Raw genomic sequence first — 508,021 nt, forward strand, 5'->3', positions numbered from 1 at the left:
AACACAGGTATCAGTCTTGAGGGAAGTTCTATATGGAAAAAATTAGATTTTAATGGATTGAATCAGAACTCTGAGGCCCCATTTTTCCCTATAGGGGACTATGAGCTAGAGAATAGGATGCCAACAAACTAGTTGACTTTTGCCCCAGTAAACGTGGATTTGTTTAGGAGAAAATACCATGTACATGATTACCTAATGAATTGTTTTCACTAGGTGGGTTTAATCTTAGAAACTGCATACTATAATCTGGTATTAGCCACAAGGCTGCATATAGGGTGAGCCCAGCCTCTACTGGGCTATTGGAGTCTTTAAGGCTCAAGAAAGAAGGCCACTGCTTCCTCCTTCTAGATGAGATATAAAGAGTTCAATTCCATGAGTTTTAAAGAAAAATTAAAACTTGAGATTATTTCCCTTAGGGAACCTACTGAGCCTCATGGGACAGCTGGTTGGAAACAAGGAGGAAGGGATTCAAGAAGAAATAAACACAACAGTGCCATTCACTTCATTCACACACTTAGCATATGCAGCTTTAATCAACCAAAGAAAAAAGTCCCAAATGTACAAGTGAAAAAAATCCAAACTGTTGACACAGGCTCAACTAATATCAGCTACTTTTATGTACAGCTGTATAAGTTCCAAAAAGCTATCCTATATGTATATACAAAAGTTGTTTATACACAGGTCTGTACATAAGGGTCTATACATTTATTTCCTCAGAACCCTTAGGTGCCACCTCTTGGTGAAGACACCAACACTTCATTCACATATCTTACAAACAAAGAAAGACTGTTTCCAGGATTGACCACACTGTGCATCCTGTATTTAGACCACGTAGGCTCCACTCGATTGGTTAAGATCCTTCCGTCATAATACGGACCACACCAGGTGCCTGGGCCCCCGCTCAAAAGCTTCGCAGAGTGCTCCAAAGTAGAAGCCCGTAAACCAACCCGAGATGAGGAAGCAGAATCCTGTCCAGGGTGCCGCCATAGGTCTAGGCTTAGGTGAGCCTGCCTGCCCTGCTCACTGTCGGTATTCCAATTCATCTACACTGATGACTTTGGCCGGCATGGAGGGCAGGGGCTGCTGTAGCACATCTGAGCCAAACCATTTGGCGAGGCCCACTGGGGAGCTGCTCCTCTGGTTGGGGCGGTGCTCCAACTGGGAGTGCATGTGGGGCAGGCCTGACCGGCTGGGCACATTCTGAGGGGTCGTCTGAACGCTGACAGCTGCTGCCTGGGAACCAGAGCCTGGAGGATGAAGAACTGTGGGGATAAGAAGGAAGGATTGTCATTCAGAGCACGAGAGGGAAAGTAATTCTATATCAGGCCCTGATTTACTCCAACTCTATCCATAAAACTGCATGAACAGAATTCTTTACCAGATGATTCAGACAGGGCTTCTTTAGGAAATTCCTTTGCAAAATGCCACAAGACAGTAACCTTGGAAAGTTGAGCTATTCAGAAGCCATCCATATTGAGAACCCATCCTAGATGACATGACCACTACTTGCCACATCACAGAAGCACTAATATTAGCTGGTCAGAGGGCATCTACTCAGGGCAGTCCCTATGCTGAACCTCTGTCAGAAGGATTCTCAGCCTCCTCTTCTAAGAGGCAAAGGACAAAAAATGCCAGAGCAAACTTGGCTCTCCCCCTGTCTTTACAGAAACAGGAATTCCAAATCCCATAGAGGTTGGTTTAATTCATCCTATTCTCTGGTTACACCCTTATCCCAATCTTGCTAGGATAAGTTAAAGAATGAATCGTTAGGGCCGGCCCCGTGGCTTAGCAGTTAAGTGCGCACGCTCCGCTGCTGGCGGCCCGGGTTCAGATCCCAGGCGCACACCGACGCACCGCTTCTCTGGCCATGCTGAGGCCGTGTCCCACATACAGCAACTAGAAGGATGTGCAGCTATGACATACAACTATCTACTGGGGCTTTGGGGGGAAAAAATAAATAAATAAATAAAATTAAAAAAAAAAAAAAAGAATGACTCGTTAGTGTCAATTCATCCCCTCCACGGGAAACTGGTCCAAAAGCTTTAAGCCTATTCAGCCCATCCTCAGCTCACCTGGCCCATTCCTGAACCTACCTGAGCGCTGCAGCTGCTGTTGCATCATTGCCAGATGCAGAGGTGTCCCAGGACGAGGGTTTAGGAGAGGGTGACTAGCGGCAGGTAAAGGGTAAAAGGGTTGACCCAGGATTGGGCCAGATATTCCCTGTAAATGAGTCAGGTCCATGCCCGGAGGAAGCACACCTGTTGGGCAGAAAAAAGAAACTGGTGAGAAGTAATCAATCTACCTGGAAATTTTCAAGCTTGACTGTACAGTTTTGCTGATCTGAAAGTTTATTAAGAATGAAGAATGCTCAAGCTAGGTTCCTAATCTTTTAATGGACTAAGGGGGGATGGATTGGATTGGATCCACTGCTCATCAGTACATTTCTAGTAACATCTTTCTAGGGATGAAAACCTCTCACAGTTTTAGCACTTCATCAGTTTTAGCAACTGTTGTCACACCAAGTCAGAAACTCACCAGCTTGGAGCAAACTCGGAAGATGCTGTGGATGTACTCCCTGGGCCAGCATCCTTTGGACCAACCCTGGGTGAAGCTGGTGAGCAGGCCGAACAACTGGGACGTGGGGGACAAGAGGAACTTGGTGGACAGGGCGGAGAAAAGGTGTTCCTGGAACAGGGGTTGCCAAGGTGGGTGTTTTTCTCCCAGTTGCTTTAGGTCGATAATCTTGTTCTTTGGTGTAACGGTTAGTCTGCGACAGTGGGGTCGAACATGAAGACCGCTGCAACGTTGCCAGTTGGGGGTTTGTAGTGGGAGAAGAGTCTCGATCAACACTGGGCACAGAGTTGGATGACAGGAGGTTCTCTATAAGGATCCAGACAGAGAATATTTTGGTATTGGCAAGCTTCTCCCAAACACTTTGTCCTCCCAACGATACAGCAAATCTCATTTCTTAAAAGCTCACAATCGTTATTTGAGCCCCTCAACAAATTAAAGAATTGCATCCTAGGGACCATCTTTTTGCTTTATGAACAGACTCAGTCAAGGTCACAGGGATAGTTAGGGACAGAGCTGGGACCAGACCCCAAGTCTTTCAGTTTTCCGACAACTTGCTGGAACAGAGTCTATTTTTGCTACACTCCAAAAAACCACAGGCTCTGAAGTTATAAATGACATAACTCTTAAAAAGCCCATGTCCCTATTCTTATAATCCTCCTAACCCAGGAATAGCTAGAGGCAAGTGAGCCTGACATGTCAGGTCTGGTGGTCTAACTCAGTTGGGCACCTTGCTCTGCCCATATAGCTGTGGTCTGGATCTGTGTGGGAGCTAGTCCCATCCCAGTCAGCTGCTTGGGACTTTTAACCTAAGGGGAAAAATCAAGTGAGTAAAAACACCCAGAAAGTTGAAACAGCAACTACAGTCTGGTGAAGAAATTAGAATTGGGGGCCGGCCCCGTGGTGTAGTGGTTAAGTGCACGCACTCTGCTGCTGGCAGCCCGGGTTCGGATCCCGGTGTGCGCAACAATGCACCGCTTGTCAAGCCATGCTGTGGCAGCGTCCCATATAAAGTGGAGGAAGATGGGCACGGATGTTAGCCCAGGGCCAGTCTTCCTCAGCAAAAAGAGGAGGACTGGCATGGATGTTAGCTCAGGGCTGATCTTCCTCACCAAAAAAAAAAAAAAAAAAAAAAAATCAGAATTGCCTTTTAGTAGGACCAATATGATTTCCTTCTTTTTTCCCCAGAAGCTTTCTCTCAGGCAGAAAGCTCTCAGACCAATACTCTACACCTGTGTAAACCTAACTTATTAGAATCTGTTTCACCATGTCCTTAACAATCCCAACGCTCAACAATCCTAAAGCCTTTCTCACATTTTCTGCATACATTTAAAAGGCTCGCCACAACTCCTATATACTTCACCCATTGCACAGATTTTGTTGGACACTTAGTCTCCACAGCCTGATCAGAACCTTTCAGAAGAAAACTAGTTGAACTATATTAATTTGCGAAATAAATGTACTAATAATTCAACTTTGCAGCCTATAAAAGCTTATTCTTCCTAATACTAGCACTCACACCACTATTAGATTGGTCAGTTTCAAGTGGCTAAGCGACTGTGAGCTGGTCCTTCTGTCAGACATACAACTGTGGCCCAGAGCAGCCAGAGGTCTTGCCCAGGGCTTTGCGGACAATCAAGTCAGGTTGGTCAGCACTCAGGCCCATGCTCTGTCACATACTTGCTTGGGCAGTACGCTCTCAACAGCTCTGCAGTACCTTCACTGGCCTTCTGAGTGTCCTCTTTATTGTCACCAGGAGCTGCTTTTCCAGATGCTGGCTCCTCCTTGCTCTTCTCTTTGCTCTCGTACATCTTACGAATCACCGAGGTAGGGGTGAAGGAAGGAGAAAGCTGCAGAGAAAAAGAATTAGTATTAGCACATTCTCTAAATGCCTTTCCCTAATCAAGGCAGGCTTAACTGGACAAACTACTCAACAAGCTGAAGAGTCCCCTTATTGGCTACAAGTGGCAGAGGCCAACTCCAATGTTCTGGTCTCTAGCTGCTGGGGGAAAAGAAACAGGATGGGCCAGACAGGTGGTGTCCCAAGTGCATCATCCCTTGCTCACAACTCACTTTCATCAAAACCTAGATTTAGCTCTAGCACAAAGGTAGTTAAAGCACAGAGCTTCAGCCTACCTGTGTCTGTGGTGATAGGGATCTGCCTATGCAGCCTCTACTTCAGCCATTTCCCCAGCCAGGGCAGGAAAGAGGGGAAGAACATTCTCAGAAGTACAACCTGGAGCAACAGCCCTTCCAGCTGGGAAAGGACATTTCAGAGACAACCTCAGAACCTAAATTTCTCTATAGTCCTAATGTTTCCCATCTTAACCTGGCTACCAGAAAATCCCAGTTATCTTGATAGTCTTGTCAGCCACTAGGACTCACCATTTGGGGTCATTTGTTCCCATCTCTTTACTGCCTATTTCTAATTTGATGATTTTTTTTTTTTTTTGTGAGGAAGATCAACCCTGAGCTAACATCCATGCTAATCCTCCTCTTTTTGCTGAGGAAGACCGGCTCTGAGCTAACATCTATTGCCAATCCTCCTCCTTTTTTTCCCCCAAAGCCCCAGTAGATAGTTGTATGTCATAGTTGCACAGCCTTCTAGTTGCTGTATGTAGGATGCGGCCTCAGCACGGCCGGAGAAGCGGTGCGACGGTGCGCGCCCGAGATCCGAACCTGGGCCGCCAGTAGTGGAGCGCATGCACTTAACTGCTAAGCCACGGGGCCGGCCCTCTAATTTGATGATTTCATTATGCATGCGACTTTTCTCATTGAACAACCCCAAATTCTTGGTGGCAGGTAACGAGGCATGACTTATGAACAAAAAAGCTCCTTCTAGACCCTGCCTTCAAGGTGCTTGGTGCAAAGACTCACTTGGAGTCCTGAAGCACAGAGTAATAGTTTTTTCCCCTTATCTATCAGGTCTGACTAGGTGATAAAAGTCTGTGGGGAAATGAAACTTAAAAAAAAATAAAAATAACGCTGGTAAACCAGTCAGTTATAAACCTAGACTTGTCACCACAAATAAGCAAACCCCTCTGCCCAGCCTTAATTCATATCACTGAGACCCGAATCTGAATTCGTGAATTCCCCACCACGTTTCACTGGACTCCCCAGGATCCGACTCCAGTTATCCCATCCACCTCATCTGTCTCTCACCCACCTCCCCAGCTCTTCACTCCAGTTGTTCATTTGTTTGAACACACATCAGCTGTGTACTCTGGCCTATACTTGTGCATCTGCTGGAACACACTTTCCCCAACGTAGGGGCTTCACTAGAATCCTAAAAGTTAGATTATCCTGAAAGGGGAAGACCTAATCAACAGGCAGGTATGAAAGACACTTAAATCAGTTATCACTGTGGAAGGCACTCAAGGACATTTTGGGGGTACACAGCGATACAATATAGGCACAACCACATGGGGAGAAGCCTAGAAGTCATCCACAAAGGCAAAGGTCACTGACCATGCTTGTGATAGAGGCAGCGGGGGCAGGGGATGAGGAATTCCCTCGGTGCACGGGTGCTGGTGACTTGGTCACTCGCTGTTGCCTGCGAACAAACCAAGTATCAGTGTGAGCCCCAAGCTGCTCAAACTCCCAGTCCTAAAACCACATAATACTCAAGACCAGCTTAGGACTTTAATATCCTGTTTCCTTTATCCAATTCAATTTCCCAAGCATTTAATAAGTGCCTAACATATGCAAAACAACATGTTAAGTTCTGAGGGAAGACAAAAGCTTAATGAAACACGGTCCTGGGCCTCGTATAATCTCTCATCTAGTGGAGGAGGCACTTACTAACGCAACCCAAAGCATGTAGTTATTAAGGACCAACAAGGTATAATGGGAAAATGAGGGGTAGAAGGAATGAAAGGATACTCTTACTGAAGGGACTCTGGGAAAGCTGCTCTGGAAAGGAGCTGCATTAAATTGAGTGTGACCAATGAGAAGCTACAAGAAGGAGAACAATGATTCAGGTAGAAGGAACAAGTACAGGGACTTGGGAAGGCCTTGGAAATGTAGCATTATCCAGGGCAGGTGTATAGTTTATTTGTAGACTATACCAGGAAGGGAGCCTGGGGAGGGCTTTCATTCTGTGCACCAGAGGCTAAGCAACACTCATGAGCAAAGTGCCTGGCATAGAACTGAAGTTCTGTGAGACACTGGTTCAAATCAAATACAGCGCAGAGTTTCAGCTATTTTAAGACCCAGTTACATGCAGCACTCCCCATCACTCTTGGTTTACACACAAGGTCGATGACAGGCTCCCAAATAAAGTTTAAAAGAATAGACCTCCCTTCTCTTCCCAGACGTTTTACTCATTCTCCCATAATTTGGAAGAAAACAGGAAACAGTTGATGAAGATGTAAACAGGCTGAGAGAAGAATTATGTGAGCTCACTGGCTAATGAAAGCTTCCCTGCATTTCAGCCATGTCAGACCTTGTACCACAAAAGCCAAAGCCCAAGGACAGTCAATAATTCTGGAAGTTCTCTGAATCATAAAGCAGATGGGAATTCTAAACCTATGGCTTCTTTCTAGTGTGTACCAGGTAAGCCCCACTGCTACCACACTGAGACTCTTGAGTATGACAATGAGGGGAGACACAGATCAGTAGTATTCTGAGTGATTAAGAGGTAAACTCCAAATCTGGTGGTTTCACACAACCTATCATTTTATTCCTTCTGATAAACATATTTAAGCACCTACTATGTGCTAGACACTGTTCAGGGTCCTGGGGATAAAGCAGTAAACAAAACAGAAAAAAAAAAATCTCTGGCCTCGTTACATTCTTGTGGTTGCAGGGTAGAGAGGGGTTACTATGGGCACAGAGACAGACAAAAAATAAATAGTGTGCTAGAAGGTGATAAGAACAACAAAAAAAATAAAGCAAGGCAAGGAAAAAGTCATGTCTGTTGGGGGACACAACTATACAGGGTGTTTGAGGAGGATCTGAGAGGCTGACATTTGATCCAAAATATGAAGGCTCCACTGACACTGACTTGGGTCTACTTACTTGCTAGTTTTGAGTAAGCCACATTTTAAAGACTTAAGTTTCTATATCTGCAAAATGCAGTTATTTACCCGTTCTACCTCACAAGGGTTGTTGCCAAGAGCAAATAAGATTCTGGATATCAAAAGTGCTTTGAAAGTCAACAAATCATGTCCATGAACATTAGGTAACTACACTATGTTGTAGAGAGAAATCCAGTGACGGGCTCAGCAGACCAGTCGTGAGCTCTGTTTAGGCTGAGGGCTACTATAGATAGGATGAATTCATGCAAAGGTACAGGGTACTTACTGGTCTCAATGTTTTCTGAAAGTGCCAACATATAAAACCAACTGGAGCAAGACATTGGGACACTGATATGGCAATTTTAAGAATCACATCAAAACAAATACTTCTTAATTACCAAGTACTATATGGGCAGGACTAAACTGTAGTATTCAGGGATGCACATTTTGGTGATAAAACAGAAAATGAAGGTGGTGATTACTTTTAAAGTCTGGACAGTGGTCACTTCTAGGGGAGAAAAGGGGCATTATTGGGACAGGGCACATGAATAGCCAACAAGGGAGTTTGCCTTATAATAAGCTATATATTTGTCTAATGCAGTTTTCTGTATCTGTTTTATTTGACAGTTAAAAAGAACAATATTGCTACCTCTTTCCCCCCTAACTTATGGTTCATTTCATTTCATTACTTGTTGCAACTAGCGAACAGGAGGAGAGTGAACTCAGTAATCATTTGTTAACAGCTCTGATCAACAAACCCATCAAACCCATCAATTCTGACCAACAAGTCCTTGATCAACAAACCTCCATCAAGGGACACTTTGATAACTCAACAAGGAGTCTGTTGGGGAGGGAGCTAAGTGGAGTTTTACTTTTCATCATCTCATAAGCACAACTGCAAAGAAGGAGTTATCCTAACTACATTTGTAAAAACAAATCCTTTAAATCAAAATATAAATAAAATTATATCGGATAAGAAGCCTATGCCCCTGCAGTAGAATTCAATATTATTTTCCCTACTGCACGTTTGGAGTGAGATGGAATTTTCACCATATACTGTATAACATATCAATGTGTACAACAGAATTATACTGTGGATAACTAATCTGAGGAAAACTAATTCGCAAATCCCCACAAGGGTAGGATTAGTAACTTACCTGTTTCTGAATCCATCCCTGGTCCTGTCTACCGGTGGTTTGCCAAAACCAGGCTGGTAGAAGTTTGCTGCCTGCACTGCAAGGTCATGTGGTAGGGCCAGCCCCTCCAAAGCTGCCTGTTGAAATTCTAGCTGGTTCATCTGCTAAACAGAAGTGGCAGAGGAGGATCAGCAGAAGAATGGGGACAGTTAATGTATTTTTGTACAAAAGTCTCTCTTCACTCTCTTAGAAAGGTATGTTTAAGCAGCAGCTGAGAGAAATTAGATACTGCAAACCTAACTAAATTGTGCTGCCATCCACTGAACAGGATTTTAACTATTTAAGTATGACTTGAATTGTTCACCAATTTTCTAACCTTCACTGAGTTGAATTCTATTTCAAAACCACTTTCAAACAGTGCAATTTAATTCTCTATCCCAGAAGCAACAATAAGGGTGAAAAAGCAAGCAACAGATTGAGTTTGAGAAAGAGCTCAGCCGGACCTGGGCCGTGACAGGGCTCATGGGCTTGCGCATGCCTTGGAATGGATCTCCGAGTAGCTGCTGTGGTCCTGGTGTGAAACCTGTTGGGAAGTTACAGTAAAAGTGAACGTAAAGAAGCACATGTCCATCAGAGAGGAATTATCACAAATGCATGCTGCTCCTTGTTGAACACCATCACTTTCCAGAAGTATGGACTTCCTGGGCTGATGATGTCCCTCCCCTCTTCTTCTGTGCCCCCACAGTGGGTTATGTGGACCTTAATCAGAGCACTTAATGACTCAAATTGCTGGTGTATCCATCTTCCCCATTAAGCTGTCAGCTTTGTCCCTTTCAGAGCTGACCTCTATCTGGGAGAGAAGAGCTTTCTAGCCATTGATTTGGTCCATTATCAGCAAACTAGCTGACACCAAAGCAGAGACAGTGCTCTGAGGTTCACACTCTTTCTATTCTATCTCACTAGGTGTGGAAGGATGATTACAAAAACTTCCTCTCAAGGTATGACTGGCAGGGGCCAGAGTGGCCAGCAGCCTAAACTAGTCTAGGGTGGGCAGGAACACTATGAGATTCTGCACAACACTTTGGCTAAAGCTTTCTGGAAGTGGTTCTTCCATTCACATTCTGAATTAACCACAACATCTCACAGTTGATTCTGTACCAACTTCATGTGGTTGGTACAGCCACTACTCTGACTTCCACTCTATCAAGGAAAAACCTAGGAAGCCAAATTAACTTTTTTGGGTTGAGTTCCCAAAATAAGGAAGAAGACTAAAGAGCTGGATCCAATTTAGATCAGTCTCAAGAGGAAAAAAAAAACTACAACATGAACATATTTATCTAGAAGGGCAGCTGGATAATAAACTATCTTCCACATTTGTGTCCCCACCACCCCCTGAAAAAAGTATAATAAATTCAACATTTCTTTTTAAACCCTTCAAGGATGTCCATGAAGAAGACTTTGCCAGTTCTAGGGGACAAGTATAACTTTTGCAGGGCAGGGAAGGGAGATGGACGGACATCTACGCACATGAGTCTTTACCAATTGGTGATGGTATTCTAGGACGAAGGTAATCTGCTGAGGCTGCTCGCGTTTGAAACACCTGTGACAAGGGAGGAGAGGGTGCTCTTTGGCCCAGTAAAGATGTTGTAGGCTCCAAGCTCCCCATAAGGCCACTCAGAAGATTGGAAGAAGCAGGTCTCTGAACTGGTGGACCCAGCAGTTCCTAAAGGCAGAAAAGTCAAATCCTTGTGAGTAAACCTAGTTCTTTGTCAGAGGCTATAGATTATGGATTAACTTTTGGAAGCCAACGATGAATCTCCCTTATGCTCCATTTGAAGGGCTTGGCACATGAACGTGCAACACATTTCTCTGAATGTTCAGCTAGCAATATTTGCTTTAACTTAGTGCTAAAAATACAGGTTAGATACTTTAAATTTTCATAAAAATTGCAAACCTGCAACCTGGATATCAAGGCCTTACTTTGTCATCATTCTTTAGCCACTTCCCCACCGCCACACTGAGATTAACAGCGACACAGAACTATGCCAGGCAGCGATATAATATCCTTGATCACCAGGCAACATGGATCATTCTCTAAGGCCCAGAGCTGGACCATTACACAAAACCAGTTCAGAAGACTACTGTTCAGGACTCTGAGGCCTTGGTAGATGATTGTGAAGTACCTGCAAGATGTTCTTAGGGACAGGCTGGCCTGGAATCTCAGCAGGGGACATCAAATGGCTTTCAAGGTTTCGCTAAAAAAGTCAAAGGAAAACTGGTTTTAACCTTCTTACACGCTTAACTTACAGATTAATTGGGGACCACAAGAAAGCATTAAAAATTTCCCAAGGAGCTGGCTCTTAACAGCAGAATGATGTCCAAGTCACAGAAAACTAACTTAGATCAACTTGTACCACCTTTCTCATCACACAGGTCCCAGAGATCTGGAAAAGAAAAGAATCTTCACATGTACATGCAGAGTTCACTCAGAGACCCTCAGACAAGGTCTTTTCCTCCCTGTGGTAACCCTAATCCATTTCACTGTTTCTAACACTGTGACCAAAATGGAAAAAGAAAATGGTGAAATAGAGGAGCACTTATTTAGTAAGAAGCCACAAGTAGGAAATTTTGATAATTTATAGATTTTAATTTTTGAGGCAACCTTTACTACTATTATCTTTAACAAGATTTACAGACCACAGATAGTACTAAAAACCTAGTAAACAACATGCCAGTTTGGACAGAATTGTTATATTTCAGAGTTTCATATTTCAGAAAATTTAAACTTTATTATTTTTAAACAAGCTGTTTCAAAATGGGTCTCATATACAGAGTGAAATTCAAATCCTCCAATTTTTGCTCTTTTAATGCAGCAGCAGCAGTTATGTTTTGCTTCCAACTTGCATTACCTCCTGTACTTCAGGACGTGATTCTTGTGCCCATTTAGCTCTGCCTGAAGTGCTTTCTCTGGGTACAGTTTCCCTTCCACTAGGTGGCGCTGCTAAGGTCCATAGCAATGTCCTGGGGCATGACAAACAGCCCAAAGATATCCAAGTGTTACTGTTGGTTTTGGAATTGGGACTGACTGCAGATGATTTTAATAAGAGATCTCAAGAGTCATTTAATTCCATCTAACAAAAACAAATAGGCAACTTTATACTACATGGCTTACTATATTTGGAGGATAGAGTCTATCTGAAACGGAGTTTAGATTCAAGCAACACGTCCTATTTTGGGTATGAAACAATATGACTGAACCTAAACGGATGGAGGCAGATCAGAAACAGTATACATAAGACACACAGCCGCAGTAATTAAAGACTTGATTTAAGAAGTAGACCATGACTTCACAACACGTAAATCAAGCAATATTTTGGGATAATACCTGGTATGCTCATTACATTACTTCCCTTGTTGCTTTCTTTTCTAGGTTAGATTGAATGTGTTACTCTTTGCCTAGCAACTTGAATTATATCATCCATCCCTTTCTGCAGGTGTTTGAGGCTCATTCTCTTGGCTGAAACCAGATATATTTCAGAGCACTGAAACCCCAACATCAAACCAGTTATTCTCAACTCAGGGTCAATTGTGTTAATATCAAATCCTAGAATCATATCTGAAACAAAATGTTCAAAAGCATCAGGTAAACTGTTGAATCCCCCTGCTCCCATTTCTTACTCAGTCACACTAAAAGAAAGAAGCTACTTATGAGATTTGACCCTCACCACTTCAGTCAGCACTCAGTCACCAAGACACAAACGTCACAAGAAAGGAGAACAGGATTTTTTGCAATGTTTCAATCTGGTCCTCATTTGAAAGCTTTTCTTTCCAATAATTCTTTATATGGAAATAACTCTAAAGCAGTTTATAAGAAACATTCCCCTATAACTGGCATGGTGTGGTCCTGTGTGAGTCAGTCCTAACAGCAAGGCCAGGAACAATGGCACCTCTGTTGTAATCTCTATTGCTAACTGCTGGTCAGATAAGAAACACCAAAAATCAGCTGCCTTCCCTTGGTACAAGGCACAATGAATCAAACAGCTATTGCTACCATAGTTAATTTGTAGTCCCCAGACAAGGTGTCAGAAGAAAACAAGAGGCAAAACTCAATTTGGTAAATTTGCTATTACTTAGCAACTAGAATAAGTTTATGTTTATATTTTTATTATTCAGATTTACCCTGCTTCCTCTATCACTTTGTATCATCAAGGGACAGCAATATTGACACACAGGCCACGGTTGAGAACCACCCTCTAATGTGTTATGACAGAGACCAGTATGTGCTACACACCCGCATTTACTGACATGCAGTCACTCTGTAACCCAACTTTACGCCTAAAGGTGTTTTACAAGTTTGGAGTCACAGCTTTTGCTATTAGTAAATTAACAGAATGCAATTGTCTTGAAAAATATATCTCAGATACTTTGCAAATGATTCGTATAACTGCCAACTGTCTAATAAAGAAGGCAGGTAATCCCAGGTATCTGGGAGTAATTAGAAGGTGTGAAAAAAAGATTTTAGTATAAAAATGTGGTAAGTTATTTTAACTTAAGTAGCTGAATAAACAGAAAACTTTCTCTGGAGCTCATCCAAAAAGACATTTTTTTACACCTTTTTGTAGCATTGACTTAAGAAAGTTAATAAAGTTATGTCTGAATCTTTTAATCTTTATACTGTCACCCACAATACATATAGATTAACCACAAGCCTGCTTTTTCTAGTAACAAATAGCATAGTGACAATTAAAGAACACACAAAAGCATCACAGACCAAATGACTACTAAAGAATTTCCAACTTACTCAGAATACCTTTTTTAAAATCCATTTATTATGGTGGGAAGTGGAATAGAAAGAGGGGAAAGGAGAAAAGGCTGGGGTTTGTGCCAAATACTTACACTAACTTTGGGCTGAGAAGGCAAAGTCCCACTTGCCTTCATGGTGCTCACTAGCTTGTTGAACGCAGTCATATCTCCATCTTTTTTGAGCTGCCGATTGCTGGTCACAGCACTCAGGGTCTCCTCTAAGTGTTCTGCCATGAAGGGAGTTGAGCTCTTCACTTGCTGCTCCACCTTCAAGCCCTTGAGCCCTGCTTCTACCTCTTCCACGGAAAGCACAACCCCTGAATGCGCTGGAAGGTTGAAAAAGTACAAGTTAAGCCAAGTAAAGGAATATGTGGTAGGAATTCTCTTTGGCTACCATGATAGTTAAGCTGAAAATAATTTATTTCACAGTTGAAGTGAGGTTGTCAGAAAAGACTGACACCAAAAATAGACAAACCGAAGACACTTAAAATCATAGTTGCTCAGTGGGAATAAGGCCATAATTGTGTATTTACTAATGAGATGGCATAAACTAAACCTAAAATGTTTAGATGCTAGAAACTTGGCGACCACAACCGTGGGGGCTATGCTTTATAAGACTTGACAGGACCCTGCTGTGCATCCTGCAGGAGCACATTTTATAATGAATCTTCTGGAGACTTGTTACCAGGGAGAGGAATCCCAAATAGCCTAACATCAGCAAGATTATTACCTGTACTATGGTTATTATATCACTAAGAGTTTATGTTGAGGGATTATAACCTAAGCAAAAACAAGGCAGATTGGCGCAGCGGTGTGAGGAGCTGCCAAGTTATGCTTGGGAGGACTACAACATTCACTGGAGTGCTATAATCAGGCTCCAGGTAAGGAGGAGGACTTGGAAGAAAAGTCCTTATGGGGCCCATGACCCACTAACTACCAGATTCTCAAAGAGGTGGTATTGTTTAGCAAAAAGATTTTTTTGAAGAACATTAAACAAGACCCATCATCTGTTTGACTTCAGATGAAATGGTAGTATGTTAGAACCAACTGCCCTAAGACTTAGCATCCAAACTTTTTCAAATACCTAAAGTAGACTCTAATAAACACTTACAGCTTTCTTTAAGTTTTTCTTTATTTGCAGAAAGGCTGGAAAGAAGAGGTTTTAAATCCACTTTGGCTTTTTGTAGCATTTCTAAAATATCCACTTTATTTTCGGCATGGTCTTCCAATGGTATAGGAGCAAAATAATTCCCCGAGTTCTGTCCAGGAGAGAGGATGGCTTGCTCTAGACCTAATATTGCAAGTAAATATATTCATAATTAATTTGTCCCAATACAGCACAGAAACATATCCTCAACAGTATTAAAAGGACACAAATTGAGGTTTTTTTCAATATTCAGAGACCCTTTAACCCTAATGGATTAACTAATGAATACGGAATGAACCATATCAGAGAAAGCTCAACTCTATGTCCAATGCAAGAATCTGAAGACATTTTACCTGCAAGTCTCTCCAGTTCTTCATGAGGTGTTGACCCAAGACTGCTGGATCGGCTTCCTGATCGGCTGGGGTTAGAGAACCACCTACTGAACCGACTAGCAGACACTGACCCTTCTCCCAAAACATCTTCTATCATCTAAAGGGAAAGACAAAAGGAGCTAAGATAACAGCTTCTGGGTGAAAAGGACAAGAAGGTTCAAATTTTAAGAAAGGATCACTTACTTTGAAACTTCCTTTGATGCTGTTGACTTGAAGGTAAACACCTTCAGAACTTAGGATTTTGAACATCTTTAATTTTTCTTCCCCTCCTGGGTCATTTCTGAGTAACCCAAACTTGGGCATAAGCAACCCTGTACTTTCTAAGCATATAAAGCAAAACCTCTGTGTCACAGATGTTTTGATTTTCTATCTTTTACCTCATTAGAAAATACATAAACTACTAAATGTTCTCAGAGGACATGATTTCAAAATCAAAATCAGGACGCGAGTAAAGCATTCCATTGCCAAGCCAATGAACGGCCTTCAACTAAACATCAAGTATGGAGAGCTGATGAAAGAAAACCCTCATATCAAATGTCAACATTCTCAAGGTCATAATGAACATCATAAAATTCAATGCTGACAATTTCAGAAGCCAAAAGCTAAAAAGTAGAACTCATAAAGATCATAATTCCCAAAGTATAGAAAATGTCAGAATGTGAAAGATGAACTTAATTGATCTCTAATATCTGTTTGAACTTAATGGGAAATTTTCAGGTGTTTGTTTTCTTTTAAATGCTACCTCCACAGTTTTCAGTAAAGATAAGGGCAATTAAACGACGCATTGCAATCAGAAATAATTTCAACACTATTTCATAATAGTCATTTCTATTACCAATCCTTAAAAACTACATTTAAGGTTTTTTAAAAAATGAATTTTTCAATTCTACACTATCATAAATCCAGTTAAATATCCAAATTGATCTTTACGCAGTGTTCTCATCAATATTCAGAGAAGACAAAAATGAGGCACATCCTTGAAAGGTGTAAACTTTCACTTCTATACCAAAGATAAAGAGAAAACGGGTTTTCCCCAAAACTGGTACATGGATGACAGAGTTAGTGACTTTGTTTTATCTGAAGTCTGGAACCCACAGTTTCCAGTCAAAGTTCAGCCTTGGAAGGTTTGATTTATTCTTTTATTCTTATCAGGAAGAATTTTCTCATAACACATACCCAAACTAAGCCACAGAATATTTCTCCTGAACATAAAAATAAGGGATTTTAAGTTGACACTAATTTGATTATTACTTGTGGTACTTCTATTTTCTGAGGTATTATTCCGACAGTTTCAATCACATTCCACGTGTAGACTCTCAGACCTTAAATAATGCTGACTTTCAAGTGCACTAACTTTGCAATAATTAAGGTATAAGAGAAGCATTATGAGTGATGTTTCACTGTGAAAAATTGGGAATTGTACCCAAAATACAACCACCTTAGTGATAAATAGGACTTTTAACAGTACTAAGAGCTACAGCTGTTAAAAGTATTGTAATGTTGAAGAGTTTGAAATTTCACAAATAGCAAAAATGGATTTGCATTTTAATCCTTTTATTTCTTCTGATGATACTGTATAGGAAAAAAGTCAGAAGATACACAGGAGGAACATGAAAAAGTAGAGGACAGGAATATAAAGTATCCGAACATTTTCTCAAGATATGACAGTAAGTGTTGAGAAAGTAATTTTCACATTTTGATCAGTGACCAACTTTCAGTTAGAGAAGCTAGGTTTTATTATAGCCAAAACATAAAAGTAGAAACAAAGTTAATTTTATACCCATTTACTAGAAATGCCAATTTCAAGAAACTAAAACATTTTAAACCTGAAAAGAATCCTAAAAGTTTATCTAGTCAGTCATTTTCACAACACAGAGCAAGCTGGGATGCTCTAAAAGTAGTGCCTCCCTCCAGTACCGTGGTACAGAAAATGGAGACCTGGACCCATAGCTTTGACTTCCTGGTCAAGACATCCTCGCTACATCCTCGTCAGCCATCAGCTGGTTGAGAAGAGGAGCCTGTAAACTATATTCTGGTATAGTTCAGCTGCTCTTTCTACACTAGATTTTTAATAGCATTTTTAAGGTAACCTACATGACTCTTAGTCTAGCCCTTCAAAGGTCATTTAGACAAGTCATATCCTAAGATTCATATTATTCTTCTCATTAACAGATATTGTGAAATATTTTTGCTCCTTGACAATTACCAGGTTTTATTGATCAAAGCTTTTATTACTTTCTGCTTTCATGGAAATTTCCATATTTCTGTATTTGTTTCACTCTAGTTTGATTTTTTTTTTTGGATTTCTAATGAAGGCATTTAAGGCTATATATTTTCTTCTGAGCATACTTTTGATTACACCACCAAGGTTTTTCTTACACCACCAAGGTTTTTCTATGTCATGTTCCTATTCATCACTCTAAATAGTTCAGAATTTCCATTTTGATTTGCTTTTTCTTCATTCAACATACTTATGCACTTGTTATGTGTCAGGCACTGTAGTAAGAGTTGCATATCTAAAATAAACTTATTTTTAATTATTTAAAATTATTTGCACATGATCCAAATTTTCAGTTTGTATAGATTTTTGTGGCTGTCAACTTCTAATATACTGCAATGCCAATAAATGCAGTGTAAAAATATAGGTATAATTCTGTTTATACCTATCAATACCTAACACCTGTGGTGCTTACTAAGTCCCAGGTACTATTTCAAGCACTTTGTATAACATTTGTCAATTGATATTCGAATCCTATACAGTCCTTTTTTAAAAAAATTATTTATTTTTTTGCCGAGGAAGATTTGCCCTGAGCTAACATCTGTTGCCAATCTTCCCCTATTTTGTATGTGCGTCGCCACCACACCATGGCTGACGAGTGGTGTAGGTCCACCCCCGGGAACTGAACCTGGGCCACCAAAGCAGGGAGTGCCAAACTTAACCACTAGGCCATGGGGCTGGCCCTGTGCAGTCCTTCTTATTCTTCCCGACTAGTCATTTTCTTTGAGCATTGTATTAGAGTCCACATATATATCATGTAGCACAATCACAGCATGTGTTTTTACTGATCCCATTTTTGCTTTTAAGTGAATCTATTATAGAATATACACCTTAATGAGCAGTACCTCTGTGAAAAACATGGAGAGACTTCCTAGCCTAGTACCTACTGCTCAGCATTAGCCAAGTTTTGGCCGAGAGTGAGGGCAAATGGGTAAAGATGGTGCTGAGTTCCTATTCTCCTCCGTTTTATGCTTTAGAGGCAGGACAGATGTGGCAAATTAAGAGCAAAGACTCTCAACTGAAACTGCATAAATCAGAATTCAGCTTCCACCACTTACTAGCTGTGTGACTTTGGGCAAGTTATTTAAACCTCTCTGTGCCTGTTCCCTCACCCGTAAAATGGAAACAGTAGTAATCTAACTTGTAAGGGTTTTATGAGGATTAAATGACTTACTGTATGTAAAGCCTAAAACAATCAGCACTGTATGCACATTACCTGTTATTAAAAGTTTAGTTTTGAATTCTTCCTCTGCCTAGGTACTCACATTTGGAGCCAAATACAGGCCTCTAAATTTTGACCTTTTACTGCGAAAACTTTTTACAATAAGATTTTCATCTGTCTTCTAAGAGAATGAAAGAAAAAGTGACCAAACACAGATGGTGTAAAAAAATAAAAAATTACTGTCCCTCAAAAGCTAACAATTTGAGAAGACTACTTAGTTTTACGTTAAGTAAATTAAGCTTACCTCTGGATGCAGCCTTTCTGCTTGTAATGAGGCAAAGGACTATTGGCTAGCTGACTGTTAAGTGAGGTATCCCGCTAGATTTACAGTTAAAATTGCTGCTAGAACTTATAGAACAAAACCACGCAGCTGCCAGTTGATTTGGAGCCACACACCACGTGCTCCTGAACAGTGCTATGGACAAGTGTGGTCTTGGACCATGCTGGTCCACATCAAGATAAGTTCAGAGAGTGAGAGTAAATGCTTAGAAACTTTTATAGCAATTTGGCATTGTTGTGACATTTGTACTTTCATACTAAAGTATTGGTCCTCAATGGACTGGAAATAAAGCCTGGCCCCTCACCAAAGAGAATTTAAGAAGTACTGCTCTAGAACTCACCTATGGCCCTATAACTCACCTATGGCCCTATATCTATCAGTGCTATGTAGTGTCTGCTCACCTGTTCTGGGTGGCCATCTTTTGGGGGTTGGGGAGGCAGGCAAATGACAAAGGAGACAGGCCAATGTTACCTGCTCTGTCGTGCCCAGTTTTGTCTGCTCATGCAATAATCAAACAAGGAGTTATAGTCAAGGAGTAGAGCCATTTAAGTTAAATTCCATGAACCACCAATTCTAAAGGACTGGTCAAACTTACTTGCTGTATTTGGTGCTGTAAATGGGACATATGGAATGTACAGATGCTTTTGGTCAAATGGTTTTTAAAATTCCATTTCACCATAGTTCTATGCACTCTTTCAGCAACCACAGAAAACCTCATTTCTGTATGCATATGCCACAGTTATTATCTTTTCTCCAAAAATGTGATGAAGCTATACTAATCCCTCAATGGCTGATGGAGATAGGAGCAAGGGCAGGTAGCAAGTGAAGATTTGGGATGTCTTACTGTTCCTACTTTAAAAGTCGAGAAAGACTAGACTTCAACAGTTTAACAGCAACACTGATCGTATCCCAAGTTCCTTTTCACTAAAGGTTTTTGGAACCATCAGATCACAAAGCTACCACCTAACAACCAGTCAGCCTTCCCAAAAAATGCAGATCAGAGTGATACCAATCACCAGTCATAAAAATCCACTGCCACCATAAGTCTTTACAACAAACACTTAACTACTTAAAAATAAAAGCAGACAATGTTCTTAAACATCTGAAGAATTCTTAGTTCAATGCTACCAGCCTGGAAAAAGAGCTAACTGGTATAGAATTCTAACTTCGTCATTTCCCCTAAGCCTCTCAAAACAAAGACAATAAAAATTAAATCTTAAATATATATATATATATATTTTAAAGATTTTATTTATTTATTTTTTCCCCCAAAGCCCCAGCAGATAGTTGTATGTCATAGCTGCACATCCTTCTAGTTGCTGTATGTGGGACGCGCGGCCTCAGCATGGCCGGAGAAGCGGTGCGTCGGTGCACGCCCGGGATCCGAACCCGGGCCGCTAGCAGCGGAGCGCGTGCACTTAACCGCTAAGCCACCGGGCCGGCCCTAAATCTTAAATATTTTTAAGAATAAAAGCCCAAAACCCCCAAGCATCTTAAAAAGAGATATCTTAAATACTTAGGTCAAATTTAACCATACAGTTGCTTCATCCATGTTTATAAGTGTGCTGCTACACTCACCGAAGCCAAGCATGGCACCTTATCAAGGTTAAAGAACTCATTAAAGTCAAATTCTCCTGGGGACTGCTCAGGCAAGACGGCATCCCTTGGCACTTCCTGATCAGCAGCAGGCTCCTGTGCAAGGATGACCTCCACCTCATCCTCTTCGGCCACTCCTCCATTGCACTCGACTATGCCTGACAATAAAACCAAGACAAAAACACTCCGATTAAGCGAACCGCTCCAGACTTATTCTGTGGCCTCAGCCATCATCACACACACAGGTGACTTTAAAAGCAACTTCTTGTGCCAGTGCAGCACTTACAACAGTAAAACAATTCCCTTCCTATGGGAGCTAGAGGAGGGAAAAAGCCTTAATAACAAGCCAGAACACTAAGACATGTGGGAAGAATTATGGTCCCCCCTCCACCCATTCTTCAACTTTTCCATAATATAGTGAATTCTTTTTCTCATGGGAATTTTTTTTAAAGATAGTCTTATTGCTTAAAAATGGGACCAAATTAATTTGGCTCTGCCTTCACCCATGCATCTGCACCACCGCTTTAAGTCAGGGTTCAACAACCTAAGGTATTATGTGAAACCTAGCATGAGGGCAATTTTTGCTTGCCTACAGATTGGTTTTAGCTCATCCTTCAAGGCAAAGCTCAAATGTTATCTCCTCTGGGAAGCCTGCCCTGCCTACCCATTTTTACCCTACCTGTCAAAGTCAATCACTGCCTTCTCTATAATCCTTGTGTTATCTCTCAGAGTACTTATCATGGTGTATTATGGTAACTGGTGAGACTGAGCTCTCTGAGGGCAGGTAACCTGCTCTAATCAGCTTGCCTTACTCTATAGTGCCTGGCACATTTAAAACTCAGTAATGTTTGGTTGTTGTTAGGATGGGAAGGTAAGGTCTAAGTGAAGCTACCAAGTGCTAACACTAAATCTAACATCTTAGTTTTAGCCAGAGTATAGAAAAAAAGCAAAATCCTTTAGGATAAAAGAAGAATCTTTTTTTCTTTTAAATAAGTGCACTGAGAGATACTAGGCATTCCACTTTCTAATTTGAAGAACAGAACTCCCAAAGCCCCATCCTGAAAAAGCACCTATTTAAGAGTGCTTCTTGTTTCAATATCACAGCAGACATGAAGTCCTCCTAGAAAATAAAAGTGCCAAAGCCTGGACCCATCCCTTCTCAAAAGTGCTCAACAGTTACTGCAGTCTCATTATTAATCACCCAGGATATTGTAGACCGAGAAAGGCTAAATGCTATCATCTGCTTTCATTCCAATAACACTTCAAAAAGCTAGACAGCAAAGCAGCGGACTACAACAACTGAAAGGTTAAGTGGCTTAAGGTTAAGGTCTCAATACTAGCAAGTGGCAGAAGCTTCAACCCTAGGAAGGCCGCCAATGCTCTCCCGCACCATGCTGTGCATACAAGGCAGCACTGCTCCTCCACAGGGGTGCCTGCCATCTAAGAACACTGAGCCTTCTGAGGGCCTAAGGCAACAAGTGAGACAGATGTTTGTAAGCCATGGACAAGGCAATGGGCAGTCTCTCCAGTGGGTCAGCACATGCTTACTGCCAACTACCAGAGGCAAATGCTATTTCTTAGAGACTGACATTTAAACTAAAATGACTGCTTTGGTAGAGGTATTATCCTCACTTTACAGACAAAGAAACTGAGCCCTAGAAAAGTAAACAACTTAATAGTCTAATCAATGCCAAGTTTGTGTCCTTTTCCACTACAGCAGTGCTTCTCCCCGACCCATTTTACCCACCAGAACCTGCCTGTCCACTTCAGGACTGACAAGCAACATACATTTTGCTGATACGGTTTTGTGTCTCAACTTAAGGATGAGAGCCAGAACAGAGAGCCTGTACTTGGCTCATACATTTACAAAAGAAAAGAATATTTCTCCTATTCACTTTTATTTTATGTTAGATGGGGACATCTCTTAACAGATGAATGGCTTCTGCAAGCAGCAGAAGTGCCCCACATGCAATTCTATGCCAGCTTCAAGCTCTCTGGAAAGCAGAGTGGGCCTGACAACTGAGAGTGGGTCCAAGTTGGTAGGAATATACACTAGTAGACAAATACAACCGGCCATTTATTGTGATAGACTCAAAAGCCAGGGACCCAGGAAAGATAACTAAGGGCAAGTTTTATCACATTTCAGAATGAGCATGTATTTTCACTAGAGAGAATGCAAATTAAAACTTTATTTTCTATCAATGGAGGGTTTTAACCATTTCCTCCTCCTACATAATTTTTTTTCTGGTTATAACACATATTCAAATTATTTCATTCATCACCATATATACATCACCTAGCACTGGGCCCTGTATAGTGTGGGAGCTCAATACAGATACGCTTTAAAATCATGCAGATCAGGAACATGTTTGTCTTGCTGACTGCTTTACTCCCGGCACTAGCATATACTGCAGAGAACTGCCACACAGTAAGTTCAGCAGAAAGCTGGACTACAGACACGAAAATGGACTGGAAGGCACTCACCATCCCTCCCCCTCCTTTCATTTTTGCAGCCAAGATGAAACTACAGGGGACCTGTTTATCTCAAATAGAGTAGCTAGGACAGCCTCGGGACCTTCTGCAATTAACTAATGGGGTGAGTGAGCCAAGACCCCTGGATGCTACTTGAGGCTCTGCCATGAAACCCATGTGACAGGGTCTTGGGTCCCCTTTCTCCAGGCCTGTCTCTCTTTGCATTTGTAAAGTGAAGCGGTCACACTATTGATCTATCTCGCTCCTTTTGGCTTCTCCACTTGTTGATATAAGAATGGCTGAAATTCAGATCTCATCTCAGTTAAGAAAAACATGTGCTTTTCTCACCAGAAGCCCGATCTTTATCATTAAGTGAAAAGACCACACTTGCTGGTGCTGCGTTAGTCTAACAGAGAAGGAGACAAACTCATATCTCAAAGACAATTTAAGAGCAAAGTGTCCCAAGTTACCCATCAATTTCCTGCATCATGCTAGGGAAGAATGTGTAACAGCACAAAGACAATGGTAATGTCTACTGTATTTTAAAGACTACAAAAAAAGGGCAAGTAATATGATTTCTCCCTTCTCTTCTTTTTCCTAAATTCCATTTGCTTATTTCTGCTTAAATATGTCTTAGCCTTTTAATTTTAAGGTGGCACTGGTTAAACACTCATGTATTAAAATAAAACAGCTTTCCCTTTCTGTTGCCTAGTACCTGCCAAAAGGTTTTTTCCAACTAAACCTGAAGCCTAGAAGGAACTAGAATTTACTGAATAAGTGCCCACAAGAGGCTGAGTTCTGATGTGTATGTACGATCTTCAATGCTAAAAGTAACCCTTATGATCTTCAACACTAAAAGTCACCCTTAAAGTTATGAAATAGGCATTATCTTCATCTTAGAAAGAAAAAGGCCCACCTGTTAAGAGTTTTACAAAGATTAAGGTTTTTCCAAGCTGCAGCCCCAATACTCAAACCTAGGCTAGCCTACCTAGCTCTTCTCCATGGTCCTGCACTGCTTCTTCCCAAGACCATCAGCCCAGGGTTGGCCACCTCAGAGCCAGGTCACTGCCCTGAAAATGACTAACGGGCTCCCACTCTGCACCAGGCACCTCTCACACATTAGCTTTGGCTTCTTCAGTTTAGCGAGGGAGACACCTGACCTTATCTCATAGCTGAGAAAACTGAGTTTGAGAGAAGCCAAGTCACAAACAACTGACCTAGGAAGGTCTAACACTACGGTGAAGAAGATGGGCTCTGAAGCAAGCACCTTGTTAGACTCCCAACTTCACTAATTACTTCCTCAGCGTCCACAGACAAGTCATTTAAGCCCCCTGTGCCTCCATTTGCTCATCTACAAGATGGGCATAAAAGTGCTTACCTCACAGGGTTGTTAAAAGTTAGAATTACATAGACAAAATGCTTACCACTATGTCTACTACGTAAGTGCTCAATAAATGAGACTCCTCATTATTCCTACCACATATTTCTTATCTCTGGGGAACCCTTTCAAGTACACAGTGCTCTTACAGGGTCATGTGAGACTTTTCTCTTTAGCACTGTAAGCCAAACAAGTTGAGGAGATAGTACAATCTACACCTAGTGAATTCACACTTAGGAAGCAGTTTCAAAATCAAGCTGCAACATTAAAAACTTGCCACTTCCTAACTGGTGCCCATTCCCAAATGTACAATTAAGTCAACTATAAGCACCTCTCATTTCAGAACAGTGAATTTCCCTCCCAAAGTTTTTGCTGACCTTCCTTCACAGAGGCTGTGCGTCGCCTTGCTCTTTTTTTCCCCTTGTGATCTTCTTCCAGTATCTTATCATCAAAGCCAGTCAGCTCAATGGTTTCAGACTGACTTGTGGGTCCAGCTGAGAACCACTCTGGTTCTTCTTCTGTGTAGGAATCATTTCTTCTACGTTCACCAAAGACACGCTTACTATCCCCAAACTCCCTCTGGAAAAGTACATGATGCAAGATAAAAAAATACTCTCGTTAAGGCATTTCTACCTCAATCAAGGTCTTGACGAATTAAGTAAGGCTCAACAGTGCAATGAAGATACTATGCTGCAGACCTGAAGCCCCTCCCCACCCACAGCTCTCTCTATTCCTCCTTAATCTGGCTTAAGAACAGGCTGTGTTCATCCAGGATCTCAAAGTAACCTGGTACAAATGAAGTGAATGTTGAGTGTCTAAGCACATGAGTTGCCAAAGGATCTAGAAGACAAACCCTGAAACGCTTGTCCTTGTAGTCCCTCTCTCGGTCTCTGTCTCTCAGGTCTCGAAGGTCCTTATCGCTAAGACGGTGATCTTTTTCAAAGGTCCGAGCGGAGATTATCCTTCCACTGCCAATCCTTCGTCCACCAAGCAGGCGAAGCCCATCACTGTCTTTCTCCAATGGGCTTCCTGAACGCCGCGAGCTAACTGCAGCCGTCACATGGCAGCCCCCTCCAAAGCTTCGTCTCTGTGGGCTGAGAACAACATCTAAGTCATCTTCTTTCACACGCTCTCGTGGATCTGGAAAGATGCCGGAAAGAGAAAGTTAAGCAAACCAACAAGGACATTTTTCCTTTTTAGGAGGAATGTCCATGACTGGTGCGGGGAGAGGGGGTGGTATTGGAAAAGAGTCACCACTAAACAGATACCAGGTAACATGTATATTACATATTTAAATAAGACTGAGCCTTTTGCCTTTTCTCTTTGGAGCAATAAATGTAGTTCAAAATAACTGATTTTCCATGATTAGTCTCCACAATCTCTTTATTTTGACTAAGTCTTTACCTATGTAATTATTAGCAAATATTTTATCAACTAATAAACTATAGTAGGCTTCAGTATTTGAAAAAAATAACTAAATAAAAAGTTAAGGTGTCTCTTCAACAAATGGTATTGAACAGTTGGATATCCATACGCAAAAAAACGAACTTGAAGTCATACCTGGTACCATATACAAAAATTAATTCAAAATTATCATAGATCTGAATGTAAAACCTTAAACTAGAAAACTGCTAGAAGAAAACATACGAGGAAATCTTTCGGACATTGGGTTAAGCAAAGTTTTCTTAGGCATGACACCAAGAATATAATCCATTTAAAAAAACGATAAACTTGGCTTGATCAAAATTTAGAACTTCTGCTCTTTGAAAGATACTGTTCAGAGAATGCAAAAACAAGCCACAGTCTGGGAGAAAATATTTCAAAGCATGTATCTGATAAAGGACCTGTATCCAGTACATATGAAACTTTTAAAAACTCAAAAAACAATCCAATTAAAAAATGGACAAATGGTTTAACAGACACTTCACCAAAGAGGATATACAGATGGCAAAGAAGCATATGAAAAGATACTCAACATCATTTGTCATTAGGGAAATGTAAATTAAACCATAATGTGATACCACTACACACCTAAGAGAGTGGCTAAAATCAAAATGACTGACCATTCCAAGTGCTGACGAGGATATAGAGCAAGTGAAACTCTCACACACTGCTGGTGGAAATGTAAAATGGTATAACCACTTTGGAAAACAGCTTGGCAGTTGCTTAAAATGTTAAACATACATCTACTACAGGACCCAGCCATTCTACTCGTACGTATTTACACAAGAGAAAAGAAAGCATATGTCCATATAGAGACATGTATGTGAATGTAATAGTAGTTTTGGTTAATAGGCAAAAACTGGAAACAACCCAAATGTCCATCAGTAGATAAATGGATAAATTATGGCAAATTCATACAATGGAATACCACGAAGCAATAAAAAGGAAAGAACTATTTATACACCCAATAATATGAATGAATCTTAAAACAACTAAATCTGAGTGGAAGAAGCTCCCCAAAGAATGCATACTGTATAATTCCATTTATTAAATTCTAGGAAACGTAAACTAATCTAGTGACAGAAAACTGATCAGTGCTTCCCTAGGGGGAAGTGTGAGGAGGGATTAAACAGAGAGACTCATAGGAGTTCTAGGGAACTTCTGGGACTGATGGAAATGCTTATTACTTTGATTGTGGTAATGGTTTCACAGCTGTATACACGTCAAAACATCAAACAGGGGGCCAGCCGGGTGGCGTAGTGGTTAAGTTTGCGTGCCCCGCTTCAGCGGCCCAGGGTTCACAGGTTCAGATGTCGGGCCCGGACCTACACGCTGCTCAGCAAGCCATGCTGTGGCAGGTGTCCCATGTATAGAGGAAGATGGGCACAGATGTTAGTCCAGGGACAATCTTCCTCAGCAAAAAGAGGAGGATTGGCAATGAATGTTAGCTCAGGGCTAATCTTCCTCACCAAAAAAACAAAAAAACACATCAAATGGTACAGTTTATGTGCAGTCTATTATATGTCAATTATACCTCAATAAAGGTGTAAGAAAAATAAACATGTCCACAAAAAAAAAACTTCCTAGAAAAACCAGAAAACTGAGTGAGAAAACTAAGTGAGAAAAACCTCTTTTAGTACTCTGATCAGAAACAGTTCCTAAAAACCTTTTGGTATGTACTTTTCCAGAATTTCCATGCAGTGTCTCAGTTTATTCCAAAAACAAAATACAATGTGAACAGTTTTGTGTAAGTTGGTAAATACATCTCCCACATGTTTTTACAGCTGAATAGCGTAATAAAACCACATATGGCTATACCATTGGAACAGCCAAAGTTTATCCAGCCCATTTCTACTGTTGGACATTTAGGTTGCTTCTAAGTTTTCATCATTTTATTAAAATCTCTGTACACATCTTTAATGATTATGTTGGAATAAACTCTTTGCCTGGGGGACATTACTGCACTAAGTATACTGATAGACTCTGTGTAGAGGTGTCTTATAGCTCACATTAGAGTCACTTTTATCCTTTTTGCTTAGTTCCAAATGTGTTTTATGAGTCTTCCTCTCATCTCAAAAGGAGTTTCTTTTGCAACAGGTTCCTTGACTAGCTTTTATATTGCCAGGTCTCCATTTCATTCTTATCTTTTCTAGTTTAAAGGGGTAAAGGTATAGGGAATCAAACTTTACTCCAGTCTCAAACCATATCCAAATCCTGTATTCAGATCATAATCCATTATGAATTAAGAACTGCCAGAACTGATTTATACCTGAGAACTAGTCTCATATATGAAACTAAGCAGAATACAGCTTTATGCTCCCTACCACATCTAAGGCAGTTATTCATGTCAATGAAACACATCAGTACTTTTAACTCAAAAGCACATAGCCTAATATAGTCTATTTGCCTCTTATACAGGAAAGCTACGATTTTACTCTGCTAATCAGGAAAAATGCAACTGGTAAATCAGCTTCCTGATGATGACACTTTCCACCAATGCATAAAAACTCTCACAGCTAAGAATGAAGCCAGCAGCAAAGAGCACTGTCTCCAAAATTGCTGCCCCCACTCCTGAGTGACTGTGTGCTCACCTACTATCCTGCGCACCAGGGAAGGCCGGTCTGTATCCAACTCTTTCTTCAGACTTTCCACTGGTGAGCTCCGCCCTGAAGCTGGGTAGAGAGAGGCATGCCACTTCTCAGGGTCCCAGACGCCATCACTACAGGTCAAAGGGTACCGACAGTTAGCACCCACGAACTACACGTACAGTCTAATCTCTAAACTTTAGGTAATAAGTTATGGAAACCCCTTTCCAATATAAAACTTTGTGGTTGCCATCAGAATGGTTATGTCTTTTAAGGTGAAAACAAAAAACAACTATTAATTCAGTAATACTTTGTTGTTGTTCACATAACACCAACAGTCACTTGAAAACCAGTGGTCTGTGCATAAATGAAACAGACTACAAACCTTGGGGTACACACGGATTACAATAACTATGCCTGTCCTACACAAAGAAGATGCTCCATAAATACTGATTACTCAGTTTACTGAAGATTAGTACAAGAGAGGAAAAAACTCCTTAGTCCTCTCACTGGAAGTAGCTCCTGGAATGGTTGGTGTGTATTTTTCCAGAATTTCTATGCACAGTCTCAGTTTTCCCGACAAGCAGGACAGAAAATTCTTAAGAGCCTAAAATGCGTGGTTTGAGTTTTATTTTGTGACTCTCTAATGATGGAGTGGCAGGTGGTACAGTGTGCAGAGCAGAAGCTTTGGAGCCCAATGATCTGGGACCAAATTCTAGCTCTGCCACGACCACCAGACATCTTGGACCCCTTAGTCTTCTGCTGAAAGGACTTCCCCAACCCCTAAATCAGACCAGGCCATGCTACACACTAGTACTGTACTTTACACTTGTAATTCACAGCCTGTAATGGTGGTAATGATAAACTCTTATGAGTATTTCACTGTATCCTTCCAAAGACCAATGTTCCACGAAGGCAGGATTTAATCACACCTGACACAGTATTTGCCACATAGCAGGTACCAAGTGAATCCTTGGTTCAGCTGAATTTCTTAAATAAGTGGGTAAACCTCTCAAACTCCTCACAATAAAGGTGACGTTACTGATCTTCTAGTGCGTTTGTGAGGAATACCTGGAGTTTAAGAACCCAACAAATTTTAATTCTGTGAGAGAAGAGAAACAGAAGAATGAGAAACTCTTTCCTCTCTCTCTGTCATTTTCATTACTACTACTAGGCACAATGTCTCCCTTTAGAATAAAAAGCAAATATGTGTGCCCATGATAACTTTATTTTATGCCAAGAAGAACTAACAAGAAAATTCAACTTAAGGCATAAAAATGCTTTACAGCTTTAATGAAAAAACCAGCTTATCTGAGACTTATCAAAAAACCCTAACCAATTGGAATAGTCATTATTCAAGTATCACTTTCATCAGGGGAAAGTGGTGAGGAGTCCAGATTTAACAATCTTCTGAATAGTCCACATACAAAATAAGAGTATGTCCTATTCAACCAAGAAATTAAACACAATAGATACTTCATATGTTAAAAATGTGGGCCAGTATGAACCATCTGTCTTGATACTTAAGAAATGACCTTAAAGTCTTAAGGTGACCATTAGGAGTGCAACGTAGGGTCATTGTAAGGGATTTTCAGACCATTTTTAGCTATAGTCTTCTCAAAACAAAGCCTTCTGCTTCTTATGAAGGAGCTCAAGATGCAAAAGGGCTAATATAAATGGCTGAATGCTTGTTTTGTTTAAGGAGGGGGAACACAGTTCAGAGTCACAGTGTAAAAGCCACTGGTGGAGAGAAAAGACCCTGGTGAGGACTCTTGCATTCAAGTCTTAATTCTGCTTTCTGACTGTGTGCCTCTGATCAAGTCATTTTCTAGTTTTAATTCCATCACCAATTAGTTGAAAGAGAAGTGATTTAGCTGCCCTTAGAGCCCCTTGCAGCTCAAATCTTTGAATTAATGGTTTAAAGCTAATTAATAATGAAAGTGATGAAGATAATTCAGTGACATGCTTTTCAGTCATGTTCCTAACTTATCCACAATGTATCTGTGCAGAAGCCCAATGTCATTACCCTTGAAATCTCCCCACTCATAATTCTACCAAAAAAACTCCAAAGCAATACACTTCTTAATTTACCAAGTTTGGTGCAACAACAAATTGACTAGAAGCACACTCCCCGCTCCCAATACCTGTCGTATTTTTCGGAGAGGCACGAAGGCCTCTGTTTGGAATAAGGGCGTTCTTTTATATCCAAGAGCTCCTCCTAGAAAGAGAAATCAAATGGTGATTTTGAATAATTTCTCAGGCCACATACTTGCAACTTATTTTTGTTCTCAGTAATTCTGAGTGTCTAGCTTAAACATTTCACACAGTTCTTATTTATACCTTGACATATTACAGAAAGGACTGGAGTCAGCTCAAAGCTCTTGCAAGAATCTCAAGCAGAACTGGCAAATAACTTAATAGTGATCAGTTTCCTGCTAAAATACACTCTCTTATAAATTGCTGTCCAATAATATAGTTATATTACACAACACTGAATGCTCATCAGGCCATAGAAGGTTCAGGCTTACAAAAAAACCTCCAGCTAATCTTCCCACTCTTAAATGCATGAGATGCCAATTTACAAGGGGTTAGATTTTTTTGTGAGGAAGCTTGGCCATGAGCTAACATCCGTTGCCCATCTTCCTCTTTTTGCTGAGGAAGATTGGCCCTGAGCTAACTCTGTGCCCATCTTCCTCTATTTTGTATATGGGACACCACCACAGCATGGCTTGATGAGTGGTGCACTGGTCCGTGCCTGGGATCTGAACCTGGGAACCCCAGGCCACCAAAGCAGACCATGCAAACTTAACCACTATGCCACCGGGCCGGCCTCCTAGATTTCTTTTGAATGTAAAGTTGCAAGAAAAAAAAAAGCACCCAAAACACCTACATACTATTTACCTGACTTGCCTGTCGTTAACATTTTCCCCTCATTTCCTTTAGCATTTGGGCTCTCTACATGTAACTTTTTTTTTTTGAACCATTTAAGGGTAAACCACCTAAGTTATAGTCCTTTACCCCTATGTACTTTAGTGCCTATTTCCTAAGAATGAGGGTATTCTTTCACAGCCTCTTATCCGGTTCCACGAGAGAATTAAGCCCTACAGAAAATGATCTGAGTGACTCTTCTTCCATTCTCCTAAGGATTATACTTGGCCAATATCATTTTAGATGCATAAGAGAGACGCGAATCCATTACATACAATAGATGCCTTAGAGCATAAGGCTTTCCGTCTGCAGAACCTGGCTGAGAAGGGCTGTCAGTTTTATATAACCAGTTATCAATAATATTTTATCTAATCAACCACTCCAGATTCCAATTTTGTCCACTGACCCAGTAATGTCCTCTATATTACTTTTTTTAGCCTCCAACACAAGATCCAGTCTAGAATCAGATATCAGTTGTCATGTCTCTTTGGTCTCTAATCTGGAACATTTCTACAACTTCTTTTGTCTTTTATGACTTTGATATTTCTAAAGATTATGGCCTACTTTTTTTTTTTTTTTTTTAAGAAAACTTTATTCATTTTCGGTTTATCTAATGTTTCCTCATGATTAGACTGAGGCTAAGCAACCCTGGGGCAGAATACTAACTTAAGAAATGTTGTGTCCATCTCAGAGCGTCACCTCTGGACGCCCACGTCCATCTGCCCCTTATTAGTGATGTTAATTTTGAACAGATGGTCAAGATGTTCTCCAGTTTCTCTACTTTCAGTTACTACTTTCCCCTTGCAATTAGTCTGCAGTCTATGGGGAATGCTCTAAAATCATCCAAATATCCTGGTCTTCATCAAAATTTCCCCCTAAATTTAGCATCTATTGATGATTCTTGCCCAAACCAATCTTGATTTTCCAAGTCTAGGCCTCTCTGGCCTCTCTCCACAGTTACCAGTCAGCACTTGTAAACATAAACCTTCCCTTCTCCCCTGCTTATTTGCCTATTTATTATTGGCATGGGCTCAGATTCCTAGTTTCCAATGGTGTACAAGTCATTAATATCCTTAATTATTTTGGTGCTCAAATTGGGAGTTTCTTCAAGCTGGGTCCTGTGTCCTTTTGACATACCCCACCATTCTTTAAAAAGTGCTTCCTTACTTTCTGGCTTACCTTGTATCCATCTTGCACTAGCCCTAGCCTAGAACTAGCCCTCGAGTCAGCCATTTCTTTGAGAAATCTTAGTTCCTTTAAGTGAGTGAATGGTGTAAGAAACCAACATCTGGGAACTGGGTATCCTCATTTGCTTCTAGGCCCTTTCAGCAGAACTAGGAAATATGCGCAATGATATATACATGTATGTATTTAATATAAACACATATGCTCATAAACGTGCATACACACAAAAAATGCCTCCTTTTTTATATACATTTAAACATTTTCATAATAAAGTAAAAAAAGCAATTTCAAACTTTCAGTATCAGTAAAATGCTACAACTGCCTTGTAAAAAAGCATATATCGCTGTGCCATGACTTCTGCACTACCCCCATCACAGGCTTCACAACAGAATGCTTGCTGCTTCTCTGATCACTGCTTTCCATATCTTGGGGTAAATATGGAGGGACAGATTTACTCTCTCAGCCTATAGGAATCACTGCACGTAAGCATGCCATGAATTCAGTCAAGTGCCTTCAGACACCTGAAGCATTTAAATGTTTTCTCCATGATAGCAAAATGTCCTAGGACCAGATGACATTTTAATTTTAAAACCAGAATATCAACCAGGCACTTGCATTTATTTAGGTATTATATCATATTAATTGGGTAGAAATACCCATAAAATTTAGAAGTCTGAGATAAACAGAATTTCAAATATAAGAAAATGTCTAGAGGCTGCTTGAAATTCTGAAAAAAAAAAAAAAACTGTCAAAGCACTGACACACCACCTACAAATCGCCAGTAAAGACTAAAGTCCAGTGAAATATGCAGGGCAAACACGGTGCCAGAGACGCAATGGTGACACAAATTTGGCGGGTGGGGTGGGGGGCGATGAACCAATAGTAGTTATGATGATAGCAGATATTATGATACTGAAATCCTCAAGACAGGAGGGCTTAGAATTTTCCAGTAGAAACAGGAAGGATCTTGCAATATAGGAAATACTTATACATATACTACACGAAAAAACATTGTAAAGCAATTTTCTGCTATTGGAAGCAAACCAAAGATGATTACATACTAATACCCACCACCTTCAAATCCAAATATTAAACTAAGAACCCTAGTATACTGTTAAACCAAGAGCAATGTATGTCATACTTAAATATGTATATTCTCAATATACAAAAGTTTCTAACAATGAGGCTTTGTTTGAAACTTTTAACCCCAGAAGATACTAGAGAGCCCAAGTGACAGGTATTCTCTATTACTACTACAGCTACTTGCTGAAACTCTTTTATCTATTTATTTAGGAGTTAATTGGGAAAGATTAACATTTTAACACAGATACAAAACATGTATGAGGACCAAATGTTCTATATGTGGGGATCAAAAAATATTTTAACAAAGGTAACAAACAGCCTTAAAAAAAAAAGGGAAATGAGGGAGCTAGCCCGGTGGCGCTGGCGGTTAAGTGCGCGTGCTCCGCTGCTGGCGGCCAGGGTTCGGATCCCAGGCGCTCACCAATGCACCGCTTGTCAGGCCATGCTGTGGTGGCATCCCACATAAAGTGGAGGAAGATCGGCACGGATGTTAGCTCAGGGCCAGTCTTCCTCAGCGAAAAGGGGAGGATTGGCATGGATGTTAGCTCAGGGCTGATCTTCCTCACACACACAAAAAAGGAAATGAGGAAACTAAGGAGAGAGGACAACTACATGTAATATGGTATTCTGGATGGAAAACTAGGACAGAAAAAGGGCATTAGTTTAAAACTAAGGAAATGTCAAAATATATGTAAATCAAACCGTCATGCTGTACACTTTAAATTTATACGATGATGTATATCAATTATTTCTCCATAAAGCTAGAAAAAAAAACCTAAGGAAATGTGACTAAAGTATGGACTTCAGTTAATAACAATGTATCAACATTGTTAATTGTAACAAATGCACCATACAAATCTAAGATATTAATAGGGAGAACTAGGTGAAGGGTATATATGAACTTTCTATGTTCCCAGTTTTTCTATAACTCTAAAACCATTCTGAAAAAGTTTACCTCTACCTCATACGACATACAAAAACTCAAAATGTAAAAAATTTTAAGTAAATTAAACTAAAAGGTTCAGTTACTGGAGGTTAATGTTTTGCTTATTTTTAAATTTAATTAATTTATTTTTATTTACAGTTATAAGAGCTATAACTATAAAACTCTTAGAAGAAAACGTGGGTGTAAATCTTCATGATCTTGAGTTAAGCAATGTTTCTTAGCTATGATACTGAAAGCACAAGCAACCAAAGAAAAAACAGATAAACTGGACTTCCAATTTAGAAACTTTTGTGCCTCAAATGATACTATCAAGAAAGTGAAAAGACAACCCACGGAATAGGAAAAAATATTTACAAATCATGTATCTGGTAAGGGTCTAGTATCCAGAATATAGAGAGAACTCTTAGAACTCAACAACAAAAAGACAACAATCCAATTGAAAAACAGGTAAAAGATTTCAATCAATTTTTCTCCAAAGAAGATACACAAATGGCCAACAAGCACATGAAAGATATTCAACATCATTAGTCATTAGGGAAATGCAAGTCAAAACCACAATGAGACACCACTTCACGTCTACTAGGATGGCTATTAAAAAAAAAGGGAAAAAAAACTGGCAAGGATGTGGAGAAACTGGAACCCTCTAACATTGCTGATGGGAATGTAAAAATGGTGCAGCTGCTGTGTAAAAGAGTGGCAGTTCCTCAAAAAGTTAAACAGCTTCCATATGACCCAGCAGTTCCACTCCTAGGTATACACCAAAGAGAACTGAAACATTACGTTCACACAAAAACTTGTACATGAATGCTCATAGCAGCATTATTCACAACAGCCAAAAAGTAGAAACAATCCACGTGTCCATCAACTGATGAACAGATAAACAAAATGTGGTACATTCATACAATGGAATATTTGGCAATAAAAAGGAATAAAGTACCAATACATGCTACAACATGAACCTTAAAAACATCATGTTAAGTGAAAGAAGCCAGACACAGAAGGCCATATAGTATATGATTCTATTTATACGCAAATGTTCAGACAGGTAAATCTATAGAGACAGAATGTAGATTAATGGTTGCCAGGGGCTGGGGGAAAGGGATAATGGGGAGTGATTGCTAAAGGACAGAGTTTCTGTTTAGGGTGATGAAAATACTCTGCAATTTGATAGCAGTGATGGTTATACAACTTTGTGAATTGACTAAAAACCACTGAATGGTACACTTTAAAAGGGGTGAATTTTATGTATGCGAATTGTATCTCAATAAAAAATTTTTCTTTAAGTAAGTTAAACTAAGAGGTTCAGTTACCAGAGATTAATGTTTTGTTTAATTTCTCTTCTTACAGACTATTACTCTAATCACAGACTGATAAATGCCAACTACTCTTAGACACAGCCTGGTGGTCTAGTGGTTAAGATTTAGCACTCTCACAGCCGAGGCCTGGTTTCCTTTCCCGGCCATCTGTCTCTCTGCTATACACAGGGTCAGCAGGAGGTGAAATTGAATTGACAGCACTAACAACATAACTCTCAGATACAAGAGTCACTCAGGCTGGTAAAAACGTTTTAACTTTCCCTCTATTATTCCAGTTTTCTCTGTGCCTTCATATGCTTGGCATATACTAGGTGTGAATAAATGTTCAAGTGACCACCTATACAAACCTGAGAGGCCTGTAAGAGCACAAGGGAGAGCAGCGAGCCAGTTGCACACTGGCATTAACCATGCCAGCAGCACCATTTGTGCCAGGGTACACCCTGACCAAGAGCAATGGCTAAAACACAGCCCACCTGTCTACAGAGGATGAAGAGCCATCTTCTTCATTAACAGGCTGAGAACTGGGAAAACAAAACAATTCTTGGATTGTAAAAGCTGCTGGGAATAGCTTTAAACATCTCAGTAAAACCAAACGTGCTGTTCTTGAGAGCAGGGCTTCTTAAATCAGTTTTACGGCTCAAGGAGTAGAAGACCCCCTGAAACCATATACCAAATTACGCATTTCTGCAGTGAGTATTCATACCTTCAAAAGATCTCCAATGGACCTGAAGAGGTTAAGAAATAGTGCTGCTTTAAACCAATCATGTTTCTCAAATTATGGCCCAAGGTCCACCCGGACATTTAGGGAAAAATGAGATCCTCCTCATGGGGTTTAGAGGGCTAAATCCGCTACCTTCCAGCAACGTTTTAAGTTGCATAAGATGGAATCCCAGCCTGAGAGGATCCCCCGTTTAAGTGGGGAGGGGAGAAGCCATGAGCTAAGTCAATACAAAGTTTCCTCTTTTCATAACTGTCCACAGAACATTTCCTGTGTGCCAGGCTTAGCGTCTAGCACAGGCAGATGACTCTTGTCTCTGGCCCCATGGCTCTCCAGTCTCTCAGGAGAAGTGTTCTTAAACTTCCCATCTCATCAAGAGCCCTTAACAGCAATTATTTCTGGAAAGCAACCCCTTTCAGATATTTTCAAAGAAAACCTTCAACTTTGGCTAAAAGCAAAATACTTGGAAAGTGTCCACCCTGAACTGGGAGTGCTCCCTCTCTATGAGTATTTCAGGAGGGAATGTGAGATGACCTTTTGTAGAGTCCTGAGAACCCAAAGGAACTTACTGATCATGGACAAATTTACTAAAATTATCATCTGGACAAGAGGAGAGTTAATATCTGAGACCTTACTTTTTGTACAGGTTACTAAAACTTGACCAGGCAAGAACAAGCTGCTAATTGCCCAAGAGCCACACACCCAAGGAAGTATAAACACAATTTTCTTAGTTTTAGCAGTCTTCCTTAAAGAAAATTTACCAAGCTTCCCAAAGCAATCTATTTGGGCATTACTAATATGGACACTAACTTTTAGTGATCAGTATTCAAGTAGAAAGCAAATGAATCTGAGTATAAGCCCCAAACAATAGTGGTTAAAATCCTCATCCAGTTTCTTTCTGCAGAAATCCCACGCAGAAGTAGCTACACATTCTGATAACATTCTGACATTACAGAAGAGTTTCACATAAGTCACTTACAGGAAGAGATGAAAGGAGAAATATTCTTTACCTTTGTAAGCTGAATTCAATTCACAAGAATAAGAAGCTCAAATTTTATAAAAAATCCAAAGTTTTATTTCTTTGTTAATCGTCAAAGCACTCTAGGAGGGGCCCAGTACCTCACCTGTGTGTGTGCCTGGCTCTTCCTAAAGGTGAATGTCCAGGGAGCAGTGTTCAGGTTGGGTCTGCCTTTGACCTTCCTCTCCCAGTCCCCACCCTCTACCCACCCACTAGCATTGGCCCATCAGGCTTTCAGATGGTTGCTGACTGACCTGATATTTCATTCTACTGAGTCACATGACTTTTCTGAAAGGATTAGAAAGCTTTTAAAAATAGATCACGATGGGGTAATGGCATCCATAGTAGTTAGCCAGGGCAATGGTGAACTAACAACACAAGGGCACATAGCATACACCCCCCCCAACCCCCATTCATGAGGTTTGTTGCTAAAGGGGCAGCATTTAGAACAGTTCTTAGGGCAGGGTCAGGATTCAAACCAGATCCTGCAGAGTTGATAAGCAGGACTTAGCACCCGGATTCACCCAAGCATCTCTAATGGTGGCTGATTTGATGTAAAGATTTTCTTCTATTGAAAGAACTTATTTGAAACTAAGAACATGAGAATGGGGGAAAAAAACAGGAAAGCTTGTTTTCTATTGATCTGGCCAATGGAATAAAAATAAAACTTGGCTTTTAAATGTGTTTACACAACTGATAAAAGCAATGCAAAACGTTAAGTAAGCAGGTAGATAAATACTAGAAGGAAACTTAGAATCATTTCTAGGGTGGTGGCATTACATCTTCAGTAGGGCTTTCTGGTTTCTTATTGAAATGAAGATGGTTACCATGACATTTAGAAAATACACATCTTGATCTAAAGTTGGTATCTAAAGGAGGTATCTTTTAGTAGCTACCCCCACCCTCATTACGTACATCAATCATAAGCAGTTTTTAGCGCTTATTGTGTGCCTGCTACTTTTCTAAGCACTTGACATGAATTTTCTGATTTATTCCCCACAGAAATCCTACCAGGCAGATATTATTCCACCTGCATTTTACAGAGGAAAAGGTTGAGATTCAGAGAAGCTAAGTATATGCTGAAGGTCACACACGTTAAGTGGTAGAGTGGGGGATCCTAAACCAGGCAGTGGGGCTCAACAGCACCTTATCCTCTCCACTGCTTCTCTTGAGAGGACAAGGGAAGGTACACAACCCCTCCCAGCAGCTCTGTCACTCAGTGTTGAGTCTGTCTCTATCCTGTGGGATCACTGGGAACCCTGAGCCAAACTGCTACCTCTGTGGGCAGGCTCCCCCTAAGCCAGCCTCCTCTCATTGCACCTCTTCCTGAATCAAAGGCCCTGCCCACAAATTTCTGTTAAAGGTTCCAATTGTGAAATGACTGGCTCCTTATCTAGCTTAAGTTCCCACCATGAGCAAGGGCCCTGAATCACAATTTTTCAAGATGACTTAAAATTGGAACAGGTAGGAAAGAGCAGTCAGAAGACTATCTATGGTATTGCCAGCCAGCCCCCTCTAAGAACCTCCAGTTAGCTAGGTGTTTTGGTCAGCTGAAACATTAAGATTGTATAATAATTTTTTTTTTTTCGTGGAGAAGATTGGCTCTGAGCTAACATCTGTTGCCAATTTTTCTCTTTTTGCTTGAGGGAGATCGTCCCTGAGCTAACATCTGTGCCAATCTTCCTCTATTTTGTATGTGGCACGCCTGCCACAGCATGGCTTGATGAGCAGTGTGTAGGTCTGCGCCCAGGATCCGAACCCACAAATCCTGGGCCACTGAAGTGGAGCACGCGATCTTAACCACGATGCCACCAGTCTGGCCCCTGATTTTTCATACCATAATCCTGCCTTCCCCAATATAAATAGGCATTCCTATTTTTATACTAGCTCAAGAAGTTTGTAGCTAAATGTGTCACTGAAATACCACCTGTTAGAGATTACTACTCAACTCAGTTTATGAAAGCTGTCTATTAAGTTATCAAATGAGATCTTCGTATAGACAAAACTGACCATCTGACTCCTGACTTCAACCTAGGATTTAAATCACAGTACTCTTTCCTCAGAGGCTTGACTTCAGGTCTCACAACTGATTCCCTCCCAGAAGGCTAGGAGGATTACTCAAATCAGTCCACTTCAGTCGCTTGTATATTTTCTTAATGGTTTTAAAGCAAGGACATAAATATGGCTGTACCACTGTGACCAACTGCCCATCGACCACAAATTAGGGAGGCCTCCTTTAAAAATCCCTCTAGACACTGATGACTAAAAAGATGCCAATTCATAACTGGTCGAGGCAATGAAGAACACATATGGAATCAATCTCAGATAATCCAAAACCTACTTTTTAGCTGGGAGATTTAATAAGCACGATTAACACTGGTATCAAGCTGAATGTTCTGAGTATTCTCTGCTTTCATTCCCTGTCCACCTGCAGGTAACAGCATTCAATAAAGAGTCAGTGGCAAAATACAGGGGCAAAGGAGGAACAGCACAAAGTACGTACACTCTGTGATCTCAAGATCAGTATGTTCATCTGAAGGAAAAAACATGGATCTGAATAGTGGGATAGTCCAAAGCATTTCTATTTTGTATTTCAAGCGGAAGATGTTATTCTATTAGTGATACTACACCTCAAGAACTGGTGAACAAGGACCTCTGATGAAGGTAAGAAAAAGTTGAATAAGTCCCAAAGTTTTTCCATTAATAAGCATCACTGCTTTCTATTTCCTAAAATGGTCCTCAAACTTGAATCCGAGTCAGAATTCCCTGAAAGACTTTTTAAATGCAAATAGCTGGGTGCTACCCCTAGAGTTTGATTCAATACCTCTGAGATGGGGCCTGAGATTTTGTATTTCTAACAAGTTAACAAGTGATGCTAAATGCTAGTTTAGGGACCACGCTTTGAGAACTACTGTCTAAACCACTTTTAATCCATGACTTTGAGGTGAAACTCCACTCTACAACCTCCAAAAGTCCTTCAACATAACCCAATCACTTTATAAATGCACATGTAAATACCACCAAAACATAGCTGTTGGTCTTAGGAATCTGGCCTGGCAAAATAGACCTGAGTGGGTTTATAAATTAAGGGCGCAAGACCATCAGGATAACAGGTGCATATGATAAACTCACTTATAACCATCCCAACGAATTATCACTGAGGCTTAAGGATAGGCCTGAAAGTACCCAATGTGACTAATGAGTTCCTGAGACATTCACGGAAGCACAACAGACACCACCTGAACCCTGAGGGGTAACTATGCATCTGAGTTGCTTGACAACATCAACACCATCTATCAAGTTCTCCAAGGAAGACTAAAGCCTGCTACTTAAGGTATGATCAGTGGACCAGTAGTATGGGCACCACCTGGGAGTTGGTTAAACAGCCAAATTTTCAAGCCCAGCCCTGACATACAATCAGAATTCACACTTTACCAAGATTCATAGGTGATACCCAGACACATTAACGTTTGAGAAGCAAGGTGGACTAAAGGATGTCCTAACACACAGGGAAACTCTGGTATGTTACCCTGAAAAGCAGTCAGCCAAACATCTGGATTCCTCCACCTTCATGGAAAAAACTCGAATTCTGAACTATTAACACTATCCCATCTAAAACTGAATGCTAAACTAAGAAGGGTCAAAGGTTAAGAAGCCCTCTCATCTGGCCAATTTTTTTTTTTACTTTGTAGTCAACATCTCACATTTACAAAAGTTCTCACAAAATACATCACTTATAAAAATCACTGATGATAATTTTCTTCTACTGCTTCTCAACTTTCTAGCCTGTGAACTTGAAGTGGCAGAACCATTACTAAATGCTGTATTTATCCCAATAGTTTGATCTCAGTATGTAGATAGGGAGAAGGATGGCGGCTCAAATATTACTCCAGTTGTGGAACCAACAGACCACTTATAATAGTGCTCAGAATAGAGAGTTGTTTCAAGCTTTCTTCAAAAGGAGAAAGGCTTAGTTTGCTTCAAGTCCCATACACTGTAAATTACTAGAGTGTTGAAAAACACACATATGAAAGCACCACCCTAACACTGCCTAAATATTATCCTAAAGCTGTCATTAATTAAATCCTCTTGAATGGAATAGAAAGTAAACCTATTTCCAACTAAATTTGGTAGAGAAGACCATTAAATCTAAGCTCCACTGTCATTAACCTAAAAAATGTTTTTCTTAACCATTTCTTTAAGACGCAATTATCTAAGTATGGCAGAATTCTGGGGCTGGACTGCCAAAAATGGGCAATATTGAGCTTCTTAATCTTTACTGTAGACATAGATAAGTACTACCCTAAGACAGACCAATAATATTTTCCTAAAAATGACTTACGCATAAAGATAGATATGCATAAAGGTGAAACATACATACCATTCTCTAATCAGCATGTGAAAGTGATTGAAAAGTCTCTCTGCCTGGACTCCACAAAGTAGAGTACCAGTCAGAACTTTTATTCAAAAAGTACTGGAAGATTTGAAATCACATAAGCTTATAGAAGCAGTTCAAATCAGTTTCCCTTCATTTAATAAGCTTTTCTCCATTCAGAATTCACCTGTCAACACTTTAAATAATGAATTTAAGTTGTGAAACACTACTCCAGCACTCTCAGGTGAGAGAAACTACACTTGGGAAGAACAAATCTGAATGAAGAAGTACAATACTTTCTATCAACTCACATTCTATTATGCCAAAACAGATTGTGTTAAGAAAGCAATTAACCAAGAACCCTTTTACACCTGAAAATACTTTTCCTGTAGAGAGCTTTTTTTTTTTTTTTAAAGATTTTATTTATTTATTTTTCCCCCAAAGCCCCAGCAGATAGTTGTATGTCATAGCTGCACATCCCTCTAGTTGCCGTATGTGGGACGCGGCCTCAGCATGGCCGGAGAAGCGGTGCGTCGGTGCACGCCCGGGATCCGAACCCGGGCCGCCAGCAGCGGAGCGCGTGCACTTAACCGCTAAGCCACGGGGCCGGCCCGAGAGCTTTTTTTAAATGCTAAAAATGGATATTACTTTGATATCCATTTGGATAATACTTTGGCATTGGATGAATAATACTTTGATAGCATTTGATACTTTACCACGTAGGTAAGAGCAGTGGCACAAGTACATAAACAAGGCCTGACTTGAAAATATTAACCATTCAGTACCCCGGGAAGCCAGGGACAATAACCACATTAGAGTCCCTGACTGAGTCCATATTCAGGAAATACAGATATGGCCTAACTAGAACATAACCCTTCCCATCAACATTCCTATTTTATCTACTCCAGCCCAGTACATTTCAGGGAACCAGAAATGAATTCACAGCTCACCAAGTCCTGTCAACCTCTTCAGAAACATTCAGTAGCCAACAACATACCGAAGCAATAGCTTCAATAAATATATGACCTTGAGGTGATTTGCACCCCCGCTGGAAAGAGCAGGTATCTAGATGAGCAGTTTAAAATCACCACAAGTTTTCAGCTAGGGAAAATATGATTGAAGTTTTACTTTTGTGAGTCCACATCCAATTTGCAACGGGAAATAAAAAACAATTAAAAAATCTGGTTACCCTAGCTAAGCACACCAAAGAGCATTCCTTTGGGGAGTTTACCTTTCAAGGAAACATCAATACAGGAGACATTGATTCTGTAAGGCATCTCAAAGCTGGAATCCTTACCGCACAGCACGTGAGTCAATAAGACACCAGTTACATAGCTGTTACAGAATCTGTGTGCTAACATATATTGATCCCCAAATTCATATGGAATCTGAGCCAATATTCTCTTCACCTGAAGGCTACTTAGAAGCAAATTCTAGTTTAAACTCTGGGTATTCACTTTCAGAAAAAGGTTCAAAGCAATGCTTTACTAAATCCTAGTTAATATTTAGTCCATACAGTGAGCCAAAAGTAAGACTACCACTTGAGATGAAACTAATGAAATACCTACACAATGTTGTTACTAACCTCCCCATCTGTAAAGAAACACTATTTCATTAGTAACAAAGCCTACTTTTGTATATCGATGGGGGGATTTGGAGGCCGGTTGTTTCTTCAGGTCAAGGAAAGCATCTCCATTTTCTGTTTCAACCACACTTCTTCTATCCATGGCTCCTTGGTCTACAATTCTTTGCACCTGGAAGATAAATCGGCACAAAACTGTCACGGAAAACAATAAATTTTCAGAAGTCTTGACTGCTTAAGAAAGTGAAACCCTTACCTCTTAAAATGACTACCTTTAAAAAACAAACCCTCGCTCAACAATAATGCTATAAACCAGAACCCACTTGGAAATAGAACCACTGGTACTTAGTTATCTCTTACAGTAAAATGCTCTAAGCATCAACAGGGTAAGGAAGGCAGAAGTGGAAGGTGCCCAAATCAGGGTACAGCCTTTAAACAGCTTTAATACGAAAAGAAACCAAGATTAGTCGCTGCCACGCATAGGGGCCGTTCAGGCAGTAGTGGGGAAGTTTCCCGGGGTGGGGGCAGGTAGAAGACCCGCTGGGGATCCGGGAAGTCGAGCTGTGGTAAAGTGCCTGTCACTTGCCAATGGACGGCGCCAGCTGCCCCTTGTTATCCGGGGGCCAGGGACTGGGGACCGAGCCCGAGCGCCCCTCGCCCAGGCAGCCGCACCTGTGGCCATGTCAGGAGCGCCCGTAGCAAAGAAGGGGCGAGTGCTGGCTTCAGTTCCGAAACTCAGCTTCCCCGGGCCGCGACCCCAACCCCCGGCCTCTCGCACAGGCCCCGGCCCAGCGGCCTTCTTCGGAGGAAGGGCGGGGACGGTACTCACGGAGAGGAGGCAGGTCGGAGGGAGCGCGGAGGCCGAATCCCCCGGCCCGGGCGCTCCCAGCTGGAGCCGGCGCAGGCCCGCCGCCGTCCGCCCCAGCCCGGCGGCTAGGGCCCCGCCAGCCCGCCCGCTGCCTGCCGGCCTCGCGCCCCTGCCCAGCCCCGCGCGCGCCCAGGCGCTCGCGCTCACGCACGCGACCCCGGGAGCAGCGCGCCCCTGTCCCTCCTCTCCCTGCGGGCCCTGGAGCGCGGTGTCCCGGCCCCCGCCGCCAGGCCCTTACTCGGTGCCTCTGCCGCCGCTCCCCTCCCCGCCACCCGCGCCGGTCCGAGGGCTGCTCCGCGCGGCCTCCGTTCTCGCCCCCCCGACCCGCTCGAGCTGTCTCTCATCAGCCGCCGTAACCGCAGCCCAGCCCTCTGCCCCTCCTTCCCGGCCCCCTCCCCCTTAATGACTCCCCTCCACGCACCCCGGCCCCAGCGCCGCCTGCGCCGCCGCGCGCCCGGATGTGAGGTGGCCGCCGCGGTGCCGGACGGAAAAGAGAAACATCGCGGCGCGCTCCCCGGGCGCCAGCCCCTGCGTGCGCCCAGCGGCGGGGAGGCGGAGGCGGGGAAGAGGTGGCGGCGGCGGGGAGGAGGCCAGGGCGGGGCCAGCGGAAGCCCTCCCCGGTGCGCGCAGGCGGTCGCCGTGGGCAGCCCCGGGGAGCACGCCGCGCTCCCACGCGCGCTTCGGGGCGGGGCGCAACGGGGCGGGCGGTGCTTGCACCCCGCAACCCCCGCTCGGCAGCGCTTCTGGTAAGGTGGCGGTAGCCGCCAAGTGGGCCGGGGTCCGCGGCCTCCTGCGACCGGGGAGCGCGTCGACCGCTGCGTTTCCACGGTTCGCGTCGGCGGAGAACCTTGGGGCCCTGGCAGTGGGAATCTGAGTTAGGCGAACCTAGCGGCTTTTGAGCCTTCCGGGTGTGGGCTCGAACCTAGTAGTGGTGTGTAATCTTGGCCAGAGCTCTGACTTCTCTGAGGTTCGGTCTTCTTTTTTCTCAAATGGCCTCTCTATAAATTTACGAGGAATAGACGAGATTACGCGTTGCTGCATTAATAAGCAAATTTGCCGCGATTGTTTTTGATTGAGCTGAGGGCGACTGACAAATTCATTGAAAAGTTCTTTCCCGCCCATAATCTGAATCTTGAGCCTGCACGAGAAGGGGCAGTTCTAGTGTGTTTGGGTGAAAATGAGCTGGCGAATGGCAAGCGCTTAGTACATAGTGCCGAGACTGGCTGACGGGGGCACAGAAATGCAAATATAATTTCCCTACTCTAAGCGATGAAAGTAACTGCTGCTCCGGGGAGGAGCGGTCAGGAAGGGTTTGGCGGGGATCACAGGTGAGCCCGGTCTCCAGGAATATCACGTACCCCAGTTTCTGCCCCGTAGGACCGCCCAGGGTTGGTGTGAAATGACACATGGGCGTGGAGGGAAACGTAATTTTCCTCGCTAAAGAATAGCGAAGACTACATTTCTTTGAAGGGGCCTACTTTCTTTGAGCTTCACTTTCCTCACTTGTGAAATGAGGGGATTGGGCAGTAAGTGATCACTAACTTCCCTTCCTATGAGTGTTGGCACTAGAGAAAACAATAATGAAAACGTTTTTCTCTTTGTGATATTGAATACGATGTGTCTCTTACAAACTATCTTTTCTCTGCAGGCAAGAGACAGAGGGAAGTGTTTGCAAGTGGGGCTGAGTTTGCATTGCCGCTCTACCACACCCTACAGGATGTGGAGAATTAGGCCATTTATCCTTAGCCTTGGTTTTCTCATCTGTAAAATTTAGAAGATAACCCACTCAGGGCTGTTGACAAGGTTAAAATAGGATAAGGTAGGCAAAAAGTTTTATACAACCTCCATAAAGCTGTTTTTTTGTTTTTTTTAAGCCTATACAGAGACACATTGTAGGTGGTCAAACAATGGTCATTTTTATTATTTTTAAAACCAAGCTGCTATTAGAATCCAGGTTCTTCCTGATACTAGGGAAATGGTTTAATCTTCTTGTCATTATGGAATAGTGGAGAAGGCCCATTCTTTGAAGCTCTTAAATCCTGGCTCTGCTGCTTACTATGAAACCTGAGCCAGTCATTTCACCTTTCTGGACCTGTTTACTCATCTGCCAAAAGGGATAGCAGTACCTCCTTTTCAGACTTGTGGGAGGAGTTACAGATAACATTAAAAACAGTGTTTTGGCTATCTATTGCTGTGTAACAAACCACTCCCAAACTCAGTGGCTTAACTCAACATTTATTTTGCCTCTGAATGTGCAATTTGGGCCTGTTCTAGTTGAGACACTGGTCTCTGCTCCATTTAGCATCAGCTGGGGCGCTGGAAGGCTGCGGGCTAGGATCATCTAATCACTCACTTTACTCACCTGTTTGGTGGTTAATGGTGGCTGTCAACTGGGACCACTGGAGCTGTTGGCTGGAACACACATGGCCTCTCTGTGGCCTGAGCTTCCTTACAACCTGGTGGCTAGAGAGAATGAGAGGGCCAGACAGTTGCTGAATTGTTTTTTTTCTAACTATGCTTCCAAGTCACTCAGTGTCTATTCTGCCACATTCTGTTCCTTAGATAGGAGTTACTAAGGCTGGCCTATATTCAAGGGGAGGGGACTTAGATTCCACCTTTATATGAGAGGAGTGTCAAAGAATTTGTGGGCATATTTTTAAATTACCACAAGCCACACACGAAATCTGCTCAAGGTACTGTAGCTAGCATGATAGAGGCCTCACCTGGAGCTAATGTCCTCTATCCTTGTTAGGAGAACGATCCTAGTTAGGACATACTTTTCCACCAGGCTCTTCTCTTGTAGAACCTTGGTCTCAACTCACTTCTTACCTCTCAGAGTCTCAATTTATCCTTGTGAAAGAATAAAACAATTATTACCTAGGAATAAAGGTAATAATTTACTAAGGGAGGGCGTCTAAAAATTTCTTTCACCTCTGCCAAGCAAAAGCTAGATGCTTGCAAATCCTTGTTTCATTGTAGCTTTTGAATGTTACTCTCCTTGGCAGGAATGATAATTTGTAATTCTAAATGCCCCTTTTTGCAACTAGTAATGAAATTTCAAATATCAGAATGGGAAACCCCTTTGACAGAGTGAGAGAGAAATGACTTATTCTAGTTCTTTACTAAATATAAGATCTTGGTTTACGTTCAAAATGTTTGTTCCAAGTTTGGCATAAGGAGACTCAAAGGTTTAGTCATTTGGGGGAAATTAGTAGTTCAAGAACAGTAGAGAAGCAAATGAAAGTATTAGAAACCTAGAAATTTTGAGAGCAGCCTCATCTCAGAAATTGAATTGCCCTGTGCCTCTCTAAATGAGCTTTTTCCTACTCAGTTTTTCTTGCTCCAAGGGTAATCCCTAGTTCCAAGAAAATAGGATTTGAACAGTTTCACATTGTGTCATCATGTACTCAGGTTAAGGACTATAAAGGAGTTATTAAGGGATTTCCGGAAGACCACACAGCAAATTATTTGCAGAGCGTAGACCCCTTCTGACACTTGTACATCTTTGATTTTATATATGGGAAGTACTTAAAATAGAGCCTGACACCACATAAGTGCTGCTGCACTAGCTGTTGTTATTCTATACTGTTATCTTCCAATGTTTCTTGACAGGACTAATTATTTTCATTATAACTCAAATGGAAATGCCTTTTATCTTTTTCTAAATTAGTCAAAGCTGACGGTGGTAAATGCACGTGACAGGAAGAAAGCATCAGCAAATTATCTAGAAAGCATGCTTATTGATTTATCATTGTGGATCTGTCATAATTTATATAAATGTACATAATTTATATAAAAGTACTTAAAGACTAATTTTACAATAAGCAAGTATGACAGTGTTAATTAGGGCTTTGAAACTCACTAAATTTTTTTTTTTTTTTTTTGTGAGGAGATCAGCCCTGTGCTAACATCTGCCAATCCTCCTCTTTTTTTGCTGAGGAAGACTGGCCCTGGGCTAACATCCGTGCCCATCTTCCTCCACTTTATATGGGACGCCGCCACCGCATAGCTTGCCAAGCAGTGCGTCGGTGCATGCCCGGGTCTGAACTGGCAAACCTCAGGCCGCTGCAGCAGAACGCGAGCACTTAACCACTTGTGCCACCAGGCCAGCCCCACTAAATTGTTTTAAAACTACTTGGCCACATAACTTCAGAAAAGAGTTGTCCGTAAAAGACTGGCTCCCGTGTCCCACTAAAGTGGAACTTCTTTTACACATTTTTTAAATTATAAAATTAACATATGTAGAAAATGAGCAGAAATGCAAATTACCTATGATTCTAATTCTGAGACACCCAAGTTATTTTTCCTCATGTTTTTAAAAATCTTTCAAGCATTTACATACATAATACTAGCCTTTGTTCTCTCCACCAGAAATCTCACATGCTTTCAAATGTTTTACAAAGCACCGGAGAAAAGCATATAAAAATGCCCCACCGATCCTCCCCCATCCTTATTTTTAAAATGATCAGTAAAAAGAGGAGGATTGGCATGGATGTTAGCTTAGGGCTGATCTTCCTCACAAAAATAAAACATAAATTAAAAAAAATTAAAATGATCAGAATGGACCTAAATTTAAAATTTTAACAACTATTTACTGACAGTTAGTGCTTGTTAATTACATGTTAACAGAAGAATTAAGAAAGACATCAGCCTGGGATAATTTTAATTTGGGGGTTGCAGAACGAGGCGTCCCCACCCCTACCCCCCAACTCCGTTCAGATTGACAACGTCTCTGGGCCACGCATGCGCGCGCCCTACTCCTTGGGGGCCGGCTCCAAGAGCCACAGAAGCTCACGCGGGAGCCTGGAGGTGGAGAAAGGAGGGTCTTAGCGCCGGCCTCCAGACGGAACCTCATTCCTAGAGTGTGACTCGGGGATCCGCTTTGAAACAGCTTCCACTCCTCTAAGAGTAGCAGTAGGAAGCTGAGCTCTGAGAGAAGCAAGTGGGCCAAGGAGGCAAAGAACCCTAGCTGGGGCTGCACAGTGCGTGCATCCACACACCTCAGGACCAACTTGCAATGCGCGCGCTTCTAGGCGGCCAGAGGTAGGCGTGTCACCTGCCGGACTGAGACTGCGCGAACTGCAGGGTCGCTGGCGAGGCGTCTCTCACGGACGCCGTGTCGCCGTGGAGACGGGGGCGGGGCTGGCGCGAGACCTGCGTCAGGAGGCGCGGGAAGGCGCTGAGGCGCGCATCGGCGGTGCGGGCTTCAGGGGGTCTGTGCCGCTCCGCCTGCTCCCGCCGAGAGTTCTCTGAGGCGCCGGGACGAAGGGCTCGGCTTCTCCAGCTATGAGCCCGGGTCCGATCGTCTTCAGCCTCTAGCGCCTCGGCCTCTGCGACGGGAGTCCAGCGGCAAGCGCACGTTTCTCCGAGCTGGGCCGAGTGACTCCGCTGTCGGAGCCTCAGATTACTCCTGCTCTAGCAGTGCGGGTGATGTGCCTACCCACGGGGCTGTGGTCCACGAGTGGAGGAGCTGTGAAAAGAGCGCGCCGGACGGCATCCGGACCCCGTCTTCCTCGCCCGCCGCGGCGCTTGCGTCGTCTTTGCTGGGTCCTGCTTCTGGTCGGAGTCTTGGCACCCGGCGCGCCGCATCCTCCCGCGAGTCTAGTGCGCTGCAGGCGGGTGCCGGTGCCCGCGTCCAAGCAAGGCTCATTAGTGTGCGCGGATCCGAGTCAGGGGTTCCTGGATCGTTGCTGCGTGGCCAGGCGAGGGACTACTGTATCCAGATCTCAGGGGCCCCATCTGAGGGGTCAACAGGGCAAACACTGTGAAGCCTCCCGCGCAGTGGGAGATTAGTGCTTTGTTTTTATTTGATGGCAGGCCGTTCAGATTTCTTGTTAACCTCTGTGTAGACGTAGAGTAAATATTTGTTGAATGACCGGTGTTAGGGACCCGAGTACCAGTCCTGGCTCTACCACTTAGCTGGTGATCTTGGGCACTTCGTCTTTAAAATGAAATGGCTACCACCTGTTGGGGTGATTGTATTAAAAAGCAGGTAGTTAATGAGAAGGGCTTAGTACTATACGTGGCACAGAGTACCCGCTCCATAAATGTTATTTTGAATCTGTACGTTTTAGATTGCGTGCTACTCGCCCAAGTGCTATGAAGGATGAGGCTTGGAGGTGTCAGGGACGGCTTCCTGGAAGAAGTAGTTGAAACTTATTCTGGGGCTTAAGATAGAATTTTAGGTATTTCCTTGCTTTTCTTTAGTAGGATCATTCATTGTTAGAAGCTGCAAAATACTGTAGAAACTTCTTTAAGATACTTTTAGGTTTCTGTTTTTCAAAATAGGGTACATAATTTTAAAAGCTTGCAGTGGAAAATAGCCCCTGGGCCCCAGTTATAATTTCCATTCTTCTAGCTGTTTCTCCAGATGTTATTAAAAATTGGAAGTAAATATTGGAAGTAAATACCCTATAAGGGTGATATTTCTTTTTTTTTCATTTCTCTCCTTTATTTAAAAAATTTTTTGTTGTTGAAGTACAGTTAAAATACAATATTTTAGTTTCAGGTGTACAACATAGTAATTCAATATTTATATACATTATGAAATGATCACCATGGCAAGCCTTGGAGCTATGTGTTACCATACAGTTATTACGATATTATTGACTATATATGTTCCCTTAGGTGACATTCCTTGACTTGTTAGTTTTATACATTGTTTACTGTTATTCATGGGAGATAAGTACTTAGCTCACACTTTTCCTTTCCTCGTCTCACCAACGTGGTTATGTGGTAATTTGTTGTTAAATTAATAGTGTTTACATTATATAACAAATATTCACTGCTGAACCAAATAGAGTACTGCAACTCTTCCTTTCTTGTACATTCCATCATTTTTACTTAGAATTAATAATTATCTTATTTTCTTATATGCCTAGTATTCCATGCATAAATCACTAATTTTTTTTTCTTCAACGTTTCTCATATGCCTATCAGTAATTTTTTGCATACTCTCAAAACCATCAGTTTTATCTTTTTCCTGGATACCTTCCTCTTCTGCTCTAATCTGATCTGGTGTCTCTGTGCCTGCTGTACCCACTTCTAATCCAGAGACTTTTTTTTACATCTACCCCAGAATTTGCTTCTTTTTGCTGTTCTCTTGTGTTGAATTCGCTGTTGCCCCATCCCCTTTAATTTTTTTCTTGATTTGCATCCTTGGTTTTTGGAGCACATTTTCCTGTAATAACTACTTCTTTTTCCTCCTCCTCTTCCTCCTCTTTTTCTTCTTCTTTTAACAGCTTTATTGTAATATAATTCACATATGATACAATTCACCCATTTAGTGTTCAAATCAATGGTTTTTAGTATATTCACAGTTATACAACCATCACCATAATCAATTTTAGAACATTTTCTTCACCCAAAAAAGAAACCCTTACCGGTTGGTAGTCACTCCCCATTTTCCTTCAATCCTCCCAACTCTAGACAACCACCAATTTGCCTTCTGACTCTATAGATTTGCCTGTTCTGGACAGGGAAACGGAATCATGATATGTAGTCCTTTGTGATTGGCTTCTTTCACTTAGCATAATGTTTTCAAGTTTCATCCATGTTTTAGCACGTAACTGTACTGCATTTCTTTTTATGGCTGAGTATTTCACTGTATGGATATACCATATTTTGTTTATCCATCCATGAGTTGGTGGACATTTGGGTCTCCACTTTTGGGCTATTACCAATAATACTGCTATGAACATTCATGTGCAAGTTTTTGTATAGACGTTTGTTTTCAGTTCTCTTGGATATTTACCTAGGAGTGAAATTGCTGGATTAAATGGTAACTCTGTACTTATCTTTTTGAGGAACTGCCAGACTGTTTTCCAAAGTGGCTGCACCGTTGGACATTAACACTAGCAGTGTATGAGGGGTTCAGTTTCTCTACATCCTCACCAACACCTGTCATTATCTTTCTTTCTTTTTGATTATGGCCATCCTAATCGGTATCTCATTGTGGTTTGATTGCATTTCCCTGGTGGTTAATGATGTTTAGCATCTTATAATGTGCTTACTGGCCATTTATATATCTTCTTTGGAGAAATGCCTATTCACATCCTTGGTCCATTTTCCAGTTGGGTTGTCTTTTTATTATTGAGCTGTTGGAATTTTTAAAATATAATCTAGATGTAAATCCCTTAGCAGATTTGCAAATATTTTCTCCCATTCAGTGAGTTGTCTTTTCACGTTCTTGGCGGCGTCCTTTGAAGCACAAATTTTTTTTTTGTGTGAGGAAGATCCGCCCTGAGCAAACATCTGCCAATCCTCCTCTTTTTTGCTGAGGAAGACTGGTCCTGGGCTAACATCCCTGCCCATCTTCCTCCACTTTATATGGGACACCGCCACAGCATGGCTTGACAAGCCGTGTGTCGGTATGCGCCGGGGATCCAAACTGGCGAACCCTGGGCTATCGCAGCGGAGCGCGCGCACTTAACCACTTGCGCCACCGGGCCAGCCCTGCACAAATGTTTTTAATTTTGACAATGTCCAGTTTTCCTGTAACTTCTCAAGAAAGGGACACCTTAAGCTTTTTTTCCTTGCATGTTGGAAAGAGTGATCTACCCTGACATTTGGCCTTGGTGCAGGACCTCTCATCTGAGGATTTGCATCCTTCAGTTTTGAGAAACTTTCTTCTTATTTCTTTGCTAATTTATTCCTCTTTCATTCTCTTATCTCTCTTTCTGGAATTCCTGCTAGTTGTATATCTGATCTCCTGGATTGAGCCTCTGATTTTTTAACTTTTTATTTCTTTTTGTCATTTTTCCCCCCTTGCTATTTCTGGGACATTTCTTCAACTTTATCAGCTACTTTCTAATGTTTTGGCTCTCCTATCTGTTTTTTGTTCTTCTTTTATTTTCTTTTAAATAATATCCTCAGTTTATTCTATGAGTATACTATATGTTCTCTTATCTCTCTGAGGATAACTGTCCTCACATATCTAACAACTATGTTGTTGGTTTTGTTTTTCTTCTGTTCCCCGTATTCTCCTTGTTTCCTCCAGAATTTTAAAAAACATTTTGTTATGAAAAACTTCAAGCACATGTAATGTGTACCCATTACCCAGTTTCAAAAATTATCAACTCATAAACTATCTTGTTTCATCCGTACCTCTGCCCACTCTGTCCCAACTGGATTATTTTTGTTTTAATTTTTACTTTGAAATGATAATCAACTCTTACAGAGAAGTTGCAAGAATGATACAGAGAACTCCCATATACCTTTATCTACATTTACCACTTTTTAGCCCCCCACCCCTTTTTTAATCATTTTCTCCATGATGGTTCAAGATGGGGGTTTTCCAACTCTACGGCTTCCTCCACATTTCTCAGTGGGCGTTCTGTGTAAGGATGAGCCCTCCCTTCTCACACATTTATCTGTCTTTCAGTTTATTTCTTTATTATCAGCCTGAACTCATAGATTCCCATTTTATTTAATGTGTTATAATTTATTACTATCCTTAATTACTTTGGTGCTCAAATTTATCATATTTTACCTGTAAATTTTTCTGTATAGTCTGTAAACGATAAGGTGTCCTTTTAAAGGAACAAGCAACACCACTGTCACAACAAAAAATTAGTGATAATAACTCATTAAAACATTTTTAAGTTTAAAAAAATTTAAAGTTTAAATTTCCCTGCTTGTTTCATGTTTTTTGTTTGATAGTTGATTTGTAGTGAGTTTGTTAAAATCAAGATCCAGAATCAAAGTCCATACGTTGTATTTGATATACATCTTAAGTCTCTGTTGATGTATAAGCTTTCTCTTCTTTCCTTTGCAGTTTGTTGAAGGAACTGGGTTGTTTGTCCTGTAAAGTTTCCTACATCGTTGATTTTGCTGATTGCAAAGTCATTTTTATTGTCCCCTGTATTTTTGTAGGTTGGTACTTAGTTCTAGATGAGGCTTGATAACACTTAGATTTAAGTTTTTGGCAGGAATACATCACAGGTGGTGGCACTTCCTCAGATTCCTTTCTTTGTTTGTTTTGGTCTCTTTCTTTCTTATTGGAGGTCATTTCCAAATGTCTTGTGATTCTTGACTGTCCGTTCATACTTAAGTGTCAGCAACTGAGAAATTAATTGGAAGCTCCCAGGGTCAGAGCAGGACTTGTAGGCATGTGAGCTTCTCTCTGGGAGCAAGCCTGCTTTTTCATTGATGGAAGTGGGCACGGGTGTCAGAATCTGGAGGTCTGTTACTTCTTAGCTTCTTCTGAGAAGACTCTTCCAGTCTCCTGACTGGGAGGTACCAGTGTAGCTGCCAGAATTCTAGAAGCATCTTTCGGGGGAGGGAGCTAGATACCCTGCCTGGCAGAGTTGGGGAGGAGACCGGGGGTTCCAAATGCTCACCATATGGCCTTCCATTCAATCCCCTCATTTGTGGCCTGTGGCTTCAATTCTAGGAGGCATTCCTTGTTCCTTCTAGTTCTGAGCTCTTCTGGGATTCTGTTGGCATGCTTCTCTTTGGTATCCCACTCCATAGGTTTTCACTTCCTCAAATCTGTTAGGTCAGTTATTTTCCTCCTTCTACTTTCTTGTTGCAAAAATTTGTGGAAATCTTTCATTTCCTGTGATTTCTTCTCCCATCTCTTGGACCTTATGGTTTGTACCCTTTTATCCTTTATTGTCATCTTAGGAGGTCAATCCATAGGTATAGCTGGGAGCCCACACCTAATAATCTCTGTTTTTCTTGGGCTTTTATATTTGGTTATCATTATGTGTATTCCAACTCAGAAGCAAGCTCATATTCACACACATCCTTACTGAGATGAAACCTATGTCCTAGTCTTTCCAGTATTTATATATATCACCTGTTAGGTTCCAGACATTGTTTTAGATGCTGGAGATATAGTGATGAGAAGGTCAGATATGGCTCCTGTTTTCGTGGAATTTATATTCTAGTGGGGAAGGCAGATATGTGCAAGTAGTTAGAATGTTGGCACAGAGCATATAACAAAAGGGAGTCTTTGGGCCGGCCCAGTGGCTTAGCGGTTAAGTGCGTACGCTCCGCTATTGGCGGCCTGTGGTTCGGATGCCAGGCGCGCACCAACGCACTGCCTCATGCTGAGGCCGCGTCCCACATACAGCAACTAGAAGGATGTGCAACTATGACATACAACTATCTACTGGGGCTTTGGGGAAGAAAAAAAAGGAGGAGGATTGGCAATAGATGTGAGCTCAGAGCCGGTCTTCCTCAGCAAAAAGAGGAGGATTAGCACGGATGTTAGCTCAGGGCGGATCTCCCTCACAAAAAAAAAAAAAGGAGTCTTTGCCCACAGATCACATTCCATAGAATCATTGTAACAAGACATAAACCCAAGGCAGTGACCCATTTATTATAGCAGTATTTCACCAAAAATCCCTGTCTGAATCATTCTTCAATTTATTTACAGAAATAGTCACTAATGGTGACCTTTGTTGTTTGGAGTGTGGTACTGGAAAGACTAGGATGTAGGTTTCATCTCAAAAAGGACTATTTGTTTTATATAGATAAACTCTCTTTTCTGGCTAATTCCTTGTCTGATTTCATTGAAATATCTGACCTTGATTATAAGGGAGACCTTGATTATAAAGGGTGATTTCATTCTTTTAGAATGAATGTCTCATTTCTGAATGCATCACAGTTACTCAAGATAGGACATGTCCACTCTGTTAGCTTTCCTCCACCATGTACTTAAATCTTACTCCTTTGTCTTACTACTTGTATTAGTTTCCAAAGGCTGCTGTGACAAAATGCCACAAACTGGGTGGCTTAAAACAACAGAAATTTATTGTCTGATAGTTCTAGAGGCTAGAAGTCTGAAATCAAGATGTCGACAGGGCCATCGTTTTTTCTGAAGCCTCTGGGGGAGGATCTGTTCCATGCCTTTCTCTTAGCTTCTGATGTTGCCAGCAGTCCTTGGTATTCCTTGACTTGTAGACACATCGCTCCCATTTCTGCTTTCATCATCACATGCTGTTCTCCCTGTGTGTCTGTGTCCACATAGCATTCTCCTCTCTCTGTGTATCTGTCCCTGTGTCTCTTCTCCTCTTTTTGTAGAGACACCAGTCATGTTGGGTTGAGGGCCCACTCTATTCCAGTATGACTTCATCTTAACTTACATCTTAATTATATCTGCAAAGAGTCTATTTCCACATAAGGTCACATTTATAGGTACCAGGGGTTAGGACTTCAGCATATCTTTTTGGGGGACACAATTCAACCCACAACATTGCTATTCTTTGCACTAGGAAATAAATAAAAACTATGTTATTTATTCAGTTCATAATGAATATTATTGGTAGAGATTATCACCAAATGAAAATGAAAACTGTACATAGTAATCTACTACTGATCAAAAACTGCCTGAAGATTCTTATAGGTAACATTGACAACCATAAAAATTAATCTAGGGAAAAAATAAGAAATCTTGCCTGCTACCAGTGTTCCTGTGAAGGGAAGTTTAAGGCCTTAGAGCATCACCTGGACAGGAAGAATGTGCCAGTCATAACATTTTGAGTGTGGCTCATTCTCCTCTCAGTTTGTTTTCTTAGAAAATAACTTTTTGGGGCTCGCCCTGTGTCCAAGTGGTTAAGTTCGGCGTGCTCCACTTCAGCGGCCCAGGTTCGGTTCCCAGGCATGGACCTACACCACTTGTCGGCGGCCATGCCGTGGTGGTGACCCACATACAAAATAGAGGAAGATTGGCACAGATGCTAGCTTAGGGCAAATCTTCCTCAGGCAAAAAGAGGAAGATTGGAAACAGATGTTAGCTCAGGGCGAGTCTTCAGCAAAAAAAAAAGTAACTTAAAAAAAATACAATTAAAGAATTTTTTTTTTTTTTTGGTGAGGAAGGTCAGCCCTGAGCTAACATCCAATGCCAATCCTCCTTTTTTTTTTTTTGCTGAGGAAGACTAGCCCTGGACTAACATCCATGCCCATCTTCCTCAACTTTATATGGCACACCACCACAGCATGGCTTGACAGGCAGTGCGTCGGTGTGCGCCCAGGATCCGAACTGGCAAACCCTGGGCTGCCAAGGCAGAGTGCACACATTTAACTGCTGAGCCACTGGGCTGGCCCCTAAAGAATATTTTATTTTATTTATTATTTTTTTCTTTGTGAGAAGGACCAGCCCTGAGCTAACATCCAATGCCAGTCCTCCTCTTTTTTGCTGAGGAAGACTGGCTCTGGGCTAACATCCGTGCCCATCTTCCTCTACTTTATATGGGACGCTGCCAGAGCATGGCTTAACAAGCTGTGCATCGGTGTGTGCCCGGGATCCGAACTGGTGAACCCCAGGCCGCTGCAGCGGAGCGTGAGCACTTAACCACTTGCGCCACCGCGCCGGCCCCTCCCTAAAGGATATTTTAAATCAGAGACTCCCCACATTCATCTAGTGTTGAATTAAGAAGGAGGGGCTGGAGACTAGGAGCTGGCATGTAGCTGTTTATAAATGTGGCTTCATATAATTTACTCTCTATCTTATTCTCCTTTTTCTTATAGTTAGAAGGGAAGATAAAAAACTTTTTGATTCATGAAGAGTCTGCTCACTAAGAAGAGTATATCATGCCACTGGTTGAATTTCCATCAAAAAGGGATTAAGCAGAGAATGGAGAGAAAGGTTGACTCCAGGTGAGTGATGGGACTTGACAAAAAAATAACTGAAATTATAGTCCATATAAAAGCCTGTGAACACTTTGTGTGTAAAAATAATAAATAATAAAAAAGTAATTTTTTCCTAAATCATGAATGGTGAGATAGGAAGTTTGGGTAAGGATTTTTGTTGATGTTTTGGGTTTCTCATCTAGAGTATAGAGTATAATGCACATTTCATACCTTATGTTACAGTCAAAAACCATTTTGAGGGCCGGCCCTGTGGCTTGGCGGTTAAGTGCGCGTGCTCTGCTGCTGGTGGCCCGGGGTTCGGATCCCGAGCGCGCACAGACGCACCGCTTCTCTGGCCGTGCTGAGGCCGCGTCCCACATACAGCAACTAGAAGGATGTGCAGCTATGACATACAACTATCTACTGGGGCTTTGGGGGATAAAATAAATAAACAAAAATTATAAAAAAAAAAAAAAAAACCATTTTGAGGGGGCCGGCCCAGTGGTGTAGTGGTTAAGCTCATGGGCTCTGCTTTGGTGACCTGGGGTTGGCAGATTCAGATCCCAGGTGAGGACCTACACACCACTCATCAAGCCATGCTGTGGCAGGCGTCCCACATATAAAGTAGAGGAAGACAGGCGCAGATGTTAGCCCAGAGCCAGTCTTCCTCAGCAGAAAGAGGAGGAGTAGCAAGAGATGTTAGCTCAGGGCTAATCTTCTTCACAAAAAACAGAAAAAAAAGACCATTTTGAGTATGTGGAAATATCTGTCACTAAAATTTTGATTTTGAGCAGGAATGAGGATGATTATCCTGAGGTTAGAAGTTATAATATCAAGGCTAGCTGGCTATTGTGTCTTTCCCCTACTTTTGATCATGGTTGCTTTCAGCCTGCATAAAGGTTCTTTTGATTCCAAATAGCAGAATCCAAATCTGGCTAGCCTAGGCAAAAGGAAGGAATTTACAAGAAAGAGACTGCGGTTTACTAACAAACTTCAGATTCACAGGGGTGGGCATATGACTTGGAGCTGGCCAGTCGTGTTTGGTTCAGGGGTGGGTGTGTGACCTCATAGGGCTAATCAGAGGTTTGTCTCTAAACTGAAACAACCATTGAGAGAGAGAGGCCCACCTAATGCTGAGGTTGCTGTGACAGCAGTTGCAATCTCCACCATGCAGAGGCAATAGGGAGCCTGTGCTAGAGGAGAAAGGCAGGTCAGCACATTGAGAGAAGCAGGAAGACCTAACAATCTTGAGACACCATTGCTAGTCCTCAAGGCTCTGGTTCAGAATTCTTCCAAAGTACATGAGCTAGGGAATTACCTCTTTGTGCTGGATATCTTCAATTGAACCCTCCAGATCTGATCTCCATTCATTGGCATCCAGGGCTTCCTGTTGGGTTTGGCCAAGGAGGAGCCCTGGCAGGAGAAAGGAGGGAGGGAGGAGAGTGAGGCTAGACATATTCCCTTGGCTCCCTCCTTGCAAGATGTCTTGGGTTGTCTGTGTCCCTTCACTGAAGCTCATAGCACCTCATATGGCAGCAGACTCTATTTGACTCTCCTTCTGGATCCTGGTAGTTATTCCCTCCCCTTAGGCCTTTGGGCCTAGAGGTGGTACCAGCTTAACTTCTACTAGGTCAGGCTCCTGCATTGTCCCTTGTGGTTCCTCTACACCCACACCTTTGTACATACGCCATCCTCAAATTATCCTATTTTATTTTATTGATGTCTTAATAGTTTATAACATTGTGAAATTTTCATTGTACATTTTTGTGAATCACCATATACATGTCTCCCTTCACCCCTTGTGCCCACCCCCCACCCCCATTGCCCCTGGTAACCACAATACAGTTCTATCTGTCCATGTATTGGTTTATATTCCACATATGAGTGAGATCATACAGTGTTTGTCTTTCTCTTTCTGGCTTATTTCACTTAACATAATACCCTCCAGGTCCATCCGTGTTGCAAATGGGACGATTTTGTCTTTTTTTTATAGCTGAGTAGTATTCCATTGTTTGTATATACCACATCTTTATCCAATCATCAGTCGAGGGACACTTGGGTTGCTTCCACTTCTTGGCTATAGTGAATAATGCTGCAGTGAACATAGTGGTGCATAAGCCTCTTTGGATTGTTGATTTCAGGTTTGTTGGATAGATTCCCAGTAGTGGCATAGCTGGATCATAGGGTATTTCTATTTTTAATTTTTTGAGGAATCTCCATACCGTTTTCCATAGAGGCTGCACCAGTTTGCATTCTCACCAGCTGTGTAATGAGAGTTCTTGTTTCTCCACATCCTCTCCAACATTTGTTGTTTTTTATCTTGGTGATTATAGCCATTCTAACGGGTGTGAGGTGATATCTCAGTGTTGCTTTGATTTGCATTTCCATGATGATTAATGATGTTGAACATCTTTTCATATGCCTATTGGCCATCTGTATATCTTCCTTGGAGAAGTGTCTGTTCATTTCCTCTGCCCATTTTTTGATTGGGTTGTTTGTTTTTTTGTTGTTCAGTTGTGTGAGTTCTTTATATATTTTGGAGATTAACCCCTTGTCAGATATATGTTTTGCAAGTATTTTCTCCCAGCTGGTGGGTTGCCTATTCATTTTGATCCTGGTTTCATTTGTCTTGTAGAAGCTCTTTAATCTGATGAAGTCCCACTTGCTTATTTTTCTTTAGTTTCCCTAGTCCAAGCAGGCATGGCATCTGAAAAGATTCCTTTATGACCAATGTCAGTATGTTGCCTATATTTTCTTCTATGAGTTTTATAGTTTCAGGTCTCACCTTCAGGTCTTTGATCCATTTTGAGTTACGTTTTTGTGAATGGCGATAGCATATGTACCATTTTCATTCTTTTGCATGTGGCTGTCCCGTTTTCCCAACACCATTTATTGAAGAGACTTTCCTTTCTCCATTGTATGTTCTTAGCTCCTTTGTCGAAAATTAGCTGTCCGTATACCTGTGGTTTTATTTCTGGTCTTTCAATTCTGTTCATTGATCTGTGTGTCTGTTTTTGTACTAGTACCATCTGTTTTGATTACTATTGCTTTGTAGTATGTTTTGAAGTCAGAGATTGTGATGCCTCCAGCTTTGTTCTTTTTTCTTAGGATTGCTTTAGCTATTCAGGGTCTTTTGTTGCCCCATATGAATTTTAGTATTCTTTTTTCTATTTCCATGAAGAACGTCATTGGAATTCTGATTGGGATTGCATTGAATCTGTAGATTGCTTTAGGTAATATAGACATTTTAACTATGTTTATTCTTCCAATCCATGTGCATGGGGTATCTTTCCATTTCTTTATGTCATCATAGATTTCTTTCAAAAATGTCTTGTAGTTTTCATTGTATAGGTCTTTAACCTCCTTGGAAAGATTTATTCCTAGATATTTTATTCTTTTTGATGCCATTATAAATGGTATTATCTTTTTAAGCTCTCTGTTAGTTCATTATTAGCATACAGAAATGCAACTGATTTTTGTAGGTTGATTTTGTACCTGCAACTTTGCTGTAGTTGTTGATTATTTCTAATAGTTTTCCAATGGATTCTTCAGGGTTTTCTATATATAAAATCATGTTGTCTGCAGATAGTGAGAGTTTCACTTCTTTGTTGGCTATTTGGATTCCTTTTATTCTTTTTTCTTGCCTAATTGTTGTGCCCAAAACCTCCAGTACTATATTGAATAACAGTGGTGAGAGTAGGCAGCCTTGTCTTGTTCCTGTTCTCAGAGGAATGGCTTTCAGACTGTCCCTGCTGAGTATGATGTTGGCTGTGGGTTTGTCATAGATAGCCTTTATTATGTTGAGGTACTTTCCTTCTATACCCATTTTGTTGCGAGTTTTTATCATAAATGGATGTTGTATCTTGTCAGATGCCTTCTCTGCATCTATTGAGATGACCATGTGGTTTTTATTCTTTGTTTTGTTGATGTGGTCTGTCACGTTGATTGATTTGTGGATGTTGAACCATCCCTGTGTCCCTGGTATAAATCCCACTTGATTATGGTGTATGATCTTTTTAATGTATTGCTGTATTTGGTTTGCCAATATTTTGTTGAGGATTTTTGCATCTATGTTCATCGGCGATATTGGCCTGTAATTTTCCTTCTTTGTATTGTCTTTGTCTGGCTTTGGTATCAGGGTGATGTTGGCCTCATAGAATGAGTTAGGAAGTGTTCCATCTTCCTCTATTTTTTGGAATAGTTTGAGAAGGATGGGTATTAAATCTTTGAATGTTTGGTAAAATTCACTGGAGAAGCCATCTGGTCCTGGACTTTTATTTTTTGGGAGGTTTTTGATTACTATTTCAATCTCTTTACTTGTGATTGGTCTATTCAGATTCTCTGTTTCTTCTTGGTTCAGTTTTGGGAGGTTATATGAGTCTAAGAATTTATCCATTTCTTCTAGATTGCCCAATTTGTTGGCATATGGTTTCTCACAGTGTTCTCTTATAATCCTTTGTATTTCCGTGGTATCTGTTGTAATTTCTCCTCTTTCATTTCTAATTTTATTTATTTGAGCTTTTTCTCTTTTTTTCTTAGTAAGTCTGGCTAAGGGTTTGTCAATTTTGTTTATCCTTCTCAAAGAACCAACTCTTTGTTTCATTTATCCTTGCTACTGTTTTTTTGGTCTCAATTTCATTTATTTCTGCTCTAATTTTTATTATTTCTCTCCTTCTGCTGACTTTGGGCTTTGTTTGTTCTTCTTTTTCTAGTTCTGTTAGGTGTAGTTTAAGGTTACTTATTTGGGCTTTTTCTTGATTCTTAAGGTGGGCCTGTATTGCTATGAATTTCCCTCTCAGGACCGCTTTTGCTGCATCCCATATGAGTTGATACGGCATATTTTCATTTTTGTTTCTTTCCAGATATTTTTTGATTTCTCCTTTAATTTCATCAGTGATCCATTGGTTGTTCAGTAGCATGTTGTTTAATCTCCACATCTTTGTCACTTTCTCAGTTTTTTTCTTGTAGTTGATTTCCAGTTTCATAGCATTATGGTTTGCAAAGATGCTTATTATGATTTCAGTCTTCTTAAATTTATTGAAACTTGCCTTGTTTCCCAACATATGGTCTATCCCAATATATCCATATGTGTGCTTGAGAAGAATGTGTAGTCAGCTGTTTTTGGATGGAGTGCTTTGTATATGTCTACTAGGTCTATCTCGTCCAGTTTTTCATTTAAGTCCACTGTTTCTCTGTTGACTTTTTGTCTGGATGATCTATCCATTGATGTAAGTGGGGTATTAAGATCCCCTACTATTATTGTGTTGTTCTTAATATTTCCTTTTAGGTTTGTTAATAGTTGCTTTATGTACTTTGGTGCTCCTATGTTGGGTGCATATATATTTATAATTGATATGTCTTCTTGGTGGAGTGTCTGTTTTATCATTATATATTGCCCCTCTTTGTCTCTATTAACGTTTTATCTTGAAGTCTACTTTGTCTGAGCATGGCAACACCTGCTTTCTTTTGTTTGCCATTAGCTTGGAGTATTGTCTTCCATCCTTTCACTCTGAGCCTGTGCTTGTCTTTAGAACCGAGATGTGTTTCCTGGAGGCAGCATATTGTTGAGTCTTGCTTTTTAATCCATCCTGCCACTTGGTGTCTTTTGATTGGAGAGTTCTATCCATTTACATTTAGAGTAATTATTGATATATGAGGGCTTAATGTTGCTGTTTTATCACTTATTTTCCGGTTCTTTTGCATTTCCTTTGTTTCTTGTCCCATGTGTTTTGGACTGCCAATTGTTTGGTCCTTCTGTCTTATGACTCTTTTAGTTTTCTCTTTATTTATCATATGTGTTTTTGTTCTGATTATTTGTTTAGTGGTTACCTTGAGGTTTGTATAAAAAATCTTGTGTATGAGATAGTCCATTATCTGGTGGCCTCTTATTTCCTTATACTAAGTCAATTCTATTGCTTTCCTCTTCCTCTTCTAAGTTATTCTTGTCACAACTTATTCTATCTTGTGTTGTGGGTGTGTGTTTAAAGTGATGAGGTTATATTTATTTTTGGTGATTTCCTTCCTTTGATCTTTGATTTTGGTATTTAAGTGGTTGCTAACCTATTCCGGTAAAGATCTGCTGTTTTTCTGATTTTGTCTATCTATTTTTCTCCTTGCTCCAAGCTTTGTATTCCCTTTCACTTCTTTTTTTCAGGCTTGAGGGCCTTCTTGAGCATTTCTTGTAGTGGGGGTCTCGTGGCCATGAACTCCCGTAGCTTTTGTTTATCTGGGAAAGTTATTATTTCTCCATCATATTTGAAGCATATTTTTTGCTGGATAGAGTATTCTTGGCTGAAAGTTTTTGTCTTTCAGTATTTTGAATATATCATTCCAGTCTCTCCTATCCTGTAAAGTTTCTGAGAGCCTGATGGGAGTTCCTTTGTACATTATTTTTTGTTTTTGTCTAGCAGCCCTTAATATTGTTTCTTTGTCGTTGACTTTAGCCAGCTTTACTACTATATGCCTTGGAGTGGGCCTTTGCCTGTTGACGTATTTAGGCGACCTACTGGCTTCACTTACTGGTATTTCCTGCTCCTTCCCCAGATTTGGGAAGTTCTCAGCTATTATTTCCTTGAATAGGCTGTCTGTTCCTCTTTCCCTCTCTTCTCCCTTAAGAATACATATAATTCTTATGTTACATTTCCTAATTGAGTCAGATATTTCTTGGAGACATTTTTCATTTCTTTTTAGTCTTAGTTCTCTCTCCTCCTCCATCTGCAGCATACCTGTATTCCTATCCTCTGTAATGCTAATTCTTTCCTCCATATTGTCAGCTCTGTTCTTTAAAGATTCCACCTTCTCCTTTATCTCCTCCACTGTGTTCTTAATCTCCATCAATACTGATTGGTTTTTCTTTATGATTTCAATCTCTTTTGTGAAGAAATTTCTTATCTCGTTGAATTGTTTATCTTTATTTTGTTGAGCTTTTTTATGATAGCTATTTTGAATTCTCTGTCGTTTAGGTTATGGATTTCTATGCCTTCAGGGTTGATTTCTGGGTGCTTGTCATTTTCCTTCTGGTCTGACGATTTAATGTACTTTTGCATTGTGGTTGCTGTATTGGCTTTGTTTTTCCTCATCCTGGAAATATCTGGTTGCAGTTTCCACCTGCCTTACCGTGTGGGGGTCAAGGGCTGTGTAATCTGAGCATCCTGCGCTGCCACGGGCCACCTGTGCTCTGCCCGTGCTCTGCCTGGGCTGCTCCGCTGCTGCGGGCTGCCCACGCTCTGCCCGGGCTGCTCTGACTGATCGGCTGAGCTGCAGTGTCGGGCATGCGGGAGGGAAGTGCTCTCTCTTTTGCCCGCTGGGTCCCTGGTGGGGAGGCGCTTCTCGCTCGCCCCTTGTTATCCACTCTCCTGGGGTGCTCAAATGTTTATGGTACCCCTGCAGCAGTGCTGAATCCTCTGTGTGGGAGTTTCCCGCTGGCTGAGAGAGCCTGAAGAGCTACGGTTTCCCCGCAGAGTGCCACCCTTCCTCCCTCTCTTGGAGCCGCGCAGACCCAAATCACTGATCTGATGGGGAGGGAGACGATTTCTCCTTACCTCTCCCCGCTTCCTCCAGGGACCCCAGCACGTCCACTCTCAGATGTGTGGCAGTGTGGGTTTTTCCGATGTCCCTTTGTGCTGTGTGCGAGTCCCTTGTTTGTCTGTGAATGTCTCTTTTGTTGTATCTTATCAGGGGAAGAGTTTACGGGAAAGCTCACTCTGCCATGATGCTGATGTCACTTCTCAAATTATCCTATTTTTAATATGTCATCTGTTTTCTTTGGGACCCTTGGGAGTTTTTATAATGACTGTGTTGGATTTTGTCAAACGGTTTTTCTGTGTCTATTGAAATGATCGTATGGTTTTTATCCTTTCTTCTATTAATAGGGTATATTACATTAATTGATTTTCAGATGTTAAGCTATCCTAACATTCCTAGGATAAATCCCACTTGGTCATGGTATTTGTTATATGGTTTTTATATGTTGGATTTGGTTTGCTAATATCTTTTGAGGATTTTTGTGTTTATAGTCATAAGGGATGTTGATCTGTATTTGGTGTGTGTGTGTGTGATATGTTTGTCTGCCTTTGGTATCAGAGTGTGATACTGGCCTCAAAGAATGAACTTGGAAGTGTCCTTTCCTCCTTTATTTTCTGAAGGAGTTTATATTATAGAGTATTGATATCATTTATTTTTTAAATGTTTGATAGAATTCAGTATTAAAGCCATCTAGACCTGGGCTTTTCTTTGTAGGAAAGATTTTAATCACTAATTCAATTTCTTTACTTGTTATAGGTCTATTCAGAGTTTCTATTTCTTCTTGAGTCAATTTTGGTAATTTGTGTTTTTCTCGGAATGTATTTATTTCATCTAAGTTGTCTAATTTGTTGGCATCAAGTTCATAGTATTCCCTTATAATTTTTTTAGTTTATGAAGGGTCAGTGGTATTGTCTTCTCTTTCATTCCTACTTTTGGTGCTCTATGTCTTCTCTCTTTTTTTTTCTTGGTTAATCTAGCTAAAGGCTTATTAATTTTGTTGAAGGACGCTTACTGTTAACACTTTTTTTTTTTTTCTTAAGCTAATTTGAATTAAGTTCCTGTTGCTTGCAACCTGGGATGCTAGCTAACATACAGAAGTTTTTATAGAATCTATTAGGCCTTGGGCAAGGTGGAAGCCCACGTAGTTGGAGGGACCTATTCAGCAGGTATATGGACCCTTCCCCCTGAGCAGTGCCATCTTTGTGCTTCAGCCCCCAACCCTGTTCAGTCTGTGTCTCAGCTCAAAATTCAGTCCTAGGAGAATGAATCTAGTTGGTTCAGTGTAAGTCAAGTCCCCCTGCTCTAATCAACTGAGACTTGGAGGAGGGTAACAGAGTTCCATCATAGGTGCTGAGGTCTTGCCTCTGCTGATCCTACAGAAAAGGGATCTTTGAAACCTCAATCAGTACCCTGACAAGGTTTACCACAGATCTACAGAGTATTCTTCAGGCCTGCCTTATTTCCTCTTCTGAAGCAAATTAATCATGGCCTTAAAATGAAGCTTTGTGGCCTCCAACTCTGGCCTAGTTTCCCCAAATACCCTACAGCTTTAGGTGGGGGAGCCGGAGAAGGGAATGTATTTGCTTTAAAAAAAATTAAACATAACACAGATATAGAAAGGTGCATAAAGTGTACTGTTTAATACATCATTTTGAAACAAACACGTAACCATCACTGAGGTAAAGAAATAGCATATTATCACCACTTCAGAAGTCCCTTTTATGTATCCTGTCCCAATCACACCCACTCCGTCTTCCCTAGAGTTAACCACTATCCCACCTTTAATAATAACTTTCTCAAATTTCTTTATATTTTTATCCGTTAAGTATGCATTCCTAAACTATACAGTTTAGTTTTGCCTGTTTACCTTTATATAAATAGAATCATATTGTATGTGTTCTTTTGTGTCTTGATTCTTTCTCTCAAGGTTTTAAGATTCCTCCATGTCATTGTCTATAGTTGTTTGCTCATTTTTCTTGCTCTATAATACTACATTATCAGAATATTCCACAGTGTATCCATTCTGCTGATGAGCATCTGGGCTGTTTCCATTTTTTGAATGTGATGAACATTTTCATATGCATTGTGTGGCACACAGTGGTTCTCAGATTTGAGCGTGCATCAGAATGCCCTCAAGGGCTTGATAAACACAGATTGCTGGGCTATACCCTCAGAGTTTCTGATTCAGTACCTCTAGGGTGATGCCCAAGAATTTGTATTTCTGCTAAGTTCGCAGATGCTGCTGATGCTATTGGTTCAGGGATCACACTTTGATAACCACTGTTTGGGGCATATACTTGGGAATATATTGCTGGGTCAAAAGGTATGAGAATCTTCAATTTTGCTAGGTAATGGTTTTCTAAGTTGGTTGTACCAGTTGATACTATCACTGGCAGTATATGGGTGTGCTTGTCACCTCACATCTCACTAACACTGTGCCACTCTGGTAGGTGTGTAATGGTAGTTCATTGTGCTTTTTGTTTGCATTTCCTGATTCCTGTTGCAGTCAAGTAGCTTTTTAATGTTTTTTGGGCATCTGGGTTTCTTCTTTTTGAAGTACACATTCAAGTCTTATTCCCATTTTTCTACCGAGTTGTATATTGAGTCTTTTCCCCAATTGAGATTTATGAGTTTTTATATTTCTGAATATGAATTCTTTGTATTTTTGTGTGTGTGTGTATGTGTGAGGAAGATCAGCCCTGAGCTAACATCCATGCCAATCCTCCTCTTTTTGCTGAGGAAGACTGGCCCTGGGCTAACACCTGTGCACATTTTCCTCCACTTTATATGGGACGCTGCCACAGCATGGCCTGACAAGCGGTGCATCGGTGCACGACCCGGGCCGCCAGCAGCGGAGCACGTGCACTTAACCGCTACGCCACGGGGCCGGCCCCTCTTTGTATGTTTTACATGTTGCAAATATCTTCTCCCTCTTTGTGGCTCACTTTTTTCATTCTGGTATCTTTTGATGAATTAAGGTGTTTTAAAGTTTAATTTAGTAAAAATTATCAGTCTTTTCCTTTTAATTAATGCTTTTTCTGTCATGTTTTAAGGAACCTTGTTGTTCCCTAAGATCATGAAGATACTCTGTATTATCTTCATTGCTTTGTTATTTTGCTGTTCACATTTTATTCTCTAGACCACCTGAAATTGATTTTTGCATTGTGTGAGTTTCTTTTTTTCCATGTGGATGTCCAATAGTGCTAGCACAGTTTATTGAAAAGATTGCTCTCAAGTGCCACCTTTATCATTAATCAAGGGTCTGTTTAAGCCCAAGCTGTTTCCGGGCATTCTACGTTATTCTTATGGTCAATTTGTCCCTGCTACAAAATCATGATGTCTTGATTATATAGCTTTACGATAAGTCTGAGATCTGAGTAAGGCCTCTCACCTAGTACTTTTTTTTGTGTGTGTGAGGAAGACCAGCCCTGAGCTAACATCCAATGCCAATCCTCCTCTTTTTTGCTGAGGAAGACTGGCCCTGGGCTAACATCCCTGCCCATTTTCCTCTACTTTATATGGGACACCACCACAGCATGGCTTAACAAGCGGTGCATCAGTGCACGCCCGGGATCCCAACCAGCGAACCCCGGGCCGCCGCAGCAGAGTGCGCGCATTTTTTTTTTTTTTTTAATTTTTTTTTTTTATAATTTTATTTATTTATTTATTTTTCCCCCAAAGCCCCAGTAGACAGTTGTATGTCATAGTTGCACATCCTTCTAGTTGCTGTACATGGGACGTGGCCTCAGCATGGCCGGAAAAGCGGTGTGTCGGTACGCACCTGGGATCCGAACCCGGGCCGCCAGCAGCGGAGCGCGCGCACTTAACCGCTAAGCCATGGGGCCGGCCCAGAGTGCGCGCATTTAACTGCTTGTGCCACTGGGCTAGCCCTCACTTAGTACTTTTTTTAGGAATGTCTGTAAGCTAGTCTTGGTCTTTTGCAATTCTATATAAGCTTCAGAATCAACTTGTCAGGTCTTCTCCCTACCCCTTAAAATAATCACTGTTGGGGTTTTAACTGGGATTACTTTGAATCTATAGAGCAGATTTGGAAAAATACCAAAAATACTATTTTGGTAAGTCCTGCAATTATCCTTGTAGAAGTGTTTACATCTTTTGTTAGATTTACTTAAAATGGCCCCCAAGCTTAGTGCTGAAGTGCTGTCTAGTGTTCCTAAGTGAACGAAGGCTGTAATATACCTTATGGAGAAAGTAATTATGTTAGATAAGCTCTGTTCAGGCATGAGTTTGCTGTTGGCTGTGAGTTCAGTGTTAGTGCATCACTGCATATATTAAATAAGGTGTCTTAAAACAGAAGGACACATAAAACAAGGTTATGTATTGATTGGTTGATGAAAATGTTTTCGAAGGCTTGCAGGACCCTAACCATGTATTTCCCTTAGGGACAGTGGTTCAGTATATTCACTAATTCAGTGTTTATGGTGACTTGATAGAACATAACTACCGCAAATAATGAGAATCAACTATATCTAGATCTGTATTTTTTTCCACTGAACAATTTGAGAGTAAGCTGAGGTCAGTTGTCCCAAAAATGTTATTTATAGCAAAAAGAAAACAATATAAGAAAAACTTCCCTTTTTATTCCTTTCCTTTCTGGTCTGGGATTACACATTGTCTTTTTAGTCTCCTTTAATTTGGAATTCTTTCTCAGTCTTTCCTTACCTTTCATGACCTACACATTTTTGAAGAGTTCAGACCACTTACCTTTATGAATATTTCTCAATTTGAGTTTGTTCAATGTTTCTTCATAATTAGATACAGGTTGTGTATTTTCAGCAGGAATATCATAGAAGTGATGCTCTGTTCTTCTCAGTGCATCAATATTAAGAGACACATCATGTTGATTTGGTCCTATTATCATTGATGTTAACTTTTATCACTTGGTTAAGATGGTGTCTGCCAGTTTTCTCTGTTATAAAGTAATGAATAAGAATTTTGTGGGGAGATACTTTTTGAAACTGCATTAATATCCTGTTCCTCACAAACTTAAATCCACTTGTTTTTGCATCCATTGCATCCATTGATGATTCTTGTCTGAATCAGTTATTACTATGATGGTTCCTAAATGATGATTTTCTAATTCTCTCATTCCTTCTAAGTTTATTAGTTAGCATTCTACTACAGAATAGAGCTTTACATTCTCCCCTATGTATTTATTTATTCATTTATTTATTTTTATCAGTATGGATTTATGGATTCCTATTTTATTCAGTCAGTTTTAATCTATTACTGCTCAAATTTTCCCAGATTTGGCCAGTGGGAGCCCTTTCAAGCTGGCTCCTGTGTCCTTTTGACACACTCCCCTCATTCTTTGAACACTTTTTTATTTTCTGACCCAATAAGATATTCCAGACTCATTTGTATTTTCCTTGTCCCAGACCTGAAAGTCAGTCATATCTCCAAGGAACACTGGTTCCTTTTAGTAGGGAGTGGTATTTTAGAAACAATATTTGAGCTCTAGGTATGCTCATTGCTATGGGATGTCATTGCTTCTAGATATTTCCTGCAGGCAGAGCTCTGACATACTTCTTTTTGTTGTTGTTGTTGAGGAAGATTAGCCCTGAGCTAGCATCTGTTGCCAGTCCTCCTCTTTTTGCTGAGGAAGATTGGCCCTGAGCTAACATCTGTGCCCATCTTCCTCCTATACATTTTTTTTTAATCATGAGTTCATACCAATAAGATAATCTCTCAATGTTTCTGAAATGGGATTAAAAGTCAGAAATTTAGTGTTTAGTAAAAGTGTGTGGTTTCGTATTGATATAAAAGTCACATTATCTGAAAATCATTCCTAATTGTTTTTTATATAAAGGAACCTGTTTCCAATTTGTAAATGATTCCCCTTAAAATGACATACTAAAAAAGAGTGTGTTAGGACTAGTGACTCCAGGGTTCCCTCCAGCTCTGTAGTTCCTGCCTAGAGCCAACCCAGCAGTACCCACTTCCAGTGGCTGACAGGTGTTTCTGTCAGAGATTGGGCTGCTTATTGTCCCTGAAGCACGGTTATCATCAGTCTCAATGAGCTTCTCTGTTTAATTTCACTTGTATGTTAAAAGGTATTTACATCACATGCAGAGGTAATTTGATTCTCTCCTTTCCCCCTTACTCCTCAAATTTAAGGTCTTTTAGGGATGGTGCAGTTAAAAAACCTTATTCTCCAAAGATATTGTCCGGCAAGAAGTCCTCTGTCTTCTCTGCGCTCCAGAGCGAGACACCCAGCGCCAGTCGTCCAGTGCAGCATCGTGCCTCACATGCTTGCGCCCGAAGGGGCCGGTTAAGAGAACTGCGCATCAGGTGAGCTTGCAAGTAGTCATCTGTCTGCAGTGACTTTTCCATTGTTCTCCCTTCTTGGTTAAAATGAGGGCGTGATTTTTATTGTCCTATCTCAAGTAGTTGGAGATCTTGATACCTGCTCTTCATGGCAGAATATTCGGAAGAAAGGGATACAGTCATGCGTCACGTAGCGACGGGGATACATTCTGAGAAATGCGTCATTAGGCAATTTCGTCATTGTGAGAACATCATAGAGTGTACTTACACACAGCTAGATGGTGTAGCCTACTACACACCTAGGCTATATGGTACTAATCTTATGGGACCACCATCGCGTATATGGTTGTTGTTGACTGAAATGTTGTTATGCGGTACATGATTGTATTTAGGAATCTGCAGATATAAAATATGTCATTGAGTGTTTTCATTCATGTTCTCCAGTTGTGCCCCACAATGTGTAAGCTGTAAAGAGTCTTCCAGAAAAAGTCTAAACATGGTCCAAGAAAAATTACTGTTTTCTACTACTCTTGATTAGGTCTATCAAAGGCATCCATTTATTCATTCAACAAAAATTTATCAGGTGCCTACTCGGCCAGGTGTTGTGCTAGATGCTCAGCATACAGGGTGAATAAGATATTCCTGATCCATGACCTCATGAAAGCTTAAAATCAGGTAGGCTTGACAGACTTTTAAATAAGCCACAACAACAAAGTGTGATAAGTGCTAGGAGAAGAGAAAGATGTGGTACTATAGGCCCATATGGCAAGAACAGCCCCGCTAGTGTAGCCAGCAGTGACTTCCTGGAGGAAGTGGAGTTTAAGCCGAGTCCTGAAGGATAATGTAAGAATAAGCCAGATAAAGGGCAGGAGGAAGAAGAGCGTTCCAAGCTGAACCTGGAGATTAACTGGCCGAGACAAGCCATCTTTTTATGTGTGTACCAGGCACTGTGCTAGGTACTGGAGATACTGTAGGACGTGCTTCCTGCTGTCGGGCTCACAGTGCAGGGGAGCAGTAGGCACCCCTCAAGCCGATTACTATGATTTGGTGTCGTAACATTACACTAGGGGTTGGCACAGAGTGCTAAGAGTACAAAGCAGCTCACTCTGTTTGGGTTGGGGAAGGTCCAGGAAGGCTTCACATAGGAGCAAGCACTGAAGATGAGCCTTGATGGGTAAGTGGACATTTGCCAGATGTTTTAAGCAGGAAGAATAATATGAACAAAAGCATTATCATGTACTTCCTTCTCCTTAACTCTGAAGTCTTCATTGACAAAATACTTTATATTGAAATTATTTAAAAAAATAGTCTGCTTGATTTTAGCTTTATACATATGCCCCATCCTATGCTCTGTTTGATGCAAGATTAACTGTGATTCACTTTTTGACTCATATTGGCATCTCTCCCCCAGGGAACCTTAAAGTTTCCCTTTACTTTCTAGAAAATTGATGACATAAGCCAAATGGAGTTTTAAAATGTGTATATCCTTTCTTTCCTTCTTTCAGATGCGTGGCCAGAAAGTTCTTGTATTTGTGGATTCGAGTGACTTTTGGAAGAGTATTTCCCTCTAAAGCCAGGTAGTGTTAGCTCAGAACACCAAATCTGCTGAGTTCATTCTAGGTTTTTGTGTTGTGTTAAGCCCATATGTAACCTTCATAATGGCAAGTGTTACCTTCCTTCCCTGCTCCTCCCTTAGCCTCCAGCAGGCATATAATATAATGGTAACTTAACGTGTATTAGTTTGACTGAATGAGTGTATGAAGGAATCATAGGTAAATGAGGACCGCTAAGACCCTCTGGAGAAGTAAATGAGCTCCTTCAGGGCACTGGTGAGCCTCACAAATTAGCTGGTTCTGGGGCAGAACCTGGGGAAAATCTTGGCGTTGGCAAGGGGAGAGAAATTTTAGTCAAGAGAGTCCCTGTGCCATAGCTTCGCTTGCGTAGGCCTCCACCCACTGCTGTGGTTTTGGTTAAGATCTCTTTAGCTGCAGTGCCCAGAGTGGACTGCAGGGGGAGCCACCAGGGTCAGGGACTCCATGCAGGAGGCTGTGTAGTGGAGAGAAGGGGCCAGGGTAGGGTATGTTTCAGAGGGGGAGTTGGCAGCCATTGAGAATGTAAACATTTTTTAAAAACTGAAGTGTTACAGGTTCTCCCTCCCTCCCCTACAACCTTTCCTCTTTCATTTTTCTGATGGTTTGGCTTTCCTAATCTGGAGCATCACCCAAGGTCTCTTGATTCATGGTCTCTCAAGCGAACTTGGCCTGCCTGTGTTCTCTGAAATCTTTCTTTGTACTCCTTGTGCAGGGCCCTGCTGTTCCCATCTCGTTTGTGTGTCTTGACCAGTGAAGCTCACAATGTGGCGACAGCCCATTCCAGCTGCAGGCACTAGGCATATTCTCCTCTGCTTTTCCTTCTTCTCCTGGACTTGGCCCTGTCCTTCTTCACTGCCTTAGCAGCTGTTCAGTGCCTTCAAATACATTGTTCTTTTGTCCTGCCTTTCCTGTGCTCAGTGGGAGAATTGATTTGAATTACCTAGTTTGCCATTATTGGAAGTCTCCTGTTTTTGTTTTTTTATTCAGTTGAGTAATTTATTTTCCCCCCATTGGCTTAGAAGTTATATCTTTTATTCTTCTTTTATTGACTACTCTAAAGAATATAACATGTGTCTTTAACTTCTCAGAGTCTAATGTTAATTGGTCCTTTTGCCCTCTTCCCAAACAAGGCAAGGTCCTTAGAATACTTTAACTCTGCCTGCCTATCTCCCACTTATATGCCCTTATTGTAATGTATTTTAATTTGGTTTATATTTTGAAATCTACAAAACATTATTATTCTTATTTCATACAGCTAATATTAATTTAGATTTATTCATATATTTGCCCTTTCTGTTGCTCTTATTTTCTTCCTGCATCTCCAGGTTTCTATCTGTGATTATTTTCCTTTTATCATAGAACATCCCTGAGCATTTCCTTTAGGGTAGGTCTGCTTGTGATGAATTCACTAAGATTTTGTCTGTCTAAAAATGTTTTTATTTCACCTTCATTTTTGAAGGCTGTTTCACTGGGTATAGAAATCTTGGCTGCCAGTTTTTTTCTCAGCACTTTGAAGATATTCCATTGTCTAATGGCTTCCATTTGTAAGCTGTTGGGCTAATTGTTGCTCTTTTGAAGATTCAGCTAAGATTCTTGTCTTAGTTTTCAGAAGTTTTGATATGATATGCCCAGGTGTGGATTTATTTTCCTTTAGCTCATTTAGTTAGTAGGTTACAGGGGATTTTTTGTTTGTTCCTGTTTTGTGGGCACATCTTTCTGGTGTACTTTCTTTGTAGGAATGTTAGTTTGCTTCTTTTCTTTTCTCATACAATAACTTTGTATAGGATTTGACCTCAAATACTTTTCCGTTGCTCATTTTGATGTGAAATTAATTTTTCTGAACTTTTAGAGTAAGGCTGTCAGTTAAGCTTTCCTCGTTTCACAGAGCTCCCTCTTCTGTCTTTTTTGTAGTGTTCAAAAACATGACGGCTTGCTCAGTGGGATATCCTGGTTCTATCTCCCTACCATACTTGGTCTGATCGTCTGTTTCCTTGTCTCTGTTGTCCCTCTCCTGCTCAATTTCTATTCTACTCCCAGCAGTTTCTCCTCAGTATAAAGCCCTGTCCTAGCAGGGAGCCTGGCATGTTGCTTTTTAGACAGTAGGGGCTGGGCTGCTGCAGCTGCTTCAGTTCTTCTGCTTTTGTTTTTTTTTTTTTTGAGGAAGATTGGCCCTGAGCTAACATCTGTTGCCAGTCTTCCTCCTTTTTTCTCCCCAAAGCCCCAGTAGGTAGTTGTATGCCATAGTTGTACATCCTTCTAGTTGCTCTATGTGGGATGCCGCCTCAGCATGATTTCATGAGCAGTGAGTAGGTCTGCGCCCAGGATCCGAACCAGTGAACCCCGGACCACCAAAGCAGATCGTGCAAACTTAACTGCTATGCCACTGGGCCAGCCCCTGTTTCAGTTCTTCTTATGTGAGCTCTGGTAATGGAAAGGACAGAACTCTCCATTTCAGCTGCTGGTCTCAAATTGGGCCTCTGCTTTTTCCAGTACAATTTATTGGCTGTTTTGGGGTTCTCCTGTTCTTAGCTTCCTCAGATGCCACCCTCATTGCTCCTTCTTCCTCCTGTACAAATGTTAATACCGTGCGGGTCTTTTGACTATGGGTCGTTTGTCTTCACCTGCTTGTATTTTGGATTCATGGGGATACCATGTCAGCTAGTTTCGTTGTAACTGATACATGAGTTTTTGGTTTTGCTTCATGGTTGCTCTCTGTGTTTTATGGGGCTTCAGAGATTGAAAAACTATGTTGCTGCTCCCACTATCTTCCCCAAATCCTTTTCCTACTTAATTTTATTTAACTTATATTTGACCCATATTTAACTAGAAACCTCTTTTTGAATAATACCTATTTATATTCCAAGTACTTGGGAAATGCTGAATGTATTAGTTGGAACCACATTGACTCTAAGAAAGAGAAAGTCTGACAAGGGCTTAAACAAATTGAGGTTTGCTTTTTCTCACAAGCAGTCTGGAGGTTGGTATTGATTCAGCTGTTCATTGATGCCATCAAAAACTCAGGCTTTCAGTACCTTTCTAGTTCATCATCCTTATCATATTGGCCCTTTGTCCTCAGAGATGACACACTGCATAGTTGCAAGATGACTGTCCTAACATTACACAGGAAGCAAGGGGAAGGGTGGTGTCAGCTCGATCTGTCTCTTTATCAGGAAAGCGGAACTATTCTAGAAACCCCCAGCTGCATTCTACTTCTGCATCACTGGCCAGAGCTGTGTCACTGGTCACCTTTAGCTACAGAGGAGATTGGGAAAGAAACATTCCCAGCCTCCATAGTAGATGCCGGTGAGGAAGCAGAGGCGTGGCAGTGGGTGTTGGGTTAACCAGTGACCGACGTCTCCACACTGCTTTAAAACAGTCACATTATACTCTTTTACTTTCTTTGCTCTTGAGTGGTAGCAGGGTATAGAGGAAAAAATACTGAAATGAAACTTAGGAGACCTGAGTTTTGGTTCTAACCCGGACCCTTGCTAATTACTTGATCTGGGGATAAGTTATGGCTCTGGGCCTCAGTTTCTCAAATTGTAAAATGAAGGAGTGAGAATGTGTGTTCTCTGAGCATCTATCAGAATTAGAATTCTCACACTATGTTTCCATTGACTTAGAAACTAATGATGGGGTGGTTGTTTTCAAATCGCAATCTCTTTTTAAATCAAATGGATTATGTTTTTGTTACTTTGGGGAAGGTTGGGCATATGATCTTTGCTTTTTTTGGCCTTTTCCATACTGAATTATTTATTTCTTACTTTTAGGAATGTTAGAGAGGAATGATATCATACCAGAAACTGCAGAATAATGCTTTTATGTTCTTGGAGAATGTTTTAACTATTATAAACTGGAGTTGTTTTATCATTAATAAATTGAACCAAAATGACCATTGAATTAGTAGGGCAAAAATAATACAGTATGTGTCCGTATATAAAGGACTCTGAGGGCCGGCCCCGTGGCTTAGCGGTTAAGTGCGCGTGCTCCGCTGCTGGTGGCCCGGGGTTCGGATCCCGGGTGCGCACCGATGCACCGCTTCTCCAGCCATGCTGAGGCCGCATCCCACATACAGCAACTAGGGGGATGTGCAACTGTGACATACAACTATCTACTGGGACTTTGGGGGAAAAAATAAATTAATTAATTTAAAAAAAAAAGCACTCTGAAATGCGAGGTATTCGCCTATTTTTTTGAGGAGAAGATCTGAACAAAATTTTTTGGCTAATTTGGGAAGTAAGTAAAACAGTCATGTCCATTTATAGTATTTAATTCATCAATACTTCTTCCTAATTTTTAGCTAATGGCCTTGACAATTAGAGACAACAAAAGAGACCTTCAGGGCCGGCCCCGTGGCTTCGCGGTTAAGTGCGCACACTCCGCCACTGGCGGCCCAGGTTCGGATCCCGGGCGCGCACCGACGCACCGCTTTTCGGGCCATGCTGGGGCCGCGTCCCACGTACAGCAACTAGAAGGCTGTGCAGCTATGACATACAACTATCTACTGGGGCTTTGGGGAAAAAAAAAAGGAGGAGGATTGGCAATGGATGTTAGCTCAGAGCCGGTCTTCCTCAGCAGAAAGAGGAGGATTGGCATGGATGTTAGCTCAGGGCTGATCTTCCTCACAAAAAAAAAAAAGAGAGAGACCTTCACAAGCTCCCTCCACTACATCTACCCAACGGCATCTGTCACCGTGTAACCTGTCATCTGTTAGGCAGATGAACTGTCTGCTCTCATCTGTGGCAAAATCCTAGACTTTTGCACTATATTCCCGTCATGCCTACTCAAGACCATCACTCTCTCAGTTTGTTTCTCTTTTCTGCATCATCAATTTTTCCCTCTTTACTACGTCTTTTGTACCAGCACATAATGCTGTTATTTTTCCCATCCTGAAAAAAAAATTCTCCCTGACCCTACTTCCTCTGGCAGCTGGCGCTCCAACTCTTTGTTCCCCTTTACATCAAATCTCCTGGCCATTCTCAATGTCTCCAGGACCTCTTCTTGCAGTCTCTCTTAAATCCATCCCAGGAGGCTTTTGATTCCACTGTTGCACGAAAACTTTTTGTTAAGGTCACTAAATTTGCTAAAATTCATAGTAAATTCTTAAACTTCCTCTTTCTTGACCTGCCAAGCATTAGACAGTCCATCATTGCCTTCTTCAAGAAGCCGTTTCTTCTCACAGCTTGCAGGTTACCATTCTCTCGTAGTTTTCCTTCTAGCTCTTTGACGGCTCCTTCTAATTCTCTTTTGTTGGTTCCTCCGCGTCTAAATACCCCACACTCAGTCCTTGCACTGGCTCTCTGTCTACCTCACAACCATGGCAATCTCATCATGATTCCCAAAGGTACACACCCACCCCAGACCTCTCCCTCGAACTCGGACTGCTCCATATGTGACAGCTCTACTGTGTGTCTGATAGACGTCACAACTCAATATGTCCAAAACCAAAATCTGGATCTTCCCCACAAACCTCCCTGCTGAGTCTTCCCCGTCTCAGTTAATGGAAACTCCCATCCTTCTAGGTACTCACATCAGAAACCTGGGAGTCATCCTTGACTCCTCTTGTTCTCTCACACCCCAATTTAAAACGCTAGATGCCAATTATGTTGATTCAACCTTCAAAATATATTCAGACTCCAACCTCTTTTCAGCACCTCCACTTGCTACCACTCTGATGCAAGCTGTCATCATCTCTCCCCTGAGTGACTCCACTAACCTGCTTGCTGGTCTCCTGCTTCCAGTCTTGCTCCTGGTCGGTCTCTTCCCAGCAGTTGATCTGAGTAAATCAAGTCACGTCACTCTTTTGCTCGGACCTTGCGTGGCTTCCTGTCCTGCAGAGAGTAGGAGCCAGAGTCCTTACTGTGGCCTCCAAGGTCAATCAACTTTTGTTTTACCTGTCTGTGAATCTTTTTTTTTTTTTTTCATTTCCGCTGTCACATTTTTAATTTCCAAGAGCTCTTTTTTGTTCTGTGAGTGTTCCTTTTTTAAAAAATAACATCCTGGAGACTTATAATTTTTTGAAGATAATGTAGTGATTTGTTTGTTTTTAAGATTTTTGTCTGCTCGTATTGTCTGTTTCTTCTGAGCTTCTCATTTCTGTGTGCTTTTGGTCACTGTCTCCTGTTGGAACCTTCCCTCAAATGTCAAGACATCCTTTTATTGTCTGTTCATCTTTGAGTTAGGCATTAAAACGCTGATTTTGGAAGCTTCTATATGTATACATAGGGACTTATACATCAAGGGCTTCACTTTAGACTTTTAAAGCAGAGACCAGACACTTTCACTGAAGGACCTCCAACTGTCAGTATCTGAAGGCCTTTTTCCTTAGGTTGATCAGTTTTCCCCAGAGCAGAAGAATCCTCCAGACTCCTAGGGTGGGGTGGTTATAAGTGTGGTTGCAAGCAGGGGAGAGGGAATGTGGGTCTCACTGTTCAGTATGTAGACTGTCGGTTTAGGACCCTCTCCAGAGCTCTGCCTGGAATTCTAGAGTCTAGTGCCCCTCTAGTTCAACCTCTCCAGAGATAAACCTGAGTCTCTGGGTGAATAACAGGATCCAGAGGCCTAACTGCTTCTTACCACAGTCTTGCAAACTATCCTGTGTTTTCATCTTCACCCAGGGCTCCCCACTTCCTGATGTCTCTCATTCCCAGGCCTTTCTGGGGCCTGTGCCACCAACTGGTTGCTTCCTAACTCCCCCACCTCTTAGTCCTCTGCTCTCTCTGATATGTTGCTTCAGTTGCCACTTGCCTGCCTGCTTTCCATCATCTAAAATTTGTTCACATCTCTTGTCTATCATTGTTACTCTTATTCTCTTTCTCTTTGTGGGCTTACACCTTTTGAATTGTATTTGCTGTAAATAGTAGATGGTAAAAGGAAGTACATGTGCAAATGGAAGTGGTTCTTTTCCATTATAATTTTTAACAATTATGAACAAAACTGTTGTTAAAAAAACTTTCAAACTACAGAAATGTGTAGTGTAGGGAACCCCAGTATCCTATAATCCCACCTGAGAGAGAAGCACTGGTAATACTTTGGTATTCTGGAGATCTTTCCAGACTTTCAATATATGTAATATAATCATTTATATATATAAACATACATACATATGTATATATGCAAATACATATGTGTGCACACATTTTATGTAGAGATATTTGGTGTATATTATATTAATTCCAACATATGGATACTGGAAATACAAAAAATAGTAATTTTTTTCCAGTTTTATTATGAAATAATTGACATACAGTACATCACTATATAAGTTTAAGGTGTACAGCGTGATGTTTGACTTACATATATTGTCAAATTAGATTACCACAATAGATACAGCTAACATCCATCTTTTATAGATATAATAAAAAGAAAAGAAGAAAAAAGGAAAAAAATTTTCTCCTTGTGATAAGAACTCTTAGGATTTGCTCTCTTAGCAAAAAAAATATTAATTTTTTAAAAATGGTATCATACATACTGTGAAGTAACTTCATTTTTTCAGCTACCAACTTTTTTGGGCATCTGTCCATTTCAGTGTCCTTAGCACTACTTCATTCATAGAAAATGACTATGTGACACTGATTGAATGTAACCTGTCCTATTTTGATGAGCATTTGTGGTGCTTTTTTCTTTCTTTTTTTATTATTAAGAATAATAGTGAGGTAAATTTCCCCATGTACATCTTTGCAGGCCAGTTTTTTAAAACTGTAAGTGGGGGCCGGCCTGGTGGCGCAAGAGGTTAAGTGTGTGCGTTCCGCGGCAGCGGCCTGGGGTTCGCCAATTCGGATCCCGGGCGCGCATTGACGCACCGCTTGTCAAGCCATGCTGTAGTGGTGTCCCATATAAAGTGGAGGAAGATGGGCATGGATGTTAGCCCAGGGCCAGTCTTCCTTGGCAAAAAGGGGAGGATTGGCAGATGTTAGCACTGGGCTGATCTTCCTCACAAAAAAAAAAAAAAAAAACTATAAGTGGGTGAGGATGAAGACATATTAGTAACCTGCAGAACCATGAAAAGAAATTGAAAGTGGTTGATAGGACCAGAGATCTTGAGTCATCAATCATCTAGACAGTGTGCCTTGTTAGCATCAACACAGTCTGTCACTGCTCTTCTTTTTACCATCTTTATTTTCTCTTACTTATCATCTGCTGTTATAACTCCCCCGGCCAGATTTCAGTTAAACTAATATGCTCTGTTCCTGTTAGGTATTAGGAATACCTTTAGGCATTTGCTTATTTTATAACTTTTAATCTCCTAGGTATGTAAATGAAAAGTGTAGCTACTACTTTTTACGAACCAAAAATATTTTTTAGTCTGGCGAATGAAAAAATTAAAAATGATAATTCTCAACTCATGGTATGTGAAAAGTCAGATTTTTATTTGACTTTAACATCTTTAATTGGTAAGATTTGTAGTATAAAATTTTTTAGCCTCATTTCTAATTTAAGTGGCTCTAAAGTTTGGTCTGAAAAAGTTAAACCTATCTATTTTTAATATATTTTGGTGTTACCAAATAATGAGCCACACTTTTCTCTGAGAAAGCAATAACAACATGAGACTGTGAATTGGGAGTAAATATCAGCTCCAGCTCTCTCTCTGATTTTTTTCTTTGCCATAGGTTTTACTATGAGCAAAAAATACTACGGAAGGTCTTTGAAGAATGGAAAGAAGAGTGGTGGGTCTCCCATCGAGAGTGGAAACTCTGTGTTCGAGCTGACTGTCACTACAGGTCGGATTTCATATTATATTACTTCAGTTTTACTGATACACATTATCAAATAATTGCTTGTTGGCATGTTTCTGGTCAAAAGGAGAAAAATTTTTAATCATTTTTTTCTTCAAGTTCTTTTTGGAGTAAGCAAGATCAAAGTCCTAAGTTAAACTCAAGCACACACGCTCATGAGCGCACATGTGCACATGAGTGCACACACACAGGGACACCCTTCTAATTCAAGAAGCCATGATATGTTGGTCATGCTAATGATTTGGATAGGGTTTTCTCACTGACTTTCACTTCTCTATCATTTCTAATTCTGAGAGTATTCTGTTTTTTAAAATAATAAGTTGTTTAAATTTATATGGATTATGGGAGAAAATATATGCCCAATATAGGACATTAAGATAATAGAAACAGAAGGAAAAAACTCTTAATCCTTGACATTCGTATTCCCCAGAGATGGGTGGAGGAGAAAGTAAAAATTGAGAACTATATCAAGTACACATTGTTAGACCTTTCAAAAAATAAATGTCATATTTAATATAATAATAATAAATATTTTATCATTTAATAAATATATCTCATACATTATGTCTTTAAAATGGTATTCACTCATTATAATCACTCTATGTTTAGGTATTTGGTGCTAGGGTTTCTGATTTATGCCTAGTTCAGATAAAATATAGACACGTTCAGTAGTTCTAATAAGCTGATAGAGTATGAAATCAAGTGTTAGGAAAGTGAAAATATGGAGGGATTGACAGTCTTAATGTGTGTAGTGTATGTATCAAGAAGGAAAAGACAAAGGAAAAAGTGTCACTGACCGTGTTTTAGTGCAAAGGAGAAGTAATGTTTTACATAATGTGGATGATTAAGATGGTTAAGATATGACTATCGTTCCAAACATCACAGCTTTGTGGATGCTGAAAGTGAAGTTATTCTCGGAGAAGTCAAACCTTTTTTCCCTCAGTGATACTATAAGTTGTGGAGAACGATTCTTCTTGAAGGAAAATAGGTTTCACCATGATTGTAGGAAATGCAATTTTAGCTTAATATGTATACGGGTTTTTTGTGTCAGAAGTGTCCATGTTGATTTCTCCCGAGTACAGAATAGACTAGGTATATCAGATAAGGAATTGTTTTGTTTCAAAAAAATGCCATTTGCTTTTTTGGCTCCTCAGATATTACTTGTACAACCTGATGTTCCAGACCTGGAACACCTATGTGCATCAGCAGCAGGAGATGAGGAACAAGTACATAAAAGCTGAGGATCATGGTGAGAAAAGGAAATACATGTCTAAAGAAAATGCCCACATTTACTTTTTCTTTCCTTTATTAAGACTATTTTTTTAGAGAGTTTTAAGTTCACAGCAAAATTGAGGGGAAGGTACAGCGATTGCCCATATGCCTCCAGCCCCAACACATGCACAACCTCCCCCATTGTCAGCATTCCCCACCAGAGTGGTACATTTGCTACAATTGATGAACCTACATTGACACATGATGATTATCTCAAGGCCATAGTTTACATTAGGATTCACTCTTGGTAGTGTACATTCTGTGGGTTTGGACTAATGTATAATGACATGTATCCATCATTATGGTATCATAGAAAGTATTTTCATTGCCCTAAAAATCCTCTCTGCCCCACTTATTCATCCTTCTCTCCACCCCCAACCCCTGGCAACCACTGATCTTTTTAAAGTCTGCAGAGATTTGCCTCTTCTAGAATGTCATAGATTTGCAATTATACATAACTTTTTCACATTGGCTTCTTTTACTTAGTAATATGCATTTATCCCTCATGTCTTTTCATGGCTTGATACCTCATTTCTTTTTAGTGCTGAATAATATTCCATTGTCTAGATGTACCACAGTTTATTCATTCACCTACTGAAGGATATCTTGGTTGCTTCCAAGTTTTGGCAATTATGAATGAAGCTGCTGTAAACATCTGTGTGCAGGATTTTGTGTAGACATAAGTTTTCAGCTCATTTGGGTTGATACCAAGGAGTGCAATTGCTGGATTGTATAGTTAAGAGTATGTTGAGTTTTGTAAGAAACCACCAAACTGTCTTCCAAAGTGGCTGCACCATTCTGCATTTCCACCAGCAATGAATGAGAATTCCCGTTGCTGCACATCCTCGTGAGTATTCATTGTTGTCAGTGTTCTGGATATTGGCCATTCTAATAGGTGTGAAATGGTATCTTGTTTTAATTTTCATTTCACTGATGATATGATGATATATTATCTTTTTATCTACTCATTTGCCATCTATATAGCTTCTTTGGTGAGGTGTTTGTTAAGGTCTTTTGCCGTTTTTTAATTGGGTTGTTTATTTTTTTGTTGAGAATTTTAAGAGTTCTTTCTATATTTTGGATGGTAGTCCTTTATCAGATGTGTCTTTTGCGAATATTTTCTCCCAGACTATACTTGTCTTCTCATTCCTTTGACATCGTGTTTTGCAAAGCAGAAGTTTTTAATTTTAATGAAATCCAGATTACCAATTTTTTCTTTCATGGATTAAGTGTTCCTATCCAGGAGCATGGAATAGCTCTCCATTTGTTTAGTTCTTTGATTTTGTTCATCAGAGTTTTGCAATTTTTCTTATATAGATCTTGTACATATTTTGATAGATTTATACCTAAGTATTTCCTTTTTTTGGCTGCTAATGTAAATGGTATTATGTTTTTAATTCCAAATTCCACTTTTTCTTTGCTGGGATATAGGAAAGCGATTGACTTTTATATATTAATCTTGTATCCTACAACCTTGTTATAACTGCTTATTAGTTCCAGGAATTTTTTTTGTTGATTCTTTTGGATTCTCTACATAAACAATCATGTCATCTGTGAACAAAGACAGTTTTATGTCTTCCTTTCCAATCTGTATACCTTCTATAGCCTTTTTTTTTGTCTTATTGCATTACTAGAATTTCTAGTAGGATGTTGTAGTGAGAGGGGACATCCTTGCCTTGTACCTGATCTTAGTAGGAAAGCTTCGAGTTTCTCACCATTAAGTATAATGTAGGTTTTTTGTAGATATTCTTTATCAAGTTGAGGAAGATCCCTCTTTTCCTAGTTTACTGAGAACCCACATTTACTTTTGCAGAAGCTCTTGGGAAGAGCAAACACATTATCTCTGAGAGAGAATAACTCTGGGTCAAAGGGAAGATTTTTTTCAGTTCCGTTTCATGTTTTCCAGAATGTGTGACATCTGAGTAGAGACTCGTGTATGATCAGAACTCCATTGTTTTCTCCATGTGGCATGGCTACAACTCATTTAAGCACAATTTGTGTGAACTGACTGTTCCTGCCCTGCTGATGCAGGATGTTGGCTGTGTTTTCTCATGGCGCCTGGGAGTGTTGTCTCTCTTACTCACTTCTGATCTGCTTTGCCCAGGTTGCCCGTTAGTGATCTTGTGGCCAGTTTAACTCTGGTCAGTGTCTGGTTTCTCTGTGAGTTGATCCGGGAAACCCACTTGGGGAGTCTAAGGGAGAAAGGCACTGAGTTCCAAAATGCTAATGCAGCCTGCATTAGCAGCTGCCTCTTCGCCATTCCACATGAATGCCCTGCAGGCATCTCAAACTCGCAAGTCACAAATACAACTTGTCAACTCCCCCTCATTTAGACCTGCTTGTCCTCCTACTTTTCCTAGCAAAGTGAGAAGCTTTACATAAGAATGACTTGTCCGTTCCTCATGCCTCATGTCATTCAGTTATCTACTTTTATAAGATGTTCCTCTGAGGTATCACCTGCACTCACCTTCTTTTCTTTGCCACTGCCTGAGATTAATCCTATCTTTTCCCCAGAGTGTTATTAAGTATTTCTTCTTTGATCTCCCTGCATTTATTTTCTCCCCTGTCTCGTGGTGCACATAGCTACAGGAGTGCTAGGACATAGATAAGACCATGTCATTCCTGTGCATAAAAGTTCATTTGGCTCCTCTTTGCTTACAGAACAAAGTCAGCACTCCTTGATGTAGCAGACAAGGTCTTCACCTGTTCCCTTGCCGTGCCCTCCCGTACACCCACGTCCTTGACGCACTGAGTGGGCTCTTCCGTATCTTTCCATCTTTATCCCTGCAGTTCCTCCATCGGGCTCATTTTAAATGTCACCTTCCCTATGCAGCTTTCCCTCATATTCTCCAGCACAGTGGGTTCTTTCTTCCCCTGTGTTCCCAAAGTATAAGAAGCTCTTACCCAGGCCTCTTAGTTATAGAACCAGATGCATTGTTTCAGTAGATAGCTGGTAAGTAACTTATGTTGACTTGTTGTTTATTTTTTAATTTACACACAGATTCACTTTTTGGTGTACAGGTTTGTGAGTTCTGACGAATACGTAGTTGTATAACCACCAGTACAATCAAGAGACAGAACAGTTCCATCGCTCCTGACAGAATTCCCTTGTGCTAACCCTCCATAGCACCCTCCCTCTTACTTGACTCCTGGAAACCACTGATCTTCTCTATCACTATAGATTTTCCTTTTCTAGAATGTCATATAAAGGGAATCATATAGTCTGTAGCCGTTGGACTCTGCCTTCTTTCACTCAGCATAATGCATTTGAGATTCATCCAAGTTGTTGTCTACGTCAGTAGTTCTTTTTATTGCTGAGTTGTATTCCATTGTATAAATGTACCAGGGTTTGTTTATCCAGTCATCAGTTGAAGGACATGAGTTGTTTCCAATTTTACACAATTATGAATAAAGTTGCCATAAACATTCATGTATAGGTTTCTGTGTGAACTTCTCTTGGGTAGGTTATGCCAGCATAGGATTACTAGATCATATAGTAGGTGTATGTTTAGCTTTATAAGAAACTGCCAAACTGTATTCCAAAGCAGCTGTACCATTTTTCATTCCCACCAGTGATTTATAGGAGCTCTGCTTGCTCTGCATCCTCACCAGCACTTGGTATTGCCATTTAAAATAAAATTTTAACTATACTAATAGGTGTGTAGAGGTATCTCACTGAGGTTTTAATTTGCTTTCCCTAGTGATTAATGATGTTAAGTATCTTTTCCTGTGCTTATTTGCTGTTTGTATATCTTCTTCAGTGAAGTGCCTGTTCAAGATCTTTTATCCTTGTAAATGGAGTTGTGTGTGTTCTTGTCGAGTTTTGAGAGTTGTTTTTTTTTAATATATTCTGGTTACAAGTCTTTTGTCAAAAGCATGATTTGCAAATATTTTCTCCCAGTTGGTGGCTTATCTTTTCGTTCTCTTAACAGTGTCTTTTGCAGAGCAAAAGTTTTTAATTTGGGTGAAGTCCAATTTATCAATTTTTTTTTATGGATTGTGTTTTTGTCGTGTCTAAGAACTCTATCCAACCCAAAGTCATGAAGATTTTCTCTTACGTTTTCTTCTAAAAGTTCTGTGGTTTTACATATGGATCTTGTATATCCTGCAACCTTACTAAATTCATTAATTAGTTCTAGGAGCTTTTTTATAGATTCCATGGGATTTTCTACGCAGACAGTAATCTTCAAACAGAGACGGTTTTATTCCTTGCTTTCCAGATTCTTTTTATTGCACTGGTTAGGGCTTGATATTGAATAGGAGTGGTGAGAGTGGACATTCTTTCCTTGTTCCTGATTAAAGGGGAAAAGCATTCAGTCTTTAACCATTAAGTATGATGTTAACTGTAGGTTTTTTTTAAGTGTCCTTTATCAGGTTAAGGAAGTTCTCTTTTATTCCTAATTTTCTGAGCATTTTTATCATTAATAGATGTTGAATTTTGTCAAATAATTTTTCTGTATTTATTGAGATGATTATATGGCTTTTCTTTTTTAGTTCCTTAGTATGGTGAATTACATAGAATGATTTTTAATTTTGAACCAGCCATATATTCCTCAAATTAATGCCACTGTTTATATATTGCTGGGTTCAATTTGCTAATATTTTGTTGAGAATTTTTATGTCTTTGTTTATGAGGGATGTTGATTTATAGTATTCTTTTGTTGTAATGTCTTTGGTTCTGGTTTAGGATAATATTGGCCTCATAGAATGAGTTGGGAAGTGTTTTACCCTCTTCTATTTTCAGATTTGTAGAACTGGTATTATTTCTTCCTTAAATGTATAGTAAAATTCTCCAGTTGAAACCATCTGGGCCTGGACTTTTCTTTGTTGGAGTGTTTTAAACTTTGAATTCAAGTTTTTTAATAGATATAAGACTACTCAGGTTCTTGAATGACTTTTGGTAGGTTGTGTTTTTCAAGGAATTGGTCCATTTCAAATGTGTTCTCGAATTTATGGGCATAGAGTCATTTGAAGTATTTCATTATTGTAATTTAGTGTTTTCAGAGTCTGTAGTGATAGCCCCTCTTTCATTCCTGATATTGGTAATTGGTGTCTTTGGCCTTTTATTCTTGGTCACTCTGGCTAGAGCTTTATCAATTTTATTGATCTTTTAAAATAACCAGCTTTTGCATTCATTGATATTCTCTGGTGTTTTTGTGTTTTCAAGTTCCTTGATTTCTGTTCCTATCTCTATTATCTCACTTTTGCAACATTTGGTTTTTAATTTGCTCTTCTTATTCTAGTTTCCTTTTTTTTCTTTTGGCAACCATGGTGGGATTCAATCTAGTTTCTTAAGGTACAAGCTGAGATTATTGATTTGAGACCATTCCTTTTTTCTAACATAAGCATTTATTGCTATAAAGTTTCCTTTAAGCAGTGCTTTCACTGCATCCACAGATTTTAATATTTGCAGTTCTGTTTTCATTCAGTAAAAAATTTTTTATAATTTCCTTTAAGATTTCCTTTTTTGACCTGTGGATTATTTAGAAGGGTGTTTAGTCCTATATTGGGGATTTTCCAATATCTTTCTATTATTGGTTTTCTAGTTTATTCATTAGGATGAACAAACTCAGTATGACTTCAGTTCTTTTAAATTTATTCAGGTTTTTTTTGTGGCCCAGAATATGTTCTATCTTGTAAATGTTCCATATTTACTTGAGGAATGTGCATTCTGCTGTCTTATATTGTTATTTAAAGTTACAACAAATACAGCTATACTACAGAGTAGAAGGAAAAGTCCCTTGAATTTTTAAGATAAAAAGAGTTATTTCTGGGCCAGTCCCGTGGCGTAGCAGTTAAGTGCGCGCGCTCCACTGCTGGTGGCCCCAGTCCGGGTCCCAGGTGCGCACCGACACACCGCTTGTCAGGCCATGCTTTGGTGGCGTCCCACGTAAAGTGGAGGAAGATGGGCATGGATGTTAGCTCAGGGCCAGTCTTCCTCAGCAAAAAGAGGATTGGCATGAATGTTAGCCCAGGGCTGATCTTCCTCACAAAAAAAAAAAAGATAAAGAGTTATTTCTGACATATGACAGCTGTTTCAGGCCATGCCCACAGACCCCAGGGAGTGTCCATTCACTCTTGCACTGCTAAATGAAAAGTCTGCAAGTACTTTCAGACCTTAGGGAAGAATAGTTCTCATGTTGTCATCAAAAGCATGGCAGAAATGGTTAATGCAGATTCCCGGGTTCCACACTCAAAAAGTTACAGCTTGTTTTTATTTGAGATACTTTTCATAGATAATCTCATTTACTCTTTGCAAACATACCTCAAAGGGAGGCACCACTTTATAGATAAGGAACTTGTGCAAGGTTACTTAGCTAATAAGTGACAAGGTCGATATTGAAACCCAACTTGTCCGCCTCAGGAGCCCAGACTCTAAACCATAGCACTTATACTCGTCCTGGTTGCCAGAGATGTGCTGATTCCTGAGGTCTGAGGCACCTGAGGAAGCTACATGTTAAATTCTCCCTACTTTGACTTGATTTGTTGACAACTATTAAATGTAAAGTTAAAGCTGTAGCCCTGCTGACCATATTTTGGAGCATGTCTGAAAATGATTTAAGTAATTTTATTTCCTCCTGTGTGTTCTAAAAAGAAAAGAAATTTACTTCATTAGTGATGACTTTCATAATGAAAATGGAATTTACCACAAAGGGAGACTTACTGACCTTTGCACTCCCCATATCTGGTAAATTGTCTTTCTTCCAGGATCATTTCTGTTCCTTTTTATTCTGTTTCTCAAACAGATACAAACAGATACAGATAGCATCCTTTCCTTTTGTCTTGCGTATTCTACTTTACAATTATTGTTTCAAATAGGAAGTTTTATGACATTATTTCTTCTTTAACTTTATATTATGGAAAGTTTAAAATATCTACAGAATTGAAAGACAGAATAATGAACCTCCATGTACCCATCACCCAGCTTCAACAATTATCAACTTACACCAGTCTTCTTACATCCATATCCCCACTCATTTCTTTGTTTCATATGTTATTTACATCATTTCATCCGTAAATATTGCAGAATATATCTCTAAAAAATGAGGGCTTTTAAAATAAAAGATTTCTGAACAGTGCAGTACATTGATTTTCCTTTAAATGTTTTGTAAAAGTCATTACTTTTCTGCACATGTAGTTGCATCCTTATTAATTTTGTAGAGCTTCATACAACTTTTCCAGCAGGGGGCACTTGAAGGCTGGAGGAATTTAGATGTTCAAAGGAGGGACGCATACAGAGAGCCTTTGAGCTTTTATTATAACCCAGAGTAATCCATCTCCTCCTACACCTTTTTGAAAAATCTCTTTGGTGCATCTAGATGCAAAGCGCAAGATGCGACAGGCCTGGAAGTCCTGGTTGATCTACGTGGTTTTTCGTAGGACCAAACTTCAGATGCAGACGACCGCCCTGGAGTTTAGGCAGCGGAGTATTTTGTGGTGAGTGCGCTCAATTGCCCTACAGATCAACAGGAGTCATTTTACCTCAGCCTTGCTTTATAATGCTGGAAAGCAGCATAAAAACTCACTTAAGAATAATGTTTCGAACATAATTGATGGCTAATAAATATTTATTGATAACTTGTTCAACTATAAGATCAGGTTTTCGCTTAATCATAAGTAACACCAATTGAGTACTTACTATGTTCTAAACCCTGTTTTAAATTTGTGTGTGTTAATTTCTTAATGTAAAGTGTCTCATTTAATCCTCACCATAAACTATAAAATAAGTACTGTTATTGTCCAGATTAGGATATACAGTAAGTCTCAGAAAGGTTGAGTAACTTGCCTGAGCTCATGTCAGTTGTAATTGGCAAGACTAGGGCTCACCCACCCATCTCTCTGAAGACAAAGCCTGTGCTCTTAACTGCTGCCCTGCCCTGCATCTCATCAGCCTTGTCCACACAGTGGAGGGACCTGAGTTAGTCCGCTTTGAAAGCTAGACGTGTGTAACAATGAGCTGCTTTATAATGGGACTGATTCCGCTGTACGTTGTCTCTAGTGGTCCTCTGGTGCCCTGAATGGCAGCATATTAAAAGCTCAGTTCCTGCCCAAAAGAGCTGGGCCCTGTGTATAGTATGGATAAGAGCAGAGGCTTTGCAGCTGGACTGACTTGGATTCAAATCCCTGCTCCAACATATATTATTGGGTCATTTCACCTCTCCAAGTCTCACCTTCCTCATCTGTGAAATAGGCACGCCATTAAGTATCTTTCAGAGTTGTCATGGGAAATAAATAAGGTAATATCTGTGAAGTATTTAGCATAGTATCCAGATCATCCATGGACATAAAGAAGTTATTTAAAATTTACCCAGGGGGCCGGCCCAGTGGCGTAGTGGTTAAGTTCGTGCACTCGGCTTTGGCAGCCCAGGGTTCACAAGTTCGGGTCCTGAGCGTGGACCTACATACTGCTCATCAAACCATGCTGTGGCGGCATCCCACATACAAAATGGAGGAAGATTGGCACAGGTGTTAGCTCATGGACAATCTTCCTCAAGCAAAAAGAGGAAGATTGGCAACAGATGTTAGCTCAGGGCCGATCTTCCTCACCAAAAGATAAATAAATAAAATAAAATAAATAAAATCTATTCAGCAAATATATTTAAATGCTTAATAAGTATGCAATTCTACTGGAGTCTATGGGGGATATTTTTACATAATTTTATTTATACAGTGTATGTTTATTGAGGGTTTAAAATGTTCCTGGTACTCTATTGGGTGCTGGGGCTGCATTCAGGGAACTTATAATTCCCTAAGTGCTTAAAAAGATAAGTAATAATGCAAGATAGCTTGAGATTTTTGGGGTGAGTGATACAGCTAAGCATGGCCTAGGAGGAACGAGATTTTGGTGGGTTAGAGTGATCAGGCAAGGTGAGTGTTTCTGGAAAGCAGAGGTCGCAAACTCTCATTTCCTCATTACTGTTTTCCTACAGCAAATTAGAAAATAAGCAGAAAGGAAACCGAGACTGGAATGAAACCTGGCCAGATGGTAGGAAGGGAAGGGGTCCATCAAGACTGAAAATCTAAAAGCCACTTTTTTCCTGCTGATTATGCTGTGAAATCTTCTAATTTTTTAAATGTTGGCAAAAACTCATTTAACAAAAAAACACAAAAACCTGTGTAGGCCAAACAGAGCAGGTCTCTAGTCTCTAAGGCTGGATCTGACTTTAGGAACTGTTGGTTTCTAACCCTTAATTGGCAACTCTAAGATTGTTTCTCAGCTGTTTTCTTCAGCAGTGGCTCTAACAGATGACAATCTAGAGATGGCACCATGAGGCAGAGGGACTTGAGCTGAGGGTCTGAGGTCCAGCCTTCACTGCCCTTCTCTTTTCTGGGTGGTTTTCTGACTGGTTCCATCTTCGATTTGCTCTTTGACAGGGTGTGGTGGAGTGAGTGGAGGCAGCGACTGGGACAGGTCCGTGTGGGTCATGCTCTCCATGCCTCAGCTGTGAAGCACAGAGCCCTGAGCCTCCAGCTGCAGGTGAGTCCAGCAGACTTGGGTTTCGGTGTCCTCTGTCCTGTTGTCAAACCCCACACCTACAGAGGGTGGGGTCAGACTCCCAAGCAGAAAGCCGTCCGTCATGCTGCTACCTCTCTGCTGGGCCCTCGCTGTGGCTCATGGGGCTGAGGAGGAGGTGGGGAGCAACATGGAAGCCTGGGTTCTTCAACAGAGGCTGCTAATCGGAATATGCTAGATGTTATTATGAGTGGTTTTTAGAAAGCATCTGTTAATGGTGGAGCTGGAAAGGAATTTATGAATTAGTTATAAATATGTTTAAAGAAACAGCAGTATATTCTTTATTTCTTCATTATTATTTTCCTACAGCAAATTGGAAAATAATGAGGGCAGAAAAGAAACTAAGACTGAAAAGAAAACGGCTACTTTTCTTGTATAATTTTGCTTATCTTAGAAGTTTCTTGTGGAGAAGCCACTAGCTTTTGGTCAGTTATAAAGGCCTAACATCTGTACCGGCTATGCCATGGTGAAGCTTTCTTATGGCCTTTGATAGACTCTGAATTTCTGTCACTTTTTTTGTGTCTGCTGGGTACTTACAGGGCTGCCAAGTCAGTTATAGAGACTAAGACAGGGAAGAGGAAAAAAAGAAGTGCCTCTTACTAAATGTAGGAGTAATATCTTTTTAATCTGACAACATATTGCATCACCCATGCACGTATATGCAGTATTGGAGATCACATGCAAATAGCACATGTAATCATCTAGATCAGGAGTCAGCAAACTGGCCCACAGGTCAGATTTGGCCTGCTGTGTATTGTAAATAAAGTTTTATTGGGAAGCAGTTATACCTATTCATTTCTGTATTGTCTAAGGCTGCTTTCAGGCTACAGCGGCAGAGTTAAGTAGTTACAACAGAGGCTGTATGGCCTGCAAAGCCTAAAATATTATCTGACACTTTAAGAAAAAGTTTGCTGACCCCTGAACTTAGGAGGTCTTCTGAGGCAATAGCAAGGGGTCTGAGGTCTTGCCAGTAATAATAACAGTAACAACAGCAGCAGCAATAGCATTTATTGTGGTCTTACTTGTGCTGGGTGTTGGACTAAGTGCTTTACATGCATTATCTCATTTAATTTTCATAATCTTTCTTTTTTTAAATCTTATATTATTATTGAGAAAATTAGGAAGGCTAAATAGCTTGAACAAGGGTCATACACCTAGTAAATGTCAGAGCCAGGATTTAAACCATCCTGCTGCATTGCCTTAATAGTCTTGTAATCGCAGGAGGGAGATGAAACTAACAAATGTGAAAATGCTGTAAACATAGGAACATAATGAGACTGATTTTCTGTCACTGATGGACCACAACTATCTGAGTGTTCTCCCCTTTCAGATAGCCACTTGGAAAGCCTATAGGGCCGGCCCCGTGGCTTAGCGGTTAAGTGCGCGCGCTCCGCTGCTGGCGGCCGGGGTTCGCATCCCAGGTGCACACCTACGCACCGCTTCTCCGGCCATGCTGAGGCTGCGTCCCACATACAGCAACTAGAAGGATGTGCAACTACGACATACAACTATCTACTGGGGCTTTGAGGGATAAATAAATAAATAAAATTATAAAAAAAAAAAATAAGCCTATAAACTCATTCTACTGATGCTACTGTTGCTCAGAACACTTTTTAGAATTCCCTTTTGACAGTTGTCTTGAAAGCTTGCAAAGCAGATTTCACTGAATATTTTTAATAATAGCAGGTTTTCATGGTTTGAGGTTGGATTTAACTTATAAAACAGCCAAAAGTCATTCAGAATCAAATCTAATGAAAAATGTGAGTAATCAAGATGATATGGACCAAAAACTATATGAGACTCTTAGACCCAGATTTTATTGTACAGATTTTAAGTAATAATGCCTTGTGTCCGATAAGTACCATATGGTTTACCAAGAACTTACACTTAAGTCGTTTCTCTTACTCCTCATAGTGTCTCTGAATTAGACAGGGCAGACATCATGAGATACGTGAAATTTTTAAAAATTAAATTAATGTACTTCAAACATAGAAACATTAAATATAAAACATTTATTAAAATATTAATAGATATCCAAGTACCCACCACCTAGATTTAAAAGGTGTTAGCATTTTCCAAACTGGCCCCAGAATTTAATGTAACGGACGCTGCTGGAGCCCTACTCTTCCTCCCTTCTGCTGCCTTTCCTCCTCAGAGATAGCCCCTACCCTGATACTGGCATCATCGTGTCTTATATTCTTTTTTACGTGTAAAAATGTGTGCATTCATATCCATAAAGAATAGATGTTCTGGCTTTGTTATTAAATTTATGAATGGTGTCATACTGTACATTTACTTTGCAGCTTCCTTTTTTCTTTTATTTATTTATTTATTTTTTGTGAGGAAGATCAGCCCTGAGCTAACATCCATGCTAATCCTCCTCTTTTTTTTTGCTGAGGAAGACTGGCTCTGAGCTAACATCTATTGCCAATCCTCCTCCTTTTTCTCCCCAAAGCCCCAGTAGATAGTTGTATGTCATAGTTGCACATCCTTCTAGCTGCTGTATGTGGGACGCGACCTCAGCATGGCCGGACAAGCGGTACGTCGGTGCGCGCCCGGGATCTGAACCCAGGCCGCCAGTAGCGGAGCACACGCACTTAACCACTAAGCCACGGGGCCAGCCCATGCAGCTTGCTTTTTTCATGCAACAGTATATTTTTGAGGTTTATCCGTGTTGATATGTAGAGATCTATTAAGTGTGTATATATGCCATTGTATGAATAAGGCACAGTTTATCTGTTCACTGCTGATGGACCAGTAATTACTTCTGCTTTTTGCAATTACAGCAGTGCTGCAGAGAGCATTCTTAGACATATATCTTTGTGCAAGAGTCTGAGAGTTTCTCTAGTCTGGTTCCTAGAAGTGAAATTGTTGAGTCATTGGCTGTTCATCTCTTCATCCTTATTAAGTATCGCCCTATTGCTCTCCAGTGCTGTGCTGATTCATGTGCTAACGTTTCAGTTCCTATTTCTTCAGCCTTGCCAGCACTTTGCATTACCAGACTTAGTCATTTTCACCAATTTGGTGGGTATGAAGTGATAATTCATTGTTGCTTTAGTTTTTATGTCACTGATTCCTGGTGAGGCCCAGCATCTTTGCAGATGCTTATTTGCCATTTCTGCTTTTGAGCTTGTTTACATCCCTCACTGCTTTTTTTTCATTAGGTTATTTGGCTTTTTCTTACTGATTTGTGGACATTGTTGATTCTGCTTACTAGTTTTTTGACTGTTATGTGCGTTGCAGGTACTTTCTTCCAGTCTATAGCTTGTTTTTTTTGCTTTGTTTATGGTGCCTTTTTTTCATACAGGATATTAATTTCAAAGTAGCCTAATTTATTCTTTTATCTTGTAGTTTGGTCTTGAATACATCTTGGGTTTAATTTTATAAATTGTGTGAAACGAGGTCTTAGTTTGTCATTTTCCGTGTGGATAGTTAATTGCTGCAGCTCTGTTCACTGATTAGTTAGTTTGTCCTTTATCTTTTTTATAATGATTATTAATCTACCTGTATTATAGAGCAAGGTCCCATTTATTCGTTTCTTCCGGGCTGTCCATTCCATTGGTCTCTTTGTCTTTCTCTGAGCCAATACTACACTGTTTGGTTTTTTTGGGGGGAAGGTTAGCCCTGAGCTAACATCTGTTGCCAGTCCTCCTCTTTTTTGCTGAGGAAGATTGGCCCTGGGCTAATATTTGTGCCCGTCTTTCTCTACTTCATATGGGACACCACCACAGCCTGGCTTGTTAAGCGGTGTGTAGGTCTGCTCCTGGGATCTGAACCTGTGAACCCCGGGTCTCTGAAGAGGATTGTGCGAACTTAACCGCTACACTCCTGTGCCAGCCCCCACACTGTCTTAATTATGATTTAATGAAGCAGGTCAGAAAGAGCACAAGTTCTCTAGTCAGACTGCCCAGGTGGAAATTATGCTTCCATCACCTATGAGCTTTGAACTTTTGAATGAGTTACTTAACTTCTCTGTTCCTTGGATTTCTTATCTGTAAGTAGATAATAATAGTACCTACCTCATAGGATTGTTGAGGATAAAGTGTGATGATACGTGTAATAGGCTTAGAGCCATGCCTGGAATATGGAAATGCTCAGTAAATGCTAACTGTTTATTATTATTCCTGCTCTTACTTATATAGCTCTTAAGTTTTTGTATATGGAAAGGGGTCTTTTTTATTCTTTTTATTTTTTTTATTTATTTTTCTTTTTGTGAGGAAGATCAGCCCTGAGCTAACATCCATGCTAATCCTCCTCTTTTTTTTTTTTTGCTGAGGAAGACCAGCTCTGAGCTAACATCTATTGCCAATCCTCCTTTTTTTTTTTTCCCCAAAGCCCCAGTAGATAGTTGTATGTCATAGTTGCACAGCCTTCTAGTTGCTGTATGTGGGATGCAGCCTCAGCATGGCCGGACAAGCGGTGTGTCGGTGCGCGCCCGGGATCCGAACCTGGGCCGCCAGTAGCGGAGCGTGCGCACGTAACCGCTAAGCCACGGGGCCGGCCCTATTCTTCTTTTTAAAAATTGTCTTGGCTCTTCTCCTTTACTCTTTCTTATTAGTTTTAGGATCAACTTGTCAAATTCCACAACAAAGCCTACTAGGATTTTTATTCTAATACACTGACTTTTTCCATTAGATTGGGGAATATTGTCATGTTCACGATATTGAGTCATCCCGTCCATGAACTTGATATATCTTGTGATATATTGATGAGCGTGAGAGGGAGAGTGGGAAGGATTAAGTCATGAGGTAACAAGAAGGCAGACCGTAGGGCCTTGCAGGCTGTGCCCATAAAGGCTTTGGCTCTTATTCCAGGGGAGGTGGGAAGCTGCTGGCTTTGAGTGGAGGAGTGATCTGATCGGCACCTCCCTCTCACCAGGATCCCTCTGGTTCATTGTGTGCTATCTTTTGGGTAAGAGAGGGAGGGAGAGATATGAGTGTGTGCGCGTTTGTATTTTCAAAAAGAACTAATGGAAAAATAAACCAAAGCTAACAAAAAGTGATTACCTATAGGGGGAGGGTGGGAACAAAGTACTTCTGTGAATTTACTTTGTTACGTAGTTTTAACTTTGAAACCATGTAAATATTTTACATAATTGAAAACAAAAGTAAACCCCTAGGATTTTAAAACACACCGAAACAAAACTTATATCAAGTTCATGGCAATGCCTACACAAAGAAAATAATTACTTCAAGTAACTTTAAAATACAATGTTTTGACTGTTCATCCCTAGTGGGATGTATTCTAAGGACACAAAGAACTGCTAAGAAATCTAAAAACGCATTCAGTAGTCTTATTGTTAGTAGCAGGTTTAGAATTGTTATATTGAAACTATTATAGCAGATAAAGCAAGTAACTATGGCAGCATCATTAGGAATCATGTTTTTCAGTGTAAAAGAAAAGATTACAAGTATAAAATCAAAGAAATTAAAAAGCCCTGTAATCTGAAATTGGAAATGTAGATATCAGTGTGAACTCATACTGAGTTAAAAAAAAAAATGTATTTCTAACTCTATTTACTGAAGGAACTTAGAAGCAGTGGCAATAATATAGCACTTAACATCCCCAGTGCCCAAGTTGTGGTTTCTACTATTTCCCACTAAAAGGAACTGAGGCTTTTTGGAGAAGTGGCTAATTCTAGGTCTAGAGCAGGAAATAGACATCATAAGCCCAGGATGTAGTATGCTGGAAACTAAGGAAATTACCAGAGGTTAATGGGGTTGTGTCAGAAGGACTCAGGAGCCAATTTGAAAGGACTCCTGTAGGCTTAATATGGAACAATTGGAGCATCAAAAAGAATAATGACTGCAGTGGATTGAAAACGTGTCAAATATATAAAACTTCGTGCATTCATAATGAGAAAAAAAGGAACTCATGGTCACAATTTTGGGTTGTTAGAACATTAACTCAATTCTCTGAAAATTAGTGAAGGCAAAAATCAAGCGTTTATCCTGCCTTTTCTGTACAAACTAATCTGTGAGAAACCAGAGGGTTAATGAGAGAGTAGGCTTTTTTATAGAATTACGGTTAATAAATGCAAGAGTATTAGAATTAGAAAATTGCTGTTTTGCCACCCCTAATGAGAAAATGGATCTAGGCAGCAATCACCGGGTGAAAAGACGATGGGGAAATACAATGGAGGGATCAGACTGATGTCATCTGAAGCCACTGAACACACTTGGCTTTGCTAAAATGAAGGCAGCCAGCCGTGATGTGCCTCATGATGCAATATAATGGGAAGTACCCAGCGCCACTCGAGAAGTGCTCTTGCCTAAAAATTTGAACCTGACTCCAACCAAACCTAACATGAATCTGTCAGTTCATGGGAAATACAGGGATCAGAGGAATTAGTTAAAGATGCCTTAAGGAGACAATCAGCCAAATATAAAATGTGGGAGATTTTATAGGATAAATGACCTGGTTTCTCTAACAAATTGGTGGCATAAAAGAGAAATAAGGCAGGGAGGGAAATTGTTATATAAAATGGAGAGATTTAAGTGACATAACAACCAAAACAAATGAAAAAGGACCACTCTGGCTGTTGTGTTAAGACTAGACCATAGAAGATCAAGGATAAACTCAGGGAGAACAGTTAAGAAGGTATTACAAAATTCCAGGTGAGATTTTGGACAAGGACGATAGCAAGATGGTACTGGATTCAGGATATGTTTTGAAGGTATTGCCAACTGGATTTGCTAATGGATGGATAAGATGTGAGGTTTCAGAGAAAGAGTCCAAGATGACTCCCAAGTTTTGGGCCTAAGTAAGTGAAACATGCGTTGCCATTTGCTGAAATGAGGAAGATGGAGGGAGAAGCAGATTTGTGGGGAAAGATCAGGAGGAGTTCCATTCTGAGCTCCGTATCTTAGCCTGATAGGCCTTTTGAATATCCACGAGATGTCAAGGAGGCAGTTGGATATGTGTGTGGAGTATTGAGGACAGGTCTAGACCTGAGATGTAAATTTGGGAGTCCTCAGCATGCAGATGGTTTTTAAGCCACGACACTGGATGAAAGCGCAAAGGGAGTGAGTGTAGCTAGAGGAGAGGTGCCAGCACTGAGCCTGTGAGGTGAAGACGTGGGAATCAGCAACAGGGACAAAGAGGCACCTGAGGTGTCCTGGAAGTCAGGTGAAGGAAGGTGTGATCAGCTGTGTCAGATGCTTCTGGCAGGTCAGGAAAGGGGAGGACTAAGATTTGACCTTTGGATTGAGCAACGTGGAGATCTTTGAGGCACTTGATAAGAGCAGTTTCAGTAAGCCTGTTGGGGAGAGGGTTCAAGAAAGCCTGCCTGGGAGAAGAGGAATTAGACAATAGTTCTTTTGAGGAGTTTGGAAAGGAAAAGAAAGAACTTGAGTGTTAACTCATTGGCAAAATGTGGTCTAGAGAGGGGTGTTGGTTGGTTGGTTTGGAATCCCTGATATATTCTTTTCAGGAAGTATTTTTGTGACAGAATCTTTTTCCCTAACTTTTTGTTTTTGACAAATAGCAAATCACAGAAAAGATGGCTACTCTGTACTCTTCACTAGTTTAACCCATTGTTAACATCTTGCCACATTTGCTCTCTCTATAAATATCAATATATTTCTTATATTTTCTGAGCCACTTAAAAGTTGTAGACATAAAGTTTATCCTAAATACTTCAGTTTATATCTCCTAAAAATGAGGATGTTAACCACAATATTATTATCATATCCAAGAAATTTAATATTGATATGATAATATCTAAAATACAGTTCATATTCAAACTGTATATTGTTGCTATCTTAGTGTCAGGTCCAGGGTCCAGTCAAAGGTCACTCATTGCTTTTGGTTGTCACATCCTTGAAGGGATTTTTTTTTTTTTAGGATGGGAGAAATAATAGCACATTCATATATTGATTTAAAAAATCTAGTAGAGGGCCGGCCCTGTGGCTTAGCGGTTGAGTGCACGCGCTCCGCTGCTGGCGGCTCGGGTTCGGATCCCGGGCGCGCACCGACACACTGCTTCTCCGGCCATGCTGAGGCTGCATCCCACATACAGCCACTAGAAGGATGTGCAACTGTGACATACAATGTCTACTGGGGCTTTGGGGGAAAAATAAATAAATAAAATTATAAAAAATAATAATAAAAAAATAATAAAAAATCTAGTAGAGAATAAAAACTGATGATGCAACAGTGGGGGAAATTGCCAGAGTGATAAACTTGAGAAGGTGAGAGAAGATGGGATGTATCCATAGTGGGGGAATGTTACCTTTGATGACAGCATGAGCTGTTTATCCGGAGTAATAGGAGAGAAGGCAGAGCCTGGGGTAGGTGGGTTGGGTAGATGTGAGGGGAGCTTGAGAAAATTCCCTTTTGATTGCATTTATTTTCTTGGTGAAATAGGAAGAATGATATTCAGCTGAGAAGAAGGAAAGGCGAAGAGATATTATAGGTTTAAGAAAAGAAGGTATGAAGTCGTTGTCTACAACAGCCATCTTCAAACTGGGGCATGCATATCACTGAGCATACATGAGGACTTTCCTAAGGCTGTGTGTCTATGGATAGTCTTTTTTTTTTGGTGAGGAAGATCAGCCCTGACCTAACATCCATGCCAATCCTCCTCTTTTTGCTGAGGAAGACCAGCTCTGAGCTAACATCTATTGCCAATCCTCCTCCTTTTTTTTTTTCTCCCCAAAGCCCCAGTAGATAGTTGTATGTCATAGTTGCACATCCTTCTAGTTGCTGTATGTGGGACGCGGCCTCAGCAGGGCCGGAGAAGCGGTGCATCGGTGCGCGCCCAGGATCCGAACCCAGGCCACCAGTAGCGGAGCGCGTGCACTTAACTGCTAAGCCACAGGGCTGGCCTGATATGGATAGTCTTAAGGAGATCCGTTTGTAGACCCTCAGTTTCTGTAGGTACCCTTCTGGGAACTAATGTGCCTGAAAAAGAGCTTCTTGACAATAGGCTTCCTCGCACTTCGGAAGAAAAGGCAGACCCTCGACTATCCCAAATCTGAATTAATTATATCACCACTTGGATTGTCCCTGCTTCTTGTCTAATCATTGATTTTATTACTCCTCTTTTTTTTTGTTGTTCTTAATCCAGAAAAAAAATTACTTTGTGGAAGCCAAATGCCCTTCTTAAAGATCCTTTCACCCCAAATCCCCATAGCTTTATGATCCTGCTTAGGGATTGCCACTTCCTTGTTTCTCATTTTAGCCTTTCCAGTGTATCTCTATTTCCTTTTCCGCTTGTCTGTGCTTCACCTCTGTTTTCCTGCCTCTCCTTTGATCGCTGTACTTTTTCTGTTTTCAGGCTTGGTCACGGTGGCAGGAACAACTCCTGCATGTCTGGAGGGAGAGAAGGAAGGTGGTCTCCGCAGTGAAACACCATCAGCACTGGCAAAAGTGGAGATCCCTAAAGGCCTGGCTTGAATACCTGCATGTCCGCAAAGTGAAGAGACAGCGGAATGGTGAGCAGGAGTCCCCAGCTCTAGAGACAGAGGGTCGGGTCACAATTTCCACTCTCCTGCTGCCAGTGGAACTAATTGATTAACGAGAGATATAGCCATATTACACCACAAATTTTGGAAAATACATCATCCTTGATTGTTATTTCCTTCTGGCTTTTTCTTCTACGCATGTATTTTATTCAGTAGGGTTTTAATTATGCTGTAAATATTGTGATTATTATGATCAAGATGATACATACAATTTTGTAGCTTGCTTTTTTCACCCAACTAATCAACACTTTTCTGTGTCTTTATTCTTCGTAAATGTTATTTTTTTAATGATTGTTTATATTTTATGGGATGGCCTACCAGATTTTAATCTACTTAGCCATTCTTCTATTGATGGATATTTGGATTATTTCTGTTTGTCCCCAATTATGCAAATACATGTGATTCATGATGTCAAGTTTTTTGAACACTATTCTCATTGTTCAGTTTCCCAGTGAGAGTTCAGAAGTAACAATACATTGGCCATGATCATCAGTACTTTTTGTATCTCGGTCTCTTGAGCCTACGCAGAAATGAGTGAAGCAGTGTGCTGCACACTGGCTTAGGCTCCCCGGCTTTCAGGTAGGCCTCCCTGCAGAAATCTCCTAGGCTGCCAACACTGTCTCTTGGGAGAGTTTGAATGTGTCCGTTTGAGAATAGCGACAGGACCAACTGTTTAGTTGCCCAAGTCTGGAAGGTGAGGGCATTAAGCTATTCAGCATGATAAGCTGCAGACTAACGTGCCTCCAATTACAGCATTTGCATTCCAGGAGTGATTCCCTTCCACTTCCTGGACGTAAGCTCATCAGGCTATTAGCTAATTAGTATTAAAAGGAGATGAAGCTGGCAGCCTGGATCAGCCTGGCTGAAAGCTCAAAAAAGCCTTTGCCAGCATGTTGACCGAGTTATGTGTCATTGACTCAGTCCCTAAAGTCCTATCCAGGAGACATCAGTAAAGAGACAAAAGTAAAACGAAGTCATCTTTGAAAGCAGCAGTAGCCATTCCTGCTCATCAGTAGCTAACTAGGAGCCTCAACTCTTTGACATAATCCTTTTCTCTTTTCTTGGAGAGAAAAGATATAGCTAAGGGACTCCTAATAACCCTCTCATGTTTAAAAAACTTTTGTTCTAGGATTCTTCGTAAGAGCAGCCTTGAATCCCTGCTCTCTGCCAGTAGTGGGGTTCAGCTTGCCTTAAAGATGCTCCCAGCTCATCTCCCAGCCGGGGGTGAGGGGACAGCATGTAAGTTATTTTCTCTGTTGCAGAGATGGCTGAGCGATTCCACTGTGTCACTGTGCTCCAGACACACTTCTGTGATTGGCAGTGGGCATGGGAGCAAAGGAAGAGCTTGTACGCCCACCACGCATGTGTGGTGGGGCTGGCCAGGAGGATGGTGCTGCGGCGGGCCTTTACTCACTGGAAACACTGTATCCTTTTCAGCCACCCAGCCCTGTCCACAACCTCGGCCAGGACAGCCTGAGCTCAGCAGCCTGTAACATGAGAGTCAGGAGATACATGGAAAACAGTTTAAGGCAGTCCTTCAACTCTGTTGACTTCTTTTTAAAAATTTTTGTTTAATTGAGAATATTCACACAAAAGAGTACATACATGCATTTACAGTTTAAAGAATAATAAAATGAATACCTATGTACCCACCACTCAAAAAATAGAAGATTGCTAACACCCCTGTCTGCTCCTCTTTGGTTGCGTTCCCTTTCTTCCTGCTCAGAGGTAATCCCACTGTCCTGAATTTTGTGTTATCATTTCATTGCTTTTCTATACCATTAGGCAATGGAAATAGCCACAGCCATTTCTGTTTCAGAAAGCCACCTGTTCTTGGTGGCTCTGTCATTATGATCATGGCTTCCATTTATTGAGCTTTTACTATGTGCAGACATTATATATCATCTCCTTACTCCTCACAGCAACCCTGGGGAGTAAGTGTCACCATCTCCATTCTGCCGACGAGGAAACAGATTCAGGGGGGCTAAGTGATTGTCAAAGTCACAGCAAGTCATTGGCAGAGCCAGGAGCTTTTACACTAGGCCTTTGACTCTGGTGCACATGTTCTTTTTTTTTAAGATTTTATTTATTTATTTATTTTCCCCCAAAGCCCCAGTAGATAGTTGTATGTCATAGCTGGTGCACATGTTCTTAGTCGCTGCCCCTACTACAGTATGTGCCCAGGTGTGACGACTTGCACTGACCTAGATGTTCATCCACCCATTCATTTGTTCATCTAATTCTTGCTGTGTCTCAAACTCCTGCCTAAGTTCTGGAATATGGGGAAACTCAAAGACTAGTAGTAGCTCATTGACCCGTGGGGAAAATAGACATGAAAATGGGTCTTCACAATATGGCGTGATAAGTGCCATCATCAAGTTTTTTATCAAGTCTTGCGAGAGGTACTGCGGAGATTCAGCCAAGGAGGTGATGTTTGAGCTGAATTTAAGTCAGGAGATTTTTAGGTTCGCCTGGCAGAGAAGTCAAGAAGGGTGTTTCAGGTGGAAGGAATGGCATTTACTCAGGTGTAGATAAGGAGAAACATCCAAAGATGGTGATGGGGTCTGCAGTGATTTATGGGGTGTGGATGGCAGTTGGGTAGTGCAGGTAGAGGCAGGCTAGGGACCAGCTTGTAGAGCCCTCGTGTACAGTGGTCAGGAATTTGGGCCTTATCCTTATGGCACTGGGGATCCTCTGGAGGTTTTTAAGAAGAGAAGTAATGCAGCAGATTTGTACTTTAGAACGGATAAATCTAGATCACAGGAGCGAAGCTAGCATGAGGAGACTCTTACCAGTCTATGTGAGGGATAAGTCAAGTGACTGCAGGGTATTGGGGGCGGAGGCAGAGGAACAGGAGAGATTTGGGAGGAAAGCAGATGGACTTGGCAACCAAGTAGATGGAGGGAGTGGGAGGAGAAAAAGTTTGAAAATAACTCCAAGGTTTTTAGCTCAAATATCTGACTGGATTGTGATGCCAAAACAGAATGCAGGAGAAGGAGCAGGTTTCTGCTTTAGTTATGGCGATTTTCAAATGTTTACTGCAATTGGTGGCAATTCATCTCAACTATTTTTTGGCTCTCCTGGAATGGGCATCAGAGGGGAGAAAGGCAAGGCCAGCTGTTTGGTAAGCACCTCAGGTGGTTTCCCTTTGCTCACTCTTCCCCTGGTCATCAGAGGAGACAGAGGTGGACATTAGCCCACCTGGCACGCCCATTACCACCTGCAGCCAGGCCCTTAGATGGGTAACTAGGATTGCACTGTGCAGGGGTGGGAACCTTGTTGAGACGAGAGGCCTTAACTCCCTGGCAGACGTCCTGCTGTGTGCCGGAGAAGCTGCCCAGTGGAAGGCGGCAGAAGAGCACCATAGCTGCAGCTTGCTGGTAAGAGCCACAGCCTCGAAAGCCTCCTCTGGTCAGCTTTGCCCAGGCGCCCACTCCTGGGGGACTCAGACCCGCACCCTGCTCTTTCAGTGGTCTGGTTACGTGGTTAGCTTCAGTCGTGAAGCCCTCCTTCATCGCGGGTGTCCCTGTTTTCCTTTCGGGTCAGAGATGGTAATGGTGTGAGGTCAGAGGGGTTTGGAGCTATAAGGGAACCTTAGAGGTGATCTAGTCTTGGGGTTTTTTTACATGGCAGGCCCCCTTTTTAATGGTGGAAACCTAGTCTGTCAAATTGGTCAAAGTAGAGATGCTGTGGATGAAGCAAGGTCCAGGAAGTAGTCTCTGTTCTGCTGGCTGCTCTGCCTCACCCTCACCACGTGAGGTAGTCTTCAGACACTTTCAGGAGCGTCTGGGGTTTCACAGAGCACAGTATGAAAACCCCTAATCGCTTCACTTCTGTCTCAAAACTGAAGCCCAGGGTGTGGGGAGTGGGCTTTGCTTAGGTCACATGTGAGGCATTATTGACAGAGCTAGAGCCAGGCCGCAGGTCCTGCCTCTACCCTGACCCCCCACTCACCAAGGATTCCTTCTCTTCTTTCTAGTCTACTCACGTAAAACTGCATTTATAATTGTGTAAGTATACGCATTGACGCCCACGTGGTAAAAAAATAAATAAATAAACACTATAGGCTAAAAGTCTGTTTTCTGAGAGGCAAAGCTCATGTTTTTAACTTTTATCTGTAGAGTCCCCATCTGAGTCACAGGGATCTCTCCTGATCAGAGGTGAAGGTGTGTTTGTTCCTGTGCAGGGTCTGTGGACAGCAGGGAGTGGTTTGACAGCTATTAAGTGCTGACTGTGTGCGCTGGCTTGTGTCAGGCTCCCAGCTGAATCTCAAAGCAGAGAAACACTCTCAGGGCCACTGGAGCAGCTGTGAACAGCCATGACTGAGCTTCTCGCCGCCTGATTTGGGTACTGCTCTTATTTTTACAGACACTACTGATTTGTAACTGGTTGTGTCCTTTATTTCACAGCACTTTTGCTTTAGAGCCCTAAAAGACAATGTGACCCGTGCCCACCTCCAACAAATAAGAAGGAATCTTGCTCACCAGCAGCGTGACGTCACGGTGAGGGTCATTTTCTGTTTCAAGGGACCTCTTCGGATGGCGATTCTCTTTTTTTTTAACTTTTGTGCTTAGAGATTTGTCCAGACCTTTAGACTCTGAAACCTTAGTGTCCATTTTCTTTAGTAATCCATACCAGCCAAGAGAGAAACTTGTTTTTTCTTGTTCAATCATTTTTTATCTGTTTGCTAAGAAAATTGATAGTTGAATCAGAGGTCGGGGACTGTCGATTCCAACCCTGACCTAGGGAATACGTGTTTGTTAAGTCTTGCATTCCAGGAGGCTTTGGTGTGGTGTTTGCACTCTAAGTCTATTGTCTTCAGTGGTTGATTTATCTGAGGGCAACAGACGTTCGATCTCGACTTGTAGATTGTGTTTCTGGGTGTAGGAGGATGGGGGTTTTTTGCTTTGTTTTTAAATTATGAAAATGTTCAAATGTACAGAAAAATATAAAGAATAGTCTAATAAACATCTATGTACGTATCATCTGTATTCAACAATTGTTAATATTTGCTTCTTTTTTTGTTGTTGAATCATTTTAAAGTAAATTACAGACCTCATGACACTTTACACTTAAACATTTCAGCATGTCACCTAAAAATAAGAACATTTTCTTACATAACCACACTATCATTATCATCCCCAACAAAAGGAACAGTAATTCCCTAATATTATCCAATACCCAGCCCGAAGTTAAATTTCCACGGTTGCCCCCAAAATGTCTTTATAGCTGCTTTTTTCAAATCAGGATTCAGTTAAGGATTGACTGCTCACTACCTTTGGTTATGTCTCTTAAGGCTCTTAATAGCAATCTCCCTGCTCCCCACTTCTTTTGTTTAACATGTTTACTTTTTAATTGTGATAAAATACACATAAAATTTATCAACTTGAGCATTTTTAAGGGTACAGTTCGGTGACATTAAGTACATTCACATTGTTCTGCAACCATCACATCTCTAGAACTTTTTTCATCTTGCAAAACTGAAACTCTACCCATTAAACAGTAACTCCTCATTCTCCTTCCCCCTAGCCCCCGACAACCACCATTCTCCTTTGTGTGTGTATGAATTTGACTACTCTAGGTACCTCATATTTACAGTATTTGCCCTGGCTTATTTCACTCGGCATAATGTACACTTTTTTTTAATGACATTGACTTTTTGAAGAGGAAGGCCAGTTACTTTGTACAATGTTCCATATTTGTGATTTATCTGTTTTGTTTCCTTTCAATGTCATTTGATCTCCATTTTTTTTCTTTTTTTTTTTTTGTAAGGAAGATTAGCCCTGAGCTAACATCCGATGCCAGTCCTCCTCTTTTTGCTGAGGAAGATTGGCCCTGGGCTAACATCCATGCCCATCTTCCTCTACTTTATATGGTATGCCGCCACAGCATGACTTGACAAGCGGTTGCGTCGGTGCGTGCCCGGGATCCGAACCTGCGAACTCCAGGCCACCGAAGTGGAGGGCGCTCACTTAACCACTACACCACTGGGCCAGCCCCTCCACTTTTTTCTATGTATTTCCCATAAACTGGAAGTTAGATCTGAGGGCTTGATTAGATTGAAGTTAAACATTTTTTGGCAAGACTACTTCATAGGCAATAATATGTGATAAGATCGGTTTTAATTTCTAAAATGGCGTTGTCTTCCATGAGGCCCAGATTAGAAATAGCTTCATTCTGATTTCCATAGACTGGAAGATCTATCGTTTTGCCATTTATGTTGGCCCAGAATAGCTTCGTATAGCTTTGTTGTTAGTGCCGTCAAGTCAGTTCCAACTCCTAGTGACCCCGTGTATAGCAGAGTGGAATGCTGCCCCGTCTGTTTGTGCCATCCTCTCAGTGCTGTATCAGATGATGCTCTGCCACTATTCATAGGGTTTTCATTGCTGGTTTTTTCATCCATTGGGTGGCCAGGTCCTTCTTCCTAGTCTGTTTAATCTGGAAGCTCCATTGAAATCTGTCTACCATGGTTGACTCTGCTGGCATTTGAAATACTAGTGGCGTAGCTTTTAGCATCACAGCAACAGGCAGGGCCTATATTATGACAACCGACAGATGGGTGGTATGGTTCCCTGACCAAGAAATGAACCCAGGCTGTGGCAGTGAGAGCGCCGGATCTTAACCACTAGACCACCAGGTCTGGCTTCCATATTGCTTAACCATAGTTGTTTTGCAAGCCTGTTATATGTTGGGTGGTCCAAATTGAGGTAATTCCTGCTTTGGGGGAGCTTACAGTCTTTTGGAGTAGGGATTTGCTAACAGGTTAAGAAAGATCATTTTACTTTCTGCCTTCATAAACTTGCGTGTTCTTGTTTTGCCTCAGCTGCTGCACAGGTTCTGGAGCCTCTGGCGGTCTCGGACTGCGCAGAGGGAAGAAAGAGAGCAGCTCCCCTTGCTGCGTGCTGCCTGGGACCACTACAGGTAGGGACCCTGGCCTTCTCCTGGGCTCTCCAGGGACGGGTGCTCCACTCACTGTTCTCCAGGAGTGGTCGTGTACCCTTCCGTGCATTACAGGGCAGCTTCAGACAGGCCCTGCTGTAAACCAGTGACTCCCGAGCTTGCATGTTCTTTTTGGCTGATCAGATGAGAGGGAGAATGAGGAGGTTTGTACTGGTTCTTGGCCACCCTAGTTTGAAATATGTGCCTGCTAGCTCACTGCCTCAGTCCTTCAGGCTTGAGTGATGTTCCCGTCTTAAATTTATGTATCCATAGTGTTACAGAGAAGGCTCGGGCCAGGTGAATATTTGTGGTGTGGTCTTGAACGGTGCACAGTGTGTCCTTAATTTTTTAGAGTTAATCATTCAGTTAAAATAAATAAATAAAAGCACCACATATCCATGAGGAAAACTCAGAATGTATAGGAAGGAAGTTATAAAGTGAAAAATAAAAGCTGCCTGGATCCCTTCCTCTGACCCCTTAGTCTTACTCTTCAGAGGTAACCACTGTTCACTTTCTTGCGGACAGAAATGTTCATTATACGCCCCCCAATAGTATAATTAACTTTGCGTAGTTATAAGTCCAGTTTTGGAGCATTTTTTAATGCGTCAGTGAGAATCCCAATATTTAACTGACTCAATTTGGAGTTATCAGGGTATGTCATTATTCTAAATCCTGGTTTACAAAGCTGAATGTGGTTCTCACTTTCCAAATCACTGTGTGAAAGGAGCATGTCACAGATCCAGGTGGTCATAAACAAGCCCCAAAGTTTGGCCATAAAATCAGAAGGATTTTTGGAGGATTTCATGCATATTTCCTAAGTTCCAGAGACACTGTGCTTGGTGGTCTCATTAGGTTTACAAGAAAGTTGTCAGAATTTTTGAGCAAACCATAGTCCAAAATCAGGAGTTGACAGATTTCCTGTTGGATATCAGATTCTTATTTCCTTCTCTCCCAGAATGAAACTAGTGAACCCATGAGGTGCCTTTAACACTCAGGATGTAACTACACCTGGATTTATCTGCCTTAAAAACAAAACAAAATTAAAAAACTGAAACCTGAAGGTGCAGATGGACAGTACCTTAGCGTTCTGTGCTTTATTTCAGAATGACGTTGCTACGCGAGTGTATCAAATGGTGGTTACAGTATACTCAGAGGAGGCGATACAAGCAGGTATGGAGTACTTCAAAGCAGATAGCTCTGCTGGCTTACATTCTTGGATCCATTTGCTTTGGAATGGTTCTGATTTGGAAGAGAGGGTGCTGTAAAAAGCTCAAAGGTATTTCCCCCAGTCACCTCGAGTCCTTCATCTGCTGTGAAGACATAGACCAAACTCTTCCCAGTTATTTTTGTGGTGCCCTCTCCACTCCCACCTCCATCTGCTGCTAGAGGCTAACACGTGAATCTAAAGATTTTGGATGGTCCTTCATAGTTTTGGTTAGAATCCAAATTTTTTAACAAGACATACAGACTCCTTCGGGAGCTGGTCCCTGTCTATTTCCCTACCCTTTCCTGTTACCACTCTCTCTGTTCCTTCACAACTGCACTCTGGCCGATTAAGCTGTGAGTCCTTCCCTGAATGTACTCTGTGCTCTCCTGCTTCTCACTGTACCTACAGTTCTCTCTTTCTTGCTACCCTTCCAGCCCAGGTGTTACCTCTTCCCCCAGCCCTGCCCCAGGTATATCTTTATCAGAGGATTCATCGCATGGTTGTTTACTGGCCTTTCGCCCAGCCAGGCTGTGAGCTCCTTATGGGTACAGCCTGTTTCTTTCTTCTCCTTAGCCCAGCACAGTGTTGGCCAAGAGTGCTGACTAATATTCAGACAAATGAATGAACAAATGAGTGAACAAACCATGAAATGCACTGCCGTTGGTTGCTTCAGAGTTTTTCCCAAGGATCTTCTCAGTTCTTGGAGTTTGGGTGGTACTAACTCAGGGCATGGCTTGTTTTTGTGTCACCCTGGCCTTCCACACCTAGAAAATGCTTAGAATTGCTGCCTTCTTTGACATCCCTTTGAATTATGTAGCTGTTTCTGAAAGGACATGGCCAGTGGGTCTCTTAGCTCCTTTAATGAAAGCTCAACAGAGTGTAGAGAGACCTTTTAGAAGAATGTGAGTGCCAAGGTCGAAAGGTTGTGTTTATTCAAGGTAGAAAAGAAGCAGAGGGTCTCTTTTAGTTCCTTCCTGGAAAAAGAGAGTTCCTGACACTGGGACCCAGTATTGGTAGAAGGTCAGGGGTCAGTGTTCTTATCTCTCACACCATTCCAGCATGGCCTGCATGGTAGAAGGTCTGACAAATAGTAAAAGCTCTGCTTAGTTGTTGTTGGTTTTTTTTAAATCTTTAGCTAACAATCTGAATGTCATCTCTTGGTTTAGATATCCAAGGAGCACATCAGTTCTTTCTATTTTAGGAATGGATAAAAATATTATTTATTGTGGGTTTCTTTCTTTTTAAAAAGTAATATATAAAGAATGGCAAAATGTTTGCTAATTGTTGAAGCTGGATGATAAGTTCATGGGGATTCATTATACTATTGCTTCCATTTTTGTTTACATTTGAAAATGCCCATAAGCAATAGATAGACATTATAGAAAATTTGGGAAGTGTACCCATAATCTTGCCTCTTAAGATGACATTTGGTGAGGAAACGTGGTATCTTTTTTCCTCCTTATGGGTAGGAGTGTGGGTACCCATATATTCACATACACGCACACATATGCATAGTGTTCAGTTATCTTTTGCTATGTAAAAAAATCACCCCAAACTCAGTGGCTCAAAATAACAACCATTTTATTATGCGTAAGAATTCTATGGGTCCCTCGACTGATGATTGCATAAAGAATATGTGGTATATATAGACAATGGAATACTACTCAGCCGTAAAAAAAAAAAAAGACAAAATCGTCCCATTTGCAACAATATGGATGGACCTGAAGGTTATTATGTTAAGCGAAAGAGAAAGACAGAAAGAGAAAGACAAACACTGCATGATTTCACTCATTTGTGGAAGATAAACCAACGCACAGACAGATAGAACTGTTTGGTGGTTACCAGGGGCAAGGAGGGTGGGGGTGGACACAAGGGATGAAGGGATGCATTTATATGGTGACTGACAAACAATAATGTACAATAAAAATTTCACAATATGGTAGTTCTATCCTTGATTTTTTGAGGAATCTCCATACTCTTATAAACCAATCTTACTGCAATAAATAAAAAATTAAAAAAAAAATTCACAATAAAAAAAAAAGCTATGGGTCAAAAATTGAGACAGGACATAGCAAAGATGGCTGGTCTCTGCACCATGATTACTGGAGCCTCAGCTGGAAAGGTTCTAAAGGCAGGTGGTTGGAATCATCTAAAAGTTTCTTCACTCACTTGTCCAGTTCCTGGGCTGGAATGGCTCGAAGATTGGGCTAAATTGAGACTGTTAACCAGAACTCCTACATATGGCCTCTCTGGGAGGCTTGGACTTCGTCACAGCGTGGCGGCCGCGGGGTAGTCAGGCTTCCTGTGTGGCAGCTCAGGCTCCAAAAGTGAGTGTTCCAGTGAACAAGACAGAAGCTGTGTGCCCTTTATGACCCAGCCTCGGAAGTCAGATAGTGTCCCTTTCACCATACTCTATTGCTCAAAGCAGTCACTGTCTCACCCAGATTCAAGGGCATAGGCTACTTCTCAGTGAAGGAAGATCAAAGAATTTGCTGTCCTGTTTTAAAAACCACCACACCTACATATATGCTTTTCCCTACAAAGCTTTGGGTCATGGAGGCATGTATAGTCTTATGTCAGTTGTCCGTCTTTCTAGTGATATATCAGTGAAATATTAGTAGCCTTTTATAATTACATAAAAATTTAAAGAATCTGTATTATAAGTAAACATAAACAAAACCAAAAGATCTGTTACAGAGTGGGAACAATATTTATAACACACATGACAAAGTACTAACAAATTTCTTAAGGTTCAAAAAGCCCATATATATCACTGAGTTAAATGCTGACAGATAGTAAAACGGGCAATGGGTCTGAACACTTAGGCCATAGGAAAAACAATTTAGATAAATATATGTACACATACACAGACATATACATGTAAATATACACACAGGCACATTTCATTTTATTGCGCTTTGCAGATAATTCCATTTTTTTTACAAATTGAAAGTTTGGCACCTCTGCATTGAGCAAGCATATCATTGTAATTTTCCCAGTAGCACTTGCTCACCTCATGTCTCTGTGTCACTTTTTGGTAATTCTCGCAATATTTCAAATTCTTTCATTATTATTTGTTATGGTGATCTGTGATTAGTGGTCTTTGACAGTGGTCTTTAACTATGATCAGTTACTATCATAACTGTTTTGGGTCATCACGAACTGTGCTCATATAAGACAGTGAACTTATCAATAAGTGTGTATGTTCTGACTGCTCCATCAACCGATTACTCCCCTGTCTCTCTCTCTCTCCTGGGGCCTCCCTATTCCTGGAGACACAACAGTATTGAAATTAGGCCAGTTAATAACCCGACAATGGCCTCTAAGTGTTCAAGTGAAAGGAAGAGTCACATGTCTCTCACTTTTAATCAAAAGCTAGAAATGATTAAGCTTAGTGAGGAAGGCATGTGGAAAGCTGAGATAGGCTGAAAGCTAGGCCTCTTGAACCAAACAGTTAGCCAAAGAACGCAAAGGAAAAGTTTTGAAGGAAATTAAAAGTGCTGCTCCAGGGAGCAGATGAATGATCAGAAGGTGGAACAGCTCTATTGCTGATATGGAGAAAGTTTTAGTGGTCTGGATGAAAGATCAAACCAGCCACAACATTCCCTTAAACCAAAGCCTAATCCAGAGCAAGGCCCTGACTCTCTTCAATTCTGTGAAGGCTGAGAGAGGCGAGGAAGCTGCAGAAGAACAGTTTGAAGCCAGCAGAGCTTGGTGCATGATGTTTAAGGAAAGAAGCCGTCTCCATAACATAAAAGTGCAAGGTGAAGCAGCAAGTGCTGGTACAGAAGCTGCAGCAAGTTATCTAGAAGATCTAACTAAGATAATTAATGAAGGTGGCTACACTAAACAACAGATTTTCAATGTAGATGACACAGCCTTATATTGGAAGATGCCATCTAGGACTCTCATAGCTGGAGAGAAGTCAATGCCTGGCTTCAAGGATTCAAAGGACAGGCTGACTCTCTTGTTAGGAGCTAATGCAGCTGGTTACTTGAAGTTGCAGGCAGTGCTTATTTACCATTCCGAAAATCCTAGGGCCCTTAAGAATTATTCTAAATCTACTCTGCCTGGGCTCTATAAATGGAAAGAACCTGGATGACAGCACATCTGTTTACAACATGGTTTTCTGAATATTTAAAGCCCACTGTTGAGACCTACTGCTCAGAAAAAAAGATTCCTTTCGGAATATTACTGCTCATTGACAATGCACCTGGTCACCTAAGAACTCTGATGGAGATGTACAATGAGATTAATGTTGTTTTCATGCCTGCTAACACAACATCCATTCTGCAGCCCATAGATCAAGGAGTAATTTCGACTTGCAAGTCTTATTATTTAAGAAAAAATTTTGTAAGACTATAGCTGCCATTGATAGTGATTCCTCTGATGGATCTGGGCAAAGTAAATTGAAAACTTTCTGGAAAGGATTCACTATTCTAGGGGGCCGGCCCCGTGGCTTAGCGGTTAAGTGCACTCACTCCGCTACTGACGGCCCGGGTTCGGATCCCAGGCACGCACCGGGGCACCGCTTCTTTGGCCATGCTGAGGCCGCGTCCCACATAACAGCAACTAGAAGGATGTGCAACTATGACATACAACTATCTACTGGGGCTTTGGGGGAAAAAAAAAAAGGAGGAGGATTAGCAATAGATGTTAGCTCAGAGCCAGTCTTCCTCAGCAAAAGGAGGAGGATTAGCATGGATGTTAGCTCGGGGCTGATCTGCCTCACAAAAAAATAAATAAATAAAAGACTTCAGTGAAAGAAGTAACTGCAAACGTGATGGAAATAGCAAGAGAACTAAAATTAGAATTGGAGCCTGAAGAGGTGACTGAATTGCTATAATCTCGTGATAAAACTTTAACAGATGAGGAGTTGCTTCTTATGGATGAGCAAAGAAAGTGGTTTCTTGAGATGAAATCTACTCCTGGTGAGGATGCTGTGGAGATTGTTGAAATGACAACAAAGGATGTAGAATATCACATAAACTTAGTTGATAAAGCAGCAGCAGGGTTTGAGAGGATTTTTTTTGTTTTTTGTGAGGAAGATCAGCCCTGAGCTAACATCCATGCTAATCCTCCCCTTTTTGCTGAGGAAGACCGGCTCTGAGCTAACATCTATTGCCAATCCTCCTCCTTTTTTTTTCCCCCAAAGCCCCAGTAGATAGTTGTATGTCATAGCTGCACATCCTTCTAGTTGCTGTATGTGGGATGCAGCCTCAGCATGGCTGGAGAAGCAGTGCGTCGGTGCGCGCCCAGGATCCGGAATCCGAACCTGGGCCGCCAGTAGCGGAGCGCGCGCACTTAACTGCTAAGCCACGGGGCCGGCCCTGGTTTGAGAGGATTGACTCTAATTTTGAAAGAAGTTCTACTGTGGATAAGAGGCTGTCATGCAGCATCTTATTCTACAGAGAAATTGTTTGTGAAAGGAAGAGTCAATCATGTGGCAAACTGCATTGTTGTCTTATTTTAAGAAGTTGCCACAGCCGCCCCAGCCTTCAGCAACCACGCTGATCAGTCAGCAGCCATCAACAGTGAGGTAAGACCCTCCACCAGCAAAAAGATTGACTTGCTGAAGGCTCAGATGATGGTTAGGATTTTTTAGCAATAAAATATTTTTTAATTAAGGTATGTACATTGTTTGTTTAGACATGCTATTGCACACTTAATAGACTACAGTGTAGTGTAAACATAATTTTTTTTTTTTAGGTGAGGAAGATTAGCCCTGAGCTAACATCTGTTGCCAATCCTCCTCTTTTTGCTGAGGAAGATTGGCCCTGAGCTAATATCCATGCCCATCTTCCTCTACTTTATATGTGGGATGCCTGCCACAGCATGGCTTGATACGCAGTGCGTAGGTCCACACCTGGGATCTGAACCTACGAACTCTGGGCTGCTGAAGCGGAGCACGTGAACTTAACCACTATGCCACTGGGCTGGCCCCCTTACACATAGCTTTTATATGCACTGGGAAACCAAAAAATTCATGTGACTCAGTTTGTTGCAGTGGTCTGGAACCAAACCTGCAGTATCTCTGAAGTATGCCTGTATATGAAGATGTTTAACCCACTTTTAATTAAAGTGAAAAGTTTTTGCCTATCACGTTGGCAAACGTTAAAAATAACGATTTTAATCTTTTTCTCAATTTTGTGTAGGAAGCAACCCTCCCTCAAAAGTGTGACCCTGAAAGGTCTTTCTTTTTTTTTTAAAGTAAAGTACAAATAAAGGTCATTCATTGTTTTGCTTTAGCTGTTGCAGGCCAGAGCTAACAGTCACTTCCAGCAGAGAACCCTGCCTGCAGCCTTCCAGGCGTGGAGAAGACTCTGGCAATGGCACCAGCAGGAAGGTGTCCTCAATGCAAGAGCAGCACGCTTTCACAGGTATGCTGTGCAGCTCCTGTCTGCAGTGGGGCAGGAGTCTTGGGTCTAACTCTGTTGCCTACACAGCCGTTTGCTTTATCTTTCAGCCTCCCATCCCCCTAGGCCCTGATTCTTCCTGGTTTTTCAATAATGTAGGCTTATTGATTTCATCTAGCAGGAAAAGACAGCCAGTATTTCCCCTGGGAATACTTTTGTCCGTCTTTATTGCAAGTGCTTTTGAAACAGCCTGGGTTTTATGCCCTTCCCTCATTACAAGCCACTGTAAGCTTCATTAAAGCTGCCCATTAGCTTTCTGGATCAGAGCGTGGTTGGACCTTGCCTCGCCGTGGCAGGCCTTCTTGAGTATGATTTCTCTGAAATGTTTGGCTCCTGTGCTGCTAGACCTGGCTTTCTGAAGTCTTGAAATTGTAGTTGTCAACAAAATTAGGGCAGGCAGGGAGCACAGCTACATCTTTTTAGCTCCCAGAGGGCAAACCTGCCCACAGCAGGTCCTTGCCACATGTTGGTGGAGTGTGAGGAAATTACTAATCGCTAACTGTGTGTCTGCCACTGTGGTGGGCATGGTGTGATGGAAGAAAGGAAACAGATCGATAAGCTCATTCGCCTGTGACATCATCATCTTCATTAGTAATTTTCTTCTCACAACAGTCCTGAGAGAACAGGTTCAAAATGATAAATGACTCCCCGTGTAACACAGCCAGAAGTGGTAGAGCCAGGGTTTAAATTCAGATCTCCCTGATTCCAAAGTCCAAGGACTTTCTACTAGATCAAGAGGAAGATCTTTTTGATGACTTTGTAGGAACTTTTAAATCTATGTGAGGAGATAAGACTGATAGACAAAAAACAACTGAAGAACAATGCAGGAGAATAGACCCATGTGTCCTCAATTATGTCAGCCACAAGTTCTTCTAGAGCTCAGAGCTACTGTTGAGGGAAGTAGCTGGGGGAGGCTTGCTGTGAGCCAAAGCGGGTGAGATGGATGGTGGGAGTGGGCAGGATGATGAGGGCCAGACTGAGGGACTTGCCCGATCCTTCAGATGGATAATGGACAGATGTTTGTGCAGACACACGCCAGTAGTACAGTGACTGTTTTGGAGATTGCCCTGACTGCGGTGAGATGAGAGGGAGGGACGTGCATGGGAGAAGATGCTGTGCTCTTGACTTAGGAGGACTCTGAATGCTAGTCTGAGGGGATTACCCAAAACTCCGGGGCTCCTTAGCACAAAGCCCAAGGAGATGTTTTTAGGGGACGGTCACGGGGAATAGAGGCTGACAAGGGGACAGCACCCACCTCTGCCCCTTCGTTCAAAAAATGGCTTCACTATTTAAAACACACTCACACACCCCCTTTGTTTCCTTTACACGTAAAGTCACGATTGATTCTATTGCTTTTTTGTATTTTGGCGTGCCACAGGGACCAAAAATTGAGAGTACCTTCAAAATAGTCACGAGGAGCTCCTGAAAGGATTTTTGTTGGGCAGCAGGTGTGATTTTACAACTACCACTCTCAAGACAAAAGGATGGAGGGTGAATTGGAGACAGGGAGTAGCCAGGAGGCTTGAAGGATGGTGAAGGCCTGATCTGCATCTTGTTTTGGTTATATCTTTTTAGAAAACTTAGTTTTTCAAGATCCTGCCTTCCTGTTTCACAAGGGAGCAGAGTGATTGAGAGCCTGGATCAGAAGCTCGACAGGCCCAAGTTCGGACCCTTGCTTTGTCACTTGCCAGCTCTGAGACCCTGGGCAAGTCTCTCTGAGCCTCAGTTTCCTCAAGTGTAAAACGGAGATGATTTGATAATAGTCCTTACCTCACAAGGTTGTCATGAAAACTAAGTGGGATAATCTATGTAAAATACAGCCAGAGTGCCCAGCACAAAATATTAACTATCCCCTTTACACCTATAATTGATTTGTGACTCTTATGGTAAATTAATATTTAAAGGTTTGGTTTGGAGTTTGGCAAATCAAAGTTCTAAATAAATATGTATGTTCTATATTGCCATAATTCTTAGGGGGTTTTTTTGTTTGTTTTTCTGGTAAGGAAGATTGGCCCTGAGCTAACATCTGTTGCCTGTCTTCCTCTTTTCACTGGAGGAGGATTGTCTCTGAGCTAACATCTGTGCCAGTCTTCCTCTGTTTTTGTATGTGGGACACCTGCCACAGCATGGCTTTATGAGTGGTATGTAGGTCCATGCCTGGGATCCGAACCCGCGAGCCCCCCGGCTGCTGAAGTGGAGTGCGCAAACTTAACCACCATGCCACTGGGCAGGCCCCGTAGGGTTGTTTTTTTTTTTAATGTCTTAGTAATACAGACAGAATTTATGGTGGATCTCCTGAATTATGACTAAAAATGGTAGTTTATTAACTCGCCAGTGAAATTTATACTGAGAATGCGACAAGACTGGTTTTTCTTTTTTTTTTAATTGAGCTAAAATTTATATACAGTGAAAGGCACAGATGTTAAGTAAACAGTTGGATGAGATTTCACAAATTATCTACCTGGATGATCAACATCCCAGTCAAGATGTAGAACATGTCACCTCAGACAGTTCCCCTAACCCCTCCAGTCACTTCCCACCCCCACAGCTAACCACTAGTCTCAGTTCTGTCATCCTGGGTTAGTTTTGCATGTTTTGAACTTTATATAATGGATGATACAGTATGTGCTCTATGTTTCTGGCTTCAGCATAATGTTTTTGAGATTGAGCCATGTTGTCACATGTATCAGTAGTTCAGTCTTTTATTTGCTGGGTAGTATTCTAATGTATGAATATAAGACAGTATTTTTTTTTGTGTGTGTGAGGAGATCAGCCCTGTGCTAACATCAGCCAATCCTCCTGTTTTTTTCTTTTCCTTTTTTTTTTTTTGCTGAGGAAGACTGGCCCTGGGCTAACATCCGTGCCCATCTTCCTCCACTTTATATGGGACACAGCATGGCTTGCAAAGCAGTGCATCGGTGCACGCCCAGGATCCGAACCAGCAAACCCTGGGCCGCCGCGGCGGAGCGCGCACACTTAACTGCTTGCACCACCAGGCCGGCCCCAAGACAGTATTTTGATCTATTTTAACAAATAAGTTGTTTCCAGTTTGAGGCCATTATGGATAAAGCTGCTGTGAACATTTGTTTTGGTGGAATCTGTTCTCATTTCTCTTGAGTAGATACCTAAGTATACTTCTGGATCATAGGGTGGATATATGCTTAATCTTATAGATGGTCACAACATTTTATACTTCCATCAGCAAATATGAGAATTGTGCTTGCTCCATATCCTCACCTACATTTGGTTTTGACAGTTTTTCTTTTTTTTTTGGTGAGGAACATTAGCCCTGAGCTAACATCTGTTGCCAAACCTCCTCCTTTTTGCTGAGGAAGATTGGCCCTGGGCTAACATCTGTGCCCATCTTCCTCTACTTTACATGTGGGATGCCTGCCACAGCGTGGCTTGGCAAGCAGTGCGTAGGTCCGCTTCCAGGATCCGAACCTGCAAACCCCTGGGCCGCCAAAGCGGAGCACTCAAACTTAACCGCTATGCCACTGGGCTGGCCCCAATTGACAGTCTTTCTAATTTAGCCATCCTGGTGGGTGTGGAGTGCTGTCTCATTTCCCTGATGACTAATGATGTTGAGCATCTTGTTAAAGCCTAATCAGCCCGGAACAAAAGCCTGTATTTTTACCAAGTCAGATTGATTGCTCTGAAGGAGGGAATTCCAGAGAAACTCTGAAATGCTGCTCTACCTGAAGGAAAGGAATTTGTAAGGTTTGGGTTCCCACTGAAGGATTCTGAGGAGGGTCAAAGAGAAACAGGGATCAGTTTTGCATTGGTTGCTATTGCTGAGGCCAGATTAGGAGGGATGAGGAGAAGCGGGGATTCACCAGGGCGCATTGTCATGGGTAGCCTCACAAATACAGGAAAACAGCAAAGCTTGTCTGGGGTGTCATTGGTAAGGAAGCAGTAGCCACTCAGAAGAGGGGGTCCTCGTGGCATTTCACACCTGCTGCGTGAACTTGGGAGAAACAGCGTTTCCTTGCAGCTGGCATTTATCTGTGTGTGTCCTTCCGATCTGATTAATGGTAGGGCTGCTTTTACTCTTTTCAGTCTGAGCTGATTTTCATTCTTTGAATACCAGACAGTTTTTGACACTTTCAACCTTTATCATGTCCTCATTGACCATTGTTTATCTTCTTTTGTGAAGTATCATTCAAGTCTTTTCCCTAGTTTTTTAAAAAATTGTGTTCTGTGTCTTTTATTGTTACTTCTTTGTAGACATTCTTTGTATATTCTGCATACAAGACCTTTGTTGGATATATATATTGAAAATATTTTCTTTCAGTGTGTGGCTTGCCTTTTCATTTTCTAACAGTATTTTTTTTTAATTGACAGCAAAGTAAATGGTTCTATATACCCTAAAATGAATTAACAGTATTTTTTGATGAGCAGAAGTGCTTAATTTTGATACAGTCCAAATCATCAATTTTTTTCTTTTATGATTAGTGCGTCTTGGGTTCTCTTTAAGAAATATTTGCCTACTCCAAGATCTCAAAAGACATCTTCCTACATTTTCTCTGGAAGCTTTATAGTTTTAGCATTTACGTTTAGGTCTGATCACCTTGAATTTTTTCTGTGTATGGTGTGAGATAGGAGTCAAGGTTTATTTTTTATTTTCCTGTTTATCAGGTTTTTCCAGCACCATTTGTTAAAAAGACTTATTATTCCTCCATTGAATTGCCTTGGCACCTTTGTTGAAAATCAATTGGCCATACATGTTTGTATCTATTTCTGGACTTTCTCTTCTGTTCCATTTCTCGATTTGTCTATCCTTATGTCATTACTATACTACCTTGATTACTGTATGTTTATAGTAAGTTTTGAAATCAGTAGTGAGTCCTTTGACTTTATTCCTCTTGAGATTTTGTTTGGGATCACACTAAATCTGTATAGATCAATTCAGCGGAGATAAGACATTTTAACCATATTGAGATTTCCAATAAGTGAACATGGTACATCTCTCCATTTATATAAGTTTTCTTTAATTTTCTCGGCAGTATTTTATAACTTTGTGTAGAAGTTTAGTATGTATTTTGTTAAATTTATTTCTAAATATCTTTTTTGATGTTTTTGTAAATGGAATTATTTTTAAAATTCATTTTCCAGTTGTTTACCTGGTAGATAGAAATACAGTTGATACCTTGTGTTCTGTGACCTTTCTAAATTCACTTACTAGTCTTAGTAAGTCCCTCCCTCCCTTCCTTTCTTTCTTTTTTCTAATTGCATAGGATTTTCTGCATAAATAATCATATTATATGCAAATAAAGACAACTTTATCCTTTCAGTCTATGCTTTTTTTAATCCTTATTGCAATTGGCTAAGATCTCCAATAAAGTGTTGAGTAGAGGCTGGCCCCGTGGCTTAGCGGTTCAGTGTGCGTGCTCCCTTATTGGCGGCCCGGGTTCGGATCCCGGGCACGCACCAACGCACCACTTGTCTGGCCATGCTGAGGCGGCGTCCCACATACAGCAACTAGAAGGATGTGCAACTATGACATACAACTATCTACTGGGGCTTTGGGGAGACAAAGGGAAAAAAAGGAGGAGGATTGGCAATAGATGTTAGCTCAGGGCCGGTCTTCCTCGGCAAAAAGAGGAGGATTGGCATGGATGTTAGCTCAGGGCTGATCTTCCTCACCAAAAAAAAAAAAGTGTTGAGTAGAAGTGATGAGCTGGTAATACTTTTTCCCAGTCTTAGGGGGAAAACAAAAGCACTCAGTAATTCATCATTGAATATGTTAGTTTTTCATAGATACCCTTTGTTAGATTGAGAACGTTCCCTTCTATTCTTAGTTTATCGAGAGTTTTTATTATGAATGGTGGTTAAATGTTGCCAAATACTTTTTCTGCATTTATTGAAATGACCATGTGGTTTTCCTGATTTTCAAATATTAAATCAACTTTGTAATCCTGAGATAAATTCCACTTGGTCGTGATATATTATCCTTTTTACGTATTATTGATTTTGGTATGTTAATGTTTTGTTAAACTTTTTTTACATATACTTTCATGAGGGATATTGGTCTGTAGTTTTCTTGTAATGTTTTGTCTTTATTTTCTGAAAAACTTTGTAAGATTGGTATTATTTCGCTAAATTTTTGATAGAATTTTATAGTGAAATTGTTTGGGCCTAGAGTTTTCTTTATGGAAAGGTTTTTGATTACAGATTTAATTTTGTAAATAGATATATAGCTGGTGAGAGTTTCTTTTCATGTCAGTTTTGGTAGACTCTGTTTTTCAAGGAATTTTTCATTCTACCCAAGGTGTCAAATATATTGACATAAAGCTGTTTATAAAAGTGCCTTATTATTCTTTTAATGTCTGTAAAATCTGTAATGATACCACCTCTTTCATTCCTGATTTTCGTAATTTGTGTTTTTTCTTCATCAGTCTTCTAGGAATTTATCAGTTTTTTAAAAATGCCAAGTTTTGCTTTGCTAATTTTCTTATCGTTTATTTTTCTTTGATTGATTTTAGCTCTTTATTTTGTTCTTCTTTCTATTTACTTCGGATTTAATTTGCCTTCCCTTTTTTACCTTCTTAAGGTGGAAGCACAGATCATCTTTTTTTGGTTAGATTATTGATTTTAAATCTTTTTTTTCCCTCATATAAGCATTTTAGCTATAAGGTTTCCCTCTGCTTTAGCTTTACCCCACAAATTCTGTTATGTTGTATTTTTACTTTCATTCAATTAAAAGTATATTCTAATTTCCCTTGTGACTTCTTCCTTGACCTGTGGTTTATTTAGAAACGTATTGTTTAATATCCAAATATTTAGGAATTTTCTTGATACATTATTGTTGTTAATTTCTAATCTAATTCCATTGTGGCTAGAGAACATACTTTGTATAACTTCAATTTTTGATGTGCACTCCCATATTTTATGGCCCAGCATTTGTGGTCTATTTTGGTGAACATTCCATGTGCACTTTAAAAGAATGTTTATACTACAGTTGTTGGGTGTAGTGTTCTATAAATATCTATTAGGTCAAGTTGGTTGATAGTCGTCTTCAAATTTTCTGTATCCTTAACAGATTTTTTGTTTGTCTATTTGTTCTATCACTTAGTAGAGAGGAGTCTTAAAAATTTCAAACTATGATTGTGGATTTATCTGTTTCTCCTGGTAATACCATCAGTTTTGCTTCATGTGTTTGGAAGCTCTGTTATTTGTTCCATGTACAATTAGGATTGTTATGTCTTCCTCATGAATTTCCCCCTTTATCATTTTGAAATGAACCGTTTTATTTTTGGTAATATTTATTTTCTCAGTCTACTTTGATTTGTATTAATATATCCTCACTAGCTTTTTTATATTTACTGTTTGTGTGGTTTACCTTTCGCATTCTTTTACTTTAAATTTATCTATGTCTTCAAATTTAATAAATCATTTAATAAATACAGTAACTTTTGTATTTTGTTTTAATTGTAGTTCTAGGAATTACAGTATTCATCATTAACCTTATTCCAGTTCTATTTAGAATTACTGCTGTATACTTTGTGTTAAATGTAAGAACATAAAAACAGTAAAATTCCTTTCCTCTCCATCCTTGATGGTGTTTGTTGTCATATATTTTATGTCTACAATATATATATTTTACCCAATACAATGTTATTATTTTTGCTTTAAACAATTAGAATTCTTTTTAAAAAACTAAGAGAAGAAAAAAATGATCTTTTATATTTACCCACATATTTTCCATATCCATTGTTCTTTGTTTCTTCCTGTAGATTTGAGTTTTCAGCCGTAACATTTCCTGTAGTGTTTTTAGAGTACAGGTCAGCTGGAGATGAATTATCTCAGCTTTTCTTTATGGTTATTTCACTATCACTCTCATTTTTAAAGGACCTTTTCCCGGATACAGAACAATGAGTTGGTTTTTCCACCCCTCTACACCCAGGTGTTTTTAAGATATTATTCCATTATCTTCTGGTCTCCATTATTTCTTTTTTCTTTTTCTATGAGGAAGATTAGCCCTGAGCTAACACCTGATGCCAGTCCTCCCCACCCCAACTTTTTTTTTTCGCCAAGGAAGATTGGCCCTGGGCTAACATCCGTGCCCATCTTCCTCTACTTTATACGGGACGCCACCACAGCATGGCTTGACAAGCGGTGCGTCGGTGCGCGCCCAGGATCTGAACCTGTGAGCCCCCGGCTGCCGCAGCAGAGCACATGCACTTAACCACTATGCCGCCAGCCCAGGCCTCCATTGTTTCTGGTGTAAAGTCACCCATCATTTCTATTGTTCTTCCCCTAAATGTGATCTGTTCCTCTTCCTTTGCTTTTAAGGTGCTTTTATAGATCTTTGGTTTTCAGCTGTTAGAGTGTTGTGTATTTAGGTGTAGTTGTCTTGTGATTATCCTGCTTGGGATTAGCCGACCTTCTTGAATCTGAGGTGGCTTCCCCTACCCCAGCCAAATTTGGGAAATCTTTTATTATTATTTATTCAAATAATTTGTCTGCCTCATATCCTCCCTTCTCTCCTTCTGAGACTCAAATTACACTATGTTAGATCACTTAATGTTGTTCCATCGGTCACTGAGGCTCTGTTCAGTTTTTTTCTATGCTTTTTCTCTCTGTTTTCAGATTGGATACTTTCTATTGATCTGTCCTCAAGTTCAGTGATCTTTCTTCTACAGTTTCTAATTTGTAGCGCATCCCAGTGACTTTTCTACTTCACATATTGTACTTTTCAGTTCTAGGATTTTCATTTGGTTCTTTTTTTTTTTAATTGTGGTAAAACTTACCATTTTAGCCGTTTTGTGTGTGTGTGTGTGTGTGTGTGTGTGTGTGTGTGTGTGTGAGGAAGGTCAGCCCTGAGCTAACATCCATGCCAATCCTCCTCTTTTTTTGCTGAGGAAGACCGGCCCTGAGCTAACATCTATTGCCAATCCTCCGCCTTTTTTTTTTCCCTTTGTCTCCCCAAAACCCCAGTAGATAGTTGTATGTCATAGTTGCGCATCCTTCTAGTTGCTGTATGTGGGACACGGCCTCAGCATGGCCGGACAAGTGGTGCATGGGTGCACGCCCGGGATCCAAACCTGGGCGGCCAGTAGCAGAGCACATGCACTTAACCGCTAAGCCATGGGGCCAGCCCTTTAGCTGTTTTTAAATACACAATTCAGTGGCATTAAGTACATTCACAATATTATTCAATCATCACCACTTATCCATTTCCAGAACTTTTTCATCATCCCGAACAGAAACTCTGTACCCATTAAACAATAACTTCCCATTCCCATTTACCCCAGCCCCTGGTAACCTCTAATCTACTTTCTGTCTCTGAATTTGCTTATACTAGGTACCTCACATAAATAGAATCATATACCTTTTGTCCTTTTGTGTCTGGCTTATTTCACTTAGCATAATGTTTTCAAGGTTTTTCTGTGTTGTAGTATATATAACAATTTCATTCCTTTTTATGGCTTAATAACATTATATTTGTATAAATATACCATAATTTGTTTATCCATCCCTATGTTGATGGACATTTGGGTTGTTTCCACCTTTTGGCTGTTGTGAACAGTGTTGCTGTGAACATTGGTGTACATGCATCTGTTTGAATCCCTGCTTTTACTTCTTTTGGTTACATACCTAGGAATGGATTTACTGGATCATATGGTAATTCTATGTTTAACGTTTTGAGGAACTACCAACCCACTTCATGCTTTTTTTGTAGTTTTTATTTCTCTGTCAGAATTCCCTGTCTGGTGATTAATTTTGTTCATCTTTTCATTTAAGTACTCAAACTTATTTATAATAGCTATTTTTAAGTACTTGCTGATTCCAACATTTGGGTCATTGTTTCTGTTGACAGCTTTTTTCCTTTAAAGGTGTTGCATTTTGTTCTGGCCAGCAGTGGTTCCTGTTTGTTCTGGTGGTTCCTGTTGATACGGTCAAGTGTGGTTTTATTTTTTCTTTGTGTGAGTCTTTTGATTTTGTCTTCAGTGTTAGGGCATGGCTCTTACTCCTAAGACTTAGCCTTCCTGAGTTCTGAGGTGCTTAGCAAGGTCTCTGCTCTAACTGGGCTGGCTGACTCTCCTTCTCCCAGCCCTGTCCAACCTCTAGTGTCTGTTCAGCTCTTAGCCCTGCAGCGGCTACTCGCTGCTAAGCCTCATGGAATCTGCCTGTGAGGCAGGCAGACTCATCAGAGGACCTGGAGCAGCCTCACATAGACTTCTGGGTATCGCCTTGTGGAGTGTGCTGGGTGTCTGTGAGCATGCTGGTAGGGTGGGGTGAGGTCTCCACCTGCCTAGGCTTAGGAAGGCCACACGTGTCCACACAGTCCTTCCCACAGTCTTGAACTCCACTCTGCCTCAGCTCAGTGAGACTGTCGTGCTCTGCTTGGACTCCCTTCCCTGGCCCCAGTGTCCAGAAAGTGCTCCCAGGCAGAAAGCCTGGGTGGCCGAGGGGCTTACCTGGCGTGTTTCCCATCTCTCAAGGATCACAGTCTGCACTGCCTGTTGTCCAGGGCCTGGAAACAGTTGCGTCACGTATTTTACCCCATGGCTTTGCGGACACGCAGCCCCTAATGGCTGTTGACCAGTTGTCCCAGCACTGCTTTGGCAGCCTTTGATGTCATCATGGTGAGCAGGTAGCCCTAGGCAGAGGTAACAGAGCAGTGGTACCCAAACCTCTGTCCATGTCGACCTCGCCTGGAACGCTTGTTTTAAGTACTGTTTCCTGGGACCCAGCTCAGATGTAGTCAGCACTGGGGGCCTGGCATCTGTTTTTAACTGCTTCCGCCAAGGATCTGTATAGCAGCAGCCCAGCTGGTCAGCACGGACCGATAAGGCTTTCACGAATGATCGTTGAGCACTGTTGGTAATTCCACGTGGAACTGATGAAGAACCAGGGTCTCAAAGTCTGAGTCTTGTATACTCTGTGAGTGCGGGGCTGACACCAGAAATTACGTGGAAACTGTTGGGTCATTTGTGGTTTTTTGAGCTATGGTTGTCTGCTTTCCTTTGCCTTCTCCCCATCTAAGCTTATTTGCCTCTTAATGGCACAGTATGAGTGGAAGAATCCAATTATTTAGAACTTCTCGTTCTTTTGTAGTTGTTTTGTTTTATTTTAAGTACTTTAGTATTCTTCATTTGGGTTTTTCTTAGGGAGACGTTAGAGAAGCAAGTGTTTGCTATTTGGTGGCAGAAGATGTTTCAGCATCGAGAACACCGCTTAGCAGAGAGAATGGTAAGTGGCTGTCCCTAAGGAGATACCCAGGATGGGCAGGACCTGTTTCAAGCCTTTGCACTCACTGCCTCCCCTCCTCAGGACATTGCTCGGAACCCAGACCCACACTGAAGGGCGTCCTGCCTGTGACCAGGACTCATGAGGCAGGGGCAGGGTCTGGGGCATCTGTTTCCTTTGCCAGTGGAGTTACAGATGGCTTCTGGGCCAGGGCAGCTCCTGAACATCCATTTCTCTTGTTGTGACCTGTAGATTATTCCCTGGCTTGTGTACCCTCTCCTACATTCCATTCTCTCCCTCCTGTCCTGCCGCAGGCCATCCTTCATGCAGAGCGGCAGCTTCTGCGAAGGTCCTGGTCCACGTGGCACCAGCAGGTGGCATCACGTTGCCAGGAACGGCAGTGGCGAGCTGTGGCCTGTGTCCACCACCGCCGTGGGCAGCTCAGGAAGGCTTTCTGTGTCTGGAGGGAGAGTGCCTGGGGGCTCAGAACAGAGTGAGTGGCTGCTTCTGCCTCAGAAGCTCTTTCCATTTCAGGCCATCTTTGACCATAGTAGCAGTGCTGTCAGCTCTGAGTACTTGTCCGGAGGGTCATGTTAGACTAGACTCTGGTTTTAAGTTCCAGAAATTCAACCTGAAACAGTCTAAGCAAAACCAGGGCTGTAGTGACAGGATCCTGGGGTACGCAGTATCAGGAACTTGACCGGGGACAGACATGCTCTGTGGATCTGAGGTCCTGTCCATTGGCTACATCCTGCTTGCTGACTGGGGGCTATTCAGAGTGTCCATGGCCGGCGAAGAGACTGACGGGCCTGTTTCAGGATAGCTGACCCCCCAGGACCAGCAGCTGTGGCCAGGGGGCAGGTCGTGGCAGTTTCTACCACACCATGTGGTTGGGCAGGGCAGACAGCCGACATGTCCACTGTGGACATTGTCCTGCTTTGGTACCTTTCCATATCCACTTTGTGCTCTGAGGATCTCCCCACCTCTCAAACACTAGCCATGTTTAACCTCCTTCTCAGTTTCCTGCACAGGAATACGCTTCAGTGGTACTTGAAGCCCCGTGAGGTTGTCTGCAAAACTTTGGTTATATTTTGCACTTTTCTGGGGGGGAGAAGTGCACATATAAGCTTTGGCAGCTCTTCAGAGAGGATCTTATTCCCCCCAAATTTAAGAACCACTCAGCAGGGGCCAGGGACTGCGAAGGGGCGTCCATCGAGAGGACCCTGGCTGGGTCTGGGCTGTAGCACTGAGCTCTGACTGTCTCCCCACAGGAGGATGGGCAGGGTGCTGGCTGCAGAATTCCGCTCGGCACGGCTCCTGTGCTGGGCCTGGAGCAGGTGGAGGGAGGTAAGGCTCTGGCGCAGGCCCCACCGCGTGCAGCTTGTGGACAGGTGGACCTATGTGTCAGTGTGATTCAGAGGGACATATGGGCTCCTCCACGGTCCCTCGGAAACCACCTGCCTCAGCGTAGGGAAGAAGCCGGGCGCAGATGAAGTGTTACCCTGGTTTCGTGAGATGAGTGGTTCAGAATTCCCTATTCTTTAGGTGCTAGGCTGTTCTTATCTGAACTCACTGAATCTACAGTTCCTGGTCTCTGCATTTACAGGCATCCTGCTCAGGGCAAAGGATGTTTAAACTAACCCTGCTTGAGCATTTACCCCGTCAGGCACTTGCCCCATTTGATCCTCACAAAACCCCTAAGACATGCATATAGATGAGGAGCTGGAGCTCCTGGTTTAAGTACCTCACCCGAGCTCACCCAAACCCAGTGTAAAATGGAGCAAAGCTGAGTCCGCCCCCCCACCGGTCCCTCAGCCCTCAGTGCCCCTCTCTTCTCTGTCTGCAGTGCCTGGCCCTGCGGGGTGCTGAGCGGCAGAAGCTGACGCGAGCCGACCTGCATCACCAGCACGCCTTACTGCACAGGGCGCTGCAGAGCTGGGGGGTAGGAGCTGCTGCTTTCTTCCAAATCTCTCCTTGCGTTGCGGTGGGGGCAAATTCTGGAGACTTTGCTTCCCTTTGTTGTTCTTCCTGCCCCTCTCAAAACAGAGTAATTGCACAAGCCTCACATAGAGCAAGTGCCCTGGACAGAGGTCTTACAGCCTCGGGGCTTAGTTCTCCCATCCTTGCTCTGCAGGGTAAAAACAAGTGCTGGCTGGGGTGCCAGCCTTACCGTCACAGTGGCCCCTGGTCCAGGAGCCCAGTGGTTTGACTTACTAGGTGAGGGCCTGCCAAGACAGTCCTCTCCCTGTTGTCTGGGTGGTCTCCTGGCCCGGGGATTCAGGGCTCCTGGCTTCTCCCCACGCACTGTGGTGAGTCCCCTGGGCATTGCAGCCCCTGTTGGGAAGGCACCTCTGAGGCCTGCCTGGGAACAGGGAGAGGTGTGGGCCCAGGGCTGGCTGCCAGTCCTCATGGTCTCCTGCAGACGTATCAGAGCCGGGTGCGGAGCGTCCTACAAGAGGTGGCAGCCAGGGAGAGCCAGCACAAGAGGCAGCTGCTGAGGTGAGTCTCCTGGCATCCCCCGGGCCCTGCCTGAGGATCGGGGGACTAACTCAGACCCAGGCAGGTTGGGGGATCCTGACCAGGGCCTGGCAGAGGACGGGCCTGGCTGCCCCATGCTGCTCATAGCAGGGCCTTGCCTTTTCCACAGCAAGCACTCTATTCACTGGTTCACCTTGTATGTCTTGAAGCCCTACTTGTGCGGAGTGGGGCCTCTGGGAAACAGCTCTCACCTGGATGTCTGCGAGATTCCCTCTTGTCTTGCTCCTCTGAGCACTTTTCCCTCCCCGCTTCAGACCTGCAAGATTCAGCTCCTCGAGGCACCATTTCATTTCTTCTCCTGCTCCAGAAGCAGTGACTCCCTCTGCCTCTCAGTTCCCAGTCAGTCGCCTCCCCACTTGGCTCTCCAGGCCTTTCACTGACTCTCCAGAGTCATCTGTCAGCCTCTAGGACCATCTGCATCTCTCTCGCCCTTGGAGGTCACTTCTGCTGCCTTGGCTCCAGCTCCCTCATGAGCCCGTCCTCCTGCTCCTGCTAAGCCAAGCTGTAAACTCACTCCTTCACAGCAGGCCTCCCTCATTCTGCTCTTTCTTTTCCTTCTTCTGTATTTGTTCAGCATGCACTATTCCAGGCTGCCTGTGGGCGGTGGGCCTTGTGGACTTTAAACACCTTTGTCCCTTCTTCAGGGTCCCATAAGTGCCCGTCCAGCTCCTGAGACAGAGAGGAATAAGAAACAGGGACTCCCTTAACTAACTGGGCAGCAGCACAGGTGCTGAGGTTCCGATGCCTTCCTCCAGCTTCCCTCTCTCTCTGCACCTCTCTTTTCATGGCATGAACCACCTGGTGTCGTCACTGCCTGGTTACAGCTCTTGTTCCCCATAGCACATAAATGCGTGAGGATGTGGTGTTGGTCTTGTTCACCGCGGTGTCCCTAGCGCTACCCCCATGGCTGGCACAGAGCAGGTACTCAGCAGCCGTGTGTTGAGTGTCTGCGTCAACATAAACATGGCTGTCAGTGAAACAAATAGTCTTGGGCATAGGGAGTCCTTGATTCAGGGGTGGGCTGAAGAACCAGGAATGATTCACAGAAACCTCACACTGTCTCTCCACATTGCTGTCACTCCCTCTTCCCGGCCTGTGCCCCTGCAGGGGTGTGTTACATCGCTGGAGAGAGAACACCGTGGCCCGTGTGGATGAAGCAAAGAAAACCTCTCGAGCAAGTGCTCACTACAGAAGGACTGTGTGTTCCAAGGTGAGGCATGGGGAGGCCAGCTGGTCAGCCAGGGGGGTTTTGGACTGTGTTCCTCTGAGGAGGTGGCGTGGGGGCTGGCAACAGAGAATTGAACTGAACGAGGAACCTAGAAGATGGGATAACTCTCCTCCAGCTCACACACGTTCAGCCGTGTGAGCAGTTGGGTTTTATTTATTTATTTATTTTTACTGAATTATGAACCAGTTCTATTAACACAAAAACACAGCATGTGGTTGAGTGAACTAGTTCTTATCAGAAACAGTATTTTCTACACATGTGGAAGTTTTCACTGGGACAAACCATGTAAGTCACTGCACCTCCATCTCCTCATCTCATTCCTGCTCATTGGCCTTGTAGTTTTCGTGGCCACAGAGGCTTTCTAGAAAACAGAGTGTCCTGGGAATGTGAGGGGTTGGTCATCGTCAGTAGGAAGTAGCCCCAAAATGCTACACGGTGGGGCCTGGTCCCACATGATGAGGGAAGGAGGAAGTGGCAGGATGTGGCTGTGGGAAGAAGACATGTTACAAGAAAGAGGGAGTTCACATGGAAATTAAATGACAGAGGTGGTCCCTGGACTCGGGACGTTTTAGAAGGCAATTTTTTGGGAGCCCTGAGCAACAACAGTTCACCTGCTAGAAGGCTGGGCGGGGGACCTGGTCCTGACAACCTTGAAGCCTCCCGTGGATGAGGGATGATTACGTATGGTCAAGGCCCGGTTTGTTCTCAGAAAAGCTCCGAGGCCTGCGTTTATGTCCCCTGCCCTGAAAGGGGGGTCAGGACTCTGCTTGGCTTCAGGGCTCAGAAGGGAGGAGGCCTTTTTGGAGGGAACGGAGCTCGTGACTGTTTGGGGAGCAGGCACCAGGCGTCCCCTGACTGCTCAACTTCTTTTTAAAGTGTTCTGTTAGTGTGATGTCATGTGCGCCTCACATATGAAAGAGTGTATAATAATGTATAGGTTCCATTTAACAAATAATAACAGAGTGAAAGTCTGTATAACAACCTTACTTTTTTATGGCATGGTATGACGTTTAACTCCTTCTGGTAGAAGAGTCCCGTCACCTGAGATACTGGGCTTCCTGTGAGGGGACTGGGGTCTCCTGTTGCCTGTGGTCTGCATGGATGGTGGGCTCTTCTTGGATTCTGTGTGAGTGTCATACGACCCCCACGTGGCCTCATTCCACGAGAAGCTGCCAGCAGAGCTGGGGTGTCCCCTGGAAGCTGGGACGTGCAGTGATCACCTCTCTGTTCCTCATCTGCCCCTTAGGTCCTGGTCCAGTGGCGGGAGGCCGTGTCAGTGCAAATATACTACCGACAGCGGGAGGACTGTGCTGTCAGGAAGGCCCAAAAGGTGCTCGATAGGGGTAAGCGGAGGAGAGGACTGCGGAGGACACAGAACTGTCTTGGTGTTCCGTTTGCTTCCCTTAATCCTTGTTTCCTTCTCATGTGTATTAGTTACCTGTCTCTGAGGTTACAAAGCACCACAGACTGGAAAGTTTCAAACCACAGAAAATTGTTCTCTCAGAGTTCTGGAGGCCAAGTCCAAAATCTAGGTGTCAGCAGAGCGCTGCTCCCTCCAAAGCCTCCAAGGGGAGAATCCCTCCTGGCCTCTTCCAGCTTCTGGTGGCTCCCAGCAGTCCTGGGTGTTCCTTGGCTTGTAGACACATCACTCCAGCCTCTGCCTCCGTCGTCGTGTGGCTGTCCTCCCTGTGTGTCCATGTCTCTTTTTATAGGGACACCAGTCATACTGGATTAAGGGCCCACCCTACTCCAGTATGATGTCAGTTAATTACGCCGCACTGACCCTCTTACCGAATCACATCAATTCTGAGGTTCCAGGATGGACATGATTTTGGGAGAGGGTAACTCTTCCATCCAGTACATCGTAGCATTCTGTTCCCGACTGATTGCCAACCCCTTTATGTTAAAATGAAAGGCCAAGGCTTGAGCTCTACAGAGAGGTAAAGAAATGAAGTTGGAACCGAGGTGTTCACAGTGGTTGGGGTGGGGTGTTTTTTTTTTTGTGAGAAAGATCAGCCCTGAGCTAACATCCATGCTAATTCTCCTCTTTTTGCTGAGGAAGACTGGCTCTGAGCTAACATCTACTGCCAATCCTCCTCCTTTACCCCGCCTCCAAAGCCCCAGTAGATAGTTGTACGTCATAGTTGCACATCCCTGTAGTTGCTGTATGTGGGACGCGGCCTTAGCATGGCCTGAGAAGCAGTGCGTCGGTGCGCGCCCGGGATTAAACCCCGGCCGCCAGTAGCGGAGCGCGCGCACTTAACCGCTAAGCCACGGGGCCGGCCCGGGGTGGGGTGGGAAAAGTCCTTCCAGTGGCTGTTGCTCGGCAGGTCAGCCCCATCCTGTTAGGGTCCTGCTTCCTTGCATAGTTGGCCCTTGTAAGTTTAGGGAGCAGGGCCTCACTCCCCTGGCCTCAGGTAGTCTCACGAGCTCCTGTACAAACAGCCTGTGAAGATGGTCCAGACGGGAGCCTCTGCTCAAGAGACTCAAGGAAACAGACACCCAGGGTCCTGCAGTGGGGGAACCCGACACGCTGAGGGGACAGCTTGTAGTTAGAATAAATGAAAATACAAATGGAGATGAAAATAAATGGAAATGGTTTAAATCGGACAGTAGAGAAGACAGATCAAGTTGATAAGTTGGCTTGATAAGTTTGTGCCAGGATGGAAATTAATCAGCTTTGGTTTGGTTCTGGCTGCAGTTGTTTGTGTTGATGGACACAGATCCTCTGGACAGAACGCTGGGGTCAACATCCTGCAGCTGCTCCACCCTTAACGTGCTTCTCTGTGTCCTCAAGCTGCCCCCCACCCCAGAAACCAGAGCTGTGTCTGTAGGTCACTCCCAAGAAAGAGGTCGAGGGCTTCAGCCCATCCCTTGGTCCCTGTTTGGACAGAGCTTTGGCACTGGTGCTGCAGAGGCCTTGCCCCTTGGGGTCAGGTGCCCTCTCCTGGCCCAGGTGGCCCCGGTAGGGAGTTAGAGGTGACAGGCACAAGGTACAGCCTGAAGCTGCTGCTCTCAGCAGGACTGTGAGGCAGGCAGCTTTCCTTAGAAGGGGGTGGTGGCACGTGGCAGGCCCTGGGATTGCCGTGTCCATTACGGATGGTACAAAGGACCTAGGAGACCGTGTGACAAGACAGTGTGTTCTCAGCACATGGTAGATGCGCAGTCAATACCTGGAACCATTTCGTGACTTAATTAAGGCTCTGGGTCTCAGGTGCACCGTGGCAGTCTAAGGGTGGGGCCCGGGTGCTGGAGGAGGATGAATGAAGGGCAGGTGGCATAAGACACGTTAAACAGAGTACTTAAGGAGTGCAGGCGGGGGTCATATGCTGGCTGTGTGACCTTGGGCAAGTCCTTTTCTCTGAGCCTCAGTTTCTCTATCTGTAAAGTGGGGATAATAGTACCTGCCTCTTGGGATTGTCATGAGGATCCAGTGAGACTCAAATATACACACTTAAAGCAGTACCCAAGGAGTCTTAGCACTAGTCCTAACGCTTGGCTTCCAGGCTTGTGAATGCTACCTTCCCTGCCCACTCCAGCTGGTTCTGGAGAACTCCCCATCTTGGCAACAGTGCCCTGTATCAACCTTCTTCTATTGTTGCTAAAAGAAAATTCTCTCAGGGCCTAAGAAAAGGAGAAAATCCAAAAGGAAAAATCAGCAGAACAAAGCACTTGCTCCCTCAGGAGAGAATCTGGTGATAGAAACAAAATGCAGGATGTGGCCGGGCAGATACCGTGCCTCCTCCCCAGGCCTGGCTCAGGCTGCTTAGACTTTTCTGAGCCTCAGTTTCCTCCCTGGCAAAACAGGGCTGCCACCTCCACTCCCTCAGACCACGGGTCTTCTCGTTCGTGTGCCTGGCAGCATCTTGCAGGGGGCTCTGTGGGGACCCTGGCACACTTGCTGTCGTTGTGGACAGACTTGTGGCTCTGAGGGGCTCTTGGGGGGCACAATAGTAAACAGCAGACCTGGTTCTGGTCTCCAAGGGGCCCGCAGTTGCTGAAGGTGGCCAGAGCTGTCCTCACAGAGCGGCCGCCGTCCCCATGTGGTGGTTTCACTGAGTGTGGGCCAACACCCCAACTCTATCCCCACACAACCTTCCCCACTCTCTAAACTTTTACTGGTGCATAGTCATTCGTATGAATCCTACAAAAGAGCAAACTCTGACTCTGCTCTGCCTTAGGCTACCTTAGGATCTGGTTTCGGCGCTGGTGGGACCGCGGCCAGAGGGCAGCCCAGCGGAGAGTCCAGCTGGAGAGGGCGGTGCAGCATGACTGCCAGCGGCTGCTGCTGCAGGGCATGGCCGGGTGGAAGGCGCATCATCTGTGCTGCATCAGGAAGAGGGTGAGGCAGGCGGCAGCTCCCCAGGTTGAGTGGTGGGGCTGTCCAGGCCAGGAGGTGTCCTGGGGAGGAAGAGGTCCTTCCTGCAGAACTCACAGCAGCCAGCTTGAGTGCTGGGTGGTTTGGGTCCTGTGGGCACAAGGCTGCAGGAGCCTTCTGGGAAGGCGGGAAGCGGGGAAGCCAGCTTCAGGATCAGGTCTCCCCCAGGTGGAAGATGGTTCAGCAGGGAAACTGGTTCACTCTGAACCATGGCTTGTCAGGGGCGGGGGACCTACAGAGTCATCTAGACACCCCTGCCTGGTGCAGGAGGCCCTTGGCTTCATCCCAAACTCCTCCTGACAATAGGAGGACAGTTCACTTGGGCCTGGAGCCTCTCACCCTGTGGCTGCCCCCAGGTGGTCTGGGTGTGGGGCACCTGACTACAGTCGGTACGCAGCTCCCTGTGTGCGCACTCTCTCCCCAGCTCCTGCACAGGCAGGGCGCCCGACTCCGGGCCCAGACACTCAGCCGGTCCTGCTTCTGCCAGTGGAGACAGCAGGTGGGAGCCATAGAGAAGCCCCTTCTCCCTTCCCCCTCCTTCCACTGCCTCCTGAGCCCACGCCTCTAGTTCAACATTGTTTTTTTTTTTAAAGATTTTATTTATTTATTTATTTTCTCCCCAAAGCCCCAGTGGATAGTTGTATGTCATAGTTGCACAGCCTTCTAGTTGCTGTATGTGGGACGCGGCCTCAGCATGGCCGGAGAAGCGGTGCATCGGTGCGCGCCCAGGATCCGAACCCGGGCCGCCAGCAGCGGAGTGCGAGCACTTAACCGCTAAGCCACGGGGCCGGCCCTAGTTCAACATTTTTAATGTCACTCTTGTCCCAGGGCTCCTCTCAGTCATTTTCCCGGCACTGGCAGCTTCCTTCCACCTGTGCCTGTATGAGGCCAAGTCACTTCAGCCCCTGTTCCTACAGTGTCACATTAAAAAATACATCAGGGTAATATCCAAAAGTTAATATGAAATGCATTTTAAGTCTTTGCCGAGGCCTTGATAAAACACTAGGCGAGATTGCATCATGCTCAGCAGTGTGTCTCTGTCACACACACGTGTCCCTCTCACTCTCTGGATTGTAATGCCAGCTGTCCCCAGCCTTTCTCCCACTTGTTCCCTCCCCCCAGAGCTCTTTGCCTTTGTTCTTTCCAAAAGATTATTCCTTGATCCACCACCTCAGGGCCTGGCAGGGCCTGAGGAGTGGAGATGGGCAGCGCCCAACTAGAGGGGTCTGAGAGTGACCAGGGCCATGTGGTCAGGGTGGCCTCCCTGAAGGTGGTTTCCGTAATCTTGTTTTTCTGGCCTGTAGCTGGTGAACAGGAGGCGGGAGCAGCAGGGCACAGCACGGGCCCTGTGGTTCTGGTCCTTCTCACTACAGGCAAAGGTAATGGGGGCTCCGCATCCCACTGCTCCTGCCTCTCCCAGGAGCAGACTGTGCCTCGGTGGAGGGCAGGGTGAGTGGTGGGCACAGCCCCGGGGGGAGCCTAAGCAGGGAGAACTAGGCCTCACCTCCTCTCCCCGGAGGTGTGGGCTGCATGGCTGGGCTTAGTGCTGGAAAAGAGGAGAAAGAAGGCACGTCTGGAGCGGGCGGTGCAGGCCTACCACCAGCAGCTGCTCCAGGAGGGCGTCACGCACCTCCTGCGGTTCGCAGCTGGCATGAAGGCCTTCCGGCAGCAGCTGCATGCCCAGCAGCAGGTGCAGGTAGGCCCAGGGTCCCCCACCCCTTCTTGTGGGGAGTGGGCAAGCACGGCATGATCTGACCAGAGGCCGGTTGCAGGCAGCCCACAGTCTCCACCGTGCAGTCCATCGCTGTGCCATGCTCTGGAAACAGAAGGTGCTGGGGTGGGGCAGGGAGGCTCAGCCCCCCACATCCACCGTGCCCAGCAGGAGAGTGACATTTGAGGGTCCTCTTCCCAACCGCATCGCTGCTGGGGCTGGGGATGCTGCCCTGGAGACCAAGAGGCCAAGAACTCCTCATGGGCCTCGGGGAGCTCTAGGCAGCCTGACCCTGGCTGCTGGGGACCCCCAACTCCTGGAGCTGTGAGTAGCCCATCTCTTGCTGCTTCTCCTCGCTTCCACCTGGGGCAAAGCTTGGACTGCACAGGAGGGAGGACACTGGGCCCTGAGGGTCACAACTGAGCCGCTCCGACCCCTCTCTCCAGCAGGATCCCGTCCCTCCCATTCTGCTGGGCCCTAACTGGGCCCGCAGCCTCTGTCCCTCCTGGGCGCGGGGGAGAGAACATGTAGTTAGCAAAAGGAATGGGCTGTAGGGCAGCCCCGCCCTCCTGTCTCCAGACCTGCCAGTCTCCCCACTTCTCCCCTTATGGCCGGGAAATACGCTCCCTCTAGGAAACCCCACTTCCCCCCCAACCCTTTTTCTCCCCAAAGCCCCAGTAGATAGTTGTATGTCATAGTTGCACATCCTGCTAGTTGCTGTATGTGGGACGCAGCCTCAGCATGGCCGGACAAGTGGTCTGTCGGTGCGCGCCCAGGATCCAAACCCAGGCTGCCAGTAGTGCAGCGCACGCACTTAACCACTAAGCCACGGGGCCGGCCCCTTGGAAACCCCACTTTTTGTGACCTGGCTCTTGCCCCATCCTCACACACCAGGCTGATGTAGCTGTCAGCTGTCAGAGTGACCAGCACTGCCTGAGCCTGGTGGACAGGTCGCCGGCGGGGAGGGACACCGGCCTAGGTCTCTGTCCTGCTCTGCCTCCCTCACCACCTGACCCTAACAAGGGCCTGACCCTGACAAGCCTGCTGCCCCTGTGACGTGGGACGAGCACCTGCATCGCCTGGGTTGCTTTAGAGGTCAGATGAGATGATGTGGGTGAGGCATCCCCGCGGCCTCAGGCCTGCTTCATTGGAATTTCTAGAAGTTTCATGTGGCTCAGGCCCACCCCAGCTCACCTGCTGACCTTGGGCAAGAGCCTTTCCTTCTCTGGCCTTCAGTCTCCCTATAAGATTGGAGGGGTCAGACTGGATGACCTGTTCCCCAGAGGTCTCAGGCCCCCTGCAGCCCCTGAGCAGCCTGGAGGAACGGGCCCATGTTTCTTCCCAGCAGTGCTGCCCGCTCGGCAAGGAGGCAGCCTCGACGCCCAGACTTCTTGCTGCAGCCTGTGCAGAGCCAGAGGCCCCTGGGTTGTGGCACCCTCACGGGGCAGGGGTAGGTCATGTGGTCCTGGGCCCCTGAGAGAAGGTGGTACCTCCATCTGGGGCCTGTGATTTGGGGCCTTAAGGGGGGTGGCCCCCTCTCCTTCCTCCACCTCAGAAGGGTACCATGGCCTGACCAGCTCCTGTCTTCCCTCTGCTCAGGCTGAAGGTGCTGCGGGAGCGTAGCCTAGGTGTGGCCCAGCCAGCAGGCCCTTCCGTGATGAGGCCCTTCCTGGCAAAGGCCCAGACAGCACTGGTCCCAGGCAGCCCCCTGCCCCAGCCCGGGGCCCTGCCGGGCCTCCCTGACCTGAAGCTGCCCCCTACAGCAAATACAGGCCCGGAGCTGCTGCCCCCTTCCTCCTTCATGCCACGTGGGGCACAAGCACCCTCCAGGGTAAGTCCTCCCTGGGCACCTGGGGTCCTGTTCTTTGGTCTGGCCTTTGGTGCTCTTCCTCACGCACTTGGGACTATAACCACAGCTGTGCTCATTGTTTCTGGAACACTCCTGGCTCAGGAAGATGCAGGGAGGGCACTCATTCATTCACCAATATAGGTGCCGCTGTCCTAGGGACACAGCAGTGAACAGGCTGCTGCTCGTGAGGCTTCTCTCTTAGTGACAGAGACTAAAGAAAACCCCCGAATGCAGACAAATGAAGAGACTGCAGATCATGGAGGGTCGTGCAGGCCCTGGTGAAATATTTGGATCTTAAGAAGAGTAGGAAGTTGTGGAGGGTGTTTGGCTGCTGTGATGCAATGGTCCAGCAGAAGGTGCTGGTGGCCGGGACTCAGGGGGTGGCTGTAAACCTTCAGTGGGAGGCAAAGTAGGCAGGACTTGCTCTGATGGGTTTGATAAGAGAGTGAAGGAAGGAATCCAGGATGGCTCCTGGGTTTCTGGCTTGAATAATTTAGGAAATAATGAGTTCTTTTACTGAAAGAGGGGAAACTGGGGGTGGGGACCCATTTGGGGTGAAGCCTGAAGAGTCTGTCGTAAACTTGTCAGATCAGAGAAAGCAACAAGATTTTGAGTTTGGCCTTCAGGGAAGAGGTCAGGGCTGGAGATCAAAATTGAGAATCTGCAGCACAGGTTGAAGGTAAACCCCTGGGAACCGACGAGGTCCCTCAGGAGGAGAGGGCCCTCGGCTCCTGGGGCATATGACATCAAATTGGAGGAGTCTGGGCAGGGAGCTGTGAGAAAGCACGAGTGCTCAGAATGGAGAAGACAGCAGCAGGGTTGGGCCATCCCAAGGAGCTGGTGTCTGAAGAGAGTGCGACTTAAGCCAGAGTGGTGAGGGAGTAGCGGGTGACAGGAGAGAGTCCATTGTCACCAGAGAACATTGTAACCAGGAAGGAATGGAGGAGGGTTGTAGGTGTGTGGTTGGACAAGGAAAACAATTGTCTCTGACCACTTTTCTCACTGAAGTGCAAGGTCACAGCTGAGTAGGCGGGGGTGAAAGGTCAGTAAGGCTTGAAACAGCTGCTTGGGCAGTGCTGAGCCAGGCCCTGGGGAAGGCGTGGGAACCGACTACAAAGGTGTAAGGTGCTCCCTGGGTTGCTGGTGGGACGTTCTCCAGTGGTGTCAGGTCTTGAAGGAAGAGGCAGGGCCATACTGGGTGAGCCGGCTGCGGCAGATGTGGGGAAGCCCAGCTCCTGAGGCCTTGCCTAACCCAACCCCCACCGACAGTGGGCAGCCTCAGTGCCCCCTCCCCAGCCTTCCTCTTGCCTTCCTTGCTCAGTTTCCATCCTTCCTTTATAGGTGTCAGCACTGCCAACCACCCCTGGGCTTATGCCCCAGGCCTCACCATCCCTGGCCAGTGTCCCCGACCCCCACCTGCTCCTTCCTGGGGACTTCACAGGCACCAGGCGTAGGCCTGGCTCTGAAACTGCAGGTGTGCACCTGAGGCCCGTCAGAGCAGCGAGCACTCGTACCACTCCCAGCACCTGGGGTCCCTCTATTCAGCCTGGGCCGGGCTGGGAGGGTGGTCCAGATCAAGCTTATTCTCCTTTTATCACGGGCCACACCGACCTGGAGGCTGAGCTTGAGGGTATCCAGCAGCAACTGCAGGACTACCAGACCATGAAGCAGAACCTCTGGTAAGACTCAGGCTGCCACTCGTCCCCAGGGACAGTGGGGGGCTCTGTCTCCCCAGAGCTGGCTGCCAGGGTCCTGGGGGTGATGCATCTACGCTATGCCAGCGCCCCGCACACAGGTGGCACTTGTACCTCTCAGTCGTGCTCAGGAAGGCTCTGGTCAGCCTTATCTGTGGGCCAGGGGACGACAAAGCTGAGCAAAACTTTAAACTTGACTGGGTCATGTGGAAGCCAGGCCAGTGGTCTACCCAGTGATTGTGAGTATTGTGACACAGGAAGACAAAGGTGCAGAGAAGACGGGCCTGGGCCCCAGCTGCATAGTCAGCTGTCCAGTCTTGCCTGTGGTCTGGGTCCAGAGCCCACATCTCCCATGCTCAGGCCAGGGACCATCAAGACAAGTAGCAGCCTTGGAGACTGGAGGGAAGTGGGCGGATCCCCCACTGCCAGCTCTGCACAGGGAGCGGAACAGGGAGGGGGTTTCTGCCTGGGCCCCCCTGAGTTGCTGTCTGCGCGCCGGTGGAGGCTGCGAGAGGAACAGGAACAACCCTTCTCCCTCCACCCACATCAGCAGTAGCTGATGTCTGCTTCTCCCCAAGCTGGAGGCTCTGCCAAGGGCCCAGGCAGCAGGCATCTCACTCCCTCAGGTCCTACCAGCGGCAAGCAAGCAGCCTACGCCGGTGGCTGGAGCTGAGCTGGGAGGAGCCCAGGCCTGAGGACCAGGAAGCAGAGCAGCAGGTGCAGGAAGAACTGCAGGAGGTGAGGCCTCAGGCAGCCCCCGGGGACCAGCTCCCAGGCTGTGCTTCCTCTCAGCTCAGCCTGTCCCTCCCTCACCCCCAGGTGGAACTGCAGATCCAGCAGCTGGCCGCTGAGCTCCAGGCCCAGCGCCAGCCCATCAGCACCTGCATCGCCCGCCTCCAGGCCCTGCGGCGGGCTCTGTGCTAGAGTCATCGCCCCAGGGAGACAGGTGCGGGGCTTACGGGAGGCCTCAGCCCACCTCCAGGAACAGAACGCAAAGCTGCGATGAGTTTTATTTTTTTATTTCAAATTGTTGCAATTAAATGAATTACTGTTCAGAAGTCTCCCACTTTTCATACAAAAATACTGTGCTACTGATACAGTTGAAAAAGTTCAAATGGCTTCTCCTGCAGGAGAAATTCACAGCATCCCCAGGAAAGATGAAACCTGTCCCCACCATCAGTGGCTCCCGAAAGACTGCGTACCTGTTACCTGGGGACAGGTTTTCTAGGCACTGACCCCTTCCCCCAAACACTCCAAGGCTCTTCTTCTGCCTCCAACACAAGCCCCTGAATCAATCAATAGCAGCAACTTCCCCGTATTTTATGTCGGTCTGGATACGGGGCGGGGACGCAAGCTCTCCCCTGGCCCCATTCACTTTGGACACCATTCAGGCAGGTGCAGCAATTGTTCTTGCCTCCTACAGAGTGGACTTGCCAGCTCCAGAAGGTCACTCACTGGGGCCTGCAAAGCGCCACACCATTCGTCACCATCCGCAGAAGATGCTGGCGGAGCCAGGGGTGATGTGTTTAGCCACAAGCACAAAGAAGAAAGACCATTTTTCCCAACGAGCAGGGTGGGGCAAATAAATTTGGGACAGAAAGCCGTCGCATTAAAGGCCATATGGCCCTGCTCTGGGGGGCAGTGCTGGCCCACAGTGCCAGAGGCACCTCACCCCATGCAGGGGAGGCAGAGGGAGAAGGCCAAAAAACAGTGATGGAAGGAGCAGCAAGAAGGTATATTTATCACTTAACATCTTAAAATGGAAATCAAGACCAACGGAACGCTCAGCCAGGAGATGTAGGGTCTCCAGTTTATACAGTAGGTTAAAAAGTCTCCCAAAGGGAATCTGAGATCATCCCGGCCTGCACTTTCTTTCTCTTTAGGGTGGGAAGGGACAATGTAGGTCTAGGGCATGATGGGCTCTGACTTCGTCATCTGCACTTCTGGGACAGCAGGGACAGAAGTCACCCACTGTCAGACCCCAGTCCACTCCCCAGGACAGCTGCAGAGATTCCCCTCAGAAAGACCCTCCCATTTCTGTTTGGAAAAGATCCCTCGGCATCCACAGCCAGGAAAGAGGCTCTAGAGGGAGCCCAGAGCCTCCCCGAATCGGATTTTCTGTCCTGCTTTCAGCTTGAAGTTGAAGTCCTTGGGGGCCTCAAAGATGAGCACGATGGTGGAGCCCAGGTTGAACTCGCCCAGGTGCTCGCCTTTGCGCATGGGGATGCCCTCCTTGTTGGCGTGCGTCACGAAGCTGAAGTCGTTGTAGGAGCCCTTGCTGTACCTTGGGCTGTTTGTGTGCAGGTCCTGGGGGAGGCCAGGGGGCAGAGCATGTGGAGTCCTACTCCCTGGAGCTTGAACACACGTTTGCTGCCTGTCCCCAACCCAGCTCAGAAAGGGAGGTGGGGACAGGGACTGAGCCTGTGGTCTGTGTACTAGGCCCCAGAGGAACATGGAGGCATCAGAACTGACTACGTTCTCCAGCACAAATGGTGCTGCAAGACCAGCACCGAGGAGGGCAAGGAACAGTCACAAACTGACACCAAGAAAGGCAGCCCTGTGGGCAGGGTGGGCACTGGCCGCGCCCTCACATGCCTGACCTCCAATCAGCATGCCCCACCCCAAGCTCAATATTCCTCTTTCGTTCCCAGCAGAAGCAAAGGGCCAGGCCGGGGAGGTTAATTCCCTCCCTCTCCAGGTACCTCCCAACAGGGGCAAGTGGCAGCAAATCTGGGTGGGGGGGGGCATGCAGAACAGAAGCTCAGAGCCAAGCCTGGCAGGGGGACATGCCCTCCTAGAATTTATAATCCCAACAGATCTGGCTGCATAGGAGATGCGGTGCGGGGACCCTGAGTGGCCCAGCTCTTGGGCTTCCACAGGGCCTGGGCTCTGCTTACCCGGTCGAAGTAGATGCGGATGGAGCCCACGTTGGTGGCCCCCACGGCTGTGAGTGAGAAGAAGCCATGTTTCCAGTCCCCAGTCAGGACTACTCGCTCATTGTGGCAGAAGAGCTCTTTGATCCAGCGGGCCATGCCAGGGTTCACGGACATCAGGGAGCCTGTTGGGGGCAGGGACACTGCCATACCCCACCCAGCAGGACGACTAGCCTCCCACAGCCGGTGTGTCCACTCTGGGACAGCCCAAGACCCAGTGTTGCCCATCATTCCAAGTGCAGAGCAGGCTGGACCCCGCCCTGCCCCCACTGCCCAGGCCCAGCCAGACCAAAACAGTCAATTCCGGGCCTTGGCCACCCAAATCTAGAGCCTGGATCTGCTGACACCAAGCTGAGGACCAGGGGCCTGCCCCGTGGCGTAGTGGTTAAGTGCGCGCGCTCCACTACTGGCGGCCCGGGGCACGCACCGATGCACCGCTTGTCAGGCCATGCTGTGGTGGCGTCCCATATGAAGTAGAGGAAGATGGGCATGGATGTTAGCTCAGGGCTGATCTTCCTCACACACACAAAAAAGCTGAGGACCTCTGTCTGAGGCCCACGGAGGCAGCTCCCACCCACGTGTGACCCTGGCCTACCTGGGAAGTGGCGCCGGTGGGAAACGGTCCAGTCAGTGGGAGAGTGGAAGCAGTGGTAATCCCCGGGGGCCAAGTAGATGACGCAGTGGTAGAGCTCGTTCCCTTCCCGGGTGACCAGCTGGCTCCTGAAGGAGCTGCAGGAGGTGGCTGAGGGGGCAGACACCAGGGCCAGGCTCTCAGACAAGCATCTGATACCACCCAGCATGGAGCCTGCAGTCTGGACATGGGCTCCAGGCAGGCCCAGAAGCTCCAGGTAGAGTGGTTCCTGGCCCATGTGCAGGCCCTCAGTTCTGACAGCCTTCCCAGCATCCCCGACCCACTCCTGTCCATCCTCTGATGTCCAGCCCAGCCAGGCTGCAGCAGGGCTGCCCGGCTGTGACTGGGCAAGGACCCACCTGGTGGGAAAGGCAAGTCCTCTGTGGAGGCGCGCGGGCCCAGGAACGACTCCAGTGAGTAGGTGACCCCTTTCACCTGCTCCACCTCGCAGTTTTTCACCTGCCCAAAGTTGAGGATCTTCCCATCCGACGGGCTGATCTGGAAGGGCCAGGAGAGGCTTGCTGCCAGGGAGGGGAGGGGAGGAGAGGGGACGCAGGGCAGGGCCTCCTTCTCCCTGGGGGCCCAGCCTGGGAGGGGCACCCACTGGGCCACCTGTGGAGGCTGCTGGGACTGGTTCCCAAAGGCAGAAGCAAGAATCATGTTTCTAGAGGGAGGAGTGGAAGGCGGGGGGGTGGGGGGGGCCTCACCACGCTGTGCAGGCCACACACGGGCCGGGCCTGCGGCTTCAGCTTGCGCCGGAAGAACTCGCTGAGGTTGCGGTAGTGGTGCAGGTCCTCCACGGCGGCCTCCTTCATGTTCACCCCGAAGGTCCAGATGTATAGGCTGTAGACGGGCCTGCGCAGCCAATGCGGCAGCTCTACTTGGTTGAGGCGGCCCCAGGCCCGTGACAGCAAGCGCGTTGGTACCGACTTGTACAGGGCCACCTGCAGGCCACAGGCAGGCAGATGAGATGGCCACACTGCGTGCCCGCTCCCTGCCCCTCCCAGTCTGCCAACCCCCATGATGGCTTTGTGATGTGATTGTTTCTCACTAGGAACTGGACTGAGCTTCCCAAATACTCTCACAAACTGAGTACTGGCAGAGGCCGAGACCATGACACAGTGACTTACTACTCAGGTGTTCCAGTCATTTAATGCAGAGGTCGAATAGCAACCGGCCTAGTCCCCAGGGAGACACTGGCCAGCACAGTCTTTCTTCTTGAAGGGGGGGCATTAATGGATCTGACAGCGTCCCAGAGAGGCTCTGGCAGGAGGCAGTGCTGCCTGTGTCCCGGACCAGCACACGTAGGAGCAGGAGGCCCCGGGTGCACGGAAAGTCTACAGCCAAAGCGAACATGCTCATCCTAACAGGAAGCAAGGAGAACACTCTCAAGCCCCCCAGGGTCAGGACTTTTGTGTGCAGATGCGCTGTATCATTATCGTCTGGGCCAGCACTCAGAGGGCCTGGACTTGCCATGCCGGTTGCTCAGAGGCATTCTCCTGTGACTGGGCCAGTCCACAAAGCTGTCTGCACCTGGGGCTCCTCCCAGGAGGCAGAGGGGAATTGGCCCCTCCATCCAAAAATCTCAGGGCCAGGAGACCTGGAAGAAGCAGCCTCTGAAACATCAGGTGCTGCTGCCACAGTGGGACCTGCCTCTAATCGGTAGCGGCTGCTTGGCTGAACACAACCAAGACACCAAGTCCCGAAGGTGTAAAAGTAATTTCATTCCAACTTTAAACACCTCTACAAGGTACTGAATTAGTGGCACCCAGAACTCCTCCTAGCTGACGCCCATCCACTGGAGCAGCCCAGGGCTGCCGTGTGACCTCAGGTCTAATGCCCAGTGCCCCTTAGATGCCCTTGAGCTTTCAAGCCCTCAAGACATCCAGTGGGGCTGTCCAAGGGCCCAGGAGCAGGGTTTCCTTCATGGGGTCAGCCTGTCCAGAGAGCCCAGGGCTGCCAAGTCCTCAAAGGCATCCTCACCCCAAGGGGCCCAACAGCCTCCAGCCTTCCTGAACCACCCTCTGGCAGCCAGGAATTAATTTGGATTCTTCTCAAAATCATCTCTAAGCTCTCTTCTGCCTGAACACAGGAAATCAGATAGAAACCATTTTCTGAATGCCCAGTGTGGGTTCTTTCCAGAAGCAGAGCCCCCAATGGCACGAGTGCAGGCAGTGGGCAGCAAGCCCTTGGTCACCTGTCTGCAGCCCACACGGCCACCAACCAGCCCAGCCTTCTCAACTGACATGCCCTTCAACACAACCCTCTGGGAGGGCTCAGCCTCCACAGCCATCACCTCTAATCTGACAACTGTCTCCTCGGGCTCCTGGGCCCCAACCTCAGGCCTGCCCAGGGGGAGCGCCGGGCCAGCAGCCTGCACACACTTACCCTGCTCACGGGCCTCCATCCCACCCGGCTGAGCGGTCTGAGGGCACCGAAGGGCAGGAGGTAGTAGAGGACGGTCAGGGGCCAGGAGCGCAGTTTCAGGGCGGGTCTGGACATGCAGCTCAACTGTCCCAGCCTCCGCCTCAGGGCCAGCTGGGGGAAGTGCAACCTGCAGGGCATATGTCCACGCGCGGCCAGGGTCAGCGGCCAGGGTCTGGGAGGGACTGGGAGGCCCCACCCCACCCCAGGCAGTGCCATTCCTGTCCCCCCCACCCTCAGCAAGCTCGCCCCTCAATGGAGTCCGGGAGCACTGGCTGTGCCCCTTCATCCCAATACCATTCTGAGTCGGAGGCTTGGCTGCCTCTAGTCGGCAGACTCACTTCCCGGTCTCTCCCACCTGCCTGCCAGCTGAGGCGAACGGGGAATCAGAGGTAGCCGAGGCACAGAGGGTTAGGCCCAGCACCTCGCACACGGAGCAGCTTCTGAACATGGGAGGGGCCCCAGCAAGGGCCTTCAGGGCTAAGCATCGCCTGGGCCCAGCATGGGGAAGACAGGGTGCAGAGCCTGCCTCTCAGCCCCCCACCCTCCTGGGCCAGCTCCACCTGCACAGACGCTGGGAGATCTAGTCTCATCTCCCTGAGCCCCCAGCAGCACAGCACAGCGCACAGCAGCGGGGAAGCCATTGCTACCATCCCATTGCAGGATCTGGGAAAACCCCTTCATGGCTCCAAGCCTCAGTTCCTCATCTGATAAAATTAAGGGATCGGGCCTGATAAGATCCCAAAGGAAAGCACACAGGAACATGCTCGTGCACACACACACGCACGCACTCCCCCACTCCAGCAACAGCTACCGCTTCATCCATCTGTATGGTCTTCCTACATCAGGTCAGGTTCTCTAAAACCAATCCAGAGGTTGGTGGAGGAACCTCCCCAATCCTCAGGCCACCTCCCAGGTCTGCTGGGGCTGCACGCCTGGCCCAGGCCCCTCCTTTCAGCAAAGGTGGGTGGGCCTTTCCCCAGACCCCACCAGCCCAAATTCAGTGCATTCAGCACAGGCCAAGCCTTGCAGGAGTCGCAGAGGCTGGGATGGGCCTTTCCACCAGAACCCTGGCCTCCTGAGGCACAACTGGCAGACCTGAGTCCCCATGCCTAGGCCCTAGAAAATGCTCCTGAGGCCCCAGTATAGCCATGAGGAGACCACACTGCCACCTACTCTGAGAATGTCCCTAGGCCTCGGTTTCCTCATCTGCAAAACAACTGCATTCAACTGGACAATGTAAGGCCCCATCCGTGCCAAAACGCTCTCACACAAGCCATGTCCTCTGCCCCCAGTTGCTGAACAAACCAAGGAACAAAGAGGCACCTCAGCTGATACTAAAGCAGCAAACATGGAGAACTGAGCTGACGGCCGGGCCCTGCAGTTCCAGGATGGCAATGGAAGCTGCTGCATCTCCACAGCTCCCCACACTCCCTGCGTTCATCCTCTCCCCCATCCCACCCCAGCCTGTTTTAGAAAGGTCCAGGAAGGCAGTAGGGACCAAGCGAAGCAAGACAAATCACTGCTCTCCCCCAGGGCTTCCCCACCAGCCCTGCTCACTGCAGAAGCACGGTGACCAATCCTGACGAGCTGCACTCTCCTCGAGCGGAGTGGGGGCACATGGGGGAGGGGGCCTGGAGCAGCAGTTAAGGTGCAGCACAGACACAGGGCCACCAGCTCGCTCTGTCTCCCCAGGTACCTGAAGTGGGTTCTCCGACTCAGGCCCCCAGGGCCGGGCCCCTCCAACCGTGGGGGCTGATCCCCTGGCCCCCTGCTGCCACCTCCACCGTGGGGCCGCTGGACATGAACTCTAACCTTCCGGAGGTCGTGGTGGGGCACACTGGGGTTAGGACGCTGCCTGCAGCATCTCACCATTTCGCTGCGCGGAGCTCCGGTCCTCGCCACGCCTCTGACTGACACATGGTGGGCGGCGCAGGGAGGGCGGCGCCAGGCACGCTCGCCTTTGTTTCTCCTCCTTCCTCCCTTCCCCCCAGCCAGAGGCACTCCTGCGCTGCCACTGCTCCACGGGCACTGCCTCCGCCAGGCCGCCTGGTGGGCCGCTTCCCTGGCTTGGTTCGGTCGGTGGCTCACAGGGCGCAGGTTAGAGGTCGCGGCTAATGGCAAAGACAGGCAGTGGTCACACACCTGCTTGGGAAGCTGCTCGGGGCATGGGGCACAAGCCCCTACAACTCGGCCCCCTGTGTCCCCAGGCTCAGCTCAGTGAGCTGATGGCAGGGAGGGGGCCAGGCACCTCTGGGCCCAAGGTGCACCAGCAGGAATCCGAGCCTTGTGCTCCAGGCCGGGGCCCAGCGTCGGCCTGTCTGCGGCTTGGGTGGCCCCTCCCTCGCCAGGACCTGACCCATTTTCCATTCAGGTGACAAAACAGCATCTGAGGAATGAGGGAGCAGGAAGGAGAGCATGGTGGGCAAGACCCTGGGCATCTGACCTGCTCTGGCTCTCCTCACCGCACCGCGCCCTTCCAGCCTCAGAGCCCCCATTCCTGGCACCGACCCCCCAAGGCCTCCTCAGAAGATGAGCACCTGGCTGACCTCAGGGAAAACGGCGTGGAGGTGGGGCCGGACTGAAGCCCACACAGCTCCACCCGTCCTGCTCATCTCTGCTTCGAAACAGCACTCTGGCCAGCACTTGGCCGGCGGGCCCTGCCTGGCCATCAGGGAGGACACGCCCAGCCTCCACAAAGCCCTTGCAGTCTGCCCTCACAGATAAAACACCCTCACAGATAACAGGGAAGGAAGACGGCAAACATTGCACAGTTGTTGCTGTCTCAGCCCAGGGTACTCAAGGCCCCGGGGATGTTGCCCCACTGGCCTGGCCTCCAATCCCAAACGCAGGCTGGAAGGGGGCAGGCGCCTGCCGCCATCTTTATATGAAGAAATGTGGGCCCCAAGAGCTGCTCCTAAGGTAGGGAGCTGACCAGCTGAGGACCCTGTCCCAGGACAACTCCAACCCCCCCACAGCCAAGGCACTGTGACAGAGTAAGAGGCCCCAACTCCGACATGGCCCTACCCACACAAGGGTAGACGTCTGACGCCCGGCAAACGCACCTCAGCCACAGAGGTGAAAATGCCGGCCCTGGCACCTGCCTGGAGAGTCCACGAGTCCCTGGGTGTGCTGTGGCCTGTGGGAGCCGGGGCAAGGCCGACTAAGCACAGATTTCCGCCTCCGGCAGAGGAAGTGGCGAGGCCTGGCCCACTCCAGACCCCTCCAGCCGAGCTCATCTCCCTAGGCCGCTCGCCTTGAGGGCGCCCTCCCCCCAGGCTTCACCCAGGAGCAGACTTGTAGTGTAAGCCTCCTCCCGCCCCAAAAGCCAGGCCCTCCTGCCCTGAAATGCTCCTGCCCCAGGCCCGTGCTGAGCCTCCCACTAACTTTCGCATCCACAATGGTCAGGGCTCCTCGACCACACGCACACGGCCCACATACTGAGCACACCTCCCCTCCCCAGCCCACCAGGCCCTGGGGCCCCACCCTGGCCTCCAGTCAGTTCCCCAGGGAAACAGGCCCAGACGGGTGATAGGCAGTCGGGGCTGAGCCTGGTGCTTGGCTGCCAGTATGAGGCTCTTTCCTTGAGTCTAGAAACTCTAGAAAGCTCAGACTGAGCGGACACCCAGGATTCACTATGGGGAGCAGCAAGGCCTTGTGGGAGGGGACGGGAGCCCCGGTCTCCTCCTGCCAATTTTCCTCGCTGTCCTACCATGTGGGGCAGTGATGACCGCAGCACACTGTCAGAAAGGCACGTTCAGGAGCCCAGACAAACCCAGCTTGGCCCAAACCCTCATGACCTCAAAGCAGATTCCCGCATGCGCCTCTGCATTTCATTCTCCCCCAGGGCCTCCAGTCCAGGGGCTTGGCCGGGCCAGGCAGCCCACCAGTGCAGGGTGGGCCCTCATTCCTCCCCCTGCAGTGGAAAGAGCTCAAGGGGAACCAGCCCAAGGAGTGGCTGTCCTGGAGGGACTGCCCTGAGGGGGCAGGCAGGGGGTCCTCCCGCCCTCATTCCTCCCTCTGTCACTACCATACCTCCTCTTTTAAAATGAGACACTAAGACCAGGGTGTCAAGCTTCTTCCAAATCACTATCTGTGGGTCCAAAAGGCCCCCAGGGAGCAGATATGAATTCAGCTGTTCCCCAGGAAACAGGCCCGGCACCCTCTGTCCAGCTCAGAGCTGCAGGATGGAGGAAAGGGGGTCCCTAGAGGTCACTCCTTCTCACTTCCCAAGGGCAGAGCCACTTCCTTGGCCAAGAGTGTTCATGGCCTCCCCATCTCAGAGCCCTACTTGCCCTCCGCACCTGCCACAGCCCCTGAAGCCCAAGCCAGAGCTTTCTCCCTTCTCTGGCTCCCTGAGGGTGACTGGGGGGACTCAGGCCCGGATGACAAACCTGCAAGGAGGGCACCCTGAAGCAGGGAAGTGCAGACACCTTCCCTCTCTCAAGGACATTCTGTGGAGTTTGGGTCTGTGACCAGTAGGACTTTAAAGTCATTACATGGCCTAAGGGCCAGCCACTTGGAACATGAGAACTCAGAGTGGCTTTGGTGGAGGACAGGGACAATCTGGTTACTGCAATCCTGGCTGCCCTCCTCCCACCCCCGCCCTGAGAGCTGGGAAAGGCCTTGCAAGTCACAGGTGCCCTGTGAGTCTGTCTCCTCATCTGGAAAATGGGAAAAGTCATTCCTTCTGCTCACCCCCCTTGAGGCTCAGGTCATAACTGTGACCATGGCCCAGAACAACTCTGCTCAGAAACCCTGCCCCTCACTTCCACCCAAGGGTTTGGTGCAGCTTCATCCCCCAGACCTGGCTCCCAGATCCAGAGGAGACCTCACCTCCCTTTCCAAGCCCACACCCTGGGAGGACAGAGGTTTGCTATCACTGGCAAGCTGGAAGGAACAGGGCGGAGGCGGCAGTTCTTAAAGAGGCGCCCAAACAGCAGGGGCAGTGACTGCCCCTCTGAGTAGGAAACAATGGCCCAACAGGACCACATGTGGGGAGCGGATCACCTTTGTCAGGATGTGCTGTTCTAGGGGTGCACACCCAAGCAGTGCTGCAACGTCCCCATCTGCCCCTCACTGCCCGGGACGAGGGCAACAATACCCCCTCAGTGGAATGGAATGTTCCAACTGAAGTCCAATAGACAGACCCAGGCCAGTTTATCACTTAGTATGGGTTTGGGGAGTGGGGGGTGCGTGCTCCTGCCTGGTTTCCTTGAACCTTGGTGTATTCAGGCTTGAGTCTCAGCAAGGCTGGGAAGGCAGTGAGGGAGTCAGGACTGTCTGCCCCGCAACAAGCTCTCCCTGAGCACACAGGGCCTTGCAGCCCTGCATGTGTCAAGCTGAAGACAACCCAAGAATTTGCTCTTGCTCCAAGTGGAAATCTCACTGGGTGCCAGAGTGCCCTCCTGAAGCTTCAGCAGAAACCCCGAGGGCCCCCAAATCATGTGTCTATGGGCCTGACTTTCTGCACACACTCCCACCTGGAGGGCAGGGCCGTTTTCTCCCCCAGCTCCCCGAAAGGATGGCTGCCAGGCAGCTGTGTCCCAGCTTGTGTAATGGGCACCAACCCTTTCTCCCCCTTGTTCCAGAGCTACAAGCAGCCAAAACTTCAAAATAGGGAACAGGGAAGTGGATTCTCCCAGGGTGAAACAGGTGAGCCATCTTGGGGAAGGCTTGGGCAAGAGAGGAGGAAAGAAAGAGAAGGGCCCAGAGGTGCCTCTTTTAAGCCTGTGGCCTGGACGCCCATGGGCCTAGGGCAGGGCGAGTGGAGGTAGGGACAGGACTCCCCATAGGTCTTCCCTAAATCTCCCAAAGGAAAGGAATCTTCTTTCGGGCAATTGTTAGCGCCAGTGGGGAATGGAGCTCTGCGAAGGGCAGTGTGCCACCCCTCCCCGCCCCTCAGGCAGGGACATGGTGACAAGTCCAGACACCTCTGGGTCCCAGTGAGGAACAGTGCAGCTTCCCTCTCCCTCCGGTGCTTCCCTCCCGCTCTGGCGCTGTCCCAGGCCCTCTGGGCAGCACTGAGGAAATGAGCCCAGAACTCTCAGGGCAGGAGGGAACAGAGCCCCTGGCACGCCCAGCATTTCCCTTTTTCCCGGCTGCCCGGCCTTACAGGCCAGGAGATGCTACAGGAGGTGGAGGAAGTGAGCTCATCCAGCTGGCCCCGTGACCTGCCATGTGGGACCAGGGGAAGCCCACAGCTCAATCGAGACTGTGGGGTGGGCCCCTCAGGCCCTTGCGGCCCCATGCTGGAAGAAAGTGACCCGCACCCCAGAGACTGGACGGCCCTCCAGCTGCCAGGGCGGGCAGCTCCGAGAACGCGCCCCTCAGGCCCAGCGAGGCTCACTCACCGGCAGGTGGTCAGCTCCACTCCGCTTCCGCCTGGCCGGCAGCCGACTCCAGGGAGGCCCGGCTCGCCGGCACAGAAGCCTCAGGGGCGGCTGGGCGGGGCTCAGGCTCCAGCCATTCAGACCGCCCAGGGGGCGGGGGCAGGAGGACGACACCAGACCCTGGAAGCCTCGCTCCGCCTTCCAGCCAGGCCCAGCCGCGGCACCCAGGGCCCCTTTAAGAGGAGGGGCTGGACCCAGAGGAGCCAGGGGAGGGCGGCGGGAAGAGGGTACCAGAACTCCAGAACTCGGGTCACAGAACTTCCCGGTGATGCCTCCTGGGGCTGGGGGCCTCTGTCCGGAGTGGTGGCCAGGCTCCCTGGGCTGCTGCCTCCCTCATCACCACCCCCTCCACGCCCTCGCTCCCACCCCATCTGCGCCTCTGGGCAGGCTCGGGGCCTCCACGTGCTGCTGACCTCACGGAGGGCCGGCTTCTCTGGACCGAGCAGAAAGCCACCTCCAGCCACCTCTTCTAGCCCTGGAAACATCAGAAGATGTCTAAGTTGTTGCTCCTTCTTACATCCCAGCCTGAAGACACAGGCTAGCCCCATCCCACCCATGTTGTCTTCTCCACGCAGATACAGGCCTGACATACAAAATCCCCTGGTAGCAAACAGGACCCAGTGGACAAGGTCCACTCCAGGGGGCGGAGCATGCAGGCTTCCCCTGCTAGGATGAAGAGCCTTTGGGGTGATTCGTGCTGTGTCTTTCTACCCCACTAGATGGCAGGGACCCAGCCTGCGGGGTCAGCACCCTACCCCCATGCCCACCACTTGGTCAACATGGGATGGATTGAATCAGCTTAACGTTTTTTAGACGAGGGGGAGGGTCTGACGGGGAACACTATTCAACCAAAGAAAAGGTGTGGAATTTAGGAGCCTGACCAGCATCTGCACAGGTCACACCCCAACGCAGCACCCCATCCAGTGGTCAGTTTGCCTCAGGAGGCTCAGTCATCTCTCTCTGGGCTACTGAACAGGGATATAACCCCAGCTACTTCTGACCACTGAGAATTTAGTGGTTCTAAAGCAACATGTAGAACAGGAAGAGAGCCTACAGGTCTTAGGAAGAGACAGGCAGCTGGGCCAAGGAAGCCTGGAACGGGACACAGTGGGGTGCAGACACGGCCCCACACACCTGTCATCCTCATCTGGATCCAGCCCAAGCAAGTGCTCCGTGACAAGATACAGCCCTGGGATGCCGCAGCAGGGAGAAGACAGGTGGGGTCCTGCCTCTTGGATGTCCATGAGATTCGACACCTACAATGCACCAGTAGGGACAGGGAGGCAGGGGTGAGCTAAGCAGAGTTCCAGCCCTTGGGGGCTCAGGTTCCAGCACAGGGCTGGCGAATACCTTACACGCAGTCTGTGCCTCACCGTCTCCTACCCTGGGCCCACAGCATTCTCCGAGCCCCAGTGAGACTTCAGTCCCTTTCTCACCTCCAAGCAATCACCAAGTGAGATGGGATAAAAAGGAGTTCAAGACGCTGACACAGAATCCTAGAAACACTAAATCCCAGAACCGAAAAGATCCTGGAAGACCATTCTGACTTCCCCAAAGCCTCTAGTACTTTCAGACCAGGCCACACGGGTTCCCTGAGTAGGGAATAAAACCTATCCCAAGTCAGACTGGGGGTTGGGGGTGTCTATGGATCCAAAGCTCAGGTTCCCTTTTGCTGAGCGGCCTCTGGAACGCCGAAGCTCTCCCTGTAAAATGACCAACTGGGCTGCTCCACATCTACCAGAGTTCCCTTCTAACTATTCTAATCCTCTCAGGCAGATTGGTATTTAGAAGATTCATAAACCAGTCCACGGGTCTGCCCTGAAATGAGCCCTCTCTGCCTTCTAACCTGATCTCTACCACATATGTTTCAGTAGGGAAATGCCTTCTGGATTCCAGACAATAGTTAACCAACGATTTCTGGGAAAACCAAAAAACCCTTTGGTAAGTTTACCTTCTCACCCTGAATGTAGTCCCTTCCGGCCACACTGGGTCCTTAATTTCTAGTCCTCCTACCTTGTTTGGATTCCCCTGGGTGGGAGTGCCACCTAGTGCCACTTGGAGGCTCTGCAGGCCCCAGGCCACTTGGCCACAGCACCTGCAGACAGGCGTCCCCCCTCAGTCAACCCACTGTAGCTCCCTGCCAAGTGAATTTCATGCACTACTGTGCCAAGAGACGGAAGGTAGTGGCAGGTGCTGTCTACTAATTTTCATTCCCTGGGGGCCGCTAGCGGCCCCTTAAGGAAGACCGGTGATGGCTGGTGTCTCACGGCTGGCATGAGGAGCTACAGGCAGGTTATCAGCCTCACAGAAACTTGGGCAGGGAGCCCAGACAAGCACAAAGTGCCCAGGAGATTTCTTCAACCACAAGCTTCTCCTAGCCCTGCTCAATTCTCCCCTTGCATTCGCAAATGTTTTTTAGCAGTCCCACCAGCCCACACAATTTCTCTGATGCCCCCTGGCCCGTGCAGAGTCCTCCAGCAGCTCCTCAAGGGCCCTGCCCAGGCACCAAGGAGGGTGGACTGCAGCACAATAAAGGAAACAAAGAGCTCTGAGGTGGAGCAAGCCCAGCAGAAATCCTCCCGAAGGGCCCTGTGGGCATCTGAGTCAGCCACCCTGGACCCCTTCCAGCCCTGGAGCTCAGCCCTCCTTGTTCCACCTCTTCTTCAGGCAGAGTCCTCCACTCTTCCATACACCGGCCACTCCAAGCCACGGGAGGCAGCTGCTGAGCAGCACAGGCACAGAGCTGGCCCTGGGCTGGGGGAGGCAGGGGAGAGGCAGAGGCTGGCGTAGGGGGCCTGGGGCTTCCTGCAGGAGTGGCTGCCAGAGTTCCTCGAGGGTACTAGGAAGAAGGGGCCCTGAGGCCCCTAGAAAGAACCCAAGATTCTCTGAGAACAGAGCTGGGCTGTAAGTAAACTGTCCCTGAGCAGGCGGGAGATCTACCTCCCTGCCAACTTGACTATCTGCCCGTTTTAACATCCACAATTGTTTTCTCAACACCTAGGAGGTAAGAATTAAAACAGTACGTCTTGAATCTCTACTCGCTGCCAGCAGGGACCAGGTATTCACACATACATCATTCTCATTTAACAACTTGATGCGGGAGTTAATAGCAGCCTGTTTACAGATGAGATGAAGAAAGCTGTAGTAGTTACACAAAGTTTAAAAATGTGCAGAACATGTTCAATACTGTCCAGGGTCATGGACACCATAGCACGGAGGAGTATGCTGAGGGCAGGCTGATGGGGCTCCAGGTGGGCGATGGGCAGGAATGGACACAGGGCAACGTGGAGAAGGGAAAGGCTGATCTATCTTTATTCCTTTTCATGAACTAGAATGTTGCACCACACATTTTTTAAAATTCTAAACGGAGGCTAGAAATAAGGAGGCAGTGCTGTCGCAGGGAGTGAGCATGGAGCAAGCCAGCTGCTCCTGACCAAGGCCTGTCTACAGGGCTGCTCCCCAAACACCTCAGACCGTGCCACAAGCCCCCACGGCCGGGCCAAAATGAATAACAAATCCGGTTTGCTATTATGCACAGATGTGGACTGAAGCATTCAGGGATTAAGTTTCATAATGTCTGCAATGTACTTCCAAATGGCTCAGAGAGAAAGAAAACACATAGACACAGAGATAAAGCAGATACGATAAAACATTAACAACTGTTCAATCAAGGGGTGTGTACGTGGGTAACTCTATTCTCTCAACTTTTTACTCTGTTCAAAAGTGTTCACAAAAAAAGAACTGGAAGACTTTGCTTTAAAGCACAGAGAAACCTCTAAATTCTATTACTGGGGGGAAAAAACCAAGACCACATTCCCCACACAGAGCTTCTCCTGCTCTGAGGTGAGGCAGAACAAACCAGGCCTGCTCTCAGGGTGCCCCAAGCACCCACTGCTGCTACTTCACACGGAGGAACTCAGGACAGAACCACTTGTCTCCTATCCATCCACTCAGCCCGGGTGTGGACAGGAAACACATTCAGCACCCTGCATGTCCAGCTCTGGGCTGGGTGCTGGTGTTCGAGAGAGAGCCCTTCGTGCCTGATGAGAAAGGCCAGCTGCCAACCATGGCTCACTCTGCAGCCACAGGCCCTCTTATTTCCGTGGAGTCACCTCTGAGGCTTGCAGAAAGAGGAGGGCCACGTGGACCGCTTCTACCCCAAAGGGCCCAACATTTCCATCAGGCCAGCTTTCCCACCACATGCGCCTCTGTCCTCAGGTCCAGCAGCCAAGGAAGAAAGGACACCGTGGGAATGCTAGAGACTAAGGGGAGTCTGTCACCAGATGTCATCTTGCATGGAACTCAAATCACCTAGATGTTCACAAGAAACCCCAGTGTCACCAAGCTGCAAGGCTGTGCACTCGCCCAGCATACCTGAGAACTGACATCACCTGGTAACCAGGTTTACAGATGCTACACTTTCCACCCCTCTTGTTAAGAAGTCCTCATGAAGGTTCTGTTACTCCTTTCTGACTTATGGGGACAAAAGGACAGCACACCTGAAAACCCAACTAGCATACGACTGCAGAACACGCGACAGCACCGGGCACACCTGGCTGCCCTCTACCCTCTGTCTGTGCTGTTCACCAAAAGCCAGCTTTCCACAGAGGCCCCTGTGTCAACAAGCCTCCTCCCTAAGGCCCAACACCAGGCCTGGACAGCCCAAATGAATAGGCACTTTGACCACGAACCCAGAGCTTTTCCAGGACATCAAGGGTTCCTGAAAAGAAATCTGTAGAAGCATCTCCTCTCCTCCCAGCGCTCTAACTGCCTGCAGCTCCTGCTCTAAGGACAGGGCATCCTCGGGGTCTGACCAGGGCTGAGAGCCTTGTTTCTGGAGGACCACAGATTCCTTGTTCCCCGCCATTCAGCCTAAATGTTCAATTTACAAATACTCTGAGCCAATATAAACAGAGAATAAACATGTGAAAAACGTTGAAGCAGACTTGCATTTAAAGACAAGCAAATTACAAACCGTGTTAAGGTACCAGAGTCGTGATGTCCACTCCCCGCTCAAAGCATACCCAGAATCGAGTCCCTTCCCCCCACCTCCACCGCTCCAACCCTGATTCAAGCCACCACCTTCTCTTGCTGGGATATTGTCAGAGCCTCCCAACCAGCTCCCCTGACTCCACTACAGTCTATCTCCACAGTAGCCAGATCAGAACCCAGGTCACTCAACCCCCACTCAGAGGATAGGTCTGGCATGATGGGGTCCTCCAGCCGTTCTACCTCTCTGCCCTCTGTGCCTCCAGCCACATGGGTTCTTTGCTCTTCCTCAACAGTGAAAAGCACACTCTGTCCATCTCAAGCCTCAGCCTGGACTGCTCTCCCCTCAGATGCCCCTCAGCTCACCCTCTGCTCCTGCAGTCCCCACTCAAGTGGCACTGAGCAAGGTCTTCTTTCCCTGACCGCCCCAGTCCCAGCCTAGCTCTACCCAGCCCGGGACACCTATGCCCTTTACCTGTTTCAGTTTTCTCCATGGCATTTCAACCACTTGACATGTCCATGTGTCCATCTGCTTCTTATCTGTCTCACCCACTAATAAAGGAAGCACTCTGAGGTCAAGAACTCTGGTTCTATTCACTAGTGGATCTCTAGCATTTCAACAGGGCCTAGAATATAGGAGGAGCTCAAAGATTTGTTGAGTGAATGAGTGAATTCAAGAAGAGAGGAATCATGTTCACTAGGACAATTTTTGTTTTGCTGATATCCAGTGTGGTTCACGTACTCAACAATGCCAACTACAAATGGACACAACAGTTTTAAAAGCCAAACATATACCACAAACCAGACAGGAGTCTAGACCTTTGCAGACAGCAATTCCACATACAGGCATTCACCTTGAGGAAAAGGCCTGTATGCAAAGATGTGCTCTCTAAACGTATGCACAATGGCAAAAACCACTGGTGCACCAAAATCGACTGTGGTAGAAGAACCACTTAAAGTGCTTTCATGCAGTCTTGCACTATCATTATATACAGCAATATGTATAAGGTAAAAAAGGCAAGATACAAAACAGGTATATCCATTTAAAAACAGACAAAAAGACAGGAAATGAATGCATGAAAAATAAAGCCCATGATTACTCAATCACAATCATATGGCAAGAAGGGGTGGGAATCACGACTGTCCTGTTTTCCAACATTCTGTCGTAGTGTTACATCATGTCTGTCATTTAGAAGAGAATGAGATTGATTTCCACAAGGGTGCCAAGACCATTCAATGGGAAAAGGACAGTCTTTTCAACAAATGGTGCTGGGAAAACTGGATATCCACATGCAAAAGAATGAAGTCAGCCCCTTATCTTCTACCATATAAAAAACAACTCAAAATGGATCAAAGACCTAAACATAAGACCCAAAATTATAAAGCTCTTAGAAGAAAAAAGAAGAAAATCTTCACAAATAATTCAGCAATGATTTCTTGGAGATGACACCAAAAACACAAGCAGTAAAAGAAAAAAGAGATAAACTGGACTTCATCAAAATTAAAAACTTTTTTGCACCAAAAGACATTATCAAGAGCATGAAAAGACAATCTATAGAATGGGAGAAAATATTCACAAATACCTATATCTGATAAGGGTCTAGTATCCAGAATATATAAAGAAATCCTACAACTCAGCAATAAAAAACAAACCATCCAATTTAAAATTGGGCAAAGGACCTGACTAGTCATTTCCCCAAAGAAGATATATAAATAGCCAATAAGCATGTGAAAGGATGCTCAACATCATTAGTCATTAGGGAATGCAAATCAAAACCACAATGACATACCACTTCATACCTACCAGGATGACTATTATCAAAAATAAATAAGTGTTGGTAAGGATGTGGAGAAATTGGAACCCTCATGCATTGCTAGTAGGAATGTAAAATGGTACAGCCACTGTGGAAAAGGCTTGGTAGTTCCTCAAAAAGGGAAACATAACATGACCACATGATCCAGCGATTCTAGTCCTAGTTATACACCCAAAAGAACTGAAAGCAACGACTCAAAACAGATACGCGTACATCAATGTTCACAGCAGCACTATTCACAATAGCCAAAGTGGAAACAACCCAGTATCTATCAACAGATGAATGGATAAACAAAATGTGGTATATCCATACAATGGACTACTATTCAGCCTTAAAAAGGAGTGAAACTCTGATGCATACAACAACATGGATGAATCTTGAAGACATAAGCTAAATGAAATAACCCAGACACAAAAGGACAAATGTTATATGATTCCACTTACATGAAGTACCTAGAATAGGCAAATTCATAGAGACAGAAGTAGAACAGCAGTCACTAGGAACTAGGGGGACAGGAGAAGAGGGAGTATTATTTAATGGGTACCAAGTTTCTGTTTGGGATGATGAAAAGGTTCTAGAAATGAATAGTGGTAACGGCAATGAAACACTGTAAACGTACTTAATGCCACTGAATTGTACACTTAAAAGTAGTTAAAATGGTAAATTTTACAGTACGTATATGCTATGGACTGAATTGTGTTCCCCACCCAAACTCATATATTGAAGCCCTAACCCTCAATGCGATGGTATCTGCAGATGAGGCCTTTGGGAAATAATTAGGTTTACATGAGGTCACGAAGGTAGAGCCCCCATGATGGGATTAGTGCCCTTATAAGAAAAGACCCCAGCGAGCTTGCTCTCTTTCTCTGCCATGTCAGGACACAGTCTACAAGCCAGGAAGAGGGCTCACATCAGAACCTGACCATGCTGGCACCCCAATCTCAGACTTCCCAACCTCTAGAATTGTAAAATAAATTTCTGTTGTTTAAACCACCCCAGTCTATGGTATTTTGTTATGGCAGGCTGAGCTAAGACAGTATATTTTACCATGAGTAAAAAATAGACCGAACAAAGAGAGAGAAGTAAGACTCACCAAAATATTTTTGGAGTGGTTTCTGTGAGGAGAGGAAGAGAAGGTGCCATTAGTCAGGACAGACAGTAAAGTGGCCCACGAGCTATGTTCTCTAAGGTAGAGAAGCTCCTTTGTTCAGGACCTTGCCCTATGCATCCCTTCATCTGGCTGTGGATTCGTATCCCTTAACATCCTCTGTGATAAATTAGTAATCTAGTGACTAAAAATCTTTCTCTGAGTCCTGTGAGCTGCTCTAGCAAATTAACTGAACCCAAGAAGGGGGTCAGGGGAACTTCTGCTTTATAGCCATTTGGTCAGAAGCACCAGAAGTCTTGTGGGACTGAGCCCTTAACCTGTAACCCAAGGAGGTGGTCATTGGAAGCTCCAATCTATAGCCGGTCTGTCAGAAGCACAGGTGAGAACCTGGACTTTCGACCAGCATCTGATGTGGAGGGTAGTCTTATGGGACCAAGCCCTTAAGCTGTGGAATCTGAATCCGTCTCCAGGCAGATAGTGTCAGAATTGAGTTGAATTATAGGACACCCAGCTGGTGTCAGAGAATTGCTTGTTCGTGTGGGGAAACACACCCCTTCCTCCCCCCGCCAACCCACATGCTGGAATCAGTCCCAGAACCCTTTAATAATAAAACAGTCCCCTCCAAGCATCCCTGCTGAAACAAGGCCTCCTTGTTGGTAATGAAACCCTGGTGACTTTACACCAATAAAGATCTAGGTTCTCGAAGGCAGAGAACCAGAGGGGAGGGAGCTATGCAGAGAAGAACTCCATAAATCTATAGAAGGGACCCCTGAGTCTCTTGCTGAGTACTACACACTGTGTTTCTAGGGTTAAGTTCCACAAGGCTCGCAAAGAATAATCAGAGAGCTGTACGCCAAACAATTCCAAGAGCTCACACAGGACCAGGAGACGTTTGCATTTCAACCAGCCAGATGGAAAGTCCTCTCTAAATACTGGGGGCATTTAGTAGACACCCCAGAAGGGTCACACCTTAGTACAGTAGTAGGGCTAAACCATCCAGAGTAAAGGCTATTCCAAATTTATCCTAACAAAGCTTCAAAACAAACCTAAAAGGATCAAAGTGATCCATAAATAAGTTAGCTGCCTGCTAGAATAAAATCTAACACTATTCGACAGAAAACAACAAAATCCAGCATTCAAGGAAAGTAAAACTCACCACGTATAGTACTGAATGAAAATCACCAGATATGTGAAGAGGCAAGAAAACAGAACCAGGAAGGCGGGAAAGTCAGTCAATAGAAACAGATCCAGCAATGACAGAAGATAATGAAATTAGGAGAAAAAGACTTTGAGATAGCTATATAAACAAGTACAATATGCTCAAGGATTTATAGGAAAATATGTGCATAATGAGAAATAGAAGACATAAAACAGAATCACTTGAAACTTCTAAAATGAAAAATAGAATATCTACAATGAAAATTTCTACAAAAAAAGCTACTAGAATAAGTGAATTTAGCAAGATCACAGAAACTCTCTATATTGCTAATGGGAAGATGAAATGGTACAACTACTTTCAAAACAATTTAGCAGGTTTTTTTTTTTTAATTAAAAAAAAAATTTTTTTTTTAGGAAGATTGGCCCTAAGCTAACATCTGTTGCCAATCTTTCTCTTTTTTCCTTTTTTCTCCCCAAAGCCCAGGAGATAGCTGTATGTCATAGTTGTACATCCTTCTAGTTGCTGTATGTGGGACACTGCCTCAGCAGTGCGTAGGTCCATGCCCAGGATCTGAACCGGTGAACCCCCAGCCACCAAAGCAGAGCACTCGAACTTAACTGCTACACCACTGGGCTAGCCCCTAGTAGTTTCTTATAGAGTTAAATATACACCTACCTTCAACCAAGGAGTTGTACTTTTAGCTATTTACACAGGAGAAATGAAAACAAATGTCCACACAAAGACTTATTACACAAATATTCATATAGACTTCATACATAATAGTCAAAAGCTGCAAACAATCCAAAAGTCCACCAACAGACAAAGGATTAAAAATAATGTGTGGGGGCCAGCCCTGTGGCTTAGCAGTTAAGTGCGCGTGTTCTGCTGCCGGCAGTCCGGGTTCGGATCCCGGGTGTGCACGGACGCACCGCTTCTCTGGCCATGCTGAGGCCATGTCCCACATACAGCAACTAGAAGGATGTGCAGCTATGACATACAACTATCTACTGTGGCTTTGGGGGGGGGAAATAAATAAATAAAATCTTAAAAAAAAAAAAAAATTTGTGGTATATCCACCCAATGATACTCAGCAATAAAAAGGAATGAACTGCCAATACATGCAATAACATGGATGGATCTCAACTTTATGCTCAGTGAAATAAAGCACGTATACCAGAGTATATTCCATTTATGTAAAATTTCTTACAAGACAAATCTAACCTATAGTGACAGAAAGTAGATCAGTGATTGCCTGGAACCATAGGTGGATACTGACTGCAAAGGGGCTCATGTTCTCTATCTTGAGTGTGGCAGTGCTTACATAGGTGTGCACATTTATCAAAAACCAATGAACTGTATGCTTAAAAAGGGTGCGTTTTATTGTATGTAAATAACACCTCAGTAAAGTTGACTTAAAAATTAAATCATCGTAGCAGCATTATTTACAATAGCCAAGACATGGAAGCAACCTAAGTATCCATTGATGGATGAATAGATAAAGTTGTGGGGTGGGTGGGTGGGTGTGTGTGGGGGTGTGGGTGTGTGGGGGTGTGTGGGGGTGTGTGTATGTATATATAAAAAATATATATTGGGCCGGCCCTGTGGCTTAGCGGTTAAGTGTGCGCGCTCCGCTGCTGGCAGCCCGGATTCGGATCCTGGACGCACACCGACACACCGCTTCTCCGGCCATGCTGAGGCCGCGTCCCACATACAGCAACTAGAAGGATGTGTAGCTATGACATACAACTATCTACTGGGGCTTTGGGGGAAAAATACATAAATAAAATTATTAAAAAAAATAATATATATATATAATGGAATATTATTCAGCCAGAAAAAATGAAGAAATCCTATCATTTGTGACAACATGGATGGACCAGGAAAGCATTATGCTAAATGAAATAAGTCAGACAAAGACAAATATTGTATAATCTCATTTATATGTGGAATCTAAAAAACAAAAGAGATAGATGGCAGAGGATGGCAGAAGGAGGAATTGGAGGAAGGCAGTCAAAAGGTACAAACTTCCAGTTATAAGATAAATAAGTAATAGGGATGTAACGTACAATATGATGACTATAGTTAACACTGATATAAAATATATAGGAAAGTTAAGAGAGTTAATCCTGGGGCCAGGCCCGTGGCTTAGCGGTTAAGTGCTCGCGCTCCGCTGCTGGCGGCCTGGGTTCGGATCCGGGCGCGGACCGATGCACTGCTTGTCCGGCCATGCTGAGGTGGAGTCCCACATACAACAACTAGAAGGATGTGCATTATGACATACAACTATCTACTGGGGCTTTGGGGAGAAAAGAAGGGAAAAAGAAAAAAGAGGAGGATTGGCAATAGATGTTAGCTCAGGGCCGGTCTTCCTCGGCAAAAAGAGAAGGACTGGCATGGATATTGGCTCAGGGCTGATCTTCCTCACAAAAAAAAAAAAGAAAGAGGGTTAATCCTAAGAGTTCTCATCACAAAAAGAATTTTTTTTTCTTTTCTTTCTTTTTATTGTAGCTGTATAAGTTGATGGATGTTAGCTAAAACTATTGTGGCAATCATTTCACAACATATGTAAATCAAACTATCATACTGTATGCCTTAAATTTATACAGTGATATACGCCAACTATTTCTCAATAAAACTGGAAAAAAATTAAATTAACTGTGAATAACAAAAAATATGTAGGTATGGAGAGACTTTCTGGAAAGCTATACAAGAAATGTTAAAAATGCTTGCTTGGGGCCAGCCCCGTGGCTTAGCTGTTAAGCGCACGTGCTCCGCTTGTGGCGGTCCCGGTTCGGATCCCAGGCGCACACCAACGCACCGTTTCTCCAGCCATGCTGAGGCCACGTCCCACATACAGCAACTATAAGGATGTGCAACTATGACATACAACTATCTACTGGGGCTTTGGGGAAAAAAAAGGAGGAGGATTGGCAATAGATGTTAGCTCAGAGCCGGTCTTCCTCAGCATAAAAAGAGAATGATTAGCATGGATGTTAGCTCAGGGCTGATCTTCCTCACAAAAAAAAAAAAAAATGCTTGCTTGCTTCTGGAGAGTGGGAATGGGATTAGTAGATGAGGTAGAGAATGAAAGACTTATTTTTATGTAAACCCTTCTTAACTATTTGAATTTTTATATGATCATTTCATTTAAAATTTTAAAAACTATCTCATTAAAAATAAAAATTAAATTAACAATATATATTCCTAAACACAGCCCAAAGCCTGGAAGGGCTAATTAATGTTCACCAAAATGTTAACTGTCATTTCCTGTGGGTTGTGAGATTACGGGTCATCATTGTTCTCATCTTCATATTTTGCAATGTTTTCTGATTTTTTTTAAATGAACACTTATCTTTATAATTGGATAAAAGGCAAAGCTATTTCCACATTGGGGAAAGTGATGCCATATATACATATAGAAAGAGAGAAAAGGGGGAGCTGCGGGAACCTGGATGCTTCTGAAAGCAGCCAGGGACTTCAGAACACTCTCCTTAACAGGTTACTTTGTTGCTAGTTACAGAATTCCTTTAATCCCACAGCAGTAAACACAAAGGTTTCACTTCTACTCAGCCAACTGCATGAGCTTTTTTTTTTTCCTACCACAAAAAGAACATGAATCTTAGAGCAAGCAAAGATCTTAGAAACATTTTCTTGAATGTGTAAAAACAGAATCCAGAAAGGTTAAGGAACTTGCCCAAAGTCTCATAGCTGATGGCACCCAGAGCTCAAGTCTCCTTACACACTGCCCAACATTCCATCCTCCCTGCCCCTCTGTGAGAGCTGTGCCCTCTCCCCTACCCCAGAGTACAGCTTGCAGTGAGTAGGTGGCATAGATTTTGGAGTTATGGTTTCTTCTATACTGTTACCAAAAGAAAGAAATTCTAGATAAATAAAGGAAAGATATGGGTATAAATTCTTGAAGAGCACTATGCTAGAGGAGAGGGGCCTAAAATGAATGCTCATCTACATTATCACAGACAACTTTTCAAGTCAGTACACTCAAATTCACCTCACATTCGAAACAGTCAGAGCCCTCAGAGAATGGAGGTACCACAAGTACAGCAAGCCCTGGTGGAGAGTTAACTCACCTCCATCTCTCACAATCTTGCCTAACTTCTGTACTAAGAGCACCTTTTACTAGCAACATGGTATTGTTCAAAGAATATGGGATTTGGCATCAAAAGATCTCTGTTCCGCAGGCCAGCCCTGTGGCCTAGTCGTTAAATTTGGCACGCTCTGCTTTGGCGGCCCGGGTTCACGGGTTTGGATTCTGGGCGCGGACATACACCACTTGTCAGCCATGCTGTGGTGGTGATCCACATATAAAATAGAGGAAGATTGGCACAGATGTTAGCTGAGGGCGAATCTTTCTCAGCAAAAAAAAAACAAGATCTCTGTTCCGGAACGAACTCTGCTACCAACTAGTCTTTCCATTTGTACAATGGCTCTAACATCTGCCCTGCCCACCTCAGTGAGCTGCTGTAACTAAAAGGGCTCAGAAAAACTGTGAGGTGCTGTTCAACATAACGTATTACAACCATGCTCTTAAAGAGTTTTGATACAGAGGGGGATAACTAGATGCTTCTCTGGCACAAGAGAAATGTACAAGATGGGGAAGGGGAACAAAGGCGTCCTGCTGGCACACCGACCAATAGGAGCTAACAGGAATGCTTCACAGGTGGGGAAGGCTACACTGCCCCTCAACCCATGTCTATCTCTGGAAACTCAGAAAATGCTATTTGCTAAAACAAAATCATCCAATCACCTCAACTGGGCCACTGACCCCAGGGGCTCATCTCAGCAGTAACTACCAGGCTGTCTTTTCTCTCAGCTCTGGAAAAGCCAGAGTTGACCTCAGGGATATGAAGGGATTATAATCCAGCAAAATCACCACCAGAAATTTTCATTTGCTACTTAAAAATGGAGCCCTGAAAGGAAACTTACAGCTTATCTGCCCATGGTTCCTAAATCTGGCTTGTCATCGGAATCACCTAGGGGCTTTTTTAAAACAAAGATCTTGAGCCTTGCCCAAACTTTCTAAATCTCCATGGGTGAGATAAAAGAGTCCATAATTTTTAAAGCACCCCAATAACTCTGATGATCAGTCAGACTAGGGTACTCTCTCATTTTTCATATGAGATGACAGTGACTAGGTGGGGCCAGGCACAGGACTAGGATCCAGTCCCCCACTGCCAGTTCAGAACTCTCCCTCTCACTGCCTGCTGCCTCTCCTGAAATCTTACAGTGTCCACTCTGAGTCCAGACCATTTCCTCTTCATAGAAAGAAACGTTGGAGCCCTACTTAGAAATTCAGGAGCCGTCCTGTGGCCATTTTACTCAACCAAAAGAACAGTATCTGACTTAAGCCCAGTTCTTTACCAATAGGGGCTTCAGACCTCAGGCTGCACTAGGCTGTCACTGTCCAGGCCCTAGAGCTTATGAGCTAATCAACCCCGTCCTCTTTATAAACAATCATCTTTTGGGCACTGACTTAATTTATGACAGTAATCCCAAGTACACAAATGGTGGATGCTAAAAAAAACTACTGACATTGGTCTTTTATGATTTTGGAAGTAGCAAATTTCTTCCCAATGTAGATTCTCTTGGGATACCTTTGAAATGAGTGGGAATTTCCTGAAAGAGTGCGAGCTGGTCACAAGGTGAGTCAGCCTGACAAATGCCTGGGGTCAGAGAGAAGCTAGCTTGGGTCTAACACTTGGGTCACATGATCCCAGTCTTACAAGTACTTGACTAGTCTAAAGGAGGATATGTTTACAAAGGAAATCTCCAATGTCAAGGGAAATAAACGAGTACAACATACCTTGAAAGTGTGACTCACATACCATGCAATTACCCTTCACCAAAAGGATTTTGTGATACACTACCAGGTTATTATAAAGTCCAAGGCATAAGAACAGGCCAAAGAACAGACACATGGGCATGCAGACAGATACCTCTTAGGGTAACAGTCACATCTGGATCTGTATTGCCAGTTGACTAAGACACAGTTTTACAGGACTGCTAGAAATCAAGTGAAATCTTTACACTGGATTCTATGGGAGGAAGAAGGTCAAAATCAAAACTCAAAATAGGATTTTGGGAGGAAGCCTATAACGTAGCATGTAATGCCAATGCCAAGAAAGACTCCTATATAAACAATGTTAAAGTGGGAAGGAATCACAGAGGCGTGTTCCAACTCAACCCACTGTTATATAGTTGAAGACACAGAGGAACAGACAAAGTGACATGTCCAAGTTCACACGGCTACTGAAGAGCAGGGTTGGGACTCGCCTTCAGGACCCTGACACCCTGGCCACTGGATTCAGCTGAGCTGGATTACCAATATAGAGCGGCTCCTGAGGAAATCCAAATGCACCATTCCAAATACCTTAACATCTCTACTTTCACTCCCTCTTTTGCTCTGGCTATCGGAGTATACCGATATTTCAGATTTTTCATTTGTTAAATGATGGCTGAAAAGAAGGCAGTTTTCAAACTTACCCTTTTATATTTAATTTCAACATTTACTGAACGTCTACTCTGAGTTAGGCATCGTCCTGGGCCACAGGAAGCACCGATGAATAAGACAGTTCATTATGCATCACCTGTGGTTCAACAACATCGAAGTCTGCCCCTATCATGTGGCCCTATCATGGGGAGAGCATTTTGAGCAACAAGATAAAGGAATTTGATTGTTTCAGTTTGGTTCCTGGTGAGAACTAATCCACATCACAAAAGTTGAACCATTTTAGCTCATCCTCACACTGAGAAGGCATGAACAGCCAGGAAGCCAGCCCCAATAAAAGGCATGAATGCTGAGGATTTTAATAGCAGGAAATTTCTATTCAGAGCCCTTGGGGAGACCAAGGGTAGGTTTGGAGACAGAAGGGAAGCTCGACGTGACGCCAAAGGTAGAACTTCTGTATCTGGCCAAAAACCCACTGGAGATACGAGCTCCAAAAAAAAAACACACTTCACTTTCTCAAACATTTCAACTTTGGGTAATTTAAAAAGTAACAGACATTTGCACTGGATGAGAACTCAAGGTGGTTCCACCTTATTCCTACCTCCCAGTGACCAGCAAGTTTGGGTGGAATCTCCAATCCCAGCTTCTCCAGCTCTCGCTCCCTGTATTTCTCATACTGTCGGTAACCTGCATACCCACTGCCTGTCACAAACAGAACAGGCAGGGGGCGCAGCAGGAACAAGGTTCGAGCAGGGGCAGTGTGGACTTTTCTGGCATCTGTAACAAAAAACAGAAAAATTTTCAGCCTGGGAAAAGGGACAGAGATGAGTCATGCAAACACAGCATCAACAGGAGGGCTGGGAAAAGTCAATGCATCTTAGAAGCCCTCAGTAAAGGTGACTGGACCCTGAAGGGATCTGACAGGCAGGTGCAACCCTGAGTCACTACTAAGACCCTCTGTCACCAAATTTTATCAATAAGTAAGGGACAAGCATCTTTCCTGTGAAACTACAATGCACCTCAATTGCCACCATAGTCACAGAATTTAAGATGAAAACACTGAATCACAAAGAGGTCAAGAAACTAATCAAGGTTGCCCAGCTGGCCACGAATCGGTACACAACTGGGAGCCAGGTACCATTTCTCACCCAAGGCTCTCTGATTTTTACAATCCAGGCCCAATTCTGATTGGACACTAGTATTCTCAAATGCAAAATCTCATAAGCTCTTACAATTCAACAATAAAAAAGACAACCCAATTTAAAAATGTACAAAGGATTAGAATAGACACGTCTCCAAAGAAGATACGTGAATGGCCAACAGGCACATGAAAAGATGCTTAACATCTGTTATGGGTTGAATTGTGGCCCCTGCCCCCAAATTCATATGCCAAAGTCTTAACCCCCAGTACCTCAGAATGTGACCTTACTTGGATATAGGGTCATCATTGGTGGGCCCTAATCCAATATGACTGGTGTCCTTACAAAAAGGGAAAATTTGGAGGCAGACATACATACAGCGAGAATGCTATATGAAAATGAAGGCAGAGATTGGGGTGCTGCTTCTATAACCCAAAGAAGTCAAAGACTGCCAGCAAACCATGAGAAGCTAAACAAGAAGCATGGAACAGATTCTGCCTCACACCCCTCAGAAGGAAGCAACCCTGTGACACTTTGATCTCGAACCTCTAGTCTCCAGAACTGGGAGAGAATAAATTTCTACTGTTTAAGCCACTCGGTGGTACTTTGTTATAGTGGCCCAGCAAACCAACACAGCATCATTAGTATCAGGGAAACGCAAATCAAAACCACAATGAGATACCTCTTCATACCCACTAAGATAGTTACAATCAAAAAGACAAATAACTGTTGGCAAGGATGTGGAGAAATTGGAACCCTCATATACTCCTCGTGGGATTGTAAAATGGGGCAGGCACTTTGAAAAAGACTGTCAGTTTCTCAAAATGTTAAACGTAAAATTACCATATGACCCAGCAATTCTGCTCTTAGGTATATACCTAAGAGAAGTGAAACACACATCTACACAAAATCTTGTACAAGAACGTTCAATAGCAGCACAACAGCCAAAAAGTGGAAACAACCTAAATGTCCATCAAGTTGAATGGATAAACAAAATGTGGCATATCTGCACAATGGAATATTATTTGATACTAAACAGAATGAAATAATAACACATGCTACAACATGAACCTTGAAAACATTATGTAAAAGAAGCCAGCCACAACAGACTGCATATTGTATGATTCCATTTATATAAAGTGTCCAGTATAGGAAACATAACTATAGAGACACAAAGTAGATTAGTGGTTGCCAGTGGCTGGGGGTAGGGAGAAATGGGCAGTGACAGTTTAATGGGTCAAGTGCTGTTATTGGGGGGAGGCGCAAGGAGGGGAAAAAACGTTCTAAAATTAGATAGTGGTGACGGTTGCACAACTCTGTGAATATACTAAAAAGCACTGAATTGCATACTTAAAAGGGTGAAATTATGGTATGCGAATTCTATCTCAATAAAGCTGTTATTAAAACAAAATCTCAAGAGCTGAATTCTCAGTAGCCTGTGCAAAACCCAAGAGCATAACCTTCGTAATGCCTCTGACTTTGATGGAAGGAAATCATCCTGCTCCCGATGTCACTGTCCCTCCTCCATGTTTTGGTTGTTGCTGTTTCTTTTTTTTTAATGAGCAAGTGTGGATGTCATTAATCTCCTCCATCTTCTAATTATTCCTAGTGAACCCGTACCACTTCACAACTAAATATTCAACTTCTGACCATGAAAAACTTGTCAAAAAGCAAAAAACATTTTTTTTCTCTTTCTGAAATACTTGATGACGAGAGAATTGGTGTGCCCTTCCTGCTCTGAGTCAGCATCCTAGACTGACTAGTCACCCTCTACTGAATGCTGTCTGGTACACTGGTCCTTTCCTCAATTATAGGCCTCTTCCTCTTGCCTTCTCAAAGGCTTACTTTACCACTCTAAGAGGAAGTAGAGAGAATCTTCCACTCTTGACCACCTCTCTGCTAGGTTTGTCACTTTATAAAAGCACAGCTTTTCTGCAGATCCAAGATTATGACTCAATTTCTTTTTTTTTTTTTTTGTGGCACTATTCTTTTTTTTTTTTTTTTTATTGATGTTTTAATGGTTTCTAACATTGTGAAATTTTGGGTTGTACATTTTTGTTTGTCCATCACCATATATATGACTCCCTTCACCCCTTGTGCCCACCCCCCACCCCCACTGCCCCTGGTAACCACAGTCCAGTTTTCTCTGTCCATGTATTGGTTTATATTCCACATATGAGTGTATGACTCAATTTCTGAGGCTCCTCCTCCATCCCTCATGTTATTCCTACGTGTTCCAGCATGCAAGTCCTAATTAAATAAATAACACCCAGATGTGCTCCCATTAACTACCATAATAAGCTTTCTGTTTTTGTTCTCATTAACCATCTCATTTTATTCCCAAGGTACTCTCACTGGGCGTTAAAAATAGCTTTCAATATGCTAGAATAAAAACGATATTTAGATAATAAAGATAATACACATTTTTGTATGGGTTCAAATAGCTGCTTACAAGATCAAAAAAGTTCACAATCCACAGTTGATGAGGGTATGGGGAACTGATGTACTCACAAGCACTTCCTGCTCCTGTGAGTGTAAACTGGGACAGCTCTCTTTAAAGAACAATGTGCTCTAAATACCGAATTGTAAAATACATAAACCTTTTGATCCAGCAATTCTACCTCTACAAATTTATCCTGAAGATGTGCAAAAATATGTTACTTCAGAATTGTCTGTGGTAGAAAACGACTAGAAATAACTTAAATGTCCAACACCAAATGGTACCGGCATACAATGGAATACTAAGCAGCCAGTAAAAATGATGAGTTAATAGTTAACGCTTCACTGTAACTATGTGCCAGGCAGTCTAAGTACTTCACAGGTACAATTTCATTTAATTCTAACAACAACCCTATGACATAGGTGCTTTGTTTACCCCAATTTACTGATAAGCGAACTGAAACACAGAGAGGCCAGCACCACCTCTAATTGCTACTTACTTGTGCTAAAGGCTCTGAGAGGCGGCTTCCTCAAGGATTGTAGGAAATGGCTCAGGGCAGTATTTTCACAGTGAAGAAAGCTATAACAAAGCAAAAATGAACCATTAAACATTTTTCTTAAAAAAAAAAAACTTAGTGGATCAATTGGCAAAATTTGAATAGTCTATACATTCAGTAAAAGTACTGTATCAATATTAATTTCCTGGTTTTGACCACTGTACTGTGGTTATGTAAGAAAATGTCCTTGTAGGAAAAGGGCTAAAATATTTAAAGGCAAAGCGGCATCAAGTCTGTAACTTGCTCTCAAGTGTTTCAGAAAAAAAATATACACATACACACACACATACACATAGAGAGAGAAAGGTGGGGAGAGGGAGGGAGAGAATGATAAAGCAAATATAGTCAATATTTGGGGAATCTGGGTAAAAGGTATTTGAGAATTCTATGTACTATTTTTATAACTTTTCTGTAAGTCTGAAACTATTTCACAATAAAAAGTTACTTTTTTCTTAATTAAACCTAAAATGATAATAAGCAGTAAAGCCAGAACTCTTACACAAAGCCAGATATATCTGCACCACAAAAGAAGAGCTGTATAAAGCCTTGTAAACATCTAAATCCTACTCATTAAAGGCTCTAATAGGGCAGGTGGCCGAAATTTTAAATTTTAAACGTTTGTCTTGGGAAACAATGACACAAACAAACCATGTTGAATTATTCTAATCTACTTCAAGTCTGGAAGGCTCAATTGGTTTAGAATTTTTGAATTATCTTTTGTGGCTACCTTGCCACAAAAGATACTTTAACAGAGTGAATAGGTTTCAAGCGTTTTGAGAAAAAATTACCAATTATTTTCATAGCTTTTAAGCTCTGAGAAAAATATCATTTCTGATTCAGTTTGTTTCTCTTTGTTTCATCTTCACTCAGGGAAACTGGACATATCCCCAGTGGCATAAGCGATGACAATGCCAGCAAGTAAGGCATCAATGAATTTTTAGTTAACAGCTAAATCCCCCCTTAGTCAAGGAGCAAACATCCCACCTTCAATTCAGATAGCACGTCAGCTTTCACAAATATTGACCTGAAATCTAAAGTAAAGAAACTCTATCCTTGTCAGTAAGAGTTTCTTTTCTACTTGGAGCCCTTTATGATAGAATAATTTACTCTATTATAAATGTTTAGGGCCGGCCCCGTGGCTTAGCGGTTAAGTGCGCGTGCTCCGCTACTGGCGGCCCGGGTTCAGATCCCGGGCGCGCACCGATGTACCGCTTGTCCAGCCATGCTGAGGCCGCGTCCCACATACAGCAACTAGAAGGATGTGCAGCTATGACACACAACTATCTACTGGGGCTTTGGGGGGAAAAATAAATAAATAAAATTATAAATAAATATATAAATAAATGTTTAAATTGCTATTCTTGTGGAAATAGAACTGCATTTATGACTTTCATAGAATCATATTTACTTTCATGGATATATAGTAGTTATGTCTTATATAGCTATCCTGTAAACATTATCAGATTTAGGGACCTTCATTTTTTCACATGAAATTTCCTTGACTTAAAAACACCCTCACAGCAACTAGAAGGATGTGCAACTATGACATACAACTATCTACTGGGGCTTTGGGGGAAAAAAGGAGGAGTACTGGCAGTGGATGCTGGCTCAGAGCCGGTCTTCCTCAGCAAAAAGAGGAGGATTAGCGTGGATGTTAGCTCAGGGCTGATCTTCCTCACAAAAAAAAAAAACAAAAAAACAAAAAAAAACACCCTCACAGCATGGTACTAACATGGCTAATGTGATGAAGAATCAGAGTCTCCTCTAGGCAAATAAGGTTTGTATGGAGAAAAAGCACGGGACCATGATAATCACCATCCCTAAGGCCAGATGGATGGACAGCACAGCTATTAACACAAAGAAGGCTGTGTTTCAGTATATGAACATTCCTTCAGCATTGAACAATGCTCATCTCTTAAGAGTGGATACTCCCACTACAGAAGCTACAAGTCAAACAGGCTCAGGGCCAGCCCCGTGGCTTAGCGGTTACGTGCGCGCGCTCCACTGCTGGCGGCCCGGATCCGGATCCCGGGCGCACACCGACGCACCGCTTGTCCGGCCATGCTGAGGCCGCGTCCCACATACAGCAACTAGAAGGATGTGCAACTACGACATACAACTATTTACTGGGGCTTTGGGGAAAAAAATTAAATAAATAAAAATTATGAAAAAAAAAAAACAGGATCAGAACAAGAAGTGTAGAAACTGACTAAAGGGTGCATTGTTGTGTTCTGTACACTGCGGTACTGTGTGTTCCAGAAGTAATGCTGAATCTCCTAACTAAAAGAATGTTTGCAGACTGTTGAGTAAGGCTTTTTTCTTTTTCTTTTTTTGGCTGGGGGAGGTACAAATGGGAGATAATCGTTCAGCCACTGTAACTGATGCATAGCACTCAGGTGGTTGGTTTGTGTATGGGTCTTCCTCCTCAGCAGCCCTGCTCGAGAACACAGAGCTCGGCTCTCTTGTACACTGCTGGAGCTCCAGCTCCCGGAACAAATGCCTCATTACATCAGTTTATCTTTTATTACCGGATCATTCCTATCCTCATATAAATGCTGTACTTTCTCCAATCTTACAGAAATACTGTCCACCACATATCCTTCTCTAGTTTCCACCGCCTTTTCTGCTCTCCTTCATTACAAGCTCTTAAAAAGTTCACTGTCACCCCTTCCTCAGCTCCTACTCTCTCTTAATCCCACTCAACCAGGCTTTTGTTCCTATCATGTCACCTCTTGTCAAGGTCACCAACAACCTCCATGTTGCCAACACCAAAGCACATTTCTTGGGCCTCATGTTATTTGGCCTGTCAGCAGCATTTGCCACAGTTGATCCCTTTCTTCTTTTTTTTTATTGAGGTGTAATTGACATATAACATTATATTAGTTTTAGGTGTACAACATGATTCGATATTTGTATAAACTGCAAAATGATCACCACAATAAGTCTAGTTAACACCCATCACCATACATAGTCACAAAATTTTTTTTTTCTTGTGATGGGATCTTCTCTCCTGGCAACTTGCAAATATGCAACACAGTATTATTAACGATAGCCACCATGCTGTACATTACATCCCCAGGACTTATTTATTTTATAACTAGAAGTTTGAACCTTCTGACCCCTTTACCCTTTCTCCTTGAAATGTATTCCTCACTTGGCTTCTGTGACCCTGATTTTCCTCCTACCTTTCTGGTCTCTCCCTAATTTCAAACCCTTGCCGTGCCCAGGGTTCAGACCTCTTCTCTGTCTACACTCTCTCCCTAGAGATGCTCATCCAGTCCCATGGCTTTAAATAGCCAGATACTGATGATTTCCTCACTGCTCATTCAGAGACCTCTAGATCCATATTTCCAACTGGCTACCCAACATCCTCACTGTGACACATCTTAAACTGAGTTTGTCCAAAACAGAATTCCTGACCCTCCCTAACTCCCCTTCAACCTGCTCCTCCCCTAGAGATGACCATCTGTGGCAGAGACTAGACAGATGTTTACCAAATCTGCCTCTTCTTCTTCCTGGGTACCCAACAGAGTACATTTCCCAGCCTCCCTTGAAGTAGGGTGTGGCCAGAGAACTGAGTTCTAACCAATGTGAGGACCATTCAGGCTTCCCAGGTATCCACCACCAGGCGTGCCCCTTTCAGCCTGCTTCACGCAAACATGCAGACCTTGAGAAGCCATGTGTTAAAGATGGCAGAAGACTGGGTCCCCGAATCACTGCTGCCCTGCAGATCAGGAGCACCCATTAGGACTTTACAAGATCAAGACATTAACTTTTACTGTGTTAGGTCATTGAGATGCTGGGGTTTACCTATTACCATAGTAGCATTACTATAATTAATACACCATCTCATAAAAAGGCACCACCATTTACCCAGCTATACAAGTCAAAACCCTAGGACTCATTCTTAAGTCCTTTGTTTCTCACCATCCACATTCAACCCACTGGCAAGGCATGAAGACTAAATATATCCTAATCTGCCTAGTTCTCATCACAGCCACTACTCTTACCCTAGCCCAATCCACGTGATCTCTGACCAGAGGACTGCAATATTGCAGCCTGTTCTCCCTGCTTCCACTCTTGGCCCTCCTGCATCCTATTTGCCACATGACAGCCAACTGATCTTTTCAAAACAGAAAGTAAGACCAGACCCTAAGTAATTGGCCCTGCTGCTTTCAGATCTCCTGCTGCTTTCTCTCTCCTCCTCACTCATGCCTCCTACCACTCCTTGTACACACCACAACTTTGCCCCCTTCTACACCTTTGCGTGTGCTGTCTGCACTCCTGGGCACACCCCTCTATGTAGCTCACTTTCTCACCATTTGGTTGTCTGCTCAAACGATTCCTTCTCAGTTTGGTTTTTCCTGTCCACCATATGTCCAAGAGTTGCCCCTCTCAAGCACTTGCTAACCCCTTAACTACCTTCCTTTATTTTTCTTCATAGCACATCTCACTATCTGAAATGAACAGATTCTATATATACTCACTTATTTGTTTACTGTCTGTATGTCTCCATGAACATGGGTTTGTCTGTCTTCTCACTGGACTTCAATCTCAACAGTGAGATTTAGCCCCAGGGAGATGAACGGATAGGTTCAACTAGACGTCTCTCCCACATGGTGAAGACACATGGGCATTCTGCAAGGAGGCGATTAAAGCCCATGATTAGGGGCCGGCCCCATGGCTTAGCGGTTAAGTGCACGCACTCCACTACTGGCGGCCCAGGTTCGGATCCGGGCACGCACCGACACACCGCTTGTCCGGCCATGCTGAGGCGGCGTCCCACATACAGTAACTAGCAGGATGTGCAACTACGACATACAACTATCTACTGGGGCTTTAGGGAGAAAAAGGGAAAAAAAGGAGGAGGGTTGGCAACAGATGTTAGCTCAGGGCTGGTCTTCCTCAGGAAAAATAAGAGGATTGGCATGGATGTTAGCTCAGGGCTGATCTTCCTCACAAAAAAATAAATAAATAAATAAATAAATAAAATAAAATAAAACCCATGATTAAAACTCAAGTCTGACTGTGTGGCTCAAATCCCAGTTCTGCCACTTATGAGCTGTGGGACCTTAGGAAATTTCTTAACTAATTCTAAGCCTCAGTTTCTCCACCTGTAAAAACAGGACCTACCTCATTAGGACTGAAACAATCATGTAAAACCCTGAGCCCAGGGCTTAGCACCTAGTTACATATTACTATTATTAAAAGTAATAGAGTTGCTATTCAGCTGGCACATACTGGGATGGCCACATCAACTATCTATGACTAGTGTCCACTCTGATTGGTCTGTGCCCATACTGTCGTGGTTATAAAACATTTTTAACAACCTCCCTGGTGGTAACATTTTAACTATAATCCTTATATCTCTCCTGCTTTCTAAACCTGTGAAAGTTTTCCCTCTTGAAGGCCTTATTCCACATTCTGTCTTGTATTAGAATATTTAGTAGAGTGTTTCCTTTCTTCTGCTAAACTGTAAAGTTCCTTAACCAAAAGGCCTATTTCAAATACATCTTTTAGTTCCTCTCTTTTCCTCCATTTCCCCCACGGTCCCTGGCACTGTGGTTTCCAGTGGTAGGGATGTCATAAATATTTCTGAAAGTCTTCCACAAGCAATCACTTTCTAGACACTATGTCCATACTTGCCTACACCTATGAATCACCTGGAGCACTTGTAAAAACATAGTTGCCAGAGCCCCAACCTACATCTACTAAACCTGAATTTGGCAGCAGGGCAGGGGTACATCAGCAAATCTCTATTCCTAACAAATATCCCAGCCCATTCTTTTATTAAACAAGTTTGGGAGACACGGCCCTAAATTATCACCCAAGATGTTGCTTTCTCTTTGATCTACCACCTGCCACACATCATCCAGTTACTGAAAAACTTCCCTGCAATATAAGGCTTTCATCTGTCTCACAGACACTACTTTACTTAAAACTCAGGAGAATGTTATCTTTTTGGGTTTTTCGTGTATTGATATCGTTTCTATCTTGATATGTAATACCTTTGAAAATTACAAGTTCTTCTTATTGTACCCAGATCCTCATCCCTCCCTCCCACTGCACCTAAATCCAGTCTTATCTACCTACACTGGTACTAAAGTATGACTTTTTTTTTCCTTTTCCCTTCTTAATGATGGTGAGTCAGGAATATCCTCCTCACCACCATTTTTAAAAAGTACTTTAGAAGTGTCATTTTTTAGTCTCTCCATCTCATGACACAATTTAGATGAATTCTATGGTGGACTCATAAGCAGCACACCTGGTAATAACATTGAAACCACAGAGACCCACAGAACTGTCCAAATCCTAACAGTTACCAGCACATTGCAGAGCCCCCTCCTGAGAGAGCTACACTATTTCTGAACAGTTAATGACGGGAGAGTGAAGCTTTCATGGGAAGGCCAGTGACAGTCTCTGCTCTCTCTCAGTGCAAATCCAGTGTCCTTTTACTTCCCAAAATTACAATGACAAGTCACCTCCAGTTACAGCGCCAAGCTTTGGTCAACGCTGACAAAATGAACCCTGCCGGAAACACAAAAGTATTTGAGTCTCTCAAACTTTAACTCTTTGAAATGACACGGAGCAGCAGACCTTGAGTCATAGCTACCAACATATTAATCCATTTTCCGAGAGTCCAAATGCTCCCAAGCTATTTCGAACTAATAAATGCCCTCACGGTGGGCAGCCTGAGGGAAAGGGCCTTGCGTGAGAGAGAGAGGTGCCCGGGCGTGGTCCTGGCTCTGCTGCTAACTGGCTGGGTGACACTGAGCAAGTCCTTCCCTCTCTTAGGGCGTCAATTTCGTCAACTCCAAAAACAGCTGGATTTAGATGTCCCTCAGGTCTCTTCCAGCTCTAAGAACCTACGAGTTGGGAGTCACCAAGGTAACCAAGAACCCAATTCTATAATAGAGTATTTTGAAATTACCGAATCCAAATTCCTCGCTTCAAAAGCCAAAAATCCGAAGTGAAAGCTGCCGGACTCCCAGTCCAGTGCTCTTCCACCATCAAGCCGCCCCTTCCAGGAACACGAATCCCTGAGAAAGAGGAGTCCAGTGCTGCCTCGACTCTAGCGGCAGGCACGCAGCCTATTCCATCTGGGTGTTTTGGGGTTTTGTCCCTTGTGCACTTCCACCTGGCTGGAAAGGGTAAAACTGGAGCGCATAGGCCAGACCCCAACTAAACCCGGACCGCTCTACGTGGCGGCCGTCGCACCTGCTCCTTAGCTCGAGGTGAAGGTGGGTGGCTCCGTCTCCACCTGAGCTCTCTCCAGGGCGAGCCCGCGATAGAAAAACTATTCCTCTCTTCCGACCCTGGTTTGGCCCAGGCTGCCCCCCGCACCCCGCCCCGAGGCCGCCTCCCCAAGCAGCTGTACCTGCTCCGACACGGCGCGACCCCGAACAGCAATCTCAGACACCGATACCCCACGGACGGCGCCATCTTGTCTCCTCCTTCTCGGCGGGCCACGCCCCTTTCACACGCGGGGCGCACGCGTGTGACGTCACGATCCTCGCGCTCTCGGGGCCAATGAAGAACGCGAGGGGGCTGTGGGCGGAGCCGACTAAGCTACTCCCTCGGGCGGCTCTCCGCCGCATCAACCTGGGGCGTGGAGCGCCTCCAGAGTCAGGTTGGGTAGGTGAGGGTGGTGGCGACGCCTGCTATGCTAAACCTGAGCCTGGGCGCAGCGTTGCCAGTCCGCCTTCTTCCCTCTGGCGTGCGCTTCCGCATGCGCATGGAAAATCTGAATCACCCAGGGTCCGAGAATGTATGACCTGAGCTAATTCGTTCGTATATCAGATGTGGAAACTAAGAACATCCACGATTCAGCTACTATTTATTAAGCGCTTCCTAAGTGCCAGGCTCTGTTCTGAGCACTTTGCATGCATGGTGTCTCATTCTTACCTTCCCAAGCTGAAGGAATACAGCTCTACTTTTTCCTCCCCTAGGCTGCTAATCACCGTTGCCTTCACCAGACGTTTGACGCTGGAGGAGGGATAGGTTGCCTGGTGCCTGCAATTATGTCTGTGTGTTTATTTAAGCTCAACTAGGGCATAAGTAGCCCCTACAGGGATCATAACAGTCATCAGATTTCCTATTGGAGGGGAGACACCTTCCTCTCTAGTTTTTAAAAGTCTGAGGAAAAAAAGTATAGAATTGGTTTTACTATTCAATTGAGAGTAGTAACTGAAAACCCCCGGGGCGGGGGCGGGCGGTTATTTCAAAATGAAGTGCATTTGGGAAAACTGAATATCCACATGCAAAAGAATGAAGTGAACCCTTACCTTACACCATATACAAAAATTAACACAAAATAGATCAAAGACCTAAACTTAAGAACTAAAACAAAAAAACTCTTAAAAGAAAACGTAAAGGAAATCTTCATGACATTGGATTTGGCAACGATTTCTTGGATATTATACCAAAAACACAGGCAACAACAAGATAAATTGGACTTCATCAAAATTAAAAATTTTGTGCATCAAAGGACACTATCAAGAGAGTGAAAAGACAGCCCACAGAATGGGAGAAAATATTTACAAACCATATAACTGATAAGGGTCTAGCATCTAGAATACATAAAGAATTTCTAAAACTCAACAGCAAAAAACCCAGTTCAAAAATGGGTAAAGGACTTGAACAGATGTTTCTCCAAAGAAGGCATACAAATGTCCAATAAAATGCTCAACATCACTAGTCATCAGGGAAATACACGTGAAAACCACAATGAGATACCAACTTTACACCCATTAGAATGGCTGTTATAAAAAAAAACAATGGGGATGGCCCTGTGGCTTAGCGGTTAAGTTCGCGCACTCTGGCCGCCCAGGGTTGGGGGGTTCGGGTCCTGGGCGTGGACATACTCACCACTCATCAGGTCATGCTGAGGTGGCATCCCACACAGAAGAGCTACAACATTACGACTATGATATACAACTATGTACTGGGGCTTTGGGGAGAAAAAAGAAAAAGAGGAAGATTGGCAACAGATGTTATTAGCACAGGGCCAATCTTCCTCAAAAAAAAAAAACAACAACAACAATGAAAAATAACAAGTGTTGACAAGGAGGTAGAAAAATCGGAACTTTTGTGCGTTGCTGGTGGGAATGTAAAATGGTATAGCTGCCGTGGAAAACAATTTGGTGGCTCCTCAAAAAGTTAAACATAGAATTATCATATGGTCCAACAATTTCACTCATAGGTGAACTGAAAGCAGGGACTCAAACAGATACTTGTACACCAAGTACATATAGCAGCACTATTCACAATAGCCAAAAAGTGGATTAATAGATGAATGGATAAACGAAGTATGATATATATCCATATAATGGAATATTATTCAGCTATAAAAAGGAATGAAGTACTGATACATGCTACAACATGGATAAACTTTGAAAACATTATGGTAAGTAAAATTAGTGAAACACAAAATGACAGATATTATGTGGTTCCATTTACATGAAGTACCTAGAATAGGCAATTCATAAACAGAAAGTAGAATAGAGGTTACCAGAGGCTGGGAGGAGGGGAGAATGGGAAATTATTGTTTAATGCATACAGAGTTTCTGTCTGGGATGATGAAAAAGTGGCAATAGTTGTCTAACATTGTGAATTTAATTAATGTCACTGAATTATACACTTAAAAATGGTTTAAATGGTAAATTTGATGTTATGTATATTTTACCACACACAAAAAAGTCAGTTGATAACAAGTGTTGATAAGGTTGTGGAGAAATGGGAATCCTCATACTCTGCTGGTGGGAATGTAAAAAGGTGCAGCCTCTTTGGAAAATAATCTGGTAGTTCCTCAACAATTAAACATAGAGTTACCACCATACGACCCAGCAATTACACTTGTAGGTATATACCCAAGAGAAATGAAAACACATGTCCACACAAAAACTTGTACAGGAATGTTTGTAGCAGCATTATTCATAAAAGTCAAAAGGTAGAAACAACACAAATGTTCATCAACTGACAAATGGATAAACAAAGTGTGGTATATCCAGACAATGGAATATTATTCAGCTATAAAAAATGAAGTACCGATACATATTACAACATTGATGAACCTTGAAACATTAGGCTAAGCGAAAGAAGCCAGTCCAAAGACCACATTTTGCATTATTTCATTTATTTGAAATACCCAGAACAGAGAAATCTACAGACAGAAAGCAGATTAGTGGTTGCCTAGGGATGGGGAAGAGGGAATGAGAGGATAGAGGGATAAATAAAAGGTACAGGATTTTTTGGGAGGTGATGAAAATGTTCTAAAATCGACTGTGGTGGTGAATTCACATATCTGTAAATATACTAATAACAACCATGGAATTGTCAACTTGAATGAATTATATGGTATGTGAACTATATCTCAATACAGCTGTTTTTTTTTTTGTGAGGAGATCAGCCCTGTGCTAACATCTGCCAATCCTCCTCTTTTTTTGCTGAGGAAGACTGGCCCTGGGCTAACATCCGTGCCCATCTTCCTCCACTTTGTATGGGACGCCGGCACAGCATGATTTGCCAAGCAGTGTGTTGGTGCGCGCCCGGGATCCGAACCGGCGAACCCTGGGCTGCTGCAGCGGAGCGTGCGCACACCCAATCGTTTGCGCCACTGGGCCGGCCCCTCAATACAGCTGTTTAAAATTTTTCATTTCTGTTTGTTGCTGGAATACAGAAATACACTTGATATTTGTATTTGATCTTGTATCTAATAAGATGTTTGGTGTAGGTGTTTATGGTAGATATCCTTTTTCTAATTAAAAGGCTCCCTTCTATTCCTACTATGTATAAAATTTTTATCCTGAGTGAGTGTATATCAAGTGTATGTTTGGGCATCTTTTAAGATGAGCAAATGTTGTTGGGTTTTTTCCTCCTTAATTCTGTTAATGTGGTGAATTACATTGATTTTCTTTTCTTTTTTTTTTTTAATTTTTTTAAATTTATTTATTTTTTCCCCCGAAGCCCCAGTAGATAGTTGTATGTCATAGTTGCACAGCCTTCTAGTTGCTGTATGTGGGACGCGGCCTCAGCATGGCCAAAGAAATGGCGCGTCTGTGCGCGCCTGGGATCCAAACCCCGGCCGCCAGCAGTGGAGTGCACACACCCAACCGCTAAGCCACAGGGCCGGCCCTTCTTTTCTTTTTTAAAACAACTTTACTGAGACATAATTCACATACCATACAATTCACCCATTTTAAGTGTACAATTCAATGGTTTTTAGTATATCCACAGGTATTGTGCAACCATCACCATAATGAATTTTAGAACATTTTCACCTCCCCAAAAAGAAACCCCACACCCTTTAGCTATCACTCTATGTCCCCCATTCCCACCACCCCAGCCCTAAGCAGTGAGTAATCTACTTTCCATCTCCATCGATTTCCCTATTCTGGATTTTCATACGAATGGAGTCGTATAATATGTGGACTTTTGTAACTGGCTTCTTTCACTTAGCATAACGTTTTCAAGGTTTGTCCATGTCATAACATGTATCAGTACTTCATTCCTTTTTACGGCCAAACAATATTTCATTGTATGGGTATACCACATTTGTTTATCCATTCATAGTCCATGGACATTTGGGTCATTTCTACTTTTTGGCAATTATGAATAATGCTGCTATAAACATTCATATACAAGTTATTGTATGGACATATACTTTGATTTCTCTTGTGTATATACCTAGGAGTGGAATTGCTGGGTTGTATGGTAACTCTATGTTTATTTGAGGAACTGCCGGATTATTTTCCAAAGTGGCTACACCATTTTACATACATTCCCACCAGCAGTGTATGAGGCTTCATATTTCTCCACATCGTCACCAACACTTTCCTGCCTTTTGAAAACTATTATTATAGCCATCCTAATGGGTGTGAAGTGGTGTCTCATTGTGGTTTTGATTTGCATTTCTCTGATGATTAATGATGCCAAGCATCTTTTCTTGTGCTTATTGGCTATTTGCATATCTACCTTGGAGAAATGTCTATTCAAATTCCTTGCCATTTTTAAATTGGATTATTTATCTTTTTTATTATTGAGTTGTGAGAGTTCTTTATACATTCTAGATACAATTTCCTTATCAGATATATGATTTGCAGATATTTTCTCCCATTCTGTGGATTGTCTTTTCATTTTTGATGGTGTCCTTGAAGCATCAAGAATTTTTTTTTTTTAATTCTTGATTTTTTTTTCCTTTTATCAAAAATTTTTTTGCAGGGAAAAATTCGCCCTGAGCTAACATCTGTGGCCAGTCGTCCTCTTTTTTTTTTTCCCTCCCCAAAGCCCTGGTACATGGTTGTATATCCTAGTTGTAACTGGTTCTAGTTCTTTCTATGTGAGCCGCTGCCACAGCATGGCAACTGACAGACGGGTGGCGTGGTTCCATGACTGGGAAGTGAACCCAGGCTGCCAGAGTGGTAAGCACTGAAACTTTAGCCACTAGGCCATCAGGGCTGGCTCTGAAACACAAAGATTTTTAATTTTTATGAAGTCTAATTTATCTATTTTTTCTTTTGCTGCCTATGCTTTTGATGTCATATCCAAGAATCCTTTGCCAAATCCAAGGTCATGAAGATTTACACCTATGTTTTCTTCTAAGAGTTTTATAGTTTAAGCTCTTACATTTGCCTCTTTGGTCCATTTTGAGTTAAGTTTTGTATATGGTGTGAGGTAAAGATCCAGCTTCATTCTTTTGCCTGTGACTATCCAATTGTCCATTGCTTGATTTTCATATGTTAAATCAACTTTTCACTGCTGGTCATGGTGTATTGTCCTTTTTATATATCACTGGATTCAATTTGCTAATATTTTGTTTAGGTTTTTTGCATCTACTTTGTGAGAGAGATTGGACTTTTATTTCCTTCTTCCCTTCCTCCCTTCTTTCTTCCCTTCCTCCCTTCCTCCCTCTCTCTCTCTTTCTTTCTTTCTTTTTTCCCTTGTCAGCTTTTTGTTATCATAAATGAATGTGTGCTTCTCTTTTTCAGTTCTCTGGAAAGTGTAAGATTAGTGTTACATCTTCCTTAAAATTTGGAAGTATTCATCAGCAAAGCTATGTGGGCATGGAAATTCTTTGTGTGAAGATTTGTAATTATGGATTGAATAAATTTAATAGATGTAGTATTTGTTCAGGTTTTCTTTTCTTGTGTCGGTTTTGGTAAACTGTCTTTTTCCTAGGAATTTGTTCATTTTATCTAAAATTTCAGTTAATTGGCACAAACTTGTTCCTAGCATTCTTTTATACTATTTTTCATGTCTGTAGGATCATTAGTGGTGTACTCATGTTCTATCCTGACATTGAAGTCTCTCTTTTTTCCTCCTCTTAATCGGTACTGCTAGAGGTTTATTAATTTTATTATTTTGTAATAATAAAATTTTAATAATATTATTATTTTATTATTCTTTCAAAGGACACATTTTAACTTAGATTATTTGCTCTATTGTCCATTTGTTTTTTTATTTCATTAATACCTGCTTAGCTATATTACTTCTTTCTACTTTCTTTGAGTTTAATTGCTATTCTTCTCTAAATTCTTAAGAAGAATACTTAGCTCAGGGGGCCAGCCTGGTGGCGCAAGCAGTTAAGTGCGCGCGCTCCACTGTGGCGGCAGCCCAGGGTTCCCCGGTTTGGATCCCGGGCGTGCACCGACACACTGCTTGTCAAGCCATGCTGTGGTGGCGTCCCATATAAAGGGGAGGAAGATGGGCATGGATGTTAGCCCAGGGCCAGTCTTCCTCAGCAAAAAGAGGATTGGCAGATGTTAGCTCAGGGCCGATCTTCCTCACACACACGCAAAAAAGAATACTTAGATCATTTGTTTTTCAGCCTTCTTTTCTAATATATGCATTTTAGGCCATAAGTTATTTCTAAGTACAGGCTTAGCTATACGCTCTATTTTTAGCTATCATATTTTCAATATCATTCAGTTCAAAATGCTTTTAAGGTACATTGTGATTTCTTCTTTTCCCTTAGGATAATCATGTATTGCTTAATTTGAAAAGCACGTGGGTTTTTCTAGTTTTATTTTTATTTGTAATTGATATTTAACATAATACCTCTGTGTTCAGAGAACATACTTGGAATTTCAATCCTTTGTATTTATTGAGACTTGCTTTGTGGCTCAAATATGGTTAATTTTAAATATATGTCAATTAGGTTAAATTGATTAATCAGGTTTTCAGATCTTCTGTAACCTACTAATTTTTGTTTACTTGTTCCATCAGTTGAGAGAGATATGTTCATATCTCCAGCTGTAATATAGATTTGTCTATTTTTCCTTTTAGTTCTGTCAGCTTTGATTTAACACATTTTAATATTTATGCAAATTCTAGATTGCTATATCTTCCTGCTGGATTTGCCTTTGTTACTATTGTAAATGTCCTTGTTTGTCTCTAATAATGCCATGTGCCTTAAAGTCTAACCATATGTAATATTAGTACAGCTATGCCATGTTTTTATTCTTTTTGTTTAGTGTTTGCATAGTACATATGTCTTTTTCCACCAGTATGTCTTCAAACTCTGTGTCTCCTTACATTTACAGTGTATTTCTTATAAGTAGCATATTATTGGGTCTTGTTTTTTTAGTCTGACAATATTTGTCTTTTAATTGGAGTGTTTAGTCCATCATTAATTAAATTATCGATACATTTAGTTCAAATCTACTATTTTACTTTTATTTTCTATTTGACCAAATTGTGCTATATTCCCTTTTCTTTCTTTTCTCACCTACTTTTGGATATATCAAGTTTCTTCCTTATTATTCCATTCTTTCCCATCTGTTAACTGAATAATTTCTGTACTAGTCTTTTAATGGTTACCCTAGAGATTAAAACATGTATGTTTGCCTTTTTTCATTTAGGTGAAATTTACATACACAGAAATGCATAAATATTCAGTATAAATCAATGAGGTTTGATAAATGTATACAGCCATACAAACACTACCTCAGTCAAGACAGAGAACCTAACCGTTATCCCAGAATGTTCCCTCAATCTCTTCCATATAATCTCTGCTACCCAAAGGGAATTACTATTCTGACATCTAGTGCTATATTAGTGTGGCCTGTTCTTGAACTTCATATAAAACTGGAATCATGCAGTGTGTACTCTTTAGTGTTTGGCCTCTTTCACTCAGAATAATGTTTTTGAGATTCAAACATGTTGCTGCATGTATCAGTAGTTCAGTCATTTTCACTGCTGAGTAATATTCCATTATATACACATATCACAGTTTGTCCCTTCTCCTATTGATAGGCATTTGAGTTCTTTCTGGCTTGGGGTTATTATGACAAAGCTGCTGTAAACTTACCTGTACAAGTATTTTTGTGAACAGAAGTTTTCATTTCTCTTGGGACTGGAATTGCTGGGTTGTAGGGTAGGTAGATGTTTAATTTCATAAGAACTTGTCAAAGAGTTTTCCAAAGTTGGGTGTACCATTTTACATTATTACCCAGCAACATATGAGTTCTGGTTGCTCTACATTTTCACCGACTTTAATATTAGCCATTCTAATGGATATGATGTGGTATCTCATTATGGTTTAAATTGTATTTCCAGATGATTAATGATGTTGAGCACTTTTCTGTGTGCTTATTGACCATTCATTGTCTTCATTTGTAAAATGTCTGCTCGAGTCTTTTTCCTATTTTAAAAAATTGGGTTGTTTGAATTTTTATTCTTGAGTTGTCAGAGTTGTTTATATACTCTGATTATGAGTTCTTTGTCAGATATATGTATTGCAGATATTTCTTCCAGTCTGTGGCTGGCCTTTTCATATTCTTAATGGAGTCTCTTGATAAGCAGAAGTTTTTAAGTTATTAATTTTTTCTTTTATAGTTTTTTTAATCTTAAGAAATCTTTGCCTACCCTAAGGCTATAAAGATATTCCCCCATATTTTTCTAGAAGCTTTGTAGTTTTATCTGTTATATTTTGGTATATGGCTCATCTCAAATTAATTTATGTATATGAAGTTAGGTTCATCTGAAGTTAGGTTCATTTTCCATAAACTTATCTAACTGTTCCAGCACTGTTGCTGAAAAGACTCTCCTTTCCCCATTGAACTGCCTTGGCATCTTTATCAAAATCAACTGACAGTATATGTGTGGGTCTATTTCTGGATTTCAATGATCTCTATTTGTCCCATTGATCTATCTTAATTACTGTTGCTTTATTGTAAGTCTTGAAATCAGGTGGCATGTATCTTCTAACTTTGTTCCTCTCTTTCAAGATTATTTTGGCTTTTATAGGTAGGTCCTTTGCATTTCTATAAAAATTTTAAATTCAGTTTGTCAATTTTAACCAAAAAGCCTGTCGCGATTTTGATTGGGATTGTGTTGAATCCAGAGATCAGTTTGAGGAGAACTGACATTTTAACAATATTGAGCCTCCCAACTCATGGACCTGATAAATCTCTCCATCTTTGACTTTTAACAACCAAAAGTATGGTAAAAAGTATAAATTAGTAATTTTACTCATTTCTGGTCAATGCAAGCACCTTAGAATATTTAAATTCCATTTATCCCCTTCCTGCCTTTTGTATTAATACTATAATGCATCTTTATTCTATTAGATTTTGTTTTGTTTTCACAAGAAGGTACATAGCAGCTATATTCATAAGGTTCCCAAACTAGGAACAACCCAAATGTCCATCAGCAAGATTATGGCACATAAATCATGGTGTATTCATACAATGGAATGCCATCATGCAACAAAAATGAATGAACTCACAGGACATGCAACAATGTGGATGAATCTCAAAAACACCACATTGAGCAAAATAAGTCAGACACCATAGAGTAATATTGTCTGGTTGCAGTGATAGGAAATTCAAGAATAGGCAAACCTAATCTATGGGGATAGAATACTGCATAGTTGCTTTCCTCAGCACAGGAGTGATTAACTGGGAAGGTGCATGAGGGAACTTTCTGGGGAGATGGAGGTACCTGGGTGGTGGTTACAGGGTGTATATATGTATCAGAACTCATCAAATGATAAATGTAAGTTCTGTGCATTCTCCAATGGGTAAATTACACATCAATAAAAAGAAAAAATCTGGAAAAACTAAAGCAAAGACAAAAACTACTGAATTAAGCTTGGCTGAAGAACTTTGCTCCATGAAAATGTCTCTAGTTTCTCTCTGATTGGTCCTGCAGCCAAACAAGTTCTGGAAAAAAAAACACACACACACAGTTTTCTTTTGTTTTCCAGAGACCCTTTCTGGAATGACCCTTTTAAAGCCCCGGCTCAACGTACAGATGAGAGACGTGAAGACTCTTCCTTCCAGCTCCTGTCCTGTCACACCAGGTCCTAGTGGTATTAAAAGGAGGAGGAAACACTGCAGCTGCTTGAGATAAACCTGAGGGAATTTGTTATGGTCAAGTGAAACCCTCCGCTCCAGACTCCTCTGGCTACTTCCCAGCTGCCTTTTGACATGCACTGGACTAGAAGCTTCCAGCTACTTCTGTGTTGACAATGGTCTCCTCTGGTCGGGTAAGGAAACAGTATATGGATGTCTTGGCATGACAGATTTTGTTTCACTTCATTTTTCCCTTAAGTCATCCCATATAGAAACATACTGGATTGGTGAGTTCCCTAGTAAAATCCAAGAGGAGTTTCCTGAGTCTAAGTAGAGATGGTTATCCTCCAGAGTGCGGGTTGGAAAACTAGGACTCACTGCCTGTTTTTGTAAATAAAGTTTTATTGGAACACAGCCACGCCAATTTGTTTATATATGATCTTATGGCTGCCCTCCTGCTACAATCACAAAGTTGAGTAGCTGCAACAAAGACTGTATGGCTTGCAAAGCTTAAAACATTTACTATCTGTCTCTTTACAGAAAACATTTGTAACCCCTGGTCTAGAGCACCCTGCATGCCCAGGTAGAGAGAGTGACCAGGGACTTCTGCCCTATCATTCAGAGTGAAGATGGCATCAGAGGTGGGGACTGGCCACAGTCTCAAGAAAAACATATGGCGAGGGCCGGGGTCGGGGGTGGATATAGTTCACCAAGAAGGAAGAATATCTCCATGGGGTGACTTAGGCTCTTGGACCTTCAGTTACTACCAAGACTAGAACTCAGATTGGAATCAGAGGAACCTGGATCATGTCAGTTGTCCTGGGATATGTGAGGAAAGACACAGAGGGCTTGCTGGTGTAGGGGAGGAAAAGAATTCCTCTATCCTGTAAGTCCTTCTGGCTGGCCTAAGAATTAAATTGACATGAGACAGAATAACAGGAGAAAATCAAATAAAGCTTTATAACATGTATACATGGGAGAGACCCAGGAAAACTGAGTAACTCGCCAAAATGGCCAAGCTGCCAACTTAAATATCATCTTCAGCTAAAGACAAAGGAGGATGTTGGAAGTAGTGGTTTGGGACTTCAAGGTGGAGGAAGGCAATTTACATGGAGATGGAAATGTAAATGGGCCAACTACAGACAAAGTGACCTCAGAGACACATTTTACATTACATTACAGTTATCTTACAGTATTAGCTCCTTCCTGGAACAGGCCCTTCTATTTTAAATTCTTTTAGGCAGTTCGGGGGGAGGTCAAAGTCTCTTTCAGAGTCTTCTGTTCTTAAAAATAATCAATCCAAAGAGACACATTTTGGAGTGGCCAATGCTGATCCCTCACACTGGAGAGCTGGAAATCCTTGTAGAAAAGGCCAGGGAGAGCTTGTCCATGAGTTCAGAGACTGCAAAGAGGCAATCAAGTACCTGGCCAATCCAGAGGAGTGGAGGTCATGGCTTCCACCACCTTGTCTCATATCTGAGGCTCCAGGTAGGTCGTGGGCACAGAAACTTCCTATAGAAATCCTAGCACAATTTTGCAGAGGAGGGTAATCATTACAACACTCTTCAAGAGTGAACAACAACAAAACAAATTAAAAAAACACCAATATACAACCTCTTATGTTCTAAGAATATACACACACGCATACATTCTCTCAAGTTTTAAGAATATATGCATATATATCTATATGTATACATATGTTTATATACATGTGTATATATATTTAAGAATATATGCATATATGTATATGTGTGTATGTATGTGTGTATAAAGTCTTTACATATAAAATCTTTACGGTCTCCTTTAACCTATGAAATTCTATGAGTTTAAGGCCATATGTGCCTGATTTGGGATCCTCTTACATAAAATTTTCCAGTAATAAATAAGGTCTAGATTGTGTCTACTTAATGAGAGACTGGACAAAGAGGAGAGAGAGGGAGGGAGGGAGAGAGAGAAAGGAAGATGAGGCGTTAGAATCAAACACACCCATCATGAGCTGCAGACACAAAAAGGAGACCCTAAGGCAGGCAGGCAGGTTCATGGGGCCTCTCCTCCAGCTCCTGGCCTCTTAGAGAACGTTATTCAAGTTCTTCCAAAGCTATATTGCAGACCTAAATGTGGTGCATGACCTACATACAGGCAGATAAATGCAGTCAGTGGGGCTGAGGTCACTGCAGGATCGTGGCTACTTTCACTGGCCCACGAAAAACTGTCTTCGTGCAGCAGGAGCAGAGGAGCAACTGATAAATGGCAGTAGCTTATTTACCTGAAACAGGTATGTGCAGTTTGCATGATGTAGCTGAAGTGAAGAAATTACCCCAAAGGTAGCTCCTGGGGGACTCTTGGACAAGAGTAACCAAATTCTAGTCCTTCCAGTTGCCATTGGTAACCCCCAAAAGCATCCTCTCTACTGCGATGTGGATGGATTGGAGAGAGCCTATTTTCCCAAGCTTATAGAAAAGAAAGAAAGAAATGGATAACTGGATGGCTTTAATAAAAGATAGTCCGAAACTTTAAAACATGCTCTCTGCCCATCAACTCTTGCCCTTGATGTCTCGCCTTCAGTAGGGAAAAGCGTCCACTCCTATATCCAGAAGGAGTGAGACACCCAATGTCTTTCTTTCAGAGAGGCTGGTGGTGTGTGAGCAGAGTAAGAAGAATAAGTCAGCGTTGGGGCGTGTCCCTTTGTGACAAAGCTATTCCTTTTCCCCACGCACCCTTAATCCTTGAATACTTATTACTATAAATCATATGACATGTGATTCCAAAGAGCTATGAATGAGGTGAATGAGGCACCAGAGTCAAATCTCTTCTCTACTTTGGAAATGTAACCTCCTTAGAAGACTCTGATAACTTAAGTTACGTTTGGAAACAATCTATATCACAGCTCCTTAAGCATGGTCTCTGGCTCTAAACAAATGCAGACAGCATGAAAGATGCTGACTACATAGAACTCTCCAAAGGTTCTGCTGTCTCTCCAAACTGGAAAACCTGGAGCATTATTGTAATTCTCACCTGCCCAAGCCCGCCATCTCAACAATGAGAAATCCAGAAAACAGGGTTCCCTCTAGTCTTGGGCCAGGGCTTGAAACTAACTCTCCACCAACAAGCTATGTGACCCTGGTTAAATGACTTAACCACTCTGATATTCAGCGACTTAGCTGGACATTTGGATAGTGCTTACGTCATGGAATTGTGAGGATGAAATGATGCAGTACAATTTCAAAGCACCTGGTAGGTGTGAATTACCCAACAGCCACTGGGCATTGATTTCTTCTGTGATTTCCCTACTGCCAGTAGGGGGCAGAATTAGCCTAGGATTTAAGAAGGAGCATGCAATCTAGGGTGATTCAACTTTGAATTTCCAAAGCAGTTTTGCAAACTGTGGATGCTGGTGGCCAGCCGCATTATGGCTTTTGTGGGCCCTCAGCACTTTTACCTTAATGAACCCCTTCCTCCATTAAAAAATATTAAAAACCATATTTACAACTGTGTTGATGTAAAGATATTAGAATCCAGGACTGGTTCATTGTTATATTTATTTTTTTCTTATTTAAAATAAATCAAAATTAAAACATTGCTGTGGACCCCTAGCAATCGCATGGCCCTAGCACTTCTCCTACTGTGCCTACTGGTCAAGTCAGCCCTGAGGGGTGGTGAGGAGGTAATGCCATCACTCCTGATGCAATGAGAGAAGTTGAGGCTTTAGGAGTGTCTGGGTCCTAACTGGGCCGCTTATAAGTGGTGTTTATTAGTCTACAAGGGCTGCCATAACAAAATACCACAGACGGGGTGGCTTAAACAATAGAAATTAATTTTCTCACAATTCTGGAGGCCAGAAGTCCAAGATCAAGTTGCCAGCTAATTTGGTGTCTCCTGTGGCCTCTCTCCTTGGCTTATACGTGACCTTCTCACTGTCCTCATGTGGTCTTTCTTCTGTTTGCACACATCCCTAGTGTCTCTGTGTGTCTGAATTTCTTCTTCTTCTTCTTCTTCTTCTTTTTTTTTTTTTGAGGAAGATTGGCCCTGTGCTAACATCTGTTGCCAATCTTCCTCCTTTTCTTTTTTCTCCCCAGAGCCCCAGTGCATAGTTGTGTGTCATAGTTGTGGAGTTGTAGCTCTTACGTGTGGGACGCCGCCTCAGCGTGGCTTGATGAGCAGTGAGTAGGTCTGTGCCCAGGATCCAAACCAGTGAACCCCGGGCCGCCAAAGTAGAATGCACGAACTTAACCACTACGCCACCAGGCCAGCCCCGAATTTCTTCTTATAAGGACCAGTCAGATTGGATTAGGGCCCACTGTAACAGTCTCATTTTAACTTAATCACCTCTTTAAAGGCCCTATCTCTAAATACAGTCATATTCTGAAGGTTCTGAGGTTAGGGCTTCAACATATGAGTTTTAGGGGGACACAATTCAGCCCATTCAGACTAAAATGGGGCAACATTGGTAACCGTTTAATGGGCACAACAGGACTTTATTTTGGGGTGATGAAATGTTCTTGAACTAGATAGAAATGATGGTTGCACAACACTGTGAATGTACTAAATGGCACTGCATTGTTAACTTTAAAATGGTTAATTTTAACAACCAGAAAATCCAAACAATCCAATTTAAAAATAGGCAAAGGATTTAAACACCACTTCACACCCATTAGGATGGCTATAATTAAAACAAACAAACAAACAGAAAATAACAAGTGCTAGAGAGCATGTGGAGAAATTGGAACCCTCGTACAATGCTGGTGGGAACGTAAAATGGTGCAGCCACTGGAAACCAGTTTGGCAGTTCCTCAAAAAGCTGAACATAGAATTACCTTATGACCCAACAATTCTACTCCTAGGCATATACCCAAGTAATTGAAAGCAAGGACTCAGATACTTGTATGCCAATGTTCATTGCAGCACTAGTCACAATAGCCCAAAGAAGGAAACAAGCAAGTGTCTATCAGCAGATGAATGGATAAACAAAATGTGGTCTATACACACAATGGAATATTATTCAGCCTTAAAAAGGAAGGAAACTCGGACACATGCTTCAACATGGATGAATCTTGAAGACATTATTATGCTAAGTGAAATAAGCCAGACACAAAAGGACACATATTGTATGATGCCATTTATATGAGGTACCTAGAATAAGCAAATTCATAGAGACAGAAGTAGAATAGTGGTTATCAGGGACTGGGAGGGAGGGTGGACAGGGAGTTTTGCTTCATGGTTATAGAGTTTTTGTTTGGGAGATGAAAAGGTTTTGGAAATAGACAGTGGTGATGGGTGTACAACATTGTGACTGTACTTGATATCTCCGAATTATATATTTAAAGTTGGTTAAAATGGTAAACTTTACATTATATATACTTACCATGATAAAAAATACAATAAAACAATGAAATAAAAATATTTTTATTCTTTCCAAAAAATGGTTAATTTTGTTATGTGAATGTCACCTCAATTTAAAAAATGGGGAGACATCAATCAGGAGTCAGGTTTGGGGTTCAAAGAGGATATGGAGAAGGAGAGTTCAGTGCTACAGACAAAGAGAAGTATCTTAAGTTCGGTGCTACAGACAAAGAAGTATCTTAAGTGTCCTAGAAAAGCATAAAAAAGGAGATTAACTTTCCTCCAGCATTGTTGAGCACCTACTTTATACTAGGCCTGTGATTAGACCCAGGGAATCCCTGCCACGGCCCCAAGTCTTCTAGGAGCTCACAGATATCGACTACTACATACAGGATAATGTGTTAACTTCTAGAAGAGTTGGATGTGCAGAAGGAGATTTGGAGGTGGATGGCAGGGCCTAACTGTTCAGAAGGAGATTACTGGTTGTAGGGGGAAGGCAGCCGTCACACGGGGCTGTGTGGCCTCTGAGGGTCCAGCTGTGGCGGCTGGGCTGAGGTTCTCTCCAGCCTCAGTTTATAGAATCTGGACATCCTTTGCTTATTGGCTGGAATTGCAGTGGCTTCAAAGCAGTTTGTAGGATTACACAAGAAATTTGGTACAAGATGAGAGACTCAGAAAAGATCCCATTTCAAAACAAGTGACTGCTGCCAGCATGACATTTACGGCTTCATCTGGATGGGCATGCTCCAGCCCACAGGTATTGGAGAAGTTATCTGCTTGGAAACCTACCTGCCTGCCTACCATCAGAGACACTGTGTTCTAATGGCACCTCCATCTCTCTGTTCCCTTTTTTGCTTCCTTGTTTTTTGTGTGTGTGTGTGTGAGGAAGATTGGCCCTGAGCTAACATCTGTGCCCATCTTCCTCTATTTTGTACATGGAAAGCTGCCATAGCATGGCCTGATGAGCAGTGCTTCAGTCTGTGCCTGGGATTCGAACCTGTGAACCCCAGGCTGCCGAAGCAGAGTGTGCGAACTTAACCACTACGCCGCCAGGCTGGCCCCTGCTTCCTTGTTCTTCATAGGCCTCATCACTACCTGACATGACATCATATAGATTATCTGCTTGTTATTTATAATAATTTCCCACTAGAATGTAAATTCCATTAATAGCAAAAAATATTTATGAAATGAATGCCCAGACCCCCTAAGTCTCCACATGTGGCATACTCAAGGGCCGGGCTCCAGCCAACACATCAATCAACACCAAACTCAACTCTCTCTTTAGGTTTGAATATTCTGTTCTACTTGAATATTTGACTTCTTGGCATGTATAATTTGAGATCAGTAGACTTTTTGGTGATAAAGTAGACACTATTTAGATTAAACTTATATCAATTGTTAGTTGTAAGTGAGAACCAAAAACCAATTTTGAGCATGTTTGAAGAACCCAAATATAGCTATCCAATTCTTTTTTTTTTTTAATGATTATTTATTTATTTTCCCCCCAAAGCCCCAGTAGATAGTCGTATGTCATAGCTGCACATCCTTCTACTTGCTGTATGTGGGACGTGGCCCCAGCGTGGCCGGAGAAGCGGTGCGTCGGTGCACGCCCGGGATCCGAACCCGGGCTGCCAGCAGCAGAGTGCGTGCACTTAACCACTAAGCCACGGGGCCGGCCCAAGCTATCCAATTCTATGAACAAATTTCTGTTTGTTGACATTATACTCAACACTCTCTAAAAACAGTCACTTGCCAGCTTGTTACAGCTTTACCAGCTCCCTGTATTTGTCCTTCCTAGAACTCGTCACAGTTTGTCATTTTCTATCCACTTATTACAATTTAAAAATGATCACTTAGTGCTCTTTCCCCGCAAAAGGCAGAATCCATACCTCTGTTTGCTCACCATTAGATCCCTAGAGCCTACTGCAATGGGTTGTGGGACATGGGAGGTGCTAAACACATTCTTGTAGAGTGAATGATTCAAAGCAATTTGGATGTCACTGAGATGTGTAGAATCATGTGACCCTAAACTAGGGCCCAAGTGCTGGAAAAGGTGAAGCAGCTGCTCTCTTAGAAAGCACCATGTTTTTTGGGTATTAGTCAATCAGACCTGGGGAATTTGTCCCATTCCATGCTGCTACCTGTCTTCCTACCAGTCGTTCCTCAAGGTCCCCATACCTCCCCTCACTTGAGACAGCCCCTGAGCCAAGGAAAGGAGTGGAGAAGCTGATGCCCCTTTGTTCATTTTAGCACAGTTCCTCAGGGTCTTAGGACTGTTGCATCGAAATGGCTTCCCTGGACCCTCCCACCCCTGCTGCAGGCGCCCAAGGAGCAGCCCACCCTGTGTAACCCTTATCAACTCCCACGCAACAGTGTTTCAAACCAGATCCATACAAGGTAAGGTGTCAGCTCTAGCCACTCTTCATGTCTCACCTCTTTCCTCTCCCTTCTGTGTCCTTCAAAGACATCCACTCCAGCCATACTCAGTCCTAGGCACACCATGCCACCTTCGCCGGTCTCACGTGGTAGAAAGATCACAGACTTGGGAGCCAAATGGACCCCAGTTTGAATATCAAGTCAGTTTGATTCCAGCTCTGCCACAAACTAGCTGTTGACCTAGAGCAAGTAACTCAGCCTCTGTACTCAGGTTCCTCATCTTTAAAATGGGGACAAGGCAACCAGCTCATAGAGTTATTATGAGAGTTCCCAACAACCTTATCTGTGTGAAGCATAGAGGAAGTGCTTGATAGTTTTGCGATCTTTGCTGCCATCATCGTTATTATTACAGGGCTGCTGTCTCTGGACCTTGCCTCTGCCCTTCCTTCTTCCTCCCTTCCCCCAGCCACACATGACACCTCTGGTCAGAAGTATTTGCTTCTTCATTCATCCATTTACTTATTCATTCATTTAATAAGCATGTGTTTATGGGCTCTCTGTTCTAGGTATGGGGGTGGGCATCCATGCCTTCATGAAGCTTATGTTCTAGTGTGAGGAGACATTGGAGAGAGGCATGGCTGCATCGGTGTCCTTAGAGTTCAATCCCCAACCAAAAATATTAATTTGTCTTATTCTCTGATGTTTGTTGCATAAGGAAAATCATTATTGAAACATGTAAGGCACTGGGTAGTTCTTAAAAAGCTAATTATTAGCTACAGTCTGAAGACAGGTAGTTATACAATATGAGTTAAAAACCAATTCCAGGGCCGGCCCCGTGGCTTAGCGGTTAAGTGCGCGCTCTGCTGCTGGCAGCCCGGGTTCGGATCCCGGGATCGCACCGACGCGCCGCTTCTCTGGCCACGCTGAGGCCGCGTCCCACATACAGCAACTAGAAGGATGTGCAGCTATGACAGACAACTATCTACTGGGGCGTTGGGGGAAAAATAAACAAATAAAATCTTTAAAAAAAAAAAAAAAACAATTCCAAAAATTACATACAAAATATCACATGATTAACTTTATATATGGTTAATGTTGTCAGATATTAGGAAGTGCAGTCAGAAGTACTGCAGCTTACTAAATTTGGGTTGGTGGCATTGATTGGTACAGAATGCTCCTGGAGGAGGTAATGTTTGCAATGAGACCTTGTGGTAGGCAAAATAATGCCCTCCCACCCCTGAATGTCCACATCCTAATCCTCAGAACCTATGAATATGTTATGTTACACGACAGGGGAATTAAGCTTGCAAATGGAGTTAAGATTATCTGGGTGGCCCCAATGTAATCACAGGGTTCTTTAAATGTGGAAGAGGAAGGCAGGAGAGTCAGGGCTGTAGCACGAGGAAAATTCACTCAGACATTGCTGGCCAAGGAATGCAGCAGCCTCTAGAATCTGGAAAAGGCAAGAAAACTGATTCTCCCCTAGAGCCTCCAGCAGGAATGCAGTCCTACTGGCATCTTGATTTTAGCCCAGCGAGACCTATTTTGGACTTCAGACCTCCAGAAGTGTAAGATAATAAATCTGTTATGTTTTAGGCCACCAAGCTTGTGGTTATTTGTTACAGCAGTAAAAGGAAACTAACATAGACCTAAAAGAAGAGCAGAAAAGTAGGAGAAGCAGGAAGGTACTGTACAGGAAATACTGTTCCAGGCAGAGGAAACAGCCAGTGCAAAACCTTCAGTGTTATTTGAGGAATTGAAATGTACCCTAGGAGAGCAGTAGAGAGTAGCCAAGATGAGGCTGGTGAGAGGACAACAGGGGTCAGACCTGGTCAGACCAGGGATTTGGGGTTTTATCTTAATGTAACTGGGAGCCACTGAAGTATTTAGAGCAGGGAAGCAACAGGATCAGGTTTGTGAATGAAAATCTTACCCTTAAACTTCCACTTCTGAGAAGATAAAGTGGATATACTTTTTCCTGGTCTTCTTGTTATGTGCAATAAAATCTCTGGGCATTATATATAAAACATAAGAAGACTCTGAATGCTAGACAGAGGCAGACTAACTAGGTAACTCAGAGCACAAGTAATGACATAACGGTGAGTTTCTTGGGTTTTCTTTTTGCCTCATATATCCCAGACTTGAAGCTGAAAAAGTTGGCAACAAGAAAATGCCAATGGGCACAGAAAAAGTCCCAACAAAAGCCTGCTCTCTCTAGCCAAAGGACCAGGAAAGGGGTAGCCTAGCAAGACAGAAAACTTTTACTCTACTCCAGTCAAACACCATAAAAAAATAAATAAATAAAATAAACTGTGGCCCCACCCCCACCAGCAAAGGCTAAGTGGGGCTCCTAGACTTCCACAGGCTGTAATGAGGTTCCTCAACCTCCCTGCTGGGATGTTGTCATAGAAGGCCAAGTAGGGAGCTGGGACTTCCATCTCCATCAGGAGGTAACCAAGCTCATCCCTCTCATCCCCACAGTGTCAGTGGAGACCACACAGAGAGCCTGACTTCTATGTACCTGGTAGGATCAAGGTGTTCCTCCCCTTACTCAGTAGGGTGGTGTCAGAGGACACTTAGTGGAGAGTCAAGACTCTCACCACCCCTCCACTCTGTGGTGTCAGTGGATGCCACATGGGGAGTAGTAACCAGGCATTCCTACCTCTCCCAGCCAGGGAGCATCAATGAAGACCTATCAGGGAGCTAGAACTCCCACCTCCACCCAGTAATAATGGGGAGGACCCCTCATGTGGTAACAGAGGCTGGCAAATGGGAAACCTGGCCTTCTATCCCTAACTGGCAGTAATGAGACAGCACCACTTCCCCTGTTGGAGTAGTGTCATAAGAAACCAACTAAATCAGAAAGTTTAAATAAGATCCAGAGTCTCATAACATAATACCCAAAATTTCTGGGTTTCAATTAAAAATCATGCACCCTACCAAGAACCAGGAAGATCTCAAACTGAATTTAAAAAAGACAATCAATATATGCTAATACAAAATGGCAGAGATGTTAGAATTATCCAACAAAGATTAAAATCTTTTAAAAGCAATCATTATGAAAATGTTCCAAGAAACAATTACAAACATGTTTGAAACAAATGAAAAAATAGTAAGTCCCCAGAATGAAATAGAAAGTCTTGGCAAAGAAATAGAAAATATAAAGAAAAACTTAATGAACATCTTGGAACTAAAAAATAATATTACTAACTGAAATAAAAAACTCAGTGGATAGACCATCTACAGAATGGAGGGACAGAGACAAGAATCAGTGAATTCAAAGATAGAACAATAGAAATTATGCAATCTGAACAACAATCTGAACAAAGAGAAAATAGACTAAAATAATAATGAACAGAGTCTCAGTAAAGGGACCAGTGAGACTATAACAAAAAAATCTAATATTTGTGTCCTCAGGGTCTCACAAGGAGAAGAGAAAGTGGGCAGGATTGAAAAAGTACTTGAAAAAATAGTGGCTGAAAACTCCCTAAATTTGGCAAAAGAAATAAGTCTACAAATTCAAGAAGCTGAGGAAATCCCGTAGAGAATAAACAAAAAGAATCCACACCAAGATATATTACAGTTAAACTTCTGAAAAAAAAAGACAAAAAAAAAAAAAGTCTGGAAAGCAGCAAGAGAGAAAAGGCATCTTGTCTATAGTGGAAAACCAATTAGAAAGATGGAGGACTTCTTAACAGAAACCATGGCGGTCAGAAGGAAGTGCACAACATTTTTCAAGGGCTGAAAGAAAAGAACTGTTGACCTAAAATGCTATATTCAGTGAAATAATCCTTTAGGAATGAAGAGGAAGTAAAAACATTCTCAGAAGAAGGAAAACTGAGAGAACTTGTCACCAGCAGACTTAACCTTAAAGAATGACTAAAGAAAGTTTTCTAAACAGAAAAGAAATGATAAAAGAAGGAATCTTGGAAAGAACATGGCAAAAAAAAAAAAAAAAGGGTAAATACAACAGACTTTCCTTCTCCTCTTAAGTTATAAAAAGGAACCAAATACAAATTCTTGATTTGAAAAGTACAATAACTGAAACTTAAAATTCTCACTAGAGGGGCTCAACAGTAGTTTTGAGCAGGCAAAAGAAAGAATCAGTGAACTTGAAGATCCATAAATTGAGATTATCCAGTCTGAGGAACAGAAATGAAAGGAATGAAGGAAATAAACATAGTCTCAGAGACCTTTGGGACAACATCAAGTATACCAACATATGTATAATGGGAGTCCGAGAAGGAGAAGAAGGAGAGAAAAGGTCAGAAGGATTATTTGAAGAAATAATGGCCTCAAACTCCCAAATTTGATGAAAAAATTAATCTACACATCCAAAAAGCTTAAAAAACTCCAAATAGGAGAAACTTAAAAAGAGATTCACACCTAGACACATCATAATCAAAGTGTTGAAAGCCAATGACAAAGAGAAAATCTTGAAAACAGTGATCATCACGTACAGGGGATCCTCAATAAGGTTAACAGCTGATTTCTCAACAGAAACCAGGAGGAAGGCAGTGGGATGACATATTCAGTGCTTAAAAAAACCCACTATCAACCAAAAATTCTATATCCAGCACAACTAACCTTCAAAAAATGAAGAAGACAATAAAAATTAACAAATTTCCAGGTGTATTTTCTCTTCTTTAAATAAATGAAAAACAGTTAAAATTGTTTAAATGAATGAGAAATTAAGATATTTTCAGATAAACAAAAACTGAGATTTTTGTTAGTAGACTTGTCCTACAAGAAATACCAAAAAGAATCACCCAGGCTGAAATGAAAGAACACTAGAGATTAACTCAGATCCACATGAAGAAATAAAGAGCACCAATAAATAAATAGGTAAATATCAAAGCCAATATAAAACCACTTTTTGTTTGTAACTCTTTTTTTCCTACTATCTGATTTAAAAGATAACTGCAAAAAGCAATAATTATAAATCTACATTGAGGATCACACAATGTATAGAGATATAATTTGTGTGACAATAATGGATCAAGAAGGGGAAGGAGGGCCGGCCCCATGGCTTAGCGGTTAAGTGCGTGCGCTCCGCTGCTGGCGGCCTGGGTTCGGATCCCGGGCGCGCACCGATGCACCGCTTCTCCCGCCATGCTGAGGCCCCGTCCCACATACAGCAACTAGAAGGATGTGCAGCTATGACATACAACAATCTACTGGGGCTTTGGGGGGGAAAAAATCTTTAAAAAAAAAAAAAAGAAAGGGGGGGAAATGGAGCTATATAGGAGAAATTTTTTATGTACTATTGAAATTAAATTGGTATTAATCTGAACTAGATTGTTATAAGTTAAAATGTTAATTGTAATCCCCAGGGCAACCACTAAGAAAATAAGTCCAATATATATAATAAAAGATGAAAAGAAAATTAAAATGGTACATTAGAAAATATTTATTTAACACAAAAGAAGACAATAAAGGAAGAATAGAGGAACAAAAAAGACATATGAAATATAAAAACAGAGTAAAATGGCAGATGTAAATTCTGCCTTATCAGTAACTACATGAAATGTAAATGAACTTAAAACTCTAATTAAAAGGCAAAGATGGGCAGAATGGATAAATAAACATGATCTCACTATATACTGTATGATAGGCTGAATAATAGCCCTCCAAAGACGTCCATGTCTTAATCCCTGAAACTTGAGACATCATCTTATATGGCAAAAGAGACTTCAAGTGTGATTAAGAATCCTGAGATAGGGAGATTATCTTGATTTATGTGGTTGAACCCACTGTAATCACGAGGGAGGCAGAGGATTACAATAAGTAGTAGGAGATATGACAACAGAAGCAAGATGTTGTGGTGATGTGAGGGAGAGGTCACAAGCCAAGAAATGCAAGCAGTCACTAGAAACTAAAAAAGGCAAGGAAACAAATTCTCCCCTCAGAGCTTCCAAAAGGAACCAGCCTTGCCGACACCTAGAATTTAGCCCATTGAAACTGATTTTAGACTTCTGACATTCAGAACTATAAGAGGATAAATTTGTGTTGTTTTAAGCCACTAAATTTATGGTAACTTATTATAGAAGCAATAGAAAACTAATACATGCTGTTAACCAGAGACACACTTTAGAATCAAAGCCCAAATACATTGAAAAGTAAAAGGATGGAAAAAGGTATACCAGGCAAATAGTAACCTAAAGAAAACTAGAGTGGCTATAGTAATGTCAAATAAAATAGTCCTTTTTTTTTTTTCCCCCCCCAAGCCCTAGCAGATATTTGTATGTCATAGTTGCACATTATTCTAGTTGCTGTATGTGGGACGCAGCCTCAGCATGGCCGGAGAAGTGGTGTGTCAGTGCGTGCCTGGGATCTGAACTCTGGCCTCCAGTAGCGGAGCACGTGCACTTAACCCCTAAGCCACAGGGCCGGCCCACAAATAAAATAGTCTTTAAGACAAAAATTGTTACTAGAGTCAAGAAGGACATTTCGTAATGATAATAGGGTCAATCCATCAAGAAGATATAATAATTATGAAAATATATGCACCTAACAACAGAGCCCCAAAATACATGAAGCAAAAACTGACAGAACTGAAGGGAAAACTAGACAATTCAATAATAATAGTTGGAGACTTCAATAATCTATTTTTAAAAATGGATAGAGTAATACGTAACAACCTGGATAAATCTCCAGACAATTATGCTGAGTAAAAACGCTAGTCTCAAAAGGTTACATATTATATGATTCCATTTCTACAACATTCTTTAGAAGACAAATTTATGGTAAAAATGAACAGATTAGTGGTTGCCAGAGGTTAAGGAGAGGGTGGGGCTGGGAGGAAAATTTGTGTGGTTATAAAAGGGCTTCATGAGGGATCTTTGTGGTGATAGAAATGTTCTGTATCTTGATAGAAATTGTCTTAGTCTGTTCAGGCTGCTATAACAAAATATCACAGACTGGGTAAATTATAAACATCAGAAATTTACTTCTCACGGTTCTGGAGGCTGGGAAGTCCAAGATCAAGGTGTCAGCACAGTTAGATGAGAGTCCTCTTCTGGGTTGCAGACTTCTGGTTGTATCCTCACATAGCGAAAGTGGCTAGAGATTGTTCCGGAGCCTCTTTTATAAGGAACTGATCCTATTCATGAGAGCTCCGCTCTCATGACTTAAACACCTCCCAAAGGCCACACCTCCTAATACCACCATCTTTGGGAATTAGGATTTCAAAATATGAATTTGGGGGGGACATATTCAGACCATAGCAGAAATGCACTGTATCCTGGCTGTATCAATGTCAATATTGTTGTGATATTGTAGTTTTGCAAGATGTTACCATTGAGAGAAACTGGGTAAAGGGTATACCAGGCTCCCTCTGTATTATTTCCTACGAGTGCATGTGAATCTACAATTATCTCAAAATAAAAAGTTTAATTAAAAAAATCTCATTTTGGCTGCTATGTAGAGTTGGATTGTGGGGAGCAAGAGTGGCTGAGGGTAGATCCCTCTTGTTTGAACCTTTCATTTTAAAGATAAGGAGAGGTCATGTGACTTTTTGAAGTTCACAGGTCAGCAAGTGAAATGACTGGGCTGGCTACTCCAATCTGACTCCCAGGCTACTCATTTCACCCAGATTGTCCAGTGTTTTCCAGCACGACTTTTACAACTCCTGTGCCTTCCACAGCATACCGGGACAATGTGAGTACTGAAGAGTAACAATGGAACTCTGTTGCTGGTAACTCAATCCAGAGCTAAGGGGGAGGGGCATGATAGGAATGCCAAAGGCATTTAACCCCATTCAGCAAACACAAGTTTGCTTACATTATGTTGACAGAAAGTAATTCAGGAACTTTAAAATCTGAGTAATTTGCAGCATGCAGTCCCTGAAAGAAATTCCAAGGGTTCCTGCTGAGATTTTCATTTCTGTGACTTTGAAGCTGGGGCCAGAAACACTGGCAAAGACAGATAACTTGTTCAGCAAAGCAGATTTTTAAAAGGATTTCTTACGTCTTGTGCTGTTCATAAGATTATATCTCAGGTAGAGCAAGTTTTTGGCTACTTCTGTTCATAATTGTTATCAATTTTGTTTTCTTATTTACACTTTGTGGTAGATTGAATTATTGCCCATTTGTCCCCATTCTTCATAACCTCCGGATATTATAGCTATGCTCTTTCCCATGTGGCTCTGCAATTCTTCCCACTATGGGGAGAATATTTTTCCCTGCACTGTTGATGTTCCGCTTGGCCATGTGACTTGCTCTGGTCAATGGAATGTTTAGGGATCTGAGGAGAGCAGAGGCCTAAAATGTGCTTGTGTGGTTTGGCTTGGTTCTCTTGTTCTGGGGATCTGTTGGTGCAAGGAACATGAGAGACACTTGAAGCAGACCTGAACCTAAACTGCCAGACTCAGCTGCCCTGAAGTCTGAAGCTGAGCCACTGAGTCGAGCCCACTCTAGATCAGCCAAACCACAGACTACCTGCAGACCCATGAGCATGAGAATAAATGCTCACTGTCGTCCTCCACTGAATTTGGGGTAGTTTGTTATGCAGGAATATTGCAACGATAGCTCATTAATACACACTAAAAATGCACTTCTAATTTAGATTTTGTACATACCATGTGAGAATAAACAGTTTATATTCTATTTTTACAGTTTTTCTTTCCAAAGGAATTCTTTAAAAATGTATAATTTTTTTATTTTGCTCATCGTTATTTCAGTCTTGACTTAATCTTGCCAAAAATCTTATTAACACTTTGAGATAGCCAGTTCTTTAGAAGCAAGTTCCTCTGAGTTTTGGAGTTGACAGATGTATCACTTACTTCATCATACCCGCCTGGAGCATCATATGGAAATGAGGAAATCTGCTAAATGAGGATGTAGCCTCCTATTTCTAAAGTTCTTTTCCTTCCAAAGCCAAGAAGAGATATCAAGACTTTGACATCTTTGCTCTAATTGATGTGCTTATGTTCATAATCCTTAATTGGGGAATCCTTTTCCAAAAGAAACCAATTTGGCCTTTGCCTTTCTGAAACGGAGGTCTCCAGACAATTCCAGGTCTCCTCCAATAGACTGCACCATCTCTCTGAGTTCCTATTGATGAAGAAATTCTCCAATTACCTGTCTATGAAGGTCTACTCTATAGCAAGGAAAAGAAATGACCCAGATCTATGTATGTCAACCTGAGTAAATCTCAAAAATAAAATATCGATTGAAAATAACCAAGATGCTAAATGATACATACTAGGTATTTGATTTGTGTACTTTAAAAAAAAAATACATATCCTTTCTGCCTGTGGACGCCACTGAGTAAGCATCATTCAAGTCTCCCCTCCTGCTGCCGTCATGTCCAAGGCCGTCTCCTGAAAACTGGGACAGCTGTGGAAGCTCTTCCTGGGAGGGTTGAGCTTTGAAACAACCAATGAGAGTCTAAGGAGCCATTCTGAGCAATGGGGAATGCTCACGGACTGTGTAGTAAGGAGAGCTCCAGACACCAAATGCTTCAGGGGCTTTGGGGTTGTCTCATACGCCACCGTGGAGGAGGTGGATGCAGCCATGAATGCAAGGCCACACATGAAGTGGAGGGAAGAGTTGTGAAACCAAAGAGGGCTGTTTCAAGAGAAGATTCTCAAAGACTGGGTGCCCACTTCACTGTGAAAAAGGTTTTTATTGGTGGCACTAAAGAAGACACTGAAGAATATCACCTAAGAGATTGTTTTTAACAATATGGGAAAATTGAAGTAATTGAAATCATGACCAGCCAAGGCAGTGGCAAGAAGAGAGGCTTTACTTTTGTGACCCTGAATGACCATGACTTCGTAGACAAACTGTAATTCATAAATACCATACTATGAATGGCCAAAACTGTGGGGTGAAGAAAGCCCCATCTAAGCAAGAGATGGCTTGTGCTTCATCCAAAGAGGTCGAAGTCGTTCTGGAAACTTTGGTGGTGGTCATGCAGGTGGTTTTGGTGGGAATGACAACTTTGATCGTGGTTGAGGTGACTTTGGTAGAGCCCATGTGGTGGTGGGTATGGTGGCAGTGGAGATGGCTATAATAAATTTGGTAATGATCGAAGCAGTTTTGGAGGTGGCGGAGGCTACAACGATTTCGGCAGTTACAACAATCAATCTTCAAATTCTGGACCCATGAAAAGAGAAGACTTTGGAGGCAGAAGCTCTGGCCTCTATGGTGGTGGAGGCCAATACTTTGCCAAACCATGACACCAAGGTGACTATGGCAGTTCCAGCAGTAGCTCTGGCAGTGGCAGAAGGTTTAAACTACTGCCAGGAAACAAAGCTTAGCAGGACAGGAGAGCCAGAGAAGTGACAGGGAAGTTACAGGTTACACAGATTTGTGAACTCAGCCAAGCACAAGGGTGGCAGGGCGTAGCTGCTACAAAGAAGACATGTTTTAGACAATATTCATGTGTATGGGCAAAAAACTTGAGGGCTGTATTTGTGACTAATTGTATAACAGGTTATTTTGTTTCTGTTTTTTTTTTTTTTTTAAATCCCCAGTTCATATTCTTTATAATTTTATTTATTTATTTCTTTTTCCCCCAAAGCCCCAGTAGATAGTTGTATGTCATAGTTGCACATCCTTCTAGTTGCTGTATGTGGGACACAGCCTCAGCATGGCCGGAGAAGCAGTGCCTCAGTGCGCGCCTGGGATCCGAACCCGGGCCGCCAGCAGCGGAGTGCGCGCACTTAACCGCTAAGCCACGGGGCCGGCCCCTGTTTCTGTTTTGTGTAAAGAGCAAAGCATTCCAGCAAAGGGGTTTAATATAGACTTTTTTTTTTTGCACCTGTGCTGTTGATTGCTTAAATGCAATAGTCTGATCATGATGCTGAATAAATGTGTCTTAAAAAAACCATAATGTCATAAGTTGCTTATGGAAAGAGACAGAGAGGAGACAGGGCAGTCAGGGACAGAGACAGGGCAGTCAGGGACAGATACTAACCTGATAGTGGCCTTCTCTAGGGAGTGGAGGGGAGGGATGCAGCAGGGACTGATGGTTTATTGGGACTTTGGTGACATCTGTAATGTTTTATTTCTTTTAAACATGACTGGAAGTAAACTGAACAATGTTAATCCTTGTTCATTTTGGGTGGTGGAAATATGGGTACTTGTTATGTTGTTCTTTCCTCTTTTCTGTAACTTTTATACTTCTTTAAAAAAACAGTCTTTCAACCTATCCCCACAGCACTCTATCTGTATCATAAAACTTGCCAGTCTGCCTCCTCTCAGTTCCTGACCCATGTGTCTGTCTCCTCCACCTGCCCATGACCTTCCAGAGTGGCCTGATAGCTTGGTGCCCCACGGTGCCTGGGTGAGCCATGATACATGATCTGTTCAATAAGTAGTGACTGAGCAACTATGTGTCCAGGCTGTGCAAGGGGCTGGGGATGGCAATCAAGACCTTGCCCTCCTGAAGCTCACAGGGTAGCTGGGGGATCCAGATGAGTGAGCAGGCAGTTCAGAGGGTGGGGAGTGCAGGGGCTGAGGAAGCATTTAAGAGGGTCCGGAAGAGGGAAAGGAGTGGGGGGGAAGAAGGGGAAGGGGCTGGAGAAAGCCTCCAGGGATCTGAAGGAGAAGTGGTGGCAGTCAAATGAAGGGGTGGGAGAAAGAACATTTCCAGCCAAGGGTAAGCTTCAAGGCAAGAGACAGCATGGAGGATTCGAGGAACCAGAAGAAATTCAGAGTTGTAGAGCGCCACAGGGAAATGGGGCTGGAGGGGAAGGCGTGGGTGGAGATGTTGGGTTTGGTGGCACAGGTCCTCCCGGTCAGGAGACTGGGGCTCTACCACTGACTACACAGGCGCATCACTTAATCTGTCTTTAAGCCTCAGTTTCCTCATCCACAAAATGGGGATTAAAAACAATATCTACCTCATCAAGTTGTGAAGATTCACGGAGGTAATTAACAGAAAATGCCTGGCTCTTGGTCAGGGCTCAATAAATGCTAGTTATTACCTTTATTTTGGGGTGAGGGGAAAGCCACGGAGGAATTTAAGGGGCGCTTCTGACAAGCGCGAAATTGTGTTTTACAAAGACCACTTAGGCAGACAGCAGTAGGGGAAGAGCATGAGGGGCGCCCACGCTCACCAGCTGCTGCAATACCTTGGGATATTTGCCCCTGTGTTTGCATTATTTCAGGGACCATTTCACCATCATCAAGAGTCTGAGATTAAAAAGGCAAAAGAAAAGGGGAAAAAATTCCCAAGACGATTTCTATCCCCGCGAGCCTCCGCCCTCACCAGCCCCGCAGTTACGAGCCTCTCCAGGGATGCAGGCTCCTGGGCGGGCCGCGCCTACTTCCGTTTCAGGTAGGCGATCCCACCAAACACGGCTTCACAGGTGGGAAACTCCTCGGCTGGCCTCGCCCCGCCTGTGAGCTGCAGCCAATCAGACGGCGCGAGGCCAGCAGTGGGTGTGGTTGCACCCGGAGCTGGGTGGAGCCAGACACCAGAAAAGTGCCCAGTTCTACCTTCCGCGCCTGGGCAGCCAGCAGCCAGGTTCCCTGAAGGGTAGCTGAAGGAAGAATTAAGAGGTCTTCAAGTATTCTGAGTCGGTGGGATGAAGAGGACTTGGGCAGGCCTGCAACAAGATCTGTGAATGAAAGCAGCAGTTCATTCACCCATGAAGTGTTTACTGAGCTCCTACCATGTATATCAGGGACTGTTTTAGGTGCCTGAGGGGCCAGGAGGGACCAGAGTGAATAAAACAAAGTCCCTGACCTCAAGGAGCTTACATCACAGTGATGAACACATAGAAGGAGGTGGTGGTAAGCGCCATAAAATATAAAACGTTGTAAGGAGGATGTAGAATGGGAGGGGATACATGTAGGAAGTGATCTGGGAAGGCAAAGATCTGAAGAAAGTGCCTGAAGGAACCATGTAGAAATGTGGGAGAAGAGTATTCTGGGCACAGGCGACAGCAAGTGAACACGTCATAAGGTAGGAGCATGCCTGGTCTGCTCAAGGAACCGCGAAGATCGGTGTGGAAGTTCTATTCAAATTGCTTCTATCTCCTCAGTGAAATGTGGAGCAAAGCTATCAGCTGACAGTGAGGAGGGAAAAGACACTGGAGGTTTGAGAAAGATGTTATAAAAAACTCACCTATGACCCTGGAAGTTGCTGGAAGAATTGGGAATCTTCTAGAACATTTCTTAAGCAAAGTCTCAGAAAGAACTGCAGAAATGAGGTCTCCATCACTTGGAGAGGGGAGGACACCATAGAGGATTCTTAAATCAGTTTGGACCAGTCCTTATTCTCAGGAGGCTCTACTAATGCTAAGCTTCTGTGATGGGAAAAGTTAAAGGAATAACGCTGCCTTAATTGATAATGAGCCTCTCTCCCTTCTAAACAAAGAAAAGGTGTAGGAGAGTACTCTTCTCCAAGTAATCATGAAGGTAGAATGCTCCCCAAATGCAAAAGACTATGTTGACAGAATTCTTTATTGTAGAAGTCCAAGAATTGGAAGAAGGCCAAGAAGGGAAACCAGGCACTGCTTTTCCCCTGGACAGAGGAAGAACTGTTCCATGCTTCTTTCTGGAACATGTCATGCTTCTTTCTAGAGCCATGGTTTCAGAGTCATTCTTTCACCAGTTTCCATTGGTTAACTAAAGAGTTGAGAATCAGAAGACTCATAGCCTATCCTCACGTACAGCTGAGAAGGAAAGGTGAGAAAAGGCGAGACCTTTTTTAAAGAAAATGAATCTACTCCACCACATTTATACTCTCCCAAGTAGTCTCCTTAGCAAGCTAGGCTCTTATTCCAAGTATGTTGCTAATATTTGAAACACATTTTGACTTGAATTTATAATTGCTTGTCAATTTCCTGACCATGTTAGAAAATGTCACACTATTTAAAAATCACACCTAAAATACTTGCTCAGCAACCCTACCCAACTTTATTGGGTATGACTTGGATCTGAATGAGTCTTGGCTGTTTCCAAACACCAAACTCCTTTACAAGAGATGATTTGCCACCACTGAGTAAATTTTAAAAGCTTCACTGCAGGCTCAGAAGGCCACTCAAAGGTGGAGTTCTACACATGTTCTGAGTGCAAGACAGTCCTCAGAAAACGGTGATAGCTTTGGAAGGCATATGCTTGTTGTGATATGTTACTTTGGAATGTCTATTAAAAAAAAACAACCTCATGATATTACAGGTAAAATTTTAACTTATTACCAAGCCATGAGAATAAAATAACAACGTTGAGAGTTATCTGAAGGATTTTCCAAAAAAAAAAATTTATTTTCATAAATTAACACACATAACAGTGGGAATTTTAGAGTCACAAACTACCAAACAGAAAAGGAACTGTAGGGGCATCATGTGCGCCAATGTTACCAAAAATGTACAAATTTCACTGAACTATTGACCATGATAATATATAAACACTTCAGGCAGCTATTTACTGGCCCAGACCAGCCCAAGGAGATGCTGAGGGCTCTCACCAAGAATTCAAATCCAATTCAGCACCAGAGAGGGGCTCGTGAAGACACACAATGAACAAGCATCAAATATGAATATGCTGTGCTAAATGGCAGGCTACATGGGGACTCTCATTTTACTATCAAAATAGCCTTTATTGTCAATTTGTGGCTAGATGATAACATTAAACTTTGATTTTAGTAAAATTAAGCCTTCCACCCCAGCCAGCTTTTTATGTAAGAAGTTCAGTTGTGGTAAGGAGCCCTTTCCTTGCGTGAATCCAGGACAGGATACTCTGCACCTCTGGCCAATTATTGAGACTTTGGATACAGCCACCCACAGAGTGGTGTTTAAGAAGTCCTTTCCATGATAGCAGGGGAAGAGCTTACAGAAACAAAACAAAACAAGGGAATTAAAGAAAGCACCAACTGCATACTTTCCCCCCAGGTAATGGGAGAGAAGTATCACTGCCTAAAAGTTGGTCTTTCGTGGATCTGAATGTACATGGTGTTGATCATGAGATGAAATCCCAGCCTGGAGACGGAGTGCTGGCTCTGCGTTCCATTAGGCTGCACCAAAGCCTCAGATCTGCTGCCCCAGTCCTGCACACTCTGTGCTGCTCTTGGCCTGGCGGGCAGGGAATGAGCCATGGGGGGAGGATCATGCCCAGAGGGTGAGCTCTGGAATCTACCTCAGGTTGGCTCTGGCGCCCACGCAAAAGACCCTTTCAGGCAAAATTCTGACAAAGTGTCATGATTTTCACAGCTCTTGGAGGAGCACTGAGTTTTGGGATTCACAGCATGAGTTTCTGAGCTCTTCAGGCTCCGAGTAAGGCAAACGCTACATGTCTTTCACTGTACCTCCCCCAGTTGTAGCTCTTAGAGTAAGGTCAGTAAGAAAAAGTGGACATAATCTGCTTTAACAGGTGATGAGGTACGTTTAAACTAATGGAGAAATGAAGTTGGGAAGGAGACCAAAAGAAAAGAGGAGGAGGGGAAGGTGGGTGGGGGGAGAGGGAGGAGCAAACACAGCCATAAACTGAAAGATGAAAAAAACCATAGTTCAAAGTTTCAGTGAAAAGCTAATGGGCAGAACCCTAATTGGACCTGAGATTTCTCCTCTCTTTCCCATATTAAAACCACTCAACCGCCGGAGTTCAGTAAGTTACGGTTAACTGTAACTCCCTACCTCTTGGGGTGGTAAGTCCCCATACTCAGAAATTGTACCAACTCCCACCCCAGAACCAGACCTCCTGTAGCTCTGGGCAGGTGGCGTGCCAGCAGCCGTCTAACGTCTCCCATCATGGGCAGGTACCACAGGCTCCGAGGATCACAGACAGCGCTGCAGCTGGCTAGGCCAATGGTGAAAAGGGACATTAAGACAGGTGTGGCTGAGCATGGCTAGAACCCGATGTACCAACTTCAGGCAAGCAATTTCAAGTTTGCAATGGGGGCCCCTTCTTAACTTTGGAGCAGGGGAAGGGCCCTAGCCAGAGGGCAGGCCGAGAATTTCAAGGGTTGGCCTCAGAGCAGCTTCTCTCCTACATTCCCAGGACAAGGAAGGAGCCCAGGTCTCCATTTCCTCCAGTCCTCCCTTCCCAGATGCCAATGTTCCAAATCACTGCTCCTGGCCCTTACAAGTGCCATGCCTGCAACAGGCAAACTTGAAATTGTATCTCTGTAATGTTGGTGATACCACAGCTGTGCCCACCTCAACTTTAATCTGCGGGATGACATGGCTGCCACACTGCTGGCTCGTCTACACTGGCAGTGGAGCTGGCAAACAGGGCTCTGTCGACACACTGGAAGTTTGCAAGCTGTCCAGCAGGAGCTCCCTAAAACATCTGCACAAGGGCACAATGTGTTACTCATCCCACTCCCTTAAGCAAAAAGACAGAGAGAAGCATTTAGTGTCTAAGGACCCTGTCCCAGGAAGGGAGAGGTATTGAGGTGAAACACAGGTCGTGTCTATACAGTCTGGGCAAAGTGGATGTAGAACAGCAGAATCTGGTACGCATCATTCAGAGCCAGTATGGAAACCTGGCTCTCTTCTAATGCTATTTGGCCATGGCCTTAAGAAGCCTCCATGGATTACCACGTGTGTATTTCACTTAATAAATGCTATGGCTGAGGCAGTGGGCCTAGAAGATAGACGTGGCACTTTGTTTTTCTTCTCATGTAAGTTTTTCTGCTCCAGTGTGGCATAGACTGTCAACCTGCAAAGGAAAGGCACATAGAGACCCCCACCCCCCCACCCACTAACAAATGAGGAAGCAAAAGAAACCTAGGAGACACATTCCAGGACGGCATCACTCACTCTTCTCTAACAGACTGACTTGAAAATGTCTCTGGAACTCTGACAGTTCCCATCAGCAGCTGCTTCCCAGCAGTGGCTCCTAGGAGGATGGGAAGAGGTGACCAGTGTCCCGAGGCTGGGTTTAGCATCCCACTCACCAGCCAAGGAATGTTAATTCTCTGAACTCTTGTTTTGAGAGAGAGAGAGAGAGAAAAAAAAAAGATAAAACCTAGGAGAAGGAAGGGAGGGGAAGCAGGGCAAGGACACACAGGGATTAAGTGGAAAAGGAATGAAACCTCTGGGCCTGCTGACCCACACAGCATCCTTCTGCCCACAGACTACTGTAGGCACAGGTGACACAGCTCAGCTAACTCTGGCATTCTACAAAATTTCCAGTAGGTTTGACACAGGAGCCCAGAGTACAACGAGGTGCCCTCAGAGAGAGCTGGCCGTGGAATTTCACGATTGCACCGCAAGAATGCATCACTGGGTTTGAACCACGGCCGATCGCCTCTCCTCGTTCTTGGAGCAGGTTGCTCTGACATCTGCAAACACTCTGGGTCAGGGTTTATCACCACCAGAGCTGTTGTACTCAACTTTGTTACAGACCACTTTAGGTAAAACCCATTAAGACCACACCCAACCTTTTCTATTTTTTAAATGATTGGGAGAGAAACCTGCTCTTACTTCCATCATTAACATAAATACATCTACTTAGTGGGCAAGAATGAGAACCCAGATGGAAAAAAGTGCTCCCTCTAATGAGTTACACTAGAAGTTGGAGATGGGGGAGGGACTGCTTGAAACACATGAATGGGAAAATGTCTCTCCATTGTCCCATATCATGCACCGAAAAACTGGGTCAAATGCCTATCATATATTTTGAAGACATGTATTGTCTTTCTCCTTGATGTCTTAAAAAAATTGTTCTAAAATCACATTTAAAGGCTCCAAACATGCAGCAATAATACAAAAAAAAAAAAAAAAAAAAGAAAGAAATAAAACAAAGGAAAATAACACTACATTAAAAAGTGCAACTTACTTCGAATGGGGCCTGGACGGGCTCCTCTGGCACTAGTGACCCACAGTCACAGAGGGGAGAAAAATGATGGGAAAAAGCCATACACACATGCGCACACACATGCGCGCACACACACATACATACATACATACACATACACACACACACACACACACACACACACCAGTTCTGGGCAGACAGACTCAAAGAATTAGAAAACCCAATAGCTCATCTTTCCTCAACTACTGAAATGAGCCAGTGAGACCATATAGGACAGGATGCCAGGTCCCCCTCCCTAGGCCACATCTCTAAATAATCTTGGTCTAGCACCACTGTAAACAACGTGGAACTTTCACATGGACGTGCAAATGCTGTGAGTCCTTGGAATCCTAGTGTTACTGAAGGTATGCTGCGTCCTCCTCCCGTGGATGGCAGAGTGGGGGGAGGAGGAGGTCAGATGTCATTCAGGACCATTTCCAGGAGAAAGGGAGCATTCCTGAGGTTCTATACTCAGCAGTAAAAGTAGAGGACCCTCCTTCACCAGTTCCTAAAAAGGGTGCACCTTGAAATAGGTAACAATCCATGGACTGCATTTTGAGTGGTTTGGGTAGTAGGGTAAAATTAGGCAACCTCTTCCGAGGAGGCCTGGAAAATCTAAAATTGGCACTCCCAAACCGAATTGCTTCTCAACAACCAGATGATTGCTCCTGTTCCTCTTCCTTGGCAAAGAAGGTCTCCAGTTCCATTAGTTTCTGTATCAAAAGGGCATCCAGCTCTCGACTCTGCAGCGCCGCCTTCTGGGCCCTGGTAAAGCTGCCTGCCACCTTGACCTTACCACGAGCTCTTCTCTTTCGTGGGACTGTAAAATCCTGAAATTCTAAAACTCGCTTCCTCTTCTGTTGGCTGATTGAGATTAGCGTACCATTTCGTTCCTTAGGTTCCTCAAAGATGGTCTCTAAACACCTAAGGGTGGAGCACAAAACAGAATCATCAACACTGACTCTTGTGGCCCAGCTCCTGGGCCACCAACCCTTCTGGCCAACGGGGGCTGAAAGCTACCTGCACTAACAACTCCTGACTCAACTGTTTCCTCTGGCCAGTATCTATTTTTTTGTATGATAAAACATATATATTTATGAATATGTACTACAAGCACATAGTGAAAAAATTGAAACTGGATAAAAGAGTAAAGAATAAAAAAGATCAATGCCCCATAGGCAACACCAGCAACAGTTTGGGTATCCCCCAAAAGTCATTCAATGTACAGATATGCATAAATAAGCATATATTATCAGAGGTTGGCCCTTTTGTGTAAAGGGCCAGGGAGTAAACATTTTAAAATTAATGAGCCATACAGGTCTCTGTTACATATTCTATTTTGTTTTTATATAGATTTTTTTTTTAATTTTTTTGTGAGGAAGATCAGCCCGGAGCTAACATCCATGCCAATCCTCCTCTTTTTGCTGAGGAAGACCAGCTCTGAGCTAACATCTATTGCCAATCCTCCTCCCTTCCCCCCGCCAAAGCCCCAGTAGATAGTTGTATGTCATAGTTGCACATCCTTCTAGCTGCTGTATGTGGGACGCCGCGTCAGCATGGCCAGAGAAGCAGTGCGTCGGTGGGGCCCAGGATCCAAACCCGGGCCACTAGTAGCAGAGCACGCGCACTTAACCGCTAAGCCACAGGGCCGGCCCATCTATTTTGTTTTTAAACAACTTTTTAAAAATACAGAAACCATTATTAGCTCACAGACCATAAAATAAAAAGAAAGAAAACAGGTCACTAGCTGGATTTGGCCTGTAGTTTGCTGACCCATGGCAAATATCTTCCACTTTGGTTTTTTTCCTTACTCAAACTACATACATTGTCCTATGCACTGTGCCTCTTTGACCTGTCAATAACCTTTAAAATTGTTTCAATTTGGAACACAGGTATCTGATTCATTCTTTTTAATAGCTATACAGGGTATTCCATTATGAGGATGGATCACAATTTAATCAGAACCCTATTAATGGATATTGTAAGTTGTTTCCAATCCTTTCCTATTATTTAGCAATGCTGCAATGAATAATCTTGTACAAACGTCTTAGGGCAAATGTTTCTCTTGTAGGATAAAATCCTAGAACTCTCCTGCTACATCTTAGATACAACAGGAATTTAACGAATGTTTAGTGACTTGAACTGAAATCTGATCCAAAGTAGCCAGGTGAAACTCTTTCTGTATTTGGGTTTGAAATCATATCTGAAGATCAATCATTATTAGTCCTGAAGAAGAGAGCCAGCACATTTGCTAAAAACACAAGTACGAACTAAAAGGAGACTACATTTTCTTTATCTACCTAACCCAACACACGTTTCTTTCCTATCCTACCACCAATCCCAATTCAAGTGTTGGAAACTAAAAATATCAATTCTAGTTATATCCAAGACCCAATACTGGAAGAACTGAACACAAAACCCTTTCTGAAGTGAAAGGATCGGAGATTTACATCGATCATTTCAGAAGCCCTCCCAGTTTATTATTTCCTACTCATATGTACATACCTGTTAGCAGGAGGAGACTTATAATTCTTGTTGGTATATATTTCTTCTAAACTAAACTCCTTTTTCTTTAACCTGAAAAGAGAACAAAATAAATTCTTCATGCTCTCTTCAGAGAGATAAGATTGGCTTCCCAACTCTACTCTTTTCATTCTTTTACTTTCAACTATTCTGTGATAAGTTTTATTTATTTATTTATTTATTTTATGAGGAAGATCGGCCCTGAGCTAACATCTGCCAATCCTCCTCTTTTTTTTTGCTGAGGAAGACTGGCCCTGGCCTAACATCCATACCCATCCTCCTCTACTTTATATGGGACGCCGTCACAGCATGTCTTGACAAGTGGTGCGTCAGTGCGCGCCCAGAATCCGAACCGGCGAACCCCGGGCCGCTGCAGCGGAGCACGCGCACTTAACTGCTGCGCCACCGGGCTGGCCCCTGTAATAAGTTTTAGATGTCTCATGTGAACAACATTTACTGGATTTTCTTTTCCAGGCTGCCAATCTTCAACTTTATGAAATTTAGTCCATTTATACTTACTGGGAATGATATAACTGGATTTATATCTATGATCTTATTTACAGCTTCTTTTTATCCTACCTTTTCAATGTTTCTTTTCTTAACTGACTGCTCTCTCTCATTTTTTTTAATGATTTTTATTTACTTTAAGCGATTTCTTTTTTTTTTTTTTTCATTTGGGAGGAAGACTAGCCCTGAGCTAACATCCGATGCCCATCTTCCTCTACTTTATATGGGACGCTGCCACAGCATGGCTTACCAAGTGGTGCATCGGTGCGCGCCTGGGATCCGAACCTGCGAACCCGGGGCTGCCGAAGTGGAGTGCTCGCACTTAACTGCTTGCGCCACCGGGCCAGCCCCCCGCCCCCCCTCTTTTATTCCCCTTTCCTGGCTTGGAAATCATATACTCTTCTACTTTTTTAGTGGTTGGTAAGAATTTTAATGAGTATATTTAACTTAGAAACTGAAGTGCATCAGTATTTTTACCCTTCTCCCAAACAACACAAGGTCTCTGGAACTTCAAACTCCGATCAATACTATCCCAATTTATCTTATTAATGCTCTGTTTTGTCTCCTTTCTTATTTTGTAATTTATTTCTTGAAGAAACCAGGTCATTTGGCCTGTGGCTTCCCCAATCTAGATTTTCTGGGTTATATCCACATGGTGTCATTTAACGTGTTCCTCTGACCTAAACATATGGGAAATACTATAGGTATTTCCTACAGATTGGCAATTACATACACAGGCATAATCAGATTTAGGTGTTTTGGGGCTTTTTGATAAGAAGATTTTTAATAGTGGTTTATCAGGAGGGACATCATACCCTGTTGTCACCGTTTTTGTGAAATTAACAGCTACTGATGAACATCAACTACATTTATTATTTCTTCAGGATCACACATGGTGATAGTCTATCATTCCTTCTTCACTCATTTGATAGAATTCTTCTACCTAAATTGAAACTTCATGCTCATCAATTATTTGGTAACCCTGAGGTACAGTGCACAGAGGAAAAGCAGGTCATATGCTTGGTTCTTCCCCCCCCCCTTTTTTTTTTTACCAATTTCCAAAATAATTAATTGGTTCCCTAATATCACCCAAATATGGCAAATGAGTTGTTTTTTTTTTTTAAAGTATCATTGAAAACTATTGGATTTAAACACATTTGATGTACTTCAATCTATTGCAGCTATTATTCCTGTTGATGCTGAGACTGTTTCATCTGTGGCCACTGGTAGTTCCAAATTGGTTTCTGAATCTCTTTGACATGACCCTAGTAATCTTTGACAGCTTCATCACTTTCCAGTATGACAAGATATTCTACATTCATCTTGTACATTTCCTGCCCTAGACCTATAATCAGTCTTCAAGGAGTCCTGGTTCATATACTATAAAATTCACCCTTTTATTTATTTATTTATGAGTGTACTCAATTCATTTGTTTATTGTTAATTTTTACTACTATGTAGAAGATAATAGCTTCAAGCCTCAACCTTCGACCTGCTTTTGCTCTGCAAACTATACCTCAGGGTTACCAAATAACTGATGAGCATGAAGTTTCTATTTAGGTAGAAGAATTCTATCAAATGAATGAAGAAGGAATGACAGACTGTCGCCATGTGTGACCCTAAAGAAATAGTAAATGTAGTCAATGTTCATCAGTGGCTATTATAGAGAGCATAATAACTTCATTATAAAAGAGCAAATCACTACAAAGTTTCTGTGCTTTAAACTTGTTTCAGTTAAGAAAAGGAGAGACTGCAGATGGCAATTAACTTTTTGGCATCATGTTTTAGTTTCTTCCTGGCTTTCTGGAAATCTTAACTGAGGTGTGGTTTGGTTCAATTCCAATTCAGCAAAGAACATGCTTGTGGAAAATACACATAAACAGTAACATGGATATGATTTTTCATAGTGATTTAGCACTGGCATTCCAATAAACAACCGCTACTTTGCTTCTTAACAATGGCAATAGCTACATTACATTAAGGATGTCAAGACGGGCAAACAGAAAGTGAAAGATTAGGCTCCCTGACAGTCATTCTGACTTGCAAATCATGGCAGTATGCATCCACGTCCAGCTTCTGAGCTGAGGTGAAGGTTGGTGAGCCAGGTGCAAATTCTGGAATTCCTGGGCTCTCAACAAACTTTGCCTTCCTCAGAGGGGCTTCACTCACTGGAAGTGGTGGATCTGCCTCAAAAGCAGATACTTTCTGTGGAGATGCCATCTTGCACAGAGTGGCTCTGGCAAGAGTCTACACTTGAGTGTCTTCCATCTGGTGGTTCCTTGTTCCCTCCATCACTTGATCTGTTTTTACAACTTGATTTCCCTCCAGTAAGAAGCATCTTGAGACTATTCCAAAACGTGGTTGTGCTATTCCAGTACTAACAAAACTGCCACTCTAAGGGGTTGCTGCATCCTAGGGTCAAGCCCTAGTCTCCGAGGTCTCCTGTAAAGACTGTGCAGCTTGTTGGTGCTGCCTTTGCTGTGCTCCGACGCCCCAGATGGGTCTGCGCGGGGGAAAAGGTGTGGAGGGGCCTCACGGTCAGTGGTCCTCCTGTCAGCAGCAGCGGGCCTAAAATTCACCCTTTTAAAGCGTACAATCCAGTGGTTTTTAGTATATTCACAAGGTTATTCATCAGTCACCACTATTTAATTCCAGAACATTTTCATTACCCCCAAAGAAACCTTGTATCAGTTAACAGTCACTCCACCCTCCCTTATCCCAGTGCCTGGCAACCACTAACCTACTTTTTGTCTCTATGGTTTTGTCTATTCTGGACATTTCAGATAAATGGAATTGTACAGTATGGGCCCTTCTGAATCTGCCTTCTTTCATTTAGCATACTGTTTTCATGGTTCATTCATGTTGCAGCATGTATTAGTAGTTCATTCCTTTTTACAACTGAATAACACAACACTCTACGGATACACATTTTCTTTATCCATTCATCAATCGATGAACATTTGGATTATTTCCACTTTTAGCTATTACGTATAACAGCTGCTATGAACATTCATGTACAAGATTCTGTGTGAACACGTTTTCAATTCCCTTGTATATATACCTCGGAGTAGTCATACGTAACTGTTTAATGTTTTGAGGAACTGCCAAACTATTTCCCACAGTGCTACATAATTTTACATTCCCACAGCAATGTATGCGAGTTCCAATTTCTCCCCATCCTCACTGCCGACACTTGTTATTTTATTGTTTTTATTTTTATAAAAATTATAGCCATCCTAGGGAGTGGGAAACATCCTGCGGTTTTGATTTGCAGTTCCCTAATAACTAATGATGTTGATAACCTTTTCACATGCTTGGTCATCTATCTTCTTTGCAGAAATGTCTATTCAAATTCTTTGCCCATTTTAAAAAACTGAGTTGTTGTCTTTTTGTTGTTGAGTTGTAAGAGTTCTTTATATATTGTGGATACTAGACCCCTATCAGATATATGATTTGTAAATACTTTCTTGATTCTGTGGGTTATCTGTTATCTTTTTTTTTAATAGACTTTATTATTTAAAGCAGTTTTTGGTTCACAGCAAAACTGAATGGACAGTACAGAGAGTTCTCATATACACCCTGCCCCAACATAAGCACAGCATCCCCTACTATCAATATCCCACACCAGAGTGGCACATTTTTTATAACTGATGAACCCACATGGACACATCATTATCACCCAAAGTCCGTGGTTTACCTTAGGGTTCGCTCTTGGTATTGTACATTCTACAGGTTTGGATAAATGTATAATGACATGTATCCACCATTATAGTATCATACAGAATCATTTTCACTATCCTTAAAATCATCTGTGCTCGCCTATTCATCTGCTCCTCCTCCCTAGCCCCTGGCAACTATTGATTCTTTCATGTCTCCATAGTTGTGCCTTATACAGTTGGAATCATACTATGTAGCTTATTCAAACTGGCTTATACACACTTAGTAGTATGTATTTAAGGTTTCCCCATGTCTTTTCATGGCTTGATAGCTCATTTCTCTTTAGTGCTGAATAATATTCCACCGTCTGCATGTACCATAGTTTATCCATTCACCTACTGAAGGACATCTTGGTTGCTTCCAAGCTTTGGCAATTATAAATAAGGCTGCTATAAACATTCATGTGCAAGTTTTTGTACAGACATAAGTTTTCAACTCATCTGAGTAAATAGCAAAGAACACTACTGCTGAATCATAAGGTAAGAGAACGTTTAGTTTTGTAAGAAACCGCCAAACTGTCTTACAAAGTGGCTATACCATTTTGCATTGCCACCAGCAATGAACGAGAATTCCTGTTGCTGCACATCCTCACCAGCATCTGATGTAGTGTGTTCTGGATTTTGGCCATTCTAATATGTGTGTAGTGGCATCTTGTTTTAATTTGCAATTCCCTAATTACATATAATGCGGAACATCTTTTCATTGGCTTATTTGCCATCTCTATATCTTCTTTGGTAAGGTGTCTGTTAAGATCTTTGGCCCATTTTTTAATCAAGATGTTCATTTCTTATTGCTGAGCTTTAAGAGTTCTTTGTAAATTTCGATAATAGTCCTTAATCAGATACATCTTTTGCAACTATTTTCTACCAGTCTGTGGCCTGTCTTCTCATTCTTCTGATGGGTTACCTTTTCACTTTTTTGATAGTGTTCTTTGATGCACAAAAGTTTTAATTTTGATGAAGGCCAATTTGTCTTTCTTCTTTTGATGCATATGCTTTTAGTGTCATTTCCAAGAAACCGCTCCCTAAACCAAGGTCATGCAGATTTACACCTATGTTTTCTTCTAAGTGTTTTATAGTTTTAGCTCTTACATCTAGGTCTTTGATCCACTGAGTTATTTTTGTGTACAGATATCCAGTTTTGCATGTGGATATCTAGCTGTCCCAGAACCACTTTTTGAAGACTATTCCTTACTGCACTGAATGGTCTTGGCATATTTGTTGAAAATCAACTGACCTTAGATGTATGGGGTTATTTCTAGACTCTCAATTCTATTTCATCAACTTATATGCCTCAATCCTTATGCCATTACCACACCGTCTTGATTACTGTAGCTTTGTAGGAAGTTTGTGTTTTTTATTGTGGTAAAATATACAAAATGTAAAATTTACCATTTTATTTTATTATTTTTTGTGAGGAAGATCAGCCCTGTGCTAACATCTGCCAATCCTCCTCCGTTTTTGGCTGAGGAAGCCTGGCCCTGGGCTAACATCCGTGCCCATCTTCCTCCACTTTATATGGGATGCCACCACAGCATGGCTTGCCAAGCGGTGCATCGGTGCACACCCGGGATCTGAACCAGCGAACCCTGGGCTGCTGCAGCGGAGTGCGTACACTTAACTGCTTGCGCCACTGGGCCGGCCCCCATTTTAACTCTGCATGCAGTAAGTTTTGAAATGGATTAGTAAGTCTTCCACTTCGTTCCCTTTTCCAAGATTGTTTTGGCTATTCTGGGTCACCTGTACTTCAGTATGAATTTTAGGATCAGCTTGTCAATTTCTGCAAAAAAGGCAGTTGACATTTTAATAGGGATTGCAGTGAATCTGTAGATTGCCTTGGGTAGCACTGACTTCTTAACAACAGTAAGTCTCCCAATTTATAAACAGATGCCCTTCCATTTATTCAGGTATTTAATTTCTTTCAACAATATTTTAGTTTTTAGTGAACAAGTCTTATGCTTCTTTTGTTAAATTTATTTGTAGGTTTTTTGGTTTTTTTCTTTGACACTACTGTAAATGGAACTGTTTCCTCAATTTCATTTTCAGATTGTTCATTGCTAGTGTATAGAACTACAATTGATTTCTTTTTTCTTTTTCTTTTATCTTGAACTTGTAGCCTGCAAACTTGCTGAATTCATTCATTAGCTCTAATGGTAGATTCCTTAGGGTTTTCTATATACAGGACACTGAATAGAAATAGTTTTACTTCCTTTCTAATCTGAATGTTGTTTATTTCATTTTCTTGCTTAATGGCCCTGTCTAGAACCTCTAGTAGAAGGTTAAATAGAAATGGCTAGAGTGGATATTCTTGTCTTATTCCTGATCTTAGGGGAAATCTGTCAGTTTCACCATTAAGTATGATTTTTGCTGTGGGTTTTTTTTGTAGATGCCCTTTACCCATTTGAGGAAGTTCTTATCTATTTTTAGTTTGCGGAGTGTTTTATCATGAAAGGGTGTTGGATTTTGTCAAATGCTTTTTCTGTGTCTATTGAAATGATCATGTATTTTTTTCCCTCTTTATCTATTAATATTGTATATTAGATTGACTGATTTCCTATGTTCAACCAACCTTGCATTCCTAGGATATATCCCAATTGGTCATGTGTATAATCCTTTTTTTATATGCTGCTGGATTCAGTTTGCTAGTATTTTGTTGAAGATTTTTATGTCTATATTCATGAGGTTCTCTGGCTGCTTTTAAGATCATCTTTTTGTGTTTGGAATTCTATAATTTTCTTATGATGCAATTAGGTATGAAATTATTTTTTTTATTGATCCTGCTTAAGATTAATACCTTTTACCACTCTTTATCTTTCTAAATACTATCTTCCCTCCTGTTCTCTTTCTCCTTCTGGAACTTTGATTACATGTCTGCTAGATCTTTTTAATTTTCTCCATTTCTCTCACCCTCTCTTTCTACCATATATCCCATCTTTTTTATTTCTGCACTTCATTATGAAAAATTTTTTGAGGTGTGTTCCCCTGTTCATTAATTCTATTTAGCTCTATTTAATCTGCTGTTAAACCCATTGACTATGTTTTCATTTTGATCACTCTATTTTACATTTTTTAGAAATTCTATCTGGTTCCATTTCAAATCTACTTGGTCATTTTCAAGTCTTTTAATCCTTTATTCATATTTTCAATCCATTTTTATTTCCCTACACTTATAAAACACACTGAATTATATTCTTCTCTAATAATTCCAATATCAGAAGTCTTTTCAGATTTGATTTGCTGTTATTTCCATTGGAACTCATGCATGGAACCTTGTTTCTCTCGATGCTTTGAGATTTATTTTACTGTGAGTTGTTTTACACTCACAGTAACTTTTATTGAAGACCAGATTTGGAAGTGGATTCCTTGAGAAACTATGTGTTGGTTTCTGTCAGGAGCCTGAGGGCACTACCAACCTGGGACGACTGTAAACTAAATTCTCAGCTTAAGGTTTTTTTCAGTCTGCCTACGCAGCATGGATTCAGGCTGCCACTCCATGAGAAGGGCAGCTTGTGGCTATTAATTCTCAAGGGCGAGTTCTTTTTCTCTACCCAGTGACAGGATTTGGAGAAAGGAAGGAATACAGGTTTATTTTTGGCTCATACTGAGGTTATAGCCCCTTTGCAGGGAGGGGGTGTCTCATATTAGACTCTCTTCTTAGTAAGGGCATGGATTTTGTCTTTTGTACCCTGCACCTATGAGGCCAATGAAAACCTAAGCTCAATGTAACCCTGATTTTATAAATGACCTCAAAGCAAAAGCTGGCTTTAATGCTCACTTACCTCTTTGTTCTCTGGATTGCTACCTTCACTTAGTTTTTGGTCTCTAAGAATTCCTTATTCTCCTGACAATTTATTGATGCAAATAAAAAAAATAACATTCATTAAGCATTGTTATTTGTTTTTAAAAGGTAAGTTAGCAAGGTAATGCATCTACCACATTGCTAAAACCTCACCTCTACCCCATATACACCTAAAGTCACAAGGATGATGGTGAAATGATGGGACATCATGTATGTAAAGGTTTTAAACTGTAGCTCTGTCACTAACTGGCTTTATGACAAGTCTTGGGGGCTGAATCTTCAAATTCTGTTTTTGTTTGTTTGTTTTTTTGTAAAAAGACCAGCCCTGAGCTAACATCCGATGCCAATCCTCCCCTTTTTTCTTGAGGAAGAGTGGCCCTGGGCTAACATCCATTTATACGGGACGCCGCCACAGCATGGCTTACCAAGTGGTGTGTCAGTGCATGCCTGGGATCCGAACCGGCGAGCCCTGGGCCGCCACAGCAGAGTGCACGCGCTTAACCGCTTGCGCCACCGGGCCTGTCCCCTTCAAATTCTGTTTTTGAAAAACTATGTCTCTTATTTACATGACTTTGAAGTGGTTTATATAAAACACAGAAGTTTTAAGAAATTTTTATTCCCCTGCAACTACCACTATTTTATACAAATAGTAGCATATAGAACATTCAGTGTTCAGCTCTAGCATAACATTATCTTAGAGTACTGTTGACATTGGTATACAAATACACAAAGCATTGCATCTTGTTCTTTTAAAGACTGCAAGGCATTCTATTCTTTTGAATGGATGTACCATAAATTATTTAACCAACCCTGCATTTTTTTGTCTTTTGCCATTACAAGCAACAACGTAGTGAATGGCTTTATACATATAATTTCCTATATATGGAAGTATATTTGTAGGATAAATTCCTAAAAATAGAATTATTGAGTCAAAGAGTCTGTGCCTTTCTAATTTTGATATAGCCCTACAAACAAGCAATGTGGTATTACTCTATTTTCAAACTTTGTTCTCGGTCAATATGACAGGTGCAAGATAGTAGCAACAATATTTTTAAAATTGTAGTTTTCTTACAAATGTGTTAGGATCATCATTTTTTCCATAAGTTTAAGAACTATTTTTATTTCCTTATGTGTGGACTATCTATTCATATTCTTTACCCATTTTTCTGTTGGGATTTTCATTTTCTATTAACTTGGAGAAGTTGTGTGTGTGTGTGTGTAAATCAGCCTTTTGAGATATGATTTTGTGGGTTTTTTACTGAATGCTTTCTTTTTTCAGTTTTTTGAGGTATATTTGACAAATAAAATTGTAAGATATTTAAAGTGTACATTGTGATGATCTGATATACATATACATTGTGAAAGGATTCCTCCTATCTAATTAATTATGAGTTTGTGTTTTGAGTCTGTTTATGGTGGGTTTCTTTTTTTCCCAACAGAAGTACTGCATTTTTATGAAATATATTTTTCAGACTTTTGTTTTATGCTTCTGGATTTTGTGTTATAGTTAGCCACTCTAGTTAGAAATTTCCTAAGGTTTCTCCAAGTATTCTTACAGTTTGATTTGTTTTCATTTAAAACTGATTTCATTTGGAGTTTACTCTGGTGAAAGGTCTGAGGTATAGATCCAACTTTCTTACTCTTAAAATGGCTACCCAGTTGTCCCAGTAGCATTTTATCGAATAGTCCATCTTTTCACCACTGATTTGAGTGGACATCTTTGTCATGTACTAAATTTATCCATGTATTATGTCTATTTCTGGACCTTCTATTTTGTTTTACCAATTTGTATATTTATGCTCTGGTATCATACTGTTTTAATTATTGAGATTTTACAATATATTTTAATATCTCTTAGGACTAGTACTCTCTTATTTCAGTCTTGTTCTGAGTTTTCCAGGCTATTCTTGCTTCTTTATTTTTGTTAATTGGTTAAATACATGCCTTTCCATTTATTCAAACCTCTTCTTAAAAAAATAGCTCTTGGTCAAGTGAATGTGGTCAGATGTATACTGGAATGTGCCAATTATCAAATTATTGCTTCTCAGCTCAAAATGCACCCCTCAGTACCTGCTCTGGGGTAATGGAATCTTGGACGGTAAGCAATTTCTTCTTTACAGTGAGTATGATGCTAAGCTTTGGCAGAAGTGGGAACTGGAGGAACACTGCAGAGGAAGGGAGCTTCTCTTCGTGGTTCTGGTGAGCTCTTTTTCCCTTACTCCTGCTCCATGGCCCATCATTGGTGTATGTGTGTTGGGGTGTCTGAGGGTGGGAGGGGGCTGCATTTGGAGGGGCTTAGCCTCAGCTGTGTGGTCAGAGCATGTAGTCCCTTAGTGCCCTTACAGCCCTGGCCTGGTGATCACCATGCTACATGCTTCCCAACACAAGATGGGGTACTCTAGGCTTCCTTAAGCCTGTGGTGGCACCTCAAGTTCCTGAGGGCTGTTTTCTGTGACCCTCTTGAAGCAAACACCACACACACCAGGCAATGCACCCACAGCAGCAACTCCCCTTGCGTGCCTGCCCACTTCAGCTCATCCGTGCCCCAGAAGGTTGTTGTTTCCTTCTTGCCCGGCTCTGGCCTTGGTAACCCAGCCCTCCAATAGGCTGCAACCACACCTTCTCCAACAAAGTCTAAACCCCAAATTGGGGGAGGTGGCCCCCTTCCAAGTTCGTCCTTCTTGAAGTACTCTCCTCAGCCCGAGGGTACCCTTCAGAATTCTCTGTACATCTCTATGGCTACTCTCCTGTTATAGTTTAATACTTTATATTAAACTTCCCCTGTTTAAAATACTGTGTGGTTTCTGTCTCCTGATTGGACCTGGACTGATACTTGACACTAAGGTAAAACCCCTAAGAGCTAAATAAGGTTGCTACTAAATACCCTAGACCAGTGCTCTTCACTCTAGTGCACAAAGAGTGAACAGGAACCCAATTTTAGGGGACTCAAATCTCTCAATCATTAATTTCCTAAAAGTGATACATATGAGAAGTGTCCTTGAATGCTCATGCAGATTTCTCCATTCCCACAATTCTTTCAGAACAGCCCCTATCCATCCCAAATTCTACTTTGTTATATGAATCAAATCACTGATCTTGCTAAGCCCTCTTCAGAGATTAATGAAATTACTGTAGACCTGTCTTGGACTTGTCTTTCCCCATCTTACACACAGTTCCATTATAAGAGAAGAGTGGGGCTTTAGACAGAGGGTACTTTGGCTGGTGTTAAGACATTCTGATTTCAGATGTGTTTTGGAATGCGGTTGTCAGAGTGACTTTGCCTCATTCACCTCCTGATTATCATCAAACAATGCCTGCTTATGAAAGAGATACTATTTACGAAAGAGAGCTTCAAACACCAAAAATAGCTCGTTCATGTATTTAATTGCACACAATGTTTTTTTCAAGCTATTCTCAATTCTAATTAACACTCTTACTTAGAAAAGTTCCACTTGATAGCTGATTCTTCTTTAAAAAAAAAAACATAACCGAAATATTTATTGGGACTATCAAACGTGAGATGAAGTATATAAAACCCACAGAAAAAAATGTTAAGTAATTTCCTTAAGGTATAAACTTTTATCAAATCATGGAAGAAATATTTAATTCAATTACTCAATCCTTGTCTATTTCATCTTATAAAACATTAACTTCTACCTTGTTAACAACAACTGCCACGCCAGTTGGTTTGTCAAAATATACTTTTCTCCTACATCATATATTGAAGCAATCATGAGATTTATAAAGTTAATGGATTTATTTCTGATTTTTTACATAATTCTTACTTGTTCCTAAAAGTCTAATAAGAGAGTTTGATTTGTACATGCACACACATCTACTGAAGCAATATCATGCTTTCTACCGTACTCCTTACTTCATAATTTATTTAGTTGCACATTATATTGCTTTATTATAAATTCAGTAATGAGAAATAGCATTATCATGTTATAATAATGTATTATTAAAGTGGATAAGTTAATTATATTTCTTATACATAATTTTAATTTTGATTTATGGCTTTTAGCAATCTACCTCACAAGATGTGTTCCATAATTCATTTCTCAATGGTTTGTATCATTTTATTAAATGTACAAATTAAAACATTTGCTTGAACTGGGAACAGAAACATTAGGAAGCAAGAATGATTTGGCTGATGGGCTTGAATAATACAAATTCCCTTTGCCAATTCAGTCATATGTCAAGGATTTTCCATAAATTTAATGCACTAAACCTGCAACTTCAAGGTTTTTTGACAAAAGCATACTTGAAGTAACAAAAGCATTTTATCAAAAAAGATTTCTTAGAAAAGAAGAACAAACAAAGCCCAAAGCCAGCAGGAGAGAAATAATAAAAATCAGAGCAGATGAAATAAATAATAAATGAAATTGAGACCAAAAAAATAGTAGAAAGGATTAATGAAACAAAGAGTTGGTTCTTTGAGAAGATAAAATTGACAAACCCTTAGCCAGACTTACTAAGAAAAAAAGAGAAAAGGCTCAAATAAATAAAATTAGAAACGAAAGAGGAGGGCCAGCCCCGTGGCTTAGCGGTTGAGTGCGCGTGCTCTGCTACTGGCGGCCGGGGTTTGGATCCCGGGCGCGCACCGACGCACTGCTTCTCCGGCCATGCTGAGGCCACGTCCCACATACAGCAACTAGAAGGATGTGCAACTATGACATACAACTATCTACTGGGGCTTTGGGGAAAAACAAGGAGGAGGATTGGCAATAGATGTTAGCTCAGAGCCAGTCTTCCTCAGCAAAAAGAGGATTAGCACGGATGTTTGCTCAGGGCTGATCTTCCTCACAAAAACAAAACAAAAACAAACAAACAAACAGAAAGAAATGAAGGAGGAGGAATTACAATGGATACCATGGAAATACAAAGGATTATAAGAGAATACTATGAGAAACTATATGCCAACAAATTGGACAATCTAGAAGAAATGGATAAATTCTTAGACTCATATGACCTCCCAAACGGAACCAAGAAGAAATGGAGAATCTGAATAGACCAGTCACAAGTAAAGAGATTGAGACAGTAATCAAAAACCTCCCCCCAAAATAAGTCTAAGACCAGATGGCTTCTCTGGTGAATTTTACCAAATATCCAAAGAAGATTTAATACCCATCCTTCTCAAACTATTCCAAAAAATAGAGGAAGATGGCACACTTCCTAACTCATTCTATGAGGCCAACATCACCCTGATACCAAAGCCAGACAAAGACAATACAAAGAAGGAAAATTACAGGCCAATATCGCTGATGAACATAGATACAAAAATCCTCAACAAAATATTGGCAAACCGAATACAGCAATACATTAAAAAGATCATACACCATGATCAAGTGGGATTTATACCAGGGACGCAGGGATCGTTAAACATCTGCAGATCAATCAACGTGATACCCCACATCAACAAAACAAAGAATAAAAACCACATGGTCATCTCAATAGATGCAGAGAAGGCATTTGACAAGATACAACATCCATTTATGATAAAAACTCTCAACAAAATGGGTATAGAAGGAAAGTACCTCAACATAATAAAGGCTATTTATGACAAACCCACAGCCAACATCATACTCAACTGGGAAAGGCTGAAAGCCACTCCTCTGAGAACAGGAACAAGACAAGGCTGCCCATTCTCACCACTCTTATTTGACATAGTACTGGAGGTTTAGGCCAGAGCAATTAGGCAAGAAAAAGCAATAAAAGGAATTCAAACAGGCAATGAAGAAGTGAAACTCTCACTGTTTGCAGAGGACATGATTTTATATACATAAAACCCTAAAGAATCCATTGGAAAACTATCAGAAATAATCAACAACCACAGCAAAATCACAGGGTACAAAATCAATCTAAAAAATCAGTTGCAGGGCCGGCCCCGTGGCTTAGCAGTTAAGTGCGCATGCTCCGCTGCTGGCGGCCCGGGTTTGGATCCCGGCCGTGCACCAAGGCACCACTTCTCTGGCCATGCTGAGGCCGCGTCCCACATATAGCAACTAGAAGGTTGTGCAGCTATGACATACAACTATCTACTGGGGCTTTGGGGGGCAAAAATAAATAAATAAAATCTTAAAAAAAAAAAAAATCAGTTGCATTTCTGTATGCTAATAACGAACTAACAGAAAGAGAGCTCAAAAAGATATTACCATTTACAATTGCATCGGAAAGAATAAAATATCTAGGAATAAATCTTACCAAGGAGGTGAAAGACCTATACAACAAAGATTACAAGACATTATTGAAAGAAATCGATGATGACATAAAGAAATGGAAAGACATGCCATGCACATGGATTGGAAGAATAAACATAGTTAAAATGTCCATACTACCTAAAGCAATCTACAGATTCAATGCAATCTCAATCAGAATCCCAAGGACATTCCTCACAGAAATAGAAAAAAGAACACTAAAATTCATACGGGGCAACAAAAGACCCTGAATAGCTAAAGCAATCCTAAGAAAAAAGAACAAAGCTGGAGGCATCACAATCCTTGACTTCAAAACATACTACAAAGCAATAGTAATCAAAGCAGCATGGTACTGGTACAAAAACAGACATACAGATCAATGGAACAGAATTGAAAGCCCAGAAATAAAACCACACATATACGGACAGCTAATTGTTGACAAAGGAGCTAAGAACATACAATGGAGAAAGAAAGTCTCTTCAATAAATGGTGCTGGGAAAACTGGACAGGCACATGCAAAAGAATGAAAGTGGACCACCTGCTATCGCCATTCACAAAAATTAACTCAAAATGCATCAAAGACCTGAAGGTGAGACCTGAAACTATAAAACTCATAGAAGAAAATATAGGCAACACACTATTTGACATTGGTCATAAAGGAATCTTTTCGGATGACATGCCTACCCAGACTAGGGAAACTAAAGAAAAAATAAGCAAGTGGGACTTTATCAGATTAAAGAGCTTCTACAAGACAAATGAAACCAGGATCAAAATGAATACACAACCCACCAGCTGGGAGAAAATATTTGCAAAACATATATCTGACAAAGGGTTAATGTCCATAACATATAGAGAACTCACAAAACTGAACAACAAAAAATCATCAATCTGGTCAAAAAATGGACAGAGGAAAAAAACAGATACTTTTCCAAAGAAGATACACAGATGGCCAATAGGCACATGAAAAGATGTTCAACATCACTAATCATCAGGGAAATGCAAATCAAAACAACACTAAGATATCACCTCACACCTGTTAGAATGGCTATAACCACCAAGACAAAAAACAACAAATGTTGGAGAGGATGTGGAGAAACTGGAACCCTCACACACAGCTAGTGGGAATGCAAACTGGTGCAGGCTCTATGGAAAACAGATGGAGATTCCTCAAAAAATTAAAAATAGAAATACCCTATGTGATCTACCTATCCCACTACTGGGAATCTAACCAACGAACCTGAAATCAACAATCCAAAGAGGCTTATGCACCCCTATGTTCAGTGCAGCATTATTCACCATAGCCAAGAAGTGGAAGCAACCCGTGTCCCTTGACTGATGATTGGATCAAGAAGATGTGGTATATATATACAATGGAATACTACTCAGCCATAAAAAAAGACAAAATCGTCCCATTTGCAACAACATGGGTGGACTTGGAGGGTATTATGTTAAGTGAAATAAACCACAAAGAGAAAGACAAACAATGTATGATCGCACTCATATGTGGAATATAAACCAACACATGGACAGAGAAAACTGCATTGTGGTTACCAGGGGCAATGGGGGTATGGGGTGGGCACAAGGGGTGAAGGGAGACATGTATATAGTGATGGACAAACAAAAAAAAGTACAACCAAAAATTTCACAATGTTATAAACTATTAAAACATCAATTAAAAAAAAAGATTTCTTAGGCAATGGTTTATTAAAAATCTTATTTTTTCAACCCCCTTTCATTATATTGGGTTAAATAAAGTGCCTTTAAGTGAAAGAGGAACATCTAAATTATTAGGCCGTTGACATTTACTGGTCAGATCATTTTGGTGTACCTCCCATATGCTGAGACACCAAGTGTCTCTAATGCCTGGGTAACAGAACCCAAGTGAGTCAGGTTTTCCAATCCTTTGTTTTCTAAAAAGTTAGGTGATAAATCATTAAATATAATTTGATGATAGGTCACTCTGTGATTTTTTTTTTTTGGCATATTACTTGATAGAAGTTGAAAGGATTGAACGTCATCACTATATTAAAACCCTCTTCACTCCCAACCACTTATTTACATAAACAAGATTTTCCAGAACTTATATCCACACATAAACTCAAGACAGAATACATCCAATACTGAATCCTATTTTGTTCCAGTAATGAGCACTATTCAATGTAGGATAACTGAAATATTTTAAAAATTTCTCTTGAAAAGATATATGGTAGGGTGATCAATAAAAGAATTGTATGATAAAAATATAATGCATTAAGATAAAAACCACATGGGAAAAGTGGAACATCAATCATGATCATAATAAGAGTTAATTATTTATTGCATTTGTGTTGTGTGAAGCAATATAATAGATACAGTACACATATTTTTCTCAATTAGACTGTACAGCAATCTTAAGTGTTGGGAATTCTTATTTACATTTTACAGATAAGTTCTTTTTTTTTTTTTTCATTTATTTATTTTTTCCCCCAGAGCCCCAGTAGATAGTTGTATGTCATAGCTGCACATCCTTCTAGTTGCTGTATGTGGGATGCGGCCTCAGCATGGCCGGAGAAGTGGTGCGTCGGTGCGCGCCCGGGATCCAAACCCGGGCTGCTAGCAGTGGAGCGCGCGCACTTAACCACTAACCCATGGGGCTGGCCCTAGAAACCAAATTTTTAAAGGCTATAATATAGACCATAAACAACACGGATCTGGCATTTTCTAAAAAGTTAAACTTCTTTCCCTCGTGACATATAGGTCCCTCCTCAGTTGTATGTGGAGAGTGTTGGGAGCCTGGGCTGTAGGGGTGGGTAAAATCTGTGTGAGACAGAAACCACATGTGCCATGACTGACACTAGAGCCTAACACAAGTTTCTTAACCACTGAGCCTGGATATCTTCACCTAAACCTGAGGACAATAGTGCTTATCTCTCAGCATTGTTGGAGGATGAACTGAGATTATGTACGCAAAGGGACAGCACAATACCTGGCACAGTGAGTCAATAAAAATGAATATGAATGCATTACAATATCCTTGTACATAAATCTCTGGCCACATTACCATTTAATTTTTTTTTGATTTTATTTATTTATTTTTTCCCCCCAAAGCCCCGGTAGATATTTGTATGTCATAGCTGCACATCCTTCTAGTTGCTGTATGTGGGACACAGCCTCAGCATGGCCGGAGAGGCGGTGCGTCGGTGTGCACCTGGGATCCGAACCCGGGCCGCCAGCAGCAGAGCGTGAGCACCCAACCACTTAGCCACAGGGCCGGCCCATTTAATTCTTTTGAATAAATTCCTGTAAGTATAATAAATGGCTCAGAGTATATGACTCCTTAAAGCGTCATTATATTCCACTAAAAACAATTTTCCAAAAAAGTGAACCTAGTTTATACTAGAGAAGGAGCTCACCTTTTGGGTCGAGGAAGGCCCATGGGGGTAAGATTAGGATCTGGCTTAGGAATGGTTTTCCGGATGCGAATCTGTGAGACTTTCTTTGGCCTCTTCTCTGGCTCAGCCTATTTTTAAGGGTTAAGAAGAAAGATGGTCAAGTTGTAAGACATTTTAAAAATATAAAGTCCCTTTTCTTGACACTCAAGATATCGCTTCCTCAGTTTATAGATGACTCTAAGAAGTAGTTTATGACAAAGCTCCCCCTCCTACTCTTGCTGACAGTGTTTTCAGCAACTATCTCCCTTTATATTATTATGATAGAATTTGTACATTCAGTTCAGATATTGAGATTATCAATATGAAAGTTTGCAGCTATTGGAGACAGCAGATATCACAAAACTGAAGAACACCATCGTTCACTCATCTTCTTTGAATACATGAAGCAGCTCTGTGGTCCAATTCTCTAAACACTGTTAAATGCTGTTGTCAAGAAAAAAGGATCTGGAAAACAACATAGATTAGGAGATCCAGGGTATCCTTTGGAAGCTGAGCAGAAAAACTCCTGTCTTGGTAATCTCCAGTACTCAGCTGAAGCTAAAGGTGGTAAGTAAAGATACTTAGGGGCCGGTCTGTACCTATCATGTGATCTGTAGTCATCGATGGACACCTCCAGTGCGACCATCACCTGACCCCACTAGCATTTTACATTTACCTCTTTCTGTTCTGGAGGGCTGCTCTGTGGCCGGGGGCAGGCTGCTGTCACACCATCCAGCTCATCAAATCCAGGAACCTGGAACTCAGAGGCTGAAAGCAAGAGCTTGCTGACAGCTGATTCTGTTACCAAGCAAGACTTTGGTACCAAGGCAGAGAATGAAGGCTCAAGCCTAGCACCACAGAGAGAAAAACAGAGAAGAAAAATGTGAGATGAGTTCACTTTCTACCTTAGCACATTCAACTCAATATCCAGACTAAAGTTGAAGACTTTCCCTCTTTCCAGCAATGACATTTCCAGTCAAACTGTTTTCTAGTCACTGCAAGACATAGCCTGTGTCTGCATATGTAAAAAGTTAGAAGAATGTGGTCAATCCATTTCATTGATATGGAGCAGAGTGATAAACAAAAATGTAAAAAGGAACAGATTTTTTGGAGGAAGAAGAAATTCAGTGAACTGAACAAATGAATTGTGCTCAGATGAGATCAATCCCGTCCAGGCACTGAAGTTGGCCAACTGACCAAGAAATAGCTGGAGAGGAAACTTGAGGTACGAGGTGGCTACGAGTAATTTTGACTTCTTTCCCATTAAATGGTATTGATTACACATCCTTAGTCACTATTTGTAATGAAATACATTTGAATCTCAGATTAGGTTTAGAAGAATAAGAGGTTAGAATCATGTCATGCCTGACCCATGTCATCTGCTAGCACGTACACTCAGGTATGTGCCCTCTCTCTCTCTCTCTCTCTCTCTCTCACACACACACACACACACACACACACACACACACACACACACTCTCTCTCTCTCTCTTTCTCTCTCTCTCTCTCTCTCTCTCTCTCTCTGCAAGCCCTCATGTGCCAGGCACCATTGGAAGCTTACCTCATCTGACTGCCGCTGGTATTATAAGTAGCTTCTATGCCTGGAAGAGGCACATATGGTAACATGGTGTGGCTGAGGTGAAGCAAAAGGATAAAAGCAATAAGTTAGGGCAGTGGAACAACAGAAAAGGTTTAGATGCCTTTGTGAGCACTGGCACATGACACTCAATTAGAGCCCTTGGAAGACAAGCAATGTCAGTCACTCAGAAAGATGAAAACCTCCCAGCCACAAGAATTACATTTTATGTGCCCATCACTGGAAGGGAGGCCGGCTGACAAGAAGATTATTTTCTAACTGAAACAAAGAAGGTAGGGAGAGAAGAAGAGAGAATAGAGAAAGGAGAGGAACAAGAATGATTTTGAGCCTTATACCTTCTAATCAAGTTGTTGAACATGTATTTTAATTAAAGAGTAAAAAAAAAAAATTTATACATATATACTTTATATAATAGTATAAATATCTTATACTATTCAGCTCTGTACTCTATTACAATAAAATCAGCCAATTTCTATAACCTTACAAAAAATTATGAAGAAATTTTATTTTCTTTAAAGCCAAGCTCCAGGCCGGCCCTGTGGCTTGGTGGTTAAGTGTGCGCGCTGCGATGCTGGCGGCCCGGGTTCGGATCCCGGGTGCGCATCGAGGCACCACTTCTCCATCCATCCTGAGGCCGAGTCCCACATACAGCAACTAGAAGGGTGTGCAGCTATGACATACAACTATCTACTGGGGCTTTGGGGGGAAAAAATAAAATAAATAAAATCTTTAAAGCCAAGCTCCACATAAGACATGGCTATCTAGATGAAAACTGTTGACAGGTTGGTTCCTTTATAATTAAGCTTTTTATAGATGAAAGAATAGTATTAATCACTTATAGATACATTAATCTGTGACACTGAAGAATTTTTTGTGCCTCTCAAAGTAAAACTTCTATCAGTTTCTACTGAATGCAGAACACAGTACAGGTTTAATTAATATGGTGTTGGTATGATGACCATATAATCCATCTCCTCTTAGAAATAAGAGAAATTTGTTCCATGGCTAGGAAAAACACAGATAATTCAAATTTTTAGAATGTTTAGCACCAACTCAGGATTCCCTGAGTACGATAAAAGGAAAGAGAGGCAGGGTGGAGTACTGGAAAAGGAGCTGACCAAAGCAGAAATCAGAAGACCTGGGTTCTAGGTCTAGCTCAGCTGAAACATTCAGCAGCTGAGTGATCTGAGTTAGAAAAAACCATGTTCCTCAGTCTCAACATCTGTAAAAAAAATAAACCAGATGCCTATTCAACCTATATTATAGAGTACTGGAGAATAAGGTCCAAATAAGAAAATCCTATGGAAACATAAATTAATTTAATTTTAAGGACTTTGTTAAGTCTTGCTTTTTGGGGCTACCCAGTTTATCATGCTTAATATTTCTAAGTGTGTTTAGAAAAACAGCAAACTTCTATACTCTAAGCCAAGGATATATGATGTTAAGACACTTTTAGAGCCAATGAGAAGAACAAGTCCCTATAAACACCACCCCTCTACATTCCACTCAAATTAATAAAAATAAAATAAATTAAAAAAATTTTTTTCTTAATTTAAAAATGAAAAAAAACTTTTTAATTAAAAAAAAAAAAAAAGCCAGACACAGGTAGTAAGGGAGAGGGAAAATATTTCATACGAGGAAACAGAAAAGTCAAGTGGGAACGAGTTCTGGAAGAGGAAGAAAGGCGAAAGGGCCACACACCTTCACAGGGTGAAGTGAGTAACCATCCTCGACACTAACCTCAGGAATGAACACAGACAGAAACATGATTTAAAGCTGTGTATCACAGACACAGAGCAGAGAGCAATTATGAGATTTTAGAGGCACAGCAACAAACTAGACAAAATAAAAGCAGTATACTATCATTTAAAACAATTTGATTCATTCTAATGTATTTTTATGGCTGCATTATAAAGAAGCGAACATTTTTCTATTAACTTTGGACAAGTACTTACAATAGTAATTCATCTTTCAATTTCAATCAGCCACATTCAGGTTCCAGGGTGTTTTTCCAAAACCCATTTATTTATTTAGTTTTCCACTAAGCTGCCTGGGGAAGTTCACAACATGCACCAGCAGCTTTTTAATGACAAAGAATTATTCTGCATAAGAGACTGCCCAGATACACAAAGAACAAGGCCTCTCTTAGTCTATTCAGAATTTTAAGGCTTTTTTGTTGTTGAAGTTTTATACTATAGTCATGCACTGCATAACAACGTTTCAGTCAACGATGGACAGATCGCATGTACGACAGACCATATATATGACAGTAGTCCCATAAGATTAGTACCATATAGCCTAGGTGTGCAGTAGGCTATGCCATCTAGGTTTGTGTAAGTACACTCTATAATATTCACACAATGACAAAATCGCCTAAGGACACATTTCTCAGAACATATCCCTGTTGTTAAGTGATCCATGACTGTATAGCAATATTAGGGGCAAATTAAAAAAAATTTAAGTTTCTGTTTATCCAAAGGATTACAAACAGGAGGACTTATCTATTATGTCTAAAGCAGTTTTTTAGGGATATAACTCTCAAATTCTTTTTTTTCTCTTATTTTCAATTAGAATATAAAATGATATTGGTGAAATTATTTTCAACTATTCTGTCGTCAAACCACAAGAACTCTTTTCCAGTTCACTTAAAATTCTATAAATTCTACAACTATAGTATGTAAATTCCAATCTTTGAAGCCTCTCTGCTCCAGAAAGAAATGCAGAGGTTCATAAACTAGATTTGGTGATAACTATATAATTAATCTAAAAAAATATTTATACTGTATCCTTTACATACCAAACACCAAGTTAGGTGCTGGCTGTATAATACTCTGTGACTACGATATAGTTACAAGCCATTATTTGTCACTATTTATAGCCTTTAACTAGTAATGGTGTTTGTTCTTTGCAAGGTGGGGGCAAGAGGAAAAAAGAGATTCAAAAGATTTGATGGTTTGCAGAATGAAATGGACAGAAAACAGAATGGCACAAAATATAGGAGTAGATTTTCCAGAAAAATGGAAAATCAGAGAGGTCTACACTTAAGAATTACTGTTGCATTTTCTCAGCAGAGATTTGGCAAGGTAAACAGAAAATGCAGACACAAAGATTCCAAATTGCTCTGCATTTCCAGTAGTTCCCTCCTCCTCCCCCCAATGGCAGGAAGCGAACATGGGACATTTGCAAAGAATAGGGAACAGATTTTACCTGCTTATGGTGCCCAGACTTGGCTGCTGCTTGCTGTGAGTGGAATGAAGAGCAGAGATCTTGAAGGGGCAGGCAGAAGGCCCATGCTGGCTCCAAATGGACAGTACTCGGCCCACCGAGTTGGGCAGAGAACAGAAGACCTTGTCTGCTATGGAGGCTGGAGACCTTAACCCTTTCAAGCCCTGTGTAACCTGGGTCATGAAGAGCCTCTGCATAGTAGGCATGTGACCAGAGAAGCTCCGTTTTTTTGTCCAGATTCGGTAACACCCAGGGGAACAAAGTGCTAGAAGCGTATGAAGGCCAAGGACAGAGCGGCCTGCTCTGGTCTGGACTACGGCAGTGCCCCCATAGTCTTGGAGAGGAACCAGAGGGTGTGGAGGAGCCTGGGCATGTGCCTGACCATGGAGGCCAGTGTCTTCCCTGAATGTGGCCATCCCAGGGCAACCATGGGACAAGAAGACAGAAAAGGTCCACTTGGGAGGTTGAGATGGGCACTGGGTGGCCTCTCCTAAGGTGAGCCTCGTTGGAGCACAATGCTCAGGAAAAGTCCTTGGGGACTCAGCCATGCACTCAGAGCCTGATTTCACATGAAAGGATACTGGGAAGATTTCAGAACCAAACAGCAGTGATGGCATCTTGTTGCTCAAATCTATGAAACTCATTTTGATGGCTTCGAGAGAATAAAGTGTCAAAGGCTTACTGTTAGGCCACTTATCCCATCCACTAGCTGCCAAATATGGATTCAACTGCATTTTAGTGTATGAAAATCCATCCAGGAGTCTTTTATATCTGAGTCGCTTGTAGCTTTTAGCCACTGGAAGAAGTTCAGAGGAATACCGATGCCTTAGTTTCTGGGTCTTTGTGGCTGGGGCCAGTTTGGAGGCAAGGACAGACAGCTTGTTTAGTAAGGCTGATTCTTTGGTAGGCTTCCTAACATTCAGGCTCCTCAAGGGATGGCATGGAGTAGCCTTCTGCTTTGGTATATGGCTAATTAAGCTCCCGGTAGGTACTGTTTCAGGTTCCAGTCGTGTGGGTGTAGACACAGTATGTGAACTGAGAAATCTGTGTGCTTTCGTGGGAATGGTTTCAGAGGAACTCTTTAACAAGGCAGAACTTCTGATTTTACTCACTTTTCTCCCCATGTTGACTTGCTCCTGACAGGAAACTTGCTTACACGTTCGATGGGGCTGCTTCTTTACGGGAAGCACTACCTTCCGATGTGAAGTGTTCCCAAAGGCACCGTGGATTTCATCATACCTAGCAGAGTTGGGGTCTTGTGTTTTCCGGGGGGCACCACAAAGGCAAGGACCTGTGCACAACTTAATGGCCTTTTTTAATGGATGACACAAGCTTTCCTCCTTTGGGTCTTTCAACTTCTGAAACCGTGCAGCAATGTCACCCTTGGCCAGCTTTGCTGGGGTGATTTCTTTCATCATGGGGAACTCATCTTTACAATCTTTAGGTTGGTTCTTACTTTGCACCTCATCTGACAACATATTAGGTGATGTGCATTGTTCCAATCTTGTATGTGCTTCTTTTTGATGTATATATTCCTCTTCCTTCTGCAACATGTGGTCCAAAATCCTCTGGCTCTGTTCTTCGGCATCACCAAGCATCCTCTGAGATTTAAAGTGGGTCTGAGAAATCTCACTCACATTATCACTGTGGCCATCTTCTCTGGCAATCATCTCCTTAGATTCCTCCCCAGCAGTTAAGTGACCCAGTGGTCCCCTCTGATGTTCTTTGGTTTCTTCACCTTTCACTGTAGTTTCTGTTTCCATTGTCAAAGGCAAATTTTTCACACTGATGTCTATGCTGTTTCCTTCACTAGGATGACTCATATCCCTTGATGCTCCTCCTTTCATCTCAGGCAGGACTGTGCAGTCTTTTACATTTTCACAAAGCATCTCACCATCTTTTTGTTTTAAAAGATTTTTCAGGTTGCTTTCTTCACTATTAATATTAGTTTCTGAATTTTCTTGAGAAGACAGACACAAAGGCATTATCTCAATGGATTTCAGGCTCCCTGGGGGAACAGAGTTCTCATCTCGGCATCTAAAAGACATCAATTCTTTTGAGGAAATTCCAAAGGTATTTTCCTTGTGAAACTCAGAATTTATTTCTAGTTTTGATCCTTCAATCATTCCTTGTGTTTCTCTCAGAGATGCTTCTTTAACTTGCTGTTCATGATGAATATAATTTAAAGACACATTTACTCTATCCAATATTCTTATATTTGGTTCATGATCTGCAATACACTCTATCTCATGGGCACAAGAGTCTGCACACACTTCCATTTCACAATCTTTTAATGATCTGCATACTTTATCCTCACATGATTTTTCTATTTCAAGAGATTCCACTGTAGAGGAAGTAGTATCTGGGAAATCCGAATCCTGGTCAATCATTCCTGTAAATGCAGGATTCAGTTCTCTCTGAGACAGGGTACTCCTTGAGGTTTCATGTAATGCCAGTCTATCTTGCCTTGCAGCACCATCAAATGTACTAGATGCTTTTATGTCCAGTGTGCCTTCTGCAGGCTTATTTCTACAGTCTGTGTAGACGACATCTACCACACCATCTGTCGACTCCTCACAACCAGAAATCCTTTCAAAGGCTCCTTTCAAATCACCTTTCTCTGGACTACCACCAGACAATGAGTTGTTATTACCTGAACTGACTAGCAGATCCTTTTCGTTGTGACTTACCTCTCTTTTAGGCTCTGGGATGGTCTCTCTCTGGTCACTACCTAGAGTCGCTTTAGCTGGTTTATTTTCACTTTTGCATGCATCTGGTCTGTCTGGGTTACTCTGGCAGTCAAGGACTTCATCTGCCTTCTGATCAAGAGTTTCAGCTGCTTGGTTCATGTTTTTAAAACTGGAGAACACAATAGTAGGAGGCTGGTCCAACAATTTTTCAGGACTTGGAATGTCTGTAGATTGGTTTAGTTCTTGCGTGGCACAATCAGAAATGCTATACTTACAAAACACAGTCTCTTTGAGTATATTCTGTTCCTTTCCTTCTAGCCCTTCCTCACTGGGTTGGATGTAACTAGTAGCGCGAATGGTTTTGTTTGAAGCTTCAGTATTTGACATGCCTGCTGTCATTTCATTTCTGATCTTATCTTCTGGAAGGCTGCCTTTAGTTTCTCTCCCATCAAATTTCCTTTCCTCCAATGTATCAGTCACCTCGTGGACGGTACTTTTAACAGAGACTTCTCTTCCTTGGGAGTGGTGATCACTGTGCTGAAACACATTTTCATACTTGGTTACCAAACAGTTTTCAACTTCCAGGATGATTTTGTTGGACTCAAAAGCAGCACAAGCAGAACCCATGCTCTTTTCTGGTGTATTTCTTCTTATACAATGACAGCTAGAGAGATCCTGAGATTGAATACTTTGACATTCCATGACAGAGACCACTGGAGGCAAGGCTGCTGCTTCTTTCCTACTTGAGAGAAGTCTGGAATGTAGATCTGCTGTTCCTGAATCAGCCATTTCACTTTTTCTTTCTAGGCTTCCTGGTTTGATGTTTAAGGTGGGACTGTTTGAAGAGGCACCACAGGTTTCGTCACCTGGTGGAGAGATTTCTTTCATTTTTGTCTTCATGGAAATGGTCTGGGTATCAGCAATGACATCTGCTCCATCCTCTAATGGAGGGTGATGGCTCTGTTGGGAATCCTCGCTTGCTGCTAAAGGCATCTCTTTGTCAGCTAGCAACTTTGTGTGGTCTCGAGAACTAAGGGACACTTGATTTAAAACACATTCATTTTCTACTTCATTTACAACCAGTTCATCGGTACAAGAAAGTTCATTCATCTCACAGGCAATGCTCTGTTCACCTAAATGTAGACTATCATCTTGTAAGGGCTGTACAGCTTTTTCTGACTCAGGACTGTAATCAAATTCTAGGGGTGGTGGTAATCGAGCAATATTTTTCTTGGGTTTCGATACCTCATTTACAGGACTTATCTGGTCCTCTGGCATTAAACTCACAAGGGATTTTCTTTCAATCAGAAACTCATTATACAATGCTTCATTTAATTGGGTATCGCCTTTCAGATTTCTCTGGGTGCTGACTAAGGAGTTAGAGTCTTCACTGTAAAACTTTTTACTTAACATCTTCGGCTCTATAGTGGTTGTCTGTTCTGGCTCTTTAATCCGCATCAAGGAAGAAAAACTGCTTTCTTCAGAGTGTCCACCTGGATGGCTCATATTAGTAAAAGTTTCTCTATGGTCCTTATAGTTTGTCAAACTACACTGAATGTCTGAAGTGATTTTCAAATCATTTTTTTTTAACGTTACTTCCGTGGCTTCATTAAAAGAACTCGGCATTAAAGAACTAGAACTGTCTGTATGGATAATGCCTTGAACACAACAGTTATCAAGGATATTATCTTTTAGGGAGTCAACGGTCTCTTTTTCAAGAGAATAATGACCATTAGCATCCTCTTCTGGTTGCCTGGCATTAACAAGAAAGAGTTCCCCTTGCTCATTCCTGGGGTTCAAAAGCTGTTCTTCGTTTTCTTTCCTAGAAGCCAAGTTCTCGCTTAGATCACCCCCATCAAAACATGAATTATCCGTCTTTTCAGCAGATCCCTTCAGCAAGCCATTACTTTCAAAACCACATTTTTCTAAGGATGTTGTTCTGGATTCTGGACCAGACAAACTTGATCTGAAAGACGAAACTTCAGAATTTTCTACAACAACTACATTTCTTGCGGCTTTGGGACTGCCACTTGCAGAACTGTGTTTTTCATTATGGTGGCCAAGAATCTGTGGGTGATTGTCATCTGCTTCACAGACAAGGTTCAATTTACAAAACTCTTCCTTCCCATTGTCCACTTTGGAAATGACACTGTTCCCTGGTAATAATGACAACCAAGAAGGACAAGTTTTTAATTCTTCACATTCTTTTTCTTTAGGAGTGGCTTCTGTTAATCCAGGGTCCACAAAGGTTAAAGGCTCTAGGGAAACTAATGGGCTGGTTTCTGAACCATCACCACTGGTCATGATTTTGTCTACTTCTGGGTATTCGCTGCACCCAGCTGAGAGACTTTTACTCACATTGCCATTCTTGTGTCCTTCATTATTATCCATCTTAGTCCCATTGACCTTCATACCTTGTACTTCTTCAGTAGATCTCAGTAGAGTTTCAGCTGTAATCTGTACATTTCCTTCTGCATAAGAGAAATAAATCCAAATCAGTACACAATCATAAAAAAAATTTGCTCTACATTCATGAATTTAATCATGCAACCAATGGCAACAATAAAAATGATCCAACTCAAAAAGAGAATTGCAAGGGGCTGGCCCCGTGGCTTAGCAGTTAAGTGCAGCGCTCCGCTGCTGGCGGCCCGGGTTCAGATCCTGAGCGCGCACTGACACACCGCTTGTCCAGCCATGCTGAGGCCCACATACAGCAACTAGAAGGATGTGCAGCTATGACATACAACTATCTACTGGGGCTTTGGGGGAAAAAATAAATAAATAAATAAATAAAGTAAAAAATTAAAAAAAAAAAAAAAAGAGAATTGCAAAGTTAGTGCACAATACCATTGGTTTTGTTCTTCTCTGCAAAATATGACAGAGGGCCAAAAGGATACCTGGCAGAAACAGGTAATTTTGAACAAATGCCTTTCTCTAAATGTTAGTTACTTACCTGTACTCACTTAGCTAGATAGCTGACTACAACATGGAGATATATGCTTAATTCAGAGTCTTAAGAAGCTTCTATTGTAAAACATGAATAAATTAGACTCACAATACAACAGTTTATATCATTAGATGACTATCTTATTACTTGAATAAACATTAAATAAGTCATAGATAAAATTCCTCTAAAAAGAAGAACAGTTATACATAAAATCTTATGTAAAAGAGATTAATCGGTAAGTTGAATACTCGTCTTGAACCCAATTACTTGCAATAATTGCCTTTCTACAAGACTGATCATGAGTTAGTAATTACTGAAGCTAAGTACATGGGGGTTTAGTATATCCTCCTTTCCACTTCTGAATAAATTTAAAATTTTCCATTATGAGACATTAAAAAACAAACAAAAAACCTTTCTAAGCAGAATATAAATGCGATTCATAAAGGAGTTTTACTGTACAGAGTTTCTTTGAAATCCTAGGTATAAGATGCAGTATAAAGAAGTTCCCCAAACTTGTTAATCTACAAAATTTTCATCCCTCCTTCCTTTTTAGAAAACAAACTTGGGCCGGCCCCGTGGCTTAGCAGTTAAGGGCACGCGCTCCGCTGCTGGCGGCCCTGGTTCGGATCCCGAGCGCGCACCAACGCACCCCTTCCCGGCCATGCTAAGGCCGCGTCCCACTTACAGCAACTAGAAGGATGTGCAGCTATGACATACAATTATCTACTGGGGCTTTGGGGGGGGGAATTAAATTAAAAAAAAAAAAAAGTTAATGTTAAATGGAGCACACCTCATTAAAAAAAAAAAAACTCAAGGCTATACACATTCACGTGTATATGTGTATATGTATGTACATAACAGAAAACCTGCAATAAACAGATAAAGCAAAATGCAAATCAATGTAAAGATTGAATTTTCACTAGAATATAAACTTCATGAGGGTAAGGATCGGGTTTGTTTTGGTCTCTCCTCTTCCAGCATAACACCTGGTACTTAATAGAATTCAATAAATATTTGTGGAATTAATAAATACAATTAGGTCAAATAACAAAGAGTATTAATAGTGTGTTCCTTGGGCTTCCCTATCCATTTCTCAAAAGGTACTGAGAGCAGCGATTATTGAAAGGGCAGCAACCTTCAAGGCAGGCCAGCTGGGCTCTGTGATATTACTTACCTCTCTGAGTCTCAGCTTCCTCCTTTGTGAAAAAGAGGGGAAGCACACTTACCGAAGTGCTATTTTGAGGATTAAATTAAATAATATATGTAAAACAACACCTGGTGCAGTGCCGGCCATATAAAGGAAAAGTGCCCTTCCTTTGCTCTGCTTTTGATTCTGCTTTTACTGGACCTGAGAATAGTTAAAACGATAAACTTAATAACTAGGCTAGGACACAGCATTTAAAAATATTTGCAATCAGCAAATATTAGATGGATAATTGTATACTGGTTACCGTAAGCTTGCATAGATACAAATACTCCAATGGTTTTACTATTGGACGCTGTAGCATTCTCTCCACTGGACGCTGTAGCATTCACTAAACCATTTGGTTATATTCTGGGCCTTCTCTCTCTGTGCCAGCACCATCCTACCTGTATCCCTCCTTGTATCTGCTCAGGAAAACTCTAAAACTCTTCATCCCTCCTCAAACTGTTTACTGCGCAAAGCACTTAAGGCAGGACTCTCCCTCAGAGGCCCTACCTGCTGGAAAAATGCCTGTTCTCCACTTACTCGACAGTCTTAGGGAGGAGGTAGATTGGGTGGGGAAGAGGAGTTGTGTACAGCTTGAAAGCAAAACGATACCTTGCCCACTCTTTTGAATTGTTTTTAATCACATTTATTTGAAATAAAGAGAACTTTAAAAAGAGTTTGAGGCAATTTTATGTTTATTAGAAAGTTTTCAAAAAGCTGTGGAACACTGACCTGGTCTTCATCTATAATATGGGAAGAAAGATGGTACCTACCTACTTGTAAAGATTAGATGAGTTAATATACATAAAGCTCTTAGAAGTGTCAGACAGAGTCCACACTTGGTTAGTGCTAGCCATTCTCTGGGCCCCCACTCCCTTGTACAATATCCCTATCAAAACTTCTGTAACAGTGTTTCTCAATTATTTGTTTAATATATCACCTCCATGAGACTGGAGCTATTTGAGGGCAGAAACTGGATCTTAATGATTGTTGCAGACTCAGTACCTGACAGTGACCTTGGCACACTGAGGTACATAATAGATGTTGGCTGAATGAAGAATTAGATTAGGGAAGTTGTTAAAAGTATTAGGTATACTCAGTCCAGCAATTCCACTCTGAAAAGATATCTGAACCCCTGATCACTTCAGCATTATTTATGGTGGTCAAGACATCGGAAACAACCTAAGTATCCACTGATGGAGGAATGGATAAAGAAAATGTACAGGGCCGGCCCTGTGGCTTAGCGGTTAAGTGCGTGCGCTCTGCTACTGGTGGCCTGGGTTCGGATCCCGGGCGCGCGCTGACGCACTGCTTCTCCGGCCATGCTGAGGCCGCATCCCACATACAGCAACTAGAAGGATGTGCAACTATGACATACAACTATCTACTCGGGCTTTGGGGGGAAAAAAAGGAGGAGGATTGGCAATAGATGTCAGCTCAGAGCCGGTCGCCCTCAGCAAAAAGAGGAGGATTAGCACGGATGTTATCTCAGGGCTGATCTTCCTCACACACAAAAAAATAAAAATAAAATAAAAAAATAAGAAAATGTGGTACATTTAAAAAAAAAGTATTAGGTATACTGGAGGTTAAAAAATGTATTCTGTGAGGTATGGGCCCTTTTTAGAAGCACAGGAGTTTCATGACCTCACCTGAAGATCCTGGATTTTTAGTTTTATTAAAAACCATTTAAAAAGTGCTTATGTTGAGCCAGCCCTGGTGGCCTAGTGGTTAAGTTCAGTGCGCTCTGCTTTGCGACCCAGGTTCGGTTCCTGGGTTCTGACCTACACCACTCGTCTGTCAGTGGCCATGCTGTGGTGGCGGCTCATGTCTATAAAGAGGAAGATTGGAAGCAGATGTTAGCTCAGGGAGAATCTTCCTCAGCAAAAAAAAGAAAGAAAAAAGAAAGAAGGAAAAAGAAAAGTGCTTATGTTTGCAGAAATTGAAAAACTAATCCTGAAACTCAAATGAAATGTGAGGGACACACAATCTTGAAAAAGACGAACAAAGGTGGTAGACTCACGTTTCCTGATTTCAAAAACAAAGCTCCACTAATCAAGATAGTGTGGCCCTGGCATAGGACAGAGATAAAGATCAATAGAACAGAACTCAGAGTCCAGAAATAAACTCTAAAATTCATAGTCAGTCAACTGATGTTTGACAAATGGGACCAAGAATAGTTTTTCAACAAATAGTGCTCAGACAACTGGATATCCACATGCAAAAGAATAAATTCGGACCCTAGTTCACATCATACAAAAAGATTAACTCAAAGTGGATCATAGACCTTAATGTAAGAGCTGAAACTATAAAACTCTTAGAAGAAAACACAAGAGTAAACCATGATCCTGGGTTTGGTAATGATTTCTTAGCTAAGATACCAAAAGTACAAGTGATAAAAAAGACAAATAACTTGGACTCCATTAAAACTAAAAACTTTTGTGCTTCAAAGGACACCAAGAAGTGAAAACACAACTCACTGACTGGGAGAAAATATTTGCGAATCATCTATCTGACAGGAGATTTGTATTTAGAATACCTAAAGAATTCTTACAACTCAACAATAAAAAGACAAAAAATCTTATTTGAAAATAGGCAGAGGGAACATAACTCCCCATTCCGTAAGTGTAGGCTGTACATAGTGACTTCTTTCCAAAGAGTACAGTATGGAAAGGGTGTGAGGGGAGTAACTTCACAGTGGAGAAATCTGACAAACACTACCTCATGTTTAGAGTACACGCCCGTGAAATGACGTGATGAAAACAGCACTTTACTTGTGTGATTTTCCTCCCCCAAACCCATAACCCCAGTCTTATGAGAAAAACATCAAACATATCCCAAAAAAGAGGCATTCCACAATATACCCGACCAGTACTCCTCAAAAACTCTCAAAGTCACCAAAAACAATAAAAGTGTGAGAAACTATCACAGCCAAGAGGAGCCTAAGGCAATATGAGGACCAAAGGCAATGTGGTATCCTGATGGGATTCTAGAACAGAAAAAGGATATTACCTAAAAACTAAGAAAATCTGAATAAACTACGGACTTTAGTTAATGATAATGTATCAATATTGGTTCATTAATTGTAACAAATGTACCATACTAACATGTTAACAACAGAGGAAACTGTGCCCGTGGAGAGGGGAGGGATATGGAAACTCTCTGTACTATGTGCTCAATTTCTCTGTAAATCTTAAACTGTTCTATAAATTACTAATTTTTTAAAAAGTAGAAAAAAAAAAAAAGACAAAGGATTTGAATAGACACTTTCCCAAGATATACAGTCAATAAGCACATAAAAAGACATTCAACATCATTAGTCATTAGAGAAATGAAAACCAAAATCACAGTAAGATATCACTTTACACCCATTAAAATGGCTATGATTCAAAACAGAACAAAAAATAACAAGTGTTGGAGAGAATGTGGAGAAACTGGAACCTTCATACATTGTTGGTAGGATTATAAAATGGTCCAGCCACTTTGGAAAACAGTTTGCCAATTCCTCGAAATGCTAAACATAGAGTTACCATATAACCCAGCAATTCCATTCTTAAGTAACTACTCCAGGAAATTAAAAACTTATGTCCATACAAGACCTGTACACAAATGGTGACAGTAGCATTATTCATAATAATCAAAAAGCAGAAACAACTCAAATGTCTATCAACTGGTAAATGGATAAAATGGAATATTATTCAGCCATAAAAAGGAATGAAGTACTTATACATGCTACACCATGGATGAACCTTAAAATCTTTATGTGAAAGTGAAAGAAGTCAGTCACAAAAGACCACATATTGTAAGGTCTCATTTACATAAAATGTCCACAATAGGCAACTCTATAGAGACAAAAGTAGATAAGTGGTTGGAAGAGGCCAGGGGTAAGAAGGAATAGGAAATAGGGAATGACTGCTAATGGGTATAAGGTTTCTTTTGGGAGTGATAAAAATAAAATTATGGTGATGGTTGCACAACTCTGTAAGTATACAAAAAACTCACTGAATTGTATAATTTAAATAGGTGAACTTTATGGTATGTAAATTATATCTCAATAAAATTGTTTTTAAAAAAGTCCTTACACTCCAATTATAACATAAGCAACATCAGAAAAATTAGACTTTATTTTTTGGTGTTATCTCCATATAATCATAATTTAGGATAGACATGCCAGAGGTTGAGAAGGATTCAACAGCATTTCCATCAAAACTTTTTCCTGGATCAAAAAATTAAATGGCTAGTCTGTGAAAACTAAATATGACATCAGTTTTGGTTTACCTTACATCTCATCCTCAGAAAGATGTGTAACAGGTTAGCAATACTGTAATGTCTTACAAAACGAGGCTTTCCTGCAGAGGCTCACAAAGGCTGCTTAGAGGTAGAAGGAAAGCTGTAGACACCCCTACAAGCTTTCGACACCTCCTAAGCTTCTACGGACCACTGAATACCTGGCTTTACAAATTATAAATAAATTAACAAATAATGAAAAAAGATTCAACTCCTCAACTGGAACTCTTATATATCGCTGGTAGGAATACAAAATGGTACAACCACTTTGGAAAACAGTTTGGTAGTTTCTTATAAAATTAAACACATACATCCCAAATGACCCAGCAGTCCCATGGCTAAGTATTTGCCCAGGTGAAATGACAACTCATGCTCACACGAAAACTCATATGCAAGTGTTTATAGCAGCTTTATTTATAATTGCTCAAACTAGAAACAACTCAAATTGGAAATAAACAAATTGTGATACAATTAGACAATAGGATAACACTTCAGCAATAGGGAACAATGAACTTCTGATAATTCACAGCAATGTGAATGAATCTTAAATGCACTATGCCAAACAGAAGAAGTCAGACTCAAAGGCTTCTCCTGTGTGACTACATTTTATATGACATTTTGGAAAAGGCAAAACTACAGGGACAGAAAACAGGGGCTGGTCCCGTGGCCTAGTGGTCAAATTTGGCAAATTCTGCTTTGGCGGCCCACGTTCGGTTCCCGGGCACAGACCTACACCACTAACTGGCAGCCATGCTGTGGCGGTGACCCATGTACAAAATAGAGGAAGACTGGCACAGACGATAGCTCAGGGTGAATCACGCTCAGCAGAAAAAAAGAAAACAAATTTGAGTGGTTGGTAAGAACTGGTGGTGGCAAAAGGGACTGACTATAAAAGGAATCTTCAAGAAATTGCTGGGGTGAAGCAAATGCTCTATATCTAGATTGCGGTGGTAGTTACACAACCGTATGTGTTTGTCAAAACTCACAGAACTGTACACCCACACAAAAAAGGGGAGAATTTTATTGTGTGTAAATTATATCTTACTTAAAAAAAAAAAAGAAAAAAAAATTCAGTTCCTCAAATGTCTAGACTTCTTCTGTGTTGCCTATTAAACAGGTATGGTCCCAGTTGATTTTTTAACCTTTCACCCCCAAAAATGTAAATTATAGGAAGATAATGACATAAATAGGGACTAGAAAACAGGATTTATTCCTTCCAAATTATAAAAACAAAGCAATAAACTCCAAGAATCTAGATGCACATAAGGCATAAAGGGCTTTATCGACAGGTTCATTCCATCTACTCATAATGCTTAATTTATTCACATAACAGAAATAGAGGCCTTTAAAAAATTGTTTCAACTTCGATAATTCTAAATAATTTAAACTATCTAGTTCCAAAAATTATATACGGTAGTCTTCCCCCCTTGACTGCTTTCATTTTTGCATAAAAATGTATTTCCTGGGGCTGGCCCGGTGGCATAGTGGTTGAGTTCGTGCGCTCTGCTTCGGTGGCCTGGCATTCGCAGGTTCAGATCCTGGGCACAGACCTACATACTGCTTATCAAGCCATGCTGTGGCAGGCATCTCACATATAAAATGGAGGAAGATGGGCACAGATGTTAGCTTAGGGCCAATCTTTCTCACTAAAAAGAAGAGGATTGGCAACGGATGTTAGCTCAGGGATAATCTTCCTCACCAGAAAAAAAAAAAGGTATTTCCTCAACGTTTTTCCAATTTCTAGTGACTCTCCTATTTTAGAGAATTCCCAAATAAGCCCTAATAGAGATTACTACTGTGGGAACTAAGTCCAACATTAATTAGTGGGAACTAATACTGGTATTTTTTCCAGTGCCCATTCTATCTTTCTTACACACAACCTTCCCACACAAGCCCAGTTACATGGAATTCTCTGGGGAAAAAAAACCCAGAAAACAAAAACAAAAACTTGATATCAGTTTTATAAAATATTAAACAGAAAATTATGGTGAAATAGCCAAATTAAAACTCAGAACAGCAGAGGAGAGACATTATCATCGTGGTGGCATAAATCATCTCCCCTTCAATCTACAGGGAGTAAAATATCCATAACTCAATAAAGGCTACATTGCCCAACACACCAGGACTCTGGAGAGATCTGCACATTGGTACCTACAAAGGTGGGTGGATTGGAGCACACAGAGGAGGTGAACCACGGGAACACCGGAGGCGGTGCCCAGGATCCTGGACCCCTGGCTGCAGTGACTGAGCCAGACACCTTCAGCCCCAGAGAACCCAGAAGGCAGGAGTGGAGGTGCACACCTAACTTAAGCCTCCTGGCAGGTGCCTGTGGCCACATGGAACAGAGCAGCAGTGGATGCGCAGCCCTATGATCCTGGGCCACCTGCCCAGGATCAGAGCTGGTAGCAGAAGCAAAGGTGCACACACAACTCAGGTCTTCCAACTGCAGCAGCGCCCGTGGCCTCAAGGAAACAGGCAACAGCAGAGGCGGTGCCCTGAGAACCCAGCTCCCTCCACACTCTCTCCCTCCCCCTGCCACAGTGGCGATGCTTCCGACCCAGGTAATCTCGGATGTGGTAGAGGTGCCAGCCATCCCTGTATCCCTGGTGGTGAAGCCAGTAACCATAGTGACACCAGCAACAGCAAGGCATCAGTGACCCCAGAGGCGCAGGTGGTGATGACAAGAGTACTGGTAACACCCCTAATAGAGGTGGTGGAGGGTAAAACATGCAGTTCCTCAAATATAGCCAGAGGCAGCTCAGGTAAGAGAAACCAAAAACTGGTGCTATAGCACCACCTACTGAAACAGAAAAGAAAGGCCTCTAATCTTTAACTCACTAAATAGAATCAAAACAAACAAAGCTATATTTAAAAAAGAAAAGTGTGCTATGACAAATGTACCAGCAGAGAAATAACTCATCAAGCATCACAAAAAGTAACAGGACTTCACAAAAATAAAATAACAATTCTCCAGAAACCAAACATAAAGTCATGGAAGATTGTGATCTAACTGATAAAGAATTCAAAATAGCTGTCATGAAGAAACTCAATGAAACCACAAGAAAACTGAGAAAGGCAGTTCAATGAGCTCTGGAATAAAATTAATGAACAGAGGGAATACTTTACCAAAGAGACTGAAACTCTAATAAAAACAACCAAATAAATTCCAGAGCTGAAGAACTCAATAAATGAGATGAAGAATGCATTAGAAAGCACTGGAAATAGAGCAGACCATATGGAAGAGAGAATCAGTGAGCTTGAAGATAGAAACCTATACATGATGCAGGTAGAAAAGGAAAACTAAGATTTTTAAAAAATGTAGAAATTCTAGGAGAATTATGACTCCATTAGAAAGGGCAACATAAGGATAATGGGTATCTCAGAAGGAGAAGAGAGAGAGAAGGGAGCAGAGATTTTTAATGAAATAATAGCAGAGAACTTTCAATATGTGGGGAAGGAATTAGATATACAAATCTATGAAGCTAAGAGAACACCCAATCATCTCTATGCAAAAAGACCTTCTCCAAGACAAATGATAATAAAACGGTCAAAAGTCAATGACAAAGAAAGAATATTAAAAGAAGCCAAGGAAAAAAAAAAAACCAACAACCTATAAGGGAACCCCCATTAGGCTATCAGCAGATTTCTGAGCAGAAAATCTACAGGCCAGAAGAGAACAGAATGATATATTCAAAACATTAAAAGATAAAAACTGTCAGCCAAGAATACTCTATCCAGCAATGTTATCCTTCAGATATGAAGGACAATTAAAGGATTTCCTAGACAAACAAAAGCTGAGGGAGTTTATCACCACCAGATCGGCCTTACCAGAAATGTTGAAAGGAGTTCTCCTACCTGAAACAAAAAGGCAAAGGTATACAAAACTTTGAGCAAGATGATAGACAGACAGACAGAAACAGAAAATTGCAACTCTATATCAAAACAGGTTGATAAACTCTTAATTATAATATAAAAGTTAAAGGGAAAGGAAACATTAAAAATAACTATAACCACTTCAATTTGGTAACAAACTCACAACACAAAAAGGGATAATTTGTGACAATAAAAACACAGATGGGGAAGAGGAAAAGGATGGAACCTGTATAGGCAAATGAAGATAAGATGCTATTAGCAGAAAAAGGACTATCTTATCTACGAGACCTTTTATATAAACCTCATGGTAACTACAAAACAAAAACTCAGAACAGAGACACAAAACAAAAAAAAGGGAAAACTGAGAAAAACATCACAGAAAACCCCCAAACTGAAATGGCAGACAAAAACACAAGGGAAAAGAAACAATGGAAATACAGAGCAACCAGGAAACAAAAGATAAAATGGGGGCCAGCACCATGGTGTAGTGGTTAAGTTCAGTGCGCTCCACTCTAGCAGCCTGGGTTCTCAGGTTCGGATCCCAGGTGCGGACCTATACCACTTGTCAGCCATGCTGTGGCGGTGATCCAGATATAAAGTGGAGGAAGACCGGCACAGATGTTAGCTCAGGGCTAATCTTCCTCAGCAAAAAAAAAAAAAAAAAGAAGAAGAAGAAGAAAGAAAAAAAAAGATAAAATGGCAGTATTAAGTTTTCATAAATCAATAATCACCCCAAATGCAAATGAATTGAATTCACTAATCAAAACACAGAGTGGCTGGATGGATTGAAAAACAAGACCTGACAATACGCTGCCTCCAGGAGACCTCTCTCAGCTCTAAGACAAACACAGGCTCAAACTGAAGGGATGGAAGATGATACTCCAAGCAAATGGCAACCAAAAGAAAACGGGTGTAGCCATACTTATATCATACAAAACAGACTTCAAGCCAAAAAAGACAACAAGAGACAAAGATAGACATTACAGAATGATAAAGGGGACAATCCATCACGGAGACATAATATTTATTAATATATATGCACCTAACATAGGAGCACCAAAATATATAAAGCAATCATTAACAGACCTCAAGGCAGAAATTGACAGCAACACAGTATTAATAGGGGACTTAAATATCCTACTTACATAAATGGATAGATCATCTAGACAGAGAGTCAAGAAGGAAACACCAGCCTTAAACGAAACATCACACCAGATGGACTTAATAGATATATATATAAAACATAACATCCAAAAGCAAATAGAATACACATTCTTCTCAAGTGCACATGGAACATCCTCAAGGGTAGACCATACAGTGGGAAAAAAACCAAGTCTCAATAAATTTAAGAAGACTGAAATCACATTAAGCATGTTCTCTGACCACAACAGTATGAAACTAGAAAACAATAACAAGAAGAAAGCCGAAAAAGTCTCAAATACGTGGAGATTAAATAACAAGCTACTGAACAATTACTGGATCAACAAAGAAATCAAAGGAGAAATAAAAAAATACCTAGAGACAAATGGAAATGAAAACACAACATACCAATATCTATGGCATGCAGCAAAAGCAGTACTAAGACGGATGTTTACAGCAATACAGGCCTACCTCAAGAAACAAGAAAAATCTCAGTCTAACATTACACTTGAAGGAACTAGAAAAAGAAGAACAAATGAAGCCCAAAGGCAGTAGAAGGAGGGAAATAATAAAAACCAGAGCAGTCGGGGCTGGCCCTGTGGCGTAGCGGTTAAGTGCGCACGCTCTGCTGCTGGCAGCCCGAGTTTGGATCCCAGGCGCACACCGACGCACCACTTGTCAGGCCATGCTGTGGCAGCATCCCATATAAAGTGGAGGAAGATGGGCGCAGATGCTAGCCCAGGGCCAGTCTTCCTCAGCAAAAAGAGGAGGATTGGCATGGATGTTAGCTCAGGGCTGATCTTCCTCACAAAAAAAAAATAAATAAATAAAAGTTACATTAAAAAAAAAATCAGAGCAGAAATAAATGAAATAGAGACTAAAAAGACAATAGAAAAGATCAATGAAACTAAGAGCTGGTTCTTTAAAAAGATTAAAAAATGGACAAACCTTAGGTAGACTAAGAAAAAAAGAGAGAAGGCTCAAATAAAATCAGAAACAAAAAAGGAGAAACTACAATGGATACCACAGAAATACAAAGGATTATAAGAGAATACTATGAAAAGCTATATGCCAACAAATTGGATAATCTAGAAGAAATGGATAAATTCCCTGAATCATACAACCTCCCAAAAGTGAATGAAGGAGAAACAGAGAATCTGAACAAACCAATCACAAGTAAAGAGATTGAAACAGTAATCAAAAACCTCCCAAAAAACAAAAGTCCAGGACCAGACAGCTTCTCTGGTGAATTCTCCCAAACATTCAATGAAGATTTAATACCTATCCTTTTCAAATTCTTCCAAAAAACTGAAGAGGAGGGGATGTTTTCTAACTCATTTTATAGGGCCAACATTACCTTGATAGCAAAACCAGACAAGAACAACAAAGAAAAAGAAAATTACAGGCCAGTATCACTGATGAACATCGATGCAAAATCCCTCAACAAAATATTAGCAAACCAGGGCCGGCCCAGTGGCGCAAGTGGTTAAGTGCGCGCGCTCCGCTGTGGCGGCCCGGGGTTCGCCAGCTCGGATCCCAGGCGCGCACTGACACACTGCTTGGCAAGCCATGCTGTGGCGGCGTCCCATATAAAGTGGAGAAAGATGGGCACGGATGTTAGCCCAGGGCCAGTCTTCTTCAGCAAAAAAAGAGGAGGATTGGCAGATGTTAGCACAGGGCTGATCTCCTCACAAAAAAAAAAAAAGAAAAAGAAAAATCAGCAAACCAAATACAACAATAATTTAAAAGGATCATACACCACGATCAATGGGGATTTATTCCAGGGATGCAAGGATGGCTCAACATCCACAAATCAATCAACGTGATACACATTCACAAAATGAAGAATAAAAATCATATGATCATCTCAACAGATGCAGAGAAAGCATTTGACAAGATTCAGCATCCATTTATGATAACAATAGGTATGGAAGGAAAGTACCTCAACATAATGAAGGCCATATATGACAAACCTATAGCTAACCTATATGCAGTGGTGAAAAAACTGAAAGCTATCACTCTAAGAACAGGAATAAGACAAGGATGCCCACTCTCACCACTCTTATTCAACATAGTTTTAGAAGTCCTAGCCAGAGCAATTAGGCAAGAAAAAGAAATAATAGGGATCCAAATTGAAAAGGAAGAAAAACTATCACTATTTGAGGATGACATGATTTTATATATAGAAAACCCTAGAGAATCCACCAAAAAACTATTAGAAATAATAACCAAAAATAATAAAGTTGCAGGGTACAAAAAATCAAAATACAAAAGTCAGCTCCATTTCCATACACTAACAGCAAATTAGCAGAAAGAGAAATCAAGAAAACAATCCCATTTACAATTGCAACAAAAAGAATAAAAGACCTAGGAATAAATTTATCCAAGGAAGTAAAAGACCTGTACACTGAAAACCATAAGACATTGCTGAAAGAAATCAAGAAAGACACAAAGAAATGGAAAGATATTTTGTGCTTATGGATTGGAAGGATTAAAGTAGTTAAAACGTCCATATTTTCTAAAGCAATCTACAGATTCAATGCAACACCTATCAAAAATCATTTTTCATGGAAATAGAACAAAGATTCCTAAATTTATATGGAACAACGAAAGACCCTGAATAATCAAAGCAATCCCGAGAAAACAGAACCAAGCTGGAGGTATTACACTCCGTGATTTCAAAGTATACTACAAAGCTATAGTAATCAAAACAGTATGGTATAGGCAGAAAAACAGACACACAGATCAAAGAAGAGAATTGAGAGCCCAGAAATAAAACCACACACCTACGGACAGCTAATTTTAACAAAGGAGCCAAGAACATACAAGGGAGAAAGGAAAGTCTCTTCAAAAAATGGTGCTGGGAAAACTGGACAGCCACATGCAAAAGAATGAAAGTAGACCATTATCTTACACCATACACAAAAATTAACTCAAAATGGATTAAAGACTTGAATGTAAGACCTGAAACCATAAAAGTCCTAGAAGAAAACACATAGTATGCTCTTTAACAGTGGTCTTAGCGGTATCTTTCTGAATATATCTCCTCAGGCAAGGGAAACAAAAGCAAAAATAAACAAATGGTACTACATCAAACTAAAAAGCTTCTGCAAAGCAAAGGACACCATCAACAAAATGAAAAACCCTACTGACAGGGAGAAGATATTTGCAAATCATACATCCAATAAGGGGTTAATATCCAAAATATATAAGGAACTCATACAACTCAACAACAAAAAAACCCCAATTAAAAAATGAAGAGGGAGGGCCGGCGTAGCTTAGCGGTTAGGTGCGTGCGCTCTGCTGCTGGTGGCCCGGGTTCGGATCCCGGGCCCGCACCGACGCACCGCTTCTCCCGCCATGCTGAGGCCGCGTCCCACGTACAGCAACTAGAAGGATGTACAGCTATGACATACAACTATCTACTGGGGCTTTGGGGGGAAAATAAATAAATAAATAAAATCTTTAAAAAAAAAAAAAAATGAAGAACGGATCTGAACAGACATTTTTCCAAAAGAAGATATATGGATGGCCAACAGGCACATGAAAAGATGTTCAACATCACTAATTATTTAGGGAAATACAAATTAAAACCACAATGAGATATCACCTGACACCTGTCAAAATGGCTATTATTAAAAAGACAAGAAATAACAAGTGTTGGAGAGGATGTGGAGAAAAGGGAATCCTCGTATAATGCTGGTGGGAATGCAAATTGGTGTAGCCACTATGGAAAACAGTATGAAGATTTCTCAAAAAATTAAGAGCAGAGGGCCGGCCCCATGGCTTAGCGGTTAAGTGCGCACACTCTGCTGCTGGCGGCCTGGGTTCGGACCCTGGGCACGTACCGACTCACTGCTTCTCCGGCCATGCTGAGGCTGTGTCTCACATACAGCAACTAGAAGGACGTGCAGCTATGACATACAACTATCTACTGGGGCGTTGGGGGGAAAAAATAAATAAATAAATCTAAAAAAAAAAAAATTAAGAGTAGAACTACCATATGATCCAGCTACTCCACTTGTGGGTATTTATCCAAAGAATAAAAAATATTAATTCAAAAATATATATGCACCCCTATGTTCATTACAGCATTATTTAAAACACCTATGACATGGAAACAACCTAAGCGCCCATCAGCAGATGAATGGATAAAGATGTGGTGTGTACACACACACACACACACACACACAGGAATACCACTCAGCCACAAAAAGATGAAATCTTGGTATTTGCAACAACATGGATGGACCTAGATGGTATGCTAAATGAAATAAGTCAGAGAAACACAAAATACCATATGATTTCACTCTATGTGGAAGACTAAAAAAAAGCAAAAACCAAAACAACCAACAAATACATAGATACAGAGAAAAGACTGGTAGTTACCAAGAGAAAGTGGGTGAGGGGAGGGCAAAAGCGGTAAAGGGGACATCTGTACAGTGATGAATGGAAACTAGACTTTTGATGGTGAACACAATGTAGTTTATACAGAAGTCAAATTGTAATGATGCATACCCCAAATCTATATAATGTTATAAACCAATGTTACTTCAATTAAAAAAAACAAACAAAAAACCCCAGAAGAGCAGAAGGGAGAGGCACCAGTCAGAGGGCATGACAGGAGGACACTCTCCCATTGTGAAATGGCCTCTCAAGCTAACACCCATCACTGCTCCCCCATGCCTGCTTCTCTTTGGTCTGCCCTATAGCAATCAAGAAATAAGGAACGATACACAAAATAGCATCCTGCCAACTAAATACTCCTTTTAGTTAACACAAAAGTCCTTTTAAAGTTAAGATTGTTCTCTTTTTACCTAATTGAGCCACGGCAGACGTAACGACTATAAAGAATCTCAAAAGTCTGGAATACCATGTTAACCTGGGAGTACTGTGAATGGAACATTTGTACAGAGAAGGAAAAACAACACACGGAGGGGAGAGTGTAGCAGCCTAGGTTCACTTACTAAACAATTCAGTGCAGGGGATCCAAACTCATTCCTCTGAAAATTTATAAATCATTACAGAACACTGACCTTCGAGGTGCCCCCATTCAGAATAATCAAAACTTAACATAAATAAAACTATGTAAAGCAATTTGCACAGTGCTCAATAGTGCAAACACTTAAAGGTAGCAAGGACATGTTAGGTTTTCATCAGGAAAACTTAAATCGAATATGCTCAGGACTAAGAGCTGCGATCTGGGCAGAAAATTTTGGCAGCTGGGGCCCCTGGAGAGAGAGTACAACCAGACTTCCAAGAAACATCATTTAATTCTCAATTCTGTAGTAAATGATAAGTTAGCAGATGCTTGATCCTGACCGTGGCAAAGTAAGCTGCGAGGCTGGCCACACTACAGGAGAGCACGTGCACCTGTTGAACTCAAATCTGTGGCGGCAGCATGTCCTGCTTATGCTCTCAGGGCTCAACTGCTCCAGAGACTTGCCTTCACAGAACCTTCCTTTCGGCCTTGCTATGCCTGGATGGGACTCCAGACGGCTGAGCTTGTTTCCCCACGTGTAACACAGGGGTGCCTCGAAAGGTTCTTGCGGGACTGAATGGAAGAACGTATCACAGTCCAGCATTACTAGGTCACTGCTGCTAAAAACTCCAGAAGAGCTGCCGTTTTCAAGCTCCCCTATACCAAACTGAGAACCTTGAACATGGCTTTGGGGGAAAAAACAAAATAATTTTACCAGTTTAAGTCATTAAAGAAGAATGGTATCAGGACAGGAAGAAAAGTGCCACAAAGTAGTTTATCTGAGGATATCTCTTCTTTCAGTTTATCTCTTCTTTCAGAAGAGCTCACCTTATCCACGTCCGATGTGGACCAGCTTTTCAGGTGGAGAGTAACTAGGTAAATCTGAGAAGGCAGATTTCCTTGTGGAAAATAACTCTGGTTATCTCATTTAAAAGGCCAGTTCCGGGGCCGGCCCCATGGCGTAGCGGTTAAGTGCGCGCGCTCCACTGCTGGCGGCCGGGGTTCAGATCCCGGGCGCGCATCGATGCACCGCTTGTCAGGCCATGCTATGGCGGCGTCCCATATAAAGTGGAGGGAGATGGGCATGGATGTTAGCCCAGGGCCAGTCTTCCTCAGCAAAAGAGGAGGATTGGCAGATGTTAGCTCAGGACTGATCTTCCTCAAAAAAAAAAAATTTTTTTTTAAAAATAAAAGGCCAGTTCAGTGGTTAAATCAAAGTGTAGTTCACACACAGACAGTAAATTTTGTGGCAAAATGTGGGTAAAAATATGCCAAAGATTCCCTATATCAATACTGGAGCCCCACTAAAAGATCTTGCAGTGAGCAGTGGTGGAGCTATACTACATCTCGAGTAAGGCCCTAAGAACCGGATGCAACTTATGTACAAAGCGACACTTCTCATCTTCAGAGCTTTAATCTACACTGGACAGCCAAGCCTTTGAGCCACAGAGAAAATCTCCAGCAGCAGAAAGCAGGTTGATAAACGGGGAGAAGTGTCCTTTCTCATAAGGATGATTTGTGTTTCCTTTTCTGTTCAGGCTGCCAAGAAGCAGAGTCAAATATGACATTATATCACAGTAACAAAGTGTTCTTATAATTAAATGTATTTGCTCTATCTTGCTTTTATTTTGGAGGTTTTGATTATTCTATATTATTAACTTTAATTGTGTAATACATTCACACAGTCCTCTCTAAAGTTATCTTAGATTATTTTTAGCCTGGGGCAGGGGGAGAAGAATCTTGGCTCAGTCACCCTTTTTCTTTTGGGCCTCAGCTTCCTCCTTGATCAATCAATCAAACTAAAGGCAGTATCTCAGATGCCTATATCCAACCATTGTTTTGAGGAGCAAAATGAGGTAACAGAAATGAAACTGCTTTGAAAACGCTCAAGGTGACCTGGAGTGAATGCTTTCTTCCATCCCTGCCCAGGAGAACCAGAATGGAATACCCTGCCACAGTGCTGAACTACACTGGGTGGATTCCTTCTCTGTCCACATTAACCTTTTCAAACAGGCAGTTTAGTTTCCTAAAATCAAATAAAAGATTGCACATCAGCAATAAGCGTTCAACATACTGTCAACAGGGACTCATTCTGGAAAAAGTAAGTGGGAAGCAAACTACTGTTAAAAATAAGGCACTGCTAGATAATACCAGGGGTCTTCAAGTCTGTCCATGGGCAACATCAAGAATTTCTACAGTTAAGTCCATCTGGCAAGGCAGGGACCTATAATCCTTATATTCCCAACGCAAAATGCGAACTGTGAACTAAATCAGTGTGTGTAATAAGTGGAAAAAGGAAAAGATTTGAGCAAAATAAATACCTTTGCTCCTCAGACATTCTTCAAGGACTTCTGTGCATGAAAGTTCTTTGCTTGACTGCATCTGGAAGTCCTCCTGCAGTAAGAAAATCCAGCGGTCAGGGAGGATTCAGAGATACCTGGGCTCTCAAATGCAAATTATTCTTTGAGAGATTTCTTTATGACTCTGGAAAATTTGCTAGCAGTCACAAAGATTGGGAAGTGAAGGAAACCTCAAATCTAAGTAAATATAATTAACAAAAACTTCCCCTTCTCTAGAATTTGAGCTTGAAAAGCCAAGTTTTCCAAGGTGTGGATAATAGAAGTTTAAAATGTTGGCCTGCAATCCAAACGAAACCCTAGAAATACCTTCTTTTAAGATTTTATTTATTTATTTTTTCCCCCCAAAGCCCCAGTAGATAGTTGTATGTCATAGCTGCACATCCTTCTAGTTGCTGTATGTGGGACTCGGCCTCAGCATGGCCGGAGAAGCGGTGCCTCGGTGTGCACCCAGGATCCGAACCTGGGGCCACCAGCAGTGGAGCGCGCGCACTTAATCGCCAAGCCAAGGGGCCGGCCCTAGAAATACCTTCTTAATCAAGAAACAAATTGCAGGGGCCGGCCTGGTGGTGTAGTGGTTAAGTTCACACACTCCGCTTTGGCGGCCCAGGGTTCACAGGTTTGGATTCTACACGAGGAACTACACACCGCTTATCAAGTCATGCTGTGGCAGGTGTCCCACATATAAAGTAGAGGAAGATGGGCATGGATGTTAGCCCAGGGCCAATGTTCCTCAGCAAAATGAGGAGGATTGGCCACAGATGTGAGCTCAGGGCTAATCTTCCTCACCAAAAAAAAAAAATAATAATAAATAATAATAATAATAAATTGCTGCAATGTAATCTTAATTGCATCTGAAAGGAAAATATCGGGAAATCAGCTGTATCTCAGTCTCTAACCATTCTAGGTATCACATACTCATTTTCTTCTTAAACTTCTTAGAAGGGCTACCTTTTCTTTCCATTCTCCTTCATTGGAGATAGAAATAAGGGAGAACACCATCAATGACCAGTTTCCTTCTACAGACAGAATTCAGATAAATGGGAAGGGTCATTGGCAGAATGTGCACGTTGTGGCAGCACCTGAGGCAAGGGTGAGGTAAGCCCCATGAGGTAAGGGTTCTATCAGGTTTCCCAGCTGGGAGACACTGAGCAACCAAAGATGGCCGCTCACACTAAACTTTCCTTCAGGTCACCTTTTTGCCCTGCCCTAAGGCTTAACAATTTTTTTGACGTTTATTTAACTGGTATCTACAAGAAGATTCTGACATCACACTCATCTAAAGCTACAGATAGCGAAATCATTGCTACAACTTTTGATATTTTTCTCTTAATTTTTATAGCACTTAAAAAAAGCAAAAAATAAGCAAAGCCATTTGGGCTCTAAGCAAAGACCTGTGGTGGAAACAGAATCCCGGAGGGTGAGGGAAGATAAAAACAATGGCAAATGCAGGTGAACACAGGGGGAAATAAAACATAATCATTGGAAGTAAGAGATGAGGACTAGAATGGACTGTCATATATGAAGCAAGACTCTTTCATTTTCTACTGCAACTTTAATATGGAATATTTTTGTAGAGCATGAACCTAAAAACAAGTATCTCCCAGATAACTTACGTGTAACGCTACTGTGTTTGGCAAAAAAGCATGAGTTCTAGCATGATGCCAGACCAAACTTATTTGTAAATGGGGAGAAGAGAAGGCTCTTACCACAGAAAGAATGATGGAATTAGGAAATCACCATTTGGCAACCATCACAGTAATAATTACTTCAAGCAAGAACAATCAATGGATATTAAAACTAGTAGCTAAAAGTTTGAATGAGAAACAAATATTTACATAGTCTCAAAATATCTTCTCACAAGATACTTAATAACTACAAAGAGGAAAAGTATCTTCACAGTGGAAAAATCTGGCAGACTCTACCTGAACCAAGTGTTGGAAGTTCACTTCCCCAGGAATGAGGCACCCCAACACCATGTGGCTCCTGAGAAGATGCACTGAGAAGAACCAGCACCACTTCTGTGGGACTCCTGCCCCCAGAATGCAAAACCAGAATCTAGTCATGAGGAAACATCAGACAAACTCAAATTGAGGGAAATTCTACAAAATAAATGGCCTGTACTCTTCAAAAGTGTCAAGGTCATGGGCTGAGGAACCATTACAGATTAAAGGAGACTAAACAGACATGACAACTGAATGCCACAAGTGATCCTGAATTTCTCTTAGACCAAAAAACCATTTTCTTTTGCTACAAAAGACATCAATGTGTCAATTGGGCAAATTTGACTACGGTCTGTAGATTAGACAAATAAATGTACTCAGATCAGTGTTAATTTCTTGATTTTGATTAATGTATTGTGGTCACGTAACAGAATGTCCTTGTTTGCTAGGAAATACATAGTGAACTATTTACGTATCATGTCTGCGACCATACTCTCAAATTACTCAGAAGAAAAAAAAGCAGATGTGGTAAAATGTTAACGTGAGGAATCTGCATGAAGGGTATATGGGAATTCTTTGTACTATTTTTGCAACTTTTCTGTAAGTCTCCAATTACTTCAAAATAAGAGGTTTAGAAAACATCTTCATTTGTAGTTACATTTGATCCTTTCTCCAAAATGACACTACTCCCCACTTTTCCAGTTCTTAGGCTAAATGTCTGAGGTATGAGATTAGATGCTATTTAGAACATCTTTTCACATTAATACTTTATGGAAAGGGCAATGTGCTGGAGCAAAAGATTATGGGATGAGGAGTTAGAGCTCTGTTCCAACCTACTAGCTACACAGCACTGAGAGCAAGCTTACAGATGGTTGTAAGAATAAATGGGGACCACATAAACACCTAACAAGATGCCCTGTCAGCGGTGGGTGCTCTGGGAGCAGAAGCTTCTATCATTCATTAGACCTTAGACACTTGTTAGCCCTGTTTGAAAAGTCAACAGGACCATCACCAACACATTCCAGTATGTCATCTGCAGTGACTACCCTAAGCTTTTCTGGGCCTACAAGAACCCCTCTAAAATGAGAGCTGAGCTCAGGTTGGCAACCTACAGGTTCCTTTAGCTTCAAAAGGACTCTGGTGAGCTTCTATAATTAACCCTACTGGCTCTGGCCCCTGGAGGGGCTGCTGGGACTTTAGCTCTGCCCCACTTGCTGCTCTACAGAGGTGTCCTTAGATGGATGCCCCAAAATACCCTGGTTGAGAGCCAAGGCAACTGCTTCAGCCATTTCCCCTTCTCCTTGGTTAGCCACGATTCCTAACAGGGAAGGAGAAAAGCAGAAGCTACGAGTGATTCCACTCTCCCTCTGCCTTGCTGACTTCTCTTAAAAGGTTCTGAGTTAAGAAAAACAAGTTTCTGGGCCAGCCCCGTGGCTTAGCAGTTAAGTGCACGTGCTCCGCTACTGGTGGCCCAGGTTCGGATCCCGGGCGCGCACCGATGCACCACTTCTCTGGCCATGCTGAGGCCGCGTCCCACATACAGCAACTAGAAGCATGTGCAACTATGACATACAACTATCTACTGGGGCTTTGGGGAAAAAAAAGGAGGAGGATTGGCAATAGATGTTAGCTCAGAGCCGGTCTTCCCCAGCAAAAAGAGGAGGATTAGCATGGATGTTAGCTCAGGGCTGATCTTCCTCACAAAAAACAAAACAAAACAAAACAAACAAGTTTCCCCTCACCGAGGGCTGGAGACCCTACAAGGTTTGAGGTCTCAAATACGATCAGGAATTGACTGGGTTGAAAGGAAACAGAATGTGAGGCTGAGGTTAGATGTGAGGGACGCCCTCTGCAACCACCGCCACCACAGTGATGGGCGATGTCCAGATCAGGTGGGAGCTCTACTAGTCTGGGGCCCCAAGTACAGATGAGAGGAACAGAACAGCCCACCTGCAAGCAATGGACATGTAGCATAACAATCCTGTATGTAACTCCCCCACTCCCTCAAGGTCAGCCAATCATATAATAAACGTGCAGAAATTTATCAGATAATTTCCTTTTCCTACAATACTTTATCAGCTAAATGTTCTAACTTTCAGGATTCCTAGAGGTAGAGTTCTAAACATTTCTATCATCCAGATTTTGTTAAATCTTGACATGTGATCACTAATGTACTAACATTTCTTGCAAAATCTGTTTTGTATGAATCAACTTTCAAGCTAAAAGTTCACATGGATTTCTATTTCAACATCGGGATCACTGCTATAGTTTATAGCATTCTATAAACTATGTAAGAAATATATCCTATATATACAAAAATATACAATATATAAAAATATACAATAAGAAATGCCACATAGTGCAATTTATTTTTCAAATTGACAGCAAACAAATTCTCTGCCTTGCACATCCAACATGTCATCCTCCTGCCCACTGCTTGCAATCAAAATCAACTTTCGGGGCCGGCCCTGTGGCTTAGCGGTTAAGTGCGTGTGCTCCGCTGCTGGTGGCCCGGGTTCGGATCCCGGGCGCGCACCGACGTGCCGTTTCTCCGGCCATGCTGAGGCCACGTCCCACATACAGCAACTAGAAGGATGTGCAACTATGACATACAACTATCTACTGAGGCTTTGTGGGAGGGGGGAAGGAGGAGGATTGGCAATATATGTTAGCTCAGAGCCAGTCTTCCTCAGCAAAAAGAGGAGGATTAGCATGGATGTTAGCTCAGGGCTGATCTTCCTCACATAAAAAAAAAAAAAAAATCTGTCAAAAAATGTATACTGAGCCTTCATATGTTACAGCTAACAGACAATTCAGAACTTTTTCTGTGTCTGTGTTGAGTATGAATAAAGTATTGTATCCTGGAACCAAAGCTTTTACAACACATTCAACCCAGGCAGATCTACCATTATGAGAAAAAATTAAAAAAATAAAAATAAATAAAAACTTAAACATTCTACAGCTTATATCTAAGCACCAGGAAAAGCAAATAAACAAAAAAAACCAAGCACAGTGTAAAGTTTTCAATGTTAAATCATCCGTGTGGGATGTCACATAGCAATCTCTTTCTTTATATATTATTCTTAACACCAATCTTTTCCACATCCTGGCTGGTAATCTTTGCATGCACCACAGTTTGTGATCTTTCTCCTGTAAGTGTGGAGTTCAGAAATGAATACGCTCTTTCACCATTCAGTTGGCTCTGCAGCTGTCCCTTCCACTGCACCTATTCTCAGATATTTCCCCTTCTTCTTTTTCGCCTTTCTTCCCCTCTCCCCAGTAACAGAGTGTCCCTGATCAAAGCAAAAAATTAGTTACAAGTTTTTATACCTTTTTGATACAATCATAAGGCATAAGGTAGGAAAGAATTATTTTTTGCTGGTTTTTTCATGATTGGAATATTTAACTTTTTCAGTGGATCTTTAAAAAACGTTAAGTGCAGTCACAAAAGGAGAAAGACTGTATGATACCACTTATATGAGGTAACTAGAGTAGTCAAATTCATAGACAGAAAAGAGAATAGTGGTGGCCAGGGGCTGGGGGGAAAGGATAATGTGGAGTTATCGTTTAATGGATATGGAGTTTTAGTTTGGGAAGATGAAAGAGTTCTGGAGATAGATGGTGGTGATGGTTACACAATGTGAATGTACTTAATTCCACTGAACTGTACACTTACAAATGATTAAAATGGTAAATTTTATGTTATGTGTATCTTAAAATAATTTTAAAAAAGCAAAAAAAGTGTTAAGACCAACATTTAAAAACAAATTGCTTCATAAAATGACACATATTTTGTTGTTTTTCTTTTAACAACAACAAACCTATAATAGGGGCCGGCCCCATGGCCGAGTGGTTCAAGTTCTGCACGCTTCGGCAGCCCGGGTTTGCAGGTTTAGATCCCGAGCGCGGACCTACTCCACTCATCAGCCATGCTGTGGAGGCATCCCACATGCAAAGTAGAGGAAGATGGGCACATACGTTAGCACAGGGCTAATCTTCCTCAAGGAAAAAAAAAAAAGAGGAAGATTGCCAATGGATGTTAGCTTAAGGTGAATCTTCCTCACCAAAAAACAAAACAAAACAAAAACCTATAATGACTTCGACAGAGATTAAAGGAGTGAATGAAATGAATATTTAACAAAATCAGTTTAGGTTTCATCAGAGCTCAAGTTACAGAAAAGTGTAAACTTCTAATTCTAAATATTGGTGTAGTTCTCCATGAACCGGGAAATTTACCAAGCGACTTAACTTTGCTAAATTCATTCAACTCATGCAATACATGCCTGGGAAGCCTAGGTGGCCATCTTTCACAACTACAGCAAGCTCTTATACCTGGAGCCGTGCTCCACTGAAGCCTTTTCTGCCTTGACTGATTTTGGTCCAGGGAACAGAGAGGGGCAAGTAAGTAGTAGTCTTTGAGTACTCTTCCCCAAACCTAAGCCAGTGTCCGATTGTGGGCTTTGTGCTGGTTTGAAACGAAGGAAAAGAAGTCGGTGGAATGCTGCTAAAGGCAAATCAAAGGCTACTAGAAAAATCACAGAATCTCAGGATGGAAAAGCATACCTCTGAGGTTGCTTGTTCCAACTGGAATGTGCTTTGCTATATTCCTGACATACAGTCCACTCAGTCTCTTCATAAACATGACTTCCCTGGGTAACCTAATCCATTTCTAGACTGGTCTACCTGTTAAAAAATACCTCTCATAGAGGATGTGGAGAAACAGGAACCCTCATACACAGCTGGTGGAATGCAAACTGGTGCAGTCTCTATGGAAAACGGTATGGAGATTCCTCAAAGAATTAAAAATAGAGATGCCTTATGACCCAGCCATCCCACTACTGGAAATCCATCCAACAAACCTGAAATCAACAATCCAAAGAGGCTTACGCACCCCTATGTTCAGTGCAGCATTATTCACCATAGCCAAGAAGTGGAAGCAACCTAAGTGTCCCTCATCTGACGAGTGGATTAAGAAAATGTGGTATATATATACAATGGAATACTACTCAGCCATAAAAAAAGACAAAATTGTCCCATTTGCAACAACATGGATGGGCCTGGAGCACATTATGTTAAGTGAAATAAGCCAGAAAGAGAAAGACAAACACTGTATGATCTCACTCATATGTGGAATATAAACCAACACATGGACAGAGAAAACTGGACTGTGGTTACCAGGGGCAGTGGGGGTGGGGGGTGGGCACAAGGGGTGAAGGGAGTCATATATATGGTGATGGACAAACAAAAATGCACAACCCAAAATTTCACAATGTTAAAAACCATTAAAACACCAATTAAAAAAAAATACCTCTCATATTAAATTCTGTCTTCCTCTAGCAAGAAGAATTTTTTTACTATTATAATTTCAAATTTAAAAAATTTTTAAACATTTGATTTAGAAATAATTTCTCTCATATGTACAAAAAAACTTGCAAATATTGTTAAAAATATTTCCTGTATGGTCTTCATCCAGCTTTCCTTAATGTTAACATCTTAAATAAACATAGTACAATTACTAATACCAATATAATACTATTAACTAATCTATAGATCTTATTCAAATCTTGATAATGGCTCCATAACATCCTTTTTTAGGACCAGGATCCAATCCACGATGCATTTAGTCACCATATCTTCTTAGTCTCCTTTAAACTGAGATAGTTCCTTAGGTATTCATCTTTCATAACTTGCACACTTTTGGAAAGAAAGTCCCTCAATCTGGGTTTGTCTGATGTTTCCTCATGACTAGATTCTGGTGAGGCATTCTGGGGGCAGGAGTCCCACAGAAGTGATGCTGGTTCTTCTCAGTGCATCCTCTCAGGAGGCACCTGGCATTGGGGTGCCTCATTCCTGGGCAGGTGAACTCCCATCACTTGGTTCAGGTGGGGTCTGCCAGATTTCTCCACTGTGAAGTTACTATTTTCCCCTTTGTAATTATTAAATATCTTGTGAGGAGATACTTTGAGACTATATAAATATTTGTTGCTCATTCAAACTTTTAGCCACTAGTTTTAACATCCATTGGTGATCCCTGCTGGAGATGATTATTACTGTGATGGCTGCCAAATGATGACTTTTTTATTTCTATCATTCCTTTTATATATATTAATGGGAATTCTTTAATGGCTTTCAAGTTATTTATTCAATTATTTTATATCAGCATGGTTTCATGATATTTATTTAATTCTATGAGTTATAATTCCTTACTATCATTATTTATTTTAAGCTCAAATCATCCCAGTTTTGGCCACTGGGAATCCCTCCAAGTTGGCTCCTGTGTCCTTTTGATACATCCCCATAATTTTCTGAGCAATTCACCACAAACTGTCCAGGCTTATCTTGTATTTTTCCCTGTGCTAGAACTGAAACAGCATTTCTCCAAAGAGTTTTGGTTCCTTTAATCGGAAGATGTTATATAGAAACCAAGACCTGAGTGCTAAGTGTACTCACTGCTATGAGGTGTCACTGCTTCTAGGCCCTATCTCATACACCCACACAAATGAAGAACAGAACCACACTAAGGGAGGGGGGATGGAGAAGAAAAGCAACCCAAGTAACTTTGGGAAACATTATTTTGACTATATACTCTAAGACTAAATCCAAAAAAAGAACAAAACATTTGGGGCTGGTCCAGTGGTGGAGTGGTTAAGTTCACGTGCTCCGCTTTGGCAGCCCAGGTTTCCCAGGTTCAGATCCCGGGCACCAACTAACGCACCACTCATCAAGCCATGTGTGGCAGAAGTCCCACATACAAAATAGAGGAAGATGGGCACGGGTGTTAGCTCAGAGCCAATCTTCCTCAGCAAAAAGAGGAAGATTGGCAACAGATGTTAGCTCAGGGCCAATCTTCCTCACACACACACAAAAAAGAACAAAACATTTTAGCAAACGTTTCTGTATCTATCTGTATATATTAAAAACCCTGGGCCGCCCCGGTGGCTTAGTGGTTAAGTGCACGCGCTCCGCTGCTGGCGGCCCAGGTTCGGATCCTGGGCGCACACCGACGTACCGCTTCTCCAGCCATGCTGAGGCCGCATCCCACATACAGCAACTAGAAGGATGTGCAACTATGACATACAACTATCTACTGGGGCTTTGGGGGAAAAAATAAATAAATAAATAAATAAATAATTAAAAACCCTAAGTTCATACTGCTAACTCCAATTCCAATTTCACACCACAGGGTTCCTCATAGCAACACCCCTTTCCCCTCCTATTTGCAATTTCTTTCTCTTTCAGTGAGAAACCTGGCTCTCATCATCCACAATAAAATTCACCAATTCACTCAACCCTAGAATACACATAAAGTAGTTTAGGAATTGCTAAGCCACACCCTTGTGAAAAACAAATTTACCAAAATGTTTTGTTCTTTTTTTGGATTTAGTCTTAGAGTATACAGGCAAAATACTACCACTCCATATGAGTATGCGGAGATCTTCACTCTTTATTATGGCTGCATAATGCTCCATGTATGGACATTTATATGCCATAGCTTACTCAACCTCTCTCCTGTATGTAGACATTTAGGTTGCTCCCAATAGTCTGCAATAATGAATACTGCTTCAAAGAATAACCTTGTGTATATGTATGTTTATACTGTTGGAGGTGTATCTTCAGGGTAGATAACTAGAAATGAGAGTACTGGGTCAACAGGTTGGGTCACAGGTAGTTTTGTTAGGTGTAGCCAAACTCCTCTTCTGAAAAGTTGTACCAGTATGCATTCCCACCAGTAATGTATGAGAATATCTTTTTCCTCAGTCTTCCCAATCAGATATGTTGTCACAATTTTTCATCTTCACCAACCTGACAGGTAAAAGGTGGTATCACGAGTTGTTTAAATTTGCATCTCTAATTATGAGGCTGACCATCTCTTCATGTGTTTAAGCACAATACACACACACACATACACACAACACACAGAGTGAATTATCTATTCAAGTCTTTCCTCCATTTTTCTATCGGGTTTTTCCTTCTCGATTTAAGAGTTCTTTATATCTTAGAGATATAAGCCCTTTTCTGATATATGTTGCAGATATGTTCTCTTAATTTGCCGTTGTCTTTTGGCTGTGTTTGTGGTGTTTTGCCAACGTAGCAAGAGTTCTTATCTTGAGGTCCAAGGATGTCTGGGCTCTGCAAACCTTCTGAAATGGTATGTCTGCTTTTCTGAGGTCTGCTGCATTCATTCAGATTTCCAAAGGGTCCTATGACCTGAGAATGATTAGGAGCCACCACTGCCCCGTGTCTCCCACCAAGTCTAACTGTGCGCAACAGAACCATTCTGCTTGACAGCCCTCCAAATCCTGGAAGGCTTCCCTTACTTCTCTTTCATAGGAAGACATACCCAGCAACCAGTCTTCCATGGTGCATTTTCTGATTTTGTCCTTAGTGTGAACTCTTACCCATGAATGCATTCCTGGTTTTCTATACTCCTCCCACACGACACCAGGCTCAGCATAGGGAGGAGAGAGGGGACAGGATCCACTTTGGTCAGGAACCCCAATGCTGACACATTCCTTGCTTCCCTCTGCACCCCACATGTCCAGCATCTTGAGCTTATCTGAGTGCTGGGGAGAGAGGGGCCTGTGAGTGTGCTACTCTGGCTGTAGGCTAACAGCACACAAGAGAGCACAGCCACCATCTCTCAGTCCAGCGAACACATTTCTGTTCACATATATTAAGAGCAAACCGGCTTTCCTCGGCAGCCACACCACAAAGTCAGTTCTAAGTGACCAGCCCAAACGGCCCAAACTTGCAGGTGTTCTGTTTCCCCATAAATATTTCTGCCTTTTTTTTCACTTGTGGAGCTCACTTTTTGGAACCAAGTACAAAATCTTACATTTCTATCTATTAAATTTCATTTTGCTTTACACAATTCAAAGTAGTATTTACCCCTGGTGGTGCTGGAAGGGAGAAAGGGGATGGTTTAAAAAAGGAACAGGGAGACAGTAATCTTCTAGTTGTTAGGTTGGATAGTATGTATATATATATATAAATAGACATATGAGTGCTATGTTGTATCCATTATACCTCATATATATAACACACTTTTATATCAAATATTGCAGTAAGAAACTTTTCATTTTGTTAGACTCAGTGCACCATATCAAGAAGTAAGAGGGCCGGCCCCGTGGCTTGGCGGTTAAGTGCGTGCGCTCCGCTGCTGGCGGCCCGGGTTTGGATCCCGGGCGAGCACCGACGCACCGCTTCTCTGGCCATGCTGAGGCCGCGTCCCACATACAGCAACTAGAAGGATGTGCAACTATGACATACAACTATCTACTGGGGCTTTGGGGGAGAAAAATAAATAAATAAAAATTATTAAAAAAAAAAAAGAAGAAGAAGAAACTTTTAGATCCTAAATTTGTTACCTCACTTATTTAAATCTATTTTTAAAGACAGGTCATCACAGCATAAAATTTGATATCATGTTACTTAATTATGGTTACTTAATCATTTACCCATTCCTAATTATGGTCAATAACATGCAGCCTACTAACAACAATCAATTAACCTGTAATCTGTGTAAACAAATGATGTATTTATCAGGTGGGGAATGCAGCCTAGTCCAAGAAACCCAGAGAGTATGAGTGCCGGCCCGGTGGCTTGGCGGTTAAGTGTGCGCGCTCCGCTACTGGCGGCCCCGGTTCGGATCCCAGGCGCGCACCGACGCACCACTTCTCCCGCCATGCTGAGGCCGCATCCCACATACAGCAACTAGAAGGATGTGCAACTATGACATACAACTATCTACTGGGGCTTCGGGGGTAAAAAAAAAAAAGGAGGAGGATTGGCAATAGATGTTAGCTCAGAGCCGGTCTTCCTCAGCAAAAAGAGGAGGATTAGCATGGATGTTAGCTCAGGGCTGATCTCCCTCACAAAAAAAAAAAAAAAGATGAAGAAACAGGATTGTCTCTTCTATTTAAAAAAAAAAAAAAAAAAAGAAACCCAGAGAGTATGAATTTATTAGTGAGTCTAGAGCAGGGGTTGGCAAACTACAGCCCACGGAGCAGCACATATACTTACAAATAAGATTTTATTGGAATACAGCCACACTCATTGGTTTACATACTGTCTATGCTAGCTTTTATGCTACAATGGTAGAGCTGAGTGGTTTCAGCAGAGACCATATGACCTGCAGAGCCTAAAATATTTCCTATATGGCCCTTGACAAAAAGTTTGCTGACCTCTGGTCTAAGGCACCATCCAAGGTGCCTAGTCCACCTGGCAGGTATAATCATTTAGGTCCATCAGGCTATCACAGCTCATTAACCATTAGTCTCACCTAACTAACCCATCTTACTCAGAGAGAGATCTGATTTCTCCTGTCCTACCAAGTAATGATTCTACTTTTCATAGCATATTAATTAAAAAATAGGCTTTCTGATTTATACTTTAGCCTCTCATGAAGTGGGTTAGCAGAAGTCTGTCCTTTGGAAACCATCACCTCTGATGTACTAAAACATAAAAGTCAAGTTTCTGGACCTGTGACGCTAAGGACCAGCTTCTAAGATATGGAGATCACTCTAGGATATCCACCCTATGAAGCCCTACCTGGATCAACAGCCTCCTTCAAAGCTATCTCTGGACACCTCACTCCATCCTAATCATGACACTACCAAAACTAAAGGAATGAGTACACATCATTTCTTAACATCAGATGCAGAAATACCATATGACCACCACAAACTCAACATTCCATATACAGTAGCTGCTTCAGAGAAGTGACACTTTCATTAGACAAGCACTTCCTCTCGTCAAGTGTCTATGACATAAATGTTTTAAAAGATTATCAAAAGAAAGTTAACATCAAAATGAACATTTTGGAAATGTTTCAAGAAGAAATCATAAGCTACCTGTCAGCGTCCGTACTTTATCATGTGAAGTGTTACCTGGAAAGCTGTCATTCACACTCGACTGAATCAAGATCTCATTTCTTACCTGACTTGGGCTGATCTTTTCTTCAGCAGCTGTGGAATGTTGACATGGGTCTTCCTTTGCTCCCTCACAGGGGTCTCTTACAATTTCCGCCTGGTCCCCTCCATCTCTGAAGACCTTTAGCTCCATGCTTTTGGTTTTCTCTTCCCTATCCAAGATCCCAGAAGCCACAGAACCTGCTGCCGTGGAGTCCACCAGCCCACACCGCCCAGGCTCACCCCCATCATCCAAGGTGTCAGGGGTTTCTTCACAACAACTTTCCGCATGGGTCCTCTGCAGCTCCAAGGGCACTGCCCTACTCTGACTTATAAGAGAGCTTGAGGCTCCAGGTTTTACATCTGGAATCACACTTGGCTCAGGGTCAGCATGAAGCTCTTTGGAGACACTTACTGGGAGTTCCGAGTATAATTCCTGTACCACGGCAGACATGGAGGAATCAAGTGGAACTGGCTGAGTCTCTACTCCGGATGACAGCATTAGGGCAGATGTAGATTATGGAGTCAAGTCTTTTACATCAAACGGTTCACCCTGACACAAATCAAAGGAAGGGATAAAAGTTTAAAACCTTATAGGGCAGAAGAAGGATCTCAGCTCAAACTGGCTAAAATAAGGGCAAAAAATTCTACCTCAAATGCCAGCATTATCTGGCACCAAAAAATCCTCTTTAATAGACTGTGAATGTGTGGAAAAATAAACACCTTAAACTTTTAACAGACATCTGTCTAATCTCGATTCAAATATTGCCTTATGAGCAATTCTCAACTTAAATCTGGAGGGCCAACAAATGTAGATGAAAGTGAGACATGTCTAAGCACCCAAGGATAGACCTGATGTGAACTAGAAGAAAAAGATGGTTTTCTACTTCTTTTCAGGGTATTACTGCTATATCCCCACTGCCCAGAATAGGTGCTTGACACACAGTAGGTATTCAGTAAATATTTATTGAATGAATACATACTGAGGGACTCTGAAGAATCTGATACACTGACTTTTCCTCAGGAAGAATTCTCTATGAAAGAAGATACAGAGAAAACAGAATTCTATTCCTTTACTGCTTACCAAACACCTGAGCTGTATCTACCCAGGCTGGCAAAAGACACTACTAAATTAGCTCTTTAGCAGAATCCTTCCTGATTTTTATTCAGCGTCTTGAGATTTTCCAAGTGCCTTCATAGACACCACTCATTTGATTCTCACAACAATCCTGTGAGCTAAGTAGGGCAGCTATCATCTTCCCATTTTAGATCTTAACATCACACCTGAAGAGGTTAAAAGTGACCTGCCCAAAATATTACATGTTAACTGAGAAGAAGGAAGGGGGACACCTGGGGGAGCTTCCATAGTGTTGGTAATGTTTCACTTCTTGTGTTGGGTAGTGGAAACATGGGTTATTTGCTAAAATATGGATATTTAAGTAGTTCATAATACTGTATTATTATTTTTTCCCCCTCCCCAAAGCCCCAGTGCATGGTTGTATATCCTAGTTGTAAGTCGTTCTAGTTCTTCCATGTGAGTCGCCACCACAGCATGGCAACGGACAGACGGGTGGTGGTGTTCCGCAACTGGGAAGCGAACCCGGGCCACCGAAGCGGTGAACGCTGAACTTTAACCACGAGGCGTTCAGGGCTGGCTCAGTACTGTATTATTAAAGTAGTCAAAACACACACACACAGTTAGGGAATGGTACACTAGGAACCAGGGTTTCTTGGCTAGTAACTTTTCCATTTTAGTCTACCAAATGTGTGCAGTCTCCACAACAAAAATCCACTTTGCCCTAACCAAGGCGGAAATTGGTTAACAAAATAAAATACTACATGCTTCCATTCTTGATGCTTTCCCTGACCCTAACAAGAGAAGACAGAAGATGAGAGACACATGGCAATTTAGAGTTCATAACAAGGATTTATCTGAGGTATTGATGGCAAATCCCTTTGGCCAAAATGCTCATAGGAAAGGTATTTCAGAAAGCCAGCCAATTTCTACTCCTACCACTTCCTAACATACACCTTTTCCCCAAATAAACATATTACATACAAGTGAAATCCATCGCTGGATACGAAATTGTTTTGACTGTTGAGCTGTCCCACCTTCTCTCCACTGACCACATTCATATTTCTGAGCAGCAGGGAATCTCCAACATACCATACAAATCTTTACAACTCAGCTTCCTTGGTCCCTGTCTTAATCCCTACCCTGATTATCCAGGGGAACCCACACATCACTTACATAAAAGGCATGTGCTCTGCCCTCCAGGTCAAAAAGTACCCTGCTCCTGAAATACTCCTGGGTTTACAATCTTTCCTCCTTGCACAGAAGGTCCCGTCCCATCTGCTGACCTGTGCTACCTGGACTGAAACTGGGGGCTGAAGAAGGGCAGATGACAGGTCCTCTCGTTTGGGACAGTTCTGCCTTTCTCCTGGTTTTCTAACCTCTGGTGGAAGGTTTACTTACGTTCCTATGCTTTCATCCATGGGGTGACCTTAATGTTTTGAAGGAACCCTGCCCAAAGGTAAAAGGATATAACACTACACTACTGATTTAAATACTAGAGATTATAGGACTTCAGGTTGCTGGTCTATAAAGTTTAGGTAACACAGGAGGGTTGATGAAGAAACTTGAATTCAAAAAAGGGAGGAGAGAAAAACTATTGTGGATAGGAGTATGGCAAGAATCAAAGGAAACCCTTTCATCAACAGCACTGAGAGGAAATGCATTCTTTTTGAAGCTACAATGTTCCCCTTTCTCCTCTAGCTCCTGGATATTTCTTCTTCTTTTCTTTTTTTTGTGAGGAAGATCAGCCCCGAGCTAACATCCACGCCAATCTTCCTCTTTTTTGCTGAGGAAGACTGGCCTTGAGCTAACATCCGTGCCCATCTTCCTCCATTTTATGTGGGAGGTCGCCACAGCATGGACTGACAAGCAATGCGTTGGTGCGCGCCCGGGATCCGAACCTGGGCCGCCAGCAGCAGAGCGCACACACTTAACCACTGCACCACAGGGCTGGCTCCTCCTGGATATTTCTAGGGGCACTGTAGATTTTAGGCCATTTAGTGTGTGTGTGTGTGTGTGTGTGTGTGTGTGTGTGTGTAGGTTAACAGCTAAAGTGGAATTGCCATTTGATGCCAAAAAAAGGTAGGAAGTGCTCAATTTTAATTTGGTTCAGTTTCCCTTTCCCAATAACAGACACAATCCAGTTTTCAGTTGTCACACCACATACAGACCAGAAGAATAAGTGCAGGAAAGGATACTGTGAAAGAGCAGGTTTGTTGATGCTATCGGCTTCATGAGTCACTCTGCCAGCTTGTGCTCAAGAGCTCCTCTCCCCCTGCCCGCCACTGAGGTGTGGGTGTTCTCAAAAGTTTAATCCTTGACATGTCTTTATTGTCAGGTTTCACTTTTTTGACGACCTCGTCTTTTCTTGCAGCCTTTCTGCTATGAGCATGATTCAAAACTGTCCCTTTAAGCATAAGTGACCACATGACCTAGCAATTCCACTGTTAGGTGTATATGAAAAAAATATAAGTCCACATAAAAACTAGTACATGAATGTTCGTAGTAGCACTATTCACAATAGCCAAAAAGTGAAAAGAACTCAAATGTCCCTCAACTGAGGAATGGATAAAAACAAAATGTGGTATATCCATGATGGAATATTATTTGGCCATAAAAAGGAATGAAGTACTGATTTGTGATACAACATGGATGAACCTTGAAAACATTATGGAAAGTAAAAAAAGCCAGTCACAAAAGACCACATAAGATCCCATTTATATGAAATGTCCAGAGTAGGCAAATCTATACAGTCACAAGTGGATTAGCGGTTGCTTAGTGCTGGGAGAGTTGGAGAAATAGGGAGTGGCTGCTAACGGACAGTTTCTTTTGGGGGCAATAAAAATCTTCTAAAATTGATTGTGGGGATGGTTGCACAACTCTGTGACTATGCTAAAAACCACTGAATTGTACAATTGAAGTTGGTGAATTGTATGGTATGTGAATGATACCTTAATAAGGCTGATTTTAAAAAAAAGAAACCTATTCCTAATCCCAATCTATTCTCAAGTTCCTGACCTAATGTTTCACTCACTAGGATGGCACCTCCCAAAATTAACAGGTCTAAGATAGAACCCATTCAATCCAAATAATTGAATCTTACTACATGGAAAGCTGTGAGAAACAAGGATGAATAAGATGCCCTCCGTAAACTTACATGCTTAGTTTTGATCCTGTTGCCCACCCCCACCTCCCTCAGTAACGAACAGCACCTCCCATTATCCTAGAGCTCAGACTTGAATCCTCATATAACTGTATCTGACCTTCCACTTGCCGTTCAGTTAGCACTTGTGGCGCACGGACTCAACTCCCACAGTGTCGCTAACAAATCCCACAACTTTCCATCCCTACAGTCCTAACTCAGGATTTTGTTTCAAACACAGGATCATGCACAAAAACACGTTTATTAAATAGATCTTTATCATGAAGGGGCAACATTGATAATCACATAAAATAGCTCAAAATATTCTTCAGGGAAAACAGTGCCATTACCTTCCCTTCTCTATGCCTCCATCTACACTGTAAACTGGGATTGGCCAAAATAGAATTTTAAAGCTTTGGTCACCAAAAGATAACTTCCAATTTACAAAAGCCAAACACCACAAAGCTATCATCTCTTGATACTCTTGTTTGGTAGAGACAGAATTCTAAGAATTTCAACCTGTAAAATAACTAGGCACGCTGGCTATCGAACCAAAACAGACATTCTCTCCTAGCCCAATCCTGGGTCCTCAAGTTTCTGAGCAGTATCTGCAGCTGAGTTACCAAGAACAGCTGAGTGCCTCGGCTGGAACCCTCAGAGATGAAGTAATATTTAGATGCAAGCATAAAGTAGCAGATTAAAATTACTCTCAGCTCACTTGTTTGCATCAACAAACTCTTATTTTAGCCATCTATCAAAATATCGGTAATGCCACAAGACTGCAGAAATAGAACAAAATATTAACAAGACATTCGAGTTCTTTAAAACAATTTCTGAATACAATGGAGTAATTAAAAATGACGGTGTAGAAACATACCTCTACAAAGCAAGCTGCCTGGGATAGTTTATCAAACTAAATAAACACGAGGACTGTTTTATTTTGGTAAAATAAGTATGCACATAGGGAAAAGGTTTGAAAGAACATAAGCCAAATACTGAGTGTTACTCTGGGTGATGGGATCACGAATGACTTAGCTGTATGTCGTACTTTTTTTCTTTTTCTACAATAAGTATATATTACTTATGTTAAAAAAAATTTTAAACATTATTCCCCAAGATCCAAATACGCAGCAATAAAGAATAACTGGTAAATGTAGTAACCCTTTATTTTATCTGTATCTTTCCAAATGCCAGCTCTCTGCTTCAATCATAAAAGTTCTTACATTAGAGTGTTAAATAAACTTGAAGAGGAAAGAGTGAGTAAAATGCTTATAAAAATCAAGACAAGGGGGCCGGCCCGGTGGCGCAAGCGGTTAAGTGCGCGCGCTCCGCTGCGGCGGCCCGGGGTTCACTGGTTCGGATCCCGGGCGCGCACCGACGCACTGCTTGGTAAGCCATGCTGTGGCGGCGTCCCATATAAAGTGGAGGAAGATGGGCACCGATGTTAGCCCAGTGCCGTCTTCCTCAGCAAAAAAGGAGGAGGATTGGCGGATGTTAGCTCAGGGCTGATCTCCTCACAAAAAAAAAAAAAAAAAAAATCAAGACAAGGATTTACAGCTTAACCCTAATGACTTATAACCAACCTACTTGGTGAGGACACCAAGTAATTATCTAGTTTGAGGTATAAGCAAAAAATAAACCATAGATTCACAAACAACTCTTGCCAGCTGCTACTGGCTTGTCATCTTTACTATAACACAAATGGGAATTAGATTGTTTAGGGAAGGAATTTATTCCTGAAAAAAGAAGACGTTATAAATTTATAGAGAGTATTAGGTAAAGTTACTCCAGTAAAAGAAGAAATTCTTTTGAATTGAGAACAATCATCTCAAGATCTTTCTGTCTCAAATGTAGATGCCGTGCTGGGAAGCAGTCTAGGTATTGGTGTCCAAGTCAGGAGACCAGGGTCCCTATCCTGCTAGCTGCATGGCCTAGACTGTGTCATTTCACTTTCCTGGTCTTGTTTTTCACACGTAAAATAAACAAGGTAAACAAAATAATGTCAAAGGGTCCTGCCATCCATAAAAATCCTCTGACTCTAAATGATAACTTTTCTATTTCACTTTGTTTCAGCAAAGTACACCTACAGACACCAACAATGGTGGTACAGAGCTCAGACTAATCCCCATTGCAAGCATCCAAGGGGTAATTTAAGAATACTTTACATACAAAAAAGATGGAAAGCTTTTCTTTCATGTGTCTTCAGGCAATTTGGCGTTAATTCTTATCCCACCAAATAACAAAAGCAAGGGGAAAAAAAACAACAAAAACCAAACTACCAGTGAAAGATTAACATTGCAGCTCTCAATCCCATTAGAACACCTAAGACTAAAAACATGACAAAGTGGCAACTTTTACTTTAGCTGTTCAAATACTCCCCAAAACAAAAGTTCTGGGGGCACAAAGTTTACAGCAATAAGCAAAAAATAGAAAAAAAAATCAAACAAAGAAAACAGCAGAACACAAAACCATGTACCCCAACAATCCCAAGTCGGAAGATCTCCCCTCCCTTTAATTCCAATGCAAAGGGGCTGCTCTTAAAGAACAGTTAGTAACACTGGGAGCTGCCACACTTGTGTCAAGGGGCAATACTGACAATAATGATCAGGCCCTCAGAAGTTCCCAACAATCCTTTCACCTTGAGAAAGGGGCTTTCTTTTCCAAAGATTCGAACACTGTAGCCAATCCCTCCATGAAAGAATTCGGAGAAGGGGCCTCTTCTTGAGGGACAGAGAAAGAAGAATCTTTTAACAAGATCTCTAGACAAACAAAGTGCCGCAAAGAAGTCCACATACTAAACAGGGCCTAGCTCTTCAACATGGAGTGTGCAGAAAATCTCAAAAGCATCATACACTGTTTCCTTTTCCTCTCTTTATGAGCCTGCAGAAAAAGGATCCTTCTATCTCCACATGCGGAGTGGAACAGTGAAAATGCTCCTAATTTCTACTGACAAAGACTCACTGCATAAAAGATTTTCATTTCTTTTTCAAAGGAAGAGAAGAAAAGAAACCATCTGTGCCACTATAAATATAGAGCAGGAAAGAGTCCTCCTCTCATAGGTATAGAGCCTTATTTTTCTTATTTTTCTTGAGAGAGCAAGAGAAAGAAGCTGGAATCTTCCTCTTTGGGGGTGAGGGGTGTGCAGATAGAAGGAAGCTTTTTCATCACTAGAGCAAGTAGGGGGAGTGGGAGAAAATCCAGTCAGGAAGAAGTGATAGTTTCTGTGGACAAAGGAAACGCTGGCTTCTGGTATCAGGTCTCTTTCCCTCTTGGAGTACAGACCTGTTTCCAAAAACAAAACTTTTTTCCTGATTATTCTAATTGAGGCCCTCTATGTTAATTTGGGGAGTATGGTAGGACGTAAAAGTAGCAGAAGTGCCTCCTTGTCCAGCCCAGGGGAAAAGTCTCCTTTCTTGTGAGAAAGGATGGGCTGCACCCTTGTGATGGGGGTGGGGAGGGATGGGAGGAGACATGCATGGAAAAACATGTTTCTCTGTGGAAGATACTAGTTTCCTTTTTTTAAAAAAACAAATTAAGTAACAGTAACAGTTTACCAAAAGGTTACTATGTACTAAGAACTTACACAAATTCTCCTTTAGCCCTTATGACAATTCTACGAAAAGAGTAGCCAAATTAGAGATGGACTAACTGAGACTGGGAAAGGTTAAACAATTAGCCAAGGTCACAAAGATGGGAAGTGGGAGACCCAGGCTTGCAACTATCACACTCCAAACGCCATGCTCGTAACTGCAAGGGAAAGGAGCTCATTGCACACCAAGAGACTTGAGGGAAGAAGAGGCGCGACGCTCCCTCTGTGGACATGATTGGGGGAGGAGGGAAAGGCTGACTTCTAACACTATAAAGTAAATTCAGGGTCTTCCTCTATATCTCGGGGTAAAGGCGAAAAATAAAAGAGGAGAGGTAAGTCTCTCTTTTACAGGGAAGGATGATCCTCTCTGCCACTTTTAGGCAAGTTGAGTCTCGCTCTTCACCTGGAGGGTGCTGACCAACACGGGGGAAAGGTCTTGTTTGGGGTTATCTCTTATCCCTCTTTTAATAAGTTAAGAATCGCCCTCTCGCACCCCGGGAGCGAGTCTCCCTCTGCCGACAAATGCACGGGAGCTGAGGACGAGCGTACGCCCACGACAAGGGGCGTCATCCTCCCCGGGGAGAAAAGTTGGGGGTCCCCCGCCGCATCGAGGTTGAAAGGGAGTATCTCTTCCCCGCCGGAGCCATGACTCGGAGAAGCCGTTTCCCCCTCGCGACGCGGGGCCTGGTCTCCTCCCTCTCCGCGGGTCGTTCCGCCGCCCGCAAAGCAGCCTCGTTCCCTTCGATGCCCCGGGGGGGGGGGGGGGGCGGGCTCCCCTTCAGCCTGCATTGCCCAGTGGAGGGTCCCCTCAGGGTGGAGTGGGACGGGGCGGCTATGCCCGAAGCCTTCCCGCCCCCGGCCTCTTACCCTGAGGCCTGCTCCGCGGCCCGCGCTCGCCCCGCCGGCCCGGGCTCTGCAGCCGCAGCCCAGTCGCCGCCAAGTCTACCTGAGCCTACGGAGCTGAGAGAGCCCGGGGGCGCTCCGGCCGCCACCGCCTGTTCGTCTCTATGGTTAACACCCCCCCCCCCCCCCCCCCCCCCCCCCCGCGCACTTCCTCATCCGGGGCCCGAGCCAGCCATGCGGGCTTGCCCACGTCCCGCCCCCGCACAGCGCGCGCTCACTCCTAGGGCCAGCCCCAGCGGCCCGAGGCCCCGCCCCTGCGGCCCGGACTCTTAAAGGGGAACATACTTTTTGACCCTGTCGTGCTGAGCCCCAGGGCTCAGAGTGTGTCTCCACTGCTACCACTCTGGCCCAGGCCACCATTTTTCTGGCCTGGATGGCTGCAACTCTAGGGGCCTCTCGTCTTCCACTCTGGCAACCCAAAACATCTTTTTATAAGTGGAATCAGTGCTTTAGGTCTTGTCATTCCCCTGCTCCTTCTAATCTCACTGACTACCAATCTGCCTCCAGATGCTCCTTTCTTCTTAGCTTTAACACTAGCTGAAATTGCTTTGTTTCATGTCGTTACTGACTCGTTGATCCTCGTCCCTTCCCACCCTTGTCTGTTTTGTTCGTCACTCTATGCTCAACACCTAGTACAGTGTCCAGCACAAGTAGACTAACTCAACAGACATTTGAAGGAAGGAAAAGACTGTTATTCAAGAGGAAATTGAGGCAGCCACTATGGAAAACAGTATGGAGATTCCTCAAAAAATCAAGGATAGAGCTACCATATGATCCAGCTATTCCACTGCTGGGTATTTATCCAAAGAACTTGAAAACACCAATGCATAAAGATTCATGCACCCCTGTGTTCATTGCAGCGTTATTCACAATAGCCAAGACGTGGAAGCAACCTAAGTGCCCATCAAGGGACAAATGGATAAAGAAGATGTGGTATATATACACAATGGAATACTACTCAGCCATAAGAAACGATGAAATCCAGCCATTTGTGACAACATGGATGGACATTGAGGGTATTGTGCAAAGTGAAATAAGTCAGAGGGAGAAGGTCAAATACCGTATGATTTCCTTCATTAAGCAGTAGATAATAACAACAATAAACAAACACATAGAGACAGAGATTGGATTGGTGGTTACCAGAGGGGAAGGGGGGAGGGAGGAGGGCGAAAGGGATAATTTGGCACATGTGTGTGGTGATGGGTTGTAATTAGTATTTGGGTGGTGAACATGATGTAATCTATGCAGAAATAGAAGTATAATGATGTACACCTGAAATTTATATAATGTTATAAACCAGTTACTACAATAAACAAAAAATTAAAGAAAAAAATTCTGCACATTAAAAAAAAATAAAAGCATTCAGGAATACTAAAAAAAAAAAAGAGGGAATTGAGGAGGTCCCAAGAATGGAATCAAGCTGCCCCAAATCACACAGCCTTGTGTTAAACATAGAAATCAGTTGCTTCTTGGACCTTAACCTGGCTGACTAGAGAGCTAGAGGTTTGGAGGTCTCTGGGAGATTTTAATTCTCTCTTCTCTGATCAATATATCTTTGAGACAGTCAACATGTGGACCATTTTGGCTGAGAGAGTGGTTTTCCCAGCTTTAGTCAGGGCGGGAGATAGACAAACTCAAATGCCAATCCTATTGTCTACAGCCTGTATGAGTCCATATATCGTCCATATACATGTACAGTTCATATATTGGCTACCACAGATGCTGTTGGGATGAACTGACTAGAAATTCACTTTAAAACATTTCTACATTTACGGGCTGGCCCAGTGGCGTAGTGATTAAGTTCTCGCACTCTGCCTCTGCAGCCCAGGGTTTGCAGGTATGGATCCGGGGCGCAGACCTAGCTACTTCTTACCAAGCCATGCTGTGGCGGCATCCCATATATAAAGTAGAGGAAGATGGGCTTGGATGTTAGCCCAGGGCCAGTCTTCCTCAGCAAAAAGAGGAGGATTGGCAGATGTTAGCTCAGGGCTAATCTTCCTCACCAAGAAGAAAGGCAAAAAAAAAATATATATATATATATTCTACATTTACAGTATGCACATCCTCAAGTACTTTCTCAGGCAACTACATGCCTATAGAAGGGGATCTGAGAAACCCATTATTATTGGTTTATCCTTTTGCCTCAGGCTCTAATATGACTGCACAAAACCATTATTGGTATTGTCTTTATTTAAAAATGTGATATTTTGTTCATCATGGATTTTTAGTATTAATTTTGATTTTTAAAATATTGCATTAAATAAATATTCATCTTGCTCACTGAGTTTTTTGGCACCCCCCCTTAACATTTTGTGCCCTACAGCAAGTGTCTCACCACCCTTCCCCACCTCACCCTAGTCCCAGACCTGCTCCTAGCTCTGTGTTAGGCACAAAGGGGTCCAAAAGAAACATCATACATATCATTCAATCTCCTAAAAGTTGAGGAGAGCCAGTTTCCTGATGAATTCCATGATTTGGGTTAGTTACTAATACCCTACCTTCATATAGCACTTTAAATTCTTTTAATTTCAAAGACCTAATGTAACATGTCCCTCACCTCATTTGGCCCTCAAACACCTTGTGAAGGACGAAGGACGTGTACTTTTCATTCCCATCTGACAGAGGAGAAATTTGAGAAAAGAGAAGTATCTTGTGCAAAGCCACACAGCTAAAAACAGGCAGTCATGCACGTGGTTGTAGCACAGTGACTGTAGAACCACGGCCGTTGGATTCCCAGCCTGGGAGCTACCAGCTCCAGCCTTCCCTAACCTTGACCAGCATTAGACAATTTTTAAAACTCTCACTCAGCAAAAAGAGGAGGATTGGCATGGATGTTAGCTCAGGGCTGATCTTCTTCACAAAACAAAAAACAAAAAATCAAAACTTGCCAAGGTTTTTTACAGGTTTTTGCCAAATTAAAAAGTGAAATATTTGGGGCTGGCCCCATGGCTTAGCGGTTAAGTGCGTGCGCTCGGCTACTGGCGGCCCAGGTTCGGATCCCGGGCGCGCACCGACGCACCGCTTCTCCGGCCATGCTGAGGCTGCGCCCCACATACAGCAACTAGAAGGATGTGCACCTATGACATATAACTATCTACTGGGGCTTTAGGGAAAAAAAGGAGGAGGATTGGCAATAGATGTTAGCTCAGGGCTGATCTTCCTCAGCAAAAAGAGGAGGATTAGCATGGATGTTAGCTCAGGGCTGATCTTCCTCACACACCCACAAAAGTGAAATTTTTGCATTTCTAAGATATGACACCAATTATGGACATCTTTCAGGAGAAGAAATCAAATTCCTCTGAGGGTCAGGGAGAGAGAATCCCGTTAGTTCCCTCTGGGATGGAAGAACTTCCCACTAGCCACTGCTGCTAGGACAGAACACAGCCCCGGGATCTGGGTGTGTCCCCTGAACTGGCAACATAAAAATGTGTCTTACGTTTAACATTTTATCCCTGAAAGTTTTTGTAACTGCTGCAGTCCTCTTGATTATATGTTTTTCTTTAATATAAAAAATTACAATTATTTAATAGTTATTTAACTTCTGAATCCTAAAGAAAAACATGGATGCTTAAGGAAGCTCTTACTCGTCTTACCTCAGGGGCCCCCTGAGCCTACTCTCAAGTATCCCTGTGGTATACCACGCTTCTTTCTTTCAACGTTCAGAAATTTTGCGAAAACCATAGGTCAATTAGATGGAGTCGGCAACTAGTCAGGAGCCGTTGGCCAGCTGCAGGCACAGCACACGCAGCTCTAAGATGTCCCAACAGATAGCGGCTTAGGCTGAGCCCTTGGGTGTGGACATGAAGATGCTGGTTAAACATTCAGCCTTGGGAACCCAGCTGGACTCGACCAGGTCAGTCTTCGTCCTTGCTTCCAGGTCAGTCTTCGTCCTTGCTTCCTTTCGAGGAGTTTCCTGTTTCCCTGTCTGTAAATACACAATAGTATCTGCCACGTAATAGGGATGTGACGATTACATAAAGATGTCTGTGAAAGCTATGGTAGCTACTAATAAGCCGAAGCACAGAACGTCATTTGGGGTTTGGAAGGATTTGAAAAGTCCCCCAAAGTGGGTATTTCCCAGCAGAGGCCACTGCACTAAGTTGCACGTGCTCAGCCCTTTGCACCTTACAAACGTTCTCCCAGAAACATTATTTTGTGCCTCTCAGCAGCCTGGTGAGGCCAAGCGAGGGTCCAGAACATTCCCTTTACAGATCCGGGGAGACTCGCCCGAATTCGCCCTGGTGGGGGGGGGGGGGTCACCGAGTCGAAAACGAAACTCTTGGGCTCGGATCTATTTCGCAACGTCTGGGACGTAAAGGACTTCCTCTCGAGGGCGAGCAGCAGCCCCACCCCCGAGCAGGAACCGCAGCCAGCCCCAGAAGCTAAAGGCCGCACGCCACGCCCCGCCTCAGGCGCAAGTCCCGGATGGGGAAGTGGCGCGGACACCGAGATGAGGCGGAGGCCAGGCCAGAGCGGCCCGGGGTGGGGGGGGCGAGAAGGGGGCGGGGCCCCATGGGCGGAGCCACTGGAGCGGCGCGGGCTCTCAGGTGAGCGCTCTGGGGCTGGGGCTGGACGGGCGGCGTCTCGAGGTCGGGCACGGAAGCCCCTCGGACTGTGGGGGCGTAGACGGGGTGTCCAGAGGAGGCGCAAGGGCCCCGGGCTGAAGCGGGAGGGGGCTCCGCAGCTGCCGGTGAGTGGAGCTGCCCGCCCGGGCCCGAGTTTGGGGAGCGTGAGGGAGGGGGCCGTGTTCCAGGATCGAGTCTTGGCCCCGCCGCCAATCCGCTGTGTGACCTTATACGAGTCTCTGTCCCTCTCTGAGCCTCGGTGGCCTCAGCTGTGAAATGAGGGTGGGGGAGAGGAACCGCTGAGAGTTTGCACAGATGGAGGTTCGAAGAACGAACCCCTTGCCTTCCTCCTGTTTATATTCTCCTTGCCCAGAACATTGACCGCGAAACGTGAACGGCGGGAGTGCCTCTCAGTCTCTGGGCAAGTCCCTTGCTCTTCCGTTGCTTTCCTCGTCTACAAAATGAGTGCGCTAACCTCTGTTAAGATCTCTTTAATATTTGGGTGCTACTGGTTTAGACAGAGGCACGGTAATAAGTGCTGTATTCACTACAAGTTTTCCCTTTAAAGTGTAGTAGAGACAATATGTTCTTGGAAGTTGGACTAGACCCTGGCCCGAATTCCCCTTAGGTCCCAGATTCTGTGGTTCTGCTTGTTCTCCATCCCTCCTTGTAATTGGAGGAATGATTTCATCCAAGGCTTGGTGCCACCTCTCAGCTGAGCAACACTAGTGTTTGCACTGACCTAAAATCGAAGAGCAGTTGCAAGGGGAAGTCTTTTTGTTTGTGTTTTAATGGCAGGGAGGCAAGATGACTTCTCTCCCCCAAGCGTGGCACAGCTGACGGAAACAGCAGTACAAGATGAGAACAACAAAGGTCTACAAACTCGTCATCCACAAGAAGGGCTTTGGGGGCAGTGGTCAGTATTGATTGGTCTTTGGGGGTTGTGTAAGTTGGCTGAGGCTCTGGTGTGTCCAGGGCCTAGAAAATTACACACCAACTAGTGACAATCGAGGCTAGACAGGCAGCTTAACTGAGTGCAGCAGCAAGTATAATACAGTATCAGGGAGGGCAATAGGAGCAGAGAAGACAGACCCCTTCTAAAAGCATTTGCATTCTGACATCTAAGGAACATTGTGAATATTGCCAGTTTACCACTCTTTATTTGTTTGTATTTTTATTACATGTTTACTGTATATATTCCATAAAATCCCAGCCTGCACTGATTTGCCAGATAAGAGGAGCTTAGATTCAATGAGAGAGAAGTAGTATCTCTGCAAAGACAGGTGTGATCAAAGCGTGCACCTTTGTCTGGCTTCTCATAGTGAGAAGGGGCAGGACACACACATTGTCCTGCACCAAACCAGAATCCAGTATCAGCTCTCCATCTAACTTTTCCTTTGACCTGGGGCAGATTCCTGGTTTACCTTATCTACAAATTCAAGCCTTTTAGAATAGTTTCTCTTAACACCTTGAGTCTGTAAATCTGCAGAATACAAAGGCACTTTTAGTAATATGATTTTTTTTGGTAAAGGAATAATTTTCCTTTCTGTCCTAATGACCTTATTTGCCTGAGAAATTGGAATTAACACAAGTGTTTTTAAAATTATGTTTTAGTGTGTATTTGCTTCTGTGTTATGTATATATAAGCCTCCCAAAGGCAAGGACTACAAAAAAAGGGAAAACAATAGTTTCTATATCATAAGGTCTTGGGGTTAAGTAAAATGATGTATGTAAAGTATTTCGCAGAGTACCAGGCTCCTTTATGCTGCTCAATAAATGTAGCCATTATAATTACAGGACAAAGATATACCAAGCATTGCTATATTTAAAACACAATTTCTGCTAAAGTGCACAGTCTTGTTAATATTATACTTTGTATGCAGTTGATGCTGCCTAAACATTTGTGGAGTAGAATTGAATAGACAACAGAAATAACTTTTGACAGAGAGAAGGATACAAGGATACAGCATACACAGTGTATATACAATGTATACAAGTCTACTTTTTCATGTGTACAAGACAAAGGTAGCTAAGTGCTGTACCCAGTCTCCTGCAGGACTATAAACATATATCCAGCAAATATTAGGTGCATGCCTGTGCCAAACATGAAGATTATGAATATGACAAGGTCTCTTGTCCCTAAGGAGCTTTGACCTTGATGAGACAGACGTACAAAAAGGAAATGATAAAACGAAGCAGAACAGAGTACATGCTCAGGGAGTTTAATTCAGCTTATGGAAGTTAGGGGCAGACTTCACAGAGGATTTGGCATAAAACTGTCGATGGAAACAATATACCAAACAAAATTTGGGATTAGCCCAGTGCTTTGCTTTCCTAGGCTGAATTTTTTTTGGGTCTGATTATATTTGAAATCTGGATATACTTATTTGTCATGGTTCTAGCATAATTAAAGGCCATGTCTTTCCCCCCAAAACAAAGGAAAATCACTCCATCTTTATGGTTCTGAGTTTGTTATATTTGAAAGAGTTCTCCCCCAGCCCCAGTGGGGGCGGGGGTAGATAAACATATGAAACTATGTCCTCTCTATATTTTAAGGCTCTCATTTGACCCTAATGTGTCAAATATCTGAGGTTTTTCCCTGGTCAAATGCGGCCCTTCAAAGTCCAGGGCATTTTATTTGGCTAATTTTTATGACATATGAGAGGTGGTGGGCTTTAGGTAGAAGGAACCCTGGACTGGTAATCAGTCCTGGCTGTGCTGTGACTAGCTATCTACCCTTAGGTAACTTGCTTTATCTCCTAGGTTACTTCCTCCTTTCTGTTAGATCCAAAGATTTATTGTGAGGGTCACATTAAGACAGAATTTTTGGAAATTCTGTGAACACTGTGTAAATATAAGGGATTGTGCTGTATCTGTGGCACCCAGGCTGTTTTGTTCGTGGTGTATGCCAGATACACAATATTTGAGGGAGTAAAGGATTTTTCCCAGAGGCCTAATTCCCAGAGAGTAAGGGCTGCTTTTTCCCTGAGAGCGGTGGAGTGCTAGAAAGAGCCTGGGCTCTGGAGACAAAGGTACCTGAACACTGTCCCAATCAGCTACTCACTAGATTTATATTCCTTTGCAAATCCTTTAGTCAATCTAAATCTCAATTTAAAATGGAACCTCATCTTCGAGTTGCGGTGTAATACCAACCTGATGGGTTGTGAGGACCCCACATGAGAACGTAGACTGTAACCTGTCATCCAAGCGAGTGTGTTTTCTGCTTGAGATCACTGAACTGTCTTTCAGATGATGAGCTAGTCGTGAACCCCAAAGTATTTCCTCACATCAAGCTTGGAGACATTGTGGAGATTGCTCACCCCAACGATGAATACAGGTGAGTGTCTCATTAGGATCAAGGGAACTGACTGGGCAGCCTGCTGTTTCCAAGTGATATTTTGTCTAAAGGGCTTGAAGGGCAAGACAGCTCTTTGCCTTGGGATAAAAATGCTCCTGCCCTCTGGGGTTTGATAAACCAATAATGTTTTTAAAAGTAGTCCATTCTTTCTGTTTTATTTTTTTTTTTTTTGGTGAGGAAGATCAGCCCTGAGCTAACATCCATGCCAGTCCTCCTCTTTTTGCTGAGGAAGACTGGCCCTGAGCTAACATCCGTGCCAATCTTCCTCCACTTTATGTGGGACGCCGCCACAGCATGGCCTGACAAGTGGTGCACCGGTGCACGCCCGGGATCCCAACCTGGACTACCAGCAGCGGAGCGGGCGAACTTAACTGCCACGCCATGGAGCTGGCCCAATTCTTTCTGTTTTTAAAGCTGAGATGACAACTCTGTGAACAATTTTGTAGCATTTATCCATTTCCTTGAATGCAAGTGCAGTTTCTCTGTTTCTAAGGGAACTTTCTCCCATTGTTGTGCTGCAAGTTACAATATGTCTAGAGTGATCTGTTTGCCTTTTACCGGGAGTGAAGAAAGTTACTGCTTACAGCATGCCATCTCTGTTACTTTTTTCCCCAGCCCTCTGCTTCTGCAGGTCAAGTCACTTAAGGAAGATTTACAGAAAGGTAAGAATTCCATCTCTCTTCCCTAAGATTTTTATACTTTTCTTTTCTAGAAACTGTAAGAAATCTCTCTTCACAATCCCAGGGAATGAGGGCCTAGTTCTCTCCTTATCAAATTGTGTTCCCCTAGAAAAATTGTCAGATATCAAAACTGCCAAGGAATCTCATTTGTTAGCATCTTGAGGGCACTGAAGAAACTATTTAGAGTCAGGAGGAAAGTTAATCTGAATAGGTGAAGCTTTACACTTAACTCCAAAAAAAACAGTTGAAGATCATGTTTCCTAAATATTATATTTTTTCGCAAAATATTTGTTAAGCGCCTACTCTTGGTGAGGGGAGGAAAGAAACATATATTGATGATTACCTACCACGTGTGCGAGGCACTGTACTGGATGCTTTTTGTCATCTTTCTTTCTTAGTCTTTCCAGTTCTCGAGTGAGCGAGGTGAATTGGTTTGCTGAAGTCAGTAAGTGGAGGAGCCAGAGCAATGATTCTACTTACTTGTTATCGATCCAAATCCTTTCTTTTTTCCTCTAATGATTATACCATGCTGATCAAGGAGCCAAAATGTTAATTGAGAGCAAATAAGGTAATTCCTTAAATAGTACTTAAAAGAAAAAAAAGAAAGACGCTTCAAATTTGCTCTAAAGGGTTTTGATGTCAACCACTCTTTTATAATTCAATTTCATGGGAAAACATTCTATAAAACCCAAATCCTAAGAGTGTCCTCCTTACCCTCACCCCATCTCCTGGCACCTGTTATATTTCTTACTTACCAGACTTAAGGGGTCATTGAAAAGTTTGTTTCTTCCTTAACTACCTCCACTACTTGCATTCCAAACTTAAAAGGATCCCTTTCCTCTTTTGAATTTTCACAGTTCTTCAAACTTTTGTTTTTTTGAGGAAGATTGGCCATGAGCTAACATCTGTGGCTAATCTTCCTCTTTTTCTTTTCTCCCCAACACTCCAGTACATAGTTGTATTTCCTAGTTGTAGGTCCTTCTAGTTCTTTGATGTGGGATGCTGCCTCAGCATGGCTTAGTGAGCAGTGAGTAGGTCCGTTACCCACGATCTGAAGCAGCAAACCCTGAGCCGCTGAAGTGGAAGGCACGAACTTAACCACTACGCCACTGGGCTGGCCCCCTGAACTTTTTTATGTTGCTTCTTAAATTTTTTGTCTTTCCTCTCTCTCTGTCTCCATTTCTGTCTCTGTCTCATTTTTTAACTGCTTAAGCTCAGGTCATATTTCACCTAAAAAGCAGAGAATTCGAAATTTTAAGCAGAGAACATGTCTTGCCCATGGATCAATTTTGTTGCTGGTTGAATGTCTGAGTATTTATAGATTAGAATATATTTACCTGCTTTTTCAGAATGTGTTATCTGATCCAGATTTCTTCTTCTGTTTCAGAAACTATCAGTGTGGACCAGACTGTGACTCAAGTGTTCCGTCTAAGGCCTTATCAAGATGTCTATGTGAATGTCGTAGACCCTAAGGTGTGTCTTTGTTCTGGACTTGAATGTCTTTGGAGAATGATTAGCACCCTTCCTCAAGATTAAGTCTCTAAAGAAATAATGCGTTACTTAAGTGGGGAGTTAGACTATTAAATATATGGTCATATATAGGTCATTTAAATTATAGGTAGTATGTAGGTTGCATTTAAAACCCTCTCCCTTTTTTTTAAAGCCTGTCCTAAAAAGATTCTGTATGTATATGTGTGTTCATGAAACTAAATGTAAAAAATACTAAAATTTCTTTACATATTCTCATTTGTCTTCTAGAAATGATGCTATAATAGGTAAAAATAATTGTCCAAAAGATATTATTGATGTTATCTAGAGAAATAAAGCATACAGCTCGATGTCATGTTTGTGTGCCAAATCAAGACTAAAACCAGTACCAGAATTTGGTACTCTGGTACTGTTTGTGCTTAACCATGATACAGCTGCTGTAGCATCAGTTGTAGACTCATCATCTGTACTCAGAAACCTTCTTTGGCATGATACAATTCTATATGTCTGGGTTCTGCTATTGAATGGTCTTCCAGTAGTTTTCTTTTTTGCCAAAAAATTTCTCCATGGTGAGTGGCATTTTATGACTGTAAGGTGTGAAAGAGTAATGGAGAGAGATATATTTGATTATGTCTTTTAGGATGTGACCCTTGACCTAGTGGAATTAACCTTTAAGGATCAATATATTGGTCGTGGGGATATGTGGCGACTGAAGAAAAGTTTGGTAAGATGGAATTTAAAAAACGTTTGTTACTTTTTCCATTATATTAATAATCCGTGTTCATAATAGAGATTTAGAAGATCTAGTAGGGAGAAGAGTATAAAATTATTTCTCATTCCAGCATCACAGACAAGTATTGCAAACACTTTGTGTATCTTCTTCCATTCTCTTTTATAGTTTTCTTGAGCTTTGTTTTGCTTGTTTATTATCACAGATTTTTACTCTGCATTTTTTTTTTAAAGATTTTATTTATTTATTTATTTTCCCCCAAAGCCCCAGTAGATAGTTGTGTGTCATAGCTGCACATCCTTCTAGTTGCTGTATGTGGGACTTGGCCTCAGCATAGCTGGAGAAGCGGTGCCTCGGCGCACACCTGGGATCCGAACCCGGGCTGCCAACAGCGGAGCGCGCGCACTTAACCACGAAGCCACGGGGCTGGCCCAACTCTGCATTTTTAGTTTGAATGGGAAATTATATTATTTTACATTTGAATGGCACTTTAGTTTTCAAATTTTTACTTGATCTAATTTACTCCTCACATCTCCTCCTTGTGGACAGGTATTTCTTACCCCTAATTTATAGATGTGAAAACTGAGATTGAAAAGTTAAGTGATTGCCCAAGACTGGAAAGCTAGTAAGCTGTTGACACTGGGCAAGAACCCAGGTCTTTTTTTTTTTTTTTTTTTCTTCTGTGAGGAAGATCAGCCCTGAGCCAACATCGGATGCCAATCCTCCTCTTTTTTGCTGAGGAAGATTGGCCCTGAGCTAACATCCATGCCCATCTTCCTCTACTTTTTATGGGACGCTGCCACAGTATGGCTTGACAAGCGGTGCATGGGTGGGTGCCCAGGATGCAAACTGGCGAACCCTGGGCCTCCGAAGTAGAGCAGGTGCACTTAACCGCTGCGCCACTGGGCCAACCCCGAGAACCCAGGTCTTTTTTTTTTTTTTTAAAGATTTTATTTATTTATTTTTTTCCCCCCCAAAGCCCCAGTAGATAGTTGTATGTCATAGCTGCACATCCTTCCAGTTGCTGTATGTGGGACACGGCCTCAGCATGGCCGGAGAAGCGGTGTTTCGGTGCGCGCCCGGGATGCGAACCCGGGCCGCCAGCAGCGGAGCGCGCGCACTTAACCGCTAAGCCACGCGGCCGGCCCAAGAACCCAGGTCTTATCGCTTCCAGGTTGGGCTGCTCTTTGCTGAACCTGCCTCCATTTTTCCTGATTCATTTATTTTTAATTAACATTTCCCACTTAAAAAAATGATCAGTTCATCAGAATTGTGAGCTGGTGCTGAAAATTCTCCTTATTGGACTTTTTGTGTATTATGAAACAACAAATTATAGGTAAAATTTCCATGCAGTGTATATTTTCAGAAAAAGATATCTTAGCTCATTTTTTGTTTGGTGGGGAAGGTTCTGTTTTCTAAGATGAGACATAAATGTTCGGTATTTAAATAAGTATGTAAATGTAGATATGTGCGCAAACATATGTGGGGATAAGTATGTCAGTGAAGCTGGCCACTTATTATCCACCTGGTCTGGACTATTGTCTATACTTGCCAAACTCTTTAGGAACCTGTTGGTATACCTGCCCCAGCAGGTTTTCCTATGGGATAAATTTATTACTCCCATGTTAGAAGAGATTAGAAAGCCAGGAGACTTTCTTTGTGACCTTTTATGGCTTTGATGTATTGTTGAATCTCTCTCTCTTCCCTTAGGTCAGCACGTGTGCCTATATCACTCAGAAGGTGGAATTTGCTGGCATCAGGTAGATATTACATCACTCGACTTATCAGCTAGTAAACAGAAGTAGGATCACTGGACTGCATAAGGCATTTGAGGCATATGGATGTCCATATGACAAAATATGCAATAACTTAAAACATTAGATTTTTGTGGCTAAAACAAACCAAAAAACCCCAAAATGGACTATAGTCATTTTAAGGTGAATGAAAGTTGCTGAAGCCACCTGGAATTCTGTAACAAAGGAGATATAGACTCATAATTTTAGAACCGGAAGAGGCCTTAGATGAATATGTTTAATCAAACGATCTCATTCTACAGATTAGGAAACAGGTTTGGAGACATAAAATGACCAGTACAGTAGTTCCTGATTTGCTGCCTTTTTAACTATATTGCCCTGCTCTTGATTTTTAAAATTATTTCTCTATTTCAGTTTGTGAAGAAGAGAGAAAAAAGTACTTTCTGAAACCCCTTTTAAATTCAAAAACCCAAACATCCACACAGTAAAGACTTTAAGCAGTACCAAAAGGTGTGTAATGAAATATAAATTCTTCTCTCTAGAAGAAACTGTGTCTTTCCTGAAATTTACTATATATACCCAAGCATATTTACATCTGGTTGACTCACTTTTAATGACCCTCGGATTGATCAGTGGGTTCTGGTAATGCAGTCCAGTCTCCCTTTAGGAAGTTCCCCATCAGCTTTTCGCCTTGTGGTTTCATACATTGATGATTGTTGCAGGTTGATGGTTTTCTAATTCAGTCATTCCTTCTACCTTTATTAGCCCGAATCCTTTTGTAAAGAACTTTCCATCATCAAGTAGGGCTGTTCAATCAGTCTAAACTACTGATCCTAAAAAAAGAAAGGATAAAGGATTCATTTTTCCAAAAAGAGATGTTTTAGAAGTTGTTGGAGGGTCAAAATTCTTTGAAAAATCTTAGCAACTAAAGCACAGCCCAAGAAGTGACATAAGTCTCGAGCAGAACAAGGAATGCAACCCAGATTCATGCCTTCCAGTACAAGCTAGTCTCTCTGAGTGGCGGGCCAGGAGTCAGGAGACCTCTGTCCTACTCCTGCAGTGCCAGAGATTAGCAGGGTGGTGCTGGGCAGGGAGTCTCGGAGTCTACTCATCTGCAAAATGAAATGGTTGGTTTAGAATCTTTTTCTGTAAAGGACCAGATAGTAAATATTTTAGACTTGGGGCCACATGGATCTCAGGTCTCTGTCACAAATTCCTTGATTTTGTTCTTTTCAACCATTTAAAAATGTAAAAATCATTCTTAGCTGTGGGTCATACAAAAACAGGAGATGGGCAGCATTTGGCCTGCAGGCTATAGTTTGCTGAGCCCTGGTTTAGAAACCTTCTCAGATCCTTTTCATTAATTTCTTTGTTTCTTTATGTAAGTGCCCTCATACATGTGGTGCTGGATAGAGAAATGAAAACCCTGACATAAAGTTCATTTTAGACTTTTAAAAATCTGTCCTAATATTTTGCTCATTCATGGTTAAATGTAAACCACGACGTCTTCTACCGTTTTCCAGGAGACTTATTTATGGTTTTCCTACACTGGGTCAGAAGTCACTTTCTTTTCCTAGCTACATGAAGTACATGAAGGCATGCAAATTAAAAAAAAAAAAAAAAAAAAAATGCTCTGGGCCTCAGATGAGAAAAGAAAGTATAGTCTTTATTTGTATAGTTAAAGTCATAATAAATTATTAAAGAATTTCTCTGTAATTTAGCTTTTGAACCTGGTAAATTAGTCATAATAATTAAGGAGAGATGAGATAGTTTGATTACCTTGAGACTCTGCCTTTGAAACATTATTTTCCCTTAAAAAATAAACATTTTTATTTTCTCTGAGTAAATTCCCAATATATTCTTTAAAATGTTTTTAAAAACCCTGAAATCAGTATTTTAAAAAAATTAAAGAAAAATTTAAAAGAAAAAACATTGCACTAAAATCTTATCTCCTAACAATCAGCGTTTTGCTTTTTTAAAATATTGAACTTAGAAACCTAGTCTATATGATCTCATTGTGAAGAGATCTCATTTTCCCAATTATTGTTTTTGGGGCTGCCTACTAGCTGTGGTTTCTTTTTTTACTTAATTTTTTTTTTTTTCCTGACTCACACTCCAGAGGAGCAACACTAAGTAACTTCTGGCTCTGACTTCTCAGCTGTTCAGGAGCTGACAGACCTTTGTGGAGAATCACACGTAAAGCCCCTTGGAACATCCAGTTTGGGTGTTTTCCTGCTAGGTCCACCCCACTGCAGAGGATCTTCTGGGATCTTCTCAGACTTGAGCTCTGATTCTATGGTGGCCATTCTCTTAAAATGTCTCTCCTAATTATAGAATTAATACTGTTAAGTACCACTTGTTCAGCACATGCTATATACTAGGCATATGCTAAATATTTTTACATATAATGCTTGAACATTGTAGGCAATTTGAAAAATAGAATAAAGAAGCAGGAAAAAAAACATAATATTACTACTCAGAAGCAGCCACTGTTACCATTTTGACATAGTTCTGTCAAAATATTCTGTCTTTTTTTTTTCCTTATTGGCTTGAGACCATATACTATATATAATTTTATATACTGTTAAAAAAACCCCCAAAACTCTGTTTTCATAATTTAAAAAATATATATTTATTTTAGGAAATTTGGGTAATATAGAAAGTATAAAAAAGAAAATTTACAGTGGCGTATAAGCCAACTACCTACGGGTAACTACTATTAAATTTTGGTGTAACCTTCCAATATTTTATTTTCATACATGCATGCACATATATGTATCTTTACTTAGATGATGATACTATGTGTACTATTTTGTATCCTTTTTCCCACTTAAAAGCCTATAAACATTTCTGGTAAAGTTAAAACTCCTTGTAAACATTCTAAAGGTTCTGTGATATTCTCTTGTCTGGATTCACTTTAATTTACTTAGCTGGACTGCCATTGCTGGACATTTAGGTTCTTCAGAGGTGTGTAATGCAAAGGACACTATACTACCATACTTTGCAGTTATTTTAACTATTTATTTACAGAATGATGATGCTTAGTTATAAGGATAGTGGTGATCACTGACCCCCAACAGCTCATTTGATAGAAAAGGCGGGGGAAGTGACCTGCCCAAGTAGCTATATAAATCTAGTATGCAGGGACTAGTGCCCGCCCAGGTCATCTCTTCCTGGTCTAGTGCTTGGTAGTGTGCCATTCTGCCTCCCATTTTGTAGGAAGCTATGTGTGCTCTTGGGTTGTGTCCTGGGGGATACGGATTTTGCACTTGGCATCTGTCAGTGGCATTTCTTTTTCCCTTGAACCAGTAGAAAAGAGAAGGGATGCTGCCTCAGGGCCATTCTCAGTTTCTAGTTGGGTGAGGGCAAATTACGGGCTTAGGAGCAAAAGTCAAGATTGCATTCTCTCTGTGTGAGTGTGTGTGTGTTTTATAAAGAATCATTTCCATAGGAATAATAATAACTGTTTTGTGGTTTACCACGTCCTCTCATTTGCATGTCTCATTGGATCGTCCCAAGAGCTCCAGAAGATGGATGGAGCAGGATTCTTATTAACCGCATTTCCTGATTTTTTAAAAACTGAGGCTCAGAAAGGTTATGGCTTGACCTGCACAGGGAATGGAGGCACAGGAATCTAAGCCCAAATTGTGTAACACCACTTTGTCTATACATACTAGTAGAAGTTGGTGAGTTACTGCACTAACAGCGAGCTCATTTTAGAGGTCTGGTTAATTTGGTGTGCAGTAGCTTGTATGCAGGGTACTTCCTCTTAATAGAACTCATAGATCATGGGAACATTGAATCCTTCCTTATAATGTTAAAGAAACAGAAGTCCTGCGGCCTGCCCGGTTGTGTGGTGGTTAAGTTTGCACGCTCCGCTGCAGCAGCCCAGGGTTTGCAGGTTTGGATCCAGGGCGCAGACCTACATACCGCTTATCAAGGCATGCTGTGGTGGCGTCCCATGTAAAGTAAAGGACGATTGGCATGGATATTAGCCCCAGGCCAATCTTCCTCAGCAAAAAAAAAAAAAAAAAAGGAGGATTGGCAATAGATGTTAGCTCAGGGCTAGTCTTCCTCACAAAAAAAAAGAGAAAAAAAAAAAGATACAGAAGTCCCTTCTCATGTCAGGCTTGCTACAGTTGTCCACTCACCAACTTGGGCAAAGGAAGACCAAGAGGCACCTCTCTTGGTGAAAGCAGAGACAGGACCCTGAGAAGCAAATTTGAAAAACATGGGCTTGGTCTAGCCTTGTTCATTTTACAGATGGGAGAGAGGCCCAGGGAGGCTGACTGATTGTGCACTGTTTCCCAGGAGCCTGAGGTGTGACTCGTGGTATACAACATTTCCCTTGCTTTTATTTTCTCTTTTTCTCTGTTTTTTTTTTTAATGGGGGCTGGTTGATTACTCAAGGCCAGGCAGGCAACTGCACTGGGGTTGGTAGAAGAGAAGGGCTTTAGTGGTTGGTTGAGGGTTGATTATAAAGTCCCCAGGTAACAGCTATCACTTACTTTCCAGGATAGTGTTTTGTGTTAATATTTACCATTGTTATAGTTCTTGTTAATAGAAATAGCCACTAGTACTCTTTTTGTGTGTGTGAGGAAGATTAGCCCTGAGCTAACATCTGTTGCCAATCCTCCTCTTTTTGCTGAGGAAGATTGGCCCTGGGCTAACATCCGTGCCCATCTTCCTCCACTTTATATGCAGGTCGCCTGCCACAGCATGGATTGATAAGTAGTGCTTAGGTCTACGCCCAGTATCCGAATCTGTGAACCCTGGGCTGCCGAAGTGGAGCTTGCGAACTTAACCGCTATGCCACTGGGCTGGCGCCTCCGCTAGTACTCTTAATTGAGCACCTCTTTTCCCAGCACTGTCCTGTACAGTTTCCCTACATTATCTGGTTTAATTCTCAAAATAGCTCTGTAAAGTAGGTATCATTATCTCATTTTTTTTTTTTTTGTGAGGAAGATCAGCCCTGAGCTAACATCCATGCCAATCCTCCTGTTTTTGCTGAGGAAGACTGGCCCTGAGCTAACATCCATGCCCACCTTCCTTCACTTTATGTGGGACGCCGCCACAGCATGGTCTGACAAGCCGTGCGTTGGTGAATGCTGAGGATCCGAACGTGCGCTGCCAGCAGCAGAGTGTGCGCACTTAACCACTATACCACGGTGCCGGCCCTCATTATCTCATTTTTTTAATATAAGGACATTGAGCCTCACAGAGTTATTTCTTCATGGCCATTCAACTAGTAAGGGATGCTAAGAAGTGAGATTCCTGCCTAGACAAGTTTCACTCCAGGCTGGTCAGCTCCAAAGGCCATGCTCTTTGAATTGTACTAGCTATTTCATGCCATTAAAAAGTTGCAGAGGAGGGGCCGGCCCAGTGGCGTAGCGGTTAAGTTCACGCGTTCTGCTTTGGCATCCCGGGGTTCATTGGTTCGGACCCTGGGTGCAGACCTACTCACTGCTCATCAAGCCATGCTGAGGCGGCGTTCCACATAGAAGAGCTACAACTCTACAACTAGAATACACAACTATGTGCTGAGGCTTTGGGGAGAAAAAGGCAAAAGAGGAGGATTGCAACAGATATTAGTGCAAGGCCAATCTTCCTTGAAAAAAAAAAGTTGCAGAGGAGAAAACATCAAGCCCCCAAAATGCAATACCAAATTGCCATGAAAATTTTTCAGTAGAATGGCCTCCATTGACTAGGGATCCTGTCCCTTTCTGCCTCTGGACTGCTTGTCTTCTAATCCTGATATTAAGATGGATTTTGTTGGGGCCGGCCCTGTGGCGTAGCGGTTAAGTGCGTGCGCTCCGCTTTGGCGGCCCAGGGTTCACAGGTTCGGATCCCGGGCACGCACCAACGCACCACTTGTCAGGCCATGCTGTGGCGGCGTCCCACATAAAGTGGAGGAAGATCGGCACGGATGTTAGCTCAGGGCCAGTCTTCCTCAGCAAAAAGAGGAGGATTGGCATGGATGTTAGCTCAGGGCTGATCTTCCTCACAAAAAAAAAAAAAGATGGATTTTGTTTCTCTTGAAACTCATTGTGTCCAAGCTGGGATTAGCAAAATTGTTCATCAGTGCTTTTTTTTTTTTTTTAAAGATTTTATTTATTTATTTATTTTTTCCCCCCAAAACCCCAGTAGATAGCTGTATGTCATAGCTGCACCTCCTTCTAGCCGCCGTATGTGGGACACGGCCTCGGCATGGCTGGAGAAGCGGTGTGTTGGTGTGCGCCCGGAATCCGAACCCGGGCCGCTGGCAGCAGAGCACGCACACTTAGCCACTAAGCCACAGGGCCGGCCCCATCAGTGCTTCTTAAGTGTTTTTGTGACATGGACCCTTTTGAGATTTGACAAAAGCTATAATTCTCTGCCCAGAAAATTTTGCATCATTTCAGAGGATTTTTGGTTTCCCTGAAGTCCTTCCTTAGACTTGCATGTTGTCTCTGGACTCCCAGATTAAGAGCTCTTGTTGTACAAATTCAGTATGGTCTGAGAAGTCTTTATGTTGTGTAATCTGTTTGTAGCACTTTCTCTAGAAGTCTGTAACGGGCCAGGTCCTTTGGGTAGTAGCGTGAGCGACCCAGAAGTCACCCCCTTCTTGGTTTATGTAAGACTTGTAATAACTTGTGTGTGTTTCTCCTTTCAGGGCACAGGCTGGTGAGCTGTGGGTGAAGAATGAGAAGGTCATGTGTGGTTATATCAGTGAAGATACCAGAGTAAGACTGATAAAATGCTTTTTTGGTTCTGTTTCCCCATACCGTTATGTGTAAGTCCTGAAATCAAAAACAAGAAGAGAAATAAACAAAAACTTGGTAATCTCATGATAGCTGCTATCTGCCCACGTGGACAGTATTGTAATGTTGTCAGGGACTCCTGCAATTCTAATTTTGTACTGTTGGATCTCTCTAGTTTGGGGTTATCTTTATTTTCTTCTTCTGAACAAGGTCTATTTAATATCGGACATAGAGATGTGGTGTCTAGCTGGAAGGCGTCTATGCCCACTAGGACACAGCAGAAGTTCAATTCAGTGTAAGATTGCATTGGCAAACACAAAGAGAGACCTTTGCAAAGGAAGCTGCTGCTGCTTTTTTTTTTTTTTTTATAATTTTATTTACTTATTTTCCCCCCAAAGCCCCAGTAGATAGTTGTATGTCATAGCTGCACATCCTTCTAGTTGCTGTATGTGGGATGCGGCCTCAGCATGGTGGGAGAAGCGGTGCGTTGGTGCGCACCTGGGATCCGAACCCAGGCCACCAGCAGCGGAGCGTGCGCTTAAGCCATGGGGCCAGCCCAGGAAGCTGCTTCTTTGGCTCTCTATTCTGGTTGAAAAAATCCAAACTGAACAGCTGTAAACGTTACCCGTGGTGGTGAAACTACCTGTTTGCTCTTCCTTGTTCTCATCCCTCTGCCTCCATTGAGAGCAGTGATTCTCAGCTGGGGGTGATATTGCCTCCCCAGGGATCTTTTGGCAATGTCTGGAGACATTTTTGGTTGGAGACATTTTTGGTTGTCACAACTAGGCTGTGTGGAGAATGCTGCTAAACATGCTACAAATGTATAAGACAGCTCTCCAGAACAAAGAATTACCTGGTCCAAAATGGCAACGATGTTGTGGGGGCTAGCTTGTGCATCGTGGATGTTTAGCAGCATCCTTGGCTTCTACTCACTAGATGCCAGTAGCACCCTGCAAGTCATGACAACCAGAAATGTCTCCAGACATTACCAGATGTCCCCTGGGAGAGCAAAATTTTTTCGTAGTTGAGAACCAGTGCCTTTAGAGGTAACTACTATCTGATTTTATTTTCATAATTTCCTTGTTGTTTATATAGTGTTAATCCATGTATATTTTACCCTAAGCAGTATATTACTTGTTTTGCTTATTTTTGAGCTTTATTAAAGTGGAATAAAAATATATTTAGTCTTTTTTTTTTTAAGCTAGCTTGTTTGTACTCAGTACTGTATTTTTAATCTGTAGTTAGGAGTGTTTTTGCTGGATCATAGGTTTCACTCTGTAAGATAATGCCAAATTATTTTTCAAATTCTTTGGACCTGTTTATACTGCTAGTAGCAGTATATAAAATCTCCTGTTGTTTTTCACTTTTTCTAACAGCTGGTCATAGATTTTTAAAGCTTTTGTAACACTCGTGGGCATAAATTGGTATTTTATAGTGATCTTAATTTGCTTTTCCCCAGTTTTCTAGAAATTCACTCTTAGGTATGACTTATAAGGACCATGATAATTTGGCATGTGCTTACCTCTTCAACCTCATTCATTCATTTATTTAACAAATAATATGGAAGCACCTCCTGTGTGTCAGCTAATTTACTTTTTTTTTTTTTTTTTACACAATCTTTTTTTTAATCGGGTTCAGAACATTATTAGTGAATAACCTTCATTATAGAGGGGAATTCAGAAGGGATATCCCCATTCACTGGGGATCCGTGGGTGAACAGCACAGACAAGATCCTTCCTGGTAAGGAGCTTACCCCAGTGGGGAGACAGATGTAACTAGACAGTCTATAAATGTGGTAATTACAGATATGATGAGTATTTCAAAGGAAATTAATTGGGTAATGAGAAGGACTGAGGGTGGCTTCCTTAGCAAACAAATGAGATACATGAAAAATTCTGAGGGAAATGGGGCATTGAGATAGAGAATAACAGGAGACCCTTCTTTACAAAGGTGGGCAGGGAAGGCTTCTCTGAGAAGGTGCCGGAAAGGTGAGAGTTAGCCAGTGTATGGAGGTTGAGGCAAAGGGCATTCCAGGCAGAGGAAACCATTGTGAGAGCCCAGTGTGGCAGAAGCATAGGAGACAAGTAGGGGGAATGATGTCGGTGAGGAGGTAGACAGCTTTCAGCCAGTTCATGCAGGGCCTTGAGGGCCATAGTAACCAGCGTAGAGTTTATTTTAAGGACAATTAGAATCCATTGAAGGATTTTAAGTTGGGGAGTGATACCTGAATTATGCTTTTAAAAGATCACTTATTCCTTCAGTTAGATTTGGTTGAACAAAATACCCAAAGTAACAAATTGATGCTTAAAGGTCAACTTGTTTCTTTCCTATAAAAGAAGTGTGTGGATAGGCATACATGGCTGGTATGACAGTGTCACAGTTATTGGTGATCTAAAGCTACTTCTGTCTTCCTGCTCTGCCATGCTCAGGATTGGGCTTCCGTGATCCAGCTGGAGCTACTATAACCACATCCATATTCCAGGCAGAGGAGGGAGGAAGGGAAGAAAGACAAGAGGAGTGCACCCTCCAGCCAAGTCAGCTTCCTTTAAGGACACAACACTTCCATTTACATCTTATTGGCCAGAATTTAGCCACATGTAGCTGCTCAGGAGGCTGGAAGTTTTAGTCTTTTGGCTGGGTCCCTTGCCTGCCAGAATAGAATCAATTTCCCGTTACTTAGGAAGAAAGGATATTGGATAGGCATCCACAGTACCTGCTGTAGCCCCTCTTGCTCTGGTGTAGAAAATTGTAGAGGCAAGAGTAGAAGCAGAGAAATGAGTTAGGAAGTTAGAAGATGGTGGCATGGACTAGGATGGGAGCTGTAGCAATGGAGAGATGTGGGCAGATTTGAGATACATTTTGGGGTAGAGTCGACAGAACTTGCTGATGGATTAAATGTGAGGAGTGAAGGAAAGAGAAGAATTGAGCAGCTGGCTGGATAGATGGTGGTGCCATTTAGGAGATGAGGAAGACTGGGGAGAAACAAATTGCAGTTTATGATATTCCTGTTGGATATCTGAGTGGAGAAATCAGGGGAGGCAGTTGAGTCTGGAGCTTATTTCGTCACTTTTCCCATATAGTCCTCCCTCCCCACCATGTCCTAGCCATGGGAACCATTCATTTTTCCTCAAACATGCCATGTTCTCTCTTGCTTCTGTGTCTTTGTGCATGCTGCTGTCTCCTGCCTGGGGTGCTTAGACCCTGCCTTCCTCCTTTCCCAAACCACTTATCCATCACTTAGTGCTAGTCTCAGGCTTCTATGCTTCTAGCAAAGCCTTCTTGTTTCCACCAGGCTGGAAGTGCCCCCATGACATCCTAGATATATGCATATGTTAGCACTTATCACACCGTGGTAGATACGTTGTTTGCGTGCCTTACCACCAAACTGCAGGCACTTTAAGGGCAAGAACTGTGTCTTGTACCTTTGTATCCCAAAGTTCTTTGGTATGGCTCTTAGCACTTAGTCGTCTCTCAAATGTTTGTTGAATGAAATTTTAGACATGCTTCCCCTTCTTAAGAATTCATAATCTGGGCCGGCCCCATGGCTTAGCGGTTAAGTGCACGCACTCCGCTACTGGCGGTCCAGGTTCGGATCCCGGGTGTGCAGCAACGCACCGCTTCTCTGGCCATGCTGAGGCCACGTCCCACATACAGCAACTAGAAGGATGTGCAACTATGACATACAACTGGTGCTTTGAGGGGGGGCTAAAAAAAGAGGAGGAGGATTGGCAATAGATGTTAGCTCAGAGCTGGTCTTCCTCAGCAAAAAGAGGAGGATTAGCGTGGATGTTAGCTCAGGTCTGATCTTCCTCAAAAAAAAAAAGAAAAAAAAAAGAATTCATAATCTGATTAGCAAAGCAAGATTTTAGCGTATGAAAAGAAATTAGCACTACCTAGTTTAATTAATATCACAAGGCCCAGTTACTTTATTTTTTTTTTTATAATTTTATTTATTTATTTATTTTCCCCCCAAAGTCCCAGTAGATAGTTGTATGTCATAGTTGCACATCCTTCCAGTTGCTGTATGCGGGACGTGGCCTCAGCATGGCCGGAGAAGCAGTGCGTCGGTACACGCCTGGGATCCCAACCCGTGCCGCCAACAGCGGAGCGAGCGCACTCAACCGCCAAGCCACGGGGCCAGCCCCAAGGCCCAGTTACTTTAGATAAACTTTATAACCTGTTCAGTTACCTGGTTTTTCAGCCCACAAAAGATTAGAAGTAGCAAATTTAAAAGAAAAGAAAGTATTGATGTCTGCAACTTATTTTTATATAGAAAAAATAAGATGGATGATTGATGCATAAAGAGATGGATAGATTGTGATCAGTAAATGAGAAAGCAAATGTCATACCAGGTGGTGGGTACGTGGGTGTTTGCTATATTTTTTTCAACTTTTTTTTTTTTTTGTGAGGAAGATCAGCCCTGAGCTAACATCCATGCCAATCCTCCTCTTTTTGCTGAGGAAGACTGGCCCTGTGCCCATCTTCCTTCACTTTATGTGGGACGCCACCACGGCATGGCCTGACAAGAGTGGTGTGTTGGTGCACGCCTGGCATCTGAACCTGGGCCGCCAGCAGCGGAGCGCGCACACTTAACCGCTACGCCACCGGGCCGGCCCCTTTTTCAACTTTTTTGTATGTTTGAAAATTTTCATAATAAAAAGCACCCAAAATTTTAAATTAAGAATGGCAACATTAACTGTATGATACAGATATTAATAGATGTAAGTCAATATAAATATTAAAATATAGATCAAGTTCTAACCAGCATTACTTAGAATTTTTCAAGGTATCTTTGAAAGACATTCAGATACAGTAAATGATCGATTCACTTAAAAAAAAAAAGGAAGGCAAGCATCTTAATTAAAAAATGAGCGGGCCGGCCCCGTGGCTTAGCGGTTAAGTGCGCGCACTTCATTGCTGGCGGCCTGGCTTCGGATCCCCAGGGCACACCGATGCACTGCTTCTCCGGCCATGCTGAGGCGGCGTCCCACATACAACAACTAGAAGGATGTGCAGCTGTGACATACAACTATCTACTGGGGCTTTGGGGGAAAAAAAAATGAGCAAATGGTTTGAATAGACGTTTTTCCAAAGAAGATATACAAATTCATGATAACACATGAGAAGCTGCTCAATATCCTTAGTAATTAGGGAAATGTAAATCAAAACCACAATGAGATACTACCTTGATTCCACTAGGATGGCTATAATAAAAATAAAAATTTTTCAAAAGGAAAATAACAAGTGTTGGAGAGGATGTGGAGAAATTGGAACCCTCATACACTCCTCATGGGAATGTAAAATGGTGTAGCCACTGTGGAACAGTTTGGTGGTTCCTCAAAAGGTTAATGATAGAATTATCATATGACCTAGCAATTCCACTCTTAGGTGTATATGTGAGAGAATTGAAAATATATGTTCATGTGAAAACTTGCATACACATGTTTGTAGCAGCATTATTCATAATAGCCAAAAGGTAGAAGCAATCCAAATGTCCATCAGCTGATGAACAGATAAAACAGTGTGGTATACCCATACAGTGGAATGTTATTCAATGAAAAAAGAAGGACGTAATGATTCATGCAACAACATGCATGAACCTTGAAAACATTAGCCTAAGTGAAAGCAACCAGTTAGGAAAGACCACATATTGTGTGATTCCATTTATGTGACGTGTTCACAATAGACAAATCCATAAAAACAGAAAGTAGATTAGTGGTTGCCAGGGGAGAAGGTGGTAGGGAGTAACTGCTTAATAGGTATGGTGTTTCTTTTTGGAGTGATGGAAATGTTGTGGAATTAGATAGTGGTGATGGTTGCGTAACATTAAGAGCATACTAAAAACCACTGAATTCACTAAAAATGGCAAATTTTATGTGAATTTTATCTTAAAAAAATCTATCTAAAAACAAAAAAAAGAAGGGACCATTGGGAGGGTAATTTGAATATAACAATATCTGATACTTTTACAGTTTCAAAGTGAAGGACACATTTAAAAAAAACTGTAAAACACAGACATAACTAAAAATATCACCTTATATATTTATCTATATACATACAGACACACATAATTTATAAATATGGAGTGTGCTAACCAGATCTAGAAAACTATCTTTTAAATCAACTTAATAAAACATGGTTATGATACAATAAAATACGTCTATTTTACATGTATAGTTTAATGAATTTTGACAGATGTATACACCACCACCACCACAGTCAAGTATAGAACATTTCCATCACCCGAAAAAGTTCCCTTGTGCCCCTCTGCTTTGTGTACCCCTCCACAGGCAACCACTCATCTGCTTCTACCTCTAGAATAATTTTGCCTAAAATGATATCCTTTAAAAAAATAACTTCTTTAATTATAAAAACATTCTTTTTTTTTTTTTTCTTGTGAGGAAGATCAGCCCTGAACTAACATCCATGCCAATCCTCCTCTTTTTGCTGAGGAAGACTGGCCCTGAGCTAACATCCATGCCCATCTTCCTCTACTTTATATGAGACGCCACCACAGCATGGCTGGGCAAGTGCTGTGTTGGTGCGCGCCTGGGATCTGAACTTGGGCTGCCAGCAGTGGAGCGCGCACTTAACCGCTACGCCACAGGGCCGGCCCCAAAAAACATTCATGTTTATTGTTAAAAAAGTTAGACAATATATATTTTTGTTTCTCTGAAATATTTCATAATTTAAAAGGGTAAACAAAAGACAAAGAAGCAAAATCACTCATAATGCCAGTACCCAGGGATGATAACAGGTAACATTTTGAAAGGTACATTTTCTCTGTATGTTTCTGTGTGTTGGAGAGGGAAGCGAATTTATCAAGTGTCTGTTATGCCCCAGAGACTATGGAAAGCACTGGGAAGTGACTGGTGAACACTCTTCTGTCTTTAAGGAGCAAGTTCTCTAATGAACTAATGGAGTGTCAGAGACTTAGATTTTGCTTTCCTGCCAAATGTCTTTAGAACCTTGTGGAGGAGGGAAGGGCTGGCTAAGGGATTTTGTGGTAAAGCACGCAGGCCCAGAAAACCGCATGTGCTTTTCCTGGAGGCAGTCTGAATATTTGAGGGGGGCTGGAGGCTGGGGGTAGAATGTCAATTATAACTTATTAGACTGGCAACTCATCAACTGGCATGTCTTACCCCAAGTTCTACCTCCATAATGAGGTTTCTTTGAGTTTCCCAGGTAGAGTCACTGCCCCTTCTACGTTTTTGTGGGAACCTTCATGGAATGTTTGTATATGTTGCAATATTTTGCATGTCTTTATCCTCTACTGTAAGCTCCAAGAGGGCAAGGACAGCATCTTCTTCTTATGGCCTATGACTCCAGGGATGAAGCTTGCTTTTAGAAGTCTCATGTCATGCTAAAGAGAAATCTTCCATCATTGCTTGTTTTTTTTTGATGTTTAAAAAAGATAAAATTTATCATCTTAATGATTTTTAAGTGAACAGTTCAGTAGTGTTAAGTATATTTTACATTGTTGTGAAACAGATCTCCAGAATTCTTTCATCTTGCAAAACTGAAACTATATATCACTGCTTTTTAATGCAATTATGTTTTTGTCTATTTCAGGTGGTGTTCCGTTCTACGTCGGCTATGGTTTACATATTTATTCAGATGAGCTGTGAAATGTGGGATTTTGATATTTATGGTACTGTTCCTAAGTGCTGATTGTAACTGCCACTGGGGAGAAGTTTTTTGTTTCCCCCAAGTTGGTATAATTTTACAGTAAGCTCTTGACATTCTCTAAAGATACGTCTTGAGATCTTTACAAATTCTCAAATGCTAAAATAAATAAATTAAAAATAAATATTTTTACATATTTTATGTATACATAGTGAATTCTATAAATGTAGTAAAGTATTAATGAAAAATCTGGCTTCTCAGATCTTTAATTATTCTATAAGTACAGGATGAAAAGTCACAGAGAGAGTGACTCTGTGTCTAGAAACCAACACTTCCTTTGGTATTTTTCATTTCCTATCACTCACAGAAATCTCCATGTTTGTGTCATTTTCTTAGAATTACTACATAATGAGTAGAGAGCAGTAAAGCTGCTATGAGGTGTGGATATTGTGTCCAACACACCAGCCTCATGGTGCATGCAATTCAAATTTGTGTTTAGCAAAATTACATGTTAATTTTTGCTGTGGGTCGTCAAGGTCACTCGAGAACAGCGGGAACTGCAAATGATAATTCACTGAATGCCCTGAGTCTCCCAGATCATCTTCTAACAAACTTTGAGCATTGTTATGAGAATAATCATATTTATAGGTTAGATGGTTCTCTCATTCTGAAGATACCCTGTATTTTTCAATCACCAAAGCTTTTTCAATCTTGGATTTTACCTTGGAGCCATGGCCTCTATTGGGTGAGGAAAATATTAAATTTGGCTCAATAGAAAGTCTAGGTTGAAACCACTTTTATACATCTAGTTTTTATGATCTTGTTTTAAGATATAGCAGAACCTACTTTCTCTTTGACTGGTCCCATTCCTGTTATTTTATTGAGAGAAGAAATTGTAAGCAAGAAATAAAGATAAATCTCGCCCTCTTCTCATTTCTTTTCAGGGGATCTATATTTTGAGAAAGCTGTGAATGGTTTCCTTGCTGATCTCTTTACCAAATGGAAGGTATGTTTCTTCTTATGCACTAAATCTCATTGAGTAAACATTACTCAATGCAGATTTTAATAATACACTATTTCTATTAAGCTGCCTGTAATTGAGGTATCTTAGCTAAAGCCTAAATTGATAAGACTTTAGATTTAAATTACCTTAATCATTTCAACTTGATAAAGGCCATTTATGAAACACCCATAGCTAACATCAGGCTCAATGGTAAAAGACTAAAAACTTGCCCCCTTAAGATGAAGAACAAGATAAGGATGGCTGCTTTCACCACTGGTATTCAACATTGTACTGGAAGTTCTAGTCAGAGAAATTAGGCAAGAAAAAGAAATAGAAGACATCTATATTTGCAAAGAAGAAGAAAAATTATCTCTATTTATAGATGATATATGCAGAAAATCCTAAAAAAACCCACAAAAAATCCCCTATTAGAGTGAATAAATGAATTCAACAAAGTTGTAGGATACAAAATTAACACACAAAATTAGTTGTGTTTCATCAGCAATAAATAATTCGAGCAGGAAATTAAAAAACACAGATTCAAATTTTAAAAAGGGAATTAAATTAAAAAATAATTCTATTTACAAGAGCATCACAGAGAATAAAATACTTCAAAATAATTTATCCAAGGATGTGCAAGACTTGTACAATAAAATCTACAAAACATTGCTGAAAGAAATTAACAAAGACCTAAATAAATAAAAAACAACCCATGTTCATAGATTGGAAGACTTAATATTGTTAAAATGGCAGTACTACCCAAAGCAAACTATAGTTCAATATAGTCGCTATCAAAATCCCAATGGTTTTTTTTTTTTGCAGAAATGGAAAAGCTGATTCTAAAATTTATGTGAAATTGCAAGGGATCCTTAATAGCCAAAAAATCTTGAAAAAGAAGAGTAAAGTTGGAGGACTCTCACTTCCTAATTTCAAAACTTACTACAAAGTCAAAGTAGTCAAAACAGTATGGTACTGGCATAAAGATAGATATATAGATCAATGGAATAGAATTGAGAGAGAGAAATCAACCCTTACTTCTATGGTCAGTTGGTTTTAGACAAGAGTGTCAAGTCCGTTCAATGAGGGAAAGAATAGTCTCTTCAACAGATGGTTCTGAGGCAACTGAATATCTGTCTGCAAAAGAATGAGTTTGGACCCTTACCTCACATCACATACAAAAATTAACTCAAAATGGATCAAAGACCTAAATATGAGAGCTATTTGAGGTCATATTATGTAGTGGAAAAGAGCATGGAGTTTGGATTACAACAGACTGGGTTTATTTTATTTTATTATTTTTTTTTATTTTTAAAGATTTTATTTATTTATTTTTTTTCCCCCCAAAGCCCCAGCAGATAGTTGTGTGTCATAGCTGCACATCCTTCTAGTTGCTGTATGTGGGACGCAGCGTCAGCATGGCCGGAGAAGCGGTGCGTCGGTGCACGCCCGGGATCCGAACCCGGGCCGCCAGCAGTGGAGCTTGTGCACTTAACTGCTAAGCCACGGGCCAGCCCCCAGACTGGGTTTAAAATTATGCTCCTACTCTGATTAGCTTTTTTATCTTGGAGAAGTAGTCAGTCTCTCTGAGTCTCTATTTCCTTATCTGCAAAATGGAGATAATAATAATCCCCTCTCACAAGGTGTTTTCAGGTATCTGCACATAGCAAGGTCTCAGTAGGATTTAGGTCTCAGTGGAATCTAAGTCCCATTCTCCTTCCTCAGGAATATGGCAGCAGTATCCTTCAGCTATGAAGGCTAGAGATAGAGAAATATGATGCTTGCCTTCAGGGAACTTGCAAACCTGCTGGGGCGCTTGGATCTATGTATTTGAAACAACAGCAAACCGTATGTTTTAGGGGTGGAATTTTATTTACTTTTGGACTTGGAAGGCTGAGGAAGGTTTGGATGGTTGGAAGGGAAAACAGAGAGGGAGTTTCAGGTGAAGAGAAGCAGATGAGCAAAAGGATGAAGATGGGTATGAGAGTGGGGTGTGGTCTTAGATGACTCCATAGAAGGTTTGTGTGGCAAATAATCAAGTAATAAGATTGGATTAGAAGGACAGTGTCAAGTCATGCCAGGCAGTTTGGACTTGATTTGATAGGAAGTAGGCGCTATTAGACATTCTTAAGTAGGGGATCAAGGTGCTCAAAGCTGGAGAGAATATGAGGAAGAGTAGTCCAGTGGCCAGGAGCAATTTGGTGAAGGGACAGACAGGAATTAAGCAGACAAGCTAGGAAGCTTCTGCAGTCATGTGGCTTAAGGGTGATCAGGCCTTTGTGTCTGCCTGAGTATGGGGCCTGAAGGAGAGCACAAACAGTAGGGACTGCAGGAAGCCAAGCCTTGGGGGTGGTCACCTTTATCACATAATGGCCATTTGAATATTGCGTTTTTGAAAACCTCCATTTCAAGTCTGGCTCAGTTGCCCTTTAGATATCCCCTAACCCAAGATTCTGTGAGTGTATGTATGATGAGATGTAAGGACAGGATTTGGCATAGGCCCAGTCATTAGTTTACAGGACTTTGCTGTTAGAATATGTTTGTTAAAATCAAGAAGTTGGTTTTAAAGCAAGAACTTGAATTAAAGTAACTTTCTGTAACCACTCTGTACTGATTTAGTGAAGTTTGGTGAAGGTTGTTTATTCTTCATAGAACCTGTTGAATAACTTGAAGCTAACACTGGACAGCAGGATCGAGCATGGGAGTTTACGAATTCTTTTCTGAGCCCCAAATATAGTGGCAGTGGGGGTAATAGTAGTAGTCCTAGTTAACATTTATTGAGTATTTTGACATACCAGGTATCGCGGTAAGTGTTTTACCCATATTATCTCACTTAATCCTCTGGTCCCTATTCCACAGGTAGGGAAAGTACAGCTCAAAGAGGTTGGATAACTTGCCTATGATCAATAGCCTGTAAAAGCAGAATGAGGCTTCTAATCCGGTTCCATCCTTTCATCTAGGCTAGCCTGAGATCATAACCCCTGTGCTGTCCTGTCTATGTTTCTGTAGTCCCAGGCCATGTCACCACTGTTGTATGTTATCTCCTCCATCACATATGCATTGAGAGGCTCGTATGCCCACACCAGCCCATTGTAAGGCATTTTTCCTGTATATCACTTATACCAAAATCAGATAAGTTTGGAGCTGAGTTTGGAGCACCGGGAGTCCAGTAATTTAGTTGGTGGCTAATGAAGGTCTGCTCTTTCCTAGCACTCTGCTCTTGGTACTGTGGATTGTGTTTAGGAATTTCTGTCCACTTGAGATATATCCGTGGAAGAATATAAGGTGGCATGTAATGTACATTATATTATAGATATGCCTTATATGGTGAATGCTGAATTGTGTAGTCAGTAAGTATGGTTGGGTTAGAGATGGGGTTGGTCAGTGTAGGCAGTTGTTTTCAAAGACCCAGGAGGAACTGAAACTGAGCTTGCGGGCTCACTGGTGCAAGCCAAATTTCATGCCATCTGTAAACACCCTACTTCTAGAACATTGATCTCCAGACTCCATGGAAATGTTTATTCTCACTGGTCCTCATCCCAGTCCAAAGGTAATTCATTGCCTTGGCTTCCACCCCTGCATCTCAAGCAGCGCCCAATCCTTACCTTATGACAGTGGTAGGATATGGGAGTGTCTTTGATTCTTACATCCACCACCATGGGTTCTGTTCTTGTTCCCTAAACTACAGTTCTGAAGAAATTAAAAAAACACTGTGAAGCAGGTACAAATACCGTGATCCTCTGACACTGGGCTGATATGTTTCATGCCAAGTCAAGAGATGGGAGACACCAACCCATACTTATTGGTGATTTCCAGTTTTCAAAGCACTTTCTACATTCCTGGGACTTTAGGTAACTTGCCCAAGGTCGTGTAGTGGTATGTTTCAGCGCCAGGACTTCTGACTCTCAGCAGTTTTCTGTCCACTGCATTGTGTAACCTACAGTTACATGAAGTTTTACAATACTGTGCACTGCCGCTGAGCCTCCTAGAATTGAGAATATTATGTTCATGCAAGGCTGCTTCATAGTGAAGTAAATGAAATAAACTTGAGCCCTCTTTTACTCATACCTAGGAGAAGAACTGTAGTCATGAAGTGACAGTGGTCCTATTTTCTAGAACTTTCTATGATGCAAAATCTCTTGGTGAGTATGCCTTTCTCCTATAGTTATTTTTTATTAAGCTTCCCCCACTCCCATCCCCATCCATTCCTTATCATCTTCTTTCCCTTTGCACTGATCGTTTTTCTCACCATTTCTGTTATGAGGACAGGGTAAAATAGAAAATCGCAAAGTCCGTTAGTAGATGCAAGAAGTTTATGGGCTGTGATTCATCTTAAAACTAACTTAATAGAAATACAATTATCTTTATTTTTTTTGGTGGTGCAAATCTTCAACCAGGAAAGGGGAGCAGAGAAAATGTGAATTTGTCTTTCAATTTGATCTACATATGTTGTTTTCTCTATATTTCAGATGAATTTCCTGAAGTAAACCGAGGCTCAATTCGACAGGATCACAAGGGACGATTCTATGAAGACTTTTATAAGTATGTTTGGGTGTTTGCTATGCCTTTTTTTTTTTTTTTTTTTTTTTGGTTGTTTCTGTCCTTTTTAAAAAAATTAACCTTTTTATTTTGGAATAATTTTAGGTTTACAGAGAACTTGCAAAGATAGTACGGAGAGTTTCTATATGCCTTTCACCCAGTTTCCTCTGTTAGCATTTCATAACCAAGGTACATTTGTCAAAACTATGAGATTAGCATTGGTACATTACTATTAACTAAATTTCAGACTTTTCTCAAATTTCACCAGTTTTTCCACTTATGTACTTTTTGTGTTCCAGGACCCAATCCAGGATACCACATTGCATTTAGACTTTCCAAACTTTTTACTGTGAAAAATTTCAAACTCACAGAAAAGAAGAATGAATAATATAGTGAACTCGTATACCCAACACCATATTTGCTTCATCTGTTTTTTGGCTAAATTTTATTTTAGAGTAAATTATAGATATTATAAGATTTTGTTCCTATGCATATCTGAAAACTAAGGGCATTTTCATAAATAACCACAGTCACATTTCACAAAATTAATAATAATTCTATAATATTGTCCAATATCTAGTACATATTCAGATTTCTTTAATTGTCTCCAAAACAAATTCTTATATTTGGTCTGCTTCTTAAGTCTAAATCTAAAACAATTTCCCCTTCTTTTTTTACCTTCCGATTGTCGACCTGTTGAAGAATCTGGGTCAGTAGTCCTGTAGAACAGTGCTTCTCAAACTTTAGTGTGCTTATGAACCACCCCCTGGGGATCATGTTACAGTGGTGATTCCAGTCAGAGTTCTGGGGTGGGCCTGAGTGCTGCTTATCTAACTAGCTCCTGTGTTTGCACAGTTTGCTTGTTTTTGCACCACATTTTGAGTAGGGAGGCTGTAGGAGACCCCTTCTGGATTTATCTGATTGCATCCTTGTGGTGGTGTTTGTTTATTTTCTGTAAACTAGAGGGTACAACTGGGGTGATTTTGCTTTGCCCCCGGGCCGGCAATTTGGCAATGTTTAGAGACATTTTTTTTTTTTTTTTTTTTTTTGTGAGGAGGACCAGCCCTGAGCTAACATCCAATGCCAATCCTCCTCTTTTTTGCCGAGGAAGACTGGCCCTGGGCTAACATCCGTGCCCATCTTCCTCTACTTTATATGGGACGCCGCCACAGCATGGCTTGACAAGCGGTGCGTTGGTGCGCGCCCGGGATCTGAACCGGCGAACCCCGGGCCGCCGCAGCGGAGCGCGCGCACCCAACCGCTTGCGCTACCGGGCTGGCCCGCTAGAGACATTTTTTAATTGTCAAAATGGTGTGGGTGAGTGGGTGGGAAAGGAAGGTTATGCAACTGATATCTAGTGGATGGAGGCCAGGCATGCTGCTAAACATCCTGCAATGCACAGGAGAGCCCCCCTGTCCCCCAATAAAGAGTTATTTGGCCCAAAATATCAGTAGTTTGGAGGTTGAGAAGCCCTGCTCTAAAGACTTCATTGGATTTAAGTTGAACCTTATCAGTAAGACTTATGTCATTGCTGGATGTCCTGTATTTCACATTGCGTCACTGCAGGATGCAGATCAGTCTAGTTGTCCCAACAGTGCCACTGAATAAGGGACACTTTGTGAGATGATGGAAGCATATCAGATGCAGTCGGATTGGGTTGCTTGATGGCATGAGCTATAGGACTTTGACCTTTTAAATTCTCAGATGTGTGGAGAAATCTACCACATGATTATTGGCACTTCAGAAAGAGGATAGAGTAGACATCAAAATGGACTTAGAAAGCCTTTTGCTTTTCAGAAGGTGTTTTATTCTTGCCTAAGGTACAAAGATTTTGTGTTTAAGTCAGAACCAACCCCTTTAGTAATAGGAACGTTTCATCATCTCTGACTACGCTTGTTAAAGCTTGTAGAGATTGCTTCTCTAACTCAGTACCCTGCTACTGATTTAATCTTGCTTCCTCAGACTATTTCCTTCTGTAACTGAGAGGAGGAGCTCCTGTTGGTTTCCCCTCCTACCTCTGACTTGGAAATACAATGTCTATCTTTTGCAGTAACACTTTACTATGTGGGCTTAGTTTTTGTCTTGAATGGTCAGTCTCCCCCACACCCCAAATCTGGAGCCTTGAACATATTTCTTTGTAGCTAGTTCCTTCCTAAGTATCAAGCTAGCGCCAAATGTCAGCTTACAGAGTATTTTTTCGCTTTTCAATTTTGTAATAGCATTCCTAAAGAATATATCTTTTATTCTTTTATAACTGTATTTTTTTTTTGAACTATGATCAATGGGGGGCCGGCCCGGTGGCGTAGTGGTTAAGCTCGCACGCTCCACTTCAGTGGCCTGGGGTTTGCAGTTCAGATCCCGGGTGCGGACCCACGCATCGCTTATCAAGCTATGCTGTGGCAGGTGTCCCACATATAAAGTAGAGGAAAATGGGCACAGATGTTAGACCAGGGCTGATCTTCCTCAGCAAAAAGAGGAGGATTGGCAATGGATGTTAGCCCAAGGCCCATCTTCCTCACCAAAAACAACAACAACAACAACAACAATGGGAGGGCTGGCCCCGTGGCCGAGTGCTTAAAGTTCCGCATGCTCTGCTTCTGCGGCCCAGGTTCATGGGTCCGTATCCCGGGCATGGACATACTCCACTCATCAGCCATGCTGTGGAGGCATCCCACATACAAAATAGAGGAAGACTGGCACAGATGTTAGCTCAGGGTGAAACTTCCTCACACACACACAAAAAAGAACAATGGGATACCACTATATACCTATTAGAATGGCCAAAATCCAGAACACTGACAACACCAAATGCTGGCGAGGATGTGGAGGAATAAGAACTTTCATTTATTGCTGGTGGGAATGCAAAATAGTTCAGCCACTTTGGAAGACAGTTTGGTGGTTTCTTACAAAACTAAACATACTCTTACTATATGATCCAGCAATTATGCTCTTTGGTATTTACCTAAATGAGTTGAAAACTTATGTCTACACAAAAACCTGCACACGGATGTTTACAGCAGCTTTATTTATAATTGGCAAAACTTGGAAGCAATCAAGATGTCCTTCAGTAGGTAAATGGATAAATAAACTGTGGTCCATCCAGACAATGGAATATTATTCAGCACTAAAAAGAAATGAGCTATTAAGCCATGAAAAGACACAGAGGGACCTTAAACGCATATTACTAAGTGAAAGAAGCCGATATTAAAAGGTTACATACTATGATTCCAACTAGATAACATACTGGAAAAGGCACATCTATGGAGACTAAAAAAACCAGTGGTTGCCAGAGGTTGGTTGGGTGGGGGGACGGGTGAATAATTGGAGTACAGAGGAGTTTTAGGGCAATGAAAATACTGTATGATACTATAATCATGGAGACATGCCATTATACATTTGTCCAAACCTACAGAATGTACACCACCAACAGTGAATCCTAAGGTAAACTATGGACTTTGGGTGATTGATTATGATGTGTTAATGTAGGTTTATCAATTGCAACAAATGCAGCACTCTGATGAGGGATGTTGATAATGGGAGGGGATAAATTCCTAGCATTAAAATTACTAGGTTAAATTAAAAATAAAATAAAATAAAGTAAAATAAAATAAGATTACTAGGTAAATGGAAATGTATATTTTTCTTTTTAAATTTAGATTTTATTTATTTTTTGGCATACATTCACATGGTTCAAAATTTTAAAGGTTCAGAAGGTATACAATAAACAGATTCCCATCACTAGGTTTCCTGACCTAGATATGTTTATTGGATATATATGTAAAACATATATATAGATGTTTTCTTTTAATGCTTTTCATATATATCACTAACTGTAATTCAGTATGTGAGAATGTTCATATCTCTGCTCAACATGGGCATTAGTATAATCTCAAGGCAATTTTTAAAATATTTTCTTATTTTTTATTTTTGATCTATGTGACTATTGATGTGATTACATTTCTTTGTTAATGTTTGTTAAATGCATTTGACTTTATTACTTATTATTGTATGATAAATTCCCCTAACTCTGGGAATCCCATTTTCTCCTTTCCTTGAAACCCTGTAGGGGACCCGATGTCCTGTATGTAATAGCCGCTTGATATCTATTTTATGATAATACTCCTTTCAGAGTGGTGGTGCAGAATGAGAGGAGAGAAGAGTGGACTTCACTCCTCGTGACCATTAAAAAACTCTTCATCCAGTATCCAGTGTTGGTGCGACTGGAACAGGCAGGTACTGCATCCATGTGACAGAAGGTGGGGCAGGGAAAGGAGGCATAGGATGGAGGCGGGGAGATGAAGGGGTTCATGCTTGTTTCCCTTCTAGTGCTGTGTATAGTTTCTGCTTCTGCCAGGTTTCTATTTCCAGTTGGGTTCAATTGTTTATTATGTCTGCAGTAAGTTCAATAATGTCCCTACTACTGAGTGGGGGACCCTATGGAGCCAGACACCTTCCACTTTTTTTTTAAGAGTTCATCCTTCATGAGATGTTTTCCCTTCTCTTGTGTCTTTTGCTTCAGAGGGCTTTCCTCAAGGAGACAATTCTACCTCAGCACAAGGAAACTACCTAGAGGCCATCAATCTGTCCTTCAATGGTGAGTAAGGACACCAGCCACAGTGAGCAGCCACCTTGCTTACCATATGGCTGTGAAATTCTCTTTACTAATGCCCAAAGACCCAGACCTAGTTGATGATGCCCCATCCACCCACCCCCAAGATTAATTGAAGCAATAACTTCTGATTGGATGATTTTAATGGCCAGCCTTTAGCTCCTAGGTCTTCTGTTGAGAAATTAACTTGCTATTCTCATCTGCTTCTCATGGTTAGCTAAGACTAAAGAGCTGGAGGGAAGCTTCCTTGGGCTTTTTGTTTTACTAAAACTGTGTTCTTATTATTTTCCACCTCATCCCTCAATGGCTTCTAGGTAAATTTTTTTTTAATCTACTTTTTTGAAAAATTACAAAAGTGACCAATCTGTCTACAATTCAAATAACAGAGAGGTATATCAAGTGAAAATGAGTATCTCCCCCTCCCTCCACTATCAGTCTCCTTCTAAGAGGGACCATTGTTAACAGTGTGACGTGATTTCTTCTGAATGTTTGTCCCTGCATTTATGTGTTAGCTGAGATACTTTGCAAATAACAGAAACCTACTGAATTCATTTAAACAAAAAGAGAAATTTACTCTAAGGATATAGGGGCTTGGTGGGGTTCAAGCCAGGAAAAGCTTGAACACCAGGCCGAAGAAGGTGGGGCTGAGGGTGGCTCTGGGAACCACAGCACCAGGAATTCCTAGCGCCATGTTCAGCTCCCAGCAGCCCTGTCTGCTCTCTGATCAGAATTCCACATTCCCAGCAGAGAGGGTCTGATCGGCGCAGCTCCAGTTAGATGTCTGTCTGGCGCTGGCCAGTGGTGGAAGTGATGATGTGTGGTCACTATACTATGTGTATCACCTTACCATGTGTCTGTTCCCAAGTACTAGGGATGCTAGAGCACGGAATCTTTTATTAGCAAATCTTTTTGTCATATTTGAGTATCACTGATTTTTCCAAGTGGGAATTGCACAGGCCAGAAATAAAAGTTAACTTGCCCAATTTACAAAGTTACACAAGATTCTGGTCCACTGTCTTAAATATTGTCTTAAATTAATACTTGATTCTTGTAAGTTTTTATACAGACTCATTTATGGCCAGTTTAAATTAACAACATGAAATTTGAGCATTTAAGACTGCTCAAGGGCCGGCCCCATGGCTTAGCGGTTAAGTGCGTGCGCTCTGCTGCTGGCGGCCCGGGTTCGGATCCTGGGCGTGCACAGATGCACCGCTTCTCCGGCCATGCTGAGGCTGCGTCCCACATACAGCAACTAGAAGGATGTGCAGCTATGACATACAACTATCTACTGGGGCTTTGGGGAAAAAATAAATAAATAAAATTATAAAAAAAAAAAAAAAGACTGCACAAGACAAATATTAGGCATCAATGAGGATTAACAAAGGTGACAGTGACCTAGTCCTATGTTTAAGCCACTCTTAGTGTAGAAGGGGAAAGATAGACGTGCACATGACTAACTAGAATTCAGGTCAGAATGTGGCAATTGCTGTAGTAGAAATATGGATGAGATGCTCTGAGAGCACAGAGATGCTTGCCAATGACTGGTTTCTGAAAAGCTGTGACATCTTCATTGGAGGACTTTTTGCTTTGTTTCAAGTGTTTGATAAACATTACATCAACCGCAACTTTGACCGAACGGGGCAGATGTCTGTGGTGATCACGCCTGGGGTGGGCGTGTTTGAAGTGGACCGTCTGCTCATGATCCTGACCAAGCAGCGAATGATAGATAACGGTAATGCTGGTTTGTGCTGTCTCTGAGTGTTTATAGCCTGCTTTACCCTTAGCACTCTGAGTTTTCCCTGGCTCTGCATCTGAGATGTGGGGATGTGAGAAATGTCAGATGACAGAGACTTCCATGGTCCAATCGGTCTGGGAAATGCTGGGTCATGCACACTTAGGCAGATTCCCTAATTGCAGGTTTGTATTTATTTATTTATTTTATTTTTAAAAATTTTTTTTGAGGAAGATTAGCCTGAGCTAACATCTGTTGCCAATCCTCCTCTTTTTGCTGAGGAATATTGGCCCTAGGCTAACATCCATGCCCATCTTCCTTTACTTTAAATGGGACGCCACCACAGCATGGCTTGACAAGCAGTGTGTCGGTGTGCGCCTGGGATCCGAACCTGCCAACCCCGGGCCACTGAAGCGCAGTGTGCAAACTTAACTGCTATGCCACTGGGCCGGCCCCGCTAGTTGCAGGTTTTAATATGCTAGTGTATCTTGTTTCTCTCTAAAGAGCATAACTAATAGTCTGAGTTTCCCAAACATATTTGACACTGGAGAACCATTTTTGAGGATTGTTTCAAGGAACCAGTGTGCCGTCAGCCCATCTTGGGAGGTACCATCAGACCATCTGGTCCAGTCCTCTCTCCGTGATGGTCCATGCTTCCCCAGCTCGCACCCCATGCCCCCAGTTTGATTTGTGTTTCAACAGCAAGATGGAGTTGGGAAAGTAAATCCTGATTGCCAATAAAGATGCTCTGTTAAATTATGTGGGTTGTTTTGCTTTTTACTGAGATGACAAGTTTCCTTTTCCTTTCTGGCCTTGAAACTTGAGTAATGGAGGCCTGGTTGTCTTTTTGACAAATCATGATCTGCAAAGCAGTCAAAGGCTAATTGTCAAGTGCTGAATAGTGGCAGGTGTGATAGGATTAGTAAAGAGGAAACAGAAAAAAATGCATCTATTTACTTCTTTGCTGTATAGGCAGCACTGATGAGGTTATAAATTGTAGAAAGGGTAAGTCTGCTTTGCCGTATACGCTGATCCAGTTAAATAACATTGATTATAGTTTGGGATACTTACCTCTACCTCTTTTCTCCCCACCCTCAAACTCTTATTGTCTTTTCTTTTGTAGGAATTGGTGTGGACTTGGTGTGCATGGGGGAGCAACCTTTACATGCTGTCCCATTGTTCAAGGTAATTAGATTTTGGATTACTTATGAAAGGCCAGTTTCCAGCACCAGTGTGATCTTGAGAACAGTTCAAAACAGAAAAGTTGGAGCAGGTCCACTTCCTACTTGTTTTTTGGCTTATCTGTGCACTGGCTCTTTCCCTTCAGCTTCATAATCGGAGTGCACCTTGCGATTCTCGTCTGGGCGATGACTATAATATTCCTCACTGGATAAACCACAGGTGAGTGTAATCTTGATTCATAGTAGATGATAAGGGTTTCAAATAACTTTCTTGCCATTTTCTCTTCAAATCTGTTAAGTTCTTACTATAAAATCTTTTGTCAAGAAAGTATGGAAACCAAAGTTCTCACTTTTGCTTAAAGCTTCTCTACACACAAAGCAGTGGCAGTAACGTAAGAACAATCTACAGTGAAAACAATAAAAACAAATTTTGAAGGACTATTTCGACTGTTATTCTCAACTGCTACTGTTCCCAATTCCCACAGACCATAACAGACCAACATTGTGCCTAGCCTCCTCCATTTGTAGAAAAATCTCCATGCCTCTTCTTCACATGGGACAAGGCTTCAGTATTCCTGCTGATTCCAGCTCAAGGATGGTGTTTGTCTCTTGTCCCTCGGCCAGTGCCACTGCCTTATCCTGGTCCTCGTCTTTCTGAACTCCTGCAATAATCTTATTAGTGTGGCTATTTCTAGTCTCTCTCCTTCAGTTCATCCTTTAGACCAGGGTTTCTCAACCTTGACACTACTGCCATTTTGGGCTGGATCATTCTTTGTTGTTGGGGAGCTGTCCTGTGCATTTTAGGATGTCGAGCAGCGTCCATTGCCTCTACCCACTAGATGCCAACAGCATACACCCCCAGTTATGACAACCAAAGATGTCTGCAGATACTGCCACATGTCCCCTGAGTGGCAAAATCCCCCCACGCCCCAATTGAGAATCACTTCTTTAGACCAGTGGTTTTCCTCTTTCCTTTCCTTTTTAACTTTTTTTCTTAAGCAACAGGGCCCTTCCTTCAACTAAAAGTCTTACTGCGAATCCCAATATATAAAAGTGAAAAAGTGTTAGTGTTCCTCTCTGTTCCTCACATAGCAGGCCCTGATGTAGCACCACGGAACCTCAGGAGTCTGGGGACCGGCATCTGTCGATCACTGCTGTACCTGGTTGCCAGAGTCATTTTTGTGAAAAGCAAATCCTCGGGGCCGGCCCCGTGGCGCAAGTGGTTAAGTGTGCACGCTCCGCTGTGGCGGCCCGGGGTTTGCTGGTTCGGATCCCGGGCGTGCACCGACACACCGCTTGGCAAGCCATGCTGTGGCGGCATCCCATATAAAGTGGAGGAAGATGGGCACGGATGTTAGCCCAGAGCCAGTCTTCCTCAGCCCAAAAAAAGAAAAAAAAAAGGAGGATTGGCAGATGTTAGTTCAGGGCTGATCTCCTCACACAAAAAAAAAGAAAAATGAAAACCAAATCCTACTGCTCTTTTCTTCTGATTCCTCATGCCGACTCCATAAAGACTAAAGTGTTTGACATCTGAGTCCTCCTCTCCCACCACTTGCCCTCTTTTGTTCTGCATAGCAGACACCCACGTCTCACTCTCACGGCTGAGCCTTTCTACCTGGAGGGCCTCTCCACTGCCCTTTCCCTAGCAAATGCCTATTTATCCTCTAAGACCCAGCCCAACATCTCTCTTCTGTGAGTTCTTCCTGTGCTGTCTCGAATAGCTGCTTTCTTTTCAGTGCTTCCAGAGCTTTCTACCCCTCTCTGTGTTATCTGTCTTAAGCCAGGACTCATGAGGAGCAGAAGACCACTTGGCTCATGCCTCAAGCTCAACAGAACCTTTAATTTTGGTTTCTGTTTGGTTGCAAATCTTTGCTGGAGACTAGCTTGAAAATTCATCACAAATGTTGATTTCAGCTTCATGGTATTTCTTTTATCTTTGCTAAGGGCCACATTGCTCTCATATGGGGGTTGTTGCTGGTTAGTTGTAATCATTCATAGGTGAAGAACCAGTTTCATGAGCAAGGAAGAGCGGTTGGCCAGCTTTGTAAAGATGGTGTGGTCACATTGTAATTATCCTGTTCCCAGTATGCCTGTCTCTTCTCAGGGAGCCCAGTGAGATACTCTCTGGCTGGTCATCTGTGTTATTCCTTTGTATGTGTATATGTGACTTTTTAATGATGCTCAATTTTATATGTTGTCATTGCATTGCCTGACAAAGTCACACTAAGAAAAAGTGACTGCTTCATAATAAGATGCCTTCAGAATCATCCTCATTTTGTGTTTATGTTACCATTATTTTAAAAACTTGGTTCAGGTAAAATAGTATTTTGAGCTTATTTCTTTTTCATTTATTTCAGAGACCAGTGTGACCCTCTAATTGTTTTTGGATTTGTAATCTTTGAATAAGACATTGATTCTTTTGCTAATAAGAAAATAGCTACAGTTTAATTGTTCACCATATTTCATGGTTTTAAGTTTAAACTGTTTAGGAAATAAGGGAAAAAGCAGCTGTAGCACACACAAAATTGTATAAGCACTTAAGTATTGCAGTTTCCTCAGATTTTACTTTGTAATAACTTGCAAGTTTCCTGATTTTTTCACTTTGTTTTTCATCCTAATTTGGCTCTCTGATGCCATTTAAGATGGAGGATGGATTCACACGTGCGTGCGGAGCTTCAGAATCTGAGAGCCGAGAGGGCCTGAGGCCTGCATTTCACATGTCATTGTGAGCCTTGTTTGCTTGAACCACTCGGGGACAGGAACAAGAGGGCCTGAGATAGGCAGCTGCTCACAGGGGCCATTGTTCTCATCCTGTCAGCAAGTCTCTTCAGAAGCGGGCAGAGTGTTCCCACAAGGCCTTCTAAGCATAATCAAATTCTCTTCAGTGAGAACTTTTTTTTTAAATAACTTTATTTATTTATTTTTTCCCCCACTGCCCCAGCAGATAGTTGTATGTCATAACTGCACATCCTTCCAGTTGCTGTATGTGGGACGCGGCCCCAGCATGGCCAGAGAAGCGGTGCGTCGGTGTGCGCCCGGGATCCGAACCCGGGCCGCCAGCAGCGTAGCGCGCGCACTTAACTGCTAAGCCACGGGGCCAGCCCTCAGTGAGAACTTATTACTCCCAAAGTATTATTGGCTAATAATGAAAATTAATCTAAAAAAGTAAATTAATCAGATACATAAGAGTTATAAAACTGGGATTTTGGGGGATATCACAGGGTATAACTGGAATTTATCTTGGAGATCATAGAGACCATTCAGTCACATTGTATATAGATGAGGAACCCGAGTTCCAGAGAGGTTAAGTGGCTTGCCTAGGATTGAACAGCAAGTTCATGGCAAAGCTGCAGTTGAGTTTGAACTATTTGAATTTGATATTAAGTTGTTTTTGATTCAAACACAGCAATTTTATATGTTCAGTCTGATAAAAACCCATTCTTCTGGCTGACATCACTTCACCACTGAGATCTTTCGTAATTAATATTTGGAATGAGAGTAGCATCCTCTACTTGATACTTTCTTCTACCACTGTGAGAGGCCAAGTCTCGAGGGCTGGACTCCAGATCTGACTGAAGCTGGTATTCTTATGTTCTTATACACTTAATGTGCCACTGGGATTGCCCCACAGTCTACTGGTTATCTATTGATGCTGCCCCCCCTTTTTCTTTTGTGAGGAAGATTGGCCCTGAGCTAACATCTGTGCCCACCTTCCTCTGTTTTTTGAATGTGGGTTGCCACCATAGCATGGTTTGATAGGTAGTGTAGGTCCATGCCTGGGATCCGAACCCTTGAAGCTGGGCTGCCGAAGCAGAGCGTGCCGAACTTAACTACTATGCCACTGGGCCGGCTCCTATACCACCCCTTTTTATGTTTTTATGATCAGAGTTATGATCGAAGGTGGGGACTGGTCGCTATTCAGAACACCTTTACCACAAATTAATTGTAGATAAAAGAGAATGCAGAGTGATGCCTAAGGAATAGAAAAGGCTGCACAGCATCTATTCACTCATTCATTCAACATACCTAGGGCAAAGCTGGATCTCCAATTTTCTTGTGTATCTGACATGACTGCGTTAAGATATGATTTTCAGAGGATTTGATGATTTTATCTTTTCTTGAGTGCCACCTTTTCCTTTTCTTGCCTGCGTTATTCTGGCTTACTAAGTGCTGATCAATCAGTGAGTGAGAAGGACTTCCCTTGGGCCCAGCATCAAGCCAAGTATCTAAGTGAAAAAGTATTGTGGTGTAAATAGATTTAATCCCTGCCATGAAGAGGAGATTCTAATCCAGTTAGGGATCAAGACTAGCATGAAACAATTTTTGAGGAAAAAAAGAAAAGAACAATAATTAAAAACATAATTAATGTTTTATAGTAATTACAAAAGAAGTTAGAATTTGGAAGATCAGTGAAGCCTGAGACAAAGGCATTCATGAGAGGGCTGATCCATGGCTAGGATTTCAAGTGTCTTTTTTTTTTTTTTTGTGAGGAAGATTAGCCCTGAGCTAAGGTGTTGCCAATCCTCCTCTTTTTTGCTGAGGAAGATTGGCCCTGGGCTAACATTTGTGCCCATCTTCCTCTGCTTTATATGGGATGCCGCCATAGCATGGCTTGATGAGCAGTGCGTAGGTCTGCACCCGGGATCCGAACCTGCGAACCCCGGGCCACCAAAGCAGAGCATGCAAACTGAACTGCTTTGCCACCAGGCCAGCCCCCTCCACTGTGTCTTGAGGTTTAAAATGAAAGGGGTTTAGATTCATGTCCCTGTTTGTTTCTTTCACAGTTTCTACACATCCAAAAGCCAGCTCTTTTGTAACAGTTTCACCCCACGGATAAAACTGGCGGGAAAGAAGGTAGGTATCACCAACCAGCAGAGCCTTCAGGGACTGTCACACACTGATGTGGTTATTTTGGTTCTGAGATACCCCCTCCTCCCCGTGGTCATCAATAGAGTTTAAGAAATTTGTCTTAGAACTTCACGATTTTCCACATTAAATAAATAAATAACAAGGCAAACCACCAGACTGCAAGAAATATCTTTGGCAAAAATATGACAGAGAACTATGTTTAGATCTTTAATAATAAAAGAACTATTTTTCTTATGACATGACTGGGTTATTCAGATACTGAGACCTCTCAGATACCAGGGGGGACAAAGATATAGACACATATTCCAGCAAAAGGGAAATATGATAAAAAGATCACATCTTAGCAGTAAAGAAATGCAAATTCAAACGGGAATGGGGATTTTTTCTTTTTGCTTACCAAGTAGGTTTAAAACAATAATTATACCAAATACTGGAAAATGTGTTATGAATTTGGTGCTGGTGTACCTGGTTGATGTACAATACTTATGGAAGGCACTTCAGCCATATGTGTCAAGAGTAATGTAAATACCATTTGGCCAGATAATTCGATTTTGGGCCATGTGGTCTAAGGAAGTAGTTGAGGATATTGTATGCATGTAGATCTTGGTCTGGTTTTATGTATAATAGTGAGCAGTTGAAAATAGTAGAGAAATGGCTAAATAAACCATGAAATATCCACTCAATGGAATGTATTTGTAGCCAATAAAAATGCTACTATTAAGAATCTGAAAAAGCATTTTTGCTGTAATATGAGGAGAAAACCAGATTCTTATGTATGTAGACCCCACACTAGAGTGCTCTCGCCTATCTGCCTATTTCTAGCAGAGCTGAACTCTGCAAGTTGCCCCATTGTGACTGTGTTGCAATAGTAGTATCAGGGCCACTTCTTCCATTTTGTGGGGGAGAGGGCGGTTAATGTTACTCTTTTAATAGGGAAAATATTAATTTGGAGGAGTATGAGGACTCCTAAAATGGGCCATGTCAAGTAGTGAAGTGCTGGGAAACAGGACTCTGCCCAGAAGGGCCTTCTCCTGCCTTCTGAGGTTTTCTGCTTTTACCACAACCATTCTCAGCTAAGTGGAACATGGAAGAACTTCTCTGCAAGATGATTGTTTTAAAGAAGAACGAATTAGTATTATTATGGAAGGTATAAGGGTCTTGAAAAAGATTTATTTTAAAAAAAAGTAATTCTTTCAGTTTCCTCTCTTCGTACTCCATTTTAGCAAATTAGATCTACCAGGTGCTCAATTGTGGTGGTTGTAGGCAGACAGAGCACTTTGGTGAACGGGGAAGCATACAGAGTCTGGGGTCAGGTGGAACCTAGCTACAGTAGGACAAACACACCAGTGGATTGACCAAGAGTCTGAAGAGGTGGACTTGGATTGTGGCTTTGCCACCTGCTAATTGTGTGACTTTGAGCAAGTCCCTTATATTTTCTATAATTGAATATCCTCACTTGTAAAGTGGGGTCTATGCCCCCATTGGATAGAGTTGTGAGAGTGAACAAGATGTGAGGTGGGAAGTAAAGGACCCAGCAGGGCTTGACACCATGGTAGATAGGTGTCAGGTGTTAGCTTCTGCTGTTCCATCAGTTACAGTGAGGGGTAAGACATGGTCTCTCCTCTGGGGAGCGGCCACCCCCAAACTGTGTCTTGTGATAAGTTCTGTTCTAGCAGAGGAGAGAGTGACTAATTGTCTATTTAATTTTACAGCCTGCCTCTGAGAAAGCAAAAAATGGCCGTGATACATGTGAGTATTTTTTGAGGTCTGCTTTCATTACTTTTAGAGACAGCTAACTCATGGCAACAAGATTATATGAGGTCCCATAAAAAGTTCACAGCCAAATTGGGAGACCTGAGTTCCCCTTGTGTGACCTTGGGAATGTCCCTTAATCGCCTTATATATTTTTGTCCTGTCGACTGCAAAATGGATGATGACAAAACCTTGTTTTTATTTTCCTTAGGTCAATCGTAGGGATCAGGTAGAAAGTTTTAGAGTACTAGACATACATATTAAAATGATATTTTTAAAGTGGGATCACAGAAGAATGAAATACTGCCATCAGCTTGGCTTTATTTAGTGCTGTACTGTTTCTGTATTGCTTTGACATGTAAGTCATTTAATCTCAACAACCTGATGAATGGGTTGTTATCCCATTTTTTTCAGGAGGAGATGATGATGATCACCTGTGCCTTGCAGATTTTGACGAAGACCCTCTGAGGGCATCTGGTTGAAATGTGTTTTGATAACAATTCGTATTATTTGTGTATTTCAGCTCTCGGGACTCCAAAAGAATCTGAGAACGCCCTTCCCATCCAAGTAGATTATGATGCCTATGACGCTCAAGTGTTCAGGCTGCCCGGCCCATCTCGGGCTCAGCGCCTCGCCACCTGCAGGTTTGCTGCCAGATTCATTTTGGGGTGGATGTAAAAATTGCTTAGGAAAACCTGAGGTCCAGTAGGGACCTTAATGAGAGCAACCTTGAAAATGTTTTAAATTAAAATTAGCCAAATAGAAGCCAGACCATGTAGATTGTTAGGGATTCTGTTTTCATGTTCTCTGGCCCAGCCATTTTGTTAGTGATGTTTGCTGTCAAGTATTGTCCCCAAATAAGGAGAGCGTTTTTCTGCTTTTTCTAGCCACGAGAAGCAATTCACAAATTCTCGAATCTTCTCACTGGGTTGCCACTAATATATAGATAGATCCTAGGGCCCAGAGTTTCTATTAGGTTTATTATTCCCAGAGGGCAAGAGACTTTTCTTTCTTTAATTCCTGCTTTTAAAATTTGCTCCATGGTGTTTTGATTGTATAATAGTTTTTAATTATGATGTAGTCAGATTTACCAATATGTTCGTTTCTGGGTCTTGTGTAAGAAAGCTGTCCCTACTCCAAGGTTAGAGATATATATTTTATATCTTCTTCTAACACTTTATAATCTTGGTTTTTAGACTTAGTTTATCACGTAGAAGTTTGTTATGAACGTATGAAACAAAGCTCTAGCTCATTTTTTTTCCCCAGTTTACCCAATACCATGAGTCCATTTTCCAGATTTCTTCAATATGCAAGTTTATCTGAGCATAACTGATTGGAAGAACATTTCATCTCTTCACATTGTGGCAAATGAGCTTGTAGTGGCCACATGATTGTCATCTGTCCTTTTTCCTTATCCCATCTTAACCTCTCATCCTGAAAATGTTTGGAGCTTAGAATAAGTGCTGTGAACAGCAGCTCCCCTGCACGTAGGTGCTGCTTAGGACTTCGGTAGTGCTTTTCTTCTGAATATTTAAAAATGCTTTCATAGCCCAAGATCCTTGGTTTTTTTTTTCTCTATTCAAAGATGGCAAGACATGGTGTTTCAGAGAGGTGCCCAGCCTGCGTGTTCCTTGAGGGCACAGACCATGTCTTAATCGGTGCTCCATCCCCCACGCTGGGCGGAGCATATACTGGTGCTCAAATATTTACTGTTGAAATAATGAATGTGTAGTCAGCCTTTGGGATCTATTTTCAGGCTCTGTTTAAGCTCTTACTTAAAACAAAATCCTTCCAGGTGGAAAGAACAGCTCTGATGCCAGGGGCAGCCCTATCAGCAGTTGCTAACTCTTCCATTCTGAATTTTTGCCTCCCCCTTGAGCTTCTCTCCTTTTGATCCTTCTTCCTACTGCTTCCAGAGTAGGGAGTTTTATGTTTTAATAAGGGTATACTGTTTTTTAAATTGTTATTAAGGAAATGTTCAAACGTGTTCAAATAGAGTAGTGTAATGAACAGCTATCAGCATGTTGTCAGTCTTGTTTCATTACTTCCCCTACGTTTTTTTTTTTTTGTGAGGAAGATCAGGCCTGAGCTAACATCCATGCTAATTCTCCTCTTTTTGCTGAGGATGACCGGCTCTGAGCTAACATCTATTGCCAATCCTCCTCCTTTTTTTTTTTTTCCCCAAAGCCTCAGTAGATAGTTGTATGTCATAGTTGCACATTCTTATAGTTGTATGTGGGACACGGCCCCAGCATGGCCGGAGAAGCGGCGCGTTGGTGCGCGCCCGGGATCCGAACCCGGGCCGCCAGCAGCGGAGTGCGTGCACTTAACCGCCAAGCCACGGGGCCGGCCCATCCCCCAACATTTTAAATTTTGCTTGAGTATTCTAAAACAAATCCTAGGTATCCTATTTTTTTTTTCACCTGCAAATATTTCAGTATATGTCTCTAACGAATAAGAATTAAAAAATTATCACAGTACCCTTATCACTGGTAACAAAATTAATATCCTTTGGTAGCTGCCCCATATCTGGATTTCCCAAATGTCTCAAAAAATGTGTTTTTACAATTGGTTTGTTTGAATTGGGATCTAAAGAAGATGTGCAGGGGCCGGCCGGCCCCGTGGCTTAGTGGTTAAGTACATGCGCTCAGCTGCTGGCGGCCCGGGTTCGGATCCCGGGCACACACTGACACGCGGCTTCTCCGGCCATGCTGAGGCCGCGTCCCACATGCAGCAACTAGAAGGATGTGCGGCTGTGACATGCAACTATCTACTGGGGCTTTGGGGGAAAAAAATAAATAAAATAAAATAAAATAAATTTAAGAAGATGTGCACATTGCATTTCGTTGTAATGTATTTTTCTGTGACTGTAGAATGTCTTGCTTTCTTCATTTGGCTGATTATTTCCTTATAATGTTTAACTTGTCCTCTAGTCTCTGAATTTCCTGTAAATTGGCAATTATCTCTAGAGACTTGATTGGATTTAGGTTCAGTTTTTGATGCAAGAAGATTTCTAAGGTGGCGCTGTGTACTTTCTCTTGGATCACATCATACCATGTCTGGTTACCCCATTTTCAGTAAAATGACATTGATCAGTGGGATCAGGTGGGATCAAACCAGAGCAGTCACCTCTTTACAGCTATGATCCCAGGATTTTGGCCATTTGAGAACTGACAGTCATTTCCCCTATTTCTTTTATTTTTTTAATTTTTATTTATTTATTTTTTCCCCCAAGGCCCCAGTAGATAGTTGTATGTCACAGCTGCACATCCTTCTAGTTGCTGTATGTGGGACACGGCCTCAGCATGGCCGGAGAAGCGGTGCATTGGTGCGCGCCCGGGATCCGAACCCCGGGCCGCCAGCAGCAGAGCACGCACACTTAACTGCTAAGCCACGGGGCCAGCCTTTTCCCCCTATTCCTTATACAACATCTCAAGCTGCTCAGGGCAAAGTACCTCCTACACTATTTCCCTCTCATAGATCCCATTGGGGACTTTTGTTATTGGTTTCCTAAGGAGCTTGAGCTGGTAACGGGTTTTGGAATTTTAACTCTTGGTGGGGCAGCATCCCTTGCTTGGTGGTAACTTGTCTTTTGCCCATCAGGTCTGTGCGAGAGCGGGAGAGTCACAATCGAAAGAGTGCCAGCTCCTGTGATGTCTCCTCCAGTCCTTCCCTACCCAGCCGTGCGCTGCCCACTGAGGAAGTGAGGAGCCAGGCTTCTGATGACAGCTCTCTGGGCAGGAGCGCCAACATTCTGATGATCCCACACCCCCACCTGCACCAGTATGAAGTCAGCAGCTCCTTGGGCTACACCAGCACTCGAGGTCAGAGAGTTGAAGCATGGGCAGAGCTGGGCAGAGCTGGGGACAGCTTCCTTCCTGTAGTAGGGGCGGGGGCGGGGTCAGATGTGAAATATAGGCTCCATGCCTTAATTATTTCCATGCCAGTGCAGAGAGTACGAATCACCTGAGCTGTGTATATGTGTGTATTATACTGTTTTTGCCTTTAACATTTCTTCCCCCATCACTGTAACTGTACAGTCATCCCTTGATGTCCTCAGGGGATTGGTTCTAGTACCCCTCCATGGATACCAAAATCTGTGGATGCTCAAGTCTCTTTTATAAAATGGCGTAGAATTTGCATACAACTTATGCACATCCTCTCTTATACTTTAAATCATCCCCAGATTCCTTATAATGCCTAGTACAATGTAAATGCTATGTAAATAGTCCTTATACTGTGTTGTTTAGGGAATAATGACAAGGGAAAAAAAAAGCCTGTACATATTCAGTACAGATGCAGCCATCACAGGCTTTTCCACCCGAGGTTGGTTGAATCCACAGATGCAGAACCCGCTGATGTGTGGGGCCAACTGTATACCTTTCCATATGTTAATGTAGAGCTTTTCTTAGGCCTAGGGTCAAAGGTGTTTGCTTATTTCTTTATCATTTCCATTTGTGCCCATGTCCTATATTCCACTTTAAGATTTCTCCTCACAGTTACCTGCTAACCTGGCTTGCACTAGCAGCATAGTTGCTGCTTTTCCTGTATCTTATCTTCCCCATCCAGCAGCACCTGTACGTAGAGTGTACCAGCCCCTCCTGACTTTTTAAAAGCTTTGTTTTGAAATAATTATGGATGCATGGGAATTGCAAAAAATATACGGGGAGATCTCATGTACCTTTCACTCATTTTCCCCAATGGTGATGTTTTGCATAATCACAGTACAATATCAAAACCAGGAAACTGATGTTGGTACAGTCCACAGAGCTTATTCAGATTTCACCAGTTTTACGTGTGGTGGTTTTTGTGTGTGTGTGTGTGTATTTCAGTGCTGTTTTATCACGTGTGTAGATTTATGTAACCACCACCACAATTAATATACAGAACTATTCCATTACCATAAGGCTCCCTTATGCTGCCCCTTTATAGCCACACCCTTCCACTAATCATTCTCCTTCTCCATAATTTTGTTATTTCAAGAATGTTATATAAGTGGAAGTGTAGCCCTCCTGACTTTTGATTACTGACTTAGGAATGTTGTATACACACAGCTGCCTCCTGTTGCCTTGGAAGGATTCCCAAAGGGCAAAGAGTGTTTTCCATGACCCAGCACATTGGAGGGGAAGCCATCGGCTCCGGGGGCTCAGGACTGAGGAGCAGAGCACTTTTGTCCATTAGGCACCTTACACAGTGTGCCAAGGGCCTAGAAAGATTTTTGACTGCTGAAAAAAGTTTTTTTTTTTTTAATAGTGGTTTAAGGTATAAAAAGGAAATTCTGAAAGAGAAAGGAGCAGATATTTAATTACATGACTATAGAATATAACCTATGCCACCTACGTTAATTAGGTTTAATATTCAAAGGAAGTTTTAAATACATTAAAAAATTTCTAGGTTAGCTTTTTCCCACTTTCCGGGGATTTCTAAGTTTGCATGACAGTTATACTGCCGTTTTGCTGAAAATATTTTTAGAAGGGTCTGTAACAAAAGCTAAATTAAATTGAACGTTAATCCTTTAAAAACTTTTGTTATTCTAAAAGCCAGATCTCCTCTGAGAAGATAACATTGCTCTTACTCCAAGTAGCTTTGAAAACAGTTTTCTTAAAAATTATCTGAATGGTAAAATTGATTTCTGTGTCCTTTAGTGATATTTGGGAGTTTATTGGAAAAGCCAAAAAGCAATTCACTGGAATGTGTAAGGCAATACAATCTTTAGGCTCTTCGATTCCTGTTTCTCTGTTATGTTGAGGGATTCTTACCCATCTACACACCCAGTGTAACAGAGGAAACATTTCCCTTGTCCTTTACACGTATTTTTGACCCACTTTATCCCTTAGTCCTAATTCTCAACCTTTTCAAAGCATGTACTCATCTTTTTTTTAAATTGGATTTTCTCCTTTAATTTTTGTGGTAACTAACTAGACCATGTTCTTTTTTATTTGGTAAACCAGAGCATCAGTTCATTAATTTACTATGAAAAGCATAGTTCATGGAGATCTGAATGTTCTCTTCTTGCATGTAAATTGGCTTGAGGAATTAAATGTTTCTATATGCCAGGTTGTTATTGGGTAGATAATGGTGGATAAGACAGATTCCTTGATGCCATGGAATTTGCATTTGCTGGACCCACTTTCTTTTTTTTATTTTATTTTATTTTATTTATTTATTTATTTTCCCCCCAAAGCCCCGGTAGATAGTTGTATGTCATAACTGCACATCCTTCTAGTTGCTGTATGTGCGACAGGGCCTCAGCATGGCCGGAGAAGCGGTGCGTAGGTGCGCGCCTGGGATCCGAACCTGGGCCGCCAGCAGCGGAGCGTGCGCACTTGACCGCTAAGCCACAGGGCCGGCCTGCATGGACCCACTTTCTAACCTGAGTGGTTGTTTAGTGAACGTGGGATGCTCACAAGCGGGGCGTTGGTTGTGGGTTTCCCCTCTTTGATCCACTCAGGTTATGTAGCCTGCTGCCTCCGGCTCCATTAATAGGGACCTGTCTGCCATTGGTTGGAACAGATGGAATCTAAATATCATGTCATCTCCTTGCCTAGTCAATGCTGGATGTGTCCATTTCTTCATTCTTTTCTCCCCCCCAATTTTTTTTAACACAATAACATTTGATTGCTTACTCATGTCCCAGGCCGCTGAGTCAATGGGAGGGAGTTCTGATCCATTCAGTCATTCAGGGCCCCAGGCTCCTTCCATCCTGGGATGCCATGATCATCAACACTGGTCTCCAAAGTTGCCACAGCAGGGGAAAAGAGGATGAATATCATGCATGGAGATATTTGTGGTCCAGGCCTTCAATTGGAGCATGTCGCTTCTACCTGTATTCTGTTGGCTGAATCTAACTTATTTGGCCCCAGTGCAAAGGGGCTGGAAACTGTAGTCTTGTTGTGTGCCAAAGAGGAAAATCAAACAGGTTTAGTGAATACATTGACTGTCTCTGCCAGGGTCTGCCCTTCTGTTCACCAAATATCTATTTTTATTGTTCCTTCCACATACGGAATATACCCACCCCGTCCCCAAGACAGACAACTCAAGTCCCATCATTCAGTCGTTGCATCCAGCTCAAAATTCAGGGTCTCCAGGCTATGTGTGGTCCTTCCCATCAGGGTTGGGTGTGGCTTCATTGGGCCAGTAATTTAAAAACCAGAACCCCGTTCTCCCAAGTATTTAAAAAGTAAACCCAATATTTCCTTTCTTTATAGTTTGGCAGTTTTACTCATTGCCCTCACTCCCTAACATATATGATGTCTAAGATTCTTGTCAGCCATGGCCAATCAGTCTGCCTAGTTCTGGTTTCATTGTGGCTCTGGGCTTTCTCTTTGTGTCTCTTCTCTGCAATAATTGGCAGACGTCCTGGAGAACATGATGGAGCCACCGCAGCGAGACTCTAGCGCGCCGGGGAGGTTCCACGTAGGCAGTGCGGAATCCATGCTACATGTTCGACCTGGGGGGTACACACCGCAGCGGGCGCTGATTAACCCCTTCGCCCCCTCACGGATGCCCATGAAGCTCACGTCCAACAGAAGGCGCTGGATGCACACTTTTCCTGTGGGTAAGTTGGTTACTCAGGAAAGAGCCCTGGGCTGGGAGCTCCTGGTCCTGGTCCTCAGCACTAATCACCCGTGTGGCCTTGGTCAAGGATCTCAACTTCTCCACGCCCCACTCGTAAGATGGGGATAACCACACCCCCTTTGCCTGCCTCAGGGGTTCTTGTGAGGATCCTTGAAGACACACTTGGGAATGGGCTTTGTAACTGTAATTGGCTGTATCAACCTAAGGGCTTCTTTTTTTCTCTTTGAAAGAGACTATGCTTTGCCACCTGCTTTCTTTCCTAGGACTGATGTCCCTCATTCTTGTTCATTCCCTCCTCTCCTGACTCTCTCTGGATATTGATATTACACAGAGATAGGTTACTTTGTTTTCTCTCGGGGGTCTCTGACAACTGAAAAAAAAATGTTTTTTCCCAAATTCACTGTTTTTCCTACCCCGTCCCTTTTGATCTGTATTCTGTCCTAAAGATGACAGTAAGGTTTTATAAAGCTGTGGCTAAAATTAAACTGCAGCGTAATGGGCTCTTACTTGGACTGGGAAGGAACAGATGCATTAAACTCCAGGGTTTTTTCATGGAATCCATCCTGCCGAATGCCTGGAAATGTCTAGTTATCTTCTTTTGAACTTGCTTTTAGTGTTAAAAGTTAAAGAAGTCAGAAATGAATCTGGTGCTTCTAGCTGTTGTTAGGGGTCATTCCCAAACCCCTCTTTGCGCCCCTTATCTCTACCATAAGCAGCCACATGACTTCTTTCTTTCTGGTTTCTCTTTCTTTCCATGCTTTTCCATGCTGGCTCCCTTCCTTGTTTCTTCCAGGAACTATTGATGTTTCTTCTGTGGCCTTCAGCTCTTCTTGCTTCTGTGCTTTGCCTCTTCCTCCCCGTCACACGCGCTTTCCTCAGACAGTGTTCTCCAAACAGGCCTGCCTTTGTTTCAGCCTGCTGCCCACCTGGCCCTCTCTTAGCGGAGGCCCTGCTGTGCCGGCTCCCCGGCTTTCGTCCCCTCACTGCCATCCTCAGAGGTTCTTTTCTTTCCCAAGCTAATCCTGTGGTTTCCCCTGCGCGTGTTTTGCCTCTTCCATGTTAGGGGTTTCACACATATCATTTCTTCTATCCAGATGCCCTCTCCTTCAACCCCTGCTAACCTTGTTTAACATTCAGCTCTAAAACTTCTCTCTCTCCAGGAAGCATTTTTTAGTAGACTTGACTAATTCTGATTTGTCTCCTACTCGAAGTCTTTTTTGCACTTATGCATCCTCTGCTTCGCAGAGTCACAGTTGTTACTATCTTCTGTATTAACAGAGACATTGGTGTTTCACTCGTGTGGTCCTTCTCATTTAGTTTGTGTTAACCCTCCTGGGAGGTGCCGTTGCCTCCTATACTGCCATATTTCTCTAGGGCATCTCTGTTGATATGTGTGAGACAGAGGCTTCTAAAATATCCTAAGGCTGAATAGGATGACAAACATGAGGCCCCCCAGGGGGATGAGTCCTGCTTGGAAGAGGAGATGCCCTGTGTGGGAGCCAGAGGGTCACATCACATGTAGAATGTTCCTCTGTGGTGTGCTCTTCTTTCAATCTTTCCAACACCTGTGTCCCAGCAGCTGGAAAGAAGGAAGATTGAAGTTAAGTGCACAGCACTAGCTGATGGGTGGGAATGATGCTCGGTGGATCTTTGTCTGGGTAGGACCATCCGGAGAGGCCATCCAGATCCATCATCAGACCCGACAGAATATGGCGGAGCTGCAGGGCAGCGGGCAGAGGGACCCAACTCACTCCTCTGCAGAGCTGCTGGAGTTAGCATATCATGAAGCTGCTGGAAGGTGAGGATATGCACAGGGTTCTGGGAGGTACCTTCAGAACACTCTCTAGCACCCAAGACCATGTGCAGAGCAGACTGCTGACAAAATGTCATGTTTATAAGATTTGAAGAGACAGTATGAGATTGAGGCCCTTCCTTTGTCAGTTAGCGTCATCCCTTTCACTGGGCCAAGTGCAAAGCAAACTTGGGCAGTCTGTCTATGATTTTTGTCATTTTGGTCACTGAGAAATTCCACTGTTGAATTTAAAAGAAGTTAATGGAAATCAAGCAATGGAAATCAAGACCTGTGTTTATAGAAACAACTCTTTTTGAACCAGAGTTCTGAATGTGTTACAAGGCATCCAAAGAGAGTTAGTGTAGGAAGAAAGTCATTTAAGTCTTGACAAGCATGAGCCTGGGCTACACCTGGACTCACTGTGATGCTTCAGGAAACACTTTGTGGATCCACTTTTTGGATCAGCCACTCCTTCCCGCGTATAAGCATTCTTTGGTCCCTTTTTCAGGCATCTTGACGTCCCATTGGATGGATGAGGGATATGGGCAGGGCACGACCCTCTTTACCAGATTAACTTGGTACCTCTACTCAAACGCCTCACATCCTCCTGTCGGTGTTAGCCGGGGGATGCTTAGGACAGAAAAGGCAGGCAGTCTAGCATGGCAGTGGGAAAGCAGTGGGGTGCCAGGGCAGGAGGAGCAGGCCCCCAGGAGGCCAGAGCTGGCACACACACCAAGCACCACAGCCTGGTGGCCTGCGATATGTATCCCAGTGGCTGCCAGCTGTGTGGCCAAATACTCAGGCTTGTTTTTGATGAAAAACCTGGGGATACAGGGTGAGCAGGATAAAAGAGGTGATGATCTGCATTAAGCCAGGTGGCTGGGCTCTGTTCTCTGCAGGCACAGCACTTCCCGCCAGCCTGGTGACGGCCTGTCCTTCTTGAACTTCAGTGGAACAGAAGAGCTTTCTGTCAGCCTGCTTAGCAACAGTGGTGCAGGTAACCAATCTAAGAGGTAACAGAGCTGGGATGCTCAGAGCAAACTCACGTCTAGAAATGACATGGGGACCAGAAAAGCAGGGCCATGTCTATTTTGGGATCATTTCAGCCACAATTTTGGGTGACCTATTTAGAAGCAGTGCTCTATAATGCATGGAATTATAAATGGGCTGCACATTACGTTTTTAGCCAAGAACCTGTTGGTCAGACTGCGTTTACCATCGTTCTGTCAGTGAGTCGTGACTGGGGCCTGCGTATGAGCTTGGTGTTGAGGGCAACACCAGGGCCGGAGCAGGAGTGATCTCTGCTCTAGAAGAACTTTCAGTTGTGTGTGTGGGGGGCCAAACCACCCCCATAAAAACAATCAGGAGAGGCCCAGAGGGGAGCAGTGTGGTTCTGGCTATGAGATCAGAAAAGAGAATGATGACATAGTTGCTTAGAGAAGTGGGCATGCACCTCAGACTTGAAGGGGTAGAATTTGGTTAGGTGGAGAGTTAGAACGTGAGGATTCTACCTGGAGGTGGGAAGGGAGGGAGTGTCTGAACTTATATTAATACAGGTTTAACATATGAATAAAAGGATTTATGCTTTCTGGAAGCACTATCTCATTTGATCATCCCAGTAGGGCTGATTTATTAAATATTTTACACCCGGAGCAACTTAATGCCCAGAGATGTAGAGATATTAAACTAATCTCTCAACCCAGTAGCCAGGTGTCCTGGCTTAGACTGCTATTTCTAATTTCAACAGCACTATTCAGAGTGCCTTTACAGGTATAGGGGAACATGAGTTTGGATGGGTGGGAGCAGATTTTGGAAAGCTTCAAAGGACAGATATTGTACAAAGTGAGTGTGAAAAACATTAAAACTGAAAAAAAATGGGGCTGCTACTTCATGTCTTCGTTTTATATAAGTTAACTTACATTTCTAAAACTTGCTTTAAGGAAGGTGTAGTGAAAGTGAAGTTGTATAAAATTGGTTAATGGAGTTTTCCTCCATTCATTGGTAGCTTCAACCAGCAATAGTTCTAGAGGCCTATGGCCAAGGCTTGGAAACTGAGTTGGCAGTAAGAGAATCCCTAAAGGATTATAATTAATTAATTAGTCCATTAATTTTATTTATTCATTCATTCATTCATTTTAAATGAGAAGACAAATTGAGTAAAAGTTTAGATGTGAATAAGATACTTTTTGTCCCTGCACTCAAGGTGCTGAAAATATTACTTAGCTGCCGGACTCTTGTAAAGTGCCTTCAGAATGTTATAAAGGCAATGTTTCTATTGTTTGCTAAACCAAGAAGTCATTTTTTTGTTTTTTAGGAACTCAGAGTTTGAGCTTCCCAGGCTATTTGGGGTAGAGTTGTACCGAGGAGGGCTGCTCTGGGGCTCACTGGACTATATCTTGAGCTAGTTTCACTGGTGACTTGAAGCAGGGGAGTTACGAGTTCAGGTGGTAACAGCACCAGGACCTACCCAGGGTAGTCCTGAAGTGGTTCTGGGACTGGGGTAGCTGAGGTAGACCAGATGATTCTTCAGAAGATGAGTCTTTTGGAATTTTACAATCTATTCTGGGGAAAAAAGGGAAGTTTCAAAGAATCCTTAACTGGGAATGGTTGTGGAAGATCCTCAGATGACACCACCATGGAGTCCTCTGAGCTAAGGGTTCCTTGGCACACACACATTGGAAAAGCATTTGCCGCAATCTGGATCTCTGTTTCAGCCTTCTTCCTCTTGGGGCTCTTGAGGTCCATCTACCTGATAGACCTCTCTGCTTGAATGTCCACCAAATACTTCACCCTTACTGTATTGACAACAGAACTCATGTCCTGCTGTTCCCCAGCCCACCATTCCTCTTCTGACTCTGGCCCCTCATCTCTATTCTCACTGCCATTGCTTTGCTTCAGACTCCTATCATTTCAGGCCAGGATTATTGCAGTAGCCTTCTAAGTGATCTTCTTGCTCTGTTCCTGTCCCCTCTGATTAATCTTCCAGACTGTCACCAATGAGATATTTTCAAATGCAAATCTGATCAGCCACTCCTTCCCACGTATAAAACCCGTCAGTGGTTCTTCATGGCTTGTGACACTTAGTCACCTGGCACCTGCCTGCCTTTGTATCTTCATCTGCCTCCACTTTCACATATCAGTGCATGTGGAAAGAGTGCAGGCTCTAGAATCTTAGAACATGAGTCCTGACTCCACTCTAATGAGCGGTGAGGCCCTCAGGCCAGTTACTTAACCTCTGTGTATCTCAGTTTCTTCATCTCTGAGGAGGGTTGTTGTGAATATTAAATGTGATAATTCACATAAAGTGCTTAGAACAGTGCCTGGCATGCATAGTGAGCGCTCCAAAATGAGGGCTGTTGTTATTAGTATTATTAATTTTATTTATTTATTTCTTTTTCCCCAAAGCCCAGTAGACAGTTGTATGTCATAGCTGCACATCCTTCTAGTTGCTGTATGTGGGACGTGGCCTCAGCACGGCCGGAGAAGCGGTGCGTCGGTGCGCGCCCGGGATCCGAACCCTGGCCGCCAGCGGCGGAGCGCGTGCACTTAACCGCTAAGCCACGGGGCCGGCCTCTTATTAGTATTATTAAATAAGCATATTTTTAAAATATTTCAGCCGTTGCTTGTGGTTTCTCAGGAGATCTTTGTCCTCATATTTCTTTGCATAGACTAGTCCCTCTGTATGGAATATGTTTTTTTCCCCTGTCTTCAATCCCTGATTCTGCCTAGCAAATGTCACCTCAGTCTTTATGAATCAGCTCCAACAACACCTCCTCTTTGAAGCCTTCCCTGATGGTTCTTGCTCCTCCCCATGCCCTCCCAGGAGATTTTAGTCATGTTCCCAATAGTCTCATATGCATAACCCAGTTGTACCACTTGGCGCATCATGATCCCACTGTTTGTTTCCGTGTCTGTCTCTTCACTAGACTGAAAGAGCTTATCTTTATTCATCATCTCCCCACAGTGTTTCGCACGTTTATTGACAAATGAATTTATACTTCTAAGACTAAGCTGCCATATGTAAGAAGCATTTGAATGACACACAAAATTATTCTGTTTATTTAGTATGTGAGTATTCAGTTATATAAATATGTTCTGGAATGTTTATCTTCTTAGAGAAGATGTGGGCTCCTCAGATTGTTTTTCTAGTCGGGGTGATATAGTTAAGTAAGGTCATCCTTACCCTTGCCCTTATGACCAGTAGCATGTGTTTTCAAATGGGCCAGGGGTCATCAGGAGGTGGTCTGTAGCATTGGGCTCACATGGAAATTGAACTCCCATCTTTGGTCTTGTGCTTCCTGATCAATTATGTTAGCCAGCCACAGGAAAAAAGTAGATAAAATCGTTCTAATTTTTATTACCATGTGCAATAACCAATTAATGTGAGCTCTATCTTCAGGATATATCCAGAATCTCACCAGATCACATCACCGCCACTAGCCTAGCCTGGTCCAAGGTACCATCATCTTTCTCCTGGATTGTCACAGTAGCCTGCTATCTGGTCTCTTAGCTTCCTCTCTTTGCCCTTCCATGTAGCTTATTTTCAGCACAGCAATTCAGAGTGACCTTTGAAAACAGAAGACAGATCATGAAACTTCTCTGCACAAAACCCTCCAACGGCTTCCCAATGCACTTGGAGTAAAAGCCAAAGGTGTTATGGTAGCCGACAGAGCCCCCTGGGTCATGTGGCCCCTTGTTACTCTCAGACCTCATCTCCTGCTTTCCCCTCTCATTCGCTCTAGTGGTTCCCCAAATATACCAGGCACATCTGAGTCTCACGTCCTTTCTCTTGCTTTCCCCTCTGCTATTCCCTTACTGCAGAGAGCTTCCTGGCTAAGGTCTGTCTGTCTTAGTTTGCTCACGACAGTCTTGGTTTAAATTCATTGTTCTGCGTGATAGTTAATAGTGTCCCCTTTCACTCTCACAGGTGTCCTGGATTAAATGATAAATTATATGGCCACCCACACCTTGCTCTCGTCCTTCCTTCAGGTCTAATCTGAACTGCCACTCTCTATCTTGGTATTCCCCGCACGTCTTCCCTGCCTAGTGTTTCTCCATAGTACCAACTGAGATACTAGACATTTTAATTTTGTTATTTTTTTTATTAGAAACTCCATGAGGGCAAGGAGTTTTGTTTTTTGTTTGTGACTGTATCTCCAGAGCTTAACAGTTCCTGGCAGATATCAGGTAGTTGAGTGAATGCTAAGAGCCATCTGGGGTTAGCTTTATCTCTACTAGAGAATGCTTGTCTGCTCTTTCTTAGATTCTTGAACAAGTAACTGGATTCCTTTCCTCAAAGACTCGGGCAGTCTTTTCCTACCTTGCTTGGTTTTGAAGTGACTTTCCTTTCAAGCCATCCTCAATCTTCATGGAATATGGTTTGCTTTCTTCAAACTTACTAAACTCTTACCCATTCCAGAAATGTTTATTGAACTCTAGGCACCTGTGCTAAGAAGAAACAAAACAATTAAGACACTGATTCTCCTCACCTCAGGGAGCTCTGGCTCGTTATTCACTTGGGATTCTAGTTGAAGCAGTTTCATTTGGGGTAAAAACCATGAAAGGAAGCCCTCTCTTGGGGAGCAGGACTGTGAATGGTTCCAGTGGTACTGTGTGGTTTGAACGTGTGATCTCTGCTACATTATGATATGATAGATGAAGGAGTGTGCTATGATGAAAACAACCTGGGACAAAATCCCAGTCCTACTCCTCATGGCCTTTGGAGTTTGGCCTTCAGCCTTTGCTGAGCCTCAGGTTCTTCATCTGTATAATGGGCATAAAGATCTTCACCTGCCTGCCTGCCTCGCTGAGTTGTTGTAAGGATCAAAAGTAGATCGGGTTCCTTAAGAGCAAAATTGTCACCTTGGGTTCTTGATTTAGGACAAGGTGGGGTCGTAAACAAGCAAGTAGGTAACAGTTGATTCATTAAAAAATAGAAAAGTAACAGGAAAACCTCATCTGTGACCCCACCTTCACCTCCCAGTTTTGATGGTTTGCACCATCTGCAGGCACTCAAGCGTGACTCAGATTTTCTCCTGCATTTGGACATGATTCATATATGAGTCACGATTCACAGGAGTGGCATCTCTGTGGGTTTCCCTCCTGGCCCCGTAGAATTTTATTTTGAGCGTTGTTGACAGGGGCCTTGGACCTTCACTGTTCACTTGTTTTTCACCGTGCTGCCCAGCAGGGCCCAGGTAGTTGGTAGGATTGGGCAGATCATTTTTATCCCTTGGTTTTTCTAACTGGGCACCAGTTTATAAGACTTGTTAGTCAGTGTCATTCCCTTCACTGGGGATAAGTGCTCTAGATAATTTTGAAAAGAAAATAAATGGATGCCGTGCTTTCTTTCTCTTTAGTATTGGGACTCAGAATCTCCAACATGGTGTTCGTGTTGAGTATTAGGTACATGCAGCAGATTTGGCCTGAGAGCTCAAGTAAAAAGTCATAGCACACTGAGGCTAGAAGAAAGGCCTCAGAGTCACTCATCCAGGCCAGGTTAGGTTCTTTATGGGTAAGTGCCATCTCTGTAGCCCAGAGAGGAGACATGACTTGCCCTAGGCACAGGCTTCTCCATGTTACCTGGGACCAGTTCCAAAGACCCCACACTGATTACTCTTTTGGGCCTAAGGTTAACGACCATAGAACACTGTGTTCAGACTTCTTGACTCTGAACAGATGTCAAAAGACAAAACTTAGATCACTCTTCTCAGGTTGGTTCCCCAAGTTACTTGCGTGTCTGGCTTTGAACTTTGAGAATGAGGTTCATTCCCAAATGTTGGGTTGGAGCAGAGCTGACTGACCATGAGGTCCCACCTCTGTCATCTCAGGTTGTTGGGGCTCTTTGTATGCCAACAGAAAGTCTGTTTGACTGAAAATAAGCCTCAGGCAGAGTTGGTGGGAGAGTCAGTGTGTTGGGCTTGAACTCAAAGATGTTGTGTGTAAGTAACTTCGTAGATGCCCTTAAAATATTTATTTCTTTAAATGTTTTTCTTTAAAATAAATGTTTCTTTAAAATAAAGTTTGTGGTGTGTGTGTGTGTGTGTGTGTGTGTAGCATAAAGGCTGGTGGCCTTGAATGTGTTTGTATCTGTTAGAGATGGCCCAAGTCTACTTTTGGCCTAGGAGCCAAAGCTGCTCTGAGAACCCTTTTATTGTTTGCCTCTTTGAACTCAAACGATTGCTCACACAATTATAAGTTGAACTGATAATTAGTGTAAGAATTTCAGGTTTTATAGGCCAAGTCTGCATTGGGTTTTCTTCCAAAAAAAAAAAAAAAAAAGGTGATCTAATGATTAAATTTAGCATCTAAACCTGTGAGGTGATGTATTTAATTATTCTCCTATTGCTCAGAGTGCTTTGAGAATGCCAATTTTGTAATTGCCTTCATACCAGTTCTCAGGCTGAACGAGAAAATCCACCTCATTGCTTCTTTATAGTCATGCTTTGTGTTTGCATGAAGATGGATGTTGTCAGCCAAGATAGCTTTTTCAGAAAATTTAGCTCCAAATGGGTTTGGCTGTTGATAAAGAACAGATATATTTTCAATAGGTGAAAACTGGTGCCCCAGATGGATAGTCAGGAAAGAGAACATCTTTAGAGTTGAGCGGAAGAGTCTAAAAGCAGGTTTCACCTACTTACTGTGTGATCTTTAGTAAATTACTTATCTTCTCTGAGCCTCAGTTTCTTTATCTGTGGAAAAGAGATAATACCTACCTCATATCTGGCTCACAGTGTGGGTTTGAATAAACTGAAACACTGTATTTGTTTGACTAAATAATTGTATCTGCTTATTTTGATGACTAGTGATTTTTAAAAATCTTCCGAAGGCAGTTCCAAAAAAAGTTCTAAAATTGTTTTGGCCAAGTGACATCATCTTTTTAAATTTTAAAAAATTTATTAATTTTTAAATTTACATGTAGTAAAATTCACTTTTTAGTGTACATTTCTACGAGTTTTGAGAAATGCGTAGAGTCCTGTAACCACCAACAAACACATCAAGATACAGAACATTTCCATTATCCCCGAAATTGCTTTGTGCTGCACCTTTGTACTCAACCCCTCCTGGCAGTCACTGATCTCTTCTCTGTCCCTCTGGTTTGCCTTTCCCAGCGTGTCATACACACGGAGTCACACCATTTGCAGCCTTTTGAATCTGGCTTCTTTCCCTCAGCGTAATGCATTTGAGATTCATCCAAGTTGTTGATGCATCAGTAGTAACTTTTGTTACTTTTTACTGCTGAGTTGGATTCCATTGTGTGGATGTACTAGTTTGTCTATCCCTTCACCAGTTGAAGGACATTTGGGTTGTTTCCAGGTTTTGGCAAGTATGAATAAAGCCACTGTAAACATTTACATAAACTTATGTGTGAACATAAATTTTCATTTCTCTTGGGTAAATTCCTAGGAGTGGGATTGCTGGGTCAAATAATAATATATATTTAACTTTTAAAGAAACTGTAAAACTGTTTTCCAAAATGGTGCACCATTTTGCATTCCTACCATCAATGGATAAGGGTTTCAGTTGTTCCACATCCTTGTCAGCACTTGGTGTGACCAGTCATTTTAGCCAAAGAGGTGATTTGAGGTATCTCACTGTGCTTTTAAGTTGCCATTTCCCTAATGACTAATAATGCTCAGCATCTTTACATGTGCTTATTTGCCTTGTGTATATGTTGTTTGCTGAAATGTCTGTTCACATCTTCTGCCCATTTTCCCATTGGGTTTTTGTTTTCTTGCTCTTGAGTTTTGAGAGTTTACATATTCTAGAGTCTTTTGCTAGATATGTGATTTGCAAATGCTTTCTCCCAGGTTGTAGCTTGTCTTTTCAAAGATGTCACAAGGGATTTATAAATATTTGTTCTTTATAAAAGATTCAGATGATACAAAAATATTTAGATTAAAAGCAGAAGTTCTCTTTTACCTCTTCCAGCTTCTTGGAGATAGCCGCTGTTGACAGTTTGATGAAGATCTTTCCAATCCTTCTTATAGTATCATAATTTTCTGGTAAATATGTATGTTTGAAAGGGACATTTAAATATTGATATGTGTGTTTTAAAATTAGTTCTACTTCTTTTCAGTCAATAAGTTGCATTTCAAAGAATCTTTCTATTTTTCCTTTCAGCCCAGTTATAGGTAAAATCATTGTTTTTCTCTCTTTTTTTTTTTGTGAGGAAGACCAGCCCTGAGCTAACATCTGATACCAATCCTCCTCTTTTTTGCTGAGGAAGACCGGCCCTGGGCTAACATCTGTGCCCATCTTCCTCTACTTTATGTGGGATGCTGCCACAGCATGGGTTAACAAGCAGTGCGTCGGTGCGCGCCTGGGATCCGAACCGGCGAACCCCGGGCCGCCTCAGCGGAAGGCGCGCACTTAACCCCTTTGCACCACTGGGCCGGCCCCTTTGTTTTTCTCTTGAAGTAGTGAGTTTTGATGTTCTGTGTCATATTCCAGAAAGCCATGATTTGGGGAAGAAAATTCCAGAAGATAAGGATGATTGTTGAGTGAACTAAATTTAAATAGGTCACTTTATATTTGCTAAAGATTGCTTTAATTAGTTGAAATGACTTTGAAATATGTCAATTTCTTTAAAATAAGTAGTGTGTTGCTTTTTGCTTTTGTGTGTGTGTGCCTGTGTGCACTAAAGATCTCGTTGGGCAAAGAATGTTATTGATAACCTCGAAGTAAAGGTCTGGCTTATTCCCAAATTTTAGATTGCTCATTTTTCTTTGATTGATTCTTTTGTGTTGTTTGAAATACTGAGCACAGAGTTTGCACTTGGTTCGCATATTTATTTTTAGCTATAATTTTGGGCTTTTTCAATCATAACTTTTTTGCAGAATGAGCCGCATTGAAACAAGCTGTTTTCATCTTTCCATAGGTATGAATCCTAGGACCCAGAATAAGGATTCTCTAGAGGACAGTGTTTCTACCTCTCCAGACCCAAGTAAGAGGGAGCGACCGACTGGTGAAGGTGAGGGTGGTGGTGGGGTGGGGGTGGGGGTGTTCAGAATGTGAGGAAGCAAGAGGGAGCCCTGTGGGAAGAGAATGGTCTGGAAGTTCACATGTCTCTGAGATACTAGAAGGCAATGTGGTGAGGGAAGTCTCTGCAGTCTCTCCAATGGAGAGTGAGAGGGGAATGGCAAATGACCTGTTCTGGAATGTGATTCAGGGGCACATGGGAAGAATAACGGAATTCGGAATTTGCATGAGGCCTTCCTGCCAGTCCGGAGCTGGCCTTTGACCTTAAATGCCTGATGATGGCTCTGGGGAAAAGTCGGAAAGAAGTAGTAAGAGCTGGAACTGGTTATATACCTGTAGTTGAAAATGTTTGGCTGGGTTGCATTTGTTTAATCATCTTTGTCTATTGAAAGAGCTGTGCAGTGAGAACATCTAAATATCTACAATAGTAAAATATTGGAAAAAATTCCTATTGCTTGACAGACTTGGTTTTACTGAGCTGTGACCAGTGTATATACATCACTGAGTCTTTTTGTCCCCACTTATGATTAACTTAATAATTCTCTCACTGCTTTTTCAGGTCCCTCATATTGATCATTTTTACTGGCAATATCAAACACATTACTTTATCCTGGTTTGAATAATCATTTCTTATTGGTGGCCATTTGGGTGATTTCCAGTTTTTCAGTGACAGCATATATATGCAGATATAATGCATGGTGCAGTAGGTATATTTTTTCTTTTGGTTCATGTCCTTGGGATATATTTCCCAAAGTATAGTTGACAGATTGATTATTTTCTGGAAAGCTCCCAGGAATGAATAGATGAACCTCTTTCTCTACAATCCCAACACTGGATTTTGTTATCTGTGTTTATCATTATTAATTTGATGGTTCTGAAGTAGGACCTCCTCAGAGGCCTTCTTTGCAGAGCCTGAAGATACTGGAGTTAGAGAAGAGGCCACACTCTTCCCAGGGAAAGAAATCATTAAACTGAGACCTGGGAACCTTTCTCACCATGGGATTTTGAACCAGGCATTTGAATTCTCTGTATCTTGGTGTGCGCCCAGTAGAAAATATTTCTAAAAGGTTTTTATAATCCTGAGGGTCAGGAAGCTGATGCGGGCCAGAACGATCTAGGAGGACATCCAGATACAGCTGTCTTCTGCTTTTGGCTCCCCACTGTGGCTTTGATGAAGTCTCTTCCTTCTGCTCCTATTTCTAACCAGAAAGTAGGAACAAGCTTATTCTCTCATCTGCCATATAGGGAAATTGGGGTGATTAGTTAGGCTATTCTGGGCTATGTTTTGAATTCTTGAAGTATCTGTGTATAGTCAAACTCATAGAATCAGAGAGTGGAATAGTGGTTGCCAGGGGCTTGAGGGGGAAAGGGAAACGGGGAGTTGCTAATCAGTGGGCATAAAGTTTCAGTTATGCAAGAGGAATAAATTCTAGAGATCTGTACAACATTGTGCCTAGATTGAGTATTGTATTGTACGCTTAAAAATTTGTTAAGAGGATAGATCTCATGTTAAGTGTTCTTACCACAATAAAATAAAATTCAAACAAACAAGAAAACACCCAAGACCCGTGTAGACCATGGGATTAGGCCTGTCGCAGGTCAAATCATCTTCCCCAGGGCAGTGGTACTGTGTGGGGCATTTTTCCCACTGTGACTTAGCACACCAGTTCTCTTCTTCTAACTCTGACCCTGAGTTCAGTGGGACTCTTGTACTGAGCAGTGTGTGTCTGTTACTACATGGTGGAAAGATCCCTCAGCAGAGACTATAACCTCTGGGAGGTTCGGCTTGGCCAGGTGTTTAAAGGAGTCCTTGATGCTGCCACACCTGCTCCATGGACCAGGCAACATGAGGGCTAATGAGATAACGGGTTATTGTGCTGTAAGCCATATAGCACTGTGCAGAAATAAGGTATATGAGGATCCTACTTGGGACTCAGAGGCAAAGGCATGGAGTGTTTCTGCTTCATGTTGCTCCCTTGTATAGAGATTTGAAAAATAATCTTCACTTAAAGAGATAACTGCCCTATTACTTTCACTTGGTGATTCTCAGCTGGGGATGATTTTGTTCTCCAGGGTCCATGTGGCAGTATCTGCAGACATTTTTGGTTTTCACAACCAGGGGATGCCGCTGGCATCTAGTGAGTAGCGTCCAGGGATGCTGCTCAATATCCTCAAAGCACAGGACAGCCCCCGACAGCAAAGAATTGTGTGGTCTAAAATATCAGTAGTGCCGAGATGGAAAAACCCTGCTTTAACCAAAGAGCCGGCAATTTTGGAAAGACCCATGTAGTTGGGCCCACTCTGCCGATGGCAGCTTTTATTTCTAGATTGTCCCTGTCCCTGAAAGTTTTGGCCTCATAACTTTCCCAGACATCCTTCCTTGATTTCTCCTCCTACCCTTTTGGATCTGTGACGTATTTTTGCAATTCTGAAAGGTTTCTGATTTCTGCTACCGTGTGCTGTTTGCTCCAAAATCCAGCTGAGCCCTCCTCCTTTCCCCACCCAGCCTCTCTGCAGTCCCCAGGAGAGGCTCGGGCTTGAGCCTCCCATCTGCTTTTGGAATGTTGATTTGCTTCCACACTTAACTCTGCCTGCCCTGCCCTGTGGTAACCTCACTGACTTTGCGGCTGTAGCTCACAGAATCGGCAGAACATGAAAGGTATCAGCTGTGAATCCCATTTGCATGGTGGGATGGATAAGCACGTGCACTGCATTATCTAACAATCTTTGTTTCTCTTTCTCTTTCTCCCTCCCCCACCCCCCTCCTCTTCTCCCTCCCTTTCCTGGCAATTTTATCACCTTTTACCATGAACTTTCCTCCCACCCTCCCCTCCTTCACATTCCCCTCCCCCCACGTCCCACACCTGCCCTGGTGACCACACACATCGTGTTCACCTATGACACGAGGCAGTTCTGACACTGTCTGCTCCCCCTGTAGTGCCAGGCTTCTGTTGCACAGTTGGAGTGGACTGGAAGTCTCTCACTACTCCGGCGTGCCTCCCCCTCACTACCGACTACTTCCCCGACCGCCAGGGCCTGCAGAACGACTACACGGAGGGCTGCTACGATCTCCTCCCGGAAGCGGACATGGACAGGTGGGTGTCAGAGGAGAGGCGCCCTGCTTTGTGAGGGGTCCGGGTATGTCCAAGTGTGCCTTAAAACACTGGATTTTCAAACTTGTTTCCTTTTATATTGAGGAAACTTTATAATGCAAGAACTGTTAATTTTTTCTTTAGAATTCTATTTACCTGCCTTCTTTAACCATTTGTCCTCATTGGTCCTTTCTCATGTTTTCTAATGTCGTCGTTCTGGGCACAGTAAATCTGATCTTTTCTAAGATTACCCGTTTGGGTATCAGATGACCTGCCTTCTTTTTCCATCTCTTTGAACTTACAATATTAGTTTTATGAACCACCATAGAATGGCTGTCAGGGCTGGCTTGTGGGACTGAAGCAAAGGAGAGGATGGGGCTGTGGACTCTGAGTGTCACTCTGCTCTGGGCCAAGCATATCCCTGTGGACAATTGTCTGTTATTTCAGGAGGGACGAGGAGGGTGTGCAGATGACGGCCCAGCAGGTGTTTGAAGAGTTCATTTGCCAGCGTCTCATGCAGGGCTACCAAATCATAGTGCAGCCCAAGGCTCAGAAACCCAGCCCCGCCGTCCCGCCCCCCTTGAGCAGCAGCCCGCTCTATAGCCGAGGTGAGTTCTTCTCCTTGGACGTATATTTTTTCTTTTCTACTAAATTTGTGCAAGAAGATTCTCAAGATGGTAGAGAATAGATAAATTTAGGAGTAATTCTTTTTTTAACACAAAATTTTCTTTCTAAATTTTACTTCATATGAGGAATAAAGTCGCCACTGGGTGCAGATTTCTTAAAACTCTCTTTAATCTACACCTCTCCTTTTAAGGAAGAGGGTATGACCAAGTTCAGGAATGTTACAGCCTGTCTTGGGCAACACCTCAGAGTAGCAGGCAGCTGAGCCAGTACTGAGCTGTGAAAGTATGTAGTGACTATTCTAGACCCAGAAACCTGTATTTATTTCTAGCACAGTCCCTGACACACAGTAGGTTCTCAGCTGTTACCTAAACCTGAAGTTTATGTTTCTTTTTTTCTATTCTGGATTCATCTTGTTTGTCACTGAAGCTTAGTGACTTGAAGCAAGAATAGGTCATCTGTGAGTGGCAGAGACTAATAAGTGACAAAGACTCAGTGACGCTGATTGAGTTAGAGCCAGGCTCTGGAGAGCTCTTCTAAAATAAGTCAGGCAAAGAGAATTAAGTGTGGGTGCCTGGAATCAGAAAGCAGCGATCACTTCCTGGAACGATCAATGAGCAGCTGTTAGTCTACTGCTTCCTCCCTGTAGCTAAAGAGACCCCCCACTCCCCTAATCACCTAGCTCAAAACCTCAGATCATCTTTGGCTCCATTAAAGCTCCTCTGGCCGGAGGGTCATAGAATTGTGGACCTGTTAGAGGGAGCTTAATGGCCATCTGATCTAGGCCCCATTGTTTACGATGAAGCTCTGGACTCCTTATGAATTTTGAAAGCGCCTAGTGAAATTTATCATGTTGCCTTCTTTTCATATTCTAGACTCTACTAAATAGTAACCTTTCTGAGAGCTAGGACTATTTCAGCTTCGTCTCTTTGTCCTCCACAATGGAAACCACTGTGCCTGGCTTACAATATAAATACATGAATTCATTCATTCACTCATTCAACAGTATTTTTGAAGCTCCTGCTCTGTGGGGGATTTATAGCCTAGTGCGGAAAAATAACATTAGTCAAACTATGAAATATAATTCCATGTTGTGATAAAGACTATGAAATAAAAGTCCAGGGGCTGTGAGAGTATTTAATACGGGACCTAATCTGGTCTGGAGGATCAAGGACAGCTTCCTTGAGAAGGTGATGTTTGAGCTGAGACCTGAAGTATGTGCAGGAGTTATTAGGAGAAACAGATTGGGGGTGTAGGGCAGGAGGAGGAGGGAAGAGCATGCCAGGCAGAGGGATTGGTATGTGCAAAGGCCCTGTGGCAGGAGACATTGTGACACTTTCTGGGCACCAAAAAGGAGGCTCATGTGGTGGAGCACAGGGAGTAAGCCAGAGATGTGACCAGGGATGTCAGGAAACCCAGTCCGTACAGGACCACGTGAAGGATTTTGTTCTTTATCCCAAGAGTAGTGGAATGAATTTGCGTTTAATGTCAATGGCCCCGTCCAGGCTGCCTGCTTGCTTTTCTCTGGAATAGGTGATCAATGAACTTTAGTGGTCTGTAATTCCTCTAGTGTCCAGTTCTGTTCTGGCTGATTCACGAGCCTTGTGTCATGGCTAGTTGGCTGGAGGCTATTTACCTGACTGTACCCTTTCTGGCTATTTTTTTCCTTTAGTAAATTTAATCCCTTTTATTTCTGTAGTAACAGAAATGATACCAGTGTTATAATTGCTCGAAACGAGGCCATTATAAGTGAGCCTATGCTACTCATTGATCCCAAATTTTTTGACTACTGATTGTGAGCGGGACCCTGTTCCAGTAGTGAGTAGAACAGCATCAGCCCTGTGCTTGGAGTTTACAGTCTACTGGGGAGACAGACTTTAAACTAATAAACCACAAGTGTACATTTGATCAAAGATTGTGAAGAGTGCTATGCTGGATAAAAACAGGAATAACTGCGATACACCTAATTTAGAATGAGGTATCAGGATACTGTGCAAGGTGCCCATGAGCATTATCCCAAGACATCGTCTTCCTGACTGCCAGCAGAGTGTTTGTTGCATGAAGGAAGGAATGCTGGGATGGAAGCAGGCCCTCTTTCTAGTTGCAGAAAGTGAGACTCGAAGAGATTTGGTACCCAAATATCACACAGCTGGCAAATGAAATTGCTGGGGTTTAACCTGGGGTCCCCGGAGTCAAAACCTAGCCTCTTATGTGCAACCTGCCTGGCACTCCCTCGGCATCATCTGGGAAATTTCTGCATTGACAGTGATGATCTTTTCAGCCTCTGTTGTCAGTTCTTCTCCTGACTGCTCCCATGCTCCCTGCCACTGTTTGACCAGCTGAATGAGGGGACTGCGTTTCACCTCTAGATCCAGGGATCTTGTCTTAGCTCAGTTGTTCGTCAATGCACTATTTTTACTCTCTTGAAAGCTTGTCATTTTCTTAATTCGTCATTATTTTCTATGTTCAACTCAATTCAACTAATATTTTTTGAATACCTACTGTGGGCATGGCCCTGTATCAAGTGCCACTGAAAATATAAAGACAAATAAGATTTGGGCCTGGGCCTCCTGTAACTTTTAAGATTATGAGACATGCACATAAGGGGCTACATTTAGGGTAGAATTCAGACTACTGATGGTGTCTGATAGCTTTCTGGAGGAAGTGGCATTTGAAACGGACCTTGAATGACCTGTAGTATTTTTTTGTGTGTGTGTGTGAGGAAGATCAGCCCTGAGCTAACATCCACGCTAATCCTTCTCTTTTTGTGAGGAAGCCCAGCTCTGAGCTAACATCTATTGCCAATCCTCCTCCTTTTTTCCCCCAAAGCCCCAGTAGACAGTTGTATGTCATAGTTGCACATCCTGCTAGTTGCTGTATGTGGGACGCGGCCTCAGCATGGCCAGACAAGCGGTGTGTCGATGCGTGCCCAGGATCTGAACCCAGGCCGCCAGTAGCAGAGCGCGCGCACTTAATCGCTAAGCCATGGGGCTGGCCTGATCTGTAGTATTTTATTTTATTTTTTATTTATTTATTTTTAATTTTTTCCCTAAGACCTTTTATTTATTTATTCATTTTATTTATTTATTTGTTTGTTTTGTGTGTGTGTGAGGAAGGTCAGCCCTGAGCTAACATGCGTGCTAATCCTCCTCTTTTTGCTAAGAAAGACCGGCTCTGAGCTAACGTCTATTGCCAATCCTCCTCCTTTTTTTCCCCCAAAGCCCCAGTAGATAGTTGTATGTCATGGTTGCACATCCTTCTAGTTGCTGTATGTGGGACGCAGCCTCAGCATGGCCGGAGAAGCGGTGTGTCGGTGCACACGCGGGATCTGAACCCGGGCCGCCAGTAGCGGTGCGCGCGCGCTCAACCGCTAAGCCACGGGGCCGGCCCTGTAGTATTTTAATAGTGGTCCAGAAAGAGAAGGCAGAAGAAGCAACAGGAGCAAATGTTTGGAGAAGGAAATTGCAACAAATAAATAAACGATCCTTTAAGACTGAAACATGGTATAGCGGTTTGGATGTCGTGGGAGCTCAGGCCAGAAAGCTAGGTTGGCTGCCACCCTGGGGTGAGGACCTCAAATGCCAGAGTGGGCAGCCTGTGTTTTGGTGGAGCAGAGTTCCGTTTTAGTCCCACAGTTGTCTCTCAGCCTATTAACATCTACTCCAGAACTTTCCTTCTCAGAGGATGAGGCATGAGTTTCTTCAGCTTTGAGTGTGTCATCTAGGTGCTATCAGCACCCCCAAGCTCTAACCTGTTGCTGGTTGGTTCAGTAACAGGAAAATCTTCAGGCCTTTTTTTTTTTCTTTGACCAAGAATAACTCTTTTCTATGAAACTGCTCTTCAAAAGAAAGTGTTGTCTCTTTTATTCATTCTTTTCTGAATCTATATGGAAAAGAAGCAATTACTGTTAAGGGAGTGACCTTCACCCAGGTGAAGGAAATGATTTTTTTTCCTGTGTTAGGCCTTGTGTCCCGAAACCGCCCTGAGGAGGAGGACCAGTACTGGCTGAGTATGGGCAGAACTTTCCATAAAGTGACGCTGAAGGATAAGATGATCACAGTGACACGATACCTTCCCAAGTGAGTCCTTGGATATTTAAGGTTTTCAGCTACTGTCCTGAATTGCATCCACTTACTAAATTATGCTTATAACACATACTGTCCACATAACACATACTTCAAACCGAAGAGGTCAAGTGGCTGGTTTTCCTTTTGGAGTTACTGTTTTGCTGTCTAGGGTTATTTAGGGTTATAGCTTACCGACTTCCAAAAGGGATTTGATTCAGCTTATAATGTTCAGCCTCATTTGTAAGAAGCTAATTACAAATAAGGAATGTGAGGATAGAAGAATGAGAAAGTTTAAGAAGATCTGAGAAATCTCATTACCAGTCCCTGGGATGAGTTGGTTACTGTGGTCGAGGGTTAAATGCCAAGGATGGTGCTAAGTGTATTGAGACAGAAAAGGTACAGGAGAATTAGGGGGGTTCTCTTTTGGACTTCTGGGCATGCTCTTTATTTTTCAGGTACCCTTATGAATCTGCCCAGATCCACTACACCTACAGCCTCTGCCCTTCCCACTCAGACTCGGAGTTCGTCTCTTGTTGGGTGGAGTTCTCCCACGAGCGGCTGGAGGAGTACAAGTGGAATTACTTGGACCAGTATATCTGCTCTGCCGGCTCCGAGGACTTCAGGTCAGAGGGTGTGCTTTGCCTTTCTGTCATGCTGCCTTGGGTGTATCTGCATTTTAACACTTCTGCCCTTTTTTCTGATTACAAAATGATGTCTGCTTTATAAGAAAATGGAAAAACAAAAGCACATCTGCATTGGGTTAAAAACTCAGTGATGAGATGGACATGGTGATGGTTGCACAACAATATCATTGAATTGCACACTTAAAAATTGTTAAAGTGGTAAATTTTATGTTATATGTATTTTACCACAAGAAAACAAAAACCAAAAGAACCCCTTTGGTGATGATGTGCTCTGTGGTGAAATATCAGTGCAGATCATGTTCTTAACATTTTCCTGACTACTTGTGGTGTCTCATTTTTAATTTTTATGTGTGATTTATAATTGTAATGATAAAAAGCCACCACTTCATTGGGCCTGGGTGCACAGATGCATTCTGACATCTCTAGAATATAAAGGAAAAGCAGCCTTCAAGTTCCTTCTTTAAAGCTTATGTTTTAAATGAAGCTATGAGATGTAGCTTCAGGTGAACATGTACTCATGGGGAGATGGACCCCCCCCTACACCAACTCCAGAAAGAGGGTTGGGATGGTATGTTCATTGGGAGTGCTTTTATTATCTACTTTTTCTCACCACCACCCCCTTTTTTCCCTTTGGTCCTCCATAGCTTAATCGAGTCTCTGAAGTTCTGGAGGACCCGCTTTCTACTCCTGCCAGCCTGTGTCACTGCCACCAAGCGCATCACGGAGGGGGAGGCCCACTGCGACATCTATGGGGACAGGCCCCGGGCAGATGAGGAGGAGTGGCAGCTCCTGGATGGCTTTATCCGCTTTGTGGAGGGCTTGAACCGGATCCGCAGGCGGCATCGTTCAGATCGCATGATGCGGGTGAGGGCTCCATGGGCCCTTTGGGGACTGTGCTTGGTCTGGGATGCAGGAACTGTCTCTTCCTATCTCAGAGGCCTCTTGCTGGCTGGTTTATTTACTCCACAACTGTCCAGCATTTATCTTAAATCTGAAACAGTCTGTTCTCTTCCAGTGCAGGGTGAAGGAGAGAGGGATAGGGTACACACAGCAACTGGGCAGTGTTCTGTGGCATAGGGCCACCCCTGCCTACCAGAGGACACAGCTCCTTCATGTGCTTCCAAAGTGGGACCTGGTGTGGAGTGCAGCAACTTAGGTGATGTGGTCCTGGTTTGCTGAGGAGAAACTCGCTCAAGAGAGTAACAGCAGCAATACTTGCTTACCCTTATATTACTTTTAGAGTTTCCAGCACCCTTGGACATTCATTCAACCACACACTACCCACTGAGGACATTGAGGCTCAGGGGGGTAATGGGGTATGTCTGAGGACACCCAACTAGTAAAGGGCAGATCTCAGATTCAGCATGGTTGTGTGTGTGTGCATATACGTCTAAGAATTTTAACAAATGTATGGATTCATGTCACCACCACTACCACCACAATCAGTATACAGAAGAGTTTCCGTCACTCAAAACAACTCCCTCATGCTACCCTTTATAGTCACTCTCTCCCCTGTCTCTAACCCCTGGCAGCCACTAGTCTATTCTCCATCATTAGGCTTTTGTCTTTTCCAAATGTCACAGAAATGGAACCATATGATATGTAACTTTTTGAGGCTGCCTTCTTCACTCAGCATAATGCCTTTGGGATTCATCCAACTTGTCACTTGGATCAACAGTTCATTCCTTTTAATTGCTGAGTAGTGCTCCATCATCAGCTGTGTTTTTATTTTTTGTTTTTAACCTCAAGTTCAATGTTGTTTAACCCACACCAGCTGCCTTTTGTACACAGCATCACTTATGATTAGAAACATTTCCAGGGGAGCTTATGGAGTGGAAAGAACCTTGGTTTTGAAGTCAGGCAACTGGAATTTGAATTCCAGCTCCACTGGGATTTGATATAAGTTACTTAACTTCTTTGAGACCCAGTTTCTTTTTCTGTAAATCAAGTATAACATTATTTACTTCCTAGACCGATTGTGAGAGTAAAATGGGATGATATGCATAAACCATCTCAAAGAAGCAGTTTGTTTTGAGTCCAGCAGGCACTTGGGACCTTCAGTTCAAGGGAAAAGCAGTTTTCTGGCATTTACTGAATACTGAGAACCTGTGTTCCTGGACTCTGTTGATTGGATTCCCAAGGCCTGAAGGCAGCAGATGGAGCAGCCTGCTCGGGGGCGTGAGTGGCGTCTACTGAGGGAGCCCGCTCAGGCTGATGGCCTTGTCTCCTCTTCTCTGCTTCAGAAAGGGACCACCATGAAAGGCTTGCAAATGACTGGCCCCATTTCCACGCACTCGCTTGAGTCGACCGGCCCCCCGGTTGGGAAGAAGGGAACCTCAGCTCTGTCTGCCCTGTTGGAGATGGAGGCGAGTCAGAAGTAAGTGCCTGGCTGGAGACAGATTCATCCCCACCCTACAGGCCCCTACAGGCACCTTTCAGTGCCCTACTCTTGTGAGTGGGGTGAAATATGATTTCTGTTCGCAAGGAGCCTATAATTTACAAAATACACATATGAGAAGAAAGCTAGGTTAATAATCTGGTAAGTATCGAATAACGTGACATAGGTCAGAAGTTATAAACTTGCAGTCTGGGCTTAATTTGAACTAAAGATAATTTGGCCCACAAAGTGGTTTTTTTGTTTGTTTTGTTTTTTTAATAAACTTTATTTTTAGAACAGTTTTAGATTCAAAGCAAAATTGAGTGGAAGGTACAGACATTTCCCGTATACCTCCTGTCCCCACACATGCATAGCCTCCCCCATTACTGACATCCTCCACCAGAGTGGTACATTTGCTACAACTGATGAACCTGTGTTGACACATCCTAATCACCCAAAGTCTGTAGTTAATTTACATCAAGTTTCATTCTTGGTGTTGTATATTCTATGAGTTTAGACAAATTTATGACATGTAGCCATCATTACAGAGTAGTTTCACTGCCCTAAAAACACAAAATATTTTAAAAATATTTGAGCCAAATTTTTTCAGTTTGAAGATTTCCTATAAAATCTGGATTTTATATGATTTCTTGTGTGGAAAAATATATAAATACATAAAATGTGCATGATTGTATAATACATAAAACAATATAGTATAGATAATATGTAAAATCCAACTTTGTTTGAAATAGTGGAGGCTCAGTTAACATTGGGTCCACATTCACACCCAGCCATGGGGGCTGGCACTTTAGAATGGGCATGTGCCCTCTGGTTTCCTGTGCCCTCTGGTCTTGGACTTGTCCTGCACCCTCAATCGTCTCCCTGACCAGCTTTTCTAACATTTGAGTGTGTGGTCCCTCTATAAACAGTAAGTGCTACAATTCTCAGGACACCTCTTGCTTGAGACGGCAGGGACAGTCACAGGAGGTAGGATTACGTTGGCCTTGTGAGAAGGGAAGCATTTATACAGGGAAGAGGTGGGAAAGAGGAGAAAACGTTGCCGTGTGCAGGCAGGACATGCTCTAGGGAGCCTTCCTTGCCCCCTTCATCCTCGCAGCCAGATCAGGTCCCCTGTGTTTCCCAGCATCGTGGGCCTGCACCCAGTACTCTGCTGAGGGCCGCATTGGTGGTTTACTCATCTTCTCCCTGACTTGCCTGTGCTCGGCAGGCAGAGGCTGTGGGTTGTGCCTGGCACATAGGAGGTGCACAATAGCTGGGAATGACTGAGGAATGGAGGCTGAGGGTCCCTGAACACATGTTAGGGGAGGCAAGACCTTGTCTGTCTGGTGTGAGGGTCCGTGTAGGGCTCAGTGGGAGCCTACATACATTAGGCTTTCAGAAAGTAAAGTCAAGTGAGCCTGAGGCATGACGGGAAAGGCAGCAAAGACAGCGTAGGAAGTGGATTCCAGACTATCCTTACATGTTCTCATAAGAAGAGTGATCCTTTGAAAGCTTTTTTATTTTAATGGAAATTTTCAAATAGATAAAAATGTAGACTGGTATAATAAATCCCTGTTTACCCATCACCCAGCTTCAGTGATTATCAGCTCGTGGCGATGTTTCATTTATATCCTACTTGCTCTCACCATCCTTTTTATGTTTTATTAAATCCCAGACATCATATCACTTCATCTATAATATTTCAGTACATATCTCTGAAAGATAAGTACTCTTTTTTTTAAAAAAGAGTAATACCATCATTTACCTAAAAAGTTACAGCAATTTCTTAATATCATGAACTTTCCATTCAGTGTCTTTGGCCAAAGGGGTGTTTTCGGAGATAAGCCCCATGCATAGGAAAGCCTGGTGGATGGGCCTCAGGAGGCAGAGATCTGTTGGCAGGCTCTCACCAGTTCAGGCAAGAGATGACGGAGGATGGGTGGAGGGTGATGATGATGTGGAAAAGAAGAGATGCAGGGAGAGAAGTGAAGAACATAGTGGGGTGACTGGGGGGCAAATGAGAGGAGGAAGCTGGGGTAGGTGGGGCTTGTTACTGAGGGCACTTGGTCCTCTTCGGTAAATATCTTCACTGGACCAAGAAAGACCCCAGAACTCTGCCTGGCAGGTTCTCCCTATAATTAATCACAAACCTTTCCTGCTGGAAAAAAGAACAAGGGACATATGTTGCTGGGAGGGGTGTGAAGCTGGGGGTGGGGAAATCTTATTTTAATTTGTCAGTGAGTCATTGTTTAGTACTTTCCAAGGAGGCTCTTTCTGCTCAGACTGGAAGAGGAAGGATAGCTTGGGGTGGTAGTGTCCCCCAGGGTGAGGGGTGAGACTCTGAGCTAGCCCCATAGCAGGAGGCAGGACAGAGAGACCTGAGATTTATTCCCTCCCCAGACGACTGCTCTTGGGTGACATGGTATGTTTTCTCAATGCTGAAGGTAGAACAGAAGGAGCCAGACTTTTATATGTTTGCTCACACAGCACTTTTTATTTGTGTGCTTTTCTTTTTCTTTTGCTGCACCAAGCAGGTTTAATTTTATTTATTATGAAAAGCAATGTTATAGCAATACGAAAAAGAATTTTAAAAATTTCATCTATAGTCCTGCCATCTTACCATAACTGTGTTTATGTCTTCCAGTTCTCTTCCAGTCTTCATCTGTAGGCCTGTACGTTTAGTCAAGCTCTCCTGGAAGATAGAGTCCCCTGGAATCTCGGCCCTATTCTGGTTAACAGCGTGGCTGTGAGCAGTCTGGGCAGCAGGTGCCGGTCGGCAGGCTTCGCTGTTCCTCTTAAATTTTTTTTTTTTAATTTTATTTATTTATTTTTTTCCCCCAAAGCCCCAGTAGATAGTTGTATGTCATAGATGCACATCCTTCTAGTTGCTGTACGTGGGATGCGGCCTTAGCTTGGCCGGAGAAGCGGCGCGTCAGTGCGGGCCCGGGATCCGAACCCGGGCCGCCAGCAGCGGAACGCGCACACCCAACCGCTAAGCCACGGGGCCGGCCCTGCTGCTCCTCTTAGATGAGGATGACCTGGTGACAGCTGAGTCAGAGCAGAAAGAGAGACCCCAAATGGCAATTGTCACTGCCTCTATGGAAGCTTGGTTGGCGACCCCCTCTCTGCAGAAAGCAGTGTGCTCTCATGTATACATGTTCTCACATATACATGTATACAATATAACTAGTCATTTTGTGGCAGTCCCCTCCCCCTGAGCCGTTAACCAAGGAGCCTCCAAGGGCAAGGACAGGGTCTTACTCGGCTCTGAATTCCTGATTCCTGGTCCACGGGTCAACACATAGAAGGCAGCTCAGTAAATGGGGATTGTCATGTACATCAGACGATGCTGAGGGGACGCTGAAGGGTAACCAAGGCTTCCTGCCACTGCTCTCCCTGTCGTGGCCTGCCGCTGCAGCCTTCAGGAAGTGCAAGAGAATGTCACTGTGTTTTTGTGGATGAGGCTCTAAGGAAAACACACTGTGATGTGGTAGAGAGAATATGTGGTGTAAGTGGATAAGGGAAAGAAGCAGCGTTTATGCTGCTTTTCCAATATGAATTAGACCTCAGAGCAGTCAAGTGAGTGGTGTGGGGGAAGTTTGTCTTTTTTCAACATTCCAGCTAATAGGTGCAGAAGGAGTGCTAGAATATTACCATGTGTGGTCTCTAATGAACTAATGGCTCTAGCAGAGATCGTCAGTGGCAACAAACATCACCAGAGACCGCCAGACATTATGGGCCTCCAGACAGAAGTACACAGCACACGTAGGAAGAATTCTTGCCCGAAATTGAACCTAAATCTGCTCAAACATTTAGATATGACTTCAAGTTCTCAGGAAGTACACGGCACAGAGGAACATGATAAACAGTAAAAGGATATGACCAGCACATCCAGACTGTAAATTTACAGGACAAAGGAACTACTTTCTTAATAACATAAATTGCAAGGATAAGGAGAGAAGAAAAGGAACTTATAGCTTAAAAGAGACTTAAGAGACATAACTTATTGCAGTGTAGGGACTTGAATCCTGTTTTGAACAAACTAAAAAAAACATTTTGGACACAATTGGGGAAATATTTGACATTAGGAAGTTTAAAAAAAATTTAAATTTGATGGAATTGTGGTTATGTTTTTTTTTTTTTTGGTGAGGCTGGGCTAACATCTCTTGCCAATCTTCCGCTTTTTCCTGAGGAGGACTAGCCCTGAGCTAACATCCGTGCCCATCTTCCTCTGTTTTTGTATATGGGACGCCACCACAGCCCAGCTTGATAAGTGGTGCATAGGTCCGTGCCCGGGGTCCGAACCTGGGAACCCTGGGCCGCTGAAGCAGAGCATGCAAACTTAACCACTACACCACCGGGCCAGCCCCTGGTTATGTTTTTTGTTTTTAAGTTATTTTCTTTTAGAGATACAATATATACTGAAGTTTTTATGGATGAAATAATATCATGTGTGTTTTGCTTCAAAAAATTGGGGTGGGTAGGTAAGGGGTATAGATGAAACAAGCTCCAAGTAAATAATTTTGGGGGCTGGGTATGTAGAGGTTCATTATAATATGCTCTTTATTTTTGTATATGTTTGAAAATTTTCCATAATAAAAACTAAAAAGGGAGAGTGTAACAGGTTACTATGGAAACCAATTTTTAATCTCTGGTGTGAGATTACTTCACAATCCATAACAAACATGTCGGGATTTAAGACCAGAGAAATGTCACAGATTGGGTTCCTGGGAAATCAGACTGAGACAGAGTTTAACATGTAGGATGTTTATTAAGGAGAGTCCTTGGGCTCAACTCCTGTGGGAGGGAGGAGAAAGAAGCAGGAGTGGACTGGGAGAAGCCGAGATGTAGTGCAGGCCCAGTGACAGCCTCTAGCCACCTCACTTGAGCTCTGGAGCTAGAACAGCCTTCAGAGATGAGCGGGTTAGACCAACATGTCCAGACCTTTGCGCCCCCTCGTCAATCATTTATTGTCTGTGGGCAGCCCGGGGAGGGGCGAGAGCTTGAACGAGGCTGCTTGGCAGCTGGGGTTGTCCCTGAAGGTCTGACAGCTGAGCTGCCTGGACAATACGCCCAGCTCCTCTGGCAACAAGGCCACGGCAGAGGGATCCGGGCAGCACCTTGCAGTGTCCACTGAAGGAAGTATATGTTACAATAATAATGAAGCATTTACGTCTATAATGTGAGCCTTCTGAAACTTACCAAATAAAGATTCAATGATATATTAAAATAATCTAATTTGAGGGTACATTTAAGTTATAATAGCTCATGGTTATTTTTAGTATGGAAAAAAATTAGGAAAATGTAAACATGAAAATATGCTTTTATGTACATCAGAACCAAGATGGAATGAGAGGTCGTAAGAAAACGTAGTTGTCTTGTGTTACAAGATAATGTCTGTTAGATTTGTGTGGGTTTTTTTTTTGAGTGGGTAGAAGGATATAAATATGTACATTTGAAAGATTAACATATAAACTTTCAAAATGTGTAGAGTCAACATGTTTCACCCTATCTAGTTTATGCTGCATGTTAACATAGCCTTAATTTTCATAATATGCTTCTGCTAGTATATTCAATAAAAACTGAGAAAAAAATCTTTCTCAGAGGATTAAAAAAATGATGTTCATGGATGGAGTCACTCAGACCATGTCACTTGCCTTTTCAAAGTAATGCGTAAGCACCAGCTGCTGCCAAGATGCTTTTTAAATTGGGCTGTTTTCTGATGTACCAAGGAGGTCTGGTAATTATGCAGGACAATGAATGAAATTAAGGCTATCATGTAGGGCTTGAAGGAGAAAGAAAGCATAAGTGTGTGTTTCGAAGATGACAACAACAGAGCTGTCTTCATTAAATCTTGGCTAACGTGGGGGCCTTCACTGGCGGCTCTGAGCAAGCTACAGTCATGTGTCTTTCCTCCTTTCAGGTGCCTAGGAGAACAGCAGGCAGCTGTGCATGGTGGCAAGAGCTCCGCCCAGCCAGCCGAGAGCAGCAGCGTTGCCATGACTCCCACCTACGTGGACAGCCCACGAAAGGTAAAGGAGGCCCCTCCAGCAGAGAGCTGTCATGTACTCTCAGAGACCCGACGTGGAGGGTAAAATAAATAGCCGTTCGAATCCAGGATTGAATGTGCTGAGCATTTGGATAACTTCTACCCTGAACCCTTTTAAGCATTACTCTCTTTCTTGAGGAACTTTCCTGCTCACAGTTGTAAGGAAGCTAAGTGCTAGATCAATGCAGATATAAAATAGTCAAGCTAAACTATATTGGTCAAGGCCCAGGATCTGGCTTGAGCTTTGAAATTGGCTGTCTGGTCTTCCTTCAGCCACAACTTTGGCTCTCCAGGAGGGAGATAGAGAGCTACTGAAGCAGCTGCTGTGAGAGCCCACTCTTTGATAATGAAATTCCCATCAATTTTCTTAGCTTCTGAGAAATGCAGTCAAACAGGAGCATCCTAGGGGGAAAAAACGAAACCCGAGGCTTTGGGCGTCTATACAAAAAAGCAAGTGCAGTAGAGGAGTAGGGAACCCCTTAGGTCAGGCTTTTTATGTGAAGACCACTAGACTTGGCTCTGTGGACTCCTTCTCCTGGGAAATTCAGAATCTGAGTGATTCCCTGTGAGAATCCCACACATTCTGATGTGGGAGGGGGAGCTGACTGTATGTTCTCTTATCTGGTCTCTATCACTAGGAGATGAAGGAGACTCATCTCTTAGTGATGTATTTTATTTTTCAGAATTGTGGTCAACTTTTATATCCATCTATATATTTCTTTATTTTACTTCCATATCATGAAAATTTTCCTATGTCATTAAATATTTTTCAAAAGCATGGTTTTTAAAAATAACTATATAATATTTCACTATCTGGATAGACTTTGATTTATAACTTACTTTTTTGTTAAAAATGTAGACAGTGTCTGACTTTTCAAAGTAATTTTTGATAATTCTATAAATTTTTATAATTATTCTACAACATAGGATAATTATCACAATTATAAAATCGTAAACAACATCCTTGCACATAGTTACTTGACCACATCTCTGATTATTTCTTTTTTTTTTTAAAGATTTTATTTATTTATTTATTTATTTTCCCCTTAAAGCCCCAGTAGATAGTTGTATGTCATAGCTGCACATCCTTCTAGTTGCTGTATGTGGGACGCGGCCTCAGCATGGCCGGAGAAGCGGTATGTCGGTGCATGCCCGGGATCCGAACCCGGGCCGCCAGCAACGGAGTGCGCGCACTTAACCGCTAAGCCACGGGGCCGGCCCGTGATTATTTCTTTAGGATAAATTGCTAGAATTAGACAACTAGAATGGAGGGATTAAAATCTGAGAGAAAGTGTCAACTGAGGCTAGGCAGCTTGTATAATCTACAGACCGGAGGTCGGCAAACCTAAATAAATAATTTAGGATTTGTGGGCCGAGAGGTGAGATGAAAGCTGTTGTGTAGGTACTTCCATAACCACTTAACATTTTAAAAACCACTCAGCTCACAGGCTATAAAAGACCAGCAACTGGATTTGGCCTGCAGGCTGTATAGTTCGCTGACCCACCTCTAGGCAGTGACTTTAGGTACAGTCCCAAGGATAGTCTGTGCATAAGGAATGATCTGTTGGTCAAGGAAGAGTCTTTTCATCTGTCCTCACTCACATGTACACAAATCTTAGCAGCATTAGCACCTCTGTTTCTGTATGTTCTGGCGGAGAAGGACATGAATGGAACAATGAGAATACATAAGTACCTTTTGTGCTGTCCACTAGCTTTTATCTCAACTCATTGCTGTCTTTGAGGATTAGAAACAGTCCTACGGACAGGACTGAGAAGTAGAGAAATTATAGAGCCACAAGCATCAAGGTTAAAATGTGCCAATGGCCAAAGAGTAGATTGCTGTTTAGAACACTCTCCTGATCTTCCAACTGAACACTAAAATCCACATGGATGGCCATTAGCTGTGTCGGATGTAGATTCCCAAGTAGTTGAGGAGAAGCAAAGCTGTTATGAGATGGCCAAAGTGAAGGGCCCTGGCTGACATACTCAAAAGTGCCAGACAGTGTCTCCGGTTAGCATCTGTCTTGGGATCCTTGGAGGGTTACCTGAATTTGCATCTCCATAGCCACACGTTTCCATGGCTTGTTGTGGAGTTTGCGGCACCTTATGAGAAGTGGCAGCAGTATTGATAAAATGGACACCCAAATATTTCAGTGATTCTATTTTCAGAGTTAAAGACAAATTGTAGCAAAGCAGAGACCTTCAAATGTATCAAGTGCCATTTCTGAATTTCAGTGATAATAAAGCCTAAAAAGTAAAAAGATTTTGAAGGGACAAGAAGACACTTCTTGACCTTAAGAAAGATTGAATTTTTGTTTCAAATACGTGGTAACTGAAACCCTACAAGAACAGGGTGGGGAGGGGAGACAGCTTCAGGAAGCCCCCCTCAATGAATGCATATATGTCTGACATTATAAATGTCTCAGTTTCTTAGTGATTTTGTTATACAACCCATGGAAGAGAAGGTATTGCTGCTTCTGCATCCCTTCTTTGCTCAGAAAATTAAGCAAGAACTTTTCCTGCATTGAATCCTCTTCTTCCATCTGGCTGCCATGTTTAGTAACTGGCGTAAATGAAAGCCTCAAGCCTCTGTGTCTCTCTCCAAGAGGGCTGCTGGTCACCCAGCCTGGTGGGACGCCAGGATGCTCCCACTGAAGCCTCCCCACACCCCCAAACTGCTCTGCGGCCTTTTCCTCTTCCTTGACATAGGTCTCAAGGAAGTTCAGAGCTATGTGGGAGAGTGCAAGCATCCAAGCCAGACTCTGATGAGACCTGAGGGAGCTTGGGTACACCTTCTAACCCAGATGCTTGCTCCCACGTGGACAGGATATTCTGCCCAAGAAGGTGTGAGTTCCTGCTAATGCTTTGCATTTGGATGTTGTCTTCCTGGGTGGATCTCTCTCTCTCTCTCTCTCTCTCTTTTTTTCCATTACCCTCATGTGCCCTTGTTTCTTTCCTTCCCTCCTTGTTTTTCTTTTTATTTTTTTCTTTCATACCCCTCTCCTTCCCCTGATGGTTCTCCACTGGTCCAATTCCGTTCCTTCACTCCCTTGCACCTGCTGCTGCTCCTGCTGCTTCCTCCTCTGACTTCAGGACGGGGCCTTCTTTATGGAGTTTGTCCGCAGCCCGCGCACAGCATCATCTGCCTTCTACCCGCAGGTCAGTCAAACTCCAAGGCTCCGAGGCTCGTGCATGCTTGTTCTGTCAGCAGAAGGCCTCTGCTAGGCTCTGAACAGATGGAATTGGGCTGAAACTGAGTTTGAGGGGCAGTTGAAATTGAATTTGGTCTCAGAGGTCTGCATTCTCATCCGTGTTGTTGGTGGTAGCAAAGGGGGATGGAAGAGGTTAATGTAAGAGAACAAATGATCGCCTCAGTGTTGACTCACATTTTTCCTGTCTCAAATAGTTGCCACTGGTTCTCTGCACATTGCAGCATCTTCCCTATTAGGTGTTTTTGTCCATATAAACATCATGAAATATGCTTACTTAAAGACTGAACACTTATTTTTTTCCTTCCAGTACAACCAGATAAATTTATAACAATGTGGCAGGAAGTGGTGAACAACGGAGCAAACATTTATTAATAGGGATGTGCTTTGTCATAGGCTAATGGTCTGTGACCCTGGGCAGCTCGTCCAGCTCTGGAAATCCCTTAACTCATTTGTCAAGTAAAGGGTTTGGACCAGATCTCCAGGGCCATCCAAGCCTTAAAGAGCTTAAATTACTGTGTGCCACGCACATAGTTTTATGTCATTTTATTCTCACAATATAACCTATGAGTTGAGTAGAAGTGTTATCCCAATTTTACAAATGGAGAAATCGAGGGACAAAAAAAATCCAGGACCAATCGGCTTGACTCGTGGCCACCTTCTCAGTAATTAGCGTTAGTAATTACTGTTCTGACAGGTCCTAGGTGAAGAAAAACTGGGTTCCCTGCCCTTTATCAAGGCCCCTAAGTACATGAAATTGACTAAGTTACAGAGATTTGAAAGAGTTGAGAGGGTTTATGCAGAGCAGGGCAGGCTAAAGAGGATGGGATTTGGGGGGGTTCAAGGGCAAAGGTTAAGGAACCCTTATTTGATAGAAGTCAGAAAACCAACGGTGACTGAGTACCTCCTCTGATAGCGACTGTGCAACGGGCTTTTGCAAACATGATCTTCACAACAGTCTATGAGGTACAGGTATTATCATCCCATTTTCCAGATGAGGAAACTGAGACTTAAAGACGTTACCTGGTCAAAGGGCACACAACTAGGGAGTGGCCAAGCCCCTGCACCATCCTGCCCACTGTGCTGGGAGGAAAAGAGGTCAGTTAACACTGAAGTCTTCCCTTTCTTAGGAGGCTGGAGAGTGCCGCCCCGTCTGTGCAGGTCTTCAGAGATCTGCGCCTGCCTCTTGCCTCTTCCCCGTGAGCTGTGTCACCCTGTGCAAATCCCTGACAGGACCTCTGAGTCCTAATCCAGGAATCTCTGATCTCTGAGTGTGAGAGGCACACTGCATTTTTGGTTTAAAACAGACTCGGGTTAGATTTTTTAACCTTTTACATTCTAACAAAAGACCTTCTTGTGAAAAGTTTTGGGTTTAGATTCGAACTGAACATAAGGAAAGTCAACAGAACTGGAAGAAAAGAATTGTTTTGTAAATCCTATGGTAGTCCACACAGCTTCACATGGTGGAATTCGCTGGTAGAATAAAAGTGGATGAGTTCCCTGCCATTGGAAATAGCAAATAGAGATGAGACATTAGGAGAGACACATGAATAAAGTTTATATTACCCACCAGGTAATATTACCAGGTGTGTTTAAAAAAATGATCTCTACTCATGTCAGATATAGTAAGGGAGCTCTCTATAGTTATACAAAATTAAATTGCACTTAATTTTTTTTATTATATATTGTATTAAAATATACATAACATAAAACTTGCTTTGTTTTCTAACACGCTATGTGGAGAGTGGAGAGGGGTCAGTGGAGTCGGATGGCTCCTTTCAGATCTTGGCTTCAGCACTTTACCAGGGAGCTGCTGTAGGCAGGTTAATTGACCTCCTCATTTGTAAGGAATGAGGAACTCAGTGTCCTCATTTGTAAAAGGAAATAAAGATAACTTCCTTGTAGGATTGTTTTGAGGATTAGAAATAATATAATAGACGTTTTTCAACAAATTTCAAGGGAATGAAATCAAGTGGAGCATATGTGCCATTAAGTTACATGTCAATGATACAAAGATAACTAGAAAAGTCCCTATGTATTTGGAAATTAAGTAACACACTTCTTGTAATGCATGAACCAGGAATAATGTCTGTAAAACAGCTAGCATCGTGCTTGGTGCCTCGTGGCCACACAGTAAATACCAGCTGTGATTAGGATTAGGATTACTCTGATGCCGGGTTTCAATGTCAGTTTTGCACATCTGTTTACAAGTGCCTACTCCCTATTCCTTCTGCCTCTGCTCTCCACCAGGGACAGAAAGTACAAAGAGTGTGTAGTGAGCTCCTTAAGAGAAAGGGGCTACTTACTAAAAGACTGTCGGAGTGTAGGCTCTGGTGTCAGGCTGCCTGCCACCCGTGACTGGTTGTGAGTCTTTCGGCAACTGCAGTAACCTCTCTGAACCTTGGGTTTCTCATCTGTAGAAAGGGACTAATAATTGTGTTCTCCTTATAGGGTTGCTGTGAGAGCGAAATGAGATGAAGCATCTTTGTGGTTAGCTCAGACCCTGGCATATAGTAAATTCTCCATACATGTATCTGTGTGTGGAAGAGGGAGAGAAAAGAGTGGAGGGAGAGGGGGAAGATGGGGGGGGCGACACGCTAGTGAACGAGCTTGATGGGGCCAGTCAGATCTTTTCTCTTGAGTGTGTGTGTAAAAATGGGCCTAGACTAGGTGACTTCTATCCATTTATCTCTTAAATTCTGAGATGACCCTGTTGGACCTTGAAAAGTAAGTCCTCCAGCTCTGGCTGTGTCGCAAAGGTGTTGCCCGTGGTTTTAGTCTCTCAGAACAGCTTTCTGTTCTGAGAAGGGGTTCCTGTTGGCCAAGGGGAAGGGAGGCATCACTCTAGACTCTGATTCTGCTAAGAGAAGGAAGTTCTGTAAAATTAAAACAGACAGCAGTGCCCCGAGGGTTCCAGGTAACAGGGCTGTGCACCAGTTTTGGAGATGGTTCTTTGTGCCATTCATCATTCTAACGATAATGAACGTGTCACTATCTGTCTGATAACCAGAACAGAGTTACACAGTTTTCCTCTCCGTATCCTGCTCTCTGGAAATTGATTTTTGTCATCACAAACTTACATAAGAATTTGGAGGGCATGAGAAACACTTGGTAATGGGATTTTCCTTGGAAGTCAGCCTCATGATATCTTTGGTCTGCAGTTTGGAGCCTGAAGGAACATTATGGTCAAGGAGACAGGCTCCTGCCACATGAGGCCTGAGCCAGTGTTAGGATCTCTTCCCTCCCCCTTCACCCCCCGTCCCCTGACCCCCTCAGCAGTTACTCTCACAAGGAGGCTTGGCTCTCAGCAGCTCAGCCCGGCATTTCTCCTTGGATTAGCTTTGTAAGTGTGTCTGGAGTCGTCTGCTTCTCTCCATCACTTCCATCACCACTGCCACACCCCCCAGTCCAAGAGACTCACCTTGATCCTGTGGTAGCCTCCAGCGTGGTGTCCCTGCTTCCACCATGGCCCTCTCCAGTCTGCTTCCCAGCCTGCATCCAGGGTTTACCTTTTGAAATGAAAATCTGATTGTGTCACCCCTAATTAAACCTTTCCATGGTATATTAGCTCAGGCTGTTATAACAAAATACCGTAGATGGGGGGTGACTTAAACAACACATTTACTGGGGCCAGCGGTTCAGTGTGCTCCACTTTGGCAGCCTGGCTTCGGTTCCCAGGCGTGGACCTACACCACTCATCGGCGGCCATGTTGTGGCGGTGACCCACATACAAAATAGAGGAAGACTGGCACAGATGTTAGCTCAGGGCAAATCTTCCTCAGGAAAAAAAAAAAAAGAGTTATTTCTAATAAGAATACATGTTAAAAAAAAAAAGCTCAACACATTTACTTCTCACAGTTCTGGAGGCTGAGAAGTCCAAGATCAAGGTGCTGGCACATTTAGTTCCTTGTAAAGACTTTCTTCCTGTCTTGCAGTTGGCTGCCTTCTCACTGTGTGCTCACATGACAGAGATAAAGAGCTCTGGTGTCTTTTCCTGTTCTTATAAGGGCACTAATCCCATCATGGGGGCTTCACCCTCGTGACCTCATCTAAACCTAACTTGCCCTCAGAGGCTCTACCTCCGAGTACCATCACGCTGGGTGTTAGGACTTCAACGTGTGAATTTGGGAGACACACATTCAGTCTGTAGCACATGGCTTTAGGATAAAGGCCAAAATCGGTATGATGACCTGAAAGGCCCCACATGATTGAGGCCCTGCCTCTCTTTCCAGTTTCATCTTCTGCCATCCTCTTCTTCACTCTTGCACTCCATCCACATGGGCCTTTTTCCAGACCTCTGTAGACACCGGGTTTCCTGCCGCCATGCCTTGACACGTGCTGTTCCCTCTGGTAGTACCTAGTTAGTTCCTACTCATCTAGTCAAATCCCACGTCATGAACTTGCATAACTCCAGTGCGTCTCCTTTCATCACTTCTCATGGTTCTGCTTTTGCATTTGTATGACTGTGATTTAATTAATGCCTATCTTCCCCACGAAACTCTAAGCTTCGAGAGGGCAGCTGCTGTGTCTGTGTTGCTCACGATTGGTTCTTCAGCACCTAGCCTGGCACTTAGGAGGTGCTCAGTAAGTACTGCCTTGGAGATACTGGTAGGGGAGACAGACACAAAAAAATTTATTTAAACAATGGAGCCTCTTTTTCCCGGTGATAATTTATGCCAACCCCGAACTATAACCCAATAAACATGGCACCATTCTGGCTTAAGTTTATGGTGGGGAGAGGGAGGCTCACAGCCCCGGGCAGTTGCACCCTGTGATGGCCCCAGAGATGCCACCACAGACCCCCAGCATTCTGCAGAATGCACTTTGGGGCCACGGCTGTTAGGGCAATAGTTTTCAGTGTGTTCGTGGGAGCATGGAAGGAGTTTCCATGGGCGTCAGAGGCAATGTGACAGAAAGTGGACTTTTTTACCTTTGATCTGTTTTCTTTCTTTGGAGACACGAATGAACAAAAGGCCCATATTCCCAGGTGCTCAGTTCCCCCAGAGGACCCCAGGGACACACTAATGAACCTTTGCCCTAACTAAACCTTCTGCTGTCAGGTTCCTATCTGAGGTCTATGTACAAGACTTCTGCAAGGAGCATGGCAGTTCACCTGAAGGACGTTCAGTCCCTTCCCAACTCCTGAAAACATGTTCAGCCTTGCTATATTTTTAAATTTTTGGATTGGTTGGAAATATTTAAAAATCAGATTTCACACAAAAATCCAGGTTTCTGTCTTGTGTTGTAAAATAACCTAGACACTGGGCCTGGGTTCCTGCCTGGCCATAGTCCCATGGCCACGGAGCAGCCTGTGGCCTTTCCTTTTTTTGTTGTTAATACTCAGGCTAATATATATCTACGGCCCCTGTACACATTTTTTGTTTGCAGTCTTTGCTCTAGAACAGTGTTGCCCCATAAGACTTTGTGCCATGATGGAAATGTTCTATATCTACACAGTCCAACACAGTAGCCACTAGTCACACATGGCTTCTGAGCATTTGAAAAGTAGCTGATGTGACTGAGGAACTGAATTTTACATTTTATTTTAATTATATTTAAATAGCCACATACAGCTAATAGTTACTGTATTGCATGGCACAGCTCTAAGCATTTAAAATGTTATTGTTCAAGTGCTTATTTAGACTCTAGAATTTCACACTTTTCCTACCCTTGTTTTCTCATACTTTTTCTAACCTTGTTTACTGGATTTTCTCAAAAATGTATTTTATCTTATTATATGTCTATTAATTGGTAGCTTCATCTTTTTGGAGTGATGTGAAATATAAAAATGTAAATTACCATTCAGAATGATGGCTTAGGGTGGACATGTGGAGGAAGTGAAGAAAATTCGGTTCGAGATCGCAAATCCCGAGCGCCTGCTGGTGTAGAGGTGTGCGAAGTGCCGTGGGAGATCCAGGGATGAATACAACTTTATGAACGTTACTGGTTGAATGTCTGTTTTCCCCTCCCCACCCCCAGATGGTAAGCACCATGAGGGTGAGGGGCGGGGAGGTTGATTTGAGATGATATTCTCTCCTTCCCTGATGTTATTCCCAAGCTCTCCAGCTCTAGGAGGTATACGGGATTCTGTCATGAGTCCCTTTACAATGCTTCTAAGTGCCATGAAGGAGCTAGGTGACTGGAAATCAGGAGCACTGCTTAGCCCACTTTGTCTCCAGGTAAGACAAAGTAATGTGTTCTCTCTACCAGCATCAAGGCACGGTTAGAGAGCAGGGCTGGGAGATCTGGCTGCTTCGTGGTGGCGGATTGTCCTTCTGCGTGAGAAAGTGGGGCTCTGACAGGCACACAGGTTGGAGGACCCTTGGGGGTGTCTGATGTGGTTAGTGCTAATCTCAGAGGCATCCCTGGCAGAGCTCCCTCCCTCACCTTCTCCCACAGCTTTGGGCGAGTGGGAAAGTGCGAGAAGACTGGGGACTGGTGTTGCTGATGAGTTTTTGTTTAATTAATTGAACACCAGACTTTATTTGGATTTCACCAGTTTTTCTATTAATGTCCTCTTTCTGTTCCAGGATCCAGTCCAGAGCACCACATTGCGTTTAGTTGTCATGTCTCTCAGTCTCTTCTGCTCTGTGACAGTTTCTCAGTCTTTCCTTGTTTTTTATGACCTTGACTGTCATGAGGAGTCCTGGCCAGATATCCTGTAGAATGTCTCTGAATCTGGCTTGGTTGGATGTTTTTCTTGTGGTTAGAATGGAGTTATGGGTTTTTGAAAAGAATACCTCAGAGGTGAAGTATGCTTCTCATCACATCATATCAGGGAGTACATGGAATCCCCAACACATCACTGGTGACATAAACCTTGCTCACTTGGTGATGTAGTATTTGCCGGCTGTCTTCACTATGAAGTTACTATTTTTCCCTTTTTATAGTCTGTTCTTTAGAAGCAAGTCACTAAATCTAGCCTACTCAAAAGAGGAGGGGGAGATTAAACTGCAGCTCCTGGAAAGGGGAGTATCTATGTAGGTTAAATGGAATCTTTCTGTAAGGAAGATTTTGGACGAGGTTTTTAAAATGAAGAACTGCATCGTAGACCAAGCACCTCCCTCCGCTCGGCGCTTTCCAGGCCTCTGTGTGAGAAGACTGCCATTCTGTCCATCCAGCCTTCCTTGTCTTTTTGTTTACCACTGATCTTATTCCAGAAAGTCAGTTCAGGTGGATTATGGAAATAAAGGCAACCTCCAGAATAAAAATGTGACTAGATGAGGAAATTCAAGGAAAGAAAAAATAAGGTAGGACATAATATGAGGTCATATAAAGTAGCTAGAGTTTTGTGCTAAATTCAGCCCTGAACTTCTTCTTTTTTTTTTTTTTTGTGAGGAAGATCAGCCCTGAGCTAACATCCGTGCTAATCCTCCTCCTTTTGCTGAGGAAGACCAGCTCTGAGCTAACATCTATTGCCAATCCTCCTCCTTTTTTCTTCCCCAAAGCCCCAGTAGATAGCTGCATGTCATGGTTGCACATCCTTCCAGTTGCCGCATGTGGGACGCGGCCTCAGCATGGCCAGAGAAGCAGTGCGTCGGTTCGCGCCCGGGACCCGAACCCAGGCCGCCGGCAGCGGAGCGCGCGCACTTAACTGCTAAGCCACGGGGCTGGCCCCAGCCCTGAACTTGGTAGCCAAAGAAAAGTGGGAAACATCTGTTCCAGGATTCAGAGTGGTCATGGTCATAAGATAAAGATGAACCAGTTGCTCTGGAGAAGCATGACTTTTCCTGGTATTAAAATCTGAGCAGGGCTGGCCCCGTGGCTTAGCGGTTAAGTGCACGTGCTCCGCTACTGGTGGCCAGGGTTCGGATCCTGGGCGCACACCGACGCACCGCTTCTCCGGCCATGCTGAGGCCGCGTCCCACATACAGCAACTGGAAGGATGTGCAACTATGACGTACAACTATCTACTGGGGCTTTGGGGAAAAAGAGGAGGATTGGGAATAGATGTTAGCTCAGAGCCGGTCTTCCTCAGCAAAAAGAGGAGGATTAGCATGGATGTTAGCTCAGGGCTGATCTTCCTCACAAAAAAAAAAAAAAAAGATCTGAACAAAATGCCTTTCCGTGTAGCTTCTTGAAAGATGGACATTGTGTGATATAGAGCAGGGGTCAGGAAACTGAGGCAAATCTGGCCCACCATCTACTTTTGTAAACAAAGGTTGAAACAGATCCACGCCCATTTGTTTACATTGTTGATGGCTGCTTTTGTGCTCATTTGTGCAGAGTTGAGTAGTTGTGACAGGCCATAGAGCCCACAAAGCCTAAAATATTTACTGTCTGGTCCTTTACAGAAATGTTTGCCAGTTTCTGATTTAGAGAATAACTCCTTAACCACATTCCTACTAAAATAAAACTGCAGGAATCATGTAGATTTCTAGTAACATCCCACAGTTTAGGCTGGTGGGGCAACTCTCAGGATGCAGTAGATGAGAGATAACCCCACTATAGGGCTGTCAAAGGCAGCACCTAAGAGCCACTCTTGTGTGCATAAGAGCTGAGACTAGTCCCTCTCAATTAGCTTCTTCTAATTTAATTATATAGTGTAGTACCTGTTCCTAAGTCTTGCTAGTTAGGGGCAGGTGGTAACTGCAAGCTGCCACTTGCGTTTCTCTGTGTATTTATGGTGTCAGCAAAGTCTGTGTGGTCCTTTTTTGCAAATCATTGAGCCTGATGTAGGAGAGCAAATGGTTCTTTCAAAACCGCAGGGGCAGTTTTGTCTCCCAAGTGATGTTTGGTAATATCTGGACACATTTTTATTTGTCACAGCTGGGGTGGGAGACAAAGGTGTCATTGGCATCTAGTGAGTAGAAGTCAGGGATGCTGCTCAACATCCTACAATGCACGGGACAGCTCCCCACAACACTTATCTGTCCCCAAATGACAGTAGTGTTGAGGTTGAGATGCCCTGTTTTAGGAGTGAGTTTTACATCATCTAACAAAATATCTGATAATATAAGGTTCCATTCTGGAACTACTCAAGAACCCCATGTAATCGGGATTAGGAGTCTTAATATTTTTCTGGAAGTACTCTGGAAGCCTTACTATTCTCTCCAGATATTTGCTGTGGGGTACAACTTTTCCGGGTGAGCAGGTCATAATCCTGCTCCAGGACTTAAAGAGAATGAAACAGGTATAAAACACCATTACATGGAGCAAAACCCAGCAGCTACCAGGACAGGGTCGTAGAGGTCCAAAGCAGAGAGAAGGATGGTTTCTGTTTGGGGGCCGGGGTGGAGCGAATCAGGAAACATTTTTTACTGAGGGGGCGGCATTTGAAATCACCCTTTGAGACTGATGAGTTTTTTTTGCCTGTGACGGTGGGGAAGGGCATCCCAGGGTGGTGGAGCACACAGACAGGATTCAACACTCAGGGTTTGATTTGGCTGGAAATGCACTCGTGCGTGAGTGATGGGCGTTATGGCAGGCTCACAGGTTGGGGCTGTGTTGTGCAGGACCCTCAAAGCTCTGCAAATCAGTTCTCAGTTTGGTAGCTCATGGGAAGACTTGAAGGATTTCAGAATAATGGAGCAATGGGATTGGAACTGTCCTTTAGGAAGATGAAAATGGAGGTGGCTCACAGGTAGGGTTTTTGGGGAAGAGGCTGCAGTTAGGAGAGTTGGGAGACCGTTACAGCCCTCTCTGGCGGGAGGAAGTGGAGGCCTGAGCGAGGGTGGTGGAAGGGGCATAACTTGGAGACACATGTGAGTCACAGAGGGGAGGCCAGAGGGCAAGGCCTCTCTTTAGAGGTAAAGCTGGAGAAAGGAGCTATCAGGTGCCCCTGAGATTTGAACCTGGGCAGTTGGAATACTGATTGTACCACTGACAGATACAGGAAGAGAGTATTGGGGTGGAAAGGGGGAGCCATAGTGTGCCTGCTGTGCCTGCTGTGATATTCAGCTGTTTGTCTCTAATTGTGTTCCCTCTCTCCTTCTTCCCAATCTCATACGGAATGATTTTGATCTCTTTACTCTTTCTATGGAGATTTTTCTTTAGTGTAAATCTTGTGATTTGAGTCAGGTGCTGGAGCCATTTCTTTCGTCCTGGGGATCTGCTGTGGACGATGCTTCTTGTTGGCCTTGGTTAGGAGCACAGGAATTCCCATTGCTCTGGTAGAAGGCAGCACAGCGGAGACTAGGTGCGGTCCCTAGACTCCTTTAGCTCTTCCACCAGGGGCCAGGGGGGACGAGGAATGAGAGAGGAGTGGAAAGGACTATGTATGTAAATAGCCTTCAAGAATTTTTTGGTGTTAATTTTTAAATTTCCTACAGGTGTCTGTGGACCAGACAGCCGTCCCGGTGTTGGATGGCACCAGTTTGGGGGTAAGCACAGGCCAATCCGTGGACAGAGGCAACAGCCAGACCTTTGGGAACTCCCAGAATTCAGGGGAACAGGGCTTCCCCTCCACAAACCTCAATGATAGCAGGTAAGATTCAGAACAGCTGAACTCGTGCTCCTGGGTGGTAGGGATGGCCTAACCTCAGAGGCTGCAGAGGCTGGGAATCCAGAGTCCTGGGCCCGCGTTCTGACTGTGCCATGAGTTACATCTGGGAGCCCGGGCCAGTCAGTCCTTACCAGCACCTGTTCAGTGGGGCTAATGATCTGTATCCTGCCTTCACAGGATAGCTAAGAGGTTCCCACAGAGACATAGAAAAGCGTCAAGCATCATGCAGGAGCAGTCTTTGGGAAGGGGACTCAGACTGAGTTCATCCTGTCCATCGTGGCACCTGTGGCGTGATGGTTTGCACTTGATAGCATGCTGTCAGTGTGTGCCACTTGAGGAAATGAACGAAGAGTGAAAGAATTGCTAATTGTGGCCAAACGTGGATATCTCTTGATACCTATTCCTGAGTATCCAGAGGAAAAAGAAGCCGCTTGGACCTCATTTGCTTGAGGAAGTGCCCCAGCTTTCAATGCCATTGTCAAATCCGGAAAACTTCTTTTTTGTTTCCTTCCAAACTGTGTTAGCTTTATAATAATTCTCTCCAGTGTGTTCCTGTTGCCTGACTGTACTGACTGAGCAGGCCTTGGCCAAATAGTGTAAGAATCTTGATTTTTGCACCCCTTCATCCGAGAGCAGAAGATCCTCTGGGGCAGCTTGCCTGGCTGGCCCCTGTCAGCAGTCACTCAGTTTCCTTTATCTCATACATTCTGTGTTGGTTTTACCTGTGTCTCGTGCACTGCAGCTCATTCACTCTGGCCAGTAAAGATGATGATCAGTTCAGAGGCAGAAGCAGGCCTGGGCTTCCCTGTTGTCTCCCCCACGCCTGTATGTCCATCAAGCCTGGCTGACTTGAGCTCTGGCTGTGGAGGAGAGTGGAGCGCTGCCTAGTGCATACCCATAGGAAGGGAGTGCATTCTCTGCTTCCTCATTGCTGACAAGGGTAGAGCAGCAGGTTTTCTTCTGCTTTTGGGAGAAAAGAACTGGGTATATTTATTAGACTGGCCATGAGAAGACCAAAAATGACATGAATCAGGACCAATGACTGAAAATTACAGAGAACAGATTCCATTTCATGATAAAGAACTTACTAGCAATTGGTACTGCCACAGGGAAATGGGCTGCATTAGAGGAGCTGGGTTCTCTGCCATTGAAGATGTTCACATGGATGGGACAGCCTCTCGTCCAGGCTCTTGTACAGAGACTCAGGCATTAGAGGGAGGTTCACTTCAAGGGTCTTTTAAGGTTTTTTTTAAACCTGAGATTCTGAAATGGTCCAGTGAGTCCTGGACCCTCCAAAAATAGTCAGGAAGAGGAGTCCAGGACTGAGGAAAGGGAGAGGTTTTAAGGAGCTTGAGCTTCTGGATAAGCCCCAGATTTGCTATGGTGGGCGGCTGTGTGTGTCCTATGCCCAGTGATCTGGGCTCGGTTGCTGAGTATTAAGCGTGTTTGAGGGACCATCATCATTGAAGAAGAACTCAAGCAGTGGGTGTTGGAGAGATCTGGGCTCTGGGGTCAGGGAGACCTGGATTCAAATCCAGACCCTGACCCTTCCCTGCTCTTTGACCTTCACTAGCTCCTTTAACCTCTCTGAGTTTCACGAGGTTGATGTTATTGTTATTGTATTGAGTATCATTTACCATTTTGGACTTTGTGGGTATCAGTCCTATGCTTGGTATTTACAAACACTAACCCCACAACACCCCCGAAAGACAGGAATAGTATCAACCCTGTTTTTCAGATGAGGAAACTAAGGCCTAGAAAGGCTAGAGGCCCTATAGCTGGTAAGCGATGATACTGGGATTCGGTCTCCTGTGCTCAGAAGCCTAGTGCTCTTTGGTGAGATTAAGTGATGTGACATGTGAAAGGCCTTTGGGGCAAAACTAGAGCAGTCCAGGAGATGTTTTGAAAGTGTTCGGGCCTGAGGCAGTTTATTAAAAGAAGAGATGCTTAGTAAGGGTAAGCAAGTTTGGACACAAAACCACTTTGAATTCTTTTTTTTTTTAAACATATACACTTTGAGAGTAAGAAACCCCAGTGAGATATCCCTGGGATATAGCTGTCCAGAATTTGCTTGAACGCCTTCAGTGTCAGTGTCATCCTGGTCTGCTGCTCTATGAGAAGAGAGTGTTCTGAGATTCACGCTCTCAACCATCTGTGTGCCCGATATTGACTGGATGCTCTGTGTTTCAGCTCTCAGCAGCTGGCGGTAAGCTCCTTGACGTCATCCTCTACCCTCACGGAGATCCTGGAAGCCATGAAGCACCCCTCGTAAGCGGCTAATTGTGTGTACAAGTGCAGTGGTGGGAGGGTGCCACAGGCCCACGCCAGGGCCAGGGCGATGCTCAGGCAGCGTGGCTTGGTGGATTCATAGCTGACTCGACTGCTCACCAGCTCTGAGACCTTGGGCAACTTACTTGACCTCTCTGAGCCTCTGTTACCTTGTTTGTAAAATGGGATAATAGTGGTTAAGCCACAGGGTTGATTTAAGGATTAAATGAAATAATTATGTAAATTACCTAGTATAAAGCCTGACAAGTATAAGTATTCTCTGTGTGTCAGATCCTTTCCTCCTCCCCTTCGCTTTCCTCTGTAACACTTTCCTTTGTCCTGTCATAGGGATTTCTGTGGCTCTAGGAATAGTGTAGAGAAAATGCACTATGGGGATCCCCACTTCGGATATTAAATGCTTTAGTGGGAGTTCCTTCTTTTTCATCTTCTCTTTCTGCTTGTTGCCACCATGCACACACCTCGCCTGCTCCCTGCCTGCTGCGTTGGAACTCAGGACAGGAGTGCAGCTGCTCTCTGAACAGAAGGGCCTCTCACCGTACTGCTTCATCAGTGCAGAGGTGGTGCACTGGCTGGTGAACAACGTTGAGGGCGTCCAGACGCAGGCGATGGCCATTGACATCATGCAGGTGAGACAGCAAGGGCAGGGCCCGCAGAACCGTCTGCTCAGGGCCCCATGAAATCAGAGCCTGTCTCTGAAGCAGCTGCCCTTTCCATTAATAAGATCTGCAGGTTAGGGTGAGGATCTGTTTTTAAAAGTGTGAGGCCCATCTGGGATCATGAAAGAGCAGGTCTTGCTTTGAAAGACACTATACCTTGACTTAAAAATCTGGCAGAATTTATCGTGTGAACTGAAGTGGACAGAATCTGCACTTTTGAATCTCGGAGGAATCTCTGTGAAAGATTCCCAAGGAATGCCCTCCCTTTGACCTCGAGCACCTATTTTCCCCTGGTCAACTCCTGTTCATTCTGGACCGGAGGCTGGATTCAAGGCTCTGCCTCAGGGGCCTTCTGGCACCCTGTACTTTCTCTCTCAGAGCACTTAACACAACGGAGTGAAGATTCTGTCCATATCTCACTTGTCTCCTTAAGGGCAGGGCCACCTCTTATTGTCCATTCCCATATCGCTAGTGCTCAGCATGTTGCTTGGCACATGGTAGGAACTTAGCAACTTGTTGAATTTAATTACACTATTCAGAACTGGAATTAAACTCAAGAGGAGAGAAATGAGAAAGGTCGAGTTGGCTAGGTGGTTCACACCATCCTGTCCACACAGAGGCCCCCACTGGAAGTCAGTACCATTTGCTGACTAGCTGGGTTGTCATCACTGAAATCAGTAACTGTTGTGAATTAGCATGTGATCCTCAGCAGACCCTTAGGGATCTTGATGGGCTGTTTTGTTCTACCTTTGCTAATAATACTCCTGTCTCCCTAAGAATAGTATCTCCTTGTTCATACAGTGGAATGCTACAGCAGCAGTTAAAATGACGGAGCTGGGGGTACACATACCAACTTGGATAAATGGCAGAAGGACCATGTTGAGTGAAAATCCAGTTGACAAAATGATAATAGTATTACGCCCTGTATTTAAAATTTAAAATCTCATGAAAATACCTCAGATTGTTTATCAATAAGTGTCTATATAATAAAATTATTAAAAACATGCACAAGAATAATGTTATACTATTTCTGAAGAGAGAGGAAGAAGAATGGGACATGGGAGAGTCATAGTGATTTTTGTTTTTAAACAAAAGATCTAAAGTCAATATAGCAAAATGTTAAATTTGTTGAAGTTGGATAGTAGTACACATGAATTTTCTTTACAGTTTTCTGTATGTTTGAAATAGTTGATGATATTATAATATGCGTTCACACTTTATGATATAATTTACACTAGGCACAACATTTAACATAGTACAATCGTCGTGGCAATGGGAGTGGAGGGTATGGTCTCCTCAGTGCTCATGTCATTCCCTTGAGTCTAGTGCATAACTGAGGGCTGCAGCTCTAAGATGTCCCACTGCAGGAATTTCAGTGTTTCATTGTCTCTCCTAGAAAATGCTGGAAGACCAGCTCATCACACACGCATCTGGGGAAGCCTGGCGGACCTTCATCTATGGCTTCTATTTCTACAAGATAGTAATGGACAGAGAGCCCGATCGAGGTCAGAGATGAGGCAAATGCTGTTGCCCACGGGGGCAGGTGTTTTTCCTGTGACTTGCCCTTTCACGTGACAGTGCTTCTTGAGCTCCTTGTGTGCCTTTGTATTCTAGGTTGACGGATCTGTCAACTTCCTTGAGCATTTGTACTTAATTTAAGCATAACTGGAGTGACAGGGGTTTCATAAAGCTACAGTATATTCTTGGTGAGAATGGTGTGGATGGAAGATAAAACCTAAAAGAAGCTAAGGGACCTGGTGTGAGGAAATTCCCAGGGGTCATTTTTTGGTAGCTGTGTTTAATGATGGTGCCCCCAACCCAGTGCAGGTGATTGTGAGTGCAACGTGATGGGCTCTAATCTGTAAGTTACTGCACTTTTTACTTACTGGGCCTTCAGAGTCCATTTCTTCCCCCAGGATGACTATCAAGTCCTGGCAAGTTTTCCAAGATATATTTTAAGTATTATTCTTTTTAATGAGAAAAAGTAATCCCCAAGAAGGGAGCAATTTCCAGCATGGTCAGAGCTGGCTCGCATAGCTCTGGAGGCACTCACGCTTCAGACCAGCATCTCCAGTCCACCTAGAGCACACAGGGACCTTGGTTGGAACTGACTCCCATTCTGCAGACAAATGGCTTCTCAGCCTCCAGGTTTAGGGAATACCTCAGATGAAGCCCTCACTGTGCTCTTATCCCAGGAGATGTCGGAAGTGGATCTGTGTAGGTTTTTTTTTCCTTGTAGCCACTAGTGTGTCCATTTCTACCTCTTCTCTTAAATTCTGAGTTTGACCAGTAGATACCTATTTTACCTTCAAGATGAAAAGAAAACCCTGTTACTGTTATATGCTCTGAAATTAAAGGTCTGAAGCTGAGGATAAAATATTTTTTTAATTGAAGTATAAGTCACATAACATAAAATTATGTTTATTTGAAACAACATATGAACAAAACATAAAGTTATGTTTAATTGAAGTATAAGTCACATAACATAAAACATTTTTTGAGTGAACAATTTAGTGGCACTTAGTACATTCACAGTGTTGTGCAACCACCCCCTCTATCTAGTTCCCCACTTTTTCATCACCCTGAAAGGAAACCCCGTACCTATTAGCAGTCACTCCCAAACTCCTGCTCTCCCCCATCCCCTGGCCACCGCCAATCTGCTTTCTGTCTGTAAAGATTGGCCTATTCTGGACACTTCATTTAAGTGGCATCATACAATATGTGGCCTTCTGCATCTGGCTTCTTTTACTTAGCATAATGTTTTCAAGGTTCATCCATGTTGTAGCATCAGTGAAAATAAGCATTTGTGCTGAGGGCTTTTTCTCTCCCCTCTGCTTTTCCCAGTGGCCATGCAGCAGCCCACCACCTGGCACACGACAGCAGTGGACGACTTCGCCAGCTTCCAGCGCAAGTGGTTTGAGGTGGCTTTTGTGGCCGAAGAGCTCTTGCACTCCGAGATTCCCGCCTTCCTCCTGCCCTGGCTGCCCAGCCGGCCAGCCTCCTATGCAAGCAGGCACAGCTCGTTCAGCCGCAGCTTTGGAGGACGGAGCCAGGCAGCTGCACTTTTAGGTAGATGTCCGACCCAGATGGGGCCTGGGGATGTGCTGGTGGGTGGCTGAGGGAGACAGGCAGTCAGCCAAGGGAGCAATGCCACGTGAACCAGGGTTAGAGCTGCTGTGGCTGTCACACTGGTGGCTCTGTTTGTCAGCACTGTGGGCTCCTGCGCTAGCCTCCACTGGCCGAGATCGTTATGTCCCAACCAACCAACTGTATTCACCAGTTCTGAAATCAGGGCACAGTGCTAAACCTGCATGGATAGCAGAGAGGAGACAATGTGGCCGCTCTTCCCAAGAGGCTCTCATGATACAGGAGATGTGAGCTAGTGCTCACTGCTGCTTTAGTTCCTGCCAGAGGCCTTCCTTAGGACTACAGCATCCTAGGATCTCAGAAGAGGAACTCACCTCAAAGGAGCGTGAGTCTTCCCTCTGCCCTTCCTCCCCAGTGTGCTTACCACGTTGAGGGATGTAAACTAGGCCTCTTCCCTCCTTTCCTTGGTTCCTGCAGCCCTAAGATGGGGTGGACACCTGCTTATTGAATGGTGGTGACCTCTGGTAGGAAACGAGACCTCTACTCCCGAGGACTCTCCTCTCAAGGTGGGTTGAGATGTGAGTGTCTTTGGAAAATGCATGCTCTAGGCAAGACATCATGAGATTTATCTCCAAGGCAGGTTGAAGAGATCCTAAAAACTCTCTGGAAGGAAAGAAGCAAATGTAACATAGACCAGACTCCAGTGAAATTCCACCTTCTACTTAGTTCACCTGGAATTGCCCAGCTAATTGGCATTCTTATCTGGCTGGTAGAATAGAAACATTTCCAGATCCTCGGATTCACTTGGATCCAGGTATGGCTTTGGCCTCACCTTACTCCCTCACCGCAGCATGCCCAGTACCGTATGTGAGAAGTGAAGGGGCGTGGAGAGGGCCAAACCGTGCGAAGAGCCGCTCCTCCTCCTTTCCCGCACAGGCACGACTTCCCCTTCTCCCTTATGCTGCATGTCTGACGCTCCACCTCCTTGAAGTCTTTTGGTACAAAGAGGCCACATACTCCCTGTTATCCTGGGATGCTCACTTTCAGCAACCTAAACCACCTAGAGCACCACCAGGGCTTGATACCAAAGGCCTTTGGGCACCTGAAAGAGCACGCAGCCAGCTCATACATTTTATGCCACAGAAAGGCCTAGTAGCCCATTAAAAGCAGCACATAAAAGGGCAGGTACCCTGATGCCAGTGGGAAGCAAAAGCCAGTAGTCCAACAACAAAGGTGGAGTCAGGAAAACCTATTACAAATATCACAAGCTCAAGAACTTGTAAGTGTGGTGTTAGTCATTTCATTTATAGTGCTGGATCACATATGGGAAGCTTCTTGAGAAACAAAGTTTTACACTATTTTCCCCCCTAAATCAAGCTTATTTTTAGTAGTCAAGTTTTAAAACTTGCTTTTTCCTTACAAATAAGAGTTAAGGATTTTTATCTTCTCCAAGGAGCAAGGAGATAAGTCTGAAGAGAGAGTTGAAAGATCAGCATCCCACTCTCTTCAAAGTTACTTTCTGAGACAAAGACAATGTGTTAACTTTAAATAAATATTGGATCATATATGGTAACACTTTATTTTCCTGGGAGCTGAAGGAAGCAAAAAAGATTTCTGAGGAACCCACATAAATGCTACAAATCCAAGAGGCACCTGCTTGTAGTGAGAGTCCCTTGGACTAGCACATAGAGCTGTTTGCTCTTACTGGATTTTTACAAGTTTGTTACAGGTCACTCAGTGACACCCCAGATTAGAGCAGAGAATTAGGGGTACGTGATGGCAGCAAGTATACTATCATGTTCTAGAAAAATGTTTTGCAAGACAAATCTGTTAGATTTTTGGCCCTTTTAAGAACTTCCTTTTCTTGAAAGTGTTCAATAAAAGGGCTTACTCTAATGCAGATCTTCTCCTGTGGGGCGTACAAAACCTGAGAGCAATGTTTCTTAACCTTGACACTACAGATATTTTGGACCAGATCATCCTTTGTTGTGGGGGACTGTCCTGTGCATTGTAGCATGCCTAGCAGCATCCCAGGCCTCTACCTACTAGATGCCAGAAGCATCCCCACTACCACCCAGTGTGACAAAACATCTCCTGACGTTGCCAGTTGTCTCCAGGGAAGAGCAGAATTGCCCCCAGTGGAGAACCACTGCCTTAGAGGGTGTTGAAGGATTTCAGGAAGGAGCCAAAATCAGAAGGCCCAGCGAAACCTGAGAGGCTTTGAAGCTAATCAGTAACTTTCCTAAGCAGGTGTGAGATTGAGAAAGTGGGCCTTGTCAGAGCGTGGGAGTAGAACAAATGGTTTGAGATGGAGCTGGGATGGTAGAAGGAAGCGCTCCTCTCTGCTCTGGCCGTGGGCTCTTGTGCTTTCAGCAGGGGCATTTGTGGTTGCTTTAGCCCTGCCTGATGTGGTGCAGTGGTGAATAAAAACCTTAAGTCTGGTGATTTCTAGAACATTTGTGTATCAGGCACTGTATCAGGCAGAAAATTATCTCCTTTAATCTTCATCTCAGCCCTGTGATAGATGCTATAGTTTATGTTTTGGAGTTCACAAAACTGAGTCTCAGAGAGGTAAAGTCATCTGCCCAAGGCTCTGCATCTCCTAAGCGCTAGAACTGGAGTTTCTTCTCAGGACCGCCTGACCCTGGAGCCTGAGCTCTAACTGTACCACACTGCAGCCTCAGGAAGATAAAAGGCAAAGCCTGTCAGGACTTCAGGTGATTTGCATGATAGCCTAGGCCCAAGGGCTGTGGCTGCCCTGAGTAATGAAGGATGCTCAGGTCCCAGTTCCTTGCTACAAAACTGCAGCTCTCTGAGTGTGGCTTTTGTTCCCTTCTCTGCCAACCCCTGGTCTTTCTAGCATGCTCCCTCCAATCCTGACTCCAGCAACTCCAATCTCACCAGGACCAACAACCAATTGATCTTGCCGTCCTTCCAGTCTCCCCGCCCACCTTCTGTCTTCATTTCCTTCATTATACAGCTCAGAGCCATCAAACCTCTAACCCCTGCTCGCCTTCCCCACCCTCAGCATCCTGTATCACTGAGCCAACTGAAGGAATCATAAGTCAACTCCAGACTTCCATCTGCCCTCCCTGTAGCTGTCTGTCCCCACCGTGGATGAGCCACCCCTGCTCCTCCCAAGGCCAGTGTCTCCATTTGTGCACAAGACCCCACCCCTGCAGTACTTGGGATCACTCCAACAGTTGTCTCTTCTCTGAACTCTCCTCTCAACTAAAGCATCCTCATCCATCTACAGGCACACCCTCCCCTGTTGGCAAAAGCAAAGCAAAACAAAACGAAAGCAAAAAAGCTCAAATCAGGTTTCTGTCCCAACCTCCACTGGAACAGCTCTTCCCAAGATTTCCACAGACCTGCAGGTGCTCAGTCTGGTAGTTGGTCCTCAGTCTCGGTCCTCCTTGCCCTGTCAGCCGCATTTATGAGATAACCCCTGACTCCTCCCTTAAATACTTCTCCTTGGCTCTCAGGACGCCACAGCTCTCCTCCCTTCTTTTTGGTCTCCTTTGCTGGTTTCTCCTCAGCGTCCTGATCTTCCAACATTGCAGCACCTGGCCTCCGCCCGGACCCTCATCTCTATGTCCCATGGCGTCTCATCCAGTCTCCTGGCCTTCATCACCCCCGCATCTGGTCATCCCCAAGTCTGTCTCTATCCCCAGACCATGCCATCCAGTTTGAGACTCATCCATCTACTGACTTGACATCTCCACTTAGATGACGGAATGTAAAGAGTTCAGACAGGGCTCCTGCTGCGCCCCCTCCCCACATACACCTGCTTCTTCCTTGGTCTTGTCTTCTCATTCTAGTCACGTAGGCCAGAAAACTCAGTTGGCTTCACTCTCTCTTGCTCTTCTGCCCTACATCCAGTTCATCAGCGAATTCTCTTCCTTATGTTACGTTCAATATAGATCCAGGATTGATCACTCCTTACTGTCCCCTCTATGACCCCTGGTCCAAGCCACCATCATCTCCTGCCTGCATTGTTGCAGTCACCTCTCAGTGGGCCTCCCGACTTCCACTCTTGCTCTCCATGATCCACTTTCCACACAGGAGCCAGAGAAACCCTTTCAAATGTAAGTCTGATCACGTTCCTCCTCTGGACAGGATCCTCTTATGGCTCCCAGCTCACCTGGAATAAAAGCCGGACTCTTAGCAGCCCACGGGCTCTCCATGATGTGGCCCCTGACTCTCTGCCTCCTCTCCTGTCGCCTGCCTCCTGCTCGCTCTGCTTCACCACACAGGCTTCCATGCACATCTGTGAACATGTCAGGCACCCTTCTGCTTTGGGTCCTTTCCTTCCACCTGCGGCACTGTTCCCCCCCACCATGCCCTCAGGGCTCCCTCCCTCACTGTATGAATGAATCCTTCCTTGACCACCCCACCCCACATTCTCTGGGCCCCTAACCCTGCTTCTCAGTCTCCTTTGCTCTTATCACACCGCCTGCTTGCCATTGTTGTGTATTTGCACAGTTCGTGTATTTTTCTACTTCCACAAGGACTTAAGCTGAGTGATGAACTTTGTTTCGTTCAGTGGCTGTCCCAGCACCTACAATGAATGAATGTAGTTTGACAGAACTGGGGAAAGTTGAATTTGGAACGTTAGGTCTGGAATCAGGAATCCTTCTGACACTAAGCAATTAATTGTCAAATTGTCAGAAAGACAGTAGTTCTACTGTTCACTCTTTTGAGAATGCTACCAGCCGGGGAACAGACAGCTGGGTTTCATGGAGGCGTGTGTGCAGTCCAGCCCATTTGCTGACATACACCTTGGTTAGGGTTACTGCTTCTGGCAGATGCTTCAGGAACTGTCCCCTTTGCATTGTCGTTTTGGTTCTGGAGGCTATCTTGACAGTTTCTACTTGAACATCCTCATTTCCAAAGTCTTCCCCTTCAGCAGGCTGGTAGGACTCTCTCTTGACTGCCATAGTCCTAAGCTAAAGATGAGATCTAGCTCATTTCAGTTTAGCTTTGGTTCTTAGTTACCTCAGAAAATTGTGCTTAAAGAGGAGCGGCATATGAAAAAATGTCATATATCCCCAAAAGAGGGAGAGTGGGGGAAAAGAGGATTTATGTCTACAGCAGGTAGTTTATTAAGCAGGCATTCTTCTTTTTTTTTTTGTGAGGAGATCAGCCCTGTGCTAACATCTGCCAATCCTCCTCTTTTTTTGCTGAGGAAGACTGGCCCTGGGCTAACATCCGTGCCCATCTTCCTCCACTTTATATGGGATGCCGCCACAGCATGGCTTGACAAGCAGTGTGTTGGTGCACGCCTGGGATCTGAACCGGCGAACCCCGGGCCGCCGCAGCGGAGCGCGCGCACTTAACCACTTGCGCCACCGGGCTGGCCCTTAAGCAGGCATTCTTAACCTGGGGTCTGCACGTGGGCGTTAAGGGATTGGTGATTTTGAAACAAGGCAGAATCTTGCATATTTTCTGGAAAAATATCCTTTTTTTGATGGCTCCCATGATTGTTACAGTGGAATTTCACTCCGTTAGCATCCTTTCCCATCACCCCTCCCACAGGAAGTGAGTTTCTTTTCCTTTTAAACCTGATATGGGATGGTAATAATAAGTTGTAATAGCTAATTCTATCCAGGAACATCCCTCAGACCTTTCCAGCATTTTTTCAGATTAGAATATAGACTTTTACTGTGTCATTTACTTAAGTGAGAAAGATTGGTTGTCTTTAAATTGAACTGTCTTCAGTGTTGGGATTTTTTTCCTCAGAAAAGAAATTAACATGATTTATAGGGGGAAGAAGTCCTATGTATCATTTATGACTTGCTCTCTTTTTTTGGTTTATTTGTTTTGACGTATTCCTTTTTAAACATTTCTAATTCTCAATTGGAGGTTAGCAGCAAAAGCTGTTTTGAAATGCCTGATGATGGCACATGTTCCTGTCTGACTTGCCCCGTGGTGGCTCCCACTTCCCCACCCCTGTCGTCCTGTGTTGCTGCGCCGCAGGGACATCTGGGACCCTGGAAGAAGCAACACTGCATCCCTTAAACCCACTCACGTGCCTTTTACTTTTCAGCCTTTTCTTGACAACCCACTGGATCTCAGGGTCAGAAGGGGCTGTAGAGCACCTCGAACCAAACCCTGATGCATGAATGTTTTCCATAGCACTTGTGATAAGTGGGGAGCCAGCTACTCTTTGAAAGCTCTTACCAACACGGCACTCCCTCCTGAGACCACTCGTTCTGTTGTTGGGCAGCTCTGGTTGTTATGTTGAACTTCAGTCTTCTCCCTGAGATTTCATTCTTTTCTCCAGTGACACTGATCCCCTCTCTGGGGGTCATTAATAGCCCCCTTGCTGCGATCCAGGTGAAAGATGCTCAGCTTGCTCCGGCTCTGGGTTTGCACATATTTATTGGACTCGCCATATCTCCCTGTCCCAAGGTGAATAAGTCAGTTCCCATGGAGCTCAAGTAGTGATTCAGAGAACTCACCAAAAGCTGCAACTCAGCTGGGCTTACACCTTTGTCAACTTCATAAGCCTGCTGGCAGCATCCGTTCTGTCAAATCTAACCCCTATAGCGGGAAGCCAGTGGTATCTTGAGCCTATAACTTATTTGGCTAAACAGTGTACTTCCTTGGGCGTCCTCAGACCAGCCTGTCTGAACTTGATATGCCAGATGGGAGAGAAGAGTTGTGTGAGGTCACTGCTGGTGTTTATCGAGTGCTCTCTCTTTTATGACCAGGGGCTTTTCACCTGGGGAGGAATACGCAGTGTCTAAGACCAGAAAGCAAAGCTTTCTTCCTTCGATTTAGGCCATTAAGGAAAGAGTTACTCTGGTGGTGTCGTGATTCAGGAACACAAGGCAGAGACAGAACTAGTTTTGATGAGACTTTTAGCATCAGAGCCGCCAAATTCTTCAGCCTTAAGTGTTACAGACAGCTAAGCAGTGTCCTGGGAGTCATGGACAGGCCTCACATTGTGCATTGGTGAGATCGTGGCTTAAAACTCGGAGGCAGGAATAACAGGAGCAGGAGGAAAGGAGGAGAGTTACAAGTGAGGGTGGCTAGAGGAGAAGGCAAGAGGGGGAGTCTGTGACCCCTTCTCATCTGTGTTTCACTTGATCCTCACCCCACCTGTGTGAAGCAACTAGGTGGGCACCATCTCAGTTTGCAGACAAGGAACTAAACCAGGAAGGGTGAAGCAGCGTTCTCAGGGGCACATGGCTAGTAAATGGCAGAGCTCATATCTTCTGACTCCAGGTCAAGAACGCTTTCCATTTTGCATGTTCTGATTTTGAGAGGATGATAAGTTGTATACCTAGCAGCTGAATATCAGTCTGCCTGGGTGCCATTCAGTGCCCTAGCTGGAGCTCCACCATCTCCCAACAGAAATTCATTGAAATTGCTGACTCAAGAGCCTTTTTATCCTAGTCAGTGATAAAAGCCACACAGGGCTTCTACCTGCAAAACCCAGAACTAAGCTGACTGCTTTAGATAAAAAAATACCATTGGATTCACGGAGGCAGGGGAGAATGAGAGGCCGATAATAGTTTATAGACACCCTATGCCCAGCAGGCAGAGCAGAGCCCTGATCTTTTCTGTACTTCTGAAACTGTTCAGGCCTTTCGTCTGGTCAGGAACTTGATTGCCCATCTCTAGAACATCCCTGTTTTGGTTGAGTAGGATTTCTGAGCAGGAGTGCCAGATAGGATGAGTTAGTTTGATGCTGACCTACAATCCTCAAGCAACACACAGTTGACGGAACAGGGCATTAAGCTTCATTATGGGGTTTCATTTCTTGAGAAAAGATTCTGGAACTATTGCCTTCCTGGGTTGAAACCAGAAAACCAACACTTCCTCCTCCCTGTGGTCTAGACTGTTTGCCCCATTGTGTCCCTTTGTGGGAATTGGAAGATCTGGGGTTCAGCCTGGCTGAGGTTCTGACTCAATGATCTTGGCCAAGGCATTTCTCCTCCATGGGCTGCTGTTTCCTCATCTGTAAATGAAGGGGTTGGATTAGATTAGGGGGAGGCAAACTATGGCTTCACCAGCCAATTCTGGCCTACCATCTGTTTGTTTGCACATTTGTTTGTCTGATGATAAACTTTATTTTTAGAGCACTTTTAGGTTCACAGAAAACTTGAGCAGAAAGTACAGTTTCTATATACTCCTTGTCCCAGCACACACAGAGCCTCCCCCACTATCGACATCCTGCACCAGAATGGGACATTTGTTATACTTGATAAACCTGCATAGACACATCATTATCACCCAAAGTCCCTGGTTTATGTTAGAGTTCTCTCTTGGTGTTGTACATTTTATGGGTGTTGACAAATGTATAATGACATGTATCCACCATTGTAATACCATATAGAATGGTTTCACTGCTCTAAAAATCCATCTTTTTTTTTTTTTTTGCTGAGGAAGTTTCGCCCTGAGCTAACATCTGTTGCCGATCTTCCTCTTTTTTTGCTGAGGAAGATTGTCCCTGAGCTAACATCTGTGCCAGCCATCCTCTATTTTGTATGTGGATCACTGCCTCAGCATGGCTGACAAGCGGTGTAGGTCCGTGCCTGGGATCCGAACCTGTGAACCCGGGCTGCTGAAGCGGAGCGCACTGAACCTAACCACTACACCGCAGGGCCAGCCCCACCATCTGTTTTTGTTTTTTTTTATTCTTTTAAAAAAATTTATTTATTTTTATTGTGGTAAAATACACATAACATAAAATCTACTATTTTAACCTTAGTAAGTGTACAGTTCGTGGCATTAAGTACATTCACACTGTTGTGCAATGGTCACCACAACCCATCTCTGGAACTTTTTCATCATCCCGGACTGAAATTCCTATTTTTTTAAATAAAGTTTTATTGGAACACAGCCAAGCTCATTCCTTTAGGTAATGTCTATGGCTGCTTTTGCACTATCATGGCAGAGTTGAGTAGTTGAAACAGAGACCATAAACCTGCAAAACCTAAAATATTTATCATCTGGACCTTTATAGAAAAAGTTTGCCAACCCCTGGACTAGATGATTTCTGGGAAGCTTCTAGAATCTGCAGTTTTCTATTAGGTGATTCTGCAATTTCATATCTGGATACTTAGTTGTTTGTTCTTCCTCCTCATCCCATCCCACTCCTTTTCCCTCTCTTGGGGCCTCTCCTATGTGCTGACTTAGCTGCCACTGTCCCAGAGCAGAGGACTGTGACCCTGGACGTGGACGTGAACAACCGCACAGACCGCCTGGAGTGGTGCAGCTGTTATTACCATGGCAACTTCTCCCTGAACGCGGCCTTCGAGATCAAGCTCCACTGGATGGCGGTGACCGCTGCGGTCCTCTTCGAGATGGTAAGAGCTTCCTCGTGTTGTGGTCGGGGCCTTGGCTCACCTTGCAGAGGGGCACAGTGGATGCTTAGTAGGGATTCATGTCACATTTTTTTTTAGGTCAGGCTCCTATTAACTTTTATCTGGACTATTGGAATAGCTTCTTAAAAAAAAATTAAACATAGTAAAAAACTCCAACTGTCAAAAAGGATATAGGTCAGGGTTTCTCAGCCTTGGCCCTGCTGACATCTAGGGCTGGGTAATTCTCTGTTGTGGGGGGCTGTCCTGAGCATTATAAGATGTGGAGCAACGTCCTTGGCGTCTACCGACTAAATGCCAGTAGCACACCCTCCTTGTGACAAGCAAAAAATGTCTCAAATTTGAAACATTTTTCCATATCTGGAATTTTCCATATCTGGAAACATTTTTACTTGTCACAAATGGTAGAGGAGTCCTCCTGGCGTCTAGTGGAAGAGACCAGGGCTGCTTCTCATCATCCTACAGTGCATAACATGGGACAGCCTCTACAACAAAGAATTAACTAGCCTGAAATGTCACGAGTACCCAAGTTGAAAAGTCCTGTTTCAATTGGTCTTCTGCCTGTCTTTCCTCCTCCTAGTCTGGCCTGGCTCTTCTGTCTAATCAGGTCATTCATTGCTCCTGCACTAAGAAGCCGTTCCTGGCCACCCCCATCCCCAGTCCCAGAGTCTGTTGAATAAACACTCCTTAGCCAAGCTGTCAGTATCTTCCAGGACCCTTCTTTAACCATATTTACAGTCTGCTACTCTTTTTATACACTCTCCCCTTCAGCCAAAAAGAATATTTTTCTGTGGTTTCAGCTGAGTCTCACTCCCCTCCAACACTGGCCCATACTTCTCATTGCACAGCTGAGAGCAGCTGGAAAGTTCAAAAAGAGTACACGAAAAGCTAGGAGATGACCAAAGAGAAATGAGCACAGTGCCGGCTGGCAACAACATAGAGGTTTTTTTCGTCCAGGGCTCATAGGCCCAGTTTTATCCCACAAGACGTGGTATCTTGGGGAAGAGATTTATGCAGGTCTCTGTCTGCCCAGCCCCAGTCTGCCTCCCCAAGGCGTTAGTATCTTTGAGGACCCCTCCCTTGGAGAGAGTCTCATCAGGGGAACATTCTTAAGGTCCAAATCAAAAAAGACCCCTAGCTGCTCAGCTTACTAAGGACACCACCAGCTCTTCCCCAGCTGGTCGATGCTGAGATGACAACACCCTCCAGCCAGAACTAACCCTCTGACCCAGTAGGCTAAGCCTTCTGCTTGGAAGCCCTTCCAGATAATCCTATCTCAAAACAACACAACCACAACTTTCACGCACACATGTAGTTACAGTTTGGCAGGAAGAAGAATATTTCCTTAGAGAAATTTAGCAACTATCTTTTAAAAATACACTCTTCACATCGATTCATGTAAAACCCACTGAAAGCTACTAATCTCTTTATGATTTTTTGTTAAGTTTTTAGAAATCTCCAGTGTAGGTTAATTATTATTTTAAGGCAATGTCCAAATTTTTTATAAATCACATTTTATTAAGATAAATATTACGTAAAATAAAAAAGTGGTTGACTAAGCCTTAGAAATTATTTTGATCAAACAGAAATCTTGGTGATTTGGTTGTTGTTATGAGTGTTCCTGGGAGAAAAGCTAAGAGTGGTCCCCTTCAACTTTTAATGTAATCATATTTGTTTAAGTCAAGGTATGGCTCAAACTGTATTTTTTTAAAATAATATTTGTCACAAATCTCATCTGTATGCCAGAGCCACATACATCAGCTTTCTTTTCTTAAAATATACATTAGTTTTATGATTAAAAAAGTATCTAAGACCTAGAACATTGCCACTGTTCCTGAAGAAAATGTTATTTGGGGGGAGGTTTGTCTTTATGCCCCAGTAACTTTCGTTTGCGGTCAGTCTTCAAGCAGACGGCTTTTGGGAGTTTGCTGGAGAGCGGTTCTCATTCCGCCAGGTCAGGGCTTATCGCTTTGGCCAGAGGCCACCACAGTCATCTTGCTCCCTGAGTCATGTCCCTCTCAGTGGACTGTTTTCCTATTTTATACTTTGGACTTAGTAAATTTTTGATAAAGGACAAAATTAGAAGAACTTAAGCTATATCCCATGACCTTCCTCCAACATCCTATAGAATGAGAAGGGTTTTTAAGAGGCAATAAATAGCTCTCTCCAGTCTCTTCTTCCCAAAAGAAACACTGAAGTTGCAGAAGCTTGAGCTGTGAAGAGGAGCTGTGTGCTAACTCACAGTTTTTCGAGAATTCATCAGAAGGTTTTACTGCACTTTTTCCTGCCCAGGACTGGTTTGGAGCCAGTGAACATTAATAAATGAATGTGCCAATCAATATGCATGCTGCCACTCTGTTGCATTCGCTCCTTGGGAAGCATTTTCTCTCCTCTCTGAACGAACTTGGAGATGACATTGTTTTGGAGATGACATTGTTTGTTTCTTTGCTTTCCACCAGGTGCAGGGTTGGCATCGAAAAGCCACCTCCTGTGGCTTTTTGTTGGTCCCGGTTTTGGAGGGTCCCTTTGCGCTGCCCAGTTACCTGTATGGAGATCCGCTCCGAGCCCAGCTCTTCATCCCACTCAACATCAGCTGCCTGCTCAAGGAGGGCAGTGAGCACCTGTTTGATAGTAAGAGATGCTCCCCTCTAGAGGTTCTGTCTCCAAAGAGAGTAAGACCCCCTCCCCCAAGGACACCTCTCTAGGTATCTAGTCGATGCAGGCTAGTGAAAAGAGGGAATCTTTGGAAAAGGGGCCGAAAAGATCTGGGTTTTAATCCTGGTACTTCACTTAGTGGCTGGGCAACTGTGGACAAGTCACTTAATGTCTCTGAGCCTCAAATTCCTTAGTCTTAAAATGGGAGTGGCTAGAGCTGCCTTGCTAATTCAGGAGGACCCTTATAGGGCCTGGAGCGGAATGGTTGATGGGAGAGGGTGCTCTACTCTCTAAATAAAGAGCAGCCTGGTACTCCTCCCACACTCTCCCTTCTGTGCTCCAGCCTAACTGGTTTGGGCTGCAGGAATTTGAACCTCACAGGAGGCTTGAATCTGCTGTTCCATGCAGAAAGGCCAAAAAAGGGAGGCATTGAAAGCAAAACAGGAAACAGTGTCCTATTGTGCAAAGCTGTGGTGTGTCAGCACCTGGAACACTGCGCATGGCTCGAGTCCCGCATCTGAAGAAAACAGAGCAGGAGGCTCAGAGGAGGACAGCAGGACCCTCATCAGAGCCCTTCCCCTGGAACAGGGCTGTCCATTGAACGGGAGCACACAGGGACCGACCCCACCCTGCTGCTCCGCCCCAGTCCACCAGAACTCGGAGGGCAGGTTTAGGACAGATGGAAGGATGAGCTTACTTCACACACAGCATGTAACTTTTCTATCACCAAGTGCTCGCTGTGATGAGCCTATAAATAGCTCCTATAAAGCTTTCCATGAGCTCACAGATGATCTTTTTTAGAACGAAAAGCTAGAGTTGCTGCTGATCCATGAGGAGCTCTTGAGTTCTCAGATATAGAAATTATAAATGTGAAAGAAAAAACTTCTGATGTAAAGGAGATGCTTTCTCCCCGTGCCCTTGTAAATCTGTTTCATGGTTGGTAGCAGAGAACCAGCCGGGGGTGAGAGGTCTCACCAGGTCGGGGTAGTGGGCCAAGCTGAGTGTTCTGGAGCTTTCCCCATGACAGGCTGCCCCCGTGGTGCAAACAGCTTTTGTTCCAAAGGGGCTCGTCTGTATATTCTTTGTTTACATCTTGGAAGACATTTTTGTATAGACACAATGTTTTAAGTGAGAGTTGGGGTTCCAGGTGAGCCCCACAGAGCCACTGGAGGCCATAGATTCTGTGATCCTTAGAGTTTACAGTGCACTCTTTATGCACACACACATTGTCATTTAACCTCACTGTGGCTGAGAGAGGACTGTTTTTGCAGTCCTGAAATACCAGACGGTTATGTTCGTATCTGACGATTTTAGACTGGGCACTGCCTCATACCGCTATTTTTAATATGTTGAGGGGACAGAGAGATTTTCCCCCACACCATCCAGAGACTCTTCTGGGGTTTTCCACCTTCACTGTAACAGCACAGGATTGCTGGCAGGGCTGGCATCAGAGGACATTTTTGTGTGAGCTGATGGTTTTCCCTGCCAGTTGTAACCCAGTCTTCACAACCAGCATCCTCTCTTGGTTGCCATGGTTACAGCTGAAAGAACAGAGTCCTAGTTTAAAGGAATAAGGACTTGAATCTAAAAATCAATTTTCTTCCTTCTGTGCCACTTCTCTTCCTGTTACCTCCCCTTCCGATGACAGTGAATCCAAAATCTTAAAAATCTGACAAGAATCTGCATGTCTGTGTGTTTTTTCCTATTAAAGCCAAAGTCTTTTTTTCTCGCTTTCTCTTTAGTTGCCCAGAATCCTCAAATCTATCCTGGATAGAAAATTCCAAAATGTGGGGGGAGTAATGAGACATCACAGGCACCCTTGTTCTTGGGGTGTCTTGTGCAGTCGCTGCCCAGCCCTTGGCCCCGAGAGCGGCCCCGGCTCGTTGTCTGTAGCTGTGTAACAGGCTGCCTCGGCCCTCCCACCTGCTCGCTCAGCCCCTGGTCCTCACACCAGCCCCGCGGAAGCAATGAGGCTGGAGCAGTGAAGTGGGCGATGGGGGAGGGCACTCGTCTGCTCTGCTCCTCTCCCCAGCCGGCCACTTTCCCAAAAATCATTTTTATATTTGCTTCAGTTTCCCCAGCCCTAAAATGGAGCTTGTAATATTGCCTTTCCTTGTAGGGAAATGGAATATTAGTAATAAAAAAAAATGTTTTTTCTTGTCCTTAGAAGCAGATTGCATGCATTTAAAACTTATGTTCTGTTTGTACTTTAATGTCATGCTCCTTTCTGCTTTTGCAACAGGAAGTCATTAGAATGAGTCTTACATCAAGTTATGGTAGCTCACGCTGGTTCCTGAGGACTCATTCATCACCTTTCTAGATCCTGGTAGAGCCTGGGGGAAGGGATGGTGGGAACACATGGCTGTCACTTTCTTTATGATATCCCTCCTTAGGGTGGAGGCTACTCTTTCCAAAAGCCGGTAGTGTGGAAAAGCTGAGCTGAGTTCAAGGGGGAAGAATGGCCAAGAGCAGTGAAGTGTACAGAAGGCCAGACCCAGGGAGAATTACAAACCATGAGATTGCAACTTGGCATTTATTTTTTTTTTCCTTTCAGGCTTTGAACCAGAAACATACTGGGATCGAATGCACCTTTTCCAGGAAGCCATTGCACACAGGTTTGTCCCTTAGCAAAAGGGAATCGTGGGAAAGCATCAGTGTTTGTCTTGAATAGCAGTTACCAAAGCAAAACTCGGTTTGTTTCATTTCTGGAGAGAGAGATGTAGTCCACCAATGATAAATTCACTGCTTATCTCTGACGAGACCCTTTGCCTTGGTTTCAAAGATAAGCACTACCTCTCCAGTTCCTGTAGCTGTTGTTTTTCAGACCTTAATACCTTCCTTTTCCAGTTGAGGGGAAAGTGTAGAGCTCCCTCCTTACCCTCCAACAATACGCTGAGCCAAGCTATCTTGGAGATGACACGAGATGAAAAATCGTAAAATTTGTCAAGAGCCCCTTGACACATGTTGAAAAGACAATGAATGGTTAAAAAGCAATAGAGGGCTGGCCTGGTGGCACAGCGGTTAAGTGCACGTGCTCCACTTTGGCGGCCCGGGGTTTGCAGGTTTGGATCCCGGGCGTGTACCGACGCACTGTCAAGCCATGCTGTGGCGGCATCCCATATAAAGTGGACGAAGATGGGCACGGATGTTAGCCCAGGGCCAATCTTCCTCAGCAAAAAGAGAAGGATTGGCATCGGATGTTAGCTCAGGCCTAGTCTTCCTCAGGGGAAAAAAAAAAAAAGGGCAATAGATAAGTCAGTAGATATTCACTGGCACCTAATATGTGTGCCAGGGAAAGCCTTTCCAAGGCTTAGCTCCCTGCCCTTCTGGCCAGTACGGCTTGGTTTCCAGAACATCACTAACTCAGTGTCCAGTTGCTGCTTCGCGTTAACCATGGTGAAAACAAAGCCTCTTGTTCTTGCTTTACCTCCTCCTCTTGCTGCACCTTCTTCAGTGGTATATCATCTCCTTATTCGAGTGTCTTCAGCTGTTACCACCTGCACCGTGCACACACCCCACACAGCCTCAGGGTGAAGTCCAGACTCTTCAGCCTCCCCTCACCCAAGTGGGCCCCAGCCTGCCTTAGACCTTATTCACCCCTTTTCTTCATAGAAAGCTATGACCTAGCTTCCATGCTTAGTTAAGACTGTGGGGTGAATGCCAGGGCAGCTAGTTTTCTCCTTCCAGTAGGAGAGGATGCTGATTCAGGGCAGAAGATGAGGAGTGCAGTGGTCGGTGGGAAAGGGCAGTGATGTGGGAAGCAGACAGGCCTGATTTATCTCCGCCTCCACCAGCATCTGGCTGAGGAACCATGAGCAAGTCCTGGAACTGCTCCGCCTTTGTTTTCTCACCCCTTGCAGGGTTGTTGGGAGGGTTCTCTGATGTTCCTGGCCCCTCATAAGCCCTCGGTAGACAGTAGTTATTATTAGGAAGACCCAGCCAACTGATGAGTTTATAGGCAGGTCTGACGCTGCTCACCTCATATGTTGTCTGGCAGTTGTTGCACTTTGCTGGCTGGATATCACACAGGATGTGGCCTTTATTTGTCAAATCTGCTTTTTTCTTCACTGCATCCTCCTCCTGATCCACCTCAGTCCAAATCCCAGTCATATCTTCTCTACACTATTGCCCTGTCCTCTTCAGCCTGCTTTTCCAGCCTTCGATTTCCTCACGTCTTCTGTCCAGTCCCCATGTCTCCTGCCCGGGGCTCTGCTGTGTGTCCCTATACTTAAACCTGCTTCCACCTCCCCACCCACCCCCCTCTTACCTCCCCACTTAAACCCCCTCCCCCACCTTCCCCCCTAAGCCCCCACTCCCTTCTACACTTGTCAGTCTTGCCCCCAGGTCCCTCCACTCTGAATCCCTCCTTCCCTTTTTCCCAATGTACTCTGTCCATCTATTACACTAATTTAGGGGCCCCTGGAGGATAAGGGTATGCATTTTTCTCATTTTTGTTTCCTTCCACAAGGCCTAGTAAAGTGCCTTGTCCAGAATAGTTGTCCGGTATGTAGCTTTTGCATAGAGTAGACTCCAGGTGGGAATATGGCTCTGAAATGAAATATTAGGCCACCCCTAAGGTCCATCCCAGAAAGAGTTAGAAAAGTGTGCAGCTTCCCTGGACCCCTCTGCCGTGGCTCCCCAGCTCCTCCTCCATTTTTGTCTGGGCACTTGACATGAGGTTAGTACATCCCATCCCTGGGACTGGAACCCCCCCTCCTCACTGCACTTCTGGCTCACATGCTCCCCAAGTGGACAGTGAGGGGGCCAAGGACTATGTGGTTAAATTGCCTTTTTTTTTTTTTTTTTGTGAGGAAGATCAGCCCTGAGCTAACATCATGCTAATCCTCCTCTTTTTGCTGAGGAAGACCGGCTCTGAGCCAACATCCATTGCCAATCCTCCTGCCTTTTTTTTTCCCCAAAGCCCCAGCAGATAGCTGTATGCCACAGTTGCACATCCTTCTAGTTGCTGTACGTGGGACGTGGCCTCAGCATTGCCGGAGAAGCGGTGCATCGGTGCGCGCCCGGGATCCGAACCCGGGCCGCCAGTAGCAGAGCACGTGCACTTAACCGCTAAGCCATGGGGCCGGCCCGGTGGCGCAAGCGGTTAAGTGCGTGCACTCCTCTGTGGCGGCCCAGGGTTTGCCGGTTTGGATCCTGGGCGCACACCGACGCACCGTTTGGCAAGCCATGCTGTGGCGGCGTCCCATATAAAGTGGAGGAAGATGGGCACGGATGTTAGCCCAGGGCCAGTCTTCCTCAGCAAAAAGAGGAGGATTGGCAGATGTTAGCACAGGGCTGATCTTCCTCACAGAAAAAAAAAAAAAAAAGAAGAAAGGTCTTTCCTGGTGACCTCAGAAAGAAAGGAGGCAAGAATCTGGTCAGGCTGATCCATGCTGCGTACATAAATAGCCTCGATTGGAAAGTAGAGGGGAAGGCAGGCAAAATCCAGAGTTGTTCCCACACATGATAAAATCAGTCTGTAGATGATGGAGCTTGCAGTGCATGTTAGCGTTCCGTTCAATTTGCATATCTGACTTCATGTGTTTTTCAGTAAATAATTATCGAATGTCAGTGTAAAGCCAGCAGCTTTTCTAGAGGATACAACACAGCACCTCCCTGAGGAACTCAGTCCAGGAAAGGAGAGGGGCATTTTACCTCCTTTAGTTCTGCCTACATCCCTGCCTTCATTACATAAACCCCTCAGACTCAGGGCAGGAGCCACATCTGTTAACACGTCCTTTGCAGCACTTAGCAGGTAGAGCTGTAATAAATGTGCTTTATGGAAATAGAAAAACCAGGAATAGAACAAGCCACAAATGAAAAATGGCTCCTCCTGCCCATTTCCAGAATACAGTGCAGCAGAGAGCCCCAGATTGGTGTTCTTCACTTTTAAGAAAAGGATTTCAATTAACATTCATTCTATTTCAATTCAAAGCCTTTATTGAGAACCTACTTTGTGGTTAGTGTGGGAGAACAGTGTGAAGGGAGAGAGGTGTGGCTGAGGTGAATTAAGATAGGGACCCTTCCCTGGAGGAGTTGACTGTCTCAAGTATGTGGGTGGGCACGGTGGGAAAGTCTGACGGGACGGCTAGGGGCTACGCAGGAGGAAGGGGTGGCTGAGCAGAGATGAAGGCTGGGTGAGGAAGAGGGCAGCAGGTGAGAGGGCTTTTACCACCGGGGAGATGCACGGAGGCTGGGCAGGAGGAGATCTGATGAGCCATTGAAGGCGTAGAGGCTGGGAAGTGATGAGGGCGAAAATAAGCAACCCGCATGTTCCTTCTTGAAAGAGCTTTCCAGATGACTGTAGCTCAGGCTGTCAGAGAGTCCCATTAGCCACACTCCCCTGTCCCTTTAGCTAAGGAGGGCCTAATCAGTCTTCCTGTCCTTCCCATAGGTTTGGGTTTGTGCAAGATAAATATTCTGCCTCTGCTTTTAACTTCCCTGCGGAGAACAAGCCTCAGTACATCCACGTTACAGGTGAGGCGTTCAGGGCAAAACATGGGCGGGTGGGCCCCTGGGGCAGGAGTGTGAGCCCTGAGAGGGGCTTGGCCCGTCCACGAGGGTTCTTCCTGTGCACTGAGCCTGTGGCGGCAGAACCTGGTGGCTGCAACACGGGTGCTTCTCTTTCTCTTCAGGAACAGTGTTCCTACAGCTGCCCTACTCCAAGCGCAAGTTCTCTGGGCAGCAGCGGCGGCGGCGGAACTCCACCAGCTCCACCAACCAGAACATGTTCTGCGAGGAGCGGGTTGGCTACAACTGGGCCTACAACACCATGCTGACCAAGACGTGGCGCTCCAGTGCCACAGGGGATGAGAAGTTTGCCGATCGGCTGCTGAAGGACTTCACGGACTTCTGCATCAACCGTGACAACCGCCTAGTCACATTCTGGATGAGTTGCCTGGAGAAGATGCACGCTAGCGCCCCATGAGGCCAGGCTGTGCTGGGGTTAGGATGGGGAGGATCCGGTCTTGCTACTGATATTCAATAGGATCAGTCAGGCTCTGAGCGTCCGATGTAAGTTTGCCACTGTCGGTGAGTGGGGGCCGTTGCTAGTGTTTCTTCCCCCCACAAGTGTTCTACCACTCAAAGAGAAAGTCTTTGGAAGCAGCTAGCACTGAGAGCAGGTGGGAGGTCCAGATGGTCCGTGGGAGGGCTTCAATACTAGGGCAGGGGGCAGGCAGCCCCCAAGAATGTCCTTGGAGAGGGGGCGGCTCCTGTGAGTGTCCTTTCCCTCCACCATCCGTGGGCTATTCAGAGCAGAATCTGCCGCTTCCCACCCAGAAGTGTGCACAGGATGTAAGATAATTTTGTGAAATAATGTACCATAGGCTCACACCAACTGTATATACCTGTACATATCAGAAGAAGAAATAAAGTGCCGTGTGCAGCATCTCTGTCCCCCAGCCTGGTTCCCGGCAGCAGCAGTCCCATCGTTGGCTGGGCAGTCATGCCACGTCACCGGGGCTGTAGTGGCCAGTGAGGCAGCTGCAGACAGTGAGGAGGACTTTAGAATTCACTGTCTTGGAGAGTCTGGCTGTGAGAAAGATGTCTTTGCACAGGCCCTTGGGCAGGAGCAAGGGTAGTTTCGGTCAGGCTTAGTGAGCAGACAGTACAACGTACTAGGAACCCACAGGCTTGTGCTGTCAGAGGTGAATCTTGCTAGGTGGGTGAGCCCTGCTGTGGCACGCAGACATCATGATGTTCTGAAAAAAATCGAAGGAAAGCCCCTGTTGACTCTAGCTGAGGTTTAGGATCCCTTGCTCAACAGGATGAGACTCAGTATGGTGCCTTAACCTAAGTGCCCTGCCCTAACCTGCTGTTGGGGGTGAGGGGCTACAGGCCAGAGGGGCACCTGACAGGTACTGCCACTTCTTCCCCTCCATCTCTCCACACGGAGTTCATCACAAGCCCTGTTGATTTACCTCCTCAGTATCTTCCGAATTGCCCACTTCTTCCTAGGCCCTCTGTTGCCACTCTCAGCCCAGCCCTCCTTCATCTTCATCTTCCTCTTGCATGGCTAGGAGGGCCTCCTAACTTGTCTCTGCTTTCACTCCAGGCCATTCTCCACGTGGCAGTCTTTTTTTTTTTTTTTTGTGAGGAAGATTAGCCCTGAGCTAACATCTGTTGCCAGTTCTCCTCTTTTTGCTGAGGAATAGTGGCCCTGGGCTAACATCCGTGCCCATCCTTCTCCACTTTATATGTGGGATGCTTGCCACAGCGTGGCTTGACAAGCGCTGCATAGGTCCGCACATCAGGATCAGAACCTGCGAACCCTGGGTCACTGAAGCAGAGTGTGTGAACTTAACTACTATGCCACCGGGCCGGCGCCAGCAGAGTCTTTTTTAAAAACCACTCTGATGGTGCCCACCACTAATTTAGACCTCTGGTGACTTGAACTTGTCAAATCCTAGACGTGGCTCACGTGGCCCTGCACGATCTGGTCCTAGGCCATTTCTCCAGCCACCTGGAACATCACAAACTCTTTTGCGGCTCAGATCCTTTGCACAGCTGTTCCGTCTGCTAAGAGCACTCCTCCTCTCCACGCCCACTCTGCCTTACCAACTCCTGGGCGTTACCCGTCAGCTCTTCCCTCAAATGTCATTTCCCCAGAGAAGCGCAGCAGGATTCCCTGTATGATCTTCCCACAGCAGCTTGTACTTCAGCAACCACACTCAGCACGTTCACAATCCAGCATGGCAGAAGCTTGCCTATTGTTCATCTCTTTGTTCTTAAACGTGCAGCATAATAGTAGAAGCTGGAGAAGTGGTGGTTGGATGAATGTGTGGACTGAATGAATGAGCTCTGGACTCAAGGGCCAGCCACTGGGTGTTGCATTGGAATCTCCCCCTCACTGGGTTCCTGAGTGACTTAATGGAGCCGGTTTCTTATCTGTAAAATGCAGCTATTGATGCTGCATGTAGAGATTTTGAGAGAAAAGGTCTGTTAGTATATGTGAAAGCACACTGGTTGAATGCTGGCGTGGAGTGGGTCCTTGATAAAAATCCATTTTCTTTTCCTTTTTCATCTTCTTTTCCCTCAGACAACCTTTGCTCCTTCTAGGCATTAATGTCCTTCATTTATAAAATGGGAGGCTGTCTCCTGGGGTGGTTTGAGGATCAAAAGACAGATGTATATGAAAGGACTTACTAATCAGGCTGCTCTCGCATTCCCGGGCTGCAGTCCTCTTCGCCGTGCTGCTGAGCCAGCTTCCTGAGCGATCGTCCTGGACACAGCAGCTGCTGGCCTGTTCAGGTCAGAATATACGGTGCAGTCTTTTGTGATCCTCGGTATCCTGCGTGTAAAGCCAGCGATTGCCCCTGCTTTCTGCCCTCTTATCTATTCCAAAGGTGACCCAGGAGAAGAAGGCCCAGAGGATGATATGGTGGAAGAAGAGGTGGCTGACAAGTTAGAACACTGGGTCACTCACCCTTCAGAGCTGGGCCTGAAACACATGTGCCCTTGAGGCCCAGTTCCCCTGCTGGTGGCTCCCCGTCATTCCTCCTCTCTCCTTCCACCCACTTGTCCAAGCCAGAATCTGGAAGTGAACTCAGTCCTCCCGCAACTCCATCATCACCCAGTCTTCCCACCTGTCCCTCCTAGCTGTCCCTCAGACCTGCGCACCTCCCTCCATCCCTGCTTTCCACATGCAGAGCCCGGCCCTGAGGGGGCATGTGGTTTGGTTAGATATGAAGGACTTGTGCATGCAGATTGGAAGCCCCGCACCAGGTGTATAGATGTGAATAACCATTCCTTGGTGGAGAAAGAAAGGCAGGAAACTTGGGCCCAAGAGGACCTGGGTTTAAACTCTAGCTCTGCCGTTTCTCAGCAGTGAGAACTGGGAATATTCTGTCTCCTGAGCCTGGTTCCTGACCTATTAAATACAGATGACATAGCCTCACCTTTCTACCAACCCTCATACACACACAGACCTCTGAGTGTTGCTCTTCTGTGCTTGTGATATTGTAATTATTTGCTGACCCGTTTCAGCTCATTAGGCTGAGAATTTCTCAGTCAATGAGAGTTGAATGAGTGAGCCAGTGAGATCAAGGGAGCAGGTGCATGTGGCAGGGCCCCTCACAGGGCCCAGCATATAGGAGGGACACATGCTAGCCTCGCTCCCTAAATTGAGTCGTGGAAGGCACTTACCATGTTGAGAAATGAGGCCATTAAGACCCAGTCACTTGCATGACATGCCTTGGGTCACCCCAGTGAGGGCAGAGATGAGCATGGTCCAATAAGGTGAGCCTTAGAGCAGAGGAGTTCTTAGAGATCTGGTCCAACTTCATTTTCTCCCAGATAAGGAAACAGGGAATGACCTGCCCCAGGCTCTAGGTGGAACCAGCACGAGGACGTAGGTCCTCTGACTCCCAGCTCAGTGCCTTTCTAGGCATTTGGTTGCAGTCAGCAGCATGGTGGTTAAGAGGGCAGGCTCAGGAGGCAGGTGGCTGGATTCAGAGTCCAGCAGGGCTACCCTGAGTAAGTTACTGCACCTCTCAGAGCCTTGGTTTTCTCATCGGTAAAATAAGACAATAATACCATCTCATGGCGTCATGAAAGTCACACGAGAGAATGTGGGTAAAGAGCTAAGACAGTGCCTGGAAGGTTGTGATCCCCTCCCTAAACATTAGCTTTTATGAAGATGCTTATTGCCCCGGGCTCTGTGAACCCCGGGAGTTTAGAGACAGGAATAACCACAGAGGGCCAGAGTGGACAGGGTAGTCTTTAAAGAGGAAGTAGGCTTGGGCCTTGTAGGATGTGTAGGAGTGGTCAAGAGGCGGAGCGCATTGTCCCCACTTGTGCCGGAGGGCTGTGTTCCTCTAGCTGCTATGGTCATCCTACCTTATCTGGTCCCAGGAACCTCTGCTGAGAAATGTTTTCTGTTGGCAGAGGCGCCACATTGCCAAGAGCAGGGAGAGGGCTTTCTGACCACATTGCCCTGGCTCCCGCCCATTGTGATCAAGGTTGTTGCCTGAGACGGGGCAGCTCTGCAGACATTTCTCAGCTTCACAGTTGTGCTCGGGTGCACACAGGCCCCGGAACACCTGGGGCAGCACTGGTTGGCCTCCTGGACTGAGAAATGAGTCTGAGGTGAGGATCCACACAGGGTGTGGGATGCAGAAAAACATGACGGAAAAAGAAATGAGATAGAGTAACACATCCCTTTACTAAAGGAACTAGAAATAAGCTGGCTTCAGAGCAGAAGTCCCTGTCTTAGTCCCTACCCCTGGCTCTCCAATGCTGCTGGGCATAAGAAGGTCGCATAAATCACAGATTCCAGAGCCTCTCTGAGACTCTGATTCAGGAGGGCTGGGACTCTGTGCTGTAAACAGACACTCCGAGTGATTCTGCTATCAGTGGTCCCTTTGTGAAACCCTGCCCCAGAGTCCTTCTCTGGGCTGCTTCCTGCTTACTTTACATGCAGTTCTAACCAGCCTGGAAATCTGACTCACAGACCAAAGCAGATTAGAAGCAGCCCACTGGAAGGCAACAGTAGAGGCAGAGGCCCTGACAGCAAAGTAAGATGACAACTGATGACAGAATGGCAACCAATGGGAGCAGACGGAGAGCTACAAGGCCCTCCCACAGCGCAGGACCACAAGAGGTATGGGACCACCAGAGGATGAGCAGCTGGGCCAGGAACTGCTAAGTACTACATTGCATAGTCCCAGAAACCCATATCCCATTTGTGGGAAGAGACCCATCAAAATAATTAAAATGGAAACTTTGGGTATTAGAAGGAAGAAGTGTGTGATATATGCCTGAGGCATTAAGGAAATTGGTGAGGTTTTGCTAAAGTGGACAGGAAATGGTGGGAGAGAAAGCCGAGTAGAAGCCAATTTACAGGCCTCCTCAGTTACCCAGAAGATTTCAGATACACGAAATAACAATGATCGCTCCATTTCTTGAGTGTTTCCTGTGTTCTGGGCAATGTAGTATACTTTACGTGCCTTTTCATCGGGTAACCTTGTGAACCGTCATCATAGCAGATGAGAGGTGGAAGGCCCCAGGAGGTGGAGCCCAAGGCCACTCAGCTAACAGCGGGGCTGGGAATCAGGTCTGTGGGACCCCAGAGCACAGCCCCCACCCACTGTGCTGACCCGTCACCTCCTGGTGGTGCTGGGTCGGTGAGACGCCACCCACTACTCTGTCCCAGGACTCTGGCTGGGCACCCCTCTCTTCTTTCCAGCTGACTGTATTTCATGTGTGGTGCAGGCCTGCTGAGGTACAGATGCCGTGTAGCATGTGGACGTGGCCTCACATACAGTCTCTCCAGTAGGGAACAGTCAGTGACTTTGAGTAGGGGCCAGTGGCCTTTCTTCTCCCCCAGGTTCCTATCTGGAAGGCACTGTCTGCTCCTTCCCTTCTGGTCTACAACAACTGACTTCAGCCTGCAAGTGCTTCAGGCAGCTCTTGGCCTTCAGGCCATGCCACACACTTGCCTAAGCCTGGCCTGAAATGCGTGGGTTGTGGGGGCAAAGCAGCTGCCAAGAACCCAGTCCTACTGGCCTTTAGATTTGACCTCCATCTGCTTCTCTAGCTGCAGCAAGATTCATCTGTTCCCTCAGTGAATCAGCACCTAGTTCTCCCAAGAAGAAAATCTCTTTCCCCATGAGGTCAGGGGGAGATGGGGCCATGCTGTGCAATCCCCAGCAAACTTCTCTCTCTCTGAGCCTGGCATTTCCATCTGAACTCATCTGGTGATGAATCTGGGAGGAACCTTGAGTACCACAGGATTTCAGACCTTTCCCCTCCTCAGCCGACGGGCAAGCTGGGTACTGAGAAGGAATGTGAGTCCCTGTCAATCTCTCAGGCAGCTCGTGGCAGTTGTGACTGGAACTGAGTCTCTTACCTCCTCTCTTTGCTTTTTGAATTGTACCAAATTGCTTATCCAGGCTCAGTTTCCCCCCTGCCTTTAATCCACAAATGTCTCTTAAAAGACAGAAAATTTTATTTTTAAGCTCATGGCATCCTGGGAGAGAAACATTTTCCTAAGGCCTTTGATACTCATCCAACCCTCATCGCTCACATTCTGGGTCCTCCTCTTCCCCAGTCTGAGAGCATCTGGTAGGCACGATCACATGCTGTCTTGGGAAGGACCCCTTTTCAAGGCAAAATGTTCCGCCTCTCCTCAAGCTCTGTGTCCTCAGAACCTGAGTAGACGCAAGCTTGAGAGGGCGGGCAGGGCTCTGTCAGAGGCAAGCCTGTGAGACTGTTGTCCTGACGCTGTCTCAAAACCCACACCCTTTTTCCAGGCCCTTGGATACAGCTCTGGAGGAGAACCAGGAGCCAACGGGGGTTCTCAACTGGGGGTGATTTTGACCCCTGAGGGACTTTTGGCAATGTCTGGGGTTACTTCTGGTTGTCACAACTGTGGGAGGTGCTACTGGCATCTAATGGGTGTTTCTAAGCACCCTACAATGCACAGGTTGGTCCCTACAACAAAGAATTATTGAGCCCCAAATGTCAATAGTGTTGAGGTTGAGACACCCTGAACTAGATTTTGATCAGATAAGAGGTCCAGATGCGAGACTCCTCCCTCCTATGACTTTGGAGGAAGAGAGACCTGCCACTTGCCCCTGACGGTGGAGATCTGAATCCTTTCTTGATGGCAGCTCCATTCCCAATCTCCTGTAGCAATCACCCTTGCTGGGTTCCAAGGCCAGACTGGCTAAGAGACCTGCTTAGGGCCACACAGCAAGTTATGGACAGAACCAGGATTAGAGTCCTGGTCATATTTGGTGCTCACATGCTACAGCGCGGCTCTTGTGTTTCTCTCTCCTTGTACATATAGCTTGCCTCTCCACTTGTATATAAGCTCCTTGAGGGCAGAGCGCACATCTTGTCCATCCTTGTATCCTCTTCACAAGTGCCCATCACACATAGGTGCTCATTTAAAATTGGTTGAATTCATTCAGCTAACATTTATGCAAGGCTTAACTAATGGGGGCCCTGCTTTCTTGGTGGAGGGAAACATACATAAAGCACTACAGAAATAGAAGCAGGGGCTTGACTGGAGCAGGAGAAGCAAGGGAAGACTGGAGAAAGGGGCATTTGGGCTGGGATTTGAAGGCTGTGTAAGAGTTCTGGCCGGTGAGGGGGACGAGATGGGGAAGGGGATTCTGGAGGGCTGGAGGGCTTCAGCAGCAGACCAAACAAGAAGGTGACAGCTTGAAAACATGGGGGAGAAAACTGGAGAGAGATTTCTACAAACCTGGCCCACTCAGCCTGCACTTCCAACAACTGATTTCCAGAGGGAGGTGACTGTTATCAAGTTCCAGGGTGCAAACCTGAACAACAAATGGCTGCTTTTGTCTGGAAGCCTTGAGCCAGCCTGGGCCCTGAGGTCACACCACAGAGGCAGGGACGGGGTTGGGGGAAATGACATTGCTCACCTGTCAGGCTGTGCTCTTCCTGGCCCTGGATCTGCGGAGAACAGAGGCTTTCAACACACACAGTCTGAGGTTGTGGCCGGCATCTCAGATGGGGCAGGCAGAGAATGATCCTCTTTCATCATCTCCTTTCTCTTTGGGGAGCCAGAAACCCTCTTCCCAGGTTTAGCCTGCCATTTCTTCCCTGTGTGACCCTGCCCAACCTCCTGAGACCACGCTGAGCCTTGGATGATGTGAGAACCTGAGATAAGGGCTGTGAAACATTTTGTGGCCCTGCACCTACTGAGGTATAGTCACTGCTCTTCTTTTTTTTTTTGTTTTTTTGTGTGAGGAAGATCAGCCCCGAGCTAACATCATGCTAATCCTCCTCTTTTTGCTGAGGAAGACCGGCTCTGAGCTAACGTCTATTGCCAATCCTCCTCCTTTTTTTTCCCCAAAGCCCCAGTAGATAGTTGTACGTCATAGCTGCACATCCTTCTAGTTGCTGTATGTGGGACGCGGCCTCAGCATGGCCGGAGGAACGGTGTGTTGGTGCGCACTCGGGATCCAAACCCGGGCCGCCAATAGCGGAGCGCGCGCTCTTAACCGCTAAGCCGCGGGGCCGGCCCTCTTCTTTTCTGACTTTAGTGCCGACTACCTGTGTGATCCTGAGCAAATCCGTTCACCTCACTGGACCTCAAGTTTGGGGGTGGGGTGATGATGACAGTGTTTCTCTGCCTTCTTCAAAGAGTCACAGGATTTGATGCCGTCAGCTTGGCAAAGGTGTCTGAGTGGCACAAAATAAGGGAGCACTGTCAACACTCCCCTAAGGGAGGCCATTCCAACATTGTTTTGAATGTGGTAGCAGGTCTGCCAAAAACTTGGTATACCACCAGCTAGTCTGAAACTTGGGAAGAGAGGAGGAAAAGCAGAAGAAAGGTGATAGCAAGAGCTTACTTCTATATTGAACCCCAAGCAAGTGTGCTCCCATCGTCCTAGTGCTCGAACCTGAGGACAGCCCCAAGGGAGGCTGGTGAGTGGTGGTACCCCCACTTCTCAGAGGAGAAACCGAGTCCAGGGAAGTGGAGGCACTTACCCAGGGTTACTGAGCACCCACTTTGCAGAGGAAGGATTGAACTCAGGATTCTCCATCCCCAGGGCTCTTCCCGTTAGAAAGGGATGGGGCGTGGGAGAAACAAGCCCACTGAGCATGGCTCCCACGGTGGGGAAGCCACATCCGGAAGGAGGAAGGGCAGAGTGTGGGGCCTGGGCTCCCGGCACAGGGATGAAGGCCGTGTTCCCAGGCTCTCCAGTGCCTGATCACTGCACTGGCCACCGTTGGTGGTTGGGGCTAGGAGGACAGGAGCACTCCCTGGGTAGTCTGACACACAGGATGTGTCTCGCCTCAAAGCAGAAGTGAAATGGGGTACACTTCCCCTTGCGAGATGAGAGGCAGGTCTGACCACCCCCTTGCTACCGTCTCCTGCAGGAAGCAGGAGACTGGCTGCCACTGCTGGAGTCGAGATTGGGGGATGACAGAGAGAAGCTGGTCTGGTCTGGGGACCTAACCTATGCAGGGAGCTGGGTGTCCACCTCCCACCACACAAAATCTTGGGATCTCTTCACACACCGCTCCAGCATCCATGTGGTTAGAAGATACTGTTTCTATCAGGTTTTATGATTTAGACTATAAGAGACATGGCCGTTTATATAAGTCCCTGTCTCCCGGCAGTATCACAGCCAGCCTGTCCCTGCAAGATGGAGATTCATTTGTGGTTTATTCGCTCATTTGTCGTGCAGGTTTTCAGTCCTTGTTCTCCCATCAACAAGTATATTAAGAACCATCAATGTGCCAGGCATTGTGCAGATACAGGAGGGGACGGTGAACAAAACATTACCCAAATCACTATTGTTATGGTTGTGAAATATACTTGTGAAAAGTGCTCCAAAGGCCAAGGAGAGGTCATTGTGAGAGGTTTGACGGGGCCCCAACCTAGTCTAGGACTCAGGGAAGGCTTCCTGGACATTTCCATGGAGACCTGACGGATGGCAGGGCTTGCAAAGGGCAGAGAAGGGTGGGGAGGGGGAGCTCCTAGTTGTGAAGACCCTGAGACTCTGAGATGGAAAGAAGCTTGGTGGGCCCAAGGGAGAGGGGGAGGGAGAGTGAGGGGGCTGGTGTAGCTGGAGAAGGAAGCAGAGACCAGATCACGCAGGGCCTTGCAGGCTATAGAAGGGGTCCTGCCTGTCTGACGCATCATCAAGAGGAGTGTCTGGAAGTCTGGATGATCTTGGGCAAGGCTTTGTCTTCTCTCAGCCTCAGTTTCCTCATCTTTTCGATAGGAATGTGTTTGCCGTCCTTGCAGGGTTGTTAAAGAGTGCTTAGGTAAAGCACTTAGTACGAGGTCTGGCACAGTGGAGGGGCCTGATAAGTGGAGCCATTAATCTAATTGTTGTGACAGGCGGAGCCAGGAATCCAGGCTCCCGGCCCAGCTCCCCCTCCAGCCTTCTCCCCAGGGCTGCCTCTAGGAGACGTGGAGCCAGGAACCGTCATCGGGGCTGAACACATTGGCCCGAGCTCCAACTTGCTCTCTGCTGAAGCGTTTCCCTGCTGTCATATCACTGCCCTTTGCCAGCCTAGTTAATGCAGCCTGGGAAAAGGCTCCAGTCTACAGTGATGGTCAGCCCTGGAAGCTGTGCCCCCCTCCCTCCCAGCCCCCACAGTGCCCCAGGCTCTGGCTAGTCAGTCAGTCTTTGCAGACTCCTGATTCTTGTGATGGCAGACGTGCCGTGCAGGGGAGGGGCAGAGGTGGCACTGAGCTGGCAGCCTTGGGGTTGATTGGCAGCAGGACTGCATTATTCTACAAGGGTCAAGGCACCCTGGAATCCCACTCTTCTGATCCAGGGAAGAAATTTTCCCAAAGGAGAGAGGAACTGGCAATGACTGCATGCATGCCTGGAGCTGTGCGGGGTGCTTTGCATGCTACCTGCCTTAGTTCTAGCGACACCCCCTCATGGTGGGCATTATTGGCCACTTTTCCAGATAAGAAACTGAGAATTGGGGTCACACAAGGTCACCCATCTGACAAGTGGCAGAGTTTGGATTCCACTCCAGGTCACCATCACTTTGCCCTGCCCCCTGCCCCTCGGTGGTGGGCCTTTGGGCTGTGTTTTGTTGAATATTTGGCCAGTGCAAGCCAATTATAGAAGGCCTAGAAACGAGGTGGGTGAGCCAGAGCTTTGATTTCTTCATCTCGCATGTGGCCGCAAGAGCGTCACGGAATGACCAAGCTGGAGCCACCTCAGTGATGAGTAAAGCCACCCCCCTGGTTTACAAAAAGGAAACTGAGGTCTAAAGGCGGGGACAACTTGCCTGAGGTTACAAGGTTGGTCAGCGGAGAGCTGGGCCAGGGTGGACTTTCCTTGTGGCCTCCTTCGTTGGCCTTTCTCACCTTCCCTTGCTGGCCTCTACACCTCTGTCCAGTCCCCACACATTGGAGGATCCCAGCCGCTGGACCTCTTTTCTGCATCTCATTCCGCAGGCAACCCAGTCCCATGATTCTAATTACCATCTACATGCCCGCCCCAAGTCTCAACTTGAGACCCAGCCCTGACCCTGCCTTTGAACTCCAGCCCACCTATCCAGCTGCCTTCTTGGCCTCTTCCTAGAGATCTAAGAGGCTAACAAACTGGATGTGTCTAAAACACAACAACTCGATTTAGCTGTGTCGTCCTGTCTCCCACCAAACCTGCTCCTCCCACAGTCTTCCTCATGTTAGTCACTGGACCACCATCTACCCAGTTTTTCAGGCTGAAAGCATGGGCGTTATCCTATATCTCCTGCCCTCAACCCCTACATCTAACTCATTAGCAAAAATATATTGCAATCTGACCCTTCTCCCCATCTCCACGTTAATTTGATGCCGCAGCAACCTAACTGGTCCACCTGCATCGTCTTTGCCTTCAAGAATTTATTCTCCTCACAGCTACCAATGTGCTCTCTTTTAAACAGAACAGGTCATATCATTCCCCTGCTTGAAAACCCTTCAGTGACTTCCCATCAATTCAGGATGAAATCCCAACTCCTTGCCACAGTCCACAAGGCCCTACAGGGCCTGGGCTTCTGGAAGCTTCTGTCTCCATTGTCATCTCTACCTGCTCGCTTGGAATGATGCACTGTTTCTTCTCTTTGTTCCATGAGCAAGCTAAGGTTGCCCCTGCCTAGGGGCCTTTGCACGACTCTTCCCTTTTCTTGGAACCCTCTTCCCAAGATCGTGGCTCAGTTGCTTCTTCATTGTTGGTGTCACTTGTCACCTTCTCTGACTACCCTGTCTAGAGAAGCACCACCCCTCTGCCCATCACTGCCCATCACACTGCCCTGCTATCTCTTCCTCACAGCCCTTGTCATCACCTGAAATCATGTGGGTTATTTGCCCACTCACGCATTGTCTTTTCTCCTCACTGGAATGTAGGTTCCAGGACTGTTTTTGTCCCTGCCATGTCCTCAATACTTACAGCAGTGTGCCTAGCACACGGCAGATGCTCAGTGAGTGCTTGTTCACAGAGCCAACCACATGGACTAAGGGCCTAAGTTACAACTCAGGTTTATTCCCAGTCGCCGTCCCCAGACACTTTTGTAGGACAGCATTTCCCTGTTGCATGACTTCTTTAAGACAGTAATTTCTTGGAGTGCTCAGAGGTCATTCACTTATCTGCCAGCTCTACCACCTACAAGCTGTGTGACCTTGGGCAAGTTACTTAATCTCTCTCTGTGTCTCAGTTTTGTCAGCTGTAAAATGGGGATAATAACAGTGCCCACCTCATAGGGTGAATGTGAGGATTAAATGAATGAATGCATAGAGTGCTTAAAACAGTGCATGGGACATAGTGTTCAGTAACATTAGCTCTCTTATTATTATTTTTGTCATTATTATCACCACCACCATCATCACCAGCTGTTTTTTTTAATTGAGATATACTTGACATATGACATCATATTAGTTGCAGGTATACAACATGATGATTCAATATATGTATTTATTGCAACATGATCAGCATGCAGTCTAGTTAACATCCATCACCAGTTTGACTCCTGGAAGAGGCAACTGGTATTTCCTCTGTCTTCATGTAATAATACTTATATCATGCCACTTTGCCTGCTCAGTACCCTTCAGTGACTTCCTATTTCACTTCAGAAAAAGACCAAACCCCTTAAAGTAGCCTATGAGCCCCCCACCTACCTCTCCAGCCTCATCCTGCACGTCTTTCCCCATTGCTCGACCTCCGGCGGTCACACAGGCCTTATTTTAGCTTTCATGTGACTTATGCTCAGCCCACACCAGGCAGTTTGCCTGGAATTTGCTCTCCCTCCTTCTTCACCTGGTCCGTGCCTGCTCTTCGTCTTGATGTCAGCTCAGTCATTAGTGTCCCAGCCTCTCGTGACCTCTGACAAGGGGAATTCCCTATTGCACACTCTCAGGGCGACATGTGCCTCTGCGGTAGCACTTATCACAGTTGTACATTTGCTCTCTTCCTTCCACTTGGATTAACATCTGCCTTCCCTATTAGAGGCTAAGCTCCATGAGAACAGAGACCAAGTCGTTCTTTGCTCTCCGTTTGCACAAAATACTTCGTTTGCACAAAGTATTCAATAAATATTAAAGGAATGAGTGAATGAATGAGGGGGAAAAAGCCTTTGGGGTGGAGGGTAGCCCTTCGGATCAAGCACAGAACTGCCCCAAGAGAAAATCTGCTGCCTTTGCATAACCAACCGGCCTTTCTCACTGGCCTCCTGCTGTGGAGCCAGAACAGCCCTCCTGATATCCAGGAGGTTCCACTTGCTAGCAACGTGGCCGTGGGTAGCCCCTGCTTGCCATGCCGCTTTCACAGAGTGGCCACAGAGTGACAAGAGTGGGGAAAGCCTTTGCTCATCTAAGCCAAGATAGAAACTGGACGTGAAGCTGTGACACAATGGAGAAGTCTGTCTCGCTTCCTAAACTCGGCTGTCTCACTGCCAGAAACTCAGCTTTTCCTTCCCTCTCGAAACAGGGCAACTATGGTGTCCTGATGGCGGAGTGCTCTGTTCTGGTTTTTCTGGCTGATGGTGTTTTCTTTAATTGGTTGGAGCAGTGGTCCTTCAGGCTACAGACCAGTCCCCGCGCCCCCCGCCCCAAGTCTGCACCAGGACAAGGCAAAATGAGAAAAATAGGGACCACGTAGGGAGTTTTCATAAAGCTAAATGAATTCTTAGATTGTCTGCCCCACTTTTTTGTGTGTCAAGATGCCCTTTTATGAAACAAGGGTGATGGGAGGTGGCGATAGCTTTTTTTTTTTAATGTCCTTGTTTGTCAAATCGCCTACTTAATTTTCTTTTGAAATTTACTGGTCCGTGGACAGCAGCTGAGCCAGGATGAGAACCCAGGTTTTCTAAGTTCTGGGTTAGCACTCTCTCTGTTCTGCAGCCCCTCTCTGGAGAAGATAAGATGTAGGGGAGACATGAGAGCTGGCTGTAAATTATTGACGGCTGCCATGTGGAAGAGAGGACACATTTGTGCTGGCTGCCCCCAGGGGGCAGAATTGGGGTCACTGGGTAGCAGTTTCAGATAGGCACATTTCAACTGGGTTAGAATAAAGATTCTGACAGGCAGGTATTCAACAATAGACTGGGTTGCCCAACAGCTGGTGGTGTTCAGGCACAGGTGGAGCAGCTGCATTCAGGGCTGTTGGAGGAACTGTTCGGGCCTGGGGGTACCAAGTAAGAATCTTGGCCGGCCCGGTAGTGCAAGCAGTTAAGTGCGCGTGCTCCACTGCGGTGGCCTGAGGTTCGCCGGTTCGGATGCCAGGCGCGCACTGACGCACTGCTTGGCAAGCCATGCTGTGGCGGCATCCCATATAAAGTGGAGGAAGATGGGCATGGATGTTAGCCCAGGGCCATTCTTCCTCAGCAAAAAAAGAGGAGGATTGGCAGATGTTAGCACAGGGCTGATCTCCTCACAAGAAAAAAAAAAAAAAATCTTGGTCTTAGATTCAACCTGGTTTCAGCATCACTTTCACCACTTAATCTCTGTGATCTCGGCCTAGTCAGTTTCCTATTTAAAATCGGGGGTAATCCTGCCTCCTTCAGGGTTCTGTGGGGATTAAAAAAGGAGTGTGTGTACAATGCCCAGCCCACAGATGGGCCTTCTGTGACATGTGAATCCTGTCGCCAGGGAACTTAGAGTCTGGTGGAGAGCAAGAGACTCACAGAGAAAGGATAACATCAAGCAAATTTTGAGCAAGGGCCAGCAAGAGTGGCCCAGACTTCTGTGCTGGGGCATTTCTGAGGATGGGAGATCAGGCGAGGGCTGGATGATCAGGGAGGAGTTCCTGGGGGCAGTGACACTTAAACTGAACCTTGAGACACCACTAGGCTCTGGATAAATAGAGAGAAGGAGTGGGGAGCTTCCCAGGAGGAGAGCATACACTGGTCTCTGGCACACAGTAGTAAGTGTTAACTGGAAGTAGCTATTATTATTATCTAAGTTTCAAGCACATGGCAATCTCTATTTCCTTGAGCTCCCACAGCACTGTGGCCACGTTCCTGGCACATCAGAGATGCTTGGTGTATGTTGAATGAACAGGGGGAAGATTGGCTAGCCACAGAATAGGAGATATGATTAAATCTAAGTAAGCTGGGAAAAATGAGAGCATCCATCCATATATCCATACACCCATCCATCTGTACACCCATCCATCATCCAACAATATCTGCATATATACATACAGATATGCATCTATCCATCCATCCCTCCCTCTACCTGTCCATCTACACTCATTCATCCATACACCCATCTATCCATCTATATTCCATCTATCCATCTATCCATCCACCTGTTCAGCCAGCCAGCCAGCCATCTATATGTTTCAGGCAGAGAACAAGAAAAAGTCACTGCCCTTATGAAGCTTACATCAAGTGGGGCAGGGCTTACAGATATGAATCAAATAATTACATGAGTAAGTATAAAATTGCAACTGTGATAAGTGCTACAGATAAAAGGGGTACATGGTGCCAGGAGAGCCTGAAACAGGGTGATTTGACCTATTCAGGAGGTCAGGAAGGGCTCCCCAAGGAAGTAATTGTGAAACTGAGAACTGAAGGGTAAGTAGGAGTAACTAGAAGAATGGGGAGGGGGGTGCGGGGAGAATGTACCAGGCAGAGAGGGCAGAGCACATGCAAGGGCAAGATGAGGTTGGGGGTGTTGGCCCAACAATGCAGGGCCTCCTAGGCCTGTTAAGAATTTTGATTTTATCATTAGAGGTTCTAAGCAAGCATCAGGTGACATGATCAGATTTGTATTTTTAAAAGAGTCTGGCTGTGGTTATAGAAAATGGGAGCGGGGGATGGGATGAACAAGTGTAACAGCAGGAGGTCTGCGAGAAGCCAATGTGCTTGTCCAGAAAATCCATGATGGACCCTCGGACTGGGCAAGTGGTGGGGGAGGGGAAAAGTGGATGACTCGAGGGCCATTTAGGAGATAAACGGACATGATTGGGCGATGGGTTTGGTGGGAAGGATGAGGCCGAGGGAGTTATTAGGATGACACTTAGGTTTCTGGATAGAACTGTTGCCAGGCAACAGAGCGAAAGCCGGGAGAGAGTGGGGAAGAGGTGGGACACACCTTCCCTTGCAGCTGTTATTATGCCTGTGTTTGCAAAATAAGGGGTGTTGGGAGTGTGGGCATGCACAGCTCCCTGGTTGCCTGCCCAAGGGTGAGAAGGCCGATTTGAAGAGCTTGCAGGCTGAAGAGCTGGGCCTGGGAGCTCGGGCTTCCACTCTTGGCTCTGCATCCACATAGCTGTGTGACCTTGACAAGACAGATTCACCCCTCTGGGCCTCAGCTCTAAAATTGATGGCCCTGCTGGTCTGGCATTTTAAGGGCACAAAGCAACCTGAGTCTTATTTGTGCCCATTGGCACTATTTACAGGGCTCCCCTTGGAAAGTTATTCCTTGTAGATCCACTTTACCCAGAGCCTGAAGGTTAAAACAGCATTAAGTCTAGAATGTGAGATCTGAAAGGAATCACAGAGCCCATTTGCCCAATCTTCTAATTTTACAAAGAGGGGCAGCATCTGTGTCTGACTCTTATATCTATCTTCCTGCACTACTCTGCACATAGAAGAGGTGGAGCAGTTTGTGCAAAGCCACAAAGCTGTAGGGCAGAAGAGCACCCTTTGGGGGTAAGGTCCATGTTCTTTTTCCTACTCTGGAGGTGGGGATTTTTTCTGCAGCCTACAGCCATTTCTTAGGACAGATGGGGCTAGGTAGAGCTCTGGGGATGGGCTAAGATCATAGACACAGGTGATGTTGAGCATCTGGGGGAAGAATGATGAAGGGGACACCTGAAGCTGTGCCCTGCTAGGCTGGGGTCCTTTCTGACTCTCTGAACATGCCTCTTGTCATGCACTCCTGCTCTGACTCCTGAATGTCCTCTGAGGGCTGCAAGATGCTCTTTGCAGAAAATGAATGCAGAAAACCCAGTCTACCCCCTGCAAATGAGGCATGAAGACAAAACACGGCTGGAAACTCGGGGCTGAGGTTTCCATGGTGGCCCCACTCTGCCGCCCTTCCCATTGGCCAGGCGTCCTGCTCTGGCTTTAGCAACAGAGGCTCAGATACCCATCTCCTTCCTGATTGGCCAGGCTATGCTGCAGCGCCATGGCAACAGGGGCAGAGGGACCAGTTTCTGCAGAACAACTTGAGTCACCATCTACCTGGAATGGAACTGAGATCCAGAGGGCTGCTTGCAGGGGACGCAAAGGGGAACAGGTAGCCCCCACCTCAGCTTACAGTCAGGGGGGGAACCCTCCTCCTTGGTTGCCCAGGGGTATGGGAGGCTCATGGGCTTCTCCCCTTTATCTCATCTATCCTGTACCTTACAGCATCTTCCCAGCCCTTCTCTTGCCCCAGGGCTCCTGTCTCCTGCAGAAGAAAAACCAAACCTCTGGCAATGCTAGAGATTAACTCATTTGCCCAAAGTCATGCAAATTGCAAGCCAGACTATTATACTGCCTAACTTAAAGGCTTTAGAGGGTCCTTCCTAGAGAATCCAGGGATCTTTTTTTTTTTTTTTAATAGACTATTTTTAGGGCACTTTTAGGTTTACAACAAAATTGAGCAGAAGGCTCAGAGATTTCCCATAGTCCTTTTGGTTTTAATAGCAATCCCCCTTTTAGTCATCAAACAGCAAATGCTTTCCAAAGCACTCTCCTCTCTGATCCTCCCAACAATGCTATGCGTTTGGTAAGTCAGGGAAGAATTCCCCGTTTTATAGATGAGGACACTAGAGCCTAAGGAGGGCAAGTGATTTGCTCCATGTCACACAGCATATTGGTGCCAGAGCTGGACCTCCAACCCTAGCCTCCTGAATCCTTGTCAGGGCTCTAACTCCAAACCATTGACTTATCCATACCAGGGGGCCTCCAGGAGGTTTGGAGGGCTGCTCTGAGGGGTCCTCTCATCTGTTTAGAGAACAGTGCCAAGTAGAATCAGGCATTCCAATGTTTTCAATGTGGACCAGAGGTTTCACACCGTAATCCTCGTCCCTGCCAGGCAACTCCTAAATGTGGCTCCAGTCCCCAGGAAGGGTCCATGTTCCACTGGAAACCTTGCTTTCCACCCCTTCTCCCCTCATACACTCCCAGGTGAAGAAATACTCATAAGCTTAACTATAATCACTTTAACATTACTCTGCTTGAAGCTGTGCTGAGCATGCATGATCTCACTGAATCCTCACCACAACCTTAGCTGTGAGGTCTTTATTGTCCACCGTTTATAGATGCATAAACTGGTGCTCAGGAAGGTTAGGCACCATGCCAAGGTCACACAGGTCGTTAACAGTGCAGCCAGAGTTCCAATATGAGACCACCTGACTTGAAAGCAGGCTGGCTTGTACAGTGGTGATGCATGCAGATTCTTTTGCTCTTGGGTGTGCATTATTTCCTCAGTTGAGGCTGTGGCTCAGAGGATCTGCTGTGTGTTAGGGACTTAGAAATCCTTGGCCCCTGAGGAGTGACTCAGTGTCCCCAACATTGTCTCCCAGTGCCTAGTTTCTCAGCTTTGTGATCCTTCAGGAGGGTGTGGCTGGGTTGCTGGCAATCAGCAGTAGACTTGGAGAAGAGAAAATCCTGGGACCTCCTTGCTCTGAATCTGAGCCCCTGCTAAAAACGAATTTTTTTTTTTAATTTTATTTATTTATTTTTCCCCCAAAGCCCCAGTAGATAGTTGTATGTCATAGCTGCACATCCTTCTAGTTGCTGTACGTGGGACGCGGCCTCAGCATGGCCAGAGAAGCGGTGCGTCGGTGCGCGCCTGGGATCCGAACCCGGGCCGCCAGCAGCGGAGCGCGTGCACTTAACAGCTAAGCCACGAGGCCAGCCCAAAATGAATGTTTTGGCAGTTTGCTTTCCTTCCTGCTCAACTTGGGCTCCCTGAAGCTCTTGCCCCTGAAACACAGCCCAGCCACCTGGCCTGCCCTCCTGCCCTCCCAAGGGCACATGTTTTTGAGGGCATGGCAAGGCAGGAGCTCACGCTGGCCACTCTGCTCCCTTAAGTGCCACATCAGCAAGGGGCACCATCACCAACAATCTGTGGCATCTTCCCTGTGCCAGATACCACACAGGCGCTAGGGAGACAGCAGGGAACAAACCATTATAGCCCTTGCCCTCATGGAACCTGCTGCCTAGTGGAAGAGATGGACAATAAGTCACAAGTGAATAAATTGTGATTTCAGTGGTGATAAATGCCTTGGACAGGAAGAAACAGGATAATGGGATAGAAAGTGACTGGCCGGGTGGCAGGGGTTGTGGGGAGCTGTGAGGTGTGCTGTTTTAGCTAGGATGGTCAGGAAAGGCCTCTCTGAGGAGGTGACATCTGAGCAGACACCTAATGAGGAAGAGGCACTTGTTTCAGTCAATCTATGGCCACGTAAAAACCAAAACCATGTAACAAACCCCAAAACTTGGTGGTTTACAACCACCATTGATTATTTCTCACAAGTCTGTGGTTGGTCTGAGTGGTTCCTCTGCCCATTTCTCCTGGTCACACATGCAGCCGCATGTAGCTGGAGGCACAGCTGGGCTGGAAGGTCCACGAAGGCCTCACACATCTAGTAGTTGGTGCTGGCTGTCAGCTGGGGCACCTCAGCTCCCCATCACATGGCTAGACTGGCTGCCTTATGTGGTGGTCTAGGGGCAGCGTTCCAAGAGGGTGAAGGCAGAAGCTGCAAGGCCTCAAGGCTTAGGATCCCAACTCATAAAGGGTCACTTCTGTCACATCCTGTTGTCAAAGCAAGTCACAAGGCCAGCCTGGATTCAAGCGGTGGGGAAAGAGATACCACCTCTTGATGCAGGGAGTGGCAAAGTATTTGTGGCCATCTTTAATCTGCCACATTATCCATGGGGAGATTTTTGGGAAGACTGTTCCAGGCAGAGGGAAGAGCAAGTGCAAAGGCTCTGAGGTAGGATGGGGTCCAGAGACCTGAGCCTTGAACAATGGGTTCCTCCACGTCCTTGGTTTCCTCTTCTGTCAAGTGGGAACTAAGGATGCCTCCCTGCCTCCTTTATAGGCATATAGGATGTAGGAGGCTTTGCTTCAGGGCAGGGTTAGGATTTTGGTTATTGGCCAGAGTGGGAGGAGAATCAAACATAGGAGCTCAGTTTGCCATTCTCTAAGCTCACTGGTGTTTGTTAACCACCATCTGGCAGGAAGGCACAGTGCTGGGCACCGTAGGTCACAGGAGAGGCTGAGGGGTGCTGATCTTGTTGAGCTTATGAGCTGAAAAGATGGCTCACTGAGCAGGATGGTGACTGAGCGGGAGCGATTGTGGGCCCCAGGGAAGGCCTGGAGGAGGTAGGATTCCAAGTGGGCCTTGCAGGGCACATAGGATTTGGCTGAAGGAGGGGAAACTGCTGATAGGGGAAGTGTGAGGGGCTGTGGAATTGAGCAATTCAAAGCAACAAATATTGCTGAACCCCGACTGTGCACTAAATGACCAGGACAGACAGAGGACCTGCCCAAGGCGTGGTGGAAACCCAAAGGAGGCACCACCCAGGCCAGGAGAGCCAGGAAGGCTTCCAGGAGGAAGCTGCAGCGCTTCAGAGGTGTGAAGGATGAGTCAGGTCAAGCATGGTGGGGCAGAGGGCTGAGTTGGAGGGACCAAAAGGGTCCCAGCGGAAGGAACAGCATCTGCAAAGGCCAGAGGGGAGGGAGAGCTTGGGATTCTCAAGTAAAGGCAAAGGGTTGTGTCTGAAGCAGAGAGTTCCTGTGAGAGGGAAAGGATGAGTTTGGGGCCACAATGGGCCAATTAAAGACTCTGACCTTTTTCCTGAAGGCAGTTTGCACAGGGTTGCCTGATTTAGCAAGTAAAAATACAGGTTGTCCTGTTAACTTAGAATTTCAGATAAACAGTGAATCATTTTTTAGTATAATTGTGTACATACAATATTTGGAACATTCTTATACTAAAAAAATCATTCATTGTTTATCTGAAATTCAGTTTTAACTGGGCCTCCCGTATTTTCTCTGGCACCCCTAAGTGTGGGACCACAGAAAGGTTTTAAGCAGGGGACGACATGGTCAGATTTACCTTTTGGGACGCTCCCAGGATTTGTGGGAAAACACACTGGTGGGAGACAGGAAGGGGTGGAGGATGAGGGTCCTGCTTTGTCCTGGCCAGAGAAGTGGAGGTCCCCACCAGGGAATGGGGGCATCTCATCATGTCACCTCCCTCCCCCAGTGGGTAGGCGGCCCGGGATAAATCCCTCAGCAGACGCAATCTCAGGCGGGTGACTGCAGACCAGCTCAGACTCCAGTTCTGCCCTGTGAGCCTCTGGGCTGGTCTGCTCCCTCCTGGGCCCTCAGCATCCTCATCTTCTGAATCAAGGGGTCAGACGATAAGAAGAGATGGTCCATAAGGGCTCTTGTGTTCCTGCCATCCTGGGGCTTTCTGTCCATCCTCTCTCTGACATCTCTCCTGGGTGTTATCCCACTATGGTGACAAGTGCAAACCTGAGACAGTTGGCTCCAAGGTCACCCTTCCTGTGCCCCCTCGTTCCTTCTTCCCTTCCAACATCACTCTGACCAATGAATGCATGAAGTGCCCCCACACCTCCTCTCCAACCTCAGGCCCCATGTCTGGTTTGGGAGAAGGGACTCAGCATTTGCCAAGGTCCTACTATGTGCTGAGCTAGTTCCTCTGGATCACTTGTCTCATTTAATCCTCACAACAGTCCCTCAAGGAAGGTGTTATTATGCCCATTTCACAGATCATGGAACTGAGGCTCAGAGGTACAGTTGCTGCCCAGGTCACACAGCTGCGCAGTGCTGGAGTGGAGTCCAGGTCTGGCTGGCGCCAGTGCTCTGCCCTCCCACTGACTCCAGGAAATGTCCCTGGGAGCCCCTAATCCTCCATATATTTATTGCTCGGGCTCAGTCAGCATTCTCCTTGTCCCACTGCAGGCACATGCTGCCCTAGCTCTTTCTGAGTTAAGCCAGGGACTAAAATGGGTCAGCGTATTGCACATGTGTGAGGGGCTTTCTGGTTTATGAAGCCCTTTTCCATCTGTGCCATCCTCACAACCCTGTGGAGACTCTGCATGGCCCCCTCCAGCTCTTCGAGCCTGCAGCTCTGCCGCAGTGAAGTCCACATTAAATATTAACAGGGCAGCTCCTGGCACCGCTGTGACGTCAGTTACTGGGCTGCTTGGTGAGGGCTGCGGCTGCCTTTCCAAGGTGAAGCAGTAACTGGAATTCAGCTGGCTCAAATGGCGTCCCAGGAGACTGGCTGTCGGGACTTGGAGAAGATGCTGCTAATGTAACGTGTGGCAAGAGTCCAAAAGCTTTCCTCTCATCTCCCTGGCTCCCTCAGGGCCTGGATGGCATCCTGATGCTGACACAATGCATTCAGTCATTTGGCAAGTATTTACTGAGCACCTGCTGTATGCCAAGCACAGTGCTAGGCTCTGGGGATACAGCCAGGAGCATGACAAGGTCCCTGCATCATGGGACTCCCCGTCTGGCTGAGGAGAGGGAGACACAGTCTCAATGCAGAGGGGCAAACCCAGTACTGCGGACCAGAGCAGGTGCCTGCCCCAGCCTGAGGCTGAGGGATCCTTCCAGAGGGTTCTGCTGAAACCTGAAGAAGGAGCCTGAGTTAGGTACAGAAAGAGGAGGGGTAAGTGTTTCAGGCAGAGGGAACAGGATCAGAGTTCAGATCCTGGTTCCATCCCTTCCCAGTCATTTATCTGCAAACTGGGTTCCCATCTTACAGGTTGCTATGAGGACTAAATGAAGCCATGGGTAGTGCTAGCACAGGGCCTGATGCAGAGTGAGAGCTCAGGGGTAGCTCTTAGGAAAATAGCTCTGCACCTTTATATAATTCCTTTGCCCTGCCAGGAATTCCTCCCCGCATTTGGTGAGCAGAGAAACTGAGGCTCAAAGGGGCGAGCTGACATGCCCAGGGTTATATTGTGACGCGGGATTATATTGGTTATACAGGATTAGATCCCAGGCTGGGCACATGACCCCATGCTCTGACTTGGGCTTTTTGCCATTCTCCAGCCATAGGCAACCCAAGCAGCTGTCTTAGCTCAGCAAGACACAGAATCTCACCAGTGATCCCAGTGTGAGTTCCTCGGCTGCATTTCCAAGGCTGGTCTCGGACTTCTTTGAGGTAAGGCCACAGCTGTCTGAGGACAAGCCTAGGCCTTGGCTTTGGGAGGCCTGAGCATAGATCTGGTTCTGCTGCTAACTTGCTATGTGACCCTGAGTGAATTACTTTCCCTCTCTGAGCCTCAGCTCCCCGTATTTAATACTAATACCAGCTGTCACTGCCTGGGTCTCTGATCATCCCAATAGAGCTGTGACAAAGGAACTATTTTTAATTCCATATTAAAGATGAAGAACCAGTCTAAGAGGGGCAAAGTGACATGCAGAAAGCCACACAGCAAGTGGGGGCTGGGTTTGGAGCCAGGCCCATCTGCTGGCAGAGCTGGCTATCGGGTCCACCATGCTATGCTCTCAGAGTAAGAAAGCCAACCTGAGTTGTCTCCAAGATCCTTATTATGAGTCTGGGATTCTGAGTTCCCTGCTGCCCCCAGGCCTCTAGGGCCCAGTGATTTCATGAGGCGGGCATTTCAGGTTGGGCTGATCTTCCAACTGTCCCCATTTAAAGGAGGTCACAGCATTGTCACAAGTGCCCAGTAGGCAGCACCTACTCTCTCTTAAAGCCACAGCCTCATTCCTCCTGGCAACAGCCCAGGGGGGTCTAGTATGAACAGCAACATGCCCCTTTTATGGAAGAGGAAACTGAAGCTTGGTGAGGTGCGGTGACCTAGCCAGGCTGCGTCAGCTACTGCAGAAGAGCTGGAACTTGAGGCTGGGTCTGGTAACTCCAGGTCTCGTTCTCTGAGTAACTGCAGGCTGGCCAGATTCAACCCAGGAGCCCTCCTCCTCCTTTAAGCCCCCTCCTAGCTCCTGCCATCTTGCCCTCCTCCCCCTTGCTCCCTCCCTTGTCTTATCTTCCACTCAGCTGTCAATTAATCAGTTAGCTGTCAGCCCATTTAAAGTGTTCCCCCTCCTGAAAGACCTTGGCCACTCACGAAGAAGGCTCTAGTGGTGGAATTTCTGCAATATACACACGGTGTGATCAGGTTCAATTCAGCACTCATGGAGAGGTGCACCCCAGGGGCTCAGATGATGAATGAAACACAGGCCCTATCCTCTGGTGTTTACCTTCTATAAGAGAAACGGCAACTTCCTCAGGAAGTGGGAAGCAGGAGGTATAAGTGCCAAAGAGCATGAACTTTATAGTCAGAAAGACCTGGGTTCAAATCCTGGCTCTGCCTCTACCAGCTACGTGACCTCGGGTAGGCGAGCTTCAGTTTCCCCATCTCTTTAATGGGTATAAGAGGAATCCCCACCTCATAGCTGTCACGAGGATTAAATGAGATCAGATATTAAATTGCACAGCATGGTGCTTGATGCCCCTAGCCCGGCGGTAAACACCAATCCCACCAAAAGAACTTGATGCAGAAAAGAACTGGATACCAGGGTCACAGTGGGAGTGGGCAGGAGAGGAGAGTGCTTCTTAAAGGGGAGAACTGGGAAGCTCCTTAGAGGAGGTAAGATTTCAGCTGGACGTTAAAGGACTTAAGAAGCAGAGAGGTAGAGGAATGGGAAAGGACATTCTAGTTGGTAGAAACTTGTGGGCAGACTCTGGGCACCTGGTGGGCCTAGGACATCCAGGGAGTGGGTGATGAGCTTGGTAAGATGGGCCAAGGTCAGGTTATGAAGGGCCAGGGGGAGAACCTTGTATCTTTTAAAGGGCATGGGGGGGGGGGCAGGCTGGGCCGGTGGCGCAAGTGGTTAAGTGCGCGCGCTCAGCTGCGGTGGCCCGGGGTTGGCCGGTTTGGATCTCGGGCTCGCACCGACACACCACTTGGCAAGCCATGCTGTGGCAGCATCCCATGTGGAGTGAAGGAAGATGGGCACGGATGTTAGCCCAGGGCCAGTCTTCCTCAGCAAAAAAGAGGAGGATTGGCATTGGATGTTAGCTCAGGGCTGGTCTTCCTCACACACACACAAAAAAAGTAAAGGGGAATGGGTCCTACCCATGACCCCAGCAGCAGCTCAGTGCTGTGTCTGCAGGGACCAGCCTCCTGGCGTCGGCTTTCTCCTGTGGCTTTGGTCCTCCCAGATCCCTTTGTTGCCTGAGTTGGAGCCAGCCTGCCATTGTTGTCTGGAAGAAGACAGAAGGCTGTAGCAATCTGCTCACCTCCTACTAACATACTAGGAAGAAAAGATGTTTTTTAGCACAGTTGCCTGGCAGGGAACCTAGGTGAAAACGCAGCGATCCTCTCCCTTACTTTCCAGGGTACCAGTTAAGCAGCAGCTGATGACAGTTATGCTCACAGCTCAACAACCAAAAGAATGTTCTCAGGCTCTCAGAAGGTCAGGGGCAGCAGTGCAAAGAATGGTGAAGATAGAGAGGGTCTGGATCCTGGTTTCTGCCCCTTTCTGTGCTGCAGTTGAGAAGACATTTCAGTTCCCTGGGGCTCAATTTCCTCATCTGTAAACTGGAAACAATAATACTGACCTTACCTTAACCAAGTGGGAGCACACTGGCAAACTGCTGCCCCATGATCTGCTATGGAGTAGGTCCTTGTTACCCTCTTCCTCTCCATGTATTGACATGGTCCAAACACTGGTCCTCTGAAGCTTCCTTGATTCATCCTCTGAATTGTCATGCCATTATTTGCTGAACTTCCAGTGGTGAAATACCCTAGACCTTCAGAGCTGGGAAAAAAAAAGGACTTCTGCCATCCACCAATGCAGCCTCCCATTTTACAGATAAGAGATCTAAGGCTCAGAGAGGGGAAGTCACAGCACTCAGGCCCCATCTTCCAGCTTTCCCAGACCACAAGCCCCTCCCACCTGGGCCCACTTCGTGGGAACCACACAGAAGCTTGAGGCAATTATCCAGATGGTTCCAGCCAAAGGATCTAGAAAATTCTGACTAAGAAACAAGTCCCCGACCATCTGCAGAACTGAAGCAAAAGCCTTTTTCTCCCTCCTTTTAACTGCGATTCCATAGGTGACAGCTTCACCCTCTCCCCCAGAGCTGAGCTCCTCTGAACAAGCTTGAGGGGGGCAGGTGCTGAGAATGGGGCTCCAAGCTGCACCAGCTCACAGATTGCAGCTACCAGGACATTTTCACACTTCTTAATGCCAAAAGCTGCCTCCGGAGCTGATCTGCTCCTAAAGCGGGCTTTGAAAGAGTTGTGGAAGGCTCTGGATGATCCTGAAACCTGTGTGCTTAGGCTGATCTTAGACATACAGGGTGGAATTTGGTATCAGCAAAGGACACTGGGGACAAAGCAAATGGCAGGAAGTGGGTGTGAGTGGGACGGCTGTGGGTGACTGCCTTGACCACCGAGCAAGTGTCTGACCCTTCTAGGTCTCATTTTCCTTGTCCATATAACAGGGATAACAACCTCCTTCCAAGGTTGTGAGGATTTGGTGAGATAGTATATGAGGGTAAAGTGTTTACCCCCAAGCCAGGGAGAGAGCCAGTGAGTAATAAACAAGAGCTGCTGCTGATGCTGTTGGGGCCGGTGTTATCATCAGTGGCTCAGGATCAGCCAGGTCACTTGGGCAGCAGGAGGCCTGCATTTGGGAAAAAAAATTAAAATCCTATCTGGGTGACACAAATCTGTGGGCGGGTGGCCCCTCCTGCTCAGGACGGTAACCATGCCAACAGTGTGCATGCCATCTCTCCAGAACAATACCAGGTCTTCTTTGTAATATGTCCCTTGGTGTCCGGACTTCTCAGGAAGCTCAGAGTGTCCCAGAGTACCAGAGGCAAAATCAGGACGTGCCTTTTCTGGGTCACCTATTCACTGGGCTCCAGCGGAGGGTTCTGGCAATGCTTTGGAAATTCAGACCCGCATGAGGGCAGTCATTACCGCTGGCTCAGGGTGGGATGCAGCAAGGAATTATTATATAGCTGTGATGGCTGGTGTTTCCCATGTGCTGGCACTGTGCAGGTGTGGTACACGTGCGCTCTTGCCCATTCCCAACCCCAAGAAACAGGTGTGGTTAGTCCTGGTTTACAAGAGGCTTGCCCGAGGATACTCAGCTGGTAACTGGCAGAGCAGGATTCAGACGCAGGTCCAGATCCTTCTCCTCCATCACACCACATACACGTCCTCAGGTAGCCAGAGGGGGTTGGCTCTGTTCCCTGAGTGAGACCTGTACCAGGTGAAGATGCAGCAGACCTGGCCCCTGCACTGGGGACCTGCTCTGAGCTCTGGACCAACACTGAATGTTTAACATTAATCATCAGCCCCTTTCCGCTGGTTCAGGGGCTGTCTTCGGAGTTGTTCATAGGCCATGTTTCTTGATGGGACTTAGAGCCCTAGGAGGAGGCAAACTGTCCAAGGCGATTGTCCTAGTCTTTATTTATGAGGTTTTGGAGAGTCGGCAGCTCTCTCCCTAGGGTGAAGAAGGTGGGTGCTACTAGAAGGTGGGTGCTGCTAGAAGTGTGTAGGCTATAAGAGGGGAGGCTTGTGTGTGCTTTTCACAACCTGAATGACCCCAAAAGTGGAGTCACGCCTTGGCCCCTTCTCAGCTAACGCTGGGGAATTGTGGGGCCGTCAGGCTGGGGAGTCTGCTGGACCTGAGTTTGAATCCTGGCTCTGCTGATACCAGCTGTGACATTATTCAAATCAGGGAACATCTTTGAGCCAGTTGCCTCATCTGTAAAAGGGAAATGAAAATCGTGCCAACCTTACACGAGTATCCTGAGGAGAACAATACACCCGTCTCTGCAAAGCCCCTCGCCCAGTGCTGGGAACGTGGTACATGTTCCCTCCTCCTCAAGAGTTGGCGTGGATGATGTCACCCACTAGGGCAGAGTGACAAGAGGGCCTGGGATGGAGCCCTGAGCAACCCCAGCATTTCAGGGTAGGCTGAGAAGACAAGCCTACACAGGAGACAGAAGAGGAGCGGCCAGAGCAGCAGGGGGAAGACAGGAGAGAGAAGGGTCATGAGAGCTAAGAGGAGAGCCTGTCTCTGATGCTCTAGGAGTTGTGCCCCGTGCAGCCAAGAGGGCCAGGAAGGTGAGGACTACAAAGTGACCTTGGATTTGACAACAGGAACGCTGGCTAGGTGGAGGAGTGGGGGCAGAGCCAGAGTACACTGAGCTGAAGGGTGGGTGGGAGGTGAGGAAGTAGAGACAGTGAAGTTTGGTGAGAAGGAAAGAAAAGCTTCATGAGAGAACCAAAGTGTCCCCCATTTGACATTTATGAATGTTAAAATCAACTAGAATTGAATGTGATTAGAATGCTCCAGTCCACCTAATTTTCACTGTTAAGAAATCAATCTCTGTCCAACACGATCAGAAAAGCTAGAAAGGCTCTAACCCCTCTAAGAGCTGGAAGGAACTGTGGAGGTCCCACCACCCCGCCAGTGCTGGCCTTCCTCCTACCTCTCACTGGAACCCCAGCCTCATGGAGGGTGGGGTGGACAATTAATCATTAGCTATCACACTCTTTAAAGATATTCACTAGGGAAAATATCAGCCTGGTTTGTTAACCTCGATTCCATCGTAGTTAGCGAAGGTGACTCTTCAATGCATAGTGAAGCCTGGGGTGGGGGCCTCCTCCCAGACCCACACTCAAATCCTGTTTCATGGGTGCTGAGGGCCTCACTTTAGCATCACAGCAGGAGGAAGGCTCGGGAGTCAGGAGACCTGGTATGGAGGCCTCAGCTCTGCTCACTGGCTGTGTAAACTGGGGACAGCCTCTCCTCCTCCTCAGACCTGTTTCTCCTTATGTAGGATAAGAAGTTGGACAGCAGTGACTCTAAGGGTCCTGCCAGCTCTGACATTCCAGGATTTCTATTCTACAGTGCTTTTCACGTTCCTTCAAGTCCAATGTCCAAATGTTAAAACTGAGGCCAGATAAGGCCCACTCTCCAGTCCCTCCCTTCTAATGCGTCTTACTCTCCTGAGCAAGATTCCTGGCCTGAAATATAGCTCCACACCTCTAGTGGTTCCCAATTACCTAAGGATAATAATGCCTCAAATCTTCAGCTGGCATTGACAATACTCCATAATCTTGTTTTATCCAAACTCTTTTCCCACGCCAGGCCTCTCTCTCACCTCTCAGATTTTGTTTCTATCCTCACTGCCAAGCCTTTGCCTTTGGTAGATCCCACTCCCTAATACCTTTCCCTGACTCTCATCTCCTTTAAGGTCCAGTTTACCTGCTCTTGCATACTCAGATCTCAGCTTCTGCACGCAGCTCCTCCTTCCCCCAGCGCTGAGCATGCAGTAGGTGCTCAATAAAATTCTCAGCAAGCCTCAAGCCCCTCCTCCTATGCTGCCCTGGGCATGTTGTTCATAAATCCCCGGTGTTTTACTCATCGGGATTTTCCTAGCTTGTCCAGGGTCCAGCCCAGGGCCTGGCAGGAGGGACCCTCAGCATCGAATGCCAGAACTGGACGGGCTTAGTGACCAGCCAGCGGGTTCACCGTCCTCTTTGCCACAGGAGGAAGCCCAGTCTGGATTTGAACTCAGATCCTGGTCCCACCACTTACAGACTGTGACCTTCAGCGAGTTACTAATCTGGCTTTGAAAGATGGGGGAAGCAGCTGTGCCCACCTGCACGATGCGTCGAGAGGACTGAGTTGGATTAGGCCCGTGAAGGGCGAGCGCTGGGCGGCTCCTGGTAGGTGTGTCGTGGACGTTACTCGTCCCAGCAGGCCCACCCAGCCGCTCCTCCGCGGAGGGCACAGTCTGCCCAAGGCCACCTCGCAGGGTGGCGGCGCAGTGAGTCACTGTGTGTGTGGGGCCGTCCCCCAGGGCCGGACCCAATCCCGCCCCGTCCACTTGCGGAAACAAGTGCGGGGTGTGGCCCCGCCGACCCATCGGCCAGGCTGGGCTCCCGGAGGGTGAGACGGCGGGGGCGGGCCCCTCCGCCGCTCCGGGCAGGCGGCCTCCGGGCTTCTCCAAGCACTAGGTTTATTTGCTTTTTGGGCCCTTCTCAAGCCAGACCTCTAACCTGGATTCCCAGGCGCTTTTCAGGGTGGGGCCATGACAATGCGCTGCCTGCGCCGCCGCCATCACCGCGCCCCGTCCCGGGGCTCCGCAGCCCCCACCCCACTCTCCTCTCCCACCTCCACCTATGCGGCGGTAAAATGCAGCACTCGCAGGGCGCCTGCGCGGCTCTCGGGCGGGGCGGCGGCGGCAGCTATTTATAGTAGGTGACGTCACCTTGAAATAGACCGTTAGGGCCAGCCCGCCCTGCCCCCCTCCCACTCCCGCCGCTCCCCGCCGCCCGGCCCGGCCGCTCCCACTGCGCAGGCGTCCTCGCGTCCCCCCATCCCCCCGCGCGGCCGCCTCTCCTCCCTCGGCGGCGTCCGCGGCGCGAGCCACAGCGCGCGGGGCGAGCCAGCGAGAGGGCGTGAGTGGCGGTGCTGCCTGCAGCCTGCAGCCTCCGGCCGGCCGGCGAGCCAGTGCGCGTGCGCGGCGGCGGCCTCTGCGGAGAGCGGGGAGCGGACCGGCGGGCGAGCGAGCGAGCGGTGCGGGGCGCGAGGCGAGGCCGAGCCAGGAGCGACAATGGGGGACCGGGAGCAGCTGCTGCAGCGGGCGCGGCTGGCCGAGCAGGCAGAGCGCTACGACGACATGGCCTCCGCCATGAAGGCGGTGAGCGCGCCGGGAGCCCGGGCGGTCGGCCGGAGGGGCCCGGCGGAGGGGAGGGATGGGCGGCTGGGCGGCGTCTCCCTCCGGGCCCGGGGCGACCCCACGACCCTGCTGGGCGCGGCTCCCCGCCGGCAGCCCGCGCTTCCCGCGCCCGCCGGGCGCCCCGCCATTTCCTGCGGCCGGGCCGGGGTGGGGTCTCCGGGGAGGCAGCCGCTCAGAGTCGCAGATGCAGCCCCGCGGGACCGGTGCGCGATGGTGACCCCTGCGGGCGGGCGGGGGTCGCCGCCTCCTAGCTCGGAGCCCTGGGAAGGGGAGGAGGATGCCCAAGGAAACGTGAGGGAGCCACATTCCTCCTTCTCGACCGTTCTACCAGACTTGGGGGCTCACCCCCCTCTCACTTTCCTCTATACCCCAACTTGTAATAAAGAATCACCTAGAGTGGCGCCCTGTCTCTCCTGGTTTTCCCTGCCACCACCTGAAGTCTGTGTCATTCCGATCTGTTTGGCTCTGCTCGCCGGAATCGTTCTCGTTCCATCTTCCCACGCCCGGGGTCTGGCTTTGTGTGCGAAGACCCCCTCCTGCAGTCTAGGCGTGGGCCCCGGAGGGAGGGCGGCGGGCGTGGGGCCCTACTCCCAGGTTCGATGCTGCGCCCGTCTGCCTGGAGCTTAAAATGAGCCGAGCCTGTGTGCCTTTGCATTCCCGATACCCTCATAGATCGATGCTGCAGCTTGATTTCCGGTGAAGGAGTCGTGCCCAGCCACACCCTAGCAAATACCGTGGATTAGACACCACCTGCGTTTCTGAGACTTCGAGTTCCGGTTATCCTTACACTGTCCCTGTATCTTCACATTGTTTTACGTTTTCTCTAAATGAACATTATTGCTTCTCTCTGCGCCAAGGTCACACAGTGGTAGAGCTACAACTGCGGCTACCAACCTGCCGTGTTCGTCCAGTGTACAACCTCCTGAGAACGGGGAGGATCCGCCTGGGCTCCACCTTAGCCCTAAAGATTCTGAAACGCTGAGGGTGGGACTCAGAAATCTGCACTTTAACCAGCAGCTCTCGGGGCAAGTCTTAGCGGGTTTAAGTTCGAGAATTACTGCCCTGGGTTATAGCTCATTTGCCCTTTTGCTGGCCTTGTGAGGGGATTTCTTAGAGAAAATACTGCAAATCCAGAGGGTCCCTAAAATTTCAGCCTCCTTTGAAAAGCGCCTTTTAAGGCTTTTGATATTAATGTCATATGAAATATGTTGTTGAAGTCACTATTTAGGATTATCCAGGAAAGAAAGATACTTCAAGAGCTTTCTGTGGTGTCCTTGTTACCTATTGAACTAGGTGTGTTTGGGAACCACCTCTGCCATTATCATGGCCCATTTGTTGATTCACTGGTGATCCTGATTTGAGCTCTGGCATGCTGTCCTGGCTTAAATAGGAGCTTTTCACCCAAACCGGCTTTTCACCCAAACTTGGTTTGGGACCTGGAGGCTATATAATTCTGAGGTCCTCTTTAGGAAAATGAATGTAAAATATATTAGTTTTGCAAATTTTACAGGAGGAGGGCTGGCTGTGTGAATGCATTTCCTTGGAAGGGGCCCTGAGCTTAATTTTCTCTGGGATAAAGCCGCTTCTGTCCACACAGCGAGTCACATTTAAGTGAGCCTCTTCTCCCCAGTAACTGTGTGGTACTGGGATTATGCAGCCTGAAGCCTCTCTCTCGACATTTTAGTGAGGCCCTCATTCACCCTGTGAGTGGTTGAAGGCTGCAGTGTTAGGAGCCCTTTGGGGAATAAAGAAGGGATGGAGCTTGCAGAAAGGTGAATTGAGGTTGAGGGAAAATGACGAGAAGGTAACGTTCAGGAGCTATAGGAAACCTGAGGCAACTAGAAATGGGAAGTAAGGAAAGAATGGGGCGATGTAACCAAAATGATATATAGTTTGGGAAGGGGAAAAAACTGGCTTTCTGGACTTAATAAGCAGGCTTGACAAATGCTTTCCTGCAGCTAGCTACTTGTGCCCACAGATTTTCTCTGACACTTAAGGTAGCATTTTGCAAACTGATGGACCCTTCCATGTGTGGGGAATATGTAATATCTGTATCTGAAATGATTGATGGGTTGGATAAGCCATCCAGCATTGAAAATTCAATCTAAGCTCTAGTTATGTCATCTCAGAATTGTGATAAACCATTCCCTCAAGGTAACTCCTATTGAAAAATAAGCACTTTTTTTGTCAATATGCCTGTTTCTTCTATTAAAAATTATTTTTGTTATCTAAATTAATGGAATATATTTATTGGAAAGGACTCGGCAGGGGTCAGTGGATAAGTTTCTTATGTTTTACCTGTTAAGTGGATGTTTGTTTGTTAAATTCCTAATGTTATTGGGAAAACTCAATCCTCACTTTATTAATATAGGCCTTAAGTAGATCTTTTGAAAAAAGGCAGAATTTAGTAACCCTCTGGGTTTATGTGGGTTTTCTTCATGGCAGGTAAGTAGACTGGTCTAGGGATGATGGAGCAGCGCACCTGAGTGAGGGGATGCTCTGATGCCACTGCTCTGTGACCTTGAAACTCACATCTCTTGACTTGAAGTGCAAAACTAGTAATGTTGGTGTTACTATCAAGAGGGATTTCAGCCTTCATTCTTCTAACTCATTTTCTGTTTCCTCCATAATTTAAACGGTCACCTAATAGTATTGCCTGCCTGTAATGATTGATGTTCCTTAGCTACCAGCGTCACCTGGAGGAGATGGTGTCGGTAAGCTTTAAGAAAAATCATGCGTATTGGTCCACAAGAGTGTTGCCCACATCAGTTGAGAACTGGAGTTCTGCGCCTCACCCCATAATTTGAAGTGGCAAGAGATGTTTCTGAAGTGAAGTAAAGGAGTGTCTTCCAGCTCTCCTCATCTCATACCTAGCAGCTTACATAGAGTGTAATGGTGGGAAGAAACATTGTGAAAGGTTCTAGAACCCAAGTCCTTTTTAGGCCAGGCTTGGAATGACCAATTTCAATTCATAACCTCTGTAAAATGGGTATAATACCATCTTATGAAAACTATGAAATAAATCTATAACGTGGGATAAAAACGTTAGTGCATAAGACTGAGTGATTTAAGGAAAGAGGGTAAATAACCAGATAGATGTCCAGTGAATGTTCACGCATAGACATGATTCGGTCATATCTCTTGTTGCCCTAAGTCATCTATTCTGTATTAAAACACGGATGGTGATTGTGAAATTATAGAAACGTAAAAATTACTTGGGATAGCATGGTGTGTTTTAACACTGATACACAGTCAATGACAAAGGACAGGGAGAAATACTGCTGAAGGACGTGAATATCTGTAGAAACCTGAAGTGCAGGAAACAAAGCTGCAGCTTGAAGAAACAGGCGTTGGTGAGGAAGAGGCACTTGGCCCAAACAGTGGCAAAAGGCTCTTACTCCAGCAGCTGTGCGATTATGGGAAATGGGGAAATGAGCAGGTGGTGTGTAAAAGGAGAGCACGGCCGAGTGGCCTGGGTTGAGACGTGACCCATGCTGCAAATATTAAAACTAAGGATGATTTTGCAGTGTACCAGAATTGTGGTTAGTGTGAAATCTTAAAGTATATTGGTATGACAGTTTGAAATGTATGTAAACTAAGGAACCCTGTTTCCCACTAACTGAAATGTAATTATTGCTTTGTCGTATTGGCTGAGGAAGGAAGAAGGCTCGGGATTTTTCTGGCAATAGTCTGAATTAAAAGGTACTTCAGATGGTGAACAGTTCACATAGTGGGAACTGCTACTGAAGTGGGAGTTGTGGCTCCCATGTGGGTTTGGGGTTCCTGTATTATCCCTAGAAGAGCTCCCACAGTCAAGGACATTGCTATTTCCTTAAAGAAACCAAAAATCCGAGAAACTTTGTCTGGAATTTTAAATTAGCAGTAGACTGAAGCTTTCCAGAAGTATGGTTTGTGAGTGGGTACCGCAGATGTTTTTTCCATGTTACAGTTCATCAAGTTTAATGGAATTTATCATTTTACTTATTGGGCACTCAGTAAATGGTAGCTATTATTCCACGTGTACATTCTCATTACAAGATTGTACTCATTACAGTACAATCTGTATTACAACTCTGAATGGATACTGTTATTGACTCCATTTTACAAATGAGATTTAAAGAGATTCATTTCCTCACGGTCAAGTTGTAAAGCCAGGATTTGAACTCTTGAATTTAGAGCTCTCGCTTTAACTACTGTATGATCATGCCCTATGAGGCTAAGGGATAATATTTCTAGTATACGTTTAGCCATTGTCATCATTGGTGATGAAATTCTAAGTGCTTTACACAAGTGGACTTACTGAAAAAATAATTTCATCTATTAGATGTATGTCATTTTTGCCAAGTTAGATTAAAAACAGAATGTAACACTTGTGGATGTTAGCTAGAGCAGAGAAGCATGAAAGGCAAACTCGCACGTCTGGATTTTGCTTGTTTTCCCGAAGACCAGGAGTTTTTTTTCGCTTAAGAAGCAAAGTATTAACTGAAGTTGAGTTTCTGCTATGAATTAAGAAGTGCAGGACTCTGTTAAATTACACTCGTGGTATTTTAAGAAATTGTTTCATATCCTTGGCTCCAGTTGTTTCTCCATATTTCATTTAGCATATTTCAAAAGCCTGTGGGCCCCCAAATTTCAGTCTCTAGGTTGTTGATAAAATTCCTCATAGTGCCCAAGTTGAGGCTGCCTGTTTTCTGCCCCACGGTTTAGAGCTCCTCCCACTCCTTGCTGCATTCCCCTCTTTGGTGGTGGGTGTTGGCACTTCCCTGCGATCAGGACCTGGCACAGCTTCTGAAGCCTTTAGTCCTGGTGCCTCCAGGGACAGTAGCATGCAGTAATGTCATTCAGATAGAGTTGCATTTAGTCACTGCCAGTGCCTACAAAAATGTTCAGTTATGTCAAGAGCAAGACAAAGGCAGTCTCTTAACGATGCGAAGGTAGCTGTTTTATTTGGCTAATGCTGAGCTTAGAGTGGATATTAATTACCTGAACTCATCTGCTCGGAGCATGAAGTTTAGCCTCTCTTGTGGCTTTTACAGAACTGCAGCCTCGCCCTAGTGAGGGCAGGGAGTGGTGTTTCCAGGCCTGGGCAAGTGGTGACCGATGGTGGGTGCTTTGCCAGCTTGGGACCAGGCAGGATCCTTATTTTAGGGCATTAACTTGGCAAAGAGTCAGCCAAGAAAGCTTTCATCCCTGTAGTTCACTTTTTCTTTTAAACATTTACAGGATTCTGCCAAAGAAGCTTAAAGATTTTATGATGTGGTTATATTTACCTGATTGTTCTTGAGAATCATTTTCTTCTGTTATAAACTCTTATATCAAAAGCAAGCTTGTTGGTAGCGTATGGGTGTGGGTAACTATAAAAGATGGGACGGTAGCGTGTGTGCGTGTAGCTATGAAGGATGGGAGTGCTGTTCGGGAGAAGTAACATTAACCCTAACTTTAGCAGCGTGGCCTGGCAGCTTAGGGGTGGCATTTTTTGTTTGCTCAGTATTACTTTTGAGCTTGGACGTTGCCCAGATTAAGAACTTTCCCCCAAAATAGTCCCTGTGCTATTTTTGGCAGTAGATCTATTTTTACTCACAAACACGTAGTTTATTGCCTTGTGAGTTTGTGGGGGGAGGCTTTTAGGGATTTTTAAGTAAGCCAGTGGTGTCATAGGAAGATAAATGAATTAGTAGCAGACTGAGTTATTCATGACTCTTAGTAATGCTGTGTGATGTTTGAAGCAGAGAGAATGGGTGCCCCGGAGTTGGGAGTTGGTCCAGCCAAAGGCCGTGTGGTAAGGACATCTGTAGGATGGCTGGCAGGGAGTCCAGTCCTTAAAGGAAATGGAGAGGAGAACCGTTATAAATGGGAAGGGTCCATCGATTTAAGAGTTTCAGGAAGAGTGTAAGTAGGATTAAATGGGGTAGGGAGGTGGGCAGGAGAGTAAGAAGGCAGAGAGGCTGTGAGCAGAGGTGGGGGAGCCCCTTAGAGATGGTGTAGCCACGTGAAGACTTACTGTCTGGAGTGGCTGCACTGTGAGGGCAGCTGATGTGTGGTGGAACTGAGAGTGTTGAAACTGACGTTGGAGGAGAAGGAAGGTTGTGAACCATCATGTAGGTCTCTTCTACCTTGAAAATGCTGTGTCTTGCCTTTGCCACATGTTCCTAATTAGAAACTATTTGGAAACAGATGATTGTAGAGATGCAGTAAAGCTCTCCATAGAATCGGCTTACGACCATCTCACTGGTTTAGTATTAGCGTGATTGGGCTAGTAATGTATTGTTTTCCTTTCCATTACACTACATTGCCTCCCAGTGTCTACTTCTCTTAGTGTATGTCCAGACTTTTCTTTACATCTCCTGGCTCCAGTATTTTGGAATTTGAAGTGTTGGGAACTGGTGCTAGCTAACATCAAGGAAGGTTATGCTCAATAAGTATCACTAATCAAGACTGGCTGTAATTCTTTTTTGTTTCAGTGGGCCATATGATTTCACTTTGGTCTATAATTTTCCAATCTGGGGAAAACTCCCAGTTTTCTTTAGTTATCCAATCAAGTAATAAAACTATCTTCCTTCCATAAATTTCCGTTTGTTAACTGAGTTGTAACCCAGGAGTATTAAAAAAAAATACTATATTTAAATGTATCCAGCTATTTCCTAGTTAGGCCGTGGCTGGGGTTCTAAGAACAATGCTTGCTTAGTTATGTTAGTCACCCTCAGCTGATGCTGGTAGTGATTCATTCAGACTGGCAGGCAACCAGATGATTGTTACATAAACACTAATACTCCTAGTAAATGATTTTTCTTGTGGAGATGTCTTTATAAATATTGCCCAGTAGCCTTTTTTGGCAATTTGTTCTCGATGGAGAAGGGATATGCTACATGAATTCCTGAAGCCCATAGGTACACCCAAATTTCTTTTATGTTAATAGTATCAACCTCATGCCTTACCACACCTTTTATTGTTGCTCAGGAAAAATGGAATCATAGAATTTTGGAGTTGAAGAAATACTTGGAGATCATTGGAATTGATCCCCCTTATTTTGCTTTTGATGCCCAGAAAGGTTGTGATTAGTTCAAAGTCACACAGCCAGCTCAGGCAAAACTCCAGATGTCTTAGGTTTTTTTTAGTAATGATACTGCACCTGTTATAAACATCCTCTGTGGTACATAAATGTATTTCACTCACTCAGGTACTCACTCAGTTCCGCCCCGCCCCAAAGCCCAGTAGATAGTTGTACGTCATAGCTGCACATCCTTCTAGTTGCTGTATGTGGGACACGGCCTCAGCGTGGCCGGAGAAGCGGTGCGTCGGTGCGCGCCCGGGATCCGAACCTGGACCGCCAGCAGCGGAGCGCGCACACTTAACCGCTAAGCCCCGGGGCCGGCCCCTCACTCAGTTTTAATGATAAACTCTGGGGAGTTACCTGGTGTATCTTTGAAACATTCTGACTGTTGCTCAGCTTTGTTAGTCACAGGATGGAGTATATAGTGACTCCTTACGGATATTATTTGCATTTTAATGTCAAGTGGCCTTAGTCAGATTTATTACTGCAAGGAGCGGTAATAAATTATCGCATTATCTAAGGAGCGCTCCAAATTCTGTTCTTGCCTCAAGTTTTGTTTTATTGACTATTACCCTAGAAAAGTGAGTCATTCTAGAAGATTCAAGCATTCTGAGATTTGTCAGAATATTTGAGATGGAATCTTGATTTATAAGAGTTGATTCCTTAAAAGACCAAATTATCAAACAAATATCTACAAAGTCTCTTTATAATTCCAATAAATGAATGTATGTGAGTGTTTAAAGGCACTCACTGTAGGAGAAAACCAGTGGGGTTACAAGTCTTGAAGGGAGCCCGGATTTTGGATTAGTAGAGAGAAGAAGATTGCTGAGGACCGGGACAGATCACAGACAGAGGAATGGAGAGGACTCAAATCTATGAGGAGGAATGAACCTGGATTGCAGGCAGACCTCCTGGGGAATGGGCAGGGGCCAGCTTGTAGCCAAAGACAACACTGAAGAAAGAAGTGGAGTGATTTGATTGAGTAGGCAAAGGAGGAGAGACAATCCTGGGCTGAGGATTTGCAGCAAGAGTGTAGGGGGGCTGGGGACAGGGAAATGGGGAGTTAGAAGAGGGAGCTGGTATTTTTATTTTGTCCCGGGTTTGTTGGGGTGGTGGCGTAGACAATTGCTTACTTTTTAAGAACTTGACACAGGGCCGGCCCCGTGGCTTAGCGGTTAAGTGTGCGCGCTCCACTACTGGTGGCCCGGGTTCGGATCCCAGGCACGCACCGACGCCCTGCTTGTCCGGCCATGCTGAGGCCGCGTCCCACATACAGCAACTAGAAGGATGTGCAACTATGACATACAGCTGTCTACTGGGGCTTTGGGGAAGAAAAAGGAGGAGGATTGGCAATAGATGTTAGCTCAGAGCCAGTCTTCCTCAGCAAAAAGAGGAGGATTGGCATGGATGTTAGCTCAGGGCGGATCTTCCTCACAAAAAAAAAAAAAAAAGAACTTGACACAAGTTTTCTAATTTTATCTATAATAATTACATTTGTTGCTTATGTTCTTAAACTACTAATTTTTCAAATCTATCATTTTTTGTGTTTTTAAAATTTCTGATTCTTCACTATTCAGTCTTCTCAATCCATGTTAACATGTCTATTTTAATATGCTGTTAATAACTTTTTCCACTGAACTTGGCTTTTCCCTCCATTGGAGGAGGTTCTGTCCTTGTGGTTTGATTTAAGTAATACCTTTTTGTTGAGTGTCAAGTTTCCTAAGTGCTTTTCTTTCTTTCTTTTTTTAAATTAAAGACCTTTACCAGTAGGTCATATAATTAAGGAATCTCCCTACTTTATAGAAGATATAGGTCAATTGAGCAAGTTAGTGGCTTGCCGGGGCCCGACCAAAGTTTTCTGATTCCAAGTCTGTGTTAGTTTCCTAGGGCTGCCAAACGAAGTACCACAAACTGGGTGGCTTAAAACAACAGAAATTTATTTTATCACAGTTTGGAAGGCGAGAAGTCTGAGATGAAGATGTTGGCAGGGCTGTGCTCCTTCTGAAGGCTCTAGCGAAAAAATCTTCCCTTGCCTGTCTCCTAGCCTCTGGTGGCTCCTGGTGATCCTTGGCATTCCTTGGCTTGTAGACACATCACACCACACTCCAGTCTCTGCCTCTGTCATCACATGGCGGGACATTCTCCCTATGTGTTTGTGTGTCTCCAAATCTCCCTTTCCTTGTAAGGACAACAGTCACGGGATTTAGGGCCCACCCTGCTGCAGTGTGACTTCATCTTAACTTGATTACATCTGCAGAGGCCTCATTTCCAAATGAGGTCACATTCACAGGTACCAGGAGTTAGGACTTCAACATATCTTTTTGGGGACACAATTTAACAACAGCCAAAGCCAGTGCTCTTTTTATTAACTACATAGCTGGCTCACTTGGAGTTGGCATCATGGAGAACTAGGAAGTTACAACTTGTGAAGTGTAACATTTCCACTGAAATGGTGCTTCTCTCCTTGATAGCCAGTCAAGGTTTCCTGTCAGGTAGGTTGGAGTAAAGCTTGCTGCTAAGTAGCTATGCAGAGGCTGGGAACACTTCACTGTCACTAATGCCTCCATTTTGGCTTGAGGGACGGCTGGGTATACCAGTGGGCTTCCATGTGGAGCCACAAGGGTAAAGCTCTGGCCAGTAGATCTGTGTGGCATTTGATCTCATCTGTGAAGCTCTTATCTATTAGTATGTATTTGAGGGAGGTGTGATCAGTTCTTTATAGAATATAAGGCTGGAAGTAGAATCTGGAACAGACTTCCAGTCTGTAGTCTTTGAACATTTGACAAAGGAACTGTATGATTTTATTGGTGAGAGTATCTTCTGCAGAATAGCTGGACCTCAGGGCTTTTTCACCCATCATTATGTACCACCACGTCACAACCTTTCCATGATTATTATCCTTCTCCCCATACCTTGACCAAAAGCTTATAAGGCCTGAATTATGGATTTGTCAAGGCCCTTATCACTTCCTATTTTGAGTTTCAAGTATTTATCTCTTTTATTAGACTACCATCTCCCTTCAGATAAGACCCGCCTGTGATTGATTTTTCACCAGCGTGGCTTGTCCATAATCCTGTTTTTGAGAAAGATTGTTGATTATGTTGAAGGAAAGGTTTCTTTCTAAGATTTTCAGACTTGGATCTGTCTCAGTGTTTATCTTTTTGGGATTTTGCAGGTGACGGAGCTCAATGAACCTCTCTCCAATGAAGATCGAAACCTCCTCTCTGTGGCCTACAAGAATGTGGTTGGTGCCAGACGATCTTCTTGGAGGGTCATCAGCAGCATTGAGCAGAAAACCATGGCTGATGGAAATGAAAAGAAATTGGAGAAAGTTAAAGCGTACCGAGAGAAGATTGAGAAGGAGCTGGAAACAGTGTGCAATGATGTCCTGGCTCTGCTTGACAAGTTCCTCATCAAGAACTGCAATGATTTCCAGTATGAGAGCAAGGTATTTTACCTGAAAATGAAAGGCGATTACTACCGCTACTTGGCAGAGGTAGCTTCTGGGGAGAAGAAAAACAGTGTGGTGGAAGCTTCTGAGGCCGCCTACAAAGAAGCCTTTGAAATCAGCAAGGAGCACATGCAGCCGACGCACCCCATCCGTCTGGGCCTGGCCCTCAACTTCTCCGTGTTCTACTACGAGATCCAGAATGCACCCGAGCAGGCCTGCCTCCTAGCCAAACAAGCCTTTGATGATGCCATAGCTGAGCTGGACACACTAAACGAGGATTCCTATAAGGACTCCACGCTCATCATGCAGTTGCTGCGAGACAACCTCACCCTCTGGACGAGCGACCAGCAGGATGAAGAAGCAGGAGAAGGCAACTGAAGAGGCTTCGGGTCCCGGCCCTTCCTTCACCCACCACCCCCATCATCACCAATTCTTCCTTGCCACAATCACTAAATATCTAGTGCTAAACCTATCTGTATTGGCAGCACAGCTACTCAGATCTGCTCTCCTGCCCCTTGGGAAGCAGTTTCAGATAAATCTTCATGGGCATTGCTGGATTGATGGTTGCTTTGAGCCCACAGGAGCTCCCTTTTCGAATGTGCAGACAAGTGCGTTCTGAATGAGGCATGTTATTATGATGCCTGTTGATCTATGTGAAATCTAAGCGAAAGCAATGGGGTTTAGAAAGGAGAATTAGCCAACACAGGCTACAATTGATATTTAAATGATCCATTTAAAACAAGCTGATAGTGTTTTGTTAAGCAGTACATCTTGTGCATGCAAAAGTGAATTCACCCCTCCCACCTCTTTCTTCAGCTAATGGGAAACTGTTAAGGGAAGCTGATACAAAGAGACCACTTGCTCCTTTCCATCAGCTTTATAATAAACTTTAATGTGAGGTTTCAGTAGCGCCTTGTTTTGCCTCTTTAAATTATGACGTACACAGACCTTTTCAATGCAATGCATCTAAAGTTTTGATACCTGTAACTTTTTTTTTTTTGGTTGCAATTGTTTAAGAATCATGGATTTATTTTTTGTAACTTTTTGGCTATTGTCCTTGTGTATCCTGACAGCACCATGTGTGTCAGCCCATGTCAATCAAGATGGGTGATTATGAAATGCCAGACTTCTAAATTAAATGTTTTGGAATTCAATGGGTAAATAAATGCTGCTTTGGGGATGTTATCTCTGTGTGTATGGTCTTGATTTTTTTCCCCTTTCAAGAAGCTATTGAACAGGTCACTACTTTGAATCCTGGTTTGAGTCTCTCAAACACGGAAGCATTTTTGGCACAGTATGTTTTCCTGTCCTCTGATTCCATTACACATTTTGCAATACACAAGACTCATGAATTTCATGTTTCTGTGAACCCAGCTAATATAGCCTTTCTGATTCACTCTTCCTGATAACTGGTAGCTTGTATGGGAGCTGAGCAGATCAAAATGCTGTCTTCCGCAGTACAGCACCTCTGTGAAAGGTCAGGGCTGTGTTTAACTTGGAAGGGTGTTCCTCGACCCACCCTACTGGAATGTTGGTTGATATTTAACACTCAAGGTACATACTGAGCTTATACATGTCCTCAAGTTTTCTTAATATTCTTTCTGTATTAGATGTAATAAAATGATAATTAGGGGCGTAACCTGGATCCCTGAAATCCTTAGTGATTATTAGTAAGGAAGCTTTGAGGTTGTTTTTCTTTTTGGTGAGGAAGATTGGCCCTAAGCTAACATCTGTTGCCAATCTTCCTCTTTTTGAGGACAATTAGCCCTGAGCTAACGTCTGTGCCCATCTTCCTCTATTTTGTATGTGGGTCACTGCCACAGCATGGCTTGATGAGTGGTGCGTAGGTCCACGCCCGGCATCCGAATCTGCAAACCCCTGGCCACCAAGGTGGAGTGTGTGAACTTAACCACTGCGCCACTGGGCCAACCCTGCTTTGAGTATTCTTCAAAATAGAAAAACCTCCGTCTGAGTCTAAAAAAGGAAAAGCCCGAAGCCTTTAAGCACTCTTCCCGTTTGCTTCCACCACTTAAGGCTCAGTATCACCAACTGGACTCTTCCTCAGGTGATGTGGGCTCCAGCCCCTCACAATTTTTGTTACTTCCACTGTGGTTCCGAGGACCAAACATGCTTGTTAAGTAGATTGGTTCAGTTGCACAAAGGTCTTAAACATCTTATTCTTGACTAAAGCTTGACACCAAACTGGTGAAAATGGCCGTGACCCAATTTCTGTCCTTGAGCTCACATTGTGGTGGAGCACAGAACTTTCAAGTGTGGAAAGTTTAACCTATTTTCTCATTCTGGAGTAGAGGTATAGCCCACATGTTAATAAATACTCCTTAGGAAGCCTGTTTCAAGTTGATCTTATTGTTAGCTAAAATGGTTGTTGAGTTTCACTTCAGTTAGTAGGTCAGGTATTTTAAAGCTACAAACTTTATGTGGCCAAGACACTTGGCTTTGATAAACATATGTAGACGTTAAAACTGTTCTTACATTTGAAATGTCCTTCACTGGAAGGGCTTTAGGAAAATCACTCACATTTTCGTTTTACGACCATCTTGTGCAAGGTTTTGTCACCAGCTTAGGGATGAGGAAGCTGAGGTGCAGAGGTTTACACTGGAGTTCACACAGCTGGTGAGCCACAGAGGATGGCCTCCGCCCAAGACTTCGGATTCAGATCTCCAGCTGCCCTCTGGTGGGCTCTAGCACTGCCATGCTGCCAAGGTTCCAGGCAGCCTTGACAAGCCACACAAACTTTTGAGGCTCAGGACCCTCGTTTTTTAAGTGTAAGATTTGAAATATAAGTTTTAATTCAACTCAAAGTACTCAGTGTGTAAGGCATCCTCTGGTCTGGGAATGGGGTGTGGGCAAGTAGGGACACATAATTACCGTTAGCCTCCTAGTGATAAATGGGGTTCTTTGAGAGGACCTACAAATTAATTACATGTGGCATAAACCTGGAAGGCTTCTATTCTCAAAGATTTCCTTCCAGTTCTGCACACTTGTATGTTTTAAAACTTGTCAAGACAAGTTTATATGGTGGGGTCCCCTCAGTGTTAACTGCAGGAGAAGCTCAAGTCCAGAGAAATGAAATGTCTTTCCGAGTCACACTGCAAAATTAGTGACAGAACTTAGACTAGCATTCAGATCCCCTAAATCTTCGTTTGTGCTTCTTTTCACCGTGCCACGCTCTTGGGCTTGAGATGAAAAAATGGATGTGACGCATTCCATTCTGGAGACACTTTCTAGTGCTTTTAATGTTGTCACTTAGGGTTGAAGGAATTATATTTGGAAAGGGATGTTAGACTTTATAAATCTGGTGCTATTGTTTCAGATTTTCATTAACTCCTCAAACCCTTCTCAAAAGTCCATTTGTTTGAGTTGAGGAGGAGGGGTAGAATTCTTCACAATGGAGCTATTGTTGGGTAAATACTTGGCCATCTTAAATCACTTGGGATTGGGGAGCCCAGGATGTGTCTTGGCTCTGTAAAATAAACTAGGCTGCGTTCTCTCAGGTCCTCCGCAGCCTCCTCCATACACCTTGGAGGCTGCCTCCCATTCAGAGACTAACAGGGTCCTCAGCTCTTAGGAGACCCTTCACCTACCAGGCAAGAACAAACTGATTCACAACTCTGTGGGACTTAGCAGAACATCTTCCATTATAAAACCCAGTCATTATGTTGATGAAAACAACAATGTCAAATATCTACTGTGTTCTGGCCACTTTGTGTGCCTGGCCTCTGAATCTTTTTTTTTTTTTTTTTTTTGTGAGGAAGATCAGCCCTGAGCTAATATCCGTGCTAATCCTCCTCTTTTTGCTGAGGAAGACCGGCTCTGAGCTAACATCTCTTGCCAATCTTCCTCCTCTTTTTTTTTCCCCAAAGCCCAGTAGATAGTTGTATGTCATAGTCGCACATCCTTCTAGTTGCTGTACGTGGAACTCGGCCTCAGGATGGCCAGAGAAGCGGTGTGTCGGTGCGCGCCCGGGATCCAAACCCGGGCTGCCAGTAGCAGAGCGCGCGCACTTAACCGCTAAGCCACGGGGCCGGCCCTGGCCTCTGAATCTTTACAGCCACCGTGGAAGGTAGGAATGATAATCTTTTTAACATGAGGAAATCAGGTATCAGGTGGGATGAGGTATATAGCTAGTAAGAGGTAAAGCTGAGATAAAAACTGGGGCGGTCCTACTTCAAGGCTCTTTCCTACCATGGGTTTTTTGATCCCCATCTGGGAAAAAGGAGCCCTCTGGTCACTATCCTTTCTTCTCCAGTCTGACATCCTACCAAAATCAAATTTTTCTTTCAAGGCCTAATGAAATGCCATCTCTTATGAAACCTCTGATCTGGCTGGAAGCCTACCACTGGGTGACTTTAGGTCAGTCTTGGCATTATTATTCTAAGCTACGTGCACATCTCTCTCTCCTCCACCTCCACTGGACCATAGGCCCCTATGGTGCCAAGCAAAACAAGGGCTCCAAAAGGTTGGGTGAGCTAACAAATGAAGGAATCCACTGTCAAGTTCATTTTACCAAAGTACAACTCCCATGCCATCTGGATGGCAGAGACTGTGCCAGGAAGGAGAGGGACAGTAACATTTCCAGACTGTTAAGTGGGATTTTACATACATTTCAAAATTCAAAGCTAACAATCTTGTGAATGAGGTTGTAGCTCCAATAGATAGGCTCCGAGAGGAAAAGTGACTTTCGTTAAGGTCACACAGCTGGGAAGTGGGAGAGCATGTCTTTGTGCAGGGCTCCAAGGTCCTTGTTCTTTCAGGCAGAGGCTGGAAACCTGACATTCCAGGTCTTCCTTGATGGGACCTCTTCCTTCCTCGTCAGCCAGACTTCTCTCAGTTACCTTCTCCTCTGCATTTGTGTCTTCAGCCGGATCAGTCTTTTTTGCTGCCCCACTCCTAACCCCAGGCATATGCAGGGTGTGGACCTTAATGCTTTTTTTCCCTCCTAATCCTTGGAGCTCCTTCTACCGGAAGGGGAGTTACCTGTAGGTGCTACAGCTACAGTATATCTCAAGAGGTGAACCAAAGCACCACCAGTTGAAATCTCTCCCCAGTTGGACTCGATTTGTTCAGCTGCTCTCTCAGTTTGGCTCAAGCCATTACTCTTCCTTCTGGAATGGCTTTCTTCTCTTGGCCTATTCAAATCCTTTCTATGAAATCCCACCTCCTCCCTGGCAGCTATTGTGAGCCCCTCTCTGGGCTCCTGTACTGTGGGTCTGTATCACACAATGGCATTTATCACTCTGTCTTCACTCATTCAACAAACACATTGAGCTCCTACTACGTGGTAGATATTGGGGCACTGGGGATATGTTGGTGAATTACCTGTCCTCATGGGGCTAACACTCTAGTGGGGGAGATACAATAAGAATATAAAATAGCAAAATAACTGAAAATGCCTCTCAGGTTCTTCTCTCCAGGGCCTAGTACACAGCTCACAATGAAAATTTGTTGAATTCATGAATAATTGGTTGATTTGAGGTCAGAATTTTTAAGAATGACCAAAAGGAATCCTTCGTTTCCCCACCCAAATCTACTGATGTGCTGTAGGAGAAACTGAGGGTTGTGAGGCCTTGGGCTTGGTTCTAACATCGCTTGTGAACTGGTAGTATGACCTTGAGCAAGTGCTGGCCTCTCAGCAGCCTCTAAAAACAAGGTAGGTGATTTTGGTTGTCTCGGGTACCTTGCCATTCCTGAGATTCTGTGATTCTGTGTTATTTTCGACTGCTCTGGGATGGTTCCCATCCTCTTCCTGGCCTTTTTTCCTGTACTCCCCCCCTTTTCCTTCCGCCCTTCACATTTGTCCCTTCTGCATCCGCCCTCCACCCCCTCCTTCACTTTCCTGGCCACCCCCTAGTTCCACCGAGATGGTTACCATGGCGATCATCTCCTGGAAGTGACATCACTCATCTCCTAGGCAACTGTTTCCGGGGCAGTGACATCATTCGATCACCATGGCAACACTTCAGTAGGACAGTTCTGCAGTGAAATGGGCAAACAGAATTCTTATGTATTTCTAGGGGTTAGGGACAATGTAGAGAGAATATGAAAAGAGGAAGAATATCTCAGGAGCAAGAAGAAAAAGCTTTGGGCTTATAGGGGAAAAGTGGGAAACCAGACTGGGGCTGGGAAAGAGCAGAAGCTCTGGGGTGAGCTTTCCAATAATGCCTTTCCAATAACTAGACTTACTATATAATATCACCAAATTGGGACCCTTGAGAGTGAATGAGGGCACCATTATTATGCCGGGATGACAGGTGAAAACTGGGCCTCCTCAAGCAAACCAGGGCATGTGGCCCTTGCCATAATCAGGGAGGTGCCTGGCCTCACTGGCTCACCTATGGCTCATCCAACAAGCATTGATTCAACTCTTTCTGTATATGGGCACCGGGGATACCACAGCGAGCCAAACCAGCCTGGGTCCCTGGCCTAATGGTGCTCACAGTCATGTGTATAGTGGGGCCAAGGGTACTCCCACAGTTACCCAATGAATGCTGCAGAGCACACCAGGTTCAGCACTTGGAAGGGAAGATGTGATCCTGTTTGCATTTTAAAATCTCACCCTGACCGTTATGTGGGGCAGAGTGGGAGAACAGTTTGCCCAAGAGGGAGATTGGGTGGTGGCAATGAGATGGAGGGATGTGGTGGGTGTATTTGGGAGTTAGAGCCAATAGGATTTGCTGAAGGACTAGGTATGGGGTGAGGGTAAGGAAGGATGACACTTGGGATGGCACCAGAGACTTGGGATGGGGGAGTGGCTCTGCTATTCTCTCAGATGAAGAAGAGAGGACAGGGCTGTAAGAGAGGCAAGAAAGGCGCTCAGGGTGCCACATTTAAGGAGGCATGCAGTGTCAGGGTCAGCCTTTAAAAGGAGTGCCTCCTTAAGTGCTGGGCCCTGGGAGGAGCAGGCTGGTTTTTTTTTGTTTTCAGGGGTTGAAGGAACTATCTGTTGAGCAGTAATAGCAACAATCTCTTGTATTTATAACATGGGGCCTTGGCTTTTACCAACCCCCTAATGAAAGTAGAGAGAGCAGGCTGCAGGCTTGAGGCCTGAGTGCCAATGCGTGCCAGCTGCTTTACTGTCCCCACGGGCCTATTTCACCGATGAGGCAAATGAGACTCAGACAGCTTCCAGAACTTGCTGAAAGTCTCACAGTTTGCAAGTGGCCACAGCAGGCCTCAGACTTGGGCTTGCTGACTCCTGAGCCCACCCTCTTCCCACCAGACTGTGTTTTACCAGCCTCGCCAGTTTCCTAGTGAAGGGAAGGAAGGAAGGGAAGCCAAGCGCCTTTGGGCCAGCCACCTCCTTGATCTTCACCACCACCATTTGTGCTGAGGAGCAAACAGAGGGTCTGAGGAGGGATGAGACCCTCAGCTCAGCAGAGCTTCACCATCAGAGGCACTTTCTCTCCACCACAGGTTTCTCAGCTGACCAGTAAGGTTCTACCTGGGGTGGGTCTCCCCAGGAGGAGGAAAAGGCAGGAGGCTGAGAAGACGCCTCTGTGCCTCGGCTTCCTCCTCTGGAAAATGGGGACAGTGACAGTGTTAATTCCCACCCCATAGGTTTGTGCTGAGGCTAAATGAGATGAGTCAAGTGCTTGGCACGGTGCTCCAACGTAGCCTGTAATCGATGAATGCTAGAGACTGTTAGAATTAGAGTGGGAGGGCAGGAGGTGTGGGTGCGTACATGACACATGGCCTGTGGGATGGAGGCGGGAGAGGCAGGGTACAGCGACGTGTGGACTGGCTGGCTGCTGAGGGAGAAGCCTCCTCCTCACCAGCTGGCTCCCAGGGAGACAGCGTGGTTTGTACCCCGCCTTTCCAATCCTACACCTGCTGCAGGGAGAGGAGGATGAGTCTGGCCTCCCTTGGGAAAAGGGGACTATATAGAAAGCCTGGAAACAGGCAGGTCGCATCTGTGAGGTCAAAGCCTGGGGGAAGGGGTGCTGGAAAGGAGTAGGAGGCCTGCACCTGGGCCCTCTGCCCTCTTCCACCTCCTAGTCCTACCCCCAGCCCTACCATCAAACAACCATGATTTTACTATAGCCTCCAACTACAGGACCCCAAAAGGCACAAACCACCCTGAGCTTCAAAAGAAGCAAATAAACATGAGGATTGGGCTCTGTGATGCCAGCACACACATACACACAACTCGCTTCCTCTGTGTATTAGGTTCAACCAGAGAAATGGTACCAGTAAGGAGATGCATTTAAGAGATTTTTTTGTGCTGACTTATGAGACCGTGGGGCTGGCTAGACAAGTCTGAAATCATTAGGTACAGGCTGGAACAATTGCCAAGGGTGGAAACTGCTGTCCACAGGTAGAATTTCTTCTTCCTCAGGGAAGCCCCAGCTCTGATCTTAAGGCCTTTCAACTGACTGAATCCGGCTCACCCAGATTATCTAGGATAATCTCTTAAAGTCAATTAGATTTAATTGCATCTACAAAATTTAATTGCATCTAAAAAATACCTTCATCACAACATGTAGATTAGTGTTTGATTGAATAACTGGGGACTGTAACCTAGCCAAGTTGACACATTAAAAAAGACCATCACACTTGGATACCACCCAGGTGTGGAACGCTGCTTTACATTTATTAATTTATTGACTATTTTCTGAGGACTTACTACCTTCCACGTACTGTGCTAAGTGATTTCCATGCAGCATCTCAGTTAATCCTCAAAACATCCTATGAAGCAGGTGGTCTTCTTGTCCTTAACTCTACAGGTAAGGAAACCGAGCCTTAGAGAGGTGAGGAGACTTCCGTCGTCACATTGTCTGGACGACAGGTCTGAGCGCGTCTGTGCTCTGAACCATCACTTTCTATGGCCGCTCCCTGTTAGACTCGCCTCTCTCTGCCTTGTCGCCTCTTCTCCTGGGGCAGGAAGTCAGAGTTCAAATCGCTGAGTGGTGTGAGCACGTTCCTGGCCCTCTGGATTTCGGCTTTCTCCTCTGTGAAGTGGCTCCATCCTTCCCGGCCTGTCTGGGATTAGGGCGGAAGGGAGGGACCAGTCTGGGACCACTTTCTCGGGCCTTTGCTGCCACCTAGGGGGCTGGCCGGTGTTCACACCTCTCCAGACTGGCCATCTGGAAGGCAGGTGAGTTTGCAGGTGAGGTGCTGAGGTCCAGCGGGACGGGGGGAGGAAGCAAGTGAGGGTGAGGGGCAATTCTAGGCCCAGTAACAGAAACAGTGCAAATTCCACCGGCCCTTGCCCCCACCTGCTCACTCAGGAGCCCCAAGCCCCTGCAGAGTCCTCAAGGTTTTCTGGGGCCCCGGGGGTTTCCACCCCTGCCGTGCTCTGCCGCTGGCCTAGGCCTGGAGGGGTCCCGCCGTCTCCCGCCCCTTCAGGGCCTTGGAGCTCTGGGGATGCCCAGGGGAAGTCGGGAACTTCTCTCACCCCATCAGGTCACCGGACAGGTCTGCAGTGCTAAATCAGGCTCGCAAGGGTACCCGTCCACTCCAGCTGGCGGGGAGGAGGTGGCGGAGGCCCAGAGGGCGAGCAAAGAAGGCGGGGAAGAGAGGCAAAGTCTAGAAAACGGGATACTGGATCCCCCCACCGACTCTCCACCGGAGCCCCGCCCACCTAAGCCCGCCCCTCCCTTCCTGGCGCCGCCACCAGGTGGCGCCGCGGGCCGCTGGAGGGAGCCGCGGCCGCTCAGCTCCGCGCCCTTTGGTTCGGGAGCTGGTTGGTGGTGGCAGAGGCGGCCCGGTGAGTTGGCGTGAAGTGAGCGGGAGGCGGAGACCGAGGCTGAGAGGCTGGCGGCCACCGGCCACACGCGCAGCCGCCGACCTGCCGGTCAATCTAGTCAGTGGGCCAGGCCACACAGCCAGCCAGTCAGTCAATCCAGTCAGCCTGTCAGTCCCGTGGGCCGTCCTGCTAGCCAGTACAAACAGCCTGTCAACCGGTCCCGTCAGCCAGCCTGTCACCTAGTACAGCCAGCCTGTCAATCCTGTCAGTCTCCCTGTCAGCCAGTCTAGTCAGCCTGTCAGTCAGTCTGTCAGTCTGTCAATCCCGTCGGCTGTCCCGTTAGCCAGTACAAACAGCCTGTCAACCAGTCCCGTCAGCCAGCCTGTCAGCCAGCCAGTCACCCAGTACAGCCAGCCTGTCGATCCTGTCAGTCACCCTGTCAGCCAGTCTAGTCAGCCTGTCAGTCAATCTGTCAGTCCAGTCCGTGCATCAGCAGGAGTCAGTCAAGTACACAGCCGGTAGGTCACACGGTGTCTCTGTCAGTCCCTTAGTTCAGTTTCTTCGGACCTCTGAGCAGGCCAGCACGGTGCCCTTGTCACCTGTGTCCTGGTGTGCTGGGCCTGCACGCAGCGAGGGCCAGGAGGGGCCGGGGCTTGGGGAGGGGAGCAAACATGTGGAACGTAGGCCTTGGTTTTTTCCCTCAGAGTCTTCCAGGCACTTGGGGAAGAGTGGACGATGATGCTAGAAAGATCCTGAGTGCTGTGGCCTCTCGGGCCAGCACAGCCGTCCCAGGAACGTGCAGAGCTGCAGGGGAAGGGGCCCCCACGCTCTCAGCGCTGAGCTGGGAGATGCGTCCAAGTTCAACCCTTTGCTGTGCAGAGGGCACCTGACCTGGGAGAGGCTGCGGATGTGGCCTAATCGACTCCCTCCCTCAGATGTCAGAGCAGGCATGCTGGTGGCCCAGATCCTGGCCTTCCAGGGGCTTCAGGCCACAGTGGGTCCTGGACCTGAGCTGGAGATAGGATTCCTGGGTTCTGGTGTTGGTGTTGCTTCTGCCTCGCTGTGGGTCTTGTGGGAGCCACTTAACAATTCTGGGCCTCAGTGGTACCATGCGCCTCTTTCAAGTGGGGGAAATAATCTCTGTCACCCACCACCTACTCCCCGACACTGCCCCATACTGTGGGTTGGAAAGGAGACCATGGAAGTGAGAGCCTCGGTGTGAAAGAGATTATAACCAGATTTCCTGTGGTATTCCTGAGGTGGGGGAGGGCGAATAGAAAAAAAGAAAAGGCAGGGGTGGACTGAACCCCTGGGCTCCAGGGGAGATCACGGCCTGTTACCTCCAACCACAGGAGCCTGGGATTCTAGCCTTGGCTGTGTGACCCTGGGCAAGTCCCGTCTCCTCTCTGGGCTTCTGTAACAGTGAGGTGCTTGGACTCCACGATCTCTCAGGCCTGAGGCATGAGTGGAAGGAAAATTCCTGAGGGGGGAGTTCCCCCCAAGAACATTTTAGAACTCTGACCAGCCGTAGTGTGCAGATTGGGAACAGACCCTATTGCTTTTTTTTCTTAGTATTTTTTTTTTTTTTGTGAGGAAGATCAGCTCTGAGTTAACATCTGATGCCAATTCTCCTCTTTTTGCTGAGGAAGACTGGCCCTGGGCTAACATCCATGCCCGTCTTCCTCTACTTTATATGGGACGCTACCACAGCATGGCTTGACACGTGGTGCGTCGGTGCATGCCCAGGATCCGAACCTGTGAACATTGGGCTGCCAAAGTGGGGCACACACGCTTAACTACTGAGCCACCTGGCTGGCCCTCTTAGTATTTAAAAAAAATATTATTTGAGAGGCCGGCCTTGTGGCCTAGCAGTTAAGTGCACTTGCTCTGCTGCTGGCGGCCTGGGTTCGATCCCGGGCGTGCACCGAGGCACCGCTTGTCAAGCCATGCTGTGACGGCATCCCATATAAAGTGGAAGAAGATGGGCACAGGTGTTAGCCTAGGGCCGGTCTTCCTCAGCAAAAAGAGGAGGATTGGCGTGGATATTAGCTCAGGGCTGATCTTCCTCACACACACAAAAAATTATTTGAGGTGATATTGGCTTATAACATTGTATAAATTTCAGGTGTACATTATTATATTTCAGTTTCTGTGTAGACTGCATCATGTTCATCACCAATAGTCTAGTTTTTATCCATCACCATACAAATGTGCCCCTTTACCCCTTTTGCCCACCCCCCACTCACTCCCCTTCTGGTAACCACCAATCTCTATGTTTGTTTGCTTATCTTCCACATATGAGTGAAATCGTACGGTATTTGGCTTTCTCTGTCTGACTTCTTTCACTTAGCATAATACCCTTAAAGTCCATCCGTGTATTCAAAAATAGCATGATTTTGTCCTTTTTTTATGGCTGAGTAGTATTCCATGGTATATATATACAGCATCTTCATTATCCCTTCATCAGTTGATGGGCACTTGGGTTGCTTCCATGTCTTGGCTATTGTGAATAATGCTGTGATGAACATAGAGGTGCATATATCCTTTCGAATTGTTTATTTCCTGTTCTTTAGATAAATACCTGGTAGTAGAATAGCTGGATCATATGATATTTCTTTCTTTTTCTTTTTTTTGTTGTTGAAAGATTGGCCCTGAGCTAACATCTGTGCCCATCTTCCTCTATTTTGTATATGGGACACCACCACAGCATGGCTTGATGAGAGCAGTGTGTATGTCCGTGCCTGGGATTGGAACTTGCGAACCCTGCGCTGCTGAAGCGGAGTGGGTGAACTTAACCACTATGCCACTAGGCTGGCCCCAAATCATGTGGTATTTCTATTTTTAATATTTTTGAGATATCGCCATACTGTTTTCCACAGTGGCCACACCCGTTTGCATTCCCACCAGCAGCGAATGAGGATTCCCTTTTCTCCACATCCTCTCCAACACTTGTTATCTCTTGTCTTGTGAATTATAGCCATGGGTGTGAGGTGATATCTCATTGTAGTTTTGATTTCAATTTCTCTAATAATTAGTGATGTTGAACATCTTTTCATGTGCCTGTTGGCCCTCTGTATATCTTTGGAAAAATATCTGTTCACATCCTCTGACTATTTTTTGATTGGGTTGTTTGTTTTTTTGGTGTTGAGTTGTGTGTGTTCTTTATATATTTTGGAAATTAACCCCAAGTTGGATATATGATTTGCAAATATTTTCTCCCAGTTGGTGGGTTATCTTTTCATTTTGTTCATGGTTTCCTTTGCCTTGCAGAAGCTTTTTAGTCTGATGTAGTCCCATTTGTTTATTTTTTCTTTTGTTCCCCCTGCCTGAGTAGACATAGTATTCGAGAAGATGCTGCTAAGACCGATGTCAAAGAGTGTATTGCTTATGTTTTATACTAGGAGTTTTGTGGTTTTAGGTCTTACATTCAAGTCTTTAATTCACTTTGAGTTAATTTTGGATATGGTGTAAGATAATGGTCTACTTTCATTGTTTTGCATGTGGCTGTCAGTTTTCCCAGCACCATTTATTGAAGAGACTTTCCTTTCTCCATTGTATGTTCTTGGCTTCTTTGTCAAAGATTAACTGTCCACAGAGGTGTGGTTTTATTTCTGGGCTCTCAGTTCTGTTTCATTGATCTGTGTGTCTGTTTTTCTGCCAGTACCATGCTGTTTTGATTAATACAGCTTTGTAGTATATTTTGAAGTCAGGGACTGTGACACCTCCAGCTTTGTTCTTTTTTCTCAGGATTGCTTTGGCTATTCTGGGTCTTTTGTTGATTTGTATAAACTTTAGGATTCTTTGTCCTATTTCTGTGAAGAATGTCGTTGGGATTCTGACTGGGATTGCATCAAATCTGTAGATTGCTTTAGGTAATATGGACATTTTAAGTATGTTTATTCTTCCAATCCATGAGCATGGAATATCTTTCCATTTCTTTATGTCTTCTTTGATTTCTTTCAAAAATGTCTTATAATTTTCAGTGTATAGGTCTTTCACCTCCTTGGTTAACATTTATTCCTAGATATTTTGTTCTTTTTGTTGCAATTGTAAATGGGATTGTATTCTTGACTTCTCTTTCTGCTACTTCATTATTAGTGGGGAGAAATGCAACTGATTTTTGTAGATCGATTTTGTACCATGCAACTTTGCTGTAGTGGTTGATCATTTCTAATAGTTTTCTGGTGGATTCTTCAGAATTTTCTATATATAGAATCATGTCATCTGCAAACAGTGAGAGTTTTACTTCTTCCTTTCCAGTTTGGATACCTTTTATTTCTTTTTCTTGCTAATTTCTCTGGCCTAAACTTCCAAAAGTATGTTGAATAGGAGTGGTGAGAGTGGGCACACTTGTCTTGTTCCTGTTCTCAGAGGAATGGCTTTCAGTTTTTCACTATTGAGTATGGTGTTGGCTGTGGGTTTGTCGTATATGGTCTTTATTATGTTGAGGTACTTTCCTTCTATATCCATCTTATTGAGAGTTTTTTTTTTGATAAATGGGTGCTGGATCTTGTCAAATGCTTTCTCTGCATCTATAGAGAAGATCATATGATTTTTATTTTTCATTTTGTTCCTGTGGTGTATCACATTGATTGATTTGTGGATGTTGAACCATCCCTGCATCCCTGGGATAAATCCCACTTGATTGTGGTGTATGATCCTTTTAATGTATTGTATTAAATTTGCTAATATTTTATTGAGGACTTTTGCATCTATGTTCATCAGAGATATGGGCCTATAATTTTCCTTTTTTATGTTGTCCTTGTATGATTTGGGTATTGGGGAAATGTTGGCCTGGTAAAATGAGTTAGGGTGCAACCCATCCTCTTCAATTTTTTGGAAAAGTTTGAGAAGCATAGGTATTAACTCCTCTTTGAATGTTTGGTAGAATTCTCCAGAGAAGCCATCTGGTCCTGGACTTTTGTTTTTTGGGAGGTTTTTGATTGTTATTTCAATCTCTTTACTTGTAATTTGTCTATTCAAATTCTCTATTTCTTCTTGATTCAGTTTTTGGAGGTTGTATGATTCTAAGACTTTATCCACTTCTTTTAGGTTATCCAATTTGTTGGTGTATAGCTTTTCATAGTATTCTCTCATAATCCTTTGTATTTCTGTGGTGTCCATTGTAATTTCTCCTCTCTCACTTCTGTTTTTATTTATTTGAGTCTTCTCTCTTTTTTCCTTAGTGATTCTGGCTAATGGTTTGTCAATTTTGTTTATCTTCTCAAAGAACTAGCTCTTAGTTTCATCAATCCATTCTATTTTTTTTTAGTCTCTATTTCATTTATTTCTGCTCTGATTTTTATTATTTTCTTCCTTTTATTGCCTTTGGGCTTTGTTCTTTTTCTAGTTCTTTTAGGCATAGTATAATGTTGTTTATTCTAGATTTTTCTTGTTTCTTGAGGCAGGCCTGTATTGCTATAAAATTCCCTCTTAGTACCACTTTTGCTGCATCCGGGTAGTTTTCGTATGTTGTGTTTTCATTTTCATTTGTTTCCAGGTATTTTTTGATTTCTTTTTTGATTTCTTCATTGACCAGTCGTTGTTCAGTTGCATTTTGTTTAATCTCCACATGTTTGTGACTTTTCCAGCATTTTTTCTTGTAGTTGATTTCTAGTTTCATAGCATTGTGCTCAGAAAAGATGCTTGATATGATTTCAATCTTCTTAAATTTATTGAGGCTTGCTTTGTTTCCCAACATATGATCTGTCTTTGAGAATGTTCCATGTGCACTTGAGAAGAATGTATATTCTGCTGTTTTTGGATGGAATGTTCTATATATATCTATGAAGTCCATCTGGTATAGTGTTTCATTTAAGGCCACTGTTTCCTTGTTAACTTTCTGTCTGGATGAGCTATCCATTGGTGTAAGTGGGATGTTGAGGTCCCCTACTATTATTGTGTTGCTGTCAATTTCTCCCCTTAGGTCTGTTAAGAGTTGCTTTATATACTTTGTATACTATATATACCCTGTGTTAGGTGTACATATATTCATAAGTGTTATGTCTTCTTGGTGGAATGTCCCTTTCATCATTATATAATGCCCATCTTTGTCTCTTGTTATCTTTTTTGTCTTGAAGTCTGCTTTGTCTAAGTATGGCTATACCTGCTTTATTTTGGTCACCATTTGCTTGAAGTATGATCTTCCATCCCTTTGCTCTGAGCCTTTGTCTTTAGAGCTGAGATGTGTTTCCTGGAGGCAGCATATTGTTGGGTCTTGTTTTTTAATTGGTCCAGCCACTCTGTGTCTTTTGATTGGTGAATTCAATCCATTTACATTTAGAGTGATTATTGATATATGAGGGCTTAATACTGCCATTTTATCTCTTGTTTTTTAGGTGTTCTATAATTCCATCATTTCTTTTCCCTTGTATTTCTGACAGCCATTTCAGTTTGGTGGTTTTCTGTGGTGTTTTTCTCAGTTTCCTCTTTATTTATGATTTGTGACTTTGCTCTGATTTTTTGTTTTGTGGTTACCATGAGGTTTGTTTAAAAGATCTCATAGATGAGATAGTCCATTTTCTGATAGCCTCTTATTTCCATTAGCCTATGCAGATTCTATTTTTTTCTGCCTCCTCCTCTGTGTTTTTATTGTCATAAACTATTCCTTTTTGTGTTGTGAGTTTGTGAATAAGTTGATCTGGTTATAGTTATTTTTGATGCCTGCCTTCCCTTTATCCTTTATGTTATAATTAAGTGTTTACTAACCTATTCTGATAGAGAGCTGCAATTTTCTGATACTGTTGTCTATTTGTCTCCTTATTCAAAGCTTTGTAAACCTTTGCATTTTGTTTCAGGTAGAAGGGCTCCTTTCAACATTTCTTGTAAGGCAGGTCTAGTGGCAATGATCTCCCTCAGCTTTTGTTTGTTTGGGAAAGCTTTTATTTCTCTGTCATATTGAAGGATAATTTCACTGGATAGAGTATTCTTGGCTGAAAGTTTTTCTTTCAATATTTTGAATATATCATTCCACTGTCTCCTAATATGTAGGGTTTCTGCTGAGAAATCCTCTGAAAGCCTGATGGGGGGTTCCTTTGTATATTGTTTTCTTCTCTCTTGCTGCCTTTAATATTTTTTTTTTGTCATTGACTTTTGCCAGTTTTAATAGTATATGCCTTGGAGAAGGTCTTTTTGCATTGAAGTAATTAGGAGTTCTATTGGCTTCATGTACTTGCATGTCCAGTTCCTTCCCCAGATTTGGGAAGTTCTCTGCTATTATTTCTTTAAATATGCTCTTTGCTCCTTTCTTCCTCTCTTCACCTTCTGTGATACCTATTATCCTTATGTTGCTTTTCCTAGTTAAGTGAGATATTTCTCGTAGAATTTCTTCATTTTTAAAAAATCTTAGTTCTTTCTCCTCCTCCGCCTGAATCATTTCTAGATTTCTATCTTCAAGCTCACTAATTCTCTCTTCCATATGGTCTACTCTATTTTTAATGCTTTCTACTTTAGTTTTCATCTCATTAATTGTGTTCTTCTTCAGTATTTCTGTTTTTTTTTTTTTAGAGTTTCAATTTCTTTGGTGAAGTGCTCCTTGTGTTCATTAATTTTATTCTTGAGCTCATTGAACTGTCTTTCTGAGTTTTCTTGTAACTCATCTAGTTTCTTCATGACAGCTATTTGAATTCTCTCTCAGTTAGATTGTAATCTTCTGTGGTTTCAAGTTTGGTTTCTGGAGAGTTATCATTCTCTTTTTGTTTTGCCGTGTTACTGTAGCTCTTCATGGTATTTGATGAAATGATCCTCTGCTGGTGCATTTGTGGTAGTAACCATCTTTCATTTTTGGGTACAGCTTTGGTTACTTTGGTTCTGAACTGCTTCTGGTTGTATTTGAGAGCCTGAATCTTCTACTGCCTCTACTAGAGGCATTGTCAGTGCCCTCATTGTGCTACTTGTGCCTCTGAGGTTTCTGGTGCCTTGCTGATTATGATGTCACTGCAGTCTCAGGTGTTGCCACTGAGGTCTCTAGGCTGTGAGTACTTCTGTTGCTTCTGGGATCACCTGGGTCTCGTGTTCCCCCACTGGCTCTCTGTGGGCTCTCCAAGGGCTTGAGTGGTGCTACCCCATCCACCTGCTGCTCCAAGGGTGCTGAGTCCATGGGTGTCACTATTGCTGCTGGGGGCCTGGGTTCTAGCATGCAGCTTCTGCTGCTGGTAGAGCTAATGTCAGGGGTGCCACCACTGGGGGCTGGGTCACAGGTTCTGCTGTGGTTCCTGAAGCCTCAGTATGTGTGTGCCCTCTGCCACTGCTAGAGGGGTCAGGGGCTAAGCCATGAGTGGGTGTCATTGCTGCTTGTACAGCCTTTGGTCACTGGCACATGCACATGTGCTCCAAAACCTCAGGTCAGGGCATCCTTCCCCTGCTGGGGAAATTCACATTTTGGATGCTATCACCACCGCTGAAAAGACTGGCACCACTGCTGGGGGAGAGGGAATGGGCTGGGTCACTGGCTCCACTGTGTCATGAATCCTCAGGATGCGTGTGCCACCTTCCGCTGCTAGTGGTGGGCAGGGGCTAAGCCAGGAGTGCCATGTTAGCCTTTGCAGGCTGTAGTCATGGTGAATGTGCTGGTGTGAGGATCCACGTTTTGAATTGCTGCTACCAGGGGAGTGAGAGGGGGCTGCTCCCCTAGTTCCACTGCCTCCGGGAGGTCCAGTCCACCCACCTCCAGATGTATAGATGCATGGATCAGTCAGGCATTCTGGTGTGCTGTGCAGGGAGTCTTTTGTTGGTCGATGGATGTCTGATTGGTTGTAACTTAGAGGGGAGAGACAAAGGGATCACTCACTCCACCATGATGCTGATGTCACTCACCTTGTTGCTTTTTGACCTGGTATATGGGAGGGTTGATGTGCCTGGCCATGTACTCAGACCACTGGGGGTGGGAGTGGGTACTGGGGAGGGTGGTAGCTGGGTCTCAGGAGTCAGAAACTCTTTCCCAGCCCAATTTGGGTGGAGTCTTGAGACTCTTGCTGGGAGGAGGGCCCTGCTGACCCTAGGGGAGGGAGGGAAGGGAATGGGCAAGCTTCAGGAATACCCTGGGGATAATGATATTCTCTCTTTCTGCCTTAAGTCCTTCTCCTTTCTTTGAAGCTGGGTACTCAGCTAACATCCTGCCCAGGCCCTCAGTGGTCCAATGAGATGGGAGCTGCAGCCCCTGGAGGCCAGAGGAGACCAGGGCAAGGCAGGCTTCTTGGTAGGATACACAGGGGGATCACTTATCTTGGCAGGGCTGGAAGGTACCAGGAAGAGTTGATTATTCATTCAACAAGTATTTATTGGACATCCACCACATGCCAGGCTTTGTGCTAGGCAGTGGGTGACAGGAACGAACTATACAGATGTTGCCTCTGTTTACAGGTGCAGAGTATAGAGTGGTGTTAAGAGCAGTCAAAGGAAGACAAAAAAGAAAGTAAACAAATTTCCTATAGTCAAAATTGTGCTATGAGGGTAACAAAGAGGATGCTGAGATAGAAAATAAAGCAGGGCAGTCTGGGAAGACTCTCTGGACAGGTGACACTTAACCTAAGACCTGAAGGAGAAGGAGTCAACCATGGAAGGGAGAGAGTGTTCCAGACTGAGGGAATAGCATTCACTCACTCATCCATATGTTATATGTGCCAGGTACTGTTCTAGTTACTAGAACAGAGATGAACAAACAATAGAAGGGAAATTCTTCTCTCACGGAGCTTGTGTTCTAGTGGAAGGAGACAGAAAACAAACAAACAAACAAACACACAATTTCAGGGAGTAATGAATGCTTTGAAGAAAATAAAAGCGAGGTTATGTGATAGAAAATGACTAAGGATGAGGGGGCTGTGGCAGATAGAGTGATGAGGGAAGGCCACTCAGAGACCTGAATGATGAGAAGGAGCTAGCTATGCAAAGGCTTGGGGGAAGAACATTCCAGACAGAGGGAGCAGGAAGTGGGAATGAGTTTAGCAGGTTTAAGCCATATGACTGTGGGAGAGTGATGGGCAGTGAGGTGCAGGGTGCAGGTAATGAAGGGCAAGGCAAAGCTAGGTGAGGAGTTTGGATTTTATTAGAAGACATTGGGAAGCTGATGGGGGAATGTGGGCAGGGGAGGGGTCTGATTCCTCTGGCTGTTCTGTGTGGGTGTGGGGTGAGGGGATGGGAGGGTAGGAGTGGAAGCAGTTAGGAGGCTATTGCAATAGGCCGGGCAAGATGGTGTTGGCCTGGACTAGAGTAGTAGCAGTGGAGATGGATGCAAGTGAACAGATATATCTATGGGCTGAACTGAAAGGACTTAATGACTATTTGGATGTAGGGTAGGGGTGAAGGAAAAGGATGACTCTGTTTTTTTTTTTTTTTTGTGAGGAAGATCAGCCCTGAGCTAACATCCATGCTAATCCTCCTCTTTTTTTTTTGCTGAGGAAAACCGGCTCTGAGCTAACATCTATTGCCAATCCTCCTCCTTTTCTTTCCCCCAAAGCCCCAGTAGATAGTTGTATGTCATAGCTGCACAGCCTTCTAGTTGCTGTATGTGGGACGCGGCCTCAGCATGGCCGGAGAAGCGGTGCGTCAGTGCGTGCCTGGGATCCGAACCCGGGCCGCCAGTAGTGGAGCAGGTGCACTTAACCGCTAAGCCTCGGGGCTGGCCCGATGACTCTTTGGATTTTAATTCCCACAACCGGATGGATGGTGATGCCATTGATTGAGTTGGGGTGGAAAATGAGAATTCAGCTTTGGAGAACTTACAGAGATTTCTGGTAGACAGACAAGTTGGAGATGCCGTGCAGGCAGCTGGCTCTCTGAGCCTGGGGCTCAGCGGAGAAGATTGGTTTAGAGACAATATTTGGCTTGGGGCATGGGACAGCGCTGGTTAGGCCAGCAGTGCCAGTGCTGTTCAAGGCACTAGAGCTAAGCTGTCCAGTACAGTAGCCAGCACTGGACATATGTCTTGTCTGAGGTGAGATGCCTGCAAGTGTTAAATACACACCAGATTTTGAAGATATAGCATGGGAAAAAGAATGTAGCATATCTCATTAACAAGTTTACATGTTGAAACTTGGATATTGGGACCATATTCTGGATATATTGGGTTAAATAAAATATATTACTGAAATTAATTTCACCTGTTTCTTTTTACCTTTTTTAATGTGGCTACTAGAAAATTTAAAGTTGCATTTGTGGCTTGCATTCTATTTCTGTTTGGCGGTGCTGCACTAGAGGGCAGGGCTGATGGGACACTGTAGGATGTGGCAGGTCAGGGCACCAGGGGGCAGCAGTAGATAGGAAATTGAAGGGCACCTCCAATGAAGGAAATCCTATATTTTGATACCCCGAGTAGTGTTTTTGGCTTGGCTCTCCCTTGCTCCCCTTCCTGGGATCTTGTCAGAGCAGAACTGCAGTACACCCTCTGGATTTCCCAACTCCTTGGCTTCTCAATTGGAGTTGAGGAAGAGGCACAAAGGGTCCCAATGAGGTGACAGTGGGAAGGACTCGGAAGGTGCTGTTACCTGAGATGCTGAATTCTCATCCTCTTCTATCACCCCTGGCTGACATCACCCTGCCAGGGGAATATTTCCACCCCTTGGGCTGAGCAGGGTATGCCAACCAGCAGCTGGGTAGTCAAGGCAACTAAAGCCATAAAACTCACACTGATTAATTTATATGAAGTAGATGCGTCTGTAACCCATTTTCATCCATTAGCATTCTAAACACCTTATTCAAACTGCCTATAGTGTTTCTAGTTGGCAGGAAAACTGCCATTAGGGGAAAAAGAGCAGTGAGATGATTGGGGGCGAGATTGAATTCACTTCAGCTACTTTGGTGTGACTTTAGTGAGCCCCACTGTGTGCCAGATTGGGTTATTTAATGTGCTATCTTCAGGGAATATACGTCCAAATACCTTAATACTGTGGAAAAGTAAATAGAGGCCCATGAGAGCTCAGAGGAAGCGAAATTAATGGCAGTGCGCGCACGCGCGTGTGTGTAACTTTGAACTCAGAGCAGGTGACATCAGAGCAGAGGGGCAGGATTTGGCCGTGCAGTGGAAGAGTGGAGAGAGATTTTTCCGGGCACGTGGGAAATAGCAGGAAAGAACATGATTCAGGGAAGGGCAGGGAGAACATTTGGTTAGAATGTGGCGCATGTGGAGCAGGGTCCTAGGAAAAGAAAAGTTGGTGCCAGATCTTGAGAGGCCTTCATTTCCAGATTAAGGACAATTGGCTTTAGATTGTAGGCACTTGGGAGTTATTGAGGAGGGACTGATCTGGACAACACTGTGCCTAGGAAGAAGAAACCACTTGCCTGGATCTTTTGGTGCTCAGGGGGCAGGACAGGGCAGGGAGAAGAAAAGGAGCTTGTATGAAGAAAGGCGGGAGGTTAAGAGCCTTTCTGGTATTACCCTGCAAATAAGGCAGTGTACTGTAGAGGTTAAAAGCATTCATTTTGGAAATTGAAAGACCTGGATTTGAGCTATAGTCTTACAATTTTTTTGCAATAGCTTTACTGAGATATAATTCACATACCATACAATTCACTCATTTAAAGTGTACAATTCGGGCCGGCCCTGTGGCTTAGCGGTTAAGTGCGCGCGCTCTGCTGCTGGCAGCCTGGGTTCGGATTCCGGGCGCGCACCGAGGCACCGTTTCTCTGGCCATGCTGAGGGCGCGTCCCACATACAACAACTAGAAGAATGTGCAGCTATGATGTACAACTATCTACTGGGGATTTGGGGGGAAAAGAAAATTTAAAGTGTACAATTCAATAGTGTTTAGTATATTCACAGTTATACAACCATAACCACAATCAATTTTTCTTTTTAAAAATTGAGATATAATTCATATACCATAAAATTGACTATTTTGAAATGTACACTTCATTGGTTTTTAGTATATTCAAAAGGTTGTACAAACATCACCACTATCTAGTTCCAGAACATTTTCATCACGAAAAAGAAACCTAGTACCTGTTAGCAGTCCCTCCCATTTTCCCCTACCCCCAGCCTCTGACAACCACTAATCTACTTTCTGTGTCTATGGATTTGCCTATTCTGGATATTTCATGTACATGGAATTGAACAATATGTGGCCTTTTGTGTCTGACTTCTTTCACTCAGCATAATGCAGTTGTGAAACATAATTTTTAACAGTTTTTGTTGAGGAAGGGACCCATGAAGGCAACAGTGCCTAGGATCCATGAAAGTCCTACTGTGGCTCTGATAACATCTACCTCATAGGGTTATTGGGAGGATTAAGTATGATAATCAAGTCAAATACCATGCACTGTGCTGGCCCATAGTAGGCTGTCAGTAAATGGTCATTATTTATCGGGGAGCAGAGAGAGTCTCCCTCACCAGCTTGGGCCCCTTTAACAGGACCGGCGCCTTGGCAGACTGGTGAATGATTGACTATGCAAACCCATGAGGGAGCCACCCAGAGAGGTCAAGGGAAGGTCAGTGCTAAGGAGTTGCCCCTCTGCCCTGATTTCCTGCTCTGATACCTCTGAGGGTTCTGGGGGCACCTGTGGCCTCATTAGGCAGAAAGAGAGTTGCTGAGGTGGAGAGGAGGGGGACGATGACTGAACGCTCTGCCTCAATGCCTGGCCAGCTTGGTAAAGGTCTGTAGCTGTGACTTCCCGACTTTGTTAGCCAGAGGCCTTGGTGCAGAAGGCAATGCCAGTGCAGAGTGATTTAAATGGCCCTGACAGCCCAGGTCTTTTTTTTTGAGGTGGAATTTATACAACATAAAATTAACTATTTTAAGATGTATAATTCAGTGGCATTTAGGACACGTTATTGTGCAGTTATAACCTCTATCTAGTTCCAAAACATTTTTATCACCCCAAAGGGGAAATGTACCAATTAGTAGTCAAGCCCTATTTCTCCCTCCGCTCAGTCCCTGGCAACCAGTAATCTGTTCTCTGTCTCTATGGATTTGCCTATGCTGGACATTTCATATACATGGAATCATACAATACGTGACCTTTTGTGTCTGGCTTCTTTCACTTTGCGTAATGTTTTCAAGGTGCATCCATGTTGTAGCATGTGTTGGTACAGTCATGTGTCACTTAACAACAGGGATATGTTCTGAGAAATGCGTCGTTAGGCGATTTCATCGTTGTGCAAACATGATAGAGTGTGCTTACACAAACCTAGATGGTGTAGCCTACTACACACCTAGGCCATATGGTACTAATCTTATGGGACCACCATTGTATATGTGGTCCATCATTGACCAAAACATCATTATGTGGTGCATGACTGTACTTCATTCCTTTTTATGGCTGAATAACATTTCATTGTAGGGATATACCACATTTAGTTTATCCTTTGACCAATTAATTGACATTTGGATTGTTTGCTCCTTTTGGCTACTGTGAATAGTGCTGCAATGAACATTCATGTGCCAGTTTTTGGTGGGATGTATGTTATCATTTCTCTTGGGTAGATACCTAGGAGTGGAATTGCTTATATGGTAATTCTATGTTTAACTTTTTGAGAAACCATCAAACCGTTTTTCACACAAGTCGCACAATTTTACATTCCCACCATCAATGTAGGAGGGTTCTGATTCCTCAACATCCACATCAATGCTTGTTTTTTTTTTTGATTATAACCATCCTAGTGGGTGTGAAGTGATATCTCATTATGGTTTTGGTTTGCGTTTCCCTAATGACTGGTGATATTGAGCTTCTTTTCATGTGCTTGTTGTCATCTCTTCCACTCTTGAGCTAAATCAAGCCCTGATGTATGGAAGTGTATCACCTAGAGGAGTTAGATGTGCCTGTGGCATAATCTGAGATTCTTTTGATCTAAGCTTGGTTAATTCTCCCTGAGGTCCTATACGAAAACCCTGCCCTGTGGAGGTTCCCTAAAGGGCTCTAGACTTAGATATTAAGTGTGCAGTCTAAGTGCCTTTCTGTCTCATGCATCCTGGTGGCCCCTTCTCTACCTGGCCTTATCCCAGTCCTTGCCCCAGGCTTTGGGCCTTTTCTGTTGGCTGCACCATTCCCAAGGGGTAACAATTGTGTCCCTGGGAGCTCTTCTCCTTTGCCCTGACAGATTCCTTATCATTTTTTTATCTGGAGCTTACCCACTATAGCCTCTGTTCACTTTGGCCTCACTGAATTCTTTTCACCTCCTACTCATTCCCAGTTATCTTATATTTCTTGGCCTCCAAGGTTTCCTAGACTCTCCCTCTTAGTCCTAGGTAACCTGGGTTGGCAAACTTTCCAATGTGGGGGCCCTTCTGTTCTGGTACATCTTGAGGAAGGGCAGGAGACTGGTTGGCTGGCCTCTCCAAGGTGAAGGGTGTTGGGGTGCTGATGATTCATCCTTCAGTTCTCACCAGGAATGGTGGGGGAGGTCTCTGGAGGACCCTGGCTGTGGAGAAGGAGGAGGTTGCCATCCTAACCCTCATGGTAGGAGCATGACAGTGATGGCAACCTGCATGTCATTCGTGAGGTACTGCCCCCTGGTCTGGTTTGGACTTAGGGATTCCTTCTTTCTGCAAGACAGCTCTCACTTTCTCTGATCTCTCACTCACTCACCTACTCATTCCCAACATATGTTTATTGAGTGCCGTCTCTGCAAGGCACTTTGCTAGGCCTTGCGACAATAAAGCTCAGAATTTGAAGACCTGGTAGTCTAGGGAGATAGACAAACACATCAATGCAATATGATGTGATGTGTGTTAAAATAGAGGAATGTGTAAATTGCAATGGAAACATAGCTGAAGGAGGAATAATTTTGCCTTGAGAGAAAGAATGGGTAGCTCAAACTTCAGGGAAAAGGTGACATTTGAGTTGGGTCTTGAAGGAGGAGAGGCTGACACAGGGGAGAAAGGCATTCTAGGTAAAGGACTCAGGGATTCTTTGCATGCACTCAGATCAGGAGTGATTATGGGGGAGGCTCAGAAGCCCACCCCATTTCCTTTCATGTGACTGCCTCCCCAACAACACTGGGGAAACCTCGAAATCAAGAGAATCTATCTTCCAGAGAAGTGGCCCATACCCCAGACTGTCTCTTGTCCTCTCATGTTAATTCATTTCTCCTATGTCCTACCTACTCCAGATGCAGCCAACCAAGGTGATAAACTCACCCATACTGTGTTATTGGGACTGGATGGGTTAGTTAATTACTTAAGTAAATAATTCACTCATCTAGCATTTATTTCAGTTTACTATGTACAAGGCATATGAAAGATTATAGTGGGGTGCTTAATAGGACAGGCCTAAAATCAGAATGACCTAGGTTCGAATTCTACCCGTAGCTGGGAGACCTCACTCGAGGTATTTAACCTCTCAGTTTTCTCCTCAATAAAAAACAAACAATAGTGCTCTATAGTGTTGTGGGGATTAAATAAGATAGTATGAACTCTAAGCATGGTGCCTGATATAGTAAACATTAATTAAATGGTGGAATATACAGTATTCGCATAAATACACATATATATGTATATATAGCATATACATACAAAATATATACATGGTAGTACATACATAATATATACAAATAAAATGAGTTATATATACACACATAGTTTATACATATAAAATATATACACGGTGTATATATAGTATATACATAAAATATATACATTATTTATACATATATACATAGTATACATAAATATATATAATCTCCCTATTTTTTTTTTTTTTGGTGAGGGAGAGTGGCCCTGAGATAACATCTGTTGCCAATATTCCGCTTTATGCTTGAGGAAGATCGTCCCTGAGCTAAAATCTGTGCCAATCTTCCTCTATTTTGTATGTAGGACGCCCCCACAGCATGGCTTGATGAGCAGTGTGTAGGTCCGTGCCCAGGATCCGAACCTGTGAACTCTGGGCCGCCAAAGCAGAGCACGCGAACTTAACCACTATGCCACCAGGCTGGCCCCAATCTTCCTATTCTTAAAGAGTTTAAAGACTTCAAATGGGAAAGAAAAGCACTCAAATCAACTATAAAATAATACTGTATACAGGGACCTTCTGGAGACATTAATCAGAGGACAGTTATTCCCAGGAAGATTAATGTTTTTGAGAGGGAGAGTAGGACCAATGAATAAAAGTTGCTAGGAGGTAGATTTTTGTTCCAGTATGAAAGAGAAATTTGTAAGAGAGCATCTTGGAGGTAGTGAGTGCCTCATGTCCTGTGAGGTGACCAAGCAGAGGCTAGCTCACCTATTGGTAGAGGGGCTTCCTGGATCCCTAAGAAGGCTGTAGAGAGGATGCTGGGCTCCTGATGGGAATTTGGCAAGGGCTGTCTTTTCCAACCCTGTTCCCAGAAGCCCTTGCCCTCTCCCATTTTGGTGGCTCCTTTCTTTGGTAGGACCTGGAAAGCTGCAGGTATTGCGGTGCCAAAGATGGCTGCCAGGGCGGGTCCTCCTGCAGATGACCTGGCACCTCATCTCCCCTGCCCCCATCTCTCTCCTGTCTTTTCCGGTTTACCTCCTAGAGGAGAAATAACCCAGGGCCAAACATTAACTGTGAAACCATAAAACCACGTGAAGCTCAAGTGGCTCCCAGCGGCCTGGACTCGGCCTTGACTCTCGGTGCCCCTGTTATCAGAAAATTCTACCTCACCTCCCTATGGGTGGGGAGGGTGGAATGGCTGGAATGATGAGGGGAACCCAGCACTTCAGGCTTCCACCCTGGCAGAGCAGTGGGCAGAGGATGCTGCTAGTCCCTGAGGCTCAGGTGAGGCCTGTTTTAAATCTGATCCTTGGGGCTGGGGAGAAAACACAGCAGCATCTTTCAGCATCAATAGAAGATGTACCCTCACTTATGCAATCAGGAACTTCCCTAGCTCCATGTGGGCCTGATGTCCACATACGTATGTGCAGTGATTTCACAGACACCTACATAGTACTGAAAAACGTGTCTACCACTCATGTACCCTCGCACACACCCATCCATATACTGTGTCTTATTCATCCCCAGGGCCTTGCACAGTGCCTGCAACATCAGTACATCTTCACTGAACTGATGGGTGAATGGTGAGTGAACAAATATTTATGCTTACCCACATACTCATCCACACGTGTACACATTTTCAGGAGGGTCTACACTACACACACATATACAACACATGCACACACTCAAACTAAACACAATAGCCTATCCATACACACCTGGACCTAAGAGTCATACGCATATGAATATGTGCATGTATTTACAGATTCCTGAATGACCCTGCTAAACAGCAAAGCTGGCTATCATGAGAGAATATGGTTCCACGGATGCTGTACAGGGCAAAGATGATATTTCAGCTGGGAAACCCATCTCCCACTTGCGTGTTGGGGTGCTTGCCCACACTCCAAAGCTTTCACTCCTCTCTTCTCCCTGCTAAGCAAGGAGGAGGAATCCCCTTATTACAGAAGAATCTTTGAGAAAAATGTATTGATCTGGCTGGGAACTCACTGGGCTGTTTTTCCTTTAGAGAATGATGATAAAACAGGGAAGAAAAACAGCCCTAGATTCTAAAGAGGTGGAGCCCTGAGCAGTCTGGAGCCAGTGGGAAGATATTCACAAAGTGTGTGTGTGTGTGTGTGTGTGTGTGTGTGTGTTTTCTTACATTGGTATGGAGGCAGAAACAGGCTGTAATTTCTTAAAAAGAGGGTTAAGTTATGATTTCTCTGTGCGCTGCACACCCCAAAACCCAGGATCGGGAGGCAGTTTCACACTCCCGTTAAGTGGTTGTCCTGACTCCTGGGGTCCCTGTGAGGATCCAAGGAGCTAAGAGAGCTTCCAGGTGCTTTGAAGAGTGAAGAACATTTCCTAGTAGTCAGGGCTTATTTCTTAGCTCGGTGAAAAGAATTTCAAGTGTTCCAGCATCTTCAACAATGAACCTGTGCATAGGATAAAAGGTTGAACACAACACAGTTTCTACTCTGAAGGGGAGCAGCCAAGTAGGAAGAAGTACCCATAGGAGAGGTAGCTACAACCCCAGGCAGTCAGTGCTAAGCACCTTATCCTGGGGTAGAGTATAGTATAGTGAGGTTGTCAGAGGAGGTTGTGGTCGCAGGGACTTGGGGAGTCAGAAAAGGTTTCATGGAGGAAGTGAGGATTGCAGAATTTAGTCAGAGGGAGGGGGACATTGGGGTGGGAGGTGAAGCACTCTGGACAGAAGGTGGGGCGATGGCACCCGGACCATGGAGGCAGGAGAGGGGCAATGCCTCACCAGAGTTACAAGTGGTAAAGATTAAAAGGGAAAACAGAGTAACCAAGTTAATTTTTGAGTCCTTTCTGGAACTGACCCAGCCCAATGGTTAATCGTTGGACCCTTTAGGAATTACTTGGACCCTGTCCCAGGCATACATACACACAACCGGAGGATCAGGGGGGCCCAGAGTAGAGCTGAGGGGAAACTTGGAAGCCACCCCATCCAAGCCTGATCCTCTTCCAGAGGCTAAATTGAGGCCAGGAGAGGACAAACAGAGGGGCTGAGGTTTCACAGGGAGTTAGTGGCAGAGCAGGGATTTGAACTCAGGTCTCCTGAGTCTAGGCCATTATCACCTGGATCTTAAAAGTGGGCTGGGTTTCAGAGGTTTTCTGCCTAGTGTTGGGTAAGCCTGCAAGTTTGGATCCTTCCTTGTAAGTGTAGCTGTGTGTATTTGTTGATTGTTTCTGGGTGCAGAGCCTAAGGTTGCACGATGGCTAGGTTCCTGCAAGTAACCGAGGTAGGCAGTTCCCTGTGCCTGGGGATTTCAGAGGTGACCAGAAGGCCCTCCGTGTTCCTACCCGGCTAACTGATAGCTAACGTTCCACAGGTGGAGCTTCATGCCCACGGCACTAGGTTCTAACGTTTTTTGAAACCCTGTTCTGCTCTAGGAGGAGGAACATATGTAGTAAGTTGTTCATTGGTTGCTCATAGCTCAGTGTAAATGGGATGAGCAGATCCTTTCTTGAGAGCCAGTGTTGATGGGGAAAGAAAGCATGAAGGTATTCAGAGCTACCAAAAGATGAGGGCAGCCTGGGAGGCCCAGCCTTTACAATCTGGTCTAGAGGTTAGGAGCTCAGTTTTAGAATCAGGCAGATTGTTTTTTTCTTATTAAAAAAGCAGTATCTGCTCATTACAGGAGAATCAGAAAATATGGAGGGCAATAATAACAGAAGAAATAAACCCCACAGTTTCATTCTCCCCTCCCTCCTTAGATGGCTATCATTAATACCTAGATATATGCCCCTCTGGTCCATTCTCTATGCATAGTCTGTGTGTATGTGGGTGTGTATAATGTACGTGTGTGAGTGTATATACGTGGATATTATTTATATGTATACTATATGTATATGTGTGTATGTAAATAAAAAATAATATGTAATCTCTTTGATTTCACTCTTGTCTGGGAAGTACACACTGATGGACATCTCAAAGAAGGTCCTTCTGTGCTTAACAATCATGCCAATTTGTTCTAGATTCCTCTCCTTGTCATTCTTCATTACTCTCAGAACAGGGGTGGGCAAACTTTTTCTGTAGAAGGCCAGATAGTAAATATCTTGTTCTATGGGCTGTATAGTCTCTGTCATATCTCCTCGACTCTGCCAGTGTAGCATAAAAGCCATCATAGGCAGTATGTAAATGAATGGCTGTGGCTGTGTTCCAATGACATTTTATTTATAGACACTGAAATTTGAATTTCATATAATTTTCACATCACAAAATATTCTTCTTTGAAATTTTCAACCATTTAAAAATGTAAAAACCATTCCTAGCTTGTGGGCCATACCAAAACAGGTGATGGGCTGGGTTTAGCCCATGGGCCTCTAGAGCAGTAGCGTCCAATAGAACTTTCTGCTCTGATGGAAATGTTCTATATCTGTGTTGTCAGATACAGTAACCATGAGCCACATGTGGCTACTGAGCAGTTAGAATGTGGCCAGTGCAATTGAGGAACTGAATTTTCTTTTTTTTTTTTTTAATTAATTAATTAATTAATTTATTTTTCCCCCAAAGCCCCAGTAGATAGTTGTATGTCATAGGTGCACATCCTTCTAGTTGCTGTATGTGGGACGCAGCCTCAGCATGGCCGGAGAAGCGGTGCGTCGGTGCGCGCCCGGGATCCGAACCCGGGCTGCCAGCAGCGGAGCGCACGCACTTAACCGCTAAGCCACGGGGCTGGCCCTGAATTTTCAATCTTATTTCATTTTAACTGATTTAAATTTTTTTTTTAAATTTTTGTGAGGAAGATCAGCCCTGAGCTAACATCCATGCCAATCCTCCTCTTTTTGCTGAGGAAGACTGGCCCTGGGCTAACATCCGTGCCCATCCTCCTCCACTTTATATGGGACGCTGCCACAGCATGGCCTGACAAGTGGTGCATCGGTGGGCGCCCGGGATCCGAACCCGGCCAGCAGCGGAGCGTGCGCACTTAACTGCTACACCACGGGGCCGGCCCCTTAACTGATTTAAATTTAAATAGCAACATGTGGCTTGTGATTCCTATATTGGGTAGGGTATTATTTTCTGAGAGTTAACATAACAAAAATTGTCACAAACTGGGCGGCTTAAAACAACAGAAGTTTATTCTCTTACAGTTCTGGAGACTCGAAGTCTGAAATCAAGGTGTCAGCAGAGTTGTGCTCCCTCTGAAGGCTCTAGGGAGGAATCTTTCCTTGCTTCTCTCCTAGCTTCTGGTAACTCCTGGTAATCCTTAGCATTCCTTGGCTTGTAGATGCCTCACTCCAATCTCTGCCTCTGTTGTCATGTAGCAGTTACCCTGTGTGTCTGTGTCTCCGCTTCTCTGTTTTCTCCATTTATAAGGACACTAGTCATGGCGTTTGGGGCCCACCCTAATCCAGCATGACTTCATCTTAACTAATTACGTCTGCAAAGAGCCTATTTCCAAATAAGCTCACATTCTGAGGTTCTGAGTAGATATGAATTTTGGGAGGACACTAATCAACCCAGCATAGATAGAGTAGCTCTAAAGCAGTGGTTCTCAAATTTAGTGAGCATCAGAATCCCCTGGAGGGCTTGCTGAAACAGATTGTTGGGATCCATCCCCAGAGTTTCTAATTGGTATGTCTTGCCTGTCTAACAAATCCAGGTGCTGCTGATTCTGCTTCTCCAGGGACCACACTTTGAGAACCACTGCTCTAGAGGGCTTCTGTTAGTTTGCTAGGGCTGCCGTAAAAAGTACCACACACCAGGTGGCTTAAAAAACAGAAATTTATTGTCTCACAGTTCTGGAGGCTAGAAGTCCAAGATCAAGGTGTCAGCAGAGTTGGTTCTTTCTGAGAGTTCTAAGGGAAGGATCTGTTCCATGCTTCTCTCCTTGGCTTGTAGATGGCTGAATTCATGTTCACATGGCCTTCTCCCTGTATATGTGTCTCTGAGTCCAAACTTCTCCATTTTATAAAGACACCAGTCATACTGGATTAGGGCCCACCCTAACGACCTTATTGTAACTTGATTACCTCCATAAAGACCCTATCTCCAAATAAGGTCACACTCTGAGCTACTGGAGGTTAGGACTTCAACATATGACTTTTGAGGGGACAAAATTCAACCCATAGCAGAGCTTGACTGTGCATTTGGCACCCTGAGCCAAGGGGTACTTTCTTGGAGGCCCTATGTACAAGAAGACCCTGCTTCTCTTGTCTTTGAACTTTGGATGGAAGCTGTCCTGGATAGGAGCTTCTAGGACTGGGAGGCAGGAGTCTTGGCTTCCCATTCTGCTCTGTTGACATCTGACTGGGGGACCTTGGATAAATCACTTGTTTTGAGGCTGTAGTATCTCCCTGGTCTTCAGTTAGTTCTGGCAATCTGTGATTCCCAGGTGGCAAGACAAGTTTAGTTTTTGGTTAGTTCTTGGCTTCCATGCTGTCTTGTAGACCTTTGATTTGTGCTAATGGGAACTCATTGATTTTTTTTCTGTGCTCTATCAATTTTTCATTCATTCATTCATTCATTCATTCAGTCATCCTCAAACACTTATTGAGCATCTGCTGTATACAAGTCATTGCACTCAGCAGGTCAAGGTCCCGGCCCTCTGAATTCAGTCTGGTGGAGAGATAGATATATAACCAAATGCTGAAACATATTTGATGAGTGCTGTAGCTGTGTTGTAAATATCATGTGCTATGGGTCCTGGGAGAATGAGGTGGATGATTCTGCCTGGAGGAGTCAGGGAAGGCTTTAGCAAGGAGATGAGTTGTATCTTAAAGGTTGAATAGTAGTTCTACAGGGAGAGGAGGCCAGAAGAGGAATTCTAAGTAAAGGGAACAGCTTGTGCTGTTTCTGGTGGTATTAAAGAGTAATTAGATGTGGCTGGTGCTCTGAGACATGTGAACAACTAGTGGGGACAAGGATAGACATGTGGCTTCAGAGCTCACTGTGGAGGATATTATTTGCCAGGCCAAGGAGTTTAGACTTCATCCTGAGACAAAAAAGGAACCATGAGGTTTTACATGGGGGATTTATATGTTCTCATGTTTGTTTTGGGAAGATGTCTCTCGCAGCAGCCTGAGAGAAGTGTTAGAAGGGAAGAGGCTGGAGGCAGGGCAAACACTTAGAGGCCAGTCCAACAGCTCAGGCCCGTGATGAGAGACATTTAAGAGGTCTTCAGCTTGGGCCACTGGGTGTTTTGTTGTGCAGTGGCTGGTGAGGGAAGAGGAGGGGGATTTGGTTGGAGAAAGTAATGACTTCTTTTTTGGACACATTGCATTTAAGGGGCCTGGGTACTACCAAGGAAGGTGTGTGCTGTCAGCTTGTGAACTGTAGGTCTGGAGCTCCAGAGAGGGGCAGGGGTCATCTCCTGCTGCCCACTGTTCCAGCCCCACTACCCTCCTGTCTCTTCTTAGATCATGCCAGCCAAGCTCATTCTCACTGTAGGGCTTCTGGTTTTCTGCATGGCTGAGTCCTCTCGTTCTTTATTTCTCAGCTCCATGAGGGCAGAGACCTTGACTGTTTTGTTCAGTGCTGTATCCTTAGGGCCAAGCACGGTGCCTGGCACATAATAGCTTCTCAATGAATGTCTGTTGAATGAATAAGAGAACAGTAGCTAAAGTCTGGGAATGAAGCAGGGGGAAAGGATGTACATTAATATTAAGGGCTCTGAGGGGAGTCCAAGAGCTCCATAGTTGGAGGGAGGCACTGGAATCCTTTCTGTGTTATTTTTGTTGATAACAATAGTATTAAAAACAACAGTGTAAGAGTCGGAGTGCCTAGGTTCAAATTCCCCTCTTACTGGCTGTCTGATCTTGGACTAGTGCCTCAGTTTCCTCCTCTGTAAAATGGGTATAATAACGGTATCGACCACTCTGAGTCATGAAGATTAAATGAAACAACGCCTGTGTAGACAGGCACAGAGTAAGTGTTCAGTAAATATCAGCTATTATTATTAATTGAATGTTACTTTATGCCACGTGTTATGCTAAGGACTTTCAATGCAAGTTCTTAGTTAATTTTCCCAATAACTTGGTGAGATAGGAATTTTGTTTTTTTAAAATTCATGTTTCATCAATGAGGAAATGGAAGCTCAGAAAGAGGAAGTGACTAAATCACACATTTACCAGCTGGGAGGAGGAGGTACTGGCAGTTAAGCCCAGGTTTTCCTGACTTCAATGCCTGTGCACTTAACCATTGCTCCACACTGCAACCCCTCTGCAGGAGTGACCCTGAAGTCCTGGTGTGGTCAAGGGAACTGGCCGCAGAGGCTGATCAGAACTCCAGGGTCTTGCCTCCTAGACTTTAGGCTTCCTGGGCTTGCAGAGGGCCTCTGTGGAAGGGCAGCAGAAAAGGTATCCCAACACAGGGGGCACCCCAAGATCAATCTTCCTACCTCTGACCAGGAACCTGTGAGACTCTGGCATTTACAGCCTGGTGACCCACACCAACGTATAGACCAGAATGTTAATAACTAGTCATCACATTTCTCTCCAGGATCTAGAACATTTCGGTAGGATAGGAGACTTCAATTAAAACACCATCTTCCCCTTTGACCAATCAGTCTTTAATTATCTTCCTACTCACTAACCTTGGTTGATATCATGATAAGCAAGAGGAAATGACTTTAGAATTAGTTTATTGACAATAAAGTCTTCCAAGGACACAGCGTTTTATATATACACGGATACACATGAACACACTGTTCAGCTGAAAACATGCAAATATGTGCCTCCCAGGGCATGTGTCTACACTGGCCACATACTCCTGGGAACACAAACAACCTTGCAAGGAACTTGCTGCACGTGCAAGGACTCTTATCTACCCAATTATGCACACATAGCAAAAAACAAAACAAAGCAACCACACACACACACACACAAACCCTCAGATGACACTTAAGTTTGGAAGGACAGAGACTAAGTAAAAAAATAATATCAGTTTCCATTCATTGAATGCTCACTGAGCGCTGGGGATTAGTGTTATGCACTTTACATATACTGTCTCACCTAATCGTCTTAACCACCATATCAAGCAGATATTAGCATCCCTGTGTTTCCTACAAGGAGACTGAGGCTGTGGTAAAATCCGGATGCCCCCGTGGTTTGTTTGCACAACAAAGTTTGGAAGCCTTGTGGTATAGCTTGCCTGAGGTCACACAAATAGTAAAACACAGAAACCAACATTGAATGCAGCTGAGTTCTGAGTACAAAACCTCTGTTATTAACCACTAAAATCTTATCCATCTGTATTTCCATGACAGGGACAGAGAGAAGAAATATGGATTTAATTTTTGCTCAACAGCAGCATGAGACATCTTCCATAGCCATCACCTTTGGCTTAGAAGGAGAAGCTATTTAAAAAAAATTGTGGGGGGCCAGCCCTGTGGCTTAGCGGTTGAGTGCGCACGCTCTGCTGCTGGCAGCCTGGGTTCGGATCCCGGGCGCGCACGGACGCACTGCTTGTCCGGCCATGCTGAGGCAGCATCCCACATATGGCAACTAGAAGGATGTGCAAAAGCCCAGAAATAAACCCACACATCTATGGACAGCTAATCTTTGACAAAGGAGCCAAGAACATACAATGGAGAAAAGAAAGTCTCTTCAACAAATGGTGTTGAGAAAACTGGACAGCCACATGCAAAAAAGTAAAAGTAGACCCTTACCTTACACCATACACAAAAATTAACTCAAAATGGATTAAAGACTTGAATGTAAGACCTGAAACTATGAAACTTCTAGAAGAAAACATAGGCAGTACACTCTTCGACATTGGTCTTAGCAACATATTTTCAAGCACCATGTCTGACCGGGCAAGAGAAACAATAGAAAAAATAAACAAATGGGACTACATCAAACTAAAAAGCTTCTGCACAGCAAAGGAAACCATCAACAAAAGGAAAAGACAACCTAACAATTGGGAGAAGACATTTGGAAACCATACATCTGATAAGGGCTTAATCTCCAAAATATACAAAGAACTGATGCATCTCAACAACAAAAAAACTAACAACCCAATTAAAAAATGGGCAAAAGACCTGAACAGACATTTCTCCAAAGAAGATATACAGATGGCCAACAGGCACATGAAAAGATGTTCAAAATCATTAACTATCAGGGAAATGCAAATCAAAACTACAACGAGATATCACCTCATGCCCATCAGAATGTCTATAATTAACAAGACAGGAAACAACATGTGTTGGAGAGGATGTGGAGAGAAGGGAACTCTCATACACTGCTGGTGGGAGTGCAAACTGGTGCAGCCACTATGGAAAACAGTATGGAGATTCTTCAAGAAAAGGATAGAACTACCATATGATCCAGCTATTCCACTGCTGGGTATTTATCCAAAGAACTTGAAAACACCAATGCATAAAGATACATGCACCCCTGTGTTCATTGCAGCGTTATTCACAATAGCCAAGACTTGGAAGCAACCTAAGTGCCCATCAAGGGACGAATGGATAAAGAAGATGTGGTATATATACACAATGGAATACTACTCAGCCATAAGAAATGATGAAATCCAGCCATTTGTGACAACATGGATGGACATGGAGGGTATTATGCAAAGTGAAATAAGTCAGAGGGAGAAGGTCAAATACCGTATGATTTCCTTCATTAAGTAGTAGATAACAACAACAATAAACAAACACATAGAGACAGAGATTGGGTTGGTGGTTACCAGAGGGGAAGGGGGGAGGGAGGAGGGCGAAAGGGATAATTCGGCACATGTGTGTGGTGATGGGTTGTAATTAGTATTTGGGTGGTGAACATGATGTAATCTATGCAGAAATAGAAGTATAATGATGTACACCTGAAATTTATACAATGTTATAAGCCAATGTTACTGCAATAAACAAAAAATTAAAAAAAAAAAGAAGGATGTGCAACTATGACACACAGCTATCTACTGGGGCTTTGGTGAGAAAAAGGGGAAAAAAAGGAGGAGGATTGGCAATAGATGTTAGCTCAGGGCTGGTCTTCCTCAGTAAAAAGAGGAGGATTGGCATGGATGTTAGCTCAGGGCTGACACAATAAAAAAAAAATTGTTATAAAATATACGTAACATACAATTTACCTATTAAATCATTTTTAAGTGTCCAATTCAATGGCATTAAGGACATTCATGGTGTTGTGCAACCATCACCACTATCTATTTCCAGAACTTTTTCTTTATCCCAAACAGAAACTCGGTACCCATCAAACAAAGTCCCCTTTCCTCTCTTCCCCTAATCCCTTGGTAACCACTATTCTACCTTCTGTCTCTGTGAATTTGCCTATTCTAGGTACTTCTATAATGTTGAATGTTTTCAAGATTCACCCATGTTGTAGCATGTATCAGAATTAGAAGGAGCACTTTTAAGATAAATAAAATCCAGGAAGATGTCTTCTTTTACACGGCAAAGAGTTCATACCGAGAACATTATCCCAAAGTGGTGCTATAGTCAGAAAATCAAACAGATTCAGTGTGGGTTTAGACACAGCCTAGATGAGCGTTCTTGAGCTGGTTAGAAACAGGAATTCAGGAGGTTTGAGGAAGGCGTTCACAAAAAAGGATGGTCTTAAGAAGGACAGCCAGGCTTTCCCCGGCTCCTGGTTCAGGGTCTTCACCCCAGACAGCCTCTGCTCTGTTCTTTGCTCCAACCCTGGTAGGCTTCTCTTAGGAGTTGGGAGGGTCTGGTCAAGAACTTGACTCTTGGGGAGAGGGCGAAAGGGGTAAAGGGGCACATATGTATGGCGACAGATAAAAATTAGACAATTGTTGGTGAGCACGATGCAGTCTATACAGAAACTGATATATAATAACGTACACCTGAAATTACACATTGTTATGAACAAATATGACCTCAATAAAATAATTGAAAAAAAAAAAAAAGAACTTGAGTCTTGCCTTAGATTGCCTAAGGTTACAAGAAAACAGTGTGATGTAGTGGAAACAGCCTCAGGTGGGGAGGGCTTCAGTCTGGCTCCCTCGTTCCTCACTGTGTGATCTACAAGACACTTCCTGTTGGTCACTGAGCCCTGGTTTCCCCCTACAGAGGACACCACCACAGAGAGGGCTGTGAGGATCAAGTTGAAATCAGAGATGTGAAAGGAGCTTTTTTTGTACACATGGAGATTACCCGTGTTTCTGTAGGGACCGAGTCTTCTGACTAAATAGCGAATGCGTTTTTTTCTGACCTAACTTTATTTGCTGAGGGCACCCAGACTCAGGCACCAGGCTCCAAATTTTTCTAGAAACTATCTGGGACGATATTATCCCTGTTGCCTCAGACTCGTTTGTGGACTGGAAAAGGGGAGTGGTGTCGGGGGTGGGGAGGTAGTGAGATCCTTTCTCCTCTCCTTCTTTTTCATACCACCCAGGAGTAGGGGAAGGTGGTTCAAGTGAGAGAGAAGCAAGGAAACTTGAACCAAGGAAAGACCAAGCTTTAGTGACCTCATCTGTAAAATGGGTGATAATGTTTTAGCCATGTTTTTTGTGTCTGTGAGAATGAATGAGACAATGAATATCAAGTGCCCTGTAAGAGAAAAAGGCACAAGTTAAGTGGTTATTATGAGCTTGCTGATTGGCTTAGCAAAGGGGCTAGGGGTGGGGGCTGAGCAAGTAGGTCAGGAAGTTCTCAAGGCCCAGGGCCGCATCCAGCACAGTGCCTGAAACATAGAGAAGCCTCAAGAAACATTTGTTGAATCAAAGAATAAACTAATCCAGAGTTGAAAAACTAGAAAGTCAAGCCAAATTTTTTTCTATTTTTTTTTTCTGATGGCTTTTCCCACCTGTGTGATGCCCCTATTTCTTTCCCTCCTCTGTTCCTCCAGGAAAACATTCTTAGGGCAAGACCTAACGAGAAACAGCGTGGAACAGCAGAAAGAGCCCTGGACTGGGAATCAGGAGACCAAGGTTTCACCCTGGCTTTGACACTGAATGATCATGGGCCAGTCTCTTCTCTCTGGGCTTGTGTTCCTCGTTAGTATTGTAAGAGAGTTGGCTTGGCTAATCTTTAGGTTTTTTTTTTTTTAATTTTATTTATTTATTTATTTATTTTTTCCCCCAAAGCACCAGTAGATAACTATCTACTGGGGTTTCACTAGGCCTTAGTATGCCTAATGGGTAAGAGGAAAGGGTTGCATGGAAACCCTTTGTATGTCATAGTTGCACATCCTTCTAGTTGCTGTATGTAGGACTCAGCCTCAGCATGACGGGAGAAGTGGCGCGTTGGTGCGCGCCCGGGATCCGAACCTGGGCTGCCAGCAGCAGAGCGTGTGCACTTAACCACTAAGCCACGGGGCTGGCCCATAATCTTTAGGTTTTGTTCCAGTTTTGGCTTTCCAGATTTAATGCTACCCTCATAGTAAGGTGGCAGTGTTACTTCTTGCAAGGGTGTATTTGCATTTAAACACAGGACAGAGCCTTAGGCCGGAGGAAACAAGGGCTGATGGTGGAATAATAGGCTTCCTCATGTGGCTGTGAGCGGTATTTCCCTGTTATCACACCACCTAGGAAAGTACAGATGAGGTGGGTTCTGAACCTAGCCCCTGAAACTTGCCAGCTCCTAAGTTCAGCCCTGACTCACACTCAAGGGAGTGGTGGAGGAGTCTGTGGAGCAATCCCTGGGAACAGGGCCTCATACCTGACTGGTCTGAGTCCCTGTGGGCAGCTGGTATGAATGAGCCTGTATTCCTGGACACTCCCTGGGGTTTCACTAGGGATTAGTATGCCTAATGGGTAAGAGGAAAGGGTTGCATGGAAAGAATTGGTCACTGGAGAGCAGGAATGTTGAGGTTTAGTCCTGAGTCTGTCACTTGCTTGGCTAGTTGTGTGACTTGAGCAAAGTCTCTTCTCTCTGGGCAACAGTTTCCTCATAGATAACATAAAGGAGTTGAACCCTATAGTCTCCTTCCACTCTTTGGCCACCTAGACCTTCCAATTTCTCAGATGCACCACAGTCTCTCTCTGTTCTAGGCGTTTGTCCACCTGGAACACTCTTACCACATCTCCTACCCCCCTCACCTGGCTCTCTCCTTCATGGCATGTCTTTCAGGGTTCAGGCCACCTCGTAAGAGATTTACTGAGCAGAATACAATACGGAGTGGTGGGGACCGTGGAAAACTGGAGTGTGCATGTCCCACTGAAGCTATTCAGGTGCTTGTTTTTTGTGAGGAAGATCAGCCCTGAGCTAACATCTGTTGTCATTCCTCCTCTTTTTGCTGAGGAAGATGGGCCCTGGGCTAACATCTGGGCCCATCTTCCTCTACTTTATATGGGACGCCTGCCACAGCATGGCTTGACAGGCGGTGCGTCGGTGCGTCGGTGTGCGCCCGGGATCCAAACCTGCGAACCCTGGGCCGCCAAATTGGAGTGTGCAAACTTAACCGCTACGCCACCAGGCCAGCCCCTCGGGTGCTGGCCAAAAACTTGTCTGTGGTTGAATTTGTCCCAGGCACCATGAGTTTGCAACCTCTGGCCTACAAACATGTAAAGCCCCTTCTGGACGCTCTCTGGGCACCCCACATTCTGCTTTTCATAACACTTATCATTTTTATGGTAATTATTTATTTATTACAGCCCTTCCTATTAGACTGTAAACTCCATTTGGGCAAGTACCCAACTGTCTCATTCTCAACTCTATCTCTAGCCTTTTTTTCTTTTTATTTGGTGAGGAAGATCAGCCCTCAGCTAACATCCATGCTGATCCTCCTCTTTTTGCTGAGGAAGACTGGCCCTGAGCTAACATCTGTGCCCATCTTCCTCCACTTTATATGGGATGCCGCCACAGCATGGCCTGACAAGCGGTGCTTCGGTGTGTGCCCGGGATCCAAACCCGGGCCGCCAGCAGCAGAGCGTGCACATAACCGCTACGTCAGCCAGCCCCCAACCACAGTTTAACCATTCACCCACTGAAGGACATCCGGGTTGTTTCCACATTTTGGCTATTATGAATAGAGCTGCTATGAACATTCATGTACAGGTTTTCTTGTGAACATAAGTTTCCATTTCTTTGGGATAGACTCACAAGAGTGAATTTCTGAATAGTATGGTAGTGTCATGTTTATTTTAGTATTTTTCTTAAAAAGGAAATAAACTGTTTTCTAGAATGTATGTACAGTCATCTCCCAGTATGTGCAGGGGATTGATTGGCTCCAGGACCCCTGCAGATGCCAAAATCTGCTGATGCTCAAGTCGCTCAGTCGGCTCTCCACATCCACATGTGCAGAACCCGCTGACACGAAGGGCCAAGGGCCGATTGCTCCTTTTTACATGCCCACCAGCAACGTATGTTGATCCAGTTTCTCTGCATTCTTGCCATCATTCAGTGTTGTCAATATTTTTAATTTTAGCCATTCTGATAGGTGTGTCGTGACATATCATTGTGGTGTCATATTGCATTTCCCTAATGGCTAATGAAGTTGAGCATCTTTTCATGTGCTTATTTGCAATCTGTATATCCTGATGAAATGTCTCTTCATGTCTTTTGCCCATTTTCTAATTGAGTTGTTTGTGTTTATTGTTGAGTTTTGAGAGATCTTTATATATTCTAGATACTGGTCTTTTGTCAGATATATATTTTGCAAATATTTTCTCCCAGTCTGTAGCTTATCTTTTCATCTTCTTAACAGAGTCTTTTCAGAGCCAAGTTTTAAATTTTGATGAGGTCCAATTTATAAATTTTTCTTTTTATGAATCATGCTTTTGGTGTGCAGTATGAGATCTCTTTGCATAGCTCTAGATCCTGAAGAGTTTTTCCTATGTTTTAAAGTTTTACATTTCACATTTACATCTATGATCTATTTTGAGTTTTTATATAAGGTGTGAAGTTTAGGTTGAAGTTAATTTTTTTGCATATGAATGTCTAATTGATCCAGCACCATTTGTTTTATTATTTTTAAATTTAATTTAATTTAAATTTTTTAGTCAAACAGAGGTAACTTTTATTAGTCTAATGAGCAGAGAGCACTGTCAGTGTCCCAACTGTGCTCTTCTCTAACTCAATGCTTCCCAAACCTTCATGTGCACACGTCACCTGGGGATCTGTTAAAGAAGCTTCTGATCCAGCTGGGGTGGAGTGGAGCTGAGACCCTGCATTCCTCCCCGCCGCCCCCAGCACTATTTGTTTTAATTTGCAATTCCCTAATAACATATGATGTTGAAAATCTTCTCATATGCTATTTTCCATCTGTATATCTTCTTTGGTGAGGTATCTGTGCATATCTTTGGCTCATTTTTAAACTGAGTTGTTCATTTTCTTATTGTTGAGTTTTAAGAGTTCTTTGTATATTTTGGATAACAGTCCTTCATCAGATGTGTCTTGTGCAAATATTTTCTCCTAGTCTGTGGCTTGTTTTCTCATCCTCTTGACAGTGTCTTTTGCAGAGCAGAAGTTTTAAATTTTAATGAAGTCCAGCCTATCAATTATTTCTTTCACGGCTTGTGCCGTTGGTTTTGTATCTAAAAAGTCATCACCACACCCAAGGTCACCTAGATTTTCTCTTATGTTGCCTTCTAGGAGTTTTATAGTTTTGCATTTTACATTTAGATCTATGATCCATTTTGAGTTAATTTTTATGAAGGGTGTAAAGTTTATCTCTAGATTTATTTTTTTGCATGTGGATGTCCAGTTGTTGCAGGACCATTTGTTGAAAAGACTATCTTTTTCTATAGTATTGCCTTTGCTCCTTTGTCAAAGATCAGTTGACTATGTTTATGTGGGTCTAAATCTGAGCTCTCTATTCTGTTGCATTGATCTATTTGTCTATGCTTTTGCCAATATCACACTGTCTGATTACTGTAGCTTTATAGTAAATCCTGCAGTCAGGTAGTGTCAGCCCTCCAACTTTGTTCTTCATCTTCAATATTGTGTTGGCTATTCTGGGTCTTTTGCTCCCATATAAACTTTAGACTCATTTTGTCAATATCCACAAAATAACTTACTGGGATTTTGATTAGGATTGCATTAAATCTATAGATCAAACTGGGAAGAAGGGACAACTTGGCAGTAATGAGTCTTTCTATCCACGAACATGGAATATATCTCCATTTATTTGGTTCTCCTCTCATCACGGTTTTGTAGTTTTCCTCATATAGATCTTGTATATATTTTGTTAGATTTATACCTAAGTATTTCATTTTTTTTGGTGCTAATGTAAATGGTTTTTTGTTTTTAATTTCAAATTCCACTTGTCCATTGCTGGTACGTAGGAAATCTGTTGACTTTTGTATATTAGCCTTGTATCCTGCAACCTTGCTGTAATTGCTTATTAGTTTCTCTAGCACCATTTGTTGAAAAGGTGCAAAAGGCTGTCTTTCCTTCTTTTTTACCTTTGTAAAAAGTCAGTTGGGTATATTTATGTGGGTCTATTTATGGGTTCTCTATTCTATTCCATTGACCTATGTACTACCCTTCTGCCAGTAACACTCTCTTGGTTACTATAGCTATATAGTGGTTCTTAATATCAGGTAGAGTGATTCCTCCCACTTTATTCTTCTCTTTCAAGATTGTTTTAGCTATTCTAAAGTCTATGCCCTTCCATACAAATTTTAGAATAAACTTGTTTATGTCTACAAAAAACCTTGCAGGGATTTTGGTAGGAAGTACATTAAACCTATAGTAAAATTTTGGGAGAATTGACTTCTTTACTATGTTGAATCTTCCAATTTATGAACACAGATTTTAATTTATCTATTGGCTTTTTGGCTTTATCTCCTTGTATTTTTTATTGATTGTTCTAGAGATTATAATGTACATACCAAACTCTTCACAATCTGTTTTATTTTAGTAAAAGATAGAAACCTGATCACTGTATAGATTCTGTTACTCTCTCTCTGTTATATTATAGATATAATATGTATTAAATACGTATACATTGAAACTCCCTCAGGCAATGTTATAATTTTTGTTTTCAAAAATCATACATATTTTAAAGAAATTAAGAAAGGAACAATGTTGTATTACATTTACCCAAATGTTTGCCATTTCTGTTGTTTTTTCTTTATTCCCAAAGGTTCAAGTTTCCCTCTGGGATTACTTCTCTTTAGCTTGAAGAATTTCCTTTAGCATTCCTTTTAGAGCAGATCTGTCTGCTGTCAAATTTCTCTTAGTTGTCCTTAATCTGAGAATGTCTTTATTTTACCTTCTTCCAAAAGGGTATTTTCACTGGTTGTAGAATTCTGGGTTGACGGTCCTTTTCTTTCAACAATTTAAAATATTTTTTCACTGTCTTCTGGCCTCTGTGATTTCTCATGATAAACCTGTTGTCACTCAAACTGTGTTTCCCCTATATGCAATGTCTTGTTTTTCTCTGGTTGCTTTCAAGATCTTTTCTTTATTCTTGGTTTTCAGTTTGATATTGTGTATTTGAACATGGTTTTCTTTGAGTTTATCCTGTTTGGAGGTTACTGAAGTTCTCGAATCTGTACATTTATATCTTTATCCCAATTTGGGAAAATTTCAGCCATTCTTTCTCCAAGTATTTTTTTTCTGCACCAGTCTTTTTCTACTTTCTTTCAGAGACTCCAATGGACATGAGTGCCAGGCATTTTGATATTGTCTCTCAAGTCCTCTGTTAATTTTTCTCAATCTTTTTTCTCTTTGTTCTTCAGGTTGGATAATTTTTATTGATCAGTCTTCAGATTTGCTGACTATTTTCCTGTACATCTCCCTTCTGTTATTGAGGCCGTCCAATGATTTTTTTTTAAATTACGGATATTATATTTCTCAGTTCTAAAATTTCCATTTGGCTTGTTTTCTCAATAATTTCTATTTGTTTACTGAAATTTCTGTCTTTCCATTCATTTCAAGGGTGTTCATCTTTACCTCACAGTGGGTGGTTATAATAGTTCTTTTAAGGTCTTTGTCTTATAATTTCACCATTTGGGTCATCTCTGGGTGGGATCTATTGGTTGTCTTTTCCCTTGGAAATTGGTCAGATTTTCTTGGTTCTTAATATGTCAAGTATATTTGGATTGTAGCCTAGTCATTTTGTATGTTATGTTGCGAGACTCTGGGTCTTGTTAAAATCTTCTGGAGGATATTAATTTTGTTTATTTGAGCGGGAAATTAACTGTAGTTAGGTTCAGAACACAAGTTCTGTTTCATTTTCTGTGGGTGGTGATTCCAACGTCAGTTCAGTTTTTGAAGTCTGCTGGTTGTTTCAGTCTGCTCCTTGCATGCTCCATGCAGGAGTGGTTTCAGACTTGGGTCATTTATATGTTAGTTCAGTTCTCAAATTCTTACTTTGATTGTGCATGCACAGCTTGAGGGTGAGCCAAGGACTTGTGTTGGTTCATACATGGAATTAGGGGATCCCCTTTTCCTGCTCTCTTTTCTGTGAGATTTCCCCTACACTTCCCAGATCCCAGGAGCCCCTTCTCCCAGTCCTTTGGCTAAAAATAGAGGTATTTCTCTTGGCATTGTAGCCACCATTGTTGCTATGCAATTCTGTGCACTGGGGCCCATACTCAGGGCAAAGCGGCAGGGCAAAAGTGAGAGATAAAAATAACAGGGCTTTCCTATACACTCTTCATACAGCAGGGGCCTTTTCTGGTTCATCTACCCAGAGGGACAGGTTTTCTCTTATAGTCTTTAAGTTCCCAGGGTGCTGCTGATGCAGAGTGCAGCAACCAACTACGGCTATGCTTGAGGCAGATCCAGCAGAGAATAAAGGAAAACCACCAATAACAAGGATTCTTCCCATACTTTCCAGCTTGCAAAGTCCCTTTTTCCCAGTCCTCTGGTCAGAAAGATGACTTTTTTCTTGGAGTTTTTTCTCTTTGTGCTCACTGTGAAATGTCCCAAATTGACTCGCCCTGTGTCAAAGCCAGAAGATAAAGAAAAAAATTCAAGGAAATTCACTGCCACCATTTCAGTGATTCTTCGGATTTTGACTTCCTTCCACAATCTGCTCACTTGCTTTTCAGAGTCTTCAGGTAGTTGCTTTCTGCCCCCCACCCACCCTGGATTTATTGAGGTATAATTGGTATACAAAAAATTGCGCATAATTAATGTATAGAAGTTGGTGAGTTTGGACATAGTACACTCGTTACATCACTACAATCCAGGTAGTAAACATATCCATCACCCCCAAAAGTTTCCTTGTGTCCTTCCCTTTTTTTGTGGTAAGAACACTTAACATGAGATCTACCCTCTTAACAAAATTTTAAGTACACAGTACCTTTTAAACTATAGGCATGATGTTGTACAGCATGGAACTTACTCATGTTGTATAACTGTAACTTTATACCCATTGAACAACAATTCCCCATATCCCCCCTCCCTGTTATCTCCTGGTAATTACCGTTCCATTGTCTGCTTCCATATCTTTGACTATTTTAGACGCCTCATACAAGAGGAATCATGTAGTATTTGTTCTTCTGTGACTGACTTTATTTCACTTAGAATAATGTCCTCCAGGTTCATCCATGTTGCCCCAAATGGCAGGATTTTCCTTCTTTTTAAAGGGAGAATAATATTGCATTGTGTGTGTATGTGTATATATGTATATATATATATTACATATATATATATCACATTTTCTTTATTCATCAGTTGATGGACATTTAGATTATTGGTTATTGTGAATAATGCTACAATGAACATGAGAGTGAAGATATCTCTTCGAGATCCTGATTTCTTTTGGATATATACCCAGAAGTGGAATTGCTGGATCATATGGTAGTTATTTTTAAAATTTTTTGAAGAACTCCATACTGTTTTTCATAGTGGCTGTACCAATGTACATTCCCATCAACAGTGTCCAAGGGTTTTAATTTCTCCTCACCCTCCCCAACACTTATCTTTTTTTGTGTGTGTGATAATAGCCATCCTAACAGGTGTGAGGCAATGTCTTATTGTGGTTTTGATTTGCATTTCCCTGATGATTAGTGATATTGAGCATCTATTCACAGAGCTGTTGGTGATTTATATGTCTTTGGAAAAATGTCTATTCAGGTCCTTTGCCCATTTAAAACATTAGTGTTTTTTTATTTTTGCTATTGAGTTGTAGGAGTTCCTTACATGTTTTGGAAATAAACCCCTTAACAGATTTTTTTTGTTTTTTATTTTTATTTTTTGTGAGGAAGATTAGCCCTGAGCTAACATCTGTTGCCAATCCTCCTCCTTTTTCTGAGGAAGATTGGCCCTGGGCTAACATCCGTGCCAATCTTCCTCTACTTTATATGGGATGCTGCCACAGCATGGCTTGACAAGCGGTGCATTGGTGTGTGCCCAGGATCCGAACCTGCGAACCTCGGGATCTGAACCTGCGAACCCTGGGCTGTGGCAGTGGAGCGCATGCACTTAACCACTATGCCACCGGGCCAGCCCTCAGATATTTTTTTTCAAATATTTTCTCCCATCTCCCATTCCTTTGCTTTGTTTTGTCACTCTACTGATTGTTTCTTTTGCTGTGCAGAAGCTTTTTAGTTCGATGTAGTCCCATTTATCTATTTTTACTTTTGTTGCCTGTGCTTTTAGTGTCATGTCCAAGAAATCATTGCTGAGACTAATATGAAGAAGCTTTTCCCCTATGTTTTCTTCTAGGAGTTTTACAGTTTCAGGTCTTTTATGTTCAAATCTTTAATTCATTTTGAGTTAATTTTTGTGTATGGTGAAAGGACAAGGGTCCCATTTTATTCTTTTGGATGTAAATATCTAATTTTCCCAATACCACTTATTGAAGAGACTGTCCTTTACACATTGTGTATCCTTGGTACCCTTGTTGAAGATTTGTTGACTGTATATGTGTGGGTTTATGTGTGGGTTTATTTCTGGGCTCTCTTTTCTGTTTCATTGGTCTAAATGTTTGTTTTTATGCCAGTAATATACGTTTTGATTACTGTAGCTTTGTAATATATTTTGAAATCAGGAAGTGTGAGGCCTCCAGCATGGTTCTTCTCGCTCAAAATTGCTATTTGAGGTCTTTTATGGTTCCATATGAAATTTAGGATTGTTTTCTCTATGTCTTTGGGATTTTGATAGGGATTGCATTGAATCTATAGGTCACTTTCTGTGAACGTGGTGTCTTTCTATTTAGATAGTTGCTTTTTGTATTTTGTCTAGAGCTTTTAATTTTAATCAGTGAGAGAGATAGATTGCAATGGGTTTACACTGTCTTCATCAAAACCAGAAGACTTGAGAATTTTTCTTTGAACTTTAAAAAACATTAATGGATGCAGGAAAGACTTGAAGCACAGCTAATTTGAGTCTTTGCAGAACACCTAGTGATCCTCCTGGGACACTAGAGGGTGGGAGGCCTGTAAGGTGCTACTATGAGACCATCTCCTACTCGCATTCTTACCTCCCCTGGGAAGCTGTCTTGAAACATTGCCTCATTACCTCCAAGATTCTGATGAGATATGGGATTTTCTGCTCTGCCCCCTCAGAATAGAGCTGCAGAATATACAACCACTTAGCTTCAGTCTAGAATTGGCTCCTCAGCAGTGGGGAATCCCATAACTCGTGTTGCAGTCATCCAGCCCCTTTTATTTCAGTGTCATATTTTGGTGTGTAGGACAAGGACCATGGTGGACTGGCACCTTTGCTGATTCTTCCTTTTGCTGTTCGTGTAAGTAATAAACTGTCTGAATCTAAGAGTGGCTCATTGTGTTCTTACTGATTGAAGCAGTCAGGCCATGATCTTTGCTTTGTTTAGTCTTGTGTGCACTTGACATCATTAAAATTAATAAAGGAAACCTCAACTAAAATTGGAGCCTGGAAGGCCTTTAGAGGGAGCTCTCATGGCCTACCACTCATCATCAATTACTGCAGACAGGAAGACATCAATTACAGACCCCAACAAGAAGCCTCAGTTACTTCCTGAAATAGGCAGAGATGTACCTTACATTTCCAAGCAGGAAGTGCAACTGCTTTACCACTCCAGCAGGAGGAAGGAAGACTTTCTTCTTGCCCAGCAACAAGTTCAGCCAATGGAAAATGCTGCAGCTCAGCCAATGAGAAGCCACTGTCACTTGAACTTTTACTTTCCTCCAATGAACTTTCATTTTTTCTTTACTGATGACTTCCTTTCCTTGTCCCACCTTTCTTACTATAATCCTTCCATGTTGTGTAATCCCTCAGAGTATCTCTTTCCTTGCCAGATGAGATGTTCATGAATTCATGAACCATTTAATAAAGCCAATTAGATCTTCAAATTTACTCAGTTGAATTTTGTTTTTTAATAACACTAATCAAACTTTGCATTCTTATATTTTCAATAATTGGGCTCAGATGCCTACTAAAACCCATGGTTCGACAATTTTTTTTAAACTTTTTTATTGTGGTAAAATGTACATAACAAAATTTGCCATTTAAATCATTTCTAATGTATAATTTAGTGGCATTAAGTACACTTACAATGTTGTGCCGCCATCCCCACTATCCATTTCAAGAACTTTTTCATCATCCCAAACAGAAACTCTGAACCCATTAAACAATCATTCCCAATTCTGCCCTACCCCCAACCCTTGGGAACCTCTGTTCTACTCTCTGTCTCTGAATTTGCCTATTCCAGGTACCTCATATACGTGGAATCATGCAATGTTTATCCTTGTGTGTCCGGCTTATTTCACTTAGCATAATGTTTTCAAGGTTCATTTTCTTTGAACTTTAATTTGACAATTTTAAACTTATAGAAAAGTTGCAAGAATACTGCAAAGAATTCTCATATACCCTTCACCCAGATTTCCCAAATGTAACATTTTACCATTTTAGCTTTTAACTTTCTCTCTAGCTCTTTCTTTCTCTCCTCTCTCTCTCTCCTATATATGCATGCACACACATATATTTTTTTCTGAACTATTTGAGAGTCAGTTGTGAACATGATACCCCTGTACCCCTAAATACTTCAGTGTGATTTTCTGAAAACAAGGACACTATCTTATAAGACCACAATGACTCAGGGAATTAACATTGATATAATACTATTATCTAATCCACAGATCTTACTCAGATTTTGCCAAGTGTCTCAATGAAAAGAAAACCCCAGCTTATGTGTTACATTCAGTTGTCATGTCTCTTTAGTTTCTTTTCACTTCAAGCAGTTCCTCAGTCTTTCTTAGTATTGGATGACACTGATATTTTTGAAGAGTATAGGCCAATTGTTTTGACCTGGGAGAGTTTTAAAAACTACTCATAGGGCCTCACTCTATGATTTTCTGTTTAATGGGTTAAAGGTGAGGCTTGCACATTGAGATTTTAAAAACTACAACAAATATAACAAAAGCTTTCCAATTTGTTCTAATGTGCAGCCAGGATTGAGAAACCGTTGGCTTTGGGACTTTAGAATAGGGTAGAAACCCTGCTGGGTGGGGCTAACTAGGGAAGGTGGGACTTTGGCTGAGCTTTGAATGATGATTTGTTAGGCCAAAGGCATGGACTCAGATATAAATTCAGATGCCAGCTTTGCCTCTTACTACCTGTGATTTTTGGGCCATTTACCTCACTTCTATGTGTCTCAGTTTATCTGTGAAACCTAGTAATAAATCTCACCTTATATAGGATTCTTGTGAAAATTAAACTAGCCAATATATTGAAAAGTGCCTAGCCCAGTACCTAGCACATAGTGAGTAGCTGCCATAATATTAGTATGGCAATGTTAGTACATCATTCATATTACTATTAAAGGGCAGGGCATTCTGGGCAGAAGTAAAGTAAAACTGTTGAGACAGGAACAGTGAGTTATGTAAGTGACATCTCTCCGATGAGGTCGAGGACCGTATCTGATTCATATTTGGCTTCCTGAGTGCTCAGCTATGTGCAGAGTGTTGTTCAGAGCAGGCTGGTGAGAGTCGGCTATGACATGGGCAGGAGAAGAGCACTCTACCAGATGAGTAGTGTCTAAAATCAAGTAAAGTGGGCTTCATGGGTGGTTTTCAGTTGGTGTTGTGAGAGGCCCTAGGAGCCTGGGGCCTCTTGCAGGAAGCGGTGGCAAAGTGTACCAGATTCTGAGACTCCCCACCATGAGTTTCTGCTTTAATATATACTGGGGGGTCCGTGGGAGAGTTTATTTAAATCACAAACCTGCAAGATTAGATGGTGGCCAAGACTTTCCTTTGCAACTCGTGACTTTCCCCAAGACTGTGGGATGTGACTCTGGTCCAGCAGCTGGCTTGGCTGCCTCCTTCTTGCTGGGCCTGGGTGTGAGACACTTCTCCTCCAGTCACCTGCTGGTGTCTTCCCTGCCGTGAGAAGGGGAATAATGGCCCTGAAAGACATTTACATCCAAATCCCAGGAACCTATGAATGTTACCTTTTATGAGACTTTGCAGATGTGATTAAATTAAGGATCTTGAGATGGAGAGATTACCCTGGATTATCTGAGTGGGCCCAATGTCATCACAGGTGTTCTTGTAAAAGAGAAACAGGTGGAGATTTGACACAGAAGAAGAAGGCACTGTGACTGCTGAAGCAAGATAGTTCAAGGCTGTTGGCTTTGAAGATGGAAAAAGGGGCCGTGAGCTGCAAGAAATGCAGTTCTGGAAGCTGGAAAAGGCAAGCAAAAGGATTTTCTCCTAGAGCCTCTGGAAAGAGCGTGGCCTTGCTGACACTTTGATTTCAGCCCAGTGAAACTGATTTCACACTTCTGATCTTGGAGTCAAAACTGTAAGAGAATAGATGTGTATGTTTTTTTCATTTTCAAATAAAATCAATAACGAGAAAACCTTCATAAAAAAGTGCTAAGTAAAAAAAGCAGGCTACAAAACTATATATACACAGTTTGCTTCACAAATAATTATATATGCTTGTGCGTGTGTGTGTGTGTGTGTGCGAGCACATGCATTAGGGGCTGTTGTATGTGCATACAATAACATACATAAAACTTGGAAGGAAAACTGTTAGTAGTGCTTATCTCTGGATGCTGGATGACTTAAAAATACTTTTTTTTTTTTTCTGGGAAAGATTCGTCCTAAGTTAACATCTGTTGCCAATCCTCCTCTCCCTCTTCTTCTTTTTCCTCCCCAATGCCCCAGTACATAGTTGTATATTCTAGTTGTAAGTCCTTCTAGTTCTTCTATGTGAGCTGCCACCATAGCATGGCTACTGACAGATGAGTAGTGTGTTTCCACGCCTGGGAAACGAACCTGGGCTGCCAAAGCAGAGCGTGCCAAACTTTAACCACTAGACCATCTGGGCTGGTTCGACTTAAAAATACTTTTTAATAATAATTATGTTCCACAGCATATGGGAACCCTCAGCTATGGTTTGACAGACAACATAGAAGAAGTAGAGATGAGACACAAAGTTAGAACAAGAGAGTCTTGACATTATTTGGGTTTCTGGATCCAGTCATGCATAAATCCAGCTCCTCATTGCCCTTCCCACGATTTCGTTAAATATACAGATGTGTTACTCACACTTTGTTTTTTGCTTGTTTTGTTTTCCCTTGTGTAGGTTTAAACTGGGTTTCTATTAGTTGAATCAAATTTGTGTGTTGTTTTAAGCCACCAAGTTTGTGGTAATTTGTTATAGCAGCCATAGGAAACAAATACAACCGCCCTCCTCCCATCTTCATCCCACACCCTTTTTAGAACATCTGGATGTTCAAAATGCTGCTTTTGCATTTGTCAATCATAATGTGGGCTGTGGTGGAGACCTGGTTTACAACCTCCTCTATAGGACCATATGCAATACTGAAACAGTTAAAAAATGGAAAGAATAAACTAGATCTTTTGGGTTACATGATGTAAATAATTCAGATGAATTTTTTCATCAAGTACGATGACTTTTTTTTTTTACTAAGCAGCTAGTTTTTTTCATTGATGTCATAATAGTTTATAACATTGTGAAATTTTGGTTGTACATTATTGTTTGTCAGTCATCATATACACGCTTCCCTTCACCCCTGGTGCCCACCCTCCAACCCCTTTGCCCTTGGTAACCACCACACAGTTCTCTCTGTCCGTGTGTTAGTTTTTATTCCACATATGAGTGAAATCATGTGGTGTTTGTCTTTCTCTCTCTGGCTTATTTCACTTAACATAATACCCTCCAGGTCCATCCATGTTGTTGCAAATGGGACGATTTTGTATTTTTTTATGGCTAAGTAGTATTCCATTATATATATGTACCACATTTTCTTTATCCAATCATCAGTAAAGGGACACTTGGGTTGCTTCCACTTCTTGGCTATAGTGAATAATGTTGCAATGAACATAGGGGTGCATAGGCCTCTTTGGATTGTTGATTTCAGGTTTGTTGGATAGATTCTCAGTAGTGGGATAGCTGGATCATAGGGTATTTCTATTTTTAATTTTTTGAGGAATCTCCATACTGTTTTCCATAGAGGCTGCATCAGTTTGCATTCCCACCAGCAGTGAATGAGGGTTCCTGTTTCTCCACATCTTCTGCAACATTTGTCTTTTGTCTTGGTGATTATAGTCATTCTAATGAGTGTAAGGTGATATCTTAGTGTTGTTTTGATTTGCATTTCCCTGATGATTAGTGATGTTGAACATCTTTTCGCATGCCTATTGGCCATCTGTATATCTTCTTTGGAGAAGTGTCTGTTCATTTCCTCTGCCCATTTTTTGATCGGGTTGTTTGTTTTTTTGTTGTTCAGTTGTGTGAGTTCTTTATATATTATGGAGGTTAACCCCTTGTCGGTTACACGTTTTGCAAATATTTTCTCCCAGATGGTGGGTTGTCTATTCATTTTGATCCTGGTTTCATTTGCCTTGTAGAAGCTCTTTAATCTGATGAAGTCCCACTTGCTAAGCAGCTAATTTAATATTGAACTGAACTATAGTTAACAGTACTGTATTACATACTTGAAAGTTGCTAAGAGAGTAGATCTTAAATGTTCTCATCCCCAAAAATGTTAATTATGTGAGGTGATGGAAGTGTTTACCTTTATTGTGCTAATCATTTTGCAATATATATGTGTATCAAATCATCACATTGTACACCTTAAACTTACAGAATGTTATATGTCAACTATACCTTAGTGAAACTGGAAAAAAATACTGAATTGACAAAGTTGACTAGTTTTATATAATTCATTATTTTTCCCTTCAAAATGATTGTTTTAAAATGTAATGTATTTTTTTCTCAGCAGATTAACCAAATTTACACTCACTGAAGTTGCTTATTTTTGCCCTGAATTTAGTGATTGCCTCTGCTCCACCCCAGGTGATCTGTAGAAAGAATCTGAGGCCAGGTAGCTCCCTGGAGTCTCTGGGCTCCCCACCCCAGCTGTGAAAAGAGAGATTTCCCAAGAAGAGGGTGTGACAATGCTCATAAGGTGATTAGTGTTCCTTGCTTCAGAGACAGGTGTAACTGGAAGAGGGTGACGCCAGCCTCTTATGCCAAACTCCTCTTGAAATGAGTAAGTGAAAACATGTCCCTGCCTGACTCAGCTGGAGAAATGAAGGAGTACCATGCAAAGGCCCAATATTCCTTCCCGAATCTTGGCATCATGAAATTGGGGCCGACCTCATAGATCATCTGAGGACATTGAGCTCAAGGCATCGGTGAGACTTACCCAAGGTCACACGCCATGACTGTGGCAGAGAATCTCAGGACTCTGCCCTCCGCCCTAGGCTGCCTCTTATTTGGCAAGTACTTATCAAGCACTGGCTGTGTGCAGGGTGCAGTGATGCTCTGACTTGCCTCTGTGCTCCTTGTCTTGTGCTGTGCCTTCTGTCCATTTGCCCCTTTCTCCTGGATCATTATCAGCAGTCTTTTCAGACACCACTCACATCACTCTTCTGGGGAGCTTTCCCTGAGCATCTCCCTCCCAAGACACAGCCCCCATTTGGTGCCCTTTCTAGAAGCTCTCGAGCACTGTGTTGGTGTCTTGGTCATAGCACTTATGATCCTGTATGATATGGAGGTCAGCTGTTTCCTCGTTGTCTGCCTCCCCACTAGTCTCTGAGTCTTCAAAGCTGTAGGCCTGGTTTTATTTATCTCTGTATCCCCAGTTTTCTTCACAATTCTAGACACATAGCAGGAGCCATGTTTATTTTTACTATTAGTAATATTGCCTTATTAATCGAACACTTACTATGTGCCAGGCATTGTGTGTGATCTCATTAACCATTACAATAACTTTGTGAACTAGGTATTATCATCCCCATTTTGCAGAGGAGAAAACTGAGGCTCAGAATGCTTAAGTACTTGGCTGAAGGTCATGCTACTAGCACATGATAAAGCTTGGACTCATGCTAAGGTCTGTTGGACTCCAAAACTGTTTGATAAATTGTTAATGAAAGAAAGAATTAATCAATGAATAAAAGGCACCATGATGGGCCTGTGGGAAACATACAGATAGATGGATATGTATTCTGCTTTTGAGGAGGTTTGTATTCTGTTAGGAGAGAAAACAGGTACATAAATACTTAAGGTCTAAGGTATATCCACCAGAGGAGGGAGCAATTACTTCTCTTGGGAGTGGAGTATGGAGAGGCTTCACGGGGTGAGAGGGCATTTGAGCTGAGCCTTGTAGGACAGTAGATTTCAGACAGGTGGAGGTGACAGATGGGGTGGTTGGCAGGGCAGTCCTGCAAACTCGGTGGAGGAAACAGCACTGATCAAATGCAGGAGCAAAAGGGAGGTACTGAGAACAGCCACCAGTTGAGTTGGGCTATACTTGAGGTCTGTGGGGAGGGGAGGTAGAGGGGGCGGGAAGCTGTTAGCAAGCTAGCACCAGATGGTGGAGGGCCTTGAACACTAGGTCAAGGTTTTCCAGTTTTCTTTGGTAGGTATGGGGAGCCCCTGACAAGTTTTGGGTCAGAGAGTGACATGGCACATTGCCCAGGATGGACGAGAGGAAGGGGAGACTTGGAGGAGGGAGATCACAAGAGTCTGTTGCAACAATCTAGGGAGAGATGATGTGGCCTGGTCTGGGAGGTTGCCAGGGGAAAGGGGTGAAAAAACACTAGGAGAGGCATTTCAAAGGAAGATTCCATGGGGTCCAGTAACTGGCTGAGAGAAGAAACAAGGGCAAGCATCAAGGAGGCAATGTGGGGGCAGAAGGCCTGAGTTCTGGTTCCAGCTGAGCCATGTGGCCTCACTGGGCCTCAGTGTCCTGTTTTCGAACGGTGGAGGATGAGTTATGCCGTCTCTAGTGGCCTTTCCAGGGCTCACATTCAAGCTATGTAATTTCCAGGTCTTTGAAAGAAGCTGAACAAGTTGCAATTGAGGTGAGCAGATTTGGAAATGCAGACAAATTGGCTTCCTGTGGGCAGTGAACTGACTTTGGCAAGACTTCCGCTCTGGGCTCTTTGGTGAGGTAGCTGAGGTGTGGTGATGGCTTTGTTACACGTGTAATCGGGGAGCTGTGATAACAGTATCAGATACTCTGCTCCCTCAAACATTTTCACAGTGGGGGTATGTTGGCATGACTTAGATTATCTCCTAAATTGTGTACATTTTGAGAAGGGAGCGTGTGGTTTATTGGCCTCTGAAAGTACCAGACTCATTATGTGATAAAGCTCAAGTTATGGGCCTTGCTAAAGGTCACAGAGAAAGAGGCAAGGATCTTGAGCCAAGTGGAGCTCCCGGGAATCCCTTCTCCATCCCTCTACCCACAGGCCATCAAGACTTTGGGCCCCAGTCAGAACCTGAGTCTGGCACAGCTGGAAATATGGGAAGAGGGGTCAGTAGCATGATGCTGGGATCCCCTAAAGGATGACGGAGGCCAATGGCTGAGGAATCAGGGAGATGCTAATGGAGGTGGGTTGCTGAGGATCTCATGGTTTTGAAGAGGAGCGGGGGGTCAGAGAGAGGAAGGGATTTGTCAGGGTGACACGGTGAGTCAGAGGTGGAGCCGAGACTGGAAGTCAGTATTTTAAGTTTCTTCTCAGGGTTTTTTTTCTTCCCAAGATACTCTCTCGGCCCATTATTTTCTTCAGCTTTATTTAGGTATAATTGACAGATAAAATTGTGTATATTTAAAGTGTACAATGCGATGATTTGATATATGTGTTCTTTTTGGGCACATATTTTTAATGTGTGGTTAAGAACAATGGGTTCAAATACTAGTTCTGTCCTTCATGAGTTACTTAATTTCCCTAAGTCTCAGTTTCCTTATTTACAAATTGAGGATAATAGCACCTATCCCATAGGGATGTTGTGAGGATTAAAGGAGATAATGTTTGTAAAGCACTTACCACAGTGGTCAATAAATGATAGCAAGCCATCGCTTAATGATAGCTCTTTTGTTATTATTCTAACAATGGTCTCCCGGAGAATCATTGCCTGGGTTTAAGGGAGTGGGGGTTTGGTGCAAGGCCTTGAACTTCGCCTTCTTCTCTGGCCCTGCTCCCCTGACCTGTATACCTTCTCTCCTTTTTCCTACAGCTTAGGACTTGTCCGGACTGCGATCATCCCTTAACGCACACGCACACAATGTCAGAAATCTCCACGGCTTCAGGCCACCTCCAGGTCATGTAGGCACTTTTTTGCAGGTGGTCTCCAAAGACAGTCCCCCTCATATTCGCGGGTTTCTGCACCCTGGCTTTGTGGGGGGGTGCTCCAAAATGATTTCCAGTATTACTCATGCTATCTCTTCTCTCCAACTTTTAGGACAACTGACTTCCTTGCTTAATACCTCCCTTTTAGAGAGCTTCCTTCCAAATAGTGAGGGCCCTTTGTTCTCCCAGCCCTTCTCTGGGCATAACAGTCACACTCCTCCCCTCTTGGAAGAGAACTGTGCCTATTCTAAACACTTCCACACCCTCCCCCTTCCTTTGAGCCTCACCTGAAGATGGATAGCTAAACATTTTTACTTGCATTTGATGCATGGGGATACTGAGCCCCAGAGAGTTGAGGTGACTAGCCCAAGGTCAAAAAGAAAGTTAGTAGCAGACTCAGCATTTGCATACAGTAATCTTGATTCCTAGTCCAGTGTCCTTGCCTTTATGTTAAATTCCTGGAAGAATTCCTGCTGCTGGATTAAGCGGCAGCCAAGGCCTTTGATAACATAATCCTGAGTCTGTCTCTCCAACCTGCATTCTATTCTCTCCCTGCTGGCCCCTCGGGGCCTTTGCCCTAGCTGTTCTGTCTACCTGGGAGACCTTTGCCCCAGACATCTACGTGGCTCAGTCCCTCTTTCCTCCCACGCCATTCAGGAGGGGCCGTCCTTGGTCACCCTTGCCCCTTCCTGGCCCTCTTTATCTCCTTATTCTGCTTTATTTTCCTTGCTAGCACTTATCATTGCCTGGTATATTATATATACTATTTGCTTGCTTTTGCAAAATTTATCTTCCAGAACTAGAATGTGAATAAGGATTGTGCCTTCTTCCCTGCAGTACCTCTAATGCCTAGAGCAGTGTATGTGGCACATAGAAAGTGTTCAATAACTATTTATGGAATTATATGAACAGGTATAGTAAATATCCATTCAAACTGGACTATTCATGTTCCCGGCCTTTGCCCATGCGGTTTCCTCTACCTGTCATGCCGGAGAAGCTTTATACATTACATAGGTGTTTTTTCCCCCACAGGAACACCTCATAGGTTTCTTTCTTTCTTTTTTATTGAAGTATAATTGACATATAATATTATATTAGTTTCAGGTGTACAACATAATGATTTAATATTTGTATATATTGCAAAATGATCACAAGTCTAGTTAACATCCATCACGATACATAGTTACAAAATTTTTTTCTTGTGATGAGAACTTATAAGATCTACTCTCTTAGTAACTTTCAAATATACAATACAGTATTATTAACTATAGTCACTGTGCTGTACATTACACCCCCAGGACTTATTTATTTGATAATTGGAATTTGGTACCTTTTGACCCCCTTCATCCATTTCACCCACTCTCCATCCCCTGCCTCCGGCAGCCACCAATCTGTTCTCTGTATCTGTGAGTTTGTTTTTTAGATTCCACATATAAGTGAGATCATGTGGTATTTGTCTTTCCCTGTCTGACTTTTAAATAGGTATTATTATGTTGCCTTCTCTATAAAGCTTTTCTTAGTTCTTCAAAGACACTAATAAATCTGTGTTAAACTCAGAATGGAAAAATCATCTACTGGCATCGTCTTCTGCCAACACCTGTACTTACGTAGGCATACGCTT

The 508,021-nt window shown here is 43.6% G+C and overlaps 6 protein-coding genes, 1 long non-coding RNA gene and 1 pseudogene across 44 annotated transcripts; 4 read left to right on the plus strand and 4 right to left on the minus strand.

Annotated features, from left to right (window-relative positions):
• Window positions 1-501: 501 nt before the first annotated feature.
• EIF4ENIF1 (eukaryotic translation initiation factor 4E nuclear import factor 1) lies at window positions 502-44,778 on the minus strand. Of its 7 annotated transcripts, none has more exons than XM_058531844.1 (19): window positions 44,762-44,778; window positions 43,522-43,644; window positions 30,466-30,539; window positions 28,328-28,455; window positions 25,147-25,433; window positions 24,671-24,872; window positions 20,426-20,601; window positions 15,029-15,164; window positions 14,640-14,819; window positions 13,622-13,854; window positions 10,909-10,980; window positions 10,253-10,448; window positions 9,229-9,308; window positions 8,747-8,889; window positions 6,040-6,124; window positions 4,289-4,421; window positions 2,536-2,880; window positions 2,094-2,258; window positions 502-1,262 (listed from the first exon to the last, which is right to left on the minus strand). In XM_058531844.1, the coding sequence occupies exons 2-19, from the start codon at window positions 43,615-43,617 to the stop codon at window positions 1,021-1,023; spliced, it is 2,973 nt and encodes a 990-aa protein (XP_058387827.1). In that variant the 5' UTR covers window positions 43,618-43,644; window positions 44,762-44,778; the 3' UTR covers window positions 502-1,020. The 7 variants fall into 7 exon arrangements, with proteins under 7 accessions (XP_058387827.1, XP_058387831.1, XP_058387830.1 ...); XM_058531848.1 differs by lacking the exon at window positions 44,762-44,778 and adding an exon at window positions 44,579-44,664 and having other exon boundaries at window positions 8,747-8,886; window positions 10,265-10,448; XM_058531847.1 differs by lacking the exon at window positions 44,762-44,778 and adding an exon at window positions 44,579-44,664 and having other exon boundaries at window positions 10,265-10,448.
• A 273-nt stretch (window positions 44,779-45,051) lies between these two features.
• SFI1 (SFI1 centrin binding protein) lies at window positions 45,052-143,323 on the plus strand. 19 transcript variants are annotated; one of them, XM_058531822.1, is made up of 32 exons: window positions 45,052-45,086; window positions 45,989-46,159; window positions 57,817-57,945; window positions 71,581-71,754; window positions 73,236-73,307; window positions 81,932-82,042; window positions 83,212-83,306; window positions 90,649-90,766; window positions 92,705-92,807; window positions 102,124-102,280; window positions 103,573-103,734; window positions 105,620-105,690; window positions 106,720-106,812; window positions 109,134-109,231; window positions 110,353-110,419; window positions 116,706-116,836; window positions 127,990-128,071; window positions 128,383-128,561; window positions 129,340-129,415; window positions 129,915-130,010; window positions 130,491-130,567; window positions 131,714-131,816; window positions 133,081-133,177; window positions 136,016-136,176; window positions 136,637-136,711; window positions 137,517-137,591; window positions 137,732-137,908; window positions 137,985-138,247; window positions 139,269-139,373; window positions 139,523-139,754; window positions 141,114-141,451; window positions 142,093-143,323. In XM_058531822.1, exons 3-32 carry the CDS (start codon window positions 57,848-57,850, stop codon window positions 142,388-142,390), a joined length of 3,984 nt encoding a protein of 1,327 aa, XP_058387805.1. In that variant the 5' UTR covers window positions 45,052-45,086; window positions 45,989-46,159; window positions 57,817-57,847; the 3' UTR covers window positions 142,391-143,323. The 19 variants fall into 19 exon arrangements, with proteins under 19 accessions (XP_058387805.1, XP_058387808.1, XP_058387813.1 ...); XM_058531830.1 differs by lacking the exon at window positions 45,052-45,086 and having other exon boundaries at window positions 45,269-46,159; window positions 142,093-142,204; window positions 142,286-143,323; XM_058531825.1 differs by lacking the exon at window positions 45,989-46,159 and having other exon boundaries at window positions 45,062-45,086.
• A 116-nt stretch (window positions 143,324-143,439) lies between these two features.
• On the minus strand, window positions 143,440-180,998 carry PISD (phosphatidylserine decarboxylase). Of its 2 annotated transcripts, XM_058531849.1 has the most exons (8): window positions 180,896-180,998; window positions 173,461-173,540; window positions 169,984-170,159; window positions 145,738-145,974; window positions 145,390-145,528; window positions 144,995-145,141; window positions 144,364-144,524; window positions 143,440-143,773 (listed from the first exon to the last, which is right to left on the minus strand). In XM_058531849.1, the coding sequence occupies exons 1-8, from the start codon at window positions 180,958-180,960 to the stop codon at window positions 143,549-143,551; spliced, it is 1,230 nt and encodes a 409-aa protein (XP_058387832.1). In that variant the 5' UTR covers window positions 180,961-180,998; the 3' UTR covers window positions 143,440-143,548. The 2 variants fall into 2 exon arrangements, with proteins under 2 accessions (XP_058387832.1, XP_058387833.1); XM_058531850.1 differs by lacking the exons at window positions 173,461-173,540; window positions 180,896-180,998 and adding an exon at window positions 147,419-147,584 and having other exon boundaries at window positions 169,984-170,155.
• A 26,834-nt stretch (window positions 180,999-207,832) lies between these two features.
• On the plus strand, window positions 207,833-208,988 carry LOC131398666 (heterogeneous nuclear ribonucleoprotein A1-like; annotated as a pseudogene).
• Window positions 208,989-215,174: 6,186 nt separating this feature from the next.
• PRR14L (proline rich 14 like) lies at window positions 215,175-286,348 on the minus strand. 4 transcript variants are annotated; one of them, XM_058531851.1, is made up of 9 exons: window positions 286,245-286,348; window positions 277,600-278,124; window positions 264,683-264,755; window positions 241,240-246,418; window positions 237,997-238,068; window positions 237,112-237,283; window positions 236,418-236,524; window positions 218,789-218,860; window positions 215,175-217,207 (listed from the first exon to the last, which is right to left on the minus strand). In XM_058531851.1, the coding sequence occupies exons 2-9, from the start codon at window positions 278,071-278,073 to the stop codon at window positions 216,931-216,933; spliced, it is 6,426 nt and encodes a 2,141-aa protein (XP_058387834.1). In that variant the 5' UTR covers window positions 278,074-278,124; window positions 286,245-286,348; the 3' UTR covers window positions 215,175-216,930. The 4 variants fall into 4 exon arrangements, with proteins under 4 accessions (XP_058387834.1, XP_058387836.1, XP_058387835.1 ...); XM_058531853.1 differs by having other exon boundaries at window positions 277,987-278,124; window positions 286,245-286,347; XM_058531852.1 differs by lacking the exon at window positions 237,997-238,068.
• Window positions 286,349-290,852: 4,504 nt separating this feature from the next.
• On the plus strand, window positions 290,853-408,172 carry DEPDC5 (DEP domain containing 5, GATOR1 subcomplex subunit). 10 transcript variants are annotated; one of them, XM_058531856.1, is made up of 43 exons: window positions 290,853-290,970; window positions 291,644-291,761; window positions 294,095-294,182; window positions 294,819-294,865; window positions 296,271-296,356; window positions 297,012-297,095; window positions 298,812-298,861; window positions 305,508-305,577; window positions 313,168-313,246; window positions 314,166-314,227; window positions 318,294-318,363; window positions 318,691-318,763; window positions 322,890-322,993; window positions 323,280-323,354; window positions 324,967-325,101; window positions 326,225-326,286; window positions 326,429-326,502; window positions 331,067-331,136; window positions 332,864-332,900; window positions 333,427-333,547; window positions 336,507-336,727; window positions 340,258-340,461; window positions 342,144-342,279; window positions 343,173-343,270; window positions 352,154-352,219; window positions 355,166-355,349; window positions 355,794-355,954; window positions 359,932-360,049; window positions 360,493-360,660; window positions 361,326-361,545; window positions 362,925-363,058; window positions 368,982-369,090; window positions 372,201-372,266; window positions 382,588-382,742; window positions 384,951-385,028; window positions 385,543-385,675; window positions 387,102-387,210; window positions 388,550-388,774; window positions 397,943-398,112; window positions 400,587-400,758; window positions 403,337-403,397; window positions 407,177-407,259; window positions 407,418-408,172. In XM_058531856.1, exons 2-43 carry the CDS (start codon window positions 291,704-291,706, stop codon window positions 407,708-407,710), a joined length of 4,809 nt encoding a protein of 1,602 aa, XP_058387839.1. In that variant the 5' UTR covers window positions 290,853-290,970; window positions 291,644-291,703; the 3' UTR covers window positions 407,711-408,172. The 10 variants fall into 10 exon arrangements, with proteins under 10 accessions (XP_058387839.1, XP_058387840.1, XP_058387841.1 ...); XM_058531857.1 differs by having other exon boundaries at window positions 355,193-355,349; XM_058531858.1 differs by lacking the exon at window positions 372,201-372,266.
• Window positions 408,173-408,252: 80 nt separating this feature from the next.
• On the minus strand, window positions 408,253-437,864 carry LOC131398364 (uncharacterized). The gene is made up of 4 exons (XR_009216862.1): window positions 437,349-437,864; window positions 433,286-433,480; window positions 409,930-410,026; window positions 408,253-408,485 (listed from the first exon to the last, which is right to left on the minus strand). It is a non-coding gene; the product is annotated as an uncharacterized LOC131398364 (long non-coding RNA).
• A 257-nt stretch (window positions 437,865-438,121) lies between these two features.
• On the plus strand, window positions 438,122-450,118 carry YWHAH (tyrosine 3-monooxygenase/tryptophan 5-monooxygenase activation protein eta). The gene is made up of 2 exons (XM_058531867.1): window positions 438,122-438,392; window positions 448,658-450,118. Exons 1-2 carry the CDS (start codon window positions 438,306-438,308, stop codon window positions 449,309-449,311), a joined length of 741 nt encoding a protein of 246 aa, XP_058387850.1. The 5' UTR covers window positions 438,122-438,305; the 3' UTR covers window positions 449,312-450,118.
• Window positions 450,119-508,021: the final 57,903 nt, after the last annotated feature.

This window comes from Diceros bicornis, chromosome 35 (genome assembly GCF_020826845.1).
Source record: "Diceros bicornis minor isolate mBicDic1 chromosome 35, mDicBic1.mat.cur, whole genome shotgun sequence".
In the NCBI taxonomy this organism is placed as follows: domain Eukaryota; kingdom Metazoa; phylum Chordata; class Mammalia; order Perissodactyla; family Rhinocerotidae; genus Diceros; species Diceros bicornis.

What these genes read in the sequence shown, in the direction of transcription:
- PRR14L (XM_058531851.1), bottom strand. Translation starts at nt 278,073, where the DNA reads ATGCTGTCATCCGGAGTAGAGACTCAGCCAGTTCCACTTGATTCCTCC. An exon ending in AAAAGATCAGCCCAAGTCAG is followed by an intron (nt 264,756 to 277,599) that starts GTAAGAAATGAG and finishes TTCTTACTGCAG; the next exon opens with GAGGACTTCCAGATGCAGTC. An exon ending in AGAATGTCTGAGGAGCAAAG is followed by an intron (nt 246,419 to 264,682) that starts GTATTTATTTTG and finishes TCTCTTATGCAG; the next exon opens with AAGGAAATGTACAGATTACA.
- PISD (XM_058531849.1), bottom strand. Translation starts at nt 180,960, where the DNA reads ATGGCGCCGTCCGTGGGGTATCGGTGTCTGAGATTGCTGTTCGGGGTC. An exon ending in GTCGCGCCGTGTCGGAGCAG is followed by an intron (nt 173,541 to 180,895) that starts GTACAGCTGCTT and finishes GCTTTGTTATAG; the next exon opens with CTTTCTTCACTGTGAAAATA. An exon ending in TCTCAGAGCCTTTAGCACAA is followed by an intron (nt 170,160 to 173,460) that starts GTAAGTAGCAAT and finishes TTTTTGTTACAG; the next exon opens with ATGCCAGAAAAGTCCACACT.
- DEPDC5 (XM_058531856.1), top strand. Translation starts at nt 291,704, where the DNA reads ATGAGAACAACAAAGGTCTACAAACTCGTCATCCACAAGAAGGGCTTT. An exon ending in TTCTACCTCTCCAGACCCAA is followed by an intron (nt 352,220 to 355,165) that starts GTAAGAGGGAGC and finishes GACACGAGGCAG; the next exon opens with TTCTGACACTGTCTGCTCCC. An exon ending in GAGATGGAGGCGAGTCAGAA is followed by an intron (nt 363,059 to 368,981) that starts GTAAGTGCCTGG and finishes TCCTCCTTTCAG; the next exon opens with GTGCCTAGGAGAACAGCAGG.
- SFI1 (XM_058531822.1), top strand. Translation starts at nt 57,848, where the DNA reads ATGAAGAGTCTGCTCACTAAGAAGAGTATATCATGCCACTGGTTGAAT. An exon ending in AGAGGAGGCGATACAAGCAG is followed by an intron (nt 110,420 to 116,705) that starts GTATGGAGTACT and finishes GTTTTGCTTTAG; the next exon opens with CTGTTGCAGGCCAGAGCTAA. An exon ending in CACAAGAGGCAGCTGCTGAG is followed by an intron (nt 130,568 to 131,713) that starts GTGAGTCTCCTG and finishes GTGCCCCTGCAG; the next exon opens with GGGTGTGTTACATCGCTGGA.
- YWHAH (XM_058531867.1), top strand. Translation starts at nt 438,306, where the DNA reads ATGGGGGACCGGGAGCAGCTGCTGCAGCGGGCGCGGCTGGCCGAGCAG. An exon ending in TGGCCTCCGCCATGAAGGCG is followed by an intron (nt 438,393 to 448,657) that starts GTGAGCGCGCCG and finishes GGGATTTTGCAG; the next exon opens with GTGACGGAGCTCAATGAACC.
- EIF4ENIF1 (XM_058531844.1), bottom strand. Translation starts at nt 43,617, where the DNA reads ATGGATAGAAGAAGTGTGGTTGAAACAGAAAATGGAGATGCTTTCCTT. An exon ending in AGAAAAACTTAAAGAAAGCT is followed by an intron (nt 13,855 to 14,639) that starts GTAAGTGTTTAT and finishes TCAACCTTCCAG; the next exon opens with CGCATTCAGGGGTTGTGCTT. An exon ending in CTGCCTCTATCACAAGCATG is followed by an intron (nt 4,422 to 6,039) that starts GTCAGTGACCTT and finishes TTTTCTCTGCAG; the next exon opens with CTTTCTCCTTCCTTCACCCC.